General features: G+C 41.9%; 7 protein-coding genes across 11 annotated transcripts; 4 read left to right on the forward strand and 3 right to left on the reverse strand.

The window, feature by feature from the left end:
• Positions 1 to 3,201: 3,201 nt before the first annotated feature.
• hnmt (histamine N-methyltransferase) lies at positions 3,202 to 14,548 on the reverse strand. The gene is made up of 7 exons (XM_089002761.1): positions 14,461 to 14,548; positions 10,676 to 10,822; positions 10,133 to 10,185; positions 7,540 to 7,647; positions 7,120 to 7,250; positions 6,886 to 6,979; positions 3,202 to 5,083 (listed from the first exon to the last, which is right to left on the reverse strand). The coding sequence occupies exons 2-7, from the start codon at positions 10,810 to 10,812 to the stop codon at positions 4,722 to 4,724; spliced, it is 885 nt and encodes a 294-aa protein (XP_088858887.1). The 5' UTR covers positions 10,813 to 10,822; positions 14,461 to 14,548; the 3' UTR covers positions 3,202 to 4,721.
• Positions 14,549 to 15,650: 1,102 nt separating this feature from the next.
• thsd7ba (thrombospondin, type I, domain containing 7Ba) lies at positions 15,651 to 277,643 on the reverse strand. Of its 3 annotated transcripts, none has more exons than XM_089002333.1 (29): positions 277,533 to 277,643; positions 220,452 to 220,770; positions 215,033 to 215,209; positions 171,205 to 172,045; positions 168,890 to 169,138; positions 167,118 to 167,287; positions 162,389 to 162,547; positions 137,456 to 137,653; positions 118,245 to 118,436; positions 113,526 to 113,754; positions 105,942 to 106,057; positions 94,992 to 95,124; positions 94,288 to 94,391; positions 81,726 to 81,917; positions 58,564 to 58,824; positions 58,115 to 58,293; positions 45,373 to 45,506; positions 42,574 to 42,727; positions 38,069 to 38,213; positions 36,554 to 36,669; positions 34,181 to 34,298; positions 32,829 to 32,974; positions 32,234 to 32,402; positions 27,271 to 27,444; positions 24,560 to 24,655; positions 21,022 to 21,104; positions 19,422 to 19,611; positions 19,060 to 19,147; positions 15,651 to 18,760 (listed from the first exon to the last, which is right to left on the reverse strand). In XM_089002333.1, exons 3-29 carry the CDS (start codon positions 215,190 to 215,192, stop codon positions 18,679 to 18,681), a joined length of 4,878 nt encoding a protein of 1,625 aa, XP_088858459.1. In that variant the 5' UTR covers positions 215,193 to 215,209; positions 220,452 to 220,770; positions 277,533 to 277,643; the 3' UTR covers positions 15,651 to 18,678. The 3 variants fall into 3 exon arrangements, with proteins under 3 accessions (XP_088858459.1, XP_088858457.1, XP_088858458.1); XM_089002331.1 differs by having other exon boundaries at positions 38,069 to 38,216; XM_089002332.1 differs by lacking the exon at positions 277,533 to 277,643 and adding an exon at positions 224,110 to 224,994 and having other exon boundaries at positions 38,069 to 38,216.
• A 90,094-nt stretch (positions 277,644 to 367,737) lies between these two features.
• Positions 367,738 to 369,631, forward strand: LOC148894740 (C-X-C chemokine receptor type 4-like). The gene is made up of 2 exons (XM_089002400.1): positions 367,738 to 367,816; positions 368,107 to 369,631. The coding sequence occupies exons 1-2, from the start codon at positions 367,811 to 367,813 to the stop codon at positions 369,226 to 369,228; spliced, it is 1,128 nt and encodes a 375-aa protein (XP_088858526.1). The 5' UTR covers positions 367,738 to 367,810; the 3' UTR covers positions 369,229 to 369,631.
• Positions 369,632 to 375,713: 6,082 nt separating this feature from the next.
• dars1 (aspartyl-tRNA synthetase 1) lies at positions 375,714 to 402,056 on the forward strand. 2 transcript variants are annotated; one of them, XM_089002347.1, is made up of 18 exons: positions 375,714 to 375,842; positions 378,593 to 378,704; positions 381,441 to 381,470; positions 381,625 to 381,682; positions 384,485 to 384,577; positions 386,413 to 386,515; positions 389,172 to 389,274; positions 390,537 to 390,617; positions 391,985 to 392,044; positions 395,033 to 395,144; positions 396,078 to 396,212; positions 397,205 to 397,352; positions 398,722 to 398,868; positions 398,983 to 399,025; positions 399,139 to 399,219; positions 399,324 to 399,435; positions 399,872 to 399,943; positions 401,527 to 402,056. In XM_089002347.1, exons 1-18 carry the CDS (start codon positions 375,820 to 375,822, stop codon positions 401,616 to 401,618), a joined length of 1,605 nt encoding a protein of 534 aa, XP_088858473.1. In that variant the 5' UTR covers positions 375,714 to 375,819; the 3' UTR covers positions 401,619 to 402,056. The 2 variants fall into 2 exon arrangements, with proteins under 2 accessions (XP_088858473.1, XP_088858472.1); XM_089002346.1 differs by lacking the exon at positions 375,714 to 375,842 and adding an exon at positions 378,330 to 378,376.
• A 121-nt stretch (positions 402,057 to 402,177) lies between these two features.
• Positions 402,178 to 405,625, reverse strand: LOC148894742 (protein lifeguard 3-like). The gene is made up of 11 exons (XM_089002348.1): positions 405,376 to 405,625; positions 405,228 to 405,295; positions 405,092 to 405,156; positions 404,948 to 405,001; positions 404,424 to 404,474; positions 404,306 to 404,345; positions 404,151 to 404,188; positions 403,973 to 404,060; positions 403,555 to 403,650; positions 403,379 to 403,432; positions 402,178 to 402,481 (listed from the first exon to the last, which is right to left on the reverse strand). Exons 1-11 carry the CDS (start codon positions 405,623 to 405,625, stop codon positions 402,332 to 402,334), a joined length of 954 nt encoding a protein of 317 aa, XP_088858474.1. The 3' UTR covers positions 402,178 to 402,331.
• Positions 405,626 to 413,370: 7,745 nt separating this feature from the next.
• Positions 413,371 to 422,844, forward strand: pnkd (PNKD metallo-beta-lactamase domain containing). Its single transcript, XM_089003224.1, has 9 exons — positions 413,371 to 413,533; positions 413,947 to 414,062; positions 414,371 to 414,483; positions 415,019 to 415,077; positions 415,391 to 415,483; positions 415,818 to 415,981; positions 417,252 to 417,338; positions 417,594 to 417,709; positions 421,445 to 422,844. Exons 1-9 carry the CDS (start codon positions 413,379 to 413,381, stop codon positions 421,616 to 421,618), a joined length of 1,077 nt encoding a protein of 358 aa, XP_088859350.1. The 5' UTR covers positions 413,371 to 413,378; the 3' UTR covers positions 421,619 to 422,844.
• A 995-nt stretch (positions 422,845 to 423,839) lies between these two features.
• Positions 423,840 to 434,403, forward strand: gmppaa (GDP-mannose pyrophosphorylase Aa). 2 transcript variants are annotated; one of them, XM_089003088.1, is made up of 13 exons: positions 423,840 to 423,954; positions 425,114 to 425,211; positions 425,298 to 425,401; positions 426,469 to 426,661; positions 426,778 to 426,837; positions 426,929 to 427,059; positions 427,226 to 427,240; positions 428,996 to 429,130; positions 429,255 to 429,352; positions 429,424 to 429,470; positions 429,577 to 429,669; positions 432,264 to 432,432; positions 432,552 to 434,403. In XM_089003088.1, the coding sequence occupies exons 1-13, from the start codon at positions 423,915 to 423,917 to the stop codon at positions 432,650 to 432,652; spliced, it is 1,284 nt and encodes a 427-aa protein (XP_088859214.1). In that variant the 5' UTR covers positions 423,840 to 423,914; the 3' UTR covers positions 432,653 to 434,403. The 2 variants fall into 2 exon arrangements, with proteins under 2 accessions (XP_088859214.1, XP_088859215.1); XM_089003089.1 differs by lacking the exon at positions 427,226 to 427,240 and having other exon boundaries at positions 432,552 to 434,388.
• Positions 434,404 to 553,600: the final 119,197 nt, after the last annotated feature.

Genomic DNA, 553,600 nt, shown 5'->3' on the forward strand with positions numbered 1-553,600 from the left:
CCAGTAGTGTGATAGCAAGATGGAAAGAGTACTTTGAAGAATTGATGAATGAGGAAAATGAGAAGGAACAAAGAGTAGAAGACGTGACTGTTGTGGACCAAGACGTAGCAAACATTAGCAAGGATGAAGTGAGGAGGGCGCTGAAGAGGATGAAGGGGGGAAAGGCACTCGGGCCTGATGATTTACCAATCGAGGTATGGAAGTGTCTTGGAGAGGTGGCGGTGGTGTTCCTGACTGGGTTATTCAACAAGATCTTAGATGGCGATGAGAAGATTTCTTCAGCCGTCATCTGTACAATTTTGAAGGTTTCGGACTTTTCGCCTCCTATCTAAGAGGCTTCGTCAGCGAACTAAAGTCTGACTGGTCGTATCGGCCCTATTTATATGTCCCTAATGTCCAGGCATGGCGGCGCCGGCCACAGCTATGATAGGTCCCTACTCTCAGGTTGGGGGGAGCAGAGAACCCCTCCCTGTGGCCCCACTGATTGTTCCTACATTCCTGACGACTGGCCTATTTCCCCCACTCCCACCGGTATCACCTCATCAGCATTACGAATGTTGCCTAACCTGTTTTGCCTAAGCAAGCTATTGTATGAACGATCCAAATTGAACCTCACCCCACCAGACCGGTTTAAAGAAGGATTTTGTTGTTTTATAAGAATTGCTTCTTTTACCCCCCTTTCAAACCATCTATGTTCTTTCGCTAAGATTTTAAACTCATTGTCGTCAAATGAGTGGTTGCTAGCTTTTAGGTGCAAATGTTCTGCCGATTGAGGCCCACTTGTATTATCCCTGCGATGTTGATAAAGTCTTTTTTTATTAGTTTGGCCCTATGCTGGAGGGTTCTGATAACTCCTAGTTTGTGTTGTAAAGGGTGGTTAGAGTCAAAAAGTAAGTATTGGTCAGTGTGCGTAGCCTTCCTAAAGACTTCTGTTTTTAGCGCTCTGTCCTCTTTTATAATTACTTTACAGTCAAAGAAGGCGAGGTGGTTCTCTTTAATGTCCTCACGAGTAAATTTAATGTTGATGTCTACAGAGTTTAGGTGATCTGTGAAGGATTGAATTTCTTGTTTTTTAATTATGACAAAAGTATCGTCCACATATCTAAACCAGTATCTAGGTTTTGTCCCCGGGAAGGATGTGAGGGCCTGTTTCTCCATCTCTTCCATGTAAAGATTAGCCACTATGGGTGAAACTGGTGAGCCCATAGCACAACCATGAATTTGTTTATAAAATTTCTCCCGAAATTGAAAATACGTAGTATTAAGGCAGATTTCCAATAGTTGGCAGATGTGATCCGGTTTAAGTTTGGTTCTTTCATGCAGAGAAACATCCGCCAGCAGTCTCGTCCTCACCACTGAGACTGTTGCTGGGGTTGGGACAGATGTAAAGAGAGAAGTCACATCATATGATGCCAAAGTTTCCTCAGGTTCCAATATGAGGTCTTTGATGTCTACAAACCCTGTGGTATTCTCTACATGATATTCTGCGTTACCAACCAACGGAGCTAAGATAGTTTTTAAATATTTGGCTACATTGTATGTAGAGGAGTCAATGCTACAAACAATGAGTCTTTATGTATTTTTGGCAGGCCATAGATACATGGCGTGGCCTCTCCCGGGTATAATCTAAAATACATCTGTTTGTCTATATGTTTTCCTTTCTCTAACTTTTGGAGACAGTCTATCATTTCTTTGTGGTATCTATTGGAAGGGTCCCTTTTTAGTTGCTCATAAGTGTTAGAATCACTCATTAACCTATTTATTTTGTCATCATAATCCAATGTGTTGAGAAGCACTGTGCATCTGCCCTTGTCATCTTAGATGGTGAACAGATGCCTGAAGAATGGATACGAAGTGTACTCATGCCCATTTTTAAGAACAAAGGAGATGTGCAGAGTTGTACTAACTACAGAGCAATAAAGTTGATGAGCCATACAATGAAACTCTGGGAAAAAGTAGTTGAAGCAAGACCAAGAGCAGAAGTGAACATTTGTGAGCAGCAGTATGGCTTCATGCCAAAAAAAAAAGAGTACGAGAGATGCAGTGTTTGCTTTAAGAATGCTGATAGAGAAGTACAGAGAAGGTCAGAAGGAATTGCATTGTATCTTTGTAGATCTGGAGAAAGCGTACGACAGGGTGCCCAGAGAAGAGCTGTGGTATTGCATGGGGAAGTCTGGAGTGACAGAAAAGTATGTCAGAGCGGTGCAAGACATGTATCATGACTATAAGACAGTTGTGAGGTGTGCTGTCGGTGTGACTCAGGAATTCAAGGTGGAGGTGGGACTCCGCCAGGCGTCAGCTCTGAGCCCCTTCTTATTTGCTATGGTGATGGACAGGCTGACAGACGATGTGAGACAAGAATCTTTTTGGACCATGATGTTTGCAGATGACATTGTGATCTGTAGCGAGAACGGGGAACAGGTGGCGGAGAAAGTAGAGATGTGGAGATATGCCCTGGAAAGGAGAGGAATGAAGATCAGTCGCAGCAAGACGGAATATATGTGTGTGAATGAGAGGGATCGCAGTGCAAGAGTGATGCTACAGGGAGAAGAGATAAAGAAGGTGGAGGATTTTAAGTACTTGGGGTCAACTGTCCAGAGCAATGGAGAGTGTGGAAAAGAGGTGAAGAAGCGTGTCCAGGCAGGCTGGAGCGGCTGGAGAAAAATGTCAGGTGTGATGTGTGATAGAAGGCTTTCAGCTAGGATGAAAGGAAACGTGTATAAAACAGTGGTGAGACTAGCCATGATGTTTGGACTGGAGACAGTGCTACTGAAGAAAAGACAGGAAGTAGAGCTGGAGGTAGCAGAACTGAAGATATTGAGGTTTTCTTTGGGAGTGACCAGGTTGGATAGGATCAGGAATGAGTACATTAGAGGGCCAGCTCATATTAGAGGCTTTGGAGAGAAAGTCAGAGAAGCCAGACTGAGATGGTTTGGACATGTCCAGAGGAGAGAGACCGACTATATCGGGAGAAGGATGCTGAGCCTTGAACTGCCAGGCAGGAGACTGAGAGGAAGACCGAAGAGGAGGTTTATGGATGTGGTCAAAGAGGACATGAAGGTAGCTGGTGTGAGAGAAGAGGATGCACAAAATCGGGAAAGATGGAGGACAATGATTCGCTGTGGCGACCCCTGAAGGGAAAAGCCGAAAGGAAAAGAAGAAGATATACAGTTTTGTAGCCAGTCACACGTGGACACCAAATGATTGTTGTTTGATATATTTAATTAAATAAACATTCCACAACACTGTAAAAATTGTTGTTCATCCAGTTATTCATCACATTCATTTGCCTACATTGCAATGCAAATATTAAATATTGGCAAGTTTTAAAAGTGCAACGGATCAAAGTTAAAAAGTTGACATTGTATCGTAACATGGAGAGAAAAGGCTACTTTCAACCCTGAAACACAGCACTGGAAGGCAGACATGCTTAATACAATGCTACAGTTGTCTTACAACTTGCTGTTTGACTACCATTTTTGAGGAATCTGCATATCAGCCACTGCTTTGTTGCTTGTTGGACCTTTTTTATGCATGCGGAACAGAGAGAGCGATACTGGCAACGGCAAAAAAGGGGGAGATGTGGTGGGGTAAAATACATTGACAATCCCAAAACCAAAATTGGAAGAGTGTGTCCATCACTCAAAAGTTACAATTGTATTTTTTAAACAGTTTTTGTTTGTGTATGACAGATAAGAATATGTAAATGTGACTTAAATTAATTATTACAAATGCAGTCAATAAATGTTATATGATAGCACTTGGACCTTGAATTGTCATTGTCATCTTTTCATTATAGGTGGACTAGATCACAGATTAACAGAATGGAAGGTGCTCCACTCTAAATGACACAATCAACAGTTTAAAGACTACAGTATTACAACTGCTAAATCAGTGGTTCTTAAATCTTGTTGGAGGCACCGAATCCCACCAGTTTCATATGCTCATTCACCGAAACCTTCTTTAATAAAAAATAAAATCTGACTTTTTTTAATTGATGCACAAAATGAATTGTGCATTAATATCACTTTGTTCAAATAACAAAACTAACAGTGCATGAACTCAAACCGACTTACCACAGTGTGATTTATGCAGTTGCCTTTGAGAGACCAGTTCATGAATGCGTGGATTAAAATATTAGGGGGGAATCTCACTCAGACACATATACAGCCCTCTTCAAAAGATGGTGGAGAGGTCTCACCCTGCTGCATAAACCAGCGACCTTAATGCGGCCCGGTAGGAAATCTTAGAACAGGACGCTTTCAATGACTGTGTCCACTAACTGCAGACGAGACTGAGGGGTGGACCTCTGCGGCGGAAGATCCACCGAACTCCTGAGACCGACTCACCGACCCCCTAGGGTTCGATCGAACCATGTTTAAGAACCACTGTGCTAAATCTTATGCACACGATTATGTACAATTAACATTAAACATGATGAAAAACAACTTAAGTGGCTAAGAGCTCAAATCATGTCAGTTACCTGTAATTTAACATGTACAGTAAAGTCTCGTTATATCAATATCGGATATATCGATAGTCCCGGTTATATCGATACTATTTCTATGCACGCACGGAGAAAATTACATGCAAACAGGGTCGGATATATCGATAGTCCCGGTTATATCGATATTTTTTCGGACTCCCTTGAATATCGATATAACGAGACTTTACTGTATTTTTGCTTGTTTTACACATGTGTATTGCATTCTAATTAATCTTTATCTGGGTGAATCAACAACAACAACCTCCAGGTTGTTGTTGAACAATACTTTTCCGTCTGCCTCTCGAGAACAAGCTGGGTCTCGCAGTAACTTCAAGACATCCGCTTTGAGTTGCGGCGAAGCCGTTTGGCTAAAGTGATCCACCTCGGTGAGGAAGTCAAGCAACAGCTCTCCACTTTCGTCACCCTCTGTGAAACACTCTGTGATATCCATTTGAGAAGGCAGCACATAGCTCTTGTATTCTACTCCCTCTGAGTCCAGGAATCTTTTGACATCTGCTGTGGTTGTACACTGACTTATTTCGCAGGAACAGATCTGACCCCCGAAGGTCTGCCACAACTTTCCCCAACCACTCTCACCTGAAAACAGACCACAGTAAAAATCTGACACTATCTTTACTTCTCGTCTCATATTCAACTTTTGATGTGAGACACAATGTTTTGCTGCCTCCACTCAAAATCAGAATTGGCTTGGCCGGGAGAGGATTGTGGAAAATCTCATAATTTTCTAGTTTCTAATTTTCGAAGCCTGAAAATTACACAAAATATACCTTATTTTCAGTATAATAAATGTGCTATAGTATTATGATTAAAGAAATAAACTGTACTTTCCAATAAAGTCATTTTATTTACCTTCGTGACGGTCGTTAATGGCTTGATGGAATGCAGTGTCTGGTTTCCTCAGCATTAAACACTTGATGAGGAACATAGGCTTCTTTCACCATCTTGAGGAATGACCCGTTGCAGGTGCTTTCTCTGTGATAATTGTATCTCGTTCTTCATCAATTGTGATCTGTTTAGCTGGGTTGATAGCTTTTTGCATCAAGTGTACAGATGACTTGTGCGGGTTATTTGTGGAGCCTGATTGATGGACTATTTTAACTGTTTTCTATCCATTTTCTCACTATTGTCACACTCTCACACTTTAGTTTTTTTTTGTTTCAAGCTCTGTCATCTCCCTTTCGTGTGTGTGTTTTCTCACTCTCTCTCTGTCTGCCTGTCTCTTTAATGTTTAACCCCCCCCCCACTGCTGGGTTCTTGGCCAATCACGTGGCTTTAACAAATGACGCCATTTTGTTTTTTGGAGAACTGACTCTCTGTCTGTAACCCCATCCCCCACTACTGCGTTCTTGACCAATCACGTGGCTTTAACCGAAGACTGGGGAAGGGGAATAGAGGACAAAAACAGTGGCCACCATTTTCTTGTTAGGAGAATGGGCTTGTTCGCGAATGACACAATGAGGTATGTGGCAGCTCCGTGCGTATCCCGAAAAATAGTTTGTATGCCAAGGTAAAATTTTCATAAATGTAACGTTCGTAAACCGAAATGTTCGTAAGCCAAGGGGTTCGTAAACAAGGTTTCACTGTATCTTGAAAACAATCATTTTTGAGTCAAACAAACAAAAAGGACAACCAAAAAAAAAAAGGGTTTTCAGATAATGTACTACAAGATTAGGAGCACAAGTGTTTTAAATCTCCTGGCATTGCAGTGTAAATGTTCAGCTACAACTGTGTCTCTCCTTTGACACATGTGAAGTTATTACTGTAAATGAGCACATATGCACTGTAAAAAAATAACTATTATTTTCTGGTGCATAAGGCGCACCACCAATGAATGGTTTATTTTCAACGTTTATAAGGCGCACCTTCAAAGAATGAAAAGAGCTTTCCAAATATAATGTGTAAATGTATAAAGGTTTTCCAAATATAAGGAACGCCACATTACAAGGCTCTACACGGAAGGCTGAAGTTACGTTTAATATATCCCAGCATGGGTCACGCACTACTTCTTCTACAAGGGGAATGGAATCGGTGGGTGCTGACAGTAGTTGTGAGACCTGTTGTGGCTCAACATGACTTCACATATAAGGCGTACCTGCATATAAGGCGCAGGGTCATCTTATCAAGAAAATAAAGGCTTTTAGGTGCGCCTAATACACCAGAAAACACAGTACATAAATAATCATGACCACTTTAAAAAGCTGCACTATAGTGGGACCACAAATTATGAACGACAATGCACCTTGGGAATACTGCGAATTAACTTCTCTTCAATATTGTATATTGTTGAGAGGTTTCTGAATAGCAACGTCTAGTTCCCACCCTGATATTAGAAATTAATGTAGAAATCCGCAGGGAGATGAGTAAAAACTATGTCTTACCAGACACCAGAATTATGAGAAGCTTTCCCTTTGGGGCAAGGAGACTCCGGAAGAATGTAACGGTCGCTTCGACATCATTGACATAGTAGAGCATCTGTCAATAGCACCACAAATCAACAAGCTTCAGCTGTGCATTAATGATATGCCTAATTAAGACATCATATCAAACGAGCAGATTTTCTCATGAAATAATAGATAGAAAATGATGGACTTTTGACTGTCTGTAGCACTCACCTGGATCATGTGAATGAAGTCAATCTTCTTTGGCATTTCCTTCAACTTCCATTGCTCCTCAAATTCGATGGCTGTCATCTTGTTCCACTTAAATGTAATGTAATCCAAATCAGACTTCTGTGACAGGAACACTGCATCAGCAAATGCAAAATGTACTATTAAGAAAAACAATATTTTGACTTTTTACTTTGCTTCTTTCATATTTTTTTGTTAGGATTTTTTATTTAACTTTTCATATGTGAAAATGAATGGAAATCTACAGGCCATTTTCCACCTCTTTGTAGTCCTACTGATAGAATTTTGCTCTATTTGCGTACGAAATCGAGTTACTCCACCACTGTAGGAACAGAGCTCCATTGGAAGCCGACCGAAAAGCCAAGCGAAAAGCCCAGCGAAAAGCCCAGCGAAAAGTGCAGCTACCTTTGTAGTTATGAAGCTGTTGGCTGCTTGGCTCTACAACCTCGTAGTCCACCAACACCCCAGGATGTTTCTGATGAAGCTCGGAGAACATCTCGAGATCAATGCGACCTACAAGCACCATCACAGTTTAATTTTCACACACACAGACACACGCACGCACACAAACACCCCCCACCCCCCACACACACACGGCAGAGAAATTGGGACTAATAGGTACTTTTCACACACAAAAAAAAAAAAAATGTCATTTCAAATATCAAAATGATGTAGTAACTAACAGCAAGGAGGCAAATGAAATGTTCAATATTTCAAATCCTCTTGCGTTATGCACGTTGTACATTGTTCTTTGCCAATTTAGCAACAACACTATTTCTAAAAAAAACAACAAAAATATTTACAATGTTCAAAATGTCAACGGGTGTATTGTGCTTGAGGTTGAAAAATGCTTTGTGACAGGATTTTCCGTACACTTAACCTTGATCAGTCCATTACTGTGTCCCAATCATCACCACAATGAGTTGGGAGTAGATTATATTTTGTTTTTCTACTTCTTCCTTTCCTTTTCTTTTCCTTTCATAACATTGCTGCTGGGAAATGTATATGTCTCCACTGTGAGACTAATAAAGGCTAAACTAATGAGGTCTAAATAGTTCAGTGAAGTGAAAAAGATTGGCTTGGACATCAATACAAATGTAGCAGCAGCACTTGAGAACTTGGCGATTGTGATCACACTGTCTGTGAATGAGGGTAAAGATTTGAAAGACAACAAACCATATCAATACAAGACTTGCATGAATATTCAGTGCGAGTCTTAAAACGTTAAATATGGTTATATGCGGTGGAATCTTTGTAAAATATGCTCAGTAGAAGTCATTTGAAACCATTTTACAACTTGTCCGGAGACGTCGGTTGTCCTTTAAGCGATCAATGCAGAAATTACCGGAAGTGAGACCTCATCTTACGAACTTAATTGGTTCCAAGACAGAGTGTGTAAGACAAAAAGTGTGTATCACTTTTTTTCCCATAGGATACCATTAAAATGGGAATAATCCGTTCCCGGGTTTCCATAAAATATACTTTTCAACTAAATAAGCCTTAAAACTACACACAACATACCTTATTCTATGTATAATAAATGTGCTATTTTATTGTAATGAAAGAAATACACTGCACAGTATAATAAAGTCACTTTATTTACATTTGTGATGGACATTGATGGCTTGATGGAATGGCGTTGGAGGTCCGAGGTCAAAGGGAATTGCTGTTTGGAAAGAGAGTCAGATTCCATTAGGACAGTAATTAAAGAAATAAACTGTGCTATAAAATAAAGCCGTTTTATTTACCTTCATGATGGTCATTGATGGCATGGTGTTGGAGGTCGAAGGTCAGAGGGAATTGCTGTTTGGAAAGAGAGGCACATTACATGAGGACTGTAATGAAAGAAATAAGCTGTGCTGTAAAATAACGTTTTATTTACCTTTTTAATGGCCGTTGATGGCTTATGGAAGGAGAGTCACCTTCCATAAAGACTGTTGGTAACTTAACCTCTGGTGTGGCTTCTCTTCTTTGCTTCTTTGGAGACTCCTCATCATTTTTGCTGATTAAAAACCTCTTAATTGACACCTGTTGCTTTCTGACTTGTAAGGTCTTACAAAGCTGAGGCATCACATTATCATTCATCATGTTGATGATTGTCATAGCCACAGTCTTTTCTTTTGTTCGGTAAAAGCCTGCACATCATTCTACTTTGCCAACATTGCCTTGATGAGCTCATTTGATGCTGCAGCCATCTCCTCCTCCTCACCCTCAGATGTTCTCGAACCATCCGTTGCTGGCTTTAAAATCCTCAATAAGCGCCGAACTTCCAGGTTGGTGCATGGCGATATCGGCGTGAATTAGCCGTGCTTTCTCGCATAAAATAGCTTTACTCACGCTGTCGCCGGATAGCTGCTTTTCGTTAATCCAAATTAACAGAAGTTTTGCAACTTCTTCGATTGCCCGAGACCGTCGCTTTAAGAGCACGGAAACACCTTTTGCAACAGACGCACCTTTGATGGCTTCTCTGTTCCGGAAAATGGTTGACTTAGCATAGCCGTGATCGGCCACTAAATCACACAAACGCACACCTCGTTCGTGTTTTTCAATTATCTCCTTCTTCTCAGTGACTGTGATTTTATTTTGTGTCTTCTTGGGCTGAACACGAGCCTGTGGTGGATTATTTTCAGTCCCATAATAGTAAAATTATCAGCAAAAAGCTCCAAAGAGGCGATCGATGTGTGCATTCAATGAGAGAGGGTGTGGAAAGTAGCGCCGGCTGGAGCGCTGTTCGGTCGTGTGCTTCCGTCGAAGATCACTCCGCCAGATCCGAAGGTCGTGTGCTTTGGTGTTCTTCCGCCGAAGATTACTCCACCAGCCGTGGTGGGTGTGTATCATGAAAATAGTGCATATTTCAAGGTTTAATTTTCATAAATTTGACGTTCGTAAGATGAAAAGTTCGTAAGATAAGGTGTTCGTAAGCTGAGGTCTCACTGTACTCAGTTATATTGTCTGTCATTAAATGTGAGGTTGGACTGACGATAAAGCGGTCTCTTACCATCACCACTTCCAACTCCAATAATATTCAGATGGGACTTGCCGTTTCCGATGCTATGGAGACAAAAACAAAATGACATTGTCAGACCTGCCAAATGACGAGGACGCTCTTTGACCCTTTTTGTATCGCACCAAGCATATACTAACTCAACAGCAGAATGTCATTTGGTAAGGTTAATTATTTATGCCATGTAGAATATCCTTCCACGCCATTCATCACAGAAGAACATTTCAAGAACATTTAAATACTTTCCATTTAATGATCTATCACAAAGGGTATTCTGAGCTAATCCAATGCCACCGTCTCTCAAGCATATCGGTTTAAACATGTATCACGTGTGAAATCTTCCCTCATCCTAAAGGTTACAGCAGTGCTTTTGATGGTGGAGCCAGTCTGCTAAAATCACACCATATCATAAAATAAACTTTATGACCATATTCACATGGAGTAAAATTGGTCTTGGTCAAGTATTTCACCTTCGAAGCATTCGGCCAATTATGACAGTATTATTACAAATGCAAACAGGTGTGTGAGGTGGATTACCTGGCCAAAATGTTTGGCAGGGTATTGTGTATGAAGTCGTTCATACACTGATGTTCTGAGGAGCGCTCCAGAAAAAGTTGGAAGGCCTTCAGGTACCGATCATCATCATTGACGAGACTTCTCAGTGAAGATGCCATGACACTAAGTCTGGCAAAACATTGAAAACACATCAGCATAATTTTTACAAAAGTCAATGTTAGAGAATATCCATTAAAAATGTCTACACACTGCTGTTTAAAAGGCATTTCTATCAAACATTGCAGGACTGTCTCGGATGTTTTCCTTCATAAGAAAAGGCTTTCATCTTGCTAACCTAAAAGATTGTCATTACCTGACATAAGCAATCAGCCCTTGTAAAAAAAAATCTGCAGCCCATTTACTGTGAGCCTAAAATGTATTAGCAGTTTCCCTGACCAATTTTCTTTTGGTCTCCCATTTTTAAGGTAAATCAGGTTCTTGGTATTGCCACTAGTGTGCAATATGTCCCCCAATTTGCTAATGGCTGTCGTCAGTCACCGTGATCATTTTATTTCCCCCCCTCAAAATGTATTTTATTTCAACTGAGTTTTATGGGTTGTCAGCCACATAAATGGTATAAAAAAATCCTTTATTGTGGTATTCTATATTTTCATCATACAAATATGTGATCATTGCCCTATGTGGGTGTGATGTGTGTATTATGCAGCCTTAATTCCTTACACATACTATCTATGCAATGACTTCCATAAGATTCGCATTGGTGAACTCACCATTGCATTTGTATTTGAAATGTATCTGGCTGTATTTACACAAGTGCTTTGCATACTCTATTTTAAATACGGTCTATATTTGACTCAGTTCAAACAGCGCTCCGACCCACCTCTGTAGAGTTTGCATGTTCTCCCTAGGCCCACGTGGGTTTTCTCCGGTTCCTCCGGTTTCCTCCCACATTCCAAAAAAACATGCATGGCAGGCTCATTGAACATTCAAAATTGTCCCAGTGTCTGAATGTGAGAGTGAATGGTTGTCTCTGTGTGCCCTGCGATTCAACCTATTCAGACCTCGGCCGAGTGCCCGAAGGTGGCTGGGATGGGCTCCAGCAGCACCCGTGACCCAAGTGAGAATAAAGCAGTCCGGAAAATAAATGGATGAATGAATATACAGTAAAGTCTCGTTATATCGATATCGGATATATCGATAGTCCCGGTTATATCGATACTATTTCTATGCACGCACGGAGAAAATTACATGCAAACAGGGTCGGATATATCGATAGTCCCGGTTATATCGATATTTTGTCGGACTCCCTTGAATATCGATATAACGAGACTTTACTGTATTTGAATCTACAGTATAGGATGAACTAAATAATAACTATTGACTAATTACTTCTTGGACTTGTTGTTTGCATGCTGTGGTATTAAATAGATGATTTTCATTTGCATTAATTGCATGTGTCTGTGTAAGCTCTCAATCGTACAGGTGTGGTACATCGACGAAAAGGTTTCTTCAGCCGTCATCTGTACTTCTTTGAAGGTGTCGGACGTTTCACTTCTTCAATTTGGATCGTTCGTACAACAGTTTCTTAGGCAACATAGGCTTAGTTATGCTGGTGAGGTGATACCAGCGCAAATTGGGCAATCAGGCCAGTCGTAGACCTCATATTCAGGCAGGACAATAGAAGTAATCAGTGTAGCCGCAGGGAGTAGTCCTCTGCTCTCCCCAACCTGAGAGCAGGGACCAGTGATAGCAGAGTGTGGCACCGCCACGTCTGGACAGTAGGGATATATATAGGACCGAAACTACCAGCAAAAGACTTTAGTTCGCTGACAAAGCCTCTTGCATAAGAAGCGAAACGTCCGACACCTTCAAAGAAGTACAGATGACGGCTGAAGAAACCTTTTCATCGATTAATTGCATGTATTGAATTATATTTACCAGTACATTAAATACAGTTAATATTCAGATCAATTTTAACACATCTACTGCCAGACTTGCAAAAATGTGTCCACTCCGGTGCCAGGGTTTTTTTTGTCATTGTCTCTTGAATTCCAGGACCCACAGCAGTGACGTGCAGTCAGTGGAGGCAGGTGAGGCAGTGCCTCACCTGTCATCATGGAAATATCAAATGAAAAAATAAATTAAACAGTTAGATGTATTTAGTGATTTGTACTTTAAAGTTCTTGTCCATTTAACTTCACCGTTTTAGGATTTTTTTCCAAAATCGCTGAATTTACCGTTCAAATACTAAGTAGAGACGAGCGGTGACGTCATTGATGACGTCAGTGCCTCACCAGCCATGAACCTCACCGCACGTCACTGACCCACAGAGTATTGAGTTTTAGGACTACATAAACATTAAATACAGTGTAAGAAACCTTAGACTCTTCTCTCATCAGAAAAAAAAGAGTTAATTCCTAAATTATATGGGTCTGGAGGTATATGAGCTTGAAATGAGGGTGGCTGTCCAAAATACAATGCAATATACACATATTGGTCTTTATAGCGCTTTAACAACAGCTGAAGCTGGAACAAAGCGCTAACATGAAAAGAGGAAATGCTGCCCCCTTGTGGAAAAGACAAAACATTGCCAGATGCCATGGCCAGCGCTTTATCGGCACCCAAGCATGAAAAAAACAAAACCCGAACAAATTCAGGAATGGCCCTCTAGGTCATATTTTCAATTCCCGAATAAATTTGTGAATGGCAGTGAATGAGTTAAATGTATTCTGGAATTATGCAGTTAGTATAAACCTATATTAAACATGTGGGAGTGGTAGTACTGAATCGAGCTCTGGCCACGGAGCTGGCCAGAGTCAGACAAGCCCTGAGGCAAAGGCGAAGTGGGGACAGTACTGTATTCTGATTCTGGCTATGTGGGGACATTATATTGTCTGCCTACTGCCACATGGTCTGCAATAACAGTATGCATTAATGTTAAGTATCACTTCTCTGACAGTCACAATTTTTCATTTGCTTATTGCTTCGTTATAGAATAGTTATTGTATTACTGTACTTTGTGGTTACATAATTTTCACTGCATTTGCTGTTTGAGTTAGATCCACTTGTTAGCAGTTGGAATCAAGACATACTCCAGTCGATCGTGTGTTCTCCTTCCTCAACTGCTACACTGGATCACAACAGGGTCACCAGTGTAGCAGTTGAGGAAGGAGAACACACAATCGACTGGAGTATGTCTTGATTCCAACTGCTAACAAGTGAATCTAACTCAAACATCAAATGCAGTGAAAATTATGTAACATGCACCCGACCCCTCCCGTGCACCTGCTGGGTGAGTTGCCTGGTCCTAGTGCCCGCCCCAAAATGTTCGTATCGCACAAAACTATACGCAAATAGGTTGGGTTATAAAACAGAGTTAATGTATTTTTTACACGTAAAAATATCAAGACTATCCCTTTCACACAGCGTTTACAATAATTATTCGTACTTTTTATGATTACAATGTTATTATTGGCAGTTTTTAAAGTGGTGAGGCAAAAAACATGGTTTCTTCATGACGTCACCAGTTCCTTATATCGAACGAATATTCACGATGCGATCGCGTTTAGATGGTTTGATTAATCCAGAAAAAATACTGCAGCATTTTCCCGTGTGTTGAAGCATTGGTGGTAGAACGATTGCAAAGCAATGTGCGGAAGTAACACGAGAAAGAGGACAAGGCAATCACTCGTCGACAATGTGTTGGGAGGTGAAATACGGGTGCCATACATATTGTGCATAGCACAGTTCTGTTTGCTGACACTCACCCATCGTGTTCAAAAAGCAGCAATTATGAGAGCACTTACTGTGCGTAGCTGTGCGTGCAGATTTCCGCAATCCAAGCAGTGAATGTGCACTGACTGAAGCTATGCAGGTTTCGGGGGTGGGCGTTCCCGTGGCCCCGTCATGCTTAAGGTTTAGCGGTAGGGGGCGTATTAACGCTTGTTGGGAAAAAACAACTGTGGGCAAATTTCCAAAAAATAGGCACATAACTCAACTATTTGCCTGTCTGATTTCACATTTGGTGGGTAATGAAAATGTTTTTTTTTACATTTAAATCCTTAGACATTGGAAAACTATATAGATCTCTGGTGGGTAGCATTGGATACTGTATTACTTGACTTGTTTACTCGTGCAGACTGTAACAAGACCATAAAACACCCAAGTGCTCATTAATATAAATACATTTCTCTCTGACATGTTTAAAAGCAAAACAACATAAAGTAGATATACACTAATGAGCTCTGGCAATTACATAGAAGACACATAAAATGTGTACAATGTTTCCCTGCGTAAAAGGTCACGGCTGGTGAAGGAAGGAGTATTATTTCACATAATGTTGGTCCTATTGTGACATTTGTGGCACCTGTTATATCGAACTGTAATGACAAATAAGGAATTAAGGCGAGCACTCCAAAATAGATAGTTAGTGTCATCCACACATCCATATGTTGGATTTGACTTGATGATTTGAATGGTGGATTTTTTTTTTCATATTCACAAAGATTGACCCTTTTGGAATTTTAAGACTTCAGTCACCTCGGGAGTTATTTTCAAGGCAGACTCCGGATTTTTTTAATGACTGTGGCGAAGAACAGGAAAAAGATATTTTAATCTCCCTCGCCAAGTGTGTTGCTTTACAAAACATTTACTGTCATCAGCAACAAGACCCTTAACTATGACATGAAAGCATAATCGTATGACATCACTTTTTTTCTCCCTTTTATTTTTTTAGTCCAGCCTGGATTTCAAAATCTTTTCACTAAGTACGAGGGCTTGCGTCATCTTACATGTCAACCTTCATTGGTTACAAATATGCAAACACTTGCTGATTAGCAACATAAATTTATTTCTGCCAATCCCACATATGGGTTAGGAGTCATTAATAAATAAATTGACTGGTGAGGTGTTCCTGGCATGTCCCACCTCCGGGAGATCCCGGGGACAACACAGGACACGCTGGAGCGACTATGTAACCCAGCTGGCATGGGAATGTTTCAGGATTGCCCGGGAAGCGCTGGAAAAAGCAAGTCTATAATGCATTCATGTTCATCAATCAACACAATGCTATTGTCAAATTGTTCACCCTATCGTCACACATGACCTCTAAAATGAAATGAATTAAATTTGACATGATTAGCCCACAGATTTGCCTCATATCAGATGGCCGTGACACAGGGATTTGAATTAAACATTTGTTTAAACAAAAGTGACAGCCTTAAATAAGTCAATTAGATGTTACCAACGATTTCAACACAGTTCCCCTTGCATTCAGAAAAAGGCTGCGAGAATAATTATTTTTCATCATGTATCCTTACCATGAGGCACAAGGCTCATTAATACTGATGCAGCCTAAGTGAAAGGACAGTAATTTGTATGTTTCACAGGGTTCCACGATTTATTTGCATCAGGGTTCAAATCTCCAATTACACACAACAGTAACACAAATAGCATGGTACTTGAAAACAATATGGGGCTACAAAGTCAAAGTCAATCTATAGTAAACTGTTGAAAGCAGAGAATGTTTGAACTGCAACGACAACAAACCCAACACGTCCACGGTCTTTAGAAATGATCCCTAGTTCACAGTTTAAACAAACTTATCACTGTATCCTGTTTCACACATATTTAAAACAAATCATTTTTTTTGTTTTTTAGTTTTTTTCAAGGCCACTTTGACCATTTCTGTTTCAGGATAGATCAAGCTTACCCGCACACAATCAGCTGCTGAAATACAATTGCTACAACAAGTAACAACCACAGGTGATAGTTACTGGTAATACATTCAGAAGGAGGTCAGATAACACCAGAGCAAATAACCAGATTGTGGAGGCAGGTAAAAGAGATAGCATACACTGTTATTAGCTGCCTGAATACTCGACTTCATCACATGAATAATGCACATGGAAATGTAGGAGTTTATCTTGAATCCAGGATCCATTCGAATGACGGTCTGGTGTTATTTTATTTGCTTTTTTTCACATGCAAATGGTGGATAAAAGAAAAGGAGATATACAGAAAATCAAACATTTAATTTGTGCTTTCAAACATTTGGCTTCAATCATTGTCCAAATAATTCATTTACATTTGATCCAATGTGAATGTGCAACTAAGTGGGCAATAACAGGGTATTCATGAACACTAACTTCATGAGTTTCATGTAAAACAATCAAGATGTGACAAGATTGAATAACATTTGTTGTAAAAATCATTGGACATACCATTTTATCGGGAGCTCAAGTCAACACTTGTCATTTTGTATCACCTCACACTCGTTACATGAGTCATACAATTGAGCGTGTTCTTGTGTCTGATTAGTTGTTTTTCCTCTGGCATAGTGGTTTCCAGCATATCCAAGTTGGAGCCATCAAGGGATACGAGTTTCATAGTTCATTTTAATCAAGTGCTTATGTCAGCTCATGCTGACATTGTTAACAAAATTTTAAAAGTCTGTGTGGTTTAATGTAGATGACCTCAAATGGTTTCCACTGATATTCAGAGATTCAATAACAGTGGAGTTGGCATCGACTATGAATCAGCATTTCAAATGTGTTTTTTAAATTGTGTTTATTTGATTTTTTTCATGGTATTATTCATTCATTCATTCATTCATTCAGTCATTCATCTTTCCGAGCCGCTTAATACGCACAAGGTTTGCAGGGGGTGGTGCTAGCCTATCCCAGTCATCTTCGTGCACTGAATCTTTTGCCAGACAATCGCAGGGCACACAGACAAACAACCATTCGCGCTAACACTCACACTCACATCAAGGGACAATTTTTGAGTGCTCAATCAGCCTCCCCTGCCTGTTTTTGGAATGTGGGAGGAAACCGGAATACCCGGGGAAACCCATGCAGGTCGGATGAGAGCATGCAAACTCCTCACAGGGAGGCCGTAACGCGATTACAACTCATGACCTCTGCACTGTGAAATTGGCAATCAATTATTTCCATAACAATTTTTTTTTTTTTAATCATTGATGTGGAATTGCATCTTTCTGTTTCTTAGAGCAACAGAACAATGACCCAAATAACTTTTTGAATGTTGAGGAATTAAACACTATGCATATGTTTGGAAAAACTAAAGATACAAGCAAGTTTTCTTTTTCAGCACAACTTGTGCATGGTGAAGGTGTATGAGGGGATAATCAGAAAGCCATTGCCCATTTAATTTCAAACTAAACTGTGTGTATGCATATTTGTCTTCCTGACCATGTGTGTTTCGTATATATGTACGATATGAGTTCATGTCACTCAGCAGCACGATGAAATGTTCACACTTCTTGGTTTCAGAGTGTGAAATGGTATTTTGGGACAGTGAAACGACTGCATTATGTTGTTAAATTCGAGGCAAGCCTCCTTTTGGTTTTCCACATACACAACATATGGCATCGTCAAAAAAGTACAATCCAACACCAACGACTTGCATAAACATTTCAAACACTATAAAAGTCATTTCAAAGGAAAAGGAATTATGTATCAGCACTAATGTAGTGCATAAATAATTATTTGTTTGTTTATTCTCAGAAAAAAAACTGTTTACACAATAAAGTTGTGACATTTCCTTTACAAATTTCCATTAAGAATGAGAAAAGAGTTCCATTTTCAGCCTCTGTATGTCATGAGTTTTGGATATGTCCATTAAGAGACAACCACAGCTCCATTTGGTCCTTGTGATTTCATCACACACACACACACACACACACACACACACACACACACACACACACACACACACCATCACACACACTACAATAAAACAAAATGTAAAAAATAATTCCACTTTTGCGAGCCGTGATGATTTCAGGTTTGCGAGTCATCTTGCACTGACCCATCTGAGTTTTAGTTCTTGGCTCTTCTTTCGAGGAGCAATGTAGCATGGGAAAGAGTGTCATGTAAAAGCAAATGCTAGCTGCGCGGCTCACCCGGAGTACCTAGATTCGTTCATACCATCTTGTGGTGTTTGTATACGTCCAGTTTGGCAAGAGGCAGAGGACAACGTCGATGGGAAGAATACCAAAGTGGCTACATATCTATGTCACCATCATAGGCCAGCGTCAAAGGTTTCTGTGGTGGGGGTGTTGTCTTTGCAGTTTTGCCCGGTTTGCTGAAATACAAAAACAAGACAAGATGACAGTGGATCTGGTTTGTTGCCTCAAGGCAGCCCGACATGATAGCAACTTTTACGTAGAGTTCCATGATGTGATCGGAGGTGCACACTAGCAGCGAATTATTGTGAGGTGTGTAAGTCACCCTTGACAGCATGAAGAACAGGAATTTTGATGGCTTTGTAGCCCTTTTCCTGTTTGCATCTATAGTTTGTATGAGGCCACGCATGCTAGAAGAGGTTTTTGGAATAAATTGGTCCTCGTGATGAAGCTCTTGAGCAAATAAATTGGGACATACCAGACTAGGAATGAGAATGCAATAATGAAGAGTGTTAAGATGAATCCGACGGCAGTCACGGCATAAACCCACAGCTTTACTCGTCCATCTGTGGAATGAAAATCAACTTTTAGGATTTTTTTGTGTATTTTCAAGCTTCATGAGAAAATATTCAAACATTATATTCATATTTTCGATCAAAATAAAGGCTCTTCCTGTGTAAACACACCCTTCTGAAGTGTAATGGTTCGGCTATTTTTATAGCACATATAATGATGGAAACGCCAGACAACACCGAATTTTAGCGATTCAAGAAAGCCACAAGTCAAAAGTAATGATCTCGGGCACTGTCAAAGCATGACTGATCATTTCCATTTCAGTACCTGGGCCGACAGGACGTAAGGTCCACTCTGTGAGACGGTCTCGGGGCTGAGATGGTTTTAATCTTCCCGAGTTGGTTTTCACGTCAGCTTTCTTATTGGTGTCTACGCCAGGGGTTCGAGTGCAGTAGTCCAAGAAGCCTTGTGTGGTCATCACTTCGGTATAACCCTTCTCACACCGACACACACCACTCTGCATAGAAAGGGATGGCATTACTAATAGTCAGTATTTTTGTAAAACATTTTACTGATTATTAAGGGTGACTTTTGGAAAAAGTCTGACAAATATTATTTTCTGACAGCCGTGAAAAATCAATTATTAATCGACCACCACTTTAGTTCCATCAATCCATTTTTCGATCCGCTTATCCTCATAAGGGTCGTGGGGGGGTGTTGGAGACTTTTCCGGCCGTCTTCGGGCAGTAGGACACCCTGAACCGATTGGCAGCCGGTCATAGGCAGTACACACACATACAAACAACAATCCACATTCAATTCCCGCTACGGCTTCCCTGTGTGGAGTTTGCATGTTCTCCCGGGGCCCGCGTGGATTTTCTCCGGGTCCTCTGGTTTTCTCCCACATTCTAAAAACATGAGTGGCAGGCTGATTGAACACTCCAAATCGTCCCTTGGTGTGAGTGCGAGCGCAAATGGTTGTTCGTCTCTGTGTGCCCTGCGATTGGTTGTCTACCGGTTCAAGGTGTCTCTTCCTATTGCCCAAAAACAGCTATGATGTGCTCGGTGACCCTTGTGAGTTGGATAAAGCTGTTGGGGAAATTAATGAACGAACGAGTAGTTGGTGAAGATGCATTGTTAAAGTATGTCATGGTATCAGAATCAGAATCAGTATCATCTTTATTGCCAAGTAAGTAGAACACACAAGGAATTTGTCTCCGGTAGAACACGCTGTACTACGAGGCACTATACAGTTCTATTTGGGTCACTTTTTAGAGAATTAATGGCTTGGTGGAAGAAGCTGTTTAAATATTTGCTGGATTTGGTGCGCATGGATCGGTAGCGCCTGCCTGAGGGGAGTAGCTGTAAAAGGTGGTGGGTAGGGTGCGCAGGGTCCAACAGGATTTCCCGCGCCCTTGTTTGGATTCTTGCAGTGAGCAAGTCCTCGAGAGCGGGTAGGGTGGTGCAAATGTTTTTTTTTTCCGCCGTCCTAACTGTCCGTTGAAGTCGTTGACATTTTGAAGAATGTTTCTTGCATATTCCAGAAGAGGAAATAACATATTTTTATATTGAACTTCTATCTTGAACTTATATTCAAAAGTACTATGGTTCAGTGTTTGACAATGTCTTGGAATTGCATAAAGTCGACTGCAAGGGGCAGTAAAACTTCAAAATTTCATTTTGTCTCCTTGATTGCATTTTAATTTGTATGCGGCTCATGCCCCCTGCCCCCGCCAACCTTCGGTCCTCGCTTTCTGGCATGCAGCATGCATTTATCGGCATTAATATGATTATGCTTTATGGCATGTCCTTTAAAAAATGATGTAATCTTTCAAAGTCCATTTGAAACCATCGCGATGGGAAGAAAGTGGCAAGACAATACAATAATTGATCACAGTTGCGTCGTGACAGTATAGCATGATCTTACCGACGTGCAGCGTGAGAACGGTTTGGCGCAGGGTGGATGGCAGTGCCGTATCATGCTCGGCCTTTTCTGCGGGAAACATCCCCCTGATGAAGAAAAAAATGAGGGGTTTCGCTTGAGTGCCGGGATTCACTGATCAATAAATTAATGTAGTGTCATGACTGATTAATGTGTCTTAGTTTCCTATCAGGGTCCATGATCAATCTGTGAACATTTTAATTCCAACATTGGAAAATTACGTGTCAAAATATCAAAGGAGTGTTGGGCTCTCTCTCCAGAGGGAGGTTATTCCTCCTGGGCTCATATTTGCCAGAAACATTTCCTTTAAAGAGATACGATAACATTCAGCTTCTATTTACAGCACATGAAGCTCACCCTAAGCTTCCGTTCCCACAGCACTGGTACCTTTGTTCCGTTACTCTTGGCCTGCTTTTCTTCCCACACATACAAATGCATGATTATATTTATATGGATTGAAAGTCTCGCGCCTCCGCCTCTGGCTTATTGATTACTTATGCCAAGAGTGAGAGGGGGAATCAATGAAGGCCACACTGAAAATAGGCACATCAGATAAGGTGGTAAATTCAACGAGGACACAATACTAAAATTTGTCTTCTCATGTTAGATGTGTTCGACATGTTAGCACCGGAGGCTCTTATTTGCTACTATCAACTAGTATTTTAGGTTCATGCCTTGGATATTGATGTAAAGGATTAAATAATGCAGTTTGCTGAAAATCCCACATACATTATTTTACAAATGTGAATACAGGTACAGTGATACCTCGGTTCTCGACCATAATCCGTTCAAGAACCCTGTTCGAAAAGCGATTTGTTCGAACACCGAAACCATCTCTTTGCTCCTGTCACATGCGTGTTGACAGCGGGGGCCGGGGCTGCCTCTGCCGGCCACCCTCCTCCTGCTGTCAATCCTCTAATCACGGACACAGGGCATTTATACGGTTCGCGATCACCTCGGCACCATACCTGGACTCTTCCTTCGATGCGCGAGTGTATCCAGTCCGAGGTATTTTCCCTGCGTCCCATAAATTTATGTCATCTTCCAGGATTGCGTAATTTTGCACCCTCGTGTGCCATTTGCTTTTTGGCGTAGTAAGCGGGTCGGATCCCCCCCTGCCTTCTTACTCGCTATATTTTCTTTTATTTGTGAATAAACATCCTGTTGGTTAGTACGTCTCTGCCGCCTGCTTTGGGATCCCAAACATTCCACTACGTTCCGAGTCAGCTGCCGTCACTCTCGCTCGGAACGTGACAGCTACGGATGACTCGGCTACAGGATGTTCTTTTCTCTTAAAACAGGGATGTCTAAGTCATTTTTTGCCGCGGGCCACATTGTAGTTATGGTTTCCTTTCGAGGGCCGTTATGAATTTGAGGAACCCATTAGAATGTTTAAATCCCTTCAAATATTACATATAGAGCACACAGCAAATTAATGAATAACTCGTTTTCAAATCTGAAGTCAAGAATAATGACTTTTATTGTGGTTGACATCCAGAAATATGAAATTTTGGCTCAGATTTCAGCAATCATCATGGAATTTAACAAGTTTGATTTGCTTTCGCGGGCCGAAAAAAAATGATGTGGCGGGCCGGATTTGGCCCGCGGGCGTTGACTTTGACACCTGTGTCTTAAAATATCTATCCAATGACACTTGCTCTCACTCCCAGAGCCACATCACTAGATTTCACAGCCTCCTTATTCTTTAATATCGTACTGATCATAGATTTCGCCATGCTGTATTCCCTCGCCAGATCAGACACTCGCACACCTCCTTCATATTTTGCGATTATTTCTTTCTTAAATGCAATAGTTGTACGCACTACTTTTCTTTTTTCACTTTTAGCAGCACTTACTTTCTTTGGAGGCATGATTAGGGGCTAAAACTCTTCATACACCTATATTAGATGCTAGAGCAAAATGCAGCACGTCCGCAAGCGACAACAGTTGGTCACGGAGAGAGCGATACACCCGTACGCCGCTCAGCACCCCACCCTCGCGTACGCACTCACGCGTCGTATTGGCGTTCGAACACAGATTGTTGCTCGAACTATGAAGCAAGCATTTCTCGAATATTTTGTTCATACTCCGATTTGTTCGAACTGTGAGACGTTCGATAACCGAGGTTCCATTGTACACTGATTCATTTCGTTTTTTGATCGATATTTATTTCCATGTGACATCAGTGAAGGAGTCACATTTTGTGGTGCGTCTGCTGCAGCTTAGTTTCAGGGTGTTTTTTTTTTTGAAATATGCGAGTCCTGTGACACGAATTTGAACGTACCACTGATGGTATGTGGGCTCCCCGTAGCGGTAGTCGAAAAAGTTACTTTTGTTTAAGGTTACTTTTGATCGTTGCTGTAAATGATTGCAGCTAAACATTTATTTAGGTGTAATCACACCAATATTTATGTAGCAGTGCTTAAAAATTGTCTTACTATATGTCCCATAAGTCCAGATCCTATGGCTCGATTTTCCAACTGGAAAAGGCAAACACTTTTTCAATGTGCTTCTTTTGCAAACGTATACTAAAGTTGTTTTTGGGAGAATTGTACAATTTATTAAAAAAAGGCTGTAATTTATTATGGACAAAACCTGGCTTATTTATGTATAGATTTTTATGTACTTATTTCTATGTATTATTTTAACAATTGTGGCCTAATGAAGAAAGTATCCTGAGTGCTATGTATTTTTCCCAATAGCATTTTTTAAAATTAATTCTTTAAATGACAGACTGAACATTCCACAACCAGGATGAGAGAGGATAATAGCACGACACCAAATTGACCATATATTCCCTTCATTCACATTGTATACCTTCTAAAACTAACAACTTCAATGACAGTTGACATTTTTATTTTACTATGCTTAGAAAATCTTGTTTTTCTATCCTTTCACACCCCCCCCCCCCCACACACCCTATCCCCTTTCAAATTGCTGCTGTCGACTGCAAATTTCCCCAGAAGATATATCACTCCAGAAGAAAACCTCATCATCTTCATGAGTTGAATGACAGTAGACAGAGAAATTTGCTTATTTGGACAAATTTGGACATTCTCACCTTGGGGCGTCATAACATTTGACGCCATCATGTTCGTCATTAATGGCTCTGTGTGGTTTTATTTTGAATTTACAGATAAGATGTACACTGACTACTTTACATTGCAGCAAAGTGTCATTTCCTCAGTGCTTTCTCATGAAAGTATGCCATCAATTATTTAACAAAATGTGAATTCATTCTCGCTTTTTGCGAGATACCGAATATTGTAAAAGTTGTCACATCTGTTCCACTTGTTCACTGGAAAACATCGGAGCATAAAACCTTGATCATGCATATTGATGCACAGCTCACACCGGTTCAGACCAGTGTGATGCACATTAAAACGAGAACTAGGACACTTTAGTGTCTACTGCTTCAACTCAGACATAGAACAAAGATATTCACATTTATGTCCAGCTCTTCATATTTCAATGACAACACGGCTTCAAGAGCCATCCGGGGTGGTAAGATAACAGTGTTCACCTGTGACTATGACACCATCCGAGCGCTGACACCACACTGCTCTCTCATTATTGCTCCATCCTCCCGTCCTCCACTGGTAACTGTAGCACTGGCCTCCTGCAGCAGAAGCAGAGAGGCAGATGATGCTCATTAGCAGCTCATATCGACCATACAGCGGGGCTGTTAGGCTCCGATGGACATTTTACCTGACAGGGTAAGACATAATGTGGATGGAGGAAAAAGGGGCCCCATTTACCACTTTGTGGGGATTACAGGAAATGGGATGACTGGAATTGCTTGGAACTGAATTAGAGACAGAACTACATTTTTGCTGGAGGGAAACTCTGGTGAACAAAACTTGGAAACAGTCAAGTCAAACTCCATTCTGATGTTTGCATCAATAAAACAGGATTAAAGATCAGACTATTTAGATCAGACAAATTAGGTAAAACAAGAATGTGGCATTAAATGAAATGCCAAGTACTTCGACGAATGGTTTGAAAAGTGGCGAATTAATGAGGAAATCAGAAGCCTGTGGTTAATTTTGAATAACAAAGTATGTACGGAGAAAGGGCACGCCTATTTACTGAATCACAAAAACAACATAGATTTGTGGTTTAAACAAGTTCCCCAAACTCAACTCGCATAAAATACAGGTACAGAAAGTAGCCTGTACCTGTCTAGTCTACTGGGCTGGGCAATAACCTGATGCGTCATCCTCACTATTTCATTAAAATTGGATACGTGGCAGGGCAGTTATGACCTTTCGAGGTTTAGAATACTGACCTTTTAATAATGGCCAATAACACTCTTTCAATTTGACATTAATATGGCAAAAGTGTCATTAATATCATGACGTCCTATATAGATATGCTATAAATGTGTTTAACCTTTTTGCTTTATTCAAGTGAAACCCACAAACAATAATTTGACTGAACTGAACTGTGGCGTGATGACGGCCTTTACAAAGGGATGGTCAATTGTTTTACACACTGTATTTTCCAGTGTATAAGACGCACCTTAGTATAAGGTGCACCCCCAATAAATGGTGTGTTTTCTAACTTTTTCCATATTTTAGGCGTACCTTCAATGAATTAAAAAAGTTTTCCAAATGCAATAAATATATAAAAGTTTTACAAATACTGTATAAGGTGCTACAGCAGAGGCTGGGGTTACACACTACTTCTTCTACAGGGGGAAACGGAGTCGGTTGCTGCTGACAGTAGTTCCGAGACCTGTTGTGGCTTCACATATAAGGCGCACCAACGTATAAGGTGCAGGGTTATCTTTTGGGTCCGCTTTATAGACTGTAAAACCCGGTACTCATATATGAATTAGTTGTCAGGTACAGCGAAATACGGAATTTAAGAACGAGCCAATGGTGTATTACGGATGCGCAAGACAGTCATTTTAAAGGCACTTCCTGTGCACAGAAACCAACATTTTTATTTTATAATGTTGTAGCAATCTTTTCATTGGTTGAATGAATGCTTTTGATTTTTGTCATGCTGCCTGTAAAGTTCCTTCCCATGTTTCTAGCAGATATTTAGAGCAAATGATTTGTAAAAGCTTTCTTTAACATTCCACACTGAAGAAAAGAAAAGCACAAAACTAGCACCAATCTTCAGGCTGTGCAGTGGGCAGTAAATATATTGACTCTACTTGTATCTGGGTCAATGCTCTATGATTCAAACATTCGCCTGATTGTTGTCAAAGCAAGTTTTCTTATCCCACTGCTTCTCTTGACTCTGTGCTGCAGCTTTGTGTGCACTCAGTGGATTAATAAAAATAAATACATGTTCAATTCCTCCGCATGAATAGTAAAAAGGAGATCATGCCACAGCAGTCATTGATTCTGTAGTTGTTCATTTGCCTGACTTGCATTTCAAGGCAGTATGGGTTGAGTTCCCATTCAGTGCAGTATAAATATTTTTGTCCCCATGATAGTCCAAAGATCACAGAGTTTAACATTTTTGTCCATTTGCCGTAAAGTTATACTTTGACTTACAATTGCCCTCAGATTATCTGTCATCATCATTTCTTGGGTTTGTTCGTATTGAGATGTAATACAAACTGTCAGTTATGAATATGATCAATTGAAGACAAAAGTTGAAACACTGCAATTAGTGTGGAGAAGACATTAACACTGAGCAAACCACTTTGTAAGTGGTCAACCTAAGTGAAAGCTACACTCATAACACATAAACATTCAATATAGCGCAAGAAACCTAAGACTCTCTTTTTTCATCAGAAAAAAAGACCCATGTAATTCCTAAAATATATGAATCTGGAGTTATATGAGCTTGAAATGAGGATGGGTGTCCAAAATACTATGCAATACATACATATTGGTTTATATAGCGCTTTAACAACAGCTGAAGCTGGTACAAACCGGCTAACATGAAAAAAGGGAAATTCTGCCCCCTTTTGGAAGGGAAAAACATTGCCAGAGGCCATGACCAGCGTTTATCGGCATCTAAACAAGAAAAAACAAAAGCCGAATATTTTCGGGAATGGCGCTGTATGTCATATTTTCAATTCCCGAATAAATTCGTGAATGGCAGTGAATGAGTTAAATGCACAGATCAACACAATCATTTACTTCGTAAAACATGTTTCATTCAAAGTTATTTTAGGGAAGGAATAAAGTGATCTCGCTGAATCAATTTCAACTTGAAAACAGCCCTATTAACAAAAAACAACAATCATCTGATCAGATGTTTGTCCAGCACCTTTACATGGCTGTGTTTCAAAGACTTGCTGTGGGCAGGTATCCTGGTTCTCAGGAACTTGAATGATCACTGCTCTGGAACGGGATTGACGCCCTGTGCTTTCAAAACTCCGACCTTCCACACACGTCAACTGGCAAGAGCTCCAAGATGACCACTCCGCCAAATGACAATCTCCTAAAAAGAAAGAAAGAAAGAAAGAAAGAAAGAAAGAAAGAAAGAAAGAAAGAAAGAAAGAAAGAAAGAAAGAAAGAAAGAAAGAAAGAAAGAAAGAAAGAAAGAAAGAAAGAAAGAAAGAAAGAAAGAAAGAAAGAAAGAAAGAAAGAAAGAAAGAAAGAAAGAAAGAAACAAACAAACAAACATTACTGGCAAGGCCATCTTTGTCAGTAATGTAATCGGATAATTTTCCAACACGCACATGCACACGCATATTCACAGATAACACATCCGTACACGATGGCTGGCAAGCACTATTTCAGGAATCATTTTATTGGCGTTCCTCTGACAGTGTCTGGTATATTTAATTAAAAAAACTACTTCTATATATCTATGACAGAAATCAAAACCACAAATAAATTACTCAAAGCCCAGTGGGTATTCAGAGATAATACACTAGACGTCATCATATAGAACATTAACTTATAACTGAAGAGCTGGTAGTAAAATGGTGTCTCGCGAGGAAGTGGCAAATTAATTTCATTTGGGGAAACATTTTTAGCGGAGAAGTATTTGTTGTCATGCGACAAATCACATTTTGCTTCCTGAAGGTAAAAAAAGGCGTGTAATCTTTGACATGGTTGTTACATAGGTAATAAAATAAATCAATGCATAAAAATACACATGCATGCATGCACATGCACGAACCCAAATACATATTTGTGATTATGTGGATGACTGATTTCTGTGGTTTAAATTTATGGCAAACTGATGTCAACACAAAACAAGAGGTGGAATTTATACAGTAGGTTTAAAATACTTTACACATAATGCAACTTTCGGGAGTAAGCATTAGCCCCTTTAATGCAGAACGCTTAAGTTCATAATATAAATGTTGCATGGTGGCTCGCATGTGATGTCCAAATATATAATAAAAAGAAAATTAATTAACTTTTGTGCAGTGCGAAAATGTTATTTATTTATTTATTTATTTATTTACAAAAGTTCAAGTAACATCTAAAAACATCTCAAACATATTTGGAACCTCTTCCATGAAGGAAACACCCACACAGATATGACACAAATCTTTGATATTTGAGTGGTCAATCAAATAGGGAGAATGAAACACTGCTACTTATTTAGCTATTTAGCTAATGTCATCCCGTGGATCAGTTCCAGTGCCTTCTTATCAGAGAAGGCCCGCTACAAGGGCTCTTTATGGTATGGATACATTCTAATAGCATATTTAAGCTTATTTTACCCTTGTGACATGGAGGGTTATCCTGCTGGAAGTCACTATCAAAAGAGGCTAATCTTATATTAAGTGATTGAACTGTCTGGACTGTCTTGCTTGAATAATTCTGAAGAAACACTCGCGTGTCAAAGCAGACAAAATTTCGAAATCAGATTTACTGTACACCATCCAAACTCAGTCGCTGTTATTTTCAGAGCAGAAATTCCCATATTGACTTGGCATTTGACTCGACTGATTTTGACACATAATATTGTGATATGTGATGGCATAAGCATTGAAGTAACTTTTAGGTTTATTGCTTTTAGTTATCATACATTTGTTTATTGTGATACATTGATCATGCTGATGCGTTTAATAAAAATGTTCATACAGGTACTCATACATGCAATCACACATTCACCATTCTTCTTTGTCTTTCACGTTCACACTTAATCATTCAACTAACTATACATTCAATATTCGTGTGAAGTTATTAATGTCTGCTGTGAAGATGTTACCACTAAGGAAGGACTAAAGTAAAGAATTGAAGCTGAATGTTTATTGTGATACATTGATCATGCTGATGCTTTTAATAAAAATGTTCATACAGGTAATCATACATTCAATCACACATTCACCATTCTTCTTTGTCTTTCACGTTCAAACTTAATCATTAAACTAACTATACATTCAATGTTCGTGTGAAGTTATTAATGTCTGCTGTGAAGATGTTACCACTAAGGAAGGACTAAAGTAAATAATTGAAGCCGAATGTTTCTTTTGGAACTCAGCTAATCTTCAGCAAATGGATGCCAGAGTGATACAGCTGAGACGTTGATTAGAATAAAATAATTTCTGCTTATGAGAAACTATCTACCAAGGCCAGTCACTGATGTTAATGGGAATGGGGTAGGAAGATTGTTTATCTATTCTCCTTGCAAGTAAAATTAACAAAGAAACAACTTCCTCCTTTTTGTGTGAGTATCAATTATTTCTTGATTTTTCTCTATCAGTAACCAAAATAAAGAGTAATACTTTTCTTTGAGTAATGCTGGATAAAAGTGTCACAGTTCACGACAAAGACATCTTGGTAATTCAATAACAAATTGTAGATGGTTGTTGATAATATAACATAAAAAATCTGTGATAATATTCCAACAATGTTGTGAAACCGACCACAAATTTACAGTGTTGCCATCTTTGTCTTTCATAAGAGAGGGGAGAGGGCAAAAGTCATCCCATAGTCTTTATTTCTGACTCAAAGGCTGTGGTGATAATAAAATCATAAAAATCTATCTTGTTTTTGTGTTAGTAGAGCCCACCATGCAAGCTATATTGTCACCACTTAAAATGTCCAACCAGTATTAATCCATAATTTTACTTGGTATTCGTTCCTTTGCCTTTGCTATTAATTCATTTCAAGTCTGACCTTTGTGCTCAGTCTTTTGAGTCATAGTATATGTTGTTTGAATGTGTTCCAATCTTATATGCGTGAGAATTCAATGTGTGTGTCTGTCACTGTTTTTACACATTGTACTAAATGTCAAGCACGGTATAGAAAGAATAGATGCTAGATATCTTCCAGAAAGAGACACTGGCATCAGAAAACCAGAGAGCTGATACAGTAATTCACAACCGAGCCCCACGTGTGAGTCTGTGGCTCATTTAAGCAGATGAGCGATAAGATAGAATAAGCAGCATCTGCTTTGATCTTCGAGTGTACTGTACATATTTACTGTATAAGGAGTTCCCTTATAGGGATTTGGTTGCAGACACGTGCCCTGGAACATGGCAAATTGTAAAGCAGTGACACACTTACCATGCATTGCATCCATTAGAACTGCCTTTCCCTGGCTTCAGGAATTCTTACCAACTGACACACAATCACATCAAAAGCCCCTGATCCTGAGCTGAAGCTTGCGGCAACCATGTGTTGAGTAAGGAGGAATTAAGGCAAACATCAGAGGCACACTGCAAGATGGTGCGTCTTCATAACAAACAAGAGTCTCTGAGTCGCCAGAAGATCTTCACAAATATGCCTCATATATACATTAGCGGACTGGAATAAACAAAAAAGTCCTGATTTCCTTCATCCATCATGTAAAAAAATAATGGCAGTTGGGCGAAAACATACAGGGGTAAAAATAATGAAGCATTTGCTATTATGTAGCATTCTGGCAATATCTAATGTTCATTGCTAAAGTCAATTAGAGCTGTAAATTTTAAATCCCCCCTTTTTTAATGTCATGATTGTTGTGGTTGTCTCTCTTAGATGTCTCTCGACCAGATGTCTAATTTGGTTAAATACAAGGGAAACTATTGGAATGTATTTTAGCATGCTTTTGAAAAGTCCACCACAACAGCAGAAACGCGACAGAATAAAAAAAAAAGGGTGGTTGATGTTGCCAAGCAAAATTTAACAGCTTTTACATGTGAGGCGCATACAATGGAAACGACTTAGAAAATACCACCATCAGAATTACAATATATTGAAATACAGTAATTTTTTAATGGATTTTATCCTTGTATTCAACATAAATAAGGTACGTCTGTGTAAGCTCTCAGTCGTACCTGAGTGGTCCATCGACGAAAAGGTTTCTTCAGCCTTCATCTGTACTTCTTTGAAGGTGTCGGACGTTTCACTTCTCATCCAAGAGGCTACGTCAGCGAACTAAAATTTTGCTGGTAGCTCTGGCCGTAGATATATATGACTACAGTCCAGAGGTGGCGGTGTCAGACCTCTGCTCCCCCCAACGTTAGAGCAGGGACCTACTATAGCAGAGGTAAGGCACCGCCACCTCTGGACTGTAGGGATATATATATATATATATATATATATATATATATATATATATATATATATATATATATATATATATATATATATATATATATATCTAGGGCCAGAGCTACCAACAAAATTTTAATTCGCTGACGAAGCCTCTTAGATGAGAAGCGAAACGTCCGACACCTTCAAAGAAGTACAGATGACGGCTGAAGAAACCTTTTCATAAATAAGGTACCTTTTTCATATTAGAAAAAAAATACAGATCACCTTAGGTGGAGCAACTCTTGCAAAATGAGTCTAATTCACTTGATGTATGTCTGCCATCATGTGAATACGGTAGCCAGGAGTGGCATGTTTTGAATATTTTGTGGGATGTGACAATTTAAGTGCACTAAGAAAGTCATTTAGGTATGGTGTCTGCATCAGTAAATTATGTTCTCAGGTGGGCAAGGGGAAGCTTTTGGAAGCCAGAGGATACTTTCTGCCATGGCTAGTTAAAGATAAATAGCTAATTAGTTATCGTGGTAGTTTATTGATTTGGCAAAAGCAGCTGTTTTCAGCAGCGGCTGAAATGTCAATGAGAAGGGGAGTGGATGCATTCTGGCAAATGAATGCACAAGAATTGACGATGTGGCATGTAAAGCGGGGAAGTAATTATTGGTCTTATGAGTGTGAAATGAATGCATGATACATAATTCATATTGGCTAAAAAATAATTAGTGTAAAGACAGAGTGTTGACGGAGAGCTCTTGTGAATTATGTTGATCCATTTGAATGGAGACGGTTACCTTGGCAGGGAACAAAACAAGGCTGCGCCACATCCTGTTGGATTTCTTTCTTCAGTTTATCATCACAAAATTCCTCTGAAACTGGCACCGGAGGAGACTCAGTCCAGTCACCCTTGTGAATGACGCATGATAAGTTTCTTCTTCGAAGCCCCTCGCCACAGTCTGCACTCTGCACAGTCACACATAAGCGCACATATTTAAACATGTCCAAAAATAGGATGTAATTTATTGAAAATCTTGCGTTTAACTTACAAAATAAAATTACAAAACCACACGAATAAACACCATGCAATTAAATCACTGTGGTTCGGGGAAGATTGTTTGTGAGTGTATGGGTGTAAAAATTTTAAATCATCATGTGCCCAATTTTGAATGAAATGGAACGAAGAGGAGAAAACATAAGTAAGGGTTCCGGAATTTTATGAACAGATCTAAATTGTGCTGCTACGGGATGGGTGAGGGTGGTGGAGGGTTTTTGAGCACCACAAAACTTACAAGTCAGAATAACATAACTGAAAACAATTTACAGGAATGATGAACGCATCCCTCACTAAACATTTGATTTTCCCTGCCCTTCCAGTAAAGGTCATCATACCTCTATGAGGCAGGGGGACCAGTCACTAAGAAGCCACATGTAGCAAGGGCTGATGGGACATGGCTTTGTCTGGATGAGCTGGTTGGGACAAGGCCGACCTTCCTCATGAGCATCCTGCAAAATTCGCCGAGTACGCACAGACTGCCCTGTAGAACACACATGCACGTTTACAAGCTGTCATCAACAGTATAATCGGTTTAATAAGCAAACGTAGCGCACAGAAAGAGCACTTTGAAACGGGCCTCAAAAGTTGATATAATGCATATTCAGAAGAAAGAAGGCAGCTTTTCCCTCATGACACATTTTGCTCGAGACAAAGAGGAATTATAGTTCAACAGCACTTTTCCTCTGTTTCATCATTAATGCTCATGTCTAACAGTCTCCGAACACAAGTGTTTCGTGCAAGGGACTCATTAATAATTTGTGTGCGTAAAAAAACTGGGAAACAGCTGAAAAGAAAGAAGCGGACTGAGAGGCTTTGCGAGTTAGCGAACAATTCAGCAACTGAGCATGACCTTCATCATTGGTGCGAGCAAGACATGAGAGAAGACAAAAAAAAAAAACATATCTAATGCCTCAAGCTCTGAACAACAGCAAAGACAAAGGCTTCCCCTCTGGCATTGTGATCATCACACCCTGAAAAAGAGATGACACTAATGCCTCGTCGAGGTTGACAAACTGGCCGGAAGCGGCGACCGAGCCGTGTATCTGAGTTTACCTTCTCAACCGCAACATGTGAAGGGGTAAGAAGCAAGAGCAACCAATGTCAAATTAAAATGAATGAACTTGGAAAGATGCCGGTGAGTCTTTCCAATTAAAAGAATAACAACGCTTCTCTCCTGCAGATTGGCTTTCGTAAGCCCTGGCAAATGATGCATGCATCCGGGTTACAATTATTACCTTTTGTATAATGCATAAGCTTATAATACATCTCTTTCAAATGAAGCCACAGGTTGGTGATCTCTAATTGCATTTTCGAAACCACCCTGTATGAATCCAAAATATATATTTTATTTAGTCACATTAAATTATTAAAAGCATTTCTTATGTTATGGGTCAGGTGAGATAAAATCACCCTCACGATGACCTCTGAAACCAAATTTCACTCTGACAGTCACCAATGGCAAAATGCGGCTGCAACAACACTGTCTGTCTTAAAAAAAATGTTGAACCGATGCCTTAATGTTTAATACTTTAATACATTTAAATCCATTCATGCAGAATCCTGCAGAATACCAAGGTAGCGGAGATAATGAAGCTGTGCAAATGTGATCAGCTCTGTCTGTCCATCGGATTGCAATTCCCACTGGGTTCAATGAAGTTATTCATATATTAATGTATTTTTTGTTTACCTTGGTTGCCACAGCTATGCGAGCATTCTTCCCATGGCGACCAATCAGAGAGTAGACAGTTGACCGGACAGTCAACCACACAGTTCTCCACCAACTTCAAGTCCATGACCAGTCCAAGCTGTACGACAGAAGGGCAAAGCAGTCGTAATAAGCGTCTAACTTTGCCACTAATTAAATATTGGAATTTTTTTGGGTGTAAAATATACATTTCAAACTTCCCATTGAGGCTCATAAAATCTGCCATTTTTTCCCTGACACATCGTATGAGAAATGAACAGCCCATTTGGGGCCAAGAGACGCTTAGAGTTTATTTCAAAGACACCTTTGAGAAAAGCATGGTCTGCTGCAGATAATTTACCTTGAGACTAAATTACCACATGAAACATAGATAGAAACAATATGTCTAACTTATTGAAAGCCAGAACATCCAGTTTGTTTGAGACAAAGGTACAATTGTTGCTCATACTGATCATGTGATATGAATGCTAATGTACACAGTGGGCAGTTGTATTTATTCCAGTATCCCATTCATCCAACAAATCAGAGATGTGATAAACCTTTCTGGATGAATGTTTTGTTTTTTTTGTTTTTTGATGTTTGACAGTGATTCCAAATGTGCCCCTGTTCTTCTCTATTGTGATTTTCACCAACACAATAATAATAATTATTATTTTACAAAGATTATTGTTATAATAATTATTATTTTAATAATACACTTTTTAGAAATTATTTTGGATTTTTTTTAATCATCAGAGATACAAATAAAAAATATACGAAATATCAATTTGTGGAGCGTTTTTTAGGTTAACCATAAAACAAACAAAACAATCTAAAAGATGATGACCTATAAAAAGAGAGTTTTTTTCCCTTTTACTCAGCATTTAAATCCATAGAATGACATGTGAAGCCATCTGTGATTAAAATATGTTCTTGAACAAGTTTATCAATATAGCTTTTCCTTCCTCAGGTCATGGATGGGCATGTGGCAGGGCACACCAAGGACTGCACAACAGGCGTTGACCGGGCAGAAGTAGACACACAATCTTTGACACGTTAGGACACTACAGAGTCTTCAATAAACCTGACATTCATGATTTTGGCTTGTTGGAATTCTTTATCACCTACCTTCTTCCCCCTATTCTCCCCAAATTTGGTATACAATTTTATTGCTTTGCGGATGACACCCAGCTCTATCTCTCCAGCAAACCCGACGCCTCTCTTCCACCTTCTTCCCTTTCACTTTGCCTCTCTGAAATTAAATCCTGGTTTACCCATAACTTATTCAAACTTAACAGCGAAAAAACTGACATACTCCTTGTTGGTACCAAATCCACCTTGAGCAAAGCTAACAGTTTTTCTCTCACTATAGACAATTCGACCGTTTCTTCCATCAGGTGAAAAGTCTAGGTGTCGATCTTGACGGCACACTATCTTTCCACTCCCATATAAATAACTTAACACGCTCTGCGTACTTCCACCTACGCAATATCAATCGTCTTCGCCCGTCTCTCACTCCTCACTATCTCACTCCTCGCTATCCTTGTTCATAGTCTTGTCACCTCCCGGATTGACTATTGCAATTCACTTCTCTTTGGTGTCCCTCAGAAACTTCTCCGCAAACATCAACTCGTCCAGAATTCTTCAGGCCGGATCATTACCAGAACCTCATCCTTTCACCACATCACCCCAATCCTCCAAGAGCTCCACTGGCTCCTAGTCAAATATAGAATCAACTTTAAAATTATTCTTTATACATTTAAAGCTATCCATAACCTTGCCCCCATACCTATTTGACTTTCTTCAAATTTCTATTCACTCTCGTTCTCTCAGATCCTCTTCCTCCCTCCGCCTCTGTGTGCCCCCTCCCCTGCCTGTCTCAGCATGATGGGTGACACAGCCTTCAGCTGCTCTGCCCCCAAACTTCGTAACTCACTTCTTCCCAACATTCGTGACATCGATTCTCTACCCACCTTCAAGTCCCATCTCAAAACCCACCAAATTGCATTTTCTGTGCAGCTCTCTCTTGTTTCTATTTATAATTGTATTTTATTTGTTGCATTCTATTTGTGATTGTATTTTATCTATTATAGTACCTATGCTTGTCTGTGACTCTAAAGTGTCCTTGAGAGCTTTGAAAGGCACTTATAATGTATTATTATTATTATTATTATTATTATTATTATTATTATTATTATTATTATTATAAAACCAAAGGGAGCCTGCAGTTGGCATGGAGTAGAATCCCCAGCCTCAGAACCGTGATCACTTTTTTTTAAAATAGACAAAGGCATCCCAGCCAACAATTCATGCCACAACATAAACTGTACGATTACCTCAGAATTACAACGACAGTGTGATTAAGTTAATGATTACCTGCTCACACTTTTGCAAGTCTACTAACTGTCCGCCACTGCTGACGCAGTCCACAAGCCGCTGCCTGGCACCTCCTCCACAGATGGCATTTTCACTCAGTTGACATGTACTCCATTCTGCAATATATGTGCACACACACTTGAAATAAACATGTACATGTGCAACATTCTACAGACATCCAGACATCCAGACATCCATCCATTTTCCAGACCGCTTAATCCTCATTAGGGTCGCAGGGGGTGCTGGAGCCTATCCCGGCCGTCTTGGGGCACTAGGCGGGGGACACCTTGAATAGGTAACCAGTCAATCATAGGGCACACAGGGACAAACAACCATCTGCGCTCACACTCACACTTCGGGACAAATTAGAGTGTTTAATTTGCCTGTCATGCATGTTTTTTAGGATGTGGGAGGAAATCAGAGGACCCAGAGAAAACCCCCGCGGGCACAGGGAGAACATGCAAACTCCACACAGGGAAGCCGGACCGGGTCTTGATATCACGACCTGTGCACTGTGAAGTCAGCGTGCTAACCACTCGACTACCAGGCCGCCGGTCTAGATGTGATGTTCCAAATTGCCAAAATGTCAGAATAAGTGATCACACAACACAAGACAGCATGCACATTAATCAGCGCACCTAAAAATAATATTAGTATGCTTATTTTTTTCTGATGGACTTGAAATGGTATGCCGAACAAACATATAATGTAATTCTTTTAATGATTATTGTTGGCAGGAATGTACAAAATGAGTTCTGGGCAGATACTGTTGGGTCAGATGGAGGACATTGATTCGCTGTGGCGACCCCTGAAGGGAAAAGCCGAAAGGAAAAGAAGAAGATATGGCATGTGCTTGTTTATTTTCCCCATTGGTTCCTGGATTCAGATAGGAGATTATAAATACAGTAAAGTCTCGTTATATCGATATTCAAGGGAGTCCGAAAAAATATCGATATAACCGGGACTATCGATATATCCAACCCTGTTTGCATGTAATTTTCTCTGTGCGTGCATAGAAATAGTATCGATATAACCGGGACTATCGATATATCCGATATCGATATAACGAGACTTTACTGTATGTTGAGAAAAATGTATGATCAAAAATGTTTCTATGTACCCATTTTGTCCATAGTTCTATAATTTTTGTCATGTATCTGTGAGAAAGATCGAGTGCCTCTGAAACATTGTGGGGTTCCTTCAGCATTGAAGTTGCCCACGCTTCTACTTGAATATCATATTTATGGTTCTTGCACCATCTGTTTGTTAGAAAGCTGGCAATGAATTGGCACTTTTATGGAGATTAGTCTCATTTCTTGCATGTTGTGTAATCATACTAAATTAATGCCATTAACAATGTGAAAAAAATCCAAATATGTGAATGCGACTATTATTGTAGATGGCAAGGACAAAAGACACACCTTATCTTCGCTAATTAATTATTTGGCTCTATTTCAACAAAAGTTCAGCCTCAACAAACATTGCATAGCAACAGTACTCAGAAACTATTCCTACCTGAGACTTCATACTGGTAAGTGAAGCAGGTGGTGTTGAGAGAACAACTTTCTGACTGCACAATTTCTGGACAGGCTGCACTTCCCGTGGCAGGTAGGCGGATGATCTGTCTGCTCCTGTTTCTCTCTGAGCCTCGTTCACATTTCTGCTTTTGCAGAGAAGGCACAAACACACACACACAGACAAACACACAAATAGATGATATGATGACAGCGCTTGACTTAAGTTTTGTGATTTTCTATATTTTTAGCACTCGCTATGTCAGATGAAAATGCTGCACTTTAGGCACTTGTGCAATGCTTCCACTTCCACTAACTTTGATGTATGCAGCAATCATTGCGCAAACACATTCAAATTGACTCACAGTGTCTATGGGTTTGAATGACAGAAAACATGATGGGTCAGCTATGTCTTGGAGAAAATGCAAAATATAAGTGCTTCAGGTGATGTTCAGATCAGGTTGAAGTCAGAGTTTATGGTAATATTTCGGTAAAAAAGAAAAAAAAAACACAAAATAATCCTAAACTTTCAGGCTACCTTCGCCAATACAGTTAGAAGTTAAATTTAAAAGCAAGTTGCTTTACCTATTCCGACTTTTTACTTCAGTAATACATCACATGGACTACTCCCAGGTGTATTTAGTGTGACATAGCAAAGTATGCAATATGGGTCGAGAGTCTCTTTTTGCTAAAATTACACCCGCAGTGAGAGAATGGAGCAAATGAACATTTCCAACGGCGTCTGAAATTATCAACACTATTGCCTAAGTCATGCTGGTTCCTCTTTGTAGTTATCTTTGGCTTCTTTGAATTTTTTTTTTTTTTGTTAAAAAATACCTAATAACGTTACAGGTGAGCCTCAAAATCTCCCAAACGGCATGGTTGGTCTTTTTCCTTTGGTAGATGCGTGTTGCCATCTGCTTGATGTGTAGCAAGGAGTCACCAACTGTTATTTTTCCAAAATGGTCCACTTCAGTCGCCTGCGGCCACATCATTTTGTGTGTAATGGTCCTTGCATGTTGTAAATATGTAGTTCGCTGTGTTAATGATTTGTTGTGTAATTTGTAACATAAATAATGGTGGATTGTGAGGCCTCATTAAAGTCATCTTTTAATCGTGCTAACTTGTGTATTAGTTGTGAGTGAGTGCATATATTGGATTAAGTCACTGTAAAAATCTTCTGATGCCTGTTCAACATTCTAGATGAAGAATTTTAGGATTGCACAAAAACAATGACTTGCTCTTTTTTAACTAAACATGATTCTATGTTTTATCTTACTTTTCTCTCCCAAGAGCGCTAGTACAATGGCAATAAGCAACCAATTCAAAGTAGCACAACAAATCTTTCATCAATAAATGAAGTGACCTTATGTGCTGCTGAATATGGCAGACCTGCTAGGCGAGTCCCATAGGGAGAATAGCAGGAAAAAGAATGAAAGCTTTATTCGCCCCGGTGGTCCTGATTCATCAGAACATGCACTTCAATCAATGTCATCTCCTAATGAGGCTCATCACGGGGATGCTCATTAATCAACAGCGGTTTTCACACCAACTGTCACTGGAACACACAAATCTATTTATACATGACAACACCGTGTCCTGCAATCTGCCTTTTTTTGTTGGCAGATCAAGGCTTTCAAAGAAGAGCCATGCTTGTACAGTTTCGCAATACTATGCAATGATCTAAATCAAGTGTCACACAATTTGGCCATGATACATAAATCACCTATCACCTGTGTGTAATCTACATTTAGTTCATTCTATGGCTTCAATTAAAATAAAAATGAATACCGGATGTATTTTTGAGAATTATAGAAAAAGGTCTAATGGCATTGAATACATTAAAAATTGTACACTAAACCAACATTACCAAAGCATGGCAAATATTTGAACCACATTGTATGGAAGAAAAAAATATTAATGCAACATTGAACAGCAGGAGTGATGCACAGGAGTGCCTTAGACTAGCTACAATAAACGTTTGGGCAAGTTTATCACAGAACACACTGAGAGAAATTGGCCTTTTGTGTTCAGAGAAAAATAAACTATCATGAATACAAACAAAGAAAAATAAAAGGATTGTGTTTATTATTTTTCATCAATGTGTTCATTGGTAAGAGGAAGCTATAAAAAAAAAAATCCAACAGTCACTTTAAATCCGGATTTGAAAGTCACTTCTGTTAGGAACATTAAGAAGAGATCTACAAACTCTCTCAGAAACCAAAGCTACCTCCACCACTCTTGATCTCATTGGAGCCTTGTCAAATTATTTTGCCACAAGAATTAAAATCTCTTTACCTTTTCGACAAAAACAAGTAAAAAAAAATCCTGTTTGATGTCGGACTTTGTTCGTAAAAATCAATACCCCCAATGCGTTGTAAGAGTCTGTCATCTATCCTCAAACTATTTTGGTGTGCATATTAATTTCCACCTATTACAAAGTCTAGACATATTTTTTTAATTGCATCACTCCTGGTTCTGAGACCTTTGAAATCAGTTTGGGAAGATGATGTAACTGCAAAAGAGGAACGGACCCCAAATTTCACTCATGCGTCTCATTGATGGAAAAAAAATGTCACGTCTCGTTCACGAATTGAATTTTGAACAATAAAATATCACACAAAATGCAATACAAATAGGCAGTGGATATTCTTCTACCAAGGGCTCTTTCTGTAAAGTTGTGATGTTGGAATAATGGAAGACAAGGACAGCTGGACTCAGATGTTGAAAAGACACAAACACCTAAAATCATTGAAGTCAGAAGAGGCATGCACTCAAAAGAAAGCTCCACTGTGTGTGACAAATTACATGATAAGTACTAAGCTTGACAAAAATGTTGCTCAACAGTTGTAGAAGACACAGGAGAGGAAAAGTGCCAACCACAGTCCATGCGACTCCAACAACAGCAACAAAAAACAAAGGAAAACTCTCAAAAATGAGCCAAACTTCCAATTACCAAAATTGACATGGGGAAGTTGGACACATTACATAGCCTATGATGATTGGTTTCCACCAAAGCTTATATGGTGACATAATATTCCATACATAAATGGAACATACCGTACATATTTGTACCAATAAGTCCGTTCCGCTATGTGTAATATGCAATGGTTTGAAATCTAAATTTCATTCAAACACACCCGGAGTGGAAACTGTGATCTTCATCTATAGCATATTATGTTACAAACATTTCCCTGATGTCTAATTAGAATGTAAATGTGTTTTTCAGCATTTTGTTTTGATTAAACATAATTACCCCATTACAGAACCTCCATCTATAACACACACATTATTTGTAGAGGCCATTATTTGGGGGACAAAGTACTCCTTATGATTATTTTACTGGATCATTCTGACAGTAAAACTTCCATTCAGAAATTCCAATACAAATGTTTGTAACAACGTAAATCATGAGATGCATGGACATAAATGATTAGCACTGCTTTTCCCAGCAAGAATGTCCCTGGTTTGCCTTAAAAACAGGTCATACTAATTTCCGGTCTGTTCATTTTACTCACTCGTACGAGATTTAAATGACAATGAAGATTAAACATGATTCATGTTATGTTAATCTTTGGAATGTGGAGCTTTATTTACCGAGTGAAATTGGGGATAAAGAAGTCAAACTTCTTCTCAAACGCAATCTAATAATTTTCTATGTCTCCCTCAGGAAGTACGTTTGACAGTCAAATCATTACTTTGTCAAAAAATAACTAAAAAAAGTTGTCAAAATTGAGCTCTAATGTGGCGAGAGCTGTATGAAAATGTGACATGTTCATGCATAAAAGCCGAGAAGTGCCTTTTAGACCAAAATAGAGCCATGTCAGACGTACTGCCTATCACCACATTGTCTGATGTTAGATTGCCTAACCCTGCAAAACCAAACGAAACGACAAGTGCAAAACATATTTTACTGCAGCGAGGGCGACCACGAACCCATATGTAAAGTATATAGGTCATCACAACTATGTCATGCACGTTCATTAACCACTCGTATTTCGTGAAGTTGCTGCTAATATTGTTTATCTGCTTGACAGTGAGTCTAAAACAAGCCAACTATGTGAAATGGTGAAAGAGAGATGATATCATGAATAGTACCGATGATCGTCCATTTTGATTACAATTAAGTGAGTCGATCTGAATGTGAGCGTACCAATCACCTGACAATCAATGTGACTTTCCTTCACTTTAAAACATTAGAATCAAGTGCTATATTAAGATGAAAAGACAATCCGCAATCATTCAACACTCACCTGATTTTTTTTCACAAATTATTGATTTATGAAGTCAGTATTTCTCTCTCTTTGTGTGTGTGTGTGTGTGTGTGTGTGTGTGTGTGTGTGTGTGTGTGCGTGTGTGTGTGTGTGTGTGTGTGTGTGTGTGTGTGTGTGTGTGTGTGTGTGTGTGTGTGTGTGTGTGTGTATACACACTGATAGTATTTGGTCCATGTGTTAAAAGAATACAAATACATGTTTCATCTGTCCAATAACAAATGTTGTTCCTTACCGGCAGGCAGTCGCTCCAAGATTCCCAGTGTGACAAGACACAATCGTTGTGGCAGGCCAAATAGCAGACCTGGGCGATAGGTGGCATTTCCTCTTGATCACACTGACTGTCCTCCACAGTGCTGACCTCCCCACTTTTCTCCTTCTTCACACACCTGTTCGAGCAGCAGATGCAGGTGTATTACAAGTTTCTAGTGGACTCATAACTCAGTCTTTCTGGTATAAATCTCTAAATTTCTGCATTTTTTGTCCTTTTGGGACAAGTTACTACTTGCAGATATTAATTTGTAAAAACAAAACAAAAAAATATTGAAAGGAGTCAAAGTCATGGTCAGCTTTATTGTCAGTTATGCTAATATACATGACATACAGCACAGATGAAATTATTAAAGCTAGTATTCCCATGGTTTATATCAATGCACAGTAAAAACAAGCTTGTTTGCCAGATTGTTTCTCAGCTTGGGTTCACCAACTCGCTACAAACTCAGTCCAGGGGTGCGGTCATCTTTTTTTTTGCCATCACTTTGGCTTTGTGGAGTGGTTCAAGGCAGTGAACAACAAAACGAAACAAATACTAACGACAAAACTGAAAATAAATACTATTTCTATAATGTTTAACGATGTTTAATTATAATATCGCACTATTAATATCGTACTTTTTCTTCTGAAACATTTTTGTGCAGTTGTACAGTTCTGTCTTCTGACATTGTTTTGTATAATACTTTGTTGTTTTTTTTCATCCCCACGTTCAATGTTGCTGCTGTAGATTGCAAATTTCTCCATTGTGGGACTACTAAAGGCTTTCTGATGATTTTGAATGGGGTTACAGCAAATTGGCAGGGTCCACCCCGGTCCTGGAGTCAATCTCAGGATACATACAATACAAAATGCCACAAAGCCACACATTTGAGTGGTTTCTTAAATAAAGTTCACACCAGTTATTCATTGGAAGCATTCCAGGTGTTTTTTTAACAATTTTTGGATGTCTGAAACAGGTTAATTGGATTTTTCTTAAAACCTGTCACGGTTTGCGAGGTGGTGATGGCGGGTGCGAATCCCAAAAAGCAGGCAGGAGGGAGCAGGAGGTTGTTTGACAAATTGTATTAAAATAAAGTCAGCAGCAACAAAATGTAAAACATCAAAATCATCTGAATGGAAAAAATACAAAGTAGCAAAAGAAGACCAAAAGTAAAAGTCCGCCAAGGTGAAACAAACACATACACAATGCATGCCGCAAACAAGCAGCAAACAAACAATGAACCGGCCCCGGATGGTCGTGCCGGGTGTACTTTTAAGTGTCAATGATTAAACGACCAGCACCTGCGAGGCTGCAGGCAGGGCTGACGTCGCTACCCGCTGGTCGCCAATCTGATCGGGACGACCAACACCTGTGCAGGTGTAGGCGGGGCCGACAGCACCCCCGTTGGTCGCCAACCAGATCATGACAGTACCCCCCATTCAAGGGGCTGCTTCCAGAAGTCCCAACAGTCTCCCAAAAGGTCCACTCGCCAGGGAACGGTCGGTGGAGAGGGCAACCGCTGCCTCTCCAGCATATGACGGGCGGCAGCCGGATGGAAACGGGACTCGGCCTGGGGTGGACGAAGACGCGGCACGGATTGTCGTGGGCGTGAGTGCGATCCCTCTCGCACGTTCACGCGACGGCGCATGGCTCTGCGTGGACGTCGAACTGCCAGGCGCAGAATGGCACCCCGTACGGCCGTATGGGACCAGGTCTCGGCCGGACGCCGACGTGGGCGTGAACTGCCCGGCTCCGGGGGAACGAGACCAGTCCAGAGCCGCTCCGGGATCCAGCGGTGAGTAGGGTCTTGGACTGACGTTGACGCGGACGTTGCACGGCTCGTTGTGGATGAGACTCAATTCGTCATGCACGACGACAGCGTGGCTGGACGTGGGCGTGCAATGCGAGTCACCCAGTGTCACCCTGGACGGCCACCTGGAAGGAGGTCTCGGCCGGACGTTTACGTGGACGTTGCGGCTCGTCGAGTGACGCAATTCAAACTCGACGAGGCTTGCGCTAACGTGGACGTAGCATTGCCAGGCACAGGGTGGAAATGAGACGGGTCCGATGTACCTGCGGGATCCGATGGTTGGCCGGTTCATTCTGTCACGGTTTGCGAGGTGGTGATGGCGGGTGCGAATCCCAAAAAGCAGGCAGGAGGGAGCAGGAGGTTGTTTGACAAATTGTATTAAAATAAAGTCAGCAGGAACAAAATGTAAAACATCAAAATCATCTGAATGGAAAAAATACAAAGTAGCAAAAGAAGACCAAAAGTAAAAGTCCGCCAAGGTTAAACAAACACATACACAATGCATGCCGCAAACAAGCAGCAAACAAACAATGAACCGGCCCCGGATGGTCGTGCCGGGTGTCCTTTTAAGTGTCAATGATTAAACGACCAGCACCTGCGAGGCTGCAGGCAGGGCTGACGTCGCTACCCGCTGGTCGCCAATCTGATCGGGACGACCAGCACCTATGCAGATGTAGGCGGGGCCGACAGCCCCCCCCCCCCCCCCCCGTTGGTCGCCAACCAGATCATGACAAAACCAACCATCCTTAATTTCACATCGCACAATATATAACATCTGAGCATGCATGCAGACTGGATCAACACTTAACTGCTTTGCATGTTTTAAGTGCTACTCATTAGAAGGCTGCTGTTTGCTCTGAATGTTCTCTCTTGGCGTCGCGAACACCAGGAACCGAGCCAAAACAATAAACCTCCCTAGTGGGTGCTGCCATTCTACCACTCTGCCAAGGCACACTCGCTGACTCACTGACCTGATCTTTCGGCTTTGGACTCCCTCCCCACAGGACGGTGAGTCGCCCACTGTGTTGATAGTGCAAATGGACCAGGGCTCGATCCTCCACTCGTATTTGTTGCATTCACTGTGGCATGGCACAGCTTCATTTAGCTGGACACACACAAGGACAAACGCGCATTATGCAGTGAAAGCAGCAGTATGTTTAAATAAAGATGGACACGCATATAAAATATACATGTAAACACCCCCACCCTTTCACAACATACAGAGTTGAAAAAGGAGCAATTCCAGGATTTGGATAGAGAAAATATTCAGCTTTTTTTATCCCATTGAAGTCAATCATAACCACAGTTTCACATTGAGTTACGGTTTGATCGGTTTCAAGCTACATAAAGAGGGCTTGAATGACGATGAACGTGTAATGGAAGACAGAGTGAGCTCATCCTACGAGTGTATAAGAAAACATTTAGCTCACTCATGGGTGAATCTAGAGAACGAGAGAGATGCATGGTGTGTTAAATGGATGATCATGAAAAAAACAGAGCAGGTGAAGGGGAATGCTATGCCAATTTATTTTCAGCCAACTGAGACAGCAAGTCTGGAACAGTGACGTAACACGTCACTGCACAATGCTCCCTTAAACACGTTTACGCTCAAAATGCGTAATAGTCGGCTGCGATGGAAGGTAGACTCCAGAGAACAATTTGTGGAAAAGGCCATGTCAAGCTGTAGTTGGTGTGTGCATGTGTGTGTGAGTGTGTGTGTTTGTATGTGTGTATAAAGTGGAGAGCGGTTGACTGTTGAGCATTGCTTCCCCTCCAGGCTGCACAGATGCCCATTATACACCCTCATCATCGCCCATCTGTTCCCCACAGATGCCCCTGCTGGGTAAACTAGCAAATAGTCTCCTCACACTTGCTCCACTTTTGTGGCAGCAAAGCGATCCATAGTGTCACCAAGAAATGATTGACTTTCTGCAATGTGAGTATTGGTGACCATTACAGTACATTTATTCCGCCACCTTGACACTACAACGATACGCAGACGGAGCGGAATCCTTTAGAAGATTTTCACGAGTAGATGTTACATGACACAATTGTAATGATTTTTCACCACAAATGGAAGAGGAAAAATACTGAGACGGGTCTCGGTCTGCATTTTCTCTTAACGCGCTGTTGAAATGACACATACTTTTCTGATAGGCAAGATGATATAAAGAACCCGAGTCACTCAAAGCTGACTTTGAAATGCTTTAGAGGCTATTCATGGTTTATCAGAGTGCAAGAATTCTTTGGAATATCAGCCTGATTGTAATTCAGTGGAAACAAAGCCAGAGTACATTGCCCAAATGGATGCCGCTTAAATCATTTCCACCAGACTAGCAACACTCTCTGATAATACTATTGTTCTTTCTTGGAAGTAAAAACAGCGCAGGGTCACAGGATCATGTGTGAGTTGGAAAGATCTTGCATGCAGTTTGTCTTCATTAGCTATAGCAGATTTTAAGTACAGAGTGAATAGAACTGACCTGGGCCTGCGTGGATGTCCGTATTAGCAGTGCATGACAAGCCCCCGGTTAGGAAGGGAAGAGAAGAACAATGATAGGAGCATTAGTTTACTAGCTTACAGAGATGTAGAGCTTGTGCCTCAAGTTCACCCGATGTCACATTCGAAAAAAGGATCCCGCTTTTGGTCCATTTTACTCTATTCTCATGTTTCCCTTTAAATAAAAAAGTCAAGCAGTTCAAGTCCAATGAATGGCTTGACATTGTATAAAAGTAGTGAACTACTAGAGATGAACAAAGCAAGTGTGGTGACACCAATAATGTGCATTTTAAAGATTCGCCAAGATGCACATTTTCCACACTTAAATGTCATCAGGCAGGTTTGGGATCAGTTATTGTGTTAGATCTCAACAAACGAGTGAAAGCAAAGCAAGCGACAACGGCCATACACTTGTGGTTGATATGTTTAAAATACTGTAATTCGAAAGGACTTTCTGAACAACTTTCACTGGAGGAAGTGTGTGTGTTTGTTATGTAAACACAAGGTCCAGAATAGAAGATACTTTAATCCTCTGATTTATTTGTCTGGAATTTGATTTTTTTCAATTTTATTTGTGAGCTGACGAAGGCGGAAGTATATGCCAAAACATGTAAGGTAATTGAACACCGAGAAAACACTTTCTGTAAGAAAATAATCTATTGCAAATTAGACATCAAGTAGACAGGATGAATTTAACACAACTATATGGAACAATTTTGAAAATACACCATTCATCGGGGGTGCGCATAATTCTGAAAATAAATTCATTTATTGTGTGATTTCCTCAATTGATTTTCTGTTTTGGTGCATTGTTTTCGATGTTTATAGTGTCCAATGTTAAATTATTGTTAATTTATGTATTTCAGGGGCTTGTCCTTGAATGTTTCTCGAGTCGAACTGCACAAGAAAAGGCACAAAGTCAGACAGAAACATGACAATATTTGTTTGAGAGGTTTAAAAGATTTGAGCATGTGTATGTTAAAAAAATGGCAATGTAATTTTATTTGTGCCAAAGCTGCAACATTATTTACCCTGAATTTGAAGCAGGGCGGGCTCCGACTACCGTACAAAATTTTAACAAAGTCCACCTTACTCGCCAAGTAATTACTTTCACAATATTGCTATTGAAAACTGATTTTTCATTCAATCCCAACTTGAGCTTTGGGGGAGTCTGCATTAATATACTATGTGCATATACTGTATAGCCACTGTGCAACAATATAATTGGTGCATAGCACATCCTTTCATCTTTAGGCAGAGAAGACCAAAGCGAGATTAGGCTCTTGAAATTCAAACTTGAGTGTATTGGCTCTTTAACCCCTTCCCCCCTCTATCTTATCCACAAACAGCCCCACTCATCAGAGGTCCAGGGGATAAAGAATCAGTCAGTAATTGCCTAGGTCAGGTAGACATGCAGAAGCATATAAAAGGGATTACCATTGTACTGTTCTTAATTCATTTTTGCTAATTGATGATGACTCACACAAAGGTGATTCTTCATTTATTATGAATATTTTCACTTAATTCTACTATTGAATAAGCAAATTAGCCTGGTGCTTTTCCTTGGTTATGGGCAAGAAATGACATCTAACTGAGTGCCCTTATAGCAGGGGACAGTGTGAGTGAGAGTATTATTGCAAAGAAAGCATGGCAACTTCACCCTGATATCATCAAGAGGCAACTACATCAACGACCATCCCAAATGTAAATGAAACTAATTTAATATATATTTTTATAAACAAGGCTGCTGTGACCACCGGGAATAAATGCTGAATGTAGATCCAAAATACGACGATTGTCCACATTTTACACCACATGAGCAAATATGGTCTGGGGGCCGCCTGGCGTCCATATTTTATCCGTAGAAAGCCTTGACAGAATGTGAAAACTGTGTTTGACCTTGATTAAAATGAGAGAAATGTGAAGGACTTAATCAGAACATGCTGGGTCTGAAGGGAACATACATTACATTACATACATTTTGGAGCCTCCTGTCTCAACTCCCCCTCCTCTCGCCCCAGGGTTCAGTGACGTTTAACTTGCACGCCTGTGACAAAACGCATCGCAAGATCAAACAACGCTTGAATGGGGAGAAGTGAAATTGCCAAATTTGCCAGGCGCACTAGGTTGCAAAGCAAACAATGCTACCATGGCCGCAGGGGATGTTGTGTAAAGTCGCCTGACATTTCATTGTGAGCCAAAGAAACTTGCCAAAGGGAGTGTTTGAGAAAAGTGCTCAGCCCTTCAAGTCTCTGTGTCATCGTCTGATTTCACCGCATAGATAGACAAGACTGTTAGTAACTAATGCATTAGTCACAAATGACTTTTCACACAATTTCTCACTTTTTAAGATGGAAAAGTCAATCAATGGTCTTTGTGCAAGCAACGGAAAAAAAAAGATATTATTTTTCTGTTGTCTTGACAAAACATGGTGGAGATTCTTGAGTCACATACAGTGATACCTTCGCTGACAAACGCTTCAGCTCCCAAACTTTTCGGCTCACAAACATTAAATTCGCAAGCGTATAGTCTCGCCTGACAAACGAGTTTTCGGCGGACGAATCAAACCACACTGTACCACGGTGGCTGGTGGACTAGTTTTCGGCGGATGAACACCAAACCACACGGTCAAACAGCGCCACGGTGGCTGGCGGACTAGTTTTCGTCACCCCCTTTCTTTTAGTGCGGATGTGGTTGGTTAACTTGTGTAGTACTTTTGCAATTATGGGACCGAAAAAGACCCCAACACAGGCTAGCGTTAAGCCAAAGAAGACACAAAAGAAAATTACGGTCGAGCAGAAGAAGGCGATCATTGAAAAACATGAACGAGGTGTGCGTTTGTGTGACTTAGCGTCCCAGTACCAGTATGCTAAGTCAACCATTGCTACCATCCTTAAGAACAAGAAAGGTATTAAGGGTGCGTGTGTCGCTAAGGGTGTTATTGTGTTATCTAAGCAATGGTCTCAGGCAATAGAAGAGGTTGAAAAACTTCGGTTGATTTGCATTAACAAAGAGCAGCTAGCAGGGCGCAGTGTGAGTGAGGGTATTATCACAAAGAAAGCATGGCACTTCACTTGGTATTCAAGAGGCAACTACATCAACGACCATCACGAAGGTATATAAAACGACTTCATTATACAATAGTTTATTTCTTAAATTACAATACAATAGCACATTTATTATACGTAAAATAAGGTATATTTTTTGCAGATTTAAGACTTATTTAGTAGACAAGTATGTTTTATGGGAACCTGGGAATGGATTATTATCATTTTAATGGTTTCCCATGGGAAATAAATTTTTGGAAGACAAACGTTTCGCGTTACACACTCTTTCTGGAAACCAATTAAGTTCATGAGCTGAGGTATCACTGTACTTTGTTTTCATCAAACAGTAAACATAGCTATTTTTAGTGATTATGTGATCATTATAGCCAGACCCCCCCCATCATACTCTTCATAATCTCACCCACGTTGCTTTCTTTCTTAATAAATGCAAAATATAGTCAGGATTTGAGCAGTTCTTCAAAAAATGTATTACTGCTTCGCATGATGTTCTGTTTACAGTAAAGCATAAGATTTGATTGTGAGCAATACAGATGATTTTTTTCATCAACATGGCGTGAACTAAGACTGGGGCTATTCAAATTAGCTACATATTTTATGTTTTGCTTTTACTTTCTGACACCGGCCAATGATTGCATCAGTCACAGCCATGGCTCGCTTGTGTCACAATGTTGTCACCAAAAATCTAGTTCAGGACTTCTGAAATAATTCAGGAGCACTTTCGAAAACAGTAAGGTCTCGGAAGGTGAACATATTTCAACTCCAGTTTGTTCCACCAACTTAGAGCAATCATGGATAATGCATTATGACTGACAAGTACTCAATTGAGCTTCATTGAGACGCTTCTGAATTTCTGAGCTGAAATTCTTCGTTCATGTAGACCAACTGTTTCATCAGATATTTGGGAGGTTCTCTCCTGTGGAGATTGTACGGCTCCTGGACCATTTGTTGATTTCTTACACCTGTGTTGCATAAAGGACTCCGCCCAGTTTGGATGATCCTACCATTTATGCATGACTTTGCTCATTGACTCACAGTTCAGATCCAAAACATACAGACAATTACCCCAAAAAGTCCCCAAAGACGGCTGGGATAGGCTACAACACCCCCCGTGACTTGAATGAGGATTAAGCAGTCTGGAAAATAGATAGGTGGATGGAAAAAAAAAAAACAAATAAAAAAACATCGCACTATCAAATTTCCATTTATGCTGCAGGGCAATCATAAGACTTAATAAGTATTTATCCATTAAAAAAAAAAAAAATCTCGTTTGTATTACCAAAGCACAGTTGAACAAGACAGCATTGCATTAGTACTTCGTTCCACAAGCATTTCATCCCTGAAATGCCTTCCAGTCATAACGAGAAGCAAACAATCTTTTTCACATCATTAGAATTTTGCAATTAGATCTTCTGTTACAGCAGAGCTGCTCCACTATCATGGCCCAAATGAATAATTCCTAGCTCTCTGATTAACACCGGTGAGCCAGATTCAGCGCAAGCTTTTAATGAGGACTCCTGCAGACACAAGTATTGTCTTTTTTTTAATTGTTCAGTTTGTGATCAAACTACAGGAGAGAAAAGTACCATATTTTCCGGTGTATAAGGCGCACCCCAAATGAATGGTGTATTTAGAAACTTTTCCCATATAAAAGGCACACCAGAGTATAACGCACACCTTCAATGAATAACAAAAGTTTTGTAAATATCATATATACATATATAAATGTTTTCCATACATAAGTTACATCACATTATAAAGCGCCACAGTAGAGGATTGAGTTACGCACAACTTCTTCTATGGAGGGAGATGGAGTTGGTGGCTTCTGAAAGTAGTTGCGAGACCTGTTGTGGCTCAGTATTTCTTCACATATTACGTGCACCTGCGTATATAGGTCTTATTACCTCAAAAGCAACAATAAAAACACATTTAATGAGAAATGATTGCGGCATCATGCTGGGAAAACCCCCAAATAAATAACTTGCTCTAGAACATTTCTAGGGACATTTTGTGGAAATGACAATACAGTACAACAATTGTGTACAAAGATGTGTGCTTCAGTTCAAAACAGCATACTATGAAAAAAAGAAAACAGGACAAAACCTCACTTTGGGTGCTACAATCAAATTGGAAAATGTCAATGATAAAACCTTTGGTCCATCTGGTGATAACAAACATTCTGAGTTGCATCCAGTCAATGCATAGGATGGACAGCTTGATATTTAGGCCACCCAAAACAGCCAAGCACGCCTACAGAATCTTCAATTGGCTCGCAACTGGTTCAGGGTGTCCCCTGCCTACTGCCCGAAGATGCCTAGGACAGGCTCCAGTGCTCCCCCATAAATACAATACATATATGTTTACAAAACAAAACAGCAATTCAGTGTGCAAGCTTTAAATTGACCCCAAATGATCCCATCACTGCATAGGACAGACTGGGATATATGACGTTATGGAGAGTCTGTCTGTATATCACACACTATGTTTGATCAAGTGACCATTCTTTCTGCTTTCATCATGACATTTAGTTAAGCTTATCCAAATACTAAACGTTTTGATGTTTCAGTTCCACACATGTAGGACATGGAATCTTAAATTGCACAATCACCAGAAACTTACAAAATTATAGATTCTTCAAACTGTTTTAAGTGTGTACTCGTGACTCCTTGGAGGTGATATGGCTGGCTTCCTTTTTTATATACTTGGGAGTTCAACATTTGCTTTTAAGGGACACTTATCTCACTCCATGTAAAGCATGGTAAAAGCAAAATCTCACACGTGTACAATAAGAATAAGAATAATGTTAAGCAGATTCCTTACTTACATGTCAGGTATTTGAACACCGACAATACACTGTCTGTAAGTAAGGAATCTGCTTAACATTAGTTATCAAGTAGACAGGATGAATTTAGTACAAAGAATAAGAATAATAAATAAAGCCTTTAATCATCTCGCAATGGGGAAATTTGAGTAACAAATACAATAAAGAGCATTTTTGTTGATGTTTCCTCTCAAGTAAACCTTGTTTAGACCAGCTATTTAAGAAACAGCAATTTAACTCAAAATTACAAGTCATTCTTTAAGGGTGGGCCCAGCTGTGAATGATGTATGGGGCTGTCATCAGACTCAATGAACAAAAAGCCATGTGCCATTTTCATTTAATGCGGCAAAACAATATGACGCGGTTACAAGCCAATTTGGACAATATACAAGCAGTTGATGACTACATTAGAACAGAATGGGGAACAAAGAAACTAAACAACCCCCACTCAAGGGCCCTGACAAATGATGTTGGCGCACTAGGGCAGCAATACTGCACCACAACAGCAGGTGATAGCAGTGAGATGAATATGACAATTATCACACCAGACTGACACTTTAAGTTGTTTTAATGACAACAATTGTTTTCCGAAATGGCTCTTCAACTGATACTTGCTAAGCAGAGCCATGGATGTGTAAAAATAACATTAAAAAAGAAAGCCAAGAGTATTAATAAAGCCAAGAATATTGTACATCCAAACACACATTTTATATTCAAACACTAAAAGAGTCAAACAAACCACAAAATGTCTGCTTGCTCAGTGCTAACATATCAAGAATATGAAATGCCATAAAGACCCAAATTAGTGCACATTTTCATTGATTAGATGGTAAATCTTGATGAACTTTCAGATAACTGTTACTTTAACACAAATGGCACAGCAAGAAATACAAACAGAACATATAACATTCTTCAAAAGCCCATAGCATATCTCCAATGTGGGAACAATAATAAACAATATTAAAATGTCATTAGACACATTTTTTATCATGTGACGAATAGTAAGTGATACATTTTTCAACCAAACGCTGAAGAGTCAATTTCTTCGTGCTGTTAATTACTGTATTTTCCTGTGTATAAGGCACACCCAAAATACTTTATTTTCTTCAAAAGATGACCCTACGCCTTATACGCAGGTGTACTGTATATGTGAAATATATATTGAGCTACAACAGGTCTTGCTACTATTGTCAGCAGTGACCGGCTCCATTTCCCCCTGTGGAAGTAGTGTTATGTGGTTTGCAGTGATACCTCACCTTACAAACTTAATTGGTTCCCAGAAAGTGTGTGTAAGGCTTAAGGTTCGTATTCCAAACATTTATTTCCCATAAGAAACAATTAAAAATGAGAATAATCCGTTCTCAGGTCCCCATAAAACATAGTTGTCTACTAAATAAGCCTTAAAACTACACAAAATATACCTTATTTTATGTATAATAAATGTGCTATTGAATTGTAATTAAAGAAAAAAAACTGTACTTTATAATGAAGTTGTTTTATTTACCTTTGTGATGGTCGTTGATAGTAATTGCCTCTTGATGATATCCGAGTGACGTTGCCTTGCTTTCTCTGCGATAATACCCTCACTCAACCTCTTCTATTGCCTGAGACCGTTGCTTAGGCAACACAGAAATTCCCTTAGTCACACATGGCATACTGGTACTGGGATGCTAAGTCACACAAACACACACCTCGTTCGTGTTTTTCGATGATCTCCTTCTGCTTGACCATAATTTTCTTTTGTGTCCTCTTCGGCTTAACACTAGCCTGTGGTGGTGTCCTTTTCAGTCCCATAATAGCAAAAGTACTCTCGATAACAAACCACATTTGCACTCAAAGGAAATGGGTGTGGAAAACTAGTCCGCCAGCCAATGTGGTGCTGTTCAACCGTGTGCTTTGGTGTGCATCCGCCAAAAAGTAGTCCGCCAGCCTGCTGTGTGGTTTGGTTCGTCCGCCGAAAACTAGTTTGTATGCCAAGATTATATTCTCGCAAATTTACTGTTCGTAAGGCGAAAAGTTCGAGAGCTAAAGTGTTCGTAAGCCGAGGTATTTCTGTATTTGGTAAACATTTATATATTATATTTGGAAAACTTTTTTTCATTCATAAAGGTCATTATTCATTCATTATTTGGAAAACTTTTTTTCATTCATTAAAGGTTCGCTTAATAGTCCGGTGCACCTTATACAGTATATGGAAAAAAGTTTAAAAATACACCATCCATTGGGGGTGCGCCTGCGCTTCATACACCGGAAAATACGGTATGCCATGCACGGCACGTTGTAACACAATATGGTACAACTGTACACACATGTTGGAACTTTGAGTTGTCTGAATATGACATATAATTAATTTAAAAAATATATATTAAAAAAAAGGAAATCTATGGGGGTGTAAGGGATGAAGTGTGACATGTATTGTGAACCTCGCCGTTGTAAATCCTACCAAATGACCATATTGGACATTTGTTTTCAGATGAAATTTTGTGATGCTTTATGCACACACACATCCACCTACACACACACACATACGCACACACGCATATACACACAAACACACGCATGCACACACAGCTAGACTAACTTTCTCTCGGACCGATAAATGCCTATTGTCAATCGAGCAGTTGCATTAAGTGCACAGATTGTGTTCAATAATTTCCATATTGGTTCACGAGTGGCTCTCACCCTACTCCTAAAATTGCTCACATTTCCTCAGCTTCCGTTTCTGTTTAGTGCGACCTGCTTACATCAAAACACTAACATATTTTACGGTGTTAAAAAAAAAAAAACATTTATGTTACTAGTGTATGTGCAGAGAAGCGCGAGAAGCATTTAGAATTTCAGTCGTAACTACATTACAAACACATAGTAAGTGATTACTAAACATTGTTTTTACCTCATTCACTGCCAGCTGTGCAAAAATGTCTCAAGTGCCAAGGTTTTTGTTACTTGCACTCAAATTGCAGGGCCCACTGAAGATGGATTTTAGGTCTACATAAACATGCAATTCAGCACAAGAAACCTTAGATTCTCTTATTTCATTAGAAAAAAATAGTTAATTCCTGAGTTATGGTTCTGGAGTTATCTGAGCTTGAAATGGGTGCGGCTGTTCACAATTCAAATGCTGTCCACTTGTGGAAGGGGAAAAACATTGCCAGAGGTCTGACCAGCGCTTCATCAGCAGCCCCACAAGAAAAACCAAAACCCGAACAAATTCGGGAATGGCGGTCCACGTCATATTTCTAAATCCATAATAAATTCGGGAATGGCAGTGAATGAGTTAAAGACCTGTGTAAGAAACATTCAGGTCAATGTATAAACCCTCACTCTATCTACTTAAACGATAAAGTGGGACTAAATTTCAAAAGTCTTAATCAACAAACTATATTATCTCCCAAGCCCCCACCCCCCTGATATGCATTACCTACCGACACAGCAGAACATTAAACGTGGAGGTGACACATTATGTTTCTCCCCATCACTTTTGCTCAGCCGAGCACGGAATGATAGAATGAAGTGTAAATTTCATCTCTGTCAAACCAGTCTCCTTTAGCCCTCATAGAGGGGAACCATCTACTGGTGGGAATTCAGCCATATTTGGTCCAGAGTTCAGTTAACATGGATGAGGAAGTGTAGGGTGGAGAAGAGAAGCCATATATGAATCAAATATAGCCAGTATGGCACTTTTTAAAGTACTAGACATTGACAAAAATAAAAAGCAATATATAATAAAAATACATGTCATAAATTGCATTTTCTGTGTAGCTCTCTCTCTTGTTTCTATTTATAATTGTATTTTATTTTTTGCATTGTATTTGTGATTATATTTTATGTGTTATAGTACCTATGCTTATCTGTGACTGTAAAGTGTCACTGAGAGCTTTGGAATTATTATTATTATTATTATTATTATTATTATTATTATTATTATTATTATTATTATTATTCCTGCACATGCACATCTAATGGAACACATTGTATTCCAAGTCCACAATCATTCCCAAGGCGAAAGTGACGAAAAGCGTCTTTTTTTTCTTCTTTTCTGAGTCTTTTTTTCTCAGCAATAATAACCAGTTATTATTAGCTCCTGTTTTTGAACTTGGTCACATTTCACACATTGATTATTGTGAAATGAACAGAATTGTTACAATTAACTTCAAAGGAAGCTGCTTCGTTTAAACATGTATTGTTAAACATATCTTGACCTCTTTTGGAATGTGTTGAAGAAAGGATTCCCATCCAACAAATGGCAGGCAACAGCTACAGATGAATCTATTCATTTTTGATTACAGTTTGCATTTTAATATGTTGCTGTCCATAATACAACAGTGGGAAAAAGGGACTCATTTACTCAGCCAAAGTAGATCTTAAAGTATATTAGCGTTTTAGCCACAGCCGTGACAGATGTAATTTTCTTTATGAGTACCATTTGGTAACATAAACAGCAAGCCCTGCTGTAACCCTGGGATACATCTGCGAGGGCCGTGGCAATAACCGGCACCAATTTAAGTGGCCAGGGTTATTTCAAGGCATTACTACTGGGGCTGTAAAGACCTTGTTAGCGAGTACTTAACCATCTGTACACAAATCTCCTCTTGCAAGTCGCGCCTCATCTCCATACTGACCTCCGCAAGCTACAGTGTCCTTTCAAAGCCATTGAAGCGTAATGGCAGCAATCATAAAACATACTTCCCCTTTAAACCGTGACCTACTAAAACGTGCAGTTTACAGTCACAAGTAACACCTGCCTGGAGAACCAGAGTGGACAAACTTGTGCGTCCATGGGCTGCATTGGCTTTTTTAAAAGGAACAAATGGAATGGGTCAATGGTCAATAAGATCCTTATTTTTTAATTTTAAAGAAAGGTGTTAATTAATGTGAAACCACAAGACAACAACACAAAAAAATATTCAGAGTGCATACAGAAGCTTCATACAGGACCAAACCAATTTCCCTACAGTAGACTGTATGAAAACAGCGTTTATATCCAAATAACATTGTGTAATGCATTGGCCATTATGACAATTTGACTTCCAACGGAGCCATGCAAATTACATGTGTAATGGTGGCGAACATGAGTGGACTGTAAATCAGATTGCTCTCATTTGCATTTGATCAAAAAAGAGAGTGCAGAACAATCTGGATGAGTTGAGGGTTAACTATGATTGCCACACCTCCGTAAAAATTGAAATGTATTTTTCAACTGACAAAGAATGACTCACAATAGTTTATATGAACAAGGTAGCTGTTTTTATTTTTTTTAAGCTTACGTAATTGTGATTCGCAGTTACCATCCACAACAGCTTTGTCTGCCATGGTTTTCACCTTACCTGATTCTTCAGATCCAGTTTGGGGCATGAACGCCCCCCGTTAAATGCCTTTTCCCTCAGCCACTTGGATCTGACCTTTAACCCACCGCCACATGTTGAACTGCAAGCCGACCACTCGGACCAGTCACTGAGCTTACAGTCTAGGGGACACGGGACGTGGCACACTTCCACCATGTAGCCTGTCAATGGAACGTTAGCAGAGAGGAGGCGGGGTGAGACTTGCACTTGGGTGACAGCTTCATTAGGGGTCACATGAATAATTTCCCACATTGGCCTGTGCTCCGCAACACTTGCTCGCTGTGACCAGGAAACAATTATCAGACTAATGAGTGCTTTTCTGCACAACTGTGCCAGCACAGCGTTGTAAAACTTTCCCAGAGTTTTTGCAATTTTCTATTGTGTATACACAAGTTATCTTTTGGGTTTTTATACATACAGTGTCCCCTTACCCGTGTCTGTACAAAGCGTAGACTCAACCAAGCGTCCTTGTTGATCAACGCAGGCCACAGCTCTGTAGCGTAAACCTTGACCACACTCCATCACTTCCTGGTGGACCATCCAACTGTGCAGCAAGGTGGAAGGTTCATCGAGGATGCAATCAGACCAGTTCCCGAAAGGTTGGGACAAGTACTCCTCACAGGGACATGCCTTTGTCTGTTCCAGAGGGTATAACGCTTCATCCAGGCATGTTAACTTCTTTTTACTGCGACCTGATGGATGACAGCACGTGGTAAAAGATCGCCCTTTGAATTACAATAATTTTAAGATAATTGTGGAAACTCAATGTCTGTCAAATTGCAGCAACAAAAAGGAGCTCGGGCGTGATAACAATCAAAATAGAAGAAGACGGTGGAAATTTTTTTTGTGAAAATCGTTCTTTTTCAGACTAAAAAAAAAAATATATATATATATATATCATCATAAATTGCATTTATAAACGCCTTTCAAAACTCTCAAGGACGCTTTACAGGCATAGGATAAGATTAACTTTATATATACAGTAAAGTCTCGTTATATCGATATCGGATATATCGATAGTCCCGGTTATATCGATACTATTTCTATGCACGCACGGAGAAAATTACATGTAAACAGGGTCAGATATATCGATAGTCCCGGTTATATCGCTATTTTTTCGGACTCCCTTGAATATCGATATAACGAGACTTTACTGTATAAAAAAATCCTCGTCTCACCCACCATGGGTGGTGTCTGTCCCCATTTCAGCTCGGGTCCTCTACCAGAGGCCAGGAAGCTTGAGGGTTCTGCGCAGTATCCGTGCTGTTCCCAGCACTGCGCTTTTCTGGACCGAGATATCCGATGTTGTTCCCGGGATCTGTTGCAACCACTCGTCGAGTTTGGGGGTCACTGCCCCGAGTGCTCCGACCACCACAGGCACGACTGTCACCTTTACCTTCCAGGTTCTCTCCAGCTCCTCTCTGAGCCCTTGGTATTTCTCGATTTTCTCATGTTCCTTCTTTCTGATGTTCCCATCACTCGGGACCGCTACATCCACGACAACGGCTTTCCTTTCCCCTTTATCTATGACCACGATATCTGGTTGGTTGGCCATTACCATCTTGTCGGTCTGTATCTGGAAGTCCCACAGGATCTTTGCTCGGTCATTCTCCACCACCTTGGGAGGTGTTTCCCATTTTGTCCTTGGGGTTTCCAGTCCATACTCCGCACAGATGTTTCGGTAGACTAAGCCAGCCACCTGGTTATGGCGCTCCATGTAGGCTTTCCCTGCCAGCATCTTACACCCTGCAGTTACGTGTTGGATTGTCTCAGGTGCCTCTTTGCACAACCTACACCTTGGGTCTTGTCTGGTGTGGTATATCCCTGCCTCTATGGCTCTGGTGTTCAGGGCCTGCTCTTGGGCAGCCAGGATGAGTGCCTCTGTGCTGTCCTTTAGGCCAGCCCTCTCTAGCCACTGATAGGACTTCTTGAGATCAGCCACTTCTGCTATGGTTCGGTGGTACATCCCGTGTAGGGGCTTTTCCTCCCATGATTGTCCCTCTTCCAGCACCTCATCCTCTGTTCCCCATTGACTGAGACATTCTCTGAGTACATCATCCGTTGGAGCCTTCTCTTTGATGTATTCATGGAGCTTGGATGTTTCATCCTGGACAGTGGCTCTCACACTCACTAGTCCCCGGCCTCCTTCCTTACGGCTTGTGTACAGTCTCAGGGTGCTGGACTTGGGATGGAACCCTCCGTGCATGGTGAGGAGTTTTCGGGTCTTAACATCCGTGGTCTGAATCTCTTCCTTTGGCCACCTTATTATTCCTGCAGGGTATCTGATCACTGGCAGGGCATAGCTGTTTATTGCCCGAGTCTTGTTCTTGCCATTGAGCTGGCTTCTGAGGACTTGCCTCACCCGCTGGAGGTACTTGGTCGTAGCCGCTTTCCTTGTTGCTAATTCGAGGTTGCCATTGGCCTGTGGTATACCGAGGTACTTGTAGCTGTTTTCAATGTCTGCTATTGTTCCTTCAGTGAGTGAGACCCCTTCAGTGTGGACTACCTTGCCCCTCTTAGTCACCATCCGACTACATTTCTCCAGCCCGAATGACATTCCGATATCACTGCTGTAGATCCTGGTTGTGTGGATCAGGGAGTCTATGTCCCTTTCGCTCTTAGCATACAGCTTGATGTCATCCATGTAGAGGAGGTGACTGATCGTAGCTCCATTTCTGAGGCGGTATCCATAGCCTGTCTTGGCGATTATCTGGCTGAGGGGGTTCAGTCCTATGCAGAACAGCAGTGGGGAGAGTGCATCACCTTGGTATATGCCACATTTGATGGACACTTGCGTTAGTGGCTTGCCATTGGCTTCAAGTGTGGTTTTCCACATCCTCATCGAGTTTGCAACGAAGGCTCTCAGGGTCCTGTTGACCTTATACAACTCCAAGCATTCATTGATCCATGTGTGTGGCATCGAGTCATATGCTTTCTTGTAATCAATCCAGGCTGTGCACAGGTTGGTATGTCGGGACCTGCAGTCTTGAGCGACTGTTCTGTCAACCAGCAGCTGATGTTTGGCACCTCTAGTATCTCTACTAATGCCTTTCTGTGCTTTGCTCATGTATTGATCCATGTGTCCACTTATCTTAGCCGCAATGATGCCTGACATGAGCTTCCATGTTGTGGAGAGACAGGTTATTGGCCGATAGTTGGAAGGAACTGCACCCTTTGAGGAATCCTTCATGATCAGGATTGTTCGCCCTTCGGTTAGCCATCCTGGGTGAGTCCCATCCATCAGCAGCTGGTTCATTTGTGCTGCTAGGCGCTCGTGGAGAGCTGTGAGTTTCTTTAGCCAGTAGGTGTGGACCATATCCGGGCCTGGTGCCGTCCAGTTTTTCATACCTGAGACTCTTCCTTGTATATCTGCCGCTGTGATGGTAACTGGGTTCTGTTCAGGGAGGTTGCTGTGCTCCTCTTTCAGAGTCACCAGCCATTCTGCACTGCTGTTGTGTGCGACCTCCTTCTCCCATATGCCTTTCCAGTATCTTTCAGTTTCCAGCCTTGGAGGGTCTGCTCTGCTGTTAGAACCCTGCCACTGAGCGTACACTTTCGCAGGTTGTGTTGCGAACAGCCTGTTTATTCTTCTGGCCTCATTCTCTTTCGTGTACCTCTTTAGGCGACTGGCCAAGGCCTGGAGCCTTTGTTTGGCAGTTTCGAGTGCTTCAGGTATGGTTATCTGCATGTACCTCTTGGGTATTGGCCTTTTATTCACACCTCTCTGGGTCTCCGTCAATTGACTCACATCTTTCCGAGCCGCCTTGATCTTGGCCTCCAACCGTCTTTTCCATGGTGGGTAATGAATATCGTGGCTCTCATGGTTGCTCTTGTAGCCAAGCATGTCTAGGATCACTGATGCTGAGGTGTATATCAGCTCATTGGTTTCCGTGATCGTTCTGGTCGGTCGTTCTGGTCGGGATCGTATATATATATATAAAATATATATATATAAACAGCGTTATATATATATACAGTACTTTTCACTCATATATATATTTTTCATATATATATATATATATATATATATATATATATATATATATATATGTATATATATATATAAATATATACGATTTTCATATAAAATATATAGTATTGGGGAATGAGTGAAAAGTACTGTATATTTTGCACCGTCTTCTTCTATTTTGATTGTTATAACGCTGTTTATATATATATATATATATATATATATATATATATATATATATATATATATATATATATATATATATATATATATATATATGTTTGTTTGTTTTTCAGCACCAGCTGGAGTGTGGGGCATGGTGCCTATTTAAGCCACTGCGTACCTGCCTCTCTTTTCAAACTATTGACCACTCCTTTGCTCATGTGCCTTGTTCAATGATGAATGAAAATCCCTCTTCCAGCACCTCATCCTCTGTTCCCCATTGACTGAGACATTCTCTGAGTACATCATCCGTTGGAGCCTTCTCTTTGATGTATTCATGGAGCTTGGATGTTTCATCCTGGACAGTGGCTCTCACACTCACTAGTCCCCGGCCTCCTTCCTTACGGCTTGTGTACAGTCTCAGGGTGCTGGACTTGGGATGGAACCCTCCGTGCATGGTGAGGAGTTTTCGGGTCTTAACATCCGTGGTCTGAATCTCTTCCTTTGGCCACCTTATTATTCCTGCAGGGTATCTGATCACTGGCAGGGCATAGCTGTTTATTGCCCGAGTCTTGTTCTTGCCATTGAGCTGGCTTCTGAGGACTTGCCTCACCCGCTGGAGGTACTTGGTCGTAGCCGCTTTCCTTGTTGCTAATTCGAGGTTGCCATTGGCCTGTGGTATACCGAGGTACTTGTAGCTGTTTTCAATGTCTGCTATTGTTCCTTCAGTGAGTGAGACCCCTTCAGTGTGGACTACCTTGCCCCTCTTAGTCACCATCCGACTACATTTCTCCAGCCCGAATGACATTCCGATATCACTGCTGTAGATCCTGGTTGTGTGGATCAGGGAGTCTATGTCCCTTTCGCTCTTAGCATACAGCTTGATGTCATCCATGTAGAGGAGGTGACTGATCGTAGCTCCATTTCTGAGGCGGTATCCATAGCCTGTCTTGGCGATTATCTGGCTGAGGGGGTTCAGTCCTATGCAGAACAGCAGTGGGGAGAGTGCATCACCTTGGTATATGCCACATTTGATGGACACTTGCGTTAGTGGCTTGCCATTGGCTTCAAGTGTGGTTTTCCACATCCTCATCGAGTTTGCAACGAAGGCTCTCAGGGTCCTGTTGACCTTATACAACTCCAAGCATTCATTGATCCATGTGTGTGGCATCGAGTCATATGCTTTCTTGTAATCAATCCAGGCTGTGCACAGGTTGGTATGTCGGGACCTGCAGTCTTGAGCGACTGTTCTGTCAACCAGCAGCTGATGTTTGGCACCTCTAGTATCTCTACTAATGCCTTTCTGTGCTTTGCTCATGTATTGATCCATGTGTCCACTTATCTTAGCCGCAATGATGCCTGACATGAGCTTCCAGTTGGAAGGAACTGCACCCTTTGAGGAATCCTTCATGATCAGGATTGTTCGCCCTTCGGTTAGCCATCCTGGGTGAGTCCCATCCATCAGCAGCTGGTTCATTTGTGCTGCTAGGCGCTCGTGGAGAGCTGTGAGTTTCTTTAGCCAGTAGGTGTGGACCATATCCGGGCCTGGTGCCGTCCAGTTTTTCATACCTGAGACTCTTCCTTGTATATCTGCCGCTGTGATGGTAACTGGGTTCTGTTCAGGGAGGTTGCTGTGCTCCTCTTTCAGAGTCACCAGCCATTCTGCACTGCTGTTGTGTGCGACCTCCTTCTCCCATATGCCTTTCCAGTATCTTTCAGTTTCCAGCCTTGGAGGGTCTGCTCTGCTGTTAGAACCCTGCCACTGAGCGTACACTTTCGCAGGTTGTGTTGCGAACAGCCTGTTTATTCTTCTGGCCTCATTCTCTTTCGTGTACCTCTTTAGGCGACTGGCCAAGGCCTGGAGCCTTTGTTTGGCAGTTTCGAGTGCTTCAGGTATGGTTATCTGCATGTACCTCTTGGGTATTGGCCTTTTATTCACACCTCTCTGGGTCTCCGTCAATTGACTCACATCTTTCCGAGCCGCCTTGATCTTGGCCTCCAACCGTCTTTTCCATGGTGGGTAATGAATATCGTGGCTCTCATGGTTGCTCTTGTAGCCAAGCATGTCTAGGATCACTGATGCTGAGGTGTATATCAGCTCATTGGTTTCCGTGATCGTTCTGGTCGGTCGTTCTGGTCGGGATCGTATATATATATATAAAATATATATATATAAACAGCGTTATAACAATCAAAATAGAAGAAGACGGTGCAAAATATACAGTACTTTTCACTCATTCCCCAATATTTTTTTGTGAAAATCGTTCTTTTTCAGACTATATATATATATATATGTATATATATATATATATATATATATATATATATATATATATATATATATATATATATATATATATATATATATATATATATATATATATATATATATATATATATATATATATATATATATATATATATATATATATATATACATATATATATATATATAGTCTGAAAAAGAACGATTTTCACAAAAAAATATTGGGGAATGAGTGAAAAGTACTGTATATTTTGCACCGTCTTCTTCTATTTTGATTGTTATAACGCTGTTTATATATATATATATATATATATATATATATATATATATATATATATATATATATATATATATATGTTTGTTTGTTTTTCAGCACCAGCTGGAGTGTGGGGCATGGTGCCTATTTAAGCCACTGCGTACCTGCCTCTCTTTTCAAACTATTGACCACTCCTTTGCTCATGTGCCTTGTTCAATGATGAATGAAAAGTGATCGTTCGTTCCTGGTTCATGGCTTTCAGGGTGTTAGAAGAGGGATGGTGAAATCAGCAGGAAGCCAGGTGTTGAACAGAATAAGTTATTTTAATCTTGTAGACAGCAGCGACATTGTGAGGTCGGTTGAGGAGGGGCAGAGAGGAAGAGAGAGATATACGCGCTGGGAGAGCATTTATATAAGATGTGGAGATAGGATGTGACGTAATAGGACGTGACGTATTAGGATGTGACATCATGTAAAGGCTGGCAGGATATGACGTATCAGGAAGTCCAAAACAAAACAAAATGATGCAAAAAGATGCTTAAAGATGTTCGGATAGCGAATTACCCTAACATTCAAGAATTCTTGTTCGCACTTCTCGTCGCCTGTCACTTTGTTGTTTTTTTTTTTTATTTGTGAATTTTGTTTTATCTTGCATTGGTTCCTAATTTTTGTCCATTTGACCCAACCATGATTCATTTTAGTTATTCTCGGAAATCATTTGATGCTTGTATTTGGCAAGCGCTTTATGTTCTCATTCTGAATTTTCTGGCTACTTGTTTCGCCAGCTCCTTTTGTTGACCACTTTGTCGGTACTTCGCCTTTCCTTAATTAAACCTACTTTCATAAAAAAATTATCTGAGCCTGTGTTTGAGGGATCCACTTTCCATGCGGTCTGTGACCAGACCTTTGTCAGATGTCTTAAATAGGCATCATGTGATTGCCTTGATCAGGCACAGGTGTAATGCTGGAAGGTGACGTCCCACACTCCAGCTAGTGCTGAAACACAAAGAAAAGCAAAGGCCCAGCAGAACCTGACAGTATCATTGATGCTGTCTATGAAAACAATTTGTAAATCATGCCCAGTTAGTTCAGCAAAATGATTCGTCTCTACCAGTACAGAGTCAATCATCCTTTTATAAATAAAAAGACTGAAGAATTAAAATGGACCCAGTCCTGATGGGTTTACATCAATTGTTATTCCCGGATTTTCTATGAAAGGATACGCTCCTCTGACAGCTTGAGGCTTCTCCAAGATTTCCGCTCACCACCCACTCGTCGAGAGATAGTCAAAGAGTCATTCTACCAAGCATCCAATACATTGAACAAAAAGTACGTCCAAAATTTAAAACTGATGAAGGATGTAACTCTCAAAAGAGTTGGAGATGCCGCTGCACAACATGCGGAGGAAGGCTCTTTCTGCCATGGAAATCATTTTGACCCTAAATCAATTGGAGACCATAACCCCATCTCTATAAATGGCAGTAACACCAAGCAGGTCTCCTCTTACAAAAACTTGGGGATTTATATGGATAGCAGGCTTAACTGGCAGACACAGATATTAAACTGACGGGTTGAGGAACCATTTCTTGCGACGTCAGACAATATTTGAATTTGGCAGAAGCATTTTGTATATCTTGGATCGAGCAACCATTGAGTTATGCAGTCCTATGCTTTAGAATACAGGTAACCAGTTAATTAACTGTTAAATCTTAAATTCTAATAACCATCTTGTGTAAAACAGCATAGAAATTAATCAGGCAGCCCAAGCCCATGTTCCTCAGGAAAAATATGTCCAGGCTCTTATTCAACACGGCATCAGCATTTTAGACATTCTCTGCCATGTGCTAAACTCCTTCGAGCATCTAAACCCAGGAAGAAAGTATAGCACTCTTCTCTGCAAATTAAACCAATCTCAAAATCTCAATCACACCGCAGGTTATCTCTCAGCTTGATTAAGAAACAATTCACGGGAGGCAGACAAACAAGCAGAAAACATGAGGGCAGGACATTACCCAAACAGAGAAAAGAAGATAAGGAGTGTAGAAATTTCAATGAAAAATGGACCATTACATATTTTTTTACAGAGATGCGTGGGAAACATTTGTTTTTGGTGTGTTTTAAAAAGGTTTGGGTATTGAAGGAATATTTGGTTATTTATAGCATGTATGGTATACTTTTAATGGTCCAGCCCACCTGACATCTACCGAGACCATATGTGGCCCACCATGTGAAATAAGTTTGACACCCCTGGTGTAGAGCAAGGGTGTCAAACTCATTTTCATTCGTGTAATTTAAAAAGTTTGATTTGCTTTCGCGGGACGAATAAATGAAGTGGTAGGCCAGATTTGGCTCCAAGGCCTCGACTTTGACACTTGTGGTGTAGAGTATATATACACAGGTAACATCCGACTTACGACCGAGTTCCGTTCCGACTAAACGGTCGTAGTCAAAATGGTCGTAAGTCGAAATCAATTCAAAATATTGACTAGAGACTCGGAGGCTAAATGACTCGCAAACTCCCTCTGTTAAAATAAAAAAAAGGGTCTGGAGGTCGTGGTCGTACGTACGGGTGGTCGTAAGTCGGATGTTACACACACTCACACACACACACACACTCACACACACACACACACACACACGCGCACACACACACACACACACACACACGCACACACACACGCACACACACTTGAGAAATTGGGATTAATAGGTACTTTTCACACACAAAAATAAAAAAAATGTCATACCAAATATCAAAATGACGTAGTAACTAACAGCAAAGAGACAAATAACATGGAGTACACACACACACACACACACACACACACACACACACACACACATATGGAAAGGAAAATAAGATTGGATTGGATTGGATATGCCTTTATTAGTCTCACAGTGGAGAAATATATAGTTATATATATATATATATATATATATATATATATATATATATATATATATATATAAACTATATATATATATATATATATATATATATATATATATATATATATATATATATATATATAAAACTATATATATATATATACACTAAAGTCTCGTTATATCGATATTCAAGGGAGTCCGAAAAAATATCGATATAACCGGGACTATCGATATATCCGACCCTGTTTGCATGTAATTTTCTCCTTGCGTGCATAGAAATAGTATCGATATAACCGGGACTATCGATATATCCGATATCGATATAACGAGACTTTACTGTATATGTGTAACGGAGTTGTACACTAATGTTATTAAATTATGATGGAAGTGACGCAACGGCGCACAGTGTGGCACCAAGTCCCGCCCATAGTTTCCAGAACAATCTGGATGAAATTCATGGTGAGTCGCAATTCTCTGATTGTCTGGATTAACGCGCATTTTCATGAGAATATCTTATTTTGTTTCCCCTTTTGTACTGTCGAGTGTTATCTAATTAGTTCCCTTATTCATTTCGAGTCCAGATTACTTTTTGTGTCATTATATAATTTACGTTTTGTCGAGTGGAACTTTGAAGCACATGGCTTCATAGTGCTTTTCTGTTGCGCAGTTAATCACAAGACAAAACCTATGCGACTTCACCCATCCCTTCTGCCATACTGTGTTGCAGGTAATAATTGCTTCATTTCGTTTTTATTGTACAATATTTAGTTTCGTGTGTCGTATTTCATTTGCCCGTGAATGTTCGTGGAGGGTTGAACTGTGCGCCCTTGCAAGCGCACCGCGTGTTCTGCCGAGTCTCCGCGTTCAGGGACATCATGTAAATAACAGTGAACCTGTGTTGTATTCCACATCGTTTCATCGCCCGCTTCGGGCGTTCCCGATGCTGTGACATCAGGGGTGTTTCCGCCGTTACCCGCCCTTCACGACTACCGTCGTTCCGCGTTAACCGCACTTTGAGTATCATCCTTTGACACTCCAAGCACCGGGCGGAAACCGCATCGTTTCATCACCCGCTATGGGCCTTCACGATGCTGCGACATCAGAGGTGTTTCCGCCGTTACCCACAGTTCACGGATACCGTCATTCCGCGTTACCCGCACTTGAGTATCAACCTTCTGACACTACAAGCGCCACGCGGAAGCCTCATAACCCGCCATGGGCCCTCACGAGACATAGAGGGTGTCCCCGCCATTACCAGCGCGTTGTGAATATCATCCCTCTGACAATCCAAACGCCGGGCGGAAACCACATCGTTTCATCACCTTCATCACCCGCCATGGGCCTTCGCGATATATATAATAATAATAATAATAATAATAATAATAATAATAATAATAATAATAATAATAATACATTTAATTTACAAGCGCCTTTCTGAACACTCAAGGACACTTTACAACAAAGACAACACACAAAACAGTAAAATCATGCATAAAACAATAAATAATAAAACAGCATAATAAATTAGACAACGAAAGCAAGTTTAAACAGGTGGGTTTTCAGGTGAGATTTGAAAGTAGGAAGGGAGTCAATGTTGCGGATGTTGGGTGGAAGTGAGTTCCAGAGTTTAGGAGCGGAGCGGCTGAAAGCTCTGCATCCCATCGTTGTCAGACGGGCGGAGGGCGTGTAGAGGTGGAGGGAGGAAGAGGATCTGAGGACCCGAGAAGGAACGGAGATTTGAATTAGGTCAGACAGATAGGGGGGTGGCAAGGTTATGGATGGCTTTAAATGTAAACAGAAGTATCTTCAATTCAATACGGAGTTTAACAGGGAGCCAGTGGAGCTGTTGGAGGACAGGAGTGATGTGGTGAAATTAGGGGGTTTTTGTGATGATCCGGGCTGAGGAATTTTGGACTATTTGGAGTTTATGGAGACATTTTTGATTGACCCCGAAAAGAAGTGAATTACAATAATCGATACGGGAGGTGACGAGACTGTGGACGAGGATAGCAGTGGTGTGAGGGGTGAGAGAGGGACGGAGACGATTGATATTGCGGAGGTGAAAATATGCAGACCAGGTAATGTTATTTATGTGGGAGTGAAAAGATAGTGTGCTATCAAGGATGACACCCAGGCTCTTAACCTGATGGGCGGGGGACACGGTAGAATTGTCAATGGTGAGAGAGAAACTGTTTGCTTTGTGAAGGGTGGATTTTGTACCGACAAGGAGAAGTTCAGTTTTTTCGCTGTTTAGTTTGAGAAAGTTATGAGAAAACCAGGATTTGATTTCTGAGAGGCAAAGTGTAAGGGATGCAGGTGGAAGAGAGGCGTCGGGTTTACTGGAGAGGTAGAGCTGGGTGTCATCCGCGAAGCAGTGAAAATGAATTCCAAATTTGCGGAAGATATCACCAAGGGGAAGAAGGTATATAATAAAGAGAAGGGGCCCCAGGACAGAACCTTGGGGCACACCAGAAGACACAGGGGAGGACCGTGAAGTGAATGAGGTAATTTGGATAAACTGTGAGCGGCCAGTGAGGTAGGAGTCAAACCAACTAAGTGGGGTGTGTGTCACGCCTCGAGTGGAGAGTCGGTTGATCAGGATGGGGTGAGAAATGGTGTCAAAGGCCGAGAGGGAGCCGGTATCTGCTGCTATGAGAAGGTCATTCGTGATTTTTATGAGGGCTGATTCAGTGCTGTGGCGGGGACGGAAACCAGACTGGAATTGTTCGTAGAGGTTATTGTGAGTGAGGTGAGAGTGGAGTTGACAGGCGACGGTTTTTTCGAGAATTTTAGCGATAAATGGAAGATGCGAAATTGGACGTAGGTTATTGAAATCATTGGGATCTGAACCAAGTTTTTTCAGGATTGGCGTTACAGATGCGGTTTTGAGAGGGACAGGAACAATTCCAGTGGACAGTGAGGAGTGAATAATAGCTGAAATAAAAGGGAGGAGAGCGGGTAGACAAGATTTGATGAGGACAGTAGGGAGGGGGTCAAGTTGACAGGTGGAATTCTTGGACTTGGTGATGAGGTCAGAAAGTAAGGAGGGATGAGGGAGTTCAAAAGACGACAGCAGTTGATAGGGAGTAGGAAGGTTGGGGGAGGGGGGATACAGAGGAGCCGAGGTGCTGGTGGATCTTGTTGATCTTTTCAGTGAAAAACAGAAGTAGTGCGTTGCAGGTGTCTAAGGAGTGAAAGTGTGAGGGCCGAGAGATAGGGGGTTGAATGATTTTGTTGTATAGGGAAAACAGAGTCGGTGGATTCCCACTGTTAGCATCAATCAGTCCAGAATAGTATGATTTTGCGCGTTTGATAGAGTCCTTGTAGTGGGTTAGGTGAGCCGTGTACATGTCCTGGTGGGTGGTGAGGCCGGTCTTTCTGTAAAGTCTTTCATATATATATATATATATATATATATATATTGTGATGTCACGAGAGGCTGGGTTCTGGAGGGCAAATACATCCCCCTACGATGGCTTCACCCAGAGAGAGTTTTGGCCCCATCTGGTGGAAGGCAGCAATTCAAACACCACACCTGTGGCTGATCACGGCTTGATTGGCAGGCAAGGCTTTTAAGGCGGAGAGCCTCTGAGTGTGAGCCCGGGGGAGACAAGCTCTGTTGCTGTGCTCTGTGGAGAAACTGATTGCTGCGTGGAACTCATTGCCAGTTGGGACCATATGACAGGACACTGGATTCGGATCTTGCTAAAGGTGTAGGCTACATGAGGAGGACATCAAGAGGGGTGAGGCCTAGAAACTCATGGAAAAGAACTCCGTCTTCAATTTCACCTCAGAAGAGACTTTATGATTTAAATATTGGAAGAGACACTATTCTTGCCTTTGTTACTTGTGAATTCCCCCTGAAACCCTGTATTAAAACCTTTTTTTGTATTCAAACCTTTCGCCCATTGCGCTCCGTTGAGAGCTAGCCTCTCATGACATTACAATATATATATATATATATATATATATATATATATATATATATATATATATATATATATATATATATATATATATATATATATGTGTATGTATAAGTATACAACTATACAAATAAAAGTCAAAATGCAAAAGTGCTATCTCATTACGCACATACTGAGCTTTCAACAGCTGTTTATGTGTTTAATTATCTTTTTTTATTATTTTGTAGTAAGAAAGAATATCTTTTAAAGTGTACTCCATCTCTTCTCTCTTAAATACCATCTGCTCAGTTAGAGACACACTCATTAGAAGACACTACTTTCTAAAAGTTCAATCTTGAGCCAAGCTATTAATATATTAAATTGATATTGAATTAAATTGATATTGAAATAAAACCACCCTGAGAAAGTCAGGGACATTCTTCTTTCGTGTGACATTGAATCCATCCATCCATTTTCGGATCGACGAATCCTCACAAGGGTCGTGGGGAGTGCTGGAATGTATCCCAGCTGTCTTTGGGCTGGAGCCACAGTGAACCGGTTGCCAGCCTATCAGTTGGTCACACACTGACACCTCGGGACTATTTGGAATGTTCAATGAGCCTGTCATGCATGTTTTTGGAATGTGGGCGGAAACCGGAGGACTCAGAGAAAACCTACGAGGTAACAAGCAAACTCCACACAGGGATTTGAACCTCATACCTCTCTGCACTGAGAAGTCAATAGTGTAACCCAGGGGTCGGGAAACTATGGCTCTTTTGTTGATTGCATCAGGCTCGCAGATAAAACTAAATATTTTCGCTTTTTGGCTGCTCATTTCCTGTTTCGGCTGGAGTAAGCTAAAAGGCCAATTTTGATTGGATGATACTGACCTATGTTGTCCCCTTTTGAATAAGCCCATTCGGTCATTAGCTTAAAGTTAATGACGAATGAATAAAAGGGTGAAATGGTGAAAAGAAAAAAACGACGATGTCATTGATAAGCTTACAAGATAATGAAGCAATTCAGAATCAAATTTAGGGAACCGGTAGCTTGGATACTATGAATATATGCATATGGAAACGCTTTTCTTAAAAGCACTAGTCAATAAAACTGTCATGATCTGGTTGGCGACCAACGGGGGGCGCTGTCGGCCCCGCCTGCACCTGCACAGGTGCTGGTCGTCCCGATCAGATTGGCGACCAGCGGGTAGCGACGTCAGCCCTGCCGGCAGCCTCGCAGGTGCTGGTCGTTATAATCAATGACACTTAAAAGGACACCTGGCACGATCATCCGGTGCCGATTCATTGTTTGTTTGCTGCTTGTTTGCTGCATGCATTGTGTACGTGTTTGTTTAACCTTGGCGGACTTTTACACTTGGTTTTCTTTTGCTACTTTGTATTTTTTCCATTCAGATCATTTTGATGTTTTACATTTTGTTCCTGCTGACTTTATTTTAATACAATTTGTCAAACAACCTCCTGCTCCCTCCTGCCTGCTTTTTGGGATCCGAACCCGCCATCACCACCTCGCAAAACGTGACAAAAACAGATCATTTTTCATTTTTAAACAGAAGACTCACAGGTTGACTCATGATTGCCCAGCGATGGATATTGGATTGGATTGGATTTGCCTTTATTAGTCTCACAGTGTAGCAATTTACATCAACACGTCTATAATTATTGTCCATTCGGATAAAAAAATAGATTTTTTAACTGAATGTCTACTTTGCTGCTGTGAGATGAACATTTCTCCACTGCGAGACCAATAAATCCAATCCAATGCAATCCAAACAATGTCCATGAGTGTTGGGTTGGATTGGATTGGATTTGCCTTTAGTGGTCTTGCAGTGGAGAAATTCACATTTCACAGCAGCAAAGTGATGAAAGGAATGAAAGTAGAAAAAATAAATACATGAGCTGCTGGAAAGGCAGCCACTCTCGTGGCGCCGTCTTGAAGTCAAAAGAACAGCAAAACAAAAAAACTAAATAACAAATAATATGACAAAACAAAGACACAGTCATTCATTCTTCAGGACTTGCTGTACCCTCTTTGTGATGACATGAAGCAGTTCTAGATGAAAGAGGAGAAGATCAAAGCGTCTTTCCACCAGTGGATCAGGGACATCATGGTGGAACATGCACTTCGACTACAATCTAAATGTTGAAAGCAAACACGCAGATCTAGCATCCATTGACGAAAAGAGATTGTCTCACATCTACTGTCCCACATAAATTTGCTTCAATTCCAAGCCGCAACAGTTTCACATACGCATCGGCGCTCTGCGCTGACGCTCCTTTCTTCTTATCGGGGGCTCCTCAAGCCATGCATCCATCCAGCCGCAGACTGTCCAACAGCACTGACCTTTCCGCTGAACAAAGCGGGGCTGTGAAGATGCTGCCCATTACAGGCCCAAAAAAAACACAATGGCCCCTTTGGTGTCCAGCGATGGCAGTCGAATGGCACCGACATTCCTCCCATTCAAAAACAGTACTGGCATATTCATGCTGCCGAAAAGGCGCAACTGCTCAGCACAGTCTCCTCAGTGATGAATGTCATGGTCAAAAATGCTGAAAAACAATCCGTATCCATTCCACACGACGCCCAACAACACAAAGTGACAAAAGAAAACACAAAAAATATATATATATATATATATATATATATATATATATATATATATATATATATATATATATATATATATATATATATATATATATAAGCGGCTGGATAGCTCAGTTGATAAGGCATCGGTTTGGCATATGGGAGACGAGGGTTCGAATCCCACTTGTGGCAGAGAAAATGAGCACAAATGAGCACAGTGACATCATCCAGTGTGGGTCCTTGGGCAAGACCCTTCACGCTAATGCCTACCTCATACAATGATGAGAGACAATAAATGGAATGACATGCCAGCTCAGACGTCGCCCGGCCAAACAAGGTCTGCGTCAGGTGCTGGGGAACCAGAGCACCCTGATGAAAAATGGGCTACTGGAACAAAGCGGAGATGGACGAGATGCGATACCATGGCTCTGTTGGAATGCTACTACTCAAGCAACCCTAGTCAGAGGGGTTACATGTGGAGAATGGGGGCTGAATGGTTACTTCGAAACCCACAGTCATGGTTGACCACGAAACAACTAGTAGCTCAGTGTTCCAATATCCACAAACGGCAATTGCTATCACAACTTGAGATTGATGAGGTACAACACAAATTCCGAGGTGAAGGGCCACAGGAAGAGGTTCAACCAGAGATTGGGAGGCAAGCCCCAATGAATAATGAGATTGGGAAGCCAGCCCCAATAAATGAAATGCTGAGCGAGGCAGCAAATGACCTGAGAGATAAGATCATGGCAAGAATGAAAACTGGGCAACAAAGGCACCGATTACAACGGCTATGTGAAGTACCACCTGAAAGTCTCATGGAAACTGTGAATGCAGCACTGAGAACGATCCCGACCGGAACGATCACGGAAACCAATGAGCTGATATACACCTCAGCATCAGTGATCCTAGACATGCTTGGCTACAAGAGCAACCATGAGAGCCACGAGATTCATTACCCACCATGGAAAAGACGGTTGGAGGCCAAGATCAAGGCGGCTCGGAAAGATGTGAGTCAATTGACGGAGACCCAGAGAGGTGTGAATAAAAGGCCAATACCCAAGAGGTACATGCAGATAACCATACCTGAAGCACTCGAAACTGCCAAACAAAGGCTCCAGGCCTTGGCCAGTCGCCTAAAGAGGTACACGAAAGAGAATGAGGTCAGAAGAATAAACAGGCTGTTCGCAACACAACCTGCGAAAGTGTACGCTCAGTGGCAGGGTTCTAACAGCAGAGCAGACCCTCCAAGGCTGGAAACTGAAAGATACTGGAAAGTCATATGGGAGAAGGAGGTCGCACATAACAGCAGTGCACAATGGCTGGTGACTCTGAAAGAGGAGCACAGCAACCTCCCTAAACAGAACCCAGTTACCATCACAGCGCCAGATATACAAGGAAGAGTCTCAGGTATGAAAAACTGGACGGCACCAGGCCCGGATATGGTCCACACCTACCTGCTAAAGAAACTAACAGCTCTCCACGAGCGCCTAGCAGCACAGATGAACCAGCTGCTGATGGATGGGACTCACCCAGGATGGCTAACCGAAGGGCGAACAATCCTGATCATGAAGGATTCCTGAAAGGGTGCAGTTCCTTCCAACTATCGGCCAATAACCTGTCTCTCCACAACATGGAAGCTCATGTCAGGCATCATTGCGGCTAAGATAAGTGGACACATGGATCAATACATGAGCAAAGCACAGAAAGGCATTAGTAGAGATACTAGAGGTGCCAAACATCAGCTGCTGGTTGACAGAACAGAATCAGAATCAGAATCAGAATACCTTTATTCGTCCCGCAATGGGGAAATTTGCAGTCCACAGCAGCAATTGAAGAGGGATGGGGTTGGGGTGGGAGTGAAAGGATAGAAAACAAGATATTCTAAGCATAACAAAATAAAAATGTCAACTGTATACTGTGCAAATGTAGATGTGCAAAAACCGTTCTATAAACAAGACTGTACATAGTGCAGAATCAAGAAATGCATTTAGATATATTGCAACAACCCATATTTACAGGTGTCCAGTTTTTTTTTTGTTTTTTTTTTCACATGTGATCATTGGGAATTGTGAAGCCTGACAGCAGTCGGTCGGAACGAGCGGCGGTACCTCTCCTTCTTGCAGCGCGGGTGTAATAGTCTCTGGCTAAAGGAGCTACCCAGAGCTGTCAGGATGGGCAGGAGGGGGTGGGAGGGGCTGTCCGTCATAGCTTTTAGTTTAGCTAGCGTCCGTCTGTTGCCCACCTCCTCTAGAGAGTCCAGCGAGCAGCCCACGACAGAACTGGCCCGCTTGACAAAGCGCTCCAGTCTTTTTCTGTCCCGGGTGGTGATGCTGCCTGACCAGCAGACAATGCCATAGTGGATGGCTGATGCCACCACAGAGTCATAGAAAGTCTTTAGGAGTGACCCCTGAACTCCAAAAGACCTCAGTTTCCTGAGGAGGAAGAGGCGACTCTGTCCCTTTTTGATTAGGGCATCCGTGTTTGTTGTCCAGTCCAGTTTATTGTTTAGAGTAACACCCAGGTACTTGTAGGAGGTCACCCTCTCAATGTCCGAACCCTGGATGTTCAATGGTGCAGGTGACGATTGTTTCCTGCAGAAATCCACCACCAGCTCCTTGGTTTTGCCGGTGTTGATCTGGAGGTGATTCTGCTGGCACCAGTCCACAAAGTCCTTTGTCAGTCCCCTGTACTCCCTATCGTCTCCCTCTGTAATGAGGCCGACAATAGCTGAGTCGTCAGAGAACTTCTGAAGGTGGCAGGTTGGGGTGTTGTAGTTGAAGTCCGAGGTGTAGAGGGTGAAGAGGAATGGAGCCAGGACTGTTCCCTGCGGCGCTCCGGTGCTGCAGAGAAGCCTGTCCGACTCACAGTTCTTTACCCTCACGTACTGTGGCCTGTTTGTGAGGTAGTCTGTAATCCAGGATGTGAGGTGATGGTCGACTCCGGCATGCTGCAGTTTGTCCCCCAGTAGACTTGGCTGGATGGTGTTGAAGGCACTGGAGAAATCGAAGAATGTGATCCTCACCGTGCTCCCAGCATTCTCCAGGTGCAGCAACGCCGTATGGAGGAGGTAGATGATGGCATCCTCCACACCGATGCTGGGCTGGTAGGCAAACTGCAGCGGGTCCAGCGATGAGCTTGCCAGCGGTCGCAGGTGGGCGAGGACGAGTCTCTCCAGCGTCTTCATCAGGTGAGACGTCAGCGCCACCGGTCTGTAGCTGTTGAGCTCTTTGGGGTTGGCAATCTTGGGCACTGGGACCAGGCATGACGTTTTCCACAGCTGTGGAACTCTGCCCAGCTTCAGGCTCAGGTTGAACAAGTGCTGGACAATGTCACACAGCTGGTCGGAGCAGGTCTTGAGGAGTCGGGAACTGATGTCATCCGGACCTGCTGCCTTCCTCACCTGCATCCTCCTCAGTTGGTTCCTCACCTGCGCAGTTGTGACAGACAGGCAGGAACCAGGAGGCAGAGTGGCGGCTGAGGGTGTGGCAACGGTTGGGAGGGCAGATGTTGGTTGTGGAGAGCTGGTCGTGAGAGGGGGCAGGGAGGGTAAGGCCACAGTGAGAGTTGGTGCAGGTGCAGCTACAGGTGAAGTTGACGGTGGGCCGGGGGCGGCTGGCGTCTTGTCAAACCGATTGAAAAAGCGGTTGAGTTCATCTGCCCAGTCCTTGTCTTTTTCGTTCAATGTCACTGGGCTTTTGTGGCCTGAGATGTTTTTCAGGCCCTTCCAGACACCAGCGACATTGCTGGCTTGCAGCTGCTCCTCCATTTTCATCCTGTAGGCCTTCTTCCCCTCTCTGATCTTCCTCCTCAGTTGGATCTGCACGGCCTTCAGTTCCTCTCTGTTGCCCGACACAAAAGCCCTTTTCTTCTCCTTTAGGAGGACGTACGAGTTGGAAGCATATGACTCGATGCCACACACATGGATCAATGAATGCTTGGAGTTGGATAAGGTCAACAGGACCCTGAGAGCCTTCGTTGCAAACTCGATGAGGATGTGGAAAACCACACTTGAAGCCAATGGCAAGCCACTAACGCAAGTGTCCATCAAATGTGGCATATACCAAGGTGATGCACTCTCCCCACTGCTGTTCTGCATAGGACTGAACTCCCTCAGCCAGATAATCGCCAAGACAGGCTATGGATACCGCCTCAGAAATGGAGCTACGATCAGTCACCTCCTCTACATGGATGACATCAAGCTGTATGCTAAGAGCGAAAGGGACATAGACTCCCTGATCCACACAACCAGGATCTACAGCAGTGATATCGGAATGTCATTCGGGCTGGAGAAATGTAGTCGGATGGTGACTAAGAGGGGCAAGGTAGTCCACACTGAAGGGGTCTCACTCACTGAAGGAACAATAGCAGACATTGAAAACAGCTACAAGTACCTCGGTAAACCACAGGCCAATGGCAACCTCGAATTAGCAAGAAGGAAAGCGGCTACGACCAAATACCTCCAGCGGGTGAGGCAAGTCCTCAGAAGCCAGCTCAATGGCAAGAACAAGACCTGGGCAATAAACAGCTATGCCCTGCCAGTGATCAGATACCCTGCAGGAATAATAAGGTGGCCAAAGGAAGAGATTCAGACCACGGATGTTAAGACCCGAAAACTCCTCACCATGCACGGAGGGTTCCATCCCAAGTCCAGCACCCTGAGACTGTACACAAGCCGTAAGGAAGGAGGCCGGGGACTAGTGAGTGTGAGAGCCACTGTCCAGGATGAAACATCCAAGCTCCATGAATACATCAAAGAGAAGGCTCCAACGGATGATGTACTCAGAGAATGTCTCAGTCAATGGGGAACAGAGGATGAGGTGCTGGAAGAGGGACAATCATGGGAGGGAAAAGCCCCTACACGGGATGTACCACCGAACCATAGCAGAAGTGGCTGATCTCAAGAAGTCCTATCAGTGGCTAGAGAGGGCTGGCCTAAAGGACAGCACAGAGGCACTCATCCTGGCTGCCCAAGAGCAGGCCCTGAGGGATATACCACACCAGACAAGACCCAAGGTGTAGGTTGTGCAAAGAGGCACCTGAGACAATCCAACACGTAACTGCAGGGTGTAAGATGCTGGCAGGGAAAGCCTACATGGAGCGCCATAACCAGGTGGCTGGCATAGTCTACCGAAACATCTGTGCGGAGTATGGACAAAATGGGAAACACCTCCCCAGGTGGTGGAGAATGACCGAGCAAAAATCCTGTGGGACTTCCAGATACAGACTGACAAGATGGTAATGGCCAACCAACCTGATATCGTGGTCATAGATAAAGGGGAAAGGAAAGCCGTTGTCGTGGATGTAGCGGTCCCGAGTGATGGGAACATCAGAAAGAAGGAACATGAGAAAATCGAGAAATACCAAGGGCTCAGAGAGGAGCTGGAGAGAGCCTGGAAGGTAAAGGTGACAGTCGTGCCTGTGGTGGTCGGAGCACTTGGGGCAGTGACCCCCAAACTCGACGAGTGGTTGCAACAGATCCCGGGAACAACATCGGATATCTCGGTCCAGAAAAGCGCAGTGCTGGGAACAGCACGGATACTGCGCAGAACCCTCAAGCTTCCTGGCCTCTGGTAGAGGACCCGAGCTGAAATGGGGACAGACACCACCCATGGTGGGTGGGACGAGGATTTTATATATATATATATATAGTAAACATCATCAGCAGGCAGGCTGTTATTGACTGTTTTCACTCAAAAGTCCAAATTGTTGATAGAGAGTGACAACATCCTCACAGAAAGCAACAGTGGCAGTAGGCTCGGATGTTTTGCTTTGCGCTGATGTGTGACGGAGGTAGAAAAGTCAAGTCAAAAGTCAAAGCCCATTTCTCCCATGTAGTTGACACGTTCTGCATTCAAACCATCAACACGTCTGTAATTATTGTCCATTCGGATAAAAAAAAAAATAGATTTTTTAACTAAATGTCTACTTTGCAGCTGTGAGATGAACGCGAGACCAATAAATTCAATCCAATGCAATCTAAACAATGTCCATGAGTGTTGGATTGGATTGGATTGGATTTGCCTTTATTGGTCTTGCAGTGGAGAAATTCACATTTCACAGCAGCAAAGTGATGAAAGGAATGAAAGTAGAAAAACAGGATACAGGAATACAAGGAGCTGCTGGAAAGGCAGCCAATCTTACTTGAAAACGTTTAGTATTTGACAGTCAGACTAACTTTTGAAGTGGCTTGTATTCTGTCAAACGTAATGACCTTGAAGCCTCACAAGTGGAGAATGAAGAAACACATTCATGACATTTAAAGTATAACCGACGTCTCCGGACAAGTTGTGTCCATAATTTGTAAAATGGTATCAAATGACTTCTACTGAGCGTATTTCACATTCCACCGCATATAGCTATATTTTACGTTTTAAGACTCGCGCTGAATATTCCAGAAGTCTTGTTTTTGAGTTGGTGACGAGTCCTCACGTTACATCACTGAAGGAACGCCCCTGACCGAGAAAAGGACACATTGTAGCAGTCCTTCCATCAAGTCAATGCATTTTGCTGTACTTTGTTTGGTCTGAAAACTTTGTGTAGCACCAAAAAGAGGCAGAAGATGGCAACAAAGCTCCGTGTAAGGAATCAATCAGCCTGTGGAAATAGGCTGATTAATTCCTCACACAGAGCTTTGTCACCATTGTCTGCCTCTTTTTGGTGCTACATTTCCCGCCCCCAGATACCTCAAAATGGCACGGGATAAATTATTTAATCGATTGCAAACATGTATGCTTTCCCGTTGTATTAAGTTCATCCTGTCTACTTGATATCTAATTTAAAACAGATTCTTTACTTACAGACAGTGTATTGTAGGTGTTTCAAATACCTGACATGTTTCGGCGTCTACTTCCGCCTTCGTCAGAGTGTTGGAACACCTACAATACACTGTCTGTAAGTAAAGAATCTGTTTTAAATTATGTATGTTTTCCTCTTCAGAACTATTTGAATCATATTCATAACTGGATGAGTAACAAGAAAGCATATTCTCCGAATCTGAAACCATTGTTTTGATTCTCGTCCAAGACGTCTTGACGAACAAGGGGGTGGGACCTTCTGAAACTGGCCACTCCCGGGTTCATTTTTTTTACAGATTTTGGAAACAAGTCATTTTTATTGGTGTTTTGCATTTGACTAAAAATATCATACTGCGTGTTTTGGGTATTTTAGATGCTATAAAGCGTTTTTCTGATGTCAGTTAAGAAACAAAAAAGTGATGTTGGTTGTCCTTTAAGTAGATACAATGGCGTTAAACTGCAGCACATGTAACTGGCCCTCAGGGATGATCTGCTGCTGAACTCGGGCCCATTTTAATGAGTTGTGTTTGAAGAGCATTACAAAAAGAAACTAAGACAAATACTATACAGACTGTTCTGCAAACACGGCATGCAATTCAGATTCGGACACCTGTTTGGAAATCAATGTTTACATGTACGACTTAATTTAGACCCGAGGTAACTACTGGGAGAGTGGCAGAACAGAAGTATATAATTATATCAACAAAAAATCATTCTACCTGGTCTCAAAGGTGACAACCTTACCGGTGAGTGAGCGCTTACGACTTTGGAAGCTGCCACATTCTGTGCACTCCGAGAACTTGGACCAAGCCGTAAGAGTGCAGTCATCCTTGCAAGCCACTCGACACGCTCGAATTTGAGCAGGCAAAGGACCAGACCAGCGCAGGCACTGTGTCAGGTTCGCCGCCTCTTCGTTCTCCCCAACACAACTGAGTCCTGCCGACATGGGGGAAGAGAAATACCCACTATGATTACATTTGACAGAAACATAGGTAATTGCGTTTTTACAGTCATAAAAATCCTATGGCATTCAACCATCCAGCAATCTGTCTTCTCGACTGCTTATTGCTTCTTGGGTCATCAGGGTCAACCACTTATCGTCAGACGAGCCATCTTGCTTGCCACGAGTCTTAAAATATTCATATCTGTGGGACCACAGGATTGGCAGTGACGAACAAGGGCATCGTTCTTCATCGTAAATATGTTATGGCCATTAATTCAGGGACAACAATGGTGTGCTAAGGAGGAATTGATTCATATCATATTCACATCATGAATCGATATCATGAAGCATGTCATGTTTATCCTGGATCACGATACTGCTGTACTGTCCATTAAGTGAAAGTAATATTAGACAGTATATAGCCAAAAATCAGGCTGACAGCACAGTCATTTGCAAAAATGTGCAAATTTGTCCAAAAAATAAAAACACACATAAAACAATAAAATAAAAACACAACTGAAATAGAAATGTTGAAACTGAGAATTTATGGATACCTGTATAAGATGTATTTTCTTCTATAACAATAGGTATACTATCTTCTTCTTCATAGGTTTGATTCGCATATTTGTTTTGGCAACATTTTTTTACGTCGGATGCCCTTCCTGACACAACCCTCTGTATTTATCCGGGCTTGGGACCGGCACAATAAGACACTGGCTTGTGCCCCCTTGTGGCTACATTAATAATAGGTATACTATAATAGGTAAAAAAATGATTCCTCACCAATCTCAGAGTCATAAACACAAAAGGTCAGCTAATATTTAGCTGATAGTTGCACATCATATACTGTCAATACAAAGCCAAAAATTATACATATATAGCATTTGGTGAGAAAAACTGCTTAGGCTGCTTTTGTAAAAAAATAATTGTGTGGTTAAAGTAGCTCTTTGAATAACCCAAATCAAAATCATAAATAATAACCACCCTAAAATCATGGAAATAAAGAAGTTATGCGGTTTATCCAAAGATAATGCTACTTCACTTCTTGATGTTTTGTTCTTTTTTGTTGAAACAAATTGGAAGAGAGAATCGTTTGAGACCGAAACAAAACAAAACAAAACAAAACAAAACAAAACAAAACAAAACTAGAATCAGAGTCGTCCAAAATTCAAATGATGCCCACACATAAAATAATGTACGTTATAGATGAGGGAGAAATATTTTTTACTGCTCTCCCAGCACATGTGACATCATACAAACATTGTAATGTTACATTTTAAATGCCTTCCACTTGAATTTATTTCTCCCCATCGTACTATTGACGTCATTGGCCTATTCTCTCAACGCTAATGTCATTTTGTTACCAGATTTGAGTGGTGTAAAAACGGAACCCTCAACTCCATTTTTAATGGAATCTGTTGAGCCTCGGGCTGCCAAAGTACACGTGTGGTATTTCACATCATCTCACCCACAGACAGGGATCATCTTTAATCATACACAAATTTGAAAAGGTGATGAATTTGGAGGAAATGCTAAAAGGACACTCTTTGAAAAGGTTCACACGCCATAGATTTCTCATTTTCGAGAACTTGGGGTGAATCTTATTGAATTACGCTGTACTTAATGTTCAATTCTATTTATATCAGTCAAAGATAGTTACATTTTCAATCACAATGTGATGTGTATTGCATCTAGATTAAGTCTCATCCCATCAAATGTGATCTTCATGTTAATCCAAACATAACACATTGTGATATAATGAAACTATGTAAAGTAATATTTGATTATGAGTGTGATTAATATGGTGTTAGACAATAAGACAATTTCACTTCTACTCACGAAGGAGGCCATATCAGTTATTCTGGTGATTTTAAGGTACAAAATGTGCCATTGTAGTCCAGGACTATAGTAAGAAAATCTTGCCCATTCTACTCCTAGTTAGAATGAGTCTGATTCCCATACCACACTCATTTTGAAGTCAGCTAAATAAGGTTATGAAAAAAAAAAACGACCAAAAAACAACTAAATCAATAAGAAATGTTTTTTAGGGTTGTCGAGAAGGAATTAGTGACGTCCGTATTCGTTTCAATTAAGAGAGGTGATTTCAGATGCAAGTGACTTGAAGGATGCAGGGCCAGCAAGGCCTTCTCTGCTGGCCTAACATAATCAGACATCGTTATCATAATTATAATAAAAGTCAATTTCATTAAAAAAGTAGTTTTTCTATAATATATATATATATAATTATTCTACATACTGTTTTCTCGATGTTATATTTGGTTATGCTCCTTTCAGTGTTGTAGTTTTAGGTCAGAGTTTTTAATCCAATCAGAATTCAGCTAGTTTGTGTCGCCAGGCTGTATGAAATCTGACCGAAGCCTTCAGAATCAACAGTGAGGGCGTCTGTGCGCTGTACATGAACGGGCACATGTAGTTGATATACAGTTGCGATAGCCAATCAGACCACAAGTTGGCACAGTAAGGCCAGCTAGAGGGCCTCACGTTGAACATGACGTACGCGTCCTGTGATTGGATAATCACTTTACCTCAGCCCTCAGCCCGGAAACCCGGAAACTTTAGCAGAAAAACCAAGTACAGTAAAGTCTCGTTATATCGATATTCAAGGGAGTCCGAAAAAATATCGATATAACCGGGACTATCGATATATCCGATCCTGTGCCGAACTGCATTAAACAAAAGCCGCCAAAAGAGGGCAGCCAAGCGCCATATAAGAAACGGAGCTGGCCATTAGCTCCCTTTTTTTTTGGGTGAGAGATGTTCCCCCAATGTCGCCTCAAAATGGCACATATAATTCTTTAATGATTGTAAACATGTATGCTTTAATCTTCAGAACTACAGTGTATTTGAAACATATTCATAACTGGATGTGTAACAAGAAAGCATATTATCCGAATCTGAAGCCATTGTTTGGATTCACAAGCAATGCAAGACGTCTTGGCGTGAAGTCATTTTTATTTGCATTTGAATAAAAAGTGACATCGGCTGTCCTTTAATACACAGTATAGAATGTTAATAATTTTCAAAATCATCGCGCTTCAGCAGACAAAACAAGAAACATTGTTGCAAAAAACGATTGCATTCATATACAGTACAGTGGGCATGTACATAACACAACAGGGAAACTGCAACGCTTACATCTTACTGTATTATGTATACAATTTAAAAAAGTCTTCTTCTGCTTCCCATTTTTACCTTTTAACACAAACACTTCAATTTCGTCTGCTACACACGAGCTAGCGTCTGAAAATGAAAATGGCTCTGCTACACGGGTGCTGGGCACGTAACCAAGTCACCTGACCAAGTCGACCAATGGCGCGACTGATGGCGTGACACGTAACCAAGACACGTGACCAAGTTGACCAATGGCGCGACCGATGGCGTGTCACGTGACAAAGTCACACGGCCAAGTCGACCAATAGCGCGACCGATGGCGGCTCATGTGACCAAGTCGACCAATGGCGCGACCGATGGCGGCTCACGTAACAAGACACGTGACCAAGTTGACCAATGGCGCGACGGATATATCGATATAAACAACAAAAATGGCCGGCGGGGGATGAAAAATAGCACCGTAATAACCGGATTATCGTAATAACCGGGTATCGTACTAAACGGTACTAATTATACATAAAAAGACTAGAAATGTGCAAGGGAAATGAAAATAGTATCGTAATAAGCGGTACTATCGATATAACCGATATCGATATAACAAGACTTTACTGTATATCTACTCGCGTTTTTAATCCACAATGGCGGAAGGAGAGGACTCGCTGTCGCATGTAGGTAAGCCTATTCTCAAGAACAAATGAAAAAGATATGTTTACTTTTATTTTCAATAAATAGTTCGTTTTGTGAACGTCTTGTTGTTTTTCTTATAATAAACTGACATTTTGTAATTTAGCGTAAAATGTTGTTAAAGATTGTATATTCTTGGTGGACTTCATAAAACTTTGTGGACAAAGGATTTTAAATTTCCTTTTATTTTTAAGTGTTTGCAGTATCACGTATAGTGACAAGTTTTAATTGCTGATGCAGATTTATTGATGTGTAATTGCTCCGGAAAATAGCCTGTGTTGTAGACGATTAAGGTGATGCCTCGCCCAGTACTGCGTGCGTGTGCTTTTGTAAAGGATATCTCCAGCCATTGTGTCATAAATTATGGTATTACGAGGGATATTTGTTCAAGTCGGACTAAGTAGGACTTCACTGAAGGCCTAGGTGTGAAATGCACCGTGCACGGACCACCACTGATATATATATATATATATATATATATATATATATATATATATATATATATATATATATATATATATATATATGTAACGGAGTTGTGCGCTTAGATTATTAAATTATGAAGGAAGTGACGCAACGGCGCACAGTGTGGCACTATGTCCCGCCCATAGTTTCCAGAACAATCTCGAGGAGATTCAGGGTGAGTCGCAATTTTCTGTTGGTCTTGATTAATGCGCATTTTCATGATATCTTATTTTGTTTCCCCTTTTGTACTGTCTAGTGTTATCTAATTAGTTCCCTTATTCATTTCGAGTCCAGATTACTTTTTGTGTCATTATTTACTTCACGTTTTGTCGAGTGGAACTTTGGAGCACATGTGCTTTTTTTATTGCGCAGTTAATCACAAGACGAAACCCATGCGACTTAGCCCATCCCTTCTGCCATACTGTGTTGCAGGTAATAATTGTTTCATTTCGTTTTTATTGAACAATATTTAGTTTCTTGTGTCGTGTTTCATTTGCCCGTGAGTGTCCATGGCGGGTTGAACTGTGCGCCAGCCATTACAAGCGCACCGCGTGTTCTGCCGAGTCTCCGCCCATGATGCGTTCAGGGACATCTTGTAAATAACAGTGAACTTGTGTTGTATTCTCTTTTTCTGTAAATAACCACTATACGATCACACGTTAATTCTGTTTTGTTATCTACAATGTTTTGCATTTGAGAACAATCTCGAGGAGATTCAGGTTAATCACAAGACGAAACCCATGCGACTTCACCCATCCCTTCTGCCATACTGTGTTGCAGAAATAAAAGAAATAAAAAGACACATCCACGCGTCTCGTCTTCATTAATACGGCAGTCACTGTTGGCTGCCTTTCCAGCACTCATGTATTTTGTTTTTCTACTTTCATTCCTTTATCATTTGCTATGTGAAAAGTATATTTCTACTGTGAGACTAATAAAGGCATATCCAATCCAATCCAATCCAATCCAATACTATGTTGCAGAAATAAAAGAAATAAAAAGACACATATATATATTCATTAATATATATGTTGTATACCCGTATATATATATATATATATATATATATATATATATATATATATCAGTGGTGGTCCGTGCATTTCACATATATCATATCACATATATATATCACACATATATATATATATATATATATATATATATATATATATATATATATATATATATATATATATATATATATATATATATATATATATATATATATATATATATATATATATATATATATATACAGTAAAGTCTCGTTATATTGATATCGGATATATCGATAGTCCCGGTTATATCGATATTATTTCTATGCACGCACGGAAAAATTACATGCAAATAGGGTCGGATATATCGATAGTCCCGGTTATATCGATATTTTTCGGACTCCCTTGAATATTGATATAACGAGACTTTACTGTATATATATATATATATATATATATATATATATATATATATATATATATATATATATATATATATATATATATATATATATATATATATATATATATATAGTGGGACCTTGGCTTACGAACTTAATTGGTTCCCAGACAGAGTGTGTAAGGCGATAAGTGTGTATCCCGAAAATTAATTTCCCATAGGAAACCATTAAAATGAGAATAATCCATTCCCAGGTCCCCATAAAACATAATAGGATTGGATTGGATTTGCCTTTATTAGTCTCGCAGTGGAGAAATTTACATTTCACAGCAGCAAAGTTATGGAAAGTAATGAAAGTAGAAAAGCAAAACACAGGAGCTGCTGTAAAGACAGCCACTCACGCGGCGCCGTCTTGAAGTCAAAAGAACAAAAAAAACTAAATAACAAATAACATGACAACACAAAGACACAGAGAGACATTCATTCTCAAGCACTTTCTGTACCCTCTTTGTTACATAAAGCAGTTCCAGATGAAATAGGAGAGGATCAAAGTGTCTCTTCACCAGTGGATCAGGGAGATCATGGTGGAATGTGCACGTTGACTACAAGCTTAATGTTGAAAGCAAACATGCAGCTGTAGCATCCATAGACAAAAAGAGATTGTCTCACATCTCCTGTCCCACATAAATCAGCTTCAATTCCATCCCGCGACAGTTCCATATACGCATCGGCGCTCTGCGCTGACGCTCCTTCTTTGTTGAGAAGGTTTCTTCAGCCGTCATCTGTACAAAAGTGAAGGTTTCGGACGTTTCGCCTCCTATCCAAGAGGCTTCGTCAGCGAACAGCGAACTCCTTTCTTGTTATCGCGGGCTCCTCTAGCCATGCATCCATCCAGCCGCAGACTGTCCAACAGCACCGACCTTCCACTGAACAAAGCGGGGCTGTGAAGATGCTGCCCATTACAGGCGCAAGAAAGCACAATGGCCCCAGAGCTGTCCAGCGATGACAGTCGAATGGCACCGACATTCCTCCCATTCTACTAATTTTCTACTTACTAATTTTCTTAGCCTTAAAACTACACAAAATATACCTTATTTTATGTATAATAAATGTGCTATAGTATCATGATTAAATAAATAAACCGTAAAATAAAGTCATTTTATTTACCTTTGTGATGGTTGTTAATGGCTTGATGGAGGGAAAAAAATCCTCCTGGCTGGCTCGCCAATAAAGAGTTTGATGTTTCTCTTTATTTGTAAGTAGGTTCGTTGTCAGATCTCCCAGGCAGGTGACGCGCAGAGCTTGATCGTGGCCTGGAGTTGAGCAAGTCGTGCCGTGATGTCCGTCCGACGCCCGGCATGAGCCGGGCGTGAGTCCGAGATGAGTCTGAGATGATTCTGCCCCGTGGTTCGCCCAATCTCTCTGTCCCGCGACAGCTCCTTTTATACAATTTTCAAGCGTGTGCTATGAAAGGCGCCCTTCAAAATCATACCCGCGTGTGACGCAACATGTCCGGTTTCCTCAGCATTAAACACTTGATGAGGAACACAGGCTTCTTTCACCATCTTGAGGAATTATCCCTTGTAGGTGCTTTCTCTGTGATAATTGTATATAGTTCTTCATCAATTGTGATCTGTTTAGCTGGTTTGATAGCTTTTTGCATCAAGTATACAGATGACTTGTGCGGGTTATTTGTGGAGCCTGAACAGTGTGAGAGTGTGAGAATAGTGAGAAAAAACAGTTAAAATTTCCCATATATTTTCAATGTTTTCTGTGGGATATTTCTTTCTCTCTCTCTCTCACTCTCTCTCTCTCTCTCTCTCTCTCTCTCTCTCTCTCTCTCTCTCTCTCTCTCTCTCTCTCTCTCTCTCTCTCTCTCTCTCTCTCTCTATATATATATATATATATATATATATATATATATAGGGTATTATATATATATATATATATATATATATATATATATATATATATATATATATATATATATATATATATATATATATATATATATATATATATATATATATATATATATACAGTAAAGTCTCGTTATATCGATATCGGATACATCGATAGTCCCGGTTATATCGATACTATTTCTATGCACGCACTGAGAAAATTACATGCAAACAGGGTCGGATATATCAAAAGTCCCGGTTATATCAATATTTTTTCGGACTCCCTTGAATATCGATATAACGAGACTTTACTGTATATATATATATATATATCGACGCGGGTGGGTTTTGGCACTCGGGTCGAGGGTCCAAAAACGCCTGGGATCGGCACCACCGCCTCTTTGAGACTTTTTTTCTTCGCCGTCCGACTAGGTCCGACCATGAGTGTTTACTTGATCCCCTTCAGAACTCTTCAGTCCAGTTTGGTTGGCCCGTGCTGCACGATTTCTTCCTCGTGCCACCTTCATCTCGGCTTCCTCTTATCTTTCTCCACATCAGCAAGGCGTAACGATCCCACCACTGCCACCAATTGTCGTGCGGCGAGACAGCAAGCAGGTGGAAAGATGATAAAAGTTCACTCAGCCAGATGCAGGAAGGGTATTGTGAGTTTTCTTTATTTGAAGTCGCGGTGGATATCAGTTTTCGGCTGACCACAGGTAACACTGCTCTCCAGGCTGTCCTTTCTCCCTCTTCTTACTCCTCGATGTGACTGGCTCAGTCTGGTTTTAAAGGTGCTTCACCTGAGCTTCTGTCCAATCAGGTCCCAGCGGCTATTGGCCATTCCCAGATGGTTGCAATCACCTTTTCAGAGACAATTAGTGGTTGCCCGACTCTACTGTTTTGGATGGGGAGAAATATGCAACTTTCTCCCATCCAAAATCCAGAAAACACAAAATTATTTAACATTTCTTTTGGCATCATGACAGTAATAGAACTCGATATTACGAAATATAAAATTATAAAAATACCACTAAAAGTTATAAGATTTCTAATTGAACTTTAAGCAGTTTGGTATATAATAGTATTGAAGAGAAAACGTTTTTAAAAAAATCAAGATTGACATTGTATACTATTCTGTCATATAAACCTTGCGTCGGCCATTTTGAATGCTTTTCGACTTACGACTGTTTGACTTACAACCATTTTGTCGGAACGGAACCTGGTCATAACTTGGATGTTAACTGTATATATACATGTATATGATATGTTGTAAAGTGACTTGAAGGATGCAGAAAACATGGTATCTAATCAGCACCGAAGCAGAAAAACGAAGCACTAACTTGATGGCTCATGAATGTGAACAGTGTCTGAAATGTCAAATGTATTTAAGCACAGGCGTTTATAATCACATTGAAAAGGTGAATTGCTAAAGGTCGAGGATGATTGTGTAACACCTGCTTCATTTAGGTTTCTTCAGCCATCATCTGTACTTTTTTGCTTCTTTTCCAAGAGGCTTCGTCAGCGAACTAAAATATTTTGCTGGTAGTTTCGACCCTATATATATACAGTAAAGTCTCGTTATATCGATATCGGATATATCGATAGTCCCGGTTATATCGATACCATTTCTATGCACGCACGGAGAAAATTACATGCAAACAGGGTCGGATATATCGATAGTCCCAGTTATATCGATATTTTTTCGGACTCCCTTGAATATCGATATAACGAGACTTTACTGTATATATATACCTACTGTCGAGACATGGCGGTGCCAGACTCTGCTATGATTGGTCCCTGATCTCAGGTTGGGGAGAGCAGAGGACTACGCCCAGCGGCTACACTGATTACTTCTATTGTCCTGACTGATTACTTCTATTGTCCGGCCTGAGTATGGGGTCTACGACTGGCCTGATTGCCCCATTTGCTCTGGTATCACCTCATCAGCATAACTAAGCCTATGATGCCTAAGAAGTCTGTTGTACGAACGATCCAAATTGAACCTTGCCCCACCATGGCGATTTAGTGAAGGGTTTTGCTGTTTTGTGAAAATAGCTTATTTTACTCCCCTTTCAAACCATCTATTTTCTTTCGCTAAGCTTTTAACCTCATTGTCGTCAAATGAATGGTTGCAAGCTTTTAAGTGCATATGTACTGCCGATTGAGGCCCACTAGTACCGTATTTTTCGGATTATAAATCGCAGTTTTTTTCATAGTTTGGTCAGGTGTGCGACTTATAAATCGGAGCGACTTATATATGCTTTTTTTATTACTGTATATCATTTCACATGTTATTTTAACATTAAACCGCAAGAGCGCGCTCTAGGCCTGTGCTGGTATTGTGGTATTTATTTATTTATTTATTAAACATCTGTGAGCCGTCAAAATCTGTGAGCGCAGAGACAGTAGCATACACATTTCTATAACAGGTGTTACAGGGAAATCTTAAAGAGTTTGATGTTTCTCTTTATTTGTAAGTAGGTTCGATGGAGATCAAGGAATTGAAAGACATTAAAGCTTAAAGCTGCGGTGCGCACCGGTGACGCCACAATCTCTGACCCGTCAGAATCCCATATGTCCCTGCGGTCGCGGTTTCTGGAGGGTCAGATTTTTCTGTAACACCTGTTATTTATAAACACAACTGAGAAGGGCTGAATAAAAATGGCACCGAAAAGAAAGTCATATTCTGCAGCTTACAAGCTGCGGATAGTGAAATATGCAGCCGAAAACGGCAATCGAGCAGCAGAAAGAAAGTTTGGAGTGAGCGAAAAACTTGTAAGGGACTGGCGAAAAGCAAAGGTTGTGCTTACTGAAATGAAGAAAACAAAAAAAACTAATCGCGGGCGAAAAGCTAGGTGGCCGCAGTTGGAGGAACGAGTTCACGCATGGGTGCTTGAACAACGTGCTGCTGGGAGAGGTTTGTCAACGGTGCAGTTGCGTCTCCACGCCCAGGTCGTTGCCAAGGAGATGAATATAAACGGCTTTGCAGGAGGACCTTCTTGGTGTTACCGCTTCATGCAACGCAAACGCCTCTCTATCAGAAATCTCTATCACAAATAAATTTTCCCCAAAAATGCGACTTATCCTCCAGTGCGACCTATATATGTTTTTTTCTTCTTAATTATGCATTTTTGGCTGGTGCGACCTATAATCCGGAGTGACCTATAATCCAAAAAATACGCTATAATCCTTGCAATGTTTTTTGAGAATATGTTTCGTCTCCCAAATGTATTGCTCTTTACAATGTATTGAATAGACTACATTACTTTGTTTTCATTTGGCAGCCTATCTTTTGGATGCACTAATTTTTGCCTTAAAGTGTTTATCGGTTTGAAATAAGTAGGAATTTTGTGTTGCCAAAGGACACTGTAGTTTTTCAGAAACCTCGGCAATGTAAGGTACTGCTACTCCTCTCATTCTAGTATCTTCCAAATTATTGGTTTCATTCCCTATTCTTTCCTTTTGACATTTGTTAAAAGACCACTGAGGGTAACCACAGTTTGTGAGTGCTCTCCTGATATGTTTTGACTCCTTTTCACTTCCTTCGACGCCTCTTGGATAAGAAGCGAAACGTCCGACACCTTCAAAGAAGTACAGATGACGGCTGAAGAAACCTTTTCATAAATGGACCACTCCTGTATGACTGAGAGCCTACACAGATGGACCTTCTTCATTTGTTCTTTCCTGGAATATTTGCATTGAGTCTCTCGATAAATACCAATCAATTATGAGGTTGGGTTGAAGAAAGAAAATGTGGCAGCTAAAATTTTATGTTTAATTTTAAGTCCTGAAAGCTTCAAATCTCAAGACTGAAAGCATAATTACTACAACAGAGCCAGCCAGCTTGGGGACCCATTTGTGCTCACCTCAGTAAGTTCATAATGTCGTTAGTTCATAATCACGCTAAAATGACATTAACTATTGGATACTGTTCTTCATTGGTTCTGCAGCTCATTCGTCCTTAACACTGATGCTCGCTACTTAAGCCTTGTTGAAGCACTTTGGTGCGTCCAAGTGTCCGATTGCATCACAAGGTTTAATGTTTCACATTTGACAAACGTGAAGGTCACAATCAGTTCTGCACAATCAAACGACAATTTAGTGAGGCTAGAAAACTGCTTGCAATGATAATAAAGTACTTTTTTATGCATACATCACACCATCCTTGTTGGCTCAAGTAATTAAACGCATCTGCCGTGTGGTATAAACCGACCCATCAGGTTATACAAAGGTGGTTGGTATTGCTGTAGTATAGTGTAATCGAAAGAAATCTATTGTGACAACAGATACATTGAAGAAGCTGAGTGCCAGTAAAAGCAAACAGTCTGTATGTTGGGGATGTTGTGTGTGTGTGTGTGTGTGTGTGTGTGTGTGTGTGTGTGCGTGTGTGTGTGTGTGTGTGTGTGTGTGTGTGTGTGTGTGTGCATGCGTGCGCATGTGCGTGTGTGCGTGTGTGTGTGTGTGTGTGTGTGTATGTGTGTGCGCTGTATGTCTAAGTTATCTCTCGGTCGGTAATGCGCCTGTGGCCGTGCGGCTTGCTCCATTAATAAGGAACCAGTCGTGTGATGAGATCGTCAAGACAACAGACAGAAAGATTCATCTTATTACACTCTCAGGAGAAATTGCGTCTGTGTTTTATGGCACCATCAGTTGTTTGTTAAAGGAGCCGTTATGAAAGGACTGTTAGGACTCATTAAATAAAGACAGTTAACCAGATAGAAGCTTAAATTCGGCTAATGAGTACTGAAAGACAAATACTAGTGGGGTGTAAAGAAAGACTTGCCTCTTGTTTCTAACCCATTTCCGCAGGACTCTGCTGTTCGAGATAAGCTGCGTTGGACGGAATTCGGAACCAACGTACATGCGTGCCACTTGTGTATCCTCCACCTTTATGGGAAAAACAAAACAAAAAAAGACGTGGATTATTGCTGGCTCGTAAACCCTCATGCAACATTGCAGGTGTTCAACATTTTGTGCGTTTCAAACCAATTGTCAAGGACCCTTCTTTGTCTCCATGCAGAAAACTCGAGCAAGATGGCAATACAAAGAGTAGAGGTATGTATCTGCATTTGTGAAGAGTGCATGAAATAAAGAACATTTTTTCAGGTATTTGAATAATCTTAATTTCTGACGTGCTTTCCCTTTCATTTGAGAAGCATTTGCATTTTTTTGTTGGTTAACAATGATCCAAGGCCATTTGTTGCCAAAATGCCAAGTAGAGTACCAGCAAATACAGGGAAAAACACTTGGGAGTTCAAAGGATGAGCAGTTCCCACATGGCTGGGCGAAAACAAAATACATTTGTGATGCGTGTCACTTTGCTTGTGTTTTCATAATAGAGGTTGAACCAGTTAATCGATTTTAACACCCCATAAAGCTTGAAGTCGATTTATCAACATGGATGACTTGCAGAAATCAATGGGTGAGGAGGATCATGGTTCCACACAGCTAACTAGCATCAGGATCTCAAGAATCAATGAGGTTTACCTGTAAATTGGGCATGCTGCAAGTGATTCACACTCCCTCTCTTCATAAAGAGTGTCAGGGCACTCTTGACCTCCATTCGCAGACATTTGAGTGATAATCCGGTGCCGAGACTGTGTGGCTGATGTGGCATTATCTGTTGGAAAATAAGTAAATTAATAAAAACATGTTAAAAGTATGATTCATAAGACTTTGTCTTTAGAAAATGTAATAGGTAAAAACTATAACTTCGAAATTATTTGTCGCACTGATAAACCGGAATTAGAACTAAAATCAAAGTGCATTTGTTTTCAATCCAGAAAGAAAAATGTCTCCAGATCAGGGATAACAGAATATTTCTCCTTATTTTTTTTTACAGATACATACTATATAATTTCTGTTGAGCAAAGACCTTCAATGAATGAATTGTTGCTTTCTTGGACAATCTTACTTTACTACGCAACACGTCTGTGTAAGCTCTCAGTCGTACAGGAGTGGTCCATCGATGAAAATATTTCTTCAGTCGTCATCTGTACTTCTTTGAAGGTGTCGGACATTTCGCTTCTAATCCAAGAAACTTCGTCAGCAAACTAAAGTCTTACTGGTAGTTTAGGCCCTATATATATATCCCTACTGTCCAGACATGGCGGTGCCGGACTTTGCTATGACAGAGTCCAGCACCGCCATGTCTGCACAGTAGGGATATATATATATATATATATATATATATATATATATATATATATATCTCGTATATATATAAGGGAGTAGATATAACCGGGACTATCGATATATCCGACCCTGTTTGCATGTAATTTTCTCCGTGCGTGCATAGAAATAGTATCGATATATCCGATATCGATATAACGAGACTTTACTGTATATAGTAGTTTGCTGACGAAGTTTCTTGGATAAGAAGCGAAATGCCCGACACCTTCAAAGAAGTACAGATGACGGCTGAAGAAACATTTTCATCGATTTACTAAGCAACCTAAAAATCAGTGACGTGCAGTCAGTGGAGGCAGGTGAGGCAGTGCCTCACCTGTCATCATGGAAAGCTGTCATGGAAATATCAAATGAAAAAATAAATTAAACAGTTATATGTATTTAGTGATTTGTACTTTAAAGTTCTTGTCCATTTAACTTCACCGTTTTAGGATTTTTTTCAAAATCGCTGAATTTACTGTTCAAATACTAAGTAGAGACGAGAGGTGACGTCATCGATGACGTCAGTGCCTCACCAGCCATGAACCTCACCGCACGTCACTGCTAAAAATATCTAATTGAATACGTGCGGCCCACTTTTTGGACTGTGGCATATGAATTCATGCAATGGCTTTTTTCACATGCAATTGCATTTATTGCCCAGAACAAGTTAAAAAAAACGGATGTTTTTTTTTTTGCACCAGTCAAATTTACAAATAATTATTCCCTTGTGACTTCCGAGAATTGATTTTTGATTCACCGTAAAAAAACAAAACAAAACTAAAGTAAACTAAATTTAAAAAAATAATAAAAAAAGAAAAGAAACGATAAAGTAAACTAAATTTAAAAAAATAATAAAAAAAGAAAAGAAACAAATAAAAAGGAACAACTTTTAACATCATGAAAAGATGACTGCTTCAAATATTCCTACGTGTGGATTGTGTGGAAATCAAACAAAACTTTTGTAAATATGTGTTTGGTGGGTTGTGCCTTTGCTGTGAAAATGCTTAAATACCATATTTTCCCATGTATAAAGCGCACCCAAACGCCTTCATTTTCTTCAAAAGATGACCCTGCACCTTATATGCAGGTGCACCTTATATTTGAAGTAAAATTGAGCCACAGCAAGTCTCCAATTACTGTCAGCAGCCACAGACTCCATTTCCCCAGTAACCCAAGCCTCTACGGTAGCGCTTTATAGTGTGGTTTGCCTTATATTTGCAAATGTTTTATATATTTCCAGGTTATATTTGGAAAACTTGTTTTCATTAACTGAAGGTGCGCCTTATATATGGACAAAGTTAGAAAATCCAACATTCATCGGGGGTGCACCTTATACTACGATGGGCCTTATACACCGGAAACTGTGGTACGTTCATCTCCTGTAGTTTGATCACAAAACCGACCAGTTAAAAGAAATACAATACTTTTGTCTTCACTGCCTTTTTCCAAATAAGTCATTTTGCTGCTGTAACTTGCAGTTTCCACTTGAGAAGGAGCCATGCTAAAGTGCTCATTTGGCATCTGTGCTACCAATCAACATGCTACTTTTATCTGATCTCAATTAGGCCCACTGAAACAGAGCGACATCAAGGTCTTTCATATAAAAAAAAAAAAAACGAAAACAAAATTCAAGTCTCAGTATAATGAATTTGGCCTATCAACAGTCTCAGCGGCAACCCAGCTGAAAGCCAATTGACCAAACAAGAAAAATAGAAACAACAGATGTTCGGCACAGGTATGTGTATATGAATTTAATTGTACTGGTCATGTCATAAATGTATGTTCTTGATAGATGGGGCATGTCTGTAAGAGAAAGAAACTTTCCACCTGTACAAATGATATTGGAACAGGTTATTATGACAGAGGAAATATGCAACCAAACCTTATTTCCAAATGTGCTATTTTATTTTTATTAACACTATAGTTACTATAGTGTTTGTACTATAGTATAGTACAAACAACATCCTGCAAAAACAAAATCAAAATTTTCTAAGCCGAAACATCTGAGCGAATGTCATTGGAATGATATTGGAACAGGTTATTATGACAGAGGAAATATGCAAACAAACCTTATTTCCAAATGTGCTATTTTATTTTTATTAACACTATAGTTACTATAGTGTTTGTATAGTACAAACAACATCCTGCAAAAGCAAAATCAAAATTTTCTAAGCCGAAACTTCTGTGCGAATGTCACGAAAAGTATTCAAAGTTGATGAGATAATGATTAGTGTCCCTGTGCATGACTATAATTTTCTGCAACACACAGCCCTTAGTTACAGGACGTACAACTTTCTAATGACCACAGACTAATCACCTCACATTAAAAATGGTGAAAAGAAATGTGACTGAATGATCAGCGGACCAATGAGCCAGAGAATATTTGTAGAGATGAGTTGCTGTCACAATTATTTTCATTTATTTATTTTTGCATGAAGATATTCATGCAAAAGATATGAAGATATATTGTGCATGACGAAAACATCATGCACAAGTAAAAATGATATATTATATTACGATCGGCCAGTGGACCTCAGCTTCCTGACAAGACGAACACAACAGGTCAGACTGGAAATATATCATCCTCAACATGAACCACGAGCACTCGAGCCCCGCAGGGATGCGTCCTCTCTCCATTGCTCTTCTCTCTCTACACGAACGACTGCACCTCAACGCACCCAGCTGTCAAATTCATAAAGTTCGCAGACGACACCACGGTCATCGGTCTCATCAAAGAGGGCGACGAGTCTGCGTACCGACAACAAGTGGTCAAAGATGATTCTGATTCTGAATCTGATTCTGATTCTGATTATATATTAGCTATTAGTGAGGGAAAAATACATAAGATCGGTGGAGCTTGAGACTGCGTTATCGTTTGGAGTGATGCTTAAATGTCCAATTTTCTCTTGCCATTTTTACTTAAAGGATAACCGACGTCTCTGGACAAGTTGTGTCCATAATTTGTAAAATGTCTTCAAATGACTTCTACTGAGCGTATTTTACAAAGATTCCACTGCATTAAGCTATATTTTACGTTTTAAGACTCACGCTGAATTTCCGGAAGTCTTGTTTTTGAGTTGATGACGAGTCTGTACGTTACGTCATTGAAGGAAAAAAGGACACATTGTAGCAGTCCTTCCATCACGTCAATGCATTTTGCTGTACTTTGGTCTGAAAACGTCGTGTAGGACCACAAAGAGGCAGAAGAGGGCGACAAAGCTCCATGTAAGGAAGTAATCAGCCTGTCGAAACGGTGTGACTTATTCCTTACACGGCTTTGTCGCCATGTTCTGCCTTTTTTGGGTGCGACAATTCCCACCCCTGATGCCTCAAAATGACATGGAATAAATTATCGATGAGAAGGTTTCTTCAGCCGTCATCTGTACAAAAGTACAAAAGTACAGATGACGGCTGAAGAAACCTTCTCATCGATGGACCACTCCTGTACGACTGAGAGCTTACACAGACGTATGGAATAAATTATTTAATCAATTGCAAACATGTATGCTTTCTTCTTCAGAACTATTTGAATCATATTCATAACTGGATGAGTAACAAGAAAGCATATTCTCAGAATCTGAAGCCATTGTTTTGATTCCGTGCCGTGACACCACGAACGTCTGAAACTGGCCACTTCCGGTTTCAAATTGAAGTACTTTTTAGACACTTTAAGTCATTTTTATTGGTGTTTTGCATTTGACTAAAAATATCATACTGCGTGTTTTGGGTATTTTAGATGCTATAAAACGTTTTTCTGATGTCAGTTAGGAAACAAAAAAGTGACGTCTGTTGTCCTTTAATTTAAATCTACCACATTTATGTTTTTTTACATCATCATTCAGAAACACTGCTGCCTTGAGATACAAATGACCCGAGTTAAGAGCCTTGAAAGATATGATATGTGGATTTGTCTTGGTGAAAGTCTGCTTGGTTTCATTCAACATTCAAGGCAAAACACAATTGGCATAATGGGATGAACATAAACAGTGTTGGTTTTAGAATCTTTCATATAATGGGTGTTTGAACAGAAATGACAGTTGAATGACAGTTTACTGTATACTCCACATTGATACACTTAATACTCAAAGGTATAGAGTCTTAATTCTCGAGACTAAATGACAAAGACAACATTGAAGCCCCTAACTGCAGCAGGAGTGATATTCATGTCATGTCTATTTTTGTTTTTACTCCAAATGCAGCTGAAGTGAAGGGTGTTACCCATCAGCAGACCCACATGTTCCTTGTACTCAATCAAAGTCTCGCCCAGTATTTAATGACTGAGAAAATGGCAAATATTGGTCAGATTGTTTACAATGGTAGCTCATGCTTAAATATTATTTTCCTGCCCCCGCCCCCATCTTGTCGTAATTGTTTTTGCTCTCGAGTCCCTCATTTGTATTCACGTTATTTTATCTTTGATCTCATTGTTATTTTGCTTTTTGTAATTGGTCTCTTTTCATTTTGTTTTTATTCCTGTCTTTCCTATTACCTTGTCTTCTGCATGCACTTTTCTTTCCTTGGCTCCTTGCAACCAGTGATTTTTGTTTGTATTTTGTAGGTGTAATTTTCAGTCACTAACTATTTAACGCATTTCTGGGATCCAAAAACCATTTGGACTTTAATCTCAAAGTTGTCAAGTTGGGGACATCGAAAGAACCAGCACTAACGTCTAAAAAGTCAAATACTTGCAGCGTTTTTTTCCTTGGAAGTGGCGGGAACTGATTAACTCATTGACTGCTATTCACGAATTAATTCGGGAGTTGAAGATATGACCTAAAGCACCATTCCCGAATTTGTTCGGGTTTTGTTTTTTCATGCTGGCCTATGATAATGTTTTTTGGCTTTTCCACACAATTTCCCTTTTTTCCATGTTAGCGCTTTGTTCCAGCTTCAGCTGTTGTTAAAGTGATATATAAACCGATATGTATGTGATGTATTGCATTGAATTTTGGAGAGCCACCCTAATTTCAAGCTCATATAACTCCAGACCCATAAACAGTAAAGTCTCGTTATATCGACATTCTCGGGAGTTAGAAAAAATGTCGATATAACCGTACTGTCGATATATCCGTCCTGCGCCGAACTGCATTAACAAAAGCCGCCAAAAGAGGGCATCCAAGCGCCATATAAGAAACGGAGCTGGCCATGAGCTCGCCATTTCGTGCCTCTTTTTTTGGGGGGGGGTGAGAGATGTTCCCCAATGTTGCCTCAAAATGGCACATATAATTCTTTAATCGATTGCAAACATGTATGCTTTCCTCTTCAAAACTACAGTGTATTTGAATCATCTTCATAACTGGATGTGTCACAAGAAAGCATATTATCCGAATCTGAAGCCATTGTTTGGATTCACAAGCAATGCAAGACGTCTTGGCGTGAAGTAATTTTTATTGGTGTTTTGCATTTGAATAAAAAGTGACATCGGTTGTCCTTTAATACACAGTATGGAATGTACAGTAATTTTCAAAATCATCACGCTTCAGCAGACAAAACAAGAAACATTGTTGCAAAAAACGATTGCATTCATACACAGTACAGTGGGCATGTACATAACACAACAGGGAAACTGCAACGCTTACATCTTACTGTATTATGTATGCAATTTAAAAAACTCATCAATCTTCTTCTGCTACCCATTTTTTCCTTTTAACACAAACACTTCAATCTCATCTGCTACACACGAGCTAGCGTCTGATAATGAAAATGGCTCTGCTACACGGGAGTTGGTCACGTAACAAACTCACGTGACCAAGTCACGTGGCCAAGTCGACCAATGGCGCGACCGATGGCGTGTATCGATATAAACATAGCAAAATGGCCGGCGGGAGATGAAAAAGAACACCGTAGTAACCGTAATAACCATGAATTGTACTAAACGGAACTAATTATACATAAAAAGACTAGAAATTCGGCCGGGAAATGAAAATAGTATCGTAATAAGCAGTATTATCAATATAACCGATATCGATATAATGAGACTTTACTGTAATTTAGATATGTGTTAAATAATCATGTAAGACCTTGTTCCCGCTTCGGCCAGATTGTTTGAGACCGTAAAGTGATTTTTCTAGTTTGTAAACTAGACCATCATCCTTTTCTTGATTTTCCAGAGCTGCCTTTTGAAGCACCACTCTTATACCTGTTAGATTGGCTGTTGGTGAAAACGTCTCTCCGTAGTCTGTGCTTTCCACCTGGATCTGGCCCTTTGCTACAAATCATGCTTTGTATTTGTCTCTGACATCTACATCACGTTTGATAGCAGATACCCATTTACCCCCCCACCCCCCCACTGTTTTCTTGCCGGCAGGTGTTGTTAAATTTCATGACTGAATTTCCTCATCCATGGCTTTTGCCCATTCTTCAGAACAATTTGATCTCATTGCCTCTGCATATGTTTGTGGAACACCACACGCAGCTCTGTAACAGTAGTCCACTGTGGTGTGTGCCTCATCGTTCTCGCTGTACTCAATCACAAAATCATCAAAGTGACTAGGTTTCTTTCTTTCCCTAGTAGCATGTACTGTCGCTTGCATCCCTGTCTTGAATACATGACTCTTGGCCTCTCTTATTAGGCTCCTGAAATACTGTTTGCATCTGTTTCATTTGCCTGTGTCTCTTTCTCCACAGCTGCCTTGTTCACAAACTTCACAACCCTATGTTTTAGCACTCTATTTGTGTTTGGATTGTAAACCAGGTGTGCAGGGCTATATTTATCAAACCCCACAAAAAGTCCTGGGTCACCTTTGGGATCCCGCGTTCCCTTTTCCTGTTTGTATGTATAGCATGAAGATCCACATTTTTGCAGTTTGGATACATTAGGTGTCTAACCAGTTATCATCTGATAGGGCGTTTTCCCTCTACGCCTGCTAAAGTATCTGTTGCGTACATGAACGGTCATAGTGCCAGAGCCCTCTTGGAAGCTTGCTTTCAACTAGCATACATTTTGCCATTTCAAGAAGAGTACGCTAGCCCCTCTCTGCTGTCCCGTTCTGGTGTGGCGAATAGGGCGCTGACATCTCATGTCTGATTTTGTTTTGCCTCATCAGTGTCTGGAAATCACTGCTTGTGTACTCTGTTCCTCCATCTGACCTCAAACGCTTTACTGTCCCATATGGGCATACATCAGCGAGGATCTTTTCTGTCGCTATTACCGTGTCATTTTTCTTCTTTAGAAAATAGAAAACATTGCACCGGAGTAATCATCAGTAAATGATATTGCATATTTATGCCCATCAATAGATTCGGTGCGCATAGGGCCTGTAAGGTCAATGTGTACCAACTCGAGAGGGTTCTTGGCTCTTGTATCAGGATTTGTACTTCTATTCTGAGTCAACTTCCCCTGAATACACACCTCAGACTCTTGCTCAGGTTTACATGCTCTACCCTTAATCTGCATTCCATTAACCACATTCTGCAATATATCATCGTAATTGCAGTGGTCTCATGCCATTCCTGTATATCACGACATGTATTACATTTGTCATTGGGCTTATTTTCAGTATGTATAGTACTACATTCCATACACATGAATATCATATTTTGTCCCAACTTTCGTAATCAGTGAATCCTTACCTTCTTTAAATATCACTGTTGCCCCGTTGGTGGTCGCCTTCTTTACAGAGAAAATGTCTTGGGGGAATGAAGGAATGTATAAAGTGTCTCTCAGCTTTATGTCTTTGTCCTTTGATGTCTATCAAAGTGATCTCAGCATCTCCCCTTTTCTGTGCGACTCCGCTGCATTGTGTGTCGTCCGCCAGCTCCACACGGTGTCTTTCGGGTCTGAACGTGCTGTCGAAATCCTTGAACATGGTCACGTCAGTGATGATATGCGAAGTGGCTCCCGTGTCAACCATCAATCCCCTCTCGCGAATGTCGTGACCCAACTGCTCCCTGGATCTGGTCTTGCCGTCCCTCATCTTGAGCACGTTGTCGGTGTCGCCATCTTCTGACGCGTTACTGGCGTCATCTCGTCTGTACTTGTCCTTTCTCTGGCGTCTTTGTGTGTCTTGCTTTTGCAATGACTGCACCATGTCTTCTGTCGACATTCTTTTGCTTTGTGGCCTTTGATCCCACACTTGAAACACACTATGCTTGTGTCATTACTGTGCTGGTCACGGGTGTTGGTTTTGGTGGTGTGTCGTCCACTCCGACCCTGTGTCTTCATCACACTTTCCCCTGACTCAGTGTTCAATTTCTCAAAAACTCCGTAGCTTAGTCTTGAAATTTGCAAACTTGATTTCATCGTTTGAATGCGCCAAATGCATCGCGAAAGTGCTGAAGATCTCAACAGGTTATGGGCCCAGGAGACGTTTGGGAGATAAAATGAAGCCAAAAGTGTATCCAGACTTGAACGAGCGGTGAGCAAACGAGGCTATCTATTTTTCTTTTTTTCTTTCTTTTTTCTCTTTTTTTTCTGGAATTTGCTTTGAATGCTGATAGAGAAGTACAGAGAAGGTCAGAAGGAATTGCATTGTATCTTTGTAGATCTGGAGAAAGCATACGACAGGGTGCCCAGAGAAGAGCTGTGGTATTGCATGAGAAAGTCTGGAGTGACAGAAAAGTATGTCAGAGCGGTGCAAGACATGTATCAATGAGTGTAAGACAGTTGTGAGGTGTGCTGTCGGTGTGACGGAGGACTACAAGGTGGAGGTGGGACTCCACCAGGGGTCAGCTCTGAGCCCCTTCTTATTTGCTTTGGTGATGGACAGGCTGGCAGACGATGTTAGACAAGAATCTCCTTGGACCATGATGTTTGCAGATGACATTGTGATCTGTAGCGAGAACGGGGAAGAGGTGGCGGAGAACCTAGAGATGTGGAGATATGCCTGGAAAGGACAGGAATGAAGATCAGTCGCAGCAAGACAGAATATATGTGTGTGAATGAGAGGGATCCAAGTGCAAGAGTGATGTTACAGGGAGAAGAGATAAAGAAGGTGGATGATTTTAAGTACTTGGGGTCAACTGTCCAGAGCATGGACTCTTCTTTGCACGGAATTAACAGTTTCACTTGGGCTCCATAATGTAATATGTTTTTAATTTTAAGTGAAGGAAAACTAAGAGAAGACAGAAGCAAATGGAGAGTGTGGAAAAGAGGTGAAGAAGCGTATCCAGGTAGGCTGGAGCGGCTGGAGAAAAATGTCAGGTGATGTGTGATACAAGGGTTTCAGCTAGGATGAAAGGAAAAGTGTGTAAAACAGTGGTGAGACCCGCCATGATGTTTGGACTGGAGACAGTGCCACTGCAGAAAAGACAGGAAGCAGAGCTGAAGATGTTGAGGTTTTCTTTACGGGTGACCAGGTTGGATAGGATCAGGAATGAGTACATTCGAGGGACAACTCATATTCGAGGCTTTGGAGAGAAAGTCAGAGAGGCCAGACTGAGATGGTTTGGACATGTCCAGAGGAGAGAGAGTGACTATATCGGGAGAAGGAGGCTGAGTCTTGAACTGCCAGGCAGGAGACAGAGAGGAAGACCGAAGAGGAAGTTTATGGATGTGGTCAATAAGGACATGAAGGTAGCTGGTGTGAGAGAAGAGGATGAACAAAACCGAGACAGATGGAGGACATTGATTCGCTGTGGCGACTCCTGAAGGGAAAAGCCGAAAGGAAAAGAAGAAAAGAAGCAAGTCTAAGGTATCTAACGCTATCTTGGATGTTTATGTCGTCCTAAAACTCAATATTCTGTCGGCCCTGGAATTCAATGAATTCAAAAACCCTGGCATTGTAGTGGACACATATTGCACGTCTGGCAGTGAATGAGTTAATGGCATTGCCACTCATTTCAGTAGGCAAAAATCATTTAATATACTAATTATAAATTGCAATAATAGGGTCAGATTTAAATGAATTCATTTGCGAAGGCACCACTGCATGTGTGTTTGAACAATATTACGGTAATTGGATATGCCTTTTTGAAATATGTTTGAAAATGTAATATGAATGTGACTACCCACACACTGAAAATAATGCACCCAAAAAATAAGCAAAAGAAAACTGGTTGAATCCACAACTACAGTAAAGTCTCGTTATATCGATATCGGATATATCGATAGTCCCGGTTATATCGATACTATTTCTATGCACGCACGGAGAAAATTGCATGCAAACAGGGTCGGATATATCGATAGTCCCGGTTATATCGATATTTTCCGGACTCCCTTGAATATCGATATAACGAGACTTTACTGTACCACAAAAGTTAGATCTCTTGACATGACAACAACATGACAATTCTAGAATTGATTCAGTAATGTATGTTCCAGGTTACCTGTCAAGCAGGTTGATGGGCATGCAGTCCATTCACTGAAGGGTGTCACAATGCAGTCTTTCACGCAGGGAAGAACACAGGGCCGGGTCGTTTCTGGACGAGCAGAATCTGGGCATCTACACGCACACACAAACAGTGCTCTTATAATGTACTCTTCACTTAGGCGAGGAGTGATAAATGTCCTGAGTCCTCCTTGTAAGGACAGTGCAAAGAAACAAGTGCCTTGTCCTTGACATCACACATCTCCCCACAGGAAACATGATTGATTATTTGTCCCGCTGCTTGTATGAGCCTAGGCAAAATGTAGACGGATTGGGGGAAAAATATGGTTGTCTCATACATGCCATTTGGCAGAGGGGTATTAGTGCTGCTCTGAAAGAAAATGCAGCAAAAAAAGTCATAAAAGCAGATGTAGCATTACGATAAATGCACATTGTATAATCAAAAGCAGTAAGAGAAATAAGCAAGACTTTTTTTCACAAGGAAAAACATTTTTTAGACCTTTTGGTCCTTTAGGGTTTAGGACAAATGCCTAACAAACAAAGAAAACAATTATTTCCGAGGAACAGTTGGAAGCCTCTGTTGCCTTGGAAAAGTAGAGAATATAAATAACTTTTAATTTTGGTATGTTTGTTTTTTTTTTCCCCATATTTCTTTCTCTCCAGACAAGAGCGAATACCGGTATACCCCCGGAAATTGCTATTGAACAGTAAAAGGAAATGTGGAGAAATCACAGTCAATGGGCCTTTGCAATAAATAAATAAACAAATAAATCAGTTAAATTCTTGCATATTACACTCACTACATAGAGGATTGTTGTTAGCCCCATTACAGAATTAAACTTCAATTGGGCTAGGATTTAATTTAGGTCTCAAAACTGTGAAAGCTCAAGCAGCTGTATGTGTTCTCCAAAGTTGCCATGTCTGCAAAACGTAAAAAAAAAATCACGCTCTGCGTCAACAAGCAGTCGATCAAGTATTACGACTAAAACTTGCAGAAAACGTTCAAGATTCAGTAACCTTTTTAATGTGATACATGACTACTGTACACATTTTAGAAATAAACCACTTAAAGACTCTGGAGAATAGAATATATTCTAAAAATATTTTCATCACTTTGCTGCTGTGAAATGTAAATTTCTCCACTGTGAGACTAATAAAGGCAAATCCAATCCAATCCAATCCAATCACTGTGACACTGAGGCACTCTATGGCGACCAAGCCATCCCAAAACCCAGGTAAGCTGTTAAGCCAAATATATTAAAAAAAAATCCATCCATCCATCCATCCATCCATCCATCCATCCATCAAGCCATCATGTGTGTCAAGTGTGTTTGTGTGTGTGTGTGTGTGTGTGTGTGTGTGTGTGTGTGTGTGTGTGTGTGTGTGTGTGTGTGTGTGTGTGTGTGTGTGCGTGTGTGTGTATGTGTGCGTGTTTGTTGTTGTTTCGAGACATAGTGAAAAACAGTTGTGGAATTAACTTAATATTATTTATTCAAGTGGTTGCACAAAATACATTTTGAATAAATGGAATGAAAAAAAAAATGAGTATATGTAACCCACTATTTTGTCTGTGCAGGATCATTAAAATTCAATTACTGTGTGCGGTTAGTTTTTCATCAGCATGTAAAACAACTCTAAGTCGAAAAGGCTTGCGTTAAGAAAACGAGTGAGCATAAAAAAGGGCAGAATACTGGCTAATCCTGCCACGCGGCCGACCATTGATTAGCTGAGGCGCTTGTTCTCATTAGTGTAGCAGGTGAGTTGGAGCAGCTGACTGTGCGAGAGCTAAAATACGCCTCACACTGGTTTCCAGGAGCACATTCTCACATTCAGACCACATTACTGCCAAATATTGCTCATGATCCCATCTTCATTCAGTCACAAATAAAGTTATTCACTGTGAAATCTGTTTTTGGTTGATCTATATTCTGTTGACAATTGGAGCTAAGCAGGTTAATTGTAAGTTCTGTTTTTAATGGAATGACATTATACAATATTATTCTTCTTGTCAATATATGTCACTGGCAATGATATACAGTATTTGTAAACATATTTCTCATTAATAAATATTCATTTTTGGACAAATGAGGTGAACTTATATATATTTTTTTCCCATGACGGGACCCCTGATGATTTCTGTGGGACTGCTACAGCGCATTGGTGAGGAATTTGGATTTGTTTAATTATCCAAAAAGCATCATAATGATCTGATAAATTACCAATGTTACTATTGGTGAAATCTATGGCATCCCTAAGGAAAGTGTTGACGATCATTAATTTGGACAATTGATTAATAAATTGAATGCAATCCAAACACAGATGGCCGATTTACCAGTGCTTGGATGAACAATGGCCACCATGACTGTTTAAATTTATTGGTTCCTTAAACACAAATGGAAGCCTATGCAAATTGTTCACCAACATATTAATCACCTCCAAGGACACACCACATTGTCATTACTAAAAGCAGATTACTAATATTTAACCAATGTATCTGTCTTCATGGAAAATGATTCCGCTGTTCAAGCTGTCACGTAGCTTGCGTTGCATATTTATGACATGCTGCTGGCGGTGTTTTGCCATTGCTGCATCTTTGAAACATTTCATAATTCACATGCCGATGTACAGTAAATCATGTTCTTTGATATCTTCATCCACCGGGAGCTTCACACAGAACATTCTTTCTTCTCAAACAACAGACATTTTTCCTCCCATTGCCCACTAAATGGCTTCACTCAACCGAGCAACTGAGATTCAGGTTTCACTAGGGACTCACCATGGTGCCACATTCTGCCAGTAGCAGAAAGTCAGCAGGCACAAGAACCTGATCAAAGTACATCCAAGTACAAGGAGCGACATGCAACTTTCCTTCCTCAACTGTATCCTCCTTCCCGCTTTGCAGTGATGCATGCCAAAGGGCACCGCAGTGCAAGTGGGCAACTAGGGATTATTGTCAGCTAGTCCAAGAATAGTCCAAGCGTTAAGAAATACTGTAGTTGTGTAAAACTTACTGCTGAATAGCTATCCAATTCATAGCAACAGTCAAAAAATGAAAATTAATGCTTGTATTAATTATGTGCTTGACACCGAAAAAAAGAAAATGAATATTTGGTTTCATTCAATGCAGTATTACAAATGGACACATTGTAATGAAATAAATACAACTTCACAGATTTCACTTATCCAAGTGAGGGGTTACAGCAAATGATTTCCATTCCCTCAAATGATTAAAAAAATGGGTTGAAGTGAGGGGTTAAATTCGAAGCAGCGTAATTCCCTCTGTGGATAAAAAAAAAAAAAATACAGCTGCCCAAAGATTATGGATTGTTGCTGAATGGAGGAGGGGCTGCAAAAAGTACTTTCAAGTGGAACCCCAGCTGCCCAGGGCATTCATGAGTGCACCCCCGAAGGAGCTTGATTGTGCATGTGCGAAGTGTATGAAATATGTTGAAGCTAATGTTTTAAAACATGAATTTCCCAAAGCGGTGGGACAACAAGAAATGTGTGGAATGCTGTTTGTGTGATGAAAATTCCAACCAATGAAGACCAAGGCAACATTCATTGTGGCTGACACCCAATTGCTATAGATTCTTTGGTCACAAAACTGGCTCAAAATGTCAACATACGGTATATGTGTAGGAATTTTTTTTTTAAGCAACGACTATTGTGTACGGGCGGCCCGAGAGTCGAGTGGTTAGCATACCAGCTTCACAGTGCAGAGGTCGCCGGTTCGCGTCCCGGTCCGGCCTCCCTGTGTGGAGTTTGCATGTTCTCCCCGGACCCGCATGGGTTTTCTCCGGGTCCTCCGGTTTCCTCCCACACTCCAAAAACATGCATGGCAGGCAGATTGACCACTCCAAATTGTCCCTAGGTGTGAGTGTGAGAGTGACTGTTGTATGTCTTTGTGTGCCCTGCGATTGGATGGCAACCAATTCAGGGTGTCCCCGCCTCGTGCCCGAAGACAGCTGAGATAGGCTCCAGCAACCCCCACGACCCTAATGAGGAATAAGCGGTACGGAAAATGAGATGAGAGATGAGATGTGACTATTGTGTACATATACGGTATTTAAGATCTCGTTGAAGTATAAATGTCAGGAAGAAATCATCATAAATGCAAGCTAACTGAAGATTTTTTTTAAACTGTCATAAATATTTAGTTTATTTCTAAATGAAGTACTGTACGTGACCGGATTCACGTTTGAAGGTCACCGTCAAACTCGTGCAGAGAATGAGCACTATGGAATACGCAAATGTGAAAGGAAAGCATTGAACAAATGGTTATTTCAGTTTTACTGATGTTTTGGGATGTATCAGTTAAATGGCAGAGTTGCAGTAATAAGGAAATTAGCTAGTTGACTATGCTTGCACTCAGAAAATGTTCAGATTTAGAGATCCTCGTTATTGACAGTGAGTACCTGCACTTCACAAAGATAAAGTGGAAGAGCAAGGGGCTTTAAGTCGATAAAATTTTTAGCTTCCAATGTGCAGCTATTCATAAAGATGCTAGACTACGTAGCATGTTTTTTTTTTAGCTTGGACATGTTTGCAGTAAAGTCAGCAAACATAACCTAAACATCTTCGAACTTTCAATTTGGCCAGGTTGTCAAATTTAGACAACATTTAATTTTAATTTACAAAGCTTGAAGGCTCATCAGAAGATACACCAAGGTGGTGTTGAGCCACTGCTCACTGTTAGAAGATAGACAGACATGAAGCTTTCTTCTTCTTTCATAGAAATATTCAGTATTAAGATTCATCTCAACAAATGAAATTAACTTCAGGCACCTGCTTCTTATATAAGAGCAATTCACAGATATGATGAGGGTCCTTTTTTTCAAATTAATGGATCCAAATTCATTCATTTTCCAATCAGCCATCTTAGGGAAGCAGGCAGAGGACACCCAAACTGGTTGCCGGCCAATCACAGGGCACAATGTGACGAACAACCATCTGCGCTCACACTCACATTAATTTTGAATGATCAACCAGCCTGTCATGTATGTTGTTTGTTTTCATTTGGGAGGAAACTGGAGTACCCAGAAAATAACCCACGCAGAACATGCAAACTCCACATACCTTTGCACTGTGAGGTCAAAGTGGTAGGTAACCAAGGGATCATTGGGCCAACGATTTTAATTCATATACTGACAAAACAACAATTACAATATTTGTAGTTTATCTAAAACATGGCTAACATTTGAAGAACATAAATATGTATTTTGTAGTTCTGATGGGATCCACTGGTATTAGGTTTGAACCAATTCTATTGTTGTATGCACATAATAATTCAACAACAAAGAGCACCACATTATCAGCGACTAATGAAAAGTGATGTAGGGAGTATTACATTAGCATCTGTCTGCTAAAGGACATCCTGTTGCTACATTGTTGAATTCCATAACAACCTCTGTATTTCTGTGTGAGATAGAGCAAGGGTAAGGGGTGAAAAAAAATGTTTCTATAATTCAGTTTAGAGAACTGTCAATAATATATGGAGCTAAGGAAGGGTAAAATGTCATCAATTATTGATGCACATTTTGAGTGCCAGCATTAGCATTGTTAAAACAACAGCGTTTGGAAATGTACCGGTCAAATATGAAACGAAAACGCAGAATTTACAAAAGTCAAAGAAAAAAGTTGCATAACGCATCCATTTTGGGAATGTTTTTCAATTCCATGAATTAAATGAACATGCCAAAGATCGCAAATCAGCAAAAACATAAGCCAATATTCTTCTTTGCACGGAATTAACAGTTTCACTTGGGCTCCATAATGTAATATGTTTTTAATTTTAAGTGAAGGAAAACTAAGAGAAGGCAGAAGCAAATAATCGGTTGAGAATAGGGATGAAATTCATGTCCTTCACAGTTGACCCCTGCAGACTGGCGGTTTGCCACCCAAAAAAACAAGCAATGAAAATGTCCACAGTTTTTGGCAGCACGTATATCTGCGAGAAAAGCTTTTCTCGCATGAAACTGCTGAAATCTCAGATGAGACAGAAGAACGTTTGCATCAGTGCTTGAGACTGGCTGTAAGTAGAATGGAACCTGATATTCAACTTCTCACCAGCCCAACCCATAGTTGACACTGATGAACATACATAGGTAAGATCACTTTTCTGACTTGAATGAGTCATTCTGAGCATAAACAAATACAGTAAAGTCTCGTTATATCGATATTCAAGGGAGTCCGAAAAAATATCGATATAACCGGGACTATCGATATATCCGACCCTGTTTGCATGTAATTTTCTCTGTGCGTGCATAGAAATAGTATCGATATAACCGGGACTATCGATATATCCGATATCGATATAACGAGACTTTACTGTATAATCATAATAAAATCTACAGGGATAAAATCCATCTTTACAGCCATGCTAATAGTGAGGTGTCTTGTGCTGTGTAGGTGCTGTATCACTTAGTTCACTTTCTCAACCTGCTTCCTTTGTGGTTATCTCAGGGAAGTTGATGAGAGAGAGATGCAAAGAGTAGGTGTCTACAAGCCTACTGGAACCTACAAAAGGATTATAAGGAAGGAACACAAGAACTTTAAGAGACTGCTCATATGTGTCAGAGAGATTCTGCTCTGACAACTGAGCTGAACTTTTATCTGTTAAGATTGTACATGGCACAACAGAAAGTTAATGTTCCATGGCTTTTTTCTATGAAGAACACATAGAGTAATTTTGTTATTATTTATTTCACAAATAGTGTTATTTATTTCCTGTTTTTCTATGAAGAACCCAGAGAGTTATTTAGTTATTATTTATTTCATAAAAAGTGTTATTTATTTCCTGGTTTTTTTCTGTGAAGAACTCAGAGAGGGTTATTTAGTTATTATTTATTTCATTAATAGTGTTATTATTTGTTTCCTGACTTTTTTCTGTAAAGAACCTGGAAAGGGTTATTTGGTTATGTGTGGCTTTCTGGAAAAGACATTTTTTTAAGCTCCCCTACGATCGTCACACTTTTTCTGTTACAAACTTGACAGCGGCCCCCCATCACAGAAGGGAAAAGTTATGTGGCCCTAACAGGAAACAGTTTGGGGACCCCTGCTCTAAATATATATTTTTTCAATAGTCCTCTTTTCTCAGTTGTTGTGGTAATTTTATTGCCCATATCTGTCAAGATATTGTTTATTACTTTCAACAGCGATCTATTTCTTTGGTATTCGCAGGCCCCATCCTTCGTGAACACCAGTTGAAAGAAAATGGCAGGATGTGCGTTGTTAGCTGGGCTTAAGAGTGTAATTATATACAATTCAACAAATATTTTGATACTGAAGAAAAACACTGAAATATATTTTTCACTGGTACTGTAAATTTTGTTTTCCCAATTGTACATTTCAATTTTGGTTTTATTTTCTGAATGATCTTCATTTTGCAATTAAAACATATTTTACTTAAATTTGTAGTGCCTGCTGTTATTTAGCTTTGATATTTTGTGCATACATTTTGCTCCAATTTAGACATTTATAGTTTACACGCTGACCAAATTTAAATTGTTACGAAATGAAGTAGAGTAAAACAAAAGCAGTTTGTTACTTAGAATAATAGAAATAACACCTTGTATAGCATTACCTCTTGCTGACAACAGATCCCCCATTCAACTTCATGCAGGAGACTTTCCGTATTTGGGCTCCCATAGCACAGGTAGCAGTGCTATTTTGTAAATAGGCTTGGTTGAGATTCACAGGCTCGTGCATGCAGGGGCCCCATGTTGAAACTTCCCAATAAAAGACCAGGCAAGGATGATCATTGCAAATTCTCCACTCTTCCAAAGCTGGAGCCCCTGGACATTGTTTCCCATCTGCAACAAACAAATATATACACTCGTTGCATTGTTGCCCATCATGAGAATTGATGAAAAGGTTTCTTCAGCTATGATAGCATAGCTATATATATATATATATATATATATATATATATATATATATATATATATATATATATATATATATATATCATCTCATCTCATTTTCCGTACCGCTTATTCCTCATTAGGGTCGCGGGGGTTGCTGGAGCCTATCTCAGCTGTCCTCGGGCACGAGATGGGGGACACTCTGAATTGGTTGCCAGCCAATCGCAGGGCACACAAAGACGTACAACAGTCACTCTCACACTCTCACCTAGGGACAATTTGGAGTGGTCAATCTGCCTGCCATGCATGTTTTTGGAGTGTGGGAGGAAACCGGAGGACCCGGAGAAAACCCACGCGGGTCCGGGGAGAACATGCAAACTCCACACAGGGAGGCCGGACCGGGACGCGAACCGGCGACCTCTGCACTGTGAAGCCGGTGTGCTAACCACTCGACTACCAGGCCGCCCATATATATATATATATATATATATATATATATATATATATATATATAAAGTCTCGTTATATCGATATTCAAGGGAGTCCGAAAAAATATCGATATAACCGGGACTATCGATATATCCGATCCTGCGCCGAACTGCATTAAACAAAAGCCGCCAAAAGAGGGCAGCCAAGCGCCATATAAGAAACGGAGCTGGCCATTAGCTCCCTTTTTTTTGGGTGAGAGATGTTCACCCAATGTTGCCTCAAAATGGCACATATAATTATTTAATGATTGTAAACATGTATGCTTTAATCTTCAGAACTACAGTGTATTTGAAACATATTCATAACTGGATGTGTAACAACAAAGCATATTATCCGAATCTGAAGCCATTGTTTGGATTTGTTGCGTCACACGAGTGTATGATTTTGAAGTGCGTCTTTCAACACTTTCATGTCTTTCAATTCCTTGATCTCCTTGTTGTGTGTATCACCCTGACGCATAGCACACGCTTGCAAATTGTATAAAAGGAGCTGTCGCGGGACAGAGAGATTGGGCGAACCACGGGGCAGACTCAACTCGGACTCACGCCCGGCTCATGCCGGGCGTCGGACGGACATCACGGCACGACTTGCTCAACTCCACGCCACGATCAAGCTCTGCGCGTCACCTGCCTGGGAGATCTGACAACGAACCTACTTACAAATAAAGAGAAACATCAAACTCTTTATTGGCGAGCTAGCCAGGAGGATTTTTTCCCTCCTCCTCAGCCCAATCAACTCTCCAAATGGAAATATCCAGATTTCCCAGCCGCCCGTGAAACCGGCATCTTCACAGCAAGACCCCTCAAGCCGAGCTCCCGATGGGCCGCCACCACCCGTGGGCGCCCCGACCCCACCGTGAAACCTGCCGCACCCTGATGGCCGACATTGTCCAATTCGCCTGGCGACTCTGCAACTAGCTGCATCGTATATGTCCACGATCGCACATCGTCGGACATCGCTTATGTCCACGATCGGACATCATATATGTCCACGATCGGACATCGTCGGACATCGCTTATGTCCACGATCGGACTTCGGGAAGACGCTTCATGGCCGACACGGCCGCCGACGTCAGCGTTCTTCCTCAGCGTCCTGCAGAGCGCCATGGCAGCGCGATCAACGCCACCGTCGCCGATGACTCGCCTGTCCGTGCCCGGCAGCATGGCCAACCCCACGCACCTTCGTCCTCACAATCCCTCATCGATTCTCCGATTTGACCGATCCCAGCCGAACAACTCACGGTGAGAAGACCTTCCGGCATCGACTCGACGGCCGCGAGGAAAGTTTCCATCGATCGACTCAAACTGGCAGTCGTAGGGCACTCTTTGCCGTGCTCCTGTACAACGACTTCAGGCACCACGAAACCTCCTCGGAAACCACCCCACCGAGGCCTGTCATGCCCGGTGACCGTCATCTTGCCTGGCCTCACCATGTCGCAGAATTACTTTTGTTTTTATTTCATTTTCCTTCATCGTTTTCACCGACTTCGGATCCAGGAGGGGAGCCCTGTTGCGTCACACGAGTGTATGATTTTGAAGTGCGTCTTTCAACACTTTCATGTCTTTCAATTCCTTGATCTCCTTGTTGTGTGTATCACCCTGACGCATAGCACACGCTTGCAAATTGTATAAAAGGAGCTGTCGCGGGACAGAGAGATTGGGCGAACCACGGGGCAGACTCAACTCGGACTCACGCCCGGCTCATGCCGGGCGTCGGACGGACATCACGGCACGACTTGCTCAACTCCACGCCACGATCAAGCTCTGCGCGTCACCTGCCTGGGAGATCTGACAACGAACCTACTTACAAATAAAGAGAAACATCAAACTCTTTAGATTCACAAGCAATGCAAGACGTCTTGGCGTGAAGTTATTTTTATTTGCATTTGAATAAAAAGTGACATCGTCTGTCCTTTAATACACAGTATGGAATGTTAATAATTTTCAAAATCATCGCGCTTCAGAAGACAAAACAAGAAACATTGTTGCAAAAAACGATTGCATTCATATACAGTACAGTGGGCATGTACATAACACAACAGGGAAACTGCAACGCTTACATCTTACTGTATTATGTATACAATTTAAAAAAGTCATCAATCTTCTTCTGCTTCCCATTTTTACCTTTTAACACAAACATTTCAATCTCGTCTGCTACACACGAGCTAGCGTCTGAAAATGAAAATGGCTCTGCTACACGGGTGCTGGGCACGTAACCAAGTCACCTGACCAAGTCGACCAATGGCGCGACTGATGGCGTGACACGTAACCAAGACACATGACCAAGTTGACCAATGGCGCCGATGGCGTGTCACGTGACAAAGTCACACGGCCAAGTCGACCAATAGCGCAACCGATGGCGGCTCATGTGATCAAGTCGACCAATGGCGCGACCGATGGCGGCTCACGTAACAAGACACGTGACCAAGTTGATCAATGGCGCGACGGATATATCGATATAAACAACAAAAATGGCCGGCGGGGGATGAAAAGGAGCACCGTAATAACCGGATTCTCGTAATAACCGGGTATCGTACTAAACGGTACTAATTATACATAAAAAGACAAGAAATGTGCAAGGGAAATGAAAATAGTATCGTAATAAGCGGTACTATCGATATAACCGATATCGATATAACGAGACTTTACTGTATATATATATATCCCTACTGTCCACGACTACTACTAAAACTACGACTGAGAGTTTACACAGACACATCATGTGAATGCATTTTAAAAGCGGATTAACCTCTAACTTGCAAAGGAGTTCCATGTATAGCCCAAAGGATAATCTCGAGTTGAGGTTCAAGTTTAATTCATTAATTCATGGCCAAAGTCTTAACAAAAACTAAAGTGTGTATCAAATAATAATTTCCCACTGAAATGAATGAACTCAACGTTAATACATTCCAAATGTGTTTTTCAAAGCGCATAGCACTCCTTTTGTATCATTGTTCATTACCTGCCAAATTGAAGCTGGTTGTTAGATACATAGAGAGAGAGAGAGAGAGAGAGAGAGAGAGAGAGAGAGAGAGAGAGAGAGAGAGAGAGAGAGAGAGAGAGAGAGAGAGAGAGAGAGCCAAAGCCAGGACCAGGACCAGGACCAGGACCAGAGCCAGAGCCAGAGCCAGAGCCAGAGCCAGAGCCAGAGCCACAGCCAGAGCCAGAGCCAGAGCCAGAGCCAAAGACAGAGCCACAGCCAAAGCCAGAGACAGAGACAGAGCCAGAGCCAGTACGTGCGGTGCATTCGTGCGTGCGTGTGTGTGTGTGTGTGTGTGTGTGCGTGTGTGTGTGTGTGTGTGTGTGTGTGTGTGTGTGTGTGTGTGTGTGTGTGTGTGTGTGTGTGTGTGTGCGCGTGCGTGCGCGGTCATGTGTGTTTCTTCCAGCTATTTAAAATATTCACTAGATCCAAAAGTCTGAATTTGTCAGTTTTCTGCTGTTTCCTCAGTCGATCGATATTGCAGTTCATTTCAAACATTTCATGGTACTTTTTGAGAAAAATAACACCATTGTTTAAGGGTTCAATAGGAAAGCACTGTGCTCTTTTTATGCCCTTGACACTTTACATCTCATGCTGTTAGCTATTTGGCCCTGGCAAAGGCACAAACAGTTACAATGGAGTCCATCAATTAGCCCTACTGCAAGGAAAGTGGAGAATACAGACGGGGCCATATTATCACAGCAAGAATTTTACTTGTGCCGCAATGTCAGACACATTCTCTGTGGGCTTTTTTTTTTACTTCAAGCCAGTCTCACATTCAGCATTTTTAGCAGAATCTCAAGGTGTCATTCAGACTAAGCGGCGAAGTTTTGGGGGGCAAAATGATCACCTTTCTACTTTTTGTGAACAGATGGAGAGTAGTGCTCTAAACATGCGTGCAAATAAAATAACATAAAAACATTATGTAACTCTTGCAGAAAACATAATCATTCTGAGGTGAATAGTGTTACCTTTTCCTGGAAGGGCCAACACAGTGCGTGAACGACTTTGTATACCCTCTGCTGTTTTAGAGGCACAGCTCTGCGAGCATGGGGACCAGGCGGACCAAACGCTTACGACGCAGTCAGCAGGACAGGCCACCTCGCACGTCATCTGGGTCAGAGGAGGGTCCTCTTTACAGTAAGTCATGGGCATATCCTCACCTTGGAAACAATAGAAGTATAGCAGAAACATCAAATGGTCACATATTTACTGCTGAGATCATTTTTACAACACAAAATTAATTAAAAAACACATGGAAATCTCGCAATAGGTCTGACCTTTTTAATCAGTCTTCATTCAAATGCAAAGGCTAATGAGTGAATTGAAGTGCTGTATTTTTAGGGTCTGTACTTCATCCTTTATCTTTCACTAATACATTATTTATAACCAGTTAACTCCTGCCAATGAAGAAAAAGTGATTCATTTTCACAATACAGACATTTTCTATAAGTGCTTCCAATTCCAGGGCAATTAGAAGCTCTCGAGTCAGAGCTATTCAAGGGAGAAGTTGAACCGATAACATGAGCCATCATGCCATTTACTTTTATGCAGAGCAATAATGTGATCTTATTTGTACTCTTCCAAAAACATAATGGAAGTGTATTTTTTTTGTTTGTTTGTTCAATAACAACGTAAGGGTAGTTTTGAAATCAATGTGTTCCTTTAGTTCCTCTCCAGGAGAATATCATTGTGCAAGAGAATTGTCTTGTGAAATGTGGGTATCATTTCATTACAAAGATATGAAGGACAACTTGGAGGATAATGGAACCCTTTTGTCCACAAAGTGACACTGATCTCGCAACAGCCACTAACATAGCTTCAGTGTTTACAGCGGAGCCATTAGTTGACTGGAGACATTGAAAAAAAAATCCACAGGTGACATTGATGCCTTATGGTAATTATGGCAGTGGGCAGGTCTGTTTGATCTGTGATGAGGTTAGGTGTCCCAGCCACCACGAGTCCCCCTGTCTAAGTGAGCATGCCACATAGACAGTAGGTTATTGTAGGGCTTGTCTACCTACGCATGTAAAGCCTGTACCCAGCAGATTGCGTGGAGGAAACCACTAGACTGGTTCAACGGGCATGAAGGTGGGCCCAGCAAAGCATTGTGGAGCACAAGTAGGGCACAGTGAGACACGTAGAACACTGTGATGATCCACTGCATCCCGACCCATCCAGAGTCGTCTTGACTCTGTCTTGTCACTGAATTCAGACGGGCTGGGACGAGAGAGTGAGGCAGACGACATTGCGCAACTCTCCTTCACTTTAATCAAACTCACGCGCAAGTCATCTTCATCACCCCCCATTCCAGTGAAGATGGTCACATCTTGCCGAAGAGGACGAACACCATGGTAATTATATACTGAACAAAAATGCTTGACATATGAAAAACTGATTTTTATTTTAATGAGTTTAACAACAAATACATACAATATGTCAGCTCATATAACAAGGGATTGGTTGAGGCTTATTGTCGGACTCCTTATGTAGGGACTGAATGTTAAAAAGCAAAATAAATTATACAATCAATATTTGTGGAAATGACGCGCATGTGGTCCGCATGGAAAACAAAGGAAATATGCAAACCTTAACATTGAAAATCGCAAATGTGTATGTGCGTCTGTAAAAGACAGTGAAAACATCAGTAAAGGAACTCTAAATATATGGCTGCCGTGAGGTCCTTTTGCAATATTAATATATGGAATGGTAGATAATACCGCCTCTGCATGCATACCTATTGATATGATTTTTGTTCTGCTCTCCCACCCACCGATAAGTCTTTTAACTAAAGTAGTTATAGATATTCCTCTCACCCTTTGCTTGAAAGCATATAAACACATCCAATTGTCTCAGATGGCCTTTTAGACAAAGCAATATGAAAAATAAACGCACATTAAAATGAACTGTAGTTCCTATCGAGATGGGTCACCGAGATCCTATCAAGAATCATAATTTATTTTTTGGAGTGGGATTTATACTTTTACCGGCACAGTCAAATGTTGGTCCATTTAAAAAAAATTGCATGATTGTGCCAGACTACAGTTTGAACAAGGGCGGTCCTCAAGAGCTACTACTTTGCCTGTATTACTGTAGATCTCTCCCTCTTCCCACATACCCTAATCACATGATCATTTCATGTGTGAGCTCTAAAATAGGCTTGGTTGGGATCTGAAGGACTATACTACTCATCCCCAAACTTCTCCAGCTTTGCGTGGCCCCTACGATCTGCCAGTGGATCTTCAGCTTTCTGACAGAACGTCAGACTGGGAAAAATATCATCCCCAACACGAACCATGAGCACAGGAGCCCCGCAGGCATGCGTCCTCTCTCCAATGCTCTTCTCTCTCTACACAAACGACTGCACCTCAACGCACCCAGCTGTCAAATTCATAACGTTCACAGACGACACCACACTCATCGATCACATCAAAGACGGTGACAAGTCTCGGTACTGACAACAAGTGGAGCAACTGGAGCTCTGGTGCAGCCATCACAACCTAGAGCTGAACAAGCCTAAGACAGTAGAGATGATCGTGGACTTCAGGAAATATCCATCACCACAGCTGCCTCTCACACTATCCAACTGCCTCGTGTCAGCCGTTGAGACCTTCAAGTTCCTTGGAATCACAGTTTCCTAGGACATGAAGAGGGAGGTCAACGCCAACTCCATCCTGAGAAAGGCCCAACAGAGGATGTACTTCCCGAGGCTGCTAAATAAGCATGGCCTGCCACAGGATGTGCTACAACATTTCTACATGGCTGTCATCGAATCCATCCTGTGTTCTTCCATCACCGTTTGGTTCGGGGCCGCCACAAAAATGGACAAAATCCGACTTCAACGGACAGTTAGGATGGCGGAAAAAATAATTGGCACCGCCCTACCCACTCTCAAGGACTTGCACACTGCAAGAATCCAAACAAGGGAACGTATGTAGGGGTTTAGAAATGACCTCTGTTACTGCATGTTATTCGATTAGGCTACCAAGGCAGTAGAGGGCGCGACGCGCCTGTGAATGGAACAGAGGAAGACAATGTAGGCTCAGCTCACGCATGCGCAGTCAGTCATAAATGCCGCTGTGTGAAGCTGATTAACACGTTTGTCTCGTGTCGTCTCTTCCTCGTCGTTCACAGTGCTACCTGCCTGTGACTCATTTGGACCGACCCAAGTATCCCCTAGGCCTGAGGCCGGTTACAATAGGGGGCTCGTCCGGGATCGGTGCCGCTAGTGGGCAAAGTGGGAACTGCTACGAAGAGAACCTGTGCCTAAAGCTTCAGGGAAGACTGCAGTGCTGTCCGTTCTCCAGAGAGTAGAGGCTTCAGGGGCTAACGATGGCTCTCACAACTCCACAACGAATATTGATTTTCAAGATCCAAAAGAGACTATTAGCCTTGAATGTCAATCAGCTACTAACTGTTGCCAGCGCAATGGATGAGAGTGACACTGAGGACCTTGCGGCCCTTAGTGAACCAGAACTGTTTGATGTGATCATTAACTACGTCAGAGGTGACAAATTAAGACGCATAGAAGATGAAGGCATGTCTCAACTCCTTCACCTCGATGACATGATCAGCGAGCTCCTAGATGCCCTGGAGGAACCTACTGTGGAAGGAGCTGACCTGAGAGGAGGAGTTGAGGTCTTCCACCGAGAGACATTCACACACCGGTCAGGAACGGCACCACTCCATCGCCATTCAGGATCATCGCCAACAGTTCAGGTGGTGCTCCTCCTGAACATGCTGGCTTATCCTCCGGTATGGGGGATCAGGTGGTGAAGTACACGGATGTAGCTGCTCTGTTTTCACGGAGGGAGTTCAAAATTTATGGTGGTCAGATTTCTGACACCGGGTCTGAAATGTCATACCGTAGCCTGTGTAAGCAAATGGCTGAGGGACTACAAAAGAAGGGTTTAGCGAGTCTGAGGTTATCCGCACTGTGTCTAAGATAACTAAACCGGGTACATTCCGAGACATGCTAAATGATACAGATGGTCTGACAACGTCCCAGTTAAAAACGTTTTTACGAGCCCATATCAGAGACAAGAACAGCTCTGAGCTCTTCAACGAGCTCAGTACCGCTCAGCAGCAAGACAGGGAGTCTCCACAGTAATTTTTATATCGACTCATGGGTTTGAAGGAGAGAGTTCTTTTTGAGTCACAACAACCAGGTGGTTACGATCAAAAACTTGTCCAAGGTACATTTCTGCACACACTCTGTCAAGGGCTAAATGAGAAGAATTATGTCAGATGTGATCTCAAACCATTCCTTACTGATTTACAGGTTCCCGATGATGTCCTGTTAGAACAATTTACAAAGTCCACAAGTGAGGAGGCTGAGAGGGTGAAACGCCTTGGTACTGTGACTAAAAATCGATCTGTGAATGTCCATGCTGCTCAAACTAATCAAACTGACCAGATTAACCAGACCAAAGTTGACTCTGAATTACAGGCTAACCGTGCTGCCATTCTCGAGCTGACTGCACAAGTGACCGCACTGACCAAACACTTTGCCCAGGTTGTTAAACCTACAGAATCGGCGACTCAGGTAAACCCATGTCCGTCCTTGACTCAATCCTCAACTCGACCCCAGACACCAACGAATGAGACTAGGGTCAGGTGTCAGGCCTGTGTGCGAAAGAACATTAAGAACTGCCCTCACTGTTTCATTTGTGGTCGGAAGGACATAGAGCTGTGGGCTGTCTGCAAAGAAAGGCGCCGGGAAACAGGGGAAGGTCACTGGAGTGAGGCTTCCAGTGATCAATGCCAATGACAAGCCTCCAGTACAATTCAACTCGGTTGAACCAGTAACATCCATAAGTCTGACGACGCAGTGTCAGTCAACATCAAAAAGACGTGTAGCACAACTAATTGGCAAGCGATGTATGGTCTCATGTGCACTCAATGGGGTCCCACTCCAAATGCTGCTTGACTCAGGGTCTCAAGTGACCGTGGTGAGTAGGGCGTGGGTAGAGGAAGCACTGCCCAACGTAACCATTCAGCCACTTTCATCCCTATTCCCGGACCAACCTTTTGAGGTATCTACAGCGAATGGCACATCCCTTTGATGCATGGGCTAATGTTGATTTACAGATACGGAGTGAAAGCCATGGACATGCTGACATACAAGTTCCCATACTAATCAGTACGAGTTGTGTTAACTGTCCTCTCGTAGGAAGCAATGTGATTGCAGAAATGATCAAAGAGAACAATGAACAGGTGGACATTGGAGCCATACTGAAAGAAGCCATGAGTGTCAGCGAACGCACAGTAGAGACCTTGATTTCTGTTCTCCAAATATTGGGCCCTGATGAGCCATTCCTCCAGTACCCTGTGCGTGTCGGAAAGAAGGGACTCATTATTCCTGCGGGCAAGATATATGAGATGAGGTGCAGAGTCAGAGCATGGCCCAAGGGTGGAACAATGCTACTTGAGCCCAGTATAGAGAACAACTGCCCTGAGGGGCTAGAGCCATTCTTTTCGTTAGTACATGTACCCAGTGGCCCGACAAAAATTGTAAAAATTCCCATTCAGAATGTTAGTAAACATGACATTCATCTTTCACAGAGAACTATTCTGGGCTCACTTGAGGAAGTTACTGAGGTCATGCCCTTTAAGGAGTGCTCCAACAATCCAAAGCCGCTAAATAGTCCCACCGTTCAAACCTTCTCGGCTCTGACCACAGACAAGTGGCATCCTCCGGTTGACCTGTCACATCTCAAAGAGGAAGAACAGGGTATTGCCAGAGACATGTTGTATGAAGAGTCAGATGTCTTTTCAAGAGGTGATGCTGATATAGGTTGCATTCCAAACCTGCAACTCAAGATCCAGCTCATTGACAACACACCGGTGCAAAAGCGTTACAATGCCATTCCAAAACCCCTTTCTTCACTATGGCGCCCCCCTGTGTGGCTGCCTCCACAGCAGCTCTTTCCCTTTCTTGTCTACTTTTTCACTTCTTTACTTTTCCGTTTTTGTTTTGCCTGATCTCGCTCCATAAACCTACGGAGAGGAGATGGGCATCTTTTCTTTTGCTCATCGCCGTTATTTTTTACTTTTTCATCGCTCCTGTGAACGGGGAATCCACGCGCACGCGGAATCCCATTGTTTACAGTCGAGACCAGCTACTAGCGTGGCGGGCTAATAGCGGACTAGCGGCCGCCGCACCAGACATCCCCGATGAATTGAAGAGGAGGAAACGAGGATGTCGGGCCGGGAAAGATCGCCGCAAAAGAACGAGGAAATACCGACACGTTCTCCCGTCCGTCATCATGGGGAACGTGAGATCGCTCCCAAATAAAATGGACGAGCTCGCGGCGCTAACGCGACATCAGAGGGAGTACCGGGAAGCCAGCTTGCTACTCGTCACGGAGACATGGCTTTCGGCAATCACTCCGGACGCCCACGCAGAGTTGGAGGGCTTCCAACTCGTACGAGCGGACAGAAATGAAGGCAGCGGTAAGCAGAAAGGAGGGGGGATTGCTGTATTTGTGAATGACAAATGGTGCAATCCTGGGCACATCACGGTGAAGGAAAAACTTTGCACTCGGGACATCGAGCTGCTAGCCGTTAGCCTTCGGCCGCATTACCTGCCACGGGAATTCTCACACGTCATAGCCGTGACGACGTACATTCCCCCTACGGCAAATGGCGGCGCTGCCTCCGATGCCCTCATATCTGTTGTAAACAAGCTGCAAACCCAGTCCCCCAACGCCTTGTTTATCATCTCAGGGGACTTCAATCACATTTCCCTGAAATTCTCCCTCCCAACATTCACACAGTATGTAACTTGTGCCACCAGAGACAATAACATATTGGACCTATTTTATTCAAACGCCAAGGATGCATACAAACCCTCCCCCCTCCCCCCTCTCGGAAGAGCAGACCACAATATGGTTTATCTCAAGCCTGTGTACAAACCCCTTGTCCAGAGGCAACCAGCTGTGACCCACACGATCAAAAGATGGTCCACAGAAGCTGAAGAAGCTCTGCGGGACTGTTTTGATTCAACCAGGTGGGAGCTCTTTACTGAGATTCATGGGGAAGACATTGACTCACTCACCAACACCATCACAGACTACATTAACTTTTGTGAACAAAACACCGTACCCACCAGGACTGTGCGGTGTTTTGCCAACAACAAACCATGGATTAATCCCGACATAAAAGTCCTCCTGAAGGAGAAGAAAAGGGCTTTTGTGTTGGGAAACAGAGAGGAACTGAAGGCCGTGCAGATCCAACTGAGGAGGAAGATCAGAGAGGGGAAGAAGGCCTACAGGATGAAAATGGAGGAGCAGCTGCAAGCCAGCAATGTCGCTGGTGTCTGGAAGGGCCTGAAAAACATCTCAGGCCACAAAAGCCCAGTGACATTGAACGAAAAAGACAAGGACTGGGCAGATGAACTCAACCGCTTTTTCAATCGGTTTGACAAGACGCCAGCCGCCCCCGGCCCACCGTCAACTTCACCTGTAGCTGCACCTGCACCAACTCTCACTGTGGCCTTACCCTCCCTGCCCCCTCTCACGACCAGCTTTCCACAACCAACATCTGCCCTCCCAACCGTTGCCACACCCTCAGCCGCCACTCTGCCTCCTGGTTCCTGCCTGTCTGTCACAACTGCGCAGGTGAGGAACCAACTGAGGAGGATGAAGGTGAGGAAGGCAGCAGGTCCGGATGACATCAGTTCCCGACTCCTCAAGACCTGCTCCGACCAGCTGTGTGACATTGTCCAGCACTTGTTCAACCTGAGCCTGAAGCTGGGCAGAGTTCCACAGCTGTGGAAAACGTCATGCCTGGTCCCAGTGCCCAAGATTGCCAACCCCAAAGAGCTCAACAGCTACAGACCGGTGGCGCTGACGTCTCACCTGATGAAGACGCTGGAGAGACTCGTCCTCACCCACCTGCGACCGCTGGCAAGCTCATCGCTGGACCCGCTGCAGTTTGCCTACCAGCCCAGCATCGGTGTGGAGGATGCCATCATCTACCTCCTCCATACGGCGTTGCTGCACCTGGAGAATGCTGGGAGCACGGTGAGGATCACATTCTTCGATTTCTCCAGTGCCTTCAACACCATCCAGCCCAGTCTACTGGGGGACAAGCTGCAGCATGCCGGAGTCGACCATCACCTCACATCCTGGATTACAGACTACCTCACAAACAGGCCACAGTACGTGAGGGTAAAGAACTGTGAGTCGGACAGGCTTCTCTGCAGCACCGGAGCGCCGCAGGGAACAGTCCTGGCTCCATTCCTCTTCACCCTCTACACCTCGGACTTCAACTACAACACCCCAACCTGCCACCTTCAGAAGTTCTCTGACGACTCAGCTATTGTCGGCCTCATTACAGAGGGAGACGATAGGGAGTACAGGGGACTGACAAAGGACTTTGTGGACTGGTGCCAGCAGAATCACCTCCAGATCAACACTGGCAAAACCAAGGAGCTGGTGGTGGATTTCTGCAGGAAACAATCGTCACCTGCACCATTGAACATCCAGGGTTCGGACATTGAGAGGGTGACCTCCTACAAGTACCTGGGTGTTACTCTCAACAATAAACTGGACTGGACAACAAACACGGATGCCCTAATCAAAAAGGGACAGAGTCGCCTCTTCCTCCTCAGGAAACTGAGGTCTTTTGGAGTTCAGGGGTCACTCCTAAAGACTTTCTATGACTCTGTGGTGGCATCAGCCATCCACTATGGCATTGTCTGCTGGTCAGGCAGCATCACCACCCGGGACAGAAAAAGACTGGAGCGCTTTGTCAAGCGGGCCAGTTCTGTCGTGGGCTGCTCGCTGGACTCTCTTGAGGAGGTGGGCAACAGACGGACGCTAGCTAAACTAAAAGCTATGACGGACAGCCCCTCCCACCCCCTCCTGCCCATCCTGACAGCTCTGGGTAGCTCCTTTAGCCAGAGACTATTACACCCGCGCTGCAAGAAGGAGAGGTACCGCCGCTCGTTCCTACCGACTGCTGTCAGGCTTCACAATTCCCAATGATCACATGTGAAAAAAAAAAAAACAAAACAAAAAAAACTGGAAACTTGTAAATATGGGTTGTTGCAATATATCTTAATGCATCTCTTGATTCTGCACTATGTACAGTCTTGTTTATAGAACGGTTTTTGCACATCTACATTTGCACAGTATACAGTTGACATTTTTATTTTGTTATGCTTAGAATATCTTGTTTTCTATCCTTTCACTCCCACCCCAACCCCATCCCTCTTCAATTGCTGCTGTGGACTGCAAATTTCCCCATTGCGGGACGAATAAAGGTATTCTGATTCTGATTCTGATTCTGATTCTGATTTACCAAGAGGTCAAAGACTATGTGAAAAACCTACTTCACCATGGTTGGATAAGGGAATCCACTTCCGCATAATCATCCCCTCCGCATAATCATCCCCTGTCGTCTGTGTTGAGAAAAAAGATAAAAGCTTGCGCCTGTGCGTTGACTTTAGGGAGCAAAATCGCAAAACGGTCCCCGATCGTCACCCACTCCCACGTATTCAGGACCTGCTCGATAACCTGGGGGGCTACTCTTGGTTCTCAATACTCGACCAAGGCAGTGCTTACCACCAGGGCTTTGTTGATGACAGTTTCAGGCATCTAACGGCTTTCAGCACCCCTCGGGGGTGCTGAAAGCCGGAACAACCTGTAATGGATGAACCCAAAACAACCTGTAATGGATGGTAATGAGGGTGATGCAGGAGCGCCGGCAGAGTTGGTGGAACCGGACACCGGGTCACAAAGTGGAATGGAATTGCTGGTAATTAGGTCTACTCGGACTCTAAGACCCAGAGAGATATTCACATATGAACATCCATCATACCAGCCCTGGAGACCTGGGGCAAATGTCTTGTATACTTCCATGCCCTACCCCATGACCCATTATCCAGTGCGACCTGCACCCTATCACTACCCTACCTCAACGGTATGGACTCATTAGACAGCAGACTTGCATTTGAATGTGACTGACACCACACTACAGAGACCAGACAGATGACTGTTCTTTTACTGGTACTTGACTACTACTTGTTGTTGGTGTAGTTCAAGATGTCGTAGACATCTCTTAAAACACCGGAGAGTGTAGGGGTTTAGAAACGACCTCCGTTACTGTATGTTATTCGATTAGGCTACCAATGCAGTAGAGGGTGCTACGCGCCTGTGAATGGAACAGAGGAAGACAATGTCGGCTCAGCTCACGCATGCGCAATCTGTCATAAATGCCGCTGTGTGAAGCTGATTAACACGTTTGTCTCCTGTCGTCTCTTCCTCGCCGTTCACAGTGCTACCTGCCTGTGACTCATTTGGACCGACCCAGGTATCCCCTAGGCCTGAGGCCGGTTACACCTATAATCCTACTGTACCCTCCGCACCCTGCCCACCACATTTTAATAATAATAATACATTACATTTTAAGCGCCTTTCAAAGCTCTCAAGGACACTTTACAGTCATAGACAGGCATAGGTACTATAATAAATAAAATATAATCACAAATAGAATGCAATAAATAAAATACAATTATAAATAGAAACAAGAGAGAGAGCTACACAGAAAATGCAATTTTAAATAGGTTGCTTTTCCAGCTACTCCCATCAGGCAGGCACTACCGATCCTTGCGCACCAAATCCAGCAGACATTTAAACAGCTTCTTCCCCCAAGCCATTAAGTCTTTAAACAGTAACCCAAATAGAACTGTATAGTGCCTTTTTGCAATTTTTTGATGATGATACTAGTGCAGCGTGTACTACCGGAAACAAATTCCTTGTGTGTGTTCTACAATGAATTACAGGAGCTCAGGTCAAAGGTGAACACATTCAGATGGATTGGACTCAAAAGGAACAAGTTCCTGTTAAAATGGTGTACCAAATCCTAATTGCAGCACAGGTTGGAAGTTTTGGCCATTCATCCGAGCAGACATGTGGTGTAGTCAGAAAATGTTCCTTGAGGTAACTATAGTGAGCTCAGTGAGCAAAGGTCAGGGGTGGCCATGCATGCGCCGATCATTCTTTCTGAGAATAACTTTTCTACCAAAATGTTTTCTTGCTGTGGCTTGGTTATGGGATGTAACTGATAATTGACTGTCAGAATTTAATTATAGTCTTTAGCTAATTTATTTAAAACAGATTGTTGTTTTCATCTAGGGTATATTGTTTTTTTCTTAGTAAGTAGGCATTAACCTAGGCCAGGGGTGGGCAAACTTTTTGACTCGCGGGCCGCATTGGGTTCTAAAATTTGACAGAGGGGCCGGGCCAGGAGCATTTGGAGGGAGTGTTTGGGCCGGAAATACTCTGAACAAGTTATGTCCATAATTTATAAAATCACTTCAAATGACTTCGACTGAGCATATTTTACAAAGATTCCACAGCATATAGCTATAGTTTACGTTCTAAGACTTGCGCTGAATATTCATGAAGTCTTGTTTTCGAGTTGATGACGATCCCCATGTGACGTCACGTTTGGACCGCCCCTGACAATGCATACAATGCATTTTGGGTACTTTGTTTGGTCTGAAAACTTCGTGTTGATCCATGTTGATGGTGAAATTAGAAGGAAAACACATAAATAATGGCATGGTGAATCGTTGTGTGTTGCACCAAGACAACTATTTGATATTCGCTGACACAAATTCCCAGCTGACAAATCAGCCCATTTCCAACGGAGCTTGGGCGCAATCTTCTGCATTTTCTGGGTGCTACATTGCTGTCATTGACGGCTCGAATTGATATGGGAGGACTCCTTGAATCAATTGCAAACATTTATGCTTTCCTCTTCAGAACTATTTGAATCATATTCATAACTGGATGAGTAACAAGAAAACATCTTCTCCGAATCTGAAGCAATTGTTTTGATTCTCGATCAAAGACAAGACGTCTTGGCGTGACGTCACGAACAGGGCGGTGGGACCTTCTGAAACTGACCATTTCCGGATTCATTTTGAAGTCATTTTTATTGGTGTTTTTCATTTAACTAAAAACATCAGCCTGCCTGATTTGGGTATTTTAGATGCTATAAAACGTTTTTCTGATGTCAGTGGGAAACAAAAACAAAAAATGGTGCCGGTTGTCCTTTAAATGTAGTATGTACAAACCTCATAGCACAGTAAGAACACTACAACCCAATTTACTAACTGTCTTTCAAATGTGAAAAATATCCCTGATCAGTTAATAAATTTGTCTCAAGGAATATGGCATTTATATACTATTTCGCAGATACTTGGAGGAGGAAATGGAAATAGATTAAAATAACATATGCACTGTGATTTATTTTAACAAGTTTCCATTGAAGGGGCAAAGTTAAAGAAATCAACATTTATTGAAAAATGGAATCACTTTCAAAATTCAAAACATATTATTACACAACAAAATATTCAAGCTCAATAATACCTACTTTTGTTAAATTCCGCCAAATCATTGATGGTTTTCCTGACCGCGTGCTCAACAAACTCCTCACAGACGCCCTCGCCTTCACGCGCAAACAATACACGTGTACCGTCGCCGAGCACACGAACATCGACTACCTGCAGTTGAAATTTGCATACTCGGCACGGCAGCCAATCAGAAGCCTGCTTCTTTCTTCCGGACTTTTGCAAGCGTTATAAAGTCGTGCAATTGCATGTCATTTAACAAAATAGATGCACAGAAGCTCAGCCCAGAAGGAAGATTCAAAAGAAGCTAACAAGATATGTGACGCTACAAAACGTAAATTTACATTAAACCGTGACTGTAAAGTGTACGTGAGACTCATGAAAGGGGCTTAGTGGCTCGTAGAAAGCAATGCAAACGTTGCATTGTGCACTGCAATGCCAATCGAGTACTGCAGCAAAATCTACAGCCATGCACATTTACCGTAAATTAAGCAAGGTAGCATTTATAGTAGGTGCGTTCTTGATTTAAAACAAACTTTATACTTTGTGACGATGCTTTTTAATGTGATTAGTTGTCTCATTGTGCTTCAAGTTGTGAAAAATGGGGCAGGCAACTTTTCAGTTATCTGCCCTGTTGTTCGCTAACTTTTTGACATGAGTTTTAGACACTGTTTTGTACTATAATTTGGGCAAATTCGGCGGGCTGGATTAAAAAGCCTAACGGGCCGTATGTGGCCCGCGGGCCGTAGTTTGCCCATGTCTGACCTAGGCACGATGGGAATAGCTTCATCATAACCATGCAATGACATCAGGCCTATAAACGAGCACACAATACATACGGTTATGATAAACTAACTCAATGATGTGATAATTAAGGTGTCAGTTCATGAATAGGTGTATAATCAGTGGTAATTTCTATCAACAAAGAGGCTCTGACGAGGACAAAATGGAACTGTATAGTGCCACTTAGCAGTTTTTTTTTGACAACGATACTAGTGCAGCGTGTTCTACCGGAAACAAATTCCTTGTGTGTTCTACATACTTGGCAATAAAGATGATTCTGATTCTGACATAGAGACATTTTACACAGCTCATGGGTCGACATCGATGACAATGTTGCGTATGTGGAGTGAATTGAATAAGCAGCGGGCAAGACCAAGAGAAAAAGCCTTGCCCGCATTTTGTGTCATCCTCTTGATGACACACACTATATATATATATATATATATATATATATATATATATATATATATATATATATATATATATATATATATATATATATATATATATATATATATATATATATATATATATATATATATATAGCACAAATAGTGCCACTTGTGGCAGAGAAAATGAGCACAAACGAGCACAATGACATCATCCAGTGTGGGTCCTTGGGCAAGACCCTTCACGCTAATGCCTACCTCATACAATGATGAGAGACAATAAATGGAATGACATGCCGGCTCAGACGTCGCCCGGCCAAACAAGGTCTGCGTCAGGTGCTGGGGAACCAGAGCACCCTGATGAAAAATGGGCTACTGGAACAAAGCGGAGATGGACGAGATGCGATAACATGGCTCTGTTGGAAACTGGGCAACGAAGGCACCGATTACAACGGCTATGTGAAGTACCACCTGAAAGTCTCATGGAAACTGTGAATGCAGCACTGAGAACGATCCCGACCGGAACGATCACGGAAACCAAAGAGCCACGAGATTCATTACCCACCATGGAAAAGACGGTTGGAGGCCAAGATCAAGGCGGCTCGGAAAGATGTGAGTCAATTGACGGAGACCCAGAGAGGTGTGAATAAAAGGCCAATACCCAAGAGGTACATGCAGATAACCATACCTGAAGCACTCGAAACTGCCAAACAAAGGCTCCAGGCCTTGGCCAGTCGCCTAAAGAGGTACACGAAAGAGAATGAGGCCAGAAAAATAAACAGGCTGTTCGCAACACAACCTGCGAAAGTGTACGCTCAGTGGCAGGGTTCAAACAGCAGAGCAGACCCTCCAAGGTTGGAAACTGAAAGATACTGGAAAGGAATATGGGAGAACGAGGTCGCACATAACAGCAGTGCACAATGGCTGGTGACTCTGAAAGAGGAGCACAACAACCTCCCTGAACAGAACCCAGTTACCATCACAGCGGCAGATATACAAGGAAGAGTCTCAGGTATGAAAAACTGGACGGCACCAGGCCCGGATATGGTCCACACCTACTGGCTAAAGAAACTCACAGCTCTCCATGAGCGCCTAGCAGCACAAATGAACCAGCTGCTGATGGATGGGACTCACCCAGGATGGCTAACCGAAGGGCGAACAATCCTGATCATGAAGGATTCCTCAAAGGGTGCAGTTCCTTCCAACTATCGGCCAATAACCTGCCTCTCCACAACATGGAAGCTCATGTCAGGCATCATTGCGGCTAAGATAAGTGGACACATGGATCAATACATGAGCAAAGCACAGAAAGGCATTAGTAGAGATACTAGAGGTGCCAAACATCAGCTGCTGGTTGACAGAACAGTCGCTCAAGACTGCAGGTCCCGACATACCAACCTGTGCACAGCCTGGATTGATTACAAGAAAGCATATGACTCGATGCCACACACATGGATCAATGAATGCTTGGAGTTGTATAAGGTCAACAGGACCCTGAGAGCCTTCGTTGCAAACTCGATGAGGATGTGGAAAACCACACTTGAAGCCAATGGCAAGCCACTAACGCAAGTGTCCATCAAATGTGGCATATACCAAGGTGATGCACTCTCCCCACTGCTGTTCTGCATAGGACTGAACCCCCTCAGCCAGATAATCGCCAAGACAGGCTATGGATACCGCCTCAGAAATGGAGCTACGATCAGTCACCTCCTCTACATGGATGACATCAAGCTGTATGCTAAGAGCGAAAGGGACATAGACTCCCTGATCCACACAACCAGGATCTACAGCAGTGATATCGGAATGTCATTCGGGCTGGAGAAATGTAGTCGGATGGTGACTAAGAGGGGCAAGGTAGTCCACACTGAAGGGGTCTCACTCACTGAAGGAACAATAGCAGACATTGAAAACAGCTACAAGTACCTCGGTATACCACAGGCCAATGGCAACCTCGAATTAGCAACAAGGAAAGCGGCTACGACCAAATACCTCCAGCGGGTGAGGCAAGTCCTCAGAAGCCAGCTCAATGGCAAGAACAAGACCCGGGCAATAAACAGCTATGCCCTGCCAGTGATCAGATACCCTGCAGGAATAATAAGGTGGCCAAAGGAAGAGATTCAGACCACGGATGTTAAGACCCGAAAACTCCTCACCATGCACGGAGGGTTCCATCCCAAGTCCAGCACCCTGAGACTGTACACAAGCCGTAAGGAAGGAGGCCGGGGACTAGGGAGTGTGAGAGCCACTGTCCAGGATGAAACATCCAAGCTCCATGAATACATCAAAGAGAAGGCTCCAACGGATGATGTACTCAGAGAATGTCTCAGTCAATGGGGAACAGAGAATGAGGTGCTGGAAGAGGGACAATCATGGGAGGAAAAGCCCCTACACGGGATGTACCACCGAACCATAGCAGAAGTGGCTGATCTCAAGAAGTCCTATCAGTGGCTAGAGAGGGCAGGCCTAAAGGACAGCACAGAGGCACTCATCCTGGCTGCCCAAGAGCAGGCCCTGAACACCAGAGCCATAGAGGCAGGGATATACCACACCAGACAAGACCCAAGGTGTAGGTTGTGCAAAGAGCCACCTGAGACAATCCAACACGTAACTGCAGGGTGTAAGATGCTGGCAGGGAAAGCCTACATGGAGCGCCATAACCAGGTGGCTGGCATAGTCTACCGAAACATCTGTGCGGAGTATGGACTGGAAACCCCAAGGTCAAAATGGGAAACACCCCCCAAGGTGGTGGAGAATGACCGAGCAAAAATCCTGTGGGACTTCCAGATACAGACTGACAAGATGGTAATGGCCAACCAACCAGATATCGTGGTCATAGATAAAGGGGAAAGGAAAGCCGTTGTCGTGGATGTAGCGGTCCCGAGTGATGGGAACATCAGAAAGAAGGAACATGACAAAATCGAGAAATACCAAGGGCTCAGAGAGAAGCTGGAGAGAGCCTGGAAGGTCAAGGTGACAGTCGTGCCTGTGGTGGTCGGAGCACTTGGGGCAGTGACCCCCAAACTCGACGAGTGGTTGCAACAGATCCCGGGAACAACATCGGATATCTCGGTCCAGAAAAGTGCAGTGCTGGGAACAGCACGGATACTGCGCAGAACCCTCAAGCTTCCTGGCCTCTGGTAGAGGACCCGAGCTGAAATGGGGACAGACACCACCCATGGTGGGTGAGACGAGGATTTTTATATATATATATATATATATATATATATATATATATATATATATATATATATATATATATATATATATATATATATATATATATACAGTGGGGGCCTCGGTTTACGAACACCTTGCCTTACGAAATTTTTGGTTTACGAACGTTAAATTTATGAAAATTAAACCTTGGCATAAGCACTACTTCACCAAAGCACACGACTGAACAGCGCCCAGCCGGCCTACCTTTCCACAACCCCTGAGTCTGAATGCACACGTTGATCGTCTTCAAGGATTTAAAACGGATCCTTTTGCTGTTATGGGACCGAAAATGACCCCACCACAGGCTCGTGTGACACAAAACAAAAATACAGTCGAGAAGAAGAAGGAGATCATTGAGAAACACGAACGAGGTGTGTGTTTGTCTGACTTAGCGGACCAGTACCTATATGCTAAGTCCACCATTGCTACCATCCTTCGCAACAAAGCTTTACACAAAGGCTTTATTTACTCGATGCTTTCACGTGACTAATGACACCAAACTATCCCTTAGGGATTATTGGAAGGACCATTTCAATGTGTATCATTGTGTTCAGCTGATAGAAAAGGCTTGGCATAATGTTACCCTTCGATCCTTGAAAGCAGAATGGAAGAATTTGTGGCCCGCATGCATCCTTAAAAGGGACTTTGAAGGATTTGATCCTCATGATTGTTGTTATTGACAACATTGTTTCCATTGGACAGAACATGGGACTCGATGTGAATGCAGTTGACATTGAGGTGCTTGTTGCTGACCAGAATGAGGTGCTCAACACAGATGATTTGATTTGCCTTCAAGAGGACAGGCAGAAGCAAGCCATTCAGGAGTTGTCCTGGAGGAGATGGCTGCAGCATCAAGTGGAATGATGTGCAGACTTTTATTGAACAGTTCATCCAGAAAATACTGTGGCTCTGAGAATCATCAACATGATGAATGATCATGTGATGCCTCAGTTTCGTACGATCTTACAAGTCAGAAAGCAACAGGTGTCAATTAAGAGCCATCAACGACTATCACACATGTAAATAAAGTGACTTTATTATACAGTGCAGTGTATTTCTTTCATTACAATACAATAGCACATTTATTATACATAGAATAAGGTATATTGTGTGTGGTTTTAAGGCTTATTTAGTTGAAAATTATATTTTTTCAACAGTAGCCAAAATGAAACTGTATAGTGCCACTTAGCAGTTTTTTTGACAACGATACGAGTGCAGCGTGTTCTACCGGAAACAATTTCCTTGTGTGTTCTACATACTTGGCAATAAAGATGATTCTGATTCTGATTCTGATATTTTATGGAGACCTGGGAACGGATATTCTCATTTTAATGCCCCACTGTATATATAATACATTCAATTTCTAAGCGCCTTTCAAAACTCTCAAGGACACTTTACAGTCACGGGATAAGAACTTTTTTTTTTTTTGTGAGCAGCAGCAGCCATCCTCCAAGGGCACCGCACAAAAGGTTCCACTCGAAAGACAATGTTGTCAATCTATCCTTTAGTAAAGGATAGATTGACGTTAAGTTTCTGTAATGACACTGCAACATAGAACTCCAGTGGTGATAAAGCAAATATTTTTGATTTGCACTCAAGGCCAAAAGCTTGGGGAAGAATTAAAATTATCGTGGGTGACAGGTTTATTCAAGTAAGTGATCTTTTCTCACCTAGGTGTCAGCTGAGGTGATTCTGCTAACTAATTAGAATGCCTCACTGCTCCATTATCTTGGCGTTAATCCATTATTACACTGACTTGGCACCAAGGTGGCGGCCTGTAAGAGCAATTCATTGCACTTCGAGGGGAGTCTCACAACTCGATCAAAAGTGCACTGATGATCAACATGTCAACATCCTTTCACACAAATTTGACTCTCGCTAATTATTTTTTTTACCTCATATTCACCAAGACGCTGTTGACTGTCCGCCTGTCAAAATGTATTAGACTCTATAAGTGCGTAATGTAGGACAATGAGTTAGTGGATGGGCATATACTGAAGAAAAGTACAAAAGGTGGAAGGAATTAAGGGTGGGTAGAAGGGAGCAAGGATGCAGAATTTTTGACCGTCTTTTCTATGACAATGAATCCAGATATAGCCTATGTAACGAATAATTAATAGAATCACATTATACATTTATCACAATGTTGCACATCATATTACTATTTGAAACTATGGTTTAATTGTGTTTTTGAAATAATTAATGTCTAATCAAGCTTATATGTAATAAAACCACCTCAATCTATCTTTTTAGAAATTAGTGGGATGAATAACTAATACAAATAATACATACTAATTATAAATAAAATCTATTGGTACAATAACAGTTGGTGCGCATTTGATCATTAATAAATATGTAGACAAGTAGTTAGCAACACAGTACCTTTTAAATAATTTCATAGTTGTATTGCTGAAAGAAGAAACAGTACCTTCAGCGCTGATGCACTTCACACTTTGGACCACCATTCCAGGACCACAACTGCTTTTATTCGGTGTACATTTGCCTGGCTGAACTTGCCACAGATAGCAGGCAGGCTCCTCACAGGGGATGGACTCCACCAAATGAGGGCAGACATCAAGTGAACTGCTGGATGCCCACAACACCTCTCTCCTCCTTTGTATGAATCCTGACAGAGAAGACCAAAGGAGAGAATGAACAGAGGTTGTTAAAATACATTTTCAAACATATCTGTCGACACATTTGGTATGAACCCCTGCCTCCAAAACATTGTTCGAGCAGAAGTTCGGCTCAACTCTACTCCTCTGTGGTCTGACGAGACAAAGGATGAGTCCTTTGTTGTTAAGCAGACAACGTTTGGAGTAAACCAGGCCATGCTCATTAGATGGCTAATTCCTTCTCCACAAGTCTCTGCATCACACTATAGGGATGATTCATTCAATTACAGTATCATTTGATCTATCCACTTGTTGACTTTTGTGGACTATTTCTGTGACGAGTGTCATCTTTAAGCAGAACAATAACCCAGCACACAAGAGAGATATCAAAGGATTGGTCTTGGGACAAGCCTGTGACTATCTTTGCGAAGGTGGCACCGCCAGAGCCCAGACTTTAAGATCAATAAATGCCTGTGTACCGATGCTTTTAATTTAGGATGATAGAGCTTAAAGGACAACCGACACCATTTTTTGTTAACTAATTGACATCAGAAAAACGTTTTATAGCATCTAAAATACCCAAGACATGCAGGCTAATATTTTTAGTCAAATACAAAACTGTCACATCTCGTCGCCGCCCGCGGCGCGCCCCGCCCCTCCTGTCACCTCCTCCACTGCTCCCTGGAGACGGCCCCTCCCATCATCACGCACCTGGGTTCCCACAGCTGTTTGTCATTCCCTTGATTGTGCCTTCTGACTATATTTACCGATCGCGCAATACCGTCTTCGTCGGAGTATTCTGAAAGCCACCATTGCTACTTCCATGCCGTCACCGATCTCTCACTTACCTCTCCCTGCTGTTATTTTTGCATGCGTGCCTCAGTAAAGACTTTTTGTTCACGAGTACCTGTCTCGCCGTGTATTTTGGATCCAACCTCCCCGCTTTCCTTTCGTCACTCGAGCCCTGCCCTCAAGCCTCGAGTGCCGTGACATAATACTCCGACCACCCATGGATCCCGCCGGCGAAGACAGATTCCTCGTCGCCCTGACCGTGCAAGCGGAGCGTTCGAGCCAGCTGGCCCGAGCCATCGCGGAAGTCAGCCAAATTACCACCATGCTGGCTCAACGCTTCGAGGAGGCTGAGGCACGCATTTCCGCCCTCACAACCAAGTCTTCCCCGCCCGTGAATAGGCACGCTCTTCAACTACCGCCTCCCTCACGCTACGCAGGCGAAACCGGGCGCTGCGCTCAGTTTTTAATGCAGTGCACGCTCGTGTTTGAGCAACATCCAGGCGCCTGCGTTAGCGATGAGGCGAAGGTAGCCTTCATCACCAGCCTGCTCACGGGAGAAGCCGAGAAATGGGTGCTGGCCATCCGAGAGTCCCGACCGGAGCTGCGCACCTCGTACCCGGACTTCGTCGCCGAGTTACGCCGGGTTTTCCATCATCCGGTGACGGAGTCCGAAGCTGAGGGGAGACTACTGGACTGCGTCCAAGGGGCCCGTTCAGCCGCGGAATACTCCGTCGACTTCCGCATCCAGGCCGCTGGCAGCGGCTACGGCGACCGAGCGCTGAGGGGGGTATTTCGTCGCGGATTGAACGCCGATCTCAAGGACGAGTTGGCTACCCGCGACGCTGGCACCACCTTCGACGACCTGGTCGCCATAGTCATCGGCCTGGATCACCGTCTTCGGGAGCGACAGAGGGAGCAGCGCGGCCGGCGGCTCGACGAGCCCCGAAGCCGGTCCAGGTCTACCACACCCAGCAGCGAGCGCGTGCGGCGCCTGGAGGAATCCCCCGAACCCATGATCATAGGGGGGGGGGGGGACGACCGCACTATCCCCGGGGCTCGTCGCACCCAAGGCCCCCAGCCGAAGACCTCAGGTCCACGCAAGTCCCCGTCGAAACGGCGACCACAGCGACCTCTGGAGGTCAAATCCACGTCCCTCGTTACGCAGTTGGAGCTGGACAGCGACTTAATCGGCCCGTCCAGCTCCCAAACCGTGCGGGCCCTAGTGGACTCGGGGGCCGACGGGTGCATCATTGACCCCCAGCTGGCTGACTCGTTGGGCTGCCAGCTGATCGATCTCCACCCCCCAAAGGAGATCGTCGACCTGGACGGCAGACTGTTAGCCCGAGTCACCCACCTCACTGCCCCGCTAAAACTCCGGGTAGCGGGGAACCACGTCGAACACCGCCAATTTTTAGTAATGCCCTCCCGGAATGCGCCGTTGGTATTGGGTCTCCCCTGGCTCAATACCCACGACCTGTCCATCTCCTGGGAGAGGCCCACCATTCAGGGCTGGAGCCCCTACTGCTACGCCAACTGCCTGCGGTCGGCTACGGCAGGGCAAGACCCCTCCTGCTGTGGCCCGCCCGAGGCCATCTGCCTCAAGGGCGTGCCACATTGCTACCACGACCTGCGGGAGGTGTTCAGCAAAGACAACGCCCAATCCCTGCCGCCTCACCGACCGTATGACTGTGCTATCGACTTGCAGCCAGGGGCTCCATTACCGGACTCCAGACTTTTCCACATCCCACAACCAGAACGGGAAGCCCTGAGCACTTACATAGACTCCTCCCTCGCGGCGGGACTCATCCGGCCGTCACGGTCTCCGCTGGGCGCAGGGTTCTTCTTGATTGACAAGAAGGACGGAACCCTGCGTCCGTGTGTCGACTACCGGAGTCTGAACGACATCACCATCCGGAACAAATACCCCCTCGCCCTCATGGACTCAGCCTTCACGCCCCTTCAATCAGCTACCATTTTTGCCAAATTAGACCTCTGCAGTGCGTACCATTTGGTCCGCATCCGGGAGGGGGATGAATGGAAAACCGCATTTAAAACACCATTAGGACATTTTGAGTATCTGGTGATGCCGTTCGGACTCACGAACGCGCCCGCCGTCTTCCAGAATTTGATCAATGATGTGCTCAGGGACTTCCTCAATGTTTTTGTTTTTGTTTATCTTGACGATATTCTCATTTTTTCTCGTTCCGCAGAGGAGCACCGGCAACACGTCCGACGGGTCCTGGCGCGGCTCCTGCAAAACCGGCTCTATGTGAAGGCAGAGAAGTGCGAGTTCCATGTCCGCTTTCTGTCCTTCCTAGGGTTCGTCGTGGAGCAGGGGCAGCTCAGGGCCGACCCCACTAAGACTAAAGCGGTGGTGGAATGGCCGATCCCGAAGACGTGCAAACAGCTCCAGCGGTTTTTGGGGTTTGCCAACTTCTACCGCCGCTTCATTCGCGGGTATAGTCAGAAGTCACTCCCCCTCACTAACCTCACGTCCTCCAAGATTCCCTTCAGGTGGACGCCCGACGCTGAGGGGGCATTCAACCGCCTCCGTCTGGCCTTCACCAATCCCCCTGTTCTGCGTCATCCCGACCCGGATCTCCCGTTCACGGTCGAGGCTGAGGCATCCGAGTCTGGAGTAGGGGCCGTCCTGTCCCAGCGCTCTCCCACAGACCAGAAGCTACGCCCATGCGCCTTCTTCTCCCGCCTTCCGTATCAATTTAAGCCGTCTGGACTCCAATTTAGCGTCCCAAAAAATGCACAAGATGGCGCACAAGCTCCGTTGGAAATGGGCTGATTTGTCTGCTGGGAAGTTATATCAACTTATACCTTCTTTATGCACGTTACCACAATTGGTAGTCTTGGTGGGACACACAACGATTCATCATCGCGTTATTTATGTGGTTTTCCTTCTAATTTCGCGATCAACACAGTGTTTTCAGACGAAAAAAAATGCCCAAAATGCATTGTGTGTCGCTTTGTTGTTCAGGGGCATTCCCTATGTGACGTCACTCAGGGAATCGTCACCAACTCGAAAACAAGACTTCTTGTTTTATTCAGCGCGAGTCTTAAAATGTAAAATATAGCGATATGCGGTGGAATCTTTGTAAAATGCACTCAGTAGAAGTCATTTGAAGTGATTTTACTAATTATGGACGCAACTTGTCTCGGGGTGTCGGTTGTCCTTTAAGATGTCTTGCAAGAGTGAGACTAGACAACAGACTGAGTGCATAGTCATATTATCAGACTTGAGGCTTCTGTAGTCTGGAGTAGGGGCCGTCCTGTCCCAGCGCTCTCCCACAGACCAGAAGCTACGCCCATGCGCCTTCTTCTCCCGCCGGCTCAGCCCCGCCGAGGCCAACTACGAGGCCAACCGGGAACTGCTGGCGGTCGTCCTGGCCCTGCAGGAATGGAGACACTGGCTTGAGGGAGCGAAACACCCCTTCACCGTCTACACTGACCATAAGAACCTGGCGGCCATCCGGTCGGCCAAGAGACTAAACTCACGTCAGGCCCAATGGTCACTCTTCCTCACCCGTTTTAACTTTTCTCTCACCTACTGCCCAGGGTCACAGAACACCAAGCCCGATGCCCTATCCCACATCCATGCCCAGCGCATCCTGGGTGCCCTGAGGTGGGAGGTTGAGAGAAAAGTTCAGCAAGCCCAGGGGACGACCCCCATCCCCAGGGGCTGCCCTAAGGATCGCCTGTTCGTCCCCCCCCCCCTCTTTGCACGGAGGTGCTCGTCTGGGGGCACACCTCCAAGATAACCTGTCACCCGGGGGTCAACAGTACGATCCAACTCATCGGCCAACGGTTCTGGTGGCCGGGGTTCAGGATGGACATCACCCTCTTCGTAAAGGCCTGCCCAACCTGCGCCCGTGGGAAAGCCTCCCACCAGCCCCCGGCAGGACTCCTCCAGCCGCTACCGGTGCCGTCCAGACCCTGGTCCCACATCTCTGTCGACTTCGTGACAGGCCTCCCCCCCTCCCGTGGCAAGACGGTCGTCCTCACCGTAATAGACCAATTCTCCCAGTCGGCCCACTTCGTCCCGTTAACCAGGTTGCCGTCCGCCATCGAGACGGCTCAACTCCTGGTTAACCACGTCGTCCGTCTCCACGGGATTCCGACGGACATCGTGTCGGACCGGGGACTGCAGTTCGTGTCCAAGGTATGGAAACGTTTCTGTCGGTCCCTAGGGGCGTCGGCGAGCCTGTCGTCTGGATACCATCCCCAGACCAACGGACAGACGGAGAGGAAGAACCAGGACCTAGAGGCGACCCTCCGGTGCGTGTGCCTCCACAACCCGGCGTCGTGGGCCCTGCATCTACCCTGGGTGGAGTACGCCCACAACTTCCTGGTCGGTCCCCATTCATGTCTGCCTGTGGCTATCAGCCTCCCTTGTTTCCCACCCAGGAGGGCCAGGTGGAGGTCCCGTCTATTGAACATCACCTCAGACGGGCCCACCGAGTCTGGAAGGAGAGAAGGGACGCCCTGACACGCACCGCATCCCGGAACCAGCGGGTGGCGGATCGTCATCGGAGACAGGCACCCAGCTACCTGGTCGGGCAGGAGGTGTGGCTGTCCACGAGGGACCTTCGGCTGGCAGGGTCTTCAGCCAAGCTGGGCCCACGCTTCACAGGTCCCTTCCCCATCGAGGCCATCCTCAGCCCGGTCTCGGTGAGGCTCCGGCTGCCACCCACCATGAGGATCCATCCCGTATTCCACGTTTCCCTCCTCAAGCCAGTGGAAACCAGCTCCTTAGCCCCCACGCCCACCACCCCACCTCCCCCCTGGATGTTGGCCGACGGACCGGTCTACACCGTGCGGGAGATACCCGACTCCAGGCGCATGGGCAGAGGAGTGCAGTACCTGGTCGACTGGGAGGGCTATGGACCGGAGGAACGACAGTGGGTCCCACGTGCCTGGATCCTCGACCCGTCTCTCATCCGGGCGTTCCATGCGGCTCACCATTCCAAACCTGGTGGGCCGCCAAGAGCCGTCCGTTGAGGGGGGGGGCACTGCCACATCTCGTCACCGCCTCGACCACCTCAGCTGCCGTGATCCTTTCCGGTTCCAGCCACTTCCGTGCGATGCGGACCAATTCGTGCATCTGTGCCCGTGGAGGTTGGTCTGGCTGGAAAGTCCAGGTGTGGAAGCGCTGTGCCATCCCGAACTTGGTGAGCCCATGTCTGCTGAGAATTTCAGCTTTTAAATAGTCGTAGTCTTCTGCTCTGTCTGCGGTCAAGTCCAGGACAACATTCAGCGATTCCCCTGTCAGGAAGGGTGCAAGCAATCCCACCCACTGCTGCTTGGGCCACTTTTCTCGAGTGGCGGTTGCTTCAAACGTATGCAAGGACGCCTCAACATCATCCGTCGCCCCCATCTTGGCTAAAAAATCCCCCGCCTTCACCCGGGGCATATTCTTGGCGGCCATTTGTTTTTGCAAGAGCAATTCCTCTGCCTTCAGTTCATTGGCTCTCCTTTGCTCCTCCAGGAGAGCCAAATTGGTCCGATATTGGGCTTCCTGACTTGCAAGCAGGGTTTTCAAAATGTCTTCCATTTTTGTCATTGAGGATATTTTCAATTTAGAAAAACATAACACAAACCATCAATGTCCATGCACTTACTAACGCTTGTCCAGTGCCCACATTCTCCACCATATGTGATATCATGAGAGGCTGGCTCTCAGCGGGACGGGACAAGAAGTGCAATGGACGACAGGTTTGGATACAAACAAAAGGTTTTAATCAAGGGTTCCAGGGGGGATTCACAAGCAACAAAGGTTTGAATAGTGTCTCTTCCAATACTTATCAAAATAAAGTCTTTTCTGATACTTAAATCCAAATCAGAATCAGAATCAGAATCAGAATCAGAATCATTCAATCAAATAAAGTCTCTTCTGCTAGTCAAATCAAAATAAAGTCTCTTCTGAGGTAAAACTGAAGACGGAGTTCTTTACAAGAGTCTCTAGGCCTCACCCCTCTTGACGTCCTCGTCATGTAGCCTAGCCACCTTAGCTAGGTTCAAATCCAGTGTCCAGTCGTGTGGTCCCAACTGGCAATGAGTTCCACGCAGCAATCAACTTCTCCACAGAGCACAGCAATCGAGCTTGTCTTTCCCCAAGCTCCACACTCAGAGGCTCTCTGCCTTAAAAGCCCTGCTTTCCAATCAAGCCCTGATCAGCTGCAGGTGTGTGGGTTTAATTGCTGCCTTCCACCAGGTGGGGCCAAGACTCTCTCTGGGTGGAGCCATCTTAGGGGGATGTATTTGCCCTCCAGGAGACAGCCTCTCGTGACATCACATATATATATATATATATATATATATATATATATATATATATATATATATATATATATATATATATATATATATATATATATATATATATATATAATTTTCAACTAAATAAGCCTTAAAACTACAGAGATATATATACGCCACAAAATGTCTTGCTCCAGAATCAAAACAATGGCTTGAGAGAGTTCAGATTCGGAGAAGATTCTTTCTTGTTACTCATCCAGTTATGAATATGATTCTAATAGTTCTGAAGAGGAAAGCATAAATGTTTGTAATCGATTAAAGAAGTCCTTCCGTATCAATTTATGCCGTCTGGACTCCAATTTAGCGTCCCAAAAAATGCACAAGATGGCGCACAAGCTCCGTTGGAAATGGGCTGATTTGTCTGCTGGGAAGTTATATCAACTTATACCTTCTTTATGCACGTTACCACAATTGGTAGTCTTGGTGGGACACACAACGATTCATCATCGCGTTATTTATGTGGTTTTCCTTCTAATTTCGCGATCAACACAGTGTTTTCAGACGAAAAAAAATGCCCAAAATGCATTGTGTGTCGCTTTGTTGTTCAGGGGCATTCCCTATGTGACGTCACTCAGGGAATCGTCACCAACTCGAAAACAAGACTTCTTGTTTTATTCAGCGCGAGTCTTAAAATGTAAAATATAGCGATATGCGGTGGAATCTTTGTAAAATGCACTCAGTAGAAGTCATTTGAAGTGATTTTACTAATTATGGACGCAACTTGTCTCGGGGTGTCGGTTGTCCTTTAAGATGTCTTGCAAGAGTGAGACTAGACAACAGACTGAGTGCATAGTCATATTATCAGACTTGAGGCTTCTGTTGTTATTATTGAGCAACATGTGCTTCTAGGGTGTCACGTCCTCGTCGACGCTTGGAGCGTGCCCCTCCCCTCCTGTCTCTTCCTCCTCTGCTCCTGGAGCGGGCCCCTCCCCATTCTGCTCTCCCGACTCACGCACCTGTTCCCCATTTCCTTAATTGTGCCTTCTGCGCTATGTACAGTCTTGTTTATAGAACGGTTTTTGCACATCTACATTTGCACAGTATACAGTTGACATTTTTATTTTGTTATGCTTAGAATATCTTGTTTTCTATCCTTTCACTCCCACCCCAACCCCATCCCTCTTCAATTGCTGCTGTGGACTGCAAATTTCCCCATTGCGGGACGAATAAAGGTATTCTGATTCTGATTCTGATTATGATTCTGGCTATAAAAGCCACCCTTACCGTTTGGTCAGTGCCGGTGTATTCTAGGAAGTTCCCCGTCACCCAGCCGCACGCAGGTCTGTTTCATTGTTCTCCTCCTTTGCCTGATTTTCTCCTCCTTTGCCTGATTTTCTGTTTTGCCTGTGTACCGATGCTTTTAATTTAGGATGATAGAGCTTAAAGGACAACCGACACCATTTTTTGTTAACTAATTGACATCAGAAAAACGTTTTATAGCATCTAAAATACCCAAGACATGCAGGCTAATATTTTTAGTCAAATACAAAACTGTCACATCTCGTCGCCGCCCGCGGCGCGCCCCGCCCCTCCTGTCACCTCCTCCACTGCTCCCTGGAGACGGCCCCTCCCATCATCACGCACCTGGGTTCCCACAGCTGTTTGTCATTCCCTTGATTGTGCCTTCTGACTATATTTACCGATCGCGCAATACCGTCTTCGTCGGAGTATTCTGAAAGCCACCATTGCTACTTCCATGCCGTCACCGATCTCTCACTTACCTCTCCCTGCTGTTATTTTTGCATGCGTGCCTCAGTAAAGACTTTTTGTTCACGAGTACCTGTCTCGCCGTGTATTTTGGATCCAACCTCCCCGCTTTCCTTTCGTCACTCGAGCCCTGCCCTCAAGCCTCGAGTGCCGTGACATAATACTCCGACCACCCATGGATCCCGCCGGCGAAGACAGATTCCTCGTCGCCCTGACCGTGCAAGCGGAGCGTTCGAGCCAGCTGGCCCGAGCCATCGCGGAAGTCAGCCAAATTACCACCATGCTGGCTCAACGCTTCGAGGAGGCTGAGGCACGCATTTCCGCCCTCACAACCAAGTCTTCCCCGCCCGTGAATAGGCACGCTCTTCAACTACCGCCACCCTCACGCTACGCAGGCGAAACCGGGCGCTGCGCTCAGTTTTTAATGCAGTGCACGCTCGTGTTTGAGCAACATCCAGGCGCCTGCGTTAGCGATGAGGCGAAGGTAGCCTTCATCACCAGCCTGCTCACGGGAGAAGCCGAGAAATGGGTGCTGGCCATCCGAGAGTCCCGACCGGAGCTGCGCACCTCGTACCCGGACTTCGTCGCCGAGTTACGCCGGGTTTTCCATCATCCGGTGACGGAGTCCGAAGCTGAGGGGAGACTACTGGACTGCGTCCAAGGGGCCCGTTCAGCCGCGGAATACTCCGTCGACTTCCGCATCCAGGCCGCTGGCAGCGGCTACGGCGACCGAGCGCTGAGGGGGGTATTTCGTCGCGGATTGAACGCCGATCTCAAGGACGAGTTGGCTACCCGCGACGCTGGCACCACCTTCGACGACCTGGTCGCCATAGTCATCGGCCTGGATCACCGTCTTCGGGAGCGACAGAGGGAGCAGCGCGGCCGGCGGCTCGACGAGCCCCGAAGCCGGTCCAGGTCTACCACACCCGGCAGCGAGCGCGTGCGGCGCCTGGAGGAATCCCCCGAACCCATGATCATAGGGGGGGGGGGGGACGACCGCACTATCCCCGGGGCTCGTCGCACCCAAGGCCCCCAGCCGAAGACCTCAGGTCCACGCAAGTCCCCGTCGAAACGGCGACCACAGCGACCTCTGGAGGTCAAATCCACGTCCCTCGTTACGCAGTTGGAGCTGGACAGCGACTTAATCGGCCCGTCCAGCTCCCAAACCGTGCGGGCCCTAGTGGACTCGGGGGCCGACGGGTGCATCATTGACCCCCAGCTGGCTGACTCGTTGGGCTGCCAGCTGATCGATCTCCACCCCCCAAAGGAGATCGTCGACCTGGACGGCAGACTGTTAGCCCGAGTCACCCACCTCACTGCCCCGCTAAAACTCCGGGTAGCGGGGAACCACGTCGAACACCGCCAATTTTTAGTAATGCCCTCCCGGAATGCGCCGTTGGTATTGGGTCTCCCCTGGCTCAATACCCACGACCTGTCCATCTCCTGGGAGAGGCCCACCATTCAGGGCTGGAGCCCCTACTGCTACGCCAACTGCCTGCGGTCGGCTACGGCAGGGCAAGACCCCTCCTGCTGTGGCCCGCCCGAGGCCATCTGCCTCAAGGGCGTGCCACATTGCTACCACGACCTGCGGGAGGTGTTCAGCAAAGACAACGCCCAATCCCTGCCGCCTCACCGACCGTATGACTGTGCTATCGACTTGCAGCCAGGGGCTCCATTACCGGACTCCAGACTTTTCCACATCCCACAACCAGAACGGGAAGCCCTGAGCACTTACATAGACTCCTCCCTCGCGGCGGGACTCATCCGGCCGTCACGGTCTCCGCTGGGCGCAGGGTTCTTCTTGATTGACAAGAAGGACGGAACCCTGCGTCCGTGTGTCGACTACCGGAGTCTGAACGACATCACCATCCGGAACAAATACCCCCTCGCCCTCATGGACTCAGCCTTCACGCCCCTTCAATCAGCTACCATTTTTGCCAAATTAGACCTCTGCAGTGCGTACCATTTGGTCCGCATCCGGGAGGGGGATGAATGGAAAACCGCATTTAAAACACCATTAGGACATTTTGAGTATCTGGTGATGCCGTTCGGACTCACGAACGCGCCCGCCGTCTTCCAGAATTTGATCAATGATGTGCTCAGGGACTTCCTCAATGTTTTTGTTTTTGTTTATCTTGACGATATTCTCATTTTTTCTCGTTCCGCAGAGGAGCACCGGCAACACGTCCGACGGGTCCTGGCGCGGCTCCTGCAAAACCGGCTCTATGTGAAGGCAGAGAAGTGCGAGTTCCATGTCCGCTTTCTGTCCTTCCTAGGGTTCGTCGTGGAGCAGGGGCAGCTCAGGGCCGACCCCACTAAGACTAAAGCGGTGGTGGAATGGCCGATCCCGAAGACGTGCAAACAGCTCCAGCGGTTTTTGGGGTTTGCCAACTTCTACCGCCGCTTCATTCGCGGGTATAGTCAGAAGTCACTCCCCCTCACTAACCTCACGTCCTCCAAGATTCCCTTCAGGTGGACGCCCGACGCTGAGGGGGCATTCAACCGCCTCCGTCTGGCCTTCACCAATCCCCCTGTTCTGCGTCATCCCGACCCGGATCTCCCGTTCACGGTCGAGGCTGAGGCATCCGAGTCTGGAGTAGGGGCCGTCCTGTCCCAGCGCTCTCCCACAGACCAGAAGCTACGCCCATGCGCCTTCTTCTCCCGCCTTCCGTATCAATTTAAGCCGTCTGGACTCCAATTTAGCGTCCCAAAAAATGCACAAGATGGCGCACAAGCTCCGTTGGAAATGGGCTGATTTGTCTGCTGGGAAGTTATATCAACTTATACCTTCTTTATGCACGTTACCACAATTGGTAGTCTTGGTGGGACACACAACGATTCATCATCGCGTTATTTATGTGGTTTTCCTTCTAATTTCGCGATCAACACAGTGTTTTCAGACGAAAAAAAATGCCCAAAATGCATTGTGTGTCGCTTTGTTGTTCAGGGGCATTCCCTATGTGACGTCACTCAGGGAATCGTCACCAACTCGAAAACAAGACTTCTTGTTTTATTCAGCGCGAGTCTTAAAATGTAAAATATAGCGATATGCGGTGGAATCTTTGTAAAATGCACTCAGTAGAAGTCATTTGAAGTGATTTTACTAATTATGGACGCAACTTGTCTCGGGGTGTCGGTTGTCCTTTAAGATGTCTTGCAAGAGTGAGACTAGACAACAGACTGAGTGCATAGTCATATTATCAGACTTGAGGCTTCTGTAGTCTGGAGTAGGGGCCGTCCTGTCCCAGCGCTCTCCCACAGACCAGAAGCTACGCCCATGCGCCTTCTTCTCCCGCCGGCTCAGCCCCGCCGAGGCCAACTACGAGGCCAACCGGGAACTGCTGGCGGTCGTCCTGGCCCTGCCAGGAGACACTGGCTTGAGGGAGCGAAACACCCCTTCACCGTCTACACTGACCATAAGAACCTGGCGGCCATCCGGTCGGCCAAGAGACTAAACTCACGTCAGGCCCAATGGTCACTCTTCCTCACCCGTTTTAACCTTTCTCTCACCTACTGCCCAGGGTCACAGAACACCAAGCCCGATGCCCTATCCCGCATCCATGCCCAGCGCATCCTGGGTGCCCTGAGGTGGGAGGTTGAGAGAAAAGTTCAGCAAGCCCAGGGGACGACCCCCATCCCCAGGGGCTGCCCTAAGGATCGTCTGTTCGTCCCCCCCCCCCCCCTCTTTGCACGGAGGTGCTCGTCTGGGGGCACACCTCCAAGATAACCTGTCACCCGGGGGTCAACAGTACGATCCAACTCATCGCCCAACGGTTCTGGTGGCCGGGGTTCAGGATGGACATCACCCTCTTCGTAAAGGCCTGCCCAACCTGCGCCCGTGGGAAAGCCTCCCACCAGCCCCCGGCAGGACTCCTCCAGCCGCTACCGGTGCCGTCCAGACCCTGGTCCCACATCTCCGTCGACTTCGTGACAGGCCTCCCCCCCTCCCGTGGCAAGACGGTCGTCCTCACCGTAATGGACCGATTCTCCAAGTCGGCCCACTTCGTCCCGTTAACCAGGTTGCCGTCCGCCATCGAGACGGCTCAACTCCTGGTTAACCACGTCGTCCGTCTCCACGGGATTCCGACGGACATCGTGTCGGACCGGGGACTGCAGTTCGTGTCCAAGGTATGGAAACGTTTCTGTCGGTCCCTAGGGGCGTCGGCGAGCCTGTCGTCTGGATACCATCCCCAGACCAACGGACAGACGGAGAGGAAGAACCAGGACCTGGAGGCGACCCTCCGGTGCGTGTGCCTCCACAACCCGGCGTCGTGGGCCCTGCATCTACCCTGGGTGGAGTACGCCCACAACTTCCTGGTCGGTCCCCCATTCATGTCCGCCTGTGGCTATCAGCCTCCCTTGTTCCCCACCCAGGAGGGCCAGGTGGAGGTCCCGTCTATTGAACATCACCTCAGACGGGCCCACCGAGTCTGGAAGGAGAGAAGGGACGCCCTGACACGCACCGCATCCCGGAACCAGCGGGTGGCGGATCGTCATCGGAGACAGGCACCCAGCTACCTGGTCGGGCAGGAGGTGTGGCTGTCCACGAGGGACCTTCGGCTGGCAGGGTCTTCAGCCAAGCTGGGCCCACGCTTCACAGGTCCCTTCCCCATCGAGGCCATCCTCAGCCCGGTCTCGGTGAGGCTCCGGCTGCCACCCACCATGAGGATCCATCCCGTATTCCACGTGTCCCTCCTCAAGCCAGTGGAAACCAGCTCCTTAGCCCCCACGCCCACCACCCCACCTCCCCTCTGGATGTTGGCCGACGGACCGGTCTACACCGTGCGGGAGATACCCGACTCCAGGCGCATGGGCAGAGGAGTGCAGTACCTGGTCGACTGGGAGGGCTATGGACCGGAGGAACGACAGTGGGTCCCACGTGCCTGGATCCTCGACCCGTCTCTCATCCGGGCGTTCCATGCGGCTCACCATTCCAAACCTGGTGGGCCGCCAAGAGGCGTCCGTTGAGGGGGGGGCACTGCCACATCTCGTCACCGCCTCGACCACCTCAGCTGCCGTGCTCCTTTCCGGTTCCAGCCACTTCCGTGCGATGCGGACCAATTCGTGCATCTGTGCCCGTGGAGGTTGGTCTGGCTGGAAAGTCCAGGTGTGGAAGCGCTGTGCCATCCCGAACTTGGTGAGCCCATGTCTGCTGAGAATTTCAGCTTTTAAATAGTCGTAGTCTTCTGCTCTGTCTGCGGTCAAGTCCAGGACAACATTCAGCGATTCCCCTGTCAGGAAGGGTGCAAGCTATCCCACCCACTGCTGCTTGGGCCACTTTTCTCGAGTGGCGGTTGCTTCAAACATATGCAAGGACGCCTCAACATCATCCGTCGCCCCCATCTTGGCTAAAAAATCCCCCGCCTTCACCCGGGGCATATTCTTGGCGGCCATTTGTTTTTGCAAGAGCAATTCCTCTGCTTTCAGTTCATTGGCTCTCCTTTGCTCCTCCAGGAGAGCCAAATTGGTCCGATATTGGGCTTCCTGACTTGCAAGCAGGGTTTTCAAAATGTCTTCCATTTTTGTCATTGAGGATATTTTCAATTTAGAAAAACATAACACAAACCATCAATGTCCATGCACTTACTAACGCTTGTCCAGTGCCCACATTCTCCACCATATGTGATATCATGAGAGGCTGGCTCTCAGCGGGACGGGACAAGAAGTGCAATGGACGACAGGTTTGGATACAAACAAAAGGTTTTAATCAAGGGTTCCAGGGGGGATTCACAAGCAACAAAGGTTTGAATAGTGTCTCTTCCAATACTTATCAAAATAAAGTCTTTTCTGATACTTAAATCCAAATCAGAATCAGAATCAGAATCAGAATCATTCAATCAAATAAAGTCTCTTCTGCTAGTCAAATCAAAATAAAGTCTCTTCTGAGGTAAAACTGAAGACGGAGTTCTTTACAAGAGTCTCTAGGCCTCACCCCTCTTGACGTCCTCGTCATGTAGCCTAGCCACCTTAGCTAGGTTCAAATCCAGTGTCCAGTCGTGTGGTCCCAACTGGCAATGAGTTCCACGCAGCAATCAACTTCTCCACAGAGCACAGCAATCGAGCTTGTCTTTCCCCAAGCTCCACACTGAGAGGCTCTCTGCCTTAAAAGCCCTGCTTTCCAATCAAGCCCTGATCAGCTGCAGGTGTGTGGGTTTAATTGCTGCCTTCCACCAGGTGGGGCCAAGACTCTCTCTGGGTGGAGCCATTTTAGGGGGATGTATTTGCCCTCCAGGAGACAGCCTCTCGTGATTCACATATATATATATATATATATATATATATATATATATATATATATATATATATATATATATATATATATATATATATATATATATATATATATATATATATATATATATAATTTTCAACTAAATAAGCCTTAAAACTACAGAGATATATATACGCCACAAAATGTCTTGCTCCAGAATCAAAACAATGGCTTGAGAGAGTTCAGATTCGGAGAAGATTCTTTCTTGTTACTCATCCAGTTATGAATATGATTCTAATAGTTCTGAAGAGGAAAGCATAAATGTTTGTAATCGATTAAAGAAGTCCTTCCGTATCAATTTAAGCCGTCTGGACTCCAATTTAGCGTCCCAAAAAATGCACAAGATGGCGCACAAGCTCCGTTGGAAATGGGCTGATTTGTCTGCTGGGAAGTTATATCAACTTATACCTTCTTTATGCACGTTACCACAATTGGTAGTCTTGGTGGGACACACAACGATTCATCATCGCGTTATTTATGTAGTTTTCCTTCTAATTTCGCGATCAACACAGTGTTTTCAGACGAAAAAAAGTGCCCAAAATGCATTGTGTGTCGCTTTGTTGTTCAGGGGCATTCCCTATGTGACGTCACTCAGGGAATCGTCACCAACTCGAAAACAAGACTTCTTGTTTTATTCAGCGCGAGTCTTAAAATGTAAAATATAGCGATATGCGGTGGAATCTTTGTAAAATGCACTCAGTAGAAGTCATTTGAAGTGATTTTACTAATTATGGACGCAACTTGTCTCGGGGTGTCGGTTGTCCTTTAAGATGTCTTGCAAGAGTGAGACTAGACAACAGACTGAGTGCGTAGTCATATTATCAGACTTGAGGCTTCTGTTGTTATTATTGAGCAACATGTGCTTCTCGGGTGTCACGTCCTCGTCGACGCTTGGAGCGTGCCCCTCCCCTCCTGTCTCTTCCTCCTCTGCTCCTGGAGCGGGCCCCTCCCCATTCTGCTCTCCCGACTCACGCACCTGTTCCCCATTTCCTTAATTGTGCCTTCTGCTCTATGTACAGTCTTGTTTATAGAACGGTTTTTGCACATCTACATTTGCACAGTATACAGTTGACATTTTTATTTTGTTATGCTTAGAATATCTTGTTTTCTATCCTTTCACTCCCACCCCAACCCCATCCCTCTTCAATTGCTGCTGTGGACTGCAAATTTCCCCATTGCGGGACGAATAAAGGTATTCTGATTCTGATTCTGATTCTGATTCTGGCTATAAAAGCCACCCTTACCGTTTGGTCAGTGCCGGTGTATTCTAGGAAGTTCCCCGTCACCCAGCCGCACGCAGGTCTGTTTCATTGTTCTCCTCCTTTGCCTGATTTTCTGTTTTGCCTCATGTATCTCCGCAAAGACTTTTATTGAATCACCGTCTCCACCGAGTATTTCTGATCCAACCTTTACTACCTCCCGTCGTCCCTCGAGTTCTGTCACCACTCCTCGAGCGGACGTGACATAGGGTTTTGCCATGCTTTTTAATATTATGAAACATCTGCAAAAATCAAAATAACCAATTTTCACAATTTCATTTTGTAGTGTTGTGTTTTTTTACCTAGTGCATTCAGAAAAAAATACTAATTAAAAAGAATAAAAAACAGGTTTCACATAGCAATGTGGAATCTCTGCTTCCAAAGACGGCACTGTCCATGTCACGTCTTGACCATATTGAAAAGAGTGAACTTCTAAACGATGTAACATAAATCAAATATTCTTGCACTATGATTTTCAAGCCTCCCTTACATCTTCCGTTAGCCCATCAACTCACTTTAAAGTATGAAATTGCCTCAAAGCTCAATTTGTAATTAAATTCATTTTCTTTTAAAGGAAATAAATACCGACTTTTTTGATTGGACATAACTTAATGGTTTACTTGAGAATAACAAAGTTTAGTCATTAACTATTGAGGGTTTGCAAATCCTTGATGAGAAAGAGAAATGTTGGAGATTAAATAATGTCAACTTGGCTCTGTATCACGTCTCCCTGGGGTATTTTCAGTACACTAGAGCAGCAGCCGCATTCATCTTCAGCTATACTCATTTTAACAAATCCCTGACATTTGGCACAAAGGTCCCAAGTTATTTCCTCCCACAGGTGGAACATCTAATCTCCAGTAGGGTCAGAATTTATACTGTGCATCCTCCAACAATCTACTAATATGACCCACTGGTTCAGGAGGCGGATCTGAGGTATACAGTGCAGGAGTGTGCATGGAAAGCGGCGCTAGTGTGGATCGATTGCAGTTGCACTTGCTGCAGCTGAAATGCACACATGCGGGCACGCCACACACACACACACACACACACACACACACACACACACACACACACACACACACAACACACACACACACACACACACACACACACACACACAAATAGACAAAAAGAAGGATTTTTGAACGGGGAAGAGGAAGAAAGAATAATTCATAATTGATATGCCTCTTGGTCATGCTGGTTATTTCAGGCAGGTGAGCACACCACTGTGTGAAGATGGAGCACTCCTGTCAGCCCTGTAGCCCCGAGTAGAATAATTGCAAAACCTCTATTAAATAAACCCTATCGTTAAATGCATTCACATCACATTGCAGTCACATCTGATAATTACTGAAAGCCGAGTAAAACATGACATTTGCTGCAGGGAAAATTCAGTGGATTAAAAAAAATATGCGCCTGACACAGCATTTTTATCTTGAGTTTTGTGCGGCATACTAGTACCATTTTGTTTAGTGTTGAGGTTATACCTGCATAAAAGGGATTTGCCTCACTATAAGACAATTGTGGACGATCAAATCCGGACAGAAAGTTAACTGACGAAGCTATTCGGCTGAAAAACGGCTGAAAAACGCTTTTCATCAATTAAGTTGATAAAATAACGTTACATAATACCAAGGGCATTAACATTTTTGGTTTGTAAAGAATTTACCCTGGCTGGAGGTCACCAAGCCAGTGGAGTCACTGATGGTCTCGCAGTTTGACATTGGTGCAGGTTGTGACGATGTGATTGTGCGTGTGAATGGCTGTCTGTCAACCTTTCCATGGTAATTGACGTGTGAATTGTGCCAGTTGAAGACAGTCTTCAACCTGCACAAAACATAAAAGGGGTGGTTTACAGCTCCCCTGGACTCTGAAAAGGATAAGCGGTAGTAAAAAAAATGTTTGATGGCGAGTTTGTGTTGGGAAGGACCGTCAAAATGCATACTCCTGGCCCTCCAAATGACCTTTAAAATATCTAGTCGACCAGTTTTCCATCTGTGGACATCTACTTGCAGTTCCTTTTTTACATTCCACCATGTACACTGCGGTCCTGTCCTGTCCTGAATTTGAAGGGAATGAGGTGGGGGTGGCTCTCATTCACTTTACTTTTATCAAACTGGCGACAACTTACGGTGACTTAAATTTGTCTCTGTCCTTTGTAGAGTGACCATCTCTTGCTCTGCTTCTGTTTGCTCGTGGCTAGCCCTTCTGCTGGCAAATGAAAGATGATGATTTTTCAAATTTTCCTGACTTTGATATACCCTAGTAGTTTTAGCCAAAGTCCAAAAGGCTAAGGTCACAGGTCAGTTCAAAGCCAATGGGGGAAAATTATTTATGTCTCATTGGTCATTGCTTCTTCACAGCATCTTCACAGCCCCGCTTTGTGCAGCGGAAAGGACGGTGCTGTTGGACAGTCTGCGGTTGGATGGATGCATGGCTTGAGGAGCCCGCGATAAGAAGAAAGCAGCGTCAGCGCAGAGCGCCGATGCGTATGCGGAACTGTCGCAGCTTGGAATTGAATCGGATTTATGTGGGACAGGAGATGTGAGACAATGTATTTTCGTCAATGGATGCTCCAGCTTCGTGTTTGCTTTCAACATTTAGCTTGTAGTAGATGTACAAATTCCACCATGACGTCCCTGATCCACTGCTGCCATGGATTCTTTGATCCTCTGCTCTTTCATCTAGAACTGTTTCATTTCATCACAAAGAGGATACAGCAAGTCCTGAAGAATGAACGACTCCGTGTCTTTGTGTTGTCATATTTGTTATTTTTGTTATTTATTTTTCCCAAGATGGCGGTGCGTGAACACGCAGCGGCTCCCTTCTTCCGGCAAATTGGGTCCGAGAGGACAGTAATTTCATCTGTGCTGTATGACATGCATATTAACATATTTGACAATAAAGCTGACTTTGACTTCTTTCTTTGATTGGTTGTTTTTCCTGCAGGCATGATCGTTTCTTAAAATCCAAATTACAGGTACAAGATCAGGTAGGAGAAGGCCATCATAAATCCCACCCCCTGGCCCCCAAGACTAAGACAAGAAGAGATTCTTCTTTTTTTATAGTACACTCAAACTTACGCACCCATTTGTCCTCTTTAATAGGTCAATTAAAAGGGCATTGCATTCCATGAACCTCAACAAACACATCAGATCAAGTTTACATCATGGCTCTTTTGATTTGTAATGCTTTGCTTCAGGTTTTTCGGGCCGACTCAATCAGAAAGATGTGCCAAACAGCAGATGCTGTGTCTTCAACACCTTGAAATATATTAATGACACTTTCTGGGACACGAGCTGCAGTGGTCTCATGGTAACCAGTCTGGGCATTGACCTGCCAGAACAATCCGCACTTCAGTCGTTCCCTGGGGGGCTTTCATGCACATTTACGCAGGACTACGAAGAGGTCGTGCTGCCCTTTTAGTCGAACACTAACACACCAACAGCTTTAGCACACTCACACATACGAGAAGTGATACTCGCATTGAATGCAAAGTCTGTCTGAAGGTTGTGACGCACATGTTCACCTGCCCCAAAGGGCAGTGAGACAGCACCATCCTGCTGAAGGCTGGTGCATACGCCAGCCATGTTCACACCACAGACAGATGCACAAACTCAGGAAGCATCTTATCCATCTCTTAAAACCTCCTGGGGATAGAGAGCACGGGCCTCAGCTCACTTTCTTTCTGGTTTTCTTCAGTCATGGCTTGTTAAATTTTTGCTTTTTTCCACAGCAGACCTTGTCTCAGCCAGACACTGATACGCCAGAAAAGAAGTACGATGCAAACACACATTATCTCGCCTCATCTCCCAATCATAATCCTCTGTCTCTCCTGTTTGCTGCATTACCGGTATTCTTGCCATTGTTTAGACATTGAGAAGAGAGCGCACCTCTCAAATGAACACAGTTACAGTTTATGCAGAAAAGCTTTTTAATGTTTGTATAAATCTTATTGACTACGTTGAAAGTATAAAGAGTTTGATGTTTCTCTTTTTTGTAAGTAGGTTCGTTGTCAGATCTCCCAGGCAGGTGACGCACAGAGCTTGATCGTGGCGTGGAGTCGAGCAAGTCGTGCCGTGATGTCCGTCCGACGCCCGGCGTGAGCCGGGCATGCCTTTGCGGGGATTTGCAAGTCTCTTTGAGTCTGTGAGTCCGAGATGAGTCTGATTCTCTCTGTCCCACGACAGCTGCTTTTATACCATTTTCAAGCGTGTGATATGCGTCAGGGTGAGACGCACATCAAGGAGATCAAGGAATTGAAAGACATTAAAGATGCGGCGCGCACAGGTGACGCCACAGGGCTCCCCTCCTGGATCTGAAGTCGGTGAAAGCGACAAAGGAAAAATAAATAACAAACAAAAGTCATTCTGCGACATGGAGAGGTCAGGCACGATGACGGTCGATCACCGGGCATGGCAGGCGTCGGTGGGGAGGGTGCCGAGGAAGTTTTGGTGGTGCCTGAAGTCGTTGTACGGGAGCACGTGCAACGTGTGCTTTACGACTGCCAGTTTGAGTCGATCAATGGAAACTTTCCTCGCGGCCGTCGAGTCGATTCTGGAAGGTCTTCTCACCGCGGAGTCGTTCACCTGGGGTCGGTCGAGTCGGGGAATCGATGAGGGAGTGTGAGGACGAAGGAGCGTGGGGTTGGTCATGCTGCCGGGCACGGACAGGCCGGTCATCGGCGACGGTGGCGTTGATCGCGCTGCCATGGCGCTCTGCAGGACGCTGAGGAAGCACGCTGACGTCGGCGGCCAAGACGGCCTTGACGCGTCTTCCCGAAGTCCGATCGTGGACATAAGCGATGTCCGACGATGTCCGATCGTGGACATATACGATGTCCGATCGTGAACATAAACGATGCAGCTAGTTGCAGAGTCGCCAAGCGAATTGGACGGTGTTGGCCATCAGAGTGCGGCAGGTTTCACAGGTGGTGGCGGCCCATCGGTAGCTCGACTCGAGGGGTCTTGCTGTGAAGATGGCGGGTTCACGGGCGGCTGGGAAATCTGGTTCTTTCCATTTGGAGAGTTGATTAGGCTGAGGAGGAGGGAAAAAATCCTCCTGGCTGGCTCGCCAATAAAGAGTTTGATGTTTCTCTTGATTTGTAAGTAGGTTCGTTGTCAGATCTCCCAGGCACGTGACGCACAGAGCTTGATCGTGGTGTGGAGTCGAGCAAGTCGTGCCGTGATGTCCGTCCGACGCCCGGCATGAGCCGGGCATGCCTGTGCGGGGCTTTGCAAGTCTCTTTGAGTCTGTGGGTCCGAGATGAGTCTGATTCTCTCTGTCCCACGACAGCTGCTTTTATACCATTTTCAAGCGTGTGATATGCGTCAGGGTGAGACGCACATCAAGGAGATCAAGGAATTGAATGACATTAAAGATGCGGTGCGCACAGGTGACGCCACAAGTACGTAGCTCCGGTGCTGTGAGCAGGTGGTTGTAAGAATTTAACATGGCAATCTGGCGTAGAAGTCAGCGATAAATTTGTGTCCTATGTGCCAATGTCCACGTCTTACCCAACTGTACAATTATCCGTAAAAATTTCAGCCCATAGAAGCTACTGATTAAGTGACTTCTTTTGCAGTATGTCCAAAGGATTGCTCCCAAGTCCCAGCTCTCATCTCATCCAACAAAGGGTGAAAGCATTTCGCTGCTAAAGTGGCTTCAACTAATTTGCAAGATAGTACTGTATCACATTAAAGTCAAAGTAAAGAAAAAGTGCAACTTTTAAAGCGTTAATAAAGCAAGCTTTCTTGCTTACTTGAAAAAACGTTCCCTCATTTTAGTCAACATTTGCCAAAAGGAAAACTATTGTATGGATGGCTCCAAAACACTGGCCAGACAACTCTGTCCTTGGTTGTCATGCACACAACAGTGAAATACCAGTGCTTGAGTTTGTATTAAATTGTAAATATTTTATGTACATTTTCGATGAGAAGGTTTCTTCAGCTGTCATCTGTACAAATTTGAAGGTTTCGGATGTTTCGCCTCCTATCCAAGAGGCTTTGTCAGCGAACTAAAGTCTGACTGGTCGTATCGGCCCTATTTATATATCCCTAATGTCCGGCCATGGCGGCGCCGGACACAGCTATGATAGGTCCCTCCTCTCAGGTTGGGGGGAGCAGAGGACCACTCCCTGTGGCCCCACTGATTGTTCCTACATTCCTGACTAACGATTGGCCTATTTGCCCCACTCCCACCGGTATCACCTCATCAGCATTACGAATGTTGCCTAACCTGTTTTGCCTAAGCAGGCTATTGTATGAACGATCCAAATTGAACCTCACCCCACCAGACCGGTTTAATGAAGGATTTTGTTGTTTTATAAGAATCGCTTCTTTACCCCCCTTTCAAACCATCTATGTTCTTTCGCTAAGATTTTAACCTCATTGTCGTCAAATGAGTGGTTGCTAGCTTTTAGGTGTAAATGTACTGCCGATTGAGGCCCACTTGTATTATCCCTGCGATGTTGATAAAGTCTTTTTTGAGAATTTGTTGAGTCTCCCCAATGTACTGCTCTTTACAATTTTCATTCTTACAATGTATTGAATAAACTACATTACTTTGTTTTTCATTTGGTAGCCTATCTTTTGGATGCACTAATTTTTGCCTTAACGTGTTTATCGGTTTGAAATAAGTAGGAATTTTGTGTTGCCAAAGGACTGTGTAATTTTTCAGAAACTCCTGCAATGTAAGGTACTGCTACTCCTCTCCTTTTTATATCTTGAGAATTTTTGGTTTCATTCCCTATTCTTTCTTTCTGACATTTGTTGAATGACCACTGAGGGTACCCACAGTTGGTGAGTGCTCTCCTGATATGTTTTGACTCCTTTTTTCTACCTTCAATGCTAGTTGGTATTAGTTTAGTCCTATGCTGGAGGGTTCTGATAACTCCGAGTTTGTGTTGTAAAGGGTGGTTAGAGTCAAAAAGTAAGTATTGGTCAGTGTGAGTAGCCTTCCTAAAGACTTCTGTTTTTAACGCTCTGTCCTCTTTTATAATTACTTTACAATCCAAGAAGGCTAGTTGGTTCTCTTTAATGTCCTCACGAGTAAATTTAATGTTGATGTCTACAGAGTTGAGGTGATCTGTGAAGGATTGAATTTCTTGTTTTTTAATTATGACAAAAGTATCGTCCACATATCTAAACCAGTGTCGAGGTTTTGTCCCAGGGAAGGATGTGAGGGCCTGTTTCTCCATCTCTTCCATGTACAGATTAGCCACTATGGGTGAAACTGGTGAGCCCATAGCACAACCATGAATTTGTTTGTAAAATTTCTCCTGAAATTGAAAATACGTAGTATTAAGGCAGATTTCCAATAATTGGCAGATGTGATCCACTTTAAGTTTGGTTCTTTCATGCAGAGAAACATCCGCCAACAGTGTCATCCTCACCACTGACACTGCTGCTGGGGTTGGGACAGATGTAAAGAGAGAAGTCACATCGTATGATGCCAAAGTTTCCTCAGGTTCCAATATGAGGTCTTTGATCCTCTCTACAAACCCTGTGGTGTTCTCTACGTGATATTCTGTGTTACCAACCAACGGAGCTAAGATAGTTTTTAAATATTTGGCTACATTGTATGTAGAGGAGTCAATGCTACAAACAATGGGTCTGAGGGGGAACCCTTCTTTATGTATTTTTGGCAGGCCATAGATACATGGCGTGACCTCTCCCGGGTATAATCTAAAATACATCTGTTTGTCTATATGTTTTCCTTTCTCTAACGTTTGGAGACAGTCTATCATTTCTTTCTTGTATCTATTGCAAGGGTCCCTTTTTAGTTGCTCATAAGTGTAAGAATCACTGATTAACCTGTTTATTTTGTCTTCATAATCCAATGTGTTGAGAAGCACTGTGCATCTGCCCTTGTCCGCTGACAAAATAGTAATATGTTGTTCTTTTTGTAGAGTAGTTAACGCCTTTCTCTCTTCTAATGTTATGTTGGACGGAGGTAGTTTGGCACTACTGAGAAGGGCTGATATTTTAATGCGTAGATCATCTGCCTCTGCATTCGAAAGTTTGTTATTTTTAATAGCCGATTCAGTAGCTGTGATATAATCTATTCTAGGTATTGTTTTAGGAGTTACTGAGAAACTTAAACCTTTGGTTAGTACCGCCTTTTCTGTCTCTGAGAGATCTCTGTCTGACAAATTTTTGATCCAATTCTCCCTTGAAATTTGCTCATTCCTAATTTTTCGCGTGTTTACCAGTAGCTGAGATTGTTTCAGTAAAAGTAATTTTTGAAATTTACCCTTTTGTCTCTCTGACAAATTTGTACAGATGACGGCTGAAGAAACCTTCTCATCGATGGAGCACTCCTGTACGACTGAGAGTTTACACAGACATATTTTAAGATCACATTCAACCTTTTTCATTATACAATACCTTTCTTCCCCTCTGGATCGTTGCAGTTATCATGTACGCAGGAGCCCCAGGTTGACCAGCGGGAGAGCAGACAGCGGTGCTGGCAGGGAATGGAGCAGTTCTTGATGGCCAGGGGAGCTTCTTGACCCGCACACAGTCTGGCAGTCACAGGCCTGGACACTGTGCAAACACAAGTCACAGCTGGTTAAAGTACCGCCCTGGCACACAAAAGAAGCAGTGGAGCCTGGGTGTGGGATTTTATGCCACTTGTGAGGATGTACAGTGCTGTATACCTATTTCTACCATTGCATGCCCGGAAATGGTTCAACCAGAATGAATGAGATTTTGTTGCAATTGTGAATAGCTGCCATTTTATGAATATTTGATTAGCTCCAAGTGTGTTGAAGTCATTCTTACAGGCTGTCTGTCTGTCTCCAAGGAAAATTTCATCCATCCTTGGGAAGGCCATAACATCGGTACAGAAGTTTGTAAAAACAGATCTGATTTCTGACTACAGCATGCCTGACCATGTTATTTGTGATCAATAATTTAACCTCAATTGATTTGCATTTTCAAATCCTGGTATGACTTGTGTTCTCTTTATCTGGTCTTCTAAACCACAGGTGTCAAATTCAAGGCCCGGGGACAAGATCTGGCTAGGCACATTTTTTTAATGTAGCATATTTGCTAAAATATCTACACAATTTCAAATTTGTATGTGTCAATCAAAATTTCAAATTGTCATTTGTAATATATGTAAACCCCTAACCACTTGACTCCCGGGACACTCTATTGAATAGAAAAACAAAACAAATAACTAATGAAGTAAAGAAATTGTAATAATAGTGATACTGACAGCTCTTGATTGTTCTTGTTACACAACCCCTCATTACAGTGTGATAAGAATAAGTTTACAGTAATATAAACAATAGGTGAATAAAACATTCTTCTTTACTTCTTTATCTGGTTTTGGTTATAACTGCGCTACCATGGTAAACTAACTACAATATTTTTTATATTATAATATTGATTAATGCGTTTTCAAGACCAAATGTCAATTTGCAATTATACATGACTCAGGTTAACAATTAAACCAAGATTGCCAATGATGGTTTGGACCTGGTTCCCAACATATTAATGCTTCTGTTACGTGTAGACTGAAGCCAATCATAAAACATCAGTTGTAGAGGGTAGAGAATCATTCTTTACAAAAAAGTGAGAGTATATTCTTCCTGCCCACAATATAGGACTTTTTATTTAATCTCATATTCCAGTTTGATGCACTTTCACACATCAGTGAATATCACATTTCCATTTAAATGAGAGCCCAAAGAGAGATTCAGCAAATGTCCTTCCTGCATAATGCATTCTTGCCCTCAGTCATTTTACATGATGTTTGATCTTCTGCGTCGAAATAACACGCATGCTTAAACACATGGATAAGGTGCATATTACACATTTATCGGTTTTGTTCCCGAGACTGCGGGTGACAATTACGAGGCTGTAGACATCCAACAGCAGCAAATTGTTTTCTGAGTAAGTCGCACGACAGAAACGCAACGCATTGAAGTCAAAAGCCACATCGGTTTACATCACCTGAAGCTGTGCCAGGGTTGTAAACACAGCAGCTTATATATTGATCTTTGTTCCAAACCACAGACCACACAGTGCCTCATTGATATACTGCACACTGAAGTAAATAAATAAATCAATCAATGAATTAAAAGATTTTAAGAGCACTTTGGTTATGTTATGTCACGAGGCTGATCAATTTTTACTTTATTTTTCAATGTGACATGTTTTCTGGTCATCAATCGATTGGCAATTGCAATATTGGTTTTTCAAATAAAAAATCCCGGGAATCAAAATGCAATAGAGAAGAAATAGAGCCCGACACAGTGGAACCCCAATGCGCAAACACAATTGGTTTTTGAATTACAGTAGAGCCATTTATATTTCAATTCAATTTTACCCAGGAAAAAATAATATATATATATATATATATATATATATATATATATATATATATATATATATATATATATATATATATATATATATATATATATATATATATATATATATATTCCAGGGTCAGGATTATCACCAGAGAGCATATCATCATGTAAATAATACTCATTAAAAATAAGTTAAATGGCATGACACAAATACAGTAAAGTCTCGTTATATCGATATTCAAGGGAGTCCGAAAAAATATCTATATAACCGGGACTATCGATATATCCGACCCTGTTTGCATGTAATTTTCTCCGTGCGTGCATAGAAATAGTATCGATATAACCGGGACTATCGATATATCCGATATCGATATAACGAGACTTTACTGTATGTTAGAACGCTTTGCATCAGTCTCTTCATTTAATGATGCACGTTTCAGATGCACAATTCTGTGGCAATGCTTGTAATGTAAAAATCAGATTTTAATCCATTCCGGCTCGCGCAAAACCACAGCACACTGAGCCCTCACTATTGCAAGTTAAGGGTTCAGTGTCCTGCTAGTTTGTGTGTGAGAATTTTCTTTCTGCTTCCCATTTGTTTTGGATGCAATTTCAATGTCGATCATTACATGGCCGCATCTAATGATTCTGTTTGATATAGAATACATCAAAAGGAGAACTACAAAAAAAGGCAGCTCAGCCGAGTTTTATGTGAAGATCATTGCCTCTCACATTCTTTTTAATTCTGCTTTTTAATGTTGACCCAAAGTGATGGCTATCATACAGGTTCAATTTGTAACTCCAATCGTTGGGGATGATTATTGATGCATATTATGTGATAATTACTTAAATTGGAAACTTTATCATTGTTTACAGTCAACAGCGGAATCAGGATGAGTATACTGCTCCAGTATTTGTAGAATATTTTTGTGTGATGAGGTGTTGTTGAGTCTGATAGCCAAGGGGAAGAAGTTACTAATGCGGCAGTAGGTTGAGATCCAAATGGACCGTAGCCTGATGCCTGAGGGGAAACTGTTGAGGTGTGAGTAGGGGCAGCTTCAATTCGACCCACACGCTCAAAGGTCCGGGTCATGTACAGGTCCTGAGTGGATGCGAGTTTTCAGCATATAACTTTTTCAGAAGCTTCCAAGTCTACGGTTTCATGATACCACACAGTGACGAGGACATGAAGAAGTCCTCTATGATGGTCATGGTGAATTGAAACAAAATATTTGCAGCTAGAGGTATAGCAATCAGTGAACAGGGAGAAAAAAACGGGGGAGGAAGGTACACAGCCCTGAGGGAATCCGGTGCTGATGATCCTGAGATGGTCTTTTCTTGGTTACTGACAAAGGTTCTCCACTCTGACAGGTCCCTTGATGTGACACATAATGGTCTGACCTAAACTTTTGTGCAGTTATATTGGCATCTTCTTATAGAAAAGCTGTGTCTTTTGGTGAATTGTACAATATTTGGAACATTTAGATGTTAAATGCAATGTAAACTCAGGAAACTACCATACGATAGGTCCCACCACTGTTGGGGTCAGTTAATTTCATACGTAATTGGGCAGTCTGTGTTGAAATTAGCTGAATCTATTTGTCGACAATGATACAGTGATAATGGCTAAACAAACAGGCCATTTTAATTTAGTTTGTTTTATTTTTTTTCTCTCCTGAAAAGTAATGTTTTTTGTTTTTTTTTCTTCTTCTTCTTCCCCCAAGCCATTAACTCTCTGAACAGTTGCTGAAATGGAACTGTATGATGATACTGATGATACTTGTGCAGCGTGTTCTACCGGAAACAAATTCCTTGTGTGTTCTACATACTTGGCAAAGAGGATTCTGATTCTGATTCTGATGAAACACCAGCTTCATGCTCTTGGTAGATAAGGCAACTCACTTTATGCTCCTGATTCAATACATTTTTAAAATACAGCTACTTCAAGACAGAGACATGCACATCTAACCTTTATGTAGAATGATGGCAGGCCTCGCCTGACAGGAAAATATTTTGACCCAAAATAATGTTTCCTTACTTTAGGGCAGATTACATGTATATTTGCCAGCATGAATGTCAAGATGTCGAATGGTACACACATGACTTAGGTTTCTGTTCTTTGCTGAACTATATGCCGAAATGTTTGCGCTTTCCTTTCAATTGTACGTCATCACACGCTTGTGTGAATAATTGCTTCAGTGTCTAGCTAAATTGTTTTCCGGGCTTTATAGTCTCGCTGGGGAACTAGCATGGCTTCAGATGTTTTATTCTCCTCACAAACATGCTCCCTGAAGACTTCTGTTTTTACAACAGCTTAGCCAGCAAGGATCGAGTGACACTTTAAACTGCTGCGGAGGCATCACTTGCACAAGATTTGTCAGGCTCTCTTCATCCCTCACGTGAACAACTGACACGGTGTTACTCTAAAACACTTAGAAATTGATGACAACTATTTAGTGTTGTGGTTTAAATGCTTACAGCGTCAGCGTTGTGCGATCACTGTAAGGTGTAAACAATAATGCAAAGATTTCATTTTATCTCTTTTCACACCACACTGGGGTGTACTGAGGATTAGGTTTCAAATGAAACTGCTTTGCCAATGAGTAAGTCGCTCCCAGGAGAGTCTGCTGTAGTTGTAGATAAGCTTTGATATACTTTGAACATGCTTAAGCTTGCCATCACCGTTTGCTCTTTATTCTTCATGCCTGCAGAGACACGTAAGTCTCAAAGCAAAGCTCGTACGTCTCAAAGCAAAGCTAAGCTGTGATGATGACGGTTTTGTCTTGTCTCACCTTCCTTTCTGTGATGTGGAGTTGAGTCATCAGGAACTTGAACACAGTAGGTCTTTCTGGTCTGCACTCCCCCTCCACAGAGCTGACTGACGTTAGCCTGACGCAGGTCCAGCTTGCTCAGTAAAGGTGAAACCAAGCAATCATTCCAGTCAGTGGCTCTCCACTCATACCTGAAAGGGACCAGAAGACCGAAATGCACTAACACAGACTAGAGTCTACCCAACCAACCTTTTACTGTTCATGATATTCCATACCACATATTTTATGGTGATACGATTCAATACTGTTACTGGGCTTGTTCGAATGTGACATCTTCTCTGTGTTATTTTAAGATGAACCCATGCGTCTATTTGGTGGAGCATGTCCTGGTACTTATTTAATTACCAATTTCATAGCCGAATTAGTTCATGTGTTTCCAACAGCTGGTGCTCAGTTTAAAAATTCAAAGGTCCACGTCTTCTCCCTCCTTACTTGGAGAGTGTCAGAGACAACTGACACCGTGCTCTCTTCTTGCCCTTGATCATAAATGTCCCATATTGTGAGTTGTGGTTAAACCTGAGGTGTTTCACAAGGTGACACTCATTTTACAGCAAGAACTGGACACATATGTTTTGGCTGTTTGTGGAGCTGAAATACAGTGGCTCACTATGTCTACTCTGTCTACAAATGTCTGTATAAGCTCTCAGTCGTACAGGAGTGGTTCAGCGATGAAAGGTTTCTTCAGCCGTCATCTGTACTGCTTAAAGTGTCGGACATTTCACTTCTTATCCAAGATGCTTCTTCAGCGGACTAAAGTCTTACTGGTAGTATAGGCCCTATATATATATATATATATATATATATATATATATATATATATATATATATATATATATATATATATATATATATATATATATATATATATATATATATACATTACGAATGTTGCCTAACCTGTTTTGCCTAAGCAGGGTATTGTATGAACGATCCAAATTGAACCTCACCCCACCAGACCGGTTTAATGAAGTATTTTGTTGTTTTATAAGAATCGCTTCTTTACCCCCCTTTCAAACCATCTATGTTCTTTCGCTAAGATTTTAACCTCATTGTCGTCAAATGAGTGGTTGCTAGGTTTTAGGTGCATATGTACTGCCGATTGAGGCCCACAAGTATTATCCCTGCGATGCTGATAAAGTCTTTTTTTGATAATTTGTTTAGTCTCCTCAATGTATTGCTCTTTACAATGTATTGAATAAACTACATTACTTTGTTTTTCATTTGGCAGCCTATCTTTAGGATGCACTAATTTTTGGCCCTAAGTAATCTATCAGATGCTTATTTCCTGTAATGAGTTTTCTCGCAATAAAGTGAATCCTCCACTCCGATATAGCGAATAAAATAATATATTCCAACAGGAAAACCAAGCTGACTACATTCTTTTCACAATGGAATTACCTACTGTCTAACTTTACCACATAACCCGAGAGACAACCCCATGGACCACAGACACATAAACTGCTGCAGGGGTTTATATGAAATGAAATTAAAATCAATACTTAAGGTATAGGGACAAATTAAATGAATAGCAACATCATGAATATATGTAGCCTGTGGGAATACTCTCGAAATCATTCTGCTTTGAAAGCTTTGGAAGTCTGAACGAATTTGAAAATAGCTTGACATACTGTAGTGTGCAGCGAAGATAAAACATGAGATGAGTGTTTTGTTCTGATGATAGTGAGCAAAGTACCGCCCTGGAAATAATGAGAAACTTGTCAACAAAAACATACTTGGGACAGTTTGGAAGCAAGTCCCCGATAATGTTGCAAGCTTCCTTTTCCTCAAGAATAGGACATTGTTTCCCTCCACTTAGTGGCATCTGTGTCAGGACTCGTGACCGCAGACGGTAACCAGGAGACAGGTCGGTGGACCGGCAGGTCTTTGAACAGGGACTCCACGATAACCAATTAGAAGTGTGGCAGTCTATTGGCATCACGCAGGCTTGGTAGGTCACAGGGGAGTTGTACTTGGCACAGAGGCTGTGGGTGGATAAGACAAACACTTTTAGTAAGAAAGGAAAGAGATGCAGAAAATACAAATGGTGACTGAGAGCTTACACAGATGAAATGGTGACATATTATGAAAATTACACCTTATCATATTACCAGAGGTCAAAAAAGTATGAATGGTGTCTTCCTCAAATTCCCCTTAAAGTCCTTCAACTTAAAATACATTACTTTTTTAAACGGAATTACTGACTGATTCAATATGAAACATTTTTTTACAACAGGAACACCACAAATCAGCCATCACAGACCACTGCAAAAGAGAAAATCATATCATGGACTGGGAGAAGGCCAGAGTCATCCGCACCGAAGAAAACAAACATCAGCGCTGGATCAGGGAGGCCATTGCAATCCGGAATCGAGGACCAAGGACCATCAACAGGGATGAGGGAGCCTACATGCTCTCTACTACCTGGAGCAGTATCCTGGAGGGATGAACGGACAGCGGGGGCGTGACTTGCCTGTCAGATTTGACAGGTAGGTCACGCCCCCATAGCAACACCAGCTGAAAATGGCGCGTCACAACAACACCTGTGACACTCTGACGAAGGCGGAAGTAGACGCCGAATCATGTCAGGTATTTGAATACCGACAATACACTGTCTGTAAGATAAGAATCTGTTTTAAATTAGATATCAAGTAGACAGGATGAACTTAATACAACCAATCCTTATTTAATTTGTTAATTAGGCTGCAAGTAGAAAATCACAATAATATTGAGCCCTCAATTTAACAAGTCTTCAACAGCCACTAAAATATACAATAACATTTCAGAGGCCCAAAATATACAACACTGAAAAAATGTTTTCCATCATGGGAATTCTGATGGATGTGAAGCAAATTACAATAAATACAATTTTAACACGCGCACGTGTGTGTATGTGTGTGTGTGTGTGTGTGTGTGTGTGTGTGTGTGTGTGTGTGTGTGTGCGTGTCTTTTGTTCTAATCAAAATGGCAAATACCAAAGTCAGTTCAAACAGCAGGAACAGGAAAGGAGCAGTGCTTGACATTTAGCACAATAATAGTACACAGCAGCATTGATGTGGTCAAACAGCATCGATAAAGGGACATTTAACTGAAAAAGTCCAGCAAATGCAGGAACCACTAAATTCAAGTATACACAATGATATACCAACATCTTGCAAGAGGTGACCACTGACTCTTTGTACGATGACTGAGCAGTTACAATGAATGTCATGAAAACTAACATTATATCTCATGTTTAGCTGAAATAGGGAAGGAGATAATAAAAGTCAAGCAAATCATTTATCCCCCCAAAAAAATTAGTTTTCAGCCTTTCGGTGAAACAATACATTTCCAGTACAGTACAGGCCTTGAGAATCAAGTGACCTGACTAACACATTTTCAAAGTAACAATCGTATAATGGATTTTTTTGGCTATAAATCGCCAGCCAAAATTTACGATGCAACCACTATTTTCGCAAAGTGAAAACTCAACAAAAAAGCAGTTTAGCAAAAAGAAAACAATTTGTCAAAATAAAAAATTGTGTCAAACCAAAGGCTTGGGGGTCAGACGTGGCCCACTGCATCATTTTAAGAGGCTCGTGAAAGGAAATTCAAAGATGACAACTTCCATGATGCTTGCTATAATATGTACCAAAATTTGAAATTTGCGTACTATATTTAATAAATCACTTACATATTGTAAGCATTTTCTTGTTGCCAAACTCCTAATTATGGTTCCTTAAACAATGGCTGCATAAAAGGTTATTCTTGACCTCTTCGTTTCGTTTCAGTCATCACGGCCCTCCAAGGGAAAGGATAATTTGAATGAGGCCTGCGACAAAAATGAGCTTGTCACCCCTGTTTTCGGCTGTTTGTTGGCACTCCCGGGTGGCGTTTATTCTCAAAGTCGGCATAAAAACAAAGGGAATTGAACATTGCACCTTTTTTTAAATGAAGAGTTATAAACGCATCTGGGCTTGTGTCTCAAGGCATCACAGTACACCTTTTATCATAACTCTTCCCCTACACCGTACAATTATTTCAGCACCACATTACTATTTCCTTTGCTTACCTTAGCATTGTGTTCTTTCCATCGCTGCGTGTGCAGCGGACTTGCCGTGTCTGGTATCCTACCTCCAGTTCCCATGACATATGGTACTTTTGATAGTGATGATGGTTATGATGGTCTTGGCGGTAATGGGAGGGATCCCTATGTAGCAAAACTGTATTATTGTTGTTGCTGAAATCCAAGGTGGTACGACCGTTTATGAGTGTGTCTTTATGATGGGGGAGCCTACATTGGCTCCAGGCTCCTACTTTAAGGCTATACTGGAACTCATCCTCCCCAGAAGGGCAGCCAATGGAGCCAGAACAAGTCCTGGTTTCGGTCAGGTTGGGGCAGCTTGCGCCACCATACATTGGCATGGTCAGAACGTGTCGAGTTCGATGCTGCAGGCCAGAGCCGCATGATCTACTGCAACCAGACCATGAGGCAAAGTCTGACACAATGCAGTCCTGTGGGCAGGGGATGAGACATGCCTGCTCCATTGGGGGTCTCTGAGAAAAGAAGTCACATATCCTTGAAGTGACTGCTGTGCGGTTCGAAGTCCGCATGCACTGCACTTTGCGTCTCTGGATTCCGTGTTGCGCTGTCATGCACTCTGCCGTCTGCAGGTTGAGCTCGTTGGAAAAAAAAGGGACAAGAACACATCCCTCCCAGGGAGAGAGCTCCCACTCGAAGAGGTCCTGGTGCCAGTCGCACACCTTAAAACAATGCCGCCGACTCTCAGGTTTGTCCATGTGGTTGCAGTGAGAGTGATGGGTGGTCCAGCCATCTGTGTGGACACACCATACTGTCCTGCTCTGAACTCCACCAGAGCCACACTTTTCACCCAGACAATTACCCCACTGGCCTGGAGAAGAGACAATATATCAGGACATGTTTACGAAAGAGCAAAACTCTAAACAGAGTTTTTAAATTGCTGTTATCTGTCAGTTTACAATCAAACACAATCCCAAGCCAATCACTTTCCCTCCATAATTGCTTTATTCATGAATAAAGGAAGAAAATCAAACAAAAGCAATCAAGCCTGAGGCGAATCAATGTATAGAAATAGAAATAAAGTACAGTAAAGTCTCGTTATATCGATATTCAAGGGAGTCCGAAAAAATATCGATATAACCGGGACTATCGATATATCCGACCCTGTTTGCATGTAATTTTCTCCGTGCGTGCATAGAAATAGTATCGATATAACCGGGACTATCGATATATCTGATATCGATATAACGAGACTTTACTGTACATGTTTCTCAACACAAAAGATGAATTCACTTAATTGCTCAATTCCAAAATGGTCATGCATCCTTTGTTATACAGGTAATGACTTGAAAATATTCGCCACCGAGTGAACTTGTGTATGAGGTAAACGATGCTGCACTTACAGCACAGTTGTGCACACATTATGTCCATACATTTCATTTCTGTTTGCTCATTTTCTTCACCAGGACTGAGGGGGAATTGGAGAAACTATTCAATCTTAATTTGGGTGAAAGTACACCCTGAATTGGGACACACATCATAGATATTGGACATAAACCATCACAAATCAATACTATTCGGTCTATTCACATGTCATCTGTTATTTTAACACATTACTAACCAAGTTCAAATGCGAAGAATATTGCATGTTGAGAAAAAAAAGAACTCTCTGGAAAACGCTCAGCAACCTGAAAACTGTTGTCAAGCTCGGATTCTTCCCTCACTCTGCCAAAGCCAGGTGAGAGTATGTTATTTTTAGAGTAACGTGTGAAAATAGTTGGGATACATCCGAGTCAGCCTCAGTTTTATTTATTGCGTTATGCTTGAGAAAGAGTTGGGGAATATTAGGTAATCCCGATTGTTTAGGATAATAACTGAGCGATGTAATTACTTTCAGGTGTGCGTGCGTGCGTGTTTGTGTTGTGTGTGTGCGTGTGTGTCTGTGCATGTGTGTGTGCACCATAAATGGAGGTTGTATTGATGAATGAAGATAAATAATCAGTAATTAATAAAAAAAATCTATAGGTTAAATGAGTAACATTAAGTATGGTATACCATAACTGAGAAACGTGCATACTGTAAACCTTGATTGATGAAAGTGAATCATTAATTTAGTGAACTGATGCTATGTTTGAGTTTTCTATCAGTAGCAGTCATCATTGAATTATCTTGCCGATTAGATATTTTTGAATGAGGGCTTGATTTCTGTGCCAATCACCCCGCCCCCCTTCCTGTCATATGCCACAAATGAAACTCCTCAATTCACCTTACCCAATCAAGTGCCCAACGTGTATATTTGTTTGCATTTTAAATTCTCACCACTGCTTTTGAATTAGAAATGAATACACCTTTTTTCATTCCCTTATTCAATGCAATCTCATGCTGTTACACTTTAATTACAGTTGGCACCATTAGCCACTTGTCATGCAGCTCCGCTGTTGCAACAATGACATCATTGCTGAGTCATCAAAACAGAAACTGTGAAGTCCACATAATGCTGTCATTACAAACGTACGTGTGGATTGTGTGACATTTGTTTGTTTTTAACACTGCTTTGAAAGTGCTGATTTATGTTGAAGAGGACAACATTTCAAATGACTGAATTATTTCATACTTCATTGGAACATGTGATTGAGGTTGTTAGTCTCAATTTTGTTGTTTTTAAGTTGTGTTTGAAGGAATTCTTTTTTTCAATTTGCACATTATTTTCAGAAATACGAAGAAAATGCCCCACTTTAATAAAAAATGTGTTTTTGATATTTAAATGTATGACTCATCACAAATTTTCTGGAAAATTAATTAGATTTATAAGACTAAAATAGACAAGCGCATGCAACTCAAAAACCAATAAAAAGTTGGGCAAATAATTAAGACACTGAACTTGAATTATAATAATTTTAACGTGAAAATTAAATGATGTGATGATATTGTGAGCTTCTAGTAAACTAAGGTCATTGCATCGATGAGAAGGTTTCTTCGGCCCTCATCTGTACTTCTTGGTGTCCAAAAGATAGGTTGCTAAATGAAAAACAAAGTAATGTATTTTATTGGATACATTGTAAAAATGAAGATTGTAAAGATCAAGACATTGGGGAGACTAAACAAATTCTCAAAAAAAAGACTTTATCAACATCACAGGGATCCCTTACCAACTCTATCCTGAAAAAGGCCCAACAGAGAATGTACTTCCTGAGGCTGCTAAAGAAGCATGGCCTGCCACAGGAGGTGCTGCAACATTTCTACACGGCTGTCATCGGATCCATCCTGTGTTCTTCCATCACCGTTTGGTTCGGGGCCGCCACAAAAATGGACAAAATCCGACTTCAACGGACAGTTAGGATGGAGGAAAAAATCATTGGCACCGCCCTACCCACTCTCGAGGACTTGCACACTGTAAGAATCCAAACTAGGGCGCAGAAAATCCTACTGGACCCTCCGCACCCTGCCCACCACCTTTTCCAGCTACTCCCCTCAGGCAGGCGCTACCGATCCATGCGCACCAAATCCAGCAGACATTTAAACAGCTTCTTCTCCCAAGCCATTAACTCTTTGAACTCTTTCAACAGTAGCCAAAATGGAACTGTATAGTGCAACTTAGCAGTTTTTTTTTGACGACGATACTAGTGCAGCGTGTTCTACCGGAAACAAATTCCTTGTGTGTTCTACATACTTGGCAATAAAGATGATTCTGATTCTGATTCTGATTCTGATAATACTAGTGGGCCTCAATCTGCAATACATATGCACCTAAAAGCTAGCAACCACTCATTTGATGACAGTGAGGTTAAAATCTTAGCGAAAGAAAATAAATGGTTTGAAAGGGGACTAAAAGAAGCTTTTTTTATAAAACAGCAAAACCCTTCACTAAATTGCCATGGTGATGTGAGGTTCAATTTGGATCGTGCTTACAACAGACTTCTTAGATCATTGCCAGTAAGTATTTATTTATTTTTTCAGCGGCTTTCACTTGAAGTCAGGCAAAATATAGCAATAATAAGCCACTCAAAAACATTCTACTCAACCTCAGGAACTCACAGATGGACACAAATTGGGTGCAAACAAGAGGAATACACTGTTTCATCAAAAGCAGCAGGGAGCACTCTGTCCAGAAAAAAATGAAATGAAAAGAAAAAGAATTGAACACAGTGGAATAATTTTCTTCTCTGGTCTACTTAATTACATTTTTTAAAAAGTCTCTCGTTCCTTTAATTACATTTGATAAAAGCTGCACTGGGCAAGTTCAGAGAAAATTTACTGGACATTTGGGTGCACAATTGTTCAGCTCATACGCCATTTAGAAGCAATCAATGTCCAAATGTTTGTAATGTAATATAATATCATGTCTTGGTTACATGTTTCATATTTAGTAGTTGATATTCACACCTACCCTCACTGAACTCCAACCTGATCTAGAATAGATATGGATTAAAATGACATACAGCTGCTAATGTCTATTTTTAAAAGGTATTTAACATCAAATGTTTTGACTAAAATAATAACGGCAAAATGTAATCAATTATGACATGATTCATAATCAAACCATGATGTTAAAGATTTTAATTTTATGAAATAATATTTACTGTATTATCTTGGAATTGAAGTTATCTTTGTTCCCTTGAATTTACCAACCGGTACTTGAACCCAGACAACTCACACCCACACCATTCCCAAGAAGAACATGGGAAAAAAATACATTTTCGAGATTAGATGTGGGTTTTGCAGTACAGAGCATCTGATCCTCTTCAATCATTGGTCCAATGTACCAGAGGGTTCAGTTATTCTGCTAGTGAAGTCTTTCCCGACACTTTAATTTATTTTACCTTCCTTCTCCGTGTGATTGCTGAAATTGGGTTATGCAGTCGTGATAAAAATACAGTAGGAGGGCCGTCATTACTCTTTCGATGTCAATCCTCCCAACTCCTCCTTTCAGACTGGAATATCATTTGAATAAACACACATTAAATCCATTCAGATGACATGAGATGTCAACTCACACCAAATTAATTCACACTTTACTTATAGCCGCGTTTGATGTTTACTTTGGGAAAACAGATGTTAATCAATATAAATTGGAACGGCTGATAAACTACAGTTGGTTGAGAAATATTTCTCAAGATTAAAAATGGACGCCTGACGATATGGAGTAGGTAGAACGTAATTTCTTCTGGCCATCGCTGCCTTCTTCATTTTAGTTACTGACGGTTTTCCTGGCATCCATCTTCTACCTAGCGGCTTGATTCAAGTTGGACAGTTTGCGGTTTGTGACACTTTTGAATTACATGACCACATTATGCTTAAGCAGTAGAGGAAGGAGGACACACAACTCATTGACACGTCTTTATTCCAACTGCTAACAAGTGGATATGATTAAAACAGGGGTCGGGAAGCTATGGCTCTTTTGATGATTGCATATGGCTCGCCGATAAATCTAAATACATATTATCACCTTTTTTCTGTTAATTTTCTGTTGGGGCTGCAGTTGGCGGAGAGCTCAATTTTGATTGGATGACGCTGACCTAGGTTGGCAGAAAGCACAATTTTGATTGAATAATAGTGGCCGGCAGTTGAAACAGGTAAATGCCTCATTTAAATCAGCCCGACGAGTAAAAACAAAGTACACTTCAGCTTGAATGCAACTGAGATTCGCCTTTGTGGAGACAAAAGGTACTGATTCTAATTTGCTATGAAACAATACAATCGATGAAACAGTCGAATGTCAGTGACATTTTAACAAGCCCCATGTTAACGTTAGCATCAATATACTTCTGTGAGAAGTATGTTGCACAGCAAGTGTGGAAGCTAATGAGCCGTATGCTAGGCTCGCTAGCAGTAACTTCGCGAATTGACCCGGCAAGTTGACTTTCATTCCGATCGTTTGCCTGTATTTTTAACAATCACGAGGAAGGGAAAACCATTCATGTTAACGTACTTTACATGTACATGTTAACTATCACAAAGTTATTTCAAATAATACATTCTGACATTTTGTTGGCCGAGCGTGCGTCTGTGTGCGTGCGTGTGTGTGTGTGTGTGTGCACGCCCGAGCGCGCGTGTGTGTTGTGGCTCTCACTGAAAAACATTTCTAAATATTTTACTTTTATGGCTCTCTTAGTCAAAAAGGTTCCCGACCCTTGGACTAAAACATCGAAAATGTAGCATAACATTCTTAAAATATACACAAATATAAATACATATACTGTATATAATATATATAACAAATATAGCACCTTGGTACTGATATATACTATACATACAGGATTCAATTCCGGCTTCATGTTGGTTGCAACTGAGATATCTTGGTCCAGAAAAGCTCAGTGCTGGGAACAGCACGGATACTGTGCAGAACCCTCCAGCATCCTGGCCTCGAGGACCCGAGCAAAAATGGGGCACAGACACCACCAAGGGGGGTGAGACGAGGATATATATATATATATATATATATATATATATATATATATATATATATATATATATATATATATATATATATGTCTGTCCACCATTTCAGCTCGGGTCCTCTACCAGAGGCCAGGAAGCTTGAGGGTTTTGCGCAGTATCCGTGCTGTTCCCAGCACTGCGCTTTTCTGGACCGAGATATTCGATGTTGTTCCCGGGATCTGTTGCAACCACTCGTCGAGTTTGGGGGTCACTGCCCCGAGTGCTCCGACCACCACAGGCACGACTGTCACCTTTACCTTCCAGGCTCTCTCCAGCTCCTCTCTGAGCCCTTGGTATTTCTCGATTTTCTCATGTTCCTTCTTTCTGATGTTTCCATCACTCGGGACCGCTACATCCACGACAACGGCTTTCCTTTCCCCTTTATCTATGACCACGATATCTGGTTGGTTGGCCATTACCATCTTGTCGGTCTGTATCTGGAAGTCGCACAGGATCTTTGCTCGGTCATTCTCCACCACCTTGGGAGGTGTTTCCCATTTTGACCTTGGGGTTTCCAGTCCATACTCTGCACAGATGTTTCGGTAGACTATGCCAGCCACCTGGTTATGGCGCTCCATGTAGGCTTTCCCTGCCAGCATCTTACACCCTGCAGTTATGTGTTGGATTGTCTCAGGTGCCTCTTTGCACAACCTACACCTTGGGTCTTGTCTGGTGTGGTATATCCCTGCCTCTATGGCTCTGGTGTTCAGGGCCTGCTCTTGGGCAGCCAGGATGAGTGCCTCTGTGCTGTCCTTTAGGCCAGCCCTCTCTAGCCACTGATAGGACTTCTTGAGATCAGCCACTTCTGTTATGGTTCGGTGGTACATCCCGTGTAGGGGCTTTATATATATATATATATATATATATATATATATATATATATATATATATATATATATATATATATATATATATATATATATATATATATATATATATATATATATATCTCATTTTCATCTTATTCCGTACCGCTTATTCCTCATTAGGGTTGCTGGAGCCTATCTCAGCTGTCTTCGGGCACGAGGCGGGGGACACCCTGAATTGGTTGCCAGCCAATTGCAGGGCACACAAAGACGTACAACAGTCACTCTCACACTCACACCTAGGGACAATTTGGAGTGGTCAATCTGCCTGCCATGCATGTTTTTGGAGTGTGGGAGGAAACCGGAGGACCCGGAGAAAGCCCACGCGGGTCCGGGGAGAACATGCAAACTCCACACAGGGAGGCCGGACCGGGACGCGAACCGACGACCTCTGCACTGTGAAGCCGGTGTGCTAACCACTCGACTACCGGGCCGCCCTATATATATATATATATATATATATATATATATATATATATATATATATATATATATATATATATATATATATATACAATATATATATACAATACAATTGTATATATATACAATACAATGTTTAGTTAACAATACATCTGCTGATGCACAAACTTGGACACATCATCACTGTAGATTCCTCGAATCACTGGGTGTTTCGGGTCTTTCAACAGACACCCTCCTCCAGGCGACCCGACCGGGGTTTGCAAGGCCCCGGCCTGTGTCCAAGTGGCATGCTACTGCTCCACTGCCCCCACGGCTCTCCCCTCCTCAACCAGAGCCATCTGGTGGCTCTTTCTGCTGCCTCCACATTGTTGCCTATGGCTCTTCTGCGGTTTGCACCTGTTATGCCCAGTGTGCCATAGGCTTTGCTCAGGGAATGGCTGGCAAATCCCGGACTGCCCACCTCCACCGGCATACACCTCGACCTCCACCCGTTCCTCCGACATTCCTCCACCAGCTCCTGGTACTTCTCCCTCTTCCTTTCCTGAGCCTCCTCCATCCTCTCCTCCCAGGGAACCGTCAGCTCCAGCAAAAAGAGTTGCTTTGTGGCCTCAGAGATAAAGATGATGTCAGGTCTCAACCTGGTCTGGGTGATGTGTGCTGGAAACTTCAGTTGCCTTTCCAGGTCAACTGTCATCACCCAGTCTCGGGCCGTGGAGAGCAAACCAGCAGAGCGGTTGCTTGATGTATTCAACCTTTGTCCTTCTTTGACAAAGTGAATGGTCTTCGCAGTGGCTCGGGTGTAACGGCTTGCCACAATCCCCTTGCTGATTGCTTCAGCGATGGATTTGAGGACCTGGTCGTGCCTCCACCGATACCGACCCTCACCCAGGGCCTTGGAGCAGCTGCTCAAGATGTATTCCAGAGTCCCAACCTTGGAACCCAGGGGGCATGCTGGTGTTTCTGTGGTGCCCCAAATGCACAGATTAGATGGGCTTTGAAGGACATCGTACACCCCCTGAATCAAGAACTTGATCCTCTGTGGGTTCCATGACCAGATGTCCTTCCAGGTGACGCGGCGCTCCATCACCTGCTCCCACTTCATCCAGGCACCCTACTGCCGCATGGCCACTGCTCTGCTGGTTCGTTCTTCCTCAACTGCAGCTCGGACCTCCTCCTGCACCAGCCTCTGCCTCTCCCTCGCGCTGGCAGAGTCATAGCGGGTCGCTGTTCGGCTCCCCAGTCCAGCTCTACCTTGCGCCACTGCTCCAACAATGGGCCTGTGCCTCAGTCGAGTTTCTGCACGCTCAACTGCCTCGGCTGCCCTCCATTTCCTCCCAGTCCTCACAACGATGCCTGCCCCGGACACTTTGGCATCTCTGGATCCAGAGTACTGCAGATGTTCCCGTGCCCGTGCTACGATGACTTCCTCCCTGACTGAGCTGAAGGGGAGCCTGAGCTTGTTGGTTCTCCCGTACAACCCAATGCTACTTAGGCTGCGGGGCAGTCCCAGCCATCTGCGCAGATAGCTGCTCACTCTTTGCTCAAAACCTTCCACCACGGTCATGGGGACCTCGTAGATTAGCAGCGGCCAGAGGATTCTTGGGAGGATCCCATGCTGGTAGACCCAGGCCTTGAATCGTCCCGGGATCCCAGACTTGTCCACTGTTTTTAACCAGCCCTCCAGTTCAGCGCTGGTTGCTTTGATGGACTCGCTGTCATTCAGGCTGCAGTTGAAGACCTTGCCAAGGCTCTTCACTGGCTTCTCAGACACTGAGGGGATCTGGTGTTGTCCCAGCCTGAAACGGAACTTGTCTGTGACTTTCCCCCTCTTTAGAACCAAGGACCTGGACTTTGCGGGTTTGAAGCTCATGCGTGCCCACGCCATGATACGCTCCAACCCTTGGAGGATCCACCTGGCTCCTGGTACAGCTGTTGTTGTCACTGTGAGGTCATCCATAAAGGCTCTGATGGGATCATCAGTGTTGATTCCTAGAATCAGTGGGTGTTTCGGGTCTTTCAACAGACACCCTCCTCCAGGCGACCCGACCGGGGTTTGCAAGGCCCCGGCCTGTGTCCAAGTGGCATGCTACTGCTCCACTGCCCCCACGGCTCTCCCCTCCTCAACCAGAGCCATCTGGTAGCTCTTTCTGCTGCCTCCACGTTGTTGTATAGTAAAGTCTCATTATATCGATATTCTCGGGAGTCGGAAAAAATATCGATATAACCGGACTAGCGTTATATCCGATCGTGTGGCATGTAAATTTTCTCCTTGCCTTCATAGAAATAGTATCGTAATAAGCAGTACTATCGATATAACCGATATCGATATAACGAGACTTTACTATACAGTGAGACCTCAACTTACGAACTTAATTGGTTCCCAGACAGAGTGTGTAAGGTGAAAAGTGTGTATCTCAAAAAAACATTTCCCATAGAAAACCATTAAAATGGGAATAATCCGTTCCTGGGTTTCTATAAAATATAATTTTCAACTAAATAAGCCTAAAGAACTACACCCAACATACCTTATTCTATGTATAATACATGTGCTATTGTATTGTAATGAAAGAAATACACTGCATTGTATTATAAAGTCACTTTATTTACATTTGTGATGGTCATTTATGGCTTGATTGAATGGCGTTGGAGGTCGAAGGTCAAAGGGAATTGCTGTTTGGAAAGAGAGGCGCATTACATGAGGACTGTAATTAAAGAATTAAACTGTGCTGTAAAATCAAGTTTTATTTACCTTTTTGATGGTCGTTGATGGCTTATGGAAGGAGAGTCACCTTCCATATGGACTGTTGGTAACTTAATCTCTGGTGCTGTTCGGTCGTGTGCTTCCGCCGAAGATCACTCCGCCAGCCGTGGTGGGTGTGTATTATGAAAATAGTGCTTATTATAAGGTTTAATTTTCATAAATTTGATGTTTGTAAGACGAAAAGTTTGTAAGATAAGGTGTTTGTAAGGTGAGGTCTCACTGTATATATATATATATATATATATATATATATATATATATATATATATATATATATATATATATATATATATATATATATGTACCTTGCAATTTATATATGGTACTGTACCTTGCAATGTCATAAGTCAACAGATCGAATGTGGCTTGGACATTCTACAGTACAGTAATGAATTCCATCGCCCCAGGGTCCCTTTTTATATGCTCATGGACCCAGCAGGCTTTTGTTGAGATTCAGCATTCATCCTTACAGTATCAGTGCCAAGCTCTATTTGAATGCTAAAACAATAACCGCAAAGAGAGAGGTAACATGTGTTGCTGACCAAAGCAAACCTCAATTTGGCTAATCACCAACAATAATGCTCCAAGACAAGCATTACCAAACTCATTACTGCTTTCCTCCCCATTAACGGAAATGTGAAACGACTAATCACGATCAAATTCACTTCGCGTCAACAGCGTGCAACTGATACAAATCCTCAAGAACCCTCTCTAATGATATAGAGCGAGTTTTTTTAAAACTGTCAGCTTTGTATGTAACTATTTTTTGGTTTTTGAAATGAGGCCAAATTGTATAATCATGCCCCACAAATTTAACATAATTTGAAAACTAATACATATGTATAATAAATGTTCACTATGTGTACCGCTTGTGACGTGATTGAAATTCTTGGGTGTGCGAGACGCAAAGGTGCTGCACAACTGACACCCCAAATACAGCAAAACATTTGACATGCATCTCCTAGTGTTTTAGTCCACCAATCACCACGAAGTCCGTGTGTGCGGCTGTTGTTTTTATTATATTCATTTTATTGACTTCATTGTGTGTCGACTTGTGCAGTGCCAGTGTGGAGATTGATCTCTTGATTGGTTGTCGCTGACGGAGGACGGACTGGGCCGCGGTGTTTTTCAACATTTGTCAAGATCTCATCATTCATGACATGTCTGTCAGTGTATTTTTGACACGACATTTTACATCATTCATTCATTCATTCATTCATTCATTCATTCATTCATTCATAAATAAATTAATTTTACAAACAGGTTTTACCACAACAGGTTTTTGAGGTCTTTTTTATTAGGTTCGACCAATAAAAGGTACCATAAGATGGATTTGACCATGTACTTATTCATAGCTATCACTTTTCAAAAAGAATATATACCCATTGCTGATTTTAATCCTAGAATGCTCAACATGTATAGATATATCCATCAATCCATTTTCCAATCTGCTTAACTTCATGGAGCTGATTCCAGCTGTCTTCGAGCAGTAGGCGGGAGGACACCCTGAATCGGTTGCCAGTCCATCGCAGATCACACAGAGATGAACAACCATCCGTTCTCACACTCACATCTAGGGAGTGTTTAATCAGGTGCCATGCATGTTTATGGAATGTGGGAGGAAATCGAAGGACCCAGAGAAAACCCACACAAGCCCAAGGAGAACATGCAAACTCCACACAGGAAGGCTGAAGCCGGAATTGAATCCTGTAACACTGCACGGTGAGGCCGGCGGGCGAACCAGTCCCCCACCGTGCTGCCCTTCTAAATATATTATGATGTTAAATAATATATGACATTGACCTCCTAGTATTTTATGTATCGCCATTCAGCAGAAAAATACAACTTTTGGGTCTTGTCACCCAGTCATATATCCAACAGAGGCGTAACAACATCCAAGAAGCAATAGAGCTCCGGTAACAAACCAAATACTGTCCGATAGTGTTAGTTTACTGCCTCACCTGCACTGACCACCATTTGTCACCATGTGCTAACACTCTGGTGGCAAAATAAAACATCCAGCAAAGGTGCATCGAGCCGTACTAGATATTATATTTTTGAGGGGTTTCCTTTTAACCACTGTGCCATGAAAAAAAATGATACACGTCTTAAGCCAGTGAAATCCATGTTTCCCTGTTACAATAACTGGTCTCCGGAGGCCTCGTAGTTAATATAAAACACAGCCCGTGTATTACTCTTCAGGTTCTTCTTCACATATACAATTCATGCTGATCCGACTTTTGATTTCAAGCTGGGAAAAAAAAAACCTGGAGGGCTTGCCAAAATCAATGTGTTTATACTTGAGTCTGTATCGCTTTAAGACATGGTGAGTGGAGCTTCGAGGAACAGCGAGAGCTGTGCGATAGCTTTCTCGTGATGTGAATCTTTTTCCTTGCAATTGCTTGTCTTATGTGGATCCCTCAAGTCTCCGCAGCAGCCTGGGCCGAGGTGACAAGTAATTGGATAGGATGTCATTCACTACTTGTTCTCATCGCCCATCCAATGAGCTGAGATTACTTTCCCATACTCACAAGGCCAGAAGTGATGGTCATATCTTCTGATCTGCAGAAGGGCCCAGATGGTTGGGTGATGATACAGGCCAGTGTGGTAATGGTGGGACAATATTGAGATTTCATGTATCAGCTTTAGTCTGTTTTTTTCCAAACCACTAAATAACTGTAATTGGATTTGCCTTTATTAGTCTCGCAGGGGAGAAATTTACATTTCACAGCAGCAAAGTTATGAAAGAAATGAAAGTAGAAAAGCAAAACACAGGAGCTGCTGGAAAGGCAGCCACTCTCGCGGCGCCGTCTTGAAGTCAAAAGAACAAAAAAAACCCTGAATAACAAATGACATGACAATACAACAGTAGCCAAAATGGAACTGTATAGTGCCACTTAGCAGTTTTTTTGACGACGATACTAGTGCAGCGTGTTCTACCGAAAACAAATTCCTTGTGTGTTCTACATACTTGGCAATAAAGATGATTCTGATTCTGATTCAAAGACACAGAGAGACATTCATTCTTAAGCACTTTGTATCACTATGTACCCTCTTTGTTACATAAAGCAGTTCCAGATGAAAGAGGAGAGGATCAAAGTGTCTCTTCACCAGTGGATCAGGGACATCATGGTGGAATGTGCACGTTGAATACAAGCTAAATGTTGAAAGCAAACACGCAGCTGTAGCATCCATTGATGAAAAGAGATTGTCTCACATCTCCTGTCCCCCATAAATCAGCTTCAATACCTTCCCGTGACAGTTCCATATACGCATCGGCGCTCTGCGCTGACGCTCCTTCCTTCTTATCGCGTGCTCCTCAAGCCATGTATCCATCCAGCCGCAGACTGTTCAACAGCACCGACCTTCCACTGAACAAAGCGGGGCTGTGAAGATGCTGCCCATTACAGGCGCAAAAAAGCACAATGGCCCCAGAGCTTTCCAGCGATGACAGTCGAATGGCACCGACATTCCTCCCATTCAAAAACAGTACTGGCATATCCATGCTGCCGAAAAGGCGCAACCGCTCAGCAGTCTCCTCCTTGATGAATGTCGTGGTCAAAAATGCTGAAAAACAATCCGTATCCGTTCCACACGACGCACAACAACACAAAGTGACAAAAGAAAATACAAAAAACAAGACAAAAACAACAAAAAAAGCAAGGCTCATCAGAGCACTTGCTGACGGCTGCCTACTCGGGCGCCATCTTGGACTCCTTTTTTCAAAAAAAGCAACAAAAAAAATATATATATATATATATATATATATATATATATATATATATATATATATATATATATATATAATGGCTTGGAGGGCGGCCCGGTAGTCGGCTTGGAGGGCGACCCGGTAGTCGAGTGGTTAGCACACCGGCTTCACAGTGCAGAGGTCGCCGGTTCGCGTCCCGGTCCGGCCTCCCTGTGTGGAGTTTGCATGTTCTCCCCGGACCCGCGTGGGTTTTCTCCGGGTCCCCCGGTTTCCTCCCACACTCCAAAAACATGCTTGGCAGGCAGATTGACCACTCCAAATTGTCCCTAGGTGTGAGTGTGAGAGTGACTGTTGTACGTCCTTGTGTGCCCTGCGATTGGCTGGCAACCAATTCAGGGTGTCCCCCGCCTTGTGCCCGAAGACAGCTGAGATAGGCTCCAGCAACCCCCGCGACCCTAATGAGGAATAAGCGGTACGGAAAATGAGATGAGATGAGATGAGATATTAATGGCTTTCCTCAGGACACAGCTGTGTTTGTAGGTACAGCGATAGAGCCCAATGTGGAATAAGTGGATTCGATTTGCACCTTGCCTGATCGTTTCCTGTGTATGTTTGCCTTGACACTCCATCATGGTTGCACAAGTGCTTTCATCTGTTCAGAAATTTTCCCTGAGGATAATGTTCCGCTTTGTTTCACCACTTTTCATCACTGAACTGCATTTACTATAGGATGAGAGCACTTCCAGCTACTTGGCAAGTACTTGCTCCTCAAGTACTGACAACTAAGTGTGTGAAGAGCACTCTTTAAACACTGGAAAAACAAATTACATGACAGAATTTTAAACATTGATGTAAATGTATTGCTACTCTTTGCCAGTCTGCTTGAATATCATTTAAATAAGTGGTGTTTAATTTTTATTTATTTTTCACTTAAGCCCCCAAATAGAAATTGAGAGGATATCATCATTTTGACATTCTTGACATTTCGTTGATTAAAGTCACTAACCATCGATCAATCCATTGTCTAATCCGCTGATCTTCTGAAGCCTATCCCAGCAGTCTCCGGCCAGGAGGCGGGGGACACCGTTAACTGGTTGTCATTGTATCGCAAGGCACACATCGACAACCGTTCATGCTTAAATCACGGAGAACCATAACTGCTAATGTTGATCTAGCTGCTAATGTTGATCAATCCGCTACGCTGCTCAATTCATTTACTGTCAGCTGTTTCCAATGTAGAGTTTGAAAAATCTTTATAGATGTATATAAAATTATAATGTGTGACAACATAATCACCAAACCTGCCAAAATAAAGACGCCTTTTACATTCATTAGAAATTTAATTTTTGAACCATTTGTGTTCTTCAGTCATCAGCATAGGAAGCTCAATATTTAAGGTAGTACTATAAATATTTAACATTTGGCAAGCCCCCTCGCTGCCTAACTTTAAAACCCGACTCAAAACATACTTGTGCTCTATGGCATTTGATTCAGTATAATTCAGAGATTAGTTTTACTCCCTGGTGCTTTCTACTATTTTTGGGACTGCTTTATTTCCTGGATATGATAGTTGACCATGCTAAGTGCTTTGTCACAGCTTCAGCTGTTGTTAAAGCGCTATTTAAATCTATATGTATTGTATTGTATTCCAAAAAGTTCCACACCCCCATCATCAGAATCACAGTCCTGCATTCAGAACCATAAGTGCAGATTGTCTCAAACTCATCATCTATTTTACTTTTGTGAGTGTTTACTTGGAGATCATTGATGTGAGATATTTTACATATTAAACCACAATCAGATGTGGAATGTGGAGCAAATAATCAAATTCACAATGATTTACTGCTATAAATTGATATCATTATTCATTGGGCAGTTATGAATAGAAATTGTAGACAAACCCCATGCAAACCATGGGGTTCAGGGTCGTTAAAAATATAATAAACTATTTTTTTTAATATTAGAAGCACAGAGAAGTAATACAGTATAGTCACATAGTGTACACAGTTTATGCACTTTTCTTTCCACAGACACAAAGAAAGTGATTGTGTCAAGAGCAATACATACAGCTGTTTTATCTTTCACAATTACAGTGGGGCCTCAGTTTACGAACACCTTGGCTTATGAAATTTTCGGTTTACGAACGTTAAATTTATGAAAATTAAACCTTGGATTAAGCACTACTTTTAGTGACACACACGCTCCACTACAGCTGGCGAAGTAATCTTCGGCGGAAGAACACCAAAGCACATGACCGAAAAGCGCCCCAGCCGGCCTGCCTTTCCACACACCCTTTCTCTGAATGCACACGTCAATCGAGAGAGAGAGACAGAGACAGAGACAGAGACAGAGACAGAGACAGAGACAGAGACAGAGAGAGAGAGAGAGAGAGAGAGAGAGAGAGAGAGAGAGAGAGAGAGAGAGAGAGAGAGAGAGAGAGAGAGAGAGAGAGAGAGAGAGAGAGAGAGAGAGAGAGAGAGAGAGAGAGAGAGAGAGACACGTTGATCGCCTCCAAGGAGTTTTTTACAGATATTTTTGCTGTTATGGGACCGAAAAAGACCCCACAGTACAGCCGAAGAAGACACAAAAGAAAATTACAGTCAAGGAGAAGAAGGAGATCATTGAGGAACGCGAACGAGGTGTGCGTTTGTCTGATTTAGCGGCTTAGCGGATACGCTAAGTCCACCATTGCTACCATCCTTCACAACAAAGCTTTACACAAAGGCTTTATTTACTCGATGTATTCATGTTACTAAAGGCTTGGCATGATGTTACCCTTCGATCCTTGAAAGCAGCATGGCAGGATTTGTGGCCTGCATGCATCCTTGAGAGGGACTTTGAAGGATTTGATCCTAATGACTCTGTTGTTTTGGACGACATTGTTTCCTTTGGACAGAATATGGGGCTCGAAGTGGATGCAGATGACATCGAGGATCTTGTTGCTGACCATAATGAGGTCCTCAACACAGAGGATTTGATTTGCCTTCAAGAGGACAACCAGAAGCAAGCCATTCAGGAGTTGTCATCTGAGGGCGAGGAGGAGGAGATGGTTGCAGCATCAAGTGAGAGTTACTGAACAGTTCCATCCAGAAAAGACTGTGGCTATGAGAATCATCAACATGATGAATGATAATGTGATGCCTCACTTTCGTAAGACCTTACAAGTCAGAAAGCAACAGGTGTCAATTAAGAGCCATCAACGACCATCACACATGTAAATAAAGTGACTTTATTATACAGTGCAGTGTATTTCTTTCTTTACAACACAATAGCACATATATTATACATAGTATGTTGTATGTTGTTATGTTGTGTGTAGTTTTAAGGCTTATTTAGTTGAAATTTATATTTTATGGAGACCTGGGAATGGATTATTCTCATTTTAATGGTTTCCTATGGGAAATTATTTTTTGGGATACACACTTTCCGCCTTACAGACTCTGTCTGGGATCCAATTAAGTTCGTAAGCCAAGGCACCACTGTATCTGAAAAAGGGCTCGGAGCTAATAGAATGTTTGAGGAATCTGATATAACCATGACGTTTCTTGACACAATTGATGTCATTCTCTATATTGATCTTGAGAGGCTTAAAAATGGGGTCGTGGGGTGGGTTATGATGACATATAGTCTCCCACATAGCACAACTCCCCTGGCTCCGCTATCCAGTCTCATGTCCATGCGGTGGCTACAAATGAAGTCTGTCTTAATTTTCCTTTATATTGCGCAGTGTCGATGCATAGGCCACAGACTTTGTGAGTAGACATCATGTGCAGTATTTATTTTTTGTGCCTGCTTTTGTCCTCAGTGCTGTTGAAGACTTAACAGACAATGTTCTTTTTTCTTTGTGATGTACAAAATAGATTTGTTAATCTTTTTTTCATCCTTATTTTCTCTGGCCTAACATGGATCTCTGAAGGTAGTATTTGTTTTCATCCCACACTTCGAGTGCCTCTATTGTTCCTTCTCTTGTTTCATTACATTGTATGCCCTTGTGCACCAATTCCCACAGGAGTCAATATTAGGATTCCATCTGTCAGTCCATTTTTTGTACTCAACAGGCATTGCTGACTTTCAACACATTATTTACCGGTGTGCTACCATATTGATTTACAAGCCTTTTAATGTTTTGGGTCCATTGGAATATCATATCAACAGAGCTTTGTAATTTGGGTCAATGATTAGACTAAATCGCCCCAATCAACAGAGCAGGATGTTTTTTATGTTGGAGGGCTGACTGATTTGGACCTTCTCGATAGTTTCACACGTGCTCTGTCTGGCCTTTGTAATGTACTACCAAATCAATCAGTCTGAGAGCATGATCCTGGATCAAGGAAAGACCCCCTTAGCATGCCTTGAGCTAAACTTTCCCAGTACTGTCTCACTCAATAAGTAACATTTTATTCAAATGCAGCTTTGTCAATTAATCCTAGAAATATGCAGCTTGATCTCCCTGCTACCAGATGCTGATGGAACAATTGAAATGCAATCAATCTTATACACAAACTGAGGTAGCATGGGAACGTCTTAATATTTTAACATTATTGTATGTAGCACATGAATGCTAACCATTTTTAGAGATTTTCATCACTGAACTGCATATTACTAAAAATGATTTTTTTGGGCTGCTAATACTGTGTTTTGGAGACACACTCAAAAATATATATATTTATGTATTAAAGTGGAAGTGTACTCGAATACAATGCAGTGATAATGTTGTGGCTTCCCTTTCGAGCAGATCTAACAGGTCCCATTAGAAATGTGCAAATCCTATTATTAATATACATTATAAAGTCAAACACTCAAGTGCATATTTACTGATTAGAGTATAAAAATACACTTCCAGACAAACAATACAGCTGTCAAAGTGAGGTTTGATTCTCCAATTACCAAAACGCAGTTCAGTGTTTATTTTGTATATGAACCTTGAAGCTGACAATGTGAAAAGAAAATGTCTATGAAGTTTATAATTGCTTTTTTCTAATTTAAAAGCACTGAGTGATGTGACAGCCAGTTTATCACATAGTCCGACTGAGCTTCTCTTTGAAGTTTTATTCTAAATTCTTTCACCTAAATAGTAAATAGAAATAGTAAATTCTTTGTTGGAACTGAATCAAGATCATGAAATCGTAAGCATCCAATCAAAAGTGTAACTGCCTGTTCGTATTAGTGGCACTTTATGTCACGAGTTGATTATGTCAGCTCAATGCTAAATTTTCCCTTTGAAAAGTGAAACAGGTGAAATTTCCAAGCGTAAATACAGTACATCCTAGGCAATCACTTACAGTTTATCTGGCAGGATAATTCTGATTCTCTGCATTTCCTTCCTCTGCGTTCTGCCTGCCTCTCGGATATTCACTCCCCTGACTTGACTGTTTCAGCACAGCAGACGATCAAAGGATATAATAAAGCACGCACATGGATCAGTAACACCATGCATCCTAAAAATGACTCATTTGGGAGTTTGTGAATAAAATCCATTTTGCTTCACCTTCCGGTCTCTCCTGTGTGGTTCCCGCTGGGTCAAATAAACAGTAAACAACGTAGGCTATTTTAACCGGTCTCCATAGATGCTGCTGTTCAAACACTGAGAAAATCATTAGCATTCCATTCCTCCTCAAAGTGCGTCTGACTCAGTGAAGACATCTCACTAAATTTTGCACAGATCTTTCAAACAGCACCACCACCCGAGGATAAATACTATGCGATTAATTATCAAACTTGGGGGGAGGGGGGTAACATGCACACATTGACAGAAGACATTTTTACCAGTTGGCAACCTATTTACATCCAACTCGGTCTTGGGGATGGAAGTGAGTTTGCTGACAAAGAAAGAACACTCCCGAATGACAAGTGACATCTGAATGGAACCACTCCATTAAGGGAAACAAACATGAAATATTTTGAATTTTAGATCTCACAATGGGTACCCACAAGACTCTCAGGTTCCTTTGTTCAGAAAAGCCAAGTTTGTGTAACTTCAATGACCGATCAATCTTGGTCTATGCCAAGCAGGTCATAGCTTTCAAAAAATCTATTGTAATGGACCTTGTATATAGCCGAGGTTAGAATGGGGAAAGAAGTCAGATGAATGAGCAAAATCTATTTCAGGCTCAATTGAGTCAGTGGTTTTGCTAAAGAATAGCCTTTTTCCACAATTAATTCCAGATAGCCATGAAATAATTTTACTGCATATTTATGTGGCTGACCTTCACGGAGACAGGACTAAGACACAAGTTCAAAGGCACACCAGCTCACCACTCATTTGTCCCAATTCTGGAAAAGGAGCTAAAACACTGACATACCTGTCAACCTGTATGTTTTTGCCGTACAAAGTGTATTATGCATTTTAACATGTGTACGACGTACAAGAATATCGGTACGGAAAAACTTTAATTTGTCAATTATGGGTACTATCTGGTATGCACCGACTATCACGAAACGGCAAATCAATCAAGTCAAACGAGTTCGCCGCGATAGCCTCTATCTCGGTATTGCTTTTTTCGTTGCAAACGAAGTGAGCGGTTTGATGCTACTGTGCGCATGCGTCTGCCTCCTGGGAATTTCCCATTGCATCATTCACACACGTGAACCTGTCACGCCAAGACGAGAATCAAAACAATGGCTTCAGATTCGGAGAAGATGCTTTCTTGTTACTCATCCAGTTATGAATATGATTCAAATAGTTCTGAAGAGGAAAGCATAAATGTTTGCAATCGATTAAAGAAGTACTTCCGTATAAATTGAGCAGTCAGGAATCCAATGTAGTGTCCCAGAAAATGCATAAGATGGCGCTGAAGCTCCATTGGAAATGGGCTGATTTGTCTGCTGGGAATTTGTGTCAGCTAGTATCAAATAGTAGTCTTGGTGAAACACACAACGATTCACCATCGCGTTATTTATATGTCTTCCTTCTAATTTCGCCATCAACACGGATCAACACGAAGTTTTCAGACCAAACAAAGTACCGGAAAATGCATTGTGTGTCGCTTTCTCGGTCAGTGACGATACATACCGTGACGTCACGGTAGGTAGACTTCCTGAATATTCAGTGTGAGTCTTAAAACGTAAAATATATCTATAAGCGGTGCAATCTTTGTCATTTGAAGTGATTTTACAAATTATGGTCGCAACTTGTCAGAAGGCGTCGGTTGTCCTCTAAGCAACACTTGTAATTTAATCATTTATTAAGAATATGTACAGAATGATAAAACAAAACACAGGTACAATATAACATGTTAAACTACATAAACAAACACGCTTGACAAAAATATGTTGTCAGATTACTTTGTATTTTGTAAGGGAAAATACAAGAGTTTGTAAGGGCATGGAGCAGTGGAGGTTGACAGGTATGCACTGACCCCCTGCTGAAGGTTACTGACAAAATACCAAACATTTTTTCAACTCTCACTTCTGTATCTTTTATGAATCAGTACAGTTCATTTCAGTCGAGTTTCGTGCACTTCTTTTCCTTTCGGCTTTTTCCTTCAGGGGTCGCCACAGCGAATCAGTGTCCTACCTCTAACCTGGTTTTGTGCATCCTCATCTCTCACACCAGCTACAAAGCTACATTCATGTCCTCTTTGACAGTATCCATCAGAATCAGAATCAGAATCATCTTTATTGCCAAGTATGTAGAACACACAAGGAATTTGTTTCCGGTAGAACACGCTGCACGAGTATCGTCGTCAAAAAAACTGCTGAGTGGCACTATACAGTTCCATTTTGGCTACTGTTGAAAATAACATCCATAAACATTCTCTTAGATCTTCCTCTCGATCACCTGCCTGGCAGTTCAAGGCTCAGCATCCTTCTGTCGATATAGTCACTCTCTCTCCTCTGGACATGCCCAAACCATCTCAGTCTGGCTTCTCTGACTTTCTCTCCAAAGCCTTTAATATGAGTTGTCCCTCGAATGTACTTATTCCAGATCCTATCCAACCTGGTAACTCCCAAAGACAACCTCAATATCTTCATGTCTGCTTTGTCTTAATTCTGTCTTTTCTTCAGTGGCACTGACTCCAGTCCAAAAATCATGGCTGGTCTCACGACCATTTTATACACCTTTCCATTCATCCGAGCTGAAACCCTTCTATCTTGCTTGAGGGTTCTGCGCAGTATCCGTGCTGTTCCCAGCACTGCGCTTTTCTGGACCGAGATATCCGATGTTGTTCCCGGGATCTGTTGCAACCACTCGTCGAGTTTGGGGGTCACTGCCCCAAGTGCTCCGACCACCACAGGCACGACTGTCACCTTTACCTTCCAGGCTCTCTCCAGCTCCTCTCTGGATATATATATATATATATATATATATCAGTGGTGGGCCGTCAGAGCCAGCAAGGCCTTCTCTGCTGGCCTAACATAATCAGACATTATTATCATAATTATAATAAAAGTCAATTTCATTAAAAAAGTATTTTTTCTAAATATATATATAATTATTCTACATACTGTTTTCTTGATGTTATATTATATCCATTTGCTTATGCTCCTTTCAGTGTTGTAGTTTTAGATCAGAGTTTTTAATCCAATCAGAATTCAGCTAGCTTGTGTCGCTAGGCTTTATGAAATCTGACCGACGCCTTCAGAATCAACAGTGAGGGCGTCTGTGCGCTGTACATGAACGGGCAACGTAGTTGATATATAGTAGCGATAGCCAATCAGATAACGAGTTGGCACAGTAAGGCCAGCTAGAGGGCCTCGCGTTGAACATGACATGTACGCGTCCTGTGATTGGATACTCACATTACCTCAGCCCTCAGCGGAGGCAGCGCTATGCAAATCAACCAAGCTACAACAGATCAGACCCGGAAACTTTAGCAGAAAAACCAAGTATAGCTACTCGCTTTTTTAACCCACAATGGCTGAAGGAGATGACAACTCGCTGTCGCATGTAGGCCTATTCTCAAGAACAAATGAAAAAGATTTGTTTACTTTTATTTTCAACAAATACAGTAAAGTCTCGTTATATCGATATCGGATATATCGATAGTCCCGATACTATATCGATACTATTTCTATGCACGCACTGAGAAAATTACATGCAAATAGGGTCGGATATATCGATAGTCCCGGTTATATCGATATTTTTCGGACTCCCTTGAATATCGATATAACGAGACTTTACTGTAGTTCGTTTTGTGAATGTCTTGTTGTTTTTCTTATATTAAACTGACATTTCGTAATTTAGCGTAAAATCTTGTTTAAGATTGCATATTCTTGGTGGACTTAATAAAACTTTGTGGACAAATCATTTTAAATTTCCTTTTATTTTTAAGTGTTTGCAGTATCACGTATAGTGACAAGTTCTAATTGCTGATGTGTAATTGCTCCGGAAAATATCCTGTGTTGTAGACAATTAAGGTGATGCCACGCCCAGTACTGCGTGCGTGTGCTATTGTAAATGATATCTCCAGCCGTTGTGTCATAAATTATGGAATTACGAGGGATGTTCAAGTCGGACTAAGTAGGACTTCACTGAAGGCCTAGGAGTGAAATGTACGGACAAGCCACTATATATATATATATATATATATATATATATATATATATATATATATATATATATATATATATATATATATATATATATATACGGCCCTTTAGATGCTCCCTTTTCAAACTCAATTTGTGAGGTCAAACAGAAAATGATCGTTTCTACCCACACAGTCATCCAGCGCACCTCTGAACTGCCTTTTTGTCTGCCTGCCTGTGAATGTTTCTTTCTGGAGATAAATTAAAGTGTACGAACAAACTCACATCCAAAGCCAGATTTAATTATAGCAGAAACGTGCAGTTCATCCCACAGTGAAACTGACATCCACCAACTACAAATCGTAGATAAAGCACAACACACTTTTTTCCCCTCACCTTCTTCATTTTCTAAATAGCACTGCATTTACTATTTAGGTCTATCTGCAGGAGTTAAAAATCACTTGGCGTACGATTCAATTTCCAACGCCATCATCAAACCGCCAAATGCCCTAACTTGCAATGAAGTGCAGCACCCGGCAAAGGACAAGGTCAATAGTGAAGATGCGGTTTCGTCTTTCTCACCGTGACGTAAATAGCTCAATAAAACATGTTTTAAATTAGCCTTGAATTGAGAAGGTTATCTGTAAACTGAATGGCAGGTAGAAACAGCAGTTGATATTGGAAATAAAGCAATGACAGTGTATCGATGAGAAGGTTTCTTCAGCCGTCATCTGTACAAAAGTGAAGGTTTCGGACGTTTCGCCTCCTATCCAAGAGGCTTCGTCAGCGAACTAAAGTCTGACTGGTCGTATCGGCCCCATTTATATATCCCTAATGTCCAGACCTGGTGGCGCCGGACACAGCTATGATAGGTCCCTACTCTCAGGTTGGGGGAGGCGCGGGACCCCCCCCTGTGGCCCCACTGATTGTTCCTACATTCCTGACTAACGATTGGCCTATTACACCCACTCCCCCCGGTATCACCTCATCAGCATAACGACCCTCATCAGCATTGCGAAAGTTGCCTAACCTGTTTTGCCTGAGCAGGCTATTGTATGACGCCCAGTACTGCGTGCGTGTGCTATTGTAAATGATATCTCCAGCCGTTGTGTCATAAATTATGGAATTACGAGGGATGTTCAAGTCGGACTAAGTAGGACTTCACTGAAGGCCTAGGAGTGAAATGTACGGACAAGCCACTATATACGTATAATATATATATTATATATATATATATATATATATATATATATATATATATATATATATATACGGCCCTTTAGATGCTCCCTTTTCAAACTCAATTTGTGAGGTCAAACAGAAAATGATCGTTTCTACCCACACAGTCATCCAGCGCACCTCTGAACTGCCTTTTTGTCTGCCTGCCTGTGAATGTTTCTTTCTGGAGATAAATTAAAGTGTACGAACAAACTCACATCCAAAGCCAGATTTAATTATAGCAGAAACGTGCAGTTCATCCCACAGTGAAACTGACATCCACCAACTACAAATCGTAGATAAAGCACAACACACTTTTTTCCCCTCACCTTCTTCATTTTCTAAATAGCACTGCATTTACTATTTAGGTCTATCTGCAGGAGTTAAAAATCACTTGGCGTACGATTCAATTTCCAACGCCATCATCAAACCGCCAAATGCCCTAACTTGCAATGAAGTGCAGCACCCGGCAAAGGACAAGGTCAATAGTGAAGATGCGGTTTCGTCTTTCTCACCGTGATGTAAATAGCTCAATAAAACATGTTTTAAATTAGCCTTGAATTGAGAAGGTTATCTGTAAACTGAATGGCAGGTAGAAACAGCAGTTGATATTGGAAATAAAGCAATGACAGTGTATTCTTATTTTTCACATTTGATTCAGTTACATGTTTTTTTTTGGGGGGGGATTAATAACTCGAAAAAAACGTTTCAGGAATTAATCAACTCATTGCAACACTATATTATTTGGTTTAAGTGACATTGCATATTCTACACATTTTTATTCTACATTTTATTACTTTAAAATAATAATAATAATAATAATAATAATAATAATAATAATAATAATAATAATAATAATAATAATAATACATTTCATTTATAAGCGCCTTTCAAAACTCTCCATTGCAAACTAACATTGGTACAACTCAACCTGAATTGCGAATGTAATGAATTCAGAGATTGATCATTTATCATGCTGTCAATGATTGGGACACATCACAAGCGCTGGCACTCCACATCAAACTTTGCACTCAAGTCACCTCGGACTTCAACTACAACACCCCAACCTGCCACCTTCAGAAGTTCTCTGACGACTCAGCTATTGTCGGCCTCATTACAGAGGGAGACGATAGGGAGTACAGGGGACTGACAAAGGACTTTGTAGACTGGTGCCAGCAGAATCACCTCCAGATCAACACCGGGAAAACCAAGGAGCTGGTGGTGGACTTCTGCAGGAAACAATCCTCACCTGCACCATTGAACATCCAGGGTTCGGACATTGAGACGGTGACCTCCTACAAGTACCTGGGTGTCACTCTCAACAATAAACTGGACTGGACAACAAACACGGATGCCCTAATCAAAAAGGGACAGAGTCGCCTCTTCCTACTCAGGAAACTGAGGTCTTTTGGAGTACAGGGGTCACTCCTAAAGACTTTCTATGACTCTGTGGTGGCATCAGCCATCCACTATGGCATTGTCTGCTGGTCAGGCAGCATCACCACCCGGGACAGAAATAGACTGGACCGCCTTGTCAAGCGGGCCAGTTCTGTCGTGGGCTGCTCGCTGGACTCTCTGGAGGAGGTGGGCAACAGATGGACGCTAGCTAAACTAAAAGCTATGATGGACAGCCCCTCCCACCCCCTCCTGCCCACCCTGACAGCACTGGGTAGCTCATTTAGCCAGAGACTATTACACCTGCGCTGCAAGAAGGAGAGGTACCGCCGCTCGTTCGTACCGACTGCTGTCAGGCTTCACAGTTCTCAATGATCACATGTGAAAAAAGAAAAAGGAAAAAAAACAAAACTGGACACTTGTAAATATGGGTTGTTGCAATATATCAAAATGCATTTCTTGATTCTGCACTATGTACAGTTTGTTTTCTCTTATGGAACGGTTTTGCACATTTACATTTGCACAGTATACAGTTGACATTTTTATTTTGTTATGCTTAGAATATCTTGTTTTCTATCCTTTCACCCCACCCCAACTCCATCCCTTTTCAATTGCTGCTGTGGACTGCAAATTTCCCCATTCTGGGACGAATAAAGGTATTCTGATTCTGAAGTCAACTAAACAACAAGCAATGCATAAAAAGATCCACTCACAAATCTTACTTATTCATGGCTGATGCGGCTTCTTCACTGAAGAATTACAACTGTCCATATGCAACAAAACAACCTAATTCAAATATATCTAACCAAATTATTTTTACTTAGTATTCAGACTTTCAATCTTGAAGTGCAGCATCGCTCCCGCAGAGTGAGGAGATTACTTTTATGACAATTCTCACAGAGTTGTCCAAAAGAGTTAAAATATTTGGTCTCAAGTTATTTTCAATACCTTAAATTGGTTAATATTGGATTGGAAAAAAATAAATGTGTGGCAGAAGACCAACAGAAAGGCAAAAAAAGCAAAGGGCAAGGTAAGAGTAAAGGCAAGAGCATAAACAAAATGACAATAATAATAATAATACATTCAATTTCAAGCGCCTTTCAAAATACCCAAGGACACTTTACAATAAAAACAATAAAACAAAGCACATAACAATTTTACTTATGGTTTGCATAAGTAAAATGATACATAATAACATAGCAGATTGAACTAGACATTGAAAGCAATTTTAAACACATGGGTTTTGAGGTGGGACTTGAAAATAGGAAGGGAGTCAATATTACGGATGTTGGGTGGAAGTGAATTCCAGAGTTTGGGAGCAAAGCGGCTGAAAGCTCTGCATCCCATCGTGGTGAGACGGGCAGAGGGCACATAGAGGTGAAGGGAGGATGAGGATCTGAGGGACCGAGAGGGAACAGAGATTTGAAGCAGGTCAGAAAGATAGGGAGGGGCAAGGTTCTGGATGGCTTTGAATGTAAACAGAAGTATTTTGAATTCGATTCGATGTTTAACAGGTAGCCAGTGAAGTTGCTGGAGGACAGGGGTGATGTGGTGAAGGCAGGGGGTTCTAGTGATGATCCAGGCTGAAGAATTTTGGACAAGTTGGAGTTTATGGAGAAATTTCTGATTGATACCGAAGAGAAGTAAGTTACAATAATCGATGCGGGAGGTGACGAGACTGTGGATAAGGATAGCAGTGGTGTGAAGGGTGAGAGAGGGACGGAGACGATTAATATTACGGAGGTGGAAATATGCAGACATAGTTATGTTATTTATATGGGAGTGAAAAGATAGTGAGCTATCAAAGATGACACCCAGGCTCTTGACCTGAGGGGAGGGGGACACGGTTGAACTGTCAATGGTGAGAGAAAAACTGTTAGTTTTGTGGAGGGTGGATTTGGTACCGACAAGGAGAAGTTTAGTTTTTTCACTGTTAAGCTTGAGAAAGTTATGGGAAAGCCATGATTTAATTTCTGAGAGGCAAAGTGAGAGGGATGAAGGTGGAAGAGAGGCGTCGGGTTTGCTGGAGAGGTAGAGTTGGGTGAAAATATTGCCAAGAGGATAATAATAGATAATAAATAATAATAATAGATAATAAATAATAATAGATAATAGATAATAAAGAGAAGTGGGCCCAGGACAGACCCTTGAGGCACACCAGAGGACACAGAAGAGCACCGTGAGGTGAACGAGTTCATTTGGATAAATTGTGAGCGATCAGAGAGATAGGAATGAAACCAGCGAAGTGGGGTGTGGGTGATGCCAAGGGTGGAAAGTCTGTCGAGCAGGATAGGGTGGGAAATGGTGTCAAAAGCTGAGGTCAGGTCAAGAAGGATGCGGATGGAGAGTGAACCGGCAGCGGCTGCCATAAAAAGATCATTCGTGATTTTTATGAGAGCCAATTCAGTACTGTGGCGGGGGCGGAAACCAGACTGGAATTGTTCGTAGAGGTTTTTGTGAGTGAGTTGAGAGTGAAGCTGGGACACAATTGTCTTTTCTAGGATTTTGGCGATGAATGGAAGGTGAGAAATAGGACGCAAGTTATTGAAATCGTTTGGATCTGAGCCAGGTTTTTTTCAGGATTGGGGTAGCAGCTGCGGTTTTGAGTGGGATAGGAACAATTCCAGTTGATAATGAGGAGTGAATAATGGTTGAAATAAATGGGAGAAGAGAGGGTAGGCAGGACTTGATAAGGATAGTAGGGAGGGGGTCGAGTTGACATGATGAGTTCTTGGATTTGGTGATAATGTCTGAGATTATAGAGGGATGGGGGAGTTGAAAAGCGGAAAGTAGTTGGGAAGGACTAGAAAGGCTGGGAGAGGGGGGGACAGAAGACCCGAGGTGCTGAAGGATTTTGTTGATCTTTTTTCTAAAAAACATAAGCACAGTGTTGCATGTATCAGAGGAATAAAAGTGTGAGGGGAGAGAGATAGCAGGTTGTATGATTTTGTGATAGAGGGAAAAGAGGACCAGTGACTTTCCCGGATTAGAGTCAATGAGTCCAGAATAGTATTGCCATTTTGCACGTGAGATTGAGTCCTTGTTGTGTCCATTGAGTTGTGTACATGTCTTTGTGAGTAGTGAGCCCGGTCTTCCTGTAAAGTCTTTCCAGTTGGCGAGTTTTTGTCTTGATGGAGCGAAGATAGGCGGTGAACCAGGGGGCGCACCGGGTAAATTGGACAGACTGGGAATTTACAGGAGCAAGGGCGTTGAGGGTGTTCGTGAGGTCCGCGTTGTACCGGGAGACAAGTTCATCAGGGGATGAGTTGTAGTCCGGAATCAGGGTGGCAATCATCTCAACGAGGGTGGCAACGTTAATGTCCTTGATGTTGCGATATGTGATGACACGGGGTGGTTTGGGGAGAGAGAGGGTGATTGAAACATTGAATGAAACCAGGAAATGGTCTGTTATAGGAAGTTCATTAGCCGTGCAATTCTTTGGGATAAGGCCAGACATGCAAATGACGTCCAGGGTGTGGCCTTTTATGCGGGTGGGAAAGTCCGAGACTTGATGCAGACCAAAGCTGTCAAGTGAAGAGGTGAAGTCTTTAGTGAGGGGAAGAGTGGAATTGTCCATGTGGATGTTGAAGTCCCCAAGAATAATTACATTTAGTGACAGGGTGGAGAGGTTTGTGAGGACATCAGAGAATTCTTTTAGAAAGTCACAATGTGGTTTTGGTGCACGGTATACAGTGGCTATGATAGTGGGCGAGGGTGCAGAAATTTTTCCTGCAAGGCATTCGAATGATAGGGTTTCCTGGAGTGAAACTTGAAGGATTTTCCAGTTCTTGCGGTAAATTATCGCGAGACCACCTCCGCGGCCTGAGAGGCGGGGCTTAGAAATAATAATAAATAATAATAATACATTTTATTTCAAGCGCCTTTCAAAACACCCAAGGACACTTTACAATAAAAACAATAAAACAAAGCACATACCAATACAACCATAAGTAAAATGATACATAATAAAATAGCAGATAGAACTAGACATTGAAAGCAATTTTAAACAAATGGGTTTTGAGGTGAGCCTTGAAAATAGGGAGGGAGTCAATATTACGGATGTTGGGTGGAAGTGAATTCCAGAGTTTGGGAGCAGAGCGGCTGAAAGCTCTGCATCCCATCGTGGTGAGACGGGCAGAGGGCACATAGAGGTGAAGGGAGGATGAGGATCTGAGGGACCGAGAGGGAACAGATATTTGAAGCAGGTTAGAAAGATAGGGAGGGGCAAGGTTATGGATGGCTTTGAATGTAAACAGAAGTATTTTGAATTCGATTCGATGTTTAACAGGTAGCCAGTGGAGTTGCTGGAGGACAGGAGTGATGTGGTGAAAGGAGGGGGTTCTAGTGATGATCCGGGCTGAAGAATTTTGGACAAGTTGGAGTTTATGGAGAAATTTCTGATTGATACCGAAGAGAAGTGCGTTGCAATAATCGATGTGGGAGGTGACGAGACTGTGGATAAGGATAGCACCGGAGTGAGGGGTGAGCGAGGGACGGAGACGGTTAATATTACGGAGGTGGAAATAAGCAGACCGAGTTATGTTATTTATATGGGACTGAAAAGATAGTGAGCTATCGAGGATGACACCCAGGCTCTTGACGTGAGGGGAGGGGGACACGGTTGAACTGTCAATGGTGAGAGAGAAACTGTTAGTTTTGTGGAGGGTGGATTTGGTACCGACAAGGAGAAGTTCGTTTTTTTTCACTGTTAAGCTTGAGAAAGTTATGGGAAAGCCAGGATTTAATTTCTGAGTGGCAAAGTGAGAGGGATGAAGGTGGAAGAGAGGCGTCAGGTTTGCTGGAGAGGTAGAGCTGGGTGTCATCCGCGAAGCAGTGAAAGTGAAAGTGAAAGTGAAATGTAATGTAAAAGAAACCAAATTAAATGTAAATGTAATGTAAACAAAGCCTGGCGGAGTCGCGTCGTTGAGATCGGAGAAGTCTCCCGCCATTTGCCAGGTCTTTTTTATACAAAAAAAGTCAAGCTTAAGGTCAATTACGATGTCTTGGATAAGACACCCCTTTCCAGTAAGCGAGCGGACGTTGAGGAGGCCGAAGTTGACGCTGGTGGCGTCCCCACTACGAGGCGCATTAGCCGACCTAGCCAGGCCGGCAAGAGTCTTTTTACATGAAAACAGAGCATGAGGAATTGCAAAAGACTATCATACTTCCAAGTGAGAGACTAAAAAGAAAACAAATGACAATGGTGAGGTCTAGAAAATGAAATTTTAGCATGAGCAGCAACCATAAATACATGGCTAACTTGAACAGATTGTCAGCAAGTCTGCTTGCTGAAGGGACAACCTTCTTCTGCCACCTGCTGGAACCACACAAAAAAATTATCATGACAGTACAGATTTTCGAAAAAAAAAAATCTTAAATTGACACACGTTTTCTGCAACGATAATAAGCAAAGTATTGCTTATGAATGCTTGTTTACCGTGAAGATCTTTGGTCAAGTACAGTTAGACAGGGTATAATTTACCTAAAGCAATCACCATGTTTTCTATGATGTGAGAACCCGGACCGCCCTCAAATTGGCCCATACTTCTCCGCTATGCCTTTAACAAAATACTGACAATGGGCTTAATCATTTATGTAAAAGCATGCCATACATTTGCATAAATGTCACTAAGTAAGCGTTGACAGTGGGTTGTTTTGACATGTTGTGCATGCCCAGAAATAAATAGGCTTTTGGATGCTGTGCCGTCCTCTGCTACGAAATATGTTGAAAATGGAACACCAAGTGCCACAAGCATGACTTAATCCAGGTTGTGCAAAATCCCTTCTTAGGCCCTTTTAGTTATTACAAGACTAATTCTTATTTCTTAAGTAGAACAACATGCACATTGCTAGAGTAACTGTAAAATATTTCAATGCAAAGACAATGAATATTTTTTCAACCATGCCAAGTTGGAGAGCTGAGAGCTCAGATAAAATATGCTAAAATTATTTTTTCCTGACATCGCATTGTTTTTAGTTTGGTTCCTCATTCACATTCCCAGAAATGTATGTATTTATTTATTTATCTCATCTCATCTCATTCTCCGTACCGCTCATTCCTCATGCTGGTGCCTATCTCAGCTGTCTTCGGGCACAAGGTGGGGGACACCCTGAATTGGTTGCCAGCCAATCGCAGGGCACACAAAGACATACAACAGTCACTCTCACACTCACACCTAGGGACAATTTGGAGTGGTCAATCTGCCTGTCATGCATGTTTTTGGAGTGTGGGAGGAAACGGGAGGACCCGGAGAAAACCCACGTGTGCAAACTCCACACAGGGAGGCCGGACCGGGACGCGAACCGGCAACCTCTGCACTGTGAAGCCGGTGTGCTAACCACTCGACTACCGGGCCGCCCCTTATTTATTTATTTATTTACGTATTTATTAATTTTGTTCCCCATGCTTTTCTACTCAAGTGCAGCAAATATTATTCTGAAGCCAAACAAATTTAAAACATTCAAAGTCGCATTTAAAGCGATTTAAGGGTCGGGAAAACAAACATCCTCCTTGCAACATAAATTTATATTTTTACAGCTTTCTTTACCCCAGTGTCTTTGTCAAGTGGAAGCCATTCACCCATATGGCATCATCAGCAAAATAAAAAAAAAAAATAAAAATAATAATAACAATAATAATAACAATAATAATACATTTCATTGATAAGCGTCTTTCAAAACTCTCAAGGTCACTTTACAGTCACATGATAAGTTTTTCTGTGGGTGAGCAGCGGCAGCCACACGTGCCAGCGTTCACTCAACCATGAAGTAATTCCAAAGAAACTACTGCATGGATATTTTCATTTGCAATATAATGTTTAGACGTTATGCGCTCCATGTTTGTTTCAACCCACCAATGGCCTCGCATTCCTTATGTGTCCACTCGAAAAATTAAAATCTAAAAGCTTCAAGTTGTGACTTAGAGTGATGCCTTTGGAAAAGATGACACAGAAGCATCTGTTGCTATGAAAAAAACAAGTGTGTTTACAAAAGCTTTTTGGGAATTGAAGCTTTAAGAGCAGGTAATTCAACGGTTTGGGAGATTTGTTATGTTGACATACACTTCTAACCAATTTCCTGAAAGAGGGCACATGCAGTTCAACCTGAGTGCCGAAAAGCTTATGGCAAGCCCATCTTTAACAGCTAATGTATGTTTGTCAGTACAGCCTTAAATGTAAGTGGAGTTTTGAGAAGAGTGCACTGCTTAGGAAATACCACAAGACTAACATATTTGCCATTCTATGAACCCAGAGAAGGACAAAGCACCTGAATAAAATTGGATCTTCAATTTATATTAGCGAATACATAAAATCTATATCTGTGAGAGAAATAAAGGGACTACTTTTCAAATGGCAGTTTCCGATTTCACACAGTATATTATCGTTTACAATAGTACAATGGTGCCTTGATAATTTTCTGACATGACTTTAGGAGTTTTGGGAACATTATTATTATATATATATTTTTTGCTTTTACCTCCGAGAACAAAAATCTCGGTAATGCAAAACGCAGGTCCACCAGATGGAGGGACACAATCAGAATCAAAATCATCTTTATTGCCAATCATGTAGAACACACAAGGAATTTGTCTCCGGTATAAAACGCTGCACTAGTATCATCAAAAAAAATGAGAAAAATGGAGGCACTATACAGTTCTATTTGGGTTACTGTTTAGTGAGTGAATGGCTTGGGGAAAAAGCTGTTTAAATGTGTGCTGGATTTGGTGTGCATGGATCAGTAGCACCTGCCTGAGGGGAGTAGCTGGAAAAAGTGGTGGGCAGGGTGCGGAGGGAATTAAATGGAAGCATTACAACAACATATTGCTTATTTTTATTGCTTATTATTATGTATTAGTTTTTATTTATTATAATGTAATCCCTTACATTGCAATTCATAATGATTAATTATATATTTGTATTTAGTACAACAGCATGCTCAGCTATTGTCCTTAACCCTTTACGGACGATAGTGCCAAATTCGGTACACTAAAGATAAATGCTGATATATATAGAGAAAATGAAAGGTAGCAAAAAATACTGGAGGCTGTGGACATTGAAGAGCGGGTTACAAAGCAAGGAGAGCACCTCAACCTCAATCCGGTGCGGCAGTGGGTCCAGAGTGGCAGGAGGCCACCCTGGAAATGTGTAATGGGACGCTCTGCTGCTTCCAAAGGACTTTGGAGCAAATTTGCTGTGCTACGCATGAAGGATGCTGTGCTGCAGCATGCTTGGAGAGAACCTGCTATTGGGGAAGAGAGATGGCAGGTGGTGGTGCCAAAATCTCTTCGAGAGGCGGTGCGGTGCTGAGAGCATGCCATAGGGGCACTGGCTCAGGACATCTTGGCCGTGCAAAGACGCTCCGACGGCTCTGCCAAGTGTTCTACTGGGGACAGCATCGACACGACGTAGAAGACTTCTGCCGGCGCTGTGAGGAGTGTGCGGCAAGAGACTTGAAGTCTCTTGCCGGTTGCCTAGTTGCACGAACCACTTCAGGCGTTTGGGAGACATCCAGGCAGCTCAGAGGACCAGCCGGGGCTGGAGTTTTCCCACAGACGGCGGAATCGGCTGCAGAAAGTTGGAAGTCTGCAACCTTGGAAACCTTTTGCAAAATCCTCTCTCAAAGTTGTCATGAGTTTGACCGATTATATTTCAGGTTGAATTTGGAATGATTTCTGTTGGCCTCATTTTCTTTATATCACAAAAAAATGAATACAGGTGTTTAAACATTATGCAATTTAAATGTGAAATATAATCGTGCTGTAGCGGGTGGATCACTTAGTACTGTATGTGGTGCATTCATAACTGGTGGGATTTTGCCTCTTTTAGGTCCATATGGTTTGCTATGACTGAATGATGCACTATAGTATGTGGGTCCCAATGCATGTGTACTGTCTACCAAGAGTTTACAGTGGCAAGGGCTTATCTGCTGGCTACTAAATATTCATCTGGGAACATTCTGTTGCATTTTAGTACCATATTTGCCAATAATGACAAATTGGTAAATAGACGTAATATCAATCATGAAATAACCACTTCCTGAAAAAAACAATAGTATAAAACAAAGTTTGTACAAGCAGACTCAAAAACAATGGATTTGTAGGATTATGTAAACGGGGCTGTAGTTTCATCTTCCAAGAGGTGACATTAAAAGTCAGCAGAGCCGCCATATCGACAACACTGTGCTTTGAGATTAAATATTCAGGTGATTTGAAGGACAAAGTGGTTAAATCTGTCATTGATGAGTTGTTTTATAGTTGACAGCCACGTTTGAGCAGGCAGAGCAGTTTGGGGTTTAAATATTTGCGATAGACAGTTTTCAACATAAAAATTTCCATTCAGAGATTTTCATTGTGCACATCTTAAAATGTCAAACCACAGGCATAAAAGGGCCAAAACAAAGAATAAATTTTATAACAAACACACTTATCAGCCAAGGTTTTACTGGAATGGGATTATTGAACATTTTATCAATCCCATTTTGAACAGTGAATCTTTAATGTAGCATTAAAACGCTACCATCCTATTATCATCCTATTTTACACCCACGTGATCATAGATTACAAAATAAAAACAAACTAAGAAGTGTAGCCTTGATAACAAAAGATGACACAATTGAAGGGGTTGTGGGAGGTGTTTGAAAATGTATGATTGATTGACATTTTTCCATCTAAATTCTCCGAAAATGAGATTTAAACACAACATATTTCAGAGTGTAAAAGTGCTTTCTGTGTGTTGTAAAGTGTTTTCAGTTTTGTTGTTGTTGTTGTTGTTGTTGTTTTTTTTTTTTTTTTTTTTTGGGGGGGGGATAAATTGGCACAGAAACCACAAATTTGCTTCTTGCAAATTTTGAAATATCTTTTGGAGCTGTTTATATTGTCTACAACACTCAAGACCACCATCTAGAAGACTTGAGTTGAACCGCACCAAACAGATATAATAAGACACAATACAATACATATTGATTTATATAACACCTTAACAACAGCTAAATTAAGCTAAAGCGCTTAATATGGGCAGCTATCATATACAGGAAATAAAGCAGTGACAAAGATAGGAGAACGCACCAGGGAGTAAAACCAAGATCAAGTCGGAATCCTGCTGAGTCGAATGCCAAAGAGTACAAGTGAGATTTTGGCACATCTAATAATGTCTGGTCAACAGACCTGAGACATCAGTAAGGTATGTAGAGGTGGATGAACTTGGATAGGTAAGGAGGAGTGAGGCCATTTAAAGTTTTGAAGATAAATAATAAGATCTTGAAAATATATCTAAAATGTACAGGGAGCCAGTAAAGGGCTAGAGGAGTTACGTGTTCCTCTTACGAGTACCAGTCCAGATCCAAGCAGCAGCATTCTGGACCAGCTGGAAACGCTTAATGGAGGATTGGCTGACTCCAAAATAAAGCACATTACAGTAATCGAGCCAAGATGTGACAAAGGCATGAATTACTGCTTCAGGTATGCATGAGAAGGAGAGGTTTTATTTTAGCCAGCTGGCGAAGATGAAGGAAGCTGGATTTAACAACAGCACCAATTTGTCGGTCAAGTTTGAAGTCACTGTCCAGTATAAGACGGAAGTTTGAGACTGTTGACTTCAGATTAGGAGCCAGGGGGCCCCAGTCTACAGGATGAGATGTACATGGGCCACTGGGACCAAACAGTATCACTTCTGTCTTCTCTTCATGACGACACACATAATGACAGTTTGACAAGTAAGGACACTTAATTTGTTGGCAACCGGTTCAGGAGTTCCTCCACCTACTGCCCAAAGACAGCTGGGATATACTCTAGCATGCCGGTGACCTATGTGAAGATAAGTACAGTGAGACCTCGGTTTACGAACCTCTTGGCTTTTCGGTTTACGAATGTTACATTTATTAAAATTTTACCTTGGCATACGAACTATTTTTCAGGATACACACGGCGCTGACACAATGAGTGATGTGTCGTTCGCGAACGAGCCCGTTCTCCTAACAAGAAAATGGTGGCCCCTGTTTTCTTCCTCTATTCCCCGCCTCCAGTCTTCGGCTAAAGCCACGCGATTGGTCAAGAACGCAGCAGTGGGGGATGGGTTACAGACAGAAAGAGAGTAAGGCCGTTCTCCAAAAAACAAATGCCGTCTTCAGTTAAAGCCACGTGATTGGTCAAGAACCCAGCAGTGGGGGGGGGGGGGGTTTAAACAGTAAAGAGACAGGCAGACAGAGAGTGAGAAAACACACACACGAAAGGGCGATGACAGAGCTTGAAACAAAAAAAAGCGTGAGAGGGTGAGAATAGTGAGAAAATTGATAGAAAACAGTTAAAATATCCCATCAATCAGTCTCCACAAATAACCCGCACAAGTCATCTGTACACTTGATGCAAAAAGCTATCAACCCAGCTAAACAGATCACAATTGATGAAGAACTAGTTACAATTGTCACAGAAAAAGCACCTACAAGGGATCATTCCTCAAGATGGTGAAAGAAGCCCATGTTCCTCATCAAGTGTTTAATGCTGAGGAAAACGCACTCCATTCCATCAAGCCATTAACGACCATCACAAAGGTAAATAAAATGACTTTATTGTAAAGTACAGTTTATTTATTTAATACTATAGCACATTTATTATACATAAAATAAGGTATATTTTGTGTAGTATTAAGGCTTAGAAAATTAGAAAGTAGAAAATTATGTTTTATGGGGACCTGGGAATGGATTATTCTCATATTAATGGGTTCCTATGGGAAAATGGGAAATTATTTTTTGGGATACACAGCTTTCGCCTTACACACTCTGTCTGGGAACCAATTAAGTTCGTAAGCCAAGGTCCCACTGTAGATTAGAAATTGTTTGGATGGATGCACCAAGTTGTCTTCTATTTTTCCTCTCTAAAAACCTTATATAAGCCTCAAGTAATATGGTATATGCTTTGTCTTAATTGTGCCCCGCTCAGTGCTGTGAATTCTCAACCTGGTGGAGAATGGAAACACTGCTTTGAGCCAAGGTAGAGTGACGTCATGAGTTTTTGTGTGACAAGGATGACTGTTGAAGTGTTACATAAACATGTGAATCTTTGATAATGGTGGATATACCCAAAGATAATATCATTTGTGATTTGGGTCGGTGTGTGACACCACAATCTCCCTTAAAGGACAACCGACGTCACTTTTTTGTTTTTTAACTGACATCAGAAAAACGTTTCATAGCATCTAAAATACTAAAAATGATGATATTTTTAGTCAAATGCAAAACACAAATAAAATGACTTAAAGTGTCCAAAATCTGCAAAAAATTGAGCTGCGAATTGGGCATTTTCAGAAAGTCCTGCTCCCAGTTTGTGACGTCACGCCAAGACGTCTTGCATTGCTAGTGGCAAATTGGGCATTTTCAGAAAGTCCCGCCCTCAGTTCGTAGCGTCACGCCAAGACGTCTTGCATTGCTAGTGAATCAAAACAATGGCTTCAGATTCGGAGAATATGCTTTCTCGTTACACATCCAGTTATGAATATAATTCAAATAGTTCTGAAGAGGAAAGCATACATGTTTGCAAACGATTAAATACTTTATTTGTGCCATTTTGAGGCAACATTGGGGGGAAATCTCATACTCAAAAAAAGAGGCACAAAATGGTGACCTCCTGTGGCCACCTCCGTTTCCACAGGCTGATAAATTCCTTATATGGCACTTGGACGCCCTCTTCTGGCCTTCTGGCGGCTTTTGGGTGCAACACGAGGTCCCCAGACCAAACAAGTACAGCAAAATAAATTGACGTGATGGAAGGACCGCTACAATGCGTCTTTTTTACGGTCAGGGACGGTCCTTTAGTGACATCACGTACGGACTCGTCACCAACTCAAAAACAAGATTTCCTGAATATTCAGCGCGAATCTTAAAACGTAAAATATAGTTATATGCGGTGGAATCTTCGTAAAATATGCTCAGTAGAATTCATTTGAAGCCATTTTACAAATTATGGACACAACTTGTCCGGAGACGTCGGTTGTCCTTTAAGTGCACAACAAAGCTCTATTATGAAACCACGTTATCATTCAGGAGTTTACATCGCACTTAGGTTCATACTTTAAATTGATAATGTGTTTAATCCTTTAATTATTGTTTCATCATTATCATTACTGTCAAAGAAGCTGCTCCAGTGTTCTCATCAAAAACATGTTTCATTGAAAAATAACAGCTGACAGAGCATTCATGAGATATTGTTCATCTATTACAGTGACACGACCCATTTAAATCCAACTGTTCCATTTCCTTTCTTCCTCCTCCACATATCATAGGGGAAAATCCATTTGTGAAGCAGCCAGCACATTGTCATGGATGGCTCCAAGCTCCTCACAGTTCATTGTACTGCAGTGCTCATCTTTGATTTCAGTTTTGACGACACTCCACTATACAGCCAGATTTAGAAATGAAAGCTTTATACTATTGCCCGTCTGTATCGCTGCTCTAATTAGTTCCGTTTTTTTATCTCCAAACATGAGCATTGGACAAGACTGGATCCATAGATTTTGGCCCTGTAAACTTCTGAAATAATCTGTCAGGATATCCTCCTCTCATGATGAAATTGTCAAAGTTTTCAGAATTAACTAATTGTTAGGAGTGAAAAGTGAGCACATAATTTACAGCGATAGAAATTGTGTTTAATTTGATCCCTGGTTGACAAAAAAACACTGCCTCATTCCAACAATACCTTTCACTGTATTGTGCCGTACTAAAGTTATTCAGTTTAGTTATTCTTTTACATTTATAAAAGTGAAGGATAAATTATTTCAACTATTGGGCAATATCTCAACTTTCAGACCACCTGGCAATAGTCCAATCTTTTGAATGTCAATTCCGATATTTTGACTTCATAACGCTCCTCCAAAATAAAGTGCCTTCCAGTTTCAGCCAGTGACACAACAGTGTGACTCAAATGAAATCAAAAGCACACCCTGTGCATCACCACTAATAGTGTTAGTATTGATGAAAAAGGCTAATCATTTTGGCTTTTTTTTTTTTTTCGTGACAGCTACCACAAAATCTTTCTCACATTTAATTTGATTGAAAAACCTTTTTACTGGGACGGGGGGGAAAACAGCCTTGCACTGGAGGTCGATAAATGCCAAGAACCTACCCAGCATCTGAGCAGTACATTTACAAGCTAAAAATATGAACTCAGGGTCAACACGTAATCAGAAGGTGGGTGCGTCTTTCATATCAAAAGGCGGCTCCGCCCCAGCTGTCAACTCGCACGTGACAAGTTTGGTGTCATTAGTCACGTGAAAGCATTGCGTAAATAACGCCTTTGTGTAAAGCTTTGTTGCGAAGAATTGTAGCAATCCTGGACTTAGCATATCGGTACTGGGCTCTTTATTTGTAGAATGGTGGTAGAAAGTTACTCTCAGGGAAGTGACACACAGCGTGGGAAATCTGTCAGGCTGAGGTTCACATGAAAGCTGCGGTATACACCTGTAACGCCACAAATGCACACCTCATGCGTGTTTTTCAAAGATCTCCTCTTCTCCTCGACTGTAATTTTGTTTAGTGTCTTCTTCGGCTGAACACAAGCCTGTGGTGGGGTCTTTTTCGGTCGCATAACAGCAAAAGTATCGTTGAAGACGATCGACGTGTGCACTCATAGAAAGGGGGTGTGGAAATGTAGGCTGGCTGGGGCGCTGTTCGGTCGTGTGCTTTGTAGTTCTTCCTCTGAACTGAACTCCGCTAGCCATGGTGAGGGGTGTGTATCGCGAAAAGTAGTGCTTAATTCAAGGTTTAATTTTCATAAATTTAACGTTCGTAAACCGAAAAGTTCGTAAGGCAAGGTTTTCGTAAACCGAAGCCCCACTGTAACTGCTTGGAAATTACTAAAAATGTGTGGGCTTTTGACTGTCAAGAGACTTTCTGTGCACAATAATTGAATAATTATGCCATTAGCCACAGTGCTGCAGAGCTATATTCTGCTCTCTGTGGTGCTGATGAAGGTCAAGTTTAAATGGATCCAGCTTTGTTTGACTTCCAGCGACTTACAAAAGATTCACCCCACATTGCTTCTGGCCTCCATTGAAACACTCAATCGTGAGGTTTTGCATAGCCTAGGGAAAAGCTTTATGAAAATTAATGGTTAAAATAAAACTTCCCATCCCAATCAATTATGTTTGAGTCCACGTTTTGAACATATGGCTACTGGACATTACAGGACCTTTCGATGAGGTTTTAATGTCTTACCCCCCACACTCGTTATGACTGTTACATTACTTAAGTTTTCCTCCCGGGAAGTGAGAAATGTGAATCTTGTTTATGTGTGTCCTGTGATTGACAAGCGATCATTCCAGGTTATACACTGCTTCTTAGTTAACTCGGAGAGGCTCTAACTCACATCTGATAGGAACCATGATGGATGGATTGTACGTTACAAAAAATAAAATAAACAATCAATCCCTTTTTTCCCCCAAACATTCCAGTTTAGCACTATCTTCTTGTAATCCTGTTCAGGCTCAAACAATCATGCACTTCGCTATGGAGACGTTGTATATTGAAGGGTTCAAATAGAAATATTCAATTCATTATTATTACAATTTATAATGCTTGGTTTCATGTTTCAAACCAGATAATGTGGTGGGCTATGAAAAACGTTATTTCACAGAGAAGTGAAATTGCCTTTTTTCTCCATGGCTATGAAACGAACTACTGTAGTAGCCCAAATAATGACATGTCCGTCTCATAAAATAGCTAGTTGGAAAGCATATGCCTTTTTTTTCATTTTGTTGGAAATTTTCTGAACTGTTTATGAAAAAACATTTGGGCTTTCAACATGCCGGTAGTACAAATTGGATTTTATGACACATTTTTTGGTTTTGCACACTGAAAATAATTAATTTTCTCAGACAAAAATAATGAAAATGCAGCCCACATACCCCAGGCTGCTGTGATCGTCATCCAATTAATTCACAACCTTGGACTGATTTATGCATTATGCTTCAACAATTGATCTTTTTCCCTCGGAGTCGAACACTTAAGTATAACATACAAAGCATCTCAAATTTTCGATATGTTTTTTTAAGTGTCTCAAACAAGAAGGCGCCAGCAGGCACTGACGCACAAACACTGCAGAACCTCACAGGCAGATTTTTTTTCTTGATTCCATCCCTTTTCAACACACGTTCTTTCAAGTGAAATTAATCAGCCTCTTTATCACTTAGGCGGCGTCATTACCCAGAGACAAAGTGCAAAGTGAGCACACTAATCGGCCAGTGGGAGGGGCCCCTTTGGTCTGGATAAGCCACGTTTTCTTCCTCAAGATGATTTACAATTGCATTTGTGAAGCGAGCAAATGAAAACTTGTGAAATATGCTCAATTCCTCCTCAAACATTTTTCACAAAATTTGTGGCATTGATACATAATATATGGTCACAAAAGAACACAACGTACACAGTAGGAATACTCAACGCTGTGCCTACATTCGGGTATCAGTGACGTGCAGTCAGGGGAGGCAGGTGAGGCCGTGCCTCACCTGTCATCACTGAAATATCAAATGAAAAAATAAATTAAACAGTTATATTTATTTAGTGATTTGTACTTTAAAGTTCTTTTCCATTTAACTTCACCATTTTTTGGATTATTTTTCAAAATCGCTGAATTTTCACATTGACCGTTCAAATACTAAGTAGAGACGAGCGGTGTGGAAGCAGCCGGCTGAGCCTCTTCATCGATTGCGCAATGACTATGCGAACTGTGCTGCGTGCTCTGCACTGAGACCGCATTGCTGTCCCTCGCTATTAAAGTGTTCAAACACTTTTAGTATATGAACTAAATTTCTACAGTTTAGCTGGTGTATATAATGTAGAGTCACTTTACATTATAAACACTGTACTACAGTGTGTCTGTGTAAGCTCTGAGTCGTACAGGAATGGTCCATCGATGAGAAGGTTTCTTCAGCCGTCATCTGTACAAATTTGAAGGTTTCGGACGTTTCGCCTCCTATCCAAGAGGCTTCGTCATCGAACTAAAGTCTGACTGGTTAACTGTTGCCAATCAAATGTTGAATAAGCTACTCTGTAATGTTCACATGTTTGTAAATCTGACTGTGATGACGTCAGTGCCTCACCAGCCATGAACCTCACCGCACGTCACTGTCGGGTATTATGTCGAGTTGCCTTTGCGGTGGCGTTGACTTTCCACAATCTTGTCTCTTCAATGTGTATTAGTGTAACAGTCCAAGCACAGCATGTAATTACGAAAACAGATGTCATTTCTGTGCCTAGAGTGTGGTGATGAGCATTTATGAGGCCTCCTGTACAGCACTATTGCTCCCGGTAGAAATAAGCCGGCTTTCATTTCTTTCATAACTTTGCTGCTGTGAAATGTAAATTTCTCCACTGCGAGACTAATAAAGGCAAATCCAATCCAAAACATCAATTCAATCAAAACAGCAGTGCAAAAAAATTCAGAGACTCTCGCATCCCGTTGAACATCATGGGAATTAACCAATTAAGGCCTTCTTGATTAGTGCTGCTTTTTGTCACTTATGAGCTCAAATGATTTCATTGAGATGAGTATTCACTTCAAATGGCCACAAACAATAAATAAAGTAAATGATGTACCTGTTTTCCACATGAACTGATGATCCATATGAAACACAATATCTGTTCGGACGTGGATGAGTAAGAGCGACCAGAGGACGAAGAAACAGAAGTAGTTCCCAGTTCCCCCTGCCCAGGCAATGACCCCAAAGTCATCCTTTAAAGTCATAGTCCAGACCATTGTTTCCTCTCTTACTCCTGTGGGGAAACACAGAAAAGTCATCAGAAACTCACTTTCAAGTCCAGAAGGTGCAACAGAAAGATATGCACATTGTGATGCTTCTTAAAGAGGCTCAGTGTCTTTCATCTTCTTACAATTTTACATCGTTGATTCATCAACCCTGACATACAGATTTTACATATTGCCTGCCCTTCCTTTGTTAAAAACTACCATAAATCATTAGTCAAGGCCTTTTAATGTACAACACAAGTGAAAAGGTGTTGAAGAGACTTAAATTATAGTGCAATACAAGGGGTGCCTTTTTATTGTCCCTTATTTATTGCTCTCAGCTACTACACTGATTCCAGTCCTAATAGTGTTAGGAGGGATTAGTCCTGGATTCACAGGCCTTCAATTGTGTTTTACCGACAGATATGACAACATAATTTAATCCGCATGACCTCAAAGGACTGAAAAAAGTCCCACATTCCAAAATTTTCATTTGTTATATCTTATTTTTGGTTGGTTAGTTTGTTAATTAGCAGGTTTCCACATGGAACTACATGACTTCTGCAAAATGTGTGGAACTGTAGAGGATTGTTGCATTGATCAGTGTAAGGAATGGCACAAAATATCTCCATGATAATATTATTACATTGGGAATGGTGCTCCGCCAGACCAAGATGTACCGGCAGCTTAAATACTTAGAAGCACACACAGACGGATGATCAGATAGATAGGAAGAAAGATGGACATAATTATCATGGAGGATTTTTTTTTATGCCAACTGTATAGAAACAGTTTTCTTATCATGTACAACACAATGTGAGTTCATACAACTCACGGTAGTCGGCATTACCTCTCTTTGCTTTTTCATCTTAACTCATTCACTGCTATTCAAAATCAGAATCAGAAAAAAAATGGGAATTGAAAATATCATGTAGAGTGCCATTCCCGAATTTTTTTTTTTTTTTTTTTTTTTTTTTTTTTTGTTTGGGTGCCGATAAAGTGCTGGCCATGGCCTCTGGCAATGTTTTTTTTCCTTTCCACAAGGGGGCAGCAATTCCTTTTTTTCCATGTTAGCACGTTGTTCCAACTTCAGCTGCTGTTTATGTCCCATATAAACCAATATGTATGAATTGCATTGTATTTTGGACAGCCACCCTCATTTCAAGCTCATATAACTCCAGAATCTTATAATGTAGGAACTAACAAGAGAGTCTAAGGTTTCTTACGCTGCATTGAATGTTGATGTAAACCTGAAACTCAATATTCTATGGATCCTGGAATTCGAGTGCCAATGACAAAAAAAACCCTGGCACTGGAGTGGACACATTTTTGCATTCTGGCAGTGAATCAATTATGTGTACTTTTAACACTACAATCTAGTGTGCAGTAAGAAGTAGTATTTGTTCTGTAGACTAATCACATAACCTTCAATTGGACATTTATATATTTATTTACCACAGTCATGCAAAGTCACAACATAAATATGACAGAGATGCATGCAGCTCCTGAACTGCAGGTTTCCCACCCTGATCTAAAGTGTTGAAGATAAAATAGAATGTCTCAGCCAGCAAATAATGGTTCCGAGTTCCTAAAGGATACTGGGATTACTTGATTAAATGTCTGATTGTCTCGGATATCAAAACCCATCTTGAAGAGCCACATATGGTGTGTGAAGAAAACAAAACAAAGAAAAAAACGGACAGAATATTCGCTTAATTTGACTTGGGCAAACCTAATTGGATCGTTGTTTAAGTTGTGTTTAATGGGGATACTACAAGGGTACAGATGGCTTGTTTGCCAGATGTGAGTTTCCAGATGCCAAACTGACAGACTGATCAATTTTCCTTTGAATATGATATGACGTTATGCAGTTAGAGGCATCATTGGCCCCGTGCAACTTCCAAACAATTTTGTCGTACAAAACTTCAAAATAAAGCAATTTTGGGAGAGTACTTTCAGAATATTTGCCTTTTTTAGGAGTTGGTGAGCTAGCGGCTAAGGATCTGTATTGCGTGCTAAGTATGTGGCATCTCCACAAAGATATACCAATACAACATAAGAAGATTTAAAATATCACTTTTCTTAAAATCTACAATTTGGAGCATTTATATCGTGCGAGCTTGGCCTGCAATCTGTCTTCCTGCCTGTCAGTATCAAGGCGAAATAGAGGCTATCATGAAAATCTGTGAAAAGAAAAGCTCTTAACGGCTAGATATCTGGGTCAATGGAACTGTGCCAAACACTCAGTAGCTCCGGGAAACCTGGCGTAGGGCAGCATGGCTCAGATGCTGCAGTGCCTCCTGTTAGATAGCCCGTGATGTGATGGAATGCAATCTGCCCGTCTGTCTCCTGCGGTGCTTGTTTGTGGCTCAGAAGCTGGATTTGGCAAACACATCTTGGATCTATCATAAGAGGACAGATGCGCTTTGCTCAACCGAATTCTCCATCACAGGTGGTCTCGGGAAAGGATGTTTGATTCCATCGATTAAAATGAATGGGAAAGGCTAATTTAATAAGGAAGGATTTTGAGCACTCACCAACCTGTAAGTTATCCAAAGGGATCATTTTGTCAGATGTGACAACAAATCATTTGGAGCTATTGTCTTCTCCAATTCAGTCACAATTAAGAGATGATTTATTTCATTTTGAGTCCTTCACAATTTGAAGAATGGATTCTTTACGAATGAGACAAGCATTGAGAAACACAACTTGGGATGACATTTCCACTTAGAAAAGTACAAACTCAACGCTACGGACTTTACCTATTAAAAAAAAAAACATGCTCACACAACATCGAGGTTATTCCTTCATGCAGATGTTTTGCTCATCTCAACCTTAAAAAAAGTACAAAGGATGTGGCTTTAAGAGTCACACATTTTAATACATGTTGACAATGTATTCTATTTTGAAATTTTATCTTATTTTTATATGAAATTAGTTTCATAAAAGAGGCGCCCATGCTGCTGCTGTGCATGACGTGCAATAAATGTATTCAGTTTTTTTCTTGTATGGAAACCAACCACTCAACTACATGAGCAAGGCTCACCTGCTGTGGGCTCAACAAGTTGAAACACTTTATTTTGCCAGTACAATGGAATTGCTGTTCTATCCTCCTGTAAGCCATTAATTCTTTCCATAGCAGCTGAAAATGGAATATGCCTCAGATGATGAAAGGAGTCAAAATAAAGCAAGTAATAATATTAATAATTTTATTCAGACATTAATAATCATTCGGGCATGTTTGGGGAATTGAAATGAAAACAATGTGTCCAAAAAGGTGCTTTGGTTGGATGAAATCTGTGATTGAGAAATTCCTTAGCAGACATCACTTGTTTGGAAGAAATTTGGATGAGTTTGTTTCAAAGGCAATTTCAGATGGCAGACTGAGCCACTGCTATTGTGCTTTTGGAAGCTATGATCTTTCCCCTTGAATTATTCTGATCTGCTTGCTTTTCCCGTATTACTGTGTTTCGTTGTCTCGAGCCAAGAGACTACAAAAGGAAGCAGAGAAACTTGTTATTGAGCAAGAAGAAATCAACAATTTAAAGTGTGGCAAAGTGTGACGATCAAAAACGACTGAAAACAGCCAAACAAGTGCATGCCTGCATTTTCATCTATTTTTCATATAAACCAACACTATTTCGATTTCAGTAAATACTGAATTATGTTGAAGCTTCAAAATGTGCCACAATGCCTGAATAAAAAAAATATTGATTTCCCCTTCAAGTGGACTATTTTGGTTATGAGGCATAACAATGATAATAATTTGATGTTTTCCAATCTGAATGAGAGGGCGAAAACTGCAATCTCAAATGATTTTTTTAAGATTACGCACACACACACACACACACACACACACACACACACACACACACACACACACACACACACACACACACACACACACACACACACACACACACACACACACACACACACACACACACACACACACACACACGCACACGCACACACACACACACACTTCCAAACAAACAGCAACAACGCTTAGAGGAGTGAGCACAGTCCTCTTCTTCTTTTCCTTTCGGCTTTCTCCTTCAAGGGGTCGCCACAGTGAATCATTGTCCTCGATCGATGAGAAGGTTTCTTCAGCCGTCATCTGTACTTTTTGAAGGTGTCGGACGTTTCGCCTCCTATCCATGAGGCTTTGTCAGCGAACTAAAGTCTGACTGGTCGTATCGGCCCTATTTATATATCCCTAATGTCCGAACACGGCGGAGCCGGACACAGCTATGATAGGTCCCTACCCTCAGGTTGGGGGGAGCAGAGGACCACTCCCTGTGGCCCCACTGATTGTTCCTACATTCCTGACTAACGACTGGCCTATTTGCCCCACTCCCACCGGTATCACCTCATCAGCATTGCGAATGTTGCCTAACCTGTGTTGCTTAAGCAGGCTATTGTATGAACGATCCAAATTGAACCTCACCCCACCAGACCAGTTTAATGAAGGATTTAGTTGTTTTATGAGAATCGCTTCTTTTACCCCCCTTTCAAACCATCTATGTTCTTTCGCTAGGATTTTAACCTCATTGTCGTCAAATGAGTGGTTGCTAGCTTTTAGGTGCAAATGTACTGCCGATTGAGGCCCACTAGTATTATCCCTGCGATGTTGATAGTCTTTTTTTGAGAATTTGTTGAGTCTCCCCAATGTACTGCTCTTTACAATTTTCATTCTTACAATGTATTGAATAAACTACATTACGTTGTTTTTCATTTGGTAGCCTATCTTTTTTTTGATGCACTAATTTTTACCTTAACGTGTTTATCGGTTTGAAATAAGTAGGAATTTTGCGTTGCCAAAGGACTCTGTAATTTTTCAGAAACTCCTGCAATGTAAGGTACTGCTACCCCACTCCTTTTTGTATCTTGAGAATGTCCTCGATCTTCAGAGGTTTGATTCGCATGTGAGCACAGTCCATTAAATGAGAAAAATGGTCAGTGAATACCTGCCTTAAGACGAAAGTAATCGGTGTGTAAAGTTTAGTATACTGTTTGTTCACCTCCTTGTTGTCACTGCCCGATGTCACCATTAATCGTACCAGTGCGTTCGGCATTCAGTAAATGTAAACACAGTAATTTCAGCTTTGGATCACACTGACCTGTGAAGTCAATCAATACTGATGCAGACAGGAATTAGAATACATCAGAAGACAATTTACAGCCTTAGGACCCTCATTTTTGCACAATTTCAACATTGCTATTTATTTTGTTTGCAATTTACTTATTTTATTTAAATAATCATCGCACCTGATCAAAATTTTGGCCAGTCATCCCTTTGTGCGATGTTCAGGCAGAGTCCAGCCTTTCTGTGCCTTGACTGGCAGGGGAGAGGAGACCTCCAAAGCTGTTCAGTCTGGCAGGCGGGGGAAATGAGATGTATCAAGTCCTCCACCTCAAGCACCACGCAGTGGATTAATCCTGTCTGAGCCAATGTGTCGAGGGCCGGGACGGTGTAACACCTCCAGCTGCACTTCCTACTATTAAGCCCCTGGCGTAGGATCTGCCGAGTACGTAGCTGCTGATGTTCCAGCCGAAATGGGCACTGCAGTCAGCAAAGAGACTGGGTCTGAAGGTTGGAAAGACACAAACCGCACAGCTAGATAAGCATCTGAAATAACAACGGAATGAATACTCATATCACACAATAAGATTTTTGGACAAGATGCACTGATGAGAGCTTTTCGGCAAATATGCAAAACCTAAATGACGCACGCAGTGAAAATAAAATAATTTATGTTAATATCTTGCTATTTACCTTGCAACAGAAATGTCACCACTCCTATTTATGACACACTTATTTGAAGCTGAAATAAAGAATATTCATGTTTTTTGCCCACTCTGCACCCACTTTTGATCAAAGGTGGATACTATTTACAGCATTAAAATGAAGTACATTTGTAAATAAATTGTTCTTGCCAGAGTAGTCTGTTACTTTGCGTCACTTTGCACTTGCTTTTTTTTAATTTTGTATTTGTTTTTTATTTAGTTTCACCGGAGAATAGCCACAGAACCCCCGGACTCAAATTTAATCTAGTTACTTCACACTCGCAAAATAAAAGGGATGGCGTGGCAAAATGCCTTGTTGCATTTTTTTATGTAACCCTTGCCTGGTGAAGCTCATGAATTATTTCACAAGGATGAAAAAAAAAAACAATTACATTTCATACCAAATCTTGCATATGTACAGAAGAGGATTACGGCCACTGAAGAAAAAACATTATGGGTTATGGGGATTATTATGGGAATTCTCACTTTATTCTCAGAATTCTGACTTTATCCTCGGAATTCTCACTTTAAAGTGAGAATTCTGACTTTATTCTAAGAATTCTCACTTTATTCTCAGAATGCTTACTTTAAAGTGAGAATTCTGACTTTACTTTCAGAATTCTGACTTGAACGTGAGAATTCTGACTTTATTCTCAGAACTCTGACTTTATTCTCAGAATTCTGACTTTAATCTCAGAATTCTGATTTTAGAATTCTGAATTGAATTCTGAGAATAAAGTCAGAATTCTGAGATTAAAGTCTTATCTTAATGTACGTCTTGTCTTAATGTACGTAATACCTAGGCTTACGAACGCTTTAGCTCATGTAACTTTTCACTTTACGAACATTAAATTTGCGAGAATATAATCTTGGCATACAAACTAGTTTTTGGCGGACGACCAAAACAACACAGCGCCATGGTGGCTGGCGGACTAGTTTTCCGGCAGATGAACACCAAACTATTTAATATTTTCCAAAATATCTACATACGAATGCCTATGGTTTGTATATATGTACATTTGTCCAGTAGTTTGGCAAATCAAAAATGACTGCAGTTTCTTGCTTATGCTAAAACAAAATCAGTTATGAAGAAGGAAAGATACTATAATTGCAGAGGTGTCAATTGGCCCGCGGGCCACATCTGGCTCACCGCATCATTTTATTACGGCCGTGAAAGCAAATCTACCATGTTAAGTGCCATTAACATACATTTCAAATTAACCCATGTGAACCACATTAACAGTCCTTATTCTTGACTTCAGATTTGAAAAGTCGTTATTAATTAATTTGTTGTGCATTCAGTATGTAACATGTGCAGATGAAACATTCTAATGATTTCCCCAAATTCATAACGGCCCTCGAGAGGAAACTTTAACTATAATGTGGCCCGCAGCAAAAAAATTAGTTTGACAACGCTGCTATAGGTACATATGCTGTTATCCAGCTCATCCGCAAGAAACTGAATCGATCATCATCTAGTGCCTTTGTTTCCAATCCCGTCTCATTAGCTTCCTAGCTTCCTTCAAGGCTGTGCTCACAAGTTTCACTCTTTCATTGACCTTTCTGACCATGCTCCTGAAAGCCTCAAGATCCCAGTCACCTAGATTTTATTTCCCTTGGTTTTCAGAAATTAAGTTTGCCTTCAGTAAGCTTGCCTTTGTAGGAACACCTCTCGTTTGACAATACAGTAAATAAACCCCATATGTCACAAAGGGGCTTCACATTAATTAGACATGTAAACTTTATACAATAAATTGATTTTATTAACGCTGTTAATAAAAGCGAGTCTGGACTGGCTTATTGGTATTGCTTAGCACTGCTGTCTCACGTCAATAAAAATGTGGCTTGCAATCTGCATTAGAATCCTCATTATTTTCAGATTTTTAAAGTTTGCAGTGCAATACACTGCACATTGTGGGACGAATATGTGCAAATACAATAATTTCATCTTCACCTACAATTCCCCAAAAATATGACCATATGGATTCAAACAGCTTGACTATCCCAGGCAAGGTTGGCAGTTGACTGAACCTATGTATTTTACACAAAAGGAAAGAACGGGGGCGGGGATAATTGTCTTAATAAAATTTGCGGGGAAACTTTGACAACTTAATTGTTGTCCATATCAACTATGCTGCCTTTTTTTTCCACCTGTTACCAATAGCTTCTTATTTGGGACCGTATGCCTTTTTTTCATTACAGGTTCCAAAGGTGGTTTAAGTCATTAAGAGATAGCTAATGCAAAAACATACAAATACAGAATATACAGAACAAATATGTTGTTAATTTACAACAATATGTACCCATATTACATTTTTCATACACACCAATGAAATGAAATAGTGATGATGTGGTAAAAGTTTTTTTTTTTGAGTTCCTACCACTGGCAGCTCATCTTCGTCACCGCCAACATACAAAGCCCTCCTTTTGGAAGACCTGGGGACCTCTCATTCAAGCGCATGGTCCCAGCTTTCAATTTTATTTTATATTTTATCACGAGCTTCACTATTTAATCCACTGCGACCGATGAAATAAAAATTCCAAGTGGGGGGAGTCAGGCTGTTTAGGGATGAACCAAATACAATCGAAAAGTGGCTTTCATAAACCCAGCCCAAAATGTTCTAAAAGTTGATTTGTGATTTCAAAGGCAAACGCACACCCCATTCCAAGTGAATTCTAATCAATACAAAACAACCTCAACCATGTGTCACTTTGCAAGTGACTCACTGCAGCAAAACGTCAACTATTATGTCTGGGTGGGTGTAGTATTCAGCTTTAATATGATAGCAGGACACTTGCTACTTGCATGTTATTATATACTGTGCTGTATGTCATGCATATTAGACAATAAAGCTGACTTTGACTTGACATATTGTATAACTTGCTATATTCTATAAGGGTATAAGGGAACGTTGTCAATGGTAAAGCATATACAAGAAGTGTAAAAGTAAAAAAAAATTAAAAAAAAAGTTTATTCAAATGTACTACTCTACAACTTTGAATTATTGGTTTTATAATGTTTCCCATGACATGTAGTAATCTCTTTTTAGAACTGCAAGGAAACATCTCTCCTTTTTAAACCAGACTTCCGGTCTGAGTGAACGCCGGCGCGTTGTGCTGCCGCTGCTCTCCGGCACACCTTGGATTTTCTGCCACCAGTGGATTACATCGTTCTCATCCCGTTACATTTTTTGAGCTTTCATTCCATCATCTCTACCGTTTTGATTGCTATTAGCGATCACTTGGCTGCTATTAGCGATCACTTGTGACATCCTTCCTGTTGGCTCAAACTGCCCGTTGTCGGCTCCAACCGCCCGTTCAATTCTTCCATCAGTGGAATGATGGCCCCACTTTCCTGCGACAGCGCTGCTCTGCTCTCGCTGGATGAGTCTTCCATCGATTCACCACCACCCGGACATCGACCCACGGAAGGACGGCTCAAATATTCAGCTACCGAGCTCCTTGCTATCTGGTCAAAATGGACGGGCTCCCCCGCCGATTATCCACTTCGCTGACATCGCCCGTCGTCCGCCGCAGAAATACATCCACCGTGGGTATCTTCGGAGATTCCCCGTCAATGACTTTAAGGACTTTATCTCCCTTCGGCCAGCCTGACGTCGGATTCGCAGAAATAACCACCGATCCGTGGATCACAGCATATTAGCCAGCCATGTTTGGCCTACTAAACATCCACTTGCTTACGAGAAAGGGAGAACTGATGAAGCTAAATGACTCTTCTCCTCCGGGATTTCTGTATACAGTGAGACCTCAACTTACGAACTTAATTGGTTCCCAGACAGAGTGTGTAAGGCGAAAAGTGTGTATCTAAAAAAAAATTCCCATAGGAAACCATTAAAATGGGAATAATCCGTTCCCGGGTTTCCATAAAATATACTTTTCAACTAAATAAGCCTTAAAACTACACACAACCTACCTCATCCTATGTATAATAAATGTGCTATTGTATTGTAATGAAAGAAATACACTGCACAGTATAATAAAGTCAGTTTATTTACATTTGTGATGGTCATTGATGGCTCTTAATTGACACCTGTTGCTTTTTGACTTGTAAGGTCTTACGAAACTGAGGCATCACATTATCATTCATCATGTTGATGATTCTTATAGCCTTTTCTGAATGGAACTGTTCAATAAAAGCCTGCACATCAACTGTTGAATGACCTGCTTCTGCTTGTCCTCTTGAAGGCAAATCAAATTGTCTGTGTTGATGACCGCATTATGGTCAGCAACAAGCTCCTCGATGTCATCTGCATTCACTTTGAGTCACGTAGGTGCTGGCAGAGATTTTATGAAAACAAAAGGTGCGAGTCCGATGATTCCTCGGACGCGGAATAAAACGCGACAAAAGAAGGCGGGCGGGGCGAATAAAATGGCACACTCGCGTATAACAATCACCTCGTGCAAAGCAAACCTTTGGAGCACAAGCAAACTTTTGGAGCACAGGACATAGCGATGCACTTTCGTCATAATCATGTCACTGGTGATGTGACAGTGACTCGTTGAAATGAAATGAAATTGAAGTGTCGCGAGCGGCAGCCATGCCCGAGCTGTCAACTCGCACGTGACTATTGACACGCTGTTCCGGTGTGTGTGAAAACACTAGCTCTGATTGGCTTACCATGACACATGACTCTACCCTTTAGCCAATCACAATCACTTCTATCGCATCTTGACAGGGGGGTGCGTTCACGTGTAGCAACACAAAAACGTTGGCAAGTGTTTGTCACCGCTCATTCAGTTAGACAATGCTTTCCAAACAGCCTAGAGTCATAAGAAGTCGTGCGCTATTCTCGAATGAGAACGCACCCCAAGTCTTGGATGACAAACAAACAGAGTAGACGTGTACGGCTGGTAGTTTCTTCAATTTATTCACAGTAACGCACCACATTTGAACTGAGGCTGAACACGAGCCTGTGGTGTTTATTTTCCGGTCCCATAATAGTAAAATTATCAGCAAAAAGCTCCAAGTAGGCGATCGACGTGTGCATTCAATGAGAAGGGGTATGGAAAGTAGCGCCGGCTGGAGCGCTGTTCGGTCGTGTGCCACAGCCGAAGATCACTTTCGCCAGATCCGAAGGTCGTGTGCTTGATGGACCGGCCATGGTGGGTGTGTATTATGAAAATAGTGCTTATTATAAGGCTTAATTTTCATAAATTTGATGTTCGTATGATGAAAAGTTCGTATTATAAGGCGTTCGTAAGTTGAGGTCTCACTGTATTCACAAACCTCACCATTCTAGCTGTGGAGGTGGCCTAGCTATTTTTTATTGTGACATATGGAAAGTTGTCCCAGTCTCGCTCCCTGAAACGTGTTCATTTGAATGCATTGCATGCCAAATTTCTGGTCCAACGCCCACGATTCTCGCTACTATTTACCGCCCCCCCAGACATCACTGTGACTTTTTAAACGAATTTTCTACTATTTTCATCCATCTCTCTCACTGAATATAATTATCATGGGAGACGAACAATTGACTTCACTTCTTCTCTTGATAGCCGTGGTTTCAGCCAAATTGTGGACGTTCCTACTCACATAAAGGGTCACACACTTGACCTTATGCTATTCTGGATTGTCTCCCTCCAACGACACAGCTGTTGAACTCCCAATAACAGACCATTACCTCGTTACTTGTAACGTTTTCATCACACTCTCCACCACCAAAACACCCCGTTGTATCAACTTTCGTAACATCAAGGGCATTAACCCGGACTCTCTTGCTTCAATATTCGCCTCATTATCTCTGGACCTAAGCTTCTCTCCTGATTAACTGGTTTCCCGCTACAACTTGGACCTCAATGACATTGTCACCACGCTCGCTCCTGTCAAATCCCGCTCTGTTTTATTGACTCGTTCTGCACCCTGGTTCAAAGCCCATCTCCGCCCCATGAATTCGAAAACACGCCAGCTTGTTCACAAAGATATGTACAGCGCTCAACTTTCTCTCTACAAGAACAGTATCTCTCAAGCTAAATCACAATACTACTCTGGACTCATTGACTCAAATACTGGAAATACTCGGGCTCTCTTTTCTCTTTATAACAGAATCATTCAACCCCCTCTTTCTCTCCCTCCTCACTTTTATTCCTCCGACACCTGCAATTCTCTCCTTCTATTCTTTTATGAAAAAGTCAACAACATCCACCAGCATCTTGGCTCCTCTGTACCCCTCCCCCAACCTTCCTACCCCCTCTCATCTCTTATCTTCTTTTGATCTCCCTCATCCCTCTACAATCTCAAACCTCATAACTAAATCCAAGAATTCTTCCTGGGCCCTTAGATCCCTTCCCAAAAGTTCCGGTCATATCTTGCTTCCCATCTCTCCTTCCATTCATTTCAGTCATTATTCACTCCTCGCCGTCATCAGGAATCGTCCCTGTCCTCCTCAAAACGGCAACTGTCACACCAATTCTTAAAAAGCCTGGATCTGATCCCAATTACTTCAAGAACCTTCACCCCATTTCTCACCTTCCTTTTATTTCCAAAATCCTAGAAAAAATTGTGTACTCTCAGCTACACCCTCACCTCTCCCAGAATGATCTCTATGAACCATTTCAATCATGTTTCTGCCCCCACCACAGTACAGAATCAGATCTCTTAAAAGTCACGAATGATCTTCTTGGCAGCTGACGCCGGTTTACTCTCAATCCTCGTCCTTCTTGACCTCACTGCAGCTTTTGATATCCTTTCTGATCCCATCCTCCTTGACAGACTTTCCTCCGTAGGGATCACCGACACGCCCTTACGCTGGTTCCACTCTTATCTCTCTGGCCGCTCTCAGTTCATCCAAATCAACTCCTTCACCTCACAGTCCTCTCCTGTATCTTCTGGTGTGCCCCAAGGCTCTGTCTTGGGACCGCTCCTCTTCATCACCTACCTTCTTCCCCTTGGCAATATTCTCCGTAAATTTGGTATACAATTTCATTGCTTTGCGGATGACACCCAGCTCTCTCCAGCAAACCTGACGCCTCTTTCCCACCTTCTTCCCTTTCACGCTGCCGCTCTGAAATTAAATCCTGGTTTATCCATAACTTCCTCAAACTGAACCGCAAAAAAACTGACATTTTCCTCGTTGGTACCAAATCCACCTTGAGCTAAGCTAACAGTTTCTCTCTCACGATTGACATTTCGACCGTTTCTCCCTCCCACCCGGTCAAAAGACTAGGTGTCATTCTTGACAGCACACTTACCACTCCCATATAAAGAACAGATGACGGCTGAAGAAACCTTCTCATCGATGGACCACTCCTGTACGACTGAGAGCTTACACAGACACTCCCATATAAATAACTTAACCCGATCTGCGTACTTCCACCGACGCAATATCAATCAAATTGCCCATCTCTCACCCCACACACCACTGCTCTTCTCGTTCATAGTCTTGTCACCTGCCGGATTGACTATTGCAATTCACTTCTCTTTGGTGTCCCTCAGAAACATCTCTACAAACTTCAACTCGTCCAGAATTCTTCAGCCAGGATCATCACCAGAACCTCATCCTTTCACCACATCACCCCCGTCTTCCAAGAGCTCCCCTGGCTCCCGGTCAAATATAGAATCAACTTTAAAATTCTTCTTTATACATTTAAAGCTATCCATAACCTTGCCCCCCCACACCTCCTCTTCCTCCCTCTACCTATGTGTGACCCCTCTGCCTGTCTTAGCACGATGGGTGACTGAGCTTTCAGCTGCTCTGCCTCAAACTCTGGAACTCACTTTCTCCCAACATTCGTAACATCGATTCTCTTCCTACCTTCAAGTCCGATCTCAAAACTCACCTATTTGAAATTGCATTTTCTGCGTAGCTCTCTCTCTTGTTTCTATTTATAATTGTATTTTATTTATTGTATTCTATTTGTGATTGTATTTAATATATTATAGTACCTATGCTTGTCCGTGACTGTAAAGAGTTCCAGATCTTTGAAAGGCGCTTAAAATAAAATGTATTATTATTATTATTATTATTATTATTATTATTATTATTATTATTATTATTATTATTATTATTATTTATGATTAAACCGTGGGCAGTTTGAAAAGTTTGTTCACAGTTAATGTCTCAATTAACAGGTCATTCGACTCCTCGACTCCCCAGGTAATAATTTTACCCCTCAATTGTTGAGCACTGACATTCATCATTTCATTCGTAGAAACCGCGATTTTGGAGAACATTCATAATTTTTGGTGTCATCTGAAGTGGAGGCATATCTCTGTACTGCCAGCAGACGGGCAGACATACGAGGCAACTGCTCTTGAAGCAAAGGGTTGTGAACTCAATCAGTCACTTGTTTATCCTTGTGGCATGGATGTACTTTGGGCCATTCAGATTGACTCTCTTTGCAGTTGTGTGGCTGGAGAGGCAGCCGGAGGAGTCAAAGCATTGATAACAGCAGGAGAGATTTTTTTTACTGAACTCTGACCTCGCGACACTCAGCCTGGTACCACTATATGACCAAATAATATCACTTCCTGATGGGTTAAAAGTGATCGTTTGTTCCTGGTTCATCGCTCTTCAGGGTGTTAGAAGTGGGATGGTGAAATCAGCAGGAAGCCAGGTGTTGAACAGAATAAGTTATTTTAATCTTGTAGACAGCAGGGACATTGTGAGGTCGGTTGAGGAGAGACAGAGAGGAAAGAGAGAGATAGACGCGCTGGGAGAGCATTTATATAAGATGTGGAGATAGGATGTGACGTAATAGGACGTGACGTATTAGGATGTGACATCATTTAAAGGCAGGCAGGATATCACGTATCAGGAAGTCCAAGAAAAAAAAAAAAAAACGATGCAAAAAGATGTTTAAAGATGTCCGTATAGCGAATTACCCCAACACTTCCCAAGCTTTGCGCATGCACCGCTCACAAATTAGTTTTCTTTGAGCAACATTGAAAGAAGCTCATTGACAGAAAACCTAAGGGAATAACACAACCGTGCACAACTCACTGTCATACGACAAAACGATTGAAAAAATAAATAAAAAATACTTAGCTCTGACCTCGCGACCTTCAGCCTGGTACCACTATATGACCAAATAATATCACTTCCCAAGCTTTGCGCATGCACCGCTCACAATTTAGTTTTCTTTGAGCGACATTGAAAGAAGCTCATTGACAGAAAACCTCAGAGAATAACACAACCGTGCACAACTCACCGTCATACGACAAAACGATTGCAAAAAAAATATATACTTAGCTCTGACCTCGCAACCCTTAGCCTAGTACCACTATATGACCAAATTATATCACTTCCCAAGCTTTGCGCATGCACCGCTCACAATTTAGTTTTCTTTTAGCGACATTGAAAGAAGCTCATTGACAGAAAACCTCAGAGAATAGCACAACCGTGCACAACTCACCGTCATACGACAAAACGATTGCAATAAAAAAAAATGATGCACAATTACTCAGAAGTCTAAAAAACTGTCTTGATTTAACATAATTACATTAAAAAAATCAAAAAGTCCCCCAAAGTTTGTTGCAGTTAAGACTTTCAAGTATTCCTCAGTTTAGTACCTTACGACGTTTATTTTATAAAATATGGTCAGACATGATGATTGATGTATCACAGAGCAACTATTAAGTTTCTTGTTTTCTCTTTTTATTTTTAGATTGACTTGAATTGGAATCTAATTTGATGTGCAGGCGGGAAAAGACATCTTCAGAGAATTACTGAATTGCATTGATTAATTATAAAGTGTGCTGAGACTGACTTCATTTGAAAAAAGCCAAATGTGTTTCTAGTCAAGAAAGTCTTAATTTAATTACAGAAATACAATTAGATATGATTGTTTTTTTTAGTTCAGTAAAGTCTAAACTAAAATGTTCAACCAAGGCCCAAAGGCCAGCAGTTTTATGAAAAGAAGCCGCTTCATTCTCTCAAAAAGGCAAACAATTGAGATATACATCAACAATTATGCTCAACTTATCTTTTGTTTTTCATACGATGATGATCCTGCATCAAGGAAAGCCAGTAGCTCGTGTTAAGAATCTTAAAGGACAACCGACATCTCTGGACAAGTTGCGTCCATAATTTGTAAAATCACTTCAAATGACTTCAACTGACCGCATTTTACAAAGCCTCCATCGCATATTGCTATATTTTACATTTTAAAACTCGCCCTGAATATTCATGATGTCTTGTTTTCGAGTTGATGACGATGCCGGAGTGACGTTGCTGAAGGAACGCCCCTGACCGAGAAAGCGGCACACAGTGCAATTTGGGAACTTTGTTTCGTCTGAAAAAACTTTGTTGATCGTGAAATTAGAAGAAAAACTACATAAATAACACGATGATGAAGCATTGTGTGGCAGCCAGTTGCGGTAACACGCATAAAGAATGTGTAAATTTACACAAATTCCCAGCGGACAAACCAGCCATTACCAATGGACCAGAGCAGTACAGCGCCATCTGAGGAGCTCCCCGGACTGCGAGAATCCCCGCTTGGATAACCGCTGTCATCAGCCTGACAATGGGTAGAAAGTATCTTCCAATGGTGAAAGAGAGCAATCGCTATAATAGTGGAGCAAACCTATCGGACGAACATTCAGCTGCTGCAACGAGGAGCTAACCGGAGTTAGCGATGGATAATCGCTGTCATTCATACGTAAGTTCGTAACTCTTCATCTTGAAAGTTTAAACAACGTTTTGCATGCACAAACATGAAACAATCTGCATTGATGTTGACATCTTGTAGCTTATTATTTGTTATTCATGTCCTTATATGCCACATATCACCGAAGTTGATGCTATATTGCTTATTCACTGAGCTTCATATATGCGTCATATGTCGTGTTCTTCACTAGTTCCGCCGCTTTGCATACACGGCTCGAATTGATATGGAAGGACAAATCAATTGCAAAAACTTCTTTCCTTTTCAGAACTATTTGAATAATCTTCATAACTGGATGAGTAACAATAAAGGATATTTTTTCAAATCTGAACTCTCTGAAGCCATTGTTTTAATTCTGGAGCAAGGCAATTTGTGAGGGAGTATCCTGACGAGAAATTACGAACTGCGGGTGGGACTTTCTGAATCTCTCCAGTTTTGAGCTCATTATTGGCAGTTTTGGGCAACTTTAAGTCTTTTATTGGTGTTTTGTGGTTAACTAAAAATATCAGCCTGCGTGGTTTGGGTATTTTAGATGCTATAAAACGTTTTTCTGATGTTAGTTAGGAAACAAAAAAATGGTGTCAATTGTCCTTTAAAATAATAATATCATTATAAGGAGGTCTAATTGTAATACTGTGTAAAGATGATCATTCTAAATCAGGGGTGTCAGTCATTTTTTGCCGCGGGCCACATTGTAGGTATGGTTTCCTCTCGAGGGCCGTTATGAATTTGGGAAACCCATTAGAATGTTTAAATCCCTTCAAATATTACATATAGAGCACACGGCAAATTAATGAATAACTCGTTTTCAAATCTGAAGTCAAGAATAATGACTTTTATTGTGGTTGACATCCAAAAATATGAAATTTTGGCTCAGATTTTAGCAATCATCATGGAATTTAACAAGTTTGATTTGCTTTCGCGGGCCGAAAAAAATGATGTGGCGGGCCGGATTTGGCCCGCGGGCCTTGACTTTGACACCCGTGTTCTAAATGGACACTTGTCTCACACAATAAATGTCTCAACATGGAAACATGGAAACGGTTCACTCTAACAATATAACATTGGTGCAGAGCATAACTAAACACAAATGCGATGAAATAATCAGATCCATTGGTGTAAACATGTCAGATTAAAAGATAAGTCACAGGGGAAAAAATAAAAATGATTCTGAGGTTGCTGAAGGTGAAAAGAACACCTCTTGTATATCTTTTCCGGAATGCTAATCGCTGATGTTTCAGGAAATTAGTTATAAGAGTAAGTGGATGAGGCGGTAATGAACATGGACCCCAAATGAAAAGTTATGGCAGGATGTGAGAACTCCTGCAAAATGGATTTCAAGCACAAACAGGCAAAAGCAAATGTATCTGAAAGAATTCCACAAAAGGCCAAATGAAAGGGATAAAAAACCTGAAAGAGAAACAAACCAAACCCAGATAATCGGATTTGTTTTGTGTGGCTGTTCCGCCTGCCTGACCTCACAACGCCTGTCCTTCCTTTATTTAAAAAAAAAAAAAAGTATAATTAATGCGGAACTGGCTATAATCCCAGTCACGCCGTCCCTTTTTCAATTGAAAGCTACGTCTTGTGGGACTGGGATATGCAGGTGAGCGTATCTGAGTCCTGACTACGGAGGCCCAGAGGGAATTGTTGCACTGCAAGGGAAACATCACTGTGAACAAGGGGATGGTGTGACGGCGTCAGGATTAATTTTGAGAGAGTCGGGAGGCTGTGGCAGGCTGATAACATGGGTCAATAGCTGCAAAGACACCTGGATTCCATATGCTGCTCTAGAAAACAGATTTGATGTACTGAGAGCCATGTGTGTGGTTCCAAGTATTCCGGCGACATGTGTCAGAGGAAGATCCGTTAATTGATGACGGACACAACAAGACAGGTGTACAGAAGAGCCATGAAAAACAGGAGTGGGCCTGGCCCGTGAGATGAGAAATAAAAGTCTGTTCCGGAAAAGTAATCCTCTGCTCCTAGACTCTTCATTGTCTGTATGAATGAATGTAAGTGTGAACGGTTGAGTCCCTGTTGGGACTTTCTATTCATACACTGCGCTGAACCGTGAAAATGAGCATCTTCTGATTTTCATGTGGATGCAAGTCTTGACGGGTCCGGTCAGAGTGACTCAGTCTACAGTAGGCTCCAGCTTGAAACAATTCTTTATAAAACAAGTTGAATAGATGATGGGCTTTTAATGATGGAAACTCACTATGTTAGGCAATAGGCAGGGTACACCCCGAACTAGTTGCAAGCCAGCAGGGCACACAAATATATGTTCACAATCGCATTTAGGGACAATTTAGAGTGTTCCGCTTACATGTAATTTAAAAAAGCACCAGGGCAAATGCAATGCTCGATAAAGGCCAATGTGTTCCAATTCAAATGTAAAAAAAAATATGACCAGAATTACAGTGGTGGTGATCCAGTTTTGAGACGACATTGCAATGTACACTATGGTATGATGAAAAATGAGTGAAGAACAAAAACAAAGTTTAAGGTTTTGCCATTTGTTTTCCATTAAGGCATGAATTTAGAATTGTCAATAATCAGACAACCTAATGATTATCTTTGACATTCTCTCACTGCTAAATGTCAGAATATTGTATTCACTCTTCATTGACCTTTACCAAACCATCAACAGTGCCAGCAGCGCTAATCACCGACTGTCTCTGTCACATTGCGCGATATGCAGATGGCAAACAATGAGTCACTTACAATACAATGTTGTGCTTGATCGCGTGCTAAAATATGTTTTTGTGACATTATCAGTCTTGGAAGGGGGTCTGGATGAGATGTGAATGATGTAAAACGAGGAGAGCATTGATGAAAAGGATGTCATTACCTCTCAGATTTGGCTGAGCAACTAACTTATTGGAGGTCTCAAGTCATTACATACATCGAACAGTTTTTGCTTTTCCGCCTTCCTATGCCAAATCCTTCTCCCAACAACTGGGCAGCAACATAAACACAGCAGATTTTAGATGTCAACGCTCATGATGTGACACTTTTTTTGTGTCTCCAGCTTGCTGTGCAGTCTAGCTCATTCACTCATGCTGCTCACTGTCCTTAATTGCACTGCCAACACCCTGTCTAATTCATCCAATCACAGTCGGAACTTGAACAATTCTAACACCAATTTTCTTACTGCTGACATGAGGATTTCAGACTGCTCATCATATTGCATTACTGGGTGCTATTTCAGATGAACATGCGTACAACTTGGTGCTTTTTACATTTTAGGATGAATTTGCATATTTTGTCACCATGCCGACCGGTCCCATTTTTAGTATGTCGACACTGTTGTGGAGCTGGTGCGCGAACTCGGCCATCTGTTGATTTGAGCTAGATATCCATGTTGTTGTCAAAACATATCCTTGGCGAGTAATTGACTTCAAGCTAAACTAAATCATTGGAGAGTGCTAAAGAATGCTAAAGTCAAGTTGTTGGTTCAACCCTTACAATAGACACCTACGCGTGCAAACATTGACACACAAGAAGTGCTTGAAATCTCTTCATATATTGAAAGGTGCTGTAAAACTGCATTTGGGCTAAATTAAGGGGTGAGTACAGCAAAGAGGCTGGCAGACATGGTGTCATGCTCAATTTGTGCACACTGGGATTATCAGTGTGAATGGAAAGCAGAAGAGAGAGGACAAGAGGAGGTTTGTACAGCATTTGCTCCTGGAAATCCTGCTTCAACCCAAACGGGTGACTTCCTTTATTGATTCGAGATTGTTCCAGGGATTCAACCCTAACCTTGTATTGATCCAGTTTAGTTTGCAAGCAAGAAAAGGGAAGAGTGGTGTCTTTAAAAAATGGGATGCTAATTGTTGGATTGAATCATGAAGATACTGTACTCGATTTGATAATATTCTTGCTTCACTTTGTGTGCATGAAGTTCTGAGAAACAAACTTGGTCTAATTTAAATCCATCAAGGTAGATGAATTGCTGCGTCAATTACCCTTCAAGTAAATCATTGTTGTATTTACAAATAACGTCTGACATGCTCCCGACAGGCAAAAGGCTGTTTTGCAAACAAAGCAGCCCAGCAGTCACCTAACTTATGTCCTGCACAATTGTAGATGCTGACGAGCTCGAAAAGAAGATGATGGAATGTAATTTGTCACTCACTCTGAGGTCTTTTATCTAGAGTGCTGCGAGACAGAAACGCAGAGAAAAAGTGTCCGCTTCAGCTCGTTTAAAAGGTCCTATTTTGCAGATACAATTCAGGGCCATGTGCAAAATGTCAGAATTTGATGAGACGTGTCATTGCTAATTTCGAGTTTCAAAATAATAAAGTATGGATTATTGGATGATGATAATGACGTAACAATGGCACCGTCAAATTCATATATTTACATCTTTCGCAAATTCATTTAATCGAGACGGCGGGCCCACTGTCAAATCTGTCTAATCTGTTTATATAAAATGATGTTTTTTTAGAAACAGAGTCAAATGGACTTACAGCCTTAAAAATAATAAAAACTACCTAAGAAGAAACGAAACATTGAACTCTCATAGCGTTGAACTATAAAGATGCCAAAAGAGATCCCAACACCCCTCCCACTCCTGCCATCAAAAGAAAAACTGATCCCAGCAAGTTTAATTGAGGTTTCCATGGGGATCCTTAAATTCTAAATATTTGACAACAACATCAAAATTATGACAGAAACTTTCAATGACCCTTCATGCATGTTTCTTCACTTCCATCGAACAGATGATGAATTGAAGTAGTGGGTCCGAGCTGACTGCCTGACTTACTCCCATTGGTTATTATGAAATGGTTCTTCGCTCCTTCTTTGCTCCACAAGAAACTGCCCATCCATTTTTTTCTTTCCAGGGTAGTCTGAGTAAAGGCAGTGTGTGGATGATTGATGTGTATCCAAAATGCCATATAATAATATTATTGTTAACTGGCTGACCGGGGTGTGTTTCACAGCTTCCCAAATAAAGTATTGTTTTGCTTGTGTTTTCTCACACATTGTTTAGTTGATAATAGAATACTATTTTTGATTTTCCCACTGACTTGTGCTAGTTTTGGGTGTGTCAAAGCTTTAATAAAGTTCCTCACCACTGGTTCATTTCTGCCGGTCACCCTTCAGTGCACACAACAATCCAGTCGAAAAGCTCCACGCCGCCTTTGCTCTAAAGCCTCGGTTTAAGAAGAAATTAAAAGGTTCATTTTAAAGTCATTAAAAGCGTTTCAGTTCTAAGAAAGAAACTGATAAGAAGCAGAACACTCCAGCCTGCTGACAAATCACTATTCACTGGTCCCCTTTGCATTAGTACTGATTTGAGGGTACGCTGTTCATATAAGCAAGACACGTTTAATAATGATGACTATCTAACTTGACTTATAGACAATCCACATTTGGTGCGCAAGTGAGCTGGAGGCTATCCCAGCTTCTTTTGGATTCATTTTTGTCTCACCAAAAAAATCACAGGGCTCATTTCAGAAAAATCAAAAAAAGAAAAACAAAAAATCACACGCGTGGCAAATTAAGTCTTCAATTAACAGCATGCATAGTTTTTCAAATATAAGTGGAAGCCAAAAACTCTTGAGAAAAAAAACCTGCAAGCACATGGAGAACATCTTCTTTTCCTTTCGGCTTTTCCCTTCAAGGGGTCGCCACAGCGAATCAGTGTCATGCAAACTAAAAAAATGGAGGCTAGAAAATTGAGCAAACTAGACTGTTTTGATGGGAAATATTATCTTGAACAAATATATAAAATGTCATTGTCTGAGCTTTCTGATTTGATATGCATGTTATTAGCTTTCTGTGCAATACACTTTGATGCTTGAGTAAAATTTAAAAACAAGAATGTATTGTTCGAGGATGTGACCCAGGCTTTTTTCGTTAATTTTATCTCAATTCAGTTCAGACAGGTACATTTTAACTTAATTCCATGTGATGAGATTTCCTATTTCCTATTTCCTCTTTCCTCGCAGTCTGGAATGCAATACAGGTGAATGTATATAGCCACGCCCGCATTTCCATACATTAGCACGGCACAGCCTAAAGGTGTTTTTCTTTTCTTTTCTTTGTAGTCATTGTGTGTGGGTATAAAAATGCATGCGGACAATAAAATGATAAAAATCATAATATTTTGTTGACTACTCATTGGTCTATTCTACAAAGTATGATTATTGTCTTGGAGAAATGTTACAAAACAAATAATAGGTTAAAGAGAAAAACAATGTAAGGAAAGTCGCACATGCTGGGAGTAAAGGGTATATTCACAGTGTGGTGATCTTTCAAAGTCTGACCCAAAACTGTGGAACTAAATAGAGTAAGAATAATTGCACGGATCTGAGACAGCTGGATAGAGTGCTCGAAAAGGCAATTACTAAAAGGTCTGGCCAAATAACGATGAATCAGTTATTCCAGATCAAATCCATATCGAAAATGAATAGCCAAGACTTGAACTTCATTTAAAAAAAATAAAGTTTAAAAAAATTGCATTATTTAACCACATGTTTTGGGCTATATATCGGAGCCCTATCTTTGCATTATCATTATCATGAGTCATCCACCAACTAAGCCACAGAGTAGCTCAGAAAGACCAATATTTGGAAGGGGGAACAGCATACAAAGGAGGTTCATCAGTTGGTTCAATATTGATTGACATCTCCCTGATGAATCAGATACTGCTCCACAAACAATGGATTCTGATCATCATTATCATATTGCAGATTTTCCTCTTCATTTCTTTTTAAAAACGACATTATACACACCAGACAGCTTCCCCGTGAAGCATGAAACTGTTAATGTGGAGTAAACATTTTTTGAATGGCAAATGTGTGTTTTATATATCATATTTTATTTCGAATATCGCAGCATTACCACCTGATTAGTGAACATCCTTATTTGTCCCCCTTATCACATTTTTAAATTTGTGAGAGACTCCTTTTAGATCGTGTACTTTTTGAATGTTGCTGTGCCGATTACCATTTTGTGTTTGGGAGCCTTTTACTGAGCAAGTTGCTTGTTCTGTAGCCACAAAGTGACATATGTCTTCTTGTGCTGGTCCCAAGCCCGGATAAATACACAGGGTTGTGTCAGGAAGGGCATCCGACGTAAAAGCTTGGCCAAAATAAACATGTGGATCAAACATCTAAAGATGGAGGACACTGATTTGCTGTGGCGACCCCATGAAGGGAAAAGCCGAAAGGAAGAGAAGAAGAAGATACAGTAAAATCTCGTTATATCGATATCGGTTATATCGATAGTACCGCTTATTACAATACTATTTTCATTTCCCTTGCACATTTCTAGTCTTTTCATGTATAATTAGTACCGTTTAGTACGATACCCAGTTATTACGATAATCCGGTTATTACGGTGCTCCTTTTCATCCCCCGCCGGCCATTTTTGTTGTTTATATCGATATATCCGTCGCGCCATTGGTCAACTTGGTCACGTGTCTTGTTACGTGAGCCGCCATCGGTCGCGCCATTGGTCGACTTGGTCACATGAGCCGCCATCGGTCGCGCTATTGGTCGACTTGGCCGTGTGACTTTGTCACGTGACACGCCATCGGTCGCGCCATTGGTCAACTTGGTCACGTGTCTTGGTTACGTGTCACGCCATCAGTCGCGCCATTGGTCGACTTGGTCAGGTGACTTGGTTACGTGCCCAGCACCCGTGTAGCAGAGCCATTTTCATTTTCAGACGCTAGCTCGTGTGTAGCAGACGAGATTGAAGTGTTTGTGTTAAAAGGTAAAAATGGGAAGCAGAAGAAGATTGATGACTTTTTTAAATTGTATACATAATACAGTAAGATGTAAGCGTTGCAGTTTCCCTGTTGTGTTATGTACATGCCCACTGTACTGTATATGAATGCAATCGTTTTTTGCAACAATGTTTCTTGTTTTGTTTGCTGAAGCGCGATGATTTTGAAAATTATTAACATTCCATTCTGTGTATTAAAGGACAGCCGATGTCACTTTTTATTCAAATGCAAATAAAAATGACTTAACGCCAAGACGTCTTGCATTGCTTGTGAATCCAAACAATGGCTTCAGATTCGGATAATATGCTTTATTGTTACACATCCAGTTATGAATATGTTTCAAATACTCTGTAGTTCTTAAGATTAAAGCATACATGTTTACAATCATTAAAGAATTATATGTGCCATTTTGAGGCAACATTGGGGGAACATCTCTCACCCAAAAAAAAGGGAGCTAATGGCCAGCTCCGTTTCTTATATGGCGCTTGGCTGCCCTCTTTTGGCGGCTTTTGTTTAATGCAGTTCGGCGCAGGATCGGATATATCGATAGTCCCGGTTATATCGATATTTTTTCGGACTCCCTTGAATATCGATATAACGAGACTTTACTGTATTTTCAAGTACAGTACGTTCCAATGTCCTTGTTGCTAAAAACAAAGAAAAAGAGTATTAACTCGCACACAAAAGACAATATATATTTTTATGGCATTTAGCCTATATCATATGTTTGAAGGTAAAGTAAGTAAATATAGTGAATACCTATTTTTATGCTCTATTACAGGCATGTCTACAGTAGTTCCAGTCCTCAAAGGCACCCGCTTGTGAATGTCACATGACCAAATTCAGCAACCAACCTGGCCATGTTTGATCATCACATGAGGTTTGAGCAACTGTAATGTCATTGTAAGTTGTCAGTAACTGCCAAAATGGCCGCCTCCTGAGATGGATATACACTGGTGGTTTTTATTGCTCTATTCATATTTCAAAAACACATTACTAATCAGGAGACCTGATTTACACAAGTGGAGCCTCAGAGAACAAGAATCTTTGTAGGTGACTTCCCCCTGAGTACATGTCAATGTCTGGTATCGGAAGATCCTCACTTATCACCTGAGAGAAAATACAAATTAAGATCCTGCCAGAACCTGAATCATAATTTCACACAGCGTAGATTTAGAGCCGATTTATTTGGGCTTCAGCAAAGTGCCATGGCTTAACTAAAATATACCGGGCAAGACATGCGACAAGGCCACATTTTTTTTAGGATAAATCTGATTATTTTCAGAAAATTTTCAACTGTGTCTTCGACAAAAGACACATTTTCTCTGCACCATCTCATTTCAAGCGTAGGCAAGAGTATTTTTACCTCATTTGTATGAGATTTCTGCCATCAGTCTGGCGCAGACATGAATACTGTCTTTTTCTACCAAGGACAAACAGAAAACACATTTCAGACAGATGATTAAACTGAAATGTATCTTGTCTAATCTATCTATATCCAATATCCAAGATATGGTGGGTGCTTTCATAAACATAGGCAGAGGAAGATTGTGGTCTTTGTGGTTAAGAGGGATAGGGAATTGTTATTTAATCACTGCTGTATTAAGAAGGTCTTAAAGACTAAAGGGAAAAAATACTGTCTATATATGTTTTGTTCAGAAAATCTATCTATCAAGGTTTGTTTTGTCTAAAGTAAAGGTCAGTGGTAAAAAAACACACAAAAAAAGCATTTTTTTATCAAGCATATCAAAGTGGCACCACTGCATCATACAACAACTTGAAGATTAAACCAAAGAGCTTGGGATGGAAATGAAAGTACAACGCATACATCTCACCATTTACATCGACGGAATCTCGTTTCACGTTAACCAGCAGACCCGTCACAACATAAATATTGCACAAGGTGTGCTTTACAGAGCAGCCCCACGAGGATTTCATGAGAGCAACTACTCATAGTGTGCTTTGGCACGAGTCCAGAGGTGAAATAAAATGCCTACATAAAAGGTTCCCACGTGAATATTATTCAACCCCAAAAACTGACAGAAATGACCCGAACATATTTTATACGAGGAGTCAAGTCAGTTGGACTGTATTACGAGGACTTTATAATATTGCTCATGTATGATGCATATATGAATTTGAAAATAAATCCTTGTGAAGTCCTGCTAGAAGAATAAGCAAATACAGTGGGGCCTCGGTTTACGAACACCTTGCTTTATGAAATTGTCGGTTTACGAATGTTAAATTTCTGAAAATTAAACCGTGGATTAAACACTACTTGCAAACTGTTTGCTGACGAAGTTTCTTGGATAAGAAGCGAAACATCCGACACCTTCAAAGAAGTACAGATGACGGCTGAAGAAACATTTTCATTGATGGACCACTCCTGTTCAACTGAGAGCTTACACAGACACAATATTACTTTGTTTTTCATGTTTTCAGACCTTCTAAATAAACGTTTGAAGCAAAATAACACTTTTCCCCCTAACCACAATGCGACTGTCACTTAAGAGTCATATTCAAACTTGAACAGGGCTTGACCGTTCTGTGGGAGGCTGAGGGAAGAAAACATTTTTTTTTTTACTTCACTTATTTGAAAGGTTCTCTCAGCATTTAAAGACAGTATAAGCAACACTGCTGTGTGCTAGTGACATGCATAACTGTCAACCTCCACGGCTCCATGCCCTTACAAACTGCTGTATTTTCTTTTACAAAATACAAAAGAATCATACACAATTTTTTTTCCAAACATGTTTATTTATGTAGTTTAACATGTTATATTGTACACGTGTTTCGTTATATCATTCTGTACATATTCTTAATAAATGATGAAATTACAAGTGTTGCTTAATTACTACAGTGTTCTCTGCTGTATGCTATCATATGATCGATATGTTTTCCAGACTTGTACGTTTTTGGCGTGGCTCTTTGTATCAAAATGCGTCTTTTTAGAAATATAGAAACCTTTTCAAATATAGAAACCGGAGGCAGCTACACGTCTTTTTTGTCGGTGCATACCGGATGGTACTTATAATGGACAAATTTGCGTTTTCCGTACAGATTTTCTTGTACGTCGTACACATCTTAAAATGCATAATAAACGTACTTTGTACGGCAAAAACGTACGGGTTGACAGGTATGGACATGTCTTCAAGATTAGATATGAATTTGCTTGAACGTGTACTTACATCGCCAATCATGCCCACCATCAGTGTGACAGAAATTGTACATTGCGATGTTCTTGATGTTTTCCGCCTGGTTCTTAGGGAATGTTTTTGGACACTATTTGGACGCCTCTGTACTTATGAACTGATGCTACTGTAGGAGTTGGATGGGGGTAATTATTTCAATTGCCCTCTTCTTCTTGACCTGATGGGGAAAATGGGAGATTTGAGGGTAAAAAAATTGGGGTGTTTTTATTACAAACCGACACATTGCTGAGATGGACTGGAAACTAATTAATTTTAACCAAAGGCCTGTTCAAAAATTCACTATGATTGCTGTGCACTCCTCCAAATAGGTATATTTCGAGAGGAAAAGGGCATTCCGGATTCAGCCAGCATTGGATGACTGTGTCCCCTTCTGAATGTCTTTGTGCCTAATTTTTTTTTTTTTTTTGTGTACTCTAAATACCCGAACAACAAATTTGAGTAACAGGATGTTTCTAAATTGTGCAGTGAACCAGTGCATGCCCTGAAATTATTTCAGAATGTGCCCTGAATCCAACTGACTCTACATCTCACTGCTCTCATAGGGTACAGATGCAGCACAAACATGGAAGCTAAAATAAGACCGGAGCATTAGCTATTCACTTGTGAACATAAGAAAGGTTTTTGTGGGGCTTGACATATTTCTGACAGGGCTATACGCACCCCTAGCCGTGGTATTGCACCATGCATACACACTAATAACTGGGATTGAAATAGTTTGAGTGTGACTCCTAAACAAGCCCACATAGGGCTATAGAAATGTAGTGAAAATGTTATACTATATATTATGCTTTCATTTTGATCGCGTGTTCCATCAATGCTGTGTCAATTTGACTGAGTGTTGCCGAGCAGATCGGGAAGTTTCGTATTGCCTCGGCTTGTTAATTTAAACATGCATTACGGAATATAACTTGCTGTTCGGTCTTTGTAACAACAAAACGTTTTGTTTGCCAGATGTTCAATTGGGAAAGCGAGAATCACAATAGACTCATGAAAAAAAATCAAAAAGTTACAATAATGGCTCCCTCGCTACTCTGCTCCTTTCTTTCATAAAGCATTAGTAGTGTTAAAGGAAAAGTGGTGTTGAATATTTGTTTAGCAATGTCATAAAGAGGCTTTTATCTGCATTCAAAAATATAACAGTAAACAAGAAAGGAAACTAAAATACAGTAAAGTCTCGTTATATCGATATTCAAGGGAGTCCGAAAAAATATCGATATAACCGGGACTATCGATATATCCGACCCTGTTTGCATGTAATTTTCTCCGTGCGTGCATAGAAATAGTATCGATATAACCGGGACTATCGATATATCTGATATCGATATAACGAGACTTTACTGTACTTATGTTTGGAAAAATGTTTGGAAAAAATGTCAATGTTTCCTTGGAATATTTGCTGTCCTGCTGACAGTACAACAGCTGTTGCATGGTGGTAATTCAATAAAACTCTCAGCGAGGTAGAAGAGTGAGGAGAAACTGAATCCTCAATCAAACACATTCATGCAGAAGGGGACACAATATGTGGACTCTGTGTGACAGCCATCACCTGGATCCCTTGGGGCTTTTAACAGGATGCAAGAGCTAGTTGTATACATCTATGATGGTTGCCAAATGGGTGATTCAATTTCATGTTCAACAAAATCAAATTTGTGACTCTTTTCACACTTAATTGAAATGCTTGTTTTAAATTACTTTAGACCATGGGTGTCAAACTCATTTCGCATCGCGGGCCACATACGGCCTAGGGAGATGTCAAGTGGGCCGAACCATTAAAATTATACCATACTCTGCTAAAAATAGCAAAAATATCATGCATTTCCTTTGTGTTGGTGTAAAGAAGCACAAGAACATTAGGAAAATATTGACATTTAATGAACTATCCTTTTACAAAACATTTCATGAAACACCTCATATTTCCTTAGACAAATGTGCAATTAACTTTTATCATTCACAAATATGCATTGCAACTGATCCCACTGATTGTACAAAGGCACAAAACTTTAATTGGTACTGAAAAATATAGTCATGCACTTTAAGATTAAAGGAGACTTTTAAAGAAAGGGACTCACCACTGAGACTGCTGCTGGTACGTAACTTAGAAAAGGCCACCTTTAAATTAGCTGATTTAAAGAACCACCTCAGATTCAATCTTAGATGTAGACAGAGCCGGTTAATTCCTAAATGCTTGAAGCAAGCACCCCTGGAACCCGGATACTTAGCCGATAAAATGCAGCAAAATTATACTAGGAAAATTCTAAATTTGCGAATTAGGAGACTCAACATAGAGATAAAAAACAAACAGTCAGAAATAGAAACTTATCAGCGATTACAAACTAAACTTACCCCCAAAATATATCAGGAAGTGTGTGAATTTACTAAATCCGGTTATATGAGGCACCACAGCAAAACCAAAGAGAGACAAAAGGGTAAATTTCAAAAAATACTTTTACTGAAACAATCTCAGCTACTGGTAAACACGCGTAAAATTAGGAATGAAGAGTTTGCAAGGGAGAATTGGATCAAAAATTTGTCAGACAGAGATCTCTCAGAGACAGAAAAGGCGGTACTTACCAAAGGTTTAAATTTCTCAGTGACTCCTAAAACTATACCTACAATAGATTATATCACAGCTACTGAATCGGCTATTAAAAATAACAAACTTTCGTATGCAGAGGCAGATGATCTACGCATTAAAATATCAGCTCTTCTCAGTAGTGCCAAACTTCCTCCGTCCAACATAACATTAGAAGAGAGAAAGGCGTTAACTACTCTACAAAAAGACAAAAATATTACTATTTTGCCAGCAGACAAGGGCAGATGCACAGTGCTTCTCAACACATTGGATTATGAAGACAAAATAAATAGGTTAATCAGTGATTCTAACACGTATGAGCAACTAAAAAGGGACCCTTCCAATAGATACAAGAAAGAAATGATTGACTGTCTCCAAAAGTTAGAGAGAGGAAAACATATAGACAAACAGATGTATTTTAGATTATAGGCCACGCCATGTATCTATGGCCTGCCAAAAATACATAAAGAAGGGTTCCCCATCAGACCCATTGTTTGTAGCATTGACTCCTCTACATACAATGTAGCCAAATATTTAAAAACTATTTTAGCTCCGTTGGTTGGTAACACAGAATATCACGTAGAGAACACCACAGGGTTTGTAGAGAGGATCAAAGACCTCATATTGGAACCTGAGGAAACTTTGGCATCATACGATGTGACTTCTCTCTTTACATCTGTCCCAACCCCAGCAGCAGTGTCAGTGGTGAGGACGACACTGTTGGCGGATGTTTCTCTGCATGAAAGAACCAAACTTAAAGTGGATCACATCTGCCAATTATTGGAAATCTGCCTTAATACTACGTATTTTCAATTTCGGGAAACATTTTATAAACAAATTCATGGTTGTGCTATGGGCTCACCAGTTTCACCCATAGTGGCTAATCTTTACATGGAAGAGATGGAGAAACAGGCCCTCGCATCCTTCCCGGGGACAAAACCTAGACACTGGTTTAGATATGTGGACGATACTTTTGTCATAATTAAGAAACAAGAAATTCAATCCTTCACAGATCACCTCAACTCTGTAGACTTTAACATTAAATTTACTCGTGAGGACATTCAAGAGAACCAACTAGCCTTCTTGGATTGTAAAGTAATTATAAAAGAGGACAGAGCGCTAAAAACAGAAGTCTTTAGGAAGGCTAGGCACACTGACCAATACTTACTTTTTGACTCTAACCACCCTTTACAACATAAACTAGGAGTTATCAGAACCCTCCAGCATAGGGCTAAACTAATACCAACTAGCACTGAAGGTAGAGAAAAGGAGTCAAAACATATCAGGAGACTCACTCACTCACTAACTGTGGGTACCCTCAGTGGTCATTCAACAAATGTCAGAAAGAAAGAATAGCAAACGAAAACCAATAATTCTCAAGATTCAAAAAGGAGAGGAGTAGCAGTACCGTACATTGCAGGAGTTTCCGAAAAATTACAAAGAGTCCTTTGGCAACATAAAATTCCTACTTATTTCAAACCGATAAACACGTTAAGGCAAAGATTAGTGCATCCAAAAGATAGGCTACCAAATGAAAAACAAAGTAATGTAGTTTATGCCATACATTGTAAGAATGAAAATTGTAAAGAGCAGTACATTGGGGAGACTCAACAAATTCTCAAAAAAAGACTTTATCAACATCGCAGGGATAATACTAGTGGGCCTCAATCGGCAGTACATTTGCACCTAAAAGCTAGCAACCAATCATTTGACGACAATGAGGTTAAAATCTGTCATGATCTGGTTGGCGACCAACGGGGGGCGCTGTCGGCCCCGCCTGCACCTGCACAGGTGCTGGTCGTCCCGATCAGATTGGCGACCAGCGGGTAGCGACGTCAGCCCTGCCGGCAGCCTCGCAGGTGCTGGTCGTTATAATCAATGCCACTTAAAAGGACACCTGGCACGATCATCCGGTGCCGATTCATTGTTTGTTTGCTGCTTGGTTGCAGCATGCATTGTGTACGTGTTTGTTTAACCTTGGTGGACTTTTACTTTTGGTCTTCTTTTGCTACTTTGTATTTTTTCCATTCGGATCATTTTGATGTTTTACATTTTGTTCCTGCTGACTTTATTTTAATACAATTTGTCAAACAACCTCCTGCTCCCTCCTGCCTGCTTTTTGGGATCCGAACCCGCCATCAACACCTTGCAAACCGTGACAAAATCTTAGCGAAAGAACATAGATGGTTTGAAAGGGGGGTAAAAGAAGCGATTCTTATAAAACAACAAAATCCTTCATTAAACCGGTCTGGTGGGGTGAGGTTCAATTTGGATCGTTCATACAATAGCCTGCTTAGGCAAAACAGGTTAGGCAACTTTCGCAATGCTGATGAGGGTCGTTATGCTGATGAGGTGATACCAGGGGGAGTGGGGGTAATAGGCCAGTCGTTAGTCAGGAATGTAGGAACAATCAGTGGGGCCACAGGGAGGGTTCCCCTGCCCCCCCCAACCTGAGAGTAGGGACCTATCATAGCTGTGTCCGGCGCCACCATGTCTGGACATTAGGGATATATAAATGGGGCCGATACGACCAGTCAGACTTTAGTTCGCTGACGAAGCCTCTTGGATAGGAGGCGAAACGTCCGAAACCTTCACTTTTGTACAGATGACGGCTGAAGAAACCTTCTCATCGATGGACGACTGAGAGCTTACACAGACGTAAGGAGAGTGATTTTAAATGTGTAATGCAGAAAGTGTTCACCTGTCCTGTAAATCTGTAAACTTCATACATGAAACATACATACACATACAATACATACTGAAAATGTATGGAGTTGTATGAACAGTAGTATTCCATTACAGAACTTTTGTTTTGAAGCGGCTGACTAACATTAAAGTGTGGTATGGCAGGGTGTGGGTAATCTTGCTGTCGCTGAGAAGTTTGTCAAACTGACGATGGTTCCGACCTCTGGACCGGATGGCTTTTACCGCTGCTTCATTGACTTCTCGGCTCCGGATGAAAGTTGACTTCTGTTTCCTCAGACGCGCCAGCGATTCGTTAATCTTTTCTCTTCTCAGTTGTCCTTGCAACCCGTCATACTTTTCGCCGTGATGAGTCTCGTAGTGGCGTCGAATATTATATTCCTTCAATACCGAAACTTGTTGCCAACACACCAAGCGCAAAGGTTTTCCGTGCATCTCTGTAAATAAATAGGACGTGGTCCATTTTTCTTTGAAAATTCTACACTCCTTATCTACTTTTCTCCGTTTGGATAACGCCATTTTGGCTAATGAGGGTGTAGCGGAGAGGTAGAGACCAAGGTATTAACAACGTCGTAACAAGCAGCAGATGGCGCATTGACACCGTCTGCTGTTTTCAGTCTGTCTCAGTGATGCGGCGTGTCTTCTACTCTGATGGAACGAGTGCGCCCCTTCGAGAATAATCCATGAATTGTAGCGAATTAAAAATATCAATTCCATGTCTTTTGTGCATTTTTCCACTTTCAAATTATCCTGCGGGCCTGATTGAACCTCCTTGGGGGCTGGTTCTGGCCCGTGTGCCGTATGTTTGACACCCCTGCTTTAGACACTGGTCTCAGTTTTCCTTTGTCAATTTCAACATGGTAAATCCACATAAGCGGAGGGCAACACTCCAGTTTTCCAAATCCAAATTTACATTGTCAATAACAACTTCATCACTACTGCTTTTACTAACCATCTGCACAACATTATACTACCAACCTGTGTTTCAATTCCCTCCAGTCTGTAGCGCTTTTGATACAACTTACCAGAATGAAGAACATTACCTGCACGCCGGGCCTTCTGTTTCTATCTCTCAATTCAATTCTCTCATGGTGGTTAACTCTAAATCTTGCTTCCGACAGCGGCCTTCCTTATCATTCTTCAGTTTTAAAAGTCTCTCTATTTCTTTCATTAGATAAGTAATCCTCCAGTCTGAAAATAAGGCCAAGCAACATGAAAAAATGACTGGATGGTTGCTCTTAACTTGGTAACTGTTTACTGTAGCTTGCGCTCACTAATTCTATTATTCTGCAGCCGAGGAGGCTCTGTAATCACCAGCGCCCTCTGTCATGAGGCAGGAGAACTGATTTTGATTTTGTTTTGATCAAAATAAAATACAATAAAATAAACACTGTAGTACAGTGTTTATAATGTAAAGTGACTCTACATTATATACACCAACTAAACTGTAGAAATTTAGTTCATATACTAAAAGTGTTTGAACACTTTAATAGCAATATGCAGAGGGACAGCAATGCGGTCTCACTGCAGCGCAGGCCAGCACAGTTCGCATAGTCTTGCGCAATCCATGGTGAGGCTCAGCCGGCTGCTGCCTCACCGCTCGTCTCTACTTAGTATTTGAACGGTAAATGTGAAAATTCAGAGATTTTGAAAAAAAAATCCAAAAATCGTGAAGTTAATTGGAAAAGAACAAGTAAGTAAAAATCACTAAATAAATATAACTGTTTAATTTATTTTTTCATTTGATATTTCCATGATGACATGTGAGGCACGGCCTCACCTGCCCCCCCTGACGGAATGTCACTGCTACAGAAGCTATCATTGAATTATCAAAAGACACATCTCCAAATTATGATTTTTTTTTAAACCCCTGAATGTTCTGTAACTTCCCAACTGCACCACCAGTTCCAGAAAGTAAAAACCTTGCCACAGTTCGGCTGGCAAAGTACGACGGTAAGAGTAGAAGCAGCTGGCGGTTGAATCAAACTGCGGCAGTGTTTTGTCTTTCTGGACTACCAACTCCATAAAATGATTGGCAGTGTTCAAATCATATCTTGACAGACATCACTTGTACATTCAAAAACTAAACACACTCTAATGTCCCCCTTCCACAAGATCATGAGGCCCTTGTCTTATCCAGCATCTGCTCTCTTTGGTCTGATAATCTGCCGTCATGGTCTTAACATTTGGTGCGCCAGAGATATCCTCCACCAGAGCGATCTCCACTACTGCTTATTCAATGTTGTCAAAGAAAATCAAAGCTTCAATCCTCAAACTCAATTGGGATCGTTGAGAAATCTGAATCTATGGAACAAAAGCAAAGTGAGCTTCACCCTCAGGACCGATGGCTCCATCTTTCCTCACAAGCAAAATGCAGTTCGAATTTTCTAAGATAGCCTGTCACAAAGACGGTTTGAACGGCCTCCACCCATTTGTCTCGTCCTCAGCTGCAAAGACCCTCATTCATGCCTTCACCTTCCATCTCGACTAATGCAACAATCTTAACGGGCCAACTTCAAAAATATTTTTAAAAAATCTTCAATTCATCAACAACTCTGCTGTGTACTTACTCACACATCCAGCGATCAATGAACCCCCAGGTTCTCATTCCCACAGAGTATCAATTTCAAAATCCTCCTCCTAACCTAAAAAAGCCTTCAATAACGGGGCCTTGCCCAAGCTGACTGAGCGGCTCCATCATCACACCCACACCCACACCTTCTTGCCTTCTCCGATCAGGACCAAGCACAGATCTTTCAGAGAACTGAGCATTTTTCATTGCCACTTACACAATTTGGAAATTACACCAAAATTCCAACAATGAATCTTCATTTGCCTCCAATTAAAATAAAATAAAAAACGGCAACACAAGCATTCAAATAAATTTCCCTTCCCATTGTTTTTGGAAACATGAAATCCACAATATATATTATTTATTCTTATTCTACTTGCCACGAAGACAGAAACAATCCCTTGACTACAGAAGCCAGAAACGTGCAGCAATGACATTGTTATTTTAGATAATAACAAAAAAATCCCTGTGCATCACCATCTCAAAAGTGTGCACATACTGGCACAATTATGACTGGGTAGAAACGGTAAGAATCTTTTAAGTCAGACATGCTTCTCATGGCTTTAGGTAATTGGATTCACAGAAATGGAATGAAAGATGAAGAAATACCATTTCAGGGAAATATATAATTGGAATAAATGTAAAATTGTCCGCTGCAATTATTACTTCTAGGTGGCTTGCATTGAGATTCTGACAGGAACGGTGCATCAGGAGAGAGCTGTGTCTGACCTTCCGTGCTGTTGAGCGCATTACACTTCAATTAACAACAAAGGCCTGCAGAGAGCAGAAGGAGCAGCTGCTGGGTCCATATGGTGGTAATTCAATGAAAGTCTCAGACAGGGGAAAAGTGAGGAAAAACTTCAGCCACAATCAAACACACGCATGCACTCGGGGACACAGCACATGAGCTAAAACCAAGGAGCGAGAACTATGATTTGAACAGCAACGGCAAAAGTAGTTGGAAATACACTTGATTTGAAAAATCAATATTTCTATTTCATGTGCTACAAAATCTAATTGTCATTCTTTTCTCACTTCATCGTTATGGTTATTAGAAATGATGATACTCAGAGACTCATTTCACATTTATTTGCCTCTTAAATTTTAAAATGTGCCATCAAAACCTTTTACAGACTTGAGATGCACAATAAAGTTTCATGAGAGAGGCAAAATATTAAGACCACCTCTCGGTGTGACCATGTGTACAATCAGAAACATCATTACATTACCATAATTTTAAATGTATGCCTCGGGAGTACCTGATGTTATTGTGGTCTTTTCGCCTGACTTCCCTGTAGGCACCATCACTTCAGGTCCTTCTCGGTGATGGTGTGAATGTGAGTGTTTATGGTGGTCTCAATAAGCTGTTTTCCATGAAGGTTTCAGAATCAACCGAATTGTGCAAGCCTCTACGCCACACTTAGAGTATCTGGGGTTCTGCCACATATTTTAGCAGTGACAGTCTTGGCTTCTGGTTTTGCAATGTTTGAAAACATCTACCATCACATGCACATAATGTCATTTTGTGAGCAAAAACTCCACCTGTGACCCTGTTCAGAATAAGCTGTGTTGAAAATGGGTGAATAACTCCATTTACGATTTGGTTATATGCCCGTAGATCAAATAAGTGAAGTATTGGCTATCACTTCTTCATTGAACATTGCGGTGTCTTTTTGCATGTGTGTTCTTTGAGTGGCACCGTACAGTGTGAGGTCATTCTAAAGAGGAACATTGATGTCTTGAAAAACGAAAAATGAAAATTTTGACCACAAGCTTCACGGTATAATGACATGTTATGTATTTTGCTTGCTTGAAACCAAGAGATTAGGGATGTGTCAGGGAGTTCCCTGCCGCATTGCTTAAAGAAATGCCTCATCTGTTGGTCAATCAGATGACAACCCTGCCACAATACTGTCTGACAGATTATGTTGGGCGCCAATGTGATGAAATCCTTAAGATCCCATCAGATGAGCCATATATGCTTTTTAAAAAATGACTGGATTTGCAGAATACATCAGAAAATATGCATTTGAAGCAGTAAATTCAAATTGTAAAGATTTCACCAGAGTCAGAATCATCTTTATTGCCAAGTATTCCGGTAGAACACGCTGGACTAGTATCATCATCAAAAAATTGCAAAGAGGCACTATACAGTTCTATTTTGGTTACTTTTTATATAGTTAATGGCTTGGAGGAACATTTTTTTTAAATGTTTGCTGGATTTGGTGCACATGGATCGGTGTAGCCCCATAACCCCCAAACTGTTCCACACAAATATAAGATTTTAATCCATCCATTGTCAACACCCCGAAGCCTGAATAAGGTCAGGGGAGTTTCTGGAGTCTATCCTAGATGACCAAGCAGAAAGCAGACACCCTGAACTGGTTGCCAGCCATTGGCATGTGAGCTAAACAACCACATTCAGACCGTCACTCGTTGGGAACACAGCCCGCGCTGCCCGCACACAAGTCAAGCTAGTTTGCCATTACTCCATCAGTCACTATATGTTGTTCATTAAAGACAAAATTAATCAAAAGACCAATGCTTAAATGTTATCTGTATGCATGAATGCAAATAATTTGTTTTTTTGTGTGTCCCATGCTAAGGATAGAAAAAGAGCAATGTGTGTGTATTTAAAAATTAAAAATCCACTCCAGCAGAGCAAAATTTACTCATTGGAAAGGGTAGAACACTACATATTCTCTGAATTGGTCATTATTAAGATCCATGAAATATCTGTACATTGTTACGGTGCATGAATAATAAAAGCTGAAAGCTGATAGTAATTAAAAGCAAGGTTGTTTTTCCACACAAAAGACACCCATCTGTCAACGTGTTTATTTTTTCCATAACATCCCTGTTGTGAAAAAGAGTCACCTTGTAACTTTAAGCGTGTGATGCAAAACTCAACCCTGACAACATCATTAACATGAAAAATGTGCAACGATACATTGGGACAACAAGATTAAAGCCTCTAACAATGCCCAGATCTTATCTGAAAACTTGACCAGCAGTGTAATTAAATGGGTGGCGGCCAGCCTTCAACAGCACTGTTTCCCTGATTGAATCTCACCTTGACTTGACCTATTTGACTGCGGGTGACTGAAACAACTCCGTACATCAAGACAACAAACAAGTTCATCTGCTGATAAAGACTTCAGATTTAAAATAATATCCTGATCCTATTACACATAGAAAGAACTCCTTTTTTGCACCTGCAGAAAATAATCTTGCTTTATCTAAGATCATTTTTTTAATTCTTAAACAAAGAAACAAAAACCATTTTGTAGAAGTTGTTCAGGTGACCGACAAAAGAATATGAGCACAATGGGCAGGTTTCTATCGCCAAAAAAAGATATATTTTAAAGTTTCCCCCAACATCCCAACCAATATCTAGTATTATGAATACAGACATAGACAGGATGAAATATTTGTTTTTGAATGTGCTTTTATTACCAAATCTGTTTGTAGTGGCACAAAGGCAATAAATATTTTTTATGGTGATCTAGAAAAAGGGGTGACATTACAGCATTAATCTTTCTCTTAGATAGAAACCAAGATCAAATTTGGCATATTTTATTCACACTTATAAGGAAACCTGTCCCATTTTATTGTAGGTGTAAAAACATTCATCTGTAAATGTCACGGTTTTGCGAGGTGGTGATGGCGGGTTCGGATCCCAAAAAGCAGGCAGGAGGGAGCAGGAGGTTGTTTGACAAATTGTATTAAAATAAAGTCAGCAGGAACAAAATGTAAAACATCAAAATGATCTGAATGGAAAAAATACAAAGTAGCAACAGAAAACCAAGTGTAAAAGTCCGCCAAGGTTAAACAAACACGTACACAATGCATGCTGCAACCAAGCAGCAAACAAACAAACAATGAATCGGCACCCGATGGTCGTGCCGGGTGTTCTTTTAAATGTCAATGATTAAACGACCAACACCTGCGAGGCTGCAGGAGGGCTGACGTTAAATGCAAACCTTGCCATTGTGAATCATTTGAAAAGTACATTCTGAGAACATAACAAGTGTGCTTTTTGTTGAATTGACTTCAAAACATACACGTGACTGAGCTGCTGTGGATTCTCGAGCATTTGAGTCATCTAAATGTCAACAATCAAAACAATTGGATATTGAGTATTTATGTGACACTTGTGCAGCTGTAACATTGAAGTCTGCACATTTGAATGAGCACAGACAAGCTCAGCACAATCCATTTAACAAGGTCTGTGTTGTGAACGATGGAGTCTTGAAAAAAAAGTGAGGGGTGCCTTTGTGCTGTGATGACATATTGAGTCAGCAAGAGTCAGATCTGTTTTAAACCAATCATCAATGAAGGTCTCACCCCCACACCCTTAAAATCCTTCATACTGACATGTTGTGGGAATCTTTATCGTTTTTGTGCCCCGAAGCTGTAATTCCAGGAACCAATTATTGCATCGCCCTGAGCTTTGTTTGGCCCCTGTGGTACTCACCACCTGGAGCACTGTATGGGTTACTTTTGACATCAGAGCCCCAATGGCCTTCGTCAAGTTACCTGCTTCACTTGATTGAGCAATTCTCCAACTTTTTCCCCTGCACATATATTCTTTTGGCTATATCCTTCCAAAAGCCAATAATCATTTTCAACACTCGTCGAGAGTTATTTATTCTATAATGCATTCGTTAGACACGGGACATAAGTACATGAATGAGGAATGTCACTTAAAGGTTAGGTTTGAAAAAAAGTTTTTAATACTGTAATACAAATACTACAAATACTACTACTACTACTACTACTACTACTACTACTACTAATAATAATAATAATAATAATAATAATAATAATAATAATAATAATAATAATAATAATTCGCATGACGTGACAGGTTTACATGAATACTTCAGCTAAATATAATTTTTTTTGACAGTTCCCCACAAAAATTAAACTTCAGACCAATAACATGGGGGTGGCTCGATTAACGCTCCAATTGCAAAACTTGCATTGAACACAGTTTTGGACCCTTATGGGATGAAACATATAATTTTCCCTGGACAATTGTGTTGTCATCCCTCATTTCCATGAAAATCAGGGCAGTCACAGCACAAGCTGGCTTGGCATTGAGTAAACAAAAATAGACTCGCTGGTCCGTGCCTGAAACTGCAAAATCTCCAACCCATATGACACAGTCGGCTGTGCATGTGACATAGTTGGAGAACCCTTACCATTCGTGTGTCGAAACCTCAGAACTGTGAGGCAGACATACTAACTGCTATGATATCATGCTGACCCTCGAATAATTAAACAATAATTGTAACATGTGGCCTTGAAAATTTATTTTCCGTAGGGGTGAATAGAAGATGAAATAGGAGATTTAATATTTTACTGTATGTAGGTACTAAAACCAACAAGACCTTAACATAAGAAATCCTTTTTACATGTTTTAATTAAGGGCTAGCTTTAATGTTGAGCTTTTGACTAAATCAAACACTGGGATCATCATTAAATATTCCCAGGATACTTTAATGCAATCCAATTTTTGGGGGGACAATGCTTAACAGAGTAAGCAGATTTTCAACCAATAGTGGCTAAGGAAGGACATTTTCAAATTATCCGTCCCTTCTTGTTCTGATAAAGGTTTCCTCATAAAGCTCATAGGGCCCACTGGGACCTCTCCCAGGCATCCTTGGGCAGTGGGCTGAAACACCCTCAACCATTTGACAACCAATCACAGGGCACACAGAGATGAATGACCAATGTTATGTAGATTACCAATTACCGGCAAACAAAGTTCAAGCAACAAAAAAGAAACATACTTGCAATAACCATGGAAAATAACATACGTGTATTTCAAATTCAGTACTTGTTGCTGAAATGCTCTGAATAGTTATTACACATCGGCTGTTCGAGGAAAAAACAACCTTGCAATTTGCTGTGCCAAAATAAACACCACAATATGTTTCTTTCCAATATAATTGATGGCTTATTGTAATCAACTACAAATGATCAGAATCAGAATCAGAATACCTTTATTCGTCCCACAATGGGGAAATTTGCAGTCCACAGCAGCAATTGAAAAGGGATGGGGTTGGGGTGTGGTGAAAGGATAGAAAACAAGATATTCTAAGCATAACAAAATAAAAATGTCAAAGTCAAAGTCAGCTTTATTGTCAAATATGCTAATATGCATGACATACAGCACAGATGAAATTACTGTCCTCTCGGACCCAGCATGCAAGGCACTTATAATTACTGTAACAAACATAAACATGAAAACGCCAATTTGCTGGGAGAGGAAACTGTATACTGTGCAAATGTAAATGTGCAAAACCGTTCCATAAGAGAAAAAAAACTGTACATAGTGCAGAATCAATAAATGCATTTTGATATATTGCAACAACCCATATTTACAAGTGTCCAGTTTTTTTTTTTTTTCACATGTGATCTGAGAATTGTGAAGCCTAAGAGCAGTCGGTAGGAACGAGCGGCGGTACCTCTCCTTCTTGCAGCGCGGGTGTAATAGTCTCTGGCTAAAGGAGCTACCCAGTGCTGTGAGGGTGGGCAAGAGGGGGTGGGAGGGGCTGTCCATCATAGCTTTTAGTTTAGCTAGCGTCCGTCTGTTGCCCACTTCCTCCAGAGAGTCCAGCGAGCTGCCCACGACAGAACTGGCCCGCTTGACAAGGCGCTCCAGTCTTTTTCTGTCCAGGGTGGTGATGCTGCCTGACCAGCAGACAATGCCATAGTGGATGGCTGATGCCACCACAGAGTCATAGAAAGTCTTTAGGAGTGACCCCTGAACTCCAAAAGACCTCAGTTTCCTGAGTAGGAAGAGGCGACTCTGTCCCTTTTTGATTATGGCATCCGCCTTAATATAGTGTTCATGTGACTTTAAAAAAAAAATCATGTCCTACCAGGAGACAGATAAATTAGCCCAATATTGGATTGTAATTGATCTTCATTTCAGTTATTATTAAGATCCATAACCCAGTCCAATACGTTCAGTAAACATGTTCCTATAAAGTTGAACCAAATAAATGAGTCAAGTGCATAGCTTGTACATCACATAAAATGCCAGTGGTCTCACTTGATAATTACAGTGAAACTGAACCACAATCGATAGGCTCGCTAATCTAAATTCACATACCATCTGTAGCTTCTGCACGCCTGTCTGAATGTTCTATGGCTCTGACAGTGATTAAAATCAGCCAATACTCGAAGACAACCACACACACACACACACACACACACACACACACACACACACACACACACACACACACACACACACACACACACACACACACACACACACACACACACACGAATGATTTCCTGCTCCACGTTGTCCACCTCTGACTGCAATTCAAAGATAAACGGTTGAAAGAGTTACAACCAAAATAACACACTTTTGTATTTGAAAAAATGACACGCTTTAAAACTGACAAACTGAATGAACAATGTGACGATTTGATCGACAATAAATGAAAAAGCATAAAATTGGAAAATACTGTCATTGCTTGCCTTAGCCCGTATTTTAGCACAACAAAATTGTATTTAACATAATTATTGGAACATTTGACCTCAGACATAACCTAGCATCACATTTGAAAGACAGTTAATAAATTGGGTTGTAGTGTTCTTACTGTGCTATGAGGTTTGTACATACTACATTTAAAGGCACCGGCACCATTTTTTAAAAATGACTTCAAATGAATCCGGAAATGGTCAGTTTCAGAAGGTCCCACCCCCCTGTTCGTGACGTCACGCCAAGACGTCTTGCCTTTGATCGAGAATCAAAACAATGGCTTCAGATTCGGAGAAGATGTTTTCTTGTTACTCATCCAGTTATGAATATGATTCAAATAGTTCTAAAGAGGAAAGCATAAATGTTTGCAATTGATTCAAGGAGTCCTCCCATATCAATTCGATCCGTCAATGACAGCAATGTAGCACCCAGAAAATGCAGAAGATTGCGCCCAAGCTCCGTTGGAAATGGGCTGATTTGTCAGCTGGGAATTTATGTCAGCGAATATCAAATAGTTGTCTTGGTGCAACACACAACGATTCACCATCGCGTTATTTATGTGTTTTCTTTCTAATACCAAATGGCTGCAATCATGGATGAACCAGCATCTCCTTTTGACTAGTGGTAATGATGAAAAGATTCATCTATATCGTCAAAGTAGTGTTATGTCACAGCAGTTTAGACTGGCGCAGGAAATCTAGCTTGAAGAACAAACATTTGCTAAAAGAATAGCACTGGTACAGTCCCTTAGGAGAGCTCTCTGGAATTCCATCAATCAGTTTTCCAAAGCTCTCTTTCAAGGATGAGAGTGAGCTGGAACCTATCCCAGCTGACTTCGACCAAGCCGTGGACCCACCATTGACTAGTGCCCAGTTAATTATAGTTCACATACATAAAAGAAAATATTCACACTCCCATTCATACCTATGACCAATTCAGAGTATTCCTTTGAGAACTAAAGGAGCATGTTCTGTGGACGAGAAGGGGCCACTGGAGCAAACATGCAAACTCCACAGTCATTGCAAAGGAGATTCATCCCCCAGATCTCCTGACTAACTGGCCCCAGTGGGAATTATTTTTCTAATCTAATACCAGCGTGGATAGAGCGCCCTTTGCTAAAACTGAGGTGTTTGTTAACCTGACTGTAATGTGATCGGTGTGAAAATGGAATCCATTAGGTGATAATAGGCATGTGCGAAATAATCTGATTTGTCCACAATTTTACAATGTTGTGTTCGGGCAAATTTGACACGGACAGATTAAATACCCCCAAATCACATTACCGTATAGTCAGAACTACACACTTTTATAATACACAGATTAGTGTGAAAGCTACATTAGCAGTGTGTAAAATAGTCTGATGCAATGTGTCAACGTCTTTTGTAAAATTAATCATATGTGTGATCCCTGATGTTTTTCTAAGCAAAGCCTACCCAGAACAATTTTCAGCAAGACTAACAGGTCATCTTTTTGACACGGTTTGCAAGGTTGTAATGGCGGTTGTGGATCCCAAAAAGCAGGCAGGAGGCAGCAGGAGGTTGCGTTTGACAAATTGTATTAAAATAAAGTCAGCAGGAACAAAGTCTAAAACATCAAAATCATCTGAACAGAAAAAAATACAAAGTATCAAAAGAAAACAAAGATTAAAAGTCCGCTAAGGTGAAACAAACACATGCACAGCATACAACTGCATACAAAGCATGCAACAATGACTCGATCGCAAATGGTCGTGCCAGGGGTCCTTTTGAGTGTCACTGATTTGGAACGACCAGCACCTGCGAGGCAACAGACAAGGCTGACAGTGCTACCCGTTGGTCGCCAATCCGAACGTGGCAGTCCGCCACTGATAGGGACGAGCAGCACCTGTGCAGGTGCAGGCGGGGGCGACACGCCACCCTTTGGTCGCCAACCAGATCATGACACTTTTATTATGTTTGACAATGCTGATGTCACATATTTCGTTCTACGTTATAATCCGACATGATATGAGTAGTTAATCGGTTCATCTGCTCAATCATTTGTTTTCTTTTTGAAAGACAATGACATAGCGCACGTGATGAGAATGAAAGATGAATAAAATGTACTTACTTCTCATATACAGTAAAGTCTCGTTATATCGATATTCAAGGGAGTCCGAAAAAATATCGATATAACCGGGACTATCGATATATCCGACCCTGTTTGCATGTAATTTTCTCCGTGCGTGCATAGAAATAGTATCGATATAACCGGGACTATCGATATATCCGATATCGATATAACGAGACTTTACTGTATATCAGTGTTAAAACGTCTTCCTGTAACTCTGTTTGATTTGGGCAAAGCCTTTGAAGTAAACATTAAGAAAGCAACTCTTTAACAAGGCTTTGCCATATTTAGGCAATGTAGAGGATTCTGTACACTAAACCCATAGCTGTGACTCATGTTCTGTCTTGATTGTGTTCTAGCTTGGGGTGGGCTGAAGGGCCTCCAGCAGGTGCACCTGTGCCTCGTTTCCCCATCAAGATTCACCCTGGATTTCGTGACTCTGTCTTTACCATGTCTTGCCACAAGAAGATTTTCCAGACCTCTCGATATTATTCATAGTGACTCTTGTTTGTTCTCTTTGTTTTTGTGTTATTGAGCTTTCGTTTGAGTATTTTCTAGCGCTTTCAGTCTCATGCATTCCCTGACACTTTGTGACCAGTGCTTCCAGTTCATACTTGTTTCGTACGATTTTCTTTTGTAAATATTTTTTTATTCTGATGGCACTTTCCACAAGCCTGAATAATTGGATTTTCATCATTTCACTGATTCCTAAAACAGATACATGGCTATAATTTCCCATTTTGTGTTGTCCGGTGGACCAATGATTTGCGTGTCGACCTCAAAGTGCAGAGGTACTGGGTTCAATCCCAACTCTAGCCTTCTTGTGTGAGTTTGCATTCTGCCCGGACCGGCATGGGTTTTCTCCAGGGTGTGCTGGAGCCTCTCCCTGAACCAGTTGCCAGACAATCGCAGTGCACACAGAGAGGAACAACTTTCCGTACTCAGTCACACTTAAGGATCCACACCAGGCCAGAACTGGAATTGAACACGGTACCTCTGCACTGTTTGGTCTCCGCGGTCACCACTAGACTACTAGGCCGCTGGAAGGCTGATTTAACAACCTAAATTTTCCTCAGTGTAAAAGTGAGCGCTAATTGTTGTTTGTCTTTGTGTTACCTGTGAATGGTTAGCAACTGGTTCAGGCTGTCCCTCACTTAATGCACAGACAAGTTACAGCACCCCCTACGAATCTTGTGAGGTTTAGCACAAAAATTAATGAATGAATATGTCATTCTATAATGTGCTATTCCTCAAAGTTTAATAAACTGACATAATTTTGGCGATCTTTAATATGCCAGATCAACAAAGACAATGGCCTGGCACTTGGCAATGTGTCACAAGGGCCTGGACATATTCAGCGACAACACAAGCAACCAGCCAGTTCTCGCCATTATCCAATCATCCAAAAGCACACATTCTCTCCTAATTGGATGGAAACGAGCTGAGAAACGGGAGGTAATAGCACTGGAAATGAGGATGGCGAAAGTAGTCACCTCCGGTTCCAGGGTGGAACAAAATGAAATAATTAACCGCCATGGGATCCTCTCCTGTGGTGCCCATGGCACCGAAGGCAGCATTTTTACAGAATAAGGAGTAAGCGCAAGATAGACGCATGCTGATTCCTGTACACCTGTTAATCGGACAAACAGGGAAAGACCATCTTTATTGAAATGTCAAAAGCCTTGCACAGCCTTGACTGCTCGTCACAACATGACGTTGGTTGATTTGGCATTCGTATCCAAAAGCGCCACAACGTTTCTCCATACCCCATTTTGGAAATTCCAAGTACCTATGTCTGTCAGCTCTCCCTTTTGAGAAGGCTGCAAAGACTTCTCCCCCCAAAAAATGTTAAATCTTAAACACGTTTGTGCTGCTGTATTTAACTGAGAAAAACAACCTTATTCGACTAGACTCAATAAACCAGATTTCCACCTTAAAAATGTTGACATTGAAACATGCACTCTCCTAAACCAAGGTCTTGTGGTACACATTTAAATGTGGGGATCATCAACATGTACATCAGTTGCACATGATTAAAATGTGGTCAACCAATGTATTTTTATGCAAGTTTGAGGTTCATACATTTTAATCACTTGCAAATGACAACCAAGGCCTTTTTCAGTACAATTCACAGATCAAAGTCTGCTGTAATGCACACTCCTGCAAGCATTTGGCCCAAGTGCAACAACAAATCAGCCTGCATGGTGCTTACACCTGCTCATTCTGAGATAATAAATAAGTCAGAGAGCGCGCCCAGGAATGTGTTTATCTCATTAAATGTAAACACTGTTGTTCCGATAAATACAGAAAGAGAGCTTGTGGTATAAATGTGCAATAAAATATCAGTTTGCCGACAGCTTAGTGTCTTTCACTGTCAAAAGACTCCACCTCACGGTTCCAAAACATACTTTGTGATGCTCCCCAGACACAGGCGAGCTGCCCACTGCTACAGTGTGTTCCATTACAATCAGTGTCATGATATATTTGGTTCTAATGAGGGATATTTTTTCAAGAACTGGATCAGAGTAATGCGATTCAAGAATCATTGTTTACTTGCCTGACAATTTTGCTTATTAATTTGTTTTATGATGTCACACTCAAGAACTCAAGTTGTTTCTAAACTTAATATAATTGCAGAAGCACTCGAAAGTTTTGTTACATATCATCAGACTGGGGCTACTTGCAACACTTTCAAATGTTTAATTTAGCAAAAAAAGAATAGCGAATACTTATTTCCTGACCCAATGAGAACTGGAAAGTAATTATCACTTCCACGCTGGTCGATTAGATGCACTTTTGGAATGATGAAAGATGGCAAAGCCATGCTAATGGTCGAATGGTTTCACAGAGTTTGGCTTTATCTGCATTAAAATAAAAAAAACATCTGTCAGCCGCAAAATAGTTGGAAAATTAATATGTATGGTTGCATTAAGTTCATCCTGTCTACTTGATATTTAATTTAAAACAGATTCTTATCTTAAAGACAGTATATTGTCGGTGTTCAAATACCTGACATGTTTCGGCGTCTACTTCCGCCTTCGTCAGAGTGTCGCGGGTGTTGTTGTGACGCGCCATTTTCAGCTGGTGTTGCTATGGGGGCGTGACCTACCTTGCGCGTCACAATAACACCCGTGACACTCTGACGAAGCCGGAAGTAGACGCCGAAACATGTCAGGTATTTGAACACCGACAATACACTGTCTTTAAGATAAGAATCTGTTTTAAATTAAATTAATATGTAGTTGGAATCTGGAGCGCAAATCATACTCGGATGGTCATTAATTATTTGACAATTATGTGACAATGTTCATCAGCCAAGAGCACTGGCTATATACTGTATATATATGGCTAATAGTTTAACTAAATTGTCTAGTTTGGCGGTCACTCCCCCTGAGTGTCACTTCAGAAATGTGGATGGCAATTCGATTTAAGTGAATAATCAGCATAGCATGGTGTGAACAAAGCAGAGAAATTTGGTTATGTGCTTACCTTTGAGGGTAGTCTTTTTTCTAATATAGTGTTGTATGGAAAACATGAAAATCAAGGTTAAGTGCTGTAATTGGAGGAAGAACTGACATTTGGCTGACAACAAGAAAAATAAAAGTTTCATATGGAAAGAAAAAAAAGAAACAACCTTGCGGTACTTTGACATTTCTTGTGTTCAAACGTATGAATGTGTCAGAAGATAGACAAATTAAACATCATGTAACTTACAGCATCTGACATATGAATACCGAGCCGCTGTGATAAGTGATCGGCGTGAAAATATATTTTTTTCTCCAGCCTTGATCCATTTATGCATACTGTAATAATACGTGGGTTTGAATATTCATTAAAATACCTACATGAATTTGCAAGATGGTAACCGAGTGCCAAGTGGTCAGTAATGAAAAAGAGCTTTAAAATGTAAAATCTCATTTGTAGCATCTTATCACAGCCGGTGCGTCATGCAGCAATAGTGCCATTGAAAAGTGATTCACTAAAAATATTTGTTTTTCTCTGAAAAGCGACACAGGATGGAAGGATGACACACTCAGGACTTTACCGAATCAGACTACACATTATTTATGGCATGTAATCATGTAAAATATCCTCGGTTTCAAATAGGTGGTTGGTCGATATCAAAGTGGCACATTAAACCCGAGCGACTCACTGCAGCTGCACATTTCCATGACATCAAAAGCCAGAGCTGTATATTTTCAAACAAGGTCATGTGTTCTCGTCGGGTTAACTACTTCTTTCTTTATTCATTAGGTGTAATTACCAGTGACATCCAAAAGGCAGCTGGAGAAAAAACAAATAAGAAAATGTCAACAGAAAAAGGAAATCTGGATGAACAACTTTAAAAAGAAGAGTCACTATCAAGGGTGGCGGGTGAAAAAAACATAAATCTAATTCTATTACTGGAGGGAAGATTTAGTGAATACAGCCAGTGATCCAGAGTTAATAGGGGTGATGGAAGAAGGAGATCTAAGCAAAAGGCCAGCGAGCTGATTCCCCTGTGCCAGGGATTTGCGACTGCCTCTTCAAGTGCCCTGCAACTAACACCCAAAGAATAACCATGTGGCCAGCTAAAACGAAGGAGCGACAGACAAATAAGGTAGCTACTTGACAAGGACCTCTTAGATAAGACAAGGTGCAGCCATACTTTGGTATTCTGAGTGGGGCTGGACGGTTATTGTAATTGAAAACTGCTTTTGGGTGCTGGAGGTCAATAAATTCAAAATACTGATAAACGTGCTTGTGTTCCAAAAGCCGAACAGCATTATTATTTTCTCTAAATAATGACTCAGATGACTGTTTTTTTTAAACACATTGAAAAATAGACATACAAAAATAACTTTGATGCAAAGCAACTTATTTATGCTTCAGCTTTGTCTGAAGTTGGCACTGTGGGCGACTGATTAGCACATCAGCCTCATATGGTGGTGCAAGTTTTGATTCTGGCTCTTCCCTTTCGTTGTGTAGTTTGCATGTTCTCTCCATGCCTGCGTGGGTTTTCACCGGCATGCATAACTGGTTAAAGGAACACTAAATTGTCCCTTAATGTGATTCTGAGTGCGGTTGGTTGCTCGTCTATGTGTGCCCCTGTGATTGGCTGGAAGCCAGTACAGGGGGTACCCCAACTACTGCGTAAAGACAGCTGGGGTAAGCTCTAGGACGCCTGCGACAATCGTGCAGCCAAGCGAATTAAAAAAAAAAGGATAAATGGATGGAGGGTTGTCTGAATATTAAATAAAAAAAGATATAATAAAATCATAAAAATAATAAATAATAATAAAAATACAGTATATCCATCAGATGGGCATCACATTCTTTTTTGTTGTGTAGTAGCTTTTTTATTTCCAGGATATATGTTCACTCCAAATGAAAAATGTTTTGATATTTATCTCATTTCTTTTTCAGATGACAAAAACCTCAGGGGCGTGTATATTTTTTATAATCACTGGACATGAGAATTGAGACATTTCATACTTGACTTTCTTTCACACGTCGCTTAAGACTTGATCAATAATGATTGTACACAAGGGCACAGGCACGCTGGAACAGACAAAAGCATCTTCCCAAACTGTTCCCACAAAACTTGAAGCATACTGTTTTCCAAAGAATCTCACCAACATGAAGGCAAAAGATTCAGGTGGAACAATGAGGTCGCTTGGTGTAGTCCTTGAGGCGTCACATTTGCCCCCCTGCAGAGCGCTTTAAATGGACTTGGCGGGGCAGGCGGTCATCGGCCATGCGGATGGTGTGTCCAATCCAAAGAAGATTTTTCTTTGCAACTGTCGCTTCCATGCAGATGGAATTTGTGCACTGAAAGATGTCTGAGTGGGGAACTCGATCTTCCCAGGACAGGCCAAGGATCTTCTGCAGGCTGCGGATGTGGAAGGCCTTAAGAGTAGTAATGTGCCGGCGGTATGTAGTCCATGTTTCTGCCCCATAGAGGAGAGTGGACAGACATACTGCGTTGTATACGGCAATCTTGGTACCAATTCTCAGGTGTCGGTTGGCAAAGACTCTGCTGCAAAGGACGACAAGGCTTTATTTATACGTTTGTGTACTTTTATGTCATGGGATCAATTGGAAGACAAAGTGGAGCCAAGGTATGTAAAGTGATCCACTATATTTAGTGAAATGCCATTGATGTGAAGGCTGGGTGTTGTGTGAGTTGGAGACACAGGTTGGAACATGAGCTCTGTTTTTTTGATGTTGATCTGGAGATCAAAAGACTGGTACAAGCTAGAAATGGTGTTGAGAGCATGCTGCATGGATTGTGAGCTGTGAGCTAGTACAGCACAGTCATCAGCATACTGAAGTTCACAGATGTGGCAGATATATGTCTTTGTATGCTCCTGGAGCCGTCTGATGTTGAAGAGGTTTTCATCGAGGCGGTACTCCACACGGATGACATCTTCATGTCTGATAACTTTGTGAAATAGGCACATGACGGCAGAGAGGAGGATATTAAAGAGCACTGGAGCCAAGACATAGCCCTGCTTCACCCCAGCGTTCACCGCAAAGAGCTCTGACTGGAGCTCTCCGAAGAGTACTCTGGCTTGCATACCGTCATGCAGGTGCTGGAGGATGTAGAGAAACATGGGTGGTACCCCAAGTTTGGAGAGATGCTTCCATAGCAACTCACAATTGACAGTGTCAAAGGCTTTGTTGAGATCTATGAAGGCTATGTAGAGGTCCAGGCGATGTTCTCTGCTCTTCTCCATAAGCTGTCTTAATACAAAAATCATATCTGTGGATCTTGTCTTCCAGAAGCCACACTGCGTTTCTGGAAACACAGACTCTGAGATATGCTTGACCAGCCTGCTGAGTATGATTTTGCCCAAAAATTTCCCTGCGGTGGAGACGAGAGAGATTCCTCGGCTATTCCCACAGGCTGTTTTGTCCCCTTTATGTAGACCATGATTATGTTGGCGTCCTTCCAGTCCTGTGTGAGCTTTCCATGTTCCCAGATATGTATCTATTATGTATGAGGAGGTGCAGACGGCGCATGAGGAGATTACCTCCGTGTTTGTCAACTTCCGCAGGGATGCCATCAGGTCCAGCACTTTTGTTGTCCCTAAGGCTCATGATGGCTTGACGGGTCTAAGAAAAAAATGATGGGGTATCGAGGCTCGTGGTTGGCGGCAGGTCTGGAAGGTTGTCCAGAATGTGTAAGTTGACGGGATTGGTGGTGTTGAGAAGATTCTCAAAATGGTTTGCCCAGTGAACAAGGATCTCATGGCGGTCCTTAAGGAGCACAGAGCCATCAGCAGTTTTGCACTGGAGGAAGTGTTCGCTTTCTAGGGCCATAAAGGTCTTGGATGGCATTGTAGAATCTCTGGGTGTTGTTACAGTCTGCCAGATATTGGATCTCATGTCACGGTCGATATAAATATAACAAGCAAAATGTGTGTGTCTACTTCGTCACACAAGACACCACACACCGCAATGCGTGAGCAACCCGGCAACGCATAGGACAATTTTGGCCTGCCAGCCAGCATCTCACTCTCGCGGGTGGCCATCGGCCCTCGGGCGCGCGGGACAGCCGTGACGACAACAGGGGGAGGGTTCTCCGGCATCTGCGGCATAGCGTCGGCGGCATAGCGTCTGCGGCATCGCAGCGGCGGGATCGTGGCGGCGGGATCGCAGCGGCGAGAACGTGACTTTCTTGCATCAGCAAACATGGAAAGGAACATTTTTACACATGCGCAGTCAATAGCAATTGCTTGGTACGGCAACTCCAAGCATCCAAACAACCCACAATTAACTTTCGTGGTTAATACACCACATGGTGCCAGGCGTAGAATTAAAATAAAGAATAGGGTCTGGCGGTCGTAAGTACGGGTGGTCGGAACTCGCGCCGAGTGGTCGGATGTTGCCTGTGTGTGTGTCTGTGTGTGTGTGTGCGTGTGCATGCGTGCGTGTGTGTGTGTGTGTGATGACTGAGTGTGTGATGCAGAGTCATCACGTCAGACAAAAACTCTACTAGTCATCTCTTTTGAAGATTGTCAACTGCCTTTAGAAGTTACTCGTTAAAACCTGCAGTATATTGCTCCATGCTTAGTGGAAGATTTATGGATGGATACAGTTTCAACGCAGAAATTATTCAGCCAGAAACTGTGAACCTCTATCTTGTTATTTTGCTTGACAATGATGTTCAAATGGTCAGCGGATGTTAAATGCTAACATTTTGCTGTATTTGTAATTATTTGGTGCTTAATGGAAGTTGATCAGAGTAAATCACATTCTCAAAATGTTAGTTTTAAACCACATTGGAGAGTTAGTATTCTGGTCATGCTTGCAATGAAGAGGACGCCACAACAAACCCATGCTGACATTGCTCCCACAAGAAAAAAAAAAAAGCATTTTAGGAAGCCATCACAGGAGGATGATTTTTTTTCCATCCAGAGAATTTTATTTGTCAACATGTTGTTTTGGCAAAAAGATTGTTTACCATTCAGACAAAAATACAGAACAAAATGCACCCCATTACTTGTATGACCAATCATATTAACGAGTGGTTGAATTTAGATTGTGCAGAAGTCCAATGGACATGCCCCACTTAATATTAAAATCATGTCCATTTAAAACTCCCAATTATAACATCATAAAGTATTTTATTGTAATAACTGTTCAAGTTATCACAGGTGAAATAATGCTATGCTCCAGTGGAGCTCTTTGCGTTTGTCGTGCTGGTTCTCCAAAATATGAATATGAATTAAAAGCTCATATAAGCAGCACCTTCTGAGAGAAAAGTAACCTACACCACACACACACACACACACACGCACGCACGCACGCACACACACACACACACACACACACACACACACACACACACACACACACACCGTTCAACGTTCCCTCTCTTGCTCTCTGCACGCTGCAAGCATGATATCAGCACAGAGAGCCCATGGGGAAATACAATATTAAATACCTTTTTTTGCAGAGAGATTATTATTTTTTTAGCCCAGAGGTAATCACTTTTCAGTTTACTTTTAAGGGGTTGTTTGTAGTCTATAAACTTATCATAATTTAAGCGGACACTGCAAATCCTTGCAGTGTTCGTGCAGCAAATAAACAAGGTCATCAACCAAGCAGTAGTCAAAAGAGTATGCATCTGTAATTTGATTAATAGAGGATTTCAAGGAATATTTACGCGATTACAAAGCATTGTTAAAGTGAAATTGGGTGAAATGATTTGCATAATTCTGTCATTCTTGAATGATTGCTTGGGTGACATGAAAGTATTCAAGGGCGTAATGCTCTTTTTGATAATGGCATTTGTTCATGAAGAAAGATGAAAACAACGACATGAATTGGGATTTGTATATGTTCAAAGGTTTGAGGTTCAATTAATTATTGGTATATATTCTCTTCTTTTTCTTGTCCCGTTAGCCACAGAATATAATCCCTCTTCATCAAAGTCAATTTCTTTCGTTTGCACCCTCCTATCGGGCACCAACTACCCCCATGTCTTCCCTCATTACATCCATCAACCTTCTCTTTGGCTTTCCTTTTTGCTTTATCCTATCTATCCTGACTCCAAATTGAAAACCTCAACATTTTAATTTCCGCCACCACTCGCTCTGCTTCCTGTCATTTATTAAGGGCCTCTGCCATGAGTGCGTACACTATGTCCAGCCTCACCACTTTTATATAAACATTCCCTTTCATCCTAGCAAGGATTCTTCAATCACTGAATGGCCCTGACACTTTCCTTTACCTTTTCAAAACCTGCTTCGGTCTCTTTCTTCACCTGCCTCCCAAACTCACTGTTGCTCTGGACTGTATTTGAAGTCCTTCACCCTCGCTATTTCTTCTCCCTGTCGCCTCGCCCTTCCTTCTCGGCATGTCTAATTCCCGTTCATACGTTCTTTCTTCTGCGAATCTACATTCCTTTCCTTACCAGTGCAATGTCCACCTTTCTAAATGATCTGTCACTTGCTCCCTGCTTTCCACTGCGAATGACAACGCCATCTGCCAACATCATGTTCTGTGGTGATGCGAGTCTAACCTCATATGTCAGCCTATCCATCACTACAGTATTGCAAAGTGGAGGCATTTTCGATGCAATCCCACCTCCACCTTAAATTCCTCTGTCTCACCTACAACACACCTCAACACTGTTCTGCTACCCTCATAACGCTGTGCCTGGTATTATTCCAACACACATCTTCGCCACTCCTCTTTCTCATGTATTATCACATATCTTCCCTGTGAAAGAAACAATGCACATCCGCCTGACCCGTACTTCTCCATCAACATTCTTAATACAAGTAATGCATCTGTGGGACTCCTCTAAAGCATGCAGCGACACTGTAGTTTAAGAATACACACTTCTGTCCTGAATCTGTTTTCCATTACGTATTGTGTGGCTCATCAAATGGAAACTCGATAAATCCTGCAACTCTTTACATTGTCATTGTTCTCATAAATAGGCATCAGCACACCTTTCCTACATCATCAGACATCTTCTCAATTATACAGTAAAGTCCTGTTATATCGATATCGTTTATATTGATAATACTGCTTATCACGACACTATTTTAATTTCCCGTGCACATTTCTAGTCTTTTTATGTATAATTATTTCCGTTTAGTACGATTCGTGGTTTTTACGATAATCCGGTTACTACAGTGCTCTTTTTCATCTCCCGCCAGCCATTTTGCTATGTTTATATCGATACACGCCATCGGTCGCGCCATCGGCCTAGCCATTGGTCGACTTGGTCACGTGACTTGGTCACGTGAGTTTGTTACGTGACCAGCTCCCGTGTAGCAGAGCCTTTTCCATTTTCAGACGCTAGCTCGTGTGTAGCAGACGAGATTGAAGTGTTTGTGTTAAAAGGTAAAAATGGGAAGCAGAAGAAGACTTTTTTTAATTGCATACATAATACAGTAAGATGAAAGCGTTGCAGTTTCCCTGTTGTGTTATGTACATGCCCACTGTACTGTATATGAATGCAATCGTTTTTTGCAACAATGTTTCTTGTTTTGTTTGCTGAAGCGTGATTTCGAAAATTACCATACATTCCATACTGTGTATTAAAGGACAACCGATGTCACTTTTTATTCAAATACAAAACACCAATAAAAATGACTTCACGCCAAGACGTCTTGCATTGCTTGTGAATCCAAACAATGGCTTCAGATTCGGATAATATGCTTTCTTGTTACACATACAGTTAAGAATATGATTCAAATACACTGTAAAGGAAAGCACTGAAGAGGAAAGCATACATGTTTGCAATCGATTAAAGAATGATATGTGCCATTTTGAGGCAACATTGGGGGAACATCTCTCAACCAAAAAGAAAAAGAGGCACAAAATGGCGAGCTCATGGCCAGCTCCGTTTCTTATATGGCGCTTGGATGCCCTCTTTTGGCGGCTTTTGTTAATGCAGTTCGGCGCAGGACGGATATATCGACAATACGGTTATATCGACATTTCTATCTCCTGAGAATATCGATATAACGAGACGTTACTGTATTTGGTTGCAGTCCTAACTATTCACACAAAAAAGACCGTACTGCACAATGACTTCTTGATGCCCTTTTTTTCAAGTAAATACTGAATTAAAATCTCGTAGTATAATACACCCAGCTACAAAGCTTTGATATCAGAGCTCCAAGCTGTCCCGCAATGGGTTCATTTTAATTCTAAAAAAAGATGAACATTCTCTAGTCGGACATGTACAAACATCTACCCGTGCAGAACATAACAGAAAAACTGCACTCCTTAACAAAAGTTAGTCTGGAGCCCCATGGAAGACTATAGACTGTAACCATTAAATACACGTGCAGAACAGTTAAGCTTTGGAAAAACTGCACTCCTTAACAAAAGTTAGTCTGGAGCCCCATGGAAGACTATAGACTGTAACCATTAAATGTTGAAGATATCTTACATGTGGGAAAAAAATTAAAACAAAATGTGAGATGAAATGACGCACTGGTTTTCCAATCTTAATAGGAGATGGGAATGGATAGATCTGTGCATGAGGGTGTTCATTGAACAGATTATCTACCATATACACTGTATTTTCAAAGACTCACTGTGCTCTACTCCATGAAATGCAATATAATCTTGTTGCCTTGGCTCTCATTAATGTGGCCGAATAGCTTCATAAAAGATTAATCCGCACATAAAGTATCACAAACTGGTGCAAATTATGTGAGAATGAACTCACATGAGACAAACATTTCATTTCTGGGGAACTGATGCTGATCCCGTTGTTGGGATTGGTAGAGGACAATGGGTGCCCAAATCTGGTCCTTGACACATATCCCCAAACTCCAATGCAATGCATTGTTTGCATGGTGCAGTGAAACAGACCCGGGCAAGAAACAATCACCCACAAGTCATTCTGGCTGGACGTTTAGGGGGGTGGCTTGAGGACCGAGCTCAAAGTGTTTCACTGGACCCTTCAGGAGGACAGCCAAACTTTCAAGCCTTATCGTGATGCCGGCCGGGACCAGGGTTGGATGGTGGCACCATGCTTTGTGCTGCCAAAACGACGAGTCGGTCGCTGCCCGCCAGCTGAGATAGGCCGGTGGAGGACGGATCATTTTCCATTTGTATCTTTGACTGTTTGTCGTGTTCAATTGTTCCATTGTGTATTCACTTCACTCAAGTGTTCATTATATCTGAAGCTCAGACACAGAGCTAAAATAAGATGGTCGCGCGACGGCTTGTTAAAACAAAATCTCATAAATTGGTACAATGATAATATGCTCAGATCAATCAACCTTATGGCTGACATTGAAGAGTATCCATCCATCCATCTTTCCATCCATTTTTTCATCAGCTTATCCTCATAAGGGTGCTGGAGAATATCCCAGTTGTCTTTGGACGTTTGGCAGTGGACACCTTCAAATGGTTGCCATTTAATTGCAGGGCCCACAGAGAACAACCACTCGCATTCACACCTTGGGACATTACAGAGTGTTCCATTAGCCTGCCATGAATGATTTTGGAATGTGGGCGGAAACCCGCGCGGGCCCGGGGAGAATGTGTACATGAACATGAACATACTGGGAGGGCGCAGCCGGGATTGAACCAACAACCTCTGCAGGGTGAGGTCAACGCAGTAACAAACGGACCACCTAACAGCAGAGTAATTGAAGCAAATCACAACCACAGATTTTCTGTCTGAAAGGTTCCAGGCAGAATTGAGGGGATCAGGTCTACGTAGCAATTTGCTAAGTAGTGTCCGAAAACATTTCTAAAGTTTATGCAAAAGACCCACCACTCATTTGAGTGGTGGGTATAAAGAAGTTCTATAGCTTCGGCTCTACCGCAGCAGTCCTCAACATTTTTTGCCCCATCACTAAAAGCAACATTTAGATAGGCTTCCTGAGAAAGAATTTTACAATGCACCATTACACTGAATTTAATAGTTGTGATTAGTGTAAGTACTGTGCTTGCTTCCCTTCAATGAGCACCATCCTGAGGTAATGAGAGACAATGAAAACCCCATCTGAGAATGACATGATATAAGAAACGGAAGTAGGGAATTCTGTTTTGGGTGGGTTTTAAGGTTTCATTGACATATAAACTGCGTGAGAATATGCTGCAGTGGTTTAAATCGGACTGCTAATATTGTCTCTTAAAAGCAGCTTTTTTTTTCTTAGAAGCTCTGGGGTCTGTTTCTGTCTCACAGACTGAGAAATGTCTATTTTTTATTTTTATTTTTTTTGCTAGATTGACAAACATGCTTCCTACAATTTCACATGAACTTAACAAATGCTTTGCCATGTGTATATAGGCACAGGCATATGCTGGTCATTTTTTCTGTGTCAAATGTGAGCAATCCATAGAAATGAACGCATTCTCTGAGTGAACGTGAGCACCTCATCAACACATTTCTAAAGTTTATGCAAAAGACCCACCACTCATTTGAGTGGTGGGTATAAAGAAGTTCTATAGCTTCGGCTCTACCGCAGCAGTCCTCAACATTTTTTGCCCCATCACTAAAAGCAACATTTAGATAGGCTTCCTGAGAAAGAAATTTACAATGCACCATTACACTGAATTTAATAGTTGTGATTAGTGTAAGTACTGTGCTTGCTTCCCTTCAATGAGCACCATCCTGAGGTAATGAGAGACAATGAAAACCCCATCTGAGAATGACATGATATAAGAAACGGAAGTAGGGAATTCTGTTTTGGGTGGGTTTTAAGGTTTCATTGACATATAAACTGCGTGAGAATATGCTGCAGTGGTTTAAATCGGACTGCTAATATTGTCTCTTAAAAGCAGCTTTTTTTTTCTTAGAAGCTCTGGGGTCTGTTTCTGTCTCACAGACTGAGAAATGTCTATTTTTTATTTTTATTTTTTTTTGCTAGATTGACAAACATGCTTCCTACAATTTCACATGAACTTAACAAATGCTTTGCCATGTGTATATAGGCACAGGCATATGCTGGTCATTTTTTCTGTGTCAAATGTGAGCAATCCATAGAAATGAACGCATTCTCTGAGTGAACGTGAGCACCTCATCAACACATTTGTGCTGCCCGTGTACTACGTACTGCCTATGAACGCAGCATCAAATGAATATGTTACAGGGTGAAGGTACACCCCAGGGGCTCATTCATGAACGGGATGATAGAAGAGCACTGAACGAGTTGGTGAACGAATCTTTTGAATGAATCTTTTTAATTAACTGATTGTGGTGATTCAGTTCCGTGAAAAGATCCGTCATTCCCATCAGTCGCCCACTGTACTGTAAAAGTAACACACTGCCAGTGGTAATTTGATACAAAACCACAGCCACAGTATTTCAATCAATAATCAGGCTGGGATGCAATTAGTTGCCTGTCAGATCAATTGAACAGCGAGGCGGGCTACTCATTCGGGTGATTCACAACACCACAGTTTGTCCCACGCTGAGCCTGAAATCATGCCGTCTATCTTCTTTATATGAAGCATTCAAGGTTGGAAATATGCATCTGTCAAATGTCCCCCATTACCCCGGCTGCCTGTCACACCTGGGGCAGCTCCCAACCAGCCAGAAAAAAAGACAGAGTGGAGCTGTCAGCAAGAGAACCCTCAGTGGACTGAAAAGGCAGCAGCTTTTCCCATCTCTCCAGCTCTAATTTTCGCAAAACTGATACTTCTCTGGGTCCCTTGCCGAGTGCTGGGTTAATGACAAAGACTCTATCGGGCGAGTAGCTGAGACGGCTGCCTTTTCCTCAAAAGAACAATTGTTTTATTTATTGCAATGAGACACTTTCTTGTATGTCACATTTTTATTTGAAGAAACTGAGTGCTGTTGAAGAACGCAATGTGTGGGATTCAACAAGAAATGCTGGCTTGGAGACAACCATGATGTCTCCTACTTAATAAGTGAGTATAGTTGCAGTATCTTGAGGCGAAGACGCTGCCATATCAGCAATATTTTATCTTCCCCCTCAAACTGAAGGGAATAGCAGTTGCCGCACAAGAGATGTCAAGTACCAAGACTTGTTTTCGGCACACGAGACTAAGTACTATCGACAAAGAAATACAAGGCCAATGTATCTTAGTAAAATACATCTGACAAAAAAAAGTGTGCAGTGGGATCATCACCATCCAAGCCGCAATACGGTGTTAGGTGCGGTAAAAATGTGTCCAGTGGAAGTTACGTAAAAAAATATATATATATATATATATATATATATATATATATATATATATATATATATATATATATATATATATATATATATATATATATTCCCTCTCGTTCCCTAAGATCCTCTTCCTCCCTCCCCCCTATGTGCTCCCCTCTGCCTGTCTCAGCAAGATGGGGGACAGATCTTTCACCTGCTCTGCCCCCAAACTCTGTAACTCACTTCCTCCCAACATTCGTAACATCGATTCTCTTCCCACCTTCAAATCCCATCTCAAAACCCACCTATTTATAATGGAATTTTTCTGTGTAGCTCTTTCTCTTGTTTCTATTTATAATTGTATTTTATTTATTGTGTTCTATTTGTGATTGTATTTTATTTATTATAGTACCTATGCTTGTCTGTGACTGTAAAGTGTCCTCGAGAGCTCTGAAAGGCGCTTAAAATTACATTTATTTTTATTATTATTATTATTATTATTATTATTATTATTATTATTAAAAAAGACACTCCAGTCTGGGATGATTCCATTGTCTGTACATTGTCTCTACTCAACAACACAGTCTTTTCACATCACAAAGATATTTCTCTCATTTCTCCCCACAGTCCAAGAGAGCACTATAAACTCCATCATGAATGAAATATAAGAGCACCGCTGTATTACTTATGAGTCTTAATGTAACTTTGCTCTCAGCCATTTTCAGGTTTTATTTTCATGCATCAGTGTAGATTTTACGGCAGACGGCGTAAGAGCTTAGATCACTGATTACTTTACTAAAAAAAGACCACCGTTAATCAAACCATTAATGTTCACATTTCACATTACTGCAAAAAACATATTCTGGAGCTCCGCCAGATAACTTGGGGATATTACAGCTGGCCGACTAGACCAACAAGAGCAAATTAGTCAAGTGACACCATTAGTTTGGATAATTATAGTTGCATTGTTTTTGTTTTTGTTTTTTTTTTTTAACCTGGCTGAAGTTTAAATTACGTACAGTACTTTGAATAAAAAGCTCAAAAGAAGAAAAACACATTAACTCCAATTGAATGCAATGAATTGGAAATATTCAACATCTTATTCAAGCGAACGGTTTTGGTAAACGCGATAAATATCACTGAATAGCAATGTCACCTTTGTCATGGCCTAACCTTTTCCTGTGTCACATAACAGTGGACTTCTAATCATCTACTCATCCTGTTTCTCAAACCGGAAGAGTTAATCTTCCAAGCACACCGATTTACACTCAGTGTCATTTTGACTGCATGCATGTATCCTCCCTGTGATTCTTTTTGTCTTTTTATTTCCTTCAGTTTTGACGAGCGCAATTTACAATCCACGGAAGAGAAATACACAAAGAGGAGAATCAAATCTCATTGCCGCAGGCAGATTGTTCTAGCTATGGATAAGTGACTATGAAGTCACATCTAATTAAAGTAGGCTTCATCCATAACTTCATAGCTTTCTTTTTATTTTTTGGGGCGGGGGAGGGTTTATGGCAAAATGCATCAGAAGATCCACTTTGAGATAGCAAGAGTCCATCCAACACCTGCTGATCTTGCACACCAACAACCGGAGCTCATGCTCTTGCAAGTCTGAACTCCCTTCGGTGCAGCAGCTTTGATGGAGCTGATTTACAGAATTCCATCCTACGAGCTGAAGGCACTTCTCATCTTCCCTCTCACACAGTTCAGACAAGATTGCTGCGGTTGTCACACTTCATAAGCCACACTTGGATGCTTTACGAAAGGTACGAAACAACTTACCTTTCACTGCCCCTTGGAGCTTAAAACCAAATTCATCACAGCGAAACAGCGCAGAGCAACACAGAGAAATCAATTTGTGCACACTGACCAGTGAGCAATGAGATTTCTAGTGTTGCGGCACCTCAATGCAAAGTGAATAAATCACAAGAGGTCTTACCTGGGATCTTGGTGATGCTGGTGCTGCCGCTGTTTGTAACAGATCATATCACTGCAAGTGGGACAGCGTCCGAGGAGAGGAGGATGGAGAGGAGGTAAGGAGAGAGGGGGGGCAGGGAGCAGGAGGAGCTAATGAAAACGAGAAAGAGTCGGTAGGCAGCGAAAGAAAGAGAGCGAGAGGTGGGGAGAGGGAGCGAGAGGTGGGGAGAGAGAGAGAGAGAGAGAGAGAGAGAGAGAGAGAGAGAGAGAGAGAGAGAGAGAGAGAGAGAGAGAGAGAGAGAGAGAGAGAGAGAGAGAGAGAGAGAGAGAGAGAGAGAGAGAGAGAGAGAGAGAGAGAGAGCGCAAGAGACACGAGAGCAGTGGCAGCAATGCTTTCAAAGAGTGCTGCCTTACATTGAAAAGGATGTACTGGCTCTGTGAGGTGTTACTACTGAGCCATCTGACTTGCCATCTCTCTCTCTCTCTCTCTCTCTCTCTCTCTCTCTCTCTCTCTCTCTCTCTCTCTCTCTCAAAACAATTGGTGAAACAATTGGAATCATTTCCCAATCAGCAATCCATCCGGTTGTCCAAGTGAACACACACCCATGCCTTTCAACGTCATGTATGCATAAATGTATGACATGCAAGTACTCCTTCAAAGATCTTGACTCCCCCCCACTCACTGCGATTCTTTTTAGCTCATCAGTCTCCCAAGTTGTCCCTCGTGCAATGCATTGTCATTTTCTAAATTGTTGAAGTATCTATTTTCTTCTTCTGTGCTGATGTTATAAAATATAATTTGGAGAATTCAGCAACTGCTACTGATTAATGAATTATTTTAACAAACAGTGCAGGGTGTACCTTGCATCACCCAAAGTCAGCTAGGACAGCCTCCGAATCACCCAAAACTTAATTAGATAAGTCAAGATAGACTAAGCTTTTCAAAATATCGACCTCAGTGAAGATACTAATGTTCATTTGTTTTATTTAATTTTTGTGTCTAATTTGAATGTCTTAAACAAAATTTCATATTGTCTTGAATACTGTACAAAGTTGCAGCAAAAGTAAAAGTAATACGACGACATTGATAAATGCTTATATAAAAATATTTATGTTTCTACAACATGACTCGGATAGGAGCATTTCATTGGAAAAGGAATGTCGTATTAAAACCAAAATAAGCTAATTAATGTAAAATGTGGCCGATCCTATTTTATTGGTTAGTTTCTGGCTCATATAATTCTTTCTTTTCCTCTATAGTTTATGTGTGACTTCATTTCTGACTCTCTTGTAATTTTCACTGTAGTTTTTCCTTGGTATTGCACAAAAGGTTGACCTAACAACATCATACATTAGTGATCAGTCAGAGGCCATGGATAAAATTGTTCTAGCTTTGTTGCGAGACTGCAAATCTTCCTCCTAGTGCTGTCTGTGAGTGTGTGCATGCGTGTTTGTGTGTGTGTGTGCGTGTGCGTGTGTGTGTGTGTGTGTGTGTGTGTGTGTGTGTGTGTGTGTGTGTGTGTGTGTGTGTGTGTGTGTGTGTGTGTGTGTGTGTGTGTGTGTGTGTGTGTGTGTGTGTGTGTGTGTGTGTGTGTGTGTGTGTGTGTGTGTGTGTGTGTGTGTGTGTGTGTGTGAGTGAGTGCGTGTGCGCATGCGCGTGTCTGTGCGCGTGTGCGTGTGTGGTGTGTGTGTTGCACATTGCTCTAGTGAAAAGCTTTAAAGGTTTTTGAAAATGTAAAAACTTCTTTGAAAAGATACATATATCCTTTAATGCTTGCGAGATTAATGACCAGATATAATGATGCTTAGCAGTGAGTACGCAACTGAAAGGCTGACCTCATAGTATTTCCTTAGTATTTTAGTAATTTCTCCACTGCGAGACTAATAAAGGCAAATCCAATACAATCCAATACAATAGTAAAGAAACGTTTGAGTGAACAAATCAATGTAATAATAATCTGTAATGTAAAATAAGAATGAAATGGTATGCTGATGTCACTCAAAGTCACATTCTAGTGTCACAATCCTCATCAGGAGCAATTCCGGGGTCATTGGCTCGCTAGAGCACATTTGAATGTAATCTGAATTAGAATCATTCTTCTCTCATCTCTCTCATCTCATTTTCCGTACCGCTTATTCCTCATTAGGGTTGCGGGGGTTGCTGGAGCCTATCTCAGCTGTCTTCGGGCACGAGGCGGGGGACACCCTGAATTGGTTGCCAGCCAATCGCAGGGCACACAAAGACATACAACAGTCTCTCTCACTCTCGCTCTCACACTCACACCTAGGGACAATTTGGAGTGGTCAATCTGCCAGCCATGCATGTTTTTGGAGTGTGGGAGGAAACCGGAGGACCCGGAGACCCACGCGGGTCCAGGGAGAACATGCAAACTCCACACAGGGAGGCCGGACCGGGACGCGAACCGGCGACCTCTGCACTGTGAAGCCGGTGTGCTACCGACTACCGGGCCGCCCCATTCTTCTCTCACTACTGACTAATTTGGCAACCAGAGTTTATAGATGTATTACCCCCACTGCCCTCTCCCCGCCCCACCCCACTTAATCATATCTCTTTCCTGTGTGGGATTTGCAAATCCACATGACTTTCGTTTAAGTGTTATTTTTTTAGAGGTAGTCTTGTTTCCTCCCACATTTGATTAAAAATGATAATTCATTAATTGAACATATGTGAACGGTTGCAAGGCCGAATGACTTATAGGTGAGCAGTCCAAGTTCTACCATCCAAAGTCATCAGTAATGGAATCTAAGAAAAGTGACAGAAAATGGATGGTTGCAACACAGTGCAAATGCTCACCGGTAAGTACTTGACTGGTAAAAAGTCTCAAAGTGACTTATTTTTCACCTACAACCTGATGGAAGCACCTCTCTGCTGCTGGATTTGCACTGCAGCTCCAATTGCCATTTTATGCCAGTATCAAATATGTGTATTAAAGAGAGTATTTACACCACCAAGCACGTCTAAAACACGGGTAAACAACAAGTATAACATGACATCATTGAGCAGAGACAAGACAGCAGTAAACGCATTAAGCATTAAATACTGCTTAGTTTGGCCTCAAACTAGGCAACCTGGAGATTACTCTATTGAGTGAGGCCAGACGTTGATTTTACTTTCATAGTTTATGCGCTTTCTGAGTTGCCCCTTTTGTGTTTTGATTTACTCCATGCGAGTTGCTTATTAGATGTTATCAATGCAAGATTTTTGTGTGATCTAAATGCAGAAAGTACCAAAGACACTGCCTCAGTGATCCTATTATGACATTAGGTCCCACTTTCAAACAGTTGGCGTCACACAACACCTTCTGTGTCACTGACACTTGACAAATTCAAGCTTACTGCAAAAGCAGGTAAAGTTGAGATAACTCCCACTTGGCCTGTTTTCTAAATCGCTAATTAAGGCCTGGTCAAATGACAAAATGAAGATTTGTTGACTGTTTTTTACTGATTGTTAACTAATAGAAAGACGCTCTTTTCTTCACCCAGGTATATGTGTGTGAAAAAGTCCATATTACAGGATGACGCAAGATGTAGAGCAGAAACAGGAAAGAAGTCCCAGACAACATGTGAAACACAGCCACATAATCTACAAATGCGTCACATGCAAAACACCAGGTCCAAATCTATCGTCCCTAGGCTGCAACGTAACAGCACAGCTCATCATGTGAATGTACCAATGTATCTCCTTACACTTAATCACATTATCAGATGTAAGATTCATATCTGATTTGTAGCCTGTGATGATCCAGACTACCAAGGACATACTTCATACGGCATCACAGTGGCAAACACTTGATCTATCATCAGTATTAATCCAACCATAAACATATTACCAAAAGATTTGTTTTGCATGTGAAACCTGGTTTAATGTGGCCAATTTTACAACTATTTAATATCATCTCTGAGGGAAAGCTATCGTGCTCAACAGCCCTTCTGTAATTGCTGCTGATGACAAGCAATGCTCCACACGACTACACAAGTTTGTCTATAGTAGTGTTTGCTAATTATGTCACGCATTCCAAGCGTTCCTGATATTTGGAAACAAGACTTACATGTAAGGAATATTTAACAGACTCTGCCTTGCAGCAGCATATAAATGTCAAGCCAGTGCAGAAAATACAAAATGACAAACGATGCCTTTTACACAAAGTTTGCCCAAGCCTTCCCTGGCTTTAAACAGTATTGTTAGCACGCGGCGCAAGCGGAGTTGCTGCCTTCAATACACCGTTTCCTGTTGGAAACCGGCTTCACTCATGCATACAGCAAAGGAAGCGCAAAGGCTGCTGCTTGGACTCATAACAGCGAGGAGTGCCATGCCAGCTCAGCAAGCAGTGAGCATAAACACCCCAGTTGATTATTTATCGTGGTTGAAAGAGCAATCAAAACAACAAACAGCCAACAATATGATGCTGTCAACAACATGTAAAAAAAAAAGAAACGAAGAAAGAAAAAGGTGAGACTGAATAAAAAAAATCAGTGTAACAGAAAATGTGGTCGAAAAGGGACAATAAATAACCAAAAATACTTTTTGGTTATTTTGGTTTTGTTTTCATCACCCAAATTAGGTAAAAAGTCTTGCCTACTATATTTCTGAAAAAAAGAAGCTAATTGTATTTACTACATCAGCGAGAAATCCCTGACGATTAGTTGAACACATGAGAAAAGCGCTGCACATATTGCTGTTCAATATGCTTTTCAAAGCACAACAACAAAGACTTAGTGCCAACTATGCAACGGATTAGAAATTTGCTCACAGCACATGCGTCTGCCAACTAACAGCTTGACACATTTCGAGTCTCCATACGACATTTATTTCCTGTCTTGCCTTGTCAATTACTGGAAATGTAAAAAAGCAGCATAAATTGAGTGTGCTTAATTTTTTTCTTATTGTAAATTGTATTTTGTATTTTTAATGTTTTTTTTTTGATTCCTTGTTTATTTTGTCAGATTTACTCTGATATTGCAGGTCAAGCTCTTTAATACAAAGGCAGTTCTGAACAGCAATTAAAAAGTAACAGCAATTATATTGTGTGTTCTATATTGGTGGGAAACAATATTTCTTAAGACATTCCGTTATTTCACTATGATGTTTATGATGATGATGATGATGATTATGATGATGATGATGACAATGATTTGGACGACAATAAACAAAGTCAAACTTCTAGGGCATTTTCCGTTTATGGTGTTTTATTGGAATTTAGGGAAATTCAACAGTTGTAGTGTGAATATGCCATACATATATGTATTTAAAATGTGTGTTTGGGAGCCTTTTACTGAGCATCTTCATCTGTATTAACTTCATAGAGTTGCTTGTTCTGTAGCCACAAGGGGACATAATCCAGTGTCTTCTTGTGCCGGTCCCAAGCCCGGATAAATACAGAGGGTTGTGTCAGGAAGTGCATCCGACGTAAATGCTTGGCCAAAACAAACATGCGAATCAAACCTCTGACAATGGAGGACAGTGATTCGCTGTGGCGACTCCTTGAAGGGAAAAGCCGAAAGGAAAAGAAGAAACAGTATGAAGAAGAAGCCGTTTAAATGTCTGATGGATTTGGTGCATATGAATCGGTAGCACCTGCCTGAGGGGAGTAGCTAGAAAAGGTGGTGGGCAGGGTGCAGAGGGTCTAGTAGGATTTTTCCGCACTCTGTCTTGATTCTTGCAGTGTGCAAGTCCTCGAGAGTGAGTAGGGCGGTGCTCATGATTTTTTCCGCCATCCCAACTGTCCTTTGAAGTCCATTTTGTGGCAGCCCTGAACCAAACTGTGATGGAAGATGACTGCCGTGTAGAAATTTAGCATGTAGAAATATTATGATTTGAGGTTAATGAGCAACCTCATTGAGGAGGAACGAGTTTTTATTGCTTTTTTTATGTTTGAGAGGCCCTAAAATATTTTCTGACATATACTAAAAGAAGCACAACGTAACATTACAAAGAATACTCCACTTGTTTTTATTCTAGTGGCAAAACACATTTTATTGAAACACACTACAAACAATTGCTTTATGTGTAATGCGACTCGTATTCTTAATTTTTACATCCACTGTCTCAGTGGTGAGAAAGTCAATGGAATAATGGCTCTGAATCATAAAGTTATATTAATGAGGCACTCTCATTTTATCTAAAGTACTTGCCAGGTAAAACAATGTTTTCAAATAATCTTCATATGTCATCGATCAGAACATCCATCCGTCCATTTATTTTCCAGACCGCTTAATCCTCATTAGGTTCACGGGGGGTGCTAGAGCCTATCCCAGTCATCTTCTGGCATTAGGCGGGGTACACCTTGAATTGGTTGCCAGCCAATTGCAGGGCACACAGAGACAAACAACCATCCATGGTCACACTCATAGCGAGGGACAATGTGGAGTGTTCTATCAGCCTGCCATGCATGTTTTTGGAATGTGGCAGGAAACAGGAGGACGTGGAGAAAATCCACGCCGGCCCAGGGAGAACATGTAAACTCCACACATGAACAGTGAACACACGACCTCTGCACTGTGAAGTCATCGTGCTAACCACTTGACGACCGTGCCACCTTCGATCAGAACAATAGTGTTATATTTTATATTTCTTTGTAGAAATTGAATGGATGGAAGGAACTGCAAAGACAATTTAATTGATTGGTTGTTTGAATATTTTTAACAATGTGTCAAACTCAAAGCCCGGGGGCTGGATTTGGCTCGAACGGTCATTCTATGTAGCCCGTGAAAAAAAAAAATCATGTGTGCCAACAGAAGAAAAAATCTGTACCGAAATGTGATATTGTAATGTGTAATAAATAATATTGGGATTTCACACACGAAAATACACAGCTCATACTCATTTGAACAGTAGTTGAACAAATTATAAAATAACTCGATAGATTTCAAAAATAATTATCTATTAATTTGTTGCGTACCAGGAATAAGTTTGTGCTTTCCCTGACATAACTTCAAATTGGCCCACGGCTAAAATAAATTTGACACCCCAGTTCTAGAGGACACAGACACTGCTGAATTTGGTCACTTCCTGTAAAACCCCATTGGAAATCCTACTGAGTTGTCAAATTCAAGACCACAAAATATGACAGGCTGCTGTCAGTGAATATTTTCTCATGTTCAAATTATTTTTTCTTCTCTCTTTGAATTCTTGTCTTGGCTGTCTTGCGCTTGTTTAAAGAGAATGGTGGGTGACAAATTTGATTTGCTCCTTAAGAATGGGCACACAATAGACATTTCTTCGGAATGGTTTTGACAGATGAAATGAACAAAGAAAAAAAATCAAAGACCAATTATTAATCATGACACCGATTGATCAATCTTTCTCGTGTCTGAAGTCACTTCTGATGTTGCCATAACCAATTGATTAATGTTTTTTATGTGCCTGGAAATAGATTCACTTTGCATCGAGTTCCATTTGGGCAGTGAATTAAATAGTGCAAATGATGTATGATATCATTTCTGTCATTATCATTGCTTAGATTTAATTATTCATGAGAATATGCTTCTTTTTTGAGCGGTCTAAGCTGAACTAAATCTGTATAGGTCATTTTATAGCCTGACAAGGTTATATAACGAGATAAAGTGTTTTACCCTAAAAAAATATCCCAATTTTCTTGGATCTATTCTGCATTTATTAACACCTGTTTTAGAGACAAAACAATGACCTATATCAAATATTTGTAAAAATGCAATAAACACAACTACTATATGTCACATCTCGTCGCCGTCCTGGGCGCGCCCCGCCCCTCCTGTCACCTCCTCCGCTGCTCCCTGGAGACGGCCCCTCCCATCATCATGCACCTGGGTCCCCACAGCTGATTGTCATTCCCTTGATTGTGCCTTCTGACTATATTTACCGATCGCGCAATACCGTCTTCGTCGGAGTATTCTGAAAGCCACCATTGCTACTTCCATGCCGTCAGGTCTGCCGTCACCGATCTCTCACTTACCTCTCCCTGCTGTTATTTTTGCATGCGTGCCTCAGTAAAGACTTTTTGTTCACGAGTACCTGTCTCGCCGTGTATTTTGGATCCAACCTCCTCGCTTTCCTTTTGTCACTCGAGCCCTGCCCTCAAGCCTCGAGTGCCGTGACATAATACTCCGACCACCCATGGATCCCGCCGGCGAGGAATCTGTCTTCGCCCTGACCGTGCAAGCGGAGCGTTCGAGCCAGCTGGCCCGTGCCATCGCGGAAGTCAGCCAAATTACCACCATGCTGGCTCAACGCTTCGAGGCGGCTGAGGCACGCATTTCCACCCTCAGAAACAAGTCTTCCCCGACCGTGAGTAGGCCCGCTCTTCAACTACCGCTCTCCTCACGCTACGCAGGCGAAACCGGCGCTGCGCTCAGTTTCTAATGCAGTGCACGCTCGTGTTTGATCAATATCCATACGCCTGCGTTAGCGATGAGGCGAAGGTAGCCTTCATCACCAGCCTGCTCACGGGAGAAGCCGAGAAATGGGTGCTGGCCATCCGAGAGTCCCGACCGGAGCTGCGCACCTCGTACCCGGACTTCGTCGCCGAGTTACGCCGGGTTTTCCATCACCCGGTGACGGAGTCCGAAGTGGAGGGGAGACTTCTGGACTGCATCCAAGGGGCCCGTTCTGCCGCGGAATACTCCGTCGACTTCCGCATCCGGGCCGCTGGCAGCGGCTACGGCGACCGAGCGTTGAGGGGGGTGTTTCGTCGCGGATTGAACACCGACCTCAAGGACGAGTTGGCTACCCGCGACGCGGGCACCACCTTCGAGGACCTGGTTGCCATAGTCATCGGCCTGGATCACCGCCTTCGGGAGCGACAGAGGGAGCAGCGCGGCCGACGGCCCAGACGGCCCCGAAGCCGGTCCAGGTCTACCACACCCGGCAGCGAGCGGGTGCGGCGCCTGGAGGAATCCCCCGAACCCATGATCATAGGGTGGGGGGGGGACGACCGCACTATCCCCGGGGATCGTCGCACCCAAGGCCCCCAGCTGAAGACCTCAGGTCCACGCAAGTCCCCGTCGAAACGGCGACCACAGCGACCTCTGCAGGTCAAATCCACGACCCCCGTTACGCGGTTGGAGCTGGACAGTGAATTAATCGGCCCGGCCAGCTCCCAAACCGTGCGGGCCCTAGTGGACTCGGGGGCCGACGGGTGCATCATTGATCCCCAGCTGGCGGACTCGTTGGGCTGCCAGCTGATCGATCTCCACCCCCCAAAGGAGATCGTCGACCTGGACGGCAGACTGTTAGCACGAGTCACGCACATCACGGCCCCGCTCAAACTTCGGGTAACGGGGAACCACGTTGAGCACCGCCAATTTTTAGTCATGCCCTCCCGGAATGTGCCGTTGTTATTGGGTCTTCCTTGGCTCAATACCCACGACCCATCCATCTCCTGGGAGGGTCCCACCATTCAGGGCTGGAGCCCCTACTGCTACGCCAACTGCCTACGGTCGGCTACGGCAGGGCAAGATCCCTCCCGCGTTGGCCCGCCCAAGGCCATCTGCCTCAAGGGCGTACCACAATGTTACCATGACCTGCGGGAGGTGTTCAGCAAGGACAACGCCCAATCTCTGCCACCCCACCGACCGTATGACTGTGCCTTCGACTTGCAGCCAGGGGCTCCACTACCGGACTCCAGACTATTTCACATATCACAACCTGAACGGGAAGCCTTGAGCACTTACATAGACTCCTCCCTTGCGGCGGGACTCATCCGGCCGTCACGGTCTCCGTTGGGCGCAGGGTTCTTCTTTATTGACAAGAAGGACGGAACCCTGCGTCCGTGTGTCGACTACTGGAGTCTGAACGACATTACCATCCGTAACAGATACCCCCTCCCCCTCATGGACTCAGCCTTCACGCCCCTTCAGTCCGCTACCATTTTTTCCAAATTAGACCTCCGCAGTGCGTACCACTTGGTCCGCATCCGGGAGGGGGATGAATGGAAGACTGCATTTAAAACACCGTTAGGACATTTTGAATATCTGGTGATGCCGTTCGGACTCACGAACGCTCCCGCCGTATTCCAAAATCTGATCAATGATGTGCTCAGGGACTTCCTCAATGTTTTTGTTTTCGTTTATCTGGATGACATTCTTATTTTCTCTCGTTCTGCAGAGGAGCACCGGCAACACGTCCGACGGGTCCTGGCGCGGCTCCTGCAAAACCGGCTCTACGTGAAGGCAGAGAAGTGCGAGTTCCATGTCCGCTCTCTGTCCTTCCTTGGGTTTGTCGTGGAGCGGGGGCAGCTCAGGGCCGACCCTACTAAGACTAAAGCGGTGGTGGAATGGCCGATCCCGAAGACGCGCAAACAGCTTCAGCCGCCTCCGTCTTGCCTTCACTAACCCCCCTGTTCTGCGTCATCCCGACCCGGATCTCCCGTTCACGGTCGAGGTTGACGCATCCGAGTCCGGAGTAGGGGCCGTCCTGTCCCAGCGCTCTCCCATGGACCAGAAGCTACGCCCATGCGCCTTCTTCTCCCGCCAGCTCAGCCCCGCCGAGGCCAACTATGACGTCGGCAACCGGGAACTGCTGGCGGTCGTCCTGGCCCTTCAGGAATGGAGACACTGGCTTGAGGGAGCGAAACACCCCTTCACCGTCTACACGGACCATAAAAACCTGGCGGCCATCCGGTCGGCCAAGAGACTAAACTCTACACAGGCCCGATGGTCACTCTTCCTCACCCGGTTTAACTTTTCTCTCACCTACTGCCCAGGGTCACAGAACACCAAGCCCGATGCCCTATCCCGCATCCATGAGCCGGCAGAAAGGGAGGAGACCACCACCAACATCCTGCCGGCCCAACGCATCCTGGGTGCCCTGAGGTGGGAGGTTGAGAGAAAAGTACAGCAAGCCCAGGGGACGACCCCCCATCCCCAGGGGCTGTCCTAAGGATCGCCTGTTTACCCCCCCCCCTCTTCGCACGGAGGTGCTCATCTGGGGGCACACCTCCAAGATAGCTTGTCACCCGGGGGTCAACAGGACGATCCAACTCATCTCCCAACGGTTCTGGTGGCCAGGGTTCCGGAGGGACATCACCCTCTTCGTGAAGGCCTGCCCGACCTGTGCCTGTGGGAAAGCCTCCCATCAGCCCCCGGCAGGACTCCTCCGGCCGCTACCGGTACCGTCCAGACCCTGATCCCACATCTCCGTCGACTTCGTGACAGGCCTCCCCCCCTCCCGTGGCAAGACGGTTGTCCTCACCGATGTGGACCGATTTTCCAAGTCGGCCCACTTCGTCCCGTTAACCAGGTTGCCGTCCGCCATCGAGACGGCTCAACTCCTGGTTAACCACGTCGTCCGTCTCCACGGGATTCCGACGGACATCGTGTCGGACCGGGGACCGCAGTTCGTGTCCAAGGTATGGAAACGTTTCTGTCGGTCCCTAGGGGCGTCGGCGAGCCTGTCGTCTGGATACCATCCCCAGACCAACGGACAGACGGAGAGGAAGAACCAGGACCTGGAGGCGGCCCTCCGGTCCGTGTGCCTCCACAACCCGGCGTCGTGGGCCCTGCACCTACCCTGGGTGGAGTACGCCCACAACTCCCTGGTCTCCGCAGCCACAGGTCGGTCCCCATTTATGTCCGCGTGTGGCTATCAGCCGCCCTTGTTTCCCACACAGGAGGGCCAGGTGGAGGTCCCGTCGATTGAACATCACCTCAGACGGGCCCAATGTCTGAAAGGAGACCAGGGATGCCCTGACACGCACCGCATCCCGGAACCAGCGGGTGGCGGACCGTCACCGGAGACAGGCACCCAACTACCAGGTCGGGCAGGAGGTGTGGCTGTCGACGAGGGACCTTCGGCTGGCAGGGTCTTCAGCCAAGCTGGGCCCACGCTTCACGGGTCCCTTCCCCATCGAGGCCATCCTCAGCCCGGTCTCGGTGAGGCTCTGGCTGCCACCCACCGTGAGGATCCACCCCGTTTTCCACGTTTCCCTCCTCAAGCCAGTGGAAACCAGCTCCTTAGCCCCCACGCCCACCCCCCCACCTCCCCCCCCCCGGATGTTGGCCGACGGACCGGTCTACACCGTGCGGGAGATACTGGACTCCAGGCGCATGGGCAGAGGAGTGCAGTACCTGGTCGACTGGGAGGGCTATGGACCGGAGGAACGACAGTGGGTCCCACGTGCCTGGATCCTCGACCCATCTCTCATCCGGGCGTTCCATGTGGCTCATCCTTCCAAACCTGGTGGGCCGCCAAGAGGCATCCGTTGAGGGTGCCGTGACGCTATATGCAGTGAAAAAATACTATTTAACATATGTACACTGAAATGAAGGGTGTGCTGAATGTGCTCAATGTTTTTTTAAATGTATCCAGACTCAGTAGATTAATAAACTACTTGAATAATATATTTGTACAGTAAAGTCTCGTTATATCGATATCGGATATATCGATAGTCCCGGTTATATCGCTACTATTTCTATGCACGCACGGAGAAAATTACATGCAAACAGGGTCGGATATATCGATAGTCCTGGTTATGTCGATATTTTTTCGGACTCCCTTGAATATCGATATAACGAGACTTTACTGTATCTAGATAAATAAAAGCTTTTATTCTGCACAATTTGATACAATTGTATGCAGTCACCATTGCTACCTTCGTATTAAAACAATTTAAAAAAACTTTTGTGCTGGCTGATAATTGTGTCTTTTTTAATTTGTTTTGTTTTGTTTTCATGTGGTGCATTGGTTTCATCCATTTCCAACTTTCCCATTGTGGCGTAATTGGTTGAGCTTGTGATATCCCTCTGGAGTTCTTGTCTTTCTCTTCTGACACCACCCTGCCAAAATATACTTATTTTATTTTTAAGAGAAATACAACCAAGCATAATTGGATCTTTTTCACAATGCCCAGTTGCCGCTTCCTTGGTTTCAAAGAATTCTTCCATAGACGAGGTAACACTACGTGGTCCACAAATGCCTCTGAGTAATACTACCTTCCAATTTCCACATTGATTTAATTGGAAAATGGTAATCAGTCAATCAAAAACAGTTTCTTGAGGCAGCGAGTTTTTCCATCTATTAAGTAAATGACGCCTTTTCCTTTTGTCCCCTTCTATGTACTTTGCAAATCACACTGCACTAACAATGCCAAGCATACATTTTTGAGGCTTTTTCCATTGAGCGATAAATAACAAGGAGACCACTTTAACTATATCCCAATGATGGGTGAACAAACTGAAAACTAAATCCAAATCCAATCAAATACATTCACCTGGTGTGTGGGGTTGGGCGTTGGAGGGTTATATTGGCTCAGACCAACTACGCCTCTGTATTCTCTTTAACATTCAAGGATTCACTCGTACTCCAGCCGGTGTCAATCTGATTATGGGTTTTATTTGAAACTGTCCTTTCTGAACCCTAATCGGGGCTTTTCATCAGGTTGCCTTTCTATTTGCTATTGAAATAATTAACCTCGTCCATCAGTGTCAGCTGACATAAGCCTTCGCTGGCATCACTTTAAATGGCAGCAGTTAAATTCTTACATCATATGAAACCACCTCCAATTAGAAAACATAATTTTTACCTTTGTTGCAACTAGCTTATCATCTACTGTCAAAATACACATCGAAGAGTGACATGACCAATCAAACTGAAGTTGCACACTGAATTTCTCAAAATGGTGGCCTTGGATATTAGCGGTGCATTTTGTTTTACATATCAAGCATTTGCTTAAGTTGTCTACTTTCAGGTTAATACATGAACAAATGACAAAGCCGTCAATGTGCCATACCACATTGTCTTTGTGACTTCAACAACCTCCAAGTGCTCATTTTGTTTTCTTGATTTAGTATAGAGCGAGATACAAACAAACGGAAAACAAAGCGGGGCAGACATAATTTGCATACCTGAATCTCCACCATGAGGGCAATGATTGTCAAGGACAATGTAGTTAAAGAGGTTGGCTATTGAAGATGGTCATCACATTATCAACATAAACGCACTGCATTATATACTAATCACTCCCCTATGTTCCATAAGACTCATTCTAAGGAGTGTGATGAAAATGTGGCTGCAGATAGACAGTGAGTCATTGCAGGCTTGGTAATGTTATCCATTACAGCTGAGAGCACAAGCAGGAAGGCACCCTCACCCAGGAGTGCTTTCCCATTTTAGATTTAAATAAGTACTTCTTTAATGTCAAAGCCCTTTCACCTTGCGACCGGGTTAAGAGTCTTTTAATCAGTTGTTGGTCGGCAAAGCCCTGAGTGATGGGTTTCAGAACACATGCCAGTAATGTTTAGACAAGTACTATAAAACACTCAAAACTCTCTAACACGAGGCCTCATTCCATCTCGCACATCATTTTCCCTTACATTGAAATCAGCTCGCATCATAGTCCCAAGCTAATGGATTCGATCCATCATTGACAACAACCTGTTTTACTTTTGCCCGGCATCATTCGGCAAGGTCTTTTGTAATCATTGTAGTTGCAATCACACAAATATACATAAATCTTATGAAAATATGAAAACAGATGGAAGCATAATCTTACATACAATAAAAAATGGGGGCTAGGAGTTATTGACCTCAATATTACAAAACGGCATTTTGTAGATGATGTGGTTCTGTTGATTTGACCAGATTGCCATCCTACACCCTCACTCGAGCTGTCCAATCTTAATGTCAAGCAGTTGGAATGAAAATTAACATTTGCAAATCTGAGGCCATGGTCCTCAGGATGCTTAAACTCGTCTACTTAGAGGAATATCTCATCCCACACTCAGAGAAACCAGTCCATCCTTCTCTGACGGAGGACCATGACCTCATATATAGAAGCACAAACCAGACAGGATCATGACAAGAATGAATTATAAATTCACATCAAAAAAATATCATTAAACTTATCTAAGTGCAATAACGTGATTATCTTAGATGTTGTGTTATTTGTCATTTTATGTTAACTGTTTTTTTGAGGGCGGCGCGAGCACCCGCAGTGGCTCCTCTCTCTCTTGAGGAAAGAAATTTTATCTGTGCGGTATGTAGCACATGTAGCACATATCACAATAAAGTTGAAATGAAGTCTTTGAGGGAGTCGCAACTGAAAGAGTATGAATTATGAGTCAATAAATGTGAACGTACTTCATTTCAGCAAATGAATTGCTATATCCCTATAATTATCTGCTGAGAGCAACTATGTGACTTCTCATGATGGGTGAATCCTGTGACATTTCTAACAACATATAACCACAAGTATCTTAATAGAATATTGAAATTATGTTTTTACACTTAATTCCCGGGCTTTCTGTTTCTTGCCTGAGTGGTTAGGCTAATTTGCTCTGTCGTTACTCATGTGAAATCTGTATGGCTTGATCGTGATAAACTCGACATGCAATCTCTAATTCATAATTTATAGTCACTGTCAAACTAAAGCAAGATTAAACTATTTTAAAACAGATCATTTTCAAGATTTCACTGCCTACAAGCCCGTGGGCTATTTGTTTGTTCTGCGGAATGCCCTTTTGAGCTTCACATTCACTGGGCTGTCAATCTCACCTTTGCTGGTATTGACCACCAGTCCACCATCTCTATGGAGACAAAGAGCGACAGGTGGAGGAAAAAAATAACATGATGTCACAAAGTGCAAATACACGACAGACCATGTTATCTTTAAAAACCCACACAGGATTAATGTCAAGAATGACATGTACAGTAACTCATACATAGAACTGACTGAAAAGAATGTGATGGATTTGTACATTTCCAACAAAGTTTGTAATTAGGTAAAAGATACACAAAATATAGCATATCCATATTTTTATATCTTGTCATTTTAGTCAAGAGTATATAGTACACACGCATGTTTGAATATGCGACATAGAGTAAGGTAGATTTCCTGTGACAGGGCACTCACTCCAGTGACGTGCGGTGAGGTTCATGGCTGGTGAGGCACTGACGTCATCATAGTCAGATTTACAAACATATTAACTCTACGGAGTAGTTTATCAGAATCAGAATACCTTTATTCGTCCCGCAATGGGGAAATTTGCAGTCCACAGCAGCAATTGAAGAGGAATGGGGTTGGGGTGGGAGTGAAAGGATAGAAAACAAGATATTCTAAGCATAACAAAATAAAAATGTCAACTGTATACTGTGCAAAAACCGTTCTATAAACAAGACTGTACATAGTGCAGAATCGAGAAATGCATTTAGATATATTGCAACAACCCATATTTACAAGTGTCCAGTTTTTTTGTTTTTTTTTCACCATTTGATTGGCAACAGTTAACGTATTTTGGTTAAAATTTCATGTCAGCATTCTTTATATATACTAACTGTAGCATAGAAAAAAATAATTTAAAAAAACGTTTTCATCGTGTTATCTTCCATGCGCCGCTCCTTCTGAAGAAAGGCATCGATAACTTCTTTGTAGAAGCCTTCCTTATCTTTCTTCAGTTTTAAAAGTCTCTCTGTCTCAACGGAGATCACTGCCAGTGAAGAAAGTCGTCCTTGATCAGTCCTGTTCCGACTGTATGTTTTCAGTGCTGAGAATGACAATCTTGTCTATATATTATATTATAAACACTGTAGTGCAGTGTTTATAATGTACAATGACTCTACATTATATACACCAGCTAAACTGTAGAAATTTAGTTCATATACTAAACGCGTTTGAATGCTTTAATAGCGATATGCAGAAGGACAGCAATGCGGTCTCACTGCAGGGCAAGCCAGCACAGTAAGTATAGTGATTGCGCAATCCATGGTGAGGATCAGCCGGCTGGTGCCTCACTGCTCGTCTCTACTTAGTATTTGAACGGTAAATGTGAAAATTCAGCGATTTTGAAAAAAAATCCTAAAACTGTGAAGTTAAATGGACAAGAACTTTAAAGTACAAATCACTAAATACATATAACTGTTTAATTCATTTTTTTCATTTGATATTTCCATGACAGCTTTCCATGATGACAGGTGAGGCACTGCCTCCACTGACTGCACGTCACTGACTCACTCTTTCTCAAACTGTGGCAACAGATTACACTTTGGGTGTGACACTTGCCACCTCGTGCAATTCACCATTAGCATAAGCAGGAAAAACATAGTAAATGCAGCAGTTAAGTCAAGTCAACGCATTGATGAAAAACAAATGTGGCATGCCGTGGTGACGGGAAATCGCCTCCTACTGCTTCTTCCTTCTGCAGCGGCAATTCCCTGAGGAAATGGATAGTAGTAAATATCATTAATATGCTGAGGCAGCATTAATACAACCACATGCTGTTAAAAGGCGACATGAGATACTGGGGTGATTCTTCATACAATTGAGGTGAGACTTCCTTGGCTATAAACTAGTCGTGGACTGGACTCACAAATTATCCATCAAATATTCTACACGACAAAAGCAATTCTGACCAAAAGAAACCAATAGTTATTTTGTATTTTGAATGACATGACCTCCTTGATTTGTGCAATTTGTGCCAAGGTTTGGTTGGTTTTAAATGATGTTCAGACTAGAACTCTGAGTTGACACCACAGACAGAGCAGAGAGGAAAGTGAGTGCCTGAGCTAAGAAGGCACTTAATGATTGCGTTTGCTCTACACAATAGTCTGAATTTATAGGTATCTGACCGCCCGCACCAATGCTTTCGCCATCAGGTGCTGAATCAACTCATGAAATAGGAGTCGGGTAGATTCGTAGAAGTCTAAAAAGGAGATGGGATTTGCATAGCTTCCTTAGGAAGTACAGTTTTTGATTTGTTTTCTCACTTGACGAGAGATGATGGTGGACCAGTTGAGCTCTGCTGAGAATGGTGTGCTCAGTGTTCATGGATTTTCTGTCCACAATCAACTCTGTCATCTTGGGTGCGGTCAGGTTCAGGTTGTTATTTTCAAGATGGCGTGCTACGACTCAGGCCGACTCCTTGCTGGCCTAATTGAGTCATCCAAAGGTGCTTTTGTCAGCTTATATGACAATGACGTTAACAAACGAATGGTAGAGCAGTTATGTGTCAAGAGGAAGTAGATACATCACACCTCTTAAGTGTCCCTGTGTTCAGGATGAGAGTGAGAAGGGTGGCATTTTCCATCCTGACATTCTGGGGTAAGTGCAGAGTGAGTAACTGATGGCCGTTTTGCTCAACTTTGTTACCAGTCCATTGGGTAGATATATGTTAAACGCAGAGCTGTAAACCTCTCACAGCATCCTCATATAGGCTTTAGTATTATCTTGGCGTGTTGGAAAAAATACTATGTTGATTGGGTCTTCTGTTAATCAGTTAGTCTCGAGGGGTAGGTACCACGGCTATGAAATGTGTTTGAAATGTGAGTGATACACTTTGTTTCTAGACATTTTGTCATTATTAGTGTTATGAGCGACTGACGGCGAGTCGGATACAGAAGTCCAAAATGGTGCCCGAGTAGGCAGCCTTCAGCAAGTGCTCTCATGAGGCTTGCTTTTTTTTGTTGTTTTTGTCTTGTTTTGTGTTGTCTTTTGTCGCTTTGTGTTGTTGTGCGTCGTGTGGAATGGATACGGATTGTTTTGCAGTATTTTTGACCATGACATTCATCAATGAGGAGTATGACAGTACTGTTTTTGAATGGGAGGAATGTCGGTGCCATTCGACTGTCATCCCCTGTAATGGGCAACATCTTCACAGCCCCGCTTTGTTCAGTGGAAAGGTCGGTGCTGTTGGACAGTCTGCGGCTGGATGGATGCATGTCTTGAGGAGCCTGCGATAAGAAGAAAGTAGTGTCAGCGCAGAGCGCCGATGCGTATGTGGAATGGATGCTACAGCTTGTAGTCGACGTGCACATTCCACCATGATGTCCCTGATCCACTGGTGGAAAGACGCTTTGATCCTCTCCTCTTTCATCTAGAACTGCTTCATGTAACAAAGAGGGTACAGGGGTGCTTAAGAATGAATGACTCTCTGTGTCATGATGTGGTTGGCGACCAACGGGTGGCGCTGTCGGCCCCGCCTGCACCTGCACAGGTCCTGGTCGTCCCGAGCCTTGGCTGACTGCCACGTTTGGATTGGCGACCACCGGGTAGCGCTGTCAGCCCTGCCTGCTGCCTCGCAGGTGCTGGTCGTGACAATCAGTGACACTCAAAAGGACTCCCGGCACGACCATTCGCGGTCGTGTCATTGTTATATTCATGTGTACATGTTGTATGTTGCATGCATGTTGAATGCTGTTGCATTGTGCGTTGTTTATGCATTGTATGCTGTGCATGTTTGTTTCACATTGGCGGACTTTTAATCTTGGTTTTCTTTTGATACTGATATTTTTTCCGTTCAGATGACTTTGATGTTTTACATTTTGTTCCTGATGACTTTATTTTAATACAATTTGACAAACACAATGTCCTGCTCCCTCCTGCCTGCTTTTTGGGACCACAATCACCACCTTGCAAACCGGGACACTCTGTGTCTTTGTGTTGTCATATTATTTATTTAGTTTAGTTTTTTTTGTTCTTTTGACTTCAAGGATGCCGTAAGAATGGCTGCCTTTCCAGCAGCTCATGTATTTTGTTTTCCTTCTTTCATTCCTTTCATCACTTTGCTGCTGTGAAATGTACATTTCTCCACTGTGAGACTATTAAAGGCAAATCCTAATCCAAATCTAAATATCTCACTGTTTTCTTCTTCCTACTGTGCAAATTGTGAAACAGCCCGAGTTTAAATATGTTGCTGAAAACAACTGTTAAATAGTCTCCGTATCCATTACTTTCACCCCATCTCAAACTGCTGCTTTTTTTGTGTTGCCCCTGTGCTATATGGCTTGTACCTGGTGCCACTCCACCTGCATCGGGGGTTTAAAGAGGAGGATATCCATTTGTTCCACCGTTATGCTGCTTACAGTGAATGAAGAACAAGTTCACGGTGTCCAGTGAGGTGCTGTCTAAGTGGCCAGGTGCAGTGCTGCCGTCCTGTCTGCTTGTGAGGTCTTTCATCTCCCTGCCACGGTTTTTTACTAAACTTTGCTGAGACCAACCTGTCTTCATAGTCCTTTTGGTCTAACATTTAAGAATAATTTTGTTTCATATTTAAGAATTGCTACCACCATTTATTTCAGTAAGCTTGCATCCCAATCAATGCATGTGTGCTGTATAAGACTGGCCACGACATGATGAATTTAGAACAATGCAACCTGTGACACCGTCTTTTCCTCTTGTGCGCCTGGTTGGACCAGCTGACGTTAAAAGTGTGCTTTGCTTCTTCTTGACAGGCGACAGATGGCGTTCGGCAGATGTCACCACAGCTACACAATAATGAGGCTTTTCCGACTGTGGTAGTACTCAACCTGCCAACCTATTCGTAACTAAGGAAACTGGCAAGCATAAAATCGGCATTCATTATTTACAAGAGAAGCTTAAAAATCATTTCATTTTAGAACAATGTTTTAATGGGTCATCACCCTAATAAAGTTGACAGAGTGCTAATGTGGATTGGGAGGAGCTGCTGAAGTTTCGCATTTCATTCTAATCCACCTTTTGAAAGTACAATTTCATTTTCAAAGAAAAAAGGTGAAAATAATAATTCTGTAACTGAAGGAAATCCGTGTAATTTACATATTTCAGGGACATGATGACACATGGACATGCGATACAAAAAGTAAACAAGTCAGTAACAAAAATCCAGCTATCATAATGTTCCCCAAAACCTTGACGTCAAATAGGTTTCTGATATACAATAAATATTGCAAATGACGAAACAAGGCTTTAGTCTAAAAGAAATGTCTTGAATTTCAAGCACTGTCATTAACACAAGAGTGTGATATCGTGTGGCTTCCATCCATCCATTCTGTTGGGCGCGCTTGACCCTATCAGAATTAGCTTTGGGTAAGACATAGGGGTGTAACCGACCAGGGGTCAGTGGCCAATAGCTCTAGAGGCTCTTAAAACATTCCGCGGTGGCTCCCAGTGGCTTTGGAAAATGACTCATCAATAATTTTTCAAACATGTTTGAATTGATCAATTAATATGTTATGACCACCATTCTGCAACAAGTATGACCATAGGCAATATTTACACGAAACAGCAGACATATTGGGGTATTGAATTGTATATGGACATCAAGGCCACATTGAATATTACAAAAATGTATTATTTGTGCCTACATATGCAACTTGGAGGCAGAACATGTGACTGAACCATTCCATTTCATTGTATTTGGCCATTTTTACATCGTTTTATGTAAGGTATATAACTTGTTGACAAGACTGATTGCCAGTTGTCTGGAGGGCATTTACAGACAAACAAGCATCCACAATTAACCTAATGTGTCATTTTTCAAAATGTGGCAGGAAGCTGGAGCAAACCCATGCGAGCATAGGGAGACAGCGGAAGGTAGAAGATGAGTATTTTATCCCAATACTGGTCGATTATGAAGGCACACCTAATGTTGTGGCTGATTAACGCAGAGTATCAGGAGCTAGAAGGATGACCAGACTGTACTGCTTATTGAACATAGCGTAATGAAAAGTGACAGCCCTTATGCAGCATCCATTTGTGCCAGCATCGTTTTCTGCACAACACTCCATCAGTGCCAAAACATATTTATGATTAAACATCGCAAGGCCTCAGATACTGTGAGTGATGATCACATTATGCCTGTCTAACCATCAAACTGGATGACCGTATGCCCAGATAATCGTTTTGAAGTTTTGGTTCACAGTAAGGCCAACGGAAATCTGAGGAAATAGTTGCTCACCTAGACATTGTCGGAATCGTTGTACTAAGTTCATCCTGTCTACTTGATATCTAATTTTAAGCAGATTCTTTACTTACAGACAGTGTAGGTGTTCTTGGTTTAGTCGCCGAAACATGTCAGCTATTTGAACACCTACACTGTCTGTAAGTAAAGAATCTGCTTAAAATTAGACATTGCCGTGTTATAAGTTTGTGATAGCAGCTCTTAATCATCATTCAAGCTACACACCTGGACGACACCTGCCCTCCCCTTCTTTCTGTTTTCCTTTATTTGCTCTCAATGAGCTTATCTCATTTCCTCAGAGCACCCGCGAGCATTAGCTGTAAATAGTGATTGGGACAATAAAGAGCTGAAGCACTTACTTTGCTCATAGTTTTGTACAATCATGGGGATGATTCTGGATTTAAAAATGGTCTGTTCAGCTGCTAAAGGGAATAAATTAAGGAATGGTAGGTCACAGCTTAAAGCTCCAGCAAGACATTTAAGAGTTGGGCAAAGAGAGAAGGGGGACAGAGACAAAAGGCAGACCTTTTGTTCCCAACCTTCAGCGCAGCAAGGGCGGCTGCATTCTCTCCCAGTCTCAAGCCTTTTCAATCCATCAACAACACAGATAAGTGCTGCTCCCGCAGAAAGATGAAGGAAGAAACCGATTAGAAAGCAATCTGATGCACAGAAACCTTTTGGCAGCTTCCCTGGTAACGAGGGAGAGACACTTTCACATTGGAACAATGTCCACTATTACAATGTAGCAGTATAGTTTCCTGTCTCTGCATTTTGTTGTTGCTTCCAAATCACCTTTCATTACATTACAGATGTTACGGGTGTGTGTGTGTGTGTGTGTGTGTGTGTGTGTGTGTGTGTGTGTGTGTGTGTGTGTGTGTGTGTGTGTGTGTGTGTGTGTGTGTGTGTGTGTGTGTGTGTGTGTGTGTGTGTGTGTGTGCGTGTGTGTGCGTGCGTGCGTGTGTGTGTGTTTAAAAATACTTACATTTTGAGATTTGTGCACTTCTCTCCTTCCTGATTTGTCTGCCATCACAAACAAAGTGTTCACACTCAGGCTCTCCATGATGATATATTGTACGTACACACAAATGTCAACACAGATCCATTGTATTTCGATGATCTCCTTCTGCTAGACCATAATTTTCTTTTGTGTCCTCTTCAGCTTAGCACGAGCCTGTGGTGGGATCTTTTTTTTTGCAAAAAAGCAAAAGTATGCACTCCATAACAAACTACGTCTGCACTGACTGCACTGAAAGAGTGTGTGGATAAGTAGTCCGGCAGGCACGGTGGCGCTGTTCGGCCGTGTGGTTTGGTGTTCTTCCGCTGAAAACTAGTATGTATGCCAAGATTATCTTTTCGCGAATTTAATGTTCGGAAGGCGAAACGTTCGTGGGCTAAAGCGTTCGTAAGCCGAGGTATTATTGTGTATATTTTCAAGGGTTTTACAACTTTAACTTCATCTTTTGTGTTTGGATCAATGGATGCATTTGACTGATTTCAGCAGAATTGTGAAGTAAATGTGAAATCGCTGCGAGGGGAAAATTAATTTTCATGGCTCGAACATTTGGTTTAAGCCATGGGATCCATTTAGAAAGCACAGTTCCAGCCACTAAACACACTTTTTTCATCTTTTGAAATTGAATGTGACATTAAGAAGGTGCAACTGGAATGATGCAAAAATAATCTACAAAATAGTTGAATAATCTAGCCTTTATTTTTCCAGCAGACTTAAGACATTTGAATTACTGATTTAATTCCCACACTTGACTGTGCAAGGCCTCATTGTTGAAGAAGCATATCAGAGCAGAAACTAAACCATGAGTCACAGCAAAATGCCTGTATAGTTCACAGACAGCTTTGTGGGAAGGCACAAATCTGGGCAAGGCTACTGAACAAATTTTGTGGCACTTAATGTTCCCACGAGCACAGTATAGCCTCTATGATTCTTAAATGACCGTTTAAATTTTGGCTCATTTACAATGTCTTTGTGCTGAGGTAGAGGCTTGCATCAGCTTGTTGTCATGTTGTTTGTCATGACAGTGACCGAAATAACACACCAAGCCAAATACTGACATTTGATTTTTGAAAGTCGTGTGAAATCATCACGGTCATCAAAGCTAAACAATGCATCAGGTTAGGTTAGATTAGTTTCAATTTGGTTAGGAGAGTTTGGGCGTAAGATATATATTGTACTTCATATACCCTGAAAGATACAAGATGGGAGTTATTTTATTTCACTGTAGAGGAATGACACTCTAAAGAGAACAAATCGCTGAATGTTAAAAAATCATTACTATCTGTTATTTTTAAACTACGCAATGTGGCAGTCGCCTTGTGCACTTTGTATTTTCTACTGTAAAAAGGATCAGAAGAACACTTGACTTCACGGCCAAATTCTAAAACACTTGGCTTCACGTTAGTTTAACACAATTCATTTACTAACACTCAACAACCTCAAGCCACCTGTACAAAACAAAGGGGGAAATGCCTGGCAGTTTTTTAAGTATGGTAGTATCCCTTGAAGGGAACAGCCGAAAGGAAAAGAAGTATGATTAACCTATGAAACCTTTTCACATATAACAGAGTGTGTAGTTTTGGCCAGCCACTATCCTTTATATTTCACATACATTTTGAACAAGATTCAAACGTCAGAAGTGGACATTTTTGGTCGGATTTTCCTCAATGTGACCATTGCACCTATTCCAAAATTGACTGAAACTTTGACCACCTTGAAGAATTAAACTTGCACTACATTGGGCACTTGTTTTGTTCTTCAATTGTTGCGTGGTTGTACGTATGACTGTTTTCCTTCAATCATTGTAAGATTAAAAAAATAATAACTATTCAAATCAAAACAGTAAACCAACAAATAAACAAGCGCAAGTAAAGGTTATATCAATTTTATGTGTCGGTTGAAAATGAAAAATTGATTTCGCTTTCTTATCAAAATTCAGTTGAATCTTTTGTCTGTTACAATTGTTAGCAACAACAAAGCCACACCCCAAGGAACACCCTTAAATATGAAACGCAAATTAATGAAATTAATTACAGATGCCATATATGTTGTGTTTGTGTTACAGAAAACACTTTTTTTAAATAACGTATTTTCATGACTAAAAAACAGTTTCACACTTTTTAAACCGTGGGGCATTTAATGTTTATTCATGAATAAACACAAACTTCAACCCGTCAATAGACCCGCAATTTTATCATCAAACCAATGAAATCACCGAAGGTGTGACAATGGACAAATGAAACTCTCCGAGTCCACCCGCATACTGAAAAATCATCAGCCGCGAGCATTTGGAGTGCGCATGTGGTTCTACCTGAAGGTGGGCACGTGTGCGTTGCAGTACGGGACCGTATAGGAATGTATATAAAGGATATACATAGTAGGGAAAAAATAAGCATCTTAATTTCAGTTTGATGATAATAGGTGCTAACAAGTGCTATCAATACAGCTCTCTCCCATCTTCTCTGCTGTGGGTTTGGCAATCGTGTTACACCATCTCTGACAACTGACAATGGCTAGCCACAGAAGATGGCCTTTCTTCCATCATGCCACATGCTGTATGTCTCTCAAACACATAAGAATAGCTTTTCAGAGACTCCACTCCAACAGACGTATGCCAACAGATGAAGCACGTCAGCGATAATGAGAAAGGTTCTGGGATGCCAGTATGTAACTGTGTTTGGAATTGGTATTAGAGGCTGGGGGAGGGGATGAAAATTCCCCAAATTTCACGAAAATAAAGGTTTTGTGAGCGTGAGCGTTTTATTTGCAAAGATCACATCCTATGAAATGGAAATATATCTCTTCATACAAAATGGCCAATATGTGTGTGTAAATGTCATTTTAACGGCTTGTTTTTTCTTGGTTAGAATTATGGAGTCTCCCTGTGTGGAGTTTGCATGTTCTACCCTGGGCCCGCGTGGGTTTTCTCCGGGTACTCCAGTTTCCTCCTACATTACAAAAACATGCATGGCAGGCTGAACACTCAAAACACTCAAAAATGGTCCCCAGGTGTGAGTGTGAGCGCGGATGATTGTTTGTCTCTGTGCGCCCGGCAATTGGCTGGCAACCAGTTCAGGGTGTCCCCCGCCTTATGCCCGAAGACGACTGGGATAGGCTCCAGCATAAGCGGTCTGGAAAATGGATGGATGGAAATTATGTACATTTACACACAAGCCTACTAGTACTTTTTTAGAGCAAAACACAACAAAAATGTGATGACGAAATGAAGGAAAAAAACAATAACAACTTGTGATTTGTGTCGCCCACACAAATTATACCCAAGGATCTTCTAGAAGTGGTTGGCAAGATTTGACTCCCAGTCAATGCATGAATAATGGATGAAGGATATAGGGATATCACTTAGAAACTCTGCCAATATCAGCTGGTGGCGCCGGGCCACCCCAGGCTTCTGATCTTTAGCATGACCTTTGAATTTAACACCCCCTTGAATGCCCTCAAAAATGCTTTAGAAAATAATCAAACATTAAGATATTTATCAGACATGGATGAGCCTCTGCCCATCAGTACAACTTGGATGAATTTTATTATGCCATTAGACATTATTTTCTAATGGCTTGTCTGTTGACAATTTAGATAGACTGTCAACTGTTATCATAGAAAACCATACACATTGTACAGTCTTTTTGTGTGCTTTATGGGTTGAGTCATTTTGGCTGAACGCCTAAAGTCAGATGGTACCATGGACCCCCCACCAGTCAACGTGGTAACCAGTGCATCTCTCCCACTCAAGAATATGTATTTAAAATATTTATGAGATTATGCAAATATACAATAACAAGAAAGGAAAAGCACCATTTATATGAATCATCACTCTGCCAAGTGTGGCAACACTTCAGGCCTCACCAATCAAGGCGAATGTTAAAAATATTTTTTTTTTCTTAGTTTCCAAAAGTCTGAAAACTAACACTGATTGCTGCATCTGAGTTTCACAGAGCTTCTTTCACTCCCTGATATATTGTCTGCTTTATATTGTTTTGTGTCTTTATATTATATTCATATGTATGAATAAATATATGTTATGTATTATAAGCTTAAGTTAACATTCATATATTTTTCTTTGTGTGGAAACCTAGTGTGCAGGTTTGCATAACCGTTCTCATTGCTCATAAAGTCTAAATATTTTCTTGACTTCTTCCTTACATCCTACCAAGGACCATATTTTCCGCACTAATCGGCACACCGGATTATAAGTCGCACTTTCAATGAATGACATACTGAAATGAATGACATAAAATGTTTTCTATATACTGTATAAGGCACACCATGTGAAAAGGCACTACTGTAAGGGCTGGGTTTACTTTGTTGGGTTAAAAATGGATGTTCTTCTCCTGGTTCTGTTCTTCGCTGGTGTTGCGATGATATTTAATCAGCAGGAAACAAGGTGATGTACCAAAAGATTATTTATTTTGTGGGCTGCAGAGAAAGAGGTATGCTCTTCAGAACAGGAGAAGAGGAGGAGCGGGAGCCAAAAGAGAACAGGCGGGAAGTTGTCTCCAGCAGATATAGACCACAAGAATTTTCAAGGGAACCTATCAGCTATGAGATACAAGGGTGAATAGATATTAGACTGGAATAAGATAGTTTAAGGTTTTAACTGAGCTACATACATATATACTAAACTACATACAAATACAAATACAAATAACTAAACGACATAGTACATATATAGACTAACATATAAAAATAAAGTAGAAATTAAATAACATTTGATGTTTTTTGGCATGTATATATAAACTAGCTCTAACAACTTTATCATCCATTGGACGTTGATAGCCAGATGATGAATAAATAGGTAAAAATCTGAAGTCAATCCATGCATATTGTAAATAGCAGTCACCTTATGCATCATATATGCAGTTGCATGTATGCTTATATACTAGATTTTATATTTTATACAGAATTTTGTATTGTGTACAGTTCTTTTGCTGAGACATTTATTTTTTTGCCTGCGATATTTTGTTTTTATTTTCACACCCCTTCAATTTTGCTGTTGGAGATTGCAAATTTCCTCATTGTGCGGCTAGTTTTTCTTGTCTTAATTAGGTAGTCAAACTTTATTAATAGACTATAATCAGCTTTCTGACAACTGCAAATGTATGTATTATCATCTTTTGAAGAAAATGGAGGCGTTTGGGTGCGCCTTACAGTGCGGAAAAGACGATAACTCCAGGTCTTCTCTTTTTGGGGAGCCAAACGCTCAATTTTTGTTCACCCGTACGGTTTTGTCATGAACACCATCCCTTACCATACCCTATAGACACCATCAAACATCTGATGTCACGCATTGTGTTTCAAGTGGCCCAAATTGCAAGTAAACAGAGACTTACAAAATAACACTGCAAGGTGAATAATTGTCCCAAAACGATCTGCGACAGAATTGCTAAAGAAGCATATCTGAAAGAATTACCGGCATAACATCATAGGAAGTGAAAGACAGTGGATGCAATCATGTCCCATCTCTGAGAAAGTCTGAATATGATTATCAAATATAGTTTCCCTGTTGCGACATTATGCTGCAATGTCAATATGCAACAAATCAGAATCAGAATCATAATCATCTTTATTGCCAAGTATGTAGAACACACAAGAAATGTGTTTCTGGTCGAACACGCTACACTAGTATCATCATCAAAAATTTGCAAATAGGCACTATACAGTTCCATTTGGGCTACTGTTCAAAGAGTGAATGGCTTGGGGGAAGAAGCTGTTTAAATGTCTGCTGGATTTGGTGCGCATAGATCGGTAGCGCCTGCCTGAGGGGAGTATCTGGAAAAGATGGTGGGCAGGTTGCGGAGGGTCCAGTATGATTTTCCGCGCCCTAGTTTGGATTCTGGCAGTGTGCAAGTCCTCGAGAGTGGGTAGGGCGGTGCCAAAAAAATTTTCCGCCGTCCTAACTGTTCGTTGAGGTCGGATGTTACAGTGTCTGTATATTCGTTCAATTCAATTCAAATGAAGTTTCAAAGACGCTCCAATCAGTGCAGTCTAAGCATTCTTGCAGAGCTAACTTTGCTTCATCAGTCCATTTCTTAACAGTCTTGACTACTGGTTTTACACATTTCTCTCAATAACATTTCATGTTATTGTATGGTGAGAAACAACGAGTCTTGGTCAGGCTTTATAATCTGATGAATAATCAGGGCTTTGTAAGAGATAGGAAACGTGAATCCTCTTGGAAGCCATGCTGAAAGTCTGCAAAAAAGAGGTTTCATTGCCTGTGATACCTATCCAAAGGCATTTTCCAACTGGGTTTGTTGGGATTCATTTGAAAACAACTTACAGTATATTCTCATGATTCTGGAAATAGTCTGCTTCGGAGACAAAGAGGTAAATATTCTCATTTTTTATAACGAGCTTACTTGCAGAGTCAAAAGAAAGCGCAACCGCTCAGACTGTCCTTGACGAGTGCGTGTTTGTTTTTGAGAAGACTGAAAAATGAGTCTCGCTCTACATTTCACTGAGCATTACGGAACGCGATTGCCTCATTACTGCTGAACTGATAATGTTGATTTGTTTGGCATAAACACAGTGAAGACGTTGTATGTTTTTTTTGGGTCAGGGGGTTATTTTCAACAGCCACCACCACCAAACAGTTTCAATGACATCCTTGGTGTTGCATTGTTTTGATAATTCTGATGACAGCACCCATCACTCGGCAAACTACCTCAAACACGCGAAAACTCTTCCAGGCGTGTGAGAGAGTGACACAACTTGTCCTATTTGCCAGGTTTTAATTTGCATGACAGCTTTGCTGAAAATCCAGACATGAATGACTTGCATGTAAAAATTAGTTAAACTCAGTCAGTGTAAGCTCTCAGTCGTACAGGAGTGGTCCATCGATGAGAAGGTTTCTTCAGCCGTCATCTGTACAAAAGTGAAGGTTTCGGACGTTTCGCCTCCTATCCAAGAGGCTTCGTCAGCGAACTAAAGTCTGACTGGTCGTATCGGCCCCATTTATATATCCCTAATGTCCAGACCTGGTGGCGCCGGACACAGCTATGATAGGTCCCTACTCTCAGGTTGGGGGGGGGGGCGCGGGACCCCCCCCTGTGGCCCCACTGATTGTTCCTACATTCCTGACTAACGATTGGCCTATTACCCCCACTCCCCCGGTATCACCTCATCAGCATAACGACCCTCATCAGCATTGCGAAAGTTGCCTAACCTGTTTTGCCTGAGCAGGCTATTGTATGAACGATCCAAATTGAACCTCACACCACCAGACCGGTTTAATGAAGGATTTTGTTGTTTTATAAGAATCGCCTCTTTTACCCCCCTTTCAAACCATCTATGTTCTTTCGCTAAGATTTTAACCTCATTGTCGTCAAATGAGTGGTTGCTAGCTTTTAGGTGCAAATGTACTGCCGATTGAGGCCCACTAGTATTATCCCTGCGATGTTGATAAAGTCTTTTTTTGAGAATTTGTTGAGTCTCCCCAATGTACTGCTCTTTACAATTTTCATTCTTACAATGTATGGAATAAACTACATTACTTTGTTTTTCATTTGGTAGCCTATCTTTTGGATGCACTAATTTTTGCCTTAACGTGTTTATCGGTTTGAAATAAGTAGGAATTTTATGTTGCCAAAGGACTCTTTGTAATTTTTCAGAAACTCCTGCAATGTACGGTACTGCTACTCCTCTCCTTTTAGAATCTTGAGAATTATTGGTTTCGTTCGCTATTCTTTCTTTCTGACATTTGTTGAATGACCACTGAGGGTACCCACAGTTAGTGAGTGCTCTCCTGATATGTTTTGACTCCTTTTCTCTACCTTCAGTGCTAGTTGGTATTAGTTTAGCCCTATGCTGGAGGGTTCTGATAACTCCTAGTTTATGTTGTAAAGGGTGGTTAGAGTCAAAAAGTAAGTATTGGTCAGTGTGCGTAGCCTTCCTAAAGACTTCTGTTTTTAGCGCTCTGTCCTCTTTTATAATTACTTTACAATCCAAGAAGGCTAGTTGGTTCTCTTGAATGTCCTCACGAGTAAATTTAATGTTGAAGTCTACAGAGTTGAGATGATCTGTGAAGGATTGAATTTCTTGTTTCTTAATTATGACAAAAGTATCGTCCACATATCTAAACCAGTGTCTAGGTTTTGTCCCTGGGAAGGATGTGAGGGCCTGTTTCTCCATCTCTTCCATGTAAAGATTAGCCACTATGGGTGAAACTGGTGAGCCCATAGCACAACCATGGATTTGTTTATAAAATTTTTCCCGAAATTGAAAATACGTAGTATTAAGGCAGATTTCTAATAATTGGCAGATGTGATCCGGTTTCAGTTTGGTTCTTTCATGCAGAGAAACATCCGCCAGCAGCCTCGTCCTCACCACTGAGACTGCTGCTGGGGTTGGGACAGATGTAAAGAGAGAAGTCACAACGTATGATACCAAAGTTTCCTCAGGTTCCAATATGAGGTCTTTGATCCTCTCTACAAACCCTGTGGTGTTCTCTACGTGGTATTCTGTGTTACCAACCAACGGAGCTAAAATAGTTTTTAAATATTTGGCTACATTGTATGTAGAGGAGTCAATGCTACAAACAATGGGTCGGAGGGGGAACCCTTCTTTATGTATTTTTGGCAGGCCATAGATACATGGCGTGGCCTCTCCCGGGTATAATCTAAAATACATCTGTTTGTCTATATGTTTTCCTTTCTCTAGCTTTTGGAGACAGTCAATTATTTCTTTCTTGTATCTATTGGAAGGGTCCCTTTTTAGTTGCTCATACGTGTTAGAATCACTGATTAACCTATTTATTTTGTCTTCATAATCCAATGTGTTGAGCAGCACTGTGCATCTGCCCTTGTCTGCTGGCAAAATAGTAATATTTTTGTCTTTTTGTAGAGTAGTTAACGCCTTTCTCTCTTCTAATGTTATGTTGGACGGAGGAAGTTTGGCACTACTGAGAAGAGCTGATATTTTAATGTGTAGATCATCTGCCTCTGCATACGAAAGTTTGTTATTTTTAATAGCCGATTCAGTAGCTGTGATATAATCTATTGTAGGTATAGTTTTAGGAGTCACTGAGAAATTTAAACCTTTGGTAAGTACCGCCTTTTCTGTCTCTGAGAGATCTCTGTCTGACAAATTTTTGATCCAATTCTCCCTTGCAAACTGTTCATACCTAATTTTACGCGTGTTTACCAGTAGCTGAGATTGTTTCAGTAAAAGTAATTTTTGAAATTTACCCTTTTGTCTCTCTTTGGTTTTGCTGTGGTGCCTCATATAACCGGATTTAGTAAATTCACACACTTCCTGAAAGATTTTGTGGGTAAGATTAGTTTGTAATCGCTGATAATAAGTTTCTATTTCTGACTGTTTGTTTTTTATCTCTATGTTAAGTCTCCTAATTCGCAAATTTAGAATTTTCCTAGTATAATTTTGTTGCATTTTATCGGCTAAGTATCCGGGTTCCAGGGGTGCTTGCTTCAAGCATTTAGGAATTAACCGGCTCTGTCTACATCTAAGATTGAGGGCAAAACAGGTTAGGCAACTTTCGCAATGCTGATGAGGGTCGTTATGCTGATGAGGTGATACCGGGGGGAGTGGGGGTAATAGGCCAATCGTTAGTCAGGAATGTAGGAACAATCAGTGGGGCCACAGGGGGGGGTCCCCCCCCCCCCCCCAACCTGAGAGTAGGGGCCTATCATAGCTGTGTCCGGCGCCACCAGGTCTGGACATTAGGGATATATAAATGGGGCCGATACGACCAGCAGACTTTAGTTCGCTGACGAAGCCTCTTGGATAGGAGGCGAAACGTCCGAAACCTTCACTTTTGTACAGATGACGGCTGAAGAAACCTTCTCATCGTTAAACTCAGTCAGTAATAACGTTGTCATTCAAGTAGACGAGTGACTTAAATTGTTACCTGTAAAAATGCATTGCATTGGCAACTTTTCAAACATGTTGTCGGATTTCAATTTTTCCACGATGAAGCCAAATAAAGTTGTCATTTGATCAAAACCCCATAGCGATGGCATCCTGACAGGTTTGATGTCAGAGTCGAGCAAAGCAAAGGAGCAAGTTAACAGTGTCGCTCGCCTGTGCAGATGTGACAGAAGCACTTTGTGATGATTCAGCGGGTTTGTTGGTCCTCTGATCTACATGTGTGAAAAAAGCACGTATTGGTTCTGATTTCCTAAGGTGGAGAACGACAAAATGTCAGCGCAGTGATGGATTTAAGTGCCAAGTCTGCAAAATGATGTTCAAAGGGCTGCAGCACTTTTCATGAACCTGAAGACAGCATTTGTATAGTCGCCCTTGCTGGCAAGGACTTCTTGGATGACAATAGATGTACTTCTTTTAAATATTGACAGCTGTATGAGAATATGGAATCATCTTGTATGCACGAGATGCTCCTCTTACAAGCAGCCAGTCACATCAACTGCAATCGATTTTTTTGCAAAGATGGTCGGTTTATAGTCAAAGCCCTTTGGCACATACCTTTGGTTGGTCTTTTTTGCCCACTAATAGGAGCATCTCAATGTTTCCTTTATTATCTTCCAACTGGGCGACATAATTTTACATGGAAGCCATGCCTGTTTCTGCCCCTCTTCTTAAAGTATGCTAATTAGTCTAAAGGTTTGCCTTGCTTTGACTTGAATTTCTGTTAAAATGTATTTGCAACACTCAACACACTGAGAAAATCACCGCAAAGAGATCTTTCTACCAAACTATGATTTCAGAGAAGTCAGTTTAAACCCTCACCTGAATTTTTTTAACTTTAAAATGTCCGAGAAATTTTTGCCTTAATCGCCTCTGTTTCTCAAGTTATTTCCGTGTTGTCAGTGGCCAAATCTCATCAAAGCTCTCCAAAGTCTCCCAAACCTCACACTGCTGTGGGAATACCCCAGCACTACACAAATCAAAACCAGAAAGTATGGAGACACTCTGGACTGCAATGTGAAGAAGAATCATTCATACAGTATGTGCTGCCGTAAAGTACACAGGTGCCGCTAACTAGAGCAGTATATACAGATATTGAGTTGTAACAACTTAACTGATTTTTACATTTGAACAACCACACATTAAAAGGAAAAATAAATGTGATTTGTTGTTCCTATTACACAGCACATAGGACACACAGCAACATTTCCACTGGCAATTGTGAGTTTTCGACTGCAAACTAGATTTCTGTCATAGCTCCTTGGGAATATTTCATCCATCCATTTTTAGTATATATCAGTTCCCCTTTTACTATGTTGGGTAGAGCTCAAGTCTATCCCAGTTGACTTGGACAACTTGCCAGTGCACCAGGGATCATCGGAAACCCTGAGCGGTTTGAACATTACAATTGTCGGCCCACTGGGTGATTGACCGGCGACCAATCGAGGATTTTAATCTGCCATTCTTACACACTTGACTGGGATAAAAAGTATATAATAAAGTAAAGGATGGACTGTCAACCCCAACCGTTCTCTGAGCAAATCAGGGAACAATAAAAGCACTATAAACACACTATAAACAAAAAAAGGGGTGTCAAAGTCATTTTTTCCCGCGGGCCACATTGTAGTTATGGTTTCCTCTCGAGGACCGTTATGAATTTGGGGAACCCATTAGAATTGGATTTGCCTTTATTAGTCTCACAGTGGAGAAATTTACATTTCACAGCAGCAAAGTGATATAGAATGTTTCAATCCCTTCAAATATTACATATAGAGCACACAGCAAATTAATGAATGACTCGTTTTCAAATCTGAAGTCAAGAATAATGACTTTTATGGTGGTTGACATCCAAAAATATGAAATTTTGGCTCCGATTTTAGCAATCATCATGGAATTAACAAATTTGATTTGCTTTCGCGGGCCGAAAAAAAAATGATGTGTTGGGCCGGATTTGGCCCGCGGGCCTTGACTTTGACACCTGTGCTATAAACCCACACCACTAAAGTCACTTGGTCAATCGGACCATCGCTTACTGCAATTTGCCGCATGTGTGTGGCATGCTTTAAGTACTCAGAGCGTGACCACACAGCAGTCTGGCCCCCACTGTAACGTCGCTTGAGGGCTGGACGCAAGTGACGATGGAAAACGGGGAGGTTGGATCCAAAAATACACGGCGAGACAGAACTCCGGAACAGAAAGTCTTTACTGAGACACATATGCCAAAAAAAATCACAACAGGAGGGGAAGAGTGAGGATCAATGGAAAATGCAGACCTGACAGCAGGGAAGTCGCAAGGGTAGCTTTCTCAGAATGAACCGACCAACCATCGGATCCCGCAGGTACATCGGACCCGTCTCATTTCCACCCTGTGCCTGGCAATGCTACGTCCACGTTAGCCCAAGCCTCGTCGAGTTTGAATTGCGTCACTCGACGAGCCGTAACGTCCACGTAAACGTCCGGCCGAGACCTCCTTCCAGGTGGCCGTCCAGGGTGATACTGGGTGTCTGGCAGTGCACGCCCACGTCCAGCCACGCTGTCGTCGTGCATGACGAATTGAGTCTCATCCACGACGAGCCGTGCAACGTCCGCGTCAACGTCAGTCCGAGACCCCACTCACCGCTGAATCCCGGAGCGGCTCTGGACTGGTCTCGTTTCCCCGCTGCCGGGAAGTTCTTGCCCACGTCGGCGTCCGGCCGAGACCTGGTCCCATACGGCCGTACGGGGTGCCATTCTGCGCCTGGCAGTTCGACGTCCACGTTGAACCATGCGCCGTCGCGTGAACGTGCGAGAGGGATCACACTCACGCCCACGACGATCCGTGCCACGTCTTCATCCACCCCAGGCCGAGTCCCGTTCCCATCAGGCCGCCGCCCGTCGTATGCTGGAGAGGCAGCGGTTGCCGTCTCCACCATTGTTCCCTGGCGAGTGGACCTTTTGGGAGACTGTTGGGATTTCTGGAAGCAGCCCCTTGAAGGGCAGGTACTGTCATGATCTGGTTGGCGACCAACGGGGGGCGCTGTCGGCCCCGCTTGCACCTGCACAGGTGCTGGTCGTCCCGATCAGATTGACGACCAAAGGGTAGCGACGTCAGCCCTGCCTGCAGTCTCGCAGGTGCTGGTCGTTTTAAACACTGACACTTAAAAGGACTCCCGGCACGACCATCCAGTGTCGGTTCATTGTTTGCTGCATGTTTGTTGCATGCTGTGCATGTGTTTGTTTAACCTTGGGGGACTTTTACACTTGGTTTTCTTTTGATACTTTGTATTTTTCCGTTCAGATGATTTTGATGTTTTACATTTTGTGCCTGCTGACCTTTATTTTAATACAATTTGTCAAACAACCTCCTGCTCCCTCCTGCCGGCTTTTTGGGATCCGCACCCGCCATCACCACCTCGCAAACCGTGACACTGCTCTTTACAATTTTCATTCTTACAATGTATTGAATAAACTACATTACTTTGTTTTTCATTTGGCAGCCTATCTTTTGGATGCACTAATTTTTGCCTTAAAGTGTTTATCAGTTTGGAATAAGTAGGAATTTTGTGTTGCCAAAGGACTCTTTGTAGTTTTTCAGAAACTACTGCAATGTAAGGTACTGCTACTCCTCTCCTTTTTGTATCTTTAGATTTTTTTTGGTTTCGTTCCCTATTCTTTCTTTCTGACATTTGTTAAATGACCACTGAGGGTGCCCACAGTTAGTGAGTGCTTTCCTGATATGTTTTGACTCCTTTTCTCTACCTTCGACGCTTGTTAGCCCTATACTGGAGGGTTCTGATAACTCTAGTTTGTGTTGTAAAGGGTGGTTAGATTCGAAAAGTAAGTATTGGTCAGTGTGCGTAGCCTTCCTCAGGACTTCTGTTTTTACTGCTCTGTCCTCTTTTATAATTACTTTACAATCCAAAAAGACTAGTAAGTTGGTTCTCTTTAATGTCCTCACGAGTAAATTTAATGTTGATGTCCACTGAGTTGAGGTGATCTGTGAAGGTGAATTTCTTGTTTTTTAATTTTGACAAAAGTATCGTCCACATATCTAAACCAGTGTCTAGGTTTTGTCCCCGGGAAGGATGTGAGGGCATGTTTCTTCATCTCTTCCATGTACAGATTAGCCACAATGCGTGAAACTGGTGAGCCCATAGCAGAACCATGAATTTATTTGGAAAATGTCTCCCTAAATTGAAAATACGTAGTATTAAGGCAGATTTCCAATAATTGGCAGATGTGGTCCGGTTTAAGTTTGGTTCTTTCATGCAGAGAAACGTCCGCCAGCAGTCTCGTCCTCACCACTGAGAATGCTGCTGGGGTTTGGACAGATGTGAAGAGAGAAGTCACATCGTACGGCTGAATAAACCTTTTCATCGATGGCATAAAGAAGGTGTAAGTTTACACAAATTTCCAGCGGACAAATCACCCAATTTCCATCGGAGCTTGTACATTTTCTGGGCGCTACATTGGAGTCCAGACGACTCGAATATATACGGAAGGACTTCTTTAAACGATTGCAAACATTTATGTTTTCCTCTTCAGAAATATTTGAATCATATTCATAACTGGATGAGTAACAAGAAAGGATCTTCTCCAAATCTGAACTCTCTGAAGCCATTGCTTTGATTCAGGAGCAAGGCAGTGTGTCACCAATATTGACGTCACAAACAAGGGGGTGGGACTTTCTGAATCTGCCAAGTTCCGAGCTCATTTTGTGGCAGTTTTGGTCCACTTTAAGTCATTTTTATTGGGGTTTCGTATTTGACTAAAAATATCCGTATGCGTGTTTTGTGTATTTTAGATGCTAGAAAACATTTTTCTGATGTCAGTTAGGAAACAAAAAAATGGTGTCGGTTGTCCTTTAAGGTTGTTCGATGAGAAGGTTTCTTCAGCCGTCATCTGTACTTTTTGAAGGTGTTGGACGTTTTCGCCTCCTATCCAAGAGGCTTCGTCAGCGTTGTTCGATGAAGACCCCTCATAACTTCAGTGAACGAGTCGTGGGGTGTAATATGTGTCCTATTTGTATATCCATTGGGCCTTGTTATCAAAAAAAGAGTATTACTTTATGTATCAAGACCAAAAATGAATTTATGCTTTTGTACTAAATTTCATTTTAGTCTGTTTTTATACCTGTTCTTACTGAGCAGAGTGGAATTTGTGGAATTAGCACTTCTGTTTATTTCTATCTGTCATTTTATGGTCACTGTTGTATAGTGGTGTCCCCACTAGGATGATATAAAGTTTCTGCCACTGGAAAAAAGATCAATTAAAATACAAATATGGAAATGGAATTTCTCCTAAAAATGTAAGTGAGTGTAGTTACAAAGAAGTCCCAGAATAGCTAGGCGGTTGCATATTTTTCCCGACATATTTTTAATAAATGATTCATGTGCGTAATCATCAGTTTCTTTTTTCAGGTTTTATTGTCTCGGGCGGTATGGTTCACTCCTCTTGCTTTGCAGCCGCTTATTGCAGCAGACTGAGAAAAACTGCGTCACCCAGTGGATGGCTGGAAAACGACAGACTTCAAGTGCAATGTTGCTTGTTGACAAATGACCAGCTGGTGTTGCAGGGTCCACTGAGTGCATTAAAGTTTTGACAGATGCTTTGTGAACTGTACCTCCGTGTTTTAGCTGTAAATGGCTTTACTCAAAGTGTAGCCAATTTGGAAAACTAAGAGGAATAGTTTAGATTTTCCGCTGAGTTGAGTCGCTTATTTCCAAATGCTGTCACACAAGAGAGTTACCTGAAAAACAATAGGAGACATCTGAAGAAAATCAAAAGAGCAAAGAAGTCAGCTATTTTTTTACATCTTCTCAGACATTTGCTCTCGAGAAATATCCTCCGTGGATTCCATCTCAGGACACACTAATAGAAAGCGGCAGACAGATCTGGACTCAAAAAAAAAAAAGATTCTATTCTGGCCAGTGCATCCAATTAGCAAGTCAAGCAAAACCTCTGCCTGCGGCCAATGGAAATATAGATAAGATCAAAATTGGAGGAACAATATAATAAGGGACTGACTGATAAAATCCAGAAGTCTTAAGATGCTAACTCACAGACATGCTGACTCGCCTCACTTCTGCTGACCAAGCGTTAAAGGCGGTCTTCACCCACAAAGCAAAAATACACAGAGATAATTATGTTTATTCATATCAACTACAAATAGAAAAAAAAAAATCACTCCCGCCCTCTGAGCGACTCCAATAAAGGGTTCGTCACAGCAGAATGTGCTTTATGTCCTTTCCAATTTGGCTCAGTCAAATAAAACCCTGTCGGTAGTGAATCTATTCAGATGTTATTTCCCTTCACAGAAGGATGATCAAAGAGGGGAGTAGTCTGAGGTAGTCAGCGCTTTCCGATTAATTATTTTTTTTGCCATTAAAGCGCAGACTAAACATCCCGCTTCTTTTCTCAGCAAAGCCATGCATTTTTCATGTTAATGTCACTTTAACTGCATCAATAAACAGTGAATGGAGAGCTGCATGTGGCATGTTGTGGAGAATGTGTATCTCCATGCTCGGCATAACCGATCACAGAGAGCAACGTCCCTTGTGTGGAAGAAAAAAAAAAGCTCTTTACTGCTCCACAGGGGAGAGGAGGGTGGGCGTGACGCAGCATGCAACCAGAGGTGATTTGTCATTACAGAACGTGGGAATATTAATAAGGGAGTGCATCTAATGGTGACATTTATGTGAAAACAGTTTCAATTTGTGTGTTATCCAAATTTAACAATTCAAACGTTTTTATCTTGTGCCCTAATTTAAATCACTGTATAGTGTCAAATGCTGCTTACTTAAAAACAACACAAAACCAAACAAGCAAAACATGACCTTAACCAGTGTCTGAAACTCATGACAAAAAGTTAGTGGACACCCGGGTAGACAACTCTGAAAGTTGCCGGCCCGGCCATAAAGATGCCTGCCCGATTTTTCACAATTTAAAACACAAACATGTATAATCGCCCCAAAAAAATAAAAACATTGTTGCAAAGTTGTAAGGGTTTTTTTTTAATTAAGGAGGTACCAACCACAAATGTTCCCTTGCTTAATTTATGGTAAATATATCTTGCTGAAGACTTTGCTCCAGTTGTCGTTTGTCGTCATGGTGTACAATGTAACGTTTGCGTTGTGTTGTCTGCTCAAAGCTACGTGGACTCCACTTTATCAGCGGCTTTCAAAACTCTGAAGTACACTTTTCAGTCAGGGTGTAGTCCGAAGCAGGCGTTTGTTTGGCAATTTGCATACTCGGCACCGGCAGCCAATCAGAACCCTGCTTCGGCCTACACCCTGACCGAAAAGTGTACTTCAGAAAGCCGCTGAGAAAGTGGAGTCCACATGGCTCGTAGCATTTTGTTTGTGGCTTTTGGTTTATTGAATAAAACAAACGTTTGATTGGAAAAAAATATCGCTTTTTTTGTTGAAGAAGTTGTCGGCCATCCGGGCCGAGACGTTATGAAAGTTGTACGCCCGACGTAACAGTTGTACGCCCCGGCGAACGGGGCAGACGCTATTTCAAACACTGCCTTAACTATAGGAGCCTTCATCCAGCATTCTTAAAATAGCTCATCCCCACAAGAGAACAAATTAAGGGACTAGCTAACCACATTTATATATTCTTATCCTGCTGTTTTCAAAAGGAAACTTTAAGGCCAGGCTGGTCCGTTAGTCGAGTGGTTAGCAGGGCGGCTCCACAGTGCAGAGGTCACCGGTTCGCGTCCCGCTCCGGCTTCCCTGTGTGGAGTTTGCATGTTCTCCCCGGGCCCGCGTGGGTTTTCTCCAGGTCCTCCGGTTTCCTCCCACATTTAAAAAAAAACATGCATGGCAGGCAGATTTAACACTCCAAATTGTCCTGAGGTTTGAGTGTGAGTTATGTCTTTGTGTGCCCTGGGATTGGCTGGCAACCAATTCAGGGAATAAGCGGTACGGAAAATAGATGGATGGATGGAATGATGGACTTTCAGACCACACATCCAGCCAACCCGAACCCCAGTGACCTCCATCAACTCTGACTCCCTCTTGTACCTTGACCATTCCAAGCAGGATACGAGACTCCTGGACTCAACTGCATTTCTTCATCTGCACTGACCAGCTAGCTCACAGTCTTCACCTAGATCGTCATTTTGCATTCTCACTCACCCTGCTTCAAATGATCCAAAGGAAACCTGCAATATTGAGACTGAACGACACATGACGGACCAATTAAAGAGTATCACTGGTCCACTACTAAAGCCCCTGGAGTTTCCAACTGGATGGCACAAACAACTACTCTTATTTGTGGACTTAGCTTTGCGTTTATCACTATTGTTACTGCACCACTTTCCTCGAAGCTCCTCCGGCTTGGCTTCTCTCTCATCTTCAGGCAGTAGACGTAGAGCTTCCGGATGGGTAGGTGATGTCATGTGAGGTTGCGTGGAATCGAGCTATGCAGAGCACACCAACTCATTGGTCCTAAGGACAATCGATATAGAAAATGGTGTATGAATAGCCTCTGTAAAAGGAAAGGATGCTTAATCATCACGGTTAGGCATAGTTTTTTTCTGTGCCTTCACTCCACCCACTCATTTTCAAAGCATTTCTATGCTACACTTTCTGTACTTTGAATTCTCAAGGGCAGACACTCTTTTCATTTTGCTGTATTTTTTTATGCTGCCAGCAATTCACAAAGAACCAAAGTAGAGTGATGGCAGATGAACATTGTTGCATCCAGTTTTCGTTCCAAGGTGAGTGCCCTGCTCAAGGACACCTGTCAGCTGAAAACTAATAATTTCTTTTACAGCTGAGTGAGTGAGTGAGTGAGTGAGTGAGTGAGTGAGTGAGTGAGTTCCTATTTGTGTGCTTTAAATGTGTTTGTGTGCATTATTTGCGAAATCTAGTGCCATAAATCATCACGAATCAAAAATCCTCTTGTATCATATAATCATATTTTTCTTTCCTTTGTCCATATTCAAAAAGTCACTGTTATTGGTACCGTATTTTCCGGTATATAAGACACACCGAAAAACCTTGATTTTGTTCAAAAGTTGGCCCTGCACCTTTTACGTAGCTGAACTACTGTCAGCACCCACCGACTCCGTTTCCCCCTGTAGAAGAAGTCGTGCATAGCCCCAGCCTCTAATGTAGGGTGTCTTATATTTGGAAAGCTTTTAGATATTTATGTTTTATTAGGAAAACTTTTTCCATTCATTGAATGTGCGCCTTATAGTCCGGTAATAGTTTTGAAGCATTCATCTAATACACCATGCACCTTATACACTGGAAAATAAGTTTTTTTAAATAATCGTACGTATGTGTGTGCATGTAAATAATTACATAAATAAAGACACTGTTATCAATAGAAGCACTGATTAAACTTTTGTACGATAGTTAAAAGTACACGCTCTGAAATCTACTTTTACTGAACAATAAAAATTGTATTGCCATGTATAGAGAGAGAGAGAGAGAGAGAGAGAGAGAGAGAGAGAGAGAGAGAGAGAGAGAGAGAGAGAGAGAGAGAGAGAGAGAGAGAGAGAGAGAGAGAGTCAGGATTAAAAAAAATGACAATTCAGATAAACTGGTCTTGAAATGACAGCTCTGGCGGAGTCTGGTTCTGGTTTCAGGCTTCCGCTACCTGTGATCTTTGATCTGATAAGGTCTTCAATGAAAGCATACCTTGTCTGCGTACATTGCTTCAAATATCCATATCACACCGCCTTACAGTTCCTTTACTGTCAATCAAAACACAATGTAGAACATCAATGTAAAACATCACCATCTTCAGTATGCTGTATAATATATCAGAAGGACATCAGGCTTAGGATAAGTATGCAGTTCACACCTTCAATATACAGTAGATTCCTTTTTCACCAGCCTCACCGTATATACACTATGTATACAGAGCATCACAGAAAAGGGAAGTCATTGCTCACAAAAAAATAATTTTAATTTCGCGGTATCAAAGCTGTATGCAAATATTCCCTAAAACCCTTTGTTACCAAGCAACAAAATAATTTAATGGCCTCAAAATATGGCGTGAACTCCTCAGGTTTTTCACAATTTATATGATATGCACACGTGCATACCTTTGGAACATAACAAACAATGCCCCCAAATTAAGATTCTACTGTTGATTTCTGAGGAACCGCAACTCATAGGGATTTTCCGTAATCCTCATGAGTATTGTGTGTTTTCTCCTGGTCTAATTGGAAATGCAGAAAAATGAAGGTAAGTCTGTAGAATGAGCTTGAAGATTTTTTTCTTTTAATCCTGACATGGGATTTCTTTTTTATATGATGAATTAAAATGAATGCAAAAGAAAGCATTGTATAGTTTATAGTGGACACTGGCAAAAGCATACAAAAGTTATTGCACGTCATATTCTGTAGATGATATGTTTGTGTATGTTTTTATCTCTCTATTCATCAATGGATGCTACAGTTTCTTGTCAAATTAACTTGGAGCAGACAAATGTGACATCCAGTGACGTGCGGTGAGGTTCATGGCTGGTGAGGCACTGACGTCATCACAGTCAGATTTACAAACATATGAACACCAGAGAGTAGCATATTCACCATTTGATTGGCAACAGTTAACGTGTTTGTTTAATGTCATGTCAGCATTCTTTCTATAAACTGTAGCATAGGAAAAAAATTAAAAAACCTTATTATCGTGTTAGCTTTACTTATAAATGAAGTCCGTGTGCCGCTCCTTCTGAAGAAAGGCATCGATACCTTCTTTGTAGAAGCCTTCCTTATCTTTCTTAAGTTTTAAAAGTCTCTATTTCTTTCAATTTAGATGTTCAATCCTCCATTCTGAAAATAAGGCCAAGCAACACGAAAAAAATGACTGGATGGTTGCACTTAACTTGCTAACCGTTTACTGTAGCTTGCTCTCACGAATTCTATTCTGCAGGCGAGGAGGCGCAAGAAGAATCTCTGTAATCACCAGCGCCCCCTGTCATGAGGCAGGAGAACTGTGTGCCTCACCTATGCACACAGTTTTGATAAAAATAAAATAAAATAAACACTGTAGTATAGTGTTTATAATGTAAAGTGACTCTACATTATATGCACCAGCTAAACTGTAGAAATATAGTTCATATACTAAAAGTGTTTGAACACTTTAATAGCCATATGCAGAGGGACAGCAATGCGGTCTCACTGCAGAGCAAGCCAGCACAGTTCGCATAGTCATTGCGTAATCCATGGTGAGGCTCAGCCGGCTGCTGCCTCACCGCTCGTCTCTACTTAGTATTTGAACGGTCAATGTGAAAATTCAACGATTTTGAAAAATAATCCACAAAATGGTGAAGTTAAATGGAAAATAACTTAAAAGTACAAATCACTAAATAAATATAACTGTTTAATTTATTTTTTCATTTGATTTTTCCGTGATGACAGCTGAGGCACGGTCTCACCTGCCTCCCCTGTCACTGGTGACATCACATGCGAGGTGTTCATGACGTATCTGATCTACCGCTGACAAGACTGATTCTCCCCTATGTCTTCTATAACTGCTTTAAGGCGTGTCGAGGCACAGTTGCTATGACTGTATTATTCTCTGTGGTTTATGTTTTGTGTTCTATTGCATTATTTTTGGTATTTTATATGAAATCTGTGCTTTATTGTAGATGCAGGTGTTGTGAAAGTGCCATACAAATAAATGTATTGTATTGTGGACACACTCATGCACACGCGCGCACACACAACGACAATCTATTGGTACGGTTGACGCATATAACCTAAAATTTATTTGCAGATGCATTTTCAATTGAAAACCCTACACTTATACGATTGGATTTATTCCAGCTACCACAGGTTTTATGCAAATATATCTTCCCTGCTTAAACAATTTAGGCTGTGACAGCATTAGAAAGATGCTTTATATTTGATTGACATGATGACCAAGCCCTGTTTGATCTTACTATATGATTTTCTTACTATACAGTGGTACCTCGGTTCTCGAACGCCTCACAGTTCGAACAAATCGGTGTTCGAACAAAATATTCAAGATATTCTTGCTTCGGCGTTCGAACGCCAATACGACGCGTGAGTGCGTACCCGAGGGTGGGGAGCTGAGCGGCGCACAGGTGTATCGCTCTGTTCATGACCAACTGTTGTCGCGAGCGGACATGCTGCGTTTTGCTCTAGCGTTTAATATAGGTGTACAAAGAGTTTTAGCCCTTAATCATGCCTCCAAAGAAAGTAAGTGCTGATTAAAGTGACAAAAGAAAAGTAGTGCGTACAACTATTGCATTTAAGAAATAAATAATCACAAAATATGAAGGAGGTGTGCGAGTGTCTGATCTGGCTAGGGAATACAGCATGGCAAAATCTACGATCAGTACGATATGAGAGAATAAGGAGGCTGTGAAATCTAGTGATGTGACCGTGGGAGTGAGAGCAAGTGTCATTGGATAGAAGAGAAGAGAAAAGAACATCCTGGAGCCAAGTCATCCGTAGCTGTCACGTTCCGAGCGAGAGTGACGGCAGCTGACTCGTTGGAACGTCGTGGAATGTTTGGGATCCCAAAACAGACACGTACTAACCAAGCAGGATGTTTATTCACAAATAAAAGAAAACACAGCGAGTAAGAAGGCAGGGGGTGATCCGACCCGCTTACTACGCCAAAAAGCAAATGGCACACGAGGGTGCGAAATTACGCAATCCCGGAAGATGACATAAATTTATGGGACGCAGGGAAAATACCTTGGACCGGATACACTCGCGCATCGAAGGAAGAGTCCAGGTACGGTGGCGAGGTTAGTCAATCATCCGGCATTGGCGAGGTGATCGCGAACCGTATAAATGCCCTGTGTCCGTGATTAGAGAATTGACAGCAGGTGAACAGCCGGGAGAGGCGAGTGACAATGACAATGAGGTGAGTGAGATGAGTTACAAGAAAGCAACCTCTCTGAATCTGAAATCTAAAGCCATTGTTTTGATTTTGGAGCAAGGCAGTGTGTGACCAATAGTGACGTCACGAAGAAGAGGGCGGGACTTTCTGAATCTGCCCACTTCCGAGCTCATTTTGTGGCAGTTTTGGGAGACTTTAAGTCATTTTTATTGGTGTTTTGCATTTGACTAAAAATATCAGCCTGCATGTTTTGTATATTTTAGATGCTATACAACATTTTTCTGATGACAGTTAGGAAACAAAAAAGTGTTGTCGGTTGTCCTTTAAGTGGTCTGGAAAATGGATGGATGGATCTAATTTAACCCAACTTTTTATTACTTTACTACCATGCTCAATGTCATGTTGAGAAAAACCAAGCCAGGCTTTGCTCTGGGTAGTTTTGACTGTCAATCTACCATTCTCACATTCCTGAGTTGAGAAATGAACCAGACTGAAATGTTGGATGCTATCCAGTTTAATTAGCGGAAATCTGAGAATACAGAGTGTTGACAAGTCAATATCTATCAAGAGATCGTTGGGGGCCACGGGGTGACTGCTGATATAATTTTGCAGCCTACCTGAATATGTAAACAACATTGATCAATACGACACAGCTTTTACAAATGGTTGTAGTTTAGAAAACTGACGGGTCATTATAATAAAGTCGCAGGGCCAGAACTGTCACTAATATAGATAATGGCCTGGGGATAAAATGCATTGGTTATTTCCATTTTTAACGCGAGGACCAACAATGTTAAATAAGAAACCGCAATGGAGAGAATCTTTCTGGAAAATAGTAGATGTCAGTGGATCGAAACACAGCCCGAACAATAAAGAGAACACGTCTGTGTAAGCTCTCAGTCGTACAGGAGTGGTCCATCGATGAGAAGGTTTCTTCAGCCGTCATCTGTACAAAAGTGAAGGTTTCGGACGTTTCGCCTCCTATCCAAGAGGCTTCGTCAGCGAACTAAAGTCTGACTGGTCGTATCGGCCCCATTTATATATCCCTCATGTCCAGACATGGTGGCGCCGGACACAGCTATGATAGGTCCCTACTCTCAGGTTGGAGGGGGCAGGGGACCCCTCCCTGTGGCCCCACTGATTGTTCCTACATTCCTGACTAACGACTGGCCTATTACCCCCACTCCCCCGGGTATCACCTCATCAGCATAACGACCCTAGTCAGCATTGCGAAAGTTGCCTAACCTGTTTTGCCTAAGCAGGCTATTGTATGAACGATCCAAATTGAACCTCACCCCACCAGACCGGTTTAATGAAGGATTTTGTTGTTTTATAAGAATCGCTACCCCCCTTTCAAACCATCTATGTATGTATGTATGTTCTTTCTAAGATTTTAACCTCATTGTCGTCAAATGAGTGGTTGCTAGCTTTTAGGTGCAAATGTACTGCCGATTGAGGCCCACTAGTATTTTCCCTGCGATGTTGATAAAGTCTTTTTTTGAGAATTTGTTGAGTCTCCCCAATGTACTGCTCTTTACATGGAAGAGATGGAGAAACAGGATCGTTCATACAATAGCCTGCTTAGGCAAAACAGGTTAGGCAACTTTCGCAATGCTGACGAGGGTCGTTATGCTGATGAGGTGATACCGGGGGGAGTGGGGGTAATAGGCCAGTCGTTAGTCAGGAATGTAGGAACAATCAGTGGGGCTACAGGGAGGGGTCCCCTGCCCCCTCCAACCTGAGAGTAGGGACCTATCATAGCTGTGTCCGGCGCCACCATGTCTGGACATTAGGGATATATAAATGGGGCCGATACGACCAGTCAGACTTTAGTTCGCTGACGAAGCGTCTTGGATAGGAGGCGAAACGTCCGAAACCTTCACTTTTGTACAGATGACGGCTGAAGAAACCTTCTCATCAATAAAGAGAACACAAAAGGCATTGTGCCTAAAACAGACCTGACTCATTGTGCATCTCCGTACAAAAGCTCAGCAACAACGGAGCTCACTGATCCTTTGCCGCATTCTCCTCTCTGCATATCAACTCCTTCATCTTTCAGCGTGGCATTTTAATACTGCATCACGTTGAAGTGCTAACTCGCAATAATGTCTGCAAAGATACAAATCCTGATGTATTTGCTGTCTATTGTCTGCTTGTGCAAGATCATTGCTGAAGAAGGATGCACCCCTTCGTCCCCTCCTCAGACTTTGATATCACGTTGAAACACAAGAATAGGCCACGTACGTGCAGGATAACATCAAGTAAAACTGAATGTTATAGAACATTTTTCTGACTTCCACGGAAGTGAAGCACTTGAGAAATAGGGCAACGGAGCCAAATAGGCAGAAATTGCCTAGGGGAGCTGAAAATCAGACTCAAGGGTGCAATGAGGAGAGCAACATTCATTCAGAGCAGTGATCAGACATGATAACTGGCGGGTCAATGACAACATTCAAAAGCAAACAACGGCTGCACAAAAGAGCCTCATTGCTCAATAGGGCCAATGGCACAATGAGCGCCGAAATCATCAGGGAAAAATCAGGGAGGAGTAGCTAAGCGACTGGAACGCAGCCTTCAGATTGAAGTCAGAATGGCGATATTAGCATTTGAATGTTGTGGATGATCACAGATCATCATCGCTGTCATCATCAACATTTAAATTTTTGTTTGCGGCATACATGGATCATCATGATAGATTTGCCGCAACATTAGACCCAAGTGGATTCAGTAAAAACCTGCAAAGACACTGCATCAGACAGTGGAGAGCACTCAGGTCTTTGTAATATTTTACCCATTTTATGAACTTGCTGTCAGGGTCACCGAGGACTACCCTCAACACTATCAGAATCACTTATTACACGGTTGTGAGTCTGAACACGGCTGCCTTGATTCCCAGTCAGTGGAAGTAACTCCCGTCATTCCTTTTAAATTCAGTTCAGGAAAGGTGCGCTTACATAACAGGTGGTTGACATTATGGAACCATCACAGATTCACTGCAATCCGTGCAGGTGATTGGTGCTCGCAAAGGTAAGTATGAGGAACTGCAAGATTGCACCTTGCGAATGATGCAAATTGGACGCTCCAGTGAGTGCACTTGAAGATCGCCTCCAACCACCAAGTGTGCATCTGTCGCTCACGTTCCATTATGTGCTGTTATATTGTGCTTTTGTATTGATTGTTTTGATATTTGCCAGAATAAGATTGAGATTAAAATGTAGACAAAGTGTTGAGTCTGAATTGATAAATCATGATGAGGATACTGTGTGGTTGAGTCAGGAAAATATTTTAAAATATGAGAAACACCTTTTGAAACGCGAGTGGTGAGTCATGGCGCTGGAAGTGCAGTTTGTTAACTTGCCGGATTTTCGTGAACCTCTGAAATGTTAGATTCAGTGGCAGATCCAGCAAAGTTTACACTGTCAGGCATTTGACAATGATATAAATGTATGTATAAATATATGGTGGCCTTTCTTTCCTGCCCCCCCCCATCACCGACTGTCATTTGGAATTTGCTTCAGTGCGCCATCATTCAAAGGCCCAGCAATATCTGCCAAAATGGACGGATAGGAATATTTTTAGCATTATAATTAGGGCATCGCTTGCATGTCTCGTTCATTGCCCAATACGGTGCAAGTTTTTATAGCTCTGAAAATATTTCTCTCATTCATCAGACATCATAAGACAGTTGTGTTTTTGCAATGCAATCATACCAACTTTTTTCTTTACTATAATTTCATAGCCCTATCCGGAAGGAAACAAATGAGCATCATCGGTCAACTCCACTTTGTCATAGAGGTTCCGGACAAATTCATTTTTCAAAATCTTAATTAATTCTTTCTCAGTGTTTCCACAGCTTATTTGCATATGCATCCAAAACTATTCAATTGTAGGTTGAACATTTCCTGTTTGTTTTGCATGTTCAAACCACGAAAGCAATCTCATGATATTTCCTCTGCATCCACCTGCAAAATGAAACCTACTTTTATACCCCTTTCAGCTGTATTTTAAATGAGTTAACATGCTTCCGTTTCACAGCCGTTTAACGCGATTTCCACTTAATGAGGGTTTTGTGGATGTATTTAAACATACGGTAAATGTTGCATTTGGAGATGTAGTCCACAATGTTGACGCCAGATGTCTATTGGTTAACTCATTAATGTGCTGAAAACCTGGCGGTGACAGCATCCAAAATAAATGTAGATTTAGCTGCGACAGAAAAAGCCCAAACAAAAACACAAACAATCCGTCAGGTATCAGCAAGCCTGGAGTGCCACATTGTTCTATCATCACCCACTCACTGCCCGGCAAGATGCTTTTTACACTTTGTGCTCTTCCTCCTACCTACAGCAAAATGCTTGGCACTCCTTGTTTACTAGAAATACTGGCAGTGATTGCAATGTAAGGTGTGTTTCTGTCCTATTTTAATTGTTAATATAGAAATAACATGGGGCTTTGCTTCATTTTACATACGTATATCATTTGTGCTAAAATAGGGCCAAGTGGTTCAGCATTTCTGCATTGCAATTATGAGTTCTGAGATTTGAGGTTCAAAGGTTGTTTTAGTATATGTGCTAAGTAGTTGGCTGCTGCCCAATCAATCTTGCCCAAAATCAGATGCATTAAGCTTAATAACCACAACCCGAATGACAAGCGTTAGTGAAAATTTACGAATTTGTTTGCTAACACAAATACCCTTGCTAACAAGTCAACGCGCTAACACATTGACTTAATTGTCTCATGTTAAATTTATTGTTCAACAGTATTACTATAATTACAATAAAAATGCAACATATAATGTATTAAGGCAAATTTGGCGACACGAAATGTTCTTAATGTTTTTCTTTCTTTGTTGTAAATAGCACAAAAGGTTAATCAGTTCATATAAAATATGTTTTGCCTCATCTTGGCGCACTGTTGTTTCCGCTGTGGTTTCTTCCACTCTTCATGGAAAAAAAAAACATTGCTTTGTTTATGTTGCCAATAAAGAGTTTGTGTGCGGTCAAATCGCTAGCTCCATTTTATGTGTCAAGCGTTGCAAAAAGTTGCGTAGGCGTGGTGGAACAGATTCATGTGGCAAGCAGTGTCAGAGCCAGAGGTCTTCCCAAAGAATCAAGACAAATATACAGTACGACAAGCAAAAACAATGGGCAACATAACTTTATTTGGGTTAGGAAACATGCACACATTTAGGGCCTATGCTCAACTCTCAGTGCACTCTCAATTGACTGTACAAAAAAGACCCAAGTCAAATCGTAATCAGAATCAGAAAACCTTTATTCATCCCACAATGGGGAAATCAGCTCTTCTTTCTACATCCAATCAATTGAATGTTGTTTATTTGGAGTGTGAACTGTGGAGATATAAAGCTTGAACTGCAGTTAATCCCAGAGGTTACTTCCCACCTTCTATTGTAAAAAATGACTGACTAAAAGATCCTATGAAACATTCCAAGACTTGAATGTGGTGGGAGAAATTCTTACTTCGTATGCCTCCCCATATTTCAAGATGTTCTCTGGAATGGTTTCAGCCAGCCCTTTCCTCAGACTCATCTCCTGCAGGATAAATTGTCTGCCAGCCAGCTGATCTGGATAATTCAGGGTGTAAATGAAGAATGAGCCAGAGCAGGCAGCCTTTTCAATTTGTTCGCAATATCCGCCACGACTGCACACCTGTCCACTTCAAGCCTCCCTGGTGGGAACATTTCAATTCTCGCAACAGGATGTTGCACACGTTCCACTTTTGATATTCGCTCGTGAAAATTAAAACCCCACATTTTGGAAAGAAAACAAAGTAAAGCTAATTTATGTACAAGCTTCGGAAGACAATCCACCAGCTAAATGACGTTGCTGACAAATGGAAAAGCTATCTACGTTTGCTTTGATTGGCCTCAGCTAATTTCCATGGGCAGGTTAACCAAGAGAATGAGATTAATGAGTTCATCCTAACCATTCTCTTCATTCCTCCTGTGTGTGGGCAGTAAATATATTTTGGCAAATGTATGCATCATTATGAGCCTTTAAATGCTTTTGCGTGTGTAGGAAATGTGACGGCTTAATCTCAATTGTAACTGATAGATCACCAAAGAAAAGTGCCTCAATGAACCAGCTGGGATAATGTATCAAATGTCAATTAAAGAAACCTACTAATGCACTGTAAAGCATTCGTCTGCATTTGCCTGAGTTTTCTATTTTGAAAAATGCAGATACATATTCCAGTTAAAAGACACTCCTCAGGCCACGGTAAAAATAGCATCGGAAAATAATTCCAATGAGCTGCTCAAAGCATTAAAAGCCAGCATTATCGTTCTTGCGCAGGCATCCTTTTTTTACACTTCACACTTGATTCAGAGCCCGCAATATGAAATTTCAACACAATTTTCATTTTCATTAGACGCATTAATATGGTGAAATACCACACACTGATTCACCATTGAGTTCAGCAATCTGTATATGTTATTGTAGCATCTTCCCTCTTAAAGCTGATCTTCGGTATATACTCGTCAAGAAAAAAACTGTTCATCTAGTTCGTGCTTATTAGTATTCAATAATATCTTGAATTTGAAATGTATCATACACATTTCAGCATGATGAGCATGTCTGCCTCAGAAGAGGATTTAGGATTGAATCTCAGATCAGGCTAGGTTTGTCTGTATGGATAAATTGAGGAGTAGTCCATTGTGCAATCCCCTTCCAAATCAGATGGAATCGGCTCTGTTCCACATGCAGATGATCATAAAGTGCGATAGAAAATGAATGGTTACATTAAATTGATCCACTCGCCTTACTCGTGTGAGTGCGCAGCGGGGCATCGGTTCTCTCTCGGTCTTGATGTGAATGGATCTTTGTCTCTCATTCACACCCATATACAATTTTTATTTAAACAAACATCCATGTTTGAGAATGGAGAGGATATACTTCAATACATCGAGATCTTCAGAACGTTGAGGCAGACCTGCTCACTACTGCATGGTGTTGCCGAAGTTTGTTATGTTGTATGTAATTAATCAAAGAGGCCACATAATGAATTATTGCAGACCACAATCATGTATGAAATTTTTCAAAGAAGAAGCACGCATGCGCGCACACAAATCTCAGCCTTTTTAGTTTCTATGGCAATCCCGACAGGATTATTCTCAAAATTGCTCATATGAAAATCATAAAAATATATGAATCCTTAAAAAATTAAGGACTGCTTTTTTTTTAAATCAGGATTCCTATATTTAATAGTTTTCAATGCATGCTCACATTACTGTTCCAGCACATTTGCAAATTGCGAGACTGATGTTTATCAATTAAAAAATAAACATAAAAAGGGGGAAAGCAAACAAAAGTCCAAGCAACCTAGAGATTTTTTGTTCGCACTTCACTGACAATCTAGTAAACAAGACGCCATCAAGCATAAACGTGATCGAAAATAATGATTGTGATACTGCTGAGCGAAGATTAATTTCTCACACAAGATGAACAAGAGGTGAGAACCAATTTCTTGTCTAATTATCTTACAGATTAAAGTATATGAATTATTATCATTTAAATGACAGGAATGGGATATGATGAGAGTACTGTACGCTGTGACAGAGACCAACTTTTTTTCAGTTGGACTTATTCATCATTTTCCTGCGTGAGCGTTAAGCAAGCACGCGCCCCTGTGTGTGTGCGCACAAAAGCAAATAGGCACACCTTAACTGCACTCCCTGACGCCAAAAAGCACTAGGCAGGCGTATTCGTTCTGTCGCCCATGCCTGTCGCTCTCTTGCTAATAAACGAGTGGCGAAAACAAGAGCAATGGACACCAAGCCAATAATTCATCATAACCATATAGAGGATTTCCAAAGGCACACATCATCCTTTAAATGTAAATGGACTAGCAGACAGTACACTATACAGATCTAAGCCCTGAATTCGGAAGGCCTTTTGGCATCTAATTAAACAGTGACACCCTTGTATCCGACTTCATGAAGATGAAATTGGTATTGGAATTCAACCCTCAAACGTTGACTTTGGAATGGCTCTGTCAGGTTGAGGACTGACTGACAGCAAGAAAAGGAATGCTCTGTGATGAGATTTATGTAATGACATCCCTGCTTCCGCTAGATGGCGGCCCATCCGGATGTATCAATTCCCCTGTTGAGCCTCATTAGTATTCTTTATAATCTGTCCTACAGATGTGAATGCTGAACCCCACAGTACCCACCAAAGGTTTGAGCCACCCTCTCTTGTTGAAGCATTTTTATTATGTCAATTTTCAGTCAAGGCAAAATAAAAATAAAAAAGCTGCATTATGCGTATTCCACTTCCTGGGTCAGGTGGTGACCAGACAGCGAATACCATGATGATTCTGAAATAATATCCTCTGGGTCATTCAGATCTTTATCATGATGAAACTTTGCTTAAAATTTCCATCCGAGTTTTCAAATTTATAATCGCACAACAACTGTGTTCCAAAGAAAAATGCCAATTATTGTATTGCATGATCTTTTACAAGAAACTTTGTATTTTCAAATCAATCCTGCCAGCCACCGCACAGCCATACTAACACAAACAATGCATCTTACCTATATTATAAGGCATTTGACAACTATTTTAAGAACATTTGACAGAATACAAGCAAGTGTTTTACAATTCCATTAACTAGACAGCTGAGATAGACTCCAGCACCCCTGCGAGCCTTGTGGGGATGAGCGGATGGGAAATGGATAGATAGATGTGTGTTGCGTCTCATTTGAAAATCAATAAAAACCTTTAGTCCCTCAAAACGGTGTTTCCTAGTGAGAGCACCAGGGGTTTTGGTTTTTTCATTGTCATTTCCACTCATCTGAACTCTCAGATGCAGCATCATGACTGCTCGAAAATAGAACGAAGAAGAAAGTACAAGCATAATAACTGTCAAGCCAATTGTTCATCATGTTCGGTTTTATTGTGGTGAATAAATTGTGAGGTGCACCTAACAATGAGTTCCTCGGCCATTTGCATCTGGCAACAGTGCAAGTTTACTAATTGGACATCACGATTACCAACTCCCTGGCTGGACTAAATCCAGTGTTGAGCAGCTACATGACAAAAAATGCATTTGTGAATCTGGAATGTTTACAAACATTTTCCAAACAAATTAAGGAAGTAAAATGACCCACCCATTCCATATGATAATTGCTAGAGATCTATGCTATCAGGAAAATTTGCTGTCAGATTACAAAAGAAGAAAAATACTGGATAGGCAATGCCTCCGCTAAATTGCATCAGTCAGACAATTTACTCTTTTGCTAAACAGGCAAAGGATTAAAAGAGCAATTAAAATGATTAAAAGAGCAAAACTATAGGTGTCCTAAGCACAATATTCCAGATGGATTTTGTGTCGTGTTATGCTAGGTACAATAATCTCGTGGAAAAAGTATTCCAGTCCACTTTTGAATCCAAACTAGACAACTCCACTAAAAGCCACAAATATTATTCTGAGTGAGTGTGTTCCACTCATTTCAGTGTTTGCTCACCAGACTGTGTCACATGCTAATTGCAATAATGTCAAACATCAAAGTCAGGTCACACAGCAACCTGATAGCTCATGAGCCAAAATAGCAAAAAAAACAGCCAGCTGGTGAAATGTACAATGGGCTGTGCGACGAGTGACAAAATCTTCAGTCTGAAAGCAAAGAAAGTGTCTTTGGAGGATGTGAGATGTCAGCCTCAATCTCTTGTTGGACATAAATTGCTCCCTCTGCAATGATGGATTTCCGTCCCAAGGCTTCTCATAAACATCTCCGGAGTAGTACCGCTTTTTCTCCCTCCCCCTCACGCAATCCAGCCCGTGGGCTCTCACTCGCAATGTGACAAGGTTTCTTTTGTTTCTCTTGGCTGCGTATATACACCCTGAGATCTATCCTCACCGGCCCACATGGCGACAGTACACGATGTCAGAGGACTGCACAGCCTTAATGTCGCTCCCAGGCACAAACTGAGCTAGACTCGTGGAGTCCGAACCATTTTTCTTGTTGATTTATAGACCAGGTATAATGATAACACAAACAAGTACCTCAAAAGAAACTAAAGAAAGCTGAATGAGCAAGAGGGGGCACTGAGGTTGGTCCGTTTTGTCCAAAAAGTCAAAAAGTCACTGACCGGAGGGCAGGGCTTGAATGAGTGGGTGTTTAGGTGGCGTGTGTGGGCTCTCCTGCCTTCATCCCACCCTGGGTCAATTTACCTCTACATCCCCGCACACTGACCTTTTAATATGTGCTATACCTCCTCTCCTTTCACCCTAGCTTTTATGACCGCATGTAAATCTCTCTTTGGTAACACAAGCTTGTCAGCCCTCCTCGAGCCTCTTTCTTTTCAATACATTTATCCTCATCGAGAATTCAAAGATGACCTGTGGTAAGGAGGCGGTATGCGGCTCAGCTCAAGTTAAAGGAAACTGGGAAAGAATGAGTGATGATCAAAAAGGAGAAAGTCCAGAGCGAAACCCTAGACATGGGAATGGCTGGACAATCCAATGAGCAGGAGGGGGGAGCCTCTTTTCAAATGAAAGGCAGCCGACAGCATCAATAAGTCATTAAAGCAGACATGCAGATAAAAAAATACATCAGAAATTACCCTGACAAAGAGAGATATATATATCTCCACCGAAAGAGCTCAAGTGCTCAGGATGAGATGGTTGCCGACGTTGAAAAAAATAAAATATTCAATAAAAAGTGAAAATGTTTAAAATAGAAGTGATAAGTGCCTGTATTTTGTTTCAATCGTTCCTTTTTACTGGCGTGGGGGGGGGGGGGGGGACAACTAAATGCTCCAAGGGTATTTGAGAGAGACTGTTGGTGCAGGGTGGTCATTAACTGCTCAGATAGGACTCACTTTTACAACATGATGTTGGGCAATAAAATACCACCCAGAGAATTCAGCTTCAGGTCTTCGCGCTTGTTTGTGCTCTATTTATAGAGGGAGCAAAAACACTCGAACGAAGGCAAGCAAATCTTAACTGACTATATTCTAAGGCTGCCGCATGATATTGTGTGTACGTGAACATGAATACAAAGTCCTACAGCAAAAAATAAAATGAGTAAACTGAACCTGATTAATTTTAGTTAACTTATAAGTGTGAGTCTGAGGACCATCAGGAAAGCTTATTCATGTTGTCACATTGTGAAACCAGGAAACTTGCAGCGGGGGTGGGCGGGTCAGACAACTAAATTTACTGGGCAATAAATTCAACGTCTTTAACGGTTGTATTGACAGTGTGGTCTGGGCTTGTGCTTGCCGGGAAAGCAAAAACAGGAAGAAAGTCCCATCAATATATGTTTTTTACCACCTGAATCCATTGGTTTTCTTATGCATCGTTTCTCTCATAGCATGTGATAGCAACCACGAGATACCTTAATTCAACTCTTGCTGCAGTTACACAATGTTGCTGATGTTACTTTTCCAAATTGCTTTGTATTTTTTGCCGTGTGACTGCCGTGAGGAATTGCGGATCACTTTGAAATGATCAAGAAATCACTGCACTCAATGGGCCCGTGCTGCGAATCCTAATTTTCCAATAGCTCCGTCTCAAAGCCCCGGGAATAGCTTTGTTGCACTGATTGTGTAGAAGACAGAGGGCCAAACAAAATCATTGTAGAAATGTCGCTCCCATTCAGCCATTAGTTGTGGGACACTTTAACTACTTACTATCAGGCCTTTCACAGCTATGGGCTCGTTCGCACTTTAATGACTTGAAATTCCCTCAGCAAACACAGTGTCTGGGAAGAGGTCACACGGCTCTCCTTTCACTTGTCGGCTCTGAGCGCTCGCTTTTGTTTGTTTATTTGAAGGCACCTTACTAAATTGACACAAAAACACAATGTCCTAAATCTGGATAAAGAGCCCTGTTAACACAAATATCCCCAAACACATTGTCATTAACCCATATCTCTTTGAAATGGTCTAATTATATTGTATTTAAAGGGAAATGTAGAACAATGGGTGCGATTAGGACAACACAATTTAATCAGCTGTATTGTATGGGATCATTAGACTGAATTGGAGGTAACCAGATGGAGATTAGATTTGTTTAAGCCCTTTGGACACAAGTCTTTCACTCTTGCTTCAGGAAGAACAAAATAGGTCGTTGTGCCTTTTTGGAGCACCACTCACTATGCAAGAGACACTTTGTCTCCTCAGTCGTGATGTTAATCACGGCCCAGTAATGCAGTTGTTGAGAAACAATAACAGAGCAGCACTAACTGCCCAACTTCGATTACTATAGGAGAACAATTCTGAAGAATTACAACGCTCGGATTGAGAAACTTTGCTTCAGCCTGTGGTGTTTGTTTGTCCTCCCTGTGCTTGCGTGGATTTTGTGCCAGTACTCCAGCTTTATTGTAGGATTTATTCAGATTCTGAGCAGAATCAGAATCAGAAAGCCCTCAATAGCCCCACAATTGGGAAATTTGCAAAAAGTAGTTGAACATTTTGGCCAGAGCTCGGATTGAACCCAGCATCTTCGCATTGGGAGTCCATCTCCTTAAACAGTCAGCCACAGGGACCGGAATGATGATATAGAACGTATTTTAACTTATCTTGTCAGGGTCAATATAATGGAAATGAAGAATGGCTTCTTCTCTTATTCGTCTTTGACTATTTTTAGACATCGATCACGACACTTCCTAAGAATAAAGTCATTGAGCACCATTATTTTGAATGATGACAGAATAGTCTCCATGAATGTATTAGCCCCATTGTGGATGACAGAACTGTTGTGTTGTGTTGTCGCGGGCTTGGTTGAGTTGAGAAGGAAAAGGAAAGGAAAAGGGAAAGGAGATGGGCGGGGCAGGGCCCTACGATGATGCCAGATGGGCTGTCAGCTATATATTGTAGCTTGTAACAAAGCCTACAGACCATGCATTTTTAGTGCTTGTTAGGGCATTGACAAATGAAATAGGCCAACACATGAATGTTTTTACTGGTGATGCTGTCAGCCCACCTACAAGCACTAATTTGTTCCCACAATCAAATCAAATTGCACTATTCCAGGACTCCAAAAGTCTCAGAACATCTGCAGGAGGATCTCACTTACAATGTGTTTTTTTTAAATGTGATCTGATTATAAATTCTCGGTATTGACATTACAAACACAGCATTGTTCATTGATACAATGGAAATGGAAAAGTTTGTAGAAGAAAAAGCAGAGAACAAAGTGATGAAAAATAATCTAAAAGCTGCGCAACACACCGTAATGAAGAAAAACAATGTAATGAATTACTAAAGAAAATAAATACATTTAAAATAATCACACTTGATGGATCAATTCACAGACATGCTTATATCATTGACATTGTCAATCAAAAATGATAATGTGGCAGATCATAGTGCTTTTTTTAACATTACAGTTGGTGTCAAACTTTGGGTATCAACCGCATTTTTGTCACAAGCTTGCTATCATATCAAGCTTGAAATAGAAATAGACTGATAAAGGTCACAATAGCAATATCTTAATGTAATTACAAATGAAGATAATGTGTAACTTTTGTGCAAATTTTAGCAAGAAACATGCACGACTTTTTTTATAAGGTGGACTGTCTGCTCTGGCTAACGGGGCATGTGGTCAAACACTAAACCTCAAGACAACTCAAACATAAACACAAAGGCATCTCCCCAATCACCAAACATGGGGCAGCCATTTGTGTTGAGGAGCATCACACAAAGACCAAGTGAGAGGAATCCATTCAGTAAACCTTTCAGGTGGCAAAATGTCAATTTGACTTAAATTCAAGATATGCATTAGGTGAAATAATATAGTTTGAGATGTGTATGTTACTGACATTTGTAATAAATATTTTCAAGACAATTTTCATTGTCGCAATCCGCTATCTTAAATTAAAGTCTCCATTATTCAAAACTTAAACATAACTAGTCCAGAAGGTTTGATGGTTGATCTAAACGCAGACCATGTGGAGATTGTATCCCACAAACCCAGACTCAGATAAATAATAATAACAAAAGTGGATTATTTAAAGAAAAACAAGTAACTGACAAAGTAGTCAACAAAAGGTGCAGGTGCAAAAAAAAACAGAAAGACTGAATGACAAAAGAAAATGCTTACTAATTGCAAAGACACAACCATGACAGAGAAAAACATGAAAACAAATAGGTGAGCTCAATCAAACAAAACCAAGGACAAATACTTAGACGAAACAAATACTCACAAATCCAAATTGACAATGATGTGAAGAACGGCTAGTAACACGAATAAGCGCTGTGGAGCAAAGCACCTGTGCAAAAGCAGCGATCAAGAGCAATAGTCCGACAAGGGTGGCAAGTAGTCAGTGTCCTTAAGCAGGCCACCACTTGATTGCCGTGATCCAGCACAGGTGTCCCACTGAAGGGTGAGGCCCCACACTCAAGCTGGTGTTAAAACACACAGCGAACAAAAACATTGAGGAACATGCCAAAGTGAACTTAACTTTTAAGGGCACTGGTTTCATGACTGGGCATATATCTGACGTGACCTTCTGAACTCAAGTGTATTTTTAGGGTGCTTTAAAACAATTAATGCAGCATATCAAGTTCTGTAAACAGAGCAAATATAATTTATACAAGAACAAACAGTAAAACAATATATTGCTGAATTGATAAAAAGAACAGAATAACTAAAAATCAAATTTCATTCAAAGCGCAAAAGCCAAAGAATAAAAATACATTTCAAGACGAGTTTTAAAAAAATAGAATCTGAAAAAGTACTTAAATATTTATCGGCATCCAGTGGAGGGATGCCAGAGGATGAGTTAGTAGTACAGTGATACTTTTGCTTACAAACTTAATTGCTTCCCAGACAGTCTGTAAGGCGCAAAGTGTGTATCCCAAAAAATAATTTCCCATGGGAAACCATTAAAATGAGAATAATCCGTTCCCAGGTCCCCATAAAACATAATTTTCTACTTTCTAATTTTCTAAGCCTTAAAATTACACAAATTATACCTTATTTTATGTATAATAAATGTGCTATGGTATTATAATTAAAGAAATAAACTGTACCGTATAATAAAGTTGTTTTATTTACCTCTGTGATGGTCGTTGATGGCTTGGTGGAATGGATAGCTTTTTGCATAAAGTGTCTCAAGGAGCTGTGGGTTGTACATCTTGAAAGTTGTGATATTGCAACAGCAACAGATGCAAGCAGACACACTCGAAACATCATTAATAGCTGGTTCCCTTGCTTGTCTTTTCATTTCAAATTGAACTGATGGCTAGTGCGGATTTGTGGAGCCTCATTGATGGGAATTTTAACCTTGCAGTCTACACTCTGCCTTTGAACTATCAAAGCTGAAACAAATTTCACTGTTTATCTGTTTTGCCACTCTCTGTTGTCTGCCTGTCTCTTTAATGTTTAAACCACCTCCCCTCACTGCTGCGTTCTTGACCAATCCAGTGGCTTTAACTGAAGACTGGGGGCGGGCAATAGAGGACCAAAACAAGCCGGCTGACATTTTCTTTTATGAGAAGGTGCTCGTTCGCGAATGATGCATCACTCATTGTGGCAGCTCCGTGTGAGGGTTCGTAAACCGAAGTATCACTGTACCTGTGAAGAGGCGTAGTTCTGTGAGGATGCAGGTGAGACCGATTTTTTTAAGACAAGCGCAGGCCGGCGGATTAGCGAGATGGAGGGCTGTACCACTGGAGGGCTGGATTTAAGTAGCAGAAGAGACTTTATTAGGATTTAAGTATCAGAAGAGACTTTATTTTGACAAGTATTGGAAGAGACACTATTCGAACCTTTGTTCAGAATCAGAATCAGAATCAGAATACCTTTATTCGTCCCGCAATGGGGAAATTTGCAGTCCACAGCAGCAATTGAAGAGGGATGGGGTTGGGGTGGGAGTGAAAGGATAGAAAACAAGATATTCTAAGCATAACAAAATAAAAATGTCAACTGTATACTGTGCAAATGTAGATGTGCAAAAACCGTTCTATAAACAACACTGTACATAGTGCAGAATCAAGAGATGCATTTAGATATATTGCAACAACCCATATTTACAAGTGTCCAGTTTTTTTTTTTTTTTTTTTTTCACATGTGATCATTGGGAATTGTGAAGCCTGACAGCAGTCGGTAGGAACGAGCGGCGGTACCTCTCCTTCTTGCAGCGCGGGTGTAATAGTCTCTGGCTAAAGGAGCTACCCAGAGCTGTCAGGATGGGCAGGAGGGGGTGGGAGGGGCTGCTTGTGAATTCCCCCTGGAACCCTTGATTAAAACCTTTTGTTTGTATCCAAACCTGTCGTCCATTGCACTTCTTGTCCCGTCCCGCTGAGAGCTAGTCTCTCATGATATCGCAGTACATACGTACATACTTACGTACGTACTTACATACATACATACATACATACATACATACATACATACATACATACATACATACATACATACATACATACATACATACATAACAATTGTCAAATTTATAATCAATGTGCAAGTATATACATTTTGCATTCTTTTTATTTTGTGTTATTTGTATTATGCACGATACAATAGCAGTCAACATCAGCTTTGCTATAGCCATTTAGCCATAAATTGCACAAGAATAGTGTGACAAAATGCAGCTGCTGTGTCGCCAAGTGTGAATTGTGTTGTCACAGTCTGACGCCAGCATAGCTGCATGGGAAGACAGGCCTTGTTGCTGCACTCCCCGATTCGTCTTTTCTTACCTCACGTTATCTGAAAATGTAACTTGCGGGCATGAATGCTACTTTATAACATCTTGTGATCGTGTTGGGAAAGAGGTGTGAGAGTTTATTGATCTCACTGTGGAGATCTGTGGCATCTATCAGTCAGACTGGTGGGCCTTTCGAGAAGGGGAAGTGAGTGCGTGTGGGTGATGAGGTAGTCAGACAACAACAAATATGAAAAAAATGGTTCACTGAGAGTTCAATGTGTTCTTCCAGCACCATCAACTTTGTTTTGGGTTGTTCTCATTCTTATTTTTCCTTGTTTGTTTTTCTTTCCAACTTGATACTTCACATCACCCCTCACTCAACCGCAATTATATCCAATACAGTATACCCCTTATGGACAATGGGCCATACAAATATATATAATTTTTCTGTTGGGTCACATCAACAGCCATTAACTTTCCATCATCAGTAAGCTGATCGAATTGAAATGCTAATACTATATATATATATACAGTGAGACCTCAACTTACGAACTTAATTGGTTCCCAGACAGAGTGTGTAAGGCGAAAAGTGTGTATCTCCCAAAAAAAATCCCATAGGAAACCATTAAAATGGGAATAAACCGTTCCCTAAATAAGCCTTAAACCTACACACAACATACCTTATTCTATGTATAATAAATGTGCCATTGTATTGTAATGAAATAAATACACTGCGTTGTATCATAAAGGCACTTTATTTACATTTGTGATGGTCATTTATGGCTTGATGGAATGGCGTTGGAGGTCGAAGGTCAAAGGGAATTGCTGTTTGGAAAGAGAGGCGCATTACATGACGACTGTAATTAAAGAAATAAACTGTGCTGTAAAATAAAGTTTTTTTACCTTTACCTTTTTGATGGTCGTTGATGGCTTATGGAAGGAGAGTCACCTTCCATAAGGACTGTTGGTGCTGTTCGGTCGTATGCTTTCGCCAAAGATCACTCCGCCAGCCGTGGTGGGTGTGTATTATGAAAACAGTACTTATTACAAGGTTTAATTTGCATAAAATCTACGTTTGTAAGACAAAAAGTTTGTAAGCTGAGGTGTTTGTAAATTGAGGTCTCACTGTATATATATATATATATATACAGTGGTACCTCGGTTCTAGACCATAATTCGTTCCAGGACCCTGTTCGAAAAGCGATTTTTTTCGAACACCGAAACCACCTCTTTGCTCTTGTCACTTGCGAGTTGACAGCGGGTGGGGGGGGGGGGTGCCTCTCCCGGCCATTCTCCACCCGCTGTCAATTCTCTAATCACGGACACGGGGCATTTATACGATTCGCGATCACCTCGCCAATGCCGGATGATTGACTCACCTCGCCACCGTACCTGGACTCTTCCTTCGATGCGCGAGTGTATCCGGTCTGAGGTATTTTGCCTGCGTCCCGTAAATTTATGTCATCTTCCGGGATTGTGTAATCTTGCACCCTCGTGTGCCATTTGCTTTTTGGCGTATTAAGCGTGTCGTATCACCCCCTGCCTTCTTACTCGCTGTGTTTTCTTTTATTTGTGAATGAACTTTTATTTGTGAATAAACATCCTGCTTGGTTAGTACGTGTCTCTTTTGGGATCCCAAACATTCCACTACGTTCCGACGAGTCATCTGCCGTCACTCTCGCTCGGAACGTGACAGCTTCGGATGACTCGGCTACAGGATGTTCTTTTCTCTTAAAATATCTATCCAATGACACTTGCTCTCACTCCCACAGCAACATCACTAGATTTCACAGCCTCCTTATTCTTTAATATCGTACTGATCGTAGATTTCGCCATGCTCTATTCCCTCGCCAGATCAGACACTCGCACACCTCCTTCATATTTTGCGATTATTTCTTTCTTAAATGCAATAGTTGTACGCACTACTTTTCTTTTGTCATTTTAAGCAGCACTTACTTTCTTTGGAGGCATGATTAGGGGCTAAAACTCTTCATACACCTATATTAAACGCTAGAGCAAAACGCAGCACGTCCGCTAGCGACAACAGTTGGTCACGAACAGAGCGATACACCAGTGCGCCGCTCAGCTCCCCACCCCCGCGTACGCACTCACGTGTCGTATTGGCGTTCGAACATGTTCGAACGCCGAAGCAAGAATATCTCGAATATTTTGTTTGAACACTGATTTGTTCGAACAGTGAGGCGTTCGAGAACCGAGGTACCACTGTATGTATATATATATATATATATATATATATATATATATATATATATATATATATATATATATATATATATATATATATATATATATATATATATATATATATATATATATATATATATATTGGATTGGATTGGATTGGATTTGCCTTTATTAGTCTCGCAGTGGAGAAATTTACATTTCACAGCAGCAAAGTTAGGAAAGAAGGATCGTTAAATGATACAACTTCTGGATAGAGTTGAGGTTCTTTATTAGGACGGCTGTGTTGGTTGGAGGGAGATTTCCTTGAGGATTTTCGGATATCATGTCCTGGAATTAGAGGTGTTACGACAGCCTCTGTTACAGTCTCTGTTCGTTGACTTGCTATTGTTGGTTCTTTGAGAAGATCTCGGCGGTTTCTTCTTAAAACAGCACCTTCCTCTCTCTGAATGTTGTATGACCTTGGTGTGACCTGACGCAGAACAGTCCCTTTCTGTGACCATGTGTCTGTTTTGTCTTTGTACCGGACTTGGTCACCGGTGTGTAGTTCAGGTAGGTTCCGTGTTCCTCTGTCATGGTAGAACTTTTGTTTTTGTTTCTGTTGTTCTTTGATCTTCCTCACTTGCTCCCCTTCCTTTGTCTTTAGCAGGTTTTCCGGGATGGGTAAGTTGGATCTCAGCATGCGTCCCATGAGTAGCTGGGCCGGGGACATACCACACTCGAGCGGCGATGTGCGATACACCAGCAAGCTCTGGTAGAAATCTGTTCCACTGTCTGTTGCCTTTTCACAGTCTTGACAGAACTTTCCACCAAGCCATTGGATTGTGGAAAATGTGGACTTGAGGTTATGTGTTTAAAGTCCCACTCCTTCGCAAATTTTCTGAACTTCTCATTGGCGAATTGTGGACCGTTATCAGAAAACACTTGGTTTGCAATTCCGTTTCGAACAAATATGGCCTTCATGCATGTTATCACTGCTTATATATATATATATATATATATATATATATATATATATATATATATATATATATATATATATATATATATATATATATATATATATATATATATATATATATATATATATTCCAGAGAGTGGGACCAGCAACGGAAAAGGCTGAGCCTCCGTTTAGTATATCTATTTATTTGGGATATTTTAGTATGCATATATATTTGGGACCCACCACTATGGTAAACCAGTCAATTGGCAAATCAAACAATTCATCAAGAAAAAGACCAGCATAGTTTGGAGGGAAAGTGTCTTTTTTTAACTTCATGAAAATGTTGGTTTGCAAGATCATAAAGGAATGCTTGGGTGAGCTTGTTGTAAGAGACCTTGAGAGCTCCGACCTCAACCCCATGAAATACCAACTACAGCAGAGTGAGATCCAGCAGTTCAACGACACACACACACACACACACATACACACACACTTCCAAAGTTGGTAACCTCACAAATATTTTTTTTCTGGATGAATGAGGAAATCACTGCAGAAGAATATTTCAGAAAGTTTTCCCAAATGACATAATGCCCACGTTTCCCAGATATCCAATACCTATAAATTAGCTTTGCAGTGCACAACTACATATCTGCGATGTTTTAAGAATGAGAATATAGAGCAGGTCTGACACCGAAGCCCATTATTAAAGCAAAGAACCGAGGCAGCTTGTAGATATATTGACGTGCTTGTGGAATGAATGAATGCATCACATAATGCAGAAGGAATTATTATTAAAAAAAAGATTTATGACATCTGGTACCTCTATGAAACAAAGCTCGTTGCTGTCATTAGGTGTGAAAAAGAAATTTAAAAGCCCTCCAGATGATTCAGAAACTTGATGATCGGAGAAACGATCTTTCTCTGCCTATTATGATGGCAGCCAGCCCACGGGCTTCCAAAGCCAGAAAAATCTAATGAATCATGGGGAATGAGACACGGATAACATAAGAAAAGGTATCTGTGCATGAAAAACGAAGCAGTGGCAGTGAGTTTTGTGTATGTGTGTGTATATGTGTGTGTGTGGGTGGGGGGGTCTGTGTGTGTGTGTGTGTGTGTGTGTGTGTGTGTGTGTGTGTGTGTGCACGTGCACGTGCGCGTGTGCGTGCGTGTGTGTGCGTGCACGTGCACGTGCGCGTGTGCGTGCGTGTGTGTGTGTGTGTGTGTGTGTGTGTGTGTGTGTGTGTGTGTGTGTGTGTGTGTGCAAGTGCGTGTGCGCCTATGTGCGTGCGCGTGTGTGTGTCATCATTACCGGAGCCTTGTCACAGGCGCCAGACGATGTAAGGTGAGAAAGACTGATAAAAGCCCATACAACAGAAAAGTGATTAAGATCAGGTTGCAGGTAAAGGCAAAAGTCCATTTCTATATATACTCCATGAACACATCATTTTGTCCAACCAAATGTGATCCGGTGTTCAAGGGGGCTATCAATAGAATATTTTCTTTTCAAAGATCATCTTCCTGATGTCAGGTTTTAACAATGCTTTTTCCCCCTACTGTTGTGGTTGAAGTTTGATGTACGCCGCAATGAATCATCAATCATCAAAGAAGCACTGAGAATTGCTTCAAATGTTTTTTTTTATCTAGTCACAGTACAGGAGAATGGCAAAATACAGGAAACTTCTTCATTGTAGAGGGGAGAATGTTTTGAAACAGTTTTTTGTACTTCATCTCATGAAATATTAAAAAAGTTAAGGGAGCCTTAATTGGAAATTGATACCATAACAGCCATGTGAATGCCATGTGAAAGACATGCTGTGATAAGCGTGTTTAAATGTCAGATTAACTTTTAGATTACTTTTTGCACATTCGGATGAGAAAGTCTCTGCTCGCAAAATCACCTACTCAGTAGGTCCTACTGTACGGTAACCTTTCGAGAAGAAGGACCAGCTGCACTACGCCAGAACAGGTTAAATTTTGTGCTGCATATTTTTTTTTATTAACCTCTGTTTAAAGGGCAGCTAATTTTGTCTGCATAATACTAAGAAAAGTGTAGGGAAGGGGTTCTAGTCAACATCTTTTCAGACACGTTTTTTTTTTAAATACACACTCAATTTCATATCTCACCTTAATCGTAAAAAAAGGCAAATTATTTGAGAAATTTGCTTATTTTGGTGTGTTTCTAACTTAAACGCCCACCTCATATTAGCAAACACAGATGAAATTATGTCTGTGATCTTTGTGTTTCTTCACGTAGTGTTGTTATAAAAAAAAGACAAAAACACAAACAATGATTGAAGAATTGGGCCCTTCCTCACTATCTCTGTCAGCCAGGAACCCATAAAGAGTTTTTTAATGATAGATTAGGTATTGCTTTCTCATTTGTGTTGCTTAAGCAATCGTCGACGCCATAAAAAAAATGTGCCCTTTGGCATTTTTCCCCAAATGGTGAGCTGCAAACTTGAACAGAAAAGTCAACGCCATCTTAAGTCACCTTCACATTGAGTACTTTCGTGTCATGTTCCATTTAAAAAGAACCAATTCATCGTGTACCTCCGTAACAGGAGACTGTCACGGTTTGCAAGGTGGTGATGCGGATCCCAAAAAGCAGGCAGGAGGGAGCAGCAGGTTGTATTTGAGAAAGTGTATTAAAATAAAGTCAACAGGAAAAAAACCTAAAACGTTAAAATCATTTGAACAGAAAAATACAAAGTATCAAAAGAAAACCAAGAGGAAAAGTCCGCCAAGATTAAACAAACACATGCACAGCATACAATGCACAATGCATAATGCATACAATTGCATACAAAGCATACAACAAACAATGACCCGACCACGAATGGTGGTGCCGGGTGTCCTTTTGAGTGTCACTGATTGGGAACGACCAGCACCTGCGAGGCTTAAGCAGGGCTGAGAGCGCTGCCCGTGGGTCGCCAATACGAACGTGGCAGTCTGCCACTGATCGGGACGACCAGCACCTGCGCAGGTGCAGGTGGGGCCGAAAGCGCCACCCAGATCACGACAGAAACATTGCCCCTGAAACATCAATTTGAATGTCATGTGATGTTGTTGACAGCAATCTATCACATGTCACCTCATCTTATGACGTTCTCCATTCAGGGCCATAGAAATGTCACTCGGGGAGAAAATGGGAACAAATCTGCTTGCTGAGTTGCACCAAATCCTGCAATGATAGGCAACACACATACATATATATATATATATATATATATATATATATATATATATATATATATATATATATATATATATATATATATATATATATATATATATATATATATATTGTGATATCATGAGAGGCTAGCTCTCATCGGGACAGGACAAGAAGTGCAATGGACGACAGGTTTGGATACAAACAAAAGGTTTTAATCAAGGGTTCCAGGGGGAATTCACAAGCAACAAAGGTTTGAATAGGGTCTCCTCCAATACTTATCAAAATAAAGTCTCTTCTGATACTTAAATCCAAATAAAGTCTCTTCTGCTACTTAAATCCAAATAAAGTCTCTTCTGCTGCTTAAATCCAAATAAAGTCTCTTCTGAGGTAAAACTGAAGACGGAGTTCTTTACAAGAGTCTCTAGGCCTCACCCCTCTTGACGTCCTCGTCATGTAGCCTAGCCACCTTAGCTAGGTTCAAATCCAGTGTCCAGTCGTGTGGTCCCAACTGGCAATGAGTTCCACGCAGCAATCAACTTCGTCACAGAGCACAGCAATCAAGCTTGTCTTTCCCCAAACTCCACACTCAGAGGCTCTCTGCCTTAAGAGCCGTGCTTTCCAATCAAGCCCTGATCAGCTGCAGGTGTGTGGGTTTAATTGCTGCCTTCCACCAGGTGGGGCCAAGACTCTCTCTGGGTGGAGCCATCTGGGTGGAGCGTATTTGCCCTCCAGGACACAGCCTCTCGTGACATCACAATATATATATATAATCTCTCATCTCATTTTCCGTACCGCTTATTCCTCATTAGGGTCGCGGGGGTTGCTGGAGCTGGACATACAACAGTCACTCTCACACTCACACCTAGGGACAATTTGGAGTGGTCAATCTGCCTGCCATGCATGTTTTTGGAGTGTGGGAGGAAACCGGAGGACCCGGGGAAAACCCACGCAGGTCCGGGGAGAACATGCAAACTCCACACAGGGAGGCCGGACCGGGACTTTGAAACAATACATAATATTAAAACAAATGTCAACAATGTCAAAGTGGCCTTTTAGTTCCAGAACATTCAAACTTTACAGAAAAATCAAATTGTGGACACCACTACTCGAGATTGCTTTCCACCCGTCATAATTCTATTGTTGCCATTGAATCCTATTCCACCTAAAACACTTAAGATACCCAAAACATCCAACCAGCTGTGACCACAGCTTCCTGTCTCAACATCTGCTAATGTATATGTCAAAGGGCCTTACATTTGTCTGACAGCATATAAAACCAGATGGAATGCTCCCAAGAGGCTCAAGGGCCAACCTATAATTCAATTACTTTATACACACACATGCACACACACGTACACACACACACACACACACACACACACACACACACACACACACACACACACACACACACACACACACACACACACACACACACACACACACACACACACACACACACACACACACACACACACACACACACACACACACACACACACACACACACACACGCATACACACACACATGTCAGTGAAAGACATAAGTAGCCAGTGGGTACAACAGAAAGAAGTACTTACTGGTCCAAATATGCCCACAGGCAAGGGGCCCATGATGCATCAGAATTGATTTGATTTGAAGCGAGTGTGAAAGCTTCCGTCAGTGGCCTCTGCCAAAGAGGTTGAACCATGATTGAGCAATGACTGTCTGGAGGCTTTGCTGAGGAAACTGCTAATGGATAAGATGGACCTACTGCTCACAATAACCTTTTTGTACAAAATCATTGCAAATTAAATGGTATTTTAACATAGACAAAAGACATTGATGCTCAACATTTCCATTGGCAAAAGTAAACCAGAAGTAGCAATAAGAAGTTATTCATGACCAAATGAGTATTTGCGAGAAAGCATGACTAGTTGCTATCCTGCCGAGGTTATGATCACTTTGACTAGGAAATTTACTCAGATTGTGTGTGTGGTGGTAGCCAACTGCACAAAGTGATAGATAATGAGCAAATGAAGCCATTGTGCAAGGTGCAGTATGATAACCCTGAAAACTGGCAATGCGACAGACAAACAATTGGAAGTAGTGTCCTACCACCCAAACGTTTAAGTGAAAAGCACGAAAATGTGATGAGAGTCCTTATTGCATCAGCATGTCGCATTAGCATGTGGCCACTACTAATTACTGCTGAGCAAACAAAACAAACCAGCAATTAATCATTAAGGTAGTTTAAATTAACATGTTTTTCATACATACTACCGTGGTGGATTATGGTGTTGTTTCTTTTGTCAGATTTGAAATGTAATCAGTCCCACAACCCCATTTGATGTTGGCCATTTTAGCAAAAGTCTGTAGGCAATGATTGTGAAATCTGTTGCGATCGGAGTGGAAGTGGGATCATTTGAGAATGTAACCATCTGGTAATTATGCTTATTATAATTTAATAAATATATATTTATAGACAGCATTAACGTGTAAATACACCTTTTAATTTGTGATTATCTGCACCATAAATGATAAATGAGCTTCAATTGCTATGATGCCGGCAGTTTCATTTGCCTCCTTTCAGATGAAGACAACAAATTTATGAGTGCAATAAATAAATGCCAGCACAAAATGCACATTTACTCAGGTTGGTGTTGGCAGATGACAACTAGCGAGTATTGACACGAGCAGTCCTTATGGTGTATGAATCTTGTCATAGTCAACTTTGGATGGATCTACACTGAGTGTTCCTTCAATCATGTCCTTTTTGCAGGCTTCCGAATTGTTTTTCACTCACTTCACTTTCAGGTGATCATCGGTTTCCTGTATTTAGGGAGGTGGAAAGAGGAGGTGGTGAGATGCTGACGTACGTCACGTGGTTTAGAAGGTCTCTCACATCTTCCAAGTTCACCCGACATTTTAACGTGCATCACGATTGCCTTACCTTTTGACAACTTCCTTTTTCGGATAAACAAGAACAGTGAACTAGGATCAAAATGAACCTATAAACACTCTTTTCATGTTGTAATCTGAATACCAGTATGGAAAAATATGGAGGTTTTGCGAAATTGTGCAACTTTGAGGGAGTTGTGCAACCTCTAAAGAAATTCATTTAAAAAGTGTCTTCTGACTCACCCTAATCAATGCCTAATCAATCATGACATCATATGACTTCAAACGTATAATGCCAAAATTTTAGGGTGTATTCTTGACTATATGGGGGAATGAAATGTGTTTATACTAGGGCCTTGCATACCCGTTTAAACCCGCAAGTCTGGAAAGTGTGACATTTTTGTGTATCTTTTTATTCTGATTTGTTGTACTGTTAGGTAAGACTATTTTTTTAATGTTTTGTTCTGTTTTTTTCAATGTTTCAAATTTGTTCTTATGTGTTCATAAAATGTTAGTAATACTATGAAAGCTACAATTAAAGGACAACCCACGCCTCCGGACAACTTGTGTCCATAATTTGTAAAATCGCTTCAAATGACTTCTACTGAGCATATTTTACAAAGATTTCAAGATTATAACTATATTTCACGTTTTAAGACTCGCGCTGAATATTCCAGAAGCCTTGTTTTTGAGTTGGTGACGAGTCCTGACGTCACGTTATCACTTCTATGCATTTTGCGGTACTTTGTTTGGTCTGAAAACTTCGTGTTGATCTGTGTTGATGGCGAAATTAGAAGGAAGACACAGAAATAATGCGATGGTGAATCCTTGTGTGTTGCACCGAAAACTATTTGATATTCACTGACAAAAATTCCAAGGTGACAAATCAATCCATTTCCACCCAGGTGCATCAAAATGACACGGAATAAATAAATAAATTAATCGATTGCAAACATGTATGCTTTCCTCTTCAGAACTATTTGAATGATACTAATGACTGGATGAGTAACAAGAGCAAGGCAAGACCTTGGCGTGACACCATGAACAAGGGGGCGAGACCTTCTAAAACTGGCCACTTTCAATTTTAAGTAGTTTTTAGACACTTGAAGTCATTTTTATTGGTGCTTTGCATTTGACTAAAAATATCATACTGCGTGTTTTGGGTATTTTCGATGCTATAAAACGTTTTTCTGATGTCAGTTCGGAAAAAAAAGTGATGTCGGTTGTCCTTTAAGAGTGAGAGAGAGAGAAAAATAATCCCTCACCCCCTCACCGAAGGTTTTCTAGTGCGTGCAAAACATTGACGTGTGTATGAACAGTGGAAGAAAATAATGGCTGCGAAACTCTGCTTTCCAATGAAAGCTCACTTAAAAATGTGTGCAGCTATCTATCTCTCTAACTATCTCTAACTATCTTTCTATCTATCTATCTATCTATCTATCTATCTATCTATCTATCTATCTATCTATCTATCTATCTATCTATCTATCTATCTATCTATCTATCTATCTATCTATCTATCTATCTATCTATCCATCCCACCCTCCCTCTGTCACGGTTTGCACGGTGGGGATAGTGGTGGATCCCAAAATAAGCGGGCAGGAGGGAGCAGCAGGTTGTATTTGACACATTTTATTAAAATAAAGTCAGCAGGAACAAAAAGTAAAAGTACAAAGTATCAAAGAAAACCATGAGTAAAAGTCTGCCACAATGAAACAAACCTGACAGGGTGCAGCAAACACATCCACACTACAATGACCCGACACCAAATGGTCGTGCCGGAAGTCCTTTGAACTGCCACTGATGAAGACGACCAGCACCTGTGCAACTGAGGGTGGGGCCGATAGCAATACCCGTTGGTCGCCAACCAAAATGTGACAGTCTGCCACTGATGGGAACGAACAACACCTGTGCATGTGCTGGCGGGGCCGACAGCGACACCCGTTGGTTGCCAACCAGATTGTGACAGTGCCCCCCTTCCGTGGACCGCTCCCAGAAGTCCAACAGTCTCCAAAAGGTCCAACTTGCGAGGGAACAATGCTGGTGACGACAACCGCTGCCTCTCCAGCGTATGATGGGTGGCGGCCTCATGGGAACAGGACTCGGCCTGACGTGGACGTGGCATGGATCGTCGTGGACGTGAGTGCGACCTTTCTCACACAATCACGTGACGACGCATGGCTCGACGTGGACGTCGCACTGCCAGACATCGAGTGTCACCCTGGACAGCCACCTGGAAGGAGGTCTCGGCCTGACGTGGACGCGGCACAGCTTGTCGTGGGCGTGAGTGTGACCCTTCTCACACAATCACGCGCCAACGCATGGCTCGACGTGGACGTTGCACTGCCAGGCACAGGGGGGAATTGAGACCAATCCGTTATATCTGCGGGATCCGATGGTAGGTCGGGTCATTCTGTCACGGGTTGACAGGTGGTGTTGGTGGTGGATCCCAAAAAGCAGGCAGTATTGAGCAGCAGATTGTATTTCACAAATTGTATTAAAATAAAGGCAGCAGGAACAAAATCTAAAACATCAAAGTCATACATAAAACATAAAAGTACAAAGTATCAAAGAAAACCAAGAGTAAAAGTCTGCCAAGATGAAACAAACCTGACCGGGTGCATCAAACACATACCCAGGACAATGACCCGACACCAAATGGTTGTGCCAGGAGTCCTTTTAACTGCCATGAAGACTGATGAAGACGACCAGCTCCTGTGCAACTGAGGGCGACAGCACTACCCGTTGTTCGCCAACCTGAACGTGACAGTCTGCCACTGATCGGAACGACCAACACCTGTGCAAGTGCAGGCGGGGCCGACAGCGCTACCCATTGGTCGCCAACCAGATCGTGACACCCTCTCCCTCCCTGCATCCCTCCCTCCCTCCTTCCCTCCCTCTCTCTCTCTATCTCCCTCTCTCTCTCCCCCTCTGTCTGTCTGTCTGTCTGTCTGTCTGTCTGTCTGTCTGTCTGTCTGTCTCTCTATCTATCTATCTATCTATCTATCTATCTATCTATCTATCTATCTATCTATCTATCTATCTATCTATCTATCTATTATCCTATCATTCTATCATTCTCTCTCTCTGTTTGTCTATCTATCTACCTATCAACACATCCACCCACCCACCCATCTACCCATCTACTCATCTATCCATCTATCTATCCATCGATCCATCCATCTAGTTATCTAGCTAGATAACTAGCCACATAGATAGCTATATAGCTAGCTAACCACTTATCTGACTAGCTTGTCTTGCTATCGCGCTATCATAAGACAGTTGATATTGTATTGTATTGGATTTGCCTTTATTGGTCTCGCAGTGAAGACATTTACATTTCACAGCAGGAAAGTAATGAAAGGAATGAAAGTAAAAAAAACAAAATACATGAGCTGCTGGAAAGGCAGCCACTGCCGTGGCGCCGTCTTGAAGTCAAAAGAACAAAAAAAAAAACCTACATAACAAATAAAATGACAACACAAAGACACACAGAGTCATTATTCATTCTTAAGCACTTTCTTGTACCCTATCTGTTAAACGAAGCATATACAATACCTGTGCTTTTATCTCGGTAAAAGACCAAGCAAAACAACGAGGACCAATTTGAAGTCAACTGAAACGCAAACAACACTCCAACTGTTATGGATTATCACCCAAATAATTTGTTGACACTTCTGTTGGCTGCCTTGTAGCGTCCCTCTTCAGATACTGTGCAGCTCAAAGCAAATAACGAAGTGTCTCAATATCCGACGGATAGTAATCATTCAGGGGAAAAAATGCAACTTTATGCTAGCACGTCCCCACCTGAGACCTAAAAATCCTTTACGTGTCCTCCAGAAAGCCAGTCCATTATCTCCTACCTCCAACTATTTACACATAAGGTATGGTTCATGAATCACATTTCCACTCTTTCTCTTCCTGGTTCTTTTTTGACTGGACGTGTGTTTTCACCACACTTAAATGGCAAACAGCAGAGAAGTAACACCAACCGTATCCTAATTATTTTTTCTTTTTCCCATGAAATGTTGGAAAACTGGAATGCCAACATGGCTACTACACATGCTATAAACAACTCTAAGACACAGAGCTCTTCTAGATATTCCAAAAATCAGAAGACCGGATGTTGGTTGTAGCCCTACAAATCCACCTGTATTATTGAGTATGCATGTTTGTTTATACAAAAATACAATAATCCTCACAGATTTGAAGTGGTGGATTCCTGTCAAGCCAACACTCAGTATCAGCAATCCCAATCTACAATCTCTGGCAAAGAATTCAATTGTGCTGGGGGAAAATGAACTCAGAGGCATGACTACAAAGGAACCCGTTACAGGCCTAAGAGTTTGGGTTGGAGAGGAAGTTGTACCAGTTAAATGTTGAAACACAGCCCGTTGGTATGTTTATCTTAACAACAAAAAAGGCAATTTATATGGGGAACTCCCTGCTGCTCCTGCTGCTGCTGTTGCTGCGACACACAAACATCAGATGGTACATCCTTGAATTTTGTTGAGCTGTTTCACGTAATACATATTTGAGTGAGAATCCTAAAAGAGTGTGCATGCATTTCCAAAGGTATCACTTTGATTGGTTGAAGAATAATTCTTTGAGTATTTGAGTAATTTGGCTGAAGTGAGACTGAAAACAAAATTAAGAAAAACTTTTACATGGCAACGGCAGGCTTTACTGTCAACTGCTCTACTCTGCAGACAGTCAACAATCACAAACAAAAAGTACTAAGTCCACCGGCTGTAGACGGTGTCATTATTCAGACAAGGAGGCACCGCAGGGGGAGTAAAATGTCTCCTTGGCACAGCCTGATAGATGGTCCTCTCTTTGGTGCTTTGTTCTGTTTCGTGCTGAGCGTTTGTCCCCAAACCAAGTCATTGCATTAAAGCACCTTTCATGGACACAAATGTTCACATGTAAACATCTGCATGATTTCTTTTCTATCACTGTGTTTCAATAATACATGAGGCCCTCTTGTGCTGAGTGGTACTGTAAATCAGCACGGTCTGTAAATAGTGACTGGAAAGCAGAGGTTTTCATTGATTTTACATTTAGAACATAAAAGTGATGCTTCCACATCTTCCTGATTGATGATTGACAGCTCAGTGGAAACATCCAGCGAAGCACTTGGACTGTCATTTTAAACTTAGTATTAGTAATACAAACTAACTAAAAAATCATTGAATGACTGGGCATTTATTTGTATGTGGCAACAAAATCGCTCAACCCTGAGAGGCACTGACATTATAGGAAAAAAAAGTGAATTCCACCAAAAGTCACCATCCTGTTTTTTCACCATAGTTTTTTTTATTAAAAAAAGAGGCTGGAAATACTAGGTGTTACATGATCAGGATTTCTTGCCAGCTTGTAAAAATTTAAATGTTGTGTCCTGTTTACTCAACATCAAGAGAAGTATTCTCAAACGTTTTTGCTAATTTTCAAAAACCTTTGCAATGCCTGAGGTGTAAAAACATGCTTGTGGATTTTTCGCTTCCTGTAAACGTCTTCTCTGTATAATCCAAAACAGATTAGTTGTCCAACATGGAATGGTATTTCCAAGCCAAAATTCAGAAACAGACAATGAATAAAGTGTCAGTGTGCTGAAACACAATGAGACATTAATTCATCCTGCTGCATAGCAACAGTGATTGATACTGTTTGAGATGATACCACTATGATCAATTCTAAAACTTTAAACATTGAAACAGTTGATACTCCAGTCATTTAAGGCACTGTATGTGCAGTATTGTTCCACAGGGGAAATCAATCGTATTGAGTCTCGGGCTCACACAAGGATCACACAAGCAGCAGAGGGGCTTTTCGTCCAGCAATTAAAAGCGTTACTACAGTTACGTACTGTCTCTTATCGTAACAGCGATAATTTATTTGTAGTTTGCTTGGGCACAGGAAATATGTGTGGGAGACACTTCAGTTGTCAATCATCAAGTGATTGTCTTTGGAAAGTAAGAAATACCCCGACACACAAGTGGCATGCCATCTCTAAAGCTTGAGATTTGCCCCCTATTCTGTGTCTGGGCTGTTCACTTTAATTAATTGGGTGATCCATAATGTTTCTTTCCTTCCTCCCGCACACCTGTCCAAAGTATTTCATTTAGATTGTCATTTTAAACATATCAGCTTGAACATATTGGTTCACTGCCTTTATTTATCGTCCCTCATGTTCGAGAAACTACTCTCCATTCTGACAGATTTAAAAAACACTCCGGCGGAAGTGAACGTACTCTCAACTCTAACGGTGGGTGTGTGATTAACCTGACTGCAACATTTTCCCAAGATTACCCCTCTTTGTAAGATTACATGCACTTTGCTGGCTGGCTTCTCACCTCTCCCTGAAAATGAAATCTCATTGATTCCACCGGGGAACAAATAGTGTTTATGTCACACCTGACCCATACATCACCGCTTGTTTGTATGTGTGTAAGAGAGTGAGAAAATCGTCTTACAGAGAAACAACTACAGTACGGAGCTCGCTAATTTGACATTCAAACGGATTTTTCAAATTTGTGCAACCAAATATTTTAAGAGGTGAAACACAATAAGTGTCTGTTTACTTCAATTTCAATGTGCAATGTACGGTACTCAAAATAACCAATTCAGTGGGGAACTCTTTTGCCACTCTTTTGGAACATCCATTTTTCTGTTTTCTCCCCGTGTTGGTTTTTCACTAAAACTTGTAGGTGATGACTGAAAGTATTCTTCAGTGATTGTCCTTTCCTTCATGGCCCAAAGAATGATTTTTGTCCACAATGAATATGACGTTTTAATAATAATAATAATAATAATAATAATAATAATAATAATAATAATAATAATAATAATAATAATAATAATAATAGTAATAATAATAATAATACATTTCATTTACAAGTGCCTTTAAAAGCATGCAAGGACACTTTACAATCAAAAAGGACAATGGAACAATAAACACCAGAACAATAAAACCATAAATAAAATTATCAATAATAAAAGAGCTGATTAAACTAAATTGTGAGTGTGATTTTAAACATATAGGGTTTGAGGTGGGATTTGAAGGTGGAAAGAAAGTCAATATTTCGGATGTTGGGTGGAAGGGAGTTCCAGAGTTTGGGAGCAGAGCGGCTGAAAGCACTGCACCCCGTGTTGAGACGGGCAGAGTGCACATAGAGGTAGAGGGACTATGAGGATCTGAGGGACTGAGAGGGATGCGGAAAATTGATGGGCAGACAGATTTTAGAGATGAATGGTTGATTGCATTTTCAGCATGAGAAATGTCAAGTTTATGTTGGCAGGAGACAGTTGCCTCCATTCAGCCAGACCTGCTCTGACTACGGACAGGTAATTATGCCCGTGGGCCTATAGAGGGGGCGCAACACACTCCCACACAAAGGGCTCATAGTGGCTCCAGCTCTCCCATCTAGTGAAACATTGTAGAAAAAGATTGTCTTCATTTTGTTGTTGTTGGTAAAGGAGAGTTGTACGTAATTAACATAATGGGTGTTAACAATTAATATTAATAAAAAAATATTATCTTATTTGATGGAAACATAAAATGCATTTTTTCTTCATGTGGGATTTTGTTTACTCACTGAATGCCATAAAATGCATTATACATTGGTTGACAACTGTTGATGGTTTCAAACAAAGCAAGCTTCGTGAATACAAAAACAGCTAACAAACATGAAATTGGAGGTTGTAAAGCAGAATTATTTTTCACTTTAAGTTTGGCAAGTCCATAAAGCACTCCTAAGGGAGGTAATGATAGAGTCCAGTTGGCAGCTGGTTGATTGGCTCTTTCTCCTTGGTCACCTGACTCTTGAAAGCTTATCTTCTGTCATCTGGTCCATTGTTTCTGTTATCTAAGGTGATCGGGAACGAGCCTCAGTTTGCGTCTCGTGCAATGTCCTTTTCGGCCAGATGGAGAAACCTTCATTTGTAGAGAGGCTGAAAGGACACTTGTTGTGATCTTCAATCGCATTAAAAAGCAGCAGAAGGCCATATTGGAATTTAGAGTTAAGGAATTAACAGCGGTATTATTCTTGGGGCATACGTAACCTTGTTTGGTTGAGAAAATTAAAACGCTCAGTGGAAACATCCAGCGAAGCACTTGGACTTTTATTTCATTTTATGTCATATTAAACTTTGTATTAGTAATACAAACTAACTAAAAAATCATTGAATGACTGGGCATTTATTTGTATGTGGCAACAAAATCGCTCAACCCTGAGAGGCACTGACATTATAGGAAAAAAAAGTGAATTCCACCAAAAGTCACCATCCTTTTTTTTCACCATAGTTTTTTTTTATTAAAAAAAGAGGCTGGAAATAGTAGGTGTTACATGATCAGGATTTCTTGCCAGCTTGTAAAAATTTAAATGTTGTGTCCTGTTTACTCAACATCAAGAGAAGTATTCTCAAACGTTTTTGCTAATTTTCAAAAATCTTTGCAATGCCTGAGGTGTAAAAACATGCTTGTGGATTTTTCGCTTCCCGTAAACGTCTTCTCTGTATAATCCAAAACAGATTAGTTGTCCAACATGGAATGGTATTTCCAAGCCAAAATTCAGAAACAGACAATGAATAAAGTGTCAGTGTGCTGAAACACAATGAGACATTAATTCATCCAGCTGCATAGCAACAGTGATTGATACTGTTTGAGATGATACCACTATGATCAATTCTAAAACTTTAAACATTGAAACAGTTGATACTCCAGTCATTTGAGGCACTGTATGTGCAGTATTGTTCCACAGGGGAAATCAATAGTATTGAGTCTCGGGCTCACACAAGGATCACACAAGCAGCAGAGGGGCTTTTCGTCCAGCAATTAAAAGCGTTACTACAGTTACGTACTGTCTCTTATCGTAACAGCGATAATTTATTTGTAGTTTGCTTGGGCACAGGAAAATATGTGTGGGAGACACTTCAGTTGTCAATCATCAAGTGATTGTCTTTGGAAAGTAAGAAATACCTCGACACACAAGTGGCATGCCATCTCTAAAGCTTGAGATTTGCCCCCTATTCTGTGTCTGGGCTGTTCACTTTAATTAATTGGGTGATCCATAATGTTTCTTTCCTTCCTCCCTCACACCTGTCCAAAGTATTTCATTTAGATTGTCATTTTAAACATATCAGCTTGAACATATTGGTTCACTGCCTTTATTTATCGTCCCTCATGTTCGAGAAACTACTCTCCATTCTGACAGATTTAAAAAACACTCCGGCGGAAGTGAACGTACTCTCAACTCTAACGGTGAGGGTGTGATTAACCTGACTGCAACATTTTCCCAAGATTACCCCTCTTTGTAAGATTACATGCACTTTGCTGGCTGGCTTCTCACCTCTCCCTGAAAATGAAATCTCATTGATTCCACCGGGGAACAAATAGTGTTTATGTCACACCTGACCCATACATCACCGCTTGTTTGTATGTGTGTAAGAGAGTGAGAAAATCGTCTTACAGAGAAACAACTACAGTACGGAGCTCGCTAATTTGACATTTAAACGAATTTTTCAAATTTGTGCAACCAAATATTTTAAGAGGTGAAACACAATAAGTGTCTGTTTACTTCAATTTCAATGTGCAATGTACGGTACTCAAAATAACCAATTCAGTGGGGAACTCTTTTGCCACTCTTTTGGAACATCCATTTTTCTGTTTTCTCCCCGTGTTGGTTTTTCACTAAAACTTGTAGGTGATGACTGAAAGTATTCTTCAGTGATTGTCCTTTCCTTCATGGCCCAAAGAATGATTTTTGTCCACAATGAATATGACGTTTTAATAATAATAATAATAATAATAATAATAATAATAATAATAATAATAATAATAATAATAATAATAATAATAATAATACATTTAATTTACAAGTGCCTTTAAAAGCATGCAAGGACACTTTACAATCAAAAAGGACAATGGAACAATAAACACCAGAACAATAAAACCATAAATAAAATTATCAATAATAAAAGAGCTGATTAAACTAAATTGTGAGTGTGATTTTAAACACATGGGGTTTGAGGTGGGATTTGAAGGTGGAAAGAGAGTCAATATTTCGGATGTTGGGTGGAAGGGAGTTCCAGAGTTTGGGAGCAGAGCGGCTGAAAGCACTGCACCCCGTGTTGAGACGGGCAGAGGGCACATAGAGGTAGAGGGACTATGAGGATCTGAGGGACTGAGAGGGATGCGGAAATTTGATGGGCAGACAGATTTTAGAGATGAATGGTTGATTGCATTTTCAGCATGAGAAATGTCAAGTTTATGTTGGCAGGAGACAGTTGCCTCCATTCAGCCAGACCTGCTCTGATTACGGACAGGTAATTATGCCCGTGGCCCTATAGAGGGGGCGCAACACACTCCCACACAAAGGGCTCATAGTGGCTCCAGCTCTCCCATCTAGTGAAACATTGTAGAAAAAGATTGTCTTCATTTTGTTGTTGTTGGTAAAGGAGAGTTGTACGTAATTAACATCATGGGTGTTAACAATTAATATTAATAAAAAAATATTATCTTATTTGATGGAAACATAAAATGCATTTTTTCTTCATGTGGGATTTTGTTTACTCACTGAATGCCATAAAATGCATTATACATTGGTTGACAACTGTTGATGGTTTCAAACAAAGCAAGCTTCGTGAATACAAAAACAGCTAACAAACATGAAATTGGAGGTTGTAAAGCAGAATTATTTTTCACTTTAAGTTTGGCAAGTCCATAAAGCACTCCTAAGGGAGGTAATGATAGAGTCCAGTTGGCAGCTGGTTGATTGGCTCTTTCTCCTTGGTCACCTGACTCTTGAAAGCTTATCTTCTGTCATCTGGTCCATTGTTTCTGTTATCTAAGGTGATCGGGAACGAGCCTCAGTTTGCGTCTCGTGCAATGTCCTTTTCGGCCAGATGGAGAAACCTTCATTTGTAGAGAGGCTGAAAGGACACTTGTTGTGATCTTCAATCGCATTAAAAAGCAGCAGAAGGCCATATTGGAATTTAGAGTTAAGGAATTAACAGCGGTATTATTCTTGGGGCATACGTAACCTTGTTTGGTTGAGAAAATTAAAATAAATAATGGGAGCAGGTCACTCATTAAAGCCCCTGTAAAATAACAATAAAGGTCTTGCAAAATGTGTGCAAAGCAAAACCACAATAGAGACGTTGGTGAAAAGGAAAGGGAACCCTGGTTGCATTTATCATGAAGTCATATAAAAACCACGCTGCCTATGCAACACGTTGTATTTCCCCACTAATTTTGGCCTGTTTTGCATCTTGTCTTCTGTTGTAATATCGGTAATATCTGTCTTAAAGGGTCGTGCCAAAAATAGTGTTTGAAAAAATATATGTCTCGTTCCCCTCTGTATGTACAAATTCCATGTCGGAACCACACAGTAGAAGGATGGAGGAATGGAATGAAACTTGGCAACATCGATAGCCACGATAGCGATAGCTTTGTTAAGAGTGCAAAAAAGGTTGCCTTGTTAGTATTCCACAATGAAGCAAAATTAAATAAAACATGTGAGTCTACCACTACTGAAGTGGCGAGACATTTGTTTATGTGTTTCTATTGATGTCCTGCAGTGACCCTGAAATAAATTCACCACGCATGACGGGCACTAAATGTAGGAAAGCATGAATACATTTCACACTGGAATATGTAACCAGAGAACGATGTTGTATTCAGTATGGTTGTATTGCTCCTTGTGCATCGCACTTGCGCTACATTTTGATTTTAGTGGAGTGTTGAGACCTTGATTGAGGTCAAGAAAAGTGCTTTAATGAGCCGACAACACATGCAACCATAGTGAAAAGTAGGAATTTTAGAAAGGGTGCCTTCTGAAGATAGGAAGTGTGCTTTTTTAAGAGGCTCTATTGTTAAAGACAATGCTCTCTTCAAACACACACATGAATCCAATGAGGATGTTTTGTGCGAAATGATCATCATTCATGTGCATTCATGGCTGAAAGCATTTTTTACTCAATTTCAGCTTGTTTGAGCGATGTTTGTGCCAATATATTTACATGTGTCTCGCAGAGGCAATTTGATGCGTTTGAGAAACGGGAAAATAAATATAAACAAAGACCAGAAGCACATTAAGAGTGTTCTCTTTCCAATGAGTGGGTTGGAACACGAAAAAATACCCTGATGGAACTTTGAAAGATGAATACCGAGATAGAGAAGTTGTGCATTCCAGACTGGAAGAGTGAGCATTTTCCATGCGCCTAGGCATGCAGGACATTCATATCAAAATAAGTCACAGAAAAACACCACATTCTTCATCAGAGGTCAAATTCTTATATTAGAAAAAATAAACCACTTCAAACTAAAACAGTGCTTCCCAGTGTTTATAGACCCAAGGCTGCCATTTTATGGAAAAATCTCACACTTTCCCACAAAACTTAATTGTCGCAAATTGACCTGTCTGAAATGTTTGAGCCATGAAAATTGGATTGGATTTGATTCACCTGTAATAGTCTCGCAGTGGAGAAATTTCCTTCTGAGTGGAGAAAATGGATCTGCTTAAAGCCTTTGGTTGCAGCATTTAATCCCACCAGGTCATGGAGCTCTTCCACAACTCAACTGTGAGGCACTCCAATGTCGCCATGCTGCTGCAAAGCTCCTGTCCAAATGCTGAAATTTGACATCTTTGCACTCTTTTATGTATTAATATCACTCTTCTGCTTCCTCTCTGTGATATGCATACACTCATTGCCAGCAACAAGGCACTCTGAGAGGCTACGGACTACTCGAAGGAGAGATGTATTTTTAGCTGTGTAACCATTTGATAGGTATAGCTAACTGCACATCACAATGTTTAGCTCCCGATGTTAATAGAATAGAATAGAATAGAATAGAACATTGTGCCCACGAGCATAATAACAATGTAAATTTGTGAAGCATCTCACAATATGTGTGGACTGGTGCCAGCAGAATCACCTCCAGATCAACACTGGCAAAACCAAGGAGCTGGTGGTGGATTTCTGCAGGAAACAATCGTCACCTGCACCATTGAACATCCAGGGTTCGGACATTGAGAGGGTGACCTCCTACAAGTACCTGGGTGTTACTCTCAACAATAAACTGGACTGGACAACAAACACGGATGCCCTAATCAAAAAGGGACAGAGTCGCCTCTTCCTCCTCAGGAAACTGAGGTCTTTTGGAGTTCAGGGGTCACTCCTAAAGACTTTCTATGACTCTGTGGTGGCATCAGCCATCCACTATGGCATTGTCTGCTGGTCAGGCAGCATCACCACCCGGGACAGAAAAAGACTGGAGCGCTTTGTCAAGCGGGCCAGTTCTGTCGTGGACTGCTCGCTGGACTCTCTTGAGGAGGTGGGCAACAGACGGACGCTAGCTAAACTAAAAGCTATGACGGACAGCCCCTCCCACCCCCTCCTGCCCATCCTGACAGCTCTGGGTAGCTGGGTAGCTATTACACCCGCGCTGCAAGAAGGAGAGGTACCGCCGCTCGTTCCTACCGACTGCTGTCAGGCTTCACAATTCCCAATGATCACATGTGAAAAAAAAAAACTGGACACTTGTAAATATGGGTTGTTGCAATATATCTAAATGCATCTCTTGATTCTGCACTATGTACAGTCTTGTTTACAGAACGGTTTTTGCACATCTACATTTGCACAGTATACAGTTGACATTTTTATTTTGTTATGCTTAGAATATCTTGTTTTCTATCCTTTCACTCCCACCCCAACCCCATCCCTCTTCAATTGCTGCTGTGGACTGCAAATTTCCCCATTGCGGGACGAATAAAGGTATTCTGATTCTGATTCTGATTCTGATATGCAAGGGATGGGCAATTAATGCTGGAGGGACTACGTGCCCAGACCCAGTTTTAGCCACACCCCAAGATTTGGGAAAACGGAAATGGCCGGTTCGCGTGCTGGTCCGGCCTCCCTGTGTGGAGTTTGCATGCTCTCCCCGGGCCCGCATGGGTTTTCTCCGGGTCCTCCGGTCTCCTCCCACACTCCAAAAACATGCGCGGCAGGCAGATTGAACACTCCAAATTGACCCTAGGTGTGAGTGTGAGAGTGACTGATGTACGTCTTTGTGTGCCCTGCGATTGGCTGGCAACCAATTCAGGGTGTCTCGTGCCCGAAGACAGCTGAGATAGGCTCCAGCAACCCCTGCGACCCTAATGAGAAATAAGCGGTATGGAAAATGGATGGATGGATGGATGGATGGATGGATGGATGGATGGATGGATGGATGGATGGATGGATGGATGGATGGATGGATGGATGGATGGATGGATGGATGGAAATTGAGGAAATTAGTAGAATGCTCGATCGCCATGGTTTCAGCATTTTTTTCCCCAAAAATATATCTCATGTTTAATGAAACATATATCTCTGAATTCACTTGTCAGAGTGCTTTTTAGTTTTGCAGAGAGCAAAAGTATTTCCAAGTGTTGGCAATAATAAATAGGTACTTTTTTGGTCTGTTTCTGATCATGCATTGTTAACATCTGAAGTCAACTTTAACTGCCAAGGCTTTCAGTTATTCTTCTACAAGACCCATGAAAAGTGAAGGTGACATTCAAGCAGAGGTGTCATTATGCGGAAATTGTCCTGCGGAGGGACGAGTTGCAGCTGGAAGCTTGCCGTTGACTGCACACCACTGCTCTCTTTCCTTTATCTCAATAGCATTTGTCTATCTCATTTCAATAGCCATTCTCTGGCGAAGAGCCCTCTTCGCCAACTTTCACACTTCTTGTGATTTGTATTCGGAGTAGCTCACAGATCTTTTGTATGCCGGGGTCGATAGCAATCTCAATCCTTGTGCTGACAGCGGAGACAGCAGCTTTAGTGCTAGAGCTTAAAGGGAGGGATCCTGTTTATTTTAAGGAAATCTCTTAAATCAAAATGGTATGTGGTAATAAGTGTGACATCATGGTGCAGACATCGTGGTGCAGCAATTTTCAAATCATTTTCAAAACCAAAATAACTCTGAGTAACTAAAATTCATTAAAAAAAGAACAGTTTCATTGCGTGGTTATGTAAAAGTAAAGATGAAATAGGACTCACAGATGAAAACGAGGAGTTGTGCTTACAGACTGATAACACAACAAATGCCTGCATCTGGCTAGTGTTGATAAGAGCAACATAGCAATACAGTGGCCTTCCTACAAGCAGCATATTTGCCTTGTTTCTTTCTCTGGGAGTCCTGCTGAGGACACAAAAAACAAAGAATGAATGTAAAATCCTTTGTGATAAAACTCTGATTGTGTGATTGATGATTCTTGATGACTACAGTAGATGATAATAATTGGCTTACTGAAACAGACTTGTAAATACTGAGCTCCTAATTAAATTTCAACTGCCAGTTAAAGAGTGAGGAAAGAACAACATTATATTCACGTTAAATAATTTCATTTCCGGATTCAAGATGACAACAAAAATTCAAATAAATAACAAATCCGTTCAATCCTCTGCAACAACCCATGACAGATATGTAGTTAGTTGTCATGTATTTCTTAGCGTGCAACGGTGAAAATATCAGGCCGCTTTTGAAGTTACATAACACCTTAGTGCAGTTGTTTGGAAACTCACAGCTGTAAACTGAGCCTTTTTTCAAATAATAGTTGAAGTATGAATACAAATATTTCACGAGCCAGAAAAGGTTATCAAGACGTGAAGTATGCTGTATAAGATTTTAATTTCCCCGAACTCTATTTGAAGGTGTTCAAAACATACAGAGATGCTTTTAAAACCAGCATGAAAGCATTGAAATCAATGACACACATCAATGTATAGAATCTATCACCCTGTCTCATATTTCAAAGACACGGCTTAGCATTTGAATGTCTCCTGCTACAGATTTAGTTTCTCTGCCAGCCATCTCTCTGAGGAGAGAGGCAGGTTTGGTGTGGCCGAGACCTGTCATCACGAACTTAACTGAAATCAGAGAGGATTGGCAAAGCTGTGAGTTTGAGAGAGAGTCGAGTCATGTGCCCTGAGGCTGTTTGATTGAAATCCCTCATTATTGCATGTACGGTACTTTGCACATTAACTACGGTTATTGCGCACTTTGGAGTGTAGAAATAACACTTAACCACTCCAACAAGGTAAGAGGAGATTTTCAATTTAGGTGACATGCAAAACATTAGGCAAGGCAGCATATTTTGTCCATTGACATATATGTAAAAGACCACATAGACAGTGCAGCCCAATGTGCTTCACAAAATACACTAAAATGAAAGCTCACTTCATAAAATTAAATGATTTCTATAACAGCTTGAGGTGTTGAAGGGGGAATAGTTTAGAACCTAAACTGAATTTAGGTTTTCACACTTCACCTCTGTTGGCCTCTGTGCAGCATAACAGAGAAATGTCGGCTCACCATGTTTTCATCAAACTATGGGCGACACTGAGTGACCCGAGTCTGCCGACCTCAGAACTGTACCGGGTTTATATCTTGTTAGCATTTTGAATTTATTCCAGACCTAAACCATTCTGTGATTTACATACCATTATAAAATGATTTTTTTATGAGAATGTCTGTGATTTTACTGTAAGAATGTCTCAATCTGAATGAAAAGGGTGATGTTAAATGAAGTGAGTGGCAGAATGTTTGAGGATGATATGATGGTATTGAAAACAAAAACAACCATCATAATTAAGAACAAAAATAAAGATTTACAGTATGAGGAGCCTTGCAAGTGATGCTTATGCTCCATTCACACCAAACGTGTTTTGCCGAACTTTGCTACTACAGCCGCTTCATTTGCAATTCTACAAAACAGAGTAGAGGAGCTGCTCCTCCTTCTACTCTGCCAGAAAAATAAATCAATAAAATAACATATACATCGTTTGTGCTAAATAACGTTTGTGAATGGTAAATGCTATTGCTTTCATGGTTGACATTTCAACTGATGTAAACAAGTACTTTTACTTCGCAGATACGCCAACATACTCAACGTCCTCTCATCACACCTGTTTTTCTGTCCCGCCTTTGGCAGCTGGTTGCATTGTACGTACATCTCCCGTTGCCCACATATCGCAAACGTTATTTTGTGCTACAGTGTGTTTCCACAGTACCTGCGGAGGATGCCTTACGTGTGAGACATGGTGATTACATTCTCGATGCTGACTGGCTCTCCTAGCGTAATGTGTGTCATCCTGTTCAAATTGACCAATTTAGATGAACGTGCTGAAACCCACTTGCAGGTTCGATTGGGTCATCTGCCTTTTCTGATGAATTCATGCTAGCCAGACTGCAATGTACATATATATTGCCTTCATTTTGGGGTAGTTTTCAATTTTTCCAGACATGCTTTTATATTTCCAACAGCATTAATCAAAGGACCACTCAGTGTAAGGCCTGTGAGCCGCCAGTTGCTCATCTATTTGGACTGTTACGCTAGCTCTTTCATTTGTGCTTCTAAACAAGTGCTCATTTACCTGATTAGAACCATGAGCATTCTTGTCATCGATATTCCAATCGTAACCAGAATTCAGACTCAGAATCAGAATCAGAATACCTTTATTTGTCCCACAATGGGGAAATTTGCAGACTGACCACAGTATTGCTGTTCATCCAAGATGGAAATAAATTTCTTTAGAATTTGACACATTGGAACGCATGTTGTTAACTGCCCTGTCAAATTTGAAGGACTAAATTTGATTGGTAAGTAGAGTATTTCAAATTAGGATATTTTTCACAGTTCTCCTTGTGACAAGCACATACTCATGGCAACCAATGACTCCCTCTCAAGTTATCGCACCAGCAGGCTAGCCAAAGGAAATATGCAGTTTTCAAGTATGGGTATATCGAGCTAATAACTGCATGTTGCAATTGTACAGGTTATTTTAAATAGTGAGGAAGGGGTTGTGCATGCCTGTGCGCAGGTCAATTGCTCAGCAATGTTTCAGCCATGTTCAGAACATTAGAAGAAATTAATTGGCAAAGAAAGGTTTCACACTACTGTATACCATCACTATACCATGACTACATACACTTTAGTTCATTGACGAAGCTTTTCGGATGAGGAGCGAAACATCCGACACCTTCAAAGAAGTACAGGTGACGGCTTAAGAAACCTTTTCATCGATCACTACATAAGTGAGTAACTCATACGGATTTTCACAAATTGACTTCAAACATGGATGTGTATACAAACATATTGTTACATTACAAATACAGTATCAGGATTCACTTTAAAGGATTTGTAATAAAGATAATATCCACCTGAATAATAAAAGTGTCGTATCAGCCCACATTAACTAAATAATAATAACTAAATAATAATAATAATAATAATGATAAATAATAATAACTAAATAATAATAACTAACCACAATAACTAAATGACCTCCTATCCATACTTTGCATTAGTATTTAAATTTATGACTTTTTAGTCAAACTTTCTGCATTTTAATGTGACATGTTATAAGAATAATAATAATAATAATAATAATAATAATAATAATAATAATAATAATAATAATAATAATAATAATAATAATAATACATTTTGTGCGGGTGAGCAGCGGATACCATTCACGCTAGCATTCACTCTACTCGGAAGTAACACAGCAGCAAAGTTATGAAAGATAGAGGAAAGGAAAGAAAGGGGGAAAACGAAATAACAAATATGACAACACATAGTCTATCTACATTGTCCAAATATGCGTGTTACTCCATAACATTTTGTACCATAGTACATTTCTATGTCCGTATTTTTGTGCCTAAACTTTGCTTTTACCAAACGTTTTTTAACTTCAGTATACGTTGAGACTGTGAGTAATTTTGCAACTCCGGGTGCGTGTGTATGATAGATGTACTGTGTGTGTTTATACGTTGAAAACGTGGGGGAGACATGTTGCATTGAAAGCAGCCAAAGTACTCATGTTTGTGTTTAATACATGAGGCGGGCTTAAGTTTAAGAGACCAAAGTTTCAGTGAGTTGAATCTTTATAAACTCCAGCCGTTTTTGGAACAGTGGGTGGTGCCTATTTTGGGGGAGGGCGCAGGGACTCCCATGCGCAGCTTTTATTGAGGCGCGTGTTGGAACCACTCATAACACGCTATTCAGATGCGCACACACGAAGCTGTCCTAACATTTCATTAACTTGGTTTCTTTACATGGAGGTGAGTTTTTTTCTGTTTTGTTTTAATCATGCGGAGAAAGTAATTTTTCTCTGCAAGAATGGCTTATCTGTGCCAAATTGTATTTGCTACATTTTAATAAGATTCTGGTTGAGTATTTGCTGTTTCTAATTACACTGCTATTGTCTGTTTGAGGACATTAATAAACCAAGAGAAAATTGTAAAGTTTATCAAAACAAAATTTCAGAATAGGACCGTTTTTGTATCTTTCACGTGGCGCAGGAAATTGCCAAATATCCGACTGTGTCCTCACCATGCTTTTACTCATTTAGGTGGGTATGGACTTCTACTTATCCATCAACATTTCTGACAACTTCTCAGAGGACCTGCAGGACCTGGACTTTCAGGAGCCATGCGGCCGAGCTCTCAGCGATGACTTTAAAAAGAACTTCCTGCCAGCCATTTTTGGGATTATAATTGTTCTCGGCATTATTGGCAATGGATTAGTAGTCATTGTGATGGGCTACCAGAAAAAGGTCAAAACAATGACAGATAAGTACAGGCTACACCTTTCTGTAGCTGACCTGCTGTTTGTCTTCACGCTGCCCTTCTGGGCTGTGGATGCAGCCAAAAACTGGTACTTTGGAAGTTTCCTTTGTGTGTTTGTGCACATGATCTACACTGTCAACCTGTACAGCAGTGTGCTCATCCTGGCCTTTATCAGCCTGGACAGATACCTGGCTGTAGTGAGGGCCACTAACAGCCAAGCCACAAGGAAGCTTTTGGCAAGCAAAATTATCTATGTGGGCGTGTGGCTACCCGCCACTATACTCACTGTACCCGATCTGGTGTTTGCCAGAACGCATGACACACGCTCGTCGAACTTCTTCTTAATGACCAACGAAAGCATGGAGATGGCCGACTCCAACATCGTATGCCAACGCATTTATCCAGAGGAGAACAGCCTCACGTGGATGGCGGTTTTCCGCTTCCAACACATCCTGGTGGGGTTCGTGCTGCCCGGCCTTGTCATTCTCATCTGCTATTGCATAATCATTGCCAAGCTGTCCCAAGGTGCCAAGGGTCAAGCACTGAAGAAGAAAGCCCTGAAGACCACAGTTATCCTCATCCTGTGCTTCTTCTCCTGCTGGCTTCCATATTGCCTGGGCATCTTTCTAGACACCCTCATGATGCTCGACGTGATCACACCTTCCTGTGATCTGGAACAAGCAGTGGAGAAGTGGATCCTCATCACCGAAGCCTTAGCGTATTTCCACTGCTGCCTTAACCCCATCTTGTATGCTTTCCTTGGAGTTAAATTCAAAAAGTCCGCCAGGAACGCATTGACTCTGAATAGCAGATCAAGTCAGAAAGCAACTCTCATGACAAAAAAGCGCGGGCAGATTTCATCAGTGTCGACTGAGTCAGAGTCTTCAAGTGTTTTGTCAAGTTAACTTGATTGAACCTCAAAAACGTGACACTTGAATCTAAGCTTTAACTCAACATTAGACTACAATTTGTACAGTTGTAAAAAATAGCATGTTTCTCTTGTAAGGTTTGCTTCCCTAAAGCAAATTGTTGTTGTGCTTTACTGCTTTACAGTACTGTGAGTTTGTCATATTAGGTTGAGCATATTCCTATTGTGAGACATTTAGCTGCTTCTGGGAACTGTAAATAGTTTGAAGAGTTTTGTGTGTTCGCACTTAAGTTGTGTGATTATCTTAAAGCCTTTTTATTTATTATTGTCATTCACACTGAAATTTTCTCACGGAGACACATTGCGTGCTTCTTTTCAAAACTTGTTTTTTAAATGCACGTTGTTGTTTTTTACCTAAAAATAAACAAATTCATTTCTTCCTATAATGATTGTGTGGTGTGTGTTTTCACTCAAGCAGCTCTTTTTGCCTCAAGGGGTTGGGGGATGTTTGTGTGTGTGTGTGTGTGTGTGTGTGTGTGTGTGTATGCGGGCATGTGTGTGTGGGAGGAGGGGTGTGGGGGGCTGGGCGGAGACAAGAGGTCTCCAACACAAATGTCCCCACCTGATCTAACTGGAAAGCAGAAGGAGGGCTGTGCGGACCCTTTAATTGCAAGAACATCTGTGCACTTTTATCTTAAGCAGTCCTCCTACCAATGTTAAGTCTTCATAATTAAAGCCCACATGGCACTTTGAGAAAAGGAGGAAAAAAAGGGTCTTGTACCCCATTCATTTTGCCCCCCCCCCCCCCACCTGACACTGCGCTTGTATACAAGCGTTGAACCATTTAACCATGTTCAACAGTTTAGCTAACCCCTCCACTATTGTCTTCACAAAATGGGTTATAAAGTCAAAGAATGCAAACAGACAGCCCCATTCTTCATTCAGTATTTGCCCTATATATTAGAAGTAATTATGTTGCTCACGTTGACCCCGTTTATCTTTTATTTATTTTTTACTGAAACTGATGACTGGTGAGAGATGTACAGGTTACAGACTAAAGGAAGCTGACAACAATAGATATTTAGAAGAATGGAGCCGACAAATGGCTGCTGTGGAACACAATGTCCGCCTTCCTTTCAACCAACCAATGGAGGTAGATTTCCATTTCTTTACATGTCAAAAGGTGTGAAGTGTCTGCATCAAGTCAAATGCTTAATGGATATTTGTGGCCTCTCAGATACAGGGTAAAACCCAGAGGTGCTGCTTCAGTTGGAAATGTTCCCAAATGACTCAGAATTTGCATAAGACTTTGACTGCCTTGCAACCTGTGTAGGAACAGATCTGAAGTTAACACGTCACTGCGTTCATCCAAAGCCTTTTCATCTGCTTCTTTCCGTGCCAAAATGCATCAACATTTGACTGGAGAATCCCATTATTATACAGTGAATGTACTGGTGCGCAGAGGCAGCTCGATGCGGGGTGTAGACTGACCTCAGGAAGGACAAACTGGAAATAAAGAGTTGTGCTTTGGAAGCTAAGAGTCAATCTCTTCTTAATAACTTGTTTGTTTTATGGATTTGCTTTATTTTGCGTTCTGATCTTCAATTGCAATGGTGCCTTGAGATACAAGCTTTCCTGTAAATCATCTTCCCCATTGAAATCTATGGAAATGCATTTTATTTACTGCAATAGACCCAAAAACATCCAACAATAAAGTGGTTGTGTTTTTATTAGGAAACAATTTCACGAGAATATTAACTTCATAAAACATTTTAATCGCATTATTAAATGGAAGTTAAAAATGTAAAAGTGTTTGCATCATGATGAATTAATTACACCTTTTGGAGTGTGCAATTTACCAACCGCAGAGCAATATACTACGGTCATGAAAAAAACCAAATATGATTTTCACCAATGCTATGGCTGCATAAAAACTACAATAGCATTCATTGTTTTTCTGAGAGTATGAAGAACATTTGCCTGTGTGTATTGTTACATTCGCTGTAACATTGTTTGAAGGGTCATGACATCACAACTTTCAATCAATTTGTTAGCCTGTCAATGGCATTTGTCATTATGTGTTGGATTACGATACCAAATATAAAGGGAATGTGTGAGTAACTACCGTTACAACTCTTGCATGTTGAATATTTGCTCATACAACAAATCAAAATGTATGTATGCAAACGACCCTAAATGCCTGTTCAAGGGCACACAATTTAAGTCTTCACAGGACATTTAAGAATAAACTCATGGGTCAGAGAGGTCCTCTCTCATACATAATTGAACAGTTGTAGCCACATAAATTTGTCTACGTGTGGTTGCGGCTAAAGGTCTTCAGTCTCTGGGTTTAAGGCCAAAGTCGTTGAAATGGATGAAAGGTACTTTCCACCGGCTGTATGATTCTATGGTCTAAGCTACAATCTTGTTCAGCTATGCAATCAAATAAAATATGTACATTGTGATTCTAACTGAGGGTCCGTTTTTCAAAGGAATATTGCAAACATAGATGAATGGAACAGAAATACTAACAGTTCCCTTGAGGCAGTGACCTGCTTCACTAATAGTCACATTGTTTGTATGGAAGAGCGAGCAGCAGGAGGACTGCTTCCTGCATCAATATCTCATGTGGCTAACAGTCTGAGAAATGCTTTGATACCCCCGCCCCCCTCCCCCGCACACAATGTATTCAAACGACCATCACTTACACTGAAGGCCAAGCTTGCAAGGCTCTCTTGATACCTGAACGCCCTCAGTGCACTCGATAAAGGCGAAAGAGGATAGTCAATAGAACAGTTTCATACTCACTTTGTAGCCTATAGTTGCTCTTATCATGATTACTACCTGTCATTTATATCTCGCGTCATTTCATAATTTCATCCGTTCAATATCATTCTTGAGCGAAAACATTCTCAGCGATAATAATAGCAGAGCCTCAAGTCACCTAATTATGTGAGAGAAAAAGCACTATTATGATAGAACTGCATCAATTTATGATGCAGTAACTCGACTAGAATTACAACATGAAGTTTAACTTGTACCTTATAATATTAATAATACATTTTATTCTAAGCGCCTTTCAAAGCTCTCAAGGACACTTTACAGCCACAGACATGCATAAGTACTATAATAAATAAAATACAATCACAAAATAAAATACAATAAATAAAATATAATTATAAATAGAAAGAAGAGAAAGGGCTACACAGAAAATGCAAGTTTAAATAGGTGGGTTTTGAGATGGGATTTGAAGGTGGGAAGAGAATCGATGTTATGAATGTTAGGAGCAAGGGAGTTCCAGAGTTTGGGGGCAGAGCAGCTGAAAGCTCTGTCCCCCATCGTGCTGAGATGGGCAGAGGGGGCACACAGAGGTGGAGGGAGGAAGAGGATCTGAGGGAACGAGAGGGAATACAAAATTGAAGTTCAGATAGGTATGGGGGGGAAAGGTTACGGATAGCTTGAAATGTATAAAGAATAATTTTAAAGTTGATTCTATATTTGACTGGGAGCCAGTGGAGCTCTTTGAGGACGGGGATGATGTGGTGAAAGAATGAGGTTCTGGTGATGATCCGGGTTGAAGAATTCTGGACGAGTTGAAGTTTCTGGAGAAGTTTCTGAGGGACACCAAGTGAATTGCAAGAGTCTATCCAGGAGGCGACAAGACTATGAATGAGGAGAGCAGTGATGTGAGGGGTGACAGACAGGCGAAGACGATTTATATTGCCTAGGTGGAAGTACGCAGATCGGGTTAAGTTATTTATATGGGAGTGGAAAGATAGTGCACTGTCAAGGATGACACCTAGGCTTTTGACCTGATGGGAGGGAGAAACGGTCGAATTGTCAATAGAGAGAGAGAAACTGTTAGCTTTGCTCAAGGAGGATTTAGTACCAATGAGGAGAATTTCAGGTTTTTTTCACTGTTAAGTTTGAGGAAGTTATGGGTAAACCAGGATTTAATTTCAGAGAGGCAGAGTGAAAGGGAAGAAGGTGGAAGAGAGGCTAGGTGTCATCCGCAAAGCAATGTAATTGTTTCCCAAGTTTACGGAGAATGTTGCCAAAGGGAAGACGGTATATGATAAAGAGGAGATGTCCCAGGACACAGCCATGGGGCACACCAGAAGATACAGGAGAGGACTCTGAAGTGAATGAGTTAATTTGGATGAACTGAGAGCGCCCAGAGAGATAAGAGTGGAACCAGCACAGGGGCGTGTTGGTGATCCCTGTGGAGGAAAGTCTGTCAAGGAGGATGGGATGAAAAATGGTGTCAAAAGCTGCATGGAGGTCAAGAAGGACGAGGATGAAGAGTAAACCGGTGTCAGCCTCCGAAAGAAGATCGTTTGTGACTTTTAAGAGAGTTGATTCTGTACTGTGGTGGGGGCGGAAACCAGATTGGAATGGTTCATAGAGATCATTCTGGGAGAGCTGAGAGTGTAGCTGGGAGTACACAACTTTTTCTAGGATTTTGGAAATAAAGGAAGGTGAGAAATGGGGTGAAGGTTCTTGAAGTCATTGAGATCAGATCCAGGCTTTTTAAGAATTGGTGTGACAGCCGCCATTTTGAGGGGGACAGGGGCGATTCCTGAGGATAGAGAGGAGTGAATAATGGCTGAAATGAATGAAAGGAGAGATGGCAACCAGGATTTGAACAGAACTGTTGGGAGGGGATCTAATTGACAGGAATAATTCTTGGATTTAGTTATGAGGTTTGAGATTGTAGAGGGATGGAGGAGTTCAAAAGAAGATAAGAGATGACAGGGGGTAGGAAGTTTGCGGGAGGGGAGGGGTAAAGAGGTGGATGCTGGTGGATTTTGTTGACTTCTTCAGAAAAGAATAGAAGGTCAGTATTCCAGGTGTCAGAGGAATAAAAGTGAGGGGGAGAGATAAAGGGGGTTGAATAATTCTGTGATAAAGAGAAAAGAGTGCCCGAATAGTTCCAGTATTTGAGTATGAGTCCAGAGTAGTATTGTGATTTTGCTTGAAAGATACTGTTCTTGTAGAGAGAAAGTTGAGCGGTGTGCATCCCTTGATCACCTTCATAACAGAAAATATTTCTGTCTGAAACCATTTTCCCTACTTTTTTGAAATCCTGTTGATCTACTCCAACCTTCCCCAATAAAAAAATCAAATCAAAAACTCCTTGTAAATATTGGTGTTCTGAACAAAGTTTTAGGCTTCTGATTACAATACTGTTCGTCCATAAGTCAGATCTGCCACTGCCAATTCTGATACAGATCAAATGGATTGGTTGAATACGTACTCCAAAACTATATATGTAGTTGGTTTTAATACACATGTCATTCTTTTTTTATGTTTATTTTGACTGCAAATTTCGACTGCTTGTTTAAATAAACAAGTAGGACAATTGAGAAAGCCTGGTTTTCAAACGTATGGTGAACTGTCCGCCAGAAGACATTTTGAGTCACTATGCAAGCATATGATAAGGTTTTTTTGCTTTTTTTTTTTAATCCTCATATTATGTAGAAAAAAATCACATTGATTATTGTGATTGTTGTGGGTCATTTTTACCTGTATGTAAAAATTCACATAGAACAGTAAAATAATAGGTAACATTAGCAACAACGGTTTCTTCTTTTTTTATAAACATACTTGAAAAGAGAGACAACATATTCCCATTTGGATGTTTTAAAACAGTTTTGAAGAAAGGATAAAGCAAGGCTATCCAGTGCTATTGTCAATACAAAAACGGAAATGGGTTAAAATGACCCGTAATATAATATATGGGTTCATACAAGGAAAACAAATCTGCAATTTCTGCAACAACGCCGACACACTCTGACATTGGATAAACTTCTATTAGCAACAGGACACTAATATTTGTTCCTGGAAGTGGAGAAAAACAACTAAAGATCAGCATATAGCTTCTCTCCTCCCTTGTTTTTATTCTTATTCTTATTCTTATTCTTATTCTTATTCTTATTCTTATTCTTATTCTTATTCTTATTCTTATTCTTATTCTTATTCTTATTCTTATTCTTATTATTATTCTTATTCTTATTCTTATCCTTATTCTTATTCTTATTCTTCTTCTTCTTCTTCTTCTTCTTCTTCTTCTTCTTCTTCTTCTTCTTCTTCTTCTTCTTCTTCTTCTTCTTCTTCTTCTTCTTCTTATTATTATTATTATTATTATTATTATTATTATTATTATTATTATTATTATTATTACTATTATTATTATTTTATACCGGGTTAGATGGAGTACATTGATTAGATGTGATGTGGCGAACCTTGAAGGCAACAGCCGAAAGGAAAAGAAGAAAATTATTATTATTATTATTATTATTATTATTATTATTATTATTATTATTATTATTATTATTATTATTATTATTATTATTATTGTTATTATTATTATTATTGTAGTTGTTGTTCTAATTGTTATTATTGTTCTTAATGTGTGTTTTTTATATTTTCAAAACTGGTTTCTCAACGTCATAACTAAACTCTTCCGGTGGTTGTTTCTACTCGGGTACAAAAAAGCGCAAGGCATTTGGTGTCCCCTCAAAATAAGTCCCCTTTTCCGACTTCCGTGCATGCTGTAACAACTGTTTGGTTCACGCCTTTCTCTCTCTTCTGAAATTCACTGCGTTTTCCACGAAAAGAACTGATCATGACTAAAGAGGATGTTCAGGGGTAAGACGTATGTCTTAAGTTAATTATTTTTTAATTCTATACAAATACTAACTTGAAACGTAGCTATAGGAAAGCTGGCATTGCCTGTACATGTCTTAGATTGCATCATCTGTCAGTGGAAGACACGAAAAGTATTTCTATGGTGTCTCTTGGTGAAAATTCTTATAATAATGTTATCATTAAATAACACGTTTAAGTAACTGTTCTCATACTTGGTTGAGAAGTAACTATTGTTTACAGTATTTCAAATTTAAATATAATCTAATTGTTGTTTGTCGGAGGACTATCACTCAGGCATACACTGGTACTTGAGATTATTTCATGTCTTTATTGGCAGAAGCAAGGGATTATTATCATGTTTGGTTATCTGGGCCCAAGAATGTCGTTGTTTTTGACAACATTCTTGTTTTTCGTCTGAACTAATGTCAAGAGTATGTGTGTAACTCATGAATCACGTACTTATTCTGTTGATAGAGTAAACGTTATAAACCCATGCTTAAAACCAACGAAATAAAGCCAACAAACCAAACCTAACCCTTAATTTATGTTGGCGTTGTTTGACACATTTCTCACAAAATTGTTCCCGGGGAAAGCACAGTGTTTGTTGTTGCAAATTTTGGCGAATATCTGTTTACTGTGTTCTGTTTTCATAGCTGGTTTGTGAATTTATACCTGTATGTACTTGATCATCAACAATCCTCCAATATTCCCAAACACTTACTTTATTTACCCTTAGGTCAGTGAAGCGTTGACATGCATTTTCACATTAATAATCACATGAATAAATCCAGTTGAATCCAACATAATATCAGCAAGGGATGAAATGTTAGGATAAACGTGATCATGTCATACTATCTCAACAAAGCAACAGTAGGTACAAGAAAATAGTTGCAAAACTTCGGACTCCAGATTCCATATGAGTGCTAAAATCTGAGATTTTTGGATGTCGAAGTTGATACTTCTGTTTGGGCGTGAGGGGTTATATCAATCAATCATTAACACACTGGGACTCTCGTAACATGCACCACTTGGTTAATGTGATCCTTTAATGTTTCATCCATTTATTATACCATTTATGGGATCAGATTTTCTGAAACATTTAAAGACGTGTATGATAAACTTGTAACTATCTTGACACTTGTGCAGAACTGTTTCATGTTGTCAAGTTGACCCAATGTAATGTTCTGTTTGTGGAAGAACCTTTTATCAATTTTGAGCATTGAGCTGGGATGAGGTTGGTGTGCAACAGCAATTACTGCCATAAAAATGAGGTGATTCAACCTAATCAACTAAGCCTCCAAATGTTCTCATCATTTGCAATCAATAATTGTGACCACCCTTTTGTTTTTACATCTCATTCCATAATGTGTAATTCTGAGTCCTGAGTAATTCCCCAAACTAGTTTACCAACCATCGAGTGTTCTCCCATCACGATGTCTGCCATACCCACCACGCATAAACTGGCTTCAACTTATGAATATAATTAAAATCAGTTTGAAAGATAAAACACACTTCAAAGTTGAATAGGGCTCACACCAACAGATGCAATGTAAAGTGGGCGACTTGCCGATCGCTGTGTATATTTGAAATAATGCCAACTTAATAACACCACTTATAAACTCTCCTCTTTCATCGAGAACTGCTTCATGTAACAAAGAGGGTACAGAAAGTGCTTAAGAATGAGTGACTCTATGTCTTTGTGTTGTCATATTATTTGTTGTTTAGTTTTTTTTTGCTTTCTTCAAGATGGCGCCGCGAGAGTGGCTGTCTTTCCAGCACCTCCTGTATTTTGTTTTTCTACTTCTTTCTTTTCTTTCATATTCCTTTCATAATTTGCTGCAGTGAAATGTAAATTTCTCCACTGCGAGACGAATAAAGGTAAATCCAATCCAATCCAATAACCAAATACTGTATACGTTTGAAGGTCAATCGTACCCAACCGTTTTTGGACCGGTTATGAAATGACGTTTTTTTTCCTGAATACAGCTAATTTTTAAAGCTTTATTGTTGTACATAGTCTGACTTCGGTGCGTGTTATTTCCTGTGACTAAACAGCTCCCTTCCTGGACTGGGAAAGCCAAACAGCATTTTTTTGTGCACTCTTTTGATCAAAGTTAATGGAAAACTCATTTGGAGACGTGCAAAGTTCAGTGTCTTTATGATTTCTGATGTGTGCTTGTGTAGTTTATTGCATTTGAACATCAATGCTGTAAAACACATTTTGGCTTTCTGTTTAAGCAGATGCCAGATGTACCTTAATCTTGAACTGGTATTTTGATACCATTTATCACTTTTGGCAAATGATTTGCTGTATCAGGGAAACTGTTACCTCAAAGGATGACAAAATGTTTGTTTGGTTGACCCCCCCCCCCCCCCCCCCAAAAAAAAAAAAAAAAAAAAAAAAAAAAAAAAAAAAAAAAAAAAAACACCAATGATATCCCATGTGTGGAATTACTGGTTCCATAGTCCAAACTGATAGTACTGTATCAATCTCATACAATAATGAACTGTGGCAACGTGCTTGAGACTCACAGGTCTGTATTTGCTCTCCATCATTCAACAAAAATATTTCAATGAACATCTTTCATCACTGACTTGAGCTGCTTTTTGGGGGGTTCAATAACAAGGAGATTTTACAATTTACAAGCGCGACGTGGCGATGTCGGTGGACAACTTCCCCTGGCCTCCAGGAGAAATAGAAGGTGGAAGTCGACATCGGTGTTTATGTTGTGTATGTTTTCCTGTCTCAGGGTGGCGGCGGTGGCAGAGGAGGACCCTCAGGCCCAGTCAAAGAAAGCCCAGAAGAAACAGCAGAAGGAAGCAGAGAAAGCAGCAAAAAAGGCTGAGAAACAAGCTAAACTGGTCAGTGGTGTATTTTTTGCTGGTGTGTCTCACATCCGTTGCTTCCTCTCACAGCTGGTAAAACCGTGTTGTGCGTTCTTGATGGGCATTGTGGTTCCAGCAAGGTTGTTGTTCAGCAAGGAGCTTTGGGGCAGCATTATCCATTGTTCATCTATTCCTGCCATTTTACGCTTTGTTTACGGCTGAGCAAACCAAGTGTTATTTTCCTCTACACCGAGAGCACGACACGTTGGCTCTTTCCCCAACTCACAACATTTAAAAAACTGGACAATACAACAACTATTTTCCCAATCCCCTCCAATTGTACTGCATTACCAACAAAATGTCAACACATAAACGTTTACTGGAATGAATCATTGCTTCCAAATGTGGATAAAAATGGTATTTAACCCAGTCAGTCCAAGTCTGATGTCAGCAAAGTGTCAATCAAGTGATGTACAACCACTTCGGGCAGGTAATTAATTGTCAGGTAAGCTTATGTGTTCTGGCTCCCAAGTTGATTCTGGCTCTACTTTGTAAGGGATGTGTAAAGGCAGTGTTGAGATAAGCTGGACGATATGTGAAGTAGTCAGTTTTAACGTCAAAGTGATGGTATTTGCATGACGATTAACACATTAGTGTCGACAAATGCTTCTTTTTTTTCGTGGTTTTTAAGCCTCACTTTTACCTTTTTTCATTCAAATTGAGAGGGTGAACACCACTTCTTTGTGATGTGTACAATGTACACAACCTTTTTATTTTTATTTGACATGGAAATATTTACAGTCAGCAAGCAGTATAGTCACACTTAGGTTATCTTCACTTAAATCAATGGGCAAGTTAAAATATATCTAACTTGACATTGACATCGATTTAGATATACAGACGCTCCCCAACATAACGAACATTCGAGTTCCGAATAACGGTATATACAAACATTTTTGCGGGTATAGTGTGTAGAAAAATGTTCGTACAGAGCTGCTGTAAATTAGATTTTGTATTGCGCGCCTTTTTCTGGCTGAGCTCGCTTGCGATTGGGTGCGTACTGTGCTTCACGCATACGCACACACACATTAGAGGTTTCAACGGCTGGATGTTTATGCGACGGACACCAAGGCTGACCAATCAGCGCCCGACTATACTGAAGTGTTGGCAATGAATTCAGGCCCAGAGCCGCCGAGCTTGCTTACGATTGACTGCGTAGAGTATGTTGGCGGGGAGGAAATCCCTCTTCCCAGTTAATGCTCTAAGACACAGGTGTCAAAGTCAAGGCCCGCGGGCGAAATCCGGCCCGCCACATTATTTTTTTCGGCGCGCGAAAGCAAATCAAACCTGTTAAATTCCATGATGATTGCTAAAATCTGAGCCAAAATTTCATATTTTTGGATGTCAACCACAATAAAAGTCATTATTCTTGACTTCAGATTTGAAAACAAGTTATTCATTAATTTGCTGTGTGCTCTATATGTAATATTTGAAGGGATTTAAACATTCTAATGGGTTCCCCAAATTCATAACGGCCCTCGGGAAGAAACCATAACTACAATGTGGCCCGCGGCAAAAAATAACTTTGACACCCCTGCTCTAGGAGGACGCGATGCATAACAAAAAGCAATGGTGGCACGTAATTCAGTCATTACGTGCCAGCAGTTTCAGTCATGGCTTGTTGAAGACCCAAGGATATATGTCGTAGTACTACAGTCGGTGTGAATTTATTTTAAGACTGTTAGAGCGTCTGTGTTTTATACTTCTCCCTTTAGTGTTTGACTTAAACATACATTCCATACAAAATATCGCCTTGAAACAACTTACAAACAAATTCGAAAGGTGAGGAGCGTCTATATACCGGTACATAGAATCCCAGCCATGAAGAGAGTGGCTGCCTTTCCAGCAGCTCATGTATTTCGTTTTTCTACTTTCATTCCTTTCATCACTTTGCTGCTGTGAAATGTAAATTTCTCCACTGTGAGACTAATAAAGGCATATCCAATCCAATCCAATCCAATAACTGCATGGCTGTGGTGGTGAGGCCCGAAACCGTTCTTGCTTTCTGTCACCCGTTTTTTGGCTGAAACCAGTTCCCCGATACAGTGCCACTTTCGCGGCACTATATTTGTCATTGTCATCATTCATGTGATTGCATTTTCAAATAAAGGTTTGGTGATTCTAATGACGCTAACGACACATGGAGCTTCATATACCAATTACCATTTGCATCGGAAACGGCAGTGTCGCCCAACCATGACTCAGTTTCAATGCGTGCACTGAGGCTCATTTGCCCTCCAGTCGGTGCAGATGTGCAGAATATCTGTCCACTTTTTAGACTGTGATTTCTACCGCCATTCCTCATGGTCTGTGATTTGTAGGCTCAATGTGAAAAAGAGTTGTGCTATTGTATTGTATTCCATATATCTCAGGAATGGCTTCCAGCTGGAGCCACAAATATTCCGTTGTTTTCCGATTTCCTGAATCAAAGGTTTCAATTGGAAGTTTTGCTTACTGACATGTTTTGTGTGCACCTCACCCAGCCCTGGCAATATGTTCTACAGGGCTGCAGCCATTGAATACTTTTGGTGTTTGACTATCCTGATGAAAATTCTGGAGAATAATCGGCTATTAAAAAAATCACTCCACACAAAATATGCAGTCATTTTGTTCTATTGATTTGAGCAGTGCTCGCTGCTAGCATACAGAAGGTGCTGGTGCCTTGTGTGTTTAGGGCTTACTATAATCAAACGGACCTTTTTTTATTTTCAGGCTGGTGATCAGAAAACTGAAGAGGAAGATGTAAGTCTCCATGCAATTTACATGCTTGATATTGACAGTCACTTGTTGATTCACAACTTATAAATAGCTTGTATATAAAGGCCTGCATTGACACCCTAGCTTTTGGTTCTTAGAATCTGCAAATTAAAATGTGTTTTATTCTTTGAATTTTCAGGACTTTGCCAAGGACCGTTATGGTGTGACGGCAATGGTCCAGTCCCAAGAAAAAATAGGTGAATTTACAGGCTATTAACGCCCCTCATTTAAACGCATAAAGCGATGGTGACTGCCATATTCCTTTCTGCATCCGAAAGAAGAATTTGGGAGTAAGGTTTGACATATTTTGTTGTTGTTTTTGTGTGTTGTGTGTATGTGTGTGTGTGTGTGTGTGGGGGGGGGGGGGGGGGGGGGGTCCAAATTACAGTGATACCTTGGTTTACGAACCCCTTGGCTTACGAACGTTTCTGTTTACGAATGTTAAATTTATGAAAATTTTACCTTGGCATACAAACTATTGTTCAGCATACACACGGAGCTGCCACAATGAGTGATGTCGTTCGCGAACAAGCCTGTTCTACTAAAAGAAAATGGCAGCCGGCTTGTTTTATCTATTCCCCGCCCCCAGTCGTCGGTTAAAGCCACATGATTGGTCGAGAACGCAGCAGTGAGGCGTGGGGGTGGGGGTGGGGGGTTACAGACAAAGAGAGAGTGAAGCCATGCTCCAAAAAATGTCCTCTATTCCCCGCATATCAGTCTTTGGTTAAAGCCACGTGATCGGTCAAGAACGCAGCAGTGAGGGGAGGTGGTTTAAACATAAAAGAGACAGTCAGACAACATAGAGGGAGTGAATAAACAGATAGACAGTGAAATATGGACTCATTTCAACTTTGATAGTTCAAAGGCAGGGTGTAGACTGCAAGGTTAAAATTCCCATCAATCAGGCTCCACAAATAACCCGCAGTAGCCATCAGTTCAATTTGAAATGAAAAGACAAGCAAAGGAACCAACTATTAATGGTGTTTCTAGTGTGTGTGCTTGCATCTGTTACTGTTGCAATGTCACAACTTCCAAGTAGTACAACCCAGAGCTCCTTGAGACACTTTGTGCAAAAAGCTATCCATTCCATCAAGTCATCAACGACCATCACAAAGGTAAATAAAACTTTATTATACTGTACTGTTTATTTCTTTAATTATAATACCATAGCACATTTATTAAACGTAAAATAAGGTATGTTTTGTGCAGTTTTAAGGCTTAGAAAATTAGAAAAATAGAACATTGTTTTATGGGGACCTGGGAACGGATTATTCTCAATTCAATGGTTTCTTGAACCCTCGTTTATCGCAGGAGATGCGTTCCAAAAATAGCCCGCGATAGGTGAAATCCGCAAAGTATTCCTCAATTATTTTTTTTTCTGAGTCTTTTTCCGAGAGAAGAACATTGTTATCGGTAGTTGTTGGCACTCTTTTTTTTCGTTCTTTTTTTTTGAAAATAGAAAACAGCAAAAGCCAGTGTGTTTCATTATATTCTGCTTTGTTTGCAGTGTTGTTTCTTTTACTTTGCTTGTTTGCACATTTGCATGCCATTAATTAAAAAAAAAAAAAAAATGTTTTTCTCTATTCTCAAAAAAAGAGAGTGCCAAGAACTACCGATAACAATGTTCTTCTCTCGGAGAAAGACACCTTAAAAAAAAGTTTTTTCCCCTGAAAAAAAATCCACGATGCACTGAAGCCGCGATAAGTGAACCGCGAAGTAGCGAGGGATCACTGTACACACTTTTCGCCTTACACACTCTGTCTGGGAGCCAATTAACTTCATAAGCCAAGGTATCACTGTACTCTGATTTGTTTGCAATAAAATCCCCCTTTCCAACACATTTACATTTTGGACGAGGCATATTTTCAAACACTTCGTCATGTAAATTTACAAAATTCAACAACAGGGTAATAATCATCAATACCTAGGGGGATGCATAAACTGAGAAGGGTGTGTACGTCTGATTAAAAATATTGCCTGTGTTTAATAAGTACGGTGTACTACTAATAAAAGTAATATTGACTTGTATTATGCCCCTCATCAGCCAGTTGCCGAGAGCAAGGCAAACGTTAACCCCCAGATACTCGCGTGTCGGGATTGAATTTCGTGAAAGCCCAATTCTGACAAAGAAAGCAGCATTGTGTTGATGCTTGACACTGTATTTCATTGTATTTATTTCAGTGAAGATGGATACCTCATATACCTCAAAGTAATTTTTAAGCTTTATACGCGGCCATTTTTCTTTCTCAGGTTTGGCCATGGAGCTGTGGGCCTCTCAAAATGATCCATGATGTTATGACATATAAAAAATGTCTCATGTCGCGGACTTCTTGTTGTGTTTGTGATGAATAATGCCTCTGAAATTGATTGCTATCAAAGCAGATGTTTTATTCTCAGCTTGCCCTGCGACTCCAGTGCTTTTGCTGATAATAAACTGATGCAAGCTGTCGGACCTGTCCAGGTTCAACCGTACGAATGCCTTTTCAGCTCCATCGGCTTTGGAAACTCAGTTGTTCCTTGCTTTCCTGCATGCTGAGCCTGGGGTATCCATGGGGTTGGGGATGCAGAGGGGGCTGAGGGTGGAAAGCTTTCATGTGGGTTGACGCAGAGTTCTTAGCCAAAGTGGCAGCCCTGCTTTTTGTGATGCCTCCTCTCCGTCTGCTGTGTGCCGATAATGACGAAACATGCCTATAAGTGACACATGTGAGGGTCACTTGGCATTACTCTAATTTTAAGTCATTGTTTGTCTTCAAAAGCTCAAGCTGCATAGTCCCATTTTTTTCCTGCCTTTTGAAAATATCGAAGGTCAGACTGAGGTTGGGGGTGGGATTCTCCACCCTGAGGAGGAAATATGGGTTCCAAAAAGCCCTTTGTGAAGCAGGTCAACTTGTGTGTGTGTGTGTGTGTGTGTGTGTGTGTGTGTGTGTGTGTGTGTGTGTGTGTGTGTGTGTGTGTGTGTGTGTGTGTGTGTGTGTGTGTGTGTGTGTGTGTGTTTACAGACAGATCTTTGGTGCTGATCAAAGACCTTTCTCCTGCGAAGGCTGATGAGTTGATCTGGTTGCGTGCCCGGATTCACACCAGCAGGGCCAAAGGTCAGATCATCCTTCACCTCCTTACAGCCCCCTCCCAACCCAAACTTTTCTTGGTGAGAGGAAAAACAAAGTCAAGGTTAGATTGACTGTCCTTAAAATCCATCTGCATGTACACGTGCACCCCTTAGGCCAGTCCTTCAGGATGAATAGATGAAGTGTTTCTTTGCTCAGCTATGTCCATCAATCACCACCAACTGGAGAAACACTTGTCAATAAGCTTGTGAGTTTATTATTTTTGGAGATTGTTTTCTAGTAGTCTTTGACACAACCATCTAATCAAATCATGGATTCAGTAAATTGAAGTAACCATAATATAATTATTTGTATAAAATACATCTTTTGAAATCAGAATCATATTCATTAGCCAAGTACCGGCGTGTAGAACGCACAAGGACTTTGTCTCTGGGAGAATAGGCTCCACAACCTTTCCAAAAACAAGCAACTGTGATACACAAAGACATGGCATGTAAGTACAGTATCGGAAGACTTTCCAAAATGTAAGTGGGTAGCACTGCAGCACTGACAGCATTGCGGGTGCACTCATCAAGCAGAGTGATAAGTGGTGGAGTTAAAATTATTACGGTTGTGCAAATAATCGTTGCACTGTTTTTAAGTTACCAGGAATTGTGGTTCAGCCATAGGTGTGCAATTATAGTCATTGAACGTTTGTAAAACATTTACGAAAGAATAACTACTGTACTCTTTTGTTCATTCCATTTGTAGGTGCCTATCAGGGCATTCAATGTCGCCATAAAAACAGAAAACAAGCTAAAGTGGGGAAAAAAAGGACAAATAACCTTTCAACCTGATCAGATTATTTAATTCACAAAATTTCTTTGCAGTTCACATAGTTTTTACACATGAGGGTTCAAGTTCTCACTTAGGATAAAATGCAGTATAGACTAAGTGTTAGAATGAATTTGCCCCAGGCTGAAATGACATGAAGTTCGTTTTTAGTTTGTTGTCCTTGTCTGAGGTCTTCATTGGTAAAACAAGAATTTCTTCCCAACCCAAGGGCACATTTCGGTTGCCCGTATGTTTGACACTTATCTGATCAAGAAGGCAACGTCTGATTGTGATTGTGTAGTTTATTGAATGCTGAAAGAAGCCTTGACAGATCGCTCCACTTCCTTGTTTGTATTGTTGCACCATCTTCCCTATTTGTTCCACATGCTGTTTTTGTCGGCACGTTGTGAGGCACTTTTGACTTATGTTTTCGCCCTTTCAGAATAATACTAAGGTGGCATCCAATCATCACTCAGAGTTGACAGGCTATTGCAGTGCACGGTGCCAAAAAGGAGATAGAAATGATGACCTTTTTAGTCATTTCCTTTCAAGATAGCTTCCAGAGTCAAGGGTCTCTTCCCAACGCTCATGTCCTCTATCGTTCTACTCATTGTTAGGATGTCCGTGCGAACACAATAACATCCTGATTCAGTCTAGGAGGAGGTGCATCTGGTGTGGCAGGATTATGACATTGCTGTTATCACAAACACCCACCTCCTGGTCACAGGCAGCGAACATCAAAGTGCCTGGGTGGTCTGGCTGTCTTCTTCCCAAAGGAGGTTGCTTGCAAATATGTTTGCTCTCCTAGTAGGTGTGCGTTTGTTAGGAAGGTAGCTATCACCATTCTTCTCTCACTCACCTTCAAAGAGAATGTACCATTCACAACGTCACCTGAAGATGACAAAAAAAATCAATTGGGCACTGTGTCACTCCCAAAGTCAGACATCACTGAGCAAGACTGCATTGTTTGGATGATTACAGCACCTTTATAACGGCTGTTAATCTTTGCATTCTAGCATTATCACTTTATCTTTATTTTTGGTTTATAGGGAAGCAGTGTTTTTTGGTGCTGCGCCAGCAGCAGTTCAACGTTCAGGCACTGGTCGCGGTGGGAGATCGTGCCAGCAAGCAGATGGTCAAGTTTGCAGCTAAGTGAGTACGGAGACTGTATTTCCTGTTGAAGAAGCCAGAAACAATGGTGGGAAAATCCTGAGCACTAATTGTCCGCCGATCCATTTTCACACATTCTGAGAGGTGTGGGTTGAGGAAATCAATCATTTTTCACTTGACCACAAAAGCTGTCTGTTAACAGGGTAGGATAGGGCAGCTTTTTAATGCAGTGGTTCCTGTTGAGATGGAAGATAAAGCACACTTAGGAGACATAATCCTATGAGAGCCAAATATCATTCATCTTGTGAGCAGTTACAGGGGTTCAGCTGATAATTTGTCTTATGTTTACATGACCAATTCGCCCACCCTCACACACTCTTTTAGAATATTTCACTGAAAAGTTCCAGTGATCACACAATGTTGAATTTGTTGAATTGAGAAGAATTAAAACCCAGCAAACAGGCGAGCCGTGATTGATAATTACCTGAGCCCTTTGCAACTATTTTCTGTAGACATGCAAGTACCCACCGCCTCTGAGATGGATATAAATGATTCGCTGTTAATGCTTAATTCATGTTCCAAAAACACACACACAATAACAATAATAACGCAATAAATTAATCCGAATGTTGTGTTTCGGCTAGTGGGTGGCCTTTTCAACATATCATTCCAAATATTTTTTCTTCTCATGACTTTCCCTTTAAGAGATAAGCATTGATTGATTTTTACATGACTAAATATATCCCAAAGGCATCTTATATAGTTTGTTGAGCATCTTTCGGTTAACCGGACACTAAAGTCCAAGTGTGTCCATTTTGACCTTCTCTTTTTTTTGACTGCACGACATTTCAGGATTCCTTCACTTTATTCAGTTCCTCTCACTTAGATAACTGTCCATTCAACCATGTTGTGATTCAGCTTCACTTTAAACGTTCTGTCTCCTTCTTAGACAAACTTCTGCAATAAGAGAGGATTCAATCCATATCTCAACATACAGTAAAGTCTTGTTATATCGATATCGGATATATCGATAGTCCCGGTTATATCGATACTATTTCTATGCACGCACGGAGAAAATTACATGCAAACAGGGTCGGATATATCGATAGTCCCGGTTATATCGATATTTTTTCGGACTCCCTTGAATATCGATATAACGAGACTTTACTGTATTTCAAAATGGAATAATTCATTTTATTCAATGCTCTCAGATCTTTTAAATCAAAAAAAAAAACGATTCCCCGTTTCACACCGGTTTTATTTACACCGTTGCCTTGAGCAATTGGGTCACAATGTTAAGCGTTTAACATGGCCTAATCTTAAAAACAGGTGTTACAATCAATCGTTTGCGTCGCAAAATTTGATTTTGATGACTGACAACATAAATCTCTGGATTACAAGGAAATCCTGACACTGTTGAGGGCAGTGGTGATATTACTGGCTAATCTTCATTCTGTAGATTGAATGTCATCCTCCTCTCACTTCCACAGTTTAATGAAATGATCATCAGGCTCTGCAACAACATTTCCATTGCATCATTTTAGTAGTGATAAATGCTAATGAAAGGTCTTTGGGAAAAATATGCAATATGTAATCTGGGGGTAGTTCCAATTTTCTGTCTTGTTTTAAAATACTGTTTATCTCATGTGTCCTGAATTACTGTCTGCCTCTACCTCTCGGCTCTGAAGCAGAAGTCATTAATGTGGTATTTATTTAACTAACTCGCCGTCAAGGGGTGATGGGTAGCAGCTGTTCTGGGACCGGTAGGGGTACTAGCGCCTCAGCGTTCTGTCCCTTATTAACGTTATGGCACAAAAAGAAGTGAAGGATTAAAATGCATTGCGCCTTGTCTTGAACTGCTTGACCTCCTGTGCTGCTCGTCATGACTAAGCTGGAGCTTCCTGGATAGATGCCACTTCGTTTTGGAAATGTCATAGAAACCGCCCACTGTTCCAGCCGGATTATGATGATTATGCATTGTATGAGTCAACCGTGGTGCCTTTTATCCCTTTTCAATTGGATTTCAATCACTACCACCAATTGTGATCTCCTTTCTAACCAACCTATTTAGTTTGGTTTCCATTGTAGCTGGATCGGCCTGTCATCATATGTGATGTTCTCTTGAGTTCCTCTCTTTTGAGACAACTAATATTCTACCAGTTCTCCTGAAAATAATTTATGCTTGGTCAGCAAAGTACATTTGTTCAAGAAACATGCGTGATGAGACGTCACTGCAGCAATGTGAACAGCATCAGTTTATCTGCTAGATTTTAGACTTGGGAACTGAGAGGTCATGGTTCTGCAGTATTCTATAAGATGTGTGCAGATATGTTCTCAAAACTTGAATAAATAATAAGCGTAAATCAATTTTGGATGAAGAATGTTTGCATTTTTTTCTTCTTTTCTCACTTGCCTTATAATGATGTTGGAAAGTGGAAACTGTGAAACACTCTTTTGTTTCACTGTAATGCTTTAATTTGTGCCTTGTGTAAATGGCCACATTTTTTGACATTGTTGTCAGCCTCTGCAATCACTTGAAAAAGCCATAACACTCGGTGGCACATTGCATGTCAAACCAAAGTTCCACTTTAGTGGAAGAAAAATGTTATCATGCAGAGATCCATCCACACAGATTAAAGTCCATTTCTTCCCTTGTGCCTTCTTTTTCATTATTTTTTATCCCACTTTCCCACGCCAGCATCAGCAAGGAGAGTATTGTCGACGTGGAGGCATCTGTGAGGAAAGTGGACCAGAAGATCGAGAGTTGTTCCCAGCAGGATGTGGAGCTTCACATTGAGAGGGTAAACTGTCAAATCTTTATTGGTTACCAGTGGTACATATTGCTGGAGTTTAACAGTGTGATGCTAAAACATGATAAGGCATTGTTACCCAACCTTATTGAGGCAAGGCACCCATTTATATTTGAAAAGCATACAAGCCAACAAAACTATAACAAATTATGAATCCTTGAAATAGTGCATTTATTGTTGAGAGACCCTGTTTGTTGGTCCAAAACCTTGGAATTGTTATTTTAGCCTCTCAACAATAAATATTCTCTATTTTCTGTGCTCCTCTATGAAACCAGACTGACTATCATTCTGTTGTGCCAAAGTAAATTGTGAGCATTTAATTTGGAAAACAATATTCAAGGTTGAATAATGTTTGACATGTTACGGGCCAAACCAGCAACTTGAAGGATAATTATTTTGATTGTGCATTTTCTGCACTATCAGTGGGAAATTCTTTACTGTTGTTTTTATTAAAAAAAAACAATAATTTGGATTACAGTAATTTATCTCTGTTAAACCCAATGGATCTCCCAAGTAATCAACAGGGTGACTGATTATGAAAATAACTTAGTTACTGTCCTATCTTGAAGGAAACAACAAAATAACCAGGCACTATGATTTCTCTTCCAAACCGTGCTTTCATGCTATAAAAAATGTGTGATGGCATAAAACTGTTGAAGCGCAAATGAACATTTAGCGCATTTTGCAGATTTTTCTCACAAAATAAACTTAATATTATTACGCCGGCTGCACAGTGCAGAGGTCGGCGGTTCGCGTCCCGGTCCGGCCTCCCTGTGTGGAGTTTGCATGTTCTCCCCGGACCCGTGTGGGTTTTCTCCGGGTCCTCCGGTTTCCTCCCACACTCCAAAAACATGCATGGCAGGCAGATTGACCACTCCAAATTGTCCCTAGGTGTGAGTGTGAGAGTGACTGTTGTATGTCTTTGTGTGCCCTGCGATTGGCTGGCAACCAATTCAGGGTGTCCCCCGCCTCGTGCCCGAAGACAGCTGAGATAGGCTCCAGCAACCCCCGCGACCCTAATGAGGAATAAGCGGTACGGAAAATGAGATGAGATGAGATTATTAAGGGATTCTGTTGCCCTGTGTGTCCTTCAAAACCACCAAAACATTGCATGGAGACAATACCACAACAAAAACGAACTACTCATGGTGTCAATTAAATAAAGTTGCATCGAAGACTGTACGGGAGTTTGTTTGCTCTAATGAAATTGCAAATGAAACATTTGATGTTATTTCTCCCCCCGCCCCTTCCAGATTTTTGTCATCAGCCAGGCTGAGGCCCGTCTCCCCCTCCAGCTGGAAGATGCTGTTAGACCCGAAGGAGAGGCAGATGAGGTGAGGATGAGTAGGGGTTTTCAATCAGAACCCCGGAGAATCACCTCGTTTGACCGTCCTGTCCTTCGACTGAGTTGATCTGAGGTTGAAACATTTAAACCTTCATTTTTCTTGATCTGTTCACGAAGGTTTTATGCTCCCTCTTTGATTCAGAATAGCATGTTTCAAAATAAAGTATAGCCTTGCGGGGGGCATAGAATTATAATTACAGTGTTTTCTGGACGAATGTTGAATAGATGCTTTTCCACTTACACAATACAATAGGTGTGTTCCATGCCTAATTCTGTGGTTGATCGTAACGTTCAACATCCAAATAGTTTATCATAGAGTGCCTTTTATTGATATAAATGGTCAAATCAAAGTATCCTCATTTACTTTATATGGTATGATTTGAATTCTATGTGATGCTAGTGTAAAATACGCCAGAGCAACAGCATTTTGAGTTTCAGCCATGATCTTAGCTGTACGTTTGCAAGTTTTGCATTTTCGGATACTTTTGAGAGTAGTTAAACATCAAATTAATTCAACATCCCGGGATAAAATTTAGAAAAGATTAATTATCTCTCCTCTTTTTTTCTCAAAATGCAGTATTGTTAACAGTTTCTATAATCTGAAGAAAAAGTCAAATCTCTGTTGGTTGCCTTAAAAAAATCGATACATTTAGAGATTCATATGCACTTGAATGGTTTTGTACCTTTTCATTTGTTTTTAATTGACTATGAAGGCTATTCATAATCTGAATAACACACCGTAGTTGCTCCAAATCCATGCTTTGCAATATTTACTTATATCATAATTTTATACCATAAAAATTAAACACCTTTTGGCTGCCGATGGCTCATGGCTGTTTTCTGCTGGGATATTTGATGCCCATTGCATGCTTGAACGACATAAATGCTGTCCTGCGAGACCAAGGCCTGTACAGTCTGTCTGCCCGGCTGTCTAACTCTTTGTCCCACTGTGCTGGGCTGTTGGGAGCAGGATGTGGCTACACAGGCTATTAGCGCAAAGCCCAGCGGGTCGTCTGAGGAAGCCCGACACGCATGACCCTGGAAACTGTGGTTCCTCCTGTGATGAAAAATTTACTCTTTCATTTGTGTTATTTTGCTACCATATTTCCAGGTGTCCTTTGTTCCGATGGACTGACATTTGGAATAAGAATTCCCATTCTTTGAAACTAATGCAGAGCTTTAAAAAACAAAATTATATTTAAAAAGATATAATTTCCATGGACACTATTTTTTTCTAAAAATCAGCATACATTTCTCCCAGCTGGTAAAATAACAACGGAGATGCTGAACTCTGTTTCATTATTTTATCAAATATATATTTTTATTTATTTTTTTGTTATTTTTTTCTTCCCACAGGAGGGCAGAGCTACTGTCAACCAGGACACCCGACTGGACAACAGAGTGATTGATCTCAGGGTAAGTTGTTGCCTCTCTTCATCTCCAATGATGAGAGATACTCAATCAGTCTTAGGTTTTCTGTCTCGTTCTTTTTGAAAATGTTAGTTCTTATTTTAGTGTGGCGTCCCCTGAAGGAATAAGCCAAAGGAAAAGAAGAAGTTATTTTAGTATTGGGGGCAATGTGCTACCTTGCATCAGCCAGATGAAGTAAAAATGAGTACTTTTGACACACTTTTTAAAGGGGACAAAAATAAAGCTAACACATCAAAATTGGCTCTGTGTGTGTATGCATTTGGCCCCTGGGCCAGACTTTGGACATTCTGCTGTACATGATCAATTTGGCTCGTGGTAGTTTCCAAAATCAGTCACGCCGATAAAGCGTTACTCCAAAGTGTGTACTTTTTCCGGTAATATTTGCTTTTTCACTTTGAGTTTCTGTCATCTCAAAGAAGAAATACTGTGTTAGGGTTTGTTGCACACTGCGAATGACAACATGTTATCTAGCTATGTCACAAAAATCGTCATTTACACCACATATGCTGTCGAGCTTCACAAGAAAGTCCCACCAGAATGTGAGTGCTGGAGTTCCACAGTTATTCTATTTATAATCAATGTACATTATAAATGTGTTTTGCCATTAAATATTATTACATCAATATGTCAGGTAAAATGAGACTGCTTTTATTAGGTCTAGAAACATATAGTATTAACATTTTAATTAATATATTTGTTTTTGTACTCCCTGGACCCTCCGAGGGTTTTCTCCGGGTCCTCCGGTTTCCTCCCACTTTCCAAAAACATGCGTGACAGGCTGATGAACACTCCAAATTGTCCCTCGGTGTGAGTGTGAGCACGAGCACCGATGGTTATTCATGTCTGTGTGCCCTGCGATTTGTGTCTTTACTTAATATCAATCAATCAATTATAGTTCACAACAAAGCAGAAATATGGGGTATATCTGCTTTAAATTGAAGAGCTGTGCATTCAATTGACAGAGCGCTTCAATTAATAATTTATTCTATACACTGATGTTACATATCTGTATGGGAGACATCTTGAACACTGGCGAGCAACTGCCGATACAAGGACATGAAATGCTTTGATTTGCGCCTCCTACACACACGCGGTGCCGGAAGGCGCTCACACCACAGCTTCAAGTACCACGTTCCTGTCACGCTCTGCACTTTAAATCCATGGACACGTCAGGGTCCATTGAAGCTGGTTCTCACACTTGCAAAGACACTCTCCAAAAGGAGACCATAAAACATATGCGAAAAACTATCCTGAGACACAATACGTCAGTGGGGCCACAGGGAGTGGTCCTCTGATCCCCCCCAACCTGAGAGTAGGGACCTATCATAGCTGTGTCCGGCCCCGCCATGTCCGGACATTAGGGATATATAAATAGGGCCGATACGACCAGTCAGACTTTAGTTCGCTGACGAAGCCTCTTGGATAGGAGGCGAAACGTCCGACACCTTCAAAAAGTACAGAGAAGAAACCTTCTCATCTGAGACACAATGTGCGTTGTTTTCGGCAACAGTGAAAAATTGTGACCTTTTCAATTTGGATTGTGCAAATTAGTTATGCGAAGCTGCTGTTCTGTTGCAGAGTAGACCGTGTCTATAGTCATTCTTATGGTTGCGCAAATCTTTTCTGTTGTTGCATCAACTAGTCTATAGTCATTCTTAGTGCCATTTACATTGACTAAGAACTCTCTCCACCTGTTTTACTGCCATAATATTGAATCTTGTTTATTCTTTTCGCATTTAGCTTTAATTGCACAGCCTTGTCATCATATATAATGTATTACACTAATGCAGCAGAGACCGGGGAATGTTCTCTGTTCATCTGTTCTCTTTGAAATCACATCCAGATGAATGACTAAAAAGAAGGAAAGGGTGTGCACGTCCAGAAAAACGCTTCTCACAAGATGAAACTTGTCTGTGGTAAATTGCCACCACACCACAGACAATCCTGTCTGGTTCAAAATTGTTTTATGCAGCTCTGAACTGTAGTGCAACATAGAACTGATGCTCTTTGGGAACAACCCGAACACCCACTCACTTGAGGTGTACTTGTGACAGGAAGTGACTTTTTCCTCTAGCTCCGGACAGATTCAGTGTTGTTTTCTTCTGTCTAAGGGCTCGTCAGCGGTAGCTGAATGTTTCTGTAAGTTTAAGTTTGATATAGTTTAAGCAGGTTACACCATGCATATATGGAGCAAATTTTGATGTGTTAACTCTATTTTTGTCCCCTTTAAATAGTTGTCAAAATTATTCGTTTTTACTTAATCTGCCTGATGTAATACAAATACTTCCCAATGCAAAAGCTTAAATCGTTCTTCAGTCAGTAATTTCAAAATGAACGTTTAACAGGAAAAATGAAGTGTGGTTCGACTACAAGGTTTTATATGCACTATGTACATCTGGATGTGATGTTGATTGCTTGCATTCATGGATAGACCTGTCCCTTCATCCAAAATACAATTGTCCCTATGATTTTGAATCATGAGAAACTGCATGAGTCACAGTGCAATAAATCATTAAAAAAGATCAACTTTTCATTTTATCACCTGTCAGAAATACCTCCAGACGATGATGTCTTTTACCAAGGGCAAGAAAAGAAAAAAAAGTTTCAAATAGGAAAACAGCATACCACTAATAGGGCGAGGTCTGTCATTCATGAGCCTATGTAATATTGGGAGTTGAAAGCAGGTGAAGTTGTTGGTTTGTGGATATAAACCTGTAGTCGTGGGGCAGTATTCAGTTATGTTTTACCTGCCTCTATCAAACTGTCACGGTTTGTGGGGTGAGGGTTGGGTACCTCCATGTCCGGTAAATTTGGACCAGTGCATTTATTTTTTATTTATTCATTTGTTTACTTACTTGTTTGTTTATCTATTTGTTTATTTATTTTAGCCGCTGCTTTTACCCCATGCTGTGGTTTCAGTTTTTGCATTGCTAAGTTATTACGTAGTCATATTTGCTTGTGTCTCTCTCAAAGACAACCACCAGCCAGGCAATCTTTCGTCTGCAGTCAGGAGTATGCCAACTTTTCAGAGATACCCTCACTAAAAAGGGCTTTGTGGAGATTCAGACACCTAAAATCATATCAGGTACACACACGCAGACACACGCACACACTCACATTCTCTGATCTCCTGGGAAATACGAGAAGGGTTTTTACGTGGAATACACTTTCTATATCACTATTCGCATGTGAAATGAAAGTCATTGCCTTATTGAAAACTGTAAAGTTAGTTGTCATTTATGATGGGACAATTATTTTGATGCGCGAGCCATAAGAAGCGGATTCCACCTGTTTTAGTTAGTTAGATGTATGCCTACATGAATCAACATTTTGACATCATGGCATTAATTGGACAGGGGCTTCAACATTTTTCTCGCAGTCCAAATTCTTTAAAGAATTACACTGTCAAGTGCATGTCTTAACTGTTGACATAAAAAATATGGATTGCTTCGTATTCTTTTTTCAACACACACCTAGAAATGTTCTTATTAGAGAAACTGTTACTTGGAAGGATATCATAGTTCTAACATTAGCTGTGGTTTTAATTACATACAATCCATGTTGTTTAGGACCAAAGTTAATATGGTTTCGAGACAGTCTCAAACTCAATAACGAATGAAAGGTGCCGAGTTTTGTTACACAACGCAATGTGCGATTACACAACACTTTCACTTCTTCCTTGCTGCAAGAGCCAATGAAAACGGTTTTGCTTCACCATTCAAACGCGTCGCTCTTTATTTGGGCGGCAACTGTGAATCCGCACTATCTACTTGTTACAAAAACCACACCTTCCTGTTTGCCACCAGCCTTGATGCGAAACAGTTGTTTACGACATTACACGGGCGCCCACGCTACTTATGCGGGCATGCAAATATCTGATAAAAACATCTGCGTCAAATAAAACTGCAGACATTATGTCTGACTTACTGGTTTGTGGGGTATTTTTCCGAAACAAATTAAGACAGATTTGAAAGTGGTTGCTCAAATTTAATCAAAAACTCCTTTATTCCAACTCCAGCTGCCAGTGAGGGTGGAGCCAACGTCTTCACTGTGTCTTACTTTAAGACCAGTGCCTACCTGGCTCAGAGTCCCCAGCTGTATAAACAGATGTGCGTCTGTGCTGACTTTGACAAGGTCTTCTGTGTGGGTCCAGGTAAAATAAGAGATGAACCATATGATATGAACTGACACAACGATGCAAGTATGGTTCTGTGAATTCAGTTTATACAAGAAGGCATGTCCTTTGGGTATTCTCAACTTGATGTGTTATGAACCATTCAACATTAATATTACACCACCAGGATGAGCCAGCCTTGTTTTTTCTCCTTTTTTCTTCTTAGTTCACAAGAGAAATCAAAGGACTTAAGGTCATCACTGTATCTAAGGCTTGAGTACACTGTAACGCAGTTGCTGTAGTTACAGCAGGACCATTTGGGATCAGCGCTCTGGCAGCTGACACTGAGGACCCATTGTAAACAGCATAGGTCCAGATCGTAGATGAGCAGATGTAATGACTTTTTGAGTTATTATTCAGGGGTCAAATGGTTTCAGCTTTGTAGATTTGAGACCAAAGTGGTCTACAGAAGCAGGCTTTAATGTGTCAAAGTTGTACTATTCACGTCCATCTGCCTTGCCTGATTTCCAGCCCCATTTGGAAGTCCAGTTAACAGTGTTTGCATCTGACTTTGAGAGAGAGAGACACGGTCCTTTTGGAAAAAATGATGTTGAGGTTGCTGTGAGGTGTTCATTGATGTTGCTTTTTAAGAGCCTCACACCTATGTGAATTGCATACATTATTAGCCATTCTCCTGCTGGCCAGCAGCAATTAGTAGCTAATTATGTTTGGCAGCCAACTATTAGTATGTTATGGTCGCAGTTGTGTCAGTCATCATAAAGGTAGCTGCCAGTCATCAGCAGTAAACAAAATGAAGGATTTTATGTTGTGCTGCACATGGCAGACGAATTGAAGCCCTAATAGAAAACAATAATCTACTTCTGAAAATAATTTTGATGGTAAGCTAATTAACAGTAACAGATGTTTTATTGTGTTTTTTTTCCCTTTTAATAGAGTATTTTAACACAACAGAGGATAAATGTTTTGAATGAATATTTTAACTATTTAATTGAAGTTATTGGACTTGTTAGTTTTCAGAGCAGAGGACTCCAACACTCATCGTCATCTCACTGAGTTTGTGGGTCTGGATATTGAGATGGCTTTCAATTACCATTACCATGAGGTCATTGACTCCATCACTGACACAATGGTCCAGATCTTTAAAGGGCTGAGAGACAAGTAAGTGCTACTTCCTTCCCGGTACGGACATTTCAATTTTCAAATGAATTGAGGCTACAGTCAAACTTCTTGTGTTGTATTTTCACAATGAATGGTGAAATACATGGCACAATATTTTGCTTCTGTGACATAAGATCAATCTTGACAAGCTCCTTGTATGAAAAAAATGTTTTACTCCCTGACAGAACTATTTTGCCAGTTCAGATGTTATGGGCTGTCAAGTTTTTGTCAGCTGTGTGCAAACCTGCTAAACGGTCAATGCGCTGATGGCCCGTGTGGTTTCAGTGCCCCTTAGTGTTGGGATTCGGTAGTAAATACACAAACTTACCCACTCAATGAGTCCGGGATGCATCTGCGCCATTTACGCATTTTGACAGCCCCTGTAGCAACTTTGTTATAACTCCACCGCGTCAGCACCGGCGCAAGTCTATTACGATTAGCACATATTGCTACACGATCTGCGCCACATACGACATACTTCTGTTAGAATAATTAAAGAAACAAATTTAGTGAAACAGAAATTGAAAACTGTTCGTTTTCCTTCAGATGTTTTCATCTAGCCATAATCACCTTTTACGGTGTGTTCCAATATCGTGGTCGAGGATATCTCCGGCTTTTCCGTGACATGCCGTGAAGTCCCGAAATAAATAATCGAATACATATTTGTTTACCCATGGTGCACTGCAGTATTTACATCAAACGACATCGATGGTTGCGATAAGGAGCGTAAGAACAGGAGTAAAACTTTAAAAGACATTCAAAGCAGGCAGCAAACAAACATTCTCATTTTTAAGAAACCAACTAATAGTCTGCGGAGGGTCGTGACAATTTGATGCAGCAAACTGCTGTTCATGATTCATATTTAGTGGATAATGGCAATGATTTCAGAGCTGTTATAATACAGTGTAAATCTTCAAACCAAAGAAATTTGTTTAAGTCGACCCTCGTTAAAAATATTGTGCTATCTGTTCTCTTTGTCTTCTCAAATCAAAATAGCACAGGATTGTGTAGTAACTAAAGAAAAATGAAAATGTTTATTTTATGTATGAATACATTCTTTGACTTGAATTTAAATTGTTTGTTGATATATTATAAAAATATATTGTACTCAAATACCTGTTTTTTTAATTTTGTAATTTAGAAATATTATGCTCCAATCAATGTATTTTGGTTTATTTCAATCAGGTTTGTTTACTTTGGGAATCAAGTGAAATCAGGGCCCATCAATTTCAGAATTTGGCCCCCTTTTCAGACACAAAGGGGCCAACTGGCCGCCTTTTTTAATTTCCCAGATGCATCTCTGATGAGTTCTGCTTTGTCAGTATGAAGTGGTGGAGGGGTCGCAGTAACGTCAATCTATTTGCATCAGCTTCCAGACTGAGATCCAGACTGTAAACAAGCAGTTCCCCAGCGAGCCTTTCAAGTTTCTGGAGCCCACTCTGAGACTGGAGTACAAAGAGGGATTGGCGATGCTGCGTGAGGCCGGTGTGGGGATGGGCGATGAGGAAGACCTCAGGTCAGAAATTATTACATTTAGATGAAATCAAAAATGCTTGAACCTGGAAAGCTCCACAAAAATATTTCAATAGGTTGAAATGAACCTGTCACTGATACATTAACATTTTTGTAGCACGCCGAATGAAAAACTACTTGGCCGCCTTGTCAAGGAAAAGGTAGGTATAATTGTGTCCACTGGGTATTCTACCTGTCACCCAGAGGAACTTCATACACACCACATGACATCCGATATCATCAGTGTGTTAATATCTTTTTCCCCACCCACTAGTATGATACCGATTTCTATGTCCTGGACAAATATCCGCTGGCTGTGAGACCTTTCTACACCATGCCTGATCCCAACAACCCTGTCAGTATCTCATGAACTCAAAACAAAGAACTACTGTTTCCTGCTTCACAATGAGTAAAATGTACCTGCATATCTTCTTTTAATTCTTGTGTTTTCAATCCTAGAAAAATTCCAACTCCTATGACATGTTCATGCGTGGTGAGGAAATCTTGTCCGGAGCTCAGAGAATCCACGACGCTCAGCTGCTGACCGAACGAGCCATGCATCACCAGATTGGTAAGAATTAGGGCGCCACGTTATCACAATTGCATGATCCAGACCACTTTGATTTTCACTTTGATTTTTTTTTCTAAAAGGGGCTACTTCAAATGAATGTCTTCATTGATGTATGAATTAATCTCATTGTATAATTGAGCATAATAGAATGAAAAATATAAATTTAAAAAATGCTAGCTGTTTATCCAATGATTGGTCACTTCATTTGCAAATTATGTGGCACATCTGTCTACATTGAAAATCTTGGGAGTACCAATGTTTCCCACGCCTGAGTACGCAATGTTTCGTGATGGGAGGTACTTATGAGGTTTGTCTCCCTCTGCACGGTGTCTGCAGGGGAACAAAAAATAATAGGAAGAATCATTGGAGCCACGTATTGTGAATGTCGATGAAAGAAAATAATTATGTGTGACCATCAATGTTTTTCCCCCCACAGATCTGGAGAAGATCAAGGCATACATTGATTCCTTCCGCTTTGGCGCCCCCCCACATGGCGGAGGAGGCATTGGTATGACATTCTTCATGCTTGAATGTGCAATACATGACATACATTTTCATACCTCAAAATTAATATTTATATCTGCGTAACATTTTCATTGTGTAAATATATATTTTTTATTGTGATTATTTATTTGTATATTTTCAAAACGTCTGTGTAAGCTCTCAGTCGTACAGGAGTGGTCCATCGATGAAAAGGTTTCTTCAGCCGTCATCTGTACTTTTTTTTGAAGGTGTCGGACGTTTCGCTTCTTATCCAAGATGCTTCTTCAGCGAACTAAAGTCTTACTGGTAGTATCGGCCCTATATATATATCCCTAATGTCCAGACATGGCGGCGCCGGACACTGCTATGATAGGTCCCTACTCTCAAGTTGAGGAGAGCAGAGGACCACTCCCTGCAGCCCCACCGATTGTTCCTACATTCGTGACTAACGACTGGCCCGATTGCCCCACTCCCTCCGGTATCACCTCATCAGCATTACTAATGTTGCCCAACCTATGTTGCCTAAGCAGGCTATTGTACGAACGATCCAACTTGAACCTCACCCCACCTTATCGGTTTAATGAAGGATTTAGCTTTTTTTCATGAAAATTACTTCTTTTACTCCCCTTTCAATCCATCTATGTTCTTTTGCTAAGATTTGAACCTCATTGTCATCAAATGAGTGGTTGCTAGCTTTTAGGTGCATATGTACTGCCGATTGAGGCCCACTTGTATTATCCCTGCGATGTTGATAGTCTTTTTTTGAGAATTTGTTTAGTCTCCCCAATGTATTGCTCTTTACAATTTTCGTCTTACAATGTATTGAATAAACTACATTACTTTGTTTTTCATTTGGCAGCCTTTTGGATGCACTAATTTGTGCCTTAAAGTGTTTATCGGTTTGAAATAAGTAGGAATGTTGTGTTGCCAAAGTAGTCTTTGTAGTTTTTTCAGAAACTCCTGCAATGTAAGGTACTGCTACTCCTCTCCTTTTTGTAACTTCAGAATTTTTGGTTTCATTCCCTATTCTTTCTTTCTGACATTTGTTAAATGACCACTGAGGGTACCCACAGTTTGTAAGTGCTCTCCTGATATGTTTTGACTCCTTTTCTCTGCCTTCGACGCTGAGAGTAGGGACCTATCATAGCAGTGTCTGGCGCCGCCATGTCTGGACATTAGGGATATATATTTAGGGTCGATACTACCAGTAAGACTTTAGTTCGCTGAAGAAGCATCTTGGATAAGAAGCGAAACGTCCGACACCTTCAAAAAAGTACAGATGACGGCTGAAGAAACCTTTTCATCGATATACAGTAAAGTCTCGTTATATCGATATTCTCGGGAGTCTGAAAAAATATCGATGTAACCCGACTATCGATATATCCGATTTTGCGGCATGCAAATTTTCTCCTTGCGTTCATAGAAATAGTATCGTAATAAGCAGTACTATCGATATAACCGATATCGATATAACGAGACTTTACTGTATGTTCAACAATATTCTGTGTGCCACTACAACACCTGAATTTCTTTTCTGGAGAGCAAAAATATATCTTAACACATCATGATCAAATTATGTCGTTGTAACTGTATTATTGTTCATTGCAGGCCTGGAGAGAGTCTGCATGCTGTACCTCGGTCTCCACAACGTGCGCCAGACCTCCATGTTCCCCCGTGACCCCAAACGGCTGACACCTTGAAACTGTCAAGTCAACTTATTAACACCACACTTTTAAAATCTCACATAACGGTGATGGGATATTACTAATTCACAATGCTGATTTAATGAGTTAGTGCCCCTTTTAAAGACACTAACGTGATACTGGGATTAAGTTCTACTCTGATAGATTGGAGTCAGTGCAACAGGAGGGAAATTTATTGATGGCTGTGAACAGATGTCTTAACAACAGTTGAGAAAGAGGAGGCATGCACTTGAGTTAGATTGGAAAGCTGCAGTAGTTAACTGGTCAGGATGTCTTCATCAGAGAGATAACTACCAGTAGTTATCATACTGAAATCCTAACTACCTCCAACTAACCATCGTTCTCTCCTACACTATGCCTGTAAGTATGAGTCCTTTTTTAATCCAAAGTAAAATAACAAATAATGGCTAATAAAAATATTTTGCAAAGCATAAATCACTGGTTTCTCATGTTTGTCTTATGATTTCCCCATACTAACCTGGGGAAGATAGATAATCGACAACATACCGAATGAATGTTTCAGTTTCTTCAACAAATGTCAGCTGCCCTTGTTCATATATAACAGGAATACTGCAAAGTGTTCAGGTGTTGGTGGCAAAAAAGGCAAGTGTTACATTGAAATACTATCAAGCATACTTTACAATATATAGGGAACCCAGGATAATGTTAGTCAAAGCTCAGAGGGGAAGTGGTTTGCTCTCTCATAGCTTTTAGTCGGTAGCTGAACCGCTGATTTGAAGGATGAAGAGGAAAATGTGAACAATATCAATGTACAGTGACAGTGCTCCATAAACGTACTCTTCTGGGCTTAACGCCAACTCCCGGTTTCCGATGAGAAGCTGCGTGTTGTATACTAAAAACTAACAGAGGGGGAAGAAAAATACTTTTAGTTGCCTTCGGAGAGGATGTCTGAACATTTAATAATAATAAATACATTTCATTTATAAGCGCCTTTCAAAACATTTTTCACTAATCTCATCCTAGAACAGGCTGAAACCCCGTAAAGTGAAATCAGAAATGTATTTTTTCTCTAGTTGAAGTTAACCGCAAAATGCACTGAGAACTACATAGAATTCACGCACGGACGGATTACTGATGGGCATTAAGTTGTTACTCTCTCTTTTTTTTTTTTTTTTTTTTTTTTTTTTTTTTTTAATGAGGCCAAGAGATGTACTTGGACTTTTGTCATGCATGCAATTGCGACATGGAGTTTGCTTCAGACAGGGCGCTGGTGTTGCCTCTTTAGAGTGCCTTTTTGTCGGTCATGATGCCATGGACAAGACACCCCCACCCCCACCCCCACCCCCACCCCCGACCAAGTGAAACGCCAGTGGATGGATGAGAGGCTTTTTGTGGGCATGAGAGTGCCTCGTAGTCTCGGCATGGAAAAATCGAAATCTTAAAAAGAAGATACATGGGATAAACTGCATTCCCGCCATTGTCTGCTTTTTAAGAAGATACTTATTTTTGGCTCAAATTTATGTGTAATACATACAGCATAAGTATGATGCTTATGAAATGGCATCCGTTGATCCAGGACTAATAGGTACTGACAGATTCAGAGAGCTGTGAGTATGAATTGAATTTACCTTATTTCAAAGGCTTATTTGAAATTCAATTAACAAAAAAATAATTTTGAAGTAATTCATGCCTGTTAGTACTCTTCTCTGTGGTGTATCACATTTCGAGGACATTTGTTGCCACTCTACAGTGACTTTAGCAGTTTGCCCACTGAACAAAGTGAATCTTGAGCTTACCAAGGTGTAAATGATTGCGCCAATGGCAGCATAGAGCATATGAAGCCATGGTACCTGTTCAGAAACAACAGAAATGCATCTGAATGCTTAATTGGTCACACAGATGCACGCCGCTGAGTGCTTGCTTTCTTCGAGAAACATGAGAAGACAGAATTCATCATAAAATAAGCCCATACGTAGTGGAAGGAGAGCACGACTGCTGTCACAGTCCCAATGATGACGAGCAGAATGGAGGAAATACAGAGAAATCCCCCACAGGAAGTGAAGTCAACCTGTGAAGAGAAACATTTCAAATGGCAGCATTAAAGTGAACACCTCACTTGAAGGTGCATTTAAATGTGTATTGTAATGCGGCATAAAACTTTTGGTGGAGTGGATATGGAGCTCTGAATAGCAAAGATGTGACTTGTTTTTCATCTCTCGCATCAGGCAGAAAGATGGATTCACATTGTTCCCCAAAATCTCATCAATATTTAACAACACACTTCACAGTTGTAATGCGAGACAAAGGCGTTGCTTTACACTGCCAACAAAGACTGTGTGACAAACCACAGGCTGCTGAACCACACACGGACATTTTTTACTTGCATCTACCTTGGTTTGAAAGCAGAAAACTGTGACAGTTACACAAACTAACGCTGTTATTCCCATGGCAAGCAAGACGGCTTTTGTTTCATAATAGCTGTAAAAAGATAGATATTTTGGTTAAAAGCAGAACATACATCATGACAACGGTTTAGGTTTGAAAAAATATATATAATCCAAAGCAAACCTTGAAATAGTTCCAGACATGTAAGACAATGCAACAGTCTGCAGAAGAAAAGTTATACATATTATGTCAGAAGTTAAATAAACTCCCATTCAGTTTTGCCATGAGTCTCTACTCTACAAAAACACGGCTTTTGATATCAAATCGCCAGAACTTACAAATACTGCCAGCAGCACCAGATTCCATGGAAAGCGCCTCCTAGACACAGGCATTGTAATGAATGCATGCGTACATCCAAACCCATGAACCAGTTCTTAATTTTCAAGGACATGGTACCTTGGCTCTTTGCAGCAGATGAGAATACAGTAAACCATAAAGTAAACCACTCTATGAAGAGAAAAAAAAAAAACATTTACATTGTTACTTTGCATAACACTCTAGTACAATAAAACAAGACCCTTTGATAACATTTAGGTATATTAACTGTGCGCAAGATGAATGATCAATTTATTGATTTTTTAAAAATAATATGAAAGTATGCGAAATTCACAGAATGTTCTAAGCTTCTGTTTCAATGCTATGTTGTCGTGAACAATTTTGTCATTTCCCCCTCAACCGTGACTCCCAAACAATGTGTTGGAGTACATTAGTGTGTTAACTCATTTGTTTGTTCACAACGGATATCCATCGTGCCGCCACTGGAAGAACAATTAAATGCTCATTGAGGATGAATCAACAGCGTTCCTGTGAGTTAGAATCGTATAATGAGCTCCACTTGGACTCGTTTGCATCAATTCTTATTAATGAATGTGAATGTCTATTGTTAGAATCTCTGATAATGGAATGATTTTGTAACTCACAAGGATGCCCAGTAGATTCCAGGATACTTGATGACAAACATCTTGACTGGTTCACTATAAGAGACCAGATATAAAGACCACTTGAAACTTACGCAGCACATGCCCCCACATAGGCTATTAGGCATGTATCGAGTCGACACTTACACAAACGTAAAGACTGCCACAATTGAAAAGGTGACAGTGAGTTGAGCCGCTAAAATTAAGTACACCTGCCAAACAATCAAAAAAATGATCAGAATTGAGATATAATGAGCTATAGTTCACATATGAGCCCGCTTACCTTTCTGATAAAACTGTGTCGTACAGATGTACTCTCCCACTGTGTGCTGCGAAAGCCCGCCATTTCTCCTGCAAAATTAGGAGTAAAGAACATGTATTAGCGTGTAAAAATAAGTGCAGCACACAACACAGTGATATTTCCTCCGAACTTGGGTTGGTTGCAGGCATCCCGGCGGACAACGTGGGTATTGTGGTAGCCATCGCAGATGGAGACATGCCAGGCGCTGCCCACATGCCGGCCTGGCTCCAGTAGCTAGGTGGGCTAGTGTACATGTCCGGGCCAGGACTGTAGGATGGAGGCAGCGGGTCAGCTGAACCTTGCTGAAGCCGGGTGGGATCGTACTTGGGATGGTGCAGTGCATCTTCATAGGGTGGAGGATTATCTATTTTAGACGTCATGCCTGTCCCCGGAGGCTGTAAAATAAATTCAGAAATGTGTTTCTACAGGTAAGGGACAATGGTTGGCGCGTTGATATCACAGTGCAGAGGTCGCAGGCTTAATCCCGGTTTCGGCTTCCCTGTATGGAGTTTGCATTTTCTCCCTGGGCCTGCATGGATTTTCTCCGTGTCCTGCGATTTCCTCGCACATTCCAAACACATTCATGGCAGACTGATTGAACACTCTGAATTGTCCACAGGTGTAAGTGTGAGTGCAGATGGTTGTTTGTCTCTGTGTGAACCTCCGATTGGCTGGCTACCGAATCAGGGTGTCCCCTGCCGTATGCCCGCAGATGGCTGAGAGAGGCTACCGCTTTTGTTTATGATGTCCACCTACAGAGCTCGCTATGCCTCCACCTTAAACACACATTTTCCCTTCAGGTAGTTGGCTGGCGTTGCTGCTGTACAGCGCCTCCTCGTCCGTTCTGAGTGCACACACGTTAGAGAGAAGACGGAATTGTATCATGGGGCTCAAATTTGATAGTCATCATGTGGACTTGAATGTCCGGTTGAGAAAGTCACTTTCCATCACCTTGTTGTCTGCCATGTGTGGAAGGATGTGTGGAAAAGCCCTGCAACAACCTTGTGGATTATATTCGAGGCACAGCTAGCATTGCAAAAGAAGAGGAAAATATCTCTACTAAACATTTTGAGATCCTGGAAATGGTGTTTGATTCACGGTTCACGTTTGTGTGGATTTAATTGACACCAAAATTATTTGAGAGTGGATCCAGTACCAGCTTATTTAAATTTGGCAGGGGTGTGAGCAACACTTTTCTCTGTGGTAGTAACAGCTTTTGTCATCAGTCATATGTTATTAATCGAGATCTTCGTATATGAATGCTTTAGCTCACAAACCTTTCGCCTCATGAACATTAAATTCGCGAGCCTATACTCTCGGCTGACGAACTAGTTTTCGGGGGACCAACCAAACCACACGGCACCACGGTGGCTGGCAGACTAGTTTTTGGCGGATAAACACGAAACCACACGGTCGAACAGCACCACGGTGGCTGGTGGACTAGTTTTCGTCACCCCCTTTCTTTGAGTGCGGACGTGGTTTGTCATCAAGTGGAGTAATTTTGCTATTATGGGACCTAAAAAGACCCCACCACAGGCTAGTATTAAGCCGATAAGGTCACAAAAGAAAATTACGGTTGAGCAGAAGAAGGAGATCATAAAAAAAACACGAACGAGGTGTGCATTCGTCTGTGTAAGCTCTCAGTCGTACAGGAGTGGTCCATCGATGAGAAGGTTTCTTCAGCCGTCATCTGTACAAAAGTGAAGGTTTCAGACGTTTCGCGTTTCGCAAGAGGCTTCGTCGCTGACGAAGCCTCTTGGATAGGAGGCGAAACGTCCGAAACCTTCACTTTTGTACAGATGACGGCTGAAGAAACCTTCTCATCGAGGTGTGCATTTGTGTGAAGAAGTTTTTCAACCGCCAGTTGATTTGGATTAACGGAGAGCAGCTAGCAGGGGACAGTGTGAGTGAGGGTATATCGCAGAGAAAGCATGGCAACTTGACTCTGATATCATCAAGCGGCAACTACATCAACGACCATCACAAAGATAAATAAAACGAATTTATTATCCAGTACAGTTTGTTTCTTTAATTACAATACAATAGCACATTTATTATACATAAAATAAGGTTTATTGTGTGCAGTTTTGAGGCTTATTTAGGAGAAAATTATGTTTTATGGGGACCTGGGAACGGATTATTCTCATTGTAATGGTTTCTTGTGTGAAATAAATGTTCGGCAGTTGAACCTTTCGCCTTTTACACACTTTCTGGGAACCAATTATGTTCGTGAGTTGAGCATCGAGCTTGACCGTCTTATATACCGTCTTATATATACGTACTGGATATCACGTTTGTGTTGACTGCAAAAGTATGCAAATGCACCTAAGAAATATAAATACATGATGAATTGGGACACGCAGAGCAAAAGATTCCAAGGCTAAAATAAAGCATAACAACAAACATGAGGTTCCATACCTGCTCCTTCTGCTCTCTCCCTCTCCTAAATGCGCACCCCACTCCTCTGTGTCATAGGATATCTGTTTTGTAACTTACACGAGTCAAGTCACCACTGTGTCATATGCCGAATGCTCCAGTTACAATGTAAATCGTTTTTAAGAAGAAAAAAAATACGGTTTTGGCGTATTGTACATTTTTTGGTTTCAAACCATCGCATCCAAATTTCCTATGGCACCTTTTGTGCTTTCAGTAAGAGCAAAGTATAGATTCTCTTGGGAACAGAATTGTGTGAATGCCAAGGAGGACCTCAAGCAGTTCTTGCAAGACTGGACTCTGGCATGTTTGTTTGAGATTAATTCATTTAAAAATGTAATATTTATGTCTGTGTATGTCTGCCTTAAAGGACAACCTGTAGCAGTTGAGGAATGAGAACACACGGTCGATTGGAGTACGTCTTTATTCCAACTGCTAACAAGTAGAAAGAGAGACAAAACGGAAACTGCAGTGCAATATATGTGATATAAACCCGCCCCCTCCCGTACACCTGCTGGGTGAGATGTCTGGTCCTAGTGCCCGCCACACAGCCCCCCCCAGAACACCCAGAAGGACAGTCAAGGCGAAAATCTTGCAGGGGGCTTGACCAGCCTGCCACAACGACTATGCAGTCCGTCGTTCGGTGGTGAAGGTGAAATTGCTCGGGCAGGTGATCCGGGTGAGAACTGAGTGGGGGAACGACACTCAACCCTGGCATGCCGCGGAGAGGCTGGAGGTTTTGGAGGGCGTCCGCGACGTGGGACCTGGGTCGGCGAAACGACCTCGCCTGCAATTATGTGAGCCGGCTTGAGTCTGTCTATTGAAATGCCCTCCCTTCTCCCACCCATATCGAGCACAAAACTCTTTTCCCCGTGTTCGAGCACTCTAAACGGGCCATCATACGGCGGCCGGAGGGGAGAGCGGTGGGCATCATGACGCACGAAGACGAAACGGGCTGACCTAAGAGCAGACTGAACGAATATTTTGGGGACGCCGTGGTGAAATGGTGCTGGAGCCAGGGGCTCCCCTGGCAAAAGGGGGAAAGAAGGTGCACCCGAAGCTTCAGGCAGAAATTCACCAGGGATACGGAGTGGCTGACCGAGTACTAACTCTGCCGCAGCGGCGTTAAGGTCTTCTTTAGGAGCTGAACGTAACCCGAGCAGGACCCACGGAAGACGGTCAACCCAGTTACCGTCCGATAGTGCGGCCCGTAGCGCGGCTTTAAGTGACCGGTGGAAACGTTCACACATCCCGTTAGCCTGTGGGTGGTAGGCCATAGTGCGATGTACCTGCACACCCAAGGACTGCGCCATGGCCGACCAGAGCTCGGACACAAACTGGGGGCCTCTGTCTGAAGAGATATCGGACGGCGTGCCGAAACGTGCGACCCAGGATGACAGAAATGCACAGCCAATGTCTGTTGAGGTTGTTGAGGACAGGGGGACAGCTTCCGGCCACCTAGTGGTCCGATCGACCATAGTGAGGAGATGTGTGCAACCCTGCGAAGGAGGGAGGGGCCCGACCAGGTCCACATGGACGTGGTCAAATCTCCTGGCCGGAATCGGAAAAGTTTCTAGGTTCGCCCGGGTGTGCCTGTGGACTTTGGCGCGCTGACATGCCACGCATGCAGCTGCCCACTTCCTGACGTACTTTCTTAACCCAGGCCAGACAAACTTGGCCCCAAGTAGTTTGACTGACGCCCGGACGCCAGGGTGTGAAAGGGAATGAATTGAATCAAAAATTCGCAGACACCACTCCTGCGGAACCACGGGACGAGTGAGACCCGTAGACACATCGCAGAGGAGAGCGGGACCCCCTTCACACACTACCACCTCTTCCAGTTTCAGGGCCGTGCCTGCTGCCTTGAGTTCGTGGATGTCCGGATCCTCAGATTGGGCCGTGGCCATCTCTGAAAAATCCACCCCGAGCTGGACTGGACAAACGATCGTGCGTGACACTCGGCAATCGGCCACAGGGTTACATTTGCCGGCCACATGCCGAATGTCTGTTGTGAATTCGGAAATAGCCGCTAGATGCCGTTGCTGTCGGGCCGACCACGGTTCGGTCACCTTGGACATGGCGAATGTAAGGGGTTTATGATCTACGTAGGCGATGAACCGGCGCCCCTCGAGGAGGAAACGAAAATGGCGCGTTGCAAGATAGAGTGTTAACAACTCTCTGTCGAAAACACTATACTTGCGTTCGTTATCTTGCAGCTTTCGACTGAAAAATGCAAGGGGCTGCCATTCGTTCTCTACAAGCTGCTCAACCACCGCCCCTACGGCAACATCAGACGCGTCGGTAGTCAAGGCCACCTGTGCGGTTCAGATCGGGTGGACCAGAAGAGTTGCACCCGCAAGAGCTTCCTTGGCTCGTTCAAAGGACTGCACTCGTTGCGGGGCCCACTCGACGGGTTCATTAGCCTTCTTTTTACTCAAGGCGCCGTAGAGGGGTTGTAGGAGGTCGGCTGCGTGAGGAAGAAAACGGTTGTAAAAATTTATCATGCCCAAAAACTCCTGCAAAGCTTTAACTGTGGCTGGGCGGGGGAAATTCACCACAGCCTGCACTTTGGCGGGTAAGGGGATGGCACCCTGTGGAGAAATGCGGTGCCCCAAGAAATCGATCTTGGGCAAACCAAATTGGCACTTCACAGGGTTGACGATAAGGTCATGCGCATCAAGACGCTTGAAAACCATCCTTAAGTGCGACAGGTGTTCCTCTGGTGAAGGGCTGGCCACAAGAATGTCGTCGAGGTAGACAAACACAAAGTCTAGGCCTCGCAAGACTGAGTCCATCAGTCTCTGAAAGGTCTGTGCCGCCCCCTTCAGGCCAAAAGGCATACGGAGGAATTCAAAAAGGCCAAAAGGGGTTATTACTGCAGTTTTTGGCACATCTTCTGCCCGTACCGGAACCTGGTGATAACCGCGAACGAGGTCAACTTTGGAAAAGATCACGGCTCCGGCCAAACGTGCGGAAAAGTCCTGGATGTGCGGAATTGGGTAACGGTTGTGTGTGGTTACATTATTAAGCCGACGAAAATCACCGCACGGCCGCCAAGAACCGTCACTTTTGGGCACCATGTGTAATGGTGAGGCCCACGGGCTGTTGGAACGCCTCACGATGCCCAAACGCTTCATCGTCGCGAACTCCCCTTTCGCCATAGCCAATTTTGCCGCATCGAGGTGACGAGCGCGGGCAAAAACTGGCGGGCCAACCGTGGGAATGAAATGTTGTACCCCGTGTTTTTTATCGGCATTGGAAAAGGCGGGTGTGGTTAACGACGGATAATCGGTCAGCAGGCGTTCATAAACGTTACCTGACGTTAAATAAATTGCGTGCGTCAACGCTCCAAGCCCTCCAGCCTCACATGGGAAAGTGGCGAAAGAGATGGCGTCGATCAAACGACGGTTAGCAATGTCCACAAGCAGTCCATGAGCGCATAAAAAATCCGCGCCGATTATCGGAACTGTAATCGAGGCCACAATAAAGTCCCACTCGAATTTTCGTTCGTGGAAACACACAGTTACCGACCTGGTGCCAAAGCTGGCGATGGGAGAGCCGTTAGCTGCGCGCAGGGGAGGCCCACATCCACCTGCCGTCTTTTCCGAGGCCGTGGGCGTCAGCAGGCTTACTTGTGCCCCGCTGTCCACCAGAAAACGTCTACCTGACGAGGAGTCTGTGATAAAAAGCAGCTCGCTTTCGTTGCCGGTACCCACGGCCGCTATTGGGTGCCGGCGCTGGCGTTTCCCGGAGCCTCGTAGGTGCAGGGTGGTGTGCAGCGTCGGGCCTTGGCGCCAAACCGCTGGTGGAAAAAACAGAGGGCTTTCTCGTATCGCTTCCGCGTGACCACTCCGGCTACTGGGGTCGGGTCGATGTTCGCTGCCGCTCCGCCGAGGGGTTCGGCCGTCACGCCTTGCACGGCGAACCTCCGTGTCGCCAGAAGCACCCGGTCCGCTTCTTCAGCCAAACCTCGGTAGTCGCCGGTGGATAGGCACGTCGAGTTGGCTAGCACGGCACGCACAGAGGCCGGTAGCTGGCGAAGGAACACGTGGGGGAACAGGAATCCGCCGTCATCCGAACCTAGTAGCGACAACATTTTGTCCATCAGGTCCACTGCTGTTCCGTCGCCGAGTCCGGGAAGAGAAAGAAGCCTGTCTGCTCTCTCAGAGGCCGATAACGTGAACCGTCGGAGCAGCAGGTGTTTGAGCGCTGCATATTTTTCGCTCGATGGAGGTGCACGCAAGAGAGGCAGCACACGACGAGTCGTCTGTTCGTTGAGAGACGCCACGACCAGATAATATTTCGGCTCATCTGTCGTGACGCCTCGTAGGTGGAAAAGCGCTTCCACATGTTGGAACCACGAAGCCGGGTCGCTATTCCAAAACTCGGGCAGCTTCGCGGCGTAGGCGGCAGCTGCGAGCTGAGGCGCCGGTCGTGGCGGCATGGCCGTGGAAGACATCTCTTCGTCTGCTGCCATGAACATTTCGAACGTCGGGGTCACCAGTGTAGCAGTTGAGGAATGAGAACACACGGTCGATTGGAGTACGTCTTTATTCCAACTGCTAACAAGTAGAAAGAGAGACAAAACGGAAACTGCAGTGCAATATATGTGATATAAACCCGCCCCCTCCCGTACACCTGCTGGGTGAGATGTCTGGTCCTAGTGCCCGCCACAAACCGACGCTTCCGGACAAGTTGTGCCCATAATTTGTAAAATCACTTCAAATGACTTCTACTGAGCATATTTTACAAAAATTCCACCGCATATATTTTATATTTTAAGACTCGCGCTGAATATTCAGGAAGTCTTGTTTTCGAATTGATGTTGATCCCCACGTGATGTCACGTTTGGAACGCCCCTGACCGAGAAAGCGACACAAAAGGCATTTTGGGTACTTTGTTTGGTCTGAAAACTTCGTGTTGATCCATGTTGATGGCGAAATTAGAAGAAAAACACAGAAATAATGTGATGGGTGTGTTGCACCAAGACAACTATTTGATATTTGCTGACACAAATTCCCAGCAGACAAATCAGCCCAATTCCAATGGAGCTTGGACGCTATTTTCTGCATTTTCTGGGACGCTACACATCAGTCCTGATGCCTCAAAATGACCCGGAAGGACTCCTTTAATCGATTGCAAACATTTCTGATTTCCTCTTCAGAACTATTTGAATCAGATTCATAACTGAATGAGTAACAAGAAAGCATCTTCTCTGAATCTGAAGCCATTGTTTTGATTCTCGAGCAAGGCAAGACGTCTTGGCGTGACGTCACGAAGTGGGGGAGCGACTTTCTGAAAATCCCCAATTTGCAGCTCAATTTTTTTGCAGTTTTAGCTAACTTTGTCATTTTTATTGGTGTTTTGCATTTGACTAAAAATATCAGCCTGCGTGTTTTGGGTATTTTAGATGGTATAAAACGTTTTTCTGGTGTCAGTTAGGAAACAAAAAATTTGTGTCGGTTGTCCTCTCAGATTCTAACTTTAATACGAATATGACATAACATAACCCAAGGAAATAAACACTTGGCCGAGCGGCTCCGTTGAAAATCTAATGAAAACGATCATCAGAGAAAATACGAAATGAAACAGCGTTTAAATAAACAAAGTACACCAGTTGATTGTTTTTTAAATTACGTACAGTATATGCATACTCTGACATTGCTCTGACGTCATCACGTTCTCCCGGTTCCAGACGTGATGGCGCTTCCTGAATGGGTTCTCCCGTTCACTGTCATCGCATCTTTCGTCTCGCTATGTTTATTTGTCCGCTTCAGACGTAACGGACTACTTCTCTGGAGGAAAATATTTAGCAAAATAATGGCTCGCACAGAGAAGCCATTATTCAGAATAGCGTAAGTTTGTTCGAATTTCAACAATGTACTGTCGTATTGAGATTGGTGGTTGATTCGCTTTAGCATAGCAGCATCGAGCGTTAGCTCCAATGCCGTATTAGAACATTATACATCTAAGTGTATACAGTACTAATGGAATACTGTATGGGTCGCAATAGCTAGTTAGCAAAGCCACTTTATGTTAATGTTGTTTATTTTAAAGTTATCCTCCTTCATACAGTTTGCTTGTCAGTTCTGTATACACTGTCCATAAAAATAATATTGGGTCATGTCTTATATATATGTGGTATATGTCTTATATACATATTCTCCTTGTTACACGGTTCGATTTGTCCCTGTTTCATTATTAGACTTTTACATCCACCTCTAATACGTTTTTAAAATATGTTTATTATTCTTTTTCTTTATATTAGGTACACACTGTACACCAAGACCAGCCTTGGCTACATGTTTTACAAGCGGCAGATGAAGAAAGCCCGAGAACGTTACCCGACCGGACACTCTACAGTTCTGCCTGTACAATTTAGCGGTATGGCGTGGATGTCTACATGTTTCATTTAGGTTAAATCTATCACGGGCAGCTGGTTTAGGGGTTATTCTGTGGCTCTGGCCTTCCGGCATGAAATGTGGGTGTTATTCCTGTGTTTGTATGGGTTGAAGACTCTAAATAGGTGTCCAGCTGTGTGTGAATGATTTTATGTATTCTCGCCCTAAGTCAGGTGCAATAGGCTTCAGCTCACCCAAATGTGGATATATGTAAAAGGAAATGATTGTTGAGATCTGTCCAATAATACAAATCTTTCACAAGTGTATGTTTTGTCCTTGGCACTCCTATAGGTATGAAAATAATTCCCATCTCTGTGCTGTCAGACAACTACAGTTATATTATAATTGACACCACCTCTGGCGTTGCAGCGGTTGTAGACCCGGCAGACCCTCAAAATGTTCAGGTGACTGGTTCCCAAGTTTTATATGATGTGAACACACTGGTGTTCAAAGAGAAGCATCAGCTCACTTAACATTTCAAATATAATTATTGCCACGTATAATTCCTGGTGCATGGAATTATTATTCAATTTAAAACCAAGTTCAAGTACTGTGTCCCTGACACAGTACTCTTTGTTTTTGAAATAATTGTTGCATATGTGCCGCACAGTTCATGAATTTTTAATATTGGCTATGGCCTTTTTCTCTTGAGTTTGCATCTTCTCTCCATACTTGCACGGTTTAGATATGAGTTATTTGCTTATTTTCACACTTTGAAAAAATTCTAGCATTAATTGAATTAATTAAATATGACCTGTGATTGGATAGCAACCAGTTTTAATGGTTACCAGCATCTCACCCAAGCCTGCTTCATCTTAAGCTCATCTGTGACCTTAACAATGAGCGCTGTTGAAAATGAAATATAACATATTTATATAGATCAATTACCAACTAGTTGTCTAGCCACTGGAGGTTCTTACAGCTTTCTCAAACTTTTAGGCAGTGCTTGAGGAGGAAGGAGCGATGCTGGAAGCCATCCTCTGTACACACAAGCATTGGTGAGTTTTTTTGTTATTTTGAGCATTTTATTCTCTCAACAACAAACAGACAAAAAGTATGCACTACAAAAATTCAAAAGGCACATCAAAATAATTATATCCCCCACAACCAAATGATTATTTCAGACTTGTTTAATATGCATGCCCAGAAGTGTAAACTGTCAGGATTTTTAAGTTTACCACCCTCGGTCAGATTCAAATATATCAAGTTTCACCAAATTGGCTTGTTTTCCGCAGAATCTACTGGATGATTTGAAGGGAATTTTCGCGTTAAGTCACCACATCCAGTTGCCACTGTCTGTGTTATCCGCAGGGATCACAGTGGAGGCAACAAATTGCTGAAAAGGCTTCATAGATCATGTCGCGTTTATGGAAATGCAGCTGATAACATTCCTGGCCTGACACAGTAAGTTCCAGCTTATAGCACACATAAGCAGAGTGCACGCACAGAGACCTCTGTGTCGGCACACACCACATAACAACAGGCTTCACTGTGAGTTATTATGCTCTGATATACTGCACTTGACTGCACGTCATAACTGCGTTTGTTGATAAGGTAGACAATTAATGCCATCTTTTGCCCTGAGTAAATCTCTCATTTTCAGCTTTTCTATCCTCGTGGTATCTGCTTCCCAGTTAATTTGCCAAATAACATTTATTTACGTTCCCTTTTCCAGAGGGCTGAGGAGGATCTAATGTTGTCACTGTTTTTTTGTTTAATGGTGTTTCTGTCTTTTTAGTCCTCTTTCACACAATGACTCAGTGACACTAGGGTGTTTGACATTCAAGGCCCTCTTTACGCCCGGACATACAGTGGGCCACATGATTTACCTGCTGGATGGCCGGTCACTAGGCGCTCCATCAAGTGTTTTCTCTGGTGACCTTGTGTTCCTCTCAGGATGTGGTAAGTACGGTTGATATGATTGATCAAATAATTTTATTGCAAAAAACGTCATAGCAAAATATCTGTCTCACAGCTTTTCAAAAGGCGTTGTTCTATATCAAGGGTCCTCAATACGTCAATCATGATCGACCAGTTGATCTCCAAGGTACTATCGGTAGATCGCATGACAAAGGGATGTGACATTGTTATAAACTGACGCTATACAAATCAAGTTGAGTTGTTTGGAATAAAAACTAGACGTCAGCCTATCAGCCATCCCTTCACTTGATTGATACACCGGACAAACAGTCAGGTGCATGCTCAAACAACGCCCCTGAGTGTTGCAAATTTAACAAGCTAGTCGTTAGTTACATCCTAATTTTTCGCTCGTTTTTTTCCTCTTAATCATGAAATATGGTATAAAAATGGAATCGTACAGAATGAGAGTCTGACTTATTTTTCACGATGACATTTTCAAAGTGTGTTTGTCTCGTCTGCCAGTTATCAGAGTGAACCTGGCCTGGTACAGTAATGGCATTTTTTTACATAATTATGTTGTGTTGTGCAATAAATGCGGTTATACATCAACATGATTTGTATGAATCCTCAATATATTTCTCAATAAATATACAGTCATAGATCGTTTTGACACGGTAAAAAAAAAAAAAAGTAGCTCCTATGCTGAAAATGTGTGAGCACCCCTGTTCTATATAGAAAAGTACACCAGTTACTCATGACTCACGCATCACTCCGTCTAAAAGTAAGATGGCATAATGGCAATGAGCCAGGTGGAAAGAGTGCAAGAAGACAGAAAATGTTCAAAGTTTGGAATCATTTCATTCTTGAAAAAGAACGTATGATGCAATATGTCTACTGCCAACGTACCGCATCAGCAAGTCAAGAATCATCTACACAAGGTATCAGTGAGTTCAGTAAATATCACCGACCACTGCTACTTAAAAGCGATTGTAGACCAACCCCCCCAAAAATGGTCAGGGGATATGAACAATAGGTTCAAATCATATCATGATCGTTAAAAATATATCACTCCCAATCTTCAAGGTTTTCTTGACTGTTTTTTGCAATCAAATTATTTCATTTATCTGAAAACAACCAAATCAATCTGAGAAAAGTGGCAAATATAGGGGACTGCTGACCCTTCAAATATCCCTCTCCTCCCCAATGAGGTCTTCCTCTTTGACACAGCCTACAAGACCGACCCTCTGCAGATCAATGTAATCAAAACAAAAACAAGCAATTCGTGTCAAGTACATTTTTTTTGTTGTTTAAGGGAGGATATTTGAGGGCAGTGCCACAACAATGCTGTCATCGCTTGACACTGTTGGGTCCTTAAATGATGATACGCTTCTTTGGCCTGGTAGGACGCTTGCTGGCACACGCACACGTGCACACACGCACACACACACACACACACACACACGTGTCAATGTCATTTTTGAATGTGCTACGGATGCGCACAAACACAATTTGTTGTCATGGCATAGCTGCAATTATTCCGCAATTAATGTCAGTCAGTTTCAATGTGGAGGTTGCACTTAAGTGTTATTTTGCTGGTAGCTGATGTTGTTTATCTTTGGGCCATGTGAATGTCTGTGTGCTGGGTGACCCTCAGGTCATGAGTATGCCATGGACAATCTGCTGTTCGCTGCTGAGGTGGAGCCACGCAATGCAGCCATGGAAAATAAATATCAGTGGGTGCTGCAGCAGCGAGGCCAGAAGCGGTGCACGGTGAGAATGATACATCGCTGTTCTTGTCTTCCTTTCCTATTGCCAAAATATTTTGTAGATCCCGGAAGGAAGGCCTTCTCACCTACCAGTGTGTCAGAACTGGTTGTTGTCACACATTCTCATTACAAGATACAAATATGCATAGAATGTTCTACACACAGCACCACCTCCAAAATATTTTCCCTCCATTTACCATCATCATTTATACATGTTCTTTTTTTATGATCAATATGAAGGATGACGAGAAATGTAGCCACAAGGGGGCACAAGCCAGTGTCTTATTGTGCCGGTCCCAGGCCCGGATAAATACAGAGGGTTGTGTCAGGAAGGGCATCCGACAAATAAATATGCGAATCAAACCTATGAATCCCATACCGGATTGGTCGAGGCCCGAGTTAACAACGGCCGCCATTGGTACTGTTGATCTTCAGGGTGCCAGTGGAAAATGGACTACTGTTGGTCGAAGAAGGAGAGGAGGGAGGTGTGCCCGGAGGAAAAGAGAGAGATGGAACGCTAAGAGTATAGAACTAAGAGTAGGAACATTGAATGTAGGAACAATGACAGGTAAAGGTAGAGAGCTGGTTGACATGATGCAGAGAAGGAAGGTAGACATACTGTATGTCCAGGAGACCAGGTGGAAAGGGAGCAAGGCTAGAAGCTTAGGGTCAGGGTTTAAGTTGTTCTATCATGGTGAAGACAGAAAGAGAAATGGAGTTGGGGTTATCTTAAAAGAGGCGTTTGTTAGGAATGTCTTAGAAGTAAAAAGAGTATCGGATAGAATGATGAGTCTGAAGCTAGAAATTGAAGGTGTGATGTTCAATGTGAGCTGGCGGAGAATTTTGGTTGGACTTTGATGAAGTCATACAGAACATCCCGAGAAGTGAGAGGGTTGTAATTGGTGGAGACTTCAATGGACATGTTGGCGCAGGAAACAAAGATGATGAGGAGGTGATGGGTAGGTTTGGACTCCAGATGAGGAACGCTGGAGGACAGATGGTGGTTGACTTTGCTAAGAGAATGCAAATGGCTATTGTGAATACTTTCTTTCAGAAGAGACAGGAACATAGGGTGACATATAAGAGTGGAGGCAGAAGTACACAGGGAGACTACATTTTGTGTCAACGGCGCCATCTAAAGGAAATCAGTGACTGCAAAGTAGTGGTTGGTGAGAGTGTAGCCAGACAGCATAGGTTGGTGGTGTGTAGGATGACGCTGACAGTGAGGAAGATGAAGAAACCAAAGGCTGAAGTGAGGACAAAACGGTGGAAGTTGAAAAAGGAAGAGTGTTGCATGACATTTAGATAGGAGGTAAGAGAAGCACTGGGTGGGCAAGAGGTCCTTCCAGATGACTGGCAAACTACAGCGAACATAATCTGAGACACGGGTCGGAAAGTACTTGGTGTGGAAGAAAGGTAGATAAGGAGACTTGGTGGTGGAATGGGGAGGTGCAGGAGTGTATACAGAGAAAGAGGTTAGCAAAGAAAAAGTGGGACACTGAGAGGACGGACGAGAGTAGACAGCAATACAAGGAGATGCAGCGCACGGTTAGAGTAAAGGTGGCAAAGGCCAAACAAGAGGCCTATGATGACTTTTATGCTTGGTTGGACAGCAAGGGAAGTGAGGCTGATCTTTACAGGCCGGCGAGACAGAGAGACAAAGATGGTAAGGACCTGCAGCAGGTTCGGGTGATTAAGGATAGAGATGGCAATGTATTAACAGGTGCCAGTAGTGTGATGGCAAGATGGAAAGAGTACTTTGAAGAATTGATGAATGAGGAAAATGAGAAGGAACAAAGAGTAGAAGACGTGACTGTTGTGGACCAAGACGTAGCAAGCATTAGCAAGGATGAAGTGAGGAGGGCGCTGAAGAGGATGAAGGGGGGGAAAGCACTCGGGCCTGATGATTTACCAATCGAGGTATGGAAGTGTCTTGGAGAGGTGGCGGTGGTGTTCCTGACTGGGTTATTCAACAAGATCTTAGATGGTGAACAGATGCCTGAAGAATGGAGACGAAGTGTACTCGTGCCCATTTTAAGAACAAAGGAGATGTGCAGAGTTGTACTAATTACAGAGGAATAAAGTTGATGAGCCATACAATGAAACTCTGGGAAAGAGTAGTTGAAGCTAGACTAAGAGCAGAAGTGAACATTTGTGAGCAGCAGTATGGCTTCATGCCAAAAAAAGAGTACGACAGATGCAGTGTTTGCTTTAAGAATGCTGATAGAGAAGTACAGAGAAGGTCAGAAGAAATTGCATTGTGTCTTTCTAGATCTGGAGAAAGCGTATGACAGGGTGCCCAGAGAAGAGCTGTGGCATTGCATGAGGAAGTCTGGAGTGACGGAAAAGTATGTTAGAGCGGTACAAGACATGTATCATGACTGTAAGACAGTTGTGAGGTGTGCTGTCGGTATGACTGAGGAATTCAAGGTGGAGGTGGGACTCCACCAGGGGTCAGCTCTGAGCCCCTTCTTGTTTGCTATGGTGATGGACAGGAGAATCTCCATGGACCATGATGTTTGCAGATGACATTGTGATCTGTAGTGAGAACGGGGAACAGGTGGCGGAGAGACTAGAGCTGTGGAGATATGCCCTGGAAAGGAGAGGAATGAAGATCAGTCGCAGCAAGACGGAATATATGTGTGTGAATGAGAGGGATCCAAGTGCAAGAGTGATGCTACAGGGAGAAGAGATAAAGAAGGTGGAGGATTTTAAGTACTTGGGGTCAACTGTCCAGAGCAATGGGGATTGTGGAAAAGAGGTGAAGAAGCGTGTCCAGGCAGGCTGGAGCGGCTGGAGAAAAATGTCAGGTGTGATGTGTGATAGAAGGGTTTCAGCTAGGATGAAAAGGAAAGTGTATAAAACCGTGGTCAGACCAGCCATGATGTTTGGATTTGAGACAGTGCCACTGAAGAAAAGACAGGAAGCAGAGCTGAAGATGTTGAGGCTTTCTTTGGGAGTGACCAGGTTGGATAGGATCAGGAATGAGTACATTAGAGGGACAACTCATATTAGAGGCTTTGGAGAGAAAGTCAGAGAGGCCAGACTGAGATGGTTTGGACATGTCCAAAGGAGAGTGAGTGACTATATCGGGAGAAGGATGCTGAGTCTTGAACTGCCAGGCAGAAGACCGTGAGGAAGACCGAAGAGGAGGTTTATAGATGTGGTCAAAGAGGACATGAAGGTAGCTGGTGTGAGAGAAGAGGATGCACAAAACCGGGATAGATGGAGGACATTGATTCGCTGTGGCGACCTCTGAGGGGGAAAGCCGGAAGGAAAAGAAGAAGATGAAGGATGACGAGACATAAAACAAGACAACGTCTAAAAAACATCGGTGCACCAAGTATCTTAAGGCACATCGAACATTAAGGGATCACCTGAATATGAGCCGTGCCAAAATGATAACATTGTTAAGAAAGAGTTGACATTTTAAACAACACTGATGCACTTAAAGCAGGGCTCATTTTTAAATTCCATCAATTGAAATGCTCAATGATCAAATCACACATTTCTGTATCACTTTTAATGTAGCATAAAAATCAACACAACGTTATTTGCAGAGATTAAAAAACTAATGATGATAAAAACAAATGTACAAAAACACACTCCTTCCACCCACACATTTAAACAGCCACACACACAGCAAGTATTAAGTGATAGTGTAGAGACATGGCAAGGCACTGATGAGCCACCTCAGAGAAAAAAAAAGCAACCCTGAAATCCTCTCCTTGCTTTTCAGTGTCCCTCCACTATCGGCGATGAGAAGGCGTACAATCCTTTCCTACGCAGCCACTGTACAGAGCTTCATCTGGCGCTGGGACTCCAGCAGCTGGATGACGAGGACTGGACTCAGTTTCGGGCTCGCGTGCTGGAGGAGCTGCGCAAACGCAAAGACCAGTTCAGCCGAAGATGATAAATAAGAGCTGATGACAGTGGAGCCATGGATAAAAGCCATGCTATCGTTCTCTCAGCTTTGCGTTAAAACGCAGTCAAGCTGAACATTACATGTATTATCCCATCAACTTGCATCAATTCATCCCATCTCGTCACAATGTCATTATTTAATATCAATAGGAATTGTCACATTCCCATTGGAATATTGTGATCATCTTGCACACATAGTGTATGTACATACATTGTAGGTACAACCAGATAATGAAAAACCCTCTGAAAAAGTGTTGACATGGAAACATTCAATTGTACTCTAATTTTTCCTGCACAACCTCTGTTAGTTTTACAATAACTAAAAAAATATATTTGTACGATCCCCATTTTTTGTTAGACCGTCTTCGGTACATTTCAATTGTGTGTGGTTTTAGAATTAGTGACATTTGGTTTTCACAGGAATGTTCAAATTCAAAAGCGACTGTGTTTTCCCCCTTTTTTAATGGGGGCATTTTATCTGTTAACTGAGGTTGTTTTCAACATTAATTTAATGAGAAAATGCTAAAAAGCATCCTTTTATTGCCAACATTTGTTTCTTGAAGCAAAACAAAAAAAGGAGAAAGGATCTGTTTCAGCACTTCACAGTCATTGTGCATAGTGAGATAGACCTGTAATTGAGTTTATGTGGTTCACTTTGGTAGAGCTTCTTGAATTAGAGCTCTTATATACAGGTGGTACATCTTGTTTTCAAATGGGATTGGACTAATTTTGCACTGTGGGAGGCCACTGAGATACCACTTTAAATGTGATACTATGTGACTGACGTTTGCATTCGACTGCGGTGTCAAAGAGTGCTTTCATAAAACGGCATCATGCTATTTTTGGAAGAACCGTTCGACATATTGAGACACTATATTTGTTGGTTCATTCAACTATGGCATAAATGAATCTGTAATTGTCTTGCACATTAAACATTTCAGATGACTTTTTGATAATGTCATGCAGCCTGTATCTGTGGGGATGTGAAAGAACAAACCTGGAAGATCTGAAAGATTCGAGTTTCTGCCATAGAAGTTAAAAACCAAAGCAGAATGTCCCCTGGTGACTGTTGACTAAAATGTTATTCTGGTTGTTTGATGCTGTTCCATATCTGATTTGCATATGTTGGAGTTCAGAACACAACCGCACGGGAAACGGTTTGACTTTAGGTTATGTTTTAATGAGGAAATATTCAAGTAAACTTTTCCACTGGAACTGTGTCAAAGGCAAGCTTTTTGTGAGCTTTTGAGCCTGACAGTTGATGTATTTTTTCAATTCTTCTGCACCATGCATCACAAATAACAAATCTGAGATATTTTGCAAATATCATACATCACAGCACCATACTGTGTAATGGCAATGGTACATAAATAACTACTATTGGGAATCGATGAGAAGGTTTCTTCAGCCGTCATCTGTACAAAAGTGAAGGTTTCGGACGTTTCGCCTCCTATCCAAGAGGCTTCGTCAGCGAACTGTAGTTCGCTGACGAAGCCTCTTGGATAGGAGGCGAAACGTCCGAAACCTTCACTTTTGTACAGATGACGGCTGAAGAAACCTTCTCATCGATGGACCACTCCTGTACGACTGAGAGCTTACACAGACGTACTATTGGGAATCCCAATTGTAGTACCACATCCCAATTTGGGATGTGGTACTCAGAATCAGAAAGCCTTTAATAGTCCCACGATGGGGAAATTTGCTATCTATAGCAGCAAAATTGAAAAAGGGGGGAGGATGAAAAGATAAAAAAAGTATTCTCTGCATAAAAGAAATGTCAGAAGACTGAAATGTATAATGTATTGTTGTTCAACCTCACTTAAACGAGCACGATGGCAATTCAGTATATTCCACCTATCCATTTCAAGTTTAAATTTTTAATGGAAGCAAATACAGTACATACATGATATAATTAATTTATGGTCGTGTAGGAGTTATTCTCTTCGTGCTTGGAACCATGTTGAAAATAAGTGTCCTCTTAATCGTATAAACTGCAAATGAGGAGAATGGGACCGAGTAACATTTTTAAAATTACAATTTTGGCCTCTGGTATTAAAACTCATAAAGCATTTTGATACCCAGGTAATTATAATTTCAGATTCCACTGCGAGACTAATCAAGGTAGAGTAAATGCAATCCAATCCAAATGCACTCCAATATACTCCTTTTCTGGTTTTGGCATAGTTTTTACGTCACATTTATATGCGGAAGTCAACCATCGGAGTTTCTGCAGTGTGTATATTCGACATTTCTCGAGTGCAGAATCGAATCGAATTTTGTTCAAAATGCTGAAGGCTGTCATTCTAATAGGAGGGCCTCAGAAAGGTGAGAATAACATCCTGTCTTGTTTCTAGAGTCTGTCAGTGGTTTGTAATTTAAGGGCTATTAGGATGCTAATGCTAAAACTCAATATTGCCTCTATCAGGTTAGATTTAGCTGACGTGGCGGAACACGAGCAACTATAACATTTAAAATGTGACGAAATAATAATAATCTGAAGACTAGCCGCCTAGGGGAATATAACACCGCCGGTTTTAGTTTGTTAATACGTGTGTGTGTAAACAATACCTTACTTGCTATCAGAAATACAAGACGCCTGTTAGTTTGTTTACTTTTCTATCGTTTAAAGCGATATTACGCTACATTAAAATGATCAGAATGCAATGGAGTCCGCAAAATATACGGGTTATTACCATGTTCAACCGCATGATAATATAAAAAGAGACACTCCAGAGATCCAACTTCTTCTTTTCCTTTCGGATTTTCCCCTCAGGGGTCGCCACAGCGAATCAATGTCCTCCATCTATCCCGGTTTTGTGCATCCTCTTCTCGCACACCAGCTACCTTCATGTCCTATTTGACCACATCCATAAACCTCCTCTTCGGTCTTCCTCTCGGTCTCCTGCCTGGCAGTTCAAGGCTCAGCATCCTTCTCCCGATATAGTCACTCGCTCTCCTCTGGACATGTCCAAACCATCTCAGTCTGGCCTCTCTGACTTTCTCTCCAAAGCCTCTAATATGAGTTGTCCCTCTAATGTACTCATTCCTGATCCTATCCAACCTGGTCACTCCCAAAGAAAGCCTCAACATCTTCAGCTCTGCTACCTCCAGCTCTGCTTCCTGTCTTTTCTTAGTGGCACTGTCTCCAGTCCAAACATCATGGCTGGTCTGACCACGGTTTGAAACCCTTCTATCACACATCACACCTGACATTTTGCTCGAGGCTGCCTGGACACGCTTCTTCACCTCTTTTTCACACTCTCCATTGCTCTGGACAGTTGACCCCAAGTACTTAAAATCCTCCACCTTCTTTATCTCTTCCCCCTGTAGCATCACTCTTGCACTTGGATCCCTCTCATTCACACACATGAGAGGGATCCAAGTGCAAGAGATCCAGAGATCCAACTGCCGTATTCAAATAGAAGCTACTACGAGACATACGTTTCTTACTGTGTTTAATTCAGTGTGATATGTTATTTTGCAGGCACGAGGTTTAGGCCACTGTCATTTGAAGTTCCCAAACCATTGTTTCCAATAGCTGGTGTACCCATGCTGCAGCATCACATCGAAGCATGTGCCAAGGTGAATCCATTGCCAAGTTTATGGCAGCATTCCGAGTGGTGGAAGTCTTCTGCTTGTCAACGTGTTTTTGTGTTTTTTCACAAAAGCTGCCAAATATGAAGGAGATCCTGCTTATTGGATTTTACCAGCCAAATGAAGAGCTCACAAGATTTCTTTCAAATGCTCAACAGGAATTTAAAATTTCCATAAGGTAAACAGAATTTTAAACCACGACACAAGTTGAACCCTTGTTAAATTTGTTTCATAACTCAAAATACAACCTATAATAATGAACAATTTGTGGCACGGTTTGGCGATGACACACACTAAAACATTACTTCATGAACAGAAAACATGCAGTACAGTACTAACATGAAGGTGGCACGTAAACTGTAAACCACAAAGGTCCATTGTGTTCCAAACGACTTGGCTAAACATGACTGCACTGTGCAATTGCCAAAATATATTGACGCGGTGACTCTCAAATGCATACCAGGCGATGGTCCCTTGCACGCAAAACTAATCAATAGCTGCACTGGTGTAGTTCGGAGACTTTCCACATTTGAAGTGCGTATGAAATAATATCACATATTATTGTACAACACTATATACTGTACATTATACAATTAATATATTCAATTGGGTTGGCTCGGTGTCTTGCTTAATCCAGATACATACCTGGAAATATGTTTTTGTTGTGAAAGTCAATTTGATAAAGCATGGCATTTTTGATTCACTACTACATGTGCGACACTGCATTGCCGTTCACCAGCGATTCAAATGGTAAATAACAGTAAACTAATCAGCAGAACCCACTAGGCTTTCCGTTAATTCAATAGAATTTGGCCGTGAAATATATCAATTGATAAAACAAAACAAAAAAAATTGAAATGTTCAGGTTACCAGCATGCATTTACATTAAGGGCTGGTCAAGAGCACCTTGTTTGTGTTTCGATTCTCATATCTTCAGGTCTTCAAGCCAAAAGAAAGATCTTGCGAAGAGCATGTATCTGTTACGGTACTAATGCTACCTTATTACACTGTTTGGGATGTGTTCTGAAGAACTGTGACTTGGAAAAAGGCAGACCAGCAAATTACAGTCTATCTGCAAATTAAACATCAAACAAGGAACTTTGACAAGGATGGGATTCAAACGCATGCATGCACAGCACAACGGATTAGCCATTCATCGCCTGAAGCACTTGGCCAGTTCACCTCCTCCTTCAGCCTTTCAGCCTGGCATACTAACCACAGCACAGCTTTTCTTGTGCACTGCAGGTATTTGCAAGAATATGCAGCCCTGGGTACTGGTGGCGGCATCTATCACTTCAGAGATCAAATCATCGCTGGTGGCCCCCAGGCTTTCTTTGTTCTTAATGCTGATGTGTGCACCGCCTTTCCACTGACAGAGATGCTAAGCTTCCAGAAAGAACACGGAGAACCAAGCAGTTTTGTTCTGCTTGGAACAACAGTGAGTTTTGTCACCAAACTTTTTTTTGTCACCACTTTTATATAATGTTGTGGAGTTGCAGACCATGTGTTATTATTTGGATATTCAGATTTCAAATGTGCAATTTCCTTCTCCAGGCGAACAGGAAACAATCCCTGAATTACGGCTGTATAGTTGAAAATGAGGAAACAAATGAGGTACATGACCTCCATGATTTATTTTCCATACATACTCATCCACCCATCACTCTTTGCGCTCCCAAGCTGAACAGGTTTGTTTACTCATTAGGTGTTGCATTATGTGGAAAAACCAAGCACATTTGTGAGTGACATCATCAACTGTGGCATCTACCTCTTTAATCCTGAGATATTCCAACATATTGGAGCAGTCTTCCAGAAAAATCAACAAGACATGTTGCTGTGAGTTGCGGAACCGCCTGGCTGGGATCCGTGGGCTTTGTGTGTCTACATGTGTGTCTGTATGTGTGTGCCATTATTTGTTTGCGTTATGATTTTGGTTGTCTTAATTTGTCTCTTTGCATTTCCTTCCCTGCTATGATTTTGTGTTTTCCCACACAATCATCAGTTTTCCATACGATGGGTAAGTGGGTTTCCTGCATTGTGTGGTTGTAGAATACTAATAGGTTGGCGTGAATTACCTGGCAAAAGTGTCTTGAGTTCGCATAGGATGCTTTGTGATGGCTGTTCCTGCTCTTCTTTTGCTGTCCCATGTTTTTATTTTATTTTTGTGAATCAATGTTTCAGTGAAACATTATAGTGCAGTCCTCATGAAAACAGGCATCAGTAATTTTTTTGTTTTTGGTGTTCCACTAACCGTTTTAAGCCTCTCAAAACTTTTCCTCTTGGCTTAGTCTGACCGCCACCAGATCCTCAAAACAAATGCAGGACAATTGCTCAGGATCATGCTTCAGCGAAAAAAAAAAGAATCATGCTCGCTTTGCTTAGAAGGGGCAAATTCTCTAATTTGATCCCATGACAAAATGTATGCACCCATCTTATAACTGGAAACAAGTCTTAAAGATGGCAAACCTATGATACTTGTGTTACTTATCCATGATACATTTTATTAGGCTAAATTGTCCTGTGGATGTGAGCCATGGAAAAATTAAGTAGTTCAGATTTAAGCATGATTGTCATTATGTATTTATTTTTTGTCCTTTCCGCACATAGTACCGCTGCATTGGGAACATTCTGCGCATGGTCAAACAATTACTTACCCTTGAACTTTGTAGAGTAAATATTAGTTTTGAATGTAGTGTAGAGAAAAAAAAACCTTGTACTGTACTCCGTTCACTCATAGATGGGGGCAAAAAATACACTGGATATGTTTTTGTTGAATTTAGAAGTTCTAATTTTTACTTTATTTGTATTTTGTGCACTCGATGTTGTGGCCCAAAGTCCTGAGGCTTTGCACGCCGTACTGCATACTTAACCAGGCTACAATCCACCTACTTAAAAATTTGCTCTGAATCAGCACAATTTCTGATCGTGAACTTCTAAGTAATGAAAGTGGATGCAAGGCAACATCTCATAGGGATGACTTTGCCTCCAACTATACCTCCTCCTTTGGTAAATCTCCCATTATGGGTGGAATCCTTAAACATGTTCGTTTCATCAATATTCAACACTCTGTTTCATCTCTCGGCTCTCACAATACACTTTGAGAGAGATACTGATTAGTATGGATAGCCATTCACTTAAGGTTTTGATCAATTGTAGGATCGGCTTAGGTATGAACCCAGAGCTGACAAGTGATGCGTTTTAACTCTGATCAGGCTTGCATTCAAGAGTGAGTGCTGGTTTAGAGAGTGTTTGATGAATTTTTGGGAGGGTTCAGGTGATAATTCCAAGGGATTGCATAGATAAAATATTAAATTTAGACGGAACTCTTGACAAATATTCTGTCATTCAAAATATTTTAGGATTTTCATTGTACCCTCAACAAAGTGATACTGTCTTGTATATGTAGTGGGTAGCACACATAATGATGCGGTGAAAGGCTGCAGCCCTCTCAAAATGAGGACAATCACCACAGAAAAGCAGATGATTAGCTGTTATGTGCGTTTGTCACCAAAGTGCATTGGCTTTTCAAACAACTGTTTTTTTTTTTTGCTAACCCAAAAAGTAAATCCTAATTTGATTGAAAAAAAAAACCAGACCGTTTTAGAGTTTAGTTGAGTTGGCTGAAAAACGCTCTGCATTAACTCATCAGAATCAATTTTTACTGAGTGTGTGGATATTGTTTCATCCTGGAGACTCATTCATTGCGTTACAAGTGTATGAGAAATTCCATCCTGTAATCAAAGGACTACAGTCAAGTTTTTGTCCCTGGCAGAGAGGAAACAAACAACGGCTGGCACAGAGCAGAAGCCATCAGGTTGGAGCAAGACATTTTCACCGCCCTGGCTGGACTAGGAAAACTCTACGTTTATAAAACACTCCGATTCTGGAGCCAGATAAAGTCGGCTGGGTGAGTGAAGTATGAACCAAATCTTCGTCTACACCATGCTTGTCAGTTTGTTTGTTTTTTGATCATCAGAGTCCAACTGGGAAAACGTGTCTAATATGATTGTGATTTTTGTTTTCTTCCAAAGGTCTGCAATTTATGCAAGTCGATTATACCTCAATCAGTATAATAAATCCCATCCGGAAAGACTGACCTCAAATAAAGAAGGGGGTCCCAAAATAAGCGGTACAGCTCATTGCCATGTTGCATCATTGGTTTCAAACTTAGCACTGATCCAAAGTCTTCTTGTTGTCTAGGTAATGTTTATATCCACCCTACTGCCAACATTGATCCCACAGCTGTGGTGAGCGTCAGTCAACATTATTATTTCATGAATACACAAGCACCTGATGTTGAGATCGGATGAAACGAAAGTGATAATTGCAATGTTATCTATTGTCGCCATGCAGTTGGGTCCTAATGTCACCATTGGTACTGGTGTTACTATTGGTGCTGGGGTTAGAGTTCGGGAATCCATTATCCTCCATGGTGCAACTCTACAGGTGAGCTCTTCCAAGTCAGTTTGAGGTTGATAAAGAGTGGCTTCTCTATTGCAGGTTTTAGAGAAAGTGCTTCATGTTATCACCTTCCAGTTGAGTTATACTGACCAGAGACTATTTTTGGATGTACAGTGGAACCTCGGTTTTCGAACGACTCACAGTTCGAACAAATCGGAGTCTGAACAAAATATTTGAGAAATTCTTGCTTCGTAGTTCGAACAACAATCGGATTTCGAACGCCGGTACGACACGTGAGTGCGTACGCAACGGTGGGATGCTGAGCGGCGTATGGGTGTATCGCTCTCTTCGTGACCAACTGTTGTCGCTTGCGGACGTGCTGCGTTTTGCTCTCGCGTTTAATATAGGTGTACGAAGAGTTTTAGCCCCTAATCATACCTCCAAAGAGAGTAAGTGCTGCTACAAGTGAAAAAAGAAAAGTAGTGCGTACAACTATTGCATTTAAGAAAGAAATAATAGCAAAATATGAAGCAGGTGTGCGAGTGTCTGATCTGGCTAGGGCAAGGGTGCTCACACTTTTTTCAGCAAGGGAGCTACTTTCAAAATGACCAAGTAAAATGATCAACTCATTATATTTATTGAGAAATATAGTGATGATTATTGCAATTTATGTTGATGTATATCCGCATATGTTGCACAACACAACATAATTACGTATGTCAATTGTTTGCCATTACCTGAGTTCACTCTGATAACTGGCAGGCGAGACAACCGCACTTGAAAATGTCATCGTGAAAAAAAGGCATCCTCTCATTCCGTATGAAAGTGATACGTTTTTTGTTCTTACTTGTTCCAGCTCTTCCACTTTTTTTATACTCTATCTTACGTTTAAGGGGAAAACCGAGCGAAAAATTAGGATGTAACTAACGACATCCTTGTTCACTTTGCAACGAAGGGCCATTGTTTGAGCTCGCAGTGAGTCTCTCAATGAGATGTCATTTGATTGGTTGTCCGGTGTATCAATCAAATAAAGGGATGGCTGATTGGCTGACGTCGAGTTTTTTTCAAAAGAACTCCACTTGATTTGTTAAGTGTCAGTTCCTGACAATGTCACATTACCTTGTCTTGCGATCTACCAATAGTACCATGGAGATCGATTGGTCGATCGACGTATTGATCACCCCTGGTAGGGAATACAGCATGGTGAAATCTACGATCAGTACGATATTAAAGAATAAGGAGGCTGTGCAATCTAGTGATGTGGCTCTGGGAGTGAGCGCAAGTGTCATTGGATAGATATTTTAAGAGAAAAGAACATCCTGTAGCCGAGTCATCCGTAGCAAAGAGATTTGAACGTGTGAGCACCCCTCAGACAGAAGAGCTCCCGAGGTTTTTATGGAAGGGGACTCTGCTGCCAAACAATAAATTGACTTCCTCCGTCCACCTGCGGATGAACAAATCGCTTTTCGAACAGGGTTCTGGAACGGATTATGGTCGAGAACCGAGGTCTCACTGTATTACTAACCTTACTAACCTGATGCAAATAACAAATATCTTTTGCTGTTTTTTGTAGCTCTGTGTATCTTGCGATTTAGTTATAAAATATCGACTGCACCTGAAACCTTTCAAAACAGCAAAGCTCCTCGAGGATTTACGCAGTCCCTTATTTGCAAATGTGACTTTGACAAACACACACACGCACACGCACGCACACGCACACACACGCACACACACACACACACACACACACACACACACACACACACACACACACACACACACACACTCTCTCTCTCTCCCCAAAGCTCTTATATCTCAACCCCACTTTAAACTGTTGTGATTTCACGACCAGTTTGAACAACTTTTGTAGTGTTTTGTCATCGTTATGCAACTGACTTGACAGGCAAAGCAAAAACATCGCTCATAAGTGTGGAGAACACAAACACAAGCAAGAAGCTCACGGCAGGCCAGCCACGCTGTCCTTTTTGCCCAATAACAAAATTGCTGAATGGCCTGAGAGCAAAGACAAAAACATCATGTCCAAATGAACAAGTACAGTCGAGCACGAGACTATCGTAAATGAAGACGCAAGGAAAACAATGGTGCTATTTAGACTAATGACAAAGATGAGACACTGTTAGCATAATACCTTTTTTTCTTTCTCTCCAATATATATACTGTCGAACAATAATTGTGATGTAATATAGGGAAAGAGATAATAATTTAGAGTTGCTTCTTCTGTAGCCACAAAGGGACATAAGTCTTCTTGTGCCAGTCCCAAGCCTGTATAAATACAGAGGGTTGTGTCAGGAAGGGCATCCGACGTAAAAGCTTGGCCAAAACAAACATGCAGATCAAGCCTCTGAAGATGGAGGACACTTATTCGCTGTGGTGACCCCTTCAAGGGAAAAGCCGAAAGGAAAAGAAGAAGAAGAACAATCACGGGCAGCACATCTTCCCAATAGTTCTGATTTAAAAAAAAAAAATGATTAAATGTTGTTCATCCAATTATTATGTCACTTCCCATTTTCATGCAGCTGAAATGTCCTCCAGTTATAATGAATGCATTCTATTTGTTTTTCCATTCAAAATGGCTTGCCGTTTAATTATTGACGTTTAAATCTCTATTTTCCCTCCAGGACCACTGCTGCGTCCTCCACAGCATTGTAGGATGGGATAGCACAATCGGCAAATGGGCGCGAGTCGAAGGAACTCCCAGCGACCCAAACCCCAATGACCCGTACTCAAAGATCGACAGTGAGACCCTCTTCAGAGAAGGGAAACTCACACCGTCCATCACTATTCTTGGTGAAATTCCTCAATGTTTGGGTTGTTCATTTGTTGTTTTCGTTTCACTCTCCCCCTACCCCTTTGATCTTGTCGTTTTCATATCTTTCTTAGCTTGTCCTTTTCATATTCACCCACAGGTTGTAATGTGTCAATTCCCAGAGAGGTGATCATCCTCAACTCTATTGTCCTGCCACACAAAGACCTCAACCGCAGCTTCAAGAACCAAATTATTCTCTAGCTAATCTCCCTCGAGCTGTATTTCCTCTCTGTGTCAGTGGTGAAGGACACACACTACACGCACCTCTGGGTAACTGTATATAACATGTCAGGAATGAAGATATGGGACATTTATTAAGCTGTTTTGAAAGATAGATTTTTATGTGTTTGTCCTCAAAGCTTTATGCATCACTGAGTGACAGAGGTATTAAAGAAAGAGCAATCACACATGTTGATTCACCTTGAAAAGTGCTGTCAGAGGCCAAAGTTATTAACTTTAGCCAACTCTTAAATTACTGTCAGTGCAAGAGTTATGTATTAGGTGGATGTTAATATGATGTAAAAAACGTTTTATAGATGAGCACTTTGTGTTTTGCCAAGGACAGAATACACAGTCCACTGCAAGTAATTGTAAGTATATAACAAATACTGACGAGTGACTGGGAAAAATCTGAGGTGATTATTTTGGCCATGCTATGATTAAAAGATTTCAGCACATTAAGTGTTCGTGAAAACTGACTAGCAGCAAAATAAATCAGACCTGATATTGAAATTGCAATCGAGTAGCAATGTATTTTTTCTGTGTGTGCATTGCAGAAGGCAAAGACTGTCAAAAACCAAGAGCACTTGGTTAAATTGAGCATATGCAGTCACCGGAGAAAGTGTACCCATCGACGCATACACCATAATAGCTTCTACCGTTCTTTAATAAGCTCTTCAGCCACCATTATTACTTCTGCACTTTCGTTTCAATACTTACGAGATGATTGAAAAATGGAAATCAAGATGTTGGAGCTGTCGTCAGTTTTACTTGCCAATTCATTTGCCTTAGTCCATCCTAGAGGATTGTGTCAAAACGACAGCACATTAAAGTGATTCAGGTTTTCCAACAGAGAGTTGTGGGACTTGCGGAGACGTTAATAGTAACATCGTCATCATCCTACTTTGGATGGCCAAGGTTTAAAAACAAATGAGTGCACAAGGTGACTGCAGTTTCATTTGTTTTTCACTTGGCCCGAATGAGGTTGACAGACTTTTTATGACAGACTCTTTTCGTTCTGAATGTCATTGAACACTAAATTTGTTTTTCTTCTTGAAAACGGAAACAGTCACAGTAATTTCAAGGAAAGACAATTCATTGTGGTTCCTTTTGATGTTTTTCCCTTTTACTAAAGGGGAAAAAACGAGACTGGTTTGATGTATATTGTGCCCATATTTTTTTCTGACAGACATTAATGTTGTTTTCCATCTTGACAATGGAAGTGCTCACATTAATATCAGGAAAGGACAACCTGTCAAACACAATAATGTCAGTAAAATAGTTCAGACGCACTGCACTTTAGAACCTTGGAGGTAAAAGTGTCTCAAAGGGGAGTCATTGAGGGTTCAGCTTCCTTTTGTGCAACTGTTGCATTCATCCATTTTTGTGTCACGCTTGTCTTCATTAGGGTTGCGGGTGAGCTTGAGTCAATCGCGGCTGACCTTGGGGAAAGAGGCGAGGCGCACCATGTATTTGTGTGTAGGGAATTGCATGGCAGCAATTGCAGCATGCAAACCAAGACTTGGCATTATAATAACAAGAAGGAAATTAGTTTGTAGTATTAGTTCTCACCCATAAATACTCCTCGGACATAAATTGTATCCATTATTATGATTGAGTTGCTTAATGCTATTACCTAACATTAAACAATCATTTATGAGTATCTACTTGTTCAATACTACTTAACGTACCCCAGCACATATATTCATATACAGAAAACTATTAGGGTTCAATTAATAATGGATCTGCCCATCCCCACTAAAAATCATGTCAACCCTTTGGAAAAGACCATATTGACTATAAAAAGCAATGTCTGTTAGACTTCAAAATAGTTGGAGAATTTCTCAAATCTGTGGCTTATGAAATCATGTTTGCATATCAAACGCTACACACAGGGCTGATGGGAATAAAATGCATGTACCTGCTGAATTCACTTCAAAAGTCCACTTTGGCAACCCATAAACAATTTCTCTCAGACAAGCACTTCGCCTCAGGCACTCAGGGAAGGAGACGAAAAGTTGTCAAAAAAGATCCACCGGAGGGAGATCTACATGTTTATTTTCGACTGTACTCCCTTCAAATAAGTGGAGAATATACAAAACTGTTTACCAGCGGGAAACATCTAAAAAAGATTAACAAAGGCAGCAAATTAATAGTGGATTAGTAATTATTGTTTTTCTTATCGCCTGTTTATAGCATAATCGCAAATCCACTTTTCAACGAGCACATGTTTTAAGTGATAAGTATAATTGGCTGCAATCCCAGTGGCAAATCATAATGAAAAGAATCAAAAGGGAGAAAAAACAGCTTCAGTCTTAGGAGAAGGTGTTTCTTTGCACGTCTACGTGAGCGTGTGTATGTCTGGCACGGGAGGCCTGTTGGACTATCGGCGACGGTCCAGGGATATTTCCACCTGAGAAGGCAGGTGGAAGGTCTGCATAAGCGTCAAGTGAGAGGAAGATGCCTAACAGAAGCCTAAAGGGCTGACAAATGAGCTGTCAAATAGGAACTGACATCTCCTGCTCACATGGTGAGGAAAAATAGCATTTGGCTGTCAGGCATCGCCAGTGAATGCTAATGTTTTGCTAAACTGCACTGTGAAACATTAAAGAGTGGCAGTTCCCTCACTCCCCTAACAGGTGTGAAGCAGGTGGTTTTGTGGTTCTCAAACATTGCGTTTTTGGCAAATTCAACACGGAAATTTCCCCCAAGTGATGAGCGTGCCAAAGATGAACTGTTAAGTGACTGGTAAATTGCATTACCTTGCCAAACACCGTGGCATGTTATCACAAGTGTGACATTTGCAGGACTCATGCCTGCACTTTTGAATAAGATACACTGTAAAAGCTGAACATTTGTATTTTTTTTTTTTGCTACAAAATCCTTTTTGATTGACTGCACATTTTGTGTTGCGGAAATAAACACGATGCACTAAGTCTTAAAGGACAACCGACGTCACTTTTTTATTTTTTAACTGACATCAGAAAAACTTTTATACCATCTAAAATACCCAAAACACGCGGTATGATATTTTTAGTCAAATGCAAAACACCAATTAAAAATTACTTAAAGCGTCCAAAATCTGCAAAAAATTTAGCTGCGAATTGGGCATTTTCAGAAAGTCCCGCCCACAGTTCGTGACGTCACGTTAATACGTCTTGCATTGCTCGTGAATCAAAACAGTGGCTTCAGATTCGAAGAATATGCTTTCTTGTTACACATCCAGTTAGGAATATGAACCTCCGTTTACACAGGCTGATAAATTCCTTATATGGCGCTGGATGCCCTCTTCTGGCCTTCTGGCGGCTTTTGGGTGCAACACGAGGTCCCCAGACCAAACAAGTACAGCAAAATACATTGACGTGATGGAAGGACTGCTACAATGCGTCTTTTTTACGTTCAGGGGCGGCCCTTTAGTGACGTCACGTACGGACTTGTCACCAACTCAAAAACAAGACTTCCTGAATATTCAGCGCGAGTCTTAAAACGTAAAATATAGCTATATGCGGTGGAATATTTGTAAAATACGCTCAGTAGAAGTCATTTGAAGCCATTTTACAAATTATGGACACAACTTGTCCGGAGATGTCGGTTGTCCTTTAAATGCTAATTCATATGATACAGTGCAGTTTTCCCGTGTAACTTGAAATATGAGTTCATTCTAAAGATTGTTGTAAAAAAAACTTACAAATTAGATTAGAATTAAAAAAAGGGAAAAATAAAGCTGTCATCTCATCAAAGAAATTAATGAAAATATGTCCTGCTATAAAACGAATGCTACTTCCCCTAGCAACTTTCTTGAAACTGCACTGCCTTACACGTTTGAGCTCTAAACACATCAGCCTAAAGCAGGGGCGTCCAAACGTTTTGCAAAGGGGGCCATATTTGGTGTGTTAAAAATGTTGGGGTCCCAACCTTGGCGGAGGTTTTTTCATATAACAGCAATTATTTTAAATACATTTCAGCGAGCCATTCTGGGTTTCACTTGTGCTTTGTTTTAATGTCGTCTATCTTAAGCATGTGTTTTGGTTCATGTATGCCGTAAAATGGAATTGACTTTGAATATAGATATTGAATATTCACTTAACTTCACTTTCGAAAATTGACATTTTAGAGAATTCGGGGGTAATTACTCATACTGTACACTAATTTGCTGTTCCGAATTTATCCTCTAGATGGCAGCACTTAGCTCACGCAGGTAGCAGGACTCCTGCCCAATGTATTAATTCTGCATGCGGGCCAGACATTATTGATTTTATGACGGAGGCTGTGGTCCGGGCTTTTAACACCAGCAAGAACCACTCACTTTCTTGCTTCGGAATTTAAATAATAAAACCGAGCTGTTCTGTGAATTGTGGCATCTGGTGAAAATGCATTTTTAGGTTGCTAGCATAGCTCGCTAGCTAAGTGCACGTTGCCCTGGCAGATGCTTATTTGTATATAGTTGTGAAAGAGCAACGAAAGTTAGACACCCAAATGCTTTGCTCGGAGCTGTTTTATTCACCCTGCAAAATCAGCAAAATACAAAGGAGGAAAAAAATGAAACCCTTAGTGCTATGTCTTTCCAGTTACTTTATATATGGTTCTGTCTTTGCACACATTTTCAGCAATTATCTTGAAATCCGTAGAGCAGGGGTCTCAAACTCAATTTACCCGGGGGCCGCTGGAGGCAGAGTCTGGCTGAGGCTGGGCCGTATTGGTTTTTCCACAAGAAAATCACAGATAAACCATTCCAATGTTCTCAAAATATTTATTTTTAACACACAAAAAAATGAATTAAATGAATACATGGAAAAATGAATAAAACATAAATGAACCAGTAATAAATAAATAAAATAATTTAATGATCATAAGGCAGTTACAGACGACTGAAAAAAAAAACACAGGAAAACTAATTATTTTAATAAAGTTTTAAATGTCTGTATTCACAGTTCTTTAACCTTTAACTTTCTTAACATAAAGAAAATATTGAACATTAACTGTCCTAAACATTGCTTATCTTGCCTACTTGTTAAGCACCACACACAAGTTTCATTCATATCAATCATGCGGGCCGCACTAACATTAATCTTTCATATCAACGCGGGCCGCAAAATATTCCTTCGGGGGCCGCATTTGAGACATTTTTCACATCGTTGAAGTTAGTTCCACTTAGTTGTGGAACTAACTAACTTCCACTCGTTGAACTTAGTTCCACTTCTTAGCAGAGTGAATTTTCATGACAGTTTTGGGTCGCTTTATCCAATGTCCCTCTTTGGTCAGTGCTCCGACAGCCATGGCGGCGCTGTTCGACTGTGTGGTTTTGTGTTCTTCCGCCGAAAACCAGTACGCCAGCCATTGTAGCGCTCTGTGTGTTTACCGAAAACTTGTTCGTTTGCCAAGATTATATTCTTACGACTTTAACGCTTATAAATTAAATGTATTAATTAATTAATGTTCGTAAGGTGAAAAGTTCGTTAGCTAAAGCGTTCGTAAGCCGAGGTATCACTGTATAATGTATAAATATATAAACGTTTTCCAAATATAAGGCCACATAGGCGCTATTGTAGAGGCTTGGGTTACGCACTACTTATTCTACAGGGGGAAATGGAGCTGTGATAGTTGTTGCGAGATCTGTTGTGGCTCATTATCACTTCACATATAAGTCACAGCTGCTTATAAGGCCCAGGGTCATCATTTGAAGAAAATAAAGGCTTTTGGGTGCACCTTATACACCAGAAAATATGGTACAGTAAAGTCTCGTTATATCGATATCGGATATATCGATAGTCCCGGTTATATCGATACTATTTCTATGCACACACGGAGAAAATTACATGCAAACAGGGTCGGATATATCGATAGTCCCGGTTATATCGATTTTTTTTCGGACTCCCTTGAATATCGATATAACGAGACTTTACTGTACATGGTTTCTATCTCAAGAATGATCCAACCTGTGTTTATTGAATTTGTTGAAGTTGGAGCATATGGAGCACAGTATGTTTGGTGCTCTTGCTACTGCCGTCGTGGCAGATGTTTGGCAGATATCCCCTGGAATGTAATCAAACTTTCCACTGTATATACAAGTAGATGTCTTGTCAAACCACATTTTTGTATGGTGTGTTCCACCCCATCAACCTGTGAAGCTTCCCGGCCTCAGAATAACTTGTGCGCTATGCATATTATCGCCCACCAATGTAACTTTTCAGAAGTATGCACTACTTTTCAAAAGTTTTTTTTTTTTTTTTTGGAAGATCACTTTATTTTCTCCAACCACATCATGGGAAGTATTGTCCAGGAGGCTTGATAAGAAATAAGGATACGGAATTGTCCTCAACTGTTCTCGTCAAACGTTTCCTTTGTCTTTAACCATTAAGGACACTCAAACTTTTGTGTCTTCTCCAGGTATTTCTCGTTGTCTCGTCACTTTGCTTCCATTTAGTTCCCTGAGGTCTGCCAACCTTTTTGGTATATGGTGTGTCCGTGTGACCCTGTCACTTTTTTTTTTTTGGGGGGGGGGGGGGGGGGGTTTCCTGCGGATTCATGACTTTGTTTGAATACTTCAGTGTATTCCTGTTTGGATTAAATTTATGGTAAGAATTTGCTCGAACAACATGGTGGGTGTGTGATGTCGTGGTTAACTGTTGGTGACCTACTTATCTGACATTCGGGATTTTCAGGCCTTCCTCTGTGGCATTTGAATGTTCTCTGGATGCTTATACAGTATAGGTTTTCTCTGAATGTGCTGGCTTCCTCCCACATTCTTGTTAGATTCATTGAAAACTCTCTATACTTGTGTGAGTGTGAATGATTGTTTGTAAATGTGCTCCAGGATTGGAAACCAGCCCACGGCGTTACCCACCTTTTTGACCCACTTATAAGGGTACGCAATGTCATTTTTATTCTTGTGTTATTTTGGACATTTTGGCATGAACAAACATGCAAGTGTGCAGTCTCCTTACAAGATAAAACCATGAAAGATTTTCATGGTGCTTGATTATTTTACGTTTCTGATTAATGCAGTGTAGCTAAATTGTTTTTTACTTGACTGCACACTTCTGAGTTTTTGATGATGGTTTAAAAAATGATTATGACTAATATTCCACCCCAAAGAGAATGAGGCAATTTAGGAAGTATAGGGGGGTAGAGGTGACTAATGTGACTAATCATTGAAAATTCAATCAGAATTTAAAGAGTAAGTGCAAGTACAGGTAAAATGTAATTTTATTTTTATTGATGTAATCTACCTAATCTGCTCTTTCTTTTCTTTTTTATGTATCCAATAGAGGGCACTGTGACTGTTCTTTGAATCCAGTCATGTCCTGTTGCTATGTGTGACCTTCTTTGGACTACAACACATAATATCCAATGTTCAAGCAAAGCAGTTACATCCGCATGACTTCATGGCACTCTGCATAGAATCTGCATCACAGCATCAGAGCCGTGTCCTTTCATTTGCATCTCCACTAGAAGAACTGCAAAATTGTACATTTATACTACACCTATGTTTCTGATTCTAGAATTTTGCAAGAAATACTACACCTTGTTTTTCGATAAAAACACCAGTTTCAACCCTTTTAGCCCTTTGCAGCTGTCATTTGCATTTGCTGATATGTATAACGGTCACTGTTCAATTGCACACTGTACCTGTTTTTCTGCACATTTCCACAAACAATTTGATGTTAATTAATATTTCACATTTATTTTCACAGGCAGTTTGTTTGATGTGTTGTCCTGTTAAATGGTGTAAACAGTGATTAAAAACATGTTTATGACGAGTATCTCAGCTAACGGTCTGTCAAAACTGCTTTGCGCATGTTTGGCTGTTTGCTTTATTATTATTTCACCACATTGAATATTTTGAGGAAGGACCAAAAAGGTGATGAAATAATGATGCATAGCAATCTTCAAAACTTTTGGCGGCTCGCTTGTGAAATATACTCATAAGAATAATCGTTCTCAATGTAAGCATTTTCTCCCCTTCTGATCAAGGTCAGTAAAGATTTCATTCTCCCATGTCTCAGAGAGATGATCCTGAGCGATATAACATCCTGCTTTCTGGGGTTTATAGAGAGATTTTTCCTCCTCAAGCCGCTGAGGAAACAGCCGGGCCAAAGATTTTAAATGTTCTCGCCAGTTTGCTATTTACGATGGCAATTCCTCATGTTTGGTTAACGCCAATGTTGGGATGAACCACAAACTCTAACTATTGATGTGAAATGGAATGGAAATGACAGTTGATCAGGAGACGGTTTGACGCTCCCCATGTTGCCAGACAAATAGAGGAGACAGAATGTGTTAAGTATTGTTAAATGTAGCCCTCACCCGCTCGTTTACTTTATCCATGTGTGAATGTCTATTCTGAAAAGAATCTGATCATTATGCTCGAGATACCAACCCCCCTCCTATTATTCATGTTTTATAGTTGTTGCGGTTGTTTATTGCTTTCCTTAGTGGTCATTTGTTTGCATGGCTCTCCAGAGATTGACATGGATGTAATTTCTTTTTTGTTTACCAGACATTGTCGATCATTATAGGTTGAGTCTCAAGTATTCCTTCAGCCAAGCGGCCATCTTCTTCCCCATTGCTCACAACTATTGTCATCCTCCAGACATATTCTTCCTTTTGTGCCGGTGTGGCCCCCCTCCAAGCTGTGCCCCCAGGCCGTCTGCCTCAGGTACTCCACTTCATGACTCATAAGTACCCAGGCTATTCACATGAGGTGCACTGCTGTTGCGCTCGGCAGCCGACGGGCCTACCTGCCTAGGGTCTCTTTCACAAGCACTCTCCAACTGTCATACACCCTGTACTCATGTCATCGGTCTCAACTTCTGCTCAACATTTATGGTTCTTGCAGTTTATTTATTTGGTTGAGCCAACTCCCAAATATTTTGGTGTAACAATGTTATTGTATCAAGTGTGTTCTCAATGATGAATAAAAGAGAAAATATGTCTCTGTCTCTCTCTGTTTCTCTTTCTCTCTCCCCCTCCCCCCTCTCTCCTCTCTCTCTCTTATATTTTGAATTGTGAGATGTAATAACAAAGCAAAGACCTTACCATGGAGTTAATATCACCCAGAAGACATGACGGTGGACATTATTATTTCATCTGTGAATATTTTTAGAATAATAAGAACAATAAAAATAAAAACTTAAAGAGGATTATCAGAACACACTGATTTCGCATTTCTCATCTTTGTTGCTGTGCTTCCACCACTTTCCGGCACATTTAACTCATTTGGCCCAATATGACTGTGCAAACTGGATTTTCTGTTAATTTTTTTAACACCTCACCCTAGGTGATGACAGGTAGCAGAGATGAAGATGTTGAGGGTTTCTTTGGGTGTGACCATGTTGGATAGGCTCAGGAATGAGTATATCAGAGGGACAACACATATTAGAGACTTTGGAGAGAATGTCAAAGAGGCCAGACTGAGCTGGTTTGGACATGTCCAGAGGAGAGAGAGTGTATATGTTGGGAAAATGACACTGAATCTTGAACTGCCAGTCAGGAGACTGAAAGGAAGGCCGAAGAGGAGGTTTATGGATGTTGTCAAAGAGGACATGAAGGTAGCTGGTGTGAGAGAAGAGAATGCACAAAACAGGGTTCAATGGAGGACACTGATTTGCTGTGGTGGTAAAAGCCTATCGTAAAAGAAGACTCTAGGTGACGACAGTGTCTAACAACTGTTGTTCCAACCTTGAGGCACTAATGGCGCTGGGCGTCCCCACTAATTATGTACAGTGGCCCTGGGCGTCCCCACCAGTTATGTACAGTAGGAAAACTCCCAGAGATAAAATATCAACAACCAATTCCCATTGCAAATCTCGCCTGATCTAAATGGATCACAGTTCCATCTCATCCTTGTCCTAACATTTAGAAGCCCAACGACGTATGCAGTTACAACAATTTACGAGCTGAAATGTGATCTCCATTAATGGTTTCTAGTAGAGTGATGTGATTTTCCCTTCATCTGACTCATGTTTTTGTTAACCCAGACTTTTATTTGCAAGGCCTTACAGTACCATCATTGGGATACAATTTCTAATCCCAATACCTTTCAAGTGGCACAAACACAGCTTTGTCATCTATAATCTATTGCTTTAAAATTCTTGTCATTGGTGCTTGAAATGGTTCTCTTTAAAACAAATAAGCCTGAGAAATGTGGTGAGTAGAAGACTGCTGAATGCTGCAAGCCCTTGAAACATTGATCTGTGTGCGCAGCACTATTATGAGGGTAGCCACGTCTAAGCGGTTGAGGCAAAAGTGTGGCGCACCACAATGCTCTGGGAGCCATTACCGGCTTCAGTGATGCAAGAAATAGATTCAATGTAGAACATTATACCACTGAATAGTTCATTAGATGAGTTTCAATTTCACTGAAAACAAAGTGTTGCTGAACGGCGGGTCGCCAAAGGAGTGTTATTTAAAAGAATATTACATGAACTTCAAGGATAATGTCTATTGAGCATGAGCTGCAAGCTGCGGGTTGCCTGTATGAAACTGTTTTTATCAAGGTATTGTACCACGAAATAGTGGATGGGTGGCTTTTAATCCAACAAGGTTCATGAAAATGAAATGGTTGCTGAGCAACATGCAGCTTAGGAAGACCAGACAAGGTTCTGTATATAACTGTTTTTTTGTTTTGTCTTCTCCCGCGTTTATTCTTCGAACGTAGGTGCTGAACAACCATCGACACATTTACAAGTACCTACACACTGCCAGGAGTGGCCTCTGAAACATGTCTATCTGCTTTTGACCACACCTCCTCCAATCACTTCATATTGGAGACAAGTGATGAGTTGTCTTTCAAGAACCATGTGTCAACAACATCGAATTATGAAGATCTCTGTACAAGTGAAGGAGGCCATTGTTGCCTGAAAACACACATGGAACCCGAAAGGCTAACATTTGAGGAGGAAAAAAAGTAACAGCAAGTGAATAGCACGTGTCACACAGGGTAGAGGCAGTGTCTTGGCAACTAAACCTGAAGGCATGTAGTCAACTGCAGAATATGGAAGTCATCTGTCGTAGAACTGGAAGCATGTGTGAACACTCAATCTTGTATTATGTTCAGCTCCATCTGTTGCATCTTTTGTCCTGTTTTGACAGGATTCCCACAATAGCTCGGGTGTATGATAAGAGTTCTGTTGTGTTCAATCATGGCCTTCTCTTACCGTTTACGGGTTGGGTAAAATACTGAGTGTTAAGTTCTGCTTCAGTCTGACATCTAGAGATAAAGACCATCTCACTGCACTGAGAACTCTTCTAAAGTTAAACCATGTGTTTAATATAGCCTAGAACACAGGTGTCAAAGTCAATGCCAGAGGGCCAGATTTGGTCCACCATATCATTTTATTCGGCCCGCGACAGCAAATCAACCATGACAAGTTCCATGATGCTTGTGAAAGTCCGATCCAAAATGTCAAATTGTCGCATGTAAGCCACTCATTATTCTTGGCTTCTGATCTGAATGAATATGAGAGGGGAGAGGGAGAGAGAGATGGAGAGAAAGAGAGCCTCCCACCTTCCATGAATGGCTTATTTTCATCAGTTTTCAACCAGTTTGCACCCTTCCAAAATGTATTGTCTGGGCTGCACTTTCTTTCATATGGCTCCAATTTTAAACTATTTATCTCCTCTCCCTTTTCCTCCTGCCCAGACTTCAATCTGTTGTCCTGCTGCAGTATTTCATGCTGCCAGGTTGGCAAAGCATGAGTTTAGCATGCTGGAGAAACCTTGAGGATGTTCCACCTTGGATTACGTCCTCTTCCTAACCTGCTTTTAAATCTTCATAAATAAAACCTTGTAATTTGTGGGGTGATTGGCTCATTCACTAGATTTAGCTCCCCTCATGTTGAGATCCAAGGCAGGAAAATATTGTTTGATCAGCCGTGAGGATTGTTTGGAAAGCAATGTAATGTGTGTGGAAAAATCAAGTTATCATCCTGGAAAGTATTGTACATCACCCAATCCATTTGGGTCAATGCAATTGTAAAACACTGCTTAAATATTGCATTGACCAACATGGATAATTTTGCTCAATTGAAGTCCCTCTTTTTCTCCCACGAGGCCTAAAAAGGGCGCTATCAGTCAGACAGTTGCATTGAATACTCTGGTGAATTTGGAACTTTAAAATCAATGACACTGGGTTCTCAGTTAGCCCATCGAGCTGAGCATCTTTTTCATATCATCACTACAACCCCTCCCCCAATCAATTCTCATGACCCAGGTTGTGAACACAGTATAATTACTTGTTGCCAATCCTGATTTGTTTGAAACAAAGAAATAATTTGTGCCTGTCACTGACTTGAGTCAATTCCGTTTCTGTAGAATAAACAGATGCACGTTTAGGCGAAAAGAAAAGCTTGAGGAAAATTGTGTTTGCTAGCAGAAGCTGACGATACTATTGGGATAACTGTAAGCTACTGTTCAATATTGAATAGCGAGACTTCCGCGGCGAACATATTAATAACCCAGGAGAGTTTGTCAACGTCCTAGGTGGCAGTTACATCTTCTTGTTAGTTCACGATGAAAATTGGCATGATGCTTTTGACAAGAAACCAACAATAGACGAAAAGACATATGGCACACAAAATATCCCACGGTACAGCCCAAGGCAAAATTCTTTTCAAATGCAAGCTTAGGATTTCTTTGCATATTCTCAGACATTGAGCCAAGTATCTGATGGGGACAACTGAAGGAATGATATATAATACATCCATTTTATAAAATCTTTGGAGAATTGGTTTTCCTCATTGACAACTACTCATTGTAACACTTAAATATTGAACAACAGTCTGCTTTGAACCCTTATCATCATACATTACAAAATTCTAAAAAAATAAATATATATCAAGCTCAAAAGTACAGAAGTGTATTGCTACCACACCAGGAAAAAAACATGAAAGCTATTATGTAAAAGCACGATAATTATCATGTAAAACATGACATTTATCATGTAAAAACATGAAAACTGTCACATGAGGAGTGAAATTCAATGTCAGAAGCAGACGGTACAGGAAAGTTGAAAACTAAAAGCCTTTATCTTTGAAAATACAAAGTGACTACAGAGAGCAGGCTCTCTGCTTTTGATTTGAACTCAAGTGACGTATTTATTAGTTAGGTTATTTAATAAGCAAAGGTTGACCTTTAACTAAATATTACTACAGTAGACTACCAATGCCCAGATAAAATGTAGGACTGTAAAAAAAAGCGCACATCCCTATAGACCCGATAGAACAACACAGTTCAACACAATACAGTTCGGCATTCCTGGTCCCTGCTGGATATAAAAGTTATTTTCCAGGGACCGTATACAAGCTGGAGAATAATAAACTTCATCTAATCCATCCTTTTATGACAGTTAACAGTCAAGGGCATATTAATTAGCAATAGGTCTTCCAATATTTAGAAAGTCAATGTAAAACTAAAATATAATGTTTATCTTCACTTCACTTGGAATGATACGTGGTAAAACCATAGCTGCGTCTGCTCTGCAAGCTCAAACTAATTTTGGAGCATAATGCGGGAACTCAAAATGAAAACAAAAATCATCATCGTTGTTAAATGAACAACAATGAACTATTATTATGATTTTTTTTTCATAACGCTTCCATAATAAACACAATAAATGATTATCATCCGTTACGGCATTGTACCACTGGCCATGTTATAGCTGCAGCTCATGGCGACTGATGGCTTGATATGATTACACAAGTCATAAATTGGAATACAAAAATGAAACCGTTATCTTGTTTTCTGCAGATAGTCTCTTCTGAAAAATTCATCATTGTTTGTATTTGCATGTAGATGATGCGAAACTTTGTGTGGAAGAAAAATACAGAGGAAAGCAAAGTGAGAGTGACAGAAAAGCAGCTAAATGACCAAATATGGAGTATCGTGGAGTAACTTCAGACCATACTCACCATTGAAAGGAACACACACCCCAAGGGAGAATTAAGATCTCAAACTCAAAGGGTTTTTTGTGTGTTATAAGTGAATGGGTGAGTGGAGTTTCAATTATTTTGGTATTTTCAGTGAGGAGTGAAGTCAGAGATGAGCTTTTGTGCTTTTGTGTACACAGCTGACTTGATTCGTGGTCAATCGAAGCAGCTCCTCTCATTTTAGCGCAGTTGCAGACTACATAGACGAAACATAATAGACTCGCTCACTAAAATCCATGCGCTTTCATAAGGAACTGCAAATAGTTTTCTGCTTGCAAAATATATACATTTGAAGTGGGCACTTTGAGACCACCTTTCACCCCTGACGATGCATTTGTGTGTGACAACCCACCCCTAGCTTTCCCTAACGCCAACATAGTCACGGTTCTGCCGCAGTTAGGCGTGCTTTAAAAAAACTTTATCAAAGATGATGGCAAAAGTAATAATCATCATCATAATTATAATTGCAATCTTGTATTTCATGATTTCACACACATATGATCCAATCCATCAAATTGGTACTTTAACCTGGTCTGAAGTCTTGTCTACTTTCTGTCACCAAATAATCAGTTTGCGCTGGGGTCGTGTAATAGAAAATGACCTCAGTCTTCCGGAACACTGAGCCAGGAGCGGCCTGCATAATTCCCAAACACGATAAAATAGACGTGTCCCAGGACGAAAATCAAGATATGGCTGTTTTTAATTTAAAAGTGGAGAGCTTAATGCGTACATCTGCTATAGACCTGTGATTTTCTGCCATTGATTATGCCTACTCAATGAGAAGTAGCTCACCCCATGCACAGAATTCACAGTCCCGTATATATCCAGTTCAAATATGTTGGATCATGACTGAGACAACCTCCATGACCTCTCTCGCAAATAAGCACTTTACTCTCAAGAAGTGGCTCATCTCTTGAGAAATTTCCAAAGTCCTACCAAAGCAATTGAGGCAGCCTCAACCGATGTCAGGATCAGTGAATGTCAGTAGCGCTTAGGATTATCAGTGGGTTACGGGTCAGGAGAGAAGGCTGCAAGACGTCTGTAAAGGCAAGGCATCATGTTAGTGTGACAAACCGCAAACAAAAGAGCTTCCCATGTTCCACAATGTCCTCAAGCTGGCCAAGCCACCATGCTCGTCTGTGTTCACCACTGGAAAGAGTTGCTACAGATGACAAGAGAACTGTACTTGTCGTATCCTCAACCTATGGCATGGTCTGTTGGGAAATCTGCTTACAGACACACCAAAGAACTTCTTGTCGGCATGGCAGCTCGATGGCACAGGCAACTGGAATGATGGCACATTCTATGGAAGTGGCAGACCAAGTGGACACATCACCTCATTATCCCTCTTTGACATTCTCTCTGCCCGCCCCGTGTCATTTAATTACCACCGGTGTCAGTTAAATATGGCAGTTAGATCTCAAATGCTTGATGTCAAAAATCATAGCCAGTTTGCGTTGGGAGAAACAATATTTGTACCTGAAACCTCATTGATGCAAACGATAATGTGGCATTGATGATACCTTGAAATAATGCATTCAAATTGTGATGACAACACGAAAATGAACATTTGGGAAGCTGACGGAGTATCTAACATGTACTTTTTTGAAGGTGTCAGACGTTTCGCTTCTTATCCAAGAGGCATCATCAGCGAACTAAAATTTTCTGGTACCTCTGGCCTATATATATATATATATATATATATATATATATATATATATATATATATATATATATATATATATATATATATATATATATATATGTCCCTATTGTCCAGAGGTGGCGGTGCCAGACCGCTGCTATGATAGGTCCCTGCTCTGAGGTTGGGGGGAGCATTTTGTGTGTGTGTGTGTGTGTGTGTGTGTGTGTGTGTGTGTGTGTGTGTGTGTGTGTGTTTTGAAGTTAAAAATTTAACTTGAGTGTCGTCAATGAAGTTAAAATATTAGTGAAAGAAAATAGATGGTTTGAAAGCAAAGTAAAATAAGCTATTTTCATAGGACAGCAAAACTTCACTAAATCGCCATGGTGATGTGACGTTCAATTTGGATCGTTCTTACAATACACCTGAAAGCGTTACCACACAGGCTTTGTTATGCTGATGAGGTGATACTAGAGAAATGGGGCAATCAGGCCTGACCAAGCCCATAATCAGTCAGGACAATAGAAGCAATCAGCGTAGCCTCAGGAAATGGTCCTCTGCTTCCCCCAATCTTAGGGCAGGGACCTATCATAGCAGAGGTCTGGGACCGCCACCTCTGGACAGTAGGGATATATATATAGGGCCATGGCTCCCAGCAAAATTTAGTTCGCTGACGAAGCCTCTTGGATAGGAAGCGAAATGTCCGAAATTTTCAAAGAACTACAGATAACGGCTGAAGAAACCTTTTCATCTTTGGTAGAACTGGATAATCCGATTTCCATTGCGATTTTTAAAAATATGAACACTATAAAAGGAAGGGGTTGTGCACACTTCTATACCTTTGTCACCGTTTTCTTCATTATAGGGTGCACCTTCAATGAATGAGATTTTAAAATGTTTTCCAAATACAAGGTGCTTTCTTCGGGTGTGGTTGCTATTGCATGAGTGGAACTTGTCTAGAAACTGACAGAACCCGGCTTGTGGTTTCTATAATACAACAGTGTATCTATTTTCATAGATTAATTTGAGTTAAAGAAAAACTGAATGTGTCAAAATGTAATTTCCCTCAAGATTCTGTCACGCAATTTGTATTACGTACTTCATTTTATTCCCTTGGTGGTCATATTTGGAGCAACAGGCACACAACCACACACACACACACACACACACACACACACACACACACACACACACGCACACACACACACACACACACGCGCACACACACACACACACACACACACACACACACACACACACACTACCGTTAATTGTTTCTGGAGGAAATAATTATTGCACAAATGTTGCTTTGCCTCGGTGCTTTCAAGTCACCCGCATTTAAGGACCCTCTCATACTTATTGCGCCTTCTCTGACACAGAAATGAAACTTAATTGTCAATTAGTGAAACAATGTCACGCCTCTTTATCAAGACTTGTGCGAGGTTTCATTAGGAAGTCCTCTGACAGACACATGAGTGCTTTTAATGGGTTCATTTTTAACTTTCTTTGCATAAACCTTTTTAAATTTTAAAGTGACTCCTTGATTGTTTCTGTGATGGAATGACGAAAGAGCTTTTTGATTATCGTTGAACAAAACAAAGCATCCGTTTGTGCTGCTTTTACAACCTTCTTGTTTAAAGTCCGTAACTATTGAGTGCTCTTTTATTTATTCATTTTATTTCTTCATTTGTTTGCTCATTAAAAGCATTCCCAAAGGAGCTAACAGCCCAATTCCCACTCATATTTCCAAGTGCATTACCCATGAAGAGACGCAGGTAGCTACTTTATTTCAGAAAGCCACTTACAATGGTTTGAAAGGTCAGTTAGTTTCAAGAAGGAAAACAAAACAAAGAAACATTGGCATGCATTTGAAAAAAATACAACCTTAAAAAATAAACATTGAAGGCAGAAGTTTTACAATATCTCATCTCATTTTCCGTACCGCTTATTCCTCATTAGGGTCGCGGGGGTTGCTGGAGCCTATCTCAGCTGTCTTCGGGCACGAGGCGGGGGACACCCTGAATTGGTTGCCAGCCAATCGCAGTTTTACAATATTTGACCAATAATTAAATACATTAGTGGATTTCCAGGATATCTGTTGATGGGCTCTGGAATGACCATGCACATCTATTGCGGCTGTAACTATGAAATGAATACAGTAGTATGAATAAGACCAAACTTTGACATACTTCACCGAAGGAGAACTTTAATACTTTGGCCAGTTGGAGGTGGAACAGGCTGGTCAAGCAAGCATTCAGCTCACCCACCCGTGAGGCATGGTGAAGTTTCACTGCTTTGAGAAGGACCGTTGCATGGCTAAAGACTTGAGTCTGTGAGTAATTTTCCCACTTTCCTTTGAACCTAATCCTTTAAGCAGCGGCTTCAGCCTTCGGGGTCTGACAGTCATATTGGATATATGAATAAACCAAGAAATATGCATAAAAACAGCATACTGAAGAATCAAAGACTGTCTCCCCAATTTGGTTTCACCTGACTCTGGAGAGTGATTGGAATCCGGACGAGACGGACAATAGAGACACATACAGATGCCCCTTTTTCTCCGACTATAAAAGACACACAATTGGAGAAGAACATCTCTTGGATGTACAGTAAAGTCTCGCTATATCGATATTCAAGGGAGTCCGAAAAAATATCGATATAACCGGGACTATCGATATATCCGACCCTGTTTGCATGTAATTTTCTCCGCGCGTGCATAGAAATAGTATCGATATAACCGGGACTATCGATATATCCGATATCAATATAACGAGACTTTACTGTATTTTATTGGTCACGATCGGAACAAGACAAGAAAATCCCTTTTTTGATGACGGTCATAGAATATCAAATTTATCAAATACTATATATATATTAACTTCAGCTGGTGGCTCCATATGATGAACCAAGTTAATGAACACTCAGACTATATAACGTGATCCATTTCAAAAGCTGCATCACAGACTCTGCTTTGACTGTATCAAGATAAACATGTATAGGGTGACACAGTGGTATTCACAGTGACTGATATGCAACTTTCTCAGATGAAAACTGCTTTTGAATTGCTGTCCACTGTATTACAGTTCAAGGTTTTTGCAATACTGCGAACTGTATTCGGTGCAAATTGGAAATACAGTACATGTGAATATATGAATCCTTCCATACATGCCAAAGTGTTATTTTTATATTGTTGTGGGATTGTTGGATGAATAAAAGACATTTTAATGATGTGCTATATCTTGAATAAAAAATATTGTTATTCACTTATTTTTATATTTCATCTATTTAAAAAAAATGAGGGTAAAATGTCACAGAACCGATTTTGTAGATAGATGTGCAAAAATGACGGCATTCAAAATTCATTCTGAGCAAAAGACGTTTTTAGACCAACTTAACTTCGAAGGAGTACAAAAGAGATAATCTTCGACAAAAGATGGGTGGATGGCGGCATAATATTCACGACAACCTTTCATTTGGTTCAAGCTCACAAAGCATCAAAGCAGATCTACTCTGGTTCTGTGGTGTAAATAACTCCCCCAATCTCTCCACATCCATACTATCAAGTGCCATTAACTGGAAAGACTTTATCGATAAAACCGGCGTTCAGGTCTTTAATTAAAAGTCCTCTCGCTCTGATGGCTGTGTATCACAGAGCCTTCATCTTCAAAAGGCAGGGGATCATCAGGACTCATGTCAATCGTGAGTAAGTGTCTGGTGACTTTGTTTGCTTATCATTTTAACCTTTTCAGGTTATGGTGGTTACTACAGTAGACAGTAATGATGTGCCTGATTGTGCCTAAGCTCCGATGCGTGTGCATAGTAAAACAGAAGAAAAAATAGTGCGTTTCGAAGCAATGTGTTGATTACACTTGTGGCCACGCCCGATGACTCAAAACATGCGATTCTAGGTCTGAAGCCTCGCGAGATGGGATTCCGACGTCATCGCCAACTCATGTATTCATGGGTGATTCGAAATAAAATGGCCCACTGAGATGACAATATGCTTCAAACCTCAAATAAATCACATTTGTTCTGCATTGGATGAACCATCCACAATGAAACAGAAGAGAAAATATCTTTGAGCAAATCTCTCCTAAAAAGGTATAAATTATGATAACCGGTGTGAATATATACTGTAATTATTATTTGTTATGTAGTTTTTTTGTTTTTTTTTTACTTCAAGACGGCGCCGCGACAGTGACTGCCTTTCCAGCAGCTCCTGTATTTCGTTTTTCTACTTTCATTCCTTTCATCACTTTGCTACTGTGAAATGTAAATTTCTCCACTGCGAGCCTAATAAAAGCAAATCCAATCCAATAAACTATTGCGACAACATAGTGTATCCCTCGTTTTAATTTCTTTCTTCTACTTGCATATATTTCAGAAGGCGAAGTGTAAACTTTGTTCTAAAGAACTTGGGTGCCAAGAGAACATTTTTCCTCAAGAAAATGAATGAAAGGTGTGTCTTGTTCCTTGTTTTTGTGTTAATGTTTAAAATAAAGCAATTATTCTTTCAAGTAATACAAGCCTATTCATTCACAACACAACTGTCATTTTTACACAATTATTTTAGGGCAATCACAAGAAAGAAAAACAAAGTTAAGAGTGAAAGTTTAATATCAGAATTCTGAATTTGTACTCAGAATTCCTGACTTTATTCTCAGAATATTGACTTTAATCTCAAAATTCAGACGTGAGAGTGAGAATTCTCACTTTCAAGTCTGAATTTTGAGATAAAAAAAGTGAGAATCTTGCCCACTTTATTTATTTATTTTTTCATTTGCCCTAATCCCCTTCTGTACATTTTCACCCCACCAAATTCATGCTATCATTTTAATCATTGTCTCTTTCATGACTTTTATTTTCAACATGATGGCGCAATAGGACAAATGAAGCCTCATGATGCTTCGCCCAGGAGCGAACCATTTGGATGGAAAGCCTCAACGCTTCATAAGGGTTCAGTTTATCATCACTCATTGAGATCTTATGGTGTTATCAGGTGAAAGGGTTTAGGGTTAATTTGAGACAGCTATTTGTTTTAAGTACTTTGAACAGGAATATGCAATGGTATGAAACTTTTCCCAATATTGTATGTCGTTCTGACCAGATTATAAGTATGTTGTTCGATCCCAGGGAAGCACGGTGAGACGGTGGTTGTTCTTGGTAATGTATGGAGTTTATTTCCTCTACCAGTGCCTAAATGTTGTGCCTGTTACAGACTCTAAATTTTGTTTTGATGTGACCGTGAAAAAATATATAAAATAAATACCATAAACTGCCATATAATTTTAAAAGCAACACAAGTGGCCGACATTACATACTCACCTTTAATCAAAAACAAATTAAACTTAAAAATCAGAATCAGAACACCTTTATTCGTCCCACAATGGGGCCATTTGCAGTCCACGGCAGCAATTTGAAAAGGGATGGGGTGGGGGAGGGTGAAAGCATAGAAACATGATACTCTAAGCATAGCAAAATAAAAACATGTCAACTGTAAATGTGCAAAACCGTTTCATAAAAAACTGTATATAATGCAAGTATCAAGAAAGGCATATTGATATATTGCATCAACCCATAATTACAAGTGTCCAGTTTTTTTTTGGCATATAATTACATCACGATGGGGGAGGGCCCAACGACTGGGTTTGTCTGTCCTCCAAATAAAGCCATGCTCCTTGTCTGGAGCGTGCTTGGTTTGATGTCTCAGACAAAACACACATTATTATGTATGAGCAGTAATAAAACATGGCCTTTAAATAACAGTGAAAAAAAGTTAAAATAATGGATTTTGCCTTTAGAGATTGGTTTCCGTGAAGCCTCGTCTCAGTTTACCATCACGAGTAGACATCTTATCGTGTTATCAGGTTCTAAAATGCATAAAAGGGTTAATTTCTCACTCCTTCATCTCATCATTCAATATGACATATCCTTCAATGACTCCAGCTAAGCAAGTAACCATGGGAACTGAAATGACATAGGTGAACTCAGGTACTCAGGTATTAATTGTTTGATACTTGTATACATAACTGGACCATGCTGCCCTTTACACAAACCTTGAGCTACATCAATCATCTATGTAGTCTGTGTGGTTTGTGGTCCGGCTCTGTGGATCTCGGCGATTTATCAAGCAGTCAGCCGGGACAAGTAATACTGATTACCACCATTTTATAATATTGATACTGCAGGAGGACAAACATAACACACAAATGTGTGCATTTTAATGATGTCACTGTTGTTTTCAAAAAGAAGCATTGAATCCTCAGTCCAAATCTCATGTCGTAAAGCTTGCAATCATAATATTCGCCGGATTTTATGAAAGTGGTGTTTACCAGCAGGAATTCTATAAAAGACGAGATCTCTGTGTGCTCGTTCTATTCTGGCCACCCAAAGCAAGGGAGTATTATGACGGAAAAAAAGTGTGTGCTTTCTGCCTCCAAGATGCGCACGCAGCCAGACTCAAAATTGGATTGGATTGGATTGGATTTGCCTTTATTAGTCTCACAGTAGAGAAATTTACATTTCACAGCAGCAAAGTGATGAAAGGAATGAAAGTAGAAAAACAAAATACATGAGCTGCTGGAAAGGCAGCCACTCTCGCGGCGCCGTCTTGAAGTCAAAAGAACAAAAAAAAACTAAATAACAAATAATATGACAGCATAGAGACAATATGACAAAACAAAGACACAGAGAGACATTAATTCTTCAGGACTTGCTGTACCCTTCTTGTGATGACATGAAGCAGTTCTAGATGAAAGAGGAGAGGATCAAAGTGTCTTTCCACCAGTGGATCAGGGACATCATGGTGGAATGTGCATGTCGACTATAAGCTAAATGTTGAAAGCAAACACGCAGCTGTAGCATCCATTGACGAAAAGAGATTGTCTCACATCTCCTGTTCCACATAAATCTGCTTCAATTCCAAGCTGCAACAGTTCCACATACGCATCGGCGCTCTGCGCTGACGCTCCTTTCTTCTTATCGCGGGTTCCTCAAGCCATGCATCCATCCAGCCGCAGACTGTCCAACAGCACTGACCTTTCCGCTAAACAAAGCGGGGCTGTGAAGATGCTGCCCATTACAGGCGCAAAAAAGCACAATGGCCCCTTTGGTGTCCAGTGATGGCAGTCGAATGGCTCAGACATTCCTCCCATTCAAAAACAGTACTGGCATATTCATGCTGCCGAAAAGGCTCAACCGCTCAGCACAGTCTCCTCCTTGATGAATGTCGTGGTCAAAAATGCTGAAAAACAATCTGTATCTGTTCCACACGATGCACAACAACACAAAGTGACAAAAGAAAACACAAAACAAGACAAAAACAACCAAAAAAAGCAAGGCTCATGAGAGCATTAGCTGAGGCTGCCTACTCGGGCGCCATCTTGGACTTCTTTGTGTAAGTGTATGTCACATGAAGATTTGTGTCACCACCTGTGACACATCGGCGGGACAGCATGCCATACAGGCTGCACTTGTCGACAAACCGGCGGCGTGTGATGGTCCATGGACCCCAAAGGTGCAAAGAGAAAAATAACTGAGGAGAACAGAGAATTCAGTATCGAAATGCATGCTGTGTTTTATTGCACTTTGTGTGTTTCGAATACTCAAAATAAAAATTACAATAAACCTCCATTTTCTTATTGCACTCATATTGTAATACTAAATTAAACTTGAGGCAGTATCCAACAACATAGTCTCGCAGTGGAGAAATCACCTTCATTATGAGTCTTGTATACGGTGTTTAATTTTTTTTTGCGGCTCCAGACAGATTAGTTTAGTGCTTTTTTCTGTCTAAAATGGCTCAACATTTTGGGTTGCAGATAACTGGTTTTAGTCAAGGTGGTGTCTGTGTGTGTGTGTGCGTGTGTGTGTATGTGTGTGCGTGTGTGTGTGTGTGTGTGTGTGTGTGTGTGTGTGTGTGTGCATTCGTGCGTGTGTGTGTGTGTGTGTGTGTGTGTGTGTCTGGGTGTGTATGTTTAACTGTAATTTGCCACATACATTATAGTTGTCTAAAAAACGTTTTCAACCTTCCTCTGCCATCGTATGTGCAAACGACAAACAAGGTGATGCATTGCAGTCCTGTCTTACTGTATTCTTGTTTTTATTATTAATGATATTATTACAAATAACTCAGGGAACAGTCCATATTGTGCTGAAAAGAAAACATTTTTTTCTATCTTGGTGGCGATCTTCAGTGATTTCTTGAAAAACTTTCCAAGTTCTAAAAATCTATAGGCTGAGAATGTTCTTCATGTTACGTCTGTGGAAGCTCAGTCATACAGGAGTGGTCCATCGATGAAAAGGTTTCTTCAGCCGTCATCTGCACTTGTTTGAAGGTGTCTTATCCAAGAAACTTCGTCAGCAAACTAAAGTCTTACTGGTTTAGGCCCTATATATATATATATATATATATATATATATATATATATATATATATATATATATATATATATATATATATATATATATATATATATATATATATATATATATATATATCCCCTACTGTCCAGACATGGCGGTGCCGGACTCTGCTATGATAGGTCCCTGCTCTCAGGTTGGGGGGAGCAGAGGACAACTCCCTGCCACTCCACTGATTGTTCCTATTGTCCTGACTAACGACTGGCCTGAATACCCCACTTCCATCGGTATCGTCGTTGTCGGCCTCCATCGGTCATGGCTGACCATGGATGACTGTCCCGGTGGACAGTGTGCCTGGGCGGTGTATTATGGAGAGCAGGCTGTCGCCTATGCAGCTTGCTCCCCCTCTCCAACACGCTGACTGGAGCAAAGGAACAGCTGAGCTGATACAATTTTGTGGTCAGTATGGTCGCAAGAGCTGCCGGAAAGGTAGCGGAGTTCGCCACAAGACCGCCTTAGGTGCGCCATTACCGGATTGATTTCGGGTTTACTCCCATAGGAGCTGCCGGAAAGGTGGCGGATCTCGCCACCAGACCGCCTTAGAGGCTCCGGAGACTCGTGGATGGCGGGGTATCGTCTTTACACCCGCATAGGTCTATAGGACCTACCCACTGCCAATACCGGTATCACCTCATCAGTATTCCTAATCCTATTTTCATAAAACAGCTAAATCCTTCTTCAAACCAATATGGTGGGGTGTGGTTCAATTTGGATCGTTCGTACAATAGCCTATTTAGACAAAATAGGATTAGGAATACTGATGAGGTGATACCGGTGGAAGTGGGGCATTCAGGCCAGTCGTTAGTCAGAACAATAGGAACAATCAGTGGAGTGGCAGGGAGCAGTCCTCTGCTCCCCCAACCTGAGAGCAGGGACCTATCACCGCCATGTCTGGACAGTAGGGATATATAAAGGGCCTAAACTACCAGTAAGACTTTAGTTTGCTGACAAAATTTCTTGGATAAGAAGCGAAACGTCCGACACCTTCAAACAAGTCCAGATAACGGCTGAAGAAACCTTTTCATCGACGTTCTTCATGTTAAGATCTTATCCATGCATCCCCTGGCTTTTGACCAAGAATTTAGCATGCACCATGAACTACAGATGGCCTGCAAATAAAATCTCATCGCGAGAAGCTGTAAAAAAGCTTCTGGAGTTTGCTTTGCTCATCCTTGGCTCTCATTTTAGTTTAGGTGTGTGTGTGTGTGTGTGTGTGTGTGTGTGTGTGTGTGTGTGTGTGTGTGTGTGTGTGTGTGTGTGCGCGGCGACGATCAATTACCTCCAGCGAGTGAGGCAAGTCCTCAGAAGCCAGCTCAATGGCAAGAACAAGACCCGGGCAATAAACAGCTATGCCCTGCCAGTGATCAGATACCCTGCAGGAATAATAAGGTAGCCAAAGGAAGAGATTGAGACCACGGATGTTAAGACCCGAAAACTCCTCACCATGTACGGAGGGTTCCATCCCAAGTCCAGCACCCTGAGAATGTACACAAGCCGTAAGGAAGGAGGCCGGGGACTAGTGAGTGTGAGAGCCACTGTCCAGGATGAAACATCCAAGCTCCATGAATACATCAAAGAGAAGGCTCCAACGGATGATGTACTCAGAGAATGTCTCAGACAATGGGGAAGAGAGGATGAGGTGATGGAAGAGGGACAATCATGGGAGGAAAAGCCCCTACACGGGATGTACCACCGAACCATAGCAGAAGTGGCTGATCTCAATAAGTCCTATCTGTGGCTAGAGAGGGCTGGCCTAAAGGACAGCACAGAGGCACTCATCCTAGCTGCCCAAGAGCAGGCCCTGAACACCAGAGCCATAGAGGCAGGGATATACCACACCAGACAAGACCCAAGGTGTAGGTTGTGCAAAGAGGCACCTGAGACAATCCAACACATAACTGCAGGGGTGTAAGATGCTGGCAGGGAAAGCCTACATGCAGCGCCATAACCAGGTGGCTGGCATAGTCTACCGAAACATCTGTGCGGAGTATGGACTGGAAACCCCAAGGTCAAAATGGGGAACACCTCCCAAGGTGGTGGAGAATGACTGAGCAAAGATCCTGTGGGACTTCCAGATACAGACCGACAAGATGGTAATGGCCAACCAACCAGATATCGTGGTCATAGATAAAGGGGAAAAGAAAGCCGTTGTCGTGGATGTAGCGGTCCCGAGTGATGGAAACATCAGAAAGAAGGAACAGGAGAAAATCGAGAAATACCAAGGGCTCAGACAGAAGCTGAAGAGAGTCTGGAAGGTAAAGGTGACAGTCGTGCCTGTGGTGGTCGGAGCACTCGGGGCAGTGACCCCCAAACTCGACGAGTGGTTGCAACAGATCCCGGGAACAACATCGAATATCTCGGTCCAGAAAAGCGCAGTGCTGGAAACAGCACGGATACTGCGCAGAACCCTCAAGCTTCCTGGCCTCTTGTAGAGGACCCGAGCTAAAATGGGGGACAGACACCACCCATGGTGGGTGAGACGCGGATTTTATATATATATATATATATATATATATATATATATATATATATATATATATATATATATATATATATATATATATATATATAAGAAGCATAGCTCAGTTGATAAGGCATCGGTTTGGCATATGGGAGACGAGGGTTCGAATCCCACTTGTGGCAGAGAAAATGAGCGCAATGACATCATCCAGTGTGGGTCCTTGGGCAAGACCCTTCACGCTAATGCCTACCTCATACAATGATGAGAGACAATAAATGGAATGACATGCCGGCTCAGACGTCGCCCGGCCAAACAAGGTCTGCGTCAGGTGCTGGGGAACCAGAGCACCCTGATGAAAAATGGGCTACTGGAACAAAGCGGAGATGGACGAGATGCGATATATATATATATATCTGGGTCTGTGGGTGTAAGTTCTATTTATTTGTTTTTGTTGTCCTTTGTTCCATTCTCAGGAGCGTCATCAGACTGCTGAGTGGCCCTTCTTCATTTGCCTGTCTCTGGTCCTGACCTTGATGCTTTTTTGTTGCAAACAGCAGCATCGAGAAAGTGCTCACTTAGAGGAAATGACAAGCTAATAGTGTTTAATGAGCTGTTTTGGCATCATGTTGCCCTCCTGAGCTTGTTTGTAGGGCAAGGCTGTGTGACATGGCGCATCTGCAACCCTCGCCTGAGCGCAACATGTGTGTTTAGCTCCACTTTTGTTTTTGAGTGTGTGGTTGTTTGTATGTGTGTGTGTGTGTGTTAGCCTCTGATCAGAGAAACAGACAGACATAAAAAATGGAAAGCAGTATTTAGTAGTCAGACGGTGATGCTTTCCAGCTTGTTTTCATCCTCCCGAGTTCAATAGTTGCTTTGTCTGCTCCTCAGTCATATGAGACATTCCTTTAAACCTGTCAATACGAGAGCCTCCCGTGCGCACGGATATATACCATTTAACAACATCGCCAGTCAAACGTGGAAACAACATCGGGTCGACAATATCTCGACATACAATATAAACGTTTACTGGTTTGTTTTCGTGTTCACACCTTACCGGGTTATGTGTCGTCGTAACATTGAAATCCATCCAAGCGATCCGAGTCTGAGGGTAGTGACCAGCATGAGAAGGAGGTGGTAGGCTGTTGTGGCGTGTTTAGGGTTCTTCTACATGCTACTGAGCATCTGAAAAGCTTTCTCAAAGAATACATGTGAAATTGACAATATTTATATCCACCTATGTCATGTAAAAAATTGTTAATTGTTTGAAGCTATATCCCCTTATAAGGCTTTTGTTATCAGAATCAGAATCAGAATCAGAATCATCTTTATTGCCAAGTGTGTAGAACACACAAGGAATTTGTTTCCGGTAGAACACGCTGCACTAATATCGTCGTCAAAAAAAACCTGCTAAGTGGCACTATACAGTTCCATTTTGGCTACTGTTGAAAGAGTTCAAAGAGTTCAAAGGGTTAATGGCTTGGGGGAAGAAGCTGTTTAAATTATGTGAGTTTAATTAATTTTATAGGTCTATAGTCTGAATTTATAAATACACGACTACCGCCTTTCATGCTTGGGGTTTATAAAAATTCCAGGGTTCCAAGAATCTTCGGTTCTGGTACTTATGATGAGAGTATTAACGTACACACAATCACAATGTGCAGCATTTATAAAGCGACTTGAGGAGAAGTATTGTCTCCATCGCATGTCAAATCATACTGAGTTTGCTCACTGTCAAGCTAGTTGGTGATCAGAAAACGTGGTGTCAATGAACAAATTCATGATCTCAAGTTCTTTTTGGAGAATGGAGGGCTCATACGGCCCACTAGCCAACATTCAAGGACTGGTCCTTTATCTATTTTCTTTCAAACAATGCACATAATGCCGCAATCGTCATGACTTTGACAGCTGCTTGTCCCGATGCACCTCGACCGACCGTTGTAATGAAAGTAACCTCTCGTCTAGTTTGGCGGTCACTGCCCCAAGTGCTCCGACCACCACAGGCACGACTGTCACCTTTACATTCCAGGCTGTCTCCAGCTCCTCTCTGAGCCCTTGGTATTTCTCGCGTTTCTCATGTTTCTTCTTTCAGATGTTTCCATCACTCGGGACTGCTACATCCACGACAACGGCTTTCCTTTGCCCTTTATCTATGACAGGGGTCGGCAACCTTTACGACTCAAAGAGCCATTTGGACCCATTTCCAACAGAAAAGAAAACATTGAGAGCCACAAAATCCTTTTGACATTTAAAATGAAGACAACACTGCATCTTTTCATCATCGTTTTTTACCTTGTGTGTGTTGCATTTATGAATCAATGAACTGTTACAGAGAAGCGAAATTACATTTCTGCACGCAATATCTATTTGAAAAAAAAAAAGAATATTTGCAAAATGGCAAATACAATATTTATCACCTGGTTAATGTGATTTCTGCTCCTGCACCTCAGCGCACAGCCTCTGCACATCAGGGCTGTATGACGTTACCTTCATCTTCACACAGGATTGTAAGCTGTCGTCAGTCAGGCGTGAGCGATGTCTGTTTTTAAAGTGAACGAATCTGCCCACGTATCATTAAACGTTCCGTTTTCTTCAGACACTTTTCTTTTCTTAAATTCATCCATAGTTGGCCGACCTGGGGGTCGAAAAATTCAAGAAATCGTGCGCGATTTGGCGGTTTTGACCGGATATACGTCCACTGTCGATGGTTGTGACGTATATTATGAGCGACAAAAAAAATTTAATGTTTTATTTTGTATTATTTATAATCACCATAATCTTCAAATTTAGAATTACATTTTAAAAACAAACTAACTAAAATAATATACATTGAATTAAATTATTCAATTCATTATTTATTTTCTAAAGCCGCAGGGAGCCGCAGCAGGGTGGTGAAAGAGCCACATGCGGCCACATGCGCCTGATCTATGACCACAATATCTGGTTGGTGTCCATTACCATCTTGTCAGTCTGTATCTGGAAGTCCCACATGATCTTTGCTTGGTCATTGTCTTCTACCTTGTGAGGTGTTTCCCATTTTGACCTTGGGGTTTCCAGTCCATACTCCGCACAGATGTTTCGATAGACTATGCCAGCCACCTGTTTATGGCGCTCCATGTAGGCTTTCCCTGCCAACATCTTACACCCTGCAGTTATGTGTTGGGTTGTCTCAGGTGCCTCTATGCACAACCTACACCTTGGGTCTTGCCTGTCGTGGTATATCGGTGCCTCTATGGCTCTGGTGTTCAGGGCCTGCTCCGGAGCAGCCGGGATGAGTGCCTCTGTGCTGTCCTCTAGCCGCTGATAGGACTTCTTGTCCATAACTGAAGTGGCTGATAGTTATGGTTCGGTGATACATCCCGTGTCGAGGCTTTTCCTCCCATGATTGTCCCTCTTACAGCACCTCATCCTCTGTTCCCCATTGTCCGAGACATTCTCTGACTACATCATCCGTTGGAGCCTTCTCTTTGATGTAGTCATGGAGCTTGGATGTTGCATCCTGGACAGTGGCTCTCACACTCACTAGTCCCCGGCCTCCTTCCTTACGGCTCGTGTACAGTCTCAGGGTGCTGGATTTGGGATGGAACCCTCCATTCATGGTGAGGAGTTTTCGCGTTTTAACATCCGTGGTCTGAATCTCTTTCTTTGGTCACCGTATTATTCCTGCAGGGTATCTGATCACTGGCAGGACATAGCTGTTTATTGCCCGGGTCTTGTTCTTGCCATTGAGCTGGCTTCTGAGGTCTTGCCTCACCCGCTGGAGGTATTTGGTCGTAGCCGCTTTCCTTGTTGCCAGTTCGAGGTTGCCATTGGCCTGTGGTATACCGAGGTACTTGTAGCTGTTTTCAATGTCTGCTATTGTTCCTTCAGGGAGTGAGACCCCTTCAGTGTGCCCCTCTTAGTCACCATCCGACTACAATTCTCCAGCCCGAATGACATCCCGATGTCACTGCTGTAGATCCTGGTTGCGTGGATCAGGGAGTCTATGTCCCTTTCACTCTTTGCTTACAGCTTTATGTCATCCATGTAGAGGAGGTGACTGATTGTAGCTCCATTTCTGAGGGGGTATCCATAGCCTGTCTTGGCGATTATTTCGCTGAGGGGGTTCAGTGCTATGCAGAACAGGAGTGGGGAGAGTGCATCACCTTGGCATATGCCACATTTGATGGCCACTTGCGTTAGTGGCTTGCCATTGGCGAGTCATATGCTTTCTTATAAACATCCAGGCTGTGCACAGGTTGGTATGTAAGGACCTGCAGTCTTGTGCGACTGTTCTGTCAACCAGCAGCTGATGTTTGGCACCGCTAGTATCTCTACCAATGCCTTTCTGTGCTTTGCTCGTGTATTGATCCATATGTCCACTTATTTTAGCCACAATGATGCCTGACATGAGCTTCCATGTTGTGGAGAGTCAGGCTATTGGCAGATAGTTGAAAGTAACTGCACCCTTTGAGGAATCCTTCATGATCAGGATTGTTCGCCCTTCGGTTAGCCATCCTGGATGAGTCCCATCCATCAGCAACTGATTCATTTGTGCTGCTAGGTGTTCGTGGAGTGTTGTGAATTTCTTTAGCCAGTAGGTGTAGACCATATCCGGGCATGGTGCCGTCCAGTTTTTCATACCTGAGACTCTTTCTTGTATGTCTGCTGCTGTGCTGGTAACTGGGTTCTGTTCAGGGAGGTTGCTGTGCTCCACTTTCAGAGTCAGCCATTGTGCACTTATGTTATGTGCGACCTCCTTCTCCCATATGCCTTTCCAGTATCTTTCAGTTTCCAACCTTGGAGGGTCTGCTCTGCTGTTCGAACCCTGCCACTGAGCGTACACTTTCGCAGGTTGTGTTGCGAACAGCCTGTTTATTCTTTCGTGTACCTCTTTAGGCGACTGGACAAGGCCTGGAGCCTTTTTTGGGCAATTTCCACTATATATATCTTGAGTTCAATAAATGCCTTTCATCACTTACAAACACAGAGTGGTGATTGGAATTATTTATTAGTTTTTCCAATTGATTGTTTGAAAATTATTCCACGACTCAGGTATCATTTTGTTGCCAAGAGTCTATCTGGGAAAAGGAAATAAATTGTGAAGTTAAAGATCGCTCTGTGAATTCAAATGCATTTCTTACGTGCAGGACAGACACCATTTTTTTTACATCTGTTTTGATTGAGGTCTCTAAATTTTGTATATCAAGTCTCCTGTTCATGGTGTCCACTGCAGCTGAGTTTGACACCCTGAGCAGAGCCTCAAAATGACCATACACAGCACCATAGCTACACATTGGTTTATCTCAAATTAACTTTTGCCACACAATTACAATTCATGTCTGCCATCCCAAAATGTTCAAGACAGGTATACAGTGTACTTCAAAATCAATTTCAATGACCACAGTGAACTTGAATTTAATTGGCTGTAATCGCACAATCTGTATTGTAGTTAATCGCAATAATGACTGCAAACGCACACTCGCAAAGGGAGAGACTAATGAGGTTTGCATGACTTATTGTCTGCCTGACTGCAAGCTTCATTTATAACCGTGATATATTGATTTCGAAAATATTATTAAAGCTACCGAACCATCCTTTCTCTAATTATTATAGAGCAATCTCAACATTCATATTCTTAAATATCTGTCATACGAATGGTGAACCCGTCTCATTCTTTAAAGCAAACAGAACCTTCCGAACCCTTCTCATCGCTGCAAGTCTGCTCTGAATGTTAAACTGATAAAGAATACAGGCTCTTATTAAAACATTCGACCTTCCTCTTTCTTTGTGTTTGAACTGGAAAAACACACAATACGTTATCTATTGATTCATGTTTAAGTGTGTGGGAAGCAGCCTCAGTACCACTTAAACATTCAAAGCGAGTGCTGTCGTTTTGGTGAAACCGAAGAAAGGATTCTTATATCGATTCCCGACGCATTGGTTGACATATTTCATTTTTAGTTCTGTCAAAAATTAATAAATACTACATAGAAATTCAAAATCTACAATTTGAAACAAAAAAAAACATTTTTTTTCTTTAAAAATATATATATAAAATGAAGAGTTTCGGCTTTTAGGATGATCTATTTAAAACTCTCATATCCAATTAGATTGATTATTTTATACTTCTTATAGATAAGAAACAATCAAATAGATTTTTGGTGTGGGATTTAACCTTGTGAAAATAATTTTGACGTTGTTTATTGAATCGCCACCATACGAAAGTTTCATTTTTCATTTAGAATCAAATAAGCTTTTTGAAAAGTGTATACTTTATTGTGATGCGCTTGCAGATAAATGAATGAAAATGATGAAATCAACATGAAGGACTCAGTTGGCGTTTTCGTGTTTATTCTTCTTTTCCTTTCGGCTTTTCCCTTCAGGGGTCGCCACAGCAAATCAATGTCCTCCATCTATCCCGGTTTTGTGCATCCTCTTCTCTCACACCAGCTACCTTCATGTCCTCTTTGACCACATCCATAAACCTCCTCTTCGGTCTTCCTGTTGGTCTCCTGCCTGGCAGTTCAAGGCTCAGCTTATTATGTTTGTTAAAGTCATTATAAGTGCCTTGCATGGTGCGTCAGAGAGGACAGTAATTTCATCTGTGCTGTATGTCATCCATATTAGCATATTTGACAATAAAGCTGACTTTGACTTTTTGACTTTTGACTTCAATTTTCATGCTTTGTGCAAGTCCAGTGCATCAAATGGACTAAACTAAGTTTTGCTGCATTTTTTTTTTTTGTAGAACCGCGTATCCCGGATACAGTAAGGTACAAAAAGGTACAAAAGAAAACAAGGTTGTTTTGTGCTGTACAAATATAAAGTGTGACAGTTTTCAATGTTTTAAGTAAGAAAGCATATACAGGACAAAATGGATGAGATGTGAAATCAAGTTTAGTGGGAGTTCATAACGTGCTCTAATTACTGGTGTAAATATGTCAAAAGAGCGAATAAGTGGACTTTTTTTGATCTCGTCAACATGACTGTTGCAGCAATGGTCGCAGAGGGGCTGATAATTTGCTATTGGATTCCACTCTTATCCCATGACAGGCCCATAACATTGTGTTGTTTATAAGAGGCTGTGCTCGTACTGTTTTGATAATTGCAGATAAGACTCATGTCGCCTGTGTAATTCTAGAGGATGGACACCGATTTATGCCGAAAGACACGAGCTGGGATTTTATGGATGGCTGTCTGAATGGCAGGGCGAGCACCATATTCAAAGCTGCTGCCATCATTACTGCTGCTATGGCGACAGGAAGGGCACACATGGACTTATCCAAATACGTCAGCAACTTTGAGTTACTCACTCAGATCCAGGCAGGCTGTTGTACCAAGCTTGACCGGGGATGGCGAAAGGATTATAAATTAATTCTGCATTAAAACTAATTAACTTTTATGACATGTCTTTACTCTTGGTCAGTACACATTTGAGCATTTTATTTAGTCCAGCTCAAGCCTCCCTGTGTGAAATTTGCTGGTTCTCCACATGGCTGTGTGGATTTTCTCCGGGTCCTTTGGGTTCCTCCCACATTCCAAAAACATGCATGGCAGGCTGATTGAACACTCTAAATTCTCCCTTGGTGTGAGTGAGAGCGCCGATGGTTGTTTGTCTCGACGAGCCCTGCAATTGGCTGGCAACCTGTTGAAGGTTTCTCCCACCTCCTGCCTGAAGACAGCTGGGATAGGCTCCAGCACGCTCCGCGACCCTTATGAGGATAAAGCGGATCAGAAAATGGATGAATGGATTTGCAGTATATAGTATTTATGATCACACATTTCTGATCAAGTCTACAGTGCTGAAAATGTCATTGTAAATACAGTGCGAATGGCTCAACAGCGAAAACAGACGTTGCGAGGACTCAGTGTTGTCCCCTTATTTTTTGGGTACTGTTTTGTCACAGTATCTATAAAAGCAAACAGGAACACATAGACCAAAGTTCCTGCATCTCTCAGTAACAGAGCCTATTGAGTTGAGTGCAGGTACAACAATAAAATGAATGGAATGGTTAGAACGTGGATATTCTATGGTGTAAATTGAGAAACCAACATGATGGAAGTGGTGGGAGTGCTAAGTGTGAGTCAACTAACGGGGGCCACTGCTTCGGTGGTAGACTTTAATTTCGGGTAATTGTACACACATTGATCACACAAGGGTCTATAACATGGAAAAAACACAATCCTTAATAAAGCTCAATCAGTGCAGTTGCAGTTACATGAGAGGGGTCACTCAGAGCCGAGCTTCAATGGTGATTTTGCTAACCTAAGAGGGAAAAAAAAGAAATTCACCTTCTTTTATGCCTGAAAATAACCACATATATACATCTGCCAACATATTTGATGGATGAGATGGAGGCCCCTAATGCAAGTCCCAAATCACAAATATTATAGTAATGGACATTCCGCATGCATGTCATGACCAGAGGCTTGACCTAAGAAGTGCTAAACTATCATTTTTTTCTGTTTACCGTACACTCACACAAATATATACCCAAAATACACTTTCATAGGTAAAGTCCACTACATTCTGTGGAACATTATAGGTTCAACTCATCTTAGGATAAATGGATATGATTGGTCCATGATCAACCCAAACAGGATGGATTATTTATGACTGACACATGCATTAATGTATTTTCTCTATCATGAATCAAAAGCTCTTCATGGGTTGCAACAGTATCGAATCCTCCATTTTATTTGCGGCAATTGCCCTAATACATCATTGTAACTTGCTATGTTGCATTAATCAGAGTAGTACAAGTGAGGATTTAGCCTTGAACCAGGAAACAATTCATTCATTCCGACATGCAAAGTTAAACACAACAAATGAGACCAAAACAAATAAAATGAGCAATAAATCACTGACAACAAGGAAAATGTTTTGAAGCCACTTGGTAAGAAATATTCACCAAATGTACCAATTTTTTTTAATGTAACGAGAGGAGCGTCGTAAAAAAATGGCATATTGGGTCAGCTGTATTTATGAGCATGAATACTGTATTTTCCGGCATATAAGGCGTATTGGAGTATAAGCCACACCCCCAATGAATTGTGTATTTTCAAACTTTTTCCAGACATAAGGTACATCGGAGTATAAGGCGCACCTTCAATGAATGACAAAACTTTCCCAAATACAATATTATAAATATATACAACTTTTCCAAATATTAGGCACACCACATTATAAGTTGAGGCTGGGGTTACACACTACTTCTTCTAACGGGGCGAAAGGGAATTGGTGGCTGCTGACAGTTGTTGTGAGACCTGTTGTGGGTCAATATTGGATTGGATTGGATTGAATGTGTCTTTATTTGTCTCACAGTGTAGAAATTTACATTTCACAGCAGCAAAAGTTATGACAGGAAGAGGAAAGGAAAGAAAGAAGTAGAAAACCAAAATACAGGAGCTGCTGGAATGGCAGCCACACTCGCGGCGGCATCTTGAAGTAAGTTTTGAAAAACTTCAAAAAAGTACAGATGACGGCTGAAGAAACCTTCTCATCGATGGACCACTCCTGTACGACTGAGAGCTTACACAGACGTAAACAGTGATACTTAATAACATCTTTGTGTGTGCCTACCTCTTCACTGCTGATAATATTGTAAATAGGTCACATGAATCATAAATGCCCATACTGTAATCACTGTGAAAATCCATGAAAAAAAAATCTAAATTCTAACTGCTATTACGGAAATATTATGAGGTAATATGAAGTATATAGATACTGTACTGCTTTTTTAAAAATAATTTTAACAACTATTCCATACACATAACAATTCAAAAATTTTAGGTAAACTTTGGGTCACTTATGGCTTTATATTTTCCTGTTTGTTTTTTTTGTATATATTTTAAAGATATGAAGATGTACATTACAGTTGAACCTCTTTTCAACTTAGCTCATTTATGTTTCCACCCCTATCATGTTTAACTCATTCACTGTCATTCCCAAATTTATTCGGGAATTGAAAATATGATGCGGAGCGCCATTCCTGAATCTGTTTGGGTTTTGTTTTTTTCTTGCGGGGGTGGCGGGCGGTGGCGATAAAGCACTCTGGATATGTTTTTCCCTCCCACCAGGGGGCAGCATTTGCCTTTTGTACAGCCGACCCCACTTGCACCTCCTATTACTCCAGACTTCTGTAACTTGGGAATTAACTCATTTTTTTCTGATGAAAGAAGAGAGTCTACGATTCCTTATGCTGCATTGAAAATGTATGTATTCTAAAACTCAATATTCTGTGGGTAGTGCAATTTGAGTGAAAATGACAAAAACCCTGGCACTGGAGTGGACACATTTTTGCATATCTGGCAGTGAATGAGTTAAATTTCAAAGTCCCAATTGCATGTAATTCCTTTTATATTTCTCGGTTTGGCTTACAACAAACAACATTACAACTTCATTTTAAGGGCCACGTTTTTTGCCACAGACGAACCGCAGAAAGCTCATTGCCACCATGACCTGAACCAAATTTACAGCATGGGATTCCCCTCTGTCGCTGAGCAACACTAAAGAGCAACTTGTACATTGTTGCAGTTCCAGAGGCACGCTTCACGTGGTCTCAGTACATGTCTGATGAACGAACAGAAATCTCGCCATCTGTGAAGGCTTAAATCGTCTCTTACTTAAGAAAGGGAGTTCCCAGACCAATCTCAGCCGAGACTAAGAATACACAAACTCAACAATTTTAACAATCATCCATAATAGCAACAAATGGCAGAGTCTGAGGTGAGGAAATAGAAAGATGAACATAAATGGCTTTCGGGTGCAGCATATGCTGAACTGAGGAGTGTACTTTTCATTTGCTGGCTGAAGGTTTTCAACGATAAAGTGGGAAGGCTACAGTTATTTGTTTCATGTTTCAGATTTCTTTCGACATCAGTGGTGGGCCGTCAGATCCAGCAAGGCCTTCTCTGCTGGCCTAACATAATCAGACATCATTATCATAATTATAATAAAAGTCAATTTCATTAAAAACGTATTTTTTCTAAATATATATATAATTATTCTACATACTGTTTTCTTGCCGTTATATTATATCCATTTGGTTATGCTCCTTTCAGTGTTGTAGTTTTAGGTCAGAGTTTTTAATCCAATCAGAATTCAGCTAGCTTGTGTCGCCAGGCTGTATGAAATCTGATCGACGCCTTCAGAATCAACAGTGAGGGCGTCTGTGCGCTGTACATGAACTGGCACATGTAGTTGATATATAGTTGCGATAGCCAATCAGATCACGAGTTGGCACAGTAAGGCCAGCTAGAGGGCCTCGCGTTGAACATGACATGTACGCGTCCTGTGATTGGATACTCACTTTACCTCAGCCCTCAGCGGAGGCAGCGCTATGCAAATCAACCAAGCTACAAGAGATCAGACCCGGAAACTTTAGCAGAAAACCAAGTACAGTAAAGTCTCGTTATATCGATATCGGATATATCGATAGTCCCGGTTATATCGATACTATTTCTATGCACGCACGGAGAAAATTACATGCAAACAGGGTCGGATATATCGATAGTCCCGGTTATATCGATATTTTTTCGGACTCCCTTGAATATCGATATCACGAGACTTTACTGTATATCTACTCGCTTTTTTAACCCACAATGGCTGAAGGAGAGGACAACTCGCTGTCGCATGTAGGCCTATTCTCAAGAACAAATGAAAAAGATTTGTTTACTTTTATTTTCAACAAATAGTTTGTTTTGTGAACGTCTTGTTGTTTTTCTTATATTAAACTGACATTTTGTAATTTAGTGTAAAATCTTGTTAAAGATTGCATATTCTTGGTGGACTTCATAAAACTTTGTGGACAAATGATTTTATATTTCCTTTTATTTTTAAGTGTTTGCAGTATCACGTATAGTGACAAGTTCTAATTGCTGATGCAGATTTATTGATGTGTAATTGCTCCGAAAAATAGCCTGTGTTGTAGACGATTAAGGTGATGCCACGCCCAGTACTGCGTGCGTGTGCTTTTGTAAATGTTATCTCCAGCCGTTGTGTCATAAATTATGGTATTACGAGGGATATTTGTTCAAGTCGGACTAAGCAGGACTTCACTGAAGGCCTAGATGTGAAATGCACGGACCGCCACTGTCTGGAATTTTCGTGCTTATACGGTATCACATGTTCATATTTTTAAACCTATAAATATTATTCCTGTGTTTGCGATTTGGGATATGATTGACCAATCTTTTCAAAGCCATTTTTCTTTTCTTGAATTTGACAGTAATCTGACATATTTTTTGGTAATGTGGAATCAAACCCATGTATATTAACAAGATATCACCTAAAATAAAATGCAGCAACACTTTTCCATTAAACGTAGGATAACAAAAAAAAGGAAAACCCATTAAAATGAGTCACTTTCTTCCTGGCATCATAGCCCGCACTCATCATGAAAGGTTGCACTCGTTCCATCAGCGCACATCATTTCCCGCTGTTTTCTCCTTTCTCCAGTTTCCTGTTTGTTTCAATTCATCCTGACTCTGCACGTGCCTGTTTTTTGGTTCTCTCATGTTACTTGTTAGCCAGCATATGTAATGTACTTTTTTGCTAATCAGTTTTATATATATATATATATATATATATATATATATATATATATATATATATATATATATATATATATATATATATATATATATATATATATATATATATATATATATATATATATATATATATATATATAGGCGGCCAGGTAGCCGAGTGGTTAGCACACCGGCTTCACAGTGCAGAGGTCGCCGGCTCGCGTCTCGGTCCGGCCTCCCTGTGTGGAGTTTGCATGTTCTACAATCTTTTCAAACCAGCTGACAAAGGAGGAAAACAGTGAGTCTGACGGCAGTGCTGTTTGTTTGTAAGCAAAGATAGAAACTTTTGCAAGTCGTTGAGCAGGTTGTTGAAAGCGTGCGAGTCTTGTGCCGCGTGGCAGTAGGCTGTCAGCGTGGCGGCACAGATCAAAGGTGGACACGCGCTGAGATCTAAACCTCACATATGAACACTGTCGCACGTCGGGGAGTCACAATTTCCTTTTCTTGTATTTTCAACTCTGTTAAATGCTTAGTGTGATGTCATGTTTCAAAGTATTGTGCATTGTGAGTGTCGACTTGCAAAGTGACAATTTTTGAATCCGCCTGTGTTGTGCAAGATTGTATGAACATCTGAAGTGGGACACCTCCTAGTCTTTACCAGCAAGCACCAAGCATCCGTGTTGTTTACTGCTTACCCTCACGAAGGTTTGATTTTTTTTTTTTATCATTTTTTTTCTCAGACACCATCCACATTACAAAAACATCAGCATGTGTGTTCTTTGTGTGTGCAGTATCTCCATCGACAATTCTGAGTCGCCCACAAATCAGATGGGATTGGCCTGTCAAAGGCAGTATGTTGGCAAAGGAAATGCAGACTGCAGAGTAAATATGAGGAAGAGAGAGTCAATTTCTCTTCTCCATGTTTGGAATTGTAATTGACTCAGCATAAAATTATCTCAAATTTTCCTCTAATCAAGGAAAATTATGCTCTGAAAAAGACTAAATTAGGTCCCACTTCGAATAGAATAACATTTTCTCTTGGAAGAGAGGAAAATGTTCTGAGTACTCAACGCAGTGGATTAACTGTACGCCAGACAATATAAATCAACTTGTCTTTGTTTGCAACATGAATCAAGTCAAATCACATTTATTTCTCTATCCATTAACCACAGCCTCAAAGGGGTTCACATGCACACAGTTGAGAATTATTAACAACATGCCCTGGCCTAGCTCATGTCAGGGCAGGGGAAAAACTCAAAAAACACCATCTCCAGAAATATTTGAAACCTTGAGAAGGGGCCACTCATGTGACAATCGTCCTTCCAGGCTTACCAGCCTGCAATGGAAGACAAATGGGCAACTTTTGACACACTATTGTACGGTAACATGTTAATTCCAGTGATATAAAAGTAATTCAAGATGAAAACACTGAAAGACAGGGCCTTCGGTGAGGTGGGTCTCTTGAAGAAATCTTCATAACAGCGCTTCCGAATACCCAGCTCTTGTCCAGCTCATAAATTTCTCACATCCATATTTTACATGATGAGAAAATAGAGGGAGGGGCCTCATGACCTCTGAGCGAAGAGAAGTCGATCAATTCTCAATTTACTCCTGCATGAGTGGCCTAAGTCGGCAATCGTACTCCCAAAAGTTTAAATACAATCCAATTGGAAGAAAACAAGTGCAATTTTGTAAAAGTTACTCCACCGCTTTTACTGTGACCATTTCATGTCATGCAGCCAAGCTCACCTAAGGACTTGCGATTTATCATAAACGTTGCACAGGTCTAACTGTGCACAAGAAAAAAAGCTCTCCCTACAGCTTGGGATTCTTTGGAATTGTCTTTCTTCTAATGTTTTTTTGTTTTGCTCGACTCCTTACTGGTTCAAGGAAGTTAGGAGCAACCTTGATACAACTATACGACTCCTATTTACTGACTAACAAGAGACTTCGAATAGCGTCATGTCCTAGTCCCTCCTGTGTGAGCGCAGGGAAGTAGCGAGAGTAATTTGCCACTGATTAACGTGATGGAAGCCAAAGTGAACAGAGTGATATTTCCTCTGAGAAGTCTTCGACCTGTGTGTTGTCGGGAGATTTGCCAACATTGATACCAAGAGAACACAGTCACTGTCACAGGAGCCCTTTCTCTTGACCACAACCTTGACAGGTTGCAAGGAAGAAGACATCTGAGGCAAGTCCCAGCCAACCGTGGATAAAGATCCTTACATGTTCCAGCCAGAGTGATGAATCCGGCACCTTTAGCCAAGGAGAGTGTTTCAACATTTATTCAACCTGAAACTTCACAGGACCCGTGTTTCGTGGCACTTAACCTCTTTCGGGTTATTCATGAGTCACTTGCCACTTTTATAGCTAGTTGCCAATGTGCTTTTTTTCTCTCATTGCATGTCAGAGGTGGCGTTAACATTTTCCCAAAACGAGAGGCGTTATCACACAAATTACTTCAGAAAATTACCAAGTGGACAGGAAAGAAGCTGAAACTGGAAGGACAATTGAACTTTCAGGGGATGTCAATCCCCAAACGTTCTTGACAAGAATATGTTCCATGCAGACCCATTCGTCAAAGCAGGGCATTCTGATTACAATTAGGATTTCTATTACCTTGGAATTGTTACCACTTGCAAAATCATTGAACTTTTTGGTTCACTTAGGAACGATTCCAGGATCAGAGGGTTAAGGGGGGGTCAATGGGTATTACAAACCCTGGGAGACAGGGCTGCATGTGGGGCTTGTGGTCATGGGATGCAGTATTTAAAGTCCTCCCCCTATTCTCTGTCTCATTGTCTCTGCATCATCAAACAAAAGGCAGATAACCAAACAATGCGTATTACATCTATATATAGTATGATACATTGCTCTAACTATACCTAATGTACATCATTAAAGGATATCGTTTTAAATCAATGGTATGTAGTTCTACTCTTACCTAAACCTGCCACTTGTTTGCCCCCCAAAAAATAACAATCATGTATCCACAAGGCTAACTTTCTGTGTGTCTGTTCACAGATCTGCACACCCCAACATACGCACACGCACAGCAGTTTGTGATACAATAACAGCACTATTCTTTTTAATATTAACACCTACACACCGCAAAACCTTGTTACTCCACCTGTAATGGTTCACCTATGTAGGCAAAAACTGACTTGTTGGTGTTTTTATGTTTTTGTTTTTGTGAGGCCACAGTGAAATCATATTAAATGATTTTCATGTACTATTTGGACATGTCATGCGCACCCAACAGAATAACTCTTTTGACTACACAAAATGTGTTAAAAAGTAGCTGGCACATTTATATCGAGCTATGACAAATGGATGGATGGATGGATGGATGGATGGATGGATGGATGGATGGATGGATGGATGGATGGATGGATGGATGGATGGATATAATTGAGGATTTTAGGGGATATGCACGTAGTTCGATTCAATTTGTATGTTACTGAAAAACATACATTACATACATACATATAGTTTTTATGCTTAGCCTTGAATGCGAGGGAGCCACAGCAGAGAAGTCCACCAGAATAAGTCAGCAATGATGTGTGTCAATTAAATTCCATTAAATTAATGACAAATCAGGTTTACTCGTCTTGTGTAATCAAACACTTTTTTTATAAAGATGGTACATCTTCATAATTTGATACACAAATTAAGAAAACTGATTCATCAAGATCTCGGCTTTCTTCTTTTTCTTGAAAATAGATCAAAGTTGCTTTGAACGAGACACAAGACAAAATGTGTACCCACTTTTTAAAGCCATTGTACTGTCAGAACTTCTGAAATTCTTTACACTGACCAAATCTAAACAACATATTGTGTAATGTAAAGCCTGGTACAGTGATACCTTGGCCTATGAACTTAATTGGTTCCCAGACAGAGTGTGTAAGGCGAAAAGTGTGTATCCCAAAAAATAATTTCCCATAGGAAACCATTAAAATGACAATAATCCGTTCCCAGGTCCCTATAAAACATAATTTTCTATTTTCTAATTTTCTAAGCCTTAAAACTACACAAAATATACCTTATTTTATGTATAATAAATGTGCTATGGTGTTATAATTAAAGTAATAAACTGTACTGTATAATAAAGTCGTTTTCTTTACCTTTTGGACTTGATGGAATGGAGTGGCCGGTTTCATCAGCATTAAACACTTGATGAGTAATATAGCGTTCTTCTTTCACCATCTTGAAGAATGATCCCTTGGAGGTGGTTTCTCTGCGATAATTTTACCTTTTTCCCCATGATAGCTTTTTGCATCAAGTGTACAGATGGCTTGTGCGGGTTATTTGTGGAGCCTGATTGATGGGATGTTTTAACCTTCCAGTCTACACTCTGCTTTTGAACTATCAAAGTTAAAACGAGTCCAAATTTCACTGTTTTCTATCCATTTTCTCAACATTTCACTTTTGTTTTATTTCACTTTTGTTTTTTTGTTTCAAGCTCTGTCGTCTCCCTTTCGTGTGTGTGCGTGTCTGCTTGTGTGTGTGTTATCTCACTCTTTCTGTGTCGTTTGCCCGTCTCTTTAAAGTTTAACCTCTCCCCCCTCACTGCTGTGTTCTTGACCAATCGCGTGGCTTTAACCGAAGACACCATTTTGTTTTTCGGAGAATTGCCTCACTCTATCTCTGTAACCCCCACCCCATCACTGCTGCATTCTGGACACATTTACTCTATGTGTGATAGAGGGAGATTAGTCTCTGTTAATGCTCAGCGGTTGGCGTCCGAAGCATCTGCTAAGACTAAACATGAAACATGAAAACAGCACAATAACACGCGTATACACATCCATCCTGCAACTGATAAGGAGAGGAATCGCATGCCTATCATGTTAAATGACAATGCTCCAACCCTTCATCTTACTGTTTTACTCATGTTTACATGACTCAAATAGGCGTGGGTGGAATACAACAGAGAACCATGCCTGTCATCACACACACGAGCCTTGTTTACAGTCATCTCTCGGCGCCCTTGATTGGTAGCAGCCATCTCATTAAGACCGCGGCCGTTCAAAGATTCCTAACATGGTCGACCGCCATGCCCTCCCTCATTTTGGCAGTTTGCGTGGCAATTAAAAGTCCCAAGAAAGCCAACTGCACACAACCCAAAGCGAATCAGACCTTCGCCATATATCAGCATTGCGGTGCTGATGTTGTTTAGTGGGCACAGGAGAGAGAGTGTCACGATGGAAGTCGAAAATGGAGGGAAGCAAAAAGGTAATAAGGAGGGGTGTCGGTATGATGTGAATGATTTATTAGTGTAGCCGGACACTTAATAATTACTTAGCACACACACAAGCATAGATCACCTTTACAGTATTTCTGTCAGGCAACGGTGCAAGAATGGAAATGATAAGTGATTGATACCAGGAAGCGTAGGCACGGCCCAGAGGGAACGCAGGGCAAGGCCTTACTTATAAAAACATCAATCAGGGAGCGTGCTCTGTGAAACACCAGCGCCCCTGTGCCCCCCTAACCCCTCCCACTCTGTGCACGAGCACAAGATTTGCCTCATATGGAAGTAGGGTTTCTCCTCTCCTTAATTGAAGACACTATGCATGGCTGCCACCTCTGGACGCAATATATGAATGTGCTGGGCAAAAAACATGACCATGACCTTGAATGATTAGCATAGTCGCAAACAAGAAAACATTTGTGTAAAGATATTTTTAACCTGGTGTATCCAGCTGATTTATTCAGGCTCGTTCAGATGGAATTGGATTCGGGTCAGTAAACTGCCATATAGATTGGATTAGATGAGCCTTTATTTGTCTCAGATTGGAGAAATCTACATTTCACAACAGCAAAAACAAAATACAGGATTTTTTTTCCCAAATTCCAGATACGACAAGTAATTTCAATTATTACACTTACCCATCCAATAAGAATAAGAAAAGTTCCTGTTGTGTTTCCTGACTAATTCAATACATACCGATGATGACATCAACACCCATATGAATTAAACGCCGTCCTCAACCAGAGGAATTACTTTTCTCCTCAGTTAAATAAATAGTAATGGTCATCACCTCAGTTTATCAATAGTCTTGATCAAAGTTAACTGATGATTATTATCCTCAGTCCATGTCTTTTGCATCAATCGCTACTTTTTACTCTTCAGCTGCTGTACAGTACACATTTCAAGTTTCAGTCTTTTGCCTTTTTCTTTCTCAATGCACCTGATTATCATGCGCCATTCTGCTTATTTATTCCGATGCCACCCTGAGCGGTCATTTGTCAAAGCTTTTTTAATTGGGTCATTTTTCATGGGACAAACATTCCCCGCCGATGTGTGTTTCATTTCAAATGTTGATAAGCAACCGGTTGTGCCTGTGCCTGTCATGCCCACAATGTTATTATATGAGGAATGCTGCCCAGCATTTTTTATCGTCCAGTGCAGATGAACATATTTCTTCAGATTAGAAGTAGAAGAAACTTGCATTATCTGGTACATTCTTGGACAGTTGTACCTGGAAAATGTTGAATTATTACACAAACATTTTCTGAGTGCGACTGCGAATGTTTTAATTTTATTTATATTTGTGGAAATGTGAAAGCATTCCAGTCTTCCTTTTCCTTCTGCTGTATTTGCATCTCATTATCATGCAGGTGCAGCAGGTAGGGAAGGGTGTGGAACCGTGCTAATGACCAACCTTGTTTTAATTAACTTCAAGTTAAAATGGTGTGAAATTGAAAATGATCATTGCCAACGCAAACCTAATTAGGATATAAGAGTTGTGAGTGAATTATTTGATTACAATTGTTTATTTGGAGCTGCACTTCCTGGTCTGGGTGATAAATGAGTCTCCAGACTACAAACACACCCTATCTTCAGACCGTCTCCCCACCCCATCATCACACACATACACGCACACACCCAAACACAGACACACACGCAACACGCACACACAGACATTTATCTCAAAGCACTTTCTTATTTGCATGTCATTTCACACCTTGTTGTTACATTCAAGCTTGATATTCAGACGAGTCGAGGCTTGAATCCGTTGGGATCGTCCTCCGCTGTTCTGACCCCTAAAAGCTTTATTGAAACTGTTTGAAAGGTTTCGATTCAGAGATAGATGCTTCTGTGATATTCTTATCGCAGTAATTTGTAAACCACATAGATAACAGCGGATTCAAACTATTGACAGTAAAGTGCCTTGTAAAGGAGAATAATGTCTCATGGTTTCCATGAATGATATCAATCAATCACCCTTGCTATCATTCAGGGTAGGGTTTCATCTCTTCGACTCATCTGCATTGCGTGATGGTTTCTTTGTTGCGCAACAAATGTAGCAATGCCAAACTGCGATGGAAAAATTGTGACTCTCTAATTGTGACCCTCTATTGGGTTTTGAAGCTCCATGTAGAATAATGTTTCTTTTATTCTTTGGCACAGTTCAAATGCTTGACGCTGCGCCTGTTTTTTTTTCTTTTTCTTTCCTATAACATTGATTCTCGCTTAACAATCTCTCAAAATACTTGAGTGTGGTTATATTAGGTCCAAGGTTTGTTTTTCCCCCCACATACCAGTCTTTTTTTTTGCAAAGACAAAAACTTGTACCTGGCTGACAGTTTCAGCTGTGGCTTCTACCATCGTCTGACCTGTCCGTAGGACAAGATTAACACCATATGTCAAAATGTCAAAGTGTTACTTTCATATGGAGTAAATCCATACTTCTTCGTCAGCTTTAATTCAAATTCCTTCCTGTTTTCTTTCAAACTCACATTTGACTTCCCGTTCTCATCCACATACAATTGCAAGTTAGATGTTTTCAAACCACTTCTTACTTTTATGTTTAAGAATTATGGGAAATGGATTATGCAAGACTCGTTGGCAGGTTCCTCGAGTCAGAAAATTCTTGCCCTGCAGATATATGACAAAGATAAAGTAAATTGCTGCTACCCTATAAAATAAATTATTTAACATCTATCATTCTAAAACATACTAGGTTTTATAATCCGGTGCACTTTATGTATGAAAATATATCAATTAATTTATATTGTGCTTTATAATCCGATGCACTTTGTGGTCTGAAAAACATGGTATGCTTTATATGAGGGTTTATTGAACCACAAAAACATGACATGATTGTCAAATAATGACCACATTGACACAAAGAGAGAAAACGATGATGGCAATGATCGATCACCAAATTCCCTGTTTCTGTTACACAATACTGTATCAATACTGTGTCAGACACAAGGCCCATGGTCCAGATATTGCCCGTCACATCATTTATCGTGTACCGTAAAACCCAGTTATTTGTATCGATTTAATGTTTCTGGCCGTGGTACCCAAATTAACTATTGTCCGCACTTCAAAAAATGTTAATATATTGCAAGCATTCTTTTAAAATAAATGTTACACTACATGGCAGATATAATATCATTTTTTTGTGTTTCTATGTGAAAGCCCTTGCAAATGTTTGACTGGCCGTTCTCTACGGTGCTGTGATGGCATGCATCAACATTTTCAAAACTCAAACCATAGCAAAACTGATAATTGGACATGTATTCAAAACTTTAAGTTCCTTCTAAACCTTCACCGCACCCAAAAAAAAAAGCCTACAAAAAATACAGTATCCCAATTTTTTTTGTGAGCGGTGGGGAATTGATTTTCTAATTCACTCCCGAGAAGTGAGAATACCTACATGAAATAAGATGTTTGTATGCCATTCAGCACAGCTCAAGAGAACAGATTGAAGTTTTTTTTGTTGTTGACAGCAAGGAATCTGCCACTGTGTGATGGATGAGCGTGTCAGATTGGGAACATTTTGCTTAAGTCAGTCGACTAACTTTAATTTCACTGATCACGTCATTATCGATGATGCTTGTTGTGAAAGTCCTGAGCAGTGTCAACAATTAAGTTGTCCTTTAAATCATATCAAATCAAAAACATTTCTTATCATTCTATGCCATGCATATAACCAAATTACAAGCATTTTTCCACAGGCAGAGACAACAATGTAAAATAAACCCAAACAATAAATTAAAAAAAACACAGCAGGTATGGCCATCTTGTTTTCCATTACCTGTAATCATCTCATCTCGATGTCTTCGCCACATCATGAATTACTGTTGAAATAACCATTTGTAAAGCCTGAAGACATGAAAAATTACTCTGCACAAAGAGCCTTCACACTTTCGTGTCATTACTCTTGGTCACATTTTGTGGAAATTTAATGAAAGTATCACAACAGTCACCCTAGAACCACTTGCTTAACTTAGTACATGTGTAACGGAGTTGTGCACTAAGATTATTAAATTATGACGGAAGTGATGCAACGGCGCACAGTGTGGCACGAAGTCCCGCCCATAGTTTTCAGAACTACTTGGACGAGACTTATGGTGAGTCGCATTTCTCTGATGGTCTGGATTAACTCGCATTTTCACGACAATATATTATTTTGTTTCCCCTTTTGTACTGTCTAGTGTTATCTAATTAGTTCCCTGATTCCTTTCAAGTCCAGATTACTTTTTGTGTCATTATTTAATTCAAGTTTAGTCGAGTGGAACTTTCAAGCAGTTGTGCTTCATAGTGCTTTTCTGTTGCGTAGTGAATTACAAGACGAAACCCATGCAACTTCACCCATCCCTTCTACCATACTGTGTTGCAGGTAATAATTTTGCTCAATGGGTTTTTTATTGTAAAACACGAAATTATTTAACATTTCTTTTGGCATCATGAAATATATCTCATCTCTCATCTCATTTTCCGTACCGCTTATTCCTCATTAGGGTCGCGGGGGTTGCTGGAGCCTATCTCAGCTGTCTTCGGGCACGAGGCGGGGGACACCCTGAATTGGTTGCCAGCCAATTGCAGGGCACACAAAGACGTACAACAGTCACTCTCACACTCACACCTAGGGACAATTTGGAGTAGTCAATCTGCCTGCCATGCATGTTTTTGGAGTGTGGGAGGAAACCGGAGTACCCGAAGAAAACACACGCGGGTCCGGGGAGAACATGCAAACTCCACACAGGGAGGCCGGACCGGGACGCGAACCGGCGACCTCTGCACTGTGAAGCCGGTGTGCTAACCACTTGACTACCGGGCCGCCCCATGAAATATATATATATATATATATATATATATATATATATATATATATATATATATATATATATATATATATATATATATATACACTCGTCGAGTTTGGGGGTCACTGCCCCGAGTGCTCCGACCACCACAGGCACGACTGTCACCATTACCTTCCAGGCTCTCTCCAGCTCCTCTCTGAGCCCTTGGTATTTCTCGATTTTCTCATGTTCCTTCTTTCTGATGTTTCCATCACTCGGGACCGCTACATCCACGACAACAGCTTTCCTTTCCCCTTTATCTATGAGAACGATATTTGGTTGGTTGGCCATTACCATCTTGTCAGTCTGTATCTGGAAGTCCCACAGGATCTTTGCTCGGTCATTCTCTACCACCTTGGGAGGTGTTTCCCATTTTGACCTTGGGGTTTCCAGTCCATACTCTGCACAGATGTTTCGGTAGATGTTTCACAGATGTTTCGGTAGATTTTGCCAGCCACCTGGCGCTGCATGTAGGCTTTCCCTGCTAGCATCTTACACCCTGCTATATATATATATATATATATATATATATATATATATAAAAAAATCCTCGTCTCACCCACCATGGGTGGTGTCTGTCCCCATTTCAGCTCGGGTCCTCTACCAGAGGCCAGGAAGCTTGAGGGTTCTGCGCAGTATCCGTGCTGTTCCCAGCACTGCGCTTTTCTGGACCGAGATATCCGATGTTGTTCCCGGGATCTGTTGCAACCACTCGTCGAGTTTGGGGGTCACTGCCCCAAGTGCTCCGACCACCACAGGCACGACTGTCACCTTTACCTTCCAGGCTCTCTCCAGCTCCTCTCTGAGCCCTTGGTATTTCTCGATTTTCTCATGTTCCTTCTTTCTGATGTTCCCATCACTCGGGACCGCTACATCCACGACAACGGCTTTCCTTTCCCCTTTATCTATGACCACGATATCTGGTTGGTTGGCCATTACCATCTTGTCAGTCTGTATCTGGAAGTCCCACAGGATTTTTGCTCGGTCATTCTCCACCACCTTGGGAGGTGTTTCCCATTTTGACCTTGGGGTTTCCAGTCCATACTCCGCACAGATGTTTCGGTAGACTATGCCAGCCACCTGGTTATGGCGCTCCATGTAGGCTTTCCCTGCCACTTATCATTCTATGCCATGCATATAACCAAATTACAAGCATTTTTCCACAGGCAGAGACAACAATGTAAAATAAACCCAAACAATAAATTAAAAAAAACACAGCAGGTATGGCCATCTTGTTTTCCATTACCTGTAATCATCTCATCTCGATGTCTTCGCCACATCATGAATTACTGTTGAAATAACCATTTGTAAAGCCTGAAGACATGAAAAATTACTCTGCACAAAGAGCCTTCACACTTTCGTGTCATTACTCTTGGTCACATTTTGTGGAAATTTAATGAAAGTATCACAACAGTCACCCTAGAACCACTTGCTTAACTTAGTACATGTGTAACGGAGTTGTGCACTAAGATTATTAAATTATGACGGAAGTGATGCAACGGCGCACAGTGTGGCACGAAGTCCCGCCCATAGTTTTCAGAACTACTTGGACGAGACTTATGGTGAGTCGCATTTCTCTGATGGTCTGGATTAACTCGCATTTTCACGACAATATATTATTTTGTTTCCCCTTTTGTACTGTCTAGTGTTATCTAATTAGTTCCCTGATTCCTTTCAAGTCCAGATTACTTTTTGTGTCATTATTTAATTCAAGTTTAGTCGAGTGGAACTTTCAAGCAGTTGTGCTTCATAGTGCTTTTCTGTTGCGTAGTGAATTACAAGACGAAACCCATGCAACTTCACCCATCCCTTCTACCATACTGTGTTGCAGGTAATAATTTTGCTCAATGGGTTTTTTATTGTAAAACACGAAATTATTTAACATTTCTTTTGACATCATGAAATATATCTCATCTCTCATCTCATTTTCCGTACCGCTTATTCCTCATTAGGGTCGCGGGGGTTGCTGGAGCCTATCTCAGCTGTCTTCGGGCACGAGGCGGGGGACACCCTGAATTGGTTGCCAGCCAATTGCAGGGCACACAAAGACGTACAACAGTCACTCTCACACTCACACCTAGGGACAATTTGGAGTAGTCAATCTGCCTGCCATGCTAGCATCTTACACCCTGCTATATATATATATATATATATATATATATATATATATATATATATATATATATATATATATATATATATATATATATATATATAAAAAAAAATCCTCGTCTCACCCACCATGGGTGGTGTCTGTCCCCATTTCAGCTCGGGTCCTCTACCAGAGGCCAGGAAGCTTGAGGGTTCTGCGCAGTATCCGTGCTGTTCCCAGCACTGCGCTTTTCTGGACCGAGATATCCGATGTTGTTCCCGGGATCTGTTGCAACCACTCGTCGAGTTTGGGGGTCACTGCCCCAAGTGCTCCGACCACCACAGGCACGACTGTCACCTTTACCTTCCAGGCTCTCTCCAGCTCCTCTCTGAGCCCTTGGTATTTCTCGATTTTCTCATGTTCCTTCTTTCTGATGTTCCCATCACTCGGGACCGCTACATCCACGACAACGGCTTTCCTTTCCCCTTTATCTATGACCACAATATCTGGTTGGTTGGCCATTACCATCTTGTCAGTCTGTATCTGGAAGTCCCACAGGATTTTTGCTCGGTCATTCTCCACCACCTTGGGAGGTGTTTCCCATTTTGACCTTGGGGTTTCCAGTCCATACTCCGCACAGATGTTTCGGTAGACTATGCCAGCCACCTGGTTATGGCGCTCCATGTAGGCTTTCCCTGCCAGCATCTTACACCCTGCAGTTACGTGTTGGATTGTCTCAGGTGCCTCTTTGCACAACCTACACCTTGGGTCTTGTCTGGTGTGGTATATCCTTGCCTCTATGGCTCTGGTGTTCAGGGCCTGTTCTTGGGCAGCCAGGATGAGTGCCTCTGTGCTGTCCTTTAGGCCAGCCCTCTCTAGCCACAGATAGGATTTCTTGAGATCAGCCACTTCTGCTATGGTTCGGTGGTACATCCCGTGTTGGTGAGGAGTTTTCGGGTCTTAACATCTGTGGTCTGAATCTCTTCCTTTGGCCACCTTATTATTCCTGCAGGGTATCTGATCACTGGCAGGGCATAGCTGTTTATTGCCCGGGTCTTGTTCTTGCCATTGAGCTGGCTTCTGAGGACTTGCCTCACCCGCTGGAGGTATTTGGTCGTAGCCGCTTTCCTTGTTGCTAATTCGAGGTTGCCATTGGCCTGTGGTATACCGAGGTACTTGTAGCTGTTTTCAATGTCTTGCTATTGTTCCTTCAGGGAGTGAGACCCCTTCAGTGTGAACTACCTTGCCCCTCTTAGTCACCATCCGACTACATTTCTCCAGCCCGAATGACATTCCGATATCACTGCTGTAGATCCTGGTTGTGTGGATCAGGGAGTCTATGTCCCTTTCGCTCTTAGCATACAGCTTGATGTCATCCATGTAGAGGAGGTGACTGATCGTAGCTCCAGTTCTGAGGCGGTATCCATAGCCTGTCTTGGCGATTATCTGGCTGAAGGGGTTCAGTCCTATGCAGAACAGCAGTGGGGAGAGTGCATCACCTTGGTATATGCCACATTTGATGGACACTTGCGTTAGTGGCTTGCCATTGGCTTCAAGTGTGGTTTTCCACATCCTCATCGAGTTTGCAACGAAGGCTCTCAGGGTCCTGTTGACCTTATACAACTCCAAGCATTCATTGATCCATGTGTGTGGCATCGAGTCATATGCTTTCTTGTAATCAATCCAGGCTGTGCACAGGTTGGTATGTCGGGACCTGCAGTCTTGAGCGACTGTTCTGTCAACCAGCAGCCAGATGTTTGGCACCTCTAGTATCTCTACTAATGCCTTTCTGTGCTTTGCTCATGTATTGATCCATGTGTCCACTTATCTTAGCCGCAATGATGCCTGACATGAGCTTCCATGTTGTGGAGAGACAGGTTATTGGCCGATAGTTGGAAGGAACTGCACCCTTTGAGGAATCCTTCATGATCAGGATTGTTCGCCCTTCGGTTAACCATCCTGGGTGAGTCCCATCCATCAGCAGCTGGTTCATTTGTGCTGCTAGGCACTCGTGGAGAGCTGTGAGTTTCTTTAGCCAGTAGGTGTGGACCATATCTGGGCCTGGTGCCATCCAGTTTTTCATACCTGAGACTCTTCCTTGTATATCTGCCGCTGTGATGGTAACTGGGTTCTGTTCAGGGAGGTTGCTGTGCTCCTCTTTCAGAGTCACCAGCCATTGTGCACTGCTGTTATGTACGACCTCCTTCTCCCATATGCCTTTCCAGTATCTTTCAGTTTCCAGCCTTGGAGGGTCTGCTCTGCTGTTAGAACCCTGCCACTGAGCGTACACTTTCGCAGGTTGTGTTGCGAACAGCCTGTTTATTCTTCTGGCCTCATTCTCTTTCGTGTACCTCTTTAGGCGACTGGCCAAGGCCTGGAGCCTTTGTTTGGCAGTTTCGAGTGCTTCAGGTATGGTTATCTGCATGTACCTCTTGGGTATTGGCCTGTGGTACTTCACATAGCCGTTGTAATCGGTGCCTTCGTTGCCCAGTTTTCATTCTTGCCATGATCTTATCTCTCAGGTCATTTGTTGCCTCGCTCAGCATTTCATTTATTGGGGCTGGCTTCCCAATCTCATTATTCATTGGGGCTTGCCTCCCAATCTCTGGTTGAACCTCTTCCTGTGATGTGGCAGCCTGGGGCCCTTCACCTCGGAATTTGTGTTGTACCTCATCAATCTCAAGTTGTGATAGCAATTGCCGTTTGTGGATATTGGAACACTGAGCTACTAGTTGTTTCGTGGCCCCCATTCTCCGCATGTAACCCCTCTGACTAGGGTTGCTTGAGTAGTAGCATTCCAACAGAGCCATGTTATCGCATCTCGTCCATCTCCGCTTTGTTCCAGTAGCCCATTTTTCATCAGGGTGCTCTGGTTCCCCAGCACCTGACGCAGACCTTGTTTGGCCGGGCGACGTCTGAGCCGGCATGTCATTCCATTTATTGTCTCTCATCATTGTATGAGGTAGGCATTAGCGTGAAGGGTCTTGCCCAAGGACCCACACTGGATGATGTCATTGTGCTCATTTTCTCTGCCACAAGCGGGATTTCGAACCCTCGTCGAACCGATGCATTATCAACTGAGCTATCCAGCTCAGTTGGATATATATATATATATATATATATATATATATATATATATATATATATATATATATATATATATATATATATATATATATATATATATATATATATATATATATATATATATATATATATATAGCAGGGTGTAAGATGTATTATATATATATATATATATATATATATATATATATATATATATATATATATATATATATATATATATAATGAAGTGCTATTCCAGTTTTAAAGTACTGTATCGCAACAAAAGAAACAAATATATCCATTCTCCCAGAATACAACAAGTGGCTGTTTTCAGCAAGTACAGCTAAGGGACTATCCAATTTGATCAGCATCATGCAAATACATTATTTCCGTTTGGCTCAGGGGTTTTATGCAGTGGGTTGTGATGAAACCGTCGACATGGTATATTTACTACCCATCTTAAATCTGTCTTAGATCAACCCAATAAACTTATTCTCTCTAAACTTATTCACTCTTTCTGTCCCCTCACACCTGGATGGCAGTGACCTTAAGAGGGGAGTATGATAAAGCTGGTTATAACCGAACTGTAGTAAAGTGAGTCAATGGCCAAAACAAAGTTAAACCAAACAAACAAACTGTATATAATCACACTGCGGTAATTGTGGAAAAAAAGCAAAACGTGGCTGACTATAATCTTAATGGACTTTCTTTTTATTGAAATTTTAAACTTCTTGACAGCGAGCCTACTTCATGTAGTTTTGTGTCCTGGACATTAAAATTGGTATGAGGATAATCACAAGTGGTTCGTGTCATGACTGACATGTGACCCCAGAAACTCCCAAAGTGGTGTCGCACACCACTTTGGGTGTTGAGTCTCTAGCCACAGATAGGATTTCTTGAGATCAGCCACTTCTGCTATGGTTCGGTGGTACATCCCGTGTAGGGGCTTTTCCTCCCATGATTGTCCCTCTTCCAGCACCTCATCCTCTGTTCCCCATTGACTGAGACATTCTCTGAGTACATCATCCGTTGGAGCCTTCTCTTTGATGTATTCATGGAGCTTGGATGTTTCATCCTGGACAGTGGCTCTCACACTCACTAGTCCCCGGCCTCCTTCCTTACGGCTTGTGTACAGTCTCAGGATGCTGGACTTGGGATGGAACCCTCCGTGCATGGTGAGGAGTTTTCGGGTCTTAACATCTGTGGTCTGAATCTCTTCCTTTGGCCACCTTATTATTCCTGCAGGGTATCTGATCACTGGCAGGGCATAGCTGTTTATTGCCCGGGTCTTGGTCTTGCCATTGAGCTGGCTTCTGAGGACTTGTCTCACCCGCTGGAGGTATTTGGTCGTAGCCGCTTTCCTTGTTGCTAATTCGAGGTTGCCATTGGCCTGTGGTATACCGAGGTACTTGTAGCTGTTTTCAATGTCTGCTATTGTTCCTTCAGGGAGTGAGACCCCTTCAGTGTGAACTACCTTGCCCCTCTTAGTCACCATCCGACTACATTTCTCCAGCCCGAATGACATTCCGATATCACTGCTGTAGATCCTGGTTGTGTGGATCAGGGAGTCTATGTCCCTTTCGCTCTTAGCATACAGCTTGATGTCATCCATGTAGAGGAGGTGACTGATCGTAGCTCCAGTTCTGAGGCGGTATCCATAGCCTGTCTTGGCGATTATCTGGCTGAAGGGGTTCAGTCCTATGCAGAACAGCAGTGGGGAGAGTGCATCACCTTGGTATATGCCACATTTGATGGACACTTGCGTTAGTGGCTTGCCATTGGCTTCAAGTGTGGTTTTCCACATCCTCATCGAGTTTGCAACGAAGGCTCTCAGGGTCCTGTTGACCTTATACAACTCCAAGCATTCATTGATCCATGTGTGTGGCATCGAGTCATATGCTTTCTTGTAATCAATCCAGGCTGTGCACAGGTTGGTATGTCGGGACCTGCAGTCTTGAGCGACTGTTCTGTCAACCAGCAGCCAGATGTTTGGCACCTCTAGTATCTCTACTAATGCCTTTCTGTGCTTTGCTCATGTATTGATCCATGTGTCCACTTATCTTAGCCGCAATGATGCCTGACATGAGCTTCCATGTTGTGGAGAGACAGGTTATTGGCCGATAGTTGGAAGGAACTGCACCCTTTGAGGAATCCTTCATGATCAGGATTGTTCGCCCTTCGGTTAGCCATCCTGGGTGAGTCCCATCCATCAGCAGCTGGTTCATTTGTGCTGCTAGGCACTCGTGGAGAGCTGTGAGTTTCTTTAGCCAGTAGGTGTGGACCATATCTGGGCCTGGTGCCATCCAGTTTTTCATACCTGAGACTCTTCCTTGTATATCTGCCGCTGTGATGGTAACTGGGTTCTGTTCAGGGAGGTTGCTGTGCTCCTCTTTCAGAGTCACCAGCCATTGTGCACTGCTGTTATGTACGACCTCCTTCTCCCATATGCCTTTCCAGTATCTTTCAGTTTCCAGCCTTGGAGGGTCTGCTCTGCTGTTAGAACCCTGCCACTGAGCGTACACTTTCGCAGGTTGTGTTGCGAACAGCCTGTTTATTCTTCTGGCCTCATTCTCTTTCGTGTACCTCTTTAGGCGACTGGCCAAGGCCTGGAGCCTTTGTTTGGCAGTTTCGAGTGCTTCAGGTATGGTTATCTGCATGTACCTCTTGGGTATTGGCCTAAGGATTATTTGACCTCCTTATTATGATTCAAAAACGAATTTAGCTGACAAATTTTTCTCATGAAACCTGTTTGATTTGAAATGACAAATTTATATGAAGGAGGTCAACATTCTGCATATTCTGTGATTGTAACGCAAAATGGAGTTGTAGCCCATTTGTAGGAAGCGATTTGAAGCTTACTGTTGCTGGACACAAATGGAGGAGCTGTTGATTGTGCTCAGTTTCTAACCACAATGGTGTTTACCAATCATAGTTACCCTAGCTTCATCTATTCTTTTTCTTCTAATACGCATTTAAATTGGGGAAGGAGACTCACGATGGTTGATGAAACCATTGTAATATGACTTATGTTTTACATTGGTTATCTCAGTCATGACTGTTGTATCTTGACCTCTGTTTCAGCTGCAGTGGTGGGCGGTTCCCTCCAGCTCAATTAGCCTGCCTTACAAACAGTTTGCTTGCTCATGACACTGTCTCAAGTCTTGCAATTTTCTCTGTTGTTCATGTGACACTTTTTCTCTCTTAGTTTGAGTCTTCTATAGTTAATGTTCTTGTAGTCGTTTTCCTGTTTTTTTTTTGTTGCAACCAGTCTCATTTATTGTACTTTTTGGCTATGTGTATCGATCCATCCATCTATCCATCTTCTGCCACTTATCCGGTGTCGGGTCGCGTGGGCAGCAGCTTCAGTAGGGAAGCCCAGACTTCCCTCTCCCCAGCCACTTCTTCTAGCTTGTCCTGGCGGATCCAGAGGCGTTCCCAGGCCAGCTTGGAGACATAGTCTCTCCAGCGTGTCCTGGGTCGTCCCCGGGGTCAGATGCCCGAGCCACCTCATCTGGCTCCTCTCGATGTGGAGGAGAAGCGGCTCGACTTTGAGCCACTTTCGGATGACCGAGCTTCTCACCTAATCTCTAAGGGAGAGCCCAGACACTCTACGGAGAAAGCTCATTTCGGCCACTTGCATCCGGGATCTCATTCTTTCGGACACAACCCATAGCTCGTGACCATAGCTGAGGGTTGGGATGTAGATCGACCGGTAGATTGAGAGCTTTGCTTTTTGGCTCAGCTCCTTCTTCACCACGACAGATCGGTACAAAGTCCGCATCATAGCAGACGCCGCACCGATCCGCCTGTCGACCTCTCGCTCCCTTACACCCTCATTCGTGAACAAGACTCCCAGATACTTAAACTCCTCCACTTGAGGCAAAATCTCCTCCTCGACCCGGAGAGGGCACTCCACCCTTTTCCTACGGAGAACCATTGTCTCAGATTTGGAGGTGCTGATTCTCATCCCAGCCGCTTTACATTAGGCTATGGAACGCTCAAGAGAGAGTTGGAGAGCTCCACTTGAAGGCCCCAACAGTACCACATCATCTGCAAAAAGGTTGTGAACAGAATCGGTGACAAAGGGCAGCCTTGGCGGAGCCCAACCCTCACTGGAAACGATTCAGACTTATTGCCGGCAATGCGAACCAGACCCTGACATCGGTCGTATAGAGACCGAACGGCCCGTATCAGGCGTTCCTGTACCCCATACTCCCAAAGCACCCTCCACAGAACTCCACGAGGGACACGGTCAAACGCTTTCTCCAAGTCCACAAAGCACATGTAGACTGAATTGGCGAATTCCCATGCACCCTCAAGGACCCTGCTAAGGGTGTAGAGCTAGTCCACTGTTCCACGGCCGGGACGAAAACCACACTGTTCTTCCTCAATCTGAGGCTCGACTTTCTGACGGACCCGCCCCCGTAGAACCCCTGAATAGACCTTTCCAGGGAGGCTGAGGAGTGTGATCCCTCTGTAGTTGGAACACACCCTCCGGTCCCCCTTTTTAAAAAAGGGGACCACCACCCCGGTCTGCCAATCCAGAGGCCGATGACCACGCAATGTTGCAGAGGCGTGTCAGCCAGGCAGCCCCACAACCAAGGAAGGCGCGTTGGTGGAGTTGAGGAGGTATTTGAAGTACTCTGCCCACCGGTTCACGACGTCTCGAGTCGAGGTCAGCAGCACCCCATCCTCACTGTACACAGTGTTAGTGGTGCACTGCTTTCCCCTCCTGGGACGCCGGATGGTGGACCAAAATTTCTTTGAAGCGGTCCGGAAGTCGGCTTCCATGGCCTCACCGAACTCTTCCCATGCCCGTGTTTTTACCTCGGCGACCACTGAGGCTGCATTCAAGGGCTAATCGATACCTGTCAGCTGTCTTCGGGGTCCCCAGGGCCATATAGGCCCGGTAGGACTTCTTCAGCTTTACGGCATCCCTTACTACTGGTGTCCACCAGCGAGTACAGGGGTTGCCGCTACGTGTATTTTTATATAATAATAATAATAATAATAATAATACAGTAAAGTCTCGTTATATCGATATTCAAGGGAGTCCGAAAAAATATCGATATAACCGGGACTATCGATATATCCGATCCTGTTTGCATGTAATTTTCTCCGTGCGTGCATAGAAATAGTATCGATATAACCGGGACTATCGATATATCCGATATCGATATAACGAGACTTTACTGTAATAATAATACATTTAATTTTTAAGCACCTTTCAAAACTCTCACGGACACTTTACAGTCACGGGATTTGTTTGTGCGGGTTTTTCTATTTGGAACTCTTCTGAGTCTGTGATTTGCAAGTTCAATTCTGTTCTAGATCATTCCTGAACGGTTTCAACCTTATGTACAACATACATCTGGGGTGTAAATCTCTTTTGTTTTTTTTGCTGCAGGCCAAATCATCGCTATGGTTTCCTTTCGAAGTCTGTTATGAATGTGGGGAAACCATTACAATGTTTCATGTCCGCCACATATTACAAACAGAACGACCAATAAATTAACGAATAACTAGTTCTCAATTTTGAAATCAAGAATAATGCCTGTTATTGTGGGCGGCATATGACAATTTAAATGTTTGGTTTGTGCATCATTGCACTTGACATGCTTGTTTTACTTTCGTGGGCCAAATAAAATGATGTGTGCCATACACTGTTTCGTTCCTTTCCTCTTCCTTTCATAGCTTTGCTGCTGTGAAATGTACGTTTCTTCACTGCGACACTAATAAAGGTAAATCCAATCCAATTGCATAAAAATGCACCTGGCACAAGTATTTATTTGTACCTCGTCATATGTCAGGTTGCTCATATTAAAAATATATGTGGATTAATTTGATGATGCAATTTGATTCATACAGTAGATATATTCATAGCCTCCTAACACTAAACCAAGCATACAATGGAGTGGGTACAAATACAAATGGAGTGGGTACAAATACAAATGGAGTGGCCCTGTCGGCCCTGCCGGCACCTGCACAGGTGTTGGTCGTTCCAATCCGTGGCAAACTGTCACGTTCTGGTTGGCGACCAACGGAACGCGCTGACGGCCCCGTCGTCAGTTGCATAGGTATTGGTCATCCTCATCAGTACCAGTTAAAAGGACTCCCAGCATGACCATTCGGGGTCGGGTCATTGCATGGTACTGCAGTGTATTGTATTGCACTGTATGTGTTTGTTACACCCTGTCAGGTTTGTTTCATCTTGGCAGATTTTTACTATTATACTGTGTTAAAAACAGGTTTTAATTGTAGGCATGTTAGCCATGCAGCAGATGCCTGTTCTTGCAATCGTTTTACAATAGTAGAGGCCCAGCTGCGAAGGGTGTCTCATTCCCAAGTAGCTCTTTGTGGGGAGGGAGATTAAAACCTCAATTAATGGAGAACCAAATGATCACGAAGGTTTTTAAAGGTCATACCTGCACGCCACGATAAGGAGGTGTTCTTCCTTTATTAAAACTGAGCTGTACAATATTTTACAATTGGTTGCATCTCCAAAAGCAAAGTAAAAATGGTGTAATTAAACTGCCAGACAGTAGGCTAGTAATACGTTAAGGACTGTAAATCATCAATCATCATCCGACATAATATGTTTGAGATAGAGAGAGTAAATCAAGTTGAAACATGTTTTCTAAGAAATGAAGTATAAAACTGACAAGTGGAACTGAACAATTGCTTCACTTCATGTTTGTAATGGATTGTATGTACCTTAATTCGTCTCTCAGTGGAGAAATTTACATTTCACAGCAGCAAAGTTATGAAAAGAAGAGGAAAGGAAAGAAAGAAGTAGAAAAGCACTTGCAACAAATTGTCCAAGCGCATATTAAAAACGGAACATTTAATTGTAAAATGTCAAGTTATCCTTCTATTCCAGGTATTGTCACACTGTTGCTGATACAAAGTCAAAAGTCAAAGTCAAAGTCAGCTTCATTGTCAAATATGCTAATATGCATGGCGTACAGCACAGATGAAATTACTGTCCTCTCGGACACAGCATGCAAGGCACTTGCATGCAATTCAAATGGAAACTGAAACTCCTGCTAAAAGGGGATGATGTGAATTCCTGCCAGTTTACAAAGCTTTGTTTCAAATGTTCAATTAATTAAATAATCAAAATCTCGAGCCAAATGTCAACACCCGACAGGTTGCTGGCTCCTTTACCACAAGACCTCCATTAAAGCTCATCCTGTAATCTTCCTAATGACTTCCATTTGTCATAATTGGAAGCGTCCCAGGGGTTCAAATTTGATTAATTGCATAAGAAAAGAATAACTCTTGTGAGCCTTGCCCTCAGTTCAAGTTAATTCGTACTCCGTCATGTTTTCCTTCACCGCGGTAGTGATAAGCGGAAAAGCCTGTAAGCCTCGTCGTCGAGATCCAAGCAGCACAGCAGGTGATGCAGTCGATGCCTTGCAAACTCAGTTGAATCATGCAATGGAGCCACTTCCCTCCCAGCAATTCCACTTATGAAACCATAAATCACAGCTAAATAGCACATAGGGCTGAACAAAGACATGCTGATGCCCGGTGAAATGTCATTTCTGTTCCATACTAATCTTTTCGCCCACATATTCAATGTCAAAGTTACTCGTTTGTGTTAGTGTTTGCTGCCGAAAAGGTGCAACCGCTTACCATAGTCTCCTCATTGATGAATGTTGTGGCCAAAAATGCTAACAAACAATCCATATTTTTTCACACGACACACAACAACACAAAATGACAAAGGAAAACACACAAACAAGACAAAACATTTTTAAAAAAGCAAGCACTTACTGACAGCTGCTTACTCGGGTGACATCTTGGACTTCTTTTGTTGAGGGTCATTTAAAAAAAGGTACAACAATTTGCACTGACGTATATTTGGACTGAATCTAGCTAATCCAAAAAACATCTCATCTATGGTGAAAAAGTGTCTTCAAAACAGTGGTAGGCCTTCAGTAGTGCTACGTCTGAATCAATCCAGACTGAAAAAAGTGTGGTGTGATTTACGACAAGTCCACTGGAGGGTACCATTAGCCAGGATTTTTTTCTTGGCTTTAACAGTAAATCTCTAACCAAATCCATTTATTCTCCTCCTTCAGCCATTGAGGGTTAACAAAACACAATATATTTGCTTATGCAACTCTCTACCGATAGTGTGCAAACTCTGGCCAGTATGTTCTCGTCACTAGCAGCACGTGATCAGACCAGTTTTCACAAACTATGAACGGCTAGTGACTAGCCAATTATAGTTTGCAAAAACTCTGATGTTGACCAGCACCTTCAAGAAGCCGTTGATACCCCTTTTGGGTTGCCAACTTGAAATATGATCGAAATCTGAGCAACCGTTTGATCGACACATTCGATCGACACAGAGCCCGTAGAACTGATTGTGAAGGCCTTCGGGTCGATTTCTGACTCTGGTAACAAATGATTGCTTAAATGTGATTGGTTAAATGTTTCAACATAAAAACTTGTTCTTCTTGTGCTTCTTTTTCTTTCGGCTTTCCCCTTCAAGGGGTCGCACAGGAAATCAGTGTCCTCCATCTTTAGAGGTTTGATGCCCATGTTTGTTTTGGTCAAGCTTTTACGCCGGATGCCCTTCCTGACACAACCTTCTGTATTTTTCCGGGCTTGGTGTCACATCTCGTCGCCGTCCTGGGCGCGCCCCGCCCCTCCTGTCACCTCCTCCGCTGCTCCCTGGAGACGGCCCCTCCCATCATCATGCACCTGGGTCCCCACAGCTGATTGTCATTCCCGTGATTGTGCCTTCTGACTATATCTACCGATCGCGCAATACAGTCTCCGTCAGAGTATTCTGAAAGCTACCCTGCTACTTCCGTGCCGTCAGATCAGCTGTCACCGATCTCCCTCATTCACCTCATCCTGCTGTCATTTTTTCATGCGTGCCTCAGTAAAGACTTTTGTATACGAGTATCTGTCTCGCAGTGTATTTTGGATCCACACTCCCCGCTTTCCTTTCGTCACTCGAGCCCAGCCCTCGAGCCTCAAGTGACGTGACATAATACTCCGACCAACTATGGATCCCGCCGGCGAAGACAGATTCCTCGCCGCCCTCACCGAGCAAGCGGAGCGTTCGAGCCAGCTGGCCCGAGCCATCGCGGAAATCAGCCAAATTACCACCATGCTGGCTCAACGCTTCGAGGCGGCTGAGGCACGCATTTCCGCTCTCACGGCCAAGTCTTCCCCGCCCGTGAGTAGGCACGCTCTTCAATTTCCTCTTCCCTCCCGCTACGCAGGCGAAACCGGGCGCTGCGCTCAGTTTTTAATGCAGTGCACGCTCGTGGTTGAGCAACATCCATACGCCCGCGTTAGCGATGAGGCGAAGGTAGCCTTCATCACCAGCCTGCTCACGGGAGAAGCCGAGACGTGGGTGCTGGCCATCCGAGAATCCCGACCGGACTTCGTCGCCGAGTTACGCCGGGTTTTCCATCATCCGGTGACGGAGTCCGAAGCGGAGGGGAGACTACTGGACTGCGTCCAAGGGGCCCGTTCAGCCGCGGAATACTCCGTCGACTTCCGCATCCGGGCCGCTGGCAGCGGCTACGGCGATCGAGCGTTGAGGGGGATGTTTCGTCGCGGATTGAACACCGACCTCAAGGACGAGTTGGCTACCCGCGACGCGGGCACCACCTTCGACGACCTGGTCGCCATAGTCATCGGCCTGGATCACCGCCTTCGGGAGCGACAGAGGGAGCAGCGCGGCCGACGGCCCAGACGGCCCCGAAGCCGGTCCAGATCTCACACACCCGGCAGCGAGCGCGTGCGGCGCCTGGAGGAATCCCCCGAACCCATGATCATAGGGGGAGGGAACGACCGCACTATCCCCGGGGCTCGCCCCACCCAAAGCCCCCAGCCAAAGACCTCAGGTCCCCGCAAGTCCCCGTCGAAACGGCGACCACAGCGACCTCTGGAGGTCAAAGCCACGACCCCCGTTACACGGTTGGAGCTGGACAGCGAATTAATCGGCCCGTCCAGTTCCCAAACCGTGCGGGCCCTTGTGGAATCGGGGGCCGACGGGTACATCATTGACCCCCAGCTGGCGGACTCGTTGGGCTGCCAGCGACGATCTCCACCCCCCGAAGGAGATCGTCGACCTGGACGGCAGACTGTTAGCCCGAGTCACCCACCTCACTGCCCCGCTAAAACTACGGGTAGCGGGGAACCACGTCGAGCACCGCCAATTTCTAGTTATGCCCTCCCGGAATGCGCCATTGGTATTGGGTCTCCCCTGGCTCAATACCCACGACCCATCCATGTCCTGGGAGGGCCCCACCATTCAGGGCTGGAGCCCCTACTGCTACGCCAACTGCCTGCGGTCGGCTATGGCAGGGCGAGACCCCTCCCGCGTTGGCGCGCCCGAGGCCATCTGCCTCAAGGGCGTGCCACAATGCTACCATGACCTGCGGGAGGTGTTCAGCAAAGACAACGCCCAATCCCTGCCACCCCACCGACCGTATGACTGTGCCATCGACTTGCAGCCAGGGGCTCCATTACCGGACTCCAGACTTTTTCACATTTCACAACCTGAACGGGAAGCCCTGAGCACTTAGACTCCTCCCTTGCGGCAGGACTCATCCGGCCGTCACGGTCTCCATTGGGCGCAGGGTTCTTCTTTATTGACAAGAAGGACGGAACCCTGCGTCCGTGTGTCGACTACCGGAGTCTGAACGACATCACCATCCGAAACAAATACACCCTCCCCCTCATGGACTCAGCCTTCACGCCCCTTCAGTCCGCAACCATTTTTTCTAAATTAGACCTCCGCAGTGCGTACCACATGGTCCGCATCCGGGAGGGGGATGAATGGAAAACTGCATTTAAAACACCGTTAGGCCATTTTGAATATCTGGTGATGCCGTTCAGACTCACGAACGCGCCCGCCGTCTTCCAGAACTTGATCAATGATGTGCTCAGGGACTTCCTCAATGTTTTTGTTTTCGTTTATCTGGATGATATTCTTATTTTTTCTCGTTCTGCAGAGGAGCACCGGCAACACGTCCGACGGGTCCTGGCGTGGCTCCTGCAAAACCGGCTCTACGTGAAGGCAGAGAAGTGCGAGTTCCACGTCCGCTTTCTGTCCTTCCTAGGGTTCGTCGTGGAGCAGGGGCAGCTCAGGGCCGACCCCACTAAGACGAAAGCGGTGGTGGAATGGCCGATCCCGAAGACGCGCAAACAGCTCCAGCGGTTTTTGGGGTTTGCCAACTTCTACCGCCGCTTCATTCGAGGGTATAGTCAGAAGGCACTCCCCCTCACTAACCTCACGTCCTCCAAGATTCCCTTCAGGTGGACGCCCGACGCTGAGGGGGCTTTGAAACGCCTCCGTCTTGCCTTCACTAACCCCCCTGTTCTGCGTCATCCCGACCCGGATCTCCCGTTCACGGTCGAGGTTGACGCATCCGAGTCCGGAGTAGGGGCCGTCCTGTCCCAGCGCTCTCCCATGGACCAGAAGCTACGCCCATGCGCCTTCTTCTGCCGCCGGCTCAGCCCCGCCGAGGCCAACCATCCATGAGCCGGCAGAAAGGGAGGAGACCACCACCAACATCCTGCCGGCCCAACGCATCCTGGGTGCCCTGAGGTGGGAGGTTGAGAGAAAAGTACAGCAAGCCCAGGGGACGACGCCCATCCCCAGGGGCTGTCCTAAGGATCGCCATGAGGATCCACCCCGTTTTCCACGTCCCCCCCCCGCCCCTCTTCGCACGGAGGTGCTCGTCTGTGGGCACACCTCCAAGATAGCTTGTCACCCGGGGGTCAACAGGACGATCCAACTCATCGCCCAACGGTTCTGGTGGCCGGGGTTCCGGAGGGACATCACCCTCTTCGTGAAGGCCTGGTGACGGAGTCCGAAGCGGAGGGGAGACTACTGGACTGCGTCCAAGGGGCCCGTTCAGCCGCGGAATACTCCGTCGACTTCCGCATCCGGGCCGCTGGCAGCGGCTACGGCGATCGAGCGTTGAGGGGGATGTTTCGTCGCGGATTGAACACCGACCTCAAGGACGAGTTGGCTACCCGCGACGCGGGCACCACCTTCGACGACCTGGTCGCCATAGTCATCGGCCTGGATCACCGCCTTCGGGAGCGACAGAGGGAGCAGCGCGGCCGACGGCCCAGACGGCCCCGAAGCCGGTCCAGATCTCACACACCCGGCAGCGAGCGCGTGCGGCGCCTGGAGGAATCCCCCGAACCCATGATCATAGGGGGAGGGAACGACCGCACTATCCCCGGGGCTCGCCGCACCCAAAGCCCCCAGCCAAAGACCTCAGGTCCCCGCAAGTCCCCGTCGAAACGGCGACCACAGCGACCTCTGGAGGTCAAAGCCACGACCCCCGTTACACAGTTGGAGCTGGACAGCGAATTAATCGGCCCGTCCAGTTCCCAAACCGTGCGGGCCCTTGTGGAATCGGGGGCCGACGGGTACATCATTGACCCCCAGCTGGCGGACTCGTTGGGCTGCCAGCTGATCGATCTCCACCCCCCGAAGGAGATCGTCGACCTGGACGGCAGACTGTTAGCCCGAGTCACCCACCTCACTGCCCCGCTAAAACTACGGGTAGCGGGGAACCACGTCGAGCACCGCCAATTTCTAGTTATGCCCTCCCGGAATGCGCCATTGGTATTGGGTCTCCCCTGGCTCAATACCCACGACCCATCCATGTCCTGGGAGGGCCCCACCATTCAGGGCTGGAGCCCCTACTGCTACGCCAACTGCCTGCGGTCGGCTATAGCAGGGCGAGACCCCTCCCGCGTTGGCGCGCCCGAGGCCATCTGCCTCAAGGGCGTGCCACAATGCTACCATGACCTGCGGGAGGTGTTCAGCAAAGACAACGCCCAATCCCTGCCACCCCACCGACCGTATGACTGTGCCATCGACTTGCAGCCAGGGGCTCCATTACCGGACTCCAGACTTTTTCACATTTCACAACCTGAACGGGAAGCCCTGAGCACTTAGACTCCTCCCTTGCGGCGGGACTCATCCGGCCGTCACGGTCTCCATTGGGCGCAGGGTTCTTCTTTATTGACAAGAAGGACGGAACCCTGCGTCCGTGTGTCGACTACCGGAGTCTGAACGACATCACCATCCGAAACAAATACACCCTCCCCCTCATGGACTCAGCCTTCACGCCCCTTCAGTCCGCAACCATTTTTTCTAAATTAGACCTCCGCAGTGCGTACCACATGGTCCGCATCCGGGAGGGGGATGAATGGAAAACTGCATTTAAAACACCGTTAGGCCATTTTGAATATCTGGTGATGCCGTTCAGACTCACGAACGCGCCCGCCGTCTTCCAGAACTTGATCAATGATGTGCTCAGGGACTTCCTCAATGTTTTTGTTTTCGTTTATCTGGATGATATTCTTATTTTTTCTCGTTCTGCAGAGGAGCACCGGCAACACGTCCGACGGGTCCTGGCGTGGCTCCTGCAAAACCGGCTCTACGTGAAGGCAGAGAAGTGCGAGTTCCACGTCCGCTTTCTGTCCTTCCTAGGGTTCGTCGTGGAGCAGGGGCAGCTCAGGGCCGACCCCACTAAGACGAAAGCGGTGGTGGAATGGCCGATCCCGAAGACGCGCAAACAGCTCCAGCGGTTTTTGGGGTTTGCCAACTTCTACCGCCGCTTCATTCGAGGGTATAGTCAGAAGGCACTCCCCCTCACTAACCTCACGTCCTCCAAGATTCCCTTCAGGTGGACGCCCGACGCTGAGGGGGCTTTGAAACGCCTCCGTCTTGCCTTCACTAACCCCCCTGTTCTGCGTCATCCCGACCCGGATCTCCCGTTCACGGTCGAGGTTGACGCATCCGAGTCCGGAGTAGGGGCCGTCCTGTCCCAGCGCTCTCCCATGGACCAGAAGCTACGCCCATGCGCCTTCTTCTGCCGCCGGCTCAGCCCCGCCGAGGCCAACCATCCATGAGCCGGCAGAAAGGGAGGAGACCACCACCAACATCCTGCCGGCCCAACGCATCCTGGGTGCCCTGAGGTGGGAGGTTGAGAGAAAAGTACAGCAAGCCCAGGGGACGACGCCCATCCCCAGGGGCTGTCCTAAGGATCGCCATGAGGATCCACCCCGTTTTCCACGTCCCCCCCCCGCCCCTCTTCGCACGGAGGTGCTCGTCTGTGGGCACACCTCCAAGATAGCTTGTCACCCGGGGGTCAACAGGACGATCCAACTCATCGCCCAACGGTTCTGGTGGCCGGGGTTCCGGAGGGACATCACCCTCTTCGTGAAGGCCTGCCCGACCTGTGCCTGTGGGAAAGCCTCCCATCAGCCCCCGGCAGGACTCCTCCAGCCTCTACCGGTACCGTCCAGACCCTGGTCCCACATCTCCGTCGACTTCGTGACAGCCCCCCCCCCCCCGTGGCAAGACGGTCGTCCTCACCGTTGTGGACCGATTCTCCAAGTCGGCCCACTTCATCCCGTTAACCAGGTTGCCGTCCGCCGTCGAGACGGCTCAACTCCTGGTTAACCACGTCGTCCGTCTCCATGGGATTCCGACGGACATCGTGTCGGACCGGGGACCGCAGTTCGTGTCCAAGGTATGGAAACGTTTCTGTCGGTCCCTAGGGGCGTCGGCGAGCCTGTCGTCTGGATACCATCCCCAGACCAACGGACAGACGGAGAGGAAGAACCAGGACCGTGTGCCTCCACAACCCGGCGTCGTGGGCCCTGCACCTACCTTGGGTGGAGTACGCCCACAACTCCCTGGTCTCCGCAGCCACAGGTCGGTCCCCATTTATGTCCGCCTGTGGCTATCAGCCGCCCTTGTTTCCCACACAGGAGGGCCAGCTGGAGGTCCCGTCTATTGAACATCACCTCAGACGGGCTCACCGAGTCTGGAAGGAGACCAGGGACGCCCTGACACGCACCGCATCCCGGAACCAGCGAGTGGCGGACCGTCACCGGAGAAAGGCACCCAACTACCAGGTCGGGCAGGAGGTGTGGCTGTCGACGAGGGACCTTCGGCTGGCAGGGTCTTCAGCCAAGCTGGGCCCACGCTTCACGGGTCCCTTCACCATCGAGGCCATCCTCAGCCCGGTCTCGGTGAGGCTAAAGCTGCCACCCACCATGAGGATCCACCCCGTTTTCCACGTTTCCCTTCTCAAGCCAGTGGAAACCAGCTCCTTAGCCCCCACGCCCACCCCCCCACCTTCACCCCGGATGTTGGCCGACGGACTGGTCTACACCGTGCGGGAGATACTGGACTCCAGGCGCATGGGCAGAGGAGTGCAGTACCTGGTCGACTGGGAGGGCTATGGACCGGAGGAACGACAGTGGGTCCCACGTGCCTGGATCCTCGACCCATCTCTCATCTGGGCGTTCCATGCGGCTCACCCTTCCAAACCTGGTGGGCCGCCAAGAGGCGTCCGTTGAGGGGGGCGGGCACTGTCACATCTCGTCACCGTCCTGGGCGCGCCCTGCCCCTCCTGTCACCTCCTCCACTGCTCCCTGGAGACGGCCCCTCCCATCATCATGCACCTGGGTCCCCACAGCTGATTGTCATTCCCGTGATTGTGCCTTCTGACTATATCTACCGATCGCGCAATACAGTCTCCGTCGGAGTATTCTGAAAGCTACCCTGCTACTTCCGTGCCGTCAGATCAGCTGTCACCGATCTCCCTCATTCACCTCATCCTGCTGTCATTTTTTCATGCGTGCCTCAGTAAAGACTTTTGTATACGAGTATCTGTCTCGCCATGTATTTTGGATCCACACTCCCCGCTTTCCTTTCGTCACTCGAGCCCAGCCCTCGAGCCTCAAGTGACGTGACACTTGGGACCAGCACAAGAAGACTTAGGTGCCTTTGTGGTTACAGAACAAGCAACTCGCTCTGTAAAAGTCTCCCAAACACAAAATGGTCATCTGCACAGCAACAATCAAAAGAGAAAAGAAACTATATTCACCATTTGATGATCTTACCGTGAAATGGGCGTCTCTGTCCCTCCATTACATCACACAAATGTTTCAACATAAAAACACACATCTAAAAGCAGTGCAACAGGGGAAAGGTAATGAAAGGAAGCTGAAAGGCAATTTGGTATTATTTAATAAGAATTTACGGACAAATATATAATTAACATCAGTCTGTGATTCTGATATTTTTAGGCCAGCAGAGAAGGCTTTACAGGCCTTGACGGGACCGCCACTGACAGTTGGGGTGCAGAATGATCTGATATAGTTTTTTACATTGCATCCATGTGTTTACACCACTTAATCAAGCGCAATGTCAACAATCGCTGGTAACCCGTTGCCACTGTTTATCTGATGTACTCCCTCAGTTTCAAATTGTTGCATTCTCATGCAATGTTGACATTGTTGCTCATCGCTGCAGTCCAAGCCTTTTATCACAACATAGGTGTCCCAACATTTTTTTCCTTTGACCCTGTATCGCGGTGCTACAAAAATGTATGTATGTAATGTATTACAACGCAATGTTGTTGATAATAGTGGTGATTTGCAGGCAGAGGACAAAGGGTTGAAGGTCGGCTGCGGAGGGCATACTGATGCTGCTGCTGGCACTCTCTGAGCCGCGCGGTTGGCTGGCTGTAGAAGCTTTAGGTAGAGACTCAGATAAACAAAGGTTAATCCGCTCAGACAGGTAGAGGAGAGCAGCCCTGGTGTGACACGCCTCCCGTTCACTCATCATTGCTTCTGCCACCCGAAGGCAAAAGCCTCTCCATCTCTCCGAGAAGGCAATTTTTTTTGGTCTCCCACAGAAATGAAAGACATTTTTGTGGCTTCTGTATTAATTCCTGACATTTTGCCTTTGGATTGAAATCTCTTGGGTCTTGACGAAGACACAACAAACCAACTATTCTGAATAATGATATCATCTACAAATACTGCAAAGTCATTTTTGGTGTGGACTATTGTCCAGCTATGACTTTCCCAAGTGGGACATTGAATTGTCTTATAGTATTGTTATAGAGCAAATTAATTGATTGCTAGTTTTGAAATCAAAAGTCTAGGATGATTGTTTGTTGAATTCTTGTTCAAGTCACTGTTTGTCACGATTTTGCGAGGTGGTGATGGCGGGTTCGGATCCCAAAAAGCAGGCAGGGGGGAGCAGGAGGTTGTTTGACAAATTGTATTAAAATAAAGTCAGCAGGAACAAAATGTAAAACATCAAAATGATCTGAATGGAAAACATACAAAGTATCAAAAGAAGACCAAAAGTAAAAGCCCGCCAAGGTTAAACAAACACGTACACGATGCATGCTGCAACCAAGCAGCAAACAAACAATGAATCGGCACCGGATGATCGTGCCAGGTGTCCTTTTAAGTGTCATTGATTATAATGACCAGCACCTGCGAGGCTGCCGGCAGGGCTGACGTCGCTACCCGCTGGTCGCCAATCTGATCGGGACGACCAGCCTTCACATTTTGCAGGTGCAGGCGGGGCCGACAGCGCCCCCCCGTTGGTCGCCAACCAGATCATGACACTGTTAAAGGGTAACAACAACACAAATCCATCCAACCTTTATCCGTTGATGCTGACGATTTTATTTCCTGATCGGATGCAAACGATTTAAACTTAAATGGCCATATTTCCATGTTCTAATTGTTTTGTCAAAGCAAAATTTGGAACAGCCAACTTAAATGATAAACCGTAAAAACATGTCCATAGCAATCTTCACTCATTCATTTATTCAGTGCCATCCCCAAATTTAGTCGAGAATTGAAAATATGACATGGAGCGCCATTCCTGAATTTTTTCGGATTTTGTTTTTTCTTGTAGGGGTGCCAATAAAGCGCTGGTCAGAGGTCTGGCAATGTTTTTCTCCTTCCACAAGGGGGCAATATTTCCCTATTTTCCATGTTAGCGCTTTTGTTCCAACTTCAGCTGTTGTTAAAACGCTATAGACCACTATTGTCAAAGTCAAGGCCAGGAGGCCATATCTAGCCCGCCACATCATTGTTTTTGGCCCGTGAAAGAAAATCGAACTTGTGAAATTCCATGATGCTTGCTAAAATCCTCACCAAAATGTCACATTTTTGGATGTAAACCACAATAACAGTCATTATTCTTGAATTCATATTTGCAAACTAGTTATGCATTATTTTTTGTGTGCTCTATATGTAATATGTGGAGGGAATTAAACATTTTAATGGCTTCCCCAAATTCATAACGACCCTTGAGAGGAAACGATAACTACAATGTGGCCCGCCGCAAAAATGACTTAAACACCACTGCTATAGATTGTACATAAACCAATATATTGTATATGTATTGCATTGTATTTTGGACAGCCACTCTCATTTAAAGCTCATATCACTCCAGCCCCATATAATTTAGCAATTACGTCTGTTTCTGATAAAAGAAGAGAGTCTAAGGTTTCTTACGCTGCATTGAATGATTATGTAGTCATAAAACTCAATATTCTGTAGGTCCTGCCATTTGAGTGAAACTGTAGTAAAGACATTTAACACAGTAAAGTCTCGTTATAACCGTACTATCGTTATATCCGATCCTGCACCGTACTGCATGAAGCGGGGGTAATAAATCTTTGATATGGCATGTAATTTTCTCATTGGGTTCATGGATTGCGTATCTATCATGCTTTTGTACTGTAGTGAATTGAAAAATAAACTTATCCATTAAATAAAAACGTCATTTATTATTTTTATAACGCACTCTTGCAATTGTGACTCTGAGCATCACTCGAAATTGTTGACATTGTAGACACGAGAGAAACCACGAACGCCAGCATGGACAAATATATGAAAAACAGTGATTATTGCAAGCGATAAAGATATTTGGATACAACACAATTATCAGAATCAGAATCAGAATCAGAATCAGAATCAGAATCAGAATACCTTTATTCGTCCCGCAATGGGGAAATTTGCAGTCCACAGCAGCAATTGAAGAGGGATGGGGTTGGGGTGGGAGTGAAAGGATAGAAAACAAGATATTCTAAGCATAACAAAATAAAAATGTCAACTGTATACTGTGCAAATGTAGATGTGCAAAAACCGTTCTATAAACAAGACTGTACATAGTGCAGAATCAAGAAATGCATTTAGATATATTGCAACAACCCATATTTACAAGTGTCCAGTTTTGTTTTTTTTTTTTCACATGTGATCATTGGGAATTGTGAAGCCTGACAGCAGTCGGTAGGAACGAGCGGCGGTACCTCTCCTTCTTGCAGCGCGGGTGTAATAGTCTCTGGCTAAAGGAGCTACCCAGAGCTGTCAGGATGGGCAGGAGGGGGTGGGAGGGGCTGTCCGTCATAGCTTTTAGTTTAGCTAGAGTCCGTCTGTTGCCCACCTCCTCTAGAGAGTCCAGCGAGCAGCCCACGACAGAACTGGCCCGCTTGACAAAGCGCTCCAGTCTTTTTCTGTCCCGGGTGGTGATGCTGCCTGACCAGCAGACAATGCCATAGTGGATGGCTGATGCCACCACAGTTAAATACATGTATGGAAAACGAAAACTGCAACGTTTACATTACTTACGTTGATGAAGTATTCTGCGGCACGTCGAACTATTTCGTGATGGAGTTGCTTGTTGGAATTTCCCCCACAGCCACGATTGCCTTGCACGTTGTTCGGATATCACATTTCTTAGTTTTCTCCATGGTTGAAATTGGTGTCAAACAACTGTATACTGTATAAGAAGACTACAGTATTGTGACGTTCTCATCCTCTTTGATCCAGGTCCGAAGTCCAACGCTTCGTATGCCGTCTTTATTTTATCCTTACTCTAAAACCACGTTGATAAAGTATTTTGCGGCACGTCGAATTCTTTTGCAATGGAGGATTTGCTCCTTGTTGGATTCTCCTCAACAGCCACGATTGCCTTGTATTTCGTTCCGAGGTCACAATTCTTTCGTTTTGCCAGGTTGAAAATGGTAGATAATGGCGTCTGCTACACTGCGCAAGACACGGAAGCTGGTCACGTGACCAAGTCACGTGACCAACGGCGCGACTGATACAGATTCCGATAATGGATAGAAACGGCGAAGCAAATATCAATTCACGTTAAGATGCTTTTGTATCGATATAAACATAGCAAAATGGCTGGCGGGAGATGAAAAAGGGCACCGTAGTAACCGGATTATCGTAATAACCATGTATCGTACTAAACGGAACTAATTATACACAACAAGACTAGAAATTTGCCGGGAAATGAAAATAGTATCTTAATAAGCACTATTATCAATATAACCGATATCGATATAACGAGACTTTACTGTATATTTAATGATAAGCGTTTCTTGTGAATATAGGTTCTTTTCATCCCTCCATCCAGCTCTACATCCATTTTCTATATTGCTTGTGTTCAAGTTTGTAGGCGAGTTCTTCACACTTGTGATGTACACTTCAACTTGACATCCACTTTTCCCCCACACATGAAAATGAGACTCCCAGTAATTTTTGAAAGGTCTGACATTTCTTTGGTCAAACTAGGCAACGGTTAGAAGAATTACAGCACAGGACATTTCTATTTGTCATACTCTAGTTGAAATGATTCCATTACGGTGGTTTTCGCTCAAGCATAGACCAAAGGTCTTTTGCTACCATGACGACAGGAATTAGAGTTAAGGTGTGTGGTGAAGCAAAACCACACATAGTTATATTAAGTTACTTTTCCCATTTCTCTTGCAACTTTTATTCTTTAATTTTAAGTGACGAACAACAAAAAACACTTATTCTGTTATTGAAAAGTTTTGGAGACTCCCTCCGGAGCAGCTGCACCACCACGTCTGGATTGCAAATGAAAGGCGCTTGAGCTAACCGTAAGCTAATTCCACCAGGGACACCCCATCCCCCTTCCTCATCTTAAAGAGAAGAGATTTTCACTCCCACAAGCTTATATAATCAGCAGGCTTCCGAATTGCAATTGTAAGTTACTGTGGCAGTGTGCCGTATGACACTCAATAAAATTCTCCATGTCAACATTTTAGTGAACATTTTTAGTGACAATTTGACCAAGCCCTTCCCTATCGAGCAAAAATCATGACTAAAAAAATTCGTACGGTACTTAAAGTACTGTACATAAAAAAACGATAATTATATTTACTGTATTTATTCGAGCATAACGTGCACACATGTATAATGCATACCCCTAATTTTCAATCAAAAATCGGTATAAAAATTTGTTTTGTTTTGTTTTCTCGGCTGCGACCAAGCATTGTAAGTGACAACACATGCGTCCATCATAACAATCAATTATTGACAATGTAAATTCGATAAATGTCTACTTTATTGTAAAAATGAACAGTTAGTCGACAAAGAAAATATCCACTGATATTTGTCTCAATGTCAGACATGCTCAGTGGTGGTCTACAAAAAAAAATAAAAAAAAAATAAGACTCCAACTCTCCAAATATAAAAAAAACAACGAGAAAGAAATAGTGTATAAGATGCTTCCTTTGTTGTTCATTTCTGGCGGCATGGCAAAAGCATTATTTCGGGCTGCTTGATTCCTCTCTATGGTAGTCATCAGTAAATATTTTAGAGCGTTATATAAGAATACATTTGAGTTCTTTGCCCCTTTCATTAAAATGTAAATGCTTTGCGAGCCAAACCGCCTCTAAACTGTGTGTTTAGGCGGACGGGGGAATAGCACCTGCTTTTGCTCTGTCACCCCTTTCGGGTGGCAGAGGTTAGGGTTGAGGGCTGAGATTGTCAGTGTTTATTAATAGGCCAACCTGAGGGGACTGACAGCACGGTGATCTTTGTGATGATGATGTCTTATTGCTTTCCTCAGTCACATACATATTTATGATGCACTACCACCCTCATGCCAGCTTGAAATAACCGCCTAACCATCGTCCTGACGAGATGCTTTCCCATGGCAGAGGTACATTGAAAAAGTTTCATTAGACATCAATAATGTCCACACCAAATTACAGTGAAACACACACACACACACACACACACACACACACACACACACACACACACACACACACACACACACACACACACACACACACACACACACACACACACACACACACACACACACACACACACACACACACACACACACACACACAACACACACACAAAGACACACACGCTTAATAAATTTCCACTTTCATTTGCATTTCAGGAGAAAAACATCCATGGTTTAAACACATTAAATAAATAAATAAATAAATACATGCATGCATGCTTTGGATGCATACAACCATCCATCCATCCATCCATCCATCCATCCATCCATCCATACATACATACATACATACATCCATCCATCCATCCATCCATCCATCCATCCATCCATCCATCCATCCATCCATACATACATACATACATACATACATACATACATACATACATACCTACATACATACATACATACATCGATAAACGGAAATGTGTGCACTGATTTTTACCACTGTCAGCAGGACTTCTCGTTAATCGGGTGGCTTTTCGACCGCCGATTGAATTAATTCAAACTAATTTGGATGACAGGCTGATTGGTGGCACTACACGTGTATGTATCAAATATTAACAGCCAACCGCTTGCTCTGGGGACAGCTGGCATTTTAAAGGGCAACTCTCACAGTCATTTAGTTGATTAATACAAGCCCTCGTTTCAAGCCGACAAATTTGTTTTACTTATACATTCAGGTCCTCACAGAATGCCGCCCTCCCTTATCCTTTTCATGTTTCCTTGATAGCATGACTCCTCGGGGAAAATCACATGCTGATTAATTGATTAGAAAAAGTCTTTGAACAGACAATGAATTACTTTGAACATTTTAATACTCAGTATGCTATTTATCAATCCAAATCTCCAACCATTATGAATTAAAGCTGCTTTGATAACATTTGTTAAATCAGGAAACCACACTCTTCATGGGAATAATTACAAAATATGCATGTCATTGATGTGCATGAATTGATGTGTTTGTGGGCACGCGGATGATGGTGACTGCTGATTTCACAACGTTGTGATTGAAAGATATTGTATAGTTTAAAACACACGTGACAAACTCAAGGCAAGAGGCTGCCATGTTATTTTATGCGGACTGCCAAAGCAAATTGTCCACTTCCACAATGCTTGCTAAATCTGTACCCACATGCCAAATTTGGATGGGTAATAAATAATATTCAGATTTTGCATTAATCTTGTTACGTTACCCTGGTTACACTCAATTGAATAATTTAACAAATTTGTGCACAAGTAATAACCTGATGTGATGAGGAGACAAATGTTTATTCGGTTTCTGTCATCACGGCCCTGTGAGGGAAGGCCGAACTCCAAAGTGACCCCTGACAAAAATGAGTTTGACACACCTGGTTTAAAGTATATTTGATGTCATAAGAGTGGGTTCGTCTTCAGCATATTCTATATTTCGTTGCATTAAGTTCATCCTGTCTACTTGATATCTAATTTAAAACAGATTCTTTACTTACAGACAGTGTATTGTAGGTGTTTCAAATACCTGACATGTTTCGGCGTCTACATCCGCCTTCGTCAGAGTGTCACGGATGTTGTTGTGACGCGCCATTTTCATGAAATTTTCATTTTCGTGACACTCTGACGAAGGCGGAAGTAGACGCCGAAACAGGTCAGGTATTTGAAACACCTACAATACACTGTCTGTAAGTAAAGAATCTGTTTTAAATTAAATATTCTATATTTTATTCTTCTATTTCTTTTTCCTTACCTCTTCCTTTCATAACGGTTGCTGTGAATTTGGAATTTCTCTGTTGGGAGACTAATAAAAGTTTTCTTTTCTTATCTTATCAAGTCAAAGTCAAAGTCAGCTTTATTGTCAAATATGCTAATATGCATGACATACAGCACAGATGAAATTACTGTCCTCTCGGACCCAGCATGCAAGGCACTTATAATGACTTTAACAAACATAATAAACATGAAAACACCAATTTGCCGGGAGAGGGGAGCCGCTAGCTTGTCTAGATGGCCTACAAAGGCTGAGAGTAGAAATGTAAATGATACAATGCAAAAAAAGGTATATCCAGAGATGGTTTTAAAATATATTCCTCAGGATGAAAGAAACTAAAAGCATCCATGTACGAAGATAAATGAATGAGTTCTTTTCTATGTAAGGACCGTCCTGGACCATGTATCTGATGACTGGTTATCTCTTCTTCAGAAATATTTATAGAAGCAAAACATATTCTGTCTGCTTGATGTGCCCTCAACCTCTGTTATGTAGTCTGTGACACTCTCCAGTCCTATTGCTGTCTCTTGTGTCCATTATAATGTGTCTTGACGTGAACAACAACAACAACAATAACAAAAAACAAAAACAAAACACTTTTTTGATATCAATTGTAAAAAATAAAATGTTATCATGATTTCATGGTATATTTTATGAGAAATAGGATCTGTGAAAAGAATCGGCTGTCTCTGGACCTATTGGGCCTTTCTGGTTTCTCAATTAATCGGCAAATTTAAGCCAAACGAAACAAGCAGAGAAAACGTCAGCCTTGTGCTTACCCTCTACCCCAGAAAGGCACCTTTTTTGATTTGAAGTTTTGTTTGCAATACTGTTTTTTTTCCTGCTGCTTCTTTCATACAATTTTTCTATATTTCACCATGGGTTAGCTTTTCTCACGATGGGTAAGATGCAAAGGAAGGCAAGCTCAGTCTGAAATTCCCAAGTCATTCATTGGATGGATTAATATTTGTTGCTCATTATATGATGTGAACTGTTTAGTCAAATAAAATGGATCCCCCTAACCCACCATTAAGCAAAAAATAAATAAATACATCACTCTCTCTCTCTGTATATATATATATATATATATATATATATATATATATATATATACAGAGAGAGAGAGTGATGTATTTATTTATTTTTTATATATATACAGAGAGAGAGAGTGATGTATTTATTTATTTTTGCTTAATATATATATATATATATATATATATACAGTAAAGTCTTGTTATATCGATATCGGATATATCGATAGTCCCGGTTATATCGATACTATTTCTATGCACGCACGGAGAAAATTACATGCAAACAGGGTCGGATATATCGATAGTCCCGGTTATATCGATATTTTTTTGGACTCCCTTGAATATCGATATAACGAGACTTTACTGTATATATACAGTAAAGTCTCGTTATATCGATATCGGATATATCGATAGTCCCGGTTATATCGATACTATTTCTATGCACGCACGGAGAAAATTACATGCAAACAGGATCGGATATATCGATAGTCCCGGTTATATCGATATTTTTTCGGACTCCCTTGAATATCGATATAACGAGACTTTACTGTATATATATATATATATATATATATATATATATATATATATATATATATATATATATATATATATATATATATATATATATATATATATATATAGTCCTCTGCAAATAAGTTGTCGGAGGCGTCTGGATTCGTGTCGACAGGAGCTTTAATATTACGCTGATTCTGTATGGCAGTGGAAAGCCACTGCCTCATCTCTGCTCCTGCTGTCAAATGTATTGTATTTCAGCCCATGTCCCCTCAGCACTGAATGGAGAAATAATGAGTGCTGTCAAGAGACAATGTCACTATTATTTTAGATCTCTTAAATCCATCTCTCTTTGCAGCTCGTCTCTATTTTCCTGGAGGTTTCGCTCTTATTTGTGTGTGTTCCTCACATTTCTTGCCGCTTACGCAGTCACGCCATCCGGCCTCAGAAGGGATTCTCCTTTACGTTTGTGTGATCAGCTGTTTAGCCCTCATAATTTTGTCCGAGAGGGGTCTATATTAATGCCATTATGTGGCTTAAAAGCAGCACCATAAGAATTAATTACCAAATGGAAGCACATTTATTTTCCCAAAGTAGTCAAAGGTACGTGCACAAGGTCACATTTTGACCGCGGGTACTTACAATACATGTTATCAAAACTCGATGGTACACAGTGCCGCCTTTAGCATGAATTTATTTAATTCAGGATTTGCATATAAGTAGCATTTGAATTGCATCCTGGTTGTGTGAACAGAATAAGACGGTCATAAATTCAAGGATGACAAAATTACCAAATTAGATGCACTCTCGGGCAATATTGGGCATTTTGGCTTTTAAAATTCGTTTTCCACTTCTCACTTGAACTAAAATACAGTGAGACCTCAACTTACGAACGTAATTGGTTCCCAGACAGAGTGTGTAAGGCGAAAAGTGTGTATCTCAAAAATAAATTTCCCATAGGAAACCATTAAAATGGGAATAATCCGTTCCCGGGTTTCCATAAAATATACTTTTCAACTAAATAAACCTTAAAACTACACACAACATACCTTATTCTATGTATGTAAATGTGCAATTGTATTGTAATGAAAGAAATACACTGCATTGTATCATAAAGTCATTTTATTAAAATTTGTGATGGTCATTTATGGCTTGATGGAATGGCGTTGGAGGTCGAAGGCCAAAGGGAATTGCTATTTGGAAAGAGAGGCGCATTACATGACGACTGTAATTAAAGAAATAAACTGTGCTGTAAAATAAAGTTTTATTTACCTTTTTGATGGTTGTTGATGGCTTATGGAAGGAGAGTCACCTTCCACAAGGACTGTTGGTAACTTAACCTCTGGTGCTGTTCGGTCGTGTGCTTCCGCCGAAGATCACTCCGCCAGCCGTGGTGGGTGTGTATTATGAAAATAGTGCTTATTCTAAGGTTTAATTTTTTAAAATTTGACGTTTGTAAGACAAAAAGTTTGTAAATTGAGGTGTTTGTAAGTTGAGGTATCACTGTACATCGAATGTTCTTTTTTTTTCTTTGGTAACATTAACAATATCACAATACATACATCACGTATTACATTTTATTATATGAATCGATACTACAAGAAAGAAGGCACATCAACAAGTTGCACCTTTAGACCAGTGTTTCCAGTTTAATGGTGATTCCATTGTTTCCTGTAATTTCACTTGATGTCACCGTTAGAAAAAGAATTAATAAATAAATGAACAAATGCACACTTATGTTTTCTTGCATGAGATGTGATTTTGAAAAAAGAAAGCACAAGGCTCGTTTTGAAATGGTGTCATTCCATTAAGGCATTTTCTGGTTTCAACTGAGCTGAATGTTGCAGACTAAGCTCGCGTCTCTCTTGGCAGTGATACACTGCAGCATTGTCACAGCCACTTAAGTGCTAAATGATGCCTTTAAACGGCTACACTGGCAGCTAAAGAATGAAGATGTTAAAAGACGGGGAGGAGGGGAGGGGATTCCGCGATCAAACACAACTAAACTAATCCCAATGAATGGTGTCTTTTCAAACGTTTTCCAAATATAAGGCTCACCTTCAATGAATGGAAAAGGTTTTCCAAATATAATATATAAATATATAAAAATTTCCAATATAGAAGGCACACCACATTATAAGGCACGACAGTAGAGGCTGGTTTTACGCACTACGTCTTTTATGGGGTGGAGGGACGGGGGAATGAAATCGTGGCTCAATATTTCTTTACTTATAAAGTGCACCTGGGTATAAGGCATATGGTCATTTTTTGAAGAAATTAAGGCTTTTGGGTCAGTCTTATACACCGGAAAATACGGTTTAGATCATGTCCTACATTTGAGGACTATAGAGAGTTTAATTTAAAGGATGTTTACAATTGCAGTTTGTTGTGCATCACAAAATACTTTTGAAACTCGTGTTGCAACCCATACATAAAAAAAAAGCATAATATAACAAATCCATTTGATCAAAAACTCAAATGTCAAGCCATGTGCAGCATTTTCCCTGGAGAAATCGTCTGACTGTGAGTAATATTGTATTCACAAACAAACAATGGCAATTTCGCTCTTGCCTTTCTTTTAGTGTAACCTAAGGCAGCCTGGAATTGATCTATCCAAGTCTCCTAATATAATCAGCCATTTTTAGGTTCGGTTGAGAGACGATGGTAAGGGTGCGGGTTTAGGCAAGGTCCACATGTCGTTTGGTTGGATAACCATGTAACCAAGGAAACCATGGCACTTATAACCTTCACAATTGCTGAAAACTTGCTTATCTCTAACGGGAGTTGGAGTGCGGGGGAGGTTAATCTTATCACTCGGGAAATACAGGCCACTTTTGTACACTGTGAAACACGTGTTCCAAGGCGTTTGTCCTACACACTATTAGTTCTCAATAGAAATTTGGAACATAATTAAGGAACAAATTTCAAAAGGTAACCTCATAAATAATGCAAAATCCCTCGGAAATGTCCCTGACAGCGTATGCTGGCGCTGCAGAACGTGAACGTCCAGAAAGGCTGAGCTGGTCTATCTGGTCATCAGGTGCCTCCTTTGGAGTGCTATAAATTGACAGAAATGAGATTTAGTACAGAACAAATGAGACAACTGGAGTAAATTACCCTTCCCAAAGTGTTTTATTGTGACAAAAGTCGAATTATTCTTTCGCTTCCAACACAGAAATGTGAATTTATTGAATGTACACAATTTGCAGGTTCCCGCTAAGTGCTCTGTGTCCAAACATGCATTGAAACATAATAAAATGAATGTGTGCAACTTTTTTTTGTGAAATTGTATTCCAATTTGACCAATTAAAAATCTGAATCAAAACAAACCTACTTAAAACATGAGATTAAGAGATACGATTTGGATTTGTAGCCCTTCACTCATTTATTGTGCAAATGTACAAAGTGCTAATTTATTGTGGCTTGTAACATGCCATTAATCATCTGTGTAAACTCAGTCGTACAGGAGTGGTCCATCGATGAAAAGGTTTCTTCAGCCGTCATCTGAACTTCTTAGAAGGTGTCGGACGTTTCGCTTCTTATCCAAGAAACTCCGTCAGCAACGAAGATTCTTGGATAAGAAGCGAAACGTCCGACACCTTCAAAGAAGTACAGATGACGGCTGAAAAAAACTTTTCATCGATGCCATTAATCAGTGCAGATAACACTTTCAAACTATTGAATGCAATGAAACAAAACTTCCAAAACTCGACATGATTTATATCTGCTTATTCGTAACTAAGTGCAGTTGGATAGACCCACATCATGATAAGAAAAAAATCTGTTCTCTGAAATATTGATTCCTCACATTGATTTCCAGCAAGACTTCGAAACTGGACTCATTCCCTGCAATACTTTTATGCATGCTAATTTGAAAATGTTGGTATGATTGTACTGAACTGCAAAAAACAAAAAAAAACAAAAATAAAGTAAAGCGGATTTGATTTGATTTGAATATAGCCGTCCAAAAATTGGAATATCTTGTCACCGATAACTTAAAAAAAGTAAATTAACGGTTTACAGACCAGGGACAGAAAATAAATGAGATATGTCGGCATCTCTAGGCTTCTGTAAGCATTTAAGATTTGTGGATTCACTGTAAGCTCTCTGCACTCCGTGAACTTAAAAGTCTTCATATTTCCCCGCGATTCCGTTACAAGCTTTGCAAGTGTTGCTTTGGCCCAGAGGTCTGTCATGGATGTGGGTGATGTCTTGGTCCCACATCTCCAGGACTGTGTCACCTTGGATAATATTCTTTGACTCCAGGGCTTGCATATGCACATTGAGAGAAGTCAAGGTCATTCCTTCGCCAGCTATCCTCTCTCTCCCTCTCTTCTCTATGTGTGTATGTGTGTCTGAAACCTCATGAATATTATGATTAATCACAGTCTTTTGGCTCAAAATAATAACAAACCCATCATTGTCATGCTACTTCCATAAATTCAAGACTCACTTTGCAGGGGCTGTTTTAGTTTGCTGCCCTCCCCCGACACCTCCCAAGATGCATTTTTTTCAAAGGAAAGCATACAAACAAGGACAGTTGCTCTGCCCTAAGGCAAGCTACACCGTGCGAAGCAGCAGAACACCAGATGCGATGTTTTAAGGGTGTTTCCAACATAGCATTGCTTTGTAATAGATGATAAAGCTTCTTTCTCCTTTCTTTTATTCATCTTGGTAACAAGAGTTCCCACTTGATTTGCCAACATTTCAAATCATGTTGCCAACACCAGACCGAGGCAGCGTTTATTCTGTGGGCATCACAAATCTGTAAATTAACAAAGTGGGTCTCGCATGACTTTGCATTGGTCAGTTGAACAGTGGCACATGATATCCTGGGATAGAAACTCAGAAATTGGGAGCAATCGAGTTGTGGGCAGGGAGAGACATGATTTGTAATATCTGCTCACTTTTATCGATTATAAATTATTATTATTATTATTATTATTATTATTATTATTATTAATAATATTAATAATAATATTATTATTATTAGAATCAGAAAAACTTTATTCGTAGCACAATGGGGAAATTTGCAGTGCACAGCAGCAATTTGAAAGAGGGATGGGTTGGGGGGGGGGGTGAAAGGATAGAAAACAAAATATTCTAAGCATAGTAAAATAAAAATGTCAACTGTGTACAGTAAATGTGAAAAACCATTTCATAAAAAACTGTACATAGTGAAGTATCAAGAAAGCCATATTGATATATGTAGCTGTATTGCATCAACCCACGTACAAGTGTCAAGTGTCCAGTTTTTGTTTTTGTTTTTTTTCCACATGTGATTATTGAGAATTGCGAAGCCTGACAGCAGTCGGTAGGAATGAACGGCGGTACCTCTCCTTCTTGCAGCGTGGGTGTAACCGTCTCTGGCTGAAGGAGGTACCCAGTGCTGTCAGGGTGGGCAGGGGGGGGGTGGGAGGGGCTGTCCATCATAGCTTTTAGTTTAGCTAGCGTCCGTCTGTTGAGAGTCCAGCGAGCAGCCCAGGACAGAACTGGACAGGACAGAATATTATTATATATATATATATATATATATATACAGCTGAGATAGAATGAGGAGTAAGCGGTACGGAAAATGAGATGAGATGATGATATACACACCGGCTTCACAGTGCAGAGGTCGCCGGTTCGCGTCTCGGTTCGGCCTCCCGGTGTGGAGTTTGCATGTTCTCCCCGGACCCACGTAGGTTTTCTCCGGGTCCTCCGCTTTCCTCCCACACTCCAAAAACATGCATGGCAGGCAGATTGACCACTCCAAATTGTCCCTCTGTGTGAGTGTGAGAGTGACTGTTGTTCGTCCTTGTGTGCCCTGCGATTGGCTGGCAACCAATTGAGGGTGTCCCCCTCCCGAAGACAGCTGAGATAGGCTCCAGCAACCCCGGCGACCCTAATGAGGAATAAGCGGTACGGAAAATGAGATGAGATTATAATAATAATACATTTCATTTATTAGCCCCTTTCAAAACTCTCCAGGACACTTTCCAGTCAAGTTTTTCTGCAGGTGAGCAGCAGCAGCGGCAACATTTAAACTCTATTTAAACTATACATATTGTGAAATTGATATACTGTTTTACATAAAACTGACATACAATTCAGATAAGGAGTATCACATTTCTTTCATTTCATGGTAAAGTCTAATTTGATGAAGCGGAGACAGGCAAAAAGTTTTTTTGGTCATTTTTAGGACATGTGGAGAAAGAACATGCAAACTCCACATAGGAATGCCAGAGCTCAGCTTCGAACAATCTTACCGTGAGACAAATTTACAAACTGCTCGGCTCACCGTACTTCCCCATGCGCTTATTGGCCATTACAACAATCTCTGATGACTACTTAAGGCAAACTCACTCTCTCTTTCTTTCTCTCTTTCTCTTGGATTGGATTGGATTTGCCTTTATAAGTCCTGCAGTGGAGAAATTTACATTTCACAGCAGCAAAGTTATGAAAGAAAGGAAAGTAGAAAAGCAAAACACTTTCTCTCTCTCTCTCTCTCTCTCTCTCTCTCTCTCTCTCTCTCTCTCTCTCTCTCTCTTCCCAGCCTTGTCAGTGGAGTGGGAACATGAGTCTCGTCGGTCGTGATAGATGCTTTCTCTTCACCTACACTGTTGGTACTTTTCAGCGACAGCCCATGTCTATAATGTATCGTCCTGGTGAACAGTGTGAGGTATTAACAGAATTGCAAACCCTACAATTAGCCTTTCTTGCACACTTATGTGCACAGTCTTGCTGCAATAAAGAAGTTTTGGCCTGGATGTGCTCAATTGTTTTAGTTGGCATTCAAGGTAGCTAAGGTCCATAAGAAATGGAATAGTTTAAAAGAAAACCACAATTTGAGCACAGACACTGGCTGACCTTTAATTACAAAGTCCCCACTGTGGTTGGCTATAGCTTTTACTGACATTTATAAATACCACGATGTCCCTGTGAATTGCGTTCAATGAAGCCAACATATTGTTGAACAAGATAGCATCAATTAATTTGTCAAATACTGTAACTGGGTCGTCAGTGTGCGGGCACAACGCGGCCTATTACCAATCAGGGGGCATGCTTGCCGAGGACAAACCTATTAGCTGAGGGCCTCTCCTATCAGTCACACAAGTGATGAAAGGTCCAGATAAAGATGGTACTTCACCCCGCTATCCTGTTTGGACGGCCTGCGACAAGAAATCGATACAAGCGGTTTCACAGGCTGCTTTACAGTCAAGGCGGCCCACCGCTTAAATGTTTGTCTGTTTTATTCAATGGCAATCTCTGCAAACTCAACAAGCACCCACACAGAGAGTTGAACAAATGTAAAAACAAATGTCCACCCGAACGCTGACCGATGAAGACGGGATTGTGAGGCAAGCTTCCATACACATTGTCATAGCCAAATATATCACACCAGTGATCCGAGCCGTTTTATTACAACCCGGGGTGGAATATTGCTCCTGTAGGTTTTTTTAATGCCTGATCTCTTCTTTCTTGGTCATCGTCGTGGAGATGTCGGCTTCAACGGGGACATTCACCTTCCTATGTCTCTCCCCCATTGAAACAGCATTTTTTCCCCATCTGATATGCAAGAGGCCTAAAGGTTATCTGGAAACCAGTCATGTTCTTGGATAACGTACAAAAAGAGAAACATTTCTCTAATTTCCATTTTCCTTTTAAGCAGAAAACACCGGTGCTCTATTGTGACATTGTGTCTCGAATATGAGCTTATGACTGACATTCCTTTTGTCAGCAAAGAAATTGCAAGCCCCAGAATGGAGCAAATGCAATCAGCATTATGGGAAAAAGGAGTCACTACTACATGAAACTTCGTTTCATTTCTGTCTCACAGCACTTACCATACACCTGAGCACATTTTGTATTTTCAGGACATTTTCCAAACATTGGATTGTGGACAAAAATATTCTTTGTAATTTCTAAACGATAATTGTCTTTTGCTTCTGACAGAGGGCCCCATTTCACAGTTCAAGAAAGAAATAAAAAAGGAAAGTAGAAAATGGGGCCTGAGGCTAAGTTGAACAGACAAGCACCAGCTTCACATCACTCACCTGGATTCAACAAGGACAGAAATAGCACTAAAAGCACCCACTCTCACTTTGTTACTGTTCCTTCTTGTTCCATGCGCCGTATACACTTTTTGGGAAAACACATCATTTCCCAAAAGGGATGTCCTCCATCACATTATAGCCAGAGGCCATTCAAATCTGTGAGATGCAGACAATAACATCCACTGTCCCTTTTTTAGGCCTTCCATTTGGAATGATTTAAAATAATATGTGCCTAATTGAAAAGGTAATAAGCAATCCTTCATTACCCTTAGTAGCTTCAGAAACACCCTCCCTCTTGAAAACCTTTGCAAAATGAGCTGTTAAAAATCCCAATAGAAAGCCACCATTTGGAATCATTTTATCAGAACATAACATCTTTGAAATGTTTCAGTCCCTATATTGATGGACCAGCCCCTCTCAAAGCTGTCTTACCTAATGTTAGCATTTCAATTTTTCAAAAAGAAGAAATAATATTTATTTCAACATATGATGCTAGAGCACTGAAAAAGTCATTTATGTTTGCAGAAACCATTTGGGAAAAAGTAATATCAAATGTAATTTTAGGCTCTGAAAAAGTTATTTAATTTGGAACAACTTTAATTTGGAAATTATTGACATATTCAATTTGGGTCGAGGGTTAAGGGGACAAACATTTAATTGTTAATTTTAAGGCAGTGGGAGATTCTCTATGTCACCAACTTTTTTATATTTTTAAAATTATGTTTTTGCATAATTCCATTCATCCATTTTCCGTACCGCTTTATCCTCATAGGCTCGTGGCGGGTGCTGGAGCCTGTCCGAGCAGTCTTCGGGCACTTGGTGAGGGACACCCTGAATTGGTTGCCAGCCAATCACAGGACAAACAACCATCCGCGCTCACACTTACATCGAGTGACAATTTGATGTGTTCAATCGGCCTGCCATACATGTTTTTGGAATGGGGGATGAAACAGGAGGACCCGGAGTAAACACACGCAGGCCCGGGAGAACATGCAAACTCCACACAGGGAGGCCGGACAGCATCTTAAACTCACGACCTGTGCAGGTGCTCACCACTCGATACCGGGCCGTCCGGGGGAACATCTTGATTTTGTAAATCTTTATTTCCTGTATGTATAGCTCTTTCATTTCAGCTGTGGTTGTTGTTTTTTTTCTTTTTTTAAGTGCCCTATAAATGAAGTCAATTTGCTGTACACATATTGTGTCACAGCCAAACAAAGCAATGAGAAGTCTCGCTTAGTTTGGCAGCTAAATAAATAGCTGGATCCGAAAATAGCAGACCGAGACAGGCGTACAGAACAATAACATGTAATCTGGTACGTAAATCCGCACTGACAAAAATTAACTCAAAGCGCTGGTCAAATAAGGACCAAGAAATTCAAACTACGCAAAAACAAAAAGCACTCGCACAAAGGGGAGAAGAAAAGACAAACAAAGTTCTGCAAAACGACAATAGACGTACCCAATTCACAAATGCACTGAAATGTCCATCCAGTTGAGCTAAATTTCGCGCTTTTGCCATTCAAATGTCACAACTGCAACCTGAAAAAATGAATGCTACTTCATTCAGCTACAGTTTTAGTTTCCTGTATACTTACATGTTTGTGCTGTAGAAATATGTCTGCCGAAAGCTGCTGGTGCCTGGACTTGATCGGATTGGATTAACCTTTATTAATTTTGCAGTGGGGAAATCTCCATTTCACAAAAGTAAAGTGATGAAAGCAAGAGGAAAGGAAAGGAAAGGAAAGGAAAGGAAAAAGTAGAAAAACTAAATACACGCCCTACTGTAAAGGCAGCCACACTCGCAGCACTATTTGCCTTAATAATGAGGTGTTCTAAAGTACCGTATTTTCTGGTGTATAAGCTTCACCGAAGTATATGGCGCACCCCTAATTATTGGTGTATTTTAAAACTTTTTCCATATATAAAGCGCAATGAACTTTAAGGCACACCTTCAATGAACGAGAACAAGTTTTCCAAATAGAATATATAAATGTATAAAGGTTTTACAGATATAAGGCACAACACAACACATATAAGGCGCTACAGTAGAGGGTGGTCTTATGGACTACTTCTTTTACAGGAGGAAACAGTTGGTGACTGTTGACAGTAGTTGCGAGACATGTGGCGCAATATTACTTCACAAATAAGGCGGACGGGAGTATAAAGCGCAGGGTCATCTTTTTAGGAAAATCCAGGCTTTTGGATGGGCCTTGTACACCGGAAAATACAGTAGGTGTGCTTGGTTGAACCCCTGTCAACATTCTGACTGTCACGTCAAGCTTGTTTCCTCGATCGCTTAACCCATCGTTCTCCCCGTGACATGGGTGAACTCACAGCCAAAAATGAGGCACTCTAAAGTGTACACACTGGTAACTATATGGTGGGAATGAGTATTTTACAGGTGTGGGTGTAGATTGTGAGCTAACGTTGTGTTGCAATTGTGTTACTTAACTGGTACTATGAAGGGAGGCATAAAAGCTCTTATCGTCACTGGTCGCTGTTTCAGTGGCACCCCCAAAATCAGGATAACTAAAAGAGTAAACACAGTTTAAAGTTACCTGAAAAATTCAGTGGTACGTCGTGCTCTGTCATGGCACATTTTCCGCATGTATCCTCCAACATGTATAATGTAGTTAGAAGCACATCTCTGAATTCATTCTAAATTTACAGGATGAGTCTTTACGGATGTGTCTGGATGGGTAAGCCGCTGTCAAGAAAGTCGTTGTTCCGCAGGCATAGCTCCTTTTTTGACTCCTTTTTGTCAGGTGGATCTTGACAGTGTGTTAGCAATGCAGCCCGTCCACTCTCATGTTGTGACAGGGACAAGGAGGCTCCCTCACCCGGCAGGGCCCTGATTGATTGGGTAGTCGGGAAGAGCAAATGTACTTGACAAAGAAGCAATGAAGGACAACGGGCCGCAACCCTTTTTTTCTCCCTCTACCAAGAACTTTGGTTTTTGCTGAAGTAATCCTCCCTGTTGACATCAAAGAGCCGTGGCTGACGTGGGAACCAGCTCGCCTGGAAATGCTTCCGTCAAAGGAGACAGATGCAAGTGGTCCAGATTTACAAAGTAGGGCCTTCTGCTTTGACAATGCCTGAAGAAAATATCACATAGAAAAGTATTCGAACATTAGGCCTTCATAAATAATATATTTTAAAAATGCACACAGACAAAATACCAGGTGTACTTATTTGGCTGTTTTATTCCCTTCTGAATAACGATGTTATTTATAGGGTGGGGTGAAGAAATATTCTGTTATGTATTGTATATACAATGCTTAAACATTTGTGTCTTTGCTCATTAGTGCGGCCGCATAGCTGCCTTCATTATGAAGACATAACCGACAAACAAATTAAAATGCAGCTCCCGCACCCTCCCAATATGAAATTCTATCAGCCACTTTGCATTCACCCATTGACGACCTTGTTAAATATTTGCAATGTGACCAGTCACACAGAAGCGAAGCATCATAGCCATTACCATTGAGGTGCGCGCCTCTTTTAAATGTTAATTGCCATTCATCACACATTCTCATTACATTCCTAGGGAAAAATAAATGCTGTGGGGACTCCGGAAAGCATCTCATTTATTTTATGACTGGGATTGAATATCCACACACTTTTTAATTCATTCTCATAGTCTGCATGCGCATCGTAGGAAGATTCTGTGCAATGTTTTGGGCTTAATCCATTTGGGAGGTCATGGCAAATAAATGCTGTATCGGATGGATATTGAACACTTCATTGAAAAACAGAATTACAATGTTGAACAGTTGTTTATTTATTGTTTTATTTTGTCCATGATTTGTATGAACGTCCAACAGTTTCTTCCCATTCTTTCAGTGTTCAACTAGTCAAATCATTTCTCCTGACTAATATTCCAAAATTCCTCTCCATGTGAGGTTTCATTTTCCACATTAAAAGATGTCCTTTTCCCCCCTGAGTGAATGAGACGTTTTAAAAAAAGAAGTAAAAATCTGAAGGATACAGTACATTTAAAATGTCTTAATACTTCTAAATTAACAAATATAAAAATTCCAACTATTTGCACATTACCCCAAATAAAATATTCTCAGTATAACATTCTTACACTTGACAAATAACCTTTCGCATTCACACCATCAGTCAGTGAACTGAACCCCCTGGCATGGCAGTCGGGAGGAGAGGTCGACACATTTGTTTCACCATTAAAAAAAAACATTATATTAAAAAAATAAATAAATAAAAGGCTCAGCCTCTTAACAAAGCTCAGGTATGAGATACAAACTATCATTTCATAATTAAACTGCAGGAAAGGGAATCTTTTGTGAGGGTATCTTGAGCAGAAAATGACTGCTCAAACACATTGTACAGAGTAATGAGTGTACCACATTGATACTGAATATCACTGGAGATTTCGTGTCTGAGGGACAACACCCAAGTGTCACCTAAAAGTCAGCAGCACAAAAGCGGTCATGTGTCGAAACGGGTGAGCTGGACGAAACAGAAAAACAAAGCTGTTTAGACATACCGCCTCATTTCGCCCATGCATCAAAATTTTGCCCATGCATATTAACAGAGTTCATTCTCGCTTTCTTTGATATCAGGTGAGGAGAGCAAGGTAAGGCTAATGATGTTCATTACAGGAATCCACCCACGGAGCAGCCACCCTGTCTTGCCTATGTCAGGGTGTGCTTTTGACATTTTTTTAAATAGAACGTTTTTTTTTAATGATGCAAAAATAAATTGCTTGAAATGGCGAATCAGCAACATGGTACTTTCATTCCTCGTTGTCTTGGAAACACTGTATTTCAATTTAAAATTCAAGAGGTACAGGATTATTGGCTTTAAGAATAAACAAAAATTGTTGTCGTTCACTGTTGTAAACATGACATGAAAAAAGAACGTACAGCATGGTGGGGGATTTTTTTCTTCCAAATAATAATAGAGGTTGCTCCGTGCCGTAATTACGAATATGCTGCCTTGGACTTTGTGGGCTATTTTGGGTTAAAACTTAAGCTCCGACACAATGGACCTATACAATACGGGTAGATCTGAGGTCTTGGGGATATGCACACGTATAAAGAAATCCCCTTTACAAAGAAAGGAGGTGAACAGCAGTTATTTAACAAGATGTCCCTGTCAGCAGAGAGGGGATTAAAAAGCACCAGTGCTTATCTTGCATGAAGAGTTTGACTTTAAAACTGTAGCTTCCCACAAAAACTCGGTTGGAAAAGGTCATCTTGGAGAATCTGTTCGAACATAAGGACCAGTGGAAATATATTTTTCACATTTTAACCTTGTGTTGATTGCGGCACTTGAGTACCAAAATGTCAACATAGCAGCTATTGACGATTTTGAAAGTAATACACGGAAATTTAGGTCATTAAGGTCACCCGTCAATCTTCAAAGATCATGGGTGGCTGCTTGAGATTTGGAATTTTTCGTCTTTGCCACACAAAGTTAACCGGGACAACACAGACGAGTCTGCGTACTGACAACAAGTGGAGCAGCTGGAGCTCTGATGCAGTCGTCACAACCTAGATTTTCAATATTTATTTTCAAAGATTTTCCATATATAAGGCACACCGGACTATATATATATATATATATATATATATATATATATATATATATATATATATATATATATATATATATATATATATATATATATATATATATATATATAGTGGCTGGATAGCTCAGTTGATAAGTGTTCCAATCGCTACAGTAGAGGGTGGTCTTATGGACTACTTCTTTTACAGGAAGAAACAGTTGGTGACTGTTGACAGTAGTTGCGAGACATGTGGCGCAATATTACTTCACAAATAAGGCGGACGGGAGTATAAAGCGCAGGGTCATCTTTTGAGGAAAATCCAGGCTTTTGGATGTGCCTTGTACACCGGAAAATACAGTAGGTGTGCTTGGTTGAACCCCTGTCAACATTCTGACTGTCACGTCAAGCTTGTTTCCTCGATCGCTTAACCCATCGTTCTCCCCGTGACATGGGTGAACTCACAGCCAAAAATGAGGCACTCTAAAGTGTACACACTGGTGACTATATGGTGGGAATGAGTATTTTACAGGTGTGGGTGTAGATTGTGAGCTAACGTTGTGTTGCAATTGTGTTACTTAACTGGTACTATGAAGGGAGGCATAAAAGCTCTTATCGTCACTGGTCGCTGTTTCAGTGGCACCCCCAAAATCAGGATAACTAAAAGAGTAAACACAGTTTAAAGTTACCTGAAAAATTCAGTGGTACGTCGTGCTCTGTCATGGCACATTTTCCGCATGTATCCTCCAACATGTATAATGTAGTTAGAAGCACATCTCTGAATTCATTCTAAATTTACAGGATGAGTCTTTACGGATGTGTCTGGATGGGTAAGCCGCTGTCAAGAAAGTCGTTGTTCCGCAGGCATAGCTCCTTTTTTGACTCCTTTTTGTCAGGTGGATCTTGACAGTGTGTTAGCAATGCAGCCCGTCCACTCTCATGTTGTGACAGGGACAAGGAGGCTCCCTCACCCGGCAGGGCCCTGATTGATTGGGTAGTCGGGAAGAGCAAATGTACTTGACAAAGAAGCAATGAAGGACAACGGGCCGCAACCCTTTTTTTCTCCCTCTACCAAGAACTTTGGTTTTTGCTGAAGTAATCCTCCCTGTTGACATCAAAGAGCCGTGGCTGACGTGGGAACCAGCTCGCCTGGAAATGCTTCCGTCAAAGGAGACAGATGCAAGTGGTCCAGATTTACAAAGTAGGGCCTTCTGCTTTGACAATGCCTGAAGAAAATATCACATAGAAAAGTATTCGAACATTAGGCCTTCATAAATAATATATTTTAAAAATGCACACAGACAAAATACCAGGTGTACTTATTTGGCTGTTTTATTCCCTTCTGAATAACGATGTTATTTATAGGGTGGGGTGAAGAAATATTCTGTTATGTATTGTATATACAATGCTTAAACATTTGTGTCTTTGCTCATTAGTGCGGCCGCATAGCTGCCTTCATTATGAAGACATAACCGACAAACAAATTAAAATGCAGCTCCCGCACCCTCCCAATATGAAATTCTATCAGCCACTTTGCATTCACCCATTGACGACCTTGTTAAATATTTGCAATGTGACCAGTCACACAGAAGCGAAGCATCATAGCCATTACCATTGAGGTGCGCGCCTCTTTTAAATGTTAATTGCCCATTCATCACACATTCTCATTACATTCCTAGGGAAAAATAAATGCTGTGGGGACTCCGGAAAGCATCTCATTTATTTTATGACTGGGATTGAATATCCACACACTTTTTAATTCATTCTCATAGTCTGCATGCGCATCGTAGGAAGATTCTGTGCAATGTTTTGGGCTTAATCCATTTGGGAGGTCATGGCAAATAAATGCTGTATCGGATGGATATTGAACACTTCATTGAAAAACAGAATTACAATGTTGAACAGTTGTTTATTTATTGTTTTATTTTGTCCATGATTTGTATGAACGTCCAACAGTTTCTTCCCATTCTTTCAGTGTTCAACTAGTCAAATCATTTCTCCTGACTAATATTCCAAAATTCCTCTCCATGTGAGGTTTCATTTTCCACATTAAAAGATGTCCTTTTCCCCCCTGAGTGAATGAGACGTTTTAAAAAAAGAAGTAAAAATCTGAAGGATACAGTACATTTAAAATGTCTTAATACTTCTAAATTAACAAATATAAAAAATCCAACTATTTGCACATTACCCCAAATAAAATATTCTCAGTATAACATTCTTACACTTGACAAATAACCTTTCGCATTCACACCATCAGTCAGTGAACTGAACCCCCTGGCATGGCAGTCGGGAGGAGAGGTCGACACATTTGTTTCACACAATTAAAAAAAACATTATATTAAAAAAATAAATAAATAAAAGGCTCAGCCTCTTAACAAAGCTCAGGTATGAGATACAAACTATCATTTCATAATTAAACTGCAGGAAAGGGAATCTTTTGTGAGGGTATCTTGAGCAGAAAATGACTGCTCAAACACATTGTACAGAGTAATGAGTGTACCACATTGATACTGAATATCACTGGAGATTTCGTGTCTGAGGGACAACACCCAAGTGTCACCTAAAAGTCAGCAGCACAAAAGCGGTCATGTGTCGAAACGGGTGAGCTGGACGAAACAGAAAAACAAAGCTGTTTAGACATACCGCCTCATTTCGCCCATGCATCAAAATTTTGCCCATGCATATTAACAGAGTTCATTCTCGCTTTCTTTGATATCAGGTGAGGAGAGCAAGGTAAGGCTAATGATGTTCATTACAGGAATCCACCCACGGAGCAGCCACCCTGTCTTGCCTATGTCAGGGTGTGCTTTTGACATTTTTTTAAATAGAACGTTTTTTTTTAATGATGCAAAAATAAATTGCTTGAAATGGCGAATCAGCAACATGGTACTTTCATTCCTCGTTGTCTTGGAAACACTGTATTTCAATTTAAAATTCAAGAGGTACAGGATTATTGGCTTTAAGAATAAACAAAAATTGTTGTCGTTCACTGTTGTAAACATGACATGAAAAAAGAACGTACAGCATGGTGGGGGATTTTTTTCTTCCAAATAATAATAGAGGTTGCTCCGTGCCGTAATTACGAATATGCTGCCTTGGACTTTGTGGGCTATTTTGGGTTAAAACTTAAGCTCCGACACAATGGACCTATACAATACGGGTAGATCTGAGGTCTTGGGGATATGCACACGTATAAAGAAATCCCCTTTACAAAGAAAGGAGGTGAACAGCAGTTATTTAACAAGATGTCCCTGTCAGCAGAGAGGGGATTAAAAAGCACCAGTGCTTATCTTGCATGAAGAGTTTGACTTTAAAACTGTAGCTTCCCACAAAAACTCGGTTGGAAAAGGTCATCTTGGAGAATCTGTTCGAACATAAGGACCAGTGGAAATATATTTTTTCACATTTTAACCTTGTGTTGATTGCGGCACTTGAGTACCAAAATGTCAACATAGCAGCTATTGACGATTTTGAAAGTAATACACGGAAATTTAGGTCATTAAGGTCACCCGTCAATCTTCAAAGATCATGGGTGGCTGCTTGAGATTTGGAATTTTTTCGTCTTTGCCACACAAAGTTAACCGGGACAACACAGACGAGTCTGCGTACTGACAACAAGTGGAGCAGCTGGAGCTCTGATGCAGTCGTCACAACCTAGATTTTCAATATTTATTTTCAAAGATTTTCCATATATAAGGCACACCGGACTATATATATATATATATATATATATATATATATATATATATATATATATATATATATATATATATATATATATATATATATATATATATATATAGTGGCTGGATAGCTCAGTTGATAAGGCATCGGTTTGGTATATGGGAGACGAGGGTTCGAATCCCACTTGTGGCAGAGAAAATGAGCAGAAATGAGCACAATGACATCATCCAGTGTGGGTCCTTGGGCAAGACCCTTCACGCTAATGCCTACCTCATACAATGATGAGAGACAATAAATGGAATGACATGCCGGCTCAGACGTCGCCCGGCCAAACAAGGTCTGCGTCAGGTGCTGGGGAACCAGAGCACCCTGATGAATAATGGGCTACTGGAACAAAGCGGAGATGGACGAGATGCGATACCATGGCTCTGTTGGAATGCTACTACTCAAGCAACCCTAGTCAGAGGGGTTACATGCGGAGAATGGGGGCTGAATGGTTACTTCGAAACCCACAGTCACGGTTGACCACGAAACAACTAGTAGCTCAGTGTTCCAATATCCACAAACGGCAATTGCTATCACAACTTGAGATTGATGAGGTACAACACAAATTCCAAGGTGAAGGGCCCCAGGCTGCCACATCACAGGAAGAGGTTCAACCAGAGATTGGGAGGCAAGCCCCAATGAATAATGAGATTGGGAAGCCAGCCCCAATAAATGAAATGCTGAGCGAGGCAGCAAATGACCTGAGAGATAAGATCATGGCAAGAATGAAAACTGGGCAACGAAGGCACCGATTACAATGGCTATGTGAAGTACCACCTGAAAGTCTCATGGAAACTGTGAATGCAGCACTGAGAACGATCCCGACCGGAACGATCACGGAAACCAATGAGCTGATATACACCTCAGCATCAGTGATCCTAGACATGCTTGGCTACAAGAGCAACCATGAGAACCACGAGATTCATTACCCACCATGGAAAAGACGGTTGGAGGCCAAGATCAAGGCGGCTCGGAAAGATGTGAGTCAATTGACGGAGACCCAGAGAGGTGTGAATAAAAGGCCAATACCCAAGAGGTACATGCAGATAACCATACCTGAAGCACTCGAAACTGCCAAACAAAGGCTCCAGGCCTTGGCCAGTCGCCTAAAGAGGTACACGAAAGAGAATGAGGCCAGAAGAATAAACAGGCTGTTTGCAACACAACCTGCGAAAGTGTACGCTCAGTGGCAGGGTTCTAACAGCAGCAGCAAGGCTGGAAACTGAAAGATACTGGAAAGGCATATGGGAGAAGGAGGTCGCACATAACAGCAGTGCACAATGGCTGGTGACTCTGAAAGAGGAGCACAGCAACCTCCCTGAACAGAACCCAGTTACCATCACAGCGGCAGATACACAAGGAAGAGTCTCAGGTATGAAAAACTGGACGGCACCAGGCCCGGATATGGTCCACACCTACTGGCTAAAGAAACTCACAGCTCTCCACGAGCGCCTAGCAGCACAAATGAACCAGCTGCTGATGGATGGGACTCACCCAGGATGGCTAACCGAAGGGCGAACAATCCTGATCATGAAGGATTCCTCAAAGGGTGCAGTTCCTTCCAACTATCGGCCAATAACCTGTCTCTCCACAACATGGAAGCTCATGTCAGGCATCATTGCGGCTAAGATAAGTGGACACATGGATCAATACATGAGCAAAGCACAGAAAGGCATTAGTAGAGATACTAGAGGTGCCAAACATCAGCTGCTGGTTGACAGAACAGTCGCTCAAGACTGCAGGTCCCGACATACCAACCTGTGCACAGCCTGGATTGATTACAAGAAAGCATATGACTCGATGCCACACACATGGATCAATGAATGCTTGGAGTTGTATAAGGTCAACAGGACCCTGAGAGCCTTCGTTGCAAACTCGATGAGGATGTGGAAAACCACACTTGAAGCCAATGGCAAGCCACTAACTCAAGTGTCCATCAAATGTGGCATATACCAAGGTGATGCACTCTCCCCACTGCTGTTCTGCATAGGACTGAACCCCCTCAGCCAGATAATCGCCAAGACAGGCTATGGATACCGCCTCAGAAATGGAGCTACGATCAGTCACCTCCTCTACATGGATGACATCAAGCTGTATGCTAAGAGCGAAAGGGACATAGACTCCCTGATCCACACAACCAGGATCTACAGCAGTGATATCGGAATGTCATTCGGGCTGGAGAAATGTAGTCGGATGGTGACTAAGAGGGGCAAGGTAGTCCACACTGAAGGGGTCTCACTCACTGAAGGAACAATAGCAGACATTGAAAACAGCTACAAGTACCTCGATATACCACAGGCCAATGGCAACCTCGAATTAGCAACAAGGAAAGCGGCTACGACCAAATACCTCCAGCGGGTGAGGCAAGTCCTCAGAAGCCAGCTCAATGGCAAGAACAAGACCCGGGTAATAAACAGCTACGCCCTGCCAGTGATCAGATACCCTGCAGGAATAATAAGGTGGCCAAAGGAAGAGATTCAGACCACGGATGTTAAGACCCGAAAACTCCTCACCATGCACGGAGGGTTCCATCCCAAGTCCAGCACCCTGAGACTGTACACAAGCGCCGTAAGGAAGGAGGCCGGGGACTAGTGAGTGTGAGAGCCACTGTCCAGGATGAAACATCCAAGCTCCATGAATACATCAAAGAGAAGGCTCCAACGGATGATGTACTCAGAGAATGTCTCAGTCAATGGGGAACAGAGGATGAGGTGCTGGAAGAGGGACAATCATGGGAGGAAAAGCCCCTACACGGGATGTACCACCGAACCATAGCAGAAGTGGCTGATCTCAAGAAGTCCTATCAGTGGCTAGAGAGGGCTGGCCTAAAGGACAGCACAGAGGCACTCATCCTGGCTGCCCAAGAGCAGGCCCTGAACACCAGAGCCATAGAGGCAGGGATATACCACACCAGACAAGACCCAAGGTGTAGGTTGTGCAAAGAGGCACCTGAGACAATCCAACACGTAACTGCAGGGTGTAAGATGCTGGCAGGGAAAGCCTACATGGAGCGCCATAACCAGGTGGCTGGCATCGTCTACCGAAACATCTGTGCGGAGTATGGACTGGAAACCCCAAGGTCAAAATGGGAAACACCTCCCAAGGTGGTGTAGGATGACCGAGCAAAAATCCTGTGGGACTTCCAGATACAGACTGACAAGATGGTAATGGCCAACCAACCAGATATCGTGGTCATAGATAAAGGGGAAAGGAAAGCCGTTGTCGTGGATGTAGCGGTCCCGAGTGATGGGAACATCAGAAAGAAGGAACATGAGAAAATCGAGAAATACCAAGGGCTCAGAGAGGAGCTGGAGAGAGCCTGGAAGGTAAAGGTGACAGTCGTGCCTGTGGTGGTCGGAGCACTTGGGGCAGTGACCCCCAAACTCGACGAGTGGTTGCAACAGATCCCGGGAACAACATTGGATATCTCGGTCCAGAAAAGTGCAGTGCTGGGAACAGCACGGATACTGCGCAGAACCCTCAAGCTTCCTGGCCTCTGGTAGAGGACCCGAGCTGAAATGGGGACAGACACCACCCATGGTGGGTGAGACGAGGATTTTTATTTTTTATATATATATATATACAGTGGTACCTCGGTTCTCGACCATAATTCGTTCCACGACCTTGTTTGAAAAGCGATTTTTTTGAACACCGAAACCACCTCTTTGCTCCTGTCACTTGTGAGTTCACAGCGGGGGGGGGGGGGGGGTGCCTCTCCCGGCCGTTCTCCACCCGCTGTCATTCTCTAATCACGGACACGGGGCATGTAAACGGTTCGCGATGACCTCGCCAATGCCGGATGATTGACTCACCTCGACACCGTACCTGGACTCTTCCTTCGATGCGCGAGTGTATCTGGTCCGAGGTTTTCCCTGCGTCCCGTAAATTTATGTCATCTTCCGGGATTGTGTGATTTTGCACCCTCGTGTCCCATTTGCTTTTTGGCGTAGTAAGCGGGTCGGATCACCCCTGCCTTCTTACTCGCTGTGGTTTCTTAGATTTGTGAATAAACATCCTGCTTTGTTAGTACGTATCTGTTTTGGGGTCCCAAACATTCCACTACGTTCCGACGAGTCATCTGCCGTCACTCTCGCTCGGAACGTGACAGCTACGGATGACTCGGCTACAGGATGTTCTTTTCTCTTCAAATATCTATCCAATGACACTTGCTCTCACTCCCACAGTCACATCACTAGATTTCACAGCCTCCTTATTCTTTCATATCGTACTGATCGTAGATTTTGCCATGCTGTATTCCCTAGCCAGATCAGACACTCGCACACCTTCATATTTTGCGATTATTTCTTTCTTAAATGCAATAGTTGTACGCACTGCTTTTCTTTTGTCACTTTAAGCAGCACTTACTTTCTTTGGAGGCATGATTAGGGGCTAAAACTCTTCGTACACCTATATTAAACGCTAGAGCAAAACGCAGCACGTCCGCTTGCGACAACAGTTGGTCACGGAGAGAGCGATACACCCGTGCGCCGCTCAGCTCCCCACCCTCGCGTACGCACTCACGCGTCGTATTGGCGTTCAAACCTAGATTGATGTTCGAACGCCAAAGCAAGAATATCTCGAATATTTTGTTCGAATACCGATTTGTTCGAACTGTAAGTCGTTCGAGAATCGAGGTACCACTGTATACAGTGAGACCTCAATTTACAAAAACCTTATCTTACAAACTTTTCGTCTTGCAAACGTCAAATTTATGAAAATTAAACCTTGTAATAAGCACTATTTTCATAATACACACCCACCACGGCTGGCGGAGTGATCTTCGGCGGAGGCACACGACCGAACAGCACCAGAGGTTAAGTTACCAACAATCCTTATGGAAGGTGACTCTCCTTCCATAAGCCATCAACGACCATCAAAAAGGTAAATAAAACTTTATTTTACAGCACAGTTTATTTCTTTAATTACAGTCCTCATGTAATGCGTCTCTTTCCAAACAGCAATTGCCTTTGACCTTCGACCTCCAACGCCATTGCATCAAGCCATAAATGATGTAAATAAAGTGACTTTATGATACAATGCAGTGTGTTTCTTTCATTGCAATACAATAGCACATTTATTATACATAGAATAAGGTATGTTGTGTCTAGTTTTAAGGCTTATTTAGTTGAAAAGTATATTTTATGGAAACCCGGGAACAGATTATTCCCATTTTAATGGTTTCCTATGGGACCTATGTTTTTTTGATATACACACTTTTCGCCTTACACACTCTGTCTGGGAACCAATTAAGTTCTTAAGTTGAGGTCTCACTGTATATATATATGTGACAGTCGTGCTTGTGGTGGTCGGAGCACTCGGGGCAGTGACCTCCAAACTCGACGAGTGGTTGCAACAGATCCCGGGAACAACATCAGATATCTCGGTCCAGAAAAGCGCAGTGCTGGGAACAGCACGGATACTGCGCAGAACCCTCAAGCTTCCTGGACCCGAGCCATGAGGGGTGAGATGAGGATTTATATATATATATATATACAGTAAAGTCTCGTTATATCGATATTCAAGGGAGCCCGAAAAAATATCGATATAACCGGGACTATCGATATATCCGATCCTGCGCCGAACTGCATTAAACAAAAGCCGCCAAGGGGGCAGCCAAGCGCCATATAAGAAACGGAGCTGGCCATTAGCTCCCTTTTGTTTTGGGTGAGAGATGTTCCCCCAATGTTGCCTCAAAATGGCACATATAATTCTTTAATGATTGTAAACATGTATGCTTTAATCTTCAGAACTACAGTGTATTTGAAACATATTCATAACTGGATATTATCCGAATCTGAAGCCATTGTTTGGATTCACAAGCAATGCAAGACGTCTTGGCGCGAAGTCATTTTTATTTGCTTTTGAATAAAAAGTGACATCGGCTGTCCTTTAATACTGTCGTGCGGCGAGACAGCAAGCAGGTGGAAAGAGGATAAAAGTTCACTCAGCTAGATGCAGGAAGGGTATCGTGAGTTTTCTTTATTTGAAGTTGATATCAGCTTTCAACAGACCACAGGTAACACCGCTCTCCAGCTTGTCCTTTGTCCCTCTTCTTCCTCCTCCAAGAGACTGGCTCAGGCTGGCTTTAAAGGTGCTTCACCTGAGCTTCTGGCCAATCAGGTCCCAGCGGCAATTGGCCATTCCCAGGTGGTTGCAATCACCTTCTCAATCAGTCTAAATCAATTAGTGGTCGCCCAACTCTACTGTTTTGGATGGGGAGAAATGTGCACCTTTCTCCCATCCAAAATCCAGAACACACAAAATTATTTAACATTTCTTTTAGCATCATGACATCATTCACCCCCTCTCCTCAGAGTTCAGACATTCTTGTCCAATAATCAGCAATAACATTTGTTGTCAGGGCAGAGAAAGTCATATGTGACAGGTCCTATTCTCCTAGTCACAGCGTATGGGCCCTGCCACTTTGCCAGTAGCTTAGTCGCCTAAAGAGGTACACGAAAGAGAATGAGGCCAGAAGAATAAACAGGCTGTTCGCAACACAACCTGCGAAAGTGTACGCTTAGTGGCAGGGTTTTAACAGCAGAGCAGACCCTCCAAGGCTGGAAACTGAAAGATACTGGAAAGGCATATGGGAGAAGGAGGTCGCACATAACAGCAGTGCACAATGGCTGGTGACTCTGAAAGAGGAGCACAGCAACCTCCCTGAACAGAACCCAGTTACCATCACAGCGGCAGATATACAAGGAAGAGTCTCAGGTATGAAAAACTGGACGGCACCAGGCCCGGATATGGTCCACACCTACTGGCTAAAGAAACTCACAGCTCTCCACGAGCGCCTAGCAGCACAAATGAACCAGCTGCTGATGGATGGGACTCACCCAGGATGGCTAACCGAAGGGCGAACAATCCTGATCATGAAGGATTCCTCAAAGGCTGCAGTTCCTTCCAACTATCGGCCAATAACCTGTCTCTCCACAACATGGAAGCTCATGTCAGGCATCATTGCGGCTAAGATAAGTGGACACATGGATCAATACATGAGCAAAGCACATGTATTGGCATTAGTAAGATACTAGAGGTGCCAAACATCAGCTGCTGGTTGACAGAACAGTCGCTCAAGACTGCAGGTCCCGACATACCAACCTGTGCACAGCCTGGATTGATTACAAGAAAGCATATGACTCGATGCCACAGACATGGATCAATGAATGCTTGGAGTTGTATAAGGTCAACAGGACCCTGAGAGCCTTCGTTGCAAACTCGATGAGGATGTGGAAAACCACACTTGATCCCATATGCAACAATATTAACGCACCTTCTGTCCAGGGTGCCAATCTCTCCCTGATAAATTCTTGCCGTTATTCTCGCTGGAGAGAAATGTAGTCGGATGGTGACTAAGAGGGGCAAGGTAGTCCACACTGAAGGGGTCTCACTCACTGAAGGAACAATAGCAGACATTGAAAACAGCTACAAGTACCTCGGTATACCACAGGCCAATGGCAACCTCGAATTAGCAACAAGGAAAGCGGCTACGACCAAATACCTCCAGCGGGTGAGGCAAGTCCTCAGAAGCCAGCTCAATGGCAAGAACAAGACCCGGGTAATAAACAGCTATGCCCTGCCAGTGATCAGATACCCTGCAGGAATAATAAGGTAGCCAAAGGAAGAGATTCAGACCACGGATGTTAAGACCCGAAAACTCCTCACCATGCACGGAGGGTTCCATCCCAAGTCCAGCACCCTGAGACTGTACACAAGCCGTAAGGAAGGAGGCCGGGGACTAGTGAGTGTGAGAGCCACTGTCCAGGATGAAACATCCAAGCTCCATGAATACATCAAAGAGAAGGCTCCAACGGATGATGTACTCAGAGAATGTCTCAGTCAATCGGGAACAGAGGATGAGGTGCTGGAAGAGGGACAATCATGGGAGGAAAAGCCCCTACACGGGATGTACCACCGAACCATAGCAGAAGTGGCTGATCTCAAGAAGTCCTATCAGTGGCTAGAGAGGGCTGGCCTAAAGGACAGCACAGAGGCACTCATCCTGGCTGCCCAAGAGCAGGCCCTGAACACCAGAGCCATAGAGGCAGGGATATACCACACCAGACAAGACCCAAGGTGTAGGTTGTGCAAAGAGGCACCTGAGACAATCCAACACGTAACTGCAGGGTGTAAGATGCTGGCAGGGAAAGCCTACATGGAGCGCCATAACCAGGTGGCTGGCATAGTCTACCGAAACATCTGTGCGGAGTATGGACTGGAAACCCCAAGGTCAAAATGGGGGAACACCTCCCAAGGTGGTGGAGAATGACCGAGCAAAAATCCTCTTCCAGCTTCTGACGTGACAAGATGGTAATGGCCAACCAACCAGATATCGTGGTCATAGATAAAGGGGAAAGGAAAGCCGTTGTCGTGGATGTAGCGGTCCCGAGTGATGGGAACATCAGAAAGAGGGAACATGAGAAAATCGAGAAATACCAAGGGCTCAGAGAGGAGCTGGAGAGAGCCTGGAAGGTAAAGGTGACAGTCGTGCCTGTGGTGGTCGGAGCACTTGGGGCAGTGACCCCCAAACTCGACGAGTGGTTGCAACAGATCCCGGGAACAACATCGGATATCTCGGTCCAGAAAAGCGCAGTGCTGGGAACAGCACGGATACTGCGCAGAACCCTCAAGCTTCCTGGCCTCTGGTAGAGGACCCGAGCTGAAATGGGGACAGACACCACCCATGGTGGGTGAGACGAGGATTTTTTTTTTTTTTTTTTTTTTTTTTTTTATATACAGTAAAGTCTCGTTATATCGATATTCAAGGGAGCCCGAAAAAATATCGATATAACCGGGACTATCGATATATCCGATCCTGCGCCGAACTGCATTAAACAAAAGCCGCAAAAGAGGGCAGCCAAGCGCCATATAAGAAACGGAGCTGGCCATTAGCTCCCTTTTTTTTTGGGTGAGAGATGTTCCCCCAATGTTGCCTCAAAATGGCACATATAATTCTTTAATGATTGTAAACATGTCTGCATCTTCCGCTTCTTTCTGGAATTCTGGGTTCAGAAACCATGGGAATTGCAGCTTGTCTTAGATTCACAAGCAATGCAAGACGTCTTGGCGTGAAGTCATTTTTATTTGCATTTGAATAAAAAGTGACATCGGCTGTCCTTTAATACTCAGTATGGAATGTTAATAATTTTCAAAATCATCGCGCTTCAGCAGACAAAACAAGAAACATTGTTGCAAAAAACGATTGCATTCATATACAGTACAGTGGGCATGTACATAACACAACAGGGAAACTGCAACGCTTACATCTTACTGTATTATGTATACAATTTAAAAAAGTCATCAATCTTCTTCTGCTTCCCATTTTTACCTTTTAACACAAACACTTCAATCTCGTTTGCTACACACGAGCTAGCGTCTCAAAAATGGCTCTGCTACACGGGTGCTGGGCACGTAACCAAGTCACCTGACCAAGTCGACCAATGGCGCGACTGATGGCGTGACACGTAACCAAGACACGTGACCAAGTTGACCAATGGCGCGACCGATGGCGTGTCACGTGACAAAGTCACACGGCCAAGTCGACCAATAGCGCGACCGATGGCGGCTCATGTGACCAAGTCGACCAATGGCGCGACCGATGGCGGCTCACGTAACAAGACACGTGACCAAGTTGACCAATGGCGCGACGGATATATCGATATAAACAACAAAAATGGCCGGCGGGGGATGAAAAGGAGAACCGTAATAACCGTATTATCGTAATAACCGGGTATCGTACTAAACTGTACTAATTATACATAAAAAGACGAGAAATGTGCAAGGGAAATGAAAATAGTATCGTAATAAGCGGTACTATCGATATAACCGATGTCGATATAACGAGACTTTACTATATATATATATATATATATATATATATATATATATATATATATATATATATATATATATATATATATATATATATATAAAACATATAACGCATCTCGTCGATAATGGATACAAGTTTTCCAAATATAAGGCACTACACATTATAAGGCACTACAGTTGAAGGTGAGCTCACGGACTACTTCTTCTTTCTTTTTTTTTCCAAGATGGCGCCTGAGTAGGCAGCCATCAGCAAGTGGTCTTATGAGCCTTGCTTTTTTGTTGTTTGTGTCTTGTTATTGTGTTTTCTTTTGTCACTTTATGTTGTTGTGCGTCACGTGGAACGGATACAGATTGTTTTTCAGCATTTTTGGCCATGACAATCATCAAGGATGAAACTGTGGAGGTTGGGCATGTTAAGTAACCCAACTTGGGAGTTTCTTGTGCGGGACGAAGGTTCGTTGGCCTGGCTGTTCGAGAGTCAGCGCCCCGGGCTGCGGTCCCAGAGGAGGATAATGTTAACTAGATCGACTGTTGTGGCAAATGTCCATTCTTACTTGTTGGGTGCATCTGATCTCTAGATCTGTTCAATCAACATCACCTCTTGTCTGAGTCTTAGGCTTCACCACTGGTTCCATCTCACTCTGCTCAGTTCCATCCTTGGCTTGGCAACTGTCAGACGCCTCATGGAAAAGAAGAACGGCAAATAATACTATAAAGCAATATCCGTTTGATGCAAGGCAGTTGTGCACCATTTCAATCTATCTATTGAATATTCTAATTGGTGACCTGGAGCCAAGTATTTTACCAGGGTAGACAGACAAAACGCATGAAGATGCTCATATTTCACATGTCTTGTATAAAATCCCAATGAGTGCAGTGTGTATACAAAATACTGTAAATAAATAAATTAAATAAATACATAAATTTATAAATACATGTATGCATGAATATCCAAGGACTCCGCTTCTCTTCACACTGATTCTCTTCTTGGGGCAACTCAAGTTTCTGGTTTCCTTGATCCCCTTCAGAACTCTTCAGTCCAGTTTGGTTGGCCCGTGCTACACAACTTCTTACTCGTCCCACCTTCTTCCTCTCGGCTTCCTCTTATCTTTTCCACTTCAGCAAGGCGTAACGATCCCACCTTCTTCATGCAGGGTGAAACCATCCCACCACTGCCACCAATTGTCGTGCGGCGAGACAGCAAGCAATGGGGGCAATCCTCATTAGAACCCACTCTCAATTCTGTGTCTAATTGATTGTAATTATCCAACACAGCAGGAAGTACCTGATTAATAAATGGGCACAGAGATGGCTAAATGGGGGTGAGGCCAGAAATCGCCATAAAAGGTAGCACACAAGTCTATATCGCTATTGGCTCTTTAGCGCTGCAGTCTGTCAAAAAGAGTCCCTTAACAGGATAAACTACTCCCAAACATATGTATCTAGGGATCAGAAAATGATATATACATATGTCAAACATGTTCACCTGACCATCAGCAGAGTTTTACCCTCTTACAGCTCTCGCCTGATATGTTCATGTTGTTCATGGCACTCAATACAAGCAAGGAACTCTATTTGGTAACTAATAGGAGTGTTGAGGATAAAAATTACTTACTAATAAGCATGTAAAGTGTGGCCTTGTATGTCAATTTATGCATGTCATTCTCAGTGAAAACTCAAACCTATTCCACTGGGAAATTATTACTGATTTCAAATCATGAATATAAATCATGATGTTATGAACATGTTCTTTGATGTAACCTGCCACCAAAGTGGCTGCAGCTACTTTACTCGTAATTTAGAAAAAAAGACAAATGACTATTTTATCAGCTTTTATTTGAATTAAGTATGCCTCTCAGCTTAGTGATTACGTTTATCGGGATGCAGAGTTAACAGGTTGAAAAAATATGATTGTGCATTATTTATGCTTGCAATATTCACGCGAAAGCTGTGGGGAAATGTCAACAGTGGCCGAGCACACAATGCCATTTTGAAGCCATGCAGCTCAAAGACATTCTTTTTCAATGCAGTTTGCATGTCTGCCTGCCTGTCAGTTTGCATGTCGGTCTGCCATTCTCTTGGCACAACATTACTACGGAAGCGTGGTTCAATAAGATAGATGACTTTGGGATGTAACAAGTGTAAATTTTGCCTATCACCCACATTAATATCAGACACGTGTTATGGCCTCTCCATGCAATCAGCGTTGTCCCTCTTCTTCCTCCTCCAAGAGACTGGCTCAGGCTGGCTTTAAAGGTGCTTCACCTGAGCTTCTGGCCAATCAGGTCCCAGCGGCAATTGGCATTCCTTCATGCAGTGGTTGCAACCATCCCACCACTGCCACCAATCAGTCGTGCGGCGAGAATCAATTAGTGGTCGCTCCATGTTGATTCCCACCTCCCCCACTAATGTGTAAACGTTTTGACCGGCCATGACTTTTGGGCAGGAGACAATGCCTGTGAAAAAAAATACAAGAAGCAGAGATACAGGTAGCAGAGATGAAGATGTTCTTTGGGAGTGACCATTCAGGTTGGATAGGATCAGGAATGAGTATATTTGAGGGGCAAGTGATATTTTACAAAGTCAGAGAGGTCAGACTGAGGTGGTTTGGACATGTCCAGAGGAGAGAAAGTGAATATATTGGAAGAAGCCTTGAACGGCCAGCAGGAGACCAAGAGGAAGGCCCAAGAGGAGGTTTATGGATACAAAACAGGGCTAGATGGAGGACACTGATTTGCTGTGGCGACTCCTATAGGGAAAAAAAACGGAAGGAAAAGAAGAGCTAAAATTTGACTAAATATGACTTATTTTCCATCACTTTTGCTCAATTATTGAAATGCGGGTTCAATTGATCTTTTCCATCACATTCATAGACAAGCAGCAGTCTTCTTCTCTACAGTTCGATTGTTTTCACACATTTCACAGAGCAGGAGAACGCTGAAACATCCAAGCTCCATGAATACATCAAAGAGAAGGCTCCAACGGATGATGTACTCAGAGAATGTCTCAGTCAATCGGGAACAGAGGATGAGGTGCTGGAAGAGGGACAATCATGGGAGGAAAAGCCCCTACACGGGATGTACCACCGAACCATAGCAGAAGTGGCTGATCTCAAGAAGTCCTATCAGTGGCTAGAGAGGGCTGGCCTAAAGGACAGCACAGAGGCACTCATCCTGGCTGCCCAAGAGCAGGCCCTGAACACCAGAGCCATAGAGGCAGGGATATACCACACCAGACAAGACCCAAGGTGTAGGTTGTGCAAAGAGGCACCTGAGACAATCCAACACGTAACTGCAGGGTGTAAGATGCTGGCAGGGAAAGCCTACATGGAGCGCCATAACCAGGTGGCTGGCATAGTCTACCGAAACATCTGTGCGGAGTATGGACTGGAAACCCCAAGGTCAAAATGGGAAACACCTCCCAAGGTGGTGGAGAATGACCGAGCAAAAATCCTGTGGGACTTCCAGATACAGACTGACAAGATGGTAATGGCCAACCAACCAGATATCGTGGTCATAGATAAAGGGGAAAGGAAAGCCGTTGTCGTGGATGTAGCGGTCCCGAGTGATGGGAACATCAGAAAGAGGGAACATGAGAAAATCGAGAAATACCAAGGGCTCAGAGAGGAGCTGGAGAGAGCCTGGAAGGTAAAGGTGACAGTCGTGCCTGTGGTGGTCGGAGCACTTGGGGCAGTGACCCCCAAACTCGACGAGTGGTTGCAACAGATCCCGGGAACAACATCGGATATCTCGGTCCAGAAAAGCGCAGTGCTGGGAACAGCACGGATACTGCGCAGAACCCTCAAGCTTCCTGGCCTCTGGTAGAGGACCCGAGCTGAAATGGGGACAGACACCACCCATGGTGGGTGAGACGAGGATTTTTTTTTTTTTTTTTTTTTTTTTTTATATACAGTAAAGTCTCGTTATATCGATATTCAAGGGAGCCCGAAAAAATATCGATATAACCGGGACTATCGATATATCCGATCCTGCGCCGAACTGCATTAAACAAAAGCCGCCAAAAGAGGGCAGCCAAGCGCCATATAAGAAACGGAGCTGGCCATTAGCTCCCTTTTTTTTTGGGTGAGAGATGTTCCCCCAATGTTGCCTCAAAATGGCACATATAATTCTTTAATGATTGTAAACATGTATGCTTTAATCTTCAGAACTACAGTGTATTTGAAACATATTCATAACTGGATGTGAAACAAGAAAGCATATTATCCGAATCTGAAGCCATTGTTTGGATTCACAAGCAATGCAAGACGTCTTGGCGTGAAGTCATTTTTATTTGCATTTGAATAAAAAGTGACATCGGCTGTCCTTTAATACTCAGTATGGAATGTTAATAATTTTCAAAATCATTGCGCATCAGCAGACAAAACAAGAAACATTGTTGCAAAAAACGATTGCATTCATATACAGTACAGTGGGCATGTACATAACACAACAGGGAAACTGCAACGCTTACATCTTACTGTATTATGTATACAATTTAAAAAAGTCATCAATCTTCTTCTGCTTCCCATTTTTACCTTTTAACACAAACACTTCAATCTCGTTTGCTACACACGAGCTAGCGTCTCAAAAATGGCTCTGCTACACGGGTGCTGGGCACGTAACCAAGTCACCTGACCAAGTCGACCAATGGCGCGACTGATGGCGTGACACGTAACCAAGACACGTGACCAAGTTGACCAATGGCGCGACCGATGGCGTGTCACGTGACAAAGTCACACGGCCAAGTCGACCAATAGCGCGACCGATGGCGGCTCATGTGACCAAGTCGACCAATGGCGCGACCGATGGCGGCTCACGTAACAAGACACGTGACCAAGTTGACCAATGGCGCGACGGATATATCGATATAAACAACAAAAATGGCCGGCGGGGGATGAAAAGGAGAACCGTAATAACCGTATTATCGTAATAACTGGGTATCGTACTAAACGGTACTAATTATACATAAAAAGACGAGAAATGTGCAAGGGAAATGAAAATAGTATCGTAATAAGCGGTACTATCGATATAACCGATATCGATATAACGAGACTTTACTGTATATATATATATATATATATATATATATATATATATATATATATATATATATATATATATATATATATATATATATATATATATATATATATATATATATATATAAAACATATATCGCATCTCGTCGATAATGGATAAAAGTTTTCCAAATATAAGGCACTACACATTATAAGGCACTACAGTTGAAGGTGAGCTCACGGACTACTTCTTCTTTCTTTTTTTTTCCAAGATGGCGCCTGAGTAGGTAGCCATCAGCAAGTGGTCTTATGAGCCTTGCTTTTTTGTTGTTTGTGTCTTGTTATTGTGTTTTCTTTTGTCACTTTATGTTGTTGTGCGTCACGTGGAACGGATACAGATTGTTTTTCAGCATTTTTGGCCATGACAATCATCAAGGAGGAGACTGTGCTGAGCAGTTGCACATTTCGGCAGCATGAATATGCCAGTACTGTTTTTGAATGGGAGGAATGTCTGAGCCATTTGACTGTCATCGCTGGACAGTTCTGGGCCCATTGTGCTTTTTTGCGCCTGTAATGGGCAGCATCCTCACAGCCCCGCTATTTTCAGCGGAAAGGTTGAGCTGTTGGAAAGTCTGCGGTTGGATGGATGCATGGCTTGAGGAGCCCGCGATAAGAAGAAAGCAGCGTCAGCGCAGAGGTATGTGGACTACAGGAGCAAACAGAGTTGGTGACTGCTGAGAGTTGTTGCGAGACATGTTGTGGCTCAATGTTACTTCACATATAAGGAACACCTGCATATAATGCATCTTTTGAAGAAAATTAAGGCTTTTGGGTGCGCCTTATACACCGGACAATACAGTATGTGATGACTTTTTCCATTAATTATTTTTGGCAGATTTAGTCACGCTAATTTCAATCATAGCAGGTTTACTGAAAACGTTTTTTTGAGGGGCATTTGGAAATCCGTCCCAACATTACGTCCTAAGTTCATGTTCCCAGAGGTTGAGCATGCTCCCCTTCCTGTGAATTTCAGAGTGTAGCCTACGTTATGAACTAATCAGCAGATCATGTTTAAACTGTTTCTACCTGTGCTACCTGATGCTCTGGATGTACCACTTCCCCTGCTGGAGCGCCTCCAGCAGTGGAAGTGCAGGCAAATAATACTATAAAGCAATATCCGTTTGATGCAAGGCAGTTGTGCACCATTTCAATCTATCTATTGAATATTCTAATTGGTGACCTGGAGCCAAGTATTTTACCAGGGTAGACAGACAAAACGCATGAAGATGCTCATATTTCACATGTCTTGTATAAAATCCCAATGAGTGCAGTGTGTATACAAAATACTGTAAATAAATAAATTAAATAAATACATAAATTTATAAATACATGTATGCATGAATATCCAAGGACTCCGCTTCTCTTCACACTGATTCTCTTCATATTGGGTCATACTCTTGAATGCGACCTCACTGTACCTTGGATTTCAGGTATCTTGAAAAACATCATCTCCTCCATAAATTTCTGTCCCACTGAGGACTGAAATGAAAGCGGTCTGGTTAGGCAGATGGGCTGTTGTGACATTCTTTCTACTGCGCACTGCTGTTCTGGGTTGACTCTTTTCCAATATTACCATCTAGGCCAGCCCAGGTGAGACAGACCCATCATGCCTTTCCGCGAAGGTCAAGCTTGTGTTCATTTGATGGACTCACAGCATGAACGCAGTTGGAGAACAGTGTTACAGCAGAAAGACACGGAGCAATGGGGGCAATCCTCATTAGAACCCACTCTCAATTCTGTGTCTAATTGATTGTAATTATCCAACACAGCAGGAAGTACCTGATTAATAAATGGGCACAGAGATGGCTAAATGGGGGTGAGGCCAGAAATCGCCATAAAAGGTAGCACACAAGTCTATATCGCTATTGGCTCTTTAGCGCTGCAGTCTGTCAAAAAGAGTCCCTTAACAGGATAAACTACTCCCAAACATATGTATCTAGGGATCAGAAAATGATATATACATATGTCAAACATGTTCACCTGACCATCAGCAGAGTTTTACCCTCTTACAGCTCTCGCCTGATATGTTCATGTTGTTCATGGCACTCAATACAAGCAAGGAACTCTATTTGGTAACTAATAGGAGTGTTGAGGATAAAAATTACTTACTAATAAGCATGTAAAGTGTGGCCTTGTATGTCAATTTATGCATGTCATTCTCAGTGAAAACTCAAACCTATTCCACTGGGAAATTATTACTGATTTCAAATCATGAATATAAATCATGATGTTATGAACATGTTCTTTGATGTAACCTGCCACCAAAGTGGCTGCAGCTACTTTACTCGTAATTTAGAAAAAAAGACAAATGACTATTTTATCAGCTTTTATTTGAATTAAGTATGCCTCTCAGTGTAGTGATTACGTTTATCGGGATGCAGAGTTAACAGGTTGAAAAAATATGATTGTGCATTATTTATGCTTGCAATATTCACGCGAAAGCTGTGGGGAAATGTCAACAGTGGCCGAGCACACAATGCCATTTTGAAGCCATGCAGCTCAAAGACATTCTTTTTCAATGCAGTTTGCATGTCTGCCTGCCTGTCAGTTTGCATGTCGGTCTGCCATTCTCTTGGCACAACATTACTACGGAAGCGTGGTTCAATAAGATAGATGACTTTGGGATGTAACAAGTGTAAATTTTGCCTATCACCCACATTAATATCAGACACGTGTTATGGCCTCTCCCATGCAATCAGCGCCGTGCTTATTCATTTCTTCTCCGAGTAGACGTGCCTTCAAATCAAAAGCAGAAATCTAAACTAGAAACAACCCGAGGCCGAAGCCAACTCTTTGATGCCTTAATTTAATAAAGTTAATGCTCTTTCAAAGGTCCGCCACTTTCGTGTTTGCAATCATGCCCCCAGGGAGCTTTAAGTAAGAGCACAGCAATATGTTGACTCTTTATAGCAAATCTAGATCAGGGTAAACAACTTTGCATTGTGCTGAGATTCCCAAAGGACATTCGAGACCAACTGTTTTTCATCATGCAATATTCAAAAAGATAATCCGTAAAACATGCAGTTTTCGAATTAGAGCGTTATTCCTGCACTGGTTTATATGTGGATGACGTATAAATTGGCCAGGTGCGTCAAATACCTTTATTTATATCCTTAGTTTAACTTGTTTTTTCCCAGTGTTTACTCCATGTTGATTCCCACCTCCCACCACCTCCAAGAGTAGGACGTTTTGACCGGCCATGACTTTTGGGCAGGAGACAATGCCTGTGAAAAAAAATACAAGAAGCAGAGATACAGGTAGCAGAGATGAAGATGTTCTTTGGGAGTGACCATTCAGGTTGGATAGGATCAGGAATGAGTATATTTGAGGGGCAAGTGATATTTTACAAAGTCAGAGAGGTCAGACTGAGGTGGTTTGGACATGTCCAGAGGAGAGAAAGTGAATATATTGGAAGAAGCCTTGAACGGCCAGCAGGAGACCAAGAGGAAGGCCCAAGAGGAGGTTTATGGATACAAAACAGGGCTAGATGGAGGACACTGATTTGCTGTGGCGACTCCTATAGGGAAAAAAAACGGAAGGAAAAGAAGAGCTAAAATTTGACTAAATATGACTTATTTTCCATCACTTTTGCTCAATTATTGAAATGCGGGTTCAATTGATCTTTTCCATCACATTCATAGACAAGCAGCAGTCTTCTTCTCTACAGTTCGATTGTTTTCACACATTTCACAGAGCAGGAGAACGCAGATCTCAAAGAGACATCTTGTTTGAAAAATCTGGCATCCTGCAAATCACATCAAAAAACAACTCCTTTCACATGATTTAACACAACCCTCATTTGAAGATGGAAGACCGCACGGCTCCTATGCAAAGATGTACTTTTCAAAGAACTGCAATTTGCAAATTCGGAAACAGACATCATTCAAAGATGTAGGCGTGAATGCACTTAGCGTACAAAGATACATATTTGCAAGTGGGGAAAACTTTATATACTGCTGTCAATCAAAGATACATTTTTCACACACTACACGCCCCCCCTTTTTTTCCAACCCTTGACTGCTTTGTTATCCAGGAGGATTGATGACCTGTATACATTTTCATGCTGGAACAATATTTCTCGAACAGGAGTTGTATATATTCCCTCTGTGGCTATTGAAAAAAAATTCTCTTACAGCCAATGGGATTCTCTTTGCATGACAGCGATTTGTCAAACTACCTGAGTCAGACTCTGATTAGGAATGATTCAATGACCAAACATGTCTCACCCATTATGAAATGCCTCTGCGTCATTTTTATCTGCAATTACGGAAGAAAGAGCAAGGAAACAACGTCTAAATTGAAGCTGTGGGAAAGAAAGGAAGACAATTTAGAAAGAATAGGAGTCATAAGAAGACAAGTCGGACAGTTTGTCTGCCAGTAGATGTAGAGGTCTGTTGGGGACACACAAGATGTGCAGGATGTGAGGACATGGCTGGCTGGTTCTGTGAAGGCATTTTGAAAGTCAATATTTTTTTCCCTCCATTAAAAAAAATAAATCATTGCTTCTAATACTGTAAATATCATGCAGAGATCAAATAGACAACTATATTGGTATTTGTGCTGTTTGTTTGGAGGCAAATGTATTTTGAGCAGGGAAAAATGTCCGTCGCGACCACTTGCTGTTCGTGAGATGCCAAACCAACCCATGGGATTGAGACCCTTTTTTACCCATAAAATGCGTCGTTATCAGAATCAGAATCAGAGTCATCTTTATTGCCAAGTATGTAGAACCAACAAGGAATTTGTCTCCGGTAGAACACGCTACATTAGTATCATCATAAGAAAAATAAGAAACATTGAGGCACTATACAGACGCAATTGTTCCCAATGAAATGCCAGAATGAAAGTACAGCACAATACTGTTCAATCAAGTTCCGCCATTACATAATGGTGCAATATATTCTTACGCATTGAGTTCACGGGGTACCTCAAATAAATTACTTATACTTCACTTTATACATCCACAGGTACTATGGAAAGAAGATCCTGAAGTTGTAACTTTGTCGAATATACTTTTGTTCATTCATCAATGACCCAAGTAATTAATGTGGCAAGCCTGTTGTAGGGTTTGAATTGGTAACAACCAAACAATAAAATCGATTGATACTTTTTTTCCACGCTAGTTGCATGCACTATTCCTTTTGTGTACTTTTGGGCATGACTTCGCAGGAAAGGTACACGGATCAATTGTAATATTGTGTGCACTACTTCTTCTACAGGGGGAAATGGAGTCGGTTGCTGCTGACAGTAGTTGCAAGACCTGTTGTGGTTCAATATTACTTCACATATAAGGTGTACCGTTGTATAAGGCACACCAGCGTATAAGGCGCAGTGCCATTTTTTTAAAGAAAATGAAGGCCTTTGGGTGTGTTTTATACACCGGTAAATACGGTACACTTCAAATGTTTTATTACTTTGAGAGCATGTTAAAAACCAACCGAATCATTAGATTAGATTAGATTAGATTAGATTAGATTAGATTACATGAGCCTTTAGTTGTCTCCCAGTGGAGAAAATTATAGTGGTTATGTTCCATTATGGTCTAGTGTTTCGTGAGTGAAAACTAAGAAAAGATTTTTTGGGTGGTAAAATTAAATTTTCTATATGATTGCACTCAATGTAAATCTGCGGTGCAAACGGCAGTGTTGCCATTGACAAAAAATATAATGACTATAAATACTCGATGAACATACACAATTAAAAAGTCACAGGCATTAAATGTTTCTTAATGATGTCATTAGTCTTATTTTGACAGCAAGTGTCAAATGAATTCATCAACAATGTAATAAACCAAAGGCCCAAGAGTTTTGGGGCTTTGCTGGAGGGAAGAAAATAAACAGCTGGGTTGTATAGGGCAATCTGCAGTATTATACTTTGTAGTATTCAAGGTCCGTCCACCGTTACAAAACAGTGGATGCCTGATGCCAACTTCCCAAATAGGTATTTGGAATGACTACAATTCCATTATTGAGTGCTCATTTTGAAATATTTATGATCCTCACTCCTCCATTGCCTCAAGTAAAATTCCCCCAGCGAGCCTTTTTGTCGGCCAATCATTCACCTGATGCTAATGACCAGGTGCCAGCTCTACTGTCCCCTTGATATCATGCCTGATGACTGATGTATTGATTAAGTGAGATTGATCAAGGCAGGGATGATACAGCAACATTACATGATTTATTCAGGAGTTAATATCTTATGTCAGAGTGGACCTTTGGGACTGGGTGTCTGAGTCTACTTTCATCATTCGCCTAAGACCCCCTTTTACTTCCAGAAACTGTATCATCAACAAAGGGAAGGGGAAATAACGCTGTCTTTACTTGGAATAGATTCCTGACATATTATGTGAAAAGTGACTGTTTTCCAATGCCAGTGACACAGAGTTGGAGTTTGCTTTGATCAAGACCAACAAAAACAGAACATGTCCTTTGCATGACACTCTCAAACGGGGATTGTTTTTGAAAATACATTTTACACTCCCCGGTCCCATCCTGCACCTCTAATTTCAGTAGAAACCACAGCGTCAGAGGAAAAACAACCAATCAGAAACAATCATTGTGACTAATGAGGCAACAAGCATCCTTGATTCCCACCCTTCCATTTTCTGGACCATCGATCCTCATTAACGTCACGGATGAGCTGGAGACTATCCGAGCAGGACACATCTTGACAACCATTTACATTCACACCTGTCACAATTCAGAAATTCAGAATCTTCAATGAACCTAACATGAGTGAAGGAGCCAGGGTGACCTATCTGGAGAATATCCACAGAAGCAAGCACCTGCGCTGAGATTGAGCCCATCACCCCTCTGCTGCGAGGCATACTTGTGTGCCAAATTTGATGACCATGCTGCCCACTGAAAAAATAAACCACATCATTCTGGTCTGCATGCTTTGACCTGAATTAACGGCAGAGCTTGAGTTTTAGATACGTATGTGATACAGGAAATCGAGCAACAGCCCAGGTGCAAGTCTATTAAAGAATGAACACCAACATTTTCCAAGCTGTCCCACTTTAGCAGACGATAATGTCGTGTGATATCACCTCATCACTGCTGCTTCATTAGCGTGTTTTTCCTACATGCAATAACATTTGCATGCAGTTTATGCCATACAAAATGACAACCCCCATCTATTTTCTCCAATATTACCACCATGAGAAAGCTTTGAACAAGCTATTAATTTAGTAATTTACTTGGCACTATGTAAATGGCTCCTGTTACAGCATTTGCCCAAATGACATGTGGATGTTGTCCGTTGCTATCATTTGAAAGATGTAACTTTTTACATGAATAATTTTCTAGATAGAGGATGATGATTTGCTTATTTTATTGAAGTTATGTTTATGTGTAAAAAAAAAAGAAATGCGATCACACCAACACCATATAATAATAATAATAATAATAATAATAATAATAATAATAATAATAATAATAATAATAATAATAATAATAATATATTTTTTATTTTTATTTTTTACTTCAAGACGGCGACGTGAGAGTGGCTGCCTTTCCGCAGCATGTATTTTGTATTTCTACTTTCATTCTTTTTATAACTTTGCTGCTGTGAAATGTAAATTTCTCCACTGCAAGACTAATAAAGGCAAATCCAATCCTAAGTCAAAGTCAAAGTCAAAGTCAGCTTGATTGTCAAATATGCTAATATGCATGACATACAGCACAGATGATATTACTGTCCTCTCGGACCCAGCATGCAAGGCACTTATAATGACTTTAACAAACATAATAAACATGAAAACGCCAATTTGCCGGGAGAGGGGACCCGCTGCGTGCTCACGCACCGCCATCTTGGGAAAAAAAAATAACAAAAATAACAAATAACATGACAACACAAAGACACAGAGTCATTCATTCTTCAGGACTTGCTATACGATGACATGAAGCAGTTCTAGATGAAAGAGGAGAGGATCAAAGCAACTATTTCAGCAGTGGATAAGGTACGTCATGGTGGAATTTGCACGTCTACTACAAGCTAAATGTTGAAAGCAAACACGGAGCTGTAGCATCCATTGACGAATAGACATTGTCTCACATCTCCTGTCCCACATAAATCCGCTTCAATTCCAAGCCGCGACAGTTCCACATACGCATCGGCGCTCTGTGCTGACGCTCCTTTCTTCTTATCACGGACTCCTCAAGCCATGCATCCATCCAACCACAGAATGTCCAACGGCACCAACGTTTCCGCTGAACAAAGCGGGGCTGTGAAGATGCTGCCCATTACAGGCGCAACAAAAAGCACAATGGCCCCAGAGCTGTTCAGCGATGACAGTCAAATGGCTCCGACATTCCTCCCAAAGTTTCATTTTATTGTTTGTTGTTGCTAGCAGGCTAACAAGGACAGGGGTTAGCTAACTCTGTTATAGTGTTCAAGGTATTGCGAGGATTTAAAATATTCCAGAAGTGAGATACTTAACGGGGGTGTCTGGAACCCATTGTCCCTCATAACTGTAAAAACATTTACGAGGAATCATTTTTCTTTGCTACATCTCCACCCCCAACCTCCCTCTCCCCCCATACCTATCTCTTCCTTTCCTTGTCTTATCCAAAAATCCAATCCAATAGTAATAATAATCAGCAGCAGAAGCAGACTATTTTTCCTCACAAAATAACATTTTGGTATTCATCAGTCTGAAATATAATTCATGACGTGTTCTACATTTTGACTGCATGCACATATGTGTGTTATTTGCAGAACTCATCTCATCTCACCTCACCTCAACACACAATTACAGTGCTACCAATGCCAAGCAGAGATTTAGTTCTGGTGACAGAAGAGCAGTGATGCATTCTGATGGTAAAGAGTTTTAGACAACCACACCATGCCAACGGCACTTCCTTCATTTGAATGAGGAGCCGTCATAAGCTGTGACCTTCATCTGTGTTCCAGGATAAGTCTCCCTGTCCTGTTTCTAAATCAAGTCACGAGAACATTGCACACACCTTATGCTTGTATATTACGTCTACATTCGCACCAAAGGTTACATTCAAAGTGAAAATCACAAGAGGCATATCCTCTGAAAGCCTTCGTGGTTTGACCTCAGCTCTGTTCTTGATTTCTGGCTAGAACTTGACCTGCATATAACCCACTGTTGGACATAATGGTCAACTTAAGCAACATTGCATTGCATAAGAGTAGAGCCTTCCACTACAGTAATTTGGCACTCGTCGGTACGGAAAAAAACATGCATACACAACAGCGACTATGAACCATTTTACTTTGAAGAACACTGAGGGCATGCTAAAACATGTCTGTTGAAAATG

This window comes from Hippocampus bargibanti, linkage group LG08, assembly GCF_051943395.1.
Source record: "Hippocampus bargibanti isolate YZ-2025 linkage group LG08, ASM5194339v1, whole genome shotgun sequence".
Taxonomy (NCBI): domain Eukaryota; kingdom Metazoa; phylum Chordata; class Actinopteri; order Syngnathiformes; family Syngnathidae; genus Hippocampus; species Hippocampus bargibanti.

Coding starts and splice junctions, on each gene's coding strand:
- pnkd (XM_089003224.1), top strand. CDS start 413,379: ATGGCGCTTCCTGAATGGGTTCTCCCGTTCACTGTCATCGCATCTTTC. Junction 415,078..415,390: donor CTCTGTACACACAAGCATTG/GTGAGTTTTTTT, acceptor TGTTATCCGCAG/GGATCACAGTGGAGGCAACA. Junction 415,484..415,817: donor AACATTCCTGGCCTGACACA/GTAAGTTCCAGC, acceptor CTGTCTTTTTAG/TCCTCTTTCACACAATGACT.
- hnmt (XM_089002761.1), bottom strand. CDS start 10,812: ATGGCATCTTCACTGAGAAGTCTCGTCAATGATGATGATCGGTACCTG. Junction 7,251..7,539: donor ACAGCTTCATAACTACAAAG/GTAGCTGCACTT, acceptor TTGCTGATGCAG/TGTTCCTGTCACAGAAGTCT. Junction 6,980..7,119: donor ACTTCATTCACATGATCCAG/GTGAGTGCTACA, acceptor TGCTATTGACAG/ATGCTCTACTATGTCAATGA.
- dars1 (XM_089002346.1), top strand. CDS start 378,345: ATGAACTGTGGCAACGTGCTTGAGACTCACAG. Junction 381,471..381,624: donor AGAAAACTGAAGAGGAAGAT/GTAAGTCTCCAT, acceptor TTGAATTTTCAG/GACTTTGCCAAGGACCGTTA. Junction 381,683..384,484: donor CCAGTCCCAAGAAAAAATAG/GTGAATTTACAG, acceptor GTGTGTTTACAG/ACAGATCTTTGGTGCTGATC.
- gmppaa (XM_089003088.1), top strand. CDS start 423,915: ATGCTGAAGGCTGTCATTCTAATAGGAGGGCCTCAGAAAG. Junction 426,838..426,928: donor AAAATGAGGAAACAAATGAG/GTACATGACCTC, acceptor TTTACTCATTAG/GTGTTGCATTATGTGGAAAA. Junction 429,670..432,263: donor TCCATGGTGCAACTCTACAG/GTGAGCTCTTCC, acceptor TTTTCCCTCCAG/GACCACTGCTGCGTCCTCCA.
- LOC148894742 (XM_089002348.1), bottom strand. CDS start 405,625: ATGACGTCTAAAATAGATAATCCTCCACCCTATGAAGATGCACTGCAC. Junction 404,475..404,947: donor GGAATCTACTGGGCATCCTT/GTGAGTTACAAA, acceptor TTCTCTTCATAG/AGTGGTTTACTTTATGGTTT. Junction 404,061..404,150: donor ATGTCTGGAACTATTTCAAG/GTTTGCTTTGGA, acceptor ATCTTTTTACAG/CTATTATGAAACAAAAGCCG.
- thsd7ba (XM_089002331.1), bottom strand. CDS start 215,192: ATGGTCTGGACTATGACTTTAAAGGATGACTTTGGGGTCATTGCCTGG. Junction 169,139..171,204: donor GGAAAGAACACAATGCTAAG/GTAAGCAAAGGA, acceptor ATCCACCCACAG/CCTCTGTGCCAAGTACAACT. Junction 45,507..58,114: donor AACTGGATCTGAAGAATCAG/GTAAGGTGAAAA, acceptor GTGTGTGTCCAG/CTAAATGAAGCTGTGCCATG.